The sequence below is a fragment of the Pimephales promelas genome, chromosome 20, assembly GCF_988280905.1.
Source record: "Pimephales promelas chromosome 20, fPimPro1.hap1.1, whole genome shotgun sequence".
Taxonomy (NCBI): Eukaryota; Metazoa; Chordata; class Actinopteri; order Cypriniformes; family Leuciscidae; genus Pimephales; species Pimephales promelas.
In genome coordinates this window covers 19,312,804-19,833,512 of record NC_142788.1, presented here as the reverse complement: position 1 = coordinate 19,833,512, position 520,709 = coordinate 19,312,804, and the positions used below count along the sequence as shown (strand labels likewise).

Sequence of the window (520,709 nt, the reverse complement as noted above, 5' to 3'; positions counted from 1 at the left end):
GTTTCTGGCCTCGATTGAAACTCGAATCAGCTAGCTGTTATGTTTTATTTTGTGTTTATAAGTAGGCCTAGGCTTGCAAAAAAGAAAATAGGCCTTGCAGCTTTATAATCTACAGTCAGTCATAGACCTAAACCCTCTGAAGGTTTATTTAACGACTGTACACATTTGTAGATAATTTTAGCATTTTTTAAGTCTTGATTTGGATGTCAAGTGAGTTTGTGTGTGGTGGAGAGTCATAAAGTTATGGAGTGTATATTTTCTATTAATTTTTTTTAGCTGTACTCCCTTTAGTGACAGTCCGAGATACACAAATCACAGATAAATACGGCACACTCATAAATAGGCTGATAGTCTATCATACAGAAAACAATGGCTTCTTTCATAGTCATTTTTGTTAGTTATGGTGGTCTTGACCTCTGAAAGGCTATCACATATCATTTGAAATCATCTTTTACAGACATGAAAATCAGCTGAAGACACTTTTGGACGATTAAACTGCTCTGTATAGTATTCCTCTCGTAATGTCACTCTGCTTTGATAACATAGCAGAGCAGACATTTGATAACATAAATATAGGCTGCAGTGCATTTAGAATAGATGATCGCTTCACTTCAATAACATACTGTATTTATCAGATATGAACCTCTTGGATGATGGCAAATTCAAACCAGACCTCTTGATTTTTGTCTTTTTTTTGGGCCCGCTGAAGCGCCGTGTCAAGCTTCAACAGTTTACTGTGAATAGCTGAATCAAAACAAAGCAACAAAAAGGTTTGAATATGAGAGCATTCTGACCTTTCAGTTAGGGCTGACTGAAATTAAGATGTTTGAATGGGCAATGCCATTTTTATCTCAGAATTAGTCATAGGAAAAAGGAGACCTCACTGTTGATCACACAAAAATACTGTGACAGATGACATATGACCAGAAGCCACACTGTTGTGTCTCACTTGCTGGCAGAATAGTCTGAAGAAAACATTAGGATTTGATGCTGCTCTTTTTACTGAACACAATGGCCAGGATGTGTTCAGTGCTGGATCGGGTGGCACTGGGGTCAGCTTGCTCTTTGCATAGAAAAAGACTGGAAAAGGTCAATGCTATTGGGATAGGATTCACCTGGTGACTCAAGCCACGTAAACGCATTACCTCCCCCTGTGACATCATCTCCTCTGCTCTGAGGCTGAAATATAATCTCAGACGCAAGTAAAGATGGGGCTTGTGCATAATTATATCTCACTGCAAAAATATTCGAGTTTGAGCATAACTCAGATCAAGGTGGTATAGTGCGGACTGGAATCTGGATGGTTTTGGTATTCTGGTTTCAATACAATTCAAGCTTAGTTTGTGGCATAATTTTGATTGCCACAAATAATTTCTCAAAAAAAAAGAAGAAGCAGCAAAAGTCACGGTTGCAGTGAGACACTTAGGCTCAGTTTTGTAGGATTTAAAAGCAAAAATGTGGAGTGTATAATTTTCAAGCACTCACATTAATGATTCTGTGTGAACCTGTATTTGAGTTGTATGGTTGTTCTCATTGTTATACAAGCAAGTAATATGCAAGTTAACATTGTTAGTGTGTTAATGTCTTGTGGCTATACTGTTAATCCAGTGTATATTTAAAATAAAATTAGCATTTTAACAACCCTTGAGCTGTAAGTATACTTTTTGGATTTTAAGAAATAGAGGGGTGAGTCAGTTAATTTTGTGTTATCGATTAGCTTAACTTGTATTGAACCTGTAATATTCTTTTAAGCACAATCATACAATGCTCCGTGTGTGTGTGGAGTTCGTGTTTAGTTTAGAGCATGCATGGATTTGACAATCCCAGAACTCCCACAATGCCCGAGTTTTGGGTGAGGTAGCATTTGGTATATCTGTTGCCCTGTGAAATTAATCCATTAAAGTCAATGGATTACACCAAGTTTAAAAAAGGAAAATCCACAAGCCAGACAGTAATCTTTTTCTGACTTGTTGAAATTGTTGAAACAACATAAGATGAATGCAGTCCCAGCAAGGATGTATTATTCAGAGGTCTTGACAGTAAGACTAGCGTAGGCGTATTACCTGAGTGACTGGCTATTTAGCTTAAAGGGAGTGAATTTCATTTCATACACTGTCTGGCATTTAATTGGATTTTGTCAACTTTTTTTGCAGGAAAATTGCTTTTCTCTATAAAATCTTTTTGTTGTTCTTGAAAGGATACACCAAATAGACAAATTAAAAATGGATAATGAATACATTGTGTAATTTAAATGAGTTCATTTCCTAACTGGGTTTAGAACAAAATAAAACTTAGTACTTAATTAAAAGTATGGGTAGGCTATGTTAAAAAAAGAAAACGTATCTTTTATTTATGTTTGATTATAAAATGTGTGTGTGTTTAATTTGTGTTGGCAGAAATGTTTATAGAAGTTCATGGATTAAAATTAGTAACTGTTCATTGGTACATTTTAGATGACACTTGATATTCAGATAAGGGGCATGTGTGATCTTGAAATAATCATATATGGAGGACGACAATGCAACATTTTGTTTTGCATAAGTTGTTCCTGCCTGTTCGAAGTCTCTCACACACACCCTACCAACACCTGATTTATTTGTGGTTAAGGTGGAACTTTTGGGACATGTAAGAGCAAGCAGAAGGAGCTGGAGAGAGAGAAATAGAGCATTAAAAAGGAGGAAGAGATGCAGTATAGTAGTGCTACAAGATCGCCACCAATTTAACCATGATCACATACCTTACTATTGCCTAAAGCACTCATAACAGAAAGAGACACCTTCTGTAATGTGACATTCTCAGTTACGGATATGAATGCAGCATGATATTGAAAACTTTTTCTGCTATGAAGAAACGTTGACCAGATTTCTTGATATTTGGAAAAAATGACTCATTCTAGAACGAGGGGCAGTGATTTTTTTTTTTTCATGCCTGGGTTAACTCTTTTATAAGAAGTAACGCAAACCTCTTTCAGTAACCAGTAAAATCTTTTCTCTTAAATTAAATTAGCATAGAGCAGATTCACAGTTTTTGACCAATTCCGTCTAAAATAATTGTGATTTTTTTTTAAACAATTTTGGGATTACATTAAATTGTATGCTAAAAATATATATTTAGTGTTTTAACTGTTTTACTGTGAAATAATAAATTGAAATCAAAGAATGTAATAAAAATAGTAATTATCGAGGATTTAATAAAAAAATACTAATTCAATAAAATGTTAATATTAAAATAGAACATAATAAAATAATGATTTAAAAGGTATTTAAGTCCTTTTTATTGGTTTTTAATGGTTATACTGAACAACAAAAACACTGTTGTTCAGTATAACCATTAAAAATTAAAATAATGATTTAAAAGGTATTTAAGTCCTTTTTACTGGTTTTTAATGGTTATACTGAACAACAGTGTTTTTGTTCACCTGTTTTTGCTCGTTGGAAGGGGGTAGGCATTTTTAAATGGTCTCCATGTGCCAATGTGTTTAAATTGAAGAGTGCTGCTGTCATCTGGTGAATCATTCTGAGAGTGGTGGTTAAGTCGAGCCAGCAAGGACAGACATGTTCTCGTACCTCACTTAAAGCCCCCCATGAGAAGATGATGGGCCACAGATTCACAGCACTGTGTAAGATGTGACATCTGTCAGCAAATGAGGAAATGATTTGCAGCCTTCAGTCCCACACCACTACTTACCTGTCAAAACAGAGGAGCTGTCAACTTGATCTGACTTTTTGGGTCAGTGAATTTTTATTTGAGATTGACCAATTTTTGGGTTCGTTAAAAAAAATGTTGTCCTACTTTGAAAACGCAACCTGTTATGATGAGTAAGTTTTAAATTTCTTAATATAATTTTTTTTCCTGTGTATATCATGTGCGACTCCCCAAAAATTTAAATTTTTGAATAAATGATCCATGATGTTTGTAAAAGAAAAATGCGTTTTACCTTGGAAAATATATTTCAATTTTGATACTCAATATTTATATCAACTAATCAGTATTTTAATTGATAAAACGTATCGATCGTCGATTAAGCGGGTTCATGCATGTGCTTGCTGCTCAACCGCGAAACGTAACATATAAACAGTATTTTAAAAGTCTTTTTTTTTTTCCTTTTCTTTATCATGGACACTGTCGCATGTCATTTTAAAATCCGTTTCATGAAGTATTGACAGAGATCATTTTTGCATTCGGATTGGTAAAATATGTCACTGAATGCAGTTTTTGTAGGACACATTACAGTTCTATGCTGCACCCAAACAGTTCCATTGTTATCTACCCATTGGTAATAAGGCTTCCGTGACCTACATAACCATACAACATATCATCCTTGAGCTGCTACTTCGTAAAACTTAAGGTCCCTCATTCTTATCAAGCGGATAACACATTTCCATTTGCTGTAGTCGTTTTTATCTCGTTTTTGACTAATCTCTGCTTTGATCCTCCTTTCCCTTATGTGATACCACTACATTATGAGTTTCCCCCTCCATCAGTAATTTACACAGCTGCCTTCCACTTTCTCTTGGCTCTGGCCCCTTTGAGGGTGAGGGAGGAAGGAAGGGCCAGTCAGCTGGTTGGGGGGGTTGACATGCCTGACGTTCCTAATGCCTACCTCAATAAACCAATGTTAACCTCCTGGGGCTCAGACTGCTGGAACAGGTGCCTTATTGCTGTCTGCTCACTCAATACAGCGCAGTAAAGCCGTAACTACTTAGCTGTACACAAGTGCACACAAACAGTCTCGCACAGAATTCAATCACGCATTTTGGACACACAAACCAGTGTGTATGATTTGCTGCTTTCTCTTCCTGCTGCTAGGCTCATCTGATATGACGCATGACTGAACACACTCAATGTTGGGTGGGTCATGTGCTCTGAATCAACAGGTGGCCATTGAACAAGACTGTCATTAATACAGTAAGTAACTCGAACTTTGTTAGAGTTAGGTATACGGCATTTGTGGTTATTTTCATTCTCAGTCTTTCCATCTCTTACGCACATACGTTTTAAACCATTCCCTCGCATAGATAATTTTGTTGGTGGATGAATTCCCCAGTGACAAGGTCATTCACCTCCAATGAACATCTAGAACATCCCTTTTGCTGGTCTTGTGTTAACTGAGCCTTGACTATATCTAATTGAACAGGAGGGTATATTGTTGTGTTCCAAGTCAGAGCATTGGAATGTTGTTGCAAAGGCCCTTGGTGCCCAGAGAGCATTTATTCATTCAAGTGAATATGTGCAGTGCTTTATGTAGTCTGATCACATGATGGGCCTGCTATCAGTGACTGCTCATTTCCTTGTCGGTCTCGACTCTTTGGTCTGTTTGTGTTGGGGTGTGTCGGTGAAATGATAAATGAGATTTATGGTACCAAGCACAAGAATTAAAATTGCAGTAATGTGAAGGAATGTTGCATCACATAATCAGCCAGACAGTTTAACTGTACTGTATTGTGAAATATAAAGGAATAGTTATGAGTCTAAATTCTGATTGGATAAGGCATATTCAAAGTTGTTAAATGACTATATATGTGAATGTAGTTTTATTTATTTTAAAGGGACAGTTCATTCGAAAACTCACCCTAGTGTTGTTCCAAACATGCATTCTTTTCCTTCTGGGGAACAAACACACCCACATATATTTTAAAGAATTTTGGCTATCAAACCATTTGGGTAACCATTGATTTCTATTGTATGTACAAAAATTATTTTTCCCTCAGATTGTCTTCTTTTGTGTTCCACAGAAGAAAAGCCATTGAGGATTGAAAGTAAAGGTTAGTTTCGGATAAAATTTCTAATCTTTAAACTTTAATTCGTCAAGTCTCTTGCTACTTTAATGGCAACTGCAAACAGCCATCTGCATATTTATGCTTTTGACACAATGATTCCTGAATAAAACCACTTCAATTACAACAATATAACAATAAAAACATGATAACAGTTTTTAGTTATGCAAAGTTGTTTTGCAAGTCATCTTGAATACTTTGAGGGAACTTAAAATGTTGGATAAAATCAAATTTTATAAAATGAATAAGCCACTTGGGTAATTTACTCACCTTTAGTTAACCAAGATATAGGCCCTCCTCCTCATTGCCCCTCACTGTAATGTAAAACTGCTCATGGCTTGCTTGAAGTTAACCAGCTTTGCTCAATGTGCTATTTATAATAATTTCATTTTCATGATTACACAGTGTTGACTCTCTCTCTAGTCTATACATAAACATTTGATCCACAAAGAAGTTGTGATTCTAAAGAAAAGAGTGGTGAAGACCCCATCTCCAGCCCCCTTTATCCGAATCAACAGATTTGAACAGCATTTCAGAGATGCTGAAGTGTTGGAAAATCGGTCAGTGGAGTGGAATTTCTCTTTATGTCTGTTTCTACCGACCACACAGTCTTGCAGTAATTTTAGGGTTAGGGCCTCAGTGGCATCTCCTCTATTCCCATCATTATCTCCATCTGTGACCACATACGGTAGATACTGAGATGCTGAAACTACATTGAAAGCATTGGCTGTATGTGGACTAAGATACCAGTGACAACTCTCACTCCATTCCAACCAAACAAATGCTGACTAATGGTTAAACTCTACTCAATCATGTCTGTCGTTAAAGGCAAAAGTGACCACACCTAATGTTTAGTGCCCTTAGTTGTCCTCATTCAAGTCCTCTGTTTTATGATTACGTATGTTATCGCTAAAGTCGAATCATAAACTTTCTGTGGTGATGGTTCCCAAGCGAAACCCCTGTTTAGCCCCTTTATGTGGCTCAGCTGTGTGTGGTCTTTGCTCTGAGCATCTTTCAGAATTGTGTCCCACATGGTCTATGATCTTACAATAAAATGAACTCTGACCGTGATTTGAAGTAAATATTCTACCAAGGAGAACTCAGTGTCGCAATAACAAATCATCTTCTTGAACTTTTGACCTGGTTTGTGAATTTAGCTAATGACCCTTATCATGTGATTACACACAATGTGTCAATACAGATTCAATCGTTACCATAACAAACAGCAAGCCATATAAAATTCACACTCTATTCATTCAGTTTCAATGCTAAAATGGAAAATTCTTTCCATTTATTATTATGATTTGAATGTGATTTATATACTATAATAGTTTTTATGAATTCTTTGAATTAGTATTTGTTGAATCAAAATGTATTATTAAAAGCACTTTTCTTTTTTGTTTTCTTCCTAAATGGATAGTGTTAGTTTTAGTTATTTTAGTACTTCAAGTTAAACTAAACAGAAATGAGAAATGTTGCCTTTGGCAAATGTTTATTTTCATTTCAAGTAAAATGGTTTTAGTTTTAATTAATGATAATAACGCTGGTTCCTGGTATATTGTAGACTATACAACAACATGCCAGACTTTAAAGGGATAGTTCACACAAAAATAAAGATTCTTTTGTCAATTACATACTCGTGTTAAAAAAAAAATAAAGAAAAAAGGGTATTTTTTCATAAAATGAACTACTTTTGTTTTCTGCAAAAGAAAGAAAGTCCTACAGGTTTGGTGGAACATGAGGGTGAGTAAAAGATATCAGAATTTTCATTATTTGGTGAGCTATCCCTTTAAGAGCAGGAAGTCCCAGTGTTACCGCAGAGGTGATTCACTGAGATATACATTAGCTCACACATGCGTCTTTGAGCGACACTTGCTGCTGTATGTTGATGGGTTAGTAACAATGGACCTGCTGTTTGCTTCTCTGCTGTTGAGTGGGCTACCACCTGTCCTTCAAGCACTCCCTTCAAAAACTTCCCCCACACTTTCAAAACAACCCTTTTATCCATTCGTTCATGACTGTCAAGTTTCAAGGTTTACGATGTTATTGCCACCTCAGTAACTAGAGTTACTGTACTAACCATAAACTGTATCGTAATGAATTCAAAATGAGAAAACCGATCTCTCATCATTCATATAAAGGCCTTAAGACATAATTAAAGAAGTAGTTCACTTTTCAAAAAACCTTTGCTGATAATTTACTCACCCGCATGTCATCCAAGATGTCTATGTCTTTCTTTCTTCAGTCAAAAAGAAATTAAGGTTTTTGATGAAAACATTCCAGCGTTTTTCTCCAATGCACTTTAGTGGGAACCAAACAGTTCAAGGTCCAAAAGACAGTTTCAGTACAAATTGCAAACTGTTCAAAGGGCCTTAAACAATTCCAGACAATGAATAAGGATGAATGAATCAAGCGAAACGATCGCTCATTTAAAAAAAAAAAATATATAGCAAAGTTTAAGTGAATGCTCGCCTTGCTCTGTTCTGTGACACATGTTCATGACTCTCTTGTTCGAACTTTTTAAATGAGTCAATTTGTTTGTTTCATTCGTTGAATGAACCAAATGACTCAGAATAAGATTTGTTCATTTTGATGAACGAGTTCGAACAGGAGAGTCACGAACGTGCATCACAGAACAGAGCAAGGCGAGCATTTGAGCTTATAAAACTTAAACGTTCTTTATTTATTAAATGTGCGATCGTTTCGCTTGATAAGACCCTTATTCATCGTCTGGAATCGTTTAAAGCCCTTTGAACAGTTTGCAGTTTAAACTGAAAGTGTCTTTTGGACCTTGAACCGTTCGGTTCCCACTGAAGTGCATTATATGGAGAAAAATGCTGGAATGTTTTCATCAAAAACCTGAATTTCTTTTTGACTTAAGAAAGACAGACATGGACATTTTGGATGACATGGGGGTGAGTAAATTATCAGCAAAAGTATTTTCAAAAGTGAACTACTCCTTTAAATTAACTGATTATAAAGTATTGGGTGAATAATGTTTGTGCAAGAGTTGCTAGTTCTACTTTTTTAGTGCATTAATGATTTCATTCTCAAATGAAGTTCATATGAATGTGTGAAAAAAGGGTGTGAGGTGAGAATAGTTGTGTGGGGAAGTTAAGGAGATGGCATTGTTAACCAAAAAAATCTCTGAAATGTGGGAGCAGCCCCTGGTGTGAAAGACTTGGTGTCGTCAGAGGTGTGGAAAGTGAATATTGTGACAAGAGCTGTACAATGACAGCAGCAATGAACTCAAGATTAGGGGGTGCACATAAGAGCTTGTATGGTCTTATGATATACATTGAGACTGAAAACAATCACTTTTTAAGAGTTTAATTAGTTATTTTGAAAATTATATGCCATCCGTTGCTTTTATTTTATCAAAATGAATTGAAAGTGTGCAGTGCTCTCTGTCAAGTAAATCCTTTCAATAGTGCACTTTTTCCTGAGACGTGTGGCTGTCAGTGGAGAAGCTAAGTAACGGTCTGAAACACAAGGAGCTTGACTCCAAAATTCCTAAGAGTTGCCATGGGACACTTTTGTCTCGATTTAAGTCCTGTACTCAAGCTCTGCTATACAGTTGATACATTTTTAACCAGACACCATCTTTGATTGTGCTGTTTCTTTTTGCAGTTAACATTATTGTAAAAAATGATTACTGCAATGATTTGAATATAGGTCAAAAGTTAATGTAAAAAAAATGATGACATTGTATGATTTCAGTTGTTAAATACAGCTGAGAAGATCAAGATCTTTGACAAAATGCTTGAGGAGATTTAGTTGGGTCCACTGTAAATTTTACAGGTAGCTTAAGTTACACGTTGAAAGAAAGGTGAGGAGCGGGGTCCCAGGACAGAACTCATGCATGTTAATACCCATGGCCACCCCTCCTTCATATAAAGACGTCAATCACATTCCAGCGGGCGGGGTTTTTGACGCTCCGCGTTTTCAATGAGTCTGTCGGGAGCGCAACTGGAACAGCAACTGGATTGAGCGTGGAGCGTGGAGCAGCCAACATCACTGTCCACTCCGAACACAACATGGATTACAGACGGATTAAGCGTGTTTTGTTTGTCAATGTATTTATGAACTTTGTATTTATTTCTCTTCAAAAAAAGGAAGGTAAGTAAATCTCTCTGAGACTTTTTAAACTTTTCACTCAGGTTCACACACACATGGCGTAAACTATTTAAAAGTAATATCCCGTGCCCTGTAGCCTATACCTAAATGACTGGCAAGTCGTCGGCATAATGTTATATCAACCTGTGCGATAATTTTTTTTTTTTAAATGTTAACATTAGGATAGCCTACACTGGCTTCGTCTATACGGCACAAATGTGTGCATTTTTGTGAATTTAAACACTTTTTCCGTGTTGAAATTGTTTAAAATGTTGAGAATTTTAGTATGGTTTTTATAAGTGGCGTTATGCATTAAATCATGCATACGCGAACGCAAGCAAATCAGTAGTTTTGAATCTATAAGCTAATTTCGAAAGTTCCTTAGCCATGAGAAATAATTAACCGCACGACTTTGCAACACGGAACATTTTTATTATTATAAATTGTTATGAAATGTTGCTTTTAATAACCTATGTTGGCTACTGAAATGTGTTTTATTAGCAGCAGTAGAAAACATTATTTCCTAGTTCCTTCATTAGTCTATTTCATCGAATCGTGTGCTTATGCATCGTGTGCTTATGCATTTACCTAACGTTACTTTATTTCTGCTTTATGAATTACTGTTGTTGTCTATCCGGACAAATATATTTAATATGTATAGGCTAATATTTTTTTCGTTATTGTCACAGAGGTGCTGTTGGATATGGTTGCATCGGGAGCAGAGTTGGGTTGGTTGACATCGCCTATTGAGCGCGGGGTGAGTTTATCATATATTTTTCTTTTTCACGTAGTTTTAAAATGATAAGGTTTTTATTATTCATTTCGTTTAGAGTCGTTATTGTTTAAGAATAATTCAGACTTTACCCTCTAAACATTTCTGAAAAGGTTTGGATGATTCTTTGCCTGCTGAACACTTGTAGTCTCGTGCGATTTTAAAGCCCTGTGTTAGGGACTGTAAAACTGAGGGTGTAATTAACTTTTAAAGGTTGGCGCATATGGTGCTTTTTGTGACGTTAACTGAAGCTATAATGTTAACTAGAAGAATTTAGAAGCTTAATTGATTTCGAAATCAAAAGGATGTGTTTTTTTTGTAGACCTAAATTTGAACTAGCAACAAACGCTACTGGTCATAGGGTCGTCAAGCTGGGTATTGAATAACCTAGCTGGTTGACTTATTGTAGACCAGCTAGTGTATCTTAAAACCTTGTTCCAAAAGAGTTACTGGGTTTTTCAGCAGGGAATGATCCGATATGGCATGTACAGACTTGTTAAGTCTTCCTCCCATTAATAGCCAGTCTAAAACTGAAGGTTTACATCTACCTTAAAATGTGGGGGGGAAAAAACAACTAAATAATTAAATGCAAAGCATTTTTTCCCTCAGACAGTCGTGGAAAAAGCTGAGAAATTAAGAATGCGAACAAGGTGTCAGCGTGTTCAATTTTATAGAAAGTTAATTGCACTCTTAATGAGCTGCTGCTTATTTAAAGAGTTTAATGTCTTTCAAACGTATGCAATGCTTTACACCACAAAGTTCATTTTATTTGGAAAGCATTCGTTGCAGAGACGTTTTACTGCCATGCCACACACTATGAAAACAATGCACTTCTCCTGTAATTAAAACCACGGTAACACATGAAATAAGAGCTAAAAACACACATGTATTCTGCATGTGAACAGATACGTTTCAGCATATTACATCAGTCATCCAGTAGAAAGACTGCCGCATTGTTCTTTGCCAGAAGTTGGTGGGTAATTGACCAGCATCCTCACTACTACTTAAAATTCCATGGTTAGGACATTTTGTGTTATTTTTGTTCTCAGCCTCCGCTGGCATCTTTTCTTTGAAATTTTTTTTCCACAATCTTGGTTTTGACTTATTGCTAACATCCATTTTTTTAATTTCATGTTGCAGTGGGAGATTGGCCAGCGGGCTGTGAACGGCTCTCTGCTGTATAACTATTATATATGTAACGTGGAGGAACGAGAACAAGACAACTGGCTGCGTACTACGTTCATCCAGCGCAACCCCACTGCTTCTCGGGTCTTCGTGGAGCTGCGATTCGTGGTCCGTGACTGCAACTCTTTCAATGCAGACTCCCTTATCTGCAAGGAGACCTTTAACTTGTACACCTCTGAGGCTGACGCGGACATCGGCACTGCTTTCCGCAAAGGCCAGTTCCGCAAGGTGGCCACCATCGCTCCAGATGAAATATCCAGCCTTGGGGAGATGAAGATGAACATTGAGACCAAAGTAGTGGAAAATCTTTCTCGCAAGGGCTTCTACCTGGCCTTCCAGGACATTGGGGCCTGCGTAGCCATCTACTCTGTCAGGGTTTACTATAAAACATGTCCAGCAACAGTGAAGAGTTTGGCAGCGTTCCCTGAGACAGTGGCAGGGGGAGAGAACCAAGCCCTGCGGGAGGTGGCTGGAAGTTGTGTCGAAAATGCTGTAAGCGAGGACCAACCTCGCATTTATTGTACCACGGAAGGGGAATGGGTGGTACCTGTGAGCCAATGCCAGTGCAGACCCGGGTTCGAAGCCATGAACGATGCATGCCAAGGTAAGACATACGTTTCTTTGTTAGGTTTCTACAGATCGAGGCCAGCACCAGCTGTTGTCAGTTAAGATTTTTGGTTTGGGTCAGGAATTTGAATATTGACTTCCACATGGATAGTGATTAACATTTCATTCGTAGTATATCATTATATGAATTGGTCTATTATTTTATAAAAATGTTTCATATTATTGTGGATTTTATCTATCCTTACTACACAAGGCACTGATTATATACTATATGAAGCCTAAGTCAGTTTTTTCCTCATTTTAAGTGGCTCGCCAGCATCTTTTCCATACATGCTTGCAGTCCTTTTCACATTTTTGCTCATAAGCTATTTTGTTCATGCTGATACTTATCAACTTTGAAGTGCTTTGAAACCTGTTTGCTCTTCGTCACTGTGCGTTTGACTCCCATAACCCCCAGCATTCTTTGAAATACAAGTTCAGGTGTCAACGACTATTGCAAACCTATTGTGCTTTAGGCAGAACCTTTCAGTTTAATTCTTGCTTTGAGGATGTGACAATTTCTCTTGTTGTCACAGTCACTTGTTTTGTTTTTTTCTCCTCTTGTGTTTCTGTCCCTGCCACACCAGAGCGAGATCAACCATGTGAGTGACAGTCCTCAAGTTCTTTGTGAATGCAGAAATGAGAGCACTGGCATGTTGGAACTTGTTTAGAATAATTCAGTTTTAAACGTCCTCTAACCTCAACACTTTAACATACTTCCACAATTCAGCCACATGCAGTGACAGGTAAAACGCAAGCAAATGAAACTCAAATGATAGCAGATTCTCACATAGGCAATCTGGGTAACTATTTCTTAATTGTAGTGGTTACACATTACCATTGCCAAGCTCATGCACATGCATTTCTTTGGTTAGCGCACATTCCTTGTTTTATAGACTAGGAATTGTGGAAACAGGTGTGTGTGTGTGCACGGTTTCGAATGGGAAAAGATAAAGTGTCAGACATTGAAGAGGGAGGAGATTGTAGTGGAAAGGTGGAGAATGGAATGTAAAGGTAGCAGAACAATGTAGTGCTGTGTTCAGGGACATGCCCCCCTCCCTCCACCAGTGCCTCTTTCACTCTGCTGATGCATTCCTGCTAGGTTTATTAAGGAGCCTTCCCAACAACTGCCGGCCTGTGGAATTCCCTGGGGAGAGCTCCAGGCCAGAGCTGACTCATGTTGATGGATGTACTGTTGATTAAAGGCAATCATTGTCAAATAGCCAGGTCAGAGAACTATGGGTAAATGTGTGGGTGGGGTCAAACAACTTTTTGTTTTTAGAAAAGGATGGCAAACTGTCCTGTATTGGTGAGATTTCTTAAAAATAGAAATATCAGACATGCACGCCACGCGCAGCATTGCGATTTAATCAGTATTATTGATGTTGATGCTGTTTGCCACTAATAAAACAGACCCGTTCTCAGTCATAACGAATAAAAGAGCACATACCTTTGCTGACCACACAAAGACTGTTGCCTGACCTGCGCTGGGAATTCATGCCCACACCCTGTCACTCATAGTAAACTGAGGTTGCCAGAGTTGGATAACTATAGTTTCTGGAATGTTTCAAACTGCTATTGGCCTCCATATTGTTGATCTATAGGAAAAATGAAAAACTGATGAAGTCTTGGATGGTCTTGGTCTAGAACAAGCTTTGTGTTTTACAGTAAACAAGGCTTTTTCTGCACTCGAACAAGCTAAAGCTGAGAGTTATGGGTGTCCAAGTTATAGTTGTGTGTGCATAATGTGTGGTGAGTGACTGGCTGGGTAGTAATTGACTTGGGTGTGTGTCCTCAAGAGCCATAAGTACTGGTTTTGGATGCTTCCTATCCTGTTACTATGGCCCTTTCTTTCTTTCGCTCTTTCTTTCTTTCTTTCTTTCTCGCACCGTTATAGCCTCTCCCAAACGGATTGTGATCCCTAGAGTTTTTCCAAATGAAACCAAATAGGCATGGTTTATATTTATTATTATTGGCTGTTCTAATGACAATATGTTATTTTAGGCCTTGACTGCAGGTCTTGGAAGTGACATGTATTGAAAGTTTAAACATCCACTTTCACACGGCCTTGAAAATACTGTTGTAACTCTGGGAGATTTCAAATGGTGTCTTGTAAATAAACAGCTTTGCTTATCCCCATCTGTCTCCCTAAGACAAATAGATGGTTTTAGACCATCCCCAGTTTACATGCAAAAGCATTTTAAATAAACGTTAACTCCGACTCACATGCATTTATGTGTACGGTCAAAAGGTTGTGAAATTTTGGAATTCCTTGCTTGAGAGAGTCCACACAACGTTCAAATACAGCGAGCCATTGGGTGACAGTGCCGAAGCGGAATACACACATCGTCCAAAAGTGAAATGTCTGGACTACAAGTATACTAAATATAGCACTAAATATAGTTTAGCAGTGATCCACCAGAATCCTAAGTAAATTTGATGAAAGCTGTGATAAACTGTACCCTGAGGTGTAATTATTCTCTGCTTTTTGTGATACTTGTGTTCTCTTCTTTTGCCTTATTTTGCTCTCTTATACCTATTAAGCCACAGAAACCATTTATCCCCTTTGGGATTTCTAATCTTACTTAACTAGCAGTCAACCGCAACAATCCATTGCTGGTTCTTTCCATTGCTGTAGCATTTGCCTGGGCAAGTTTAGATAATGATGAGCACTTCCAAATGGGGTTGTTTGACTTCTTTGATCCTCTGTCAGCTTCATGTGCCAACATCAAATGAAACTACAGTGGATGACATGTTTTTTTTTTCTGTTAATTTCAGTATAATGACTGCTGAAACGTACTAATTAAATGAAACTTTACTCACTGGAACTGAAAGTGTTCCTGTGGAATTAAAATGTTCTCTATGATAAAGTGAGTCACCAGAAGGACTGGCATTTTTGTCTGTATAATTTTGTTTCTTTTTCTTCAGTGACATAGTGTGGTGGAATATTGAGGTTAGATGTATACATTGAAGCTCTTATATTAAAGGAGTTAACTTCAGGATTGTGTGCTTGTGCCGAGTGTATTGTGCTGTCAGTGTGTGAGATCAGCAGTTTCCTGCCCCTGTGTCAGCTCTGCGTCCCCGAAACAGGACAGGCTATAGCGGAAACCGGAGGCCTGCTAATCCTCGGTGACCCTCCAACTTGTCCGCTCAGGGGTTTTAATTGTCACTGGCTTCATTCACTTATTCATTTTTCACTTAAGGAATTTTGTTTATGGCTTTACTTCACAGTTTTGACCTAAACCAGACTTTACCCATATGTGTTGTTGTCATCTCAAAGTTTGGACGATGGGCCAGGAAGGATGAGAGCAAACTAAAGCACTATTGGTGGTCACTGGATTCATGTTTTAGGTTTCTTAGTTAACTCCTTTCTTAATTAACAAATCTTCTGGATGGGTCTCAATGTTTGTGTCCTTTTGTGCTCTGTCATCTTCTCTTCCTCTTGCCCTCTTTCCTTTAGAATGAGTGAAAAGTGTGAAAAGAGAGGGATTAGAGCATTTATTGTGTCTGTTAACGACTAGATGAAAGAGTGAGTGGAATTGTAAAGCGTAGATGTAATTCTCTTACAACTGTTCTATTGGACTGATAATCCTTTGCAGTAATGCTCTCACCACACCTAGAGACTATTCCCTCCCTGCTGGCTTCATGTTACCACTGCATCCCCCCCATACATATAAACACACACTCAAAGCCCGGGCTTTGTCCCGTATGACCATAATAACCACTCCACTGACTATTCAGGGATGGTACAAATGTTTTCTGTGGAAAGTGCAAGCTATTATATTGTAATATGCATATAAACCTTCTGAAATCAAACATTTTAAGGGATGAACTGATTTTACAAAAAATAAATAAATATATATATATATATATATATATATAAGTATGTATGTATATTGGAATTATTTAAGAAAGATTAGTTAGATCTAGCAACACATATCGCTGAGTTGTAAATTTGTCTTCACCTCAGTGTAGGCCACATAAAACCTATGTTTATTATTGCACCATGCTATCTTTATCTTAATTTTCTTATGTGTACATGTTTTATTTTTTCAGAGGCTCTCTGTCTGAATTTTAACCTCTTCCCCTGTGAAATGAGCCCCTGGCCGCTGTCCGCACTCACTCTGCTGTGGTGTTTGTTTTACTTGGCCATCAACACCTGGCGGAGCAGCACACTTTAACTCAACTCTGCCTAAGGCTGCATGTAAGCCCCTTCGTGCCTAGGTTTAAATGACTAGGCCTTTTGTTTTTCTTTCCTTTTTCTCATTCGAAACCCCCCCCGTCAAAATCTTGTCCTGGAGGGGTTTGCGCTGTCCCGCCGCCATGTAAACACACATTCATTCAGCCCTCCTTCCCCTTCTCGGTCGACCCATCCATCCATACATCCGTCCATTAACGTCAGCCTCTCATCAGTCTTCGCTCCGACTGCTCCACTCAACCCGTACGGATCACAGACCCCATAGGTCACCGGCTAGCAGGATCCAACTACTCTCACAATAAACAAACAGTCACTCAGAGGCTCTTATGGCCTGGGCCCTTGGTGCCAGATAGCGAAATGGGGCACTGAGAGACGACCGACACATCTATGCATCTCTGCTGAGAAGTTTGTATTACATAAATGCAATCAACATTCCTCAAAAGCCATAAGTCGTCTTTCGTCTCTGACCTCTCATTACGATTTCTGCGATTGAGCTAATTCTCTTTTCCAGAGCATGTCCAACATTCGCCTTCTCTGTCCCTGCATGCTTTGATTGGCTGCCTTAGGAAGGAAGCTTCGAGTCAGCCTTGTGCTTCCTGCTTCCTGTTGTGTCCAAAATGTGAAGACAAAGCCCCTCACGCTGAATCACATTCCGGCTTTATTTTGGAAAGTGAAGTGTTGATTTAAAAAGCCACATTAACTTTAGAATGCAACCGACTATGCACTGTAAAAAAAATTGAATTCAATGTGTTGCTTGCTGATTCTTTGTAAATAAGTGAAGTTAAATGAATTTAGAAATTACAACATTTATTAGTTTTATTTATTTATTATTTAGTTGTTTTTCAAATATTCAATATTGACTGATGTGATAAATACAAAAAAGTCTAATCTCTCGACCAAAGCCAGATATGGTCTTTTACTCTTTGTATATAGTGCATCCCTAAAGAAATCAAAAATATATTTATTAAACATAGTTTCATTTTATATATATATATATATATATATATATATATATATATATATATACACACACACACACACACACACACATATATGTGTGTGTGTAATGTGATTTTTGAATAATTGTGAAATTTACTAGCAATTTGAAAATTAAGTAAACCTTGACTCAAAGTAAATCCTTCACCAAATTTGTTTTACTTTGGTTTGAAAAGTTGGTAGATCTGATTCGTTACACACAAAGTGTTTTGAATAAAAGTTTCAAGTCTTTCAAATTCTTTTGTAAACTCTTTGCATAAAAGGATTAAAGCGGCCCTCCAAAACGCTGTCAGGTTTTTGTCCGTGGCTGCTACGAAGCCAGTCAGCGTATTAACGCGTCATGTGGCATCGGCACTTTTCGAAACAAGTGTTTTCTCTCTCGCTGCCCCGAGTGGCTTTCCGTGCCTGTTGTCCAGAGTGAATGGGTTGCCGAATGTTGTGCTAGACACTCACATGTGGCCATGAGGCAAGCGAGGGGACTTAAGAATTTGGAGATTACGATTTGGAGAGCTGAGGCGGGGGCTATATGAAACGGGGTTCGCAGCAGCAGCTGTTTGGCCCCCTTCACTGTGAATAGGACAATTCTTTTTCTTTCCCTACTCCCCCCTTTCCTTTCAAATCCCACCAGGACTCGTTATCCCTCTCTCCGTCTATCCCTCAGTCCCCCTGTCTATCCCACACTATCCCCACCTCCGCAGAGGGGTGCGTTAATGAGTTGCAGTAAAGGCTCCACAACAGCTGGCACAGAAACAAGATGAGGAGTCGACTTGAAAGAAGGAATAAATAACACATTGGCTCGATCTTCGCTGCCATGCTGAATTCTTTTCATGCTGCAAGTTTTCTTTTGAAATAAGAGAATGCATGCTCTCAAATATTAGAGGTAATGTATACCACCGTTAACCCCCTTCCTGTGAGGGAGAGCAAGTGGCTCAACCCAAAACAAGGCCTCAATTGATGCAAAGCATTCAGGAAGGAGGAAGCACCCTACTCTGTAATTATAACTGTTTGGCAAATCTTCAGATAACAAACCATTAGAAAATGGAAACAATGATTTGGTTTGTGGCCACTGTGCTACTGAAATACAATGACTGCAAAGACTATTTGGACACTTTTAGCCACACTTAAAAATCCACGTGATGAGTTGCTCTGATAAGACATCTGTGCGAATATGAGCCTTCATACATCCACTAAAATCACAATAGTTGGATAACAATGCATTAAAAAAATAGCTTAGAAAAGAGAATTCAGTTTCTTTGGAAATTGAATGCATTGTCTTTTTATACTGTGGATAGACTTCCTCAATTATAGGCCTTTAAAGCGTCCTAATACTGAAACTACAAGGCAAATGGTGACATCTCTGTCTTTGCCTCTGGCAGTATTTCAACACACAAATACAAATATCTCACCTGATTAGACACATGGTGTACTGGATTGTGTAATATTGCTATAATCTATGCCTTGCGTGTGTCTCAGCTTGTCTCTTAACTGATAAAACTTGCACTTGAAACTAAAAACCAGGTATCACTGCTTTATAAAGTAAATAAATGGTTCTGTATGTGGCTGCTCCAAGAAACGAAAGAGCCAGATTCAAAACGGAAGCAGTGTGTGTGTGTGTGTGTGTGTGTGTGTGTGTGTGTGTACACGTGATGGTGGTGGATTGTGAATGAGACTCTGGGCAGCGGAAGGACATGAGCTGGTCATGTTGGAATGTTTCTAGACAGATTCCGTGGACACCTTTCTTTTTCTTCCTGTTTACATTTAAACGGCTGAATGACTAAATTTATGCATGTTGGCAAATTTCAGATTTTTGCTTTAATTCATTTGTTATAATAGAATGCAGTAAGCATATTTTTTTGTGGGCGGGGGTGCTTTTAAGTAATATTTTCAATAATTAAAATTTTCATAATACATGATCTCACTTTTTTTAACTATTTACTTGAATGAAATTCAACTAACTGATTCCAAGGTAATTATTAGTGCATGTATGATGTCATTTTCCTTGAAGTTTACACTGGTGCCCTACCTAGAAGACTAACCAGAGTTTAGTTTCAATGATGATTGATATTTAAAGCATATCCAAATGCTTCATTTTCAGATGATAAATATATTGTACAAAATGAAGTCAAATAAATGCCACATTTATGTAATATTTTGTTATAATGCAAAGTTATAAATATATTTTTAAGTGTGGCTTCAAGTTTTCAGATACTTTTTGGAGCCACTGTATGTCCATATTTGTTAAAGCAAAATATTCATGAAATATCCACAAGTGTTGACTGACAAAATATTTCTTTTGTATTAAATCCTTTGTTAGATGCAGCATTCACCCTGTTTGTTGGTTTTATAGGTTTTGTTCTGTTTTCTCTCGTGGTTGAGTTTTGAGAGCAGAGGTACCGGGCTGGAATGTGGGATGACAGGTCCTGTTTGTAGAGAATGAGGGGGATGGTTCGCACAGGATGAGTAGGAGTGTGCTTAGTCTTGCTCTGTCAACTTTGTGCACTCTTGCACAGAGCTAAAAAAAAAAAAGAGAAAAAAAAAATCTTCAAAGAAGGTTAATTTACTGTTCATACATAGACGATCACTTGACGTACAGTATACGGTGTGAGCAGTTTAATTGCTCAGTTTCCTCTCATCCGCGTCCAAGTCGTCATGCATGTGTTTGTGTATGTGTGCAGAATGCCAGCCAGGCTTCTTCAAATCTGCAGTGTCCAGTGAGGCCTGCAAACCCTGTCCAGAAAACACCCAGCCCTCGGGCCGTGGCGCCATCAGCTGTTCCTGCAAGGAGGGCTTTTATCGAGCACCTGAGGACCCAGAGACAGCCGTTTGCTCTGGTGAGAAGTCAAATCGTCTACCTTGAACATTCATTGCTGTCATTTTATGTTTACCTACAATATCCTATCTCTGTCAGTCCTTTCTTTAGGGATTAACTAAACCTGTATTGGTGAACAGGTAAATAAAAGGCTTGTCTGCTCTTTTGTCTACTCAGGTTTACCCTCCGCTCCTCAGAGTCTGCTGGCCACCACAGCTCAGATGTCAATAGGCAGGCTTCAGTTGTCATGGAGGCCCCCTGCAGACACCGGTGGCCGCAGTGATATCACTTACTCTGTGGTTTGCGAACGGTGTGAGGGGAAGGCGTGTCAGTCTTGTGCCGAGAAAGTGCGCTTCGACCCAAGCAACTCTGACCTGAGGGAGACCCGAGTCACTGTGAGTGAACTGGAGCCCCATTTGAACTACACCTTCACTGTGGAGGCACGGAGCGGAGTGTCTCAGTTCAGCAATAAGAGAGCCGTTAGCAGCATCAACACCGCTTTACATTATACAGGTCAGTATTGGTCACAACGGTAGAAGGAAAATTTGAATCGTTTTAAGTAGTGTACTTTCTTTTTGTTTTCATTTTTGTTGGAATTTGCATGTTTGAGGTCAGTAAGATTTTTACTTTTAACAAATGGTAATATTTTTATTTCGCAAAGATGCCCTAATTTGATCAAAAGTGACTGAAAAAACATTGATTTCTATTTAAAATAAATGCTGCTCTTTTGAACATTCTTTATTATCAAATAATCCTGAACAAATCTGCTCATGATGCTGCTTAAAGATATTAAGCAGCATTTTAATAGGTTTTAACAATAATATATTAAGAAATGTTTCTTGATCACCAAATCAGCATATTAGAATGATTTCTGAAGGGTCATGTGGAGCTCAGCTGTGCCATCACATGCATAAATTGCATTTTAAAATGTATTCAGATTGAAAATTGTTATTTTAAATTTCTGTTTTGTGATCAAATAAATGCAGCATTAGTGACCCCCAAATTTTTTAAGATTAAAAATCTTAACGAACCCAAACATTCTGTTTCTCCTCATTACGTTTTGTCTTTTTTGAAAATCAAAGATTAAGACTATTATATAAATACTTTAGGCAAAAATCTAATTTCTTGTTCATTTTTTACTCTAATCTTTTTTTTTTTTTTTTTTTTGTAGTTTAAACAGCAAAAAACACAATCGAATGTTTACAAACCCAAAGCCAACCACTTCCATTTGTGGTTTGAAATCCGATTAAAATCAGATATTTTGTGAATTATAGTCTGTATGGTGACTCTGGTCAGATCGGATTTCAAGTTTTTTTTCACAATGTCATCGTAAGTGCTCAGTGTTTACCAGAGCTGTTTCCAATTAAACTCATTTTCCCCCAACTCTTTTCTCAAATGGCAAACCATGTGATATTCACTTTTGCCACACAGTTAATCCTGTAGATCAGATTTGAAAGTTTTGAGTGTGCAGTACGAACACGCATAAATACTTCAGAGACTTAACTGCTGTTTTACCCCCAGATCCCCCAAAAGTGACTGCAATGCACCTCGTTGAAAGCAGCCCCACCAGCCTGTCGCTTCAGTGGTCTGTTTCTCACCGTGCCAAGCCAGTTGCCACACATTACGAGCTGATGTATCGCAAGAAGGTCCGTAACAATATACTTTTCAGCCCTTCACTGAAAATCCTGATCTACGATAGTGGCATTGTTATTCTCCATTTCATCATCTTCCTTTCATTGTCATGTGTACAGGAAAATGATGTGGAGAAGGCCAGTGGAAAGGTCACTACCTACACTGTTCTGGTGCTGGAAAAGAACTCTGCTAAGATCAGTGATCTGACTCCTTCCACTGTCTACTTGTTTAAAGTCCAAGCTCTTAGCTCAGAGGGAAACTCGGGCAGCTACAGCATGGAACAGGAGTTTTCAACACTCCCCCAAGGTGAAACAAATCACAATGCTTGCTTTTATATTTACAATTATGCATTTGAGCAGTTGCATTCATTTATTTAGTACTTTTTTGGCACTTTTCAATGACCCTATGGGATCAAAATGATATGTTTGTGGCTTTTATCTCTTTTTATTTGATGTTATTTAAAAGCTTACATACACCTAAACACGAACAAAATCAAGAGCCTTTTTCTTTTTGGAAAATGAACCAAAAATACTGATGACTCTTTCTGCACTACACAAATATATGTCCAATCAAATGATTTCTAGACTGCCAATGTCCCTCCCCCAATACCACCTGCAACTGTAGAAAAGCATGTTCATGGCTGTAACTACAGGCTAATTGTCAAGCAAATTCATGGGGTATTTAATAATTAACAAAAATATATTTAAAACTTTTGATAAAATTCAAAATGTTATAGTTTTTGAGAAATAGTTTTTGTAAATTATTTTTTATAATTTAATTCTATCGTTATTGTTAAAAGATAATAAAAAAATACAGTCAGAAAAACTGTTTTATGGAAGCTTGTTTCCGCCACTGAATAAAAAATAAAATAATAATAATTGCGACTTTTTATCTCACAATTGTAAGATTTGAAGTCAGAATTGTGAGAAATAAAGTTGCAATTGCAAGATATTAAGTCAGAATTGCATGATATAAAGTCGCAATTGCGTGTTATAAAGTCAGAATTGCAAGATATATAGTCAGAATTGCGTGATATAAAGTCAGAATTGTGAGATATAAAGTCGCAATTCTGAGAAAAAAGACAGAATTTGCGACTTATCTCACAATTCTGACTTTTTTTCTCACAATTGTGAATTTACATCTCGCAATTCTGACTTTATAACTCATAATTGCGAGTTTATATCTCGACATTCTGACATCTTTTCTCAGAATTGTGAGATATAAACTCGCAATTACGAGTTATCAGGCCAATTCTAAGGGGAAAAAAAGACTAACTTTTTTCCCCCTCAGAATAGTTTATATCTCACAATTCTGACTTTATATCATGCGTTTCTGACTTTTTAACACACAATTGGGACTTTATATCACGCAGTTTTGACTTTATAACACGCAATTCTGACTTAATATCTCGCAATTCTGACTTTATTTCTCGCAATTCTGACTATCATACACAATTGCGACTTTTTATCACGCAATTCTGACTTTATATCTCGCAATTCTGATTTTATAACACGCAATTGTGACTTTATATCACTCAATTCTGACTTTATATCTCGCAATTCTGACATTATATCTCACGATTCTGAGAACTAAAGTCAGAATTGCGAGACGTAAACTCGCAATTGTGTGAAAAAAAAGTCAGAATTGTGAGATAAAAAGTCGCAATTACCTTTTTTATTTTTCATCCTGTGACGGAAACAAGCTTCCATACTGTTTAGCCTGAACAGTGTACTTGTATTAAAGTGACAGAGAATGTTTGCTTGCTCTTTTATGTTATGGAGTGTGTTGTTTTATTCTTGCATGATTCATTTGCCTGACTGCTTTGTTGTTGTTTTAGCAGCACTTCAAAAAACGGGAAACACAGCAGTGATCCTTGGGGCGGCGATTGGGGGAGGCGTCATGCTTTTCATCGTGGTAGTGGTCCTGCTTCTGCGAAAACGGTTAGGAACAAGCACTTCACGCACACACACCCAGCTTTGTACCTCTCCCCAGTCACTCCTTCAAGCCGCTCCTTTTCTTACTCCTTAAAAATCCATTCTCTGTTTCCTTTTCACCGCTCTCACACTCTTACTGAAATTGCTCCGTACCAATTTTGAGGAAGAATCAATTCGCTAACTGTCCGCTGACTGCTCACTAAGTGTATTTAACAAGAGGCATGTTTGAAAGGAGCTGAATCCGAGAGGCATATTGTGTAAGATAAGAGGGTGGGTTTGTGGCGGTTCTGTGAAGGTGACCTGAGCCCTTCTAGTTCCTGTGATAACCTAGACCTCTGTCACCACTTGGCAAACACAGAGCGCTTTTTTTCCCCTCCTAAACACTCCTCGACTGAATGGAGCCAGTCCAGCGCTAGCCTCTCTTCAAACTCAAGTCTGAAAAGAAATGTGCCGGTTTGCTAAAAAAAACAAAAAGAGGCCTCATTGAGCTGTTTTTCTTCTACAGCCGAAGAAACTCTCACACCAGGCAAGGGCCAGAGGACACTTATTTCTCCAGCCCAGGTTAGTGGCATTGGATTTCATTTGCTGGCTTTCTTGTTTTAAAACCCTGTCCCTTTCCTCCTCTTAAATTCTCCCTAAATTCCTGTCAACCCAGATCAGTTGAAGCCGTTGAAGACCTACGTTGATCCTCACACTTATGAAGATCCCAACACTGCAGTGCTGAAGTTCGCCAGCGAGATCCCTCCTAGTCACGTCACCAAGCAGAAAGTCATCGGAGCAGGTTAGTACATCCGTGGAAGTTTGACAACCCGCCATGGGGCTGTTGTGAATGCATTCTGGGGGATGGTACTTTCAACACTCATTGATTTGAAGTTATGTTACAGTTCATTGAAAATGACAGCTTTTTTACAGTTCATTGGAGTGACAGCTTAAACAAGGCGAACATTGAAAATGTCTAATTCGAGCTTTACATGTTAGAGCTGGAATATTTTTATTGTAGTAATTTCCTCCAGAGATGTTTTTTTCCCTCCCAATGTCATTCAAATTGAATTAGTGTTGTTTTCTTAACCCGCTCTAGAGCTTTTTTTCATATCCCACATGGAGGAGTACTGCTATAAAAAACCTTAGGTTATTAATCATGACTTGAAAATAAAACAAACAAACGCTAAATGAGTCTTAAATCCTAAAGTGTTTATAGGCTATATCAAACATCAACTTTAAATAAGAAGATCAGTGTGCCGTGGTCACTTTCCCCCTCTCAAGCCGCCCACAGGACATGGCCCTTGTCCACTTTGTGTCTGCTTGTTGTACACAAATTCTCATGCCCTTTCTGACCCCCTCCCATGAATCCACTTACTAACTGTAGGAATCTCTGTGGCCTTAGCACCACTGGTTATATTTCCAAGTGTCTTTTTCGTGTTTTTAAATAACCCCTATTTGTCATGAGACACGATTAAGGAGTTGCCCTTTGGTATGTTGCTTATCTGATGCCTCTCCCTTTGGTGGTTTGTGTTGCTGTGCTGTAGGTGAGTTTGGAGAGGTGTATCGAGGAATTCTAAAGGTTCCCGGGCGAAAAGAAGCAGCGGTAGCAATAAAGACGCTGAAGCCAGGCTACACAGAAAAACAGAGGCAGGACTTCCTTAGTGAGGCCAGCATCATGGGACAGTTCTCACATCAAAACATCATCCGACTGGAGGGGGTGGTCACCAAATGTGAGTTTTAATTTTTTTATTTCTTTATTAAAATAAATATTTCAAATATATTTCAAAAAAATATTTCTTCTAAATAAAAAATATTCATTTTTAAAAAATAGTTTGATTAATGGTTCAATTATATAAAGAAAATGAACCCCTTCATTCACACATTTTTATTTAGTTCAGGAACAAAATATTGAGGAATATTATTTTTTACTTTAGAATATAAATATAAAATGTTTGCATTAAATCAATATTATTTTCCATATTTTTATTTAATTAAACCTAGATGTATAATGAAAATAGTGGAGAATAAAAAGGTAGAGATTTTAGTTATAATATTTCTTTATATTAAATCAATAGTAAATTTTTTTTTTAAATTTACTTTTATCTTCGGAACAAATTTGAATAGAATTTGGTTTTCCTGTTTATGTTGTAAAGCCGCGTTATGTCTGTTTTTTTTGCAGTCAAGCATGCCATGATTGTGACTGAGTACATGGAAAATGGAGCTCTTGACAAATACCTGAAGGTATGTTTGCCACAGTTTACCACTTGTCTTAGACAGAAATATTATGAAGGATGATAATGACATGCTTGCAAAGTGATTTTCAAAGTGATACTTGCAAAGTGAAATTTTCAAGAAAATTTAGAAACGAAACTTTAATTTCTTCATAGGATCATGATGGCGAGATGTCGTCCTTCCAGTTGGTTGGTATGCTCCGAGGCATTGGGGCCGGAATGAAATATCTCTCAGACATGAGCTATGTACACAGGGATCTGGCTGCCAGAAACATCTTGGTCAACTGCAAACTGGAGTGCAAGGTGTCTGACTTTGGTTTGTCACGTGTTTTGGAGGATGACCCCGAAGGAACCTACACCACCAGCGTAAGTTCGTATTGCAAATAAATATGTGGTTCGAATGTTCTCTGTAACTGCACTTAACTCCAGATGTCTTTATTTTACTATTACTACAACCTGGTAATTATTTCAGGATTTTAGGAAATTACAAGGGATTGCCTGACACTTGTTTATATGTTTTTTTTCCCCAACAGGGAGGTAAAATTCCTATTCGCTGGACTGCACCAGAGGCCATAGCTTACAGGAAATTCACGTCAGCAAGCGATGTGTGGAGTTTTGGCATTGTCATATGGGAGGTCATGGCCTTTGGAGAGAGGCCTTACTGGGACATGAGTAACCATGAGGTGCGGACTGGCCACACCACACTGGCTATGAACAATAACTCTGCTGTTTGTCTCAAAGATCTTCCTTTGAGCAAAATGTCTTATCTGACTATCCTTTTTTCTAGGTAATGAAGGCCATTAATGAGGCTTTCCGCCTTCCTGCTCCGATGGACTGTCCCTCTGCCGTGTATCAGCTGATGTTACAGTGCTGGCTGCAAGATCGCTCCAAACGGCCTCGCTTTGGTGACATTGTCAGTCTACTAGACAAACTCCTCAAGAGTCCAGATTCTCTGAAGGCCATAGCAGATTTTGACCCTCGGTAAAAACTCAACACATACTCTGAATTCTTAAACGGCTCATGTGAATTTTTACAAGATTCAAACTGCAGAGAGAAGTTGAGGCATGTACCATCTATTACACAATTTTGTACAAGAAAGTCAAGAGGTAGTTTAAACAAAGTCATTCCTCTGGAAAGTTTAGACATGCACCACGTACCAATGGTACTTCTGAATGGATTTGGTGTCTGATGTTTTACACACTGTATAAGAGAGAATATCTGACAGCTTCGTATCTTTATCAGATTCTAAAACTGAACGGACAGGTTTTCCTCTCAAAGTGTGTCTCTTCCACCCAACAATTACAACAAGGGAAAGGCAAAAAAGGTCTCACTGTGTGGGTTGCTGAATGTATTTGTGTTCTGTTTTTGTCAGAGTTTCCATTCGGCTTCCCAGCACCAGTGGCTCAGACGGCTCTCCCTTCAGGTCTGTGGCGGAGTGGTTGGAGTCCATCAAGATGAGCCAGTACAGTGAAAACTTCAACATAGCCGGGATCGTCAGCATGGAGCAGGTGCTGCAGATGAAGAGCGAGTGAGTAACGCTAACCATTCCGGACCTTTAGCACGCTATCAATGGAAGTTTAGCTGTGAGCAATCAGATGAGATCACGCAGAGAGTCCAAAGTGCATTTCTGCTGAATTTATTTCTGCCTTCCTTACTTGTCATATCCTGGAGCTCCAAGTGAATGGAATGTTTGACTTAGCCAATAAGAAACTAGGATTGTCAGTAGATTAAAATTTAAATTATTTACCTTTCTATAGTTAACATGGTTCATTTCATGTTTTGAATTTGCTCAAAATTAACTTCTAAATATGTATTTTTCAGTGCAATCAGTAAAATATAAAACAAAGATTTTTTTTTTACCTTTTCTCATGACTCTTTTATGGAAGCTTGTTTCCACCACAGAATGAATAATAAAAAAGGTAATTGCGACTTTTTATCTCACAAAGTTTACGTCTCACAATTCTGACTTTATTTCTCAGAATTGCGAGATGTAAATTCAGAATTGCAAGATGTAAATTCAGAATTGCGAGATATAAAGTCAGAATTGCGAGATATAAAGTCAGAATTGCGTGATATAAAGTCAGAATTGCAAGATATAAAGTCGCAATTGAGAGATATAAAGTCAGAATTCCATGATATAAAGTCACAATTGCGAGATATAAAGTAAGAATTGCGAGATATAAAGTCACAATTGCGTGTTATAAAGTCAAAATTGCGAGATATATAGTCAGAAATGCAAGATATAGTCAAAGTCGAAATTGCGTGTTGTAAAGTCAGAATTGTGAGATATAAACTATTCTGAGGGGGAAAAAAATTAGTCTTTTTTCCCCTTAGAATTGGCCTGTTAACTCGCAATTGCGTGTTTATATCTCACAATTCTGAGAAAAGATGTCAGAATTTCGACATATAAACTCGCAATTATGTGTTAAAGTCAGAATTGCGAGATGTAAACTCGCAATTGTGAGAAAAAGTCAGAATTGTGAGATAAAAAGTACTTTTTACGTTTTTAAATGTGCTTTAGAAATAAACTGAAACTGTACTTCTGTTATTTTTTTCTCAGAATTACGACTTTATTTCACGCAATTCCGACTTTATATCATGTAATTCTGACTTTATATCTCGCAATCCTGACTTTTCATATTTATGTTTCATATTTATTGAAGTAATTAAATTAAATATTATATGAAAAGTTAATTTATAAATAAATAAGCAAGCTATTAAGAAGGTCTCAACATGTACTGATAAATGAAAGTTTACAAATAAAACTAAATTAATGTATTATTATTTATTATTGTATAATTTAGTAATATAATGATAATAATACAAATAATAATAATTATTATCATCTTACTATTAAAAGGTTTCATGTTTGGACATACAGTATCAAATATGGCACACACAAAAACAAACTCTTGGCACTCTTATACTGTATAATACAAAACTAGTTAGGCTACAATTCTGACATTATTTAAAATAGTGCATCAATGCTTTGAATAAAATGGCCCCAGATGAACATAATTTGAGAGTTCCTGGAATTTTTGAAGGAAATTAGAGTGTTTGGAAAGTTCTCTTTCCTGTGGCATACAGCCTACACTGAGGCAGATTGATCAGGACAAGATCGTATTTAAGTAAGATGGTATCTTCTAACTTTTAATAATTCCTAGAACATATAAATACTTTCCATGTTTTTTGTTTTAGGGATCCGGTAATTGAACGTGGCTTAAATGTATGCTTTGGTTACAAGGATAATCTTGCACCACCGCAGACCATTTTTGATTTACTGTATCTGGCGAGAGCGGAAACCACATATATTGTAACAACAATTTAACATTTTTAAGACTTTTAATCAAGTCAGGCGGGAACTTTTTACTTACAAATGTTAAAACTTCACAGTGTCTTTTGCAGCTTAAAATGCTACTCGTTGCTTTAAGGTTGAGTGGAAAACATTGTGGCAGCAGAGAAAGAATAGTCTTCGTTTTTAGTGGCCTCGATGTGGTGGATAGTGGCATGCTTCTCCCCCTTCCCTGTTCTGCCATTCCTCCCTTCCTCCCACTGTTTCGGCAGGCTCTCTCATCCCTCCCATTCCCAACAGCGCTAGTCGAGGACTGTGCTTTCACTGCAGCCAGGAACCACTGTTTCTGCCTGCTGGGGCAATGAGGCTATGCGGCTACTCCCCCTCACATCAACAGGATTGGACTTAAAAGTCAGGACATGAGATGAAAGAGTGTAGGGATGGTGAACGAGAGAGCTGATGTACATGTGGAGGTAGAGACGACAGTGCTGGACCTCGCGGAGGAGGCAGTTTGACTGATGAAGGGGTTGGGAGTGTAGTAACAGCATACTGGAGCTCTAAGACCTCTGGCTCAGCTCCCGTGGGTGTTTTTAGCCTAGAAGAAGCATGTTGAACTTTGTGTGGAGGACCAGAAATGCCTTTGATGTGTTTGTCTTTTATTTTATGGCGGACTGTTCCATCTGGTGTCATCTGGTAGCACTCTTTAAAACCAGAAACTATTTACAAGTCCTCCGCTGGCTGTGCCGGCCAGCTCTGATTCATGGTGGGTGAAGGGAATGCTTCATCAAGGTGCTAAATAAAACCGTGATTAGGATTTGGAGAACAGGTCATGTTTTGAACTCTGCGTCAAAATTACTTTTTGAAAGATAAGATTGTGTCATTTTTTGAGTACCCTCCCACAGTGTGTTATTATATAAAATAAATATTATATAAAAAAGGATAATACAAATTTTAAATAAAAGAAACGCTAACTTAACTGGGGAAACTTAACTGAAAAAGATTTTCATTCCAAAGACCAAGTAAAATAATAAAATTTTAAATACATTATTATAAAGCTTTGCATTAAATTTGGGTAAAATTCAAATAAAAAACTGGAACTAAATTAAAACTGTGAAAAAAAAAAAGATTTTTTTTTTTTGGAGTGAATGAAGGCAGCTTGAAACTAAACTAAAATACAATGACTAAAATATAAATATATATATATTTTTAAATTTAGCGTACACTCTTAAAAATAAAGGTTCTTTATTTTGCATCCATGGTTCCATTAAGAACCTTTAACATTCTTGGAACCTTTCTACTCTGTTAAGAAAAAAATGGTTCTTTGAGGAAACAAAAATGGTTCTTCCAATATGCCATCGCTGCAAAAACCCAGTTTTGGAACCATTATTTTAAAGAGCGTATTAACTGTGGCTAAAAAATAAAATTGAGCAAAAACTGTGAGAACGAACAAAAGACAAATCAAAGATAAAAGAAACAAAATTAAAAAAAAATGAATTACACTGCTCTCACGTTCTCACACGCTCTTTTCTGTCTCCCAGGGATATCCGTAACATCGGAGTCCGTCTGCCGGGCCATCTGAAGAGGATTGCCTATAGCATCTTGGGGCTTAAGGACCAGACGAGCACCCTGAGTGTGTTTGCAGTGTGAACTGTCCCTTTGGCTGTGGACTGAATAAACTCTCAGCTGCCTCAGGATTGGACAGCAGGGACAGCCCTTGACCTGACCTTAACCCTCCAGCCTTGCGAGATGGACTCTCACCGCCGTGGAGACTTGTAGCATTTGATGTACTTCTAAAAAAAATGGAGGAAGTGTAAAACAATCAAAAAGCTATTGATGTATGCATCAAACCATGTATATTAGATTTATTTTTTACTATATGCATATGTTTATTTTCTTGTCAAAAATATAGTAATTTCTTTAGTTTAGTTTTTACGTTTTTTGTTAAGTTTCATATGCATGCTTTATTCTCACCAGAGAGTGATCAGTGCTAGTAGATAGCGCTCACTTTACTCTCAGATCTTAATGGGTTTGAAGGAGAACTGGCACTGTACTGCTCTTGACTGAACTCTTCAGCATTACGAGAGAAAAACAGACCAACAGGTCTTTCTATACCAGAAATGAGGGTTTAACGTAAGACTCAGTGATATTCGGCTGAGATCAAGGTGATTGTAATGCTCTCTGGTTTCTATCATGCTTGAGTTGGCCGCGATTTTATGTCTCGCACGATGACATTTTCATTACAATTGCACTCTCAGCGCTATATGCTTTGGACCATCAAGTTTAAAGTCTCTGGTTTAGATGAAACTGAGCAGCGAGGCGTTCCTTAAATTCTGTGTTTTCTCTGCAAACAAGAAGAGCGGAGGCACCGCCATGAAATAGCACTTAAATCAGAAATCTCAGCAGCTGTCTCATCCCTTATCGTTATGAAAGGTTGCAGCAATGATGACATTAAGGATTGAAGGAACAAAGAGCGAGCGAAATGACAAAATGGGAATGGGTTAAGAAGGAAAAACTGTTCTGGAACAGATTGTCGGTCTAAATCAAATGGGAAAATGTAATCCGGCGGTCTTCTGCAAACAAAGGCACGGTTCTGATTTTCAGATATTTGCACCAAGTGACAGTTCTTGCAAACTAAGAAAATGATCAAACAGACAGTTATGTTTACCAGGATATGTGGATGATATACCAAGGTCTGTTATCCATTTTGCATCAGCAGATTAAAGTCGCCTGGAGCTGTGAATTGCGGAGACTATCTTCAGAAGATCTGGTTTATGATTAACTGATCCAAGCTTTGCTGAAATGCTATGACCTTCCTTGATTATTTCCTCTGACTTTCTAGGACCACAGTAGGGTTTCAGATGGGGGCAGATACTGTACAAGCCTCCCTGTAAGGGAAAAACTCTGTTTCAATGTTAAACTCCTTTTCGAGGCTATGTTGTATTTACTGGGGAGAAATTCAGCTACCTAACTCTAAATGGATGATATTGCAGTTCCTTGTTAATTTCACATTGTTCTGATTATTTCTAGATGTTGAATGCAGATGAGTTCTTCCATATTTAGAAATGACATTTTAGTTTTTGTTTGCGGTTGATATTTTGTTTCAAATCTTTTCTAAATGGGACGTTGATACTGGCAAACTGTAATAATGGCGGGACTTTTTTGGAAAGGGAAATTTGTTATTTTTGATCTTCTATCTTAGTTCTGACTTTTTTTCTAAATATTGAAATTTTATAAGCTCAGTTATGAACCCCACTCGTGGGCATATTTCCACACAAACAAAAACATGTTTGATTTGGCCAATTGTTTTGTATTTTATTTAATAGTCTATTTATTTTTTACTTTATTTATTGTTTCAAGGACACTGAATTGGGATTTATTTGTAATGGAAGTTTGTCTTTCAGTCACAATAAAATCTTTGTAGCCTTTAAATTCAATTTCACTATGATTTCTTTATTTGTGTCATCATCCACAACAATAAAAAGGCATAATAGAAATGAAGTTGCTTCTCCCAATTACAGCCTCATTGTAGTACATTAAGTAGTACTGAGCAATTCAATACAGCTCTAATGTACTCAAGGAAGCCAGAAGCTTTGCATGACTGCATTATCTAATTGGTCAGAGCAGCCCCTATATTTAATTAGTTGCCGGTTTGCAGTCCATCTGTAAACTATGACAGAAGCCAATGAACCTTATAACCCATACAGGACAATTTACTTTGTTCTCAATTTAGCCCCTCCTGTCCATAACCACAGCCTCACTGAACCCAAATTAAGAGAGGCTTTTGTCTGGCGCCCAGAGTATTGAATTTATCAGCTGCTGCTGAGTGATGTAGGTAACAATGCCACTAATGCACCCTTTTGATAAGGTGGAAAATGTCAAAGTTGGAATGTAAATATTTATATACGAAAGTAATCGGACAGGGGATGCTGGCTGGAGAATGAAATGCCATCATGGAAGTCAAACAGGTACAGCAGGGGAACAAAAAAGTGTCCTGCTGCATCCATTTATGTCTAGGCTAGGGCATGCTTCGTCTTCTTTTGTTCAGGTGTACCTGCATCGGTGGCCTGGAATGTATTTCAATTTTACGTAATATGTGCCTCATGTGGTTCAGTCATTGTGTAGTAGGCCTATGTTCGACCTTGATGAATCAAAAACAAAAGTTCCTGGTCTTTTAGTGAATTTTGTGGTTCATTGGTAGTCTAAAAGTTATTCTAAAGTAATAATGTTGAATTTTATTAAAGTCCCCGTGAAATCAAAATTGAACCTATTTACTTTGTAAGAGCATATTACTAGTCTTGTGGTGAACAATTAATCCGTGCAAGTGAATATATATTAAAAAAAAATCTGAAAAATTACTTCCGGTCTGGAACGGTGTCTTTTTCTGATGACGTAGGTTTCACAGTTTGGGTGGGGAAACGCTTAACCACTCCCCTCAAACCGTTAGTTTGCTATGAGCGAGGGATGGAGAGGAGGAGCGCTAGAGTAAAACCCTGCCCCCAATATTCCGTTTCAATTGGAAATACGTCACAGCACTGGAGAAAAATCGTTTGCAACTTCCGGTTCACGGGTACTGTTTAAAATGTAATATCTTGCTTCACCTTTTTTTTTTTTTTTTTATTAAATCTTAACAATACAAACAGTAAGACACAAATAAAGTCATTAATACAGAAAACACAATATTAAACAAAAACAGAGCCAGGGGAAGCTTCAAATAAATACATTAAAGATAGAGCATAACTGAATGGTTTTAGCAGCCTTCTTATTTTGTGAATGATAAATGGATTTGATATACTGTTCCGTCTCCCTACCAAAAACAATAAAGGAAGGTTTTGAATTACTAAATTTGGCTTTGTGAATATGATATTTCCCTAAAATTATCAATAGATTAATTAAGTATATTTCTTTTTGTTTTTTTACCTTTGTCAGCATGGAGACCAAACAGCACATCCCTCCATAACAAAGAAAAATCAGCAATGAGTTTAATAGAAATATATCGAGACAGATCTTTCCATCTTGCTTCACCTCTGAAAACGCTTTCCTGTTCCACTGACATCATTTAGGCCACACAGGCTTGTACTGCACTGTCTGCAATGCATGTTGTTCAGACAGCAGGTGAGTCAAATGTTGATTCATGAATCTCATCGTCCAGAGATTAATTTCAGTGAACTGTTCCTTTAAACAATTAAATAAAAGAGCTGGCTCGCAAGAAAACTTAGTTCGGAAATCATACTACACTTTCGTGCTGTGTTTTTGATTCAAACACAAAAAAGTCTCATAAGAGTTATTTCGAAAATGGATAGTCGGCGAGGACAACGATAAAATCGGTAATGCTCTTATTTTTTTTTGTCTTGCATTCAGTAACGCTAGCCTACCTACTGCCTGCAACATTTTGCGAGCTCACGTAACAATGTAGCCAAGCTATTACTAATTTTCCGTGACGATAGAAATTCAGCAGCGAAGTCGCACGCAACATTTCTTTCTTTTTTGCTCGTTGAGTATCTTCAGTAGGATAAATAAACATCACATTGTGGACGTAAATAGAGAGCGTAAAGCGCTCCGCTTCCGGTTCATGTGACCTTTTCATTTTATCTTTAGAGACATATCTTTTTATTTCTATGAACTGTGCCCTGAATTAGATACACATATGATGTTTAATGTTCAAAAGATAATTCTGAAAGACAAGAAAGTCACAGTTTGTCATAAAACAGAAGAGTAACATTTAGTTTTATGTGTAAACCATGATGGCGGTTGATTTATGTGTAACAAATGATGGCGTAATAACAGTAATAGCGTGCATGACACTGACAGACGTCAGCTTCAGTAAAGTTAGCTTCATCCATTGAGAGAAAATGTTTGCCTTTTAGGTTTGTAGTCTTGTAATTACATATTTTCACAACTTTCTTGACTTGTAAATGTAGGCTATCTTTTAAATTGACAAACATCATCATGTGTAATTCAGGCAGGGCACAATTCACCGAGATCAAAATATTTGTTGTCTCTCGCCATTGACTAGCCTACCATACAATATTTTTCCGAAATAATGCCGCGTTCCAGGCAACCTGTTTTTTAACCTCATACTCGTGAAAGTGCACTGAAGTCAAGCCCGTGACTTCCCAACCGTGAACTCGTACTAGATCGATGATGTACTTCCAGTTACGAGCTCTGACGTCACGTTGCCCGCGAAACTATACAAAACAACACAGATGCAGTGTTTCTGCAGGCGGTACACGGTGAGAATACACTTTAGGACAATATAACGTTGCAGTCAAATTAATAATAATAATAATAATAATAATAATACACACACTATTATGTATTACAATGTCATGTGTTTGAAACAATAAGTGTATATTGCGCTCAGGTAGTTTGGCGTGACTGGCCTGGAACGCTACAAACTAAGTCGTGGTTTACATGCTCAAAAACCTGCCTGACACCGGGCCTGCCCTGACATAAGGTCCCATAGTGGTCGACCGGAAAGGGGTCGAATTAGGTTCTCTATGGTTTGTGAATAGAAAATTCATGTTTACTGTAAAAAAATACAAAGAGAAGAAAAAAAATGAAAGTCGGTGTCAGGTTACTGTAAAAGTCAGGGGAAGACATTCTGAAAGCACGCTCAGCATTTGACAATTAAAGAAAACACTTACATTGCATGTAAACACGCCGTTCCCATCTACGAGTAGAATTGTTCCAGAATGTGGATTATGGGAGGACATTTTTTCCCCCTGTATGCGTGTTAAGCTTAAATTACAGGCTACAATAGCATAGGTGAGGACTGTTGAAGGCTGGGCTGTGGTGCTTTATGCGCTGTGCACATGGTTTAACCTTAATGGTGAAATGTCCTGTGTGAGGCCTGTGGCTTTCATTTTTAGGTTCACTCCTCCTTTACAGTGGCTTGAAAATGTCCCGCTCTTTAAAGAAATCCCATTGTAAAAATCATCATTATACAGTTCCAAGTATGAGTTTTCCCTTTTATATTTATTTCTTGTCTTTTCCATTGCCCTCTTTTTAATCTGAAAACACAAAGTCAAAAACGTTGTGGAATTTACATCCCTGGCTAATTTTAGAGATGGGTTTCTGACCAAAAAACACATCCTCCAATTTGGGGCTATATTGGTCTTTCTTCCTCAGTTTTTCTCTCTGTTTCTCACTCTCTCCTCTCTTATCCTCACTCTCTTTCTCCTCTTCAAATCATTCTAGTTGTCTTCATGACATTTTCATGTTTTTAGGCTATGCATAGGCTACTAACTAGCTCTTTTTTTCTTCATCATTGGTGTTTTTCGGTAACTTGCTTCAGGGCTTTTGCATTGGGCATGAAATATCGATTCCTTTTAAACACAATGTTTGTTCTCAGCTAAAACAAAACACATTTGAATGTATATAATATTATAGGACAACACCCAGTGCATGTATTTAACAAAATTGTAACATTTCCTTCCACAATTAAAATGTCAGTGGTATTGGTGACGGCTCTTATGGAAACAGGTTTATCATTTTGGCAGTTGTGACACATCTACATTTATTATGGTGACTAAACAAATGCTGCTTTGAGATGAAAGTGCCCTTGATGCTTATTTTTAACATATAGCTTATCCTATCTGCATTTTCACAATGTGCAAGGAAGTGTGGATTGGTTAATTATGCTTACTGGTTTGTATCTCATCAATCAGTGTGCCTTAAATAGGGTTCTTTCAGACCTTGACAGCTTGACAGTGAAATATGAACTTGCACCCTTTGTTTCCCGTTACGCTTTAAAGAAGTCAGCTCCAAATGGTACAAAACTAGCATGATTGCTTCCCGTGAAGTTTCACTGTTGTTTTAAGTTTTCAGGTCAAACAATTACCCGCTCAACAACACAAGCTCTATTTTTCGGTTCTTTATAGTATTCTTTCAATTAGATCTGTTTTGCCTTGTCCCTGAGTGGCCATGACAGTGCTTTCAAACTTTATCGGCCCTCTTTCTGCTGGCATTCTTCAGCAGTTCCCTTCTCTTACTCCTGTCTGCATGTGTTCTTGAAGCCATTAATCGTTCCTGCCTGCACAATGTGAACCCCAGCAGATAATTACAGTAATTAAACCAATTAGGCAGCATATGGAACGAGAGTTAACATGCCCCGAGGACACTGAGGTCTGCTATTCATCCCCTGCATGAGCCTCTGCTGAGGTGGTCCCCATATCTGGCACTGCTTAAGGAAGGGGCCGGGGAAATTGCTTCAACCCAATTTTGGATTAAAGCAATTTCCTTTCAGCTGAGCCTTGAATACGGTGTTGCAGATGTATGCTGCTGGCCTGATGCAAGAGAGGGCTGGGGACTTCAAACAAAGGAGGGCAACGTAAAGACAACTGAGAAAAAGAGATATGAATAGGTCATCCCTCTGCCAGCAAATTGATTTCAACAGCATATTTTATGCTTCATGCTCAGATAAATATTTTTTTATTATATTAACCATGTGATCTAATTACTTAAGTAAGTAATATTACTACATGGTTCTCTAATACTTGATCCTGATTTGTCAATTCAGTTCCTGTCCTCTTTACTTTACTCTATTGTTTATTTTTACAGGGACAATGCAACAAAGCCAGTAGTGGTATAGCAGATTTGTTCTTATACAGTGCTTACAGTTGGTTTTGAAAACTGAAGCTATCAATGCTTCGGATGTTTATGGGTAAGGAATTCCATATCCCCACTACTCTAACCAAAAAAGCTGTTTGACCAAAGGCTTCGGTACAAAGTCTCCCCTAGCAGGTCTAGTCATACCGGCACCTTCGTTATGGGCCAGACATCCCTTAAGAGTAGGGGGAGCAAGATTATGGATCATTTTGAACATCAGGCATCAGTGTACAATACAAAATTGATAAAACTGGTTGAGCGGCGTTCCAAAAATGTTTCCATTTTTTCTGCAGGATACATGAAATTATCCCTTTATACGAATGCCTCCTTCCATATTATGTGATAAAAAAAGTGGCTGCGTCTGAATTGCATTCCCAGGCAGGATTAGGAAGACATTAAGGCTTGAGATACCTTTATCTGAGCAATTTTTAAAGGCAGCATAGATGTATCCCTCACTGCCTATGCTATTCGACAAACCTTTGCATTAAATTCTGTGGCAGATATGCTAAACAAATAAAGATGGCGTCTTAAATGGCTGTGGTTGATGGCCAGTTTGTGTGTAAATGCACATTTTTGATCGTTTTTGACTTTTGATGTAATTTCTTGAGAGAAATTAGTAGTACTAACTGCTGCCAAAGCTTCCAGATGCAGCCAGTACCAAGTAGTATGTCCAAATTAATATATTCATAAAACATTGCCTGTCTAAAAAGAAATTTAAGAAAATTAGGACAGATTCGTTTATAGCACTGATTCATTAAGGAAAGAAAAAAAAACATTTTTGAGTGAGTTATTAAATCATTCACAGCCTATTTATTCCAGATGATTCATTCAGGAACAGAACTTCACCACTGTGTTGTGTTTGTTTGGAGATGGGTAAACAGTTTATTCTGCTATGTCTTCATTAACTTTTGTCGCTGGCAGAACAAAACTATGTAACTGGTAACATGTGTAAAATGGCACTCAATTACTGTTAACATAACATTCACAATCGTGAATGTCAGCACAGCTCTTGCTCGTTTAGTAGCCTACGAACGTTAAATAATGACCGAATTGTATGGCTGAAATTTTATTTTAATATATTTACTTATTTGGTAAGTGTTCTCATAAAAAACATGTAATTGTATCTACAGTTGTTTGGCCAATTTTCACTGGCTAAAACCATAGTAATTTCTTTCCAAGCTGTTATTGAAAATGCAGAATTTCTCTACTGTGCACTTGGCTGTCATTATTGAAATAAAGCCCTTCAGGCTGATCAGCTTCGTATCATGAGATACATGTGATGTCACCATCTTCCTTTCATGTATCTGTGTTTACTCCGAAATGGCTCTTTAACACAATTACACTTTTGTTTAACAAAAGTACACTGGCTTTCTTGTGCTGATATTATGATCTCGATTCTTCATGAGCTAAATTCCTGTGGTGCTGCAATACATTTGTCCTGAAGCATTTAAACCCTTAAAAATGAGATTTGTCAAGTTTAAGTTTTCATATAGCACAAGATTTACTGCCATAAAAACAGTTTAGGTTAACAGTATTAGCCAAGAAACAGGAATGGACTGGAAACTATATCCCTCCTCCGTTTTTTCTCTTCCTGACAGGCTTTTGCAAGCACTGGACCAAACCTCTACAGGGAGACGTTAGGCATCAGTAGAAATGACAAGAAATGCCACATGCAGATCATATCTGTGAATCCACCTTTCAGCATTTTCTTTGGAGCAGATAAAGAATGTGGAGGGATTTCTCTTCGACAGCAACAAGTGGGGGGTCTCCGAGGATTTGCTCGCAGCAGCAGCAGGTGAGGCGGGTGAGATTATCTTTGTCTGAAGTGTGAGAACAGCAGACAGTGGGAGGGAGTCAACAGTAGTGGGAACCTGCTGAGCTGGTGCTGTGGAGCAGGGATAGGCCTTTACAGCGGGAAAACACTGGGCAGGAAGAGCAGATCAGGTTTCTGATGGATTGAAGCTGTAAATGCATGAGATTTTGATCAATAATGACTTCTGGCGTATGGAAAATACAATATTTTGAACAAATGACATGGGATTTATGGGTTTGTGGTGATTTATTAGGGCAAGAATGTGTTGTTACAAAGCACCAGCATTGGAAATCCCCTAGCGTCGCCCTTCAAGGCTGATTTTGAATTTAAGTGACACACATTTGTCATGTTTTAACATGCAAAAGAAAAATAGGTAATGTCTAACAGCTTCTTTGGTAGTCATTGTATTTAATCTTTTTTTTTTTTTTGTCATGCGGATTACTCAATAGTCAAAAATTTATCATTTATTTAATATCATCTTACATATACTCTAAAAAATGCTGGGTTGTTTTAACCCAATATTTGGGTTTGTCCATATTTGACCCAAATTTGGGTTGAAACAACCCAGCATTTTTTAGAGTGTAAACATAATTTCCATTCGATTCTGTTCTGTTGTTCAAAAGTGCACATTTTGTTTGCACCTTCAATGTTGTTCGTGTACATTATTCAAACTTTTTTTATTTTTTAATTAAAGTCAAATAATTGTTATTATTATGTTTAACAGGCTCTTTTTAAAATACACTATTTTGTAATTAAAGCTAGATTGCAACAAATATTTAGACATTTTTAAAACATCCTCTGACTGCATCTCTTCTTAAAGGAGTTAACCTTATGTCTCAGGCCACTGCACTGCGTAAAGCATACAGTCCAGCCTCTCCAGGGGAATAACCACTGACAACTCATAAAATGGATTATTGGTTTAGAAATGTTATTTATGGTGACAGAAGTATGTAAACTGTATGGAGACAGAGAGAAGAAAAACACTGAGCCAAAGACCTCCAAAGTCAGCAGCCCAAAATAAAACCAGTGGTGTTGAGTGTGTTGTGAGCGACGGGATCAAACTGACAAGTCCCACCGGAAAGGATTTTTTTTTTTCTTGAACCAAAGTGAACAAAACTGTTTGTGTTTTTAATAACAGAATATTTTTTTTTTGATACAGTAAAGACAATTTGTACTTTAATAGAAAAGCTGTTTGTCAAGAATAGAGAAATACATAGTTGATAGTCTTAACTCAATCTGTGGAATCACATCATTCTGGACACAGCTGATTGGTTCCTGCTGTATCAGTAGCCAATGAGCTTCCTGCTCAACCTTCAAACACAGGTCAGCATTTCCTGTAGCAGTTCAGCGCACTTAAAAATAAAAAAAACCCCTCCCCAGCTCCACCTGTATATAGTAAATCTGCTACGGGTAATTCATATTGTACAGCAGCAGCATGTCTTATTTGCTCAGAGTGTTTGTTTTGTATGTATTGACAGTAGTAAGTCCCGTGCTTGATCTGCAGCAGCAACAGTAGCGTAGCAGATCTATTCTGCCAAGACCAAACATATCAACATTGTCATATCCATTACCATTCCAAATACAGAGTTTTCATGACAAAACTAGGGTGTAATGATACCCGCTTGTCACGATTCAATACATGCCACGATACTGAACTCACGATAAGATATTATTGGGATACTCCAAGACATATGAAAAAAGGTTAACAAAAAATGTACTGTTGATTAAAATACTAAATTTGGTATTACATTGGGTGTAAATGGCTTGGACTAAGTGCTAATAATTCAATGCACAGGACAATAGTGACACCAGAATACAAATATTCATGATTCTGAAGCTTAAAATACAGAATTATTTTAGAAGAATATGCTTGCACTGTAGATATATTTAAAATATGGGACACTTTTTACTGGTAACAGAAGACATTTGGCATTATCAGGACCCATAAATATTCCACCATTGCATTATTATACATTGTTTAATAGTAATGTCCCTAAAACCCTGTCATTTTGGGTGAACTATGGACAATACAGATGCATTTTCACTCGTATATGCCATTAAAGAGGAAGCCTAGAGCCGTGCCTTAAAATGATTTACTGTTGTCCTTCATTCGTATGATTAATTATTCATGATGATTCTGATTACTAGGACAGTTAATCAGAAAGAAAAACACATAGATGATGGTGGAAGTTGATCAGAAGATCCTGTGGACTCCAGGATCTGCAATTAAACTGATGAAGCACACTAGCGTGATTTAAGTGTTCACTCGGATGTTTAGTTACACAAAGCCGCTTACATTTGCTGTGCCCTGTTCTCCAATTATAATTCATCACTCATGTCTCGATGTCATCGGCAAGATTAGCAAATCTCCAAGCACCACACAAAACCCTGAACACACAAAAACAGATTATCCTCCAAACGTTTCCACTATTAACCTTTTTTAATGGTTATTTGAGTCGTAGATTTTGTTTTGTTTTTATTTTCATCTTTTGTAAAAGATTTTTATTTTCAACTATATATGTAACAATCTTTTCATAGTGCTCTCATATTCTTTTGGACCCCATATCTTCTGTCATTATTGTGAATTTAGAGGTGGAAGCCAAGCGACCTCTACATTTTTTTCTCTAGAAGTTACAAATATGTTATGTAGTTTTTCCATGCTGTGATGAATTTGAGAAATAGATGGAGCTTATGTGAATGGGCAGGAAAATCTGTGCAGAATGGAAATGTACATTCCCACTAAAATCAGACGCACATGTGCAACCTCAGAAAAGGACAGAATAACCCATTTTGACATGGTGCAATTTGTGTAATTCTTTACTATTTTCACATAGAAAGTTCATTTAAAACAATTACTCTTTTGTTTAAAAAAAAAAAAAAAAACTCATGATGAAGACATGTATGTGCAGAGTGCAAGTGCATTGATTTACCACAAGGTGTCAGACTTTCTTTAAGCTAAAATATTCAAAGTAGCATGTGAGCAATGTTACTGAGGGAAGCGTGAGATGTTTAAATTAAATTATATTTGCATTGTTTAATATAAACTGTGATGTATTTATTTATTTATATATATATTTATTTATTTATATATATATATATATATATATTTATATATATTTCTTGGAAAAATCTCGCAGTGTCGTTAAAAAGGGCGCAGAGTTTCCCTTGTGCTAGAACATGACTTGAGGTGATGTCAGTAAAAAACAATTTAAACAATGTTTGCTTACTAGATTACAGGTTGACAAGAGACAAAGAGAGTGAAAAGAATTTCTTTTTGAAGCCACAAGTTCAGACATGTGTCCTGCATACATAAAACCCTAGAGCATTTTCTTTTGTAATAAACTTAAATAATGTACAAAAATGTCCAATACACACACTGAGTTTCTTGTTATATATATATATATATATATATAATTTTTTTAATTGACTTTTGCCTAATTTTCTCAAAGTTTGTCATTAAACACCAATTATTCACATTCACAAATATTTCTCCTATTTACCCAGATGGAAACATGTTCAAACCAGAGTTGATAATTGATTATACAATACAGGCGTAGTAAGTCACTCTGGGCAGACGGCATTCTCAGTTATAGAGCTACACGCTACTGGAATAGTTTACCTATTAAATTGAATGAATGCAATAATTATTTAACTTTTAAACATAAACTTACGACATGGCTTAAGGCACAACAGATATGTAGCCACTAACAATTTACATATACATTTCATTTAGCATATTTCAAATTTCATTTAACATATCACTTTTGTAATGTACTATATTGTATTTCATATTCTTGGAGTGCACTTGATGCAGGCACTATACTGATGAGACTTGGAACTACATTGTTGTTGTCTTTTCTTTCTTGTTTCTTTGATAATTTTAATGTATTTTTTTCTTGCAGTAGGCTATTTGTTGAAGCAATGTACTCATGTATAGATGCTGTTGGACGTTATCACCTGCTCAGGGACTACAGATGAAATTTAGCTATTTAGCTAACTCTGGCACATTGACATTGAAGTTTTACTACAGTGTTGATTAATGTGCATTGTCTCTGTTAAAAATAAATAGTAAGAATGTTGGTTGCCAATGTTTTGCTGTCTAAATATGATCCTCGCTCATAAAAGCACATAGCAGTTATGTTCGTCTTGCATGAATTGAACAAGAGTAAATGTAAAATGAACTCAAATGCTTAAATTCAAATGATAATAGTTATCTCCATTAGTGTTAAATCACAGAATACTGCCGTTCTACAGATAAATTAAGAAATAATTTATTTGTCATGGAAGTGGCTCTAATTCTCTGAAGATCCATGTTCATATAATTCTCAGCTCTTCCTCTGAACCGTCGTGCCGTCTGCTCAAGATGTATAGGGAAAATCACGTTACATAAGAAATGATTTTAATACATTGCTGTAAATGAGATCTAAAGTATAGCTAATTAAACATGGTTGTATTTTTAGCTTTCAGGATGTCTGCAGGCAACTTTACCTTTGTGACACTGGAGGGCAGCAGAAATCAATAATTAGCCACAGAAACTTCTATTCTTTTCTGCTGCTGTGGAAATGTCAGCTGTTTTCTTACCTAAAAAAAAGATCTAATTATAAACCCACCTTTATATTCCATTAGGCCTCTTATATGTGTTTTTTTCTCACTTTTCATTTCTCTTTCTCATTCCAGTTCCAATTTATGTAACCTAGTGATGCGCAATCATTACCAAATCGATTATTGTCTTGCATTCAGATTTTTTTATTCATAGTTTCTGTTTAGATATTTAATTGTGCATGCTAATGTCCCCTATTTTTATTAAATATACATTTTTCATACTGTACATATAATGTTGTGATGCCTAAATTCACCTGTAGCATTTAAAATTAATTATCTTAGCTTTTGTTATTTATTTTTTCAGTGTATGTTGGCTGAATTGCATAGAATTTTAATATGAGCCATTATTCATAACATGAAAATAATTATGGGGTTATAAGTGCATCCCTAATGTAAGTTAATCATTTCAGTATGCGGATGGTGTGAAAGTTGGGTCTGAGAGAGAAAATAACAGCAGAAGAGGGAGGAGAAGAGAGGGGAGGGACTGAGTGCACACAGCCAGTGTGCTGTTTCTCCCCACTTCTCTCTCTTTCCCTCTCCTCACTTCCATCCTCACTTAAGAAACAGCTAGTATGGATACTGAATCCCTTGTTTTCCTCCAATCTTTTTCCTAGTTCCCTCATTTCTCCACCTCTATGCTCCAGTTGGCTCTCTCTGGCTGTTCTACACCCCTTTCTTCCAAACACGCAGTTCTCTCTCTCTCACTGTCGCTAATATTTCCCCGTGTCCCCGCTCTCTGTCAGCATGGTGAACAGATAACTGCAAAGCTGTTGAACATGGGCTCCTGCTTCTGCAAAGGTCACCAAGGTCAGTCTCTTCCTGATTGTATCTGAGTTTGTCTTTCTCTGTTTGTCCTGTGTCCATTAGCCTACCTGTTGGTCAGTCTGCTTATCTCCAGCATAGAGAGCATTTTACATAATGCATGAATGTGGGGGGAAAAATCACAACATTCAAAAATAATCCAAACTGAGCACATAGTTGTGAGCGACTACACTCAGAGAGAACTTAGGAAGGTATATTAATAATAATACTGTTACCAGGCCGCTTATCGAGTACATTGTAGTTGACTGTTTTCTTTGCGGTAGTTTGTGACGTCATAAACACCATCGATTTGAAAGACTCTTTTTTTAGACTGTCTTTGGTTCACTGCAGTTTAAAGGAGAAAATACTCTTATGAATTTAAAGCACATAAAAACACCACATAGACATATACACTACATTACAAGCTGGATTTTTATCACTGGGCGACTTTAAATAATTCAAGTCAATATTTCAATTCCATGTGTTGATTTAGTGCGTAGCTGTGTACATTATCGCTTACATTATGACGGGATTTATTTTAATTATTTGTCGCAAATTTCTTATCACCTTTAGATAACAACCAATTCTAGGAAGTTTCCTCTGAGCACCAGAGGGAAAATATTTTGTTCTTATTTATATCATATAATCTCATCTGAATAAGACCAGTGTATTATTGTAAGGCAGGCTGCAAGACGGTTTAATCTGTTATATCTCAGTATTCACAAATGGAGTGACATTTTATCCTCAAGGCGTCCTCCAAGGAAACGGCACCAATGAAGTGGATAATTTGTAAAGCCCAGGGGGCAAAGGGTAGTGTTTGTTTGTCTGAGCCTGTGAGGGTTAGAAGGTCCAGAGCTCCGTAGCTATGGCTTGCGAAATGCCAGGGTCCAAACTACATGCATAATGCATATGTTAGATGGATGGAGTTTCACCGTGATGAATGGGAGGTGGGTTTTAGAGGGCGAGACACGCATGATGTGTGACATTGTAAAGGTCACACATTGTCAGTTGATATCTGTTGGTAAATAATATGCAGGCGGGTGCCTGAAGCTCCACAGGTCTGAGATTAGCTGTCCTCTTTGAGGTCTTACCTCAATGAGATGAGGCCAGTGACGGAAAACGTGCTCTTGAACATTGGGGGATCCCCAGGGAGGTGTTGTCAAGACAATCTCTTGTTCCCATGGAAACATGAGTGCATCAGGAGTGTGTCCCGTCCATCCACTCCAGATAAAACTCGATGCACACTGCCACATGCACGCACACTGTTGGAAAGATAAATTAAATAACAATTATTTACAATGAATACCATTCTATTTTGTCCCTCTAGAGCTGCAAAGTGGCCAGCAACACCCCATGGAAGAGCTTCACTCATACGCTGAAGGACAGCCCATCTTCAAGGTGTGTTTTCTTACAAAAATCAAGAATTTTCATCCTGTCGAAAATGTATAGATGGATCACTTTCAATGATACATGGGAGTTCTTTCACACTCTGAATGTGTAAGAAGATCTGATAAAAGTGACTTGTTAGTTGTAATTAGCACCTGTGATTCACTCTGTTGCTTGCAAATGTGATATTCTGGAAGGTTTTATTTGGTATGGTAGGCTGTGCTTCCTGTCTTGTCATGTTATTCAGGGTAACCATCAGCCCTACAATGGCAGCATGTCAGATAAAAGGAGCAGCAGCGGGTATGACATCGGAGAATTGGCTACATCTTCCCTGCTGGGTGAGGTGCTAAGAGCACTTATTAGACACCATCACACTGTGTGTTGTTTTGCTAGGGTTTTGCTATCGTTCAGAATCATTCATCTGAATCAGAAGAGCAGTCGACCTTTGCAGAAGCTTGCTAATGTAATTTCCCTCTGCCTGCATATCTCTCATTTATGAACAGTCTCTCTCTCTCCTTCTCTAGTGCCTCTTTTGCTACCTGTTTTTTTTTCTGACTGTGTTTTTGCTTGACTTCTCCTGGCCCACTCTCGTCAGGAAGTTAATTACAGAGACTAATAATGTGTTATGGGTTTTTAAGCTTTTCCAAAGAACATTTTTTTGATCATTTTAGTCTAATTATAAATGCAGTCACCAGCCGATGAATATGTATAATGAGCAAAAAAGAACCACAAATCTCAGCTCAACCAAAAAAATAATAATAACAAAAAGAGCTAGAAATTAACTGCTTGTGTAAAAATGCTATTAGAAAGGGTCATGGGTTTTGCAAATGACTGTTTAGTAATAAGCTTTTAAGGACTTGCATGATAATTATGCACTCAGTGTAGAGATGTTTCTTTCCACTAGTACATTTGGTACAAAAAATACAGCCTGAAAGGAGGTGCTCATCCTTCAGAAAATGTTAATTAACGATTGTGAGCTATTATATTTCCTTTTAATTGTATATGATTTTAGCATTTTTTAGTTCATTCACCAAAATTTGGGCATGTCTTAATATAGTTTAAAACTAGAGCTGTCAAATCGATTTATCGCGATTAATCACATCTAACGGTTTGTAACAAAAATTTGTAAATATATATTGTGTGTGTGTGTGTGTGTGTGTGTATACTAACTTTTGTATATATATATATATATATATATATATATATAGTTTTCGATATAGTTTTCCAAGTATATATCTCTATAAACCTATATCTATCTATCTATCTATCTATATATATATTCATATATCTATATATATATATATATATATATATATATATATATATATATATATATATATAGAAACTTTTATGTTAGACGTGATTAATTGCAATTAACAGATTTGGTAACCACACACACACACACACACACACACACACACACACACACACACACACACACACACACACACACTTTGCGATAATGGGTAACCGAATTGAAAATTTACCCTACATCAAAATTTACCCTAAAATCACCCAGTATGGTTATTTAGTTTGGGACCAAATGTTAATTTGTAGTTAATGAATTTATAAAACAAAGAAAGTAATATTGTTTGAAACATTTTTTCTTCCAATAACTTGGGTACAGCTTAATAAACTTAGTTTTACATTGTTTATTACTTCAACAAAGCGAAAACCAATTCAGCAGATCATGTCAAAATAATGACATTGTTTTATGATTTAATTGGACACAATTGTGAATATCAAGAAAGACCTCTGAGGTGCTAAAGGCCAAAATCACCAATTTAAGGGGAATGCTACTGTTTAAAACAAGCCTTTTTTATGCTAGGCTAGTTTTATGTTAATATCAAAACAGAAAATATGAGATTTGGGCCTATTTTTCTTTTCTTTTTTCTTAAAGGGGCACCAAAGTGTAATGCATTTAAAGTGTCCTCTAGTCTCTTCTTTTAGACAATAATCCTAAAAAGCTGTTCTGTTTTTGATGACTTGGAGAGAATAAGCTTGATTTATTCGTTCTCACCTTTTCCCCCTCTTTAGCAGAACCCTTTTCGTATCCTTCCCTCTTTTCATTTCTTTTAATATTGATTTGCACCCATGCTAATCCCTCCATTCTCTTTAGGACTACTTGCCACTTTTAAAGACCACATCACTAAGCCCACAGCGATGGCCCAGGGCCGAGTCGCCCACCTGATTGAGTGGAAGAGCTGGGGAGGGGAGGCGGCGTCTAGAGGGGGCTGGTGTGGAGGATGGGGAGGTGTGGGAGCTGCACTGCAGGAGGACGAGCAGCTCTACTCCCACCTCACTGATGAAATCAAAGAAGCACGCTTTGCTGCGGGTGAAATGGCATTTATATATCTAACATGTAGCTACCTTGTTTCGAACATGCCTCTAACCCAAAGTATAAACCTTCAGCCCGGCATAAAAGTATATACGGTAATACCTTGTTTGTTAAGGCGTGTTGATGTTAGAACTATAGCAACCAATTTAGAAATACCGGATATTGACTACATCGTCTCAACAAACAGATCAGATTTCATCACTTGCAGAATAGTGTCATTAGCAACGCCTTGTCATTGTCTTATGGTTGCAGCAAACACTGCTAATATTTTCTTCATAAGTGTTAAAATGTAATTAATACTCTGAAGGATTTCTTTTTTTTACAGACAAACAGGTCTGAAATACTTCTTTGATTTTGGTAATTTCCTATAATATTTATTTAAAGGTGAAATGCTTTTAATAGGACACGAGTGAGAAAAGTAGAGTAGTGTCTTCTTTTTTGCTGGTACTCTGTGTATCTGTGACCGTTTATCTCTTTTTGCCTGACTCAGGTGTGGCGGAGCAGTTTGCTCTGGCTGAGGCAGCGATGAATGCCTGGTCCACACAGGACATTGAAAATCAAACCACAGCCAGCACAATCCCATTACAAGGTAATGATAGCACTGTCGATTATCCCCGAACTTAAAGCTGCAATACCCAAATAGATGTGACATCAGATTGTAACAATGATCAGAATCGAATCATGCCAATGTTAGTGTCATGAAGGATTCAAATATACGTTAAACCACACACAAGAAAACACCTGTTGTGGCTGTTTCTGGCTGGCTCTGTGGTACCTGATGTAAGATGAATGAATAAATTACTCACAAACACTCATATCTCGTTGAAATTTTAAAACGGTTCAAACGGTTTGGTTTCTTACAAACGTTACTGACGTGGCTATAATTTTGGAAGATTATTTATTTGTACACTTATTATTCATAAGTATGCAGTGTCATAACTACATCTCTGAAATTTATAACAAACCAAACCGTTTGGAAAATCTGTAGAAAATTTAGCAAGTTTTGGGTTATTTAAAAAGACAAGATGGCCGCCAGGTGTGGACGTCGACCTCCACGATCACACATGATAGGCTATCTTATTACGGTAATTTACCAGAAAAGACTGTATGTGTGAAAGGGCTTTTCTCACCATCTGGTTCATCTCACTTTATCTCAGCTTGTATAAAAATAGTGCTATTTCATTATGAAGGGGAACATCATGACAGCCTTGGTATAATAAGCCCAGAACAAAGACAAATGACATGACCTGTTTAGCCAGATGAGCCAGGTTCAAAAAAACATTTTACCTTGGTACTAAGGAGTCTTACAAAACAGAAATGTCTGAATGTGTCTGGGACATGATGACTCATGGATCAAGCAGCTCTATATTGAGTTTGGGGGTTATTAGACTTATTCATTTATGCTACAATTTTCATTGTAGAATATGTGTGTGCTTGAGGTCTTTTTAATTTCTACTCTCATAAAGATGACAATGTCTTCACAGACCCCGAGGGCCTCTATCTCTCTCAGTTCCTGTTGGATGGAGGGAGTCTGGGTGTTCCTCAGCACCTGTACAGAATGCACATGGAAGTTGATGACACCAGTTCCCTGGCACCTTCTCATCCTCCTCAGTCTCATTCCCCCAGTCATTCTCATTCTCCGCTGGACACTCAGCATCCTCCTCAGGAGCAGAAGATCTCGCCATCGGAAGGGCCCGTGCGACACGCAGACAGCATCTCCCTCTCGGAGGATGAGGTTTTTTATAACTGAAATTTTGATGACACATCAGAACAAAAAGAGAAAAGGGTTTTCGTCTATTCATTGTGTTCGTTGATGAGGGAGAGACGCATATGAGGTTCCGTCTGGGCTTATCGCTTTACCGTTAAAGTATACAATAGCTACAGCTGAGCCTCTTTGACAAGCAAAGAACGCAGGGATCGTTGTACATGTGGCCATGGCAATTCATTCACATATCACATTGCATTTTGCAAATGAAAGCCTGCGTTTGCGGTAATGATGTTGGAGGTCGGATTGTAAGTAAAAGGGGTCACACTAATTATGTCTACAGGAAGGTAAAAGGATCTAAAACATAAATGCATCTAAAAGTATACATTGAGTGTTTGTGGATATTTGCTGCAGCCTCTCAGCATAAACAAGAAGTGGAGGCCTTTTAGTCCTATAGACTGAAGAAGCAAGAAACAAAATAAAACACGTTTTCATCTCCACCAGACATTTTTTTCTGGTGCATTTCCCCCAGGAACGGCTCAATTGGGCTTCAGGGTTAATAGGATCCTTTTGTGAGGACTCTGGAGGGTGAAAGTGACTTATTGAGCTTTGAGCAAAGCCGCAATCATTACTTGGGACCATGAAGTGGAGATTTGAAAGATTTTTCATAATGCTAAATGTTTATATGGGGATTTTGAGTATAAAATGTCTAACGCACCAAATGACTGTATACTTAAAGCTGAAGTGTGTAATTTTGCTATCCTCACCAAATAAAAATTCCAAAATATTGACTATTTTCAAGTACATGTACGGACACTCCCACCATCTGCTATTGGATGGAGAAAAAGATAGCCCCGCCCCAAACTCATGCCATTGGTTGAGCCAGTGTTGCTGGTCGGAAAGACAAGCATCAATTCAACCTACAAATGGCTTACTTGTAGTAAAAAAAAAAAAAAAAAAAAGGTTAATTATGATTAGGTTAATTGTGTAATATAATTAATATTAACTAATATTATTTGTATTAAATAATATGAATTATACTCATATAAAGATGGAAAATTAGATTAAATTGATCTACAAATTAATAACATAAAATATGAGACATGAGGTATAAATTATTTACTTGTTGCAATTATGTGGTTTGTTAATGTGGGAATGCTTTAGAGTCCTATTCTCTCTATTAACTATTTGCTAATTAGCATAAAGTGTGACCATTAATTTTAGTGTAATATTAAATTGACTTATAGGAAAATGGTTAATTATTATTAAAATTATATGGTAATATAATAATATTAAGATGTCAGATTGAATCAAATTACAAATTGCTTACTTGTAGCAAGTATTTGTTCATTAATATTAATGTTTGACATTAATATTAGAAATATTAAACTAGAGAAGAAAGTATTGTACCAAAATTACACACTTCAACTTTTTTTTTTTTTTTTTTTTTTTAAAGTGGGTACGGTAACAATGGCCACAGATTTATAAATCACATGAAGAAGTGAAGTGGAAAAAAGTGTTACCTCAGCTGCCTTTGAATAACTTGCCTCCATATTGTGTTAATAATTGTCAGCTTGTTCTGTTTTGTGCAGTTCTTTGTACGTGTAAATTATGATTGAATCTTTAAAGACTAATCTACATTGCTGCTCTTGCTTTCAAGAAAATTCTTGTGTTCTTGCGAGTGTTGGAGTGAAAACCGGAATAACAATTGTCTTGCCTTTTCTCTTTAATTAGCCCTATTCACACTCCACTAACAAAGAAAGGTGATTGAAAGAGAGATAGAGGGAGAGAGTGCGGGATGAGGTAGAGGAGGGGAATCAGTGATGGAGGGGATTATTGTAAATGCAGTGGCAGGAGAGGGCGAGACAGGAGGGTGTTGGGAGGTGGAATGGTCAAGTGTTTTCATGCTCCAGGGTCTTTTAATAGAAGTTTACACCGTGTGATCCTCATGTGCGCTGTCAGATAATGTGTGTGACAGCTTTGTGCTCCACAAGTAGGGTTTAATTGTGTATAGAGGCTCTGTGGTGGTGAGCGGAATTGGAATTGTGTTTGTATTTCAGCACAATATATTAAGGAACAACACACTGGGAATATAAATGAATTCTTATAAAACCTTTTCTTTGCAAAGCACAGGGAATAATGAGAGAAAAAGGGATGGTTCAGAAATCAAACAAAGGCTGTTTATTACTGAAGCCTTTGTTCTGCTCTTTTCTCCCAGTGTGAGACTCACAAAGCTAACAAGCTGCATGAGGTTTCAAACAAATATCTCAGTTCATTCAAACTCTAGACTTGCATCTGATATTATACAGGGTCAGTTTTATCAGACCCACCCACAACGCTTGACAGTCCCCATTAGTTTTTGTCTGGTCCCAAAGTGTATGACTATTCAAGGATATATATTTTGTTCTATTGAAAATTGGTGGAGAATTTTTTTTTTTGAGAATGAAATAATAATAAGAAATACACTCAACCTAAAGGATTATTAGGAACACCATAATAATACTGTGTTTGACCCCCTTTCGCCTTCAGAGCTGCCTTAATTCTACGTGGCATTGATTCAACAAGCTGCTGAAAGCCCATATTGATAGGATAGCATCTTGGGGTTTATGGACATTTGTGGGATGGACATCCAGGGCACAAAGCTCCCGTTCCACCACATCACAAAGATGCTCCATTGGATTGAGATCTGGTGACATTTTAGTATCAGTGAACTCATGGTCATGTTCAAGAAACCAATTTGAAATGATTCAAGCTTTGTTACATGGTGCATTATCCTGCTGGAAGTAGCCATCAGAGGATGGGTACATGGTGGCCATAAAGGGATCGACATGGTCAGTAACAATGCTCATTTGGCATTGAGGGACCTAAAGTCTAACTCCATTACACCACCACCACCAGCCTGCACAGTGGTAACAAGGCATGATGGATCCATGTTCTCATTCTGTTTACGCCAAATTCTGACTCTACCATCTGAATGTCTCAACAAAAATCGAGACTCATCAGACCAGGCAACATTTTTCCAGTCTTCAACTGTCCAATTTTGGCGAGCTCTTGCAAATTGTAGCCTCTTTTTCCTATTTGTAGTGGAGTTGAGTGGTACCCGGTGGGGTCTTCTGCTGTTGTAGCCCATCCGCCTCAAGGTTGTGCATGTTGTGGCTTCACAAATGCTTTGCTGCATACCTCAGTTGTAATGAGTGGTTATTTCAGTCAAAGTTACTCTTCTGTCAGCTCTGCCCATTCTCCTCTGACCTCTAGCATCAAAAAGGTATTTTCGCCCACAGGACTGCCGCATACTGGATGTTTTTCCCTTTTAACACCATTCTTTGTAAACCCTAGAAATGGTTGTGCGTGAAAATCCCAGTAACTAAGCAGATGAAATACTCAAACTGGCCCGTCTGGCACCAACAACCATGCCACGCTCAAAATTGCTTAAATCCCCTTTCTTTCCCATTCTTACATTAATTTTGGAGTTCAGCAGATTGTCTTGACCAGGACCACACCCCTAAATGCATTGAAGCAACTGCCATGTGATTGGTTGATTAGATAATTCCATTAATGTTAAATTGAACAGGTGTTCCTAATAATCCTTCAGGTGAGTGTATATTATTATATTGTTTCATTAATAAGTGTAACCAAAGTTAAAAGGCATTATTAGTAGTCACAGATTTTTGTTGCATCTGAAAGCGTGTTTTATAATGTATTATAACTGTGGTTACAATTATTCACGAGATCACATAAGGTGTACAATTAATGCAATAAAATACTTTTATAGTGCATTATACTCAAAGGCTCTCAGTAAAGTGTTACTGAAATTTGTAAAAGTTTGTAGACATACAAAAAGTGTTGAGGGGCAAAAGGCTGTTCGAGGCAATATGTGACCCTGGATCACAAAACCAGTAGCATGTAGCATGGGTATATTTGTGGCAATAGCCAACAATACATTGTATAGGTAAAATATGCCAAAGAAAATCATTAGGATATTAAGTAAAGATCATGTTCCATAAAAATATATTTTGTATATTTCCTACCGTAAATATATAAAACATTTATTTTTGTGAGTGAATGCAGCACAATCACGAAAATTTTCTCAATGTTTAGATGTGTTTGCGCCCTCAGATTCCAGATTTTCAAATCATTTTATCTCGGCCAAATACCGGTATCCTAACAAACCATACATCAATGTAAGGGTTATTTATTCAGCTCTCATTTGATGTGTACATCTCCATTTCAAAAAAAATTGACCGATGTCTCGTTTTGTGGTCCAGCGTCACATATAGTATAGACATCAAAGCAAAAGAGATAGGGCAAAATATGCATACGCAGATACATTTGCTATAGCAAGATGTTTTTAAGCAGCATTTATGTATTAACATTTATTTTTAATTTTTCTCTGCAGAAAACACAATCTCTTCCGTGGCATATGACGTTGAATGAAGTATTTTTAAAATGCAATAAAAGGGGCTTTGGCAATAATGAAAACTAGTTCCACTTTTTAGATGGTTATTAAATATCTATTGATTTAATCACCTTGACAAAAACTGAACATCATAAATGCATATTTTGTCTCAAAATATATATGATAATTTTTAAGAGATTCTCATTACTCCTATAAATCTAGATTTAAAACATAGTCTTAAAAAAATATTTAAATATATATTTTAAGGTAGATCAATCTACCTCAAAATTAACCATCTGTCAAGACATTCAGGAAAGTGTTCTGGTAGTGTTTGTTGCTATTTCTAAAAAAAAAAAAAATATTTTACCTTGGAGAGACTTTCTCCTTGTGGTACCCTATTAAACTGCTGCTTCATTTAATAATATTTCTTAATAATTTCACCATCCCGGTTTCACAGACAAGGCTCAAGATAATCCCAGACTAAAATGAATACTTGAGCTGTTTTTAATGAAAGCAACTTAAACTGTGATATATTTTAAAATATGTCAGTGCCATTGTCTCAAGATTCACACCAGTAATGGATTTTTCTAGGGCACGTTTATAAAAGCAAATGTCATAATAGAACTAAGGCATAATCCTGGTTTAATCAAAGCACTGTATGTGAAACCGGGCCTCTGCAAAATTATTCATTGATCTCCTCATTATGATCCATGTAAAATCTCCAGCAGATGAAATATTAAATACTCTTATTAAAATGTCAAGCACAAATTGATGACTGTCCTGGATTCTGATGCATCAGACTTCCTTTGCCATCTCTTCGATAATTGTCTTCATCTAAAAGTAAATTCACACGTCATAAGACCATCCTTTTTTGCAATAAGTACATCTAGCTCGTGTGACTGGTGTATTCATCATTAATTTTTGTTTATTTTTAGAAGTATGCATGTGTACATATTTGTTCATGTGCAGACTGCTCTAATCACCTCTTTCCATGTGACGACTCCACACAGCCGCCCACTCTCCGTTATAAACAGACGCTGCTCACCCGTGACGCTCATGATACAATGAGCCTGATAGAACACACAAAAACACGCACATAGTAGAGGAACATGAACAAAAACATAATGTGAAGGAAACAGTCACCAGTTTATTCTCACTGCACCTGCTTTACGGTGGATTCAGGAGTCAGATGTAGACGCACAGGTTGAATAGAACATACTTCTTCCAGCTGTTTACATGAACCCTGTAAGAAAAAATATGTAATGATGCTGAGAAATGGTGCAACACACGGACTCTGGGTCGAACATGTATGGGCGAATCATTCCAGCTGTCATTTTATAACATTGGACATTTTCAAAACAATTTCCCCCAAGTGCATCGACGGGTGAGTTGAAACTCATTATAATATGCAAAACTGTTATCCACTCACAGCAGTGGGCGTTTACTTCCAAGTCTTCAGTGCGAGACGCCCATAAAAACCGAGCGTTTCTGAGCTATAGGCTCACAACTAGGGTAGAAATAGCCTATTACTTATTTATTTTGATGTTTTTGAATGCAAAAACCAAGCGTACGCCATAAATTGACCTCAGACAACAATATAATAACATTTAAAAAGCCAGTTCATGACCCCTTAAAAAAAAAGATGAAAAGAGACATGACCTAAAAAGAAGCCCCAGCTGAGAATCCAGCTTGAATTGAAATGCTTTGATTAATATTTTTTTTTTATTATTATTATTCTTTCAGTAACTTTCAGCACAATTTCTGTTATGACTCAGCACATTATGGGTTCACTTACCTCATTTCTATGCTCTTTCAGACACTCCCGCAGCAGCGATTTGTTGATTGTTCCCAGGAGAATAGGAGAGTCTGGGACACAAGAGAAAAAGTGAATGGCATCGATAAGCCCAACCCTCAGACTGTCGGCCTCATTTCGTACAATAGTACCGTCACATTATCTTGAGGGTGCAGTCTTGAGTGTTCAATCATTTGGCCTTTGGCCCTTATCAGCACACACATTTCACTAGCTTTCACTCTTTTCTGGCATGCACAGAGGTGTGTTATTAAAGTGAGATTGAGTCATTGAGCTGGTGAGAGTCAGGCTCACCGTGAGAGTCCACCACAGGAAGTTCAGCGTCTGTGCTGTCGTTTAGGACGTGCTGCACACTTGTCAGTGTCTCTGTCCTCTTCAGCACGGCTCCCGCTGCGACCTCAAACTGCTTGATCTGAACATTGGCCAACCTGTGGGAGAGCATTCATGATGAAAACCATTTACTATCCAGCCATCACTACCTTGATGTCCCCCTCCAGAATCTTGTTTTGCACACAAGGCTGTGTCATCTGAAGAAAAATGCAATGTAATTTCAAGTTATAACATGGTGGAGTCTGAAGGCAGACGAGCAGATAGTTTACTCACTTTGGACAAGCCCGGATGAGAGATGGCAAGTGCGGGAGTTGTTTAATAAGGGATATGCCATCATAGAAAGATGGACGGTGCTTTGCACGAGCCACCGCGTTGGATACCAGCGTAGCAACCAGAGCGGGGACGGCGTGAGAGCATTGGCCGGTCATTTCCAGAGCCAATAGGGCAGGAGAGAGTGTGTGTGTCACAGCCCCAGAGAAGGCAGCTGCTCCTGTACACACATATATATATGACCCCATTAATGCATTTAGACAGGCCTTATCTTCTCTGTGAGCCTGCAGTGTTTATAATCCTCCTTCAGAAAACTGACAGGATAATAAAATTGTTTACCTGCCAAAGCATAGCCGCCCGGGTTTATCAGACTCTTTGTTGATGAGATTCCATCTGAGAGCAGATAGGCCGAGCCCTCGCCTACGAAACGTCCCACTGCAGCGCCTAAAACACAGACAATTGCTGTTCCAATGGGCTTCTTAAAAAAACATCTTATGGATTCATTGAAAACTGTATATGGTTAAACTAATACATTATAAATTATCGCTAACTACATTTTGACAACGACAATAATACATTTTATTTATGTATTTTTAAAATATATTTAATGTCCTTATTTTTATTTTTTGTCATTGATTATTATTGTAATTATACAAGTTATTGTTTTAGTATTTTATCCCATTTTTTATATTTACTTTATTATATTTTATTTATTTAATTTTCATTTTATTATTTCAATTATTATTATTTGTTCATTTTTAAAATGTTTCAAAATAGTTTCATATTTTAATGATTCATATTTTATTTTATATTTTATCTACTATTATTTTATAATAATATTACTTTTTATTTACCGTAAATAAACCGTCGACCTACCGTAAATAAATACTGGCATGAAATAGCCAGCAGGTAAAGGCAAAGTACAAGCCATGACCAATAGCCCAACCTTACAGAGAGATTGGTAGAAATCATGAAATCTGCTTAATTTCTTCAACAAGCAGCTTATGAACACCATGATAATTATTTCTACTTAATTGCTACTCATTTTATTTTACCTTCACAGTAATGAAAAATCCTAGCGTTTGGAAGTAACCTCTGCCAGGTGGGTTCCATGCCTGCCAGAATGTGTTCTGAGGATCAGGCAGGACGACAGAGGCATTCTGGGAAACAGTGTACCAGGAAGTGCCGTCTAACAGTGAAGTAAGCAGCTGCTTCATTGTGAGCTAGTAGAAAACAAAGAGAAAGAAAGTAAATACAAAACACCAGAGCACCAAAGTTTGAAGTACTGCAAATATTCCAGAAATAGGCCTATCCTCACCTCAGCAGCAATGAAATGTCCCGCTGAGTGATAAAATGTAACGCAGGCAAGGAGAAATGCCACAATGGCTGAATAAAGTGGCTTTCTGGATGTGATTAGGAAAACAAACAAAGTTAGATCACTACAAATTTCTTCAGGCATCCAATGAAAGGCAAATATTTGATGTCAACATAAATGACTGTGATGGAAATATGGGATTAAAATGTAATTTACACCTGAAAATATTCTTTTAGAATTGAAGATGTAAACATTTCAAGTTAAAGGGGTGATGAACTGAGAAATCAAATTTTCCTTGAACTTTTGACATCTAAGAGATCATCATATAAGAATATCCTGTAAGTTTCAGAACTGAAAACGTCCTTTTTAGTCCAATAAAAGCTTTTATTGACACCAGGCTCAGCAAACGACTCGTTTTTCAAAGTGGGGAACTATGACGTCAAAGAGTATAAAACAGCACCCCTGCAGAAGAAGATCAACTCCTACTCAATGCGGCCGTTAGCCCCGCCCACCGATTCACGCATTACACGCATAGCCAAATAACATAGATGCCTACCTCGTGATGACAAACCGGATCGAGCTACCAAGCAATACAAATTATTGTGCAGCGCCTGGTTGTGGAAGAAGACAGTGGCTGCATATGCTTCCCTTGGATTCCAATAGGACTGCATTGTTAAACTTAAGTTTTATTGACGTTCCAGCTGATGAGGGTAAAACATTGTCCGTCTGTTCGCTTCATTTCACTGAGGATTGTTTTGTAAACAAGACTGGATTTGCTGTCCGATTAAGATTAAAGAACTGTGCTGTGCTTTCTATATTGGATCTGACAGGAATGGTGCAGCACACGGACTCTGGGTCGAACATGTATGGACGAATCATTCCGGTTGCCATTTTACAACATTGGAAGTTTTCAAAACAATTTCCCCCAAGTGCATCGACGGGTGAGTTGAAACTCATTATAATATGCAAAACTGTTATCCACTCACAGCAGTGGGCGTTTACTTCCAAGTCTTCAGTGCGAGACGCCCATAAAAACCGAGCGTTTTTGAGCTAGGCTCAAAACTAGGGTAGAAAATAGCCTATTACCTATTCATTTTTATGTTTTTGAATGCAAAAACTAAGCAAACGTCATAAGTTGACCTCAGAAAACAATATAATAAAATTTAAAAAGCCAGTTCATGACCCCTCTAAACATTTCATTTACACTTTCATTATTCTGATTTCCAAAAAAAAGAAGAAGAAAGAAAGTAGAACCATTTCAGTATTGGTTGTTTGGACCTCATTGTACACACACACACACACACACACACCAAATGAGGACAAGGAAAAGTCTGAAATTGTCTGCTGGAATAAATTTTTCAGCTCACTCTGTTGCCAGAAATCTGCTGATGGTTTTGTTTGTTTTGACAAAACGCAGAGCCCAGCGATGACAAAATAAATAAATACAGCTGAGAATACTGCAGAACAGCCTGAGGAAAAAATCATTAGAACAATTACTGCTTCATGAATTTGAATACTATAAACACTGAGATAACAGACATGACCAAGCAATATTTGATTTATAACTTATCCATCACCAATCTGGCGACTGAGAGCTTACCCAAGCAGAGCGAAAATGAAGATTTCAAAAGGCTGGTAAGGCACGTCACTAGAGAAGCTGGTTTTAAACAGAGCCTGGATTGTCTCTGTTGACATGGATCAAAGCAAGATTAAATCATTTCTCTCATATATCCTTCTGGCTTCTGGTAGTGTGATGCTTTCAGTTTAATCACATTTAAATTCAATAATGCCAATTCATAGCTTCCCATAAGGGCTAACTGATGGTCTTGCGGTGGATGAGATTACTACAAAGAAAGACAACAGTAGCATCCATTAGGGGGCGCTGTAGGTAATGTAAACCTCTCACCTTGATCTCTACTACAGACAGAGAGCAGCCTGAAGGTGATCGCCCCACAAGCCGCTGCAAAGAAGCAGGGACAGTAATCTCGGACTGAATAATGAGTCCCCATCACCTCTACACTGAACAGAACGCCTATGATGGTAGAACAGAGAGAAACATTCAGGGAAAGGTCAGGTGGCAGACTGTCAAATGATTGATGAGATACATTAAAGACTGTGTTTTTTTAGTAGGCCTACTAAAGGATATCACGGACCACGGTGACGTCAACTCACCGCTGATTGGAGCCCCAAAACAGCTCGCGACGCCCACTGCTGACGCCACAACCAGCATTTCTCCTTTAGCTACTCTCTGTGAATGAACCGAGCCACAAGAGAGTCATTAGTATAAGTAGCCTTCTATACAATTTCCATCTGGTTCTCATGATCCAAAATTAAAGAGGGCAGCATGGTTCATTTGTTACAGTGCATTTCACCTGCTTTCCACCACGACAGGAAACATGCAGTCGATTCATGAACGCCCCCACCATGATGGATAAATGGACAAATGGGCCCTATTGATACAAGTTGTATTGCAAAAGGTCAAGTTCAAATGTATGGTTAAGCTTCACATCCTCATTTGCTTATAATATAGGGTCTTACCACTTTGCCAAGAAACACTGTGCTGCCTGAAGCTAGTGTGCATATCAAGCCAAACATTTTAGCAAACAGATTGGAGAGCGACAGATAACCTGGCATGTCTATCCCTAAGAGAATAGCCCTCGCCTCAGGAACACCAGAGCCTGAAGGGTCATGGGTGAAACACATAATGCATGACCAAATCCGTTTTATGTTTTATGTAAGTGAATTGATGCATTTTTATTTAAGCTAAAAATGTGTGTTGTTGATTTTGTCTCATGCATGTGTAAATGTGTAAAGCACATGGATTTAAATAATTATAATAAATCAGATTGGGTGTACCTAATAAGCAATTTATGCATGAGCGTCTATCTGACCTGCAGAGAATGGGCAGATGCTGTGGGCGAAGCTGGTGGACAGAGCACAGAGGCAGGCTGGGTAAAGCGTCCAGCAGAGGAACTGCAGCAGGTGGTGACCCTTCAGACATCTGTACAGCCATTGGTGAGCTAATAAGAGTGAAGGACATGGATTGAGGTTTAATAGTGTGTGAGAAATGCAAGAGAATCTAAGGTCGTCTGTTTTTCTGCTGGGATGCTTCAATGCTCCAACAGTTAGCCCAACTGACCCACCTACATCTGTATACATTTTTTTACTAACCATTTTTTAAGCGACAAGGTGGAACTGCTCACCATTCAGCAGCTTGGCCACTGTCATGTCCATGAAGAAGCTCATAAGAGCAGTGATGATCCCCAAGAGGGCATAACAGTACCACTCCATGCTAGCAAAAGACACCAGAACCTTCTTCACATATAGCACACACTCTGCCCAAATGCAAAGCACAAATCACAGTGGTTAATAATGATAGTTTGAATTTCAGCATCAAAGATTGATAGAGTGAGATCATTTATGACGGGGAGGAAATTGCAGATGATCCGCCTCACCTCTGATGCGTGACCGTGATTGTTGCCAGGGTTTTTGTGAATGCTCATTAGAGCTGATTAGCTTTTCCTCCACCGTATCTGGGTCTGTCTTATCTTCACGTGTGCACTGTTCTTCAGTTTCTTCAAGATGCTTTACATTTACACTAATTGCATCCATTGTCTGAAATGCAGCATGCATAGTCTTTGTGTCACCATGAAATGAAAATGGACAATTCTTATTTTTTCATGGAAAACTGCAGTACTTATTATAAATGCACATCATTATTTTATCTTTTTAATTGATGTGCCCTCATAATCTTTAATTAAATAACGTCTCCTCCCTCTTGTCGCTGCATCTCTTTTGTGATGACGTGTTTACTGATACGAGTGTGGGACAACCTACAACGATCCAACAATCCAATCAGTATAGAGCATGACAGTCCCGCCCACAGCCCGAGAGAGCTTTGGTGCCGGAAGTAAATTTCCCATTCATTTCTCCCATTGACGTTTTGGAAAATCCGTATCTAAAGAGTTTTAGAGCATGTCTGAGGATAACCAGCTACGGCTGAACTCATAAGCATGCAACATATCATTTCGAGTGAAAAAACGAAGAGAAAATCCCCAAAAAGTCAAAGGTACAGCACTGTGTACATATTTTAATTTCCGAGCAAAGGAACTACTCATCCCATAAACCACCGCGCCTCACTGAAGTCGACTGAAGCCACTGTGAAAGAGCCTTTTGAGTGACTTCCAAATCTGACAACAGCCACGTGAACTTTTTCCTTCAGTGAATTTTATATAGTGAATGTGCAGGGAAAATCCTTTTCCTCGATTTACTGAAGCAAGCTTATACGTAAAACGCATTGAGCATCTGGCTCGCTCATAGGCTGTGCTGCGGCAACTGCACATTCAATGGCGCGGGCGTCTCTGAGGTGCGACCAATGAATTTACCCCTACGTCATTACACGATCTTTAGTCTTCACGGACCTTCGCGGGGTTTCAGACACGTTACACGACTTCCACCAATCAGATGCATCGATTGTTCAGGATTGTGGGTAATGAAGTACTTATCCAATACATCGCAAATAAAAGGCATTTATCTTAAAACAAGGTTAGTGCCCCATACACTTTTGGCATTTATATGAGCATATACAATCACTTGGCATAGCCGTATAGTTTTAAAGTCTACCAGTATGGTTATGTTTTTATGGCTTATATCCCAACTGTCAATGGAGAAATTGTATTGAATTTTTACTTCCGGTGTTCTGACATTCCATCCTACCCGTCAGATTGTCCTACCAAGGCTTACTGCGCATGCGCACATCAATAATACGTCATTTTTGTCACGCTGAACAACACGCCCATAATATTTTACTACTTGCGCGAGATCTTCTTCATCTGAGGTAAGTTTTTCACTATTTTTGTCAATTATTACTATACAAAGATATATAGCAGTAACGAGAACTGTTTACTCTCACATTCATACAAAGCAAATTCATATTAGCATTTTTTTCATGAAAACATTAACGTAAAATCATTCTACACGTTTATTTCATACTGATGAGGCATTTTGCACTGTAAAATCATACTACTCGTTTATTTCATACTGGTAGCACAATCTGATGAGGTATTTTGCAACGTAAAATCATCCTATCGTTTATTTCATAGGACAATCTGAAGAGGTAACTTTACTTTGCACTGTAAAATCACCGTAACATGGCCTAATAAGAAAATTCGGCAAAGTTACACAGAAATATTTTATGTAACTTAGTCACAGATGCGAAGCAGAAACGCTCAGGATTTTACGACGAGGTAGGATGAACCGATAGATATGGCTATAATTTTGCGCTACGGTAGGAAAATCTGACAAGGTAGGACAGATCGACAGAACACCGGCACCGGCTGTGGGCGGCTCCTCTATTCCTAATGGACAAAATCAAGCAGCTCCAGCCCTACATTTTTTTCTTATTCAAGAAGCCGTTTCACTTGGATATAAAGTTGGCAGGCCTACGTCACAATATGGAAGAAAATACTATTGCAACTTCCATTTCATATTGACTTAAATGCAATTATACATCTCATAAAAATCTGGAATTCTCAATTCTGATTGGCCAATTAGTGCTATCCAGTGTTCTGATACTTAACAATTTTCTCCATTATCCATTGACAATGCTGTTGCAGGCCGCTCAGCCGGTATGCGCACTCAGTGGACTCGTAAAATGATAGCGGGTAAAATCATACAAAAATTTGAACTCAAATCCTTGTTTAATGTCCATGCATTTATTTGGCGATTAACATTAGCTGTGTAAGACATGGGTTTTTGACTGACTGCACATTATCCTGATAACATCAGTTCAGATAGGCCTAACATCCCAAAATATTGGAAATTATAAACTAAAGTCATTTGAAAACTGTAATACAGAGGTAGAGAGCTCACCTTTCAGCCTGTTGACTCATTCCAAATGAGAGACTGTTGAGGTCAGTATCGACTCTTTACCCTGGCGTCACCAGATGTAGCTTGAAAGGAAAATTAAGCTTTAACTTATTTATGGCGCACGTCCTCTGCTGCTTTCCCTCTGGGCAGGCACTGAATTGGAACAATATGCGAGATTGAAGTTTCCTTTTTTGTTTTCTCCGAAATACATTTTGATCTCATAAATGTCATTCGGACATATCTCATTGTGGCCTTTTGGAACTTTTAATTATGCGGTTAATGAAATGACTTGTGATGTGTTATGAACCTTTGTTGTTAAGGCTGAGAGGGATAGAACCCAACTGACCTTTAGAATTGTCATCGTCACCCATTCGCTTTAATGAGCACTGACTACATTTCTTAACAGGTGAAAAGAGCAGCATTAATTAAAAAGTGTACCCAGCTTTTCTCATGTATTGCATAATTTAGATAGCAATTGCCCCTTTATATGATTTCTATGTTTCATATTGCATTAACCTTTGTTCAAGGTGAAAGCAATCACACATACATGCCAAATCAATGTCACGCAGGATAATTGATTCACACAGATTTTCCAAAATCACATAGCTGCAGTGATACGTCATAATATAATTTCATTAGTGGATTCCATTAAGCTATTTCAGACAATAAAAACATGAATGCATTATTCTGTTGTATATTAAAGTCCTGTTGTTTCCTGCCCTGTGGAATTTATATTATTGTCACAGTGACCAGCACTATCTCAGATGATAAATCAATCTTTTTGAACAAACATCAAGATGAATTATTCATTTTCTTAGTTCGCACACAAAGGCAAACAATAAAGCTATTATTGTTGCACATGCTCATTTAATTTCCCTGTTGTCTAATTCTGTTGAAGGCTTGCATAATGATTTATGTAGCCTATGATGGCACTGAAAACACAAAGTAGATAACTTGAAACAATTTCTTGTCCTTTGATTTTGGATTCTTTACTTTCTCCCATAATTTGTTACACCCCCCCCCCCCCCACTGCAAACTGAATGACAGAAGGTTTTAGTTTATTTGAAATGTAAAACTCCCTGATCAAATTGAAATTGTTTTATCCCCACTGACAGAACCAATCTGCTACTCGCAAAGCATTGACTGGATCACACGGTGAATATGTGTGAACTGAAATGTAACAATAATAACCCTTCCTGCCATGACTGATGAGTGGCTACCCTCTGTCATGCCACATTCTGTTCATTTTCCCTGTCAATTTCCATTTATTTTTCTCAGATGGGTCCAGAAGCCGGTGGTTTTTATAGAGCCATAACAGCCGCAAATGCAAAAAGAGAATATATTGACTGAGGGGTATAGACAGCGACAGGCTATTTAAATGCATTTTCTTTCTTATCTCAGCGTTTACAATTGTATAATTTGTTTTGGTACCATAATTTGAGTCTCTATTTTGTGTACTTCCTGCTACATTGTTTGTTGCTCTTGTACTTTTTCTTAGTCCCAGCAAAACAAGCCATTCACATTGAGTGACAATGAGAATCCTATATTATGTAATGATCAGCAGCTGAGAAAACCATGCACAGACAATATAACACAATATAAACTCTCTCTGAGCTTCCATGTTTACATATATTGCTGTGGCCCTGAACCTTTTCAGTTTTAGGACCTTCTGTATATAGTGTAAAGAGTCTTGCAACATGCGTACAGTACTACCAACTGTAATGTATTCACGTATGATACTTATGGAAAATTAACAATAGTAGCCTTAGCTTCTTAACTTTACAGTAGCATTGGTTGAAGTAAATATAAAACTCAATTTCGCCCCATTAATCTACCCTTATGTTTATTCATACTGTTACAAAACTGTCCCCTGAGGGCTGTCCAATGACATCCATAAACTAGCGGAATACTAGTGAGGATATCAAGTGAACTTTCTAAAGTGAACTCACACTAAGCCTGAGGACAAACTGTGCTAGTCCTGATTATACTGTTGACTGATTAAATGCTCTCTCTCTCGCTTTCTCACTCTCTATCTCTCTCTGTTTCTCTCTCAGCACAGAATCAAATTAGAAGAGCTGCATTTGTGTCATGACACATGCTGTTAGAAGAAACATTGAGTTTCTCAGCTAGATTTAGACAATGTTTGAAAGTCTTTAAAGTGATAGGGCACACTACATGCAACTTACTTGAGAGGCCACTAGATTTGAGGTATGAACAACACAGACTCCAAAGAAATGCCTGCTATTTTAAAACATTCAATACTTTAAATGCTATTAACATCTTAAAAGGATAGTTTACTGTCATTCCTGTCATTCAAAACTGTTGGTAACCAAACAGTAATTCATTGTACTGACAAAACATTGTATTGACAAAAAGAAGAATAAGAAGAAAAAACCTGATACACCTATTAAAAACTTTTCTTTTTTGCTTCACTGAAGGTTTGGAATGAGGGTGAGTAAATCTTAAATAATGATATTTATTTATTTATTTAGAATATTTATTTATTATTTTTTTAGAATTAAATTGTTTTCTTTTTTCTTTCTTTTTTGAGTGAATTATCCCTTTAACATGATCAGGGTGCCAAATAATCAGTTGATATTAGAGATGTTTAAATTTATCAGTATTGGTCAGTATTGGAGATTCAATAATTTCCTATTTTTAAATTCAGATTGCCTTTGCTGTCATCTAACACTCACTTAAATCTTTAAAATCTCTAATAATAAAAAATAACACTGTTAAATGTAATCTTTAGCAAAATAAATCTTCATTTTCATGCGTATTATATTCAATTTTAGCATTTTTTTTTAAAAATGTATCTATTTATACATTATATAGAATTTGAATACTGGCCATTTATTTGACCATATCATAAAAGTAATTATTGGCTTATCAGCATGTAATATCAGTGCATCCCTAAACGGAAAATACATGCAATAATGAGGAGTAAACCAACACTAAAATGTCTATTATTAGCAGCTCTCCTCCAAGAAGAAATGCCTCCTAATCTGTTTTCCTAACGTCATCTGTCCCTCAACGTCACTCTCTCATTGACATTCCTTCCATCTTTCTGTTAATCCTCAGTTTGAACTGTCATTCCTCAGCATTGTTGTTTATGCAGAGATGAACGCCCTCAGGACCTGTGTTTACTGTAATTTTCAGACTGCATTTGTAAATCACAGCAAATTACTGTGGATGGCAGGCTGGAGAAAAATGGATGGAGAGCACACAGAACGGGAGAGAGGAAGAGAATGGCTATTTCAGGGAGCGAGTGTCTGGAATGCCAGCTGTTGACTCAAGCCCCCCCCCCCCCCTTCCTATCTTTGTGTCTTTGTCAGAGCCCCTTTCTCAACCTCAAGTCCTCATCACACAAAACTTTTCCGACCACAGAGCCCCTCTCTCTCGCATGATAATTATAGCACACTGTCATCCTACAATTAACACACACACATAGAAGTAAGAAGCTAGACCCACCATATAAAAGACAGCTAGACAGACAATAGCCACACCAGGAAGACACATCTAATACAAACAGGCTTGAGACTGGATTCATATCATGTTTTAAAAAGGACAGGGCACAAAACGACCGCATTTATAAACTCTGTGCTCTGTGTATCAATACAAAGCCCTGACTGGATATCAATTTGAGGCAAACAAACCATCTGAACACTAATGAGTGCGACCAACTCCTCTGCCTACCGGTCGGAGCGCAGTTACCACCAGAAATCATCCTCCTCATCTTCATCCTCAACCTCAACAAACCCATACATGGAGAAGAGCCGGGGACTCTTTGCTGAGGACTTTGGATCTTTCATGTGTCCAAAAGATGCTTTGGGATTTCCAAGTGAGTTATTAAGGCTGGTTTTAGTTCTTTGTGGATCTATATAGCCTAATGTATCTTGATCAGTTTCATCTCCTTAAACATTTTTGTTTTAGATGAGAATCAGTATTTACTGGATATAGTCACATTCTAATTATACGTTTAATCATTGTATGTAAAAAGTGGGCACTGACTGTACAAATGTGTCAACAAGACTATCAAGACTGCATGAGACTGACTTGACTTGAGATTTGACTATTTGTCTGTGTGATATGTATGTGAAGGCATATGTATTTAATATTCACAGTTGCATCTTGGTAACTGTAGAAGTATATATAAAAACAGCAGATTGTTCACATGCTATACAAGGGCACATGGCGGGCAGAGAAAGGGTAAATTAAGGAATGTTTTGGGCCAGAGCCATGCTGTGACTTCACTGTTGGGGAATGACTCGAGGGTGATCTGTTGCTGAGCCTGATATATGAAGATGAAGTGATAGTCTGAGATTCATCAAGGCAAATTTTCACACATCATTAGAAGGATATTAATGAACATGAATGCCCATTTGTAACATGGTGTTTGTGTAACATAACAGACAGAGTATGTTCAATACTCATCGCTGATTTAATTAATTTTACGTTGTGAATGATTATTTTTATGTTGTTTCATTTTTACTTAATCTGAATGGTACAAAACTTGATGGCTCATGTGGCACCTGCTATATAAACACACACAAAATTGACTATAATGACAATGGATAATGTCAAAATATATATCCAAATGGAAAAACTAATGACATAAGTAATTATGTCTGAAAATACTTCAATAAGTTAGTGAAAATATATACATGCAGAATCATGAAATCCTCTAAAAAATAACCCCCAAAATATTAAAGAATACATAATGAAAAATCCCTATCATTAAAAAAAAGTTACGCTTATTTTCTTGACCCAGAAGAGAGGAATAAATAGGAGTTAATTATAGCACAAGTTTGTCACTGAAAATAACAAGGAAAATGTTTTATTTTATTATATAATTTTGGCTGTTTTAAGCTCTCACTAATAAAAAACAGTCCATTACGGTGTAGGCTACAAAACAATCTGCCTAGCTACAAGACGAAAACTGCAACAATTCTACAGTAATAGACCTATTTATATATTATGTCAATTTTAACCACAGTCTATAAATGAGACGCAAGCTGACGCCAGTTATTCTTGTAAACGTAAAAATATGTTTACAAAAAAACATGAAAGTAGTACCGAAAGAGCGCAACAGGCATGGGCAACAGGGAATATTAGGAAATATCAGAACCCTCGATGGTGCAACTGACCGATCAGAATAAAATATTCCAGAACTCTTGTGTAATATATTTCAGATATCACATTTGATTTTATGTTTCCTTTAGACAGAACAGGGACAGTTGGGAACATCAAGACTCTGGGAGACACATATCAATTCACAGTGGATGTCCGAGACTTCTCACCTGAGGATGTGATAGTCACCACCTCAAACAATCAGATTGAAGTTCATGCTGAAAAGGTAAACAGATACAGGCCTCTGTATAATACAACTGAACTGTTCAGAACATCATTAATTCCCATGCATTTTGTTCAACAGCTTGCTACTGATGGGACAGTGTTGAACACTTTTACCCATAAATGCCAACTACCAGAAGATGTGGACCCGACCTCGGTCAAGTCATGTTTAGGGGCTGATGGGACTCTCACTATAAAAGCACAAAGAAACACTGCAAAACTGGAGCACGCACAGACGTACCGCACAGAGATCAAAATTTAGATCTTTCCCCACCCGCTGTATCTGATTCCCTGTGATAAAAGACCTTGAAAATATAGTTACTTAGTCCTGCTTTGTCATTCCTCCATGACCTTCTCTCATTTCTTCTCATTAGACTTGGATGGAATTTAATCCTGTCATATATATTCAAAACATTCTAGACAAATGCATTGCTAACTTCTATTCCCTGCCAACTGTATATCACCTTACAATATACATTCAGTGGGGTCCAAAAGTCAGAGATCACATTTAAAATCTGAGATTCAAAAGTTAAACTTAGATTGAAAGAGAACATTTTCTTGAAAAAGATATGTCTCTCACATTTTTTTGGAGCCCACTGTATGACAAACAATCAGAACAAATAATGCAACTCATTCCCAAATGGTGAGAAATCTATGTATTGAACTGATTGTTATTGTTATCAAAAGGTACATTTTCTTAATGTTAAATTGTTGTGTTGTGTGATTAAAACTACTTTAGAACAGAATAAAACCAGAACACATTTGATGAATATTTTAAGCATGTGAGTCAGTGATTTGGTTCTTGTTCACTTCCAGTAAAGTGGACATCATGAGCAAATGACAGGGACTGTGTCTCGGAGTATTTATTCTATAAATAGAGTCTGCTGTTATTATTCAGTCTTATCATCAACTATTTTTACACTTTGTCATCCATCAACCTGTCACTGTGCTGAACCAGATACAAATGTATGGAAATCAGTTAAGACAGATTATTATTTAGTTCAAAATTGGAAATTAAAACGAAAAAATAAATTATCCTAAAATGATCTGCTGGAGTGGATTTGGCTGGTCTCCAAGGCTAACCAACTGAAAAATGTCCAAACCCTTTTAAAATCTAATTGGGAGAGCAGCTAAAACCAGGAAACCAGCTGGTTAAGGGAGTGTTTTCCAATTTCCAGCATTCAAAGTGTATATTAATATTCCAAATTCTTGAGGAAACATGAACATTTACATGAGCCGCAACATACAGATGTAGCTACTAAAGTTCTTAAATGTGAATTGGTAACATAAAAGAATAAGCTTAAATTATATGTAAAGCACCTGCCAATTTTTGCCAAAAGCTACATGGTAATGGTTCACTGATGGTTTAGTTAATGAATAAAATGTGGTCTATAACGGCCCCTTACAAGCCCTGACAATTATTCAAGTTTGTCTGTCATTTAAGATGTGCAGCAAGCAAGAAAACAATTAACGTTAAGTTAGACTCGCTGGATATAGGATCAATTCGCTGAAGTGAAATTTAGACTAGCTAACGTCAATAAATAGACGCTGGTATGGTTAGGTTTAGGAAAAATTCTACAACATAAATTAGCAGCGTTTCTTAAATGGGTATTTAATACTCTGGTCTTACCAGATCACTGTTATTTATAGCTAAAGTTTGCCGTCATGTGGTCAAAGCAGTTACAACAAGAAAAGTCCGCGCATGCGCTATCGTGTTTAACTTTCAGCCATTCGCTCGGCCACTATCAATCGATCAGAGAGCAGAAGATGGCGGCGCGACGAGGCCGACGAGGCTGAGCAGTGAGATCGATCACCGAAACACTCGATTGGACGGGATCAGCTGAAGTCAGTGAAAGCTAGAAAGAAACTCGTCCATTATAAAAGGTAAAGAATGTCGAACATAATCCGATCACCGAATTGTTTTAGGGCTACTTTTCAGGCAAGTCTCTAACGACCGCGCAGCTAAAATAAGCAAAGAAGAGTCAGGATTATAGGCCGCCTCTGCCAGCGCCATCTTGACACAGTAGGGCCAGGCACGCTGAATTAATCCCGGAGCTAAGAGAGACAGTCAGAGAGGACTCATAATCAATCCGCAACATCGTCACATTGTCAAATTCTTGTTGGGGTATTGCGCAGTTACTCTCCAAATCACTAGACACATTTACTCGATAAAGCCAGACATTCAGACATCATTGTGCTCGATTCGGTTGATAAAGACAGTTTGAATTAAACTGCTGGACAAAATGTCGCGAGCGAGCTCGAGATAAACGTTTCAGTGTCGCACAGAAACACACGGACTGTCAGTGATGTTGATTTATTGAAGTAATTAATGTATGTAGCCTGTGGTATGATTAATGTTTGGCAATATAGACGCACCATAAAGCACCATAGAGGGTTAATTTTGTGCTGTGTGTAACAGATATTCCATTAGATATGAGATGTTCTGTACAGTTGGATGAGGTGTAGATCATAGCACACAAATGAATATTCAGTTTTAGTACATTTTGTGAAACTAACTACTTTGAATTAGGGCTATAATCACTATTCTCTGCATCATTCCGATAGTTGTTGTTGATTCCTAAACCTTTTACACAATGGTAAAATTCACAGGGGCTGGGACAGAATTTAATGAATGTTTTTTGGGACAAAGTTGACCAGTATAAGGCCCTGGTTCACTTCAATTTGTTTACATCGTTGCAAACTGGGGCATTTAGTTTTTGAACCTCAAATTCAAAAGGAGAAATAATGTGATAATTTATTTTTTTTCACCCTTTTTTATGAATAGGATACTGTGGCCTAAAGTGCAACAGTCTGCTCCATCCATTATGGACTTTCCTTGGCATAGTGGGAAAGTCCTAGGGCAACTTAATGAACAACGTCAGTTGGGTCTTCTTTGTGACTGCACTTTTGTGGTGGATGGAGTTGACTTCAAGGCCCATAAGGCTGTGCTGGCGGCATGTAGTGCTTACTTCCGCACACTCTTTTTGGACCAGAAAGAAGTTGTTCATCTTGATATCAGCAATGCATCAGGTAGGCTTGCATTCTTACGGGTAATTTTTATTAAAGGGACTTTGCACCTAAAAATGTACACTTGGTCATCAATTACTCACCCTAATGTTGTTTCAAATGCTTTTCATTCTTTTTGTGGAACACAAAATAAAATATTTTGAAGAACGCTGGGGAAACAAACAATTGGTCTCCCTTATTTGTTCCACAAAAGAAAGAAAGCCATTCACTTTTGGAACAACATGAGGGTGAGTAATTATTTTTGGGTGAACTATCCATGAATTTGATCTTTTGTGGTTAATCATATGTAATAATTAAAAAAAATTTCCTGTCTTTGGTTGTTTGTTGTTTTCTGCCTCTGTCTAATGTGTTCAATATTGTATTCAGGTCTTGAGCAGGTCCTTGAGTTTATGTACACCGCAAAGCTGACTTTGAACCCTCAGAACATAGAGGATGTTCTTGTTGTAGCTACTTTCCTTCAAATGCAGGAAATTGTCAATGCTTGTTCAGCTTTTCAGTCATTGACTGTTCCTTCATCAACCAAGCCTGGTTAGTGCAGAGTTCAGATTATCATATGCTGTTGGTTTAAGAAGGCAATGAAGGCATAATAGATAAACCCTTTCTCATTTGTGTTCATATAAAGTGGTAGTAACTGAGCAACAGCCGAGATCTGTGAGGAATCCGGAGGATGCAATTTCCAAGGAGGAGCAGGAGAGTCATTCAGCGTCTCAGAATGTGGTTCCTGAAGTGAATGAAGCTCCCTTGCAGTCAGAAACAACAGAAACCCACGAGGCTGCGAGTAACATGACTGAGGAACAAAGCGCTAAGTCTCTGAGAGCTGTCAGCAAAATTAGTAGGCTGTCTAAAACGAGGCCAAAAAAAGACATTGTATTGGATAGCAAGAGAGAAACAGAAGAAGAGAAAGCCACAAAAGAGATTCCACCATACCAAGATGACCCTTCTGACACAGACTACACTCCTAGTTAGTGTACATTCTCTACTCATAACAATTTTGTTAATGTTAACCGTGTTTCAATACTTGTGTGACACTATACTGCTCCTACAGAACTCTCACAGAGGATGGCGGCTAAACGGTCATTTGTTAGTAGAAGGAGAAGCAAGTCGAAATATGCAACCGTTCACACATCTAATCAAGGTAAATTCAGCCGTCTATAATAACTATGGTGTACATTCAACTTATATCTTTATGTTTAGGTTTCATAGCTGTTTATATTTTTGCTAAAAGTTGATGATGCTGAGGAAGGTGTGTCTAAAGTTGAGAGCACACAGAACGTGGTACAAGAAGAAGATGGAGAGGAGGAAGAAGAGGAGGAGGATGAGGAGCAGGAAGAAGAAGAAGAAGAGGAGATGGACACAGAGGATGGAGAAACGACGGGTTCGGAGGGGAAGCAATCTGCTTCCGCAGCTGAGCGCAGTGAGTCCAGAGCGTATGGCTCCGTCACACACAGATGTGAGGTGAGAGATTCTTCAATTGTGTAATCCTCATTGTCTTTGTCCTTTAGGTCTGTTTGTTATACAGTATAAGTGAAAATGATAGATTTTCCAATGTTAGGTCTATTTTCATTATAGTTTTTCTGATTCTTGCAGGACTGTGGGAAGAAGTTTACACACACAGGCAACTTTAAACGTCACATGCGCATTCACACTGGTGAGAAGCCATTTAGTTGCAGAGACTGTGACAAAGCTTTCTCAGACCCAGCTGCCTGCAAAGCACACGAGAAAACACACAGGTGATCACTATATTCATACAGTCTAATGCTCTTCCTCTACAGTCTCATCTGACTTGTCAACCATAAGACGAAATAAAGTAAACATATATACGTTTCTGTTTCTCCAGTCCTCTAAAGCCATACTGCTGTTCCACGTGTGGAAAGAGTTATCGGCAAATCAGTCTGCTGAACCTACACAGGAAGCGGCACACGGATGAGGCGCGGTACAGCTGTGAGGACTGTGGGAAGCTCTTCACCACTTCTGGAAACCTGAAGCGGCATCAGTTGGTGCACAGTGGAGAAAAACCCTACCACTGTGACTACTGCGAACGGGCCTTTTCTGACCCCACTGCCAAGATGAGACATCTAGAGACCCACGACACTAACAAAGGTCACAAATGTCAGCACTGTGACAAGAAGTTCAACCAGGTGAGAGATCCACTTAAACTGCTGTTAAATTTAACCACTATTGTCTTTATATATGTAATTAGAAAAACCTTACTGTCTTATAATGATGTGTTTATTATATGAAATATATACTGTACCGTTCAAAGTAATTTCTGAGGGACTCAATTCATTAAATTCAGCACGGTTTTCACAAAAATCTTAAGCAGCACAACTATTTACAACATTGATGATAATGTTTCTTGAGGAAATCAGCATATAAGAATGATTACTGAAGGATCATGTGACACTGAATACTGGAGTAATGATGCGGAAAATTCACTTTTAGCATAACAAGAATAAATTACATAAAAACAAAAACAGCTATTTTAAATTATAATATTTCAGAATGTTACTGTTTTTATGGTAAAACTTAACAATAAGGTCTCTTTTGTTAACATAAGTTAATGCATTAGTTAGCACAAATTAACAGAGCACAATATATTTTTACAGCACTTATTAACCGTTTTTTAATGTTAGTAAAAATTCATATTCATATTATGCATTAACTAATGTTAACAGATACAACTTTTGATTTTAAAAATGTATTAGTAAATGTTGAGCAATAGTTCTACAATAAGTGCTGTAGAAGTATTGCTCATTGTTAATTCATGTTTATTTGTTAGTTTTGTAGTTTTGTAATTGTTAGTTTATTTATTTATTTATTTTTCTTCTAGTTGGGAAACCTGAAAGCACATCTGAAGATCCACATTGCAGATGGACCACTTAAGTGTAAGGAGTGTGGGAAACAGTTCACCACCTCAGGTGAGATTTACACACTGGGACAAGTTATGGCATTTTCACAGCAATATATGCATGCGCAAAGGAATTTGAATGTCCCTCTGTTCACAGGCAACCTGAAGAGACACCTGCGTGTGCACAGTGGTGAAAAGCCTTTCACCTGCATGCACTGCCAGAGAGCCTTTGCCGACCCTGGGGCCTTGCAGAGACACGTGCGCATCCACACAGGTATGAGCCGTTTCTCATGTTCTCAGTCACAGTTATCTATAAACAGAGGACCCTTTTACAAAGTCTTGATTTTGTTTTGAATGTTCATGCTTGAATGGCAGTCTGTAACACTCTGTTTAGTTCTGGTCTCTATGAAGCCCTATCTTGCAAAAAGTGCGGTGTGCTCTGATTGGTCAGCTGGATTAGTGTGTTGTGATTGGTCAACCCCTTCAAGCGTGTTTTAGAAATGTTACACCCATTTCCATAACACATTAGATGTGGGTGTAAAAAACAGCATCTCTTGGAAATAGCGACAACACACTACTAACGCAACTCAACCAAATGAGGAATATTGTGACATGCACGTTCCTAGAAAAACACTCAAGACTACAATCGAGGTGTTTTCATGCGTTTTCATGCTTGAACAGCAACATTACACACTAAGGAAAGTTGAAAATGTGAAAAAGCATAATAGGTCCTCTTTAAAAGTTGATTTGAATGTCTCTGTCTTACTGTTTTAGGGGAAAAGCCCTGTCTGTGTCTGATTTGTGGAAAAGGCTTCACACAGGCCAGTTCACTCATTGCCCATGTTCGCCAACACACTGGGGAAAAACCGTACGTGTGTGACCGCTGTGGAAAAAGGTATTTGAGACACTGCATATAGATGATTTTGTTTAGATTCACAATGGCACCACACATTTATAAAGTTAAACTTGACCATCATACCTCAAAGGTTTGTCCAGTCCAGCCAGCTGGCCAATCACATCCGTCATCATGATAATATTCGACCACACAAGTGCCACACCTGTAACAAAGCATTTGTCAATGTGGGAGATCTCTCAAAGCATATCATCATTCACACAGGTAAGATGCAATTTTTTTTGTATAATTGAGCCTTTTCTTATGTAGTTCTCTCTTATGTGCTTATAATTCTTGGTTACAGGGGAGAAACCTTTCCTGTGCGATAAGTGTGGCCGAGGATTCAACCGTGTGGACAATCTGCGTTCCCATGTGAAGACTGTGCACCAGGGGAAGGCGGGCATGAAGAGACTGGTGATGACTGAAGAGGATGATGACGAGGAGGAGGAGAAGCTGCTGTCTGACTCTGGCCCGAGCTCAGAGCTCGACAATAATGAAGTCAACATTGTCACTGTTACGACAGATGACATTGTGACTTTGGCCACAGAGGCTCTGGCTGGCAGTGCCGTAGCACAGCTCACTGGTGAGAGAATATGACAGAGGAGTGTGATAAAACTGATTATTACACTGTTCCTTATACTTATATAAGGCATATACTAAATCTGAGTGTCACCGTAATGGCACTTGGATGGTCTCCTAATATTATTATTTGTTCTTGACCCTTGTAGTGTTGCCAGTGGCAACCTCTGTGTCTGCAGATGAAACTGAAGCACTGAAAGCAGAGATCACAAAAGCAGTGGAGAAAGTCCAAGAAGCAGGTGAGTAAAAAATCATTTATATACTAGTGCTGTCAATTAATTAATTGCACATTTTTATTAATTGGACCTTGCTGGAGAATTTGTAAGATATTGTAATACATTATTTCACATTGAAACTCATAAAGATGGCGTTTTTCAAATATTTGTGTAACGACATCTTTTTAGAAAGTGGAATGAATATTGCACCAACTGTCCAATACTGCTTCTGATGTCTCTATGAAATGGATTTTCCCTCTCAGTTTCTGGGGTGAAAATGAGTAAAGGTTATTGTTTACCATGTTTTTTAAGAAATAGGTTTATGTAACCAACATTTTGAATACCAGTGAAGTTTCACAATTCTCGATTCCAATGTTTATTGGAAATAAAACAAACAAACAAAAAAACTAATATGAACACACAAAAAAACTTATATGAACTTCAAACATTCTTTTAAGGCAAGTAAACAATCGTTACTAAAGCAAGAACAAATACGCAAAGTACAAGTGATTGAACAAATTAATACAAAAGAACAGAGATACAAATGAAATAAAGAGTGTTTTCAGGTACAGTACTCAGCAGCATTTACTCTGAAAGTTAACAAATTCAGCAATTACTCTTTACATAGACATATTAGGGTTCCTTGAGGATATAATGTTTCAGCAAGTCTAAATATTAAATGTTTAATTATTAAAGAAGCATATAGATATTAATCAGGAAAATGTTTTCCTATTAAAGTGACAAAATGCTGTTTTGTAAAAATGAGTACACCTTCCACAAAGTTACGAAATAAAACTAAATACAAATTTACTGGTGCAAGTTAAAGGCGTTTTTTGATCAACAGTTGAGTGTGTTGAACCAAAACATTTAAATAAGAGTAATTTCTTGACAAAAAGTGCTATATTGAATCATTCTCAGACTTATTTCGTTGCACACAAGAGGATTACCATTTTAAGTGTGAAAATATAGCAAAAGTGACAGATTTTTAAAAAGAATGGACTTGTGACAAAGTCCTTGAAACAACCAGGCAATCACTTTAAACTTTAAGTTTGTGATGAGGGATTTTTTGGTTAAGAAAAGAGCGGGAGAAATGACAAACAAGTGTCTCAGAGCTGGCAAAAGCTGTGAGAAGAGAGAAGAGTGATATCATCTCGCACAGTAATACGCTACATGCAGAAGTGAAATGCATTGTTCTTGTCCACACAGGACACAATAAATTAATTTAGTCTTTCCCAAGGTCCATATTAACAAAAAATAGACTTCTGGTAATCCATATTCTGGTCTCATGAGAGCAAATCAATCATTTGGGATCTAACAGCATCCAGAATGAGTGACATGGCAAGGGGGAGAAGTGAGACGTACCTGGGCTCCAGAGTCCTGAATGAGTGGGGGTGTTGTACTTAATCAGTTTTTTTTTTTTTTGGGCATTTTTTTAACATGAGAATGACTATATTCATTCTCCCAAGGTCAATTCTCCCAAATCCTTCAGTGAACAAGTATTTCACCCAACCTTTGGGCACCTGTGGGTGATTTTGTAAAGGCAGGTTGAGCAACACTCCAATTGAGCAACACTCCAATTCAAAATTCAAACATCAGGGCACTCGGGCAGGTTATCCATCCAGGAGTTACACAGATGTGAACAATTTTCATGAACTTGTACACTCAATGCAAAGCTGAAACAGTGTGCTGATCTATTCCTGCAGATCCCAACACCCAGATCTTGTATGCGTGCGACTCATGTGGTGAGAAGTTCCTGGATGCCAGCTCTCTCGCCCAGCACGTGCGCATTCACACTGCCCAGGCTCTGGTCATGTTTCAGGCAGACTCTGACTTTTATCAGCAGTACACTGGAGACGGCACATGGCAAACAACTGAGCAGGTCATCCAGGGAGGGGAGCTCTTGTTCCGGACACGGGAAGAGGAGAGTGAGGAAGGAGAAGTTGCTCTTGTCCAGGCTGAATCTCAAACTGAGGGGGCAGTGGAGGAGACCAGTTCACAGGCAGAGAGAGAGGAGGGGTCTGAAAACCATGGAGAGTGAGGACTTTCTGACCTGATTCAACCCAAGGAGAGTTAAAAGGACCGAGAGATCCACGTGGAGTTTTAGACTGTCACATTGTAAGTGTAATATTTCTCACCAGAGGGATGGTTATTACTGGTTAACACACTATAATTAAAAACGCTCAAATTTTAAAAAATGCTAGGTAGATGTTATATCTCAAACCACAGCACTCTGTGCAGCGCTTATTAAAACTACATTGTATAGAGTTAAGTTTAAATAAAAAAGAAGACAAGAAAGAAAAATTTAATTTAATTTAATATGAACAAAGTTTGATTTGTAATGCTGTTAAACCTTTTAATACTGTTGTCTCCCTGTTTATGTTCTCTGCCAGCTCATTTATTCACACTATTGTAGACTATTTTAATGAGGCCAATTAAACAATTGACTGTCCCGCAAGTTTCGTTTTTTTGAACAAATCAGCTACCAAACTTTTATTTGATTAATTTATTTGTGGTTTGTAGAGTTTACTCATTTTCCACTTGATCATAGTACTTTATCTTTTTTTAAATGCATTGTGTTCTAGATAATGGACTGTAAAAAAACTCTTGTTGCTTTTGATCTGTGACGTGTGTTGCAATTAAGCTACTATTTTTGAATATCACAGCTTTCATTGTCAGATTATATAAACTAGTATTATGAGTGATCACAGTAATGTTGGTCCAATTCTGTTTGAGTTTATCGAACAGACAATTGAATATTGTATCACTTTTAGATACAATATAAATTAAGCCAAATTTATAGTGCAAAACAAAGGAAAATGTTGCAATTTAATGGTTTAATAAATCTGTATTGCCTGGTATTGAATACATGTTTATACTATTGACAGGAAAGCAAGGCTACTGGTTGTTCACCCTAATTTAATTTTTTGAGATTTTGATTAGAGCTTTAAAAATCGAATCAGTTTCGAAACAACATTACTTGGATTACATTACAATGCATTTTGTTGAATGTAGACAGCAGGTATCAGAGGAATGGGTGCTTTTCTGTTTAAAGTTTGGTTATGTTCAGTAAAATGCTTACAGTGGCAGTGATTGCAGTTGTTTTATGTGTCATAGCTCACTGAGCTTTAGATTTTATATTTAAAAATATACATTTATTTGTCCCATTTTTTACTCCAGTCAGTGAATATTTATCGGGTTTTTATTTTCTGTATAGGAACAATCCCAGGGATGAAGAAGGTGGTTCAAGTTGATTCAAATATAACTTGATTTAATAACATAAAGAAAACTCAGGCAATGTACTAACAATGAGCACAAGCGAAACCGTAAGGGACAATGACTGTGAGAAACAAAGAAATTTATAAACACAAGGTGATGACCTGCAAACTAGAACAAAGCAAACAAGTAAATGAAGACAAAAAAATCCACAAAAGTCCATAAAAAAGAAATGAATACTAACTAATTGTGACGCATGCCTTGATAATTTGTGCCATTATTTTACAAAGATTACATTTATTGACACTATGACATGGTTAGACAAGGCCAGGATTAGGCCTTATAGTTCAATTAGGGCATTAAAAAAACATTACTGGTGTGCATCTTGACACAAAAACAAGAGCAAGTTACTTTAAGTAAAAACAGCTCAAACATTCATTTTAGCTAGGGAGTCGCTTCACCCTCGTGTGAGTGTGTGTGTGAAACTGGTGGCACTATATATATATATATATATATATATATATATATATATAGACCATTTTGCAAGATGTAAACAACACTGGTCCAGAAACAGTTCCTGTTTCAGTTTGTAACTGTTTTCTTTACTTCACATGTAAAGAAAAAATCTTAAAGATGTTTGTTTAACTTTTTGATTCAGTTTTATATTTTCTGTTGGTTGTATTTTATCCCAGCTTTTATGTAGTGTTAAAAAACTGAAACAGGAAGTGCTTCTGGACCAGTTTTGTTTACATCTTGCAAAATGGTATATATATATATATATATATATATATATATATATATATATATATATATATATATATATATATATATATATATATAGCCTTTATATGGTACACTGTTACAATAGAAATTGCAAGCAATTTTGCCTTTTGCTTTTATATAAAAGGTAACATTCAGAAACATATATCAAATAAAAGCCAAAGCCTATTAAAGGCTAATATATAAAAATCATTGTTAAGGCAAAAAAAATAAAAATAAATAAATAATGGGGACGATGAAAGATGTTTCGACTCTTTAATATTAACGAGTCCATGAGGCAGCACACGATTGGCTGCAGCTCTGGGTCAGAGTTCGTATCCGCGTTAGCGCTGACGTTGTCCAAAGGAGGAAAATGGCGATAGGTTGCTTGTCAATGAGGGAGACCGAGACTTTTGCAACATTAACCTGCAAAAGACGGCGTGCTACAATGTTTCCCACATTGTCTGGCGGGTTCAGCAAAAGCACTTTGTTTGTTTTATCCGTGTCGTTAATGTTGCAGGTTGTTTTAGGAAATGGAAAGACTCTCGTTCTGGTGGACAATCCCAACATTAGAGACACTCATTCAATCTTCTTCCGCAGTTTAGCAGGTGAGCTACACATTATATGATTTATATGTATTTATTTACTTCAAATTATCACATTAACACCAGAAAATAAGTTTAATATGTTCATTTATTTGCGTTATGAGTTGAAGATGCATGCTAAAAATATGGTTGATTGAGTAACGTTAATTTGCACCAGAATGCCTGTAACGTTACTAACACAGAAAGGTATTGTACATTTCTTAATCGTTTGAACCCATAATTACATTGTTGCTCTCAGATCGTGGGTTTGACCTTTCCTTCAAGACTGCTGATGATCCTGGTCTCTCTCTGATAAAGTATGGCCAGTTCCTCTACGACCATCTCATCATTTTCTCTCCATCAGTGGAAGGTGAAGACTGATACAGTTAACTTGAATTTCATGTCGTGCTGCCATTTTTGCTTGAATAACCATCTTATGTTTACAAATTCCCAATGGAACAGATTTTGGGGGCAACATCAACGTAGAGACCATTACGGCCTTCATTGATGGTGGAGGAAATGTTCTTGTTGCTGCCAGCTCAGATATTGGTGAGTGCTGTATTGGTTTTGCAAATTTGTACACGTATTGGCCTGTCTTGATCATGTCAATGTAATCTTTTTACCACTATGACTGGCAGGTGACCCTCTGAGAGAGCTAGGTAGTGAATGTGGGATTGAATTTGATGAGGAGAAAACCGCTGTCATTGACCACCATAACTATGATGTTTCTGATCCTGGCGAGGTAAGTAATGGAAGGAGGAAAAATAAATGTACTTAACGCTCTCTTCAAGTATAATAATTGCATAATGTAATTATTTCCATAGTCTATGGAATGATTGTTTTACTTTATCTGATGTCACCTACTGTAGGCTGTTGTTTGGCTGTATCGAGAATAAGTAACGGCTGAAGGGCATTGTAAGGCACGACACAAAGCGGAGTTCAGCCGTTACTTATTCACGATACAGGATTTGCCTCGAGTAAGTGGCAAGTGCTTTTATAAAACCGTTACCACACAATAAAAATATTAAAGTAAAAACAAATATGTATTAGTGTGTCTTTCATGAAGTAAAATCACTAAAAGCCTTCCTTCCACTAGAAAAAAATAGTTTCACACCTTTGTTTTAAGCCTTATGTGTTTTAAAGTTGAATACTTTATTTTTGTACAGCACACACTGATTGTTGCAGATCCAGAGAATCTTCTTAAAGCCCCAACTATAGTTGGCAAGCCCACTGATAAACCAGTCCTGTTCAAAGGTGTTGGGTAAGTGGTCTCGTGATACCCTGTTACTTGCTTATTGTAAAAAATGTAATTAATCCAATTACAATTTATCTCTTTTCCTCAGCATGGTGGCTGACCCAGATAACTCTCTGGTGCTGGACATTCTGACAGGATCCTCTACCTCTTACTCCTATTTCCCTGATCGTCCCATCACACAGGTCAATATTTCAAAATGTGGTGCTTGAGGACAGCGAAAATCTTTTGATAAATCAATTTGCACTCACCTCAGTTCCCTTTTTGCTTTCCAGTATCCTCATGCCGTTGGAAAGAACACCCTCCTGATTGCCGGTCTGCAGGCAAGAAACAATGCGCGTGTGGTTTTCAGCGGGTCTTTGCACTTCTTCAGTGACGCTTTCTTCAACTCCCCCGTGCAGAAGGCTGCCCCTGGGTCAAAGAGGTCTGCTATGCTGCATTGCTATATATTCAGACATTAAAATATATTGTGGCATTAGGTTGAAATCCTATGTATCGGTGATCAGCCAATATGGCTAATGCTGAAATAAAGTTGATGGGCCAAAAATATATCACTCTGAAAAACATTCCTTTAAAACTGCATCTCTAAAACAAACAGAAACTTCTTGATACTTTAATGCTATTATATTATTTTTCACAAAAGAGATGTATTAAAAATATGAATAAAAAGGAAGTAAACACTGCAATCCGCAGTGCACTCAGTAATCTGATAAATCTGTGTAACAAACGGGTAGGGCTTATTTACATACAGTAAGTATAACATGAATGATTTTGCGGCCAACTGAATATAGCAGAGCATTGTTTGAAGGAAATATCTGAGTATGTCTGTTAAATTCAAAGACTTGTTTAAATGATATAGATGCATATTTGCTGAATCTGCGAATACTGTATGAGAAAGTATTACATTGTTTGCATTTTTATTACTAATAATAGAAAAGCAAATGCTGTAATTTATTTCTCACATGCCATTCATTTTCCTAATTAGGAACTGTTAAAAAAAGCAGTAAACTAAGACGGACAATCTGCCACTTTCGGCACTTATTGGGCAAACAGAAAAACTTAATTACCTGTAACAGGAAAGTGCCATGCTGAAGGTTCTCCATTTGTTTTGCTTTTTTTTTTAATACTTGTATATTCTTAGATATGACCAGACTGGTAACCAGGCACTGGCTGAGTCCCTGTCCCGCTGGGTGTTTAAGGAGGCTGGTGTTCTGAGGGTTGGGGAGGTTACCCATCATCCAGTTGGAGAGAGCACACCCCCTGCTGCCTATACCATCACTGACCTTGTGGTGAGGCATAGCACATATTGTTTTTGTTGCCATTATAATTCATTTGACCAATTTGGCACTGGAAGTGTTTTCTGATTTGGGACTATGAAGCAAGCAAATATTTTGCTTGTTAATTCTGTTGAATGTTTTGCTTAGAAATGGACTAACATTCACCTTTCTTTTAAAGAAACATGGCGTGCTCAAGAAACAGAGCAATTTGATTTACTAGCATGGTCTGCATTGTCTCTACAGGAATATAGCATTGTGATTGAGATGCTGTCTGGAGGAAAGTGGGTGCCCTTTGATGGAGATGACATTCAGCTGGAATTTGTCAGAATTGATCCATTTGTTAGGACCTACCTCAAGAAAAATGGTATGTTATGTAAGTGCATATACACCATCATTTAAAAGTTTAGGGTCAGTAAGATATATATATTTTTTTAAATAACTTTGTTCAGCAAGGATGCGTTCTTGAGCAAATGTCACAGTGAATAGATTACAGAAGATTTGTATTTTAAATAAAATATGTATATACAAACTTTCTGTCCTGAAAAACAAAATCCACAAAAATGTTTAACAATGATAATAAGCAGTGTTTCTTGAGCACCAATCATAGTAATATCAGCGTATTACTATGATTTCTGAAGGAATGTGACACTGAAGACTGGAGTAATGATTACAGCCAGGATATGCAATCCTCTATTCCAGTCTCTAAAAAAACACAAACAAATATATTTATATACATATAATTTCACATTTTAACATTTTATCGATAACACAATTTCATAAATGGAAGTTTTCCTAACAATCCTAAATAAATGACATAAAATTAATTATATTAGTTATTGGCAAGCTTTATAATTACACATAACATGAAATGCATCCAACCTGTTCTTGAAGGAATTAATAGAATGATGCTGAATATTTCACAATATTACTGCTTCGTATTTTTGATCAACTAAATGCTGCCTTGGCTGAGTGTAAGAGACCTCTTTCAAAAACAATCTTACTGACCCCAAACTTTTAAATGATAGTTTAATAATGAATGGCATTAAAAATATGTATGACTGCTTGTTTAGGTGGAAAATACAGTGTACAGTTCAAGCTTCCAGATGTATATGGAGTTTTCCAGTTCAAAGTTGACTACAATAGACTTGGCTACACACACCTCTACTCCTCAACCCAGGTGAGATTCAAAATTCATTAAAAAACGTTCGATATATTTCAGGTTCTCAACATTTTCGCAGAGATTTACTCAAACTCTTGATATTTACAGATTTTTTTATGTGTGTGTGTGTTATTCCACAGGTTTCTGTTCGTCCACTGCAGCACACCCAATATGAGCGCTTTATCCCTTCTGCCTTTCCATATTATGCCAGTGCATTCTCTATGATGGCAGGACTCTTTGTCTTCAGTTTCGTCTTTCTGCATATGAGAGAAAAAGAGAAGTCGGATTAAAATGAGTACAAGAAAATGATGAAAAAAAGATGATATGCTCCAGACCTCTAGCAGCCATGAGATCTGAATTATGTTGCTATGGGCTCATTTTGGTGAGTTGGATGGTGTGCCATTACGAAAAAACAATTGTAATTTGTTCTTTGAAAGGGGGGTTGGGTAATCTGACAAATGTGTTTTTTTTTTCTGGTTTGCAATTTGGTTATTTAAAATTATTTTGGGGCAGTCTTCTTTTATTTTTTATAAAAGGCAACTTGAATTGGTTTTTATTATACAATGTGCACTGATGTTTCAGCTCTTGTTATGAAAAGATTGTTTTCAAATCTACCATTTGTAAAAAGAGGAATGGATGCTCAAAATGTGGTTGAAACACCTGAAGGCAGTAAAGTTTTAACATTCCACCACTACACTTTTTCTACTCTTTTCAGTTGCATCACTTTTGAAAGTGCCTGATTCTATTCATGATAGTTTTAGGAGTTCTAAATAGGTTTTACTGACTCATCTCTAAAATGTGGACTACACAGGCAAGTTTTTATTCGTGACCATTCTTAAATACATAGGATAGTATGAATGTGTGACAATAGAGTATGCAAACAACACTGTATACACAGTATGCATAATCATTTTTTGAAATACTTCAATTGATACACTACTGTTCAAATTTTTGGGGTTGACAATTGGAGATCTTTGTTTGTTTCTGTTGTACTCAGAAAGGCTGCATTTGATCAAAAATATGAGAAACAATATTTCTATTTTAAAATCTCATTTTATCCTGAGAAGGCAAATCTAAATTTTTAGCAGCTATTCCAGTTTCAGTGGTTTCAGTGTTCTGGTTCGGTTTCACATAATCCTTCAGAAATGTCTATAAATGTTTTGATTGTAATACAGTTAAGGATATTATATTTGGCTTAAAATATAAAGCTTAAAATAACTGCATTTATATATTAGATCATTATTATTATTTTTTTTTTGTTGCCCAAACTCGCCTTCACATCATTGTTTGCAAAAACAGTTCAATTTTGTGTTATCCGTATAATAAAAAAAAAATAAAAATAAAAAAAACTTTGCACGTTTATGTAAAGACAAGGATTGATATACAAATCTACATAATCCTCTCTTGGATAAAATATTCCTCATTTGTAAGTCGCGTTGGACAAAAGCGTCTGCTAAATAAATACATCTAAATGTAAGCAGTCTTCCTAGGATAGTCAGATTTGTTGGCAACAAACTGTTATATGTAATTTTAATATAAATAGGTAATTTTAACTTTTTTATTGATGAAAAATCAAAACAAACAATTGAAATACATTTCAAATGGTAGGGGGAGGTATAAACAGCATTAAAGTAATACTTTAAAGAGTGCACATGCTTGTAACATAATAGCCTTTTGTTTCTTCGAGGGAAATATTGACTCAATATGATGCTTCACTTCATTTTTAAATGCAATAAAACATGTTTTTTCCCCTGAAAATTTGCATTTATGAATGTGAAATTTAGCCATAAATAATAATAATAATAAAATAAGTGTGGGGTTGCTTATCTTTGGAGTTTACAATAAAACCTAGTAGAAAGTCTTTCCACAGTAATGTAAAATTTTCATCAAAATTACTAACAATGAAATCAAGTACATTTTGCCCAAATAAAATAAATGAACAGCTGTGTCTGGCCTTTTTTAAACTTGGTTAAATAATGTTTTGCTGGGTATATTCTATGAAGGAATTTAAAAGATAGCCAACTACTTTAACCTTGTTACGAGATAGTGATTTGGCAGAAGCCAGACTTTTTGATCTGTTATATTTATAATGACACGCCTATTTGACTTCTGTTTACTTTGACTGCCATTAGTTCACATTTCTTTACATTCAGATAAACGCCAGATGCTTTAGCTCTTTTATTACTTAAACTGCAATGGGTTTTTGGTTCTATCATTTTCACTTTTAGCCAAACAAAAATGTGACATTACGTGTTTGATGAATGACGTATAATTAAACCGACATAGATTGTAGTCCTTACGTAGCTTCCGGAATGATACAAATGTACGTTTTTAAAACAAACAGTTTCTACAAAATTCAAGTTTGAAATATGACCGCGTGTAATTTATGTTGTAGAACCAAACTCGAAAGGCTCTTCAAGTAATGATAACAAACAACAGACCTTACGAAACGAAAACCACAAGAACTACAAATCAACGTCATCTCTCAGCTCGTGGCCCGTGAACACAACACGAGTCGGGAGCGCGCGTCAGCTGACACCCGCAGAGAGAGCAGAGCCAGACATGGAACAACTCAAAGTCAAAGACAGGATCCTCGAAAACATCTCTTTTTCCGTCAAGAAGGTAAGCAACTCTATACATGCACCGATGATATATATCGACGTTTTCTAGATTATAATTTGAAGGTTAGGTTGGGGTTTTTGATGTTCACGGTATCAAAATAGTTGGGCCTCCCTCCCTCCCTCCCTCCCCCTCTTGCTGTGTTTTGGAGAAGACAAACGTCTTGACATCATAAGAATAAAGATCAAGGGTTAAGGAATACCAGGTTAGCCAGTCAGTTGACGCTGCACTATATTGACTATTCTAGTTATAGTGTGTGTACTTCAAGCGTAGTTAATGTCTGCTTATCACCAGTAAAATGACATGAAAGGGATAGTCATTTACAGTCAAGTAAACTCTTCTTTTACTGCATGTGCATCCTAGATACATCAAAACTGTGACACGATGCCCCTGTTTAGAAGTCCTGTGATCAAATTATGTCCTATTAATAGGACAAACCGAGCTTGCTACGTATTTTATGGGTCCATCCTAGCCTAGGTCATCCTGTCTTTTTGTTCTGTATAACCTTACTGAATGTTTGCAACGTTAGAATGTTTGTTATTTCTTTCTTTTTTTGGTCTGTCTTTTGCACCTGTGATTCAGAACTAGTGACTTACACACCCTGCCGCCTTTTTACTTAGTCATTCAGATTTTAGCTCATCAGGTGCTTGGCATTAGTATGTTCTCAAAGATTTATGATGGACTTACGAACCATAAAGCTCCACTTTCATCAGTGAATCACATAAAACGGCGAATTCTAAAGAAAAGTTTATATTATATTTGATACATTTCTTATCTTAGGTTGTTTATCTAGAATGAAAAGGATTGCTTGGAATGTTATGGCTGTGTGTGCTTCAGAGATATACCAGACAGGACAAGCATTTTTCATCCACTTTCATGCGATCATTCTTTAACACTTTGTAACATTTGATCCGCAGTTGCAGAGTTACTTTGCCGCCTGTGAGGATGAGACGCCAGCCATCAGAAATCACGACCGGGTTCTTCAGCGGTTGTGTGAACACCTGGATCACGCTCTGCTTTACGGGTTAGACACACTGGACCACAGCCTTTGAAAATTCAAATACTTTTAAAGTAGACATTTGGAAGCACACAGGTCTTCTCTTTCTCTGTGTCTTGAAGGTTGCAGGACATCTCATCAGGTTACTGGGTCCTCGTATTACACTTCACACGGCGAGAGGCTGTCAGACAGATTGACGAACTCCAGCACATAGCTACCAATCTAGGCAGAAGTAAGACCAAAACCTTTGCTGCCTATGTCTGTGATGTGCTTTATAATGGTTTATATTAGGATGCCTTGTTTCTTGTACTTAACTATGGCTGCTGTGTTGTTGTTCCACAGGTCGCGCCTGGCTCTACTTGGCACTCAGTGAAAGTTCTTTAGAAAGCTACCTCCGACTTTTTCAAGAGAATCAAGGACTGCTCCATAAATACTATTACAAGTGAGTGACTTTGAGAAATGTATTATTGTTCTTCTGTGGTTTCAGATCATAAAAGTGATCATCAAGCAGTCATCTGATTGTTGTTGTGGTATGTTTCCTCCTTTACAGAAATGCATTGGTTTGCAGTCATGATCATCTCACTCTGTTTCTTACACTTGTCTCTGGGCTGGAGTTCATCCGCTTTGACCTCGAACTGGTATTACTCTTCATTCATTTTCCAGTTTAGAATTCGATTGGCTGTTCCACTGTATGTCCTAGACCTGAAGTGTCTAATAGTGTAACAACTGACTGTTCTTTACAAGCTGTTTCAAAATAGTAGGGCTGCATAACGATTAATCGCAACTAATTGTTCTCAGACTAAAAGTTTTTGTTTACATCATATATTTGTGTGTACTGTGTAAAATAATGATGTATTTATAAAAACACACATATGCGTGTATATATTTAAAAAAAAATGTAAAAAAAACATTTTTATACTAATTATAATTTATATTATATGTCATTATAAAAACTAAACATATTAATAGATTTTTTTTTCTTAAAATTATAAATGCATGTTTTTGTATTTATATATACACAATTATTATATACAGTACACACACACACAGGTGTTTCAACATATGATTTAAACAAAAACTTTCATTCTGCAAACGATTAGTCGCGATCAATCGGTATGCAGCCCTACAAAATAGTATGAGAAAGTGTATAATTTAGGTGCTCTGACAGGTTATCTATCTATCTAGTTGTATTATTAATATCCTCCATGTCCTAATAATGCTTAATCTTTTAATTTGTCTATCTATCTAATTGTATTATTAATATCTCCATGTCCTAATAATGCTTAATCTTTTAATTTGTGACAGGATGTGCCATACCTGGATGTTGCTCCTTACATGCCGGAGTACTACAAACCTCAGAATCTGTTGGATTTTGAGGAGAGATTGCCAAGCTCTGATAGCCTTTCTCTGCACTCTTTCACTTCCCTCACCTCCACTAACCTTGAGTGGGACGACAGTGCCATTGCCCCATCCAGTGAAGGTGAGCTGCTTGGATTCCATTCTCCATCTTTTCCTCCCACTGTGTGTTTTACAATTCCAACCTCTGTGTCTTAATTTCACACTTTTTTATATTGTCTTTCTCTTTTCTTCTTTCTTTTACAAAGTGGCATATTTCCATTGATATAATTCATTATTCTGCACCAAGATGACAGTTATCTTTAAGATTGTTTATAGTAAAGATGAGGACACTGTCAGTGAGTGCTCAATAATCTGTGACCTTACATGTTCATCACACATTAATGCTTTTATTTAATTCAGTGACACATTTCACAGCTCATTATGTCACAATGTCTCATTCAGTTTTTTATTAGTTCCTGTCATATGCCAAGTTTCACATACACTTTTGATCTCTTACAGTTTCTGTTCTCCTTTCATTCACTTCATAATTCTTTCCTGCCTATTGATGAGTTTTATTTTTCCTTTTTTTAGATTATGATTTTGGTGACATCTTCCCTGTGTTGCAGTCATTGCCAAGTGCAGACTGGGAAGGTGGGACATGGTTATTTCCCCCTTCCCTTATCTAACATTTGCAATCCCACACAATCCATCCTTCCAAAGCTACTAACCAGAATTGCGCATGTCTTTTTCTTTCAGTGCACGTTTGTTTCATGCGCAGAATCTGTTATGTGCATTGTGCTTGTGATGAGTTCATAGATGGGTTGCTGTTGCCTATGGTCTATTTTAGACTAAACAGAACCCAACCCTTCGCTTATGAAGGATTTTTTGGGATGGTACTAAAACATACACAGTGCCTGATGCATCTGAAACTCGCTGTCTGGTGACGGATTGGGTTTTCTGCCATTACACCTGCAGCAGTGTGGCAGCTGGTTTGCATGTTTGCTGCTTGGATTTTAACCAACTGCTTCCAATCCTAAGCTTTAAATTCTATGGCAGATATCAGTCATGACTTAATGATTATGAAATGCTGTCAAATAGCAGTCTTGTAAATGTAGACCAAGTCTTTGCTTGCATGATGTTAAATTATTTGTTAGTATGTAACTTTTTAATATACTAATAGTTTAATTCATTCTATTTAATGGAGATACAACACTAAAGTAAGCAGTTTTAACATCGAAATTATATTTGATCCTTTTTCTCAAATAAACAGTTAGAATAGTCAGAACCATTGCTAGAGCTCCAGCACACATGTGTACTGCAATATATTTTTGTATAAGGCAAATATCAGCAAATTAACAGTCAAAAAAGTGATTTAATAATTTGCACTATTTGTGATTATTTTCCCATAATTTTTAGATAAATAAAAGGATGAGATGGAAGTAGCTGGAAAGCTAAGTTTTTCTAAACAACTTATGTTTGTTGTATGTCTCTGTGCTTTCGTCATGATTCAGTAGCTGTTTATCCTCCCTAATATGGGTTACGAATACCTGCATGTCTAAGATGGTTTCGCTTCATGTTGTTTTCTGACAGAGGGAGACTTAACCGATCCAGTCAGTGGGCCCCGTTCCTCAGGATCGGACCCTCAGACTGTTGTCAGTGACTGTGTGGTGATCAGAGCCTCCGCACGCACCATCAAGACGTCTCTGTCGCGAAGCCCTACGTTTCGGCACAATCCCTTCAAAGAGGACTCGGACACTAACACTTCTGCTGATGTCACCCCTGTGCACATGGCTAGCCGTCATGCTTCCACAACAGGAGAAGATGCTGAGATCACCAGCACTGAGCTGGAAGTCATAAGGTGTGTCTTGAGCATTAGAGATAATGGTGTAGGATTACAGTAGTGGCTATTACCGATTATTAGTTGAAAGGGTTGTGTCCGTAAAACAGTGAACCATTTATAGACTAACTTGAGAAGTCAAATAAGTCTGTAATGTTCAGATCTGTTAGATAGGGGTGGGCGATATGACCAAGATCTTATATCACTATATGAATATGTTTATTTCACGATAATGATATAGTTATTTTTTAATATAAAATTGACACACAAAGCCCTTTTTCACAACATGTATTATACATCTATGGTGTCCCCAGGATGTGTGAAATTTCAGCTCAAATTATCCCCCAGATCATTTATTATAGCTTGTCAAAGTTACCCTTTTTTTTGGGTGTGACAAAAATCGCACCGTTTTTGTGTGTGTCCCTCTAAATGTAAATGAGCTGCTGCTCCACGCCTCTGTTCAGAAAACAGCCGATTCTTTACACAAGCTTCGGATACTCCAGCAATAACAAACGCGAATTTTAGTCAAATCTCAGAAATTACTCTACCCGTAGCGGAATGCAGCCTTACAGAGAGACTCAGGAATACATGGATGTAGTTGCTGTGGCGTTACATTGATAAATCTAATCTTCTTTCATGTACTGCCATGTTTAACTTGACAGTTCCCTGAGGTCTTTTTAGCTTGTCTGTGCAGCATTGACAGAACAGTTTGCATGCTTTGTTCCAACTTTTGCCATTGCGTTAGAACTGGTTACACTGTTGTAAACCAAATGGGGGGGTGCCGTGGGGGGAAACGTGCAGATTAAGGGGCAGTAATATTATAATATTATCTAGCTGGCCCAAAAGTAATGACATTGTTAAAACAGTCGTCCACTGTAGTCACTCTGACTATTTTAACAACGTCTTTCATAACGTTTGGGCCGGTCAGATATTATTGTAATAATACCGCCCCTTAATCTGCATGTTTTTATCCCTTAAGAAGCTTATGGAGGAGTGATCCAGCTCTCAGATTTAATCAAAAATATCTTAATTTGTGTTCGGAAGATGAACGAAAGTCTTACGGGGTTGGAACAACATTAGGGCGAGTAATTACAGACAGAATTTTGTTTTTTGGGTGAACTATCCCTTTTAAGACCTTCCAAAACAGCTGGCAAAACATCTTTAATTTAATGATTTTTTTACAATTTTATGTTGCTTGCTAAAAAAATTAATCTTAATAAATGGATACTTTTGAATGGATGTCAATTGAAAAGGATTTTTGCAATATTTGGTACCACTTCACCTTTAAACTCCACTTAAAGATAGTGGTGTTGTTTCTTATTTTACAATGACACTATGCTAAAAAAAGGTTTGTCATTGGTTTGTTTTGTTTTCATAAATATATCTTTGTGCGACAGAATGGCAAGGCGCAGAAGGCCCGGTAAGAAACGACGGGGAAGAGGGTCGACAGACTCTGTGAGCAGTGAGCAGAATATCATCTCTCCTGACACAGAGGAAAGCCTTCAGAAAGTGGATGAGAGAGACATTATAGTAGACGAGCGTAACGTGGACAGTCCGGGTCCTCTGGAGGGGCCAGACGATCCTGGGCCCGAGTGCATGACGAATGGGAGACAAGGAGACGACGAAGACCTGGAGGCAGGACTGAGGCTCCCTCAAATGACGGACACTTCTATGGACAGTGTGGGCCAACCCCTCCGGGATGTCATGGACAGGCTGAACGGTTCTCTGGATGGAGAAAGCTGGCAACCACCTGAAGGTGAGGAGGGAATATGCACTAGTCACGATGAACCCCCCCATCAGCAGCCCTTTCGAGAGGACTCGGGCGGTGAACCTCCGGACCCAAGCCGTAGCTTCCTGCAGGCCCCCCTGCCACCTGCAGACTTTTACTGCTTTACCTCCCAGAGTCCAGACCCTGCTTCCTCGTGTGGTGGGCACAATGACTCTGCAGGGAATGGCATGCCGCAGGATGTTTCTGTTGGCAATGAAGATGAGGGAGAAGCAGAGACAACAGGTGCAGGGCAGGATCCCTCCATCCCCATAGAGACGTCAGCTCAGGAGAAACAGAGTAAAGCAGAAGAAGAGCAGGAGGAGGATAAAGACTGTTCAATACAGAGCTCCCATGCTGCAGAGTTTAAGTGAGATTGCAAACTGTGGTTATCTTTTATCCTATGAGATTTTAGGCTTAGAAATAGCTCTAATAATGACACGATATGCGATTTATTATGAGGTTAAGTTATTTGTTTTTGTTTGTTTGTACAGGGTGGATAATAATCACCTGCTGCTGCTCATGATTCATGTTTTCAGGGAGAATGAAGAACAGCTCTTTAAGGTAAAACTATATTCAATTTAATTTATATCACTATATGGATACCTATGGATTTACAATTTTACATTGTTTCCAAGCTGCAGCTTACTAGTGCAAGAATTCTTGGCCACATTTCCTCATTTTTCCAATTTACTAAAACATTTTATGACATTTATGACCCCCAGAGTCAGAGGGAAAAATCAAAAAAGGTATATACACACATATATAATATATACACACTGCCGTTCAAAACTTTGTGTCGGTAAGAGTTTTTGAAAGTCTCCTATGCTCATTTATTTGAGCAAAACACAGTAATGTGAAATATTATTACAATTTAAGAGAACCGTTATCTGTTTTAATGTATTTTAAAATGTCATTTGTTCCTGTGATGATAAAGCTGAATTGAATCAGCATCATTTCTTCAGTCTTCAGTGTCACATGATCCTTCAGAAATAATAATAATTTTTGGATATATATAATATTGTTCAAGAAGCATTTTTTTCTTATTATGTTGAAATTATTGTGCTGCTTAATATTTTTGTGGAACATGATCAGGATTTTTTGATGAATAGAAAGATTAAAAAGATTTTTCCTTGGAAAGTTATAAATGTCTTTACTGTCACATTTCATCAATTTAATGTGCCCTCTTTGGACAAAAAAGTAATTAAAAGTAATTTATTTAAAAAAAAAAATTGTACATGCACAATGGTTAATGGAAACATTTGGGTATGACATAAACATACAATTATGAATCATGCATGAGTAAGTATGCTGCTTGAAACATCTCATTTCTGAAATAAGAGATTCCTGAAATTAATGCATGAATGAAATCTGGGAAATAATACAAGTAAACAAGGCCCTACTACAAATAAAATGGACCTACCTGTAATTAAAAATGTTGTTTTATGCTTCTATTATATTAATGTGTAATATGAAGAACACGGACCTTCTAATGAAATGTAAAACAGTGCTGTCCTATTGATTTTTTTTTTTTTTTTTTTTTGCATTTGTACATTTATTTCAGATGGTGAGAATGAGCACAGGCCACATGGAAGGAGATTTGCAGCCTCTGTATCTGCTGTTGACAGACTGCTACATTTACCTCTTGCGTAAAGGTCAGCAAACTTTAATTGAAAGACCAGGACATTGTTAGGGACATCTGCAAAAGCACTTGTTTGCATTTGTTGTTGTGTCCCATTGATTTTCAGGGGCAGCAGAGAAGCCTTATAGTGTTGAGGAGGCAGTGTCTTATAATGAGCTTGACTACATCTCTGTGAGTAAACAGTCTGAAGCCTAAATGATCAGTTTGACATGCTGCAGAGAGATAAGAGCCATTGCTTGTGCCTTAGGTGGGATTTCACCAGCAGACTATCACTCTGGTGTGCACTAACAGAAGACGGCAGTTCCTGCTGGACACAGCCGACTCATCTTTGACTGTGTGAGTTTTTTTAATTGAAGCATACATGTGAGATTAATTAGTATGCATGTCTTCGAAGAGTATCATCTCTTGTTCTCTCCTCAGCTGGTTTCTGGCTGTGCTAAAGGCAGCCATGGAAAACGGCTGTAGGGATCCTCCCTACCCCTCTGTTCTCACTGACGCCACCATGGAGAAACTTGCTCTTTCTAAGTTTGTATGCCAAGAGACACACTGTGAGGTAAATAGAGAATATTTATCATCCTGAATAATGCATGAGAGTCTGGCAGACTTTAGTTGCTATAACAATTAAAGCATTTATAATGATCATACAGTTTAGACCAGTGGTTCTCAACTAGGTGGCCTCTGCAAACAGGGGGATGCAGGATGACTTAAAATGAATATATATATATATATATATATATATATATATATATATATATATATATATATATAGAATTGATGTTCTAAGTTTTATTTGCATTTAAATAGTCTAATTTAATTATAATGCAAATTTAAATTCAACCAAGAATGAATGAATGAATTAAATTAATTTATTTATTATAGTTTTTGTTTGTTTCCCAGTTTCTCTTTATTAATGAAAAAAATCACAATAAGCAGCTTTGTAATAATTATAGCATTTTTGGGCTGATGATTTTTAAGAGAGGCAATTTGAGCTTGAATTATAATGATTTATTATTACACAATACATTTACACTGTAAAGCATGAATTATTACATTTCAAAGAGAAAATAATTAATTTAGCATCTCACACTTTTTTCAATTAAAAAATAACGTCGTTAAACAATCTATGTGCAAATTACCTGTTTTTAAAAGATATATCAAAAGTACAACAAATAGTTAATTGCTTGGACTTGCTGATGTTGTGCTAACTGTGTTTGTGTAGTTGTCGGAGATGAGCATCCGGCTGTATTCTCTGGTTCACTGGGAGGATCCCATGGATGTGACCGTGGCTTCACCTACATCTCCGTCCAGATCAAAAGAATCCAGCAGCACTAAAGAGGGCCCACTGTTATACCGGGCTGGGAACTCTTACTTGGGAAAGGAAGTGTGGAAAAGCTGTTACTTGGTTCTCAGGTACAAAAGGGTTTGGTGCTTTAAACTATTTGACAGTGTTTCAGCAAGCTGTTCATGTGTACTGAATCTTAATCTACTGTTCACCTGGCAGCAAAGGCATCCTGTATCAGTATGCAGAGAGAACTGATGTTACACCTTTGATGTCTGTTACCATGGGGTAAGCTTCCTCTGTACTTCCAGCAGTGCTGGCTAGATTACTTCCAAATTGTAGTCGGTTACTGATTCCGGTTCTTATTCCATTCTTTCATTTGTTTTATGATTTAGCTTTTTGATTCATTTTAAAATAAAATATTCACCATTTTATTTATTATTATTATTATTATTATGATTACTTTTGACTTAATTTTATAGTGACCTAACTTATTACCTTAATATCTCAGGGGATGCCTCAAGTAAATATCAAGTCATGTAAACGGACAAAAAAAGTTGGGAAATCCCTGCATTGTATGCGCAAATATGTCTTTTAATGTAAATTTTAATGTTTTTAAAAGACAAAAGCCTTCCAGTGACAGTCCTAAATTGGTAAATGACTCACTGAGTGATAATTAAAATAATCATTAATGTGTTAGTCATGAACTTATAAGATATGCAATGTTGAGAACACTTTTTAAAAGTGAATTGATTTCTGTAAATCCAGTGATCAAAAGCTGTGTGGGTCTCAGGTTTTCTGTGGTAGGCTCATGACTAGTGGCTGGTCTGTGGGAGCACTTCCACAAACCTGGAACTCCTTCTGAACGAACAGTGGTGGGCAAAATTATTAGAACTGTAAGATTTATTTAATGTTTTATTTAATCTTATGCTCAACAAGTCTTCATTTATTTGATCCAAAATACAGCAAAAACAGTAATTGTGAAATATTTTTACAATTTAAATAATTGTTTTGTATTTGAATATAATTTAAAATGCAGATTTTAAAGATTAAAGGTAAAGATGAATTTTCAGGATCATTACTCCATTCTTTAGTGTCACATGATCCTTAAGAAATCATTATAATATGATAAATTTGATGCTCAATAAACATTTATTATTATTATCAATATTAAATGCAGTTGTGTAGATGTTTTCAGGATTATTTATCTGAAATGGAAAGCTTTTATAACATCATCATTACTGTTCAAAAGCTTTGGTCAGTAAGTCAGTAAGAGGTTTTTTTTGGAAAGAAACAAATAATTTCAGCAATGATGCATTAAATTGATCAAAGTGACAGTATAGACATTTATCATGTTGCAAAACCTTTCGGTTTCAGATAAATGTTCTTTTGAACTTAAAAGTTTGGGGTCAGTAAGAGTTTTTTGTTTTTTTGGAAAGAAATGAAAGAAATTAATAAAAAAAATTTTTTTTTACACAACTGCTTTCAACATTGATAATAATAATAAATGTTTCTTGAGCAGCAAATCGGCATATTACTGTTTTTGCTGTATTTTGGATCAAATAAATGAAGCCTTGGTGAGCAGAAGATATTCTTTTAAAACATAAAAAAAAATACCGTTCTAATAATTTTGGCCACCACTGTAAATAGTAGGATTTTTTTAGAAAGGAAAATGTAAAAAAATAAAAATGTAGTAGGGAGAATCATTGAATTATAAATAAATACTGCCAATGTAATCGATTAAAAAAAGTAACTGTAGTCTGATTACAAGTATTTCCAGTTCATAATTTCACTCTTGGCAGCTTAATATAAAAATCAATATGAAAGAAAGAAATGATGTATCAATATGAAACATGGCCACTGTTTCTGCCGTAGGGGAGGGCACTGTGGAGGCTGCAGGCGTTCAAACAGCACAGAGAAGCCTCATGCATTTCAGGTGATTCTGACGGATCATCCTCCATTAGAGCTCAGTGCAGAAAACGAATTGGAAATGGCTGACTGGATGCAGCTTTTCTGCCAGTCTGTCTCTAAAGGGGTGAGCCACCCTCTCACACACACACACACACACACACACACACATTAACCTTTTTTTCTGAATGCAATTTCCCTGATGTTCTTGACTTACTTAGTTCTTGAAGATCTCATTGCATTTTTTGGGAAGTGTGACTAAATGCAACAGTTCTTTCCATTCATGCATTTGCATTCGAAATGCTTTCAGATTCGCCACATGACAATGTCTTATTGTTCCTCAACAGTTCCAGACATGCCAACATTTGCATTCTAGTTAATGTTGTAGATGTTTTCTTAGTCAAGCCTGAGAGAATTAACCAGAATTCCCCAGATCTTGACCAAAACATTTTGTATGTTTTTGTTTCTCAGATTATTCCACAAGGAGTAGCTCCTGCACCCTGTATTCCATGTTGCCTTGTGCTCACAGACAGGAAGTTGCTCACGTGTCACCAGGATTGCCAGACCAGTTTTTTCCGTTCTCTAGGAGGAGCTGATCTGAACGATGTCACAGCTGTTTGCCTGGAGGACGATAAAGAATACTGTGTCATTGTAAGTCTTTGTGCAGATTGTAGTGCGTAAGATGTCTCTGTGAACAGATGTTTGCTGTTTGTAGTTTTACATCTACAAATAGGGTGTTCCTTAGATCTTTTTTGTTGTCGTTGTACTGCTTGAGGAAATGTGTTCTTGTCATTATGAATGACATTAGTTTATGAATGCGAAAGCTTGTAATTCACTGTCTTATTTTAACTTGTGCACTCCTCACCCTTTGTGTCTCTCTGCAGGAATTTGCAGAAGACCGTGCTCACTTTCTCCCTCCATGGGTTTTGTATTTTAGCGGATGTGAGGAGCGAGATCGGCTACTTGCAGAATTGAGCCAAGCTTGGACCACTGTTTACCAGGTGAACAAACCACAAACATATTTGCAAAGGTTTTTCTATTTCAAATAAATCCTGAAATATTAAGCAGCACAACTGTTTTCAACATTGATGATAATCAGAAAAGGTTACATTTCGAACATCAAATCCGCTTAGAATGATTTCTGAACGATCAAGACTGGAGTAATCATGCTGAATTTATTTAAATATTATTTACTTATATATTTATTTAATTAATCAACAGCCTGCATTTTTACATATGTTTGTCCAGGTGACTCTTCCTCGTAAACCGGTGTTAGACCCGTCGGTGCAGAAGAGGTGCAGGGAGGCGCTGGAGCTGATGAAGAGTGCCTGGCAGAGGAGTGACAGCCTTCACAGAGGTCGATCAGAGAGAGAACCATGGTGCTGACGACCTCTACATCACTACAGTGAGCCCCAGGATTGGATAGGACAACATTGGGAAGTCAGCTCACCAGCAAACCTACCGTTTACGTAGGTACAAGCAGACTCGGTGAGCTCTCCAGACCAAAGACAATATTGAACAAAGAGGGCTCAGATAAAATCAAGCTACCGATAAAAAAGCCTGACCTCGTTTACACTTGCCTTGCACAGATATTTAAGGAGTTAAGATAAAGGCTTTAGCTTTTACAAGTGGAAGTCTGCTACAGGAAATCAAAAAGACACTCTTGAGATCTAGTAGTTCTCTACCATTACATGCTTTTGGACTATAAATAGTGTAAATGCATAGTCAAAGTTTTCTTTTTTTTCTAAACACACCTTTCTTCCTTGTATAAAGTTTATGGACAGATACTGTTCATGCCTGTACTGTATAAAGAGGTACAAACTGCTTTGTGAGCACTTGCGGAAGAGAATTTTAGTAATGTTTACACCTGATATTATTTGGCTGCTTTAAAATAACCATTTGAACGTATTACGGTTTGCATGACAGCTTGGCACAGAGACTCAAAACAGAGAGAAAGAAATAGGAGAAATTGGTCTGGATTTCATTTAGTTATCTAATATCAATCAGAACTGCTAACACTGGTGAGGTACCAGAATGTCAATGCTGTTAAAATGGACTGAAGTAATTTGTTAGAATCAGGTGGTATTGAGATACTGTATTAGGGATCATACAATTCTATTATGTCATTTTAAGTTATTGAGGCTAAGTGACAAAGTTTAAAAGTGAAGGAGTCAATTACAGCTGAGTTGCACAAGGTTCAGAATTACACGTTTGTTGGTGTTCTGTTTGTACTTTTGGTACTTGTGTTGAAAGATAGGTTTGAAAGATTTTTTCTTCTTTTCTTTTTTATAATGCCATTAAAAGGATTTACGATCATACATAAGCATTCACAGCACAACTTTATCGGGTTTGAGAAAAAATTATTTATTTTTTATTTTCACTCGCAATTCAATACAGTCAATCAGGCTTTTGGTAAAGTCACACTCTTCGAAAGGTGTTTTCAGGTTGTTGTTTTTTTGTGAGTGTTTTTACTGATTTAACACCGATCATCTATTGCTGTGTTAGCTTAAATATCAAAGCCATTCCCAGTTCCGTACTTTAAATATAATATACTATTTCCAGTGACACACTGTAAACTTGTTTTAAGAATGTAGAGTGGTTTTAAAGAAAGCAAACTTGAGTAAACTTGAGTATGTGGATCTTTGCCTGACTGTGATGAATGGAAACAGAAGCAGAATCTCAGGTATGTTGAAGTTTGTTCCAGTCAACAGTGATTTTAACTAGTACATTGCTGGACAATGATGGAATACAGTTGTTCATTAACAATTGAAATGTGTTTTTTTTTTTTTTTTTTTTTTTTTAAACTTTCAGTTCTTTTTTATTTTTTTATGGGAGTGACCAACAGTAGTCAATTATGTTGTTCTAACACTCTGTCTCAAATACACTAAATGCTGCATGTACATTTTGGAAGATGTCATTAATATGATAACAAATATAAATAAAAATGACTTTTTTAATGGAAAAAAGTATGAATAACAAAATATCTGCATTTGTAGTGACCATTAATGTTTTGAAAGGGGTGAAATGCTCTGAGAAATTAGAATAATTCCAAAAATAAGACGAACGATTACAACAGTGGTATTTAAATAAAGTAAAGCGGGTGTCATGGCACCATCTAATGGCGAAACGTAATGAACTACTCAGATTTAGAGTGACATTATTTGCATGCATTTAATTCCCACCAAAATAGGAACAATAGAACTAAAGTCCTCTTGATGCTTCTTGCATTCGTTTCCTACATGCAAAAACACTTTATCCAATGTGCAAAAGCCTACAGACAAGGGCAATTAAACAACCAAGGTTAGTTCCCAATAAAGTAACCAAATTCTAGCGTTACTTCAGTCATTCCTCTTTCCAAGGAACCCTTTGAATCTCTAGTGCTGCTTTCTTGTATATAGATCCAGTGGTGGTGAGAAAGCATCGGGAAAAAAAAAGATATTTTTGATATAAAAATGTTGAGTCTGTTTCAATCTATGTTCTGACTTTCCTCTTGTTTGGTGGTAAATTTCTGCAGTCAGGTGGCATTGCTTTTTTCCAGTTACCCTTGCTTCTCTGCACTTCACATCAATGCACAGAAGGTGCTCAAACCTTCCTCCCTCTCCCTTTATCTGCCCAACCCCTTCTCTTTATTTCTCTCCTCCCTCTGTCTGCTCTGCCGCAGTAACATCAAAATATGAATGCGCCACAGAGATTGGGGGGATGGGGGTATATGAAGCAAAAAGGATCACATGCCACAAATGGAGGTTTTCTTTTTCAGTCATTTGTCCATTTGTAGTTTATTTTATTCTCTCACAGAAACCCTCTTGCACTTGAATAATGAGAAATCTAAGCTATTTGTGGCTCTCAGCCAAGCATGCAGCACTTAAGACAGACCCAAGTCTGCAAATATCATCTAAACAGCTAATGGCAGAGTTTAATTGCTGTTAAGCGCTAATGATTAGTGCAAGTCATGAATATAGACAATGCATATAGTGAATATGCAACTAAAGCTGGGAGCCTTTGATCCAATGTGAAATTTTACCTATTGAAGTGTTTTAGACTGTCATGGTTTGTCCTTCCAATAGATAATTTACCCCTTTTGGCAACAAGATTTATGTACCCTCTGAAACAGAAATCAGCGCATATATAGCATGTCTGAAACTGGATTTATGTGCAGTTCTTGCTCATCACCTGAGTCTCAAGTGATTTAAGTAACAATGTTAGCATAGTACAGTACAATTTATCTGCAATAGGAAGCAATTCAAAGTGTGTTTACATGTTTTTCCTTGCTGAAGATAAAAGAAAACAAGTGGCTCGTATTCCAGGAGTTACGGTAAGTGTCCCTCTGGAGTGGTGAAGAGACAGGGATGCAGTGAATGAGAGAGAGAGAGAGAGAGAGAGAGAAGAGATGCTGCAGACCCACTTCTGCCCTGGTTTGGTCTCATCCGCTTATAGAGGCACTTAATGCATTTCCTCTGTCTCCTCTCCTGCAGCTCTTCTACAGGGAATGCACTTACAGTTTTATCTCAAATTTAATTTGTGTGCATAATTTATTGGACACTGATGTTCTGCAGGAGTGTCTGGAGCGTGGGACTGTACATACATCAGTTCTACTGAAGCTCTGACATAGTCTCTGCCAGCTTCACCTCAGCATCTGGTTGTGACTGTGTGGGACTCTCATGCTGAAGAAGAGGAACCCTGAGGTGCTGATGGACCAGGAGGTGCTGCTGGATCTGGACTACAGCGGCGAGACCCATGGTCCAGACAGTTATGGAAGCCTGCAAAATGGGGGCTTCATCCCTCCCAGATATGTGAGTGTACAGATCTGTGTCTTGTAACTTGATGTTCTGATGCATACTGTATAAGATACATTTAGTCCTAGTTTCTGTGTGTATATCTCCAAACTCATTGCAGAGCTGTTTGTTGAGTTAAAATTGCTGTCTAATTAGCATATGGTGTTGCTAAAAACCTGGTGGTTTTCCTGGAGTTTTTAGTTACTTCGAGACCTAAAAAGTACCTAAAAATTACCATAACTCTTCTTGATAATGGTTTAAATCTTCCTTATCTTTTTTGCCTGTCTTATTTATCTGGCTGATAAAACAAACAGACAGTATAGTTTAGTTTTGTAATTATTGACATTTAAATAACACTTAGTTCCTGTACTTGAATTTGACTGGAAAAGCAGCAGTCCAACCGCATCGGGACTTTTCACTTTGTATCACTAAGCTTGTCTGTGTTTGAGCATGCCAGACAGATTGTCAGTTTCAGCGACGACTCCTGTAGTTTACATCTTTACACCAATAGGTGGCGTAAAGTGACCCTGAGTGAGTCATTCACACCATTCACTCAACCGATTTGTTCAAAAACACTGACTCATTAAAGAGGTAGTTCACCCAAAATGAAAATTCTGTGAGTTCACGTAGTGTAACTGCGCAGTGCTTCTGTGTTGTACGTTACACAAAGGCTCACTCTTGGCCAACGCTGGTCATGTGATGTACAACCCAGCACAAAAAGTATTCTCGTCGCTTGATAAACTTACGATTTGGACGCTGTAGTCACTCTGACTATTTTAGTGATGTCTTTAATAACTTTTCTGGTCCGGCAAGTTTAAATTCATTAGAAGCCTATGGAGGAGTGATCCAGCTCTCAGATTTAATAAAAAAATATCTTAATATGTGTTCTGAGTGAAGATGAATGAAAGTTACGGGATTGGAACAAAATGAGCGTGAGTAATTACTGACAGAATTTAAATTTTAATTTAGGGTGAACTATCCCTTTAAGCTAATGAAACACCACTACTGTGGCTCTCCACCTAATTCTTAACATACTCGTCTAGTTATTTACATATAGCAGCTAACGAATCTGAAATCTGTCACGCATTCACAGAAAATCCCTTACTTCGGTGTTGCAAAATAAGGTAGATAATCTGTCTTTATAAAGCCAAAGTGATAAAAGCAACAGCCTATATGATTCTGAATTCAACCCATGTCTTGCTCATAGATGTGAAAACTGTTCAAAAAACTATTTTCTTTGCAGACAAAATATAAATTAACTTAAACTGTCCATGTATTATAGGACTTTCAAACTCATTGCTGTTTTTCTCACACTACACAACTTATCACTGATGTAATTTCCAGGTAAAACACATTTCATACTACAGGACGATCTAGATATTTAATGCCACCCACATGCCACACTATTTTCACCCTGACTTTGATACTGGCTAACAGTTAATGGAGTTTGTTGACAAAATGCTTTTCAATGACACAATCTGAGAAATGTCATTAATGCCAAAGAGATATTTAGCAGGTTATGTCGCCCACAAGCTACACAACTTCAGCCTTGATTTTCCACTCATCCACAGTAAAAGCCCAAAATCCCAACCCCCACGTATAGTTAAATGGCTTCACGAACAAGAAATATGTAGGACGTGGCTTGATATATTCCAGTGGGAATTTATTGTATTGTTATTGTTTGCTATAATGCAATAATGCTGTGACCTCATGTGAGTGAAACGTGGTCCCGCCCTCGTGCCAGTAAACACGTCATCAGAGAAGAGAAGAGATGTCGCTGAAAGAGGGAGGGGAAGGGATTTTGATTTCATGGTGACATTTAATTCACACTCAGTGATTTGTTCCTCAAGTGAGCAAGCATCGTTTGGGCTTATTGGTGATCTCCATTAACTGTCTGTCGGCAGTGGAAAATTAAATTGGGCTTAAATTGTGCAGTGCAAAAGCAACATAATGCTGAAATATGATGATAATAAAAAAAAAATACAGAAAAAGGATGGAACAATAGCTCTTTTGCTCTTATAATCTTTATTAAATAGCTATTTTCATGTCAACATAGTTGAATACTGCAGTTAATGAAGATGATGACCCCATATACGTTCATTGTGAGCGAGCAGCAAGCCCACCTGTTCAGCCCCCAGGCAACTACTTCAGAGATGGCCAAGCAAAAATAGGTAATGGTTTGGTGAAAGTGCTATTAATTTACCGACCACTTTGCTTAATATGTAATCATATTAACCCTTGTCGCTCTTGTCTCAGATTTTGTGCTGGTGTGGGAGGTGAAGGTGCGCCGCAAGCGTCGAAGTCGGGGACGTTCACAAGGAGAGGCGGCGGAGGAGGCGGTTGAAGCAGCACAGGAGGAGAGCAGGTCAGAGAGAAGAAAAGCTCAGCTGGCCCGATGGAGGGACAAATTCATTCAAAACCTTCAGAGTGCTGGACTATTGATGGAAAAGGTTCAGCTGTTAGGTCCATTTTCTTAGTACATTGCCATTCATGCAACTAACTACCATCTTTCTAATGGTTTTCTCTTTATTATTAGGAGGAATCATCCAGTGTAAAGAAGACTATACACTATCTGAAGCTCCATGCTCCATGGGATGTGTTGGTGTACTATGCTGAGGAGTTATGTCTTAGAGCGCCTCTGCAGGTCAGATCCGTTTTCATGTTCACCTCCCTACTGAGCTCTCAATGCAAATACAGAGGGCTCAAAATAGCACTAGAATAAATGAATTCTGAGCTCTGAAATGAGGTGTACTTGCTCATTGACAGGCACAGCCTAACCCAGACTTCAACACTTCTGCTCAAGTTCTTCAGAAACTCTGGGTGCCGAACATCATGAAAGAATCGGTCCCCAACCGTCCCGTGGACTACTATACGTGTGCCTTCCGCAAGTCCAAAATGGAAAAGTTATGCTCTGCTTCTATATGTGAACAAAACGATTATCCACTTGCAGAAACAGATTTGTAAATGTAAGCATTTACCAAGGCTTCCTATTTTGTTAGGTTTCTGGGCTCCGATGATCGGGAAAACTACTTCACCAATACACAAAGACATCGCATTGTGAGTGTGAAAAAAACAGGAACTGTGTATCAAATGGTATATTACATTGTCATTAAGTACATTACCATTCAAAAGTTTGGGGTCTGTAAAATTTTTACTTTTTTTTTGAAAGAAGTCTGTTTTACTCACCAAGGTTGCGTTGGTGAGCATCCTTATCTCTTTAATTAAAAATATTATTGCAGTAACTATTATTATTCAAATAACTTATCTTCCCCTGATGGCAATCCAGTCTTCAGTGTCAAACTGATTTGATGCTCAAGAAACATTTCAGAACCGCATATTTTTGTAACAATGTGCAAATCTTTACTGTCAATTTAAATCAATTGAATGCATCCTTGATTAATACAAGTATTGATTTCTTTCAAAAAAAGAATGGAAATGTATAAGATGGTGTATTATAACTGCTTACACCTGTTCTCATTGCAGGTGTATGAAATCCTAGCAAGGACTGCATATGGCAGGAGGAAGCGTGCAGAAGTTGGAGTCGCTCGTCTGCTGAACGAGGGGGCTTTTACGGGTGCATTCCCTCTGCATGAGGTTAGGCACATGAGCAATGCGCTTCAAACATGTACATTTTACTAAAAGTATAGCTTGATGATACACTGTCAGCTTTTTCTTTGCTTCAAAGGGCCCCTTTGAGCTCCCAGGTTGTGACATCAAGCCTGATCAGCTGAACAAGAGGCAGGTGCTGTACCACTATTGGTCCAATTGGTTAAAATGGTATAAGTACCAGCCTTTGGATCACATCCGTGAATATTTTGGGGAGAAGATTGCGCTTTATTTTGCTTGGTTGGGTGAGTAGGCACCATACTAGATCTTATTTACATTTCCATATTCGGTTTCCATTGTCTTGACATTGCAAGAGTGACAGTGTAATGTATAATTCCGCAGTCATTAATAAGTGGCACTTGATGACATTACATTTAAAATACTACAATTTTTATAGTATTTACTTATGTATTAAATTATGTGTTATGTATATAGACTTTGTTGCAACAAAAATGAAACATCGCTTAAGTTACTTAAGCTGCACTGTGACGCTTTTTTCTCCTGGAAACAAACTTTGTTGCATTATTTTCCTGTTCTCTCTGTAAAGTTGCTTTGAAACAATCTGTGTTGTAAAAAGCGCTATATAAATAAATGTGACTTGACTTGACTAACCCATGGACTGTGAATAGATTTACCAATTGTATTTACCATAAATAACCAAATTCTGTTTTGTTTCACAGGATTTTATACAGCCTGGCTCTTGCCTGCTGCATTGGTTGGGACATGTGTCTTTGTTTCGGGTATTTTGACAATGGGATCCAATACCCCAGCGTAAGTTTCTCTTGTATTATCGATAAACAGTGTTTCTGCTGCTGCTCTTGTTGCAGCTCTACATGACTCACACATTTAGTGCTCCTCAAAGCTATTTTGCTGCTATGCGAAATAATTTCATATCAATGTGCTTTATGACCTTTATTTGTTTCTATAGCAACTGTTGACCAAATCTACTTGAAGGACTAATAGTGATTGGTTGGAAATATTTGCTGCGGTTTATGCCACAGAATGAACAAGCAAAATAATGAGATTGAGAGAGCAAGAAACCTTAAAGAGAGGCACAATTAGAAGCAATACATCTGTATCTACTGCATATTTGCTTTCCTTTTGTACACTTTGCCACTCTGGTCTATTGATCTTTACATAAAACTAAACTATTGCTTTTGTTAGGAATGTTAAAGTTAAAGTGCAGTTACAAGATTTCTAACAGTTTCTTCTCTTTAATCAACACAGTTTCACCATGAAAACAGATAGTTCAAAAACACAGGCTTTCGTCTTAGCTCTACCATTGTTGTCTGTTTCCATGTACCATCTACAGGAAGGAAATCTGTGAGAGTGGAGGACTCTATCTAATGTGTCCTCTGTGTGAAACCTGTACACCCTGGAATATGTCAGACATCTGTCCCATGGCCAAGGTAATCATCCCTGGCTCAAATTGGGTACTATGTGAAAAACACAATATTGTAGCATTTGGTAATATGTTTGAATATTTTATATTATGTGTATGGATAATGTAAAATAAAAAGTCACTTCACTTTTGGAATGTAGTCTGGTTGCCAATAATGAACACTATACATTAGGGCTTTCTGCACATCTATTCTTTAGGTGGGTTATCTGTTTGATCATCCTGGCACCGTCTTCTTCAGTGTGTTCATGTCTTTATGGTCTGTCACTTTCCTGGAGTACTGGAAACGCAAGAATGCCACTCTCGCTCACCATTGGGACTGCATGAATTTCCATGAAGATGAGGTTTGATGGACAGCATTTTTGGTCCTTTTTCTTTTAAAAGTATCTAAACATTATGGAATTCCAGAACATTATGGATGTTCAGGAACATTATATTCAGAAATTCCTGAAAGGCAACGTGAAAAAAATTGTATGTGGGAAAAATCGGAAGTGAAAATGTTTTTGTTTTGTTTGTATTTGGGGGGGAAATCAGAACCGAAGGACTCAAATTGTATGTGGGAAAAATCAGAAGTGAAAAATGTTTTGTTTTGTTTATGTGGAAAAAAAATTCTGAAAATACCTTTTTGTTTTATTTTATTTAATTTTTAGTTTTGTAAATAGGAAAAGTCTGAAGCAAAAAAAAATGCAGAAAATGTATTTGGAGTTTTTTCGAGTTAATTGTGGCAGAAATTAGTTTTTAGTAGGAAAGACTTATAAAGACACTTGTCCTTATAAAAGTTTGGTATTTTGCCTCACCCGAACATTTTGCTTGTTTTAAGAATGTTTAGATATTTTACTGGAAAGCAGGACAAAAAATACAGATTAAGAAAAATGTTATTCCTATTCCTATGTAATAATTTCTAACATTTCTGGGTTTGTATTTAATTAGTATAGATCAGAAATAATAGCAAGTTATTCTTTTGGAAATGGACAGGAACCACCACGTCCTGAGTTTTCTGCAATGGCCCCTGCGATGGAGGAGAACCCCGTGACAGGAGTGAAGGAGCCCTACTTCCCTCAGAAAGCGAGGATTTCACGTATGCTGACTGGCTCTATGGTCATCATTATTATGGTGAGACCCACTGGAGATTGAATGGAACTGCAGAATTTTAATTGGTCTGTTAGAAGAAAGATAATGTGTCATAATTTTCCACCCAAATCTATTCCTCTTCCTCTATCCATCCCAGCTGTTCGTAGTGATGATCTTCTTGGTCACAGTGATCATATACCGCAGTATTGTGAGTGTAATGATGTTTGAAACTGGGAGTCCTGTTCTGCGTACTCAGGTGGGCACCCCATTGATCTGAATTAAATTAAAATATGAGATGACTTACCATAATGCAATGCAGAATCTCATTAATCTCCGCACCTGCAGCAGCTCTTTATCCATTCCACACACATTTTGTCTTCCAGGCTGGGAATATCGCCAACATCTCCAGCACTTTGGTGAATCTGGCTTTGATCTTGTTGATGGGGCAAGTCTACACTGCCCTGGCAGAACAGCTCACTAAATGGGGTAGGCTTTCTGCACACATCTGACCCCATAAAGGAACGCATGCCCAGGGCTTTAAATCAAATCGCACAGGCTAGTGTTGCCCTTTTCTGGAGATGGTCCTCACTGCAGAACACGAAATCCACCTTACATATACCTAATCCTACTCATCTCCGCCCCCTTATCCCTACACCTACCCATCTCCGACCCCTGATCCCTAACCCCACCCCGAATCCTACCCACCTCTGCTCCCTGATCTCCAACCCCACCCCTAAACCTACCCATCTCCACACCTGATCCCTAACCCCCACCCCTAATCCCACCCATCTCCACCCCCTGATCCCTAACCCCACCCCTAAACCTAGCCATCTCCACCCTGATCCCTAACCCCACCCCTAAACCTACCCATCTCCACCCCTGATCCCTAATCCCACCCATCTCCACCCCCTGATCCCTAACCCCACCCCTAAACCTACCCATCTCCACCCTGATCCCAAACCCCCACCCCTAATCCTACCCATCTCCTCTCCCTGATCCCTACTCCTACCCATCTCCACCCCCTGGTCTCTAACCCCGCCCTTAATCCTGCCCATCTCCACCCCCTGACCTCTAACCCCACCCCTAATCCTACCCACAATCCGCCCCCTGTTCCCTAACCCCACCCCTAATCCTTCCCATCTCCACCCCCTGATCCCTAACCCCAGCCCTAATCCTACCTATCTCCGCCCCCTGATCCCTAACCCCACCCCTAATCCTACCCATCTCCACCCCTTAGATCTAGATTCAACTCCGCCCCCTGGATCTCGTGTACTGCAATGAGGTGCTACTGCTTCTCTGTGGTTCAGGGTAATGAACCTGCCCATCCACACTGACTTTGAAAATCAATAAGCCATTAGGACTCTAGTCCTTAGTCTTTCTCTCTGAGGCATTTACAATAAAGCTTTGAGACTTCACAGATGCCTTATAAATAAGTCTCATTTATCTTGTGTACTCAAATATGTCCTGAAACCATTTTCCCTGCAGAAATGCACAGGACACAGACACAATATGAAGATGCCTTTACATTCAAAGTCTTCATCTTCCAGTTTGTTAACTTTTACTCGTCACCCTTCTATGTGGCCTTCTTCAAGGGCAGGTAACCTGTAAACTAGCCTAACAGAACAAAGCAACCTTTTTTGCTGTATTTTTAATATTGAGGGCACTTTCATTGCTCTTTTATTGCAGATTTGTGGGCTATCCTGGTCATTATGGCAAACTGTTTGGGATGCGGAATGAGGATGTGAGTGCTTTGCCTTTTAGTTTTATGGTTATATGCCATAATACGATTACCCTATTCCATTAACATTGCACAAACATGCAGTTTAGCAGTCATTTTACAAGAATAGTTTGTATAAAGCTGGTAAATCAGAGTCATGTATTCCAGACAGCCTTGTCTGGTAAAGGATATGTCTGCTGTTGCAAAACATCCACAATAGGTTGCACTTTATTTGTAAAGTGCAACCTATTGCACTTTACAAATAAAGTACAAAATCACTTTATTTAGTTTTTTAAAACTAAAGAAGCAAAGTTTTCATCTATAATGTCTTTGTACATAAATGTTCAGAAGTTAAGTTGGTAATTGAAAAAAGAAAAGAAAAATAATAACTGTATTCAGCAAGGTTATTATTTAAATTGATCAAAAGTGACAGCAATTTCAAATAAATGCTGTTTTTTTAACTTTCAATTCATCAAAAATACTGAAAAAATGTATTGAGGATTTTACAAGAAATTTTTCTTGAGCACCAAATCAGAATATAAGAATGATTCCCGAACAATCATGTGACACTGAAGACTGGAGTAATGATGCTGAAAATTAAATTTGGCATCACAGGAATAAATATCTTTTTGTAATATATTAAAAAGATATATAAAAAATGTACCTGTGGTTGCAGTGTGGACCAGGGGGCTGTCTGATCGAACTGGCTGAGCAGCTCTGCATCATCATGGTGGGAAAACAACTTATCAACAACGCTCAGGAGTTTGTCATCCCGTACGTGTCTCCCTCAGAGCCTGACTTTTCAAACAAGTCCTATTTATTGTAGCTGCACCATAAAAGCTTTTTATATCATAGACAAACCACATAGTATTTGAACTAGAAGGCCGCTGAAGTCTCAATCCTGCTGAATCTAAATCCTATTATTTGGTCCTCTGAGAAAAGCAAGTCAGCACTGTGGGTCAGTGCTGCAGAGTTGGCACAGCAATCTTCTGTGGAGGTGTGTGTGTGTGTGTGTGCGTGGTCTTCTTTGCCTACATTGTGGAAAACATACTGAATAATTTATAAACATTCTAAATAATGTCCTAATGACCATTTTAAAATGAAAGAAAGAGTGTGTTTACGTTCATGCTGGTGTACAAGAGTGAAAGTGTGTAAATGGTAGCAATAATAGCTGTCTTTAAGAGTAATGATTGATGTGCATATTGAGTAATCCGAAGATAACATTGTAGGGTGCAGTGTGCAGATAGATGACCGTCTCCCTGCCAGTTCTGCAGCATGTCTTTCCTCAAAGGCAGCAGTTCCAGTGGTTTAGCAGGATAAATGCCACACGGGAGAAGCTTTTAGCACTCCCCTATCAATAATGCACCACTACAGTCAGGCTTGGGCAAAACTGGATCTTTCCAAATGAGCACAGCTCTATTTTAGACATTAAAAATACACTCAGAAGAGCCATCATCATCATCATTAGAAAACTGTGTATGTCGTTTTAGTGTGTCATTCTCTCTTTGTCTCTCTCTCTGCTTCTCAGTAAAATAAAGGCTTGGAGACAGAAACGTGCCTTATCATCTGTGAAGAAGGCCCAGAAGGCAGAGGAGCCTAAGCGTTGGGAGCAGGACTATGAGTTGATTCCATGTGAGGGTCTTTTTGACGAGTATCTGGAGATTGGTAAGATGATAATCGTTTACCTTAAAGTTCAATATGTTATATAAACTTTAATGATTGTGTTTCTGCTGATGCTTTCACTGATATTTCTTGAGATGTCAGCCCTGGAACACTTGGTGCATTAGGCAAGATAAGACATGACAAAGAAAAAAAAAAACATTCTGAAGATTTCTATTTCAAATAAATAATTTCAAATCGTATTCATCAGAGAATCCTGAAAAAAGAGAAAGGGATAGTTCATCCAAAAGTGAAAATTCTGTCATCATTTACTCACCCCCTAGTTGTTCCAAGCCTCTATGAATTCACAAAAGAAGATATTTTGGAGAATATGGGCAACCAAACAGTTGATGGGCCCCATTGACTTCCATACATTTTATGAAAGTCAATGGGGCTCATCATCTGTTTGGCTTTTGATATTCTTCAAAATATCTTCTTTTGTGTTTAGCAGAAGAAAGAAATTCATACAGGTTTGGAACAACTTGTAAACGATAACAGAATTTTCATTTCTTTCTATCAACAGCAACTATCTATTTAAGCAGTACAACCGTTTTCAACATTGATAATAATAAGAAATGTTGTTTGAGCAGAAAATCAGCATATTAGAATGATTTCTGAAGGCTCAACGTGACACTGAAGTCTGGAAAAATGATGCTGAAAATTAAGCTTTGACATATCATGAATAAATCACATTTTAAAATATATTCAAATTGAAGCAAATATTTTAAATTGTAATTATATTTGTCAATATTACTATTTTTACTGTATTTTGATCAAATAAATGCAGTCTCTGTAAAAATTAGAGACTTCTTTCGACTTTTGAGGTTTAGTGTATGTCGCACCAGTGTACAATAATCATGCAACTTAATTAAACCTTAAATTAAAATGACACTTCTGTATAGATATTCTTGCTACAATTAATGAATGACCAGTTTTTAATCTTGACTGCTGCCAGTCCTGCAGTTTGGCTTCATCACCATTTTTGTGGCGGCCTTTCCTCTGGCTCCTCTCTTCGCCCTTCTAAATAACTGGGTGGAAGTGAGGCTGGACGCTCATAAGTTTGTGTGTGAATACCGGAGACCCGTAGCAGAGCGAGCCCAAAACATCGGTGTGTGGTTCATCATACTGGAGGCGCTGTCCCACGTGTCCGTCATAGTCAATGTGAGCGCCTACACTGAACCTCTATTACTTAACTAATAATTTTGATACGTCAGGTGCGGTCACATTAGCAAATTCGAAGTGAAATTTTGTGGTCAGAAAAAGCTACAATGCTGACTATAGACAATACCATTGACCTATGAATGAAAACACTGCTCACACAGAAGTCAAACCAAGCGGCTTTCTGTTGGTCTCCGTGGCAAATTCGTGTGAACAACTTTAACAACAGTGAATTCTGCACTGGGATCTTTTTCACCCCTATGCAAAACTCCAGATTTTCCAGATTCCTATAGAAGTGTCTGGATTTCACCCACAAAATTTCCCTGCTAATGTGACTAAAGATTTGACAACCTTTAGTGTGGTACATTCTGTTAATATATGTTTTTTTGTGAAACATAAACGACACATCTGTTTGTTTTTTTTTGCATTATCCAAGGTTTTCTTTATAAAGTTCCACAATATCTGTTCTTTTTTCGTTTCTACAGGCTTTCCTCATTGCATTTACCTCAGATTTTTTGCCACGCCTGCTGTACCAGTACAAGTTTAACAATGACCTGCATGGTTATGTCAATTTCACGTTGGCTTACTCTCCACCCAGTTACAACCACTCCAGTCATACCACGTGCAGGTAACATTCCTGATCCTGTAAGAAATCTGAAATCAGACTGTAAATAAGCATAAATATATTTTTCCTATTTTCAGGATGGGTTATTTGTGGTATTTTTTTAAAATGCATATTAGCAATGTTCTGATGTTTCTCAGCAGTATCTTGGCTGTTGTACCATGTTGCACAAAGGGGAAAATTGCTAATCAAGGCAGTGAACTGTAAAATGGAAGCTGTCAGCACTGTTTGATTTTCTTCTCTTGTGGTCTTTTTTTTTGTCACAACTTTTCTTGTGTCAGATATAAAGCATTTCGGGATGAAAATGGAAAATACAAGCTGGTGTACTGGGAGCTTCTGGCTGTAAGACTGGGCTTTATCATTGCCTTTGAGGTGATCATTGATCTTCCTCCTGCAAACCACATCACAGTTAGATTCTTTCTTGAATTTAAGCTTCCCAGAATACACTGTAACCCATTTAAAGTCAACATTAAATCAGAATTAAGTAGGTGACACCAACTTTTCATTATCCAGTCAGTTCCTAGATAACATAAGCAAAATAAACAAATGCATGAATAAAAGCAAAAAATCCACATGATTTAATAAAATATATTAAAATTAGTCGTGTCAAATTGATTAATCGCTTCACACATAAACGTTTTTGTTTATAATATACACTACCGGTCAAAAGTTTTAGATCAGAAAGATTTTTTATGTTTTTAAATGAAGTCTCTTCTGCTCACCAAGGCTGCTTTATTTGATGGGAAAAAAATGACAAACAGTAATATTGTGAAATATTATGACAATTTAAAATGACTGTTTTCTATTTTAATATATTTTAAAATGTAATTTGAAAGCTGAATTTTCAACATCATTACTGTTGCTGAAAAAAAAGTAGATTAAACCTTATTAATCGTATCACCGAAACATTTTTTATGGTTTCAGGAACCTGAAAAAAAAATTATATATATATATATATATTAGTTAAATAAAGAAATTAAAAAAGTGAGGCTGTTTCAGTGAAAAATAATACAAGAGAGTAAGATCTAGAAAGTGAATTTGATGAAATATGTCACAATATAAAAGTAAAATGGGTTGCAGATGCAGTTTACATTTGTCTATACAATAACCTGATTACAGTTTCTTTAGCATTGTCTACAAATTATTATTTCTATTTTTTGTGGTCATCTTAATAAGTGTGTGTACACATCTTCAGCATGTGGTATTCTTCGTCCTGCGTGCCATCGACTGGATGGTTCCTGACATCCCTGAGTCCTTGGAGCTGAAGATCAAGCGGGAGCGCTACCTGGCTAAGCAGGCTCTAGCTGATAACCAGGAGGCCTTTCTGGTGAGTGGCAGGATCCTTCTTAGGTGAGGTCAGTGCACATGGTGACGTACACACCCTCCAGTGAGCCACACCATATAAAAAGCTTTTCTTAATCGCAATATGCAGCAGTTTAAATTTACCCTCAAGGCTGACGGAGAAAGCCAAAAATATTGTTTTAGCTATTAAACAACATCTTGATAGTTTATTATAACTTTTTATAATAACATATCCAAAAATCACTTGCACGGTGTGATATATTTCCTGCAGTTGTTTACTTACAACATACCAAAAGTTCCCAAAGATTTTTAACTTCAGAGAAATTCCAATTTTAAATAATGGGACGAGCCATGTCGCCTGTCAATGACGTAATATCTGCGTTATCCCTGTTTTCCGCTAGTACTGCAATAGTAACCATGGCGACATACGTGGACAACTGCGTTACATCTAGCGATACGCTCGCTTTGTTAGTTTTTTTCAAGCATTATGGACCATGACAAGCAGACTTTGGGACAAAATGAGAAATAAAACAACGATCGATATCAGCGTGGCATTTTCAGAGATGCAGCGAGCTCCATGTCCGCAACTAACTTCGACTTGAAATATTAGAAAATGATCAGTGTGTTATTCTAATGTACAGTAGATCTAGTTTACTACTAGTCTCATACAGCCAACAAACTAACACATAGAACAACATTATAACTTTCAACATACTCAAATGCAGTTTAGTGTGATAGAGTAGACCAAGTGAAACACCGATGCGTTACCTCACAAGTTTGTCTAAAAAACTGACCTGTGTGAGTAGTAATTCCACACTTACGTGTAAATTAGTTGGGTAGATTGATTAATTGGGTATATTAGCAATCGTGACCTGCTTCACTCCATTTGTCCCATGCGTCATCAACCTACGCCTTTGTTATTTGTAAGAGGTTAACCATAGAGGTTAGTGACCCGTAGCAGTGAAAGAAATTATATATTGTTGCTTGAACAATAACAACACTGATTTGATATCTATTTCCTCTTTAAAAGATATTCTTTATCCAATTCCTGGAGCTAATTTGTTCTCCAACATCACAAAAACATACTTTTTTAAAAAGTAAATGTATGTGTGACAGTTCCAGCACTCCAGCAGAAGTAGAGAAAAGACTTCTGTATTACTTTTTTTCTGCCCTGGTTTATGTACTCCACATGTTCTGAAAAGTTGAGGAGGGAAGAAGATCAAAACATTTTTCAACCCACTTTCTTGGAAAATATGTGTTATTAGGATGATACTCTGTATCTGGTTGAGGTCAGAGTGTGTATTTGGCTATGTGCACACTGGTTTCTCAGCAATGATGCAATCAAATATTCAAGATTACGGGGGACCAAATGTAATAGTTGAAAATAATACTAACCGTTCCGTTGTTGAAATACTACTATTCTGAATATTGGCAGATTCCCCCTTTATGTCTGTGGTGGTTATGGTCTCTATTGTTTTTGATTCAAATAAATAGTATTTTATGTATTTTACTTAAATCGTTTAGAAATAGACCTGGCTCTCTTTCTCAATGTAATGTGGTGGTTGTGGTGTGAACGCCTCTGTGATCTGACCCCGGCCCTTGTATATGTTGCCTTTTCTGTGTCTTAAACTAAAATTGGAGTATTGCAGTGTATATAAAAAATATATACTTCACCTTTAACTGATTGAAGAGTCGTCTAATCAATGTATTTTCTTTCTCATTTCTCTTCCTTTCTCCTTGTGTGCTGGTCCCTGAAGCAAGCGAAGCGACTAGCTACATGAAACTGACCTGTAGTGCAGAAGCCTCACCAGAAGAGGGCGTAGAACACACTTTACACACTCATGACTGATTTAAGAGGGACTTAGTATTTTTAAAACACTTGGACTGAAACTTGGCTTGAGCTTTGTGGTGTTTGTGTGTATGTGAGCATGCATTTCAAAATGTAGAGGGCTATGCCAAAGTTGTTCACTATCACCTCTACATTAACAAATGGCTGTTTACATACGACTTCCTCTGGCTCCAACTATACTAAGACATGTGATCACTCTCTCTGCCCTCCCGATAAATGATATATTCCTATTTAGATTTAGTGGGAGGACAGGGAGGTTTGCTTTTCTACATTAATACTAAAGTATATATTTGTACTACTGAAAATTGTGAAAGATGGCAAACATATTAGAAGCATGTTCTACATTATGTATCAGTGTGAAATGCTTCTCTTAATAATACCTTAAAATTTTTGCATTTGTCATGTCTATCTCTGGGCTGTAGATCATGTTTTAAAATAAAGCTAGTTTCAATAACTGTTCAAATCAACATTGAAGTGTTTAAATGCTGGAGGACAAGATTTAAAAGGATAGTTCAGCCAAAAAACGAAAACCCCATTCCAAACCACTATGACTTTGTTTTTTTTGTGTGGAGCACAAAAGGAGATGCTGATTAATGTTCACACTGTTCTCTTCTGTATATTGAAAGTTCAGAAAAAGTTCAAAAAATCACATCAAAAGTATTATAATAATAAGTGGGCAATGTAATAACAGTTTTACAGCTGTAAAATTACAATACTAATATTTATGGTTGTCTTAATTCTTTGCTTTCAAACAAACCATGGAGCTTTTATTTCAGTGGTAAACCACCAGGGGAATTTAAAGCTTCTCTTTTGTTGGCAACAGCCAACAAAATGCATGTTATAAACGCTTAAAGGGATAGTTCACTTTGAAATTAATTTTTGATATGTTTTAGCTTACCTTGTTTCCATAGTATTTTCAATTTTGACATTTTTCGGTCAAACCGGTGTTGTCTGTCAATGGAGGTTTATGGAGCCCACCTCAAAGAGCATGCACAGAGAAGTCAAAATTAAACATGATTTAATGACTCATAAATGTAAGTACACATTGATGGCCTAAGACACGAAGCGAGCGGTTTGTGTGAGAAAACGAACAGTATTTATATCGTTTTTACCTCGTGTAATCACAGCCACATCCAAGTGATCTGAATCAGTTGTGCAATGTCCAACTGAACCATGTCCAACGTTCCGCTGGAAGTGATCGCTTGCACGTCGACGTCACTCATTGTTTACGCAGAGATTTCGGAAGTTTTTATATCGATTTAAATCATTAGGAAAATCTTGTTTGACAGCTGTGGTCTCTTCATTTTGAACGTATGTAAAACAGCAACTTGAACATTCTTCTAAATATCTCATTTTGTGTTCCACAGAAAAACAAAGTCATACTGGTGTGGTAACAACATTAGGTCGAGTAAATGATCACAAAATGTAATTTTTGGCCAAACTACCCCTTTAATTCTTCCTTACGCCTGTCCTGTCGAACAATGCCTAATTGTACAAAAAATGGTTAGCTTAAACAAGAACGAAAATGATATGCTTGAACAAGTTAGAAAGGTGAATAAGACAACACTAATGCTAAGTCACTGAAGTTCTGTGTTCCAGAGCTTGAGCGATGATGCCAGCTGGCAAACTCATCAGATCCTTAATCTTTGGTTAACACGTCCATATAGGCAGCTTCTGCCCCATTTTTCAGCTCTACTTTCTGCAGATCTCTGGTTCTCACATTCCATTTAATTTGATCACACCATCAAGGCCAGATTTGTACGTACAACCTGCCCCATTGAAAGCCTTTACCAACCAAAAATGCATCTACACTATCCCCCACCCCCCCTTTTTTTGTGTGTGTGTGTGGAATGGATGGATCGTGCAACTCTGATATATTAAAGTGAGAAGCAGACAGGTGTTCTGATAATGATTTGTCTCTAACCCCACCCACTCAAAAATCGAAAAAGAATCTCTATTGCCTCTGGCTCTTAAGACTTTTTTTTTCTCCCTCTCCTTCATTTTTTGATTGTTATGATTGCTGTGCGTTCCTACGCTTTTCAGCCTGCAGGCGGGGTTGGTTGGTACATGTCACGGTGCTGAAGTATGCAATGTGGACAGCAGCCCTTTTGCTTATTAATAACTCTAATAAGTGTGCTTCATCACCTGCAAGAGAGACCCTGTTGCACACCGTCACGCTTTAATGTGCTTTTCCCACTGAATAGACTAATTTCTCAGTGCAAACACATCAATAATTGGCTGGAGATTAACATGAATAGGTTTTGTTTACCAAAGAGTTCAATGATTTTTCTTTTGCTGATCTTCTAGACTTTCACACGTGCTTGCTTGATGAACGGCTCTTTCAGTTCTTCATGATAAGTGAATAAATGAGGTGTGCAAAGTTAAAAAGGATTTAAAGAGCATATCTGAGTGAGTTTCGGCATGCCTTCTCAGCTACTTGCTATCTTCAAACTATTACTTACCTAATTATACACACACACATGCACACACTCGCATGCACGAAAGGATATTCGCATACAGTCTTCTTCCCACCCTCTATCTCTCGCCCCCACCAAACTAACCCTCCTAACCGACTGCCTGCTATCCACTTGCAAAGTACTGCTGTTGACACACAGGAATCCAGACACACACACACACGCACACACTCATGCTCTTTCTCCCTCCTTGGCAGGAAGGACTCTCTTCTGAACCAGACGACTGCTTGCGCCTCTCTCCTTTTCCTCTGCTGGCAGGTGTTAGAAATAAAACCATAAATAAGTGCAAGAGGGAGCCAGAGACAGCGCGAGAGAGGACAAATGTCTTTCTGCATTTGTTGCTGAAGGGGAAATATGAGGAAAGGGGAACGATATGGAGGAGAAATCTGTGTTTTTGAGTAGCTAGAACAGTTAGTAGGGTTTTATTTGTCTACTGTCAACTGTATTTTTGTGTCTGAAGGGGATTGAAGTGAACACTTGGATCATCTGGGCTCAAGCCACAGCATGCTGACTGAGTTATAGAGCAGCTGAGGGGAAACAAAGTAGCCGAGAGGAACACAAGGCAGTCATGGACACTATAACACCTCAGCCACAGTCCTGATGACTTGGATTTGCACACTGGAGTTGGACCCCATCCAGCCCACGGTCCACTTATACAAATGAGGTACTGGCTTTCTGTAAATCAAAATCTGTAGAGTTTTAGGTGATATCACCAAATTGTTCTGTGTACTTCATGAGGAAGATTTATATATGCAGTTGACCAACAGTCTGAGACCACAATTCTAAAATGTTTATTTAATAAATGACAAATTATAGGATTTTGACAAATTTTAAACAACGAAACAATGTAAAGTGAAATTAGGAAGAAATATTTCAGAATCTGCATTATTTCTGCATCATTTTATCAGGTAAATTTGATTTGTACAGATGGTCAGATGCTGCTTCCATCAAAGCCCACTGTAAAAAAATATGCATGGTTTAACTTAAAAAAGTAAGTAACCTGGTTGCCTTCAAATTTTAAGTTCATTGAACTGGAAAAAGTGAGTTACTACAATGAAGGAGAATGATTTAATCATCAGAAACTCAAAATTATATGTTCTCTGAACTAAATAAATTATTTAATTTGATTACAAAAGAAAAAATGTTGTGATTACTAAACTGTAAAAAAATATTGTTGGTTTAACTTACAGTAAAAAAAGTAAGTAACCTGGGTTGCCTTAAAATTTTAAGTTGATTGAACTGGAAAAAGTGAGTTTATACAATGAAGAAGATTAATTTAATCATCAGAAACTCAAAATGATAAGTTATCTCAACTAAATAAATTATTATAAAGATGATTTGACAAAAGAAAATATGTTGTGATAACAAATCTTGAAAATATTTTTTACAGTGTATGCTTTGGAGAACTGATCATTAGGTTTTACATTAATTTTCAGTTGAAGTTCAATTATAACTTTACTTCAGCTCCCAATTGCTGTTCATATATAATTTATTGTGAATGTTAATGAAAATGAATTGTATAATGGTCTCAGACTTTTGCTTTGCCTTGGTTGTTAACTGTTCGAAGAATTGGCTGAGCCTACTGTCATTTTTACACATTGTGCTGCCAACAACAAAATGATCACTGCTTCCTGTTAACTGTGTGACATGGTGAGTCATGTATACCTGTCCCGCTGGGTTTTGCGTTGAACTGCCAGACCATTTTGAACAGATGCGCATGTTTATGACGTTTTGATTTGCACATCTGACACTCATCACCTGTATAGACAAATCTCATGATACGCCTGGGATATGGTCCAGTTTATAAAATCCTGATAGAGCAGGCGCAGGCAGCAACACTGCCCTCCAGCCCCACTAACAGACACAGTCAGATGCAAATATGCTGCACGATCGCTTGCAAGCTGCTTAATGTTGCATGCATAATAGTTCGATAGATTGAGCAGGATATGACCCTTAATATTCTACTGCTGCAGGGAGCAGAGATGGTAAGTGTGTGCATATGTGAGCTTCTGTTGATGTGAGGGGCAGGTGAGTGCATGTCTGGAACACGCTGTAAAAGAACTGCACATGGAGAGATGGCAGTGCAGTCATGAACTCAATGTCATGGACAGGGTGTTTTACTGTGTGAGGCAATATAGAAATGTTAGTTGGGGAGCCTGAATTTGGACTTTTTTTTGTTGGGCTTTGTGTTGGTCAGTTGCATCTTTCTTTTTTTGGTTGATATAAATTTGGGTTTGCTCAAACAGTGAAATCTATTACTGATTGACATATGAAGAGGACATACATTTTGCTCTGTCAGAGATCGGTTCTGTTTCAAGTATTAACTTTGTTTTAGGTCGATTACTTTGGAGAATAAAAAGGTCTGGCAGAAATTAGATCATTATTGATGTACAGTAAAAGAGTATGAAGCTATAAGCTATAAAATATTTATGGATGGCAAAGTCCAGATAATTTGCTCTTGGATGTGTTTGATAAGAACCGTTTGAGTTCATGAAATCTGACTTTTCATTGCATGCTTTCTTGTCAAGTATGTGCCTTGATGAGATCTTTTCTGAAACACTAGATGATGTTTTCTTTGAAGAAAAAAATATTTTAAATGTCAAAAATATATAGTGTTATTCTGATAAAATTTGAAAAATAGTTCTATTTAGCTTTACTTTTTGTAATTTTAATGCCAAGGCATTTTGTCTGAGTTTTCTTGATTGTTTTATGCCATATGTGGAGCATGTGTTTTGTAGAGTGTTTTCTTTTCCTTCAGAGAGGGAGGGTGCGACGTCCTCTTTATGACCTAGCACCTGTCTGATGGAAGGCTTTATGTTCTCCTCTACACTGCTGTGCGGGAACAGAAATTATCCTGACTGCCCAGATGAAATTATTGAATTGCAGAATCTTTGCAGCTTTAAACTGGCTTCATAACATCTGATTTTAGGTCATTTGCCTGCCCTGGAAACTGAGATTCTTTTTAGATGGGTCATGAGTGAATGCCAACATGAGGATGTGGGGTAAACAAAAAAGTATCAAGTCACAATAAAATCTCCCTGCCTTATTCTTCCTCATCCTGTATAGCTTCGGAAACCATTGTCTGCATGTGCTGCATCATATCATTGGATGTGTAAGAGATATCCTTTTAGGATTGAGAGTGATTATCCCATACAAATATGGGTTGTTGTTTTGTTTTTTTTAATGGAGTGAGATCGAGTGATTTTTTTTTTTCTCATGCACTTAGACCTTGTGTAGCAGGTGAATGGTCTGTGAAACTCTTCCCTATTCTCCACTGACATCTATTGAGATCCCTAAAGACATTGAATTTTGTAAGCTGTATAATTGATCATGGATGGATCTCACAGGGTGTGGTTTGGTGCTTTGCTTTTAGTCAACATGTTGCTAGATATGAACATCAGAGAGACAGTGGGGGTGGCCAGACCCTTGGAATGTCTATCGTAACACGCGGCTTGCCGCTCCTCCAGCTCGACCGTGCCAGTCTGTGTGTGTTTGTATGACTCAATGCATTCTCGTAGTTCTCAGCAGGTTTGGATTGCTCATATGCTGGTAGAGATAAGAACAGTTTACAGGATGTTTAGTAACAATACAACTAAACTGGTATGTGTACCAGGAAAATAAGCTGTTTTTGTCATGTTTTAGTGTAAATGACAAGACGTAACTTTTTTATGTCATTAATTGATTCAAAAATACAATTAACAAAAGCAATTAAAATAGCTATTTATGCATATAATGACTTGATTATTCCTCTTATATTATAAGTTTGTTTGTAATGTCTGAGTGAAAGATTTATTTAGATGTTTTTTTTTATTACATAAATGAAGAAAAAAAAATAAGGTTGATACTCTCCGAGGATCATATTGAAGAAAAAAAAGCCATTTTAAAGAAAGAAATTCCTGAAAATAAAATATTACTAGGTAGAAACATCTTTTATAAGCATTTCATAGATTTTTAGAAATATTGTATAACTATTATAACTATTTATATAACTTATTATAACTATTAGTAGAATTAGTATTTTTTTATGTTAACTTAAAATATATAATTATTATTTGAAAAAATGTCCAAGTTAAAGTCATGTGTTGTTAATCAGGATGCAGAAATAAAAACTTTTTTAAACCAAAAAAAAAAATGTGATACACTCACATGTTATCAAGGCGTATGGAAAATGTTTGTGGTAATATTACTTTTTTGAGGATGGTTATATCGCATGACGCATGCTTTGAGATACTTTTGCGTGACACTGATTTACCCTATAAAGCAAACTGTTACAATGTAAGGAGCACCTGCCCCATCACCTGTCAGTTGGAGGGAACAGGCTGATTCTGTATCTGCACATACATGTACTAGAGCCGTAGTCTGGGGAAAAAAAAGGACGCCATGCCACACCCAGTAATATTCCATCCCAACTCTTTGCATGCAAAAACGTTCTCTCCTCACTTACCCTCATTTTGCTTGTCGAATTCAGGTCAACAGGTCCACTCGGGGTGGAATGGGCATCTAAAGCCCCTTCACTCAACTGTGCGTCTTACTGGCCTTAAAGGGCTTGTAAGGGCTAAAAAACAGCAGAGCTCACCTGCAGAATGAACAGATGGTGAAGGAAGAGGTTTGGGGAGCAATAAGAACAGACCTTGTTTGTGTGACTGCACGCTATTAGTGCCCCCCCCAAAAGTCAGCACAGATAGGATGCAGCCACACAAATAAGGCCTGTTCTTGTTGCGTGAGCTCAGACAGACGAGACTCTTTGTTTGTTCTCGGGTACAGCTTACTAGGCAATTTAAGTGGAATGACAGAAGCGCAGTTATTTAGGGAATGTGGAAAGTGTCGGATCTTTATTGGGAGTGGGGGTCGGCCATGATAATGAACTTGCTTTTCTTCGGCTCACAAAAGGCTTAATGGTTAACCATTTTTATTGTGTCCTCATTTTGCCTTCACAAACAGTCCTTGGATTTCAAGACTTAAACTGCAGATAAAAAGTATAAGTGTGGTTAGTGTGATTGTTGTAGTATGTTGGAAGGCACTAGCACTATTTGAAGGAATTTTAGAAGTTTATGGTTTAAAAACGCAAGAACCTGCACTCGGCCATCAAATCTAGTCCCGCGCCGCACTCTCTAGGATAGTGACGGGAAATATCGGCCCGACCCCAAGTTCGGGCTCGACTGACGTATCGATCTTGCCGAATCAGGTACTCAAGATGGCGGAAGACAAGTTTTAGAAGTGAGTGACGTCAGTGAGGAAACGTTGGTGACATCATCTGATATTCATGCTATTAAACTGACACTAACCCTAACTTAAAAAAAACCCTATTAAATTAAGATGCGTGGATATTTTGTACATTTAATATTCTTGCACAAATGTATGTCTGTGTTTTAGGAGTTTTGCTTTTGTGTGTGGTGCACATGTTTGCGTTTGTCTATGAAAAGTGATCCTGAAAAAGCCAAGCCCTACAGGTATGTGTAAAAGGCCTTTCTCTGGCTTCGCTCTATGCACACCTGTTTAGCTACGCAGCCTGCAGGCTTTTTCACGAACCTTGTTGGCTTAGACCTACTGTGAATAAAATCATTTATGTTCTTATTTGATTACATATTGACCTAAATGCAGTCTCTCAGAGAAAATCTTCAGGAATACCATGCAGCAACGAATTAAAAAACAAACAAACCGTAAGCCCATTTATAGATTAAAATGATTACTGTAGGTCTTTATATTACAATGTCACAAACCTTGTCGTCTCCTGCATTCATGGTCAGTCTAAAGCAAGGTGTAAGCAGTGTACAGATCACATTTCAAAACAAGCTACTTCGAGTGACTAGTCTTTACCTGTCCATATAATAAAGCAGAAGGAGGGGGGGATTGGAGCATTCACCTGGCTCACCGTACAGCGACTGAAAGAAAACAGGAAGTTGAGTGCGAATGAGTGTGGCGTGAATGGAACGGTGAAAGTAGGTCATCGTTGCAATGGGACACAAATTTAGCGGAACAGTAAAGAACTGATTGAGCTGTATAAATCTGGCAAACATCAGCAGGTCTTCTGAGTGCAGTGATGCAAATCTAGTTATAAATCACCATGATACTGTGACTGACAAACATATGTTTTCACAACCCATTTAACTTTCATAATCTGATCTATTTCTAAGTGTAAAATGTAGGGTGGGGCTTGATTTTAACCCACTGGGAATTGATTGGACACACGAGAGCTTGACACACCAGAATTGAGACTAAGGCAAGTTAGCTACAACAATAGCTATTTGGCTATAGTTTAACATTAACCAGTGAGTGACGTCGACGGACAATCAAAATCATTTCGGAAGAAGAGAAAGTTATTATGTTTTGATTTAAAGATCGTGAAGACAAACTATTTAGGTCTTTGGAATAACATGCACTGAGGAACTGTTTAAAAAAAAGTAATAAGGGTCAGTTTCGATTTTACTTGACATTAAGCACTTTTACTTAGGGGATTTTCTTAAAGATTTTTATTGATGCTTAATAAAAGCCTGTTGCTACTTGTGTTATTTTCTATTAAATGATCATTATGCTTATTAACAATAAACTGTGCAACTCTCTGCAATTAAACTTCCAAGTGGCTATCCAAACATAAGTGGATGTCGGTTAGTGTGAAGTGAGGTGGTTCCTGTTTAAAAATGCAGTGTTCAAAGCACTATATATAGTTTATTGTGTGTATAAAACTTAAAATCATCTGCATTCTCAACTGAACTGCATGCAGCATGTGATAGTGCTTTGTTTCCACACTCAGCACTACTGCATGTGTGCATATCGCTCCTGTATTTGACAGGGTGTGTCTGATATGGGAGGTGTTAAAGTTGAAAGAAGGTGAGTGCACAGATGTCCTAAAGGTGTGGTTTCTTTAAGATGAGACTATGGGGTTCAAGGTGGTCTGAATAAGCTTGGCTTGCTCGAGTAATACCTTAACCCAGGTATTGTTACACTCATGGGCTTCTCTCTTGCTCTCTCTCTCTCTGTTGTGTTGTTGTTGAGACGGTTGAGGGCAATGTCAATGCTTTGTGAATGTGAAAGGGGATTTCGCTGTCTGTCTTGATGGAGTAGGTGGAGGAAGGCCTCAGGCACTTTGGGGGATCAGGCCCCACACACCACACACAAACAAAGAAGTGTTTTCCCCTCCAGATATCCTAACTCACCCCACCAGAATTTAAATTCTGCTATATAAAAATCTCAACAATTAATTTGCATCTTTTGTTCTAGAACAATACTTTTAAACATGAGGTGTCCATTATAATGTCATCCATTATATACAGGAAAGATTGAGCACATTAGACATTATTGGTTTATTTTTTTTTTTTTAAGCAAAACTAGTTTCAAGAGTAAGGTCACTTCATGACAGGAAACTATTAAAGAAATAGTTCTCTTAAAAAAAATTCAAATTCTGTCATTATTTACTCACACTCATGTTGTACCATAGCTGTATACTGTTATTTGCCATAAAAGGAGACCTTCTGAATAATCAAAAAATATTACAATTTTACATTCATCTAAAGATCATCATTAAAACATTCAGGAACGAAAATGTACAAGTAAATGATGAAAGAATATTTGTTTTCATTGATCCATCCCTTTAATCGTAATCTGACAAATAATATCCATCTTTTATTTGTTATCACCTGCATCTTGCCATCAAGTTGCAGCAGCTGAAAATGAGCAGAGGCGTTTGAGTGTGAACGGCAGATGCCATGATGTGCTCTCTGTCTCAGGCCAATTAGACCAGCAATGTCAGCCTGCTTAAGAGCAATATAACATACAAACAGAAGCCTATCACACCACACTGTTAGACCCTGTGCTCAAAGAATTCTAGAAATTAATAGGGGGGTGGGGGAGGTTGTTTTTTTTTTTTGGTGTTTTCATTCTGACTTAAAACTTTTGTAAAATGTATGTACAGTCATTTATATATATATATATATATGAAGAGTTCAGATGCAAAAGCCTCTAAGTGCCATTTGAAATTTTCTTCTAGAATGATCATTTTTATCAAGCTTGTATATTTAAGTTCAGTAATTTCAGTTAAATTGCAATGAGGATTACCTATTAATTGTTATTTAAGTGAAATTATTGAACTTGAATATATAAGCTTAATAAAAAATGATCATTTTAGAAGAAAATTTCAAATGGCATTTAGAGGCTTTTGCATCTGAACTCTTCATATATATATATATATATATATATATATATATATATATATATATAAACCCTGTAGGATTTAAATCGATTTAGTGATTGAAATAAAGTGAAATATATATATTTTTTTCACAGCATATAGCTAATGCAAGCTATTAGTATTGACATTGCAGTTGACATTGCTGAATATACTTGTGGATTCATGTGGTTCTTAACGGTCTGCATGGGCTTTGGCAGCATTGGTTTCTTTAATCATAGCAACAATGAAGAAGATGGTAATTTTCAATTCATTTACTTTGTTGATGCCCTGACTTACAGGAAGCCTCCAAAATTACAGGGAGAATATATACAACAAAGACCAAAACATAAGGAAATGACATGTTGAGAACATGGAAAATTGCATGGTGGATATTACTGAGAATTGTAAAATGGGCAAGACATAAAGTTGAATGTATGGCATAGATATATGGTAATGAACTGTAATGTAGTGTATTATTGAATTTGCTTTATAGTTAATAGCTATGCACAGCATTCACAAAGTGACTATTTGTATACATTTAATTTGTGTAGCACAAAATACAATTATATTTTACAACAGCTCCCAAATTTTGCTTCCATAATTTGACCTGTTTCCAAATGACAGGATATTCAACAAGAACAACTGTAGTGCTGACGTAAATATGAGTTTGCTAAAACATTGCCTGAATCGCAAATTGGCAATTGCTTTCATGATCTAATAGCAGATTATTATATGTTGATTAGAAGACAAACTGAAAATACCAAGTGACCAGCTGACTTTTATTTCTCTATGTGCATGTGATGAATCCAGATTCATTCCATACATTTCACATCTCCAGTGCAACTAACAACATTCTGCATCTGTGGAAATAAAGAAACCTTTATTTAGAGTATAGGGAACAGGTAACCATTTGTGCAGTGTGTTTTTGGGTTTAGTTGTGCAATGTTGGTAAAGATATGCGCATATATTTTTTCTTTCAAGACAGAGGGTCATAGTATATGGTATCTGGGATTTTCATAAATAAATAAATAAGTAAATATATATTTATTTGTATGTATATATATATATATATATATACACTGTATATATGCATGTACGCTCGCTCACCTAAAGGATTAACACCATACTATTACTGTGTTTGACACCCTTTTGCCTTCAGAACTGCCTTAATTCTAAGTGGCATTGATTCAACAAGGTGCTGAAATCATTCTTTTGAAGTGTTGGCCCATATTGATAGGATAGCATCTTGGAGTTGATGGAGATTTGTGGGATGCACATCCAGGGCACGAAGCTCCCGTTACAAAGATGCTCTATTGGGTTGAGATCTGGTCACTGTGGGGGTCATTTTAGTACAGTGAACTCATTGTCATTTTCAAGAAACTCATTCGAAATTATTCGAGCTTTGTGACATAGTGCATTATCCTGCTGGAAGTAGCCATCAGAGGATTTCAGGATTGGCTTCACAAATGCTTTTCTGCATACCTCAGTTGTAACAAGTGGTTATTTTTAGTCAAAGTTGCTGTTCTATCAGCTTGAATCAGTTGGCCATCTGGCACCAACAACCATGCCACGCTCAAAATTTCTTAAGTCATGTTTTTTTCCCATTCTGACATTGAGTTTGGAGTTCAGGAGATTGTCTTGACCAGGACCACACCCCTAAATGCATTGAAGCAACTGCCATGTGATTGGTTGAATAGATAATTGCATTAATGAGAAATTGAACGGGTGTTCAAAATAACCCTTTAGGTGAGTGTATGAGTGTCTGAGAGTGAGTGTTTGCTTTGTGGATCATGTTAAATTCTTGTTGTTGGATTTAGCCATGTGTACATTCAGCTTTAAAAGAGAAACTGAGATAAACAATCAAACAATGATTTATTGTGTCTAATGTCTAAACAATGATTTATTCAGTTTAAGATTTACCTTTTATTTTCTGGTTCATGACATACGTCTAAAGACGCCTAAATTGCATCCAATGTAGAGTTTTAGACACCTATGGGCAACCCAACTAGTATCGTTTGGCGGATTTCATCTCTAAGTTTAGAAAACATCTCTTTTTATTTCACGGGTCAGTGATTAAGGCAGATGTGGGTCATCAGCACTGACAGTTTGCTGAGGTTTCATTGCTTTAATAGCCTAGGAAATGTCATAGCTCAAGCTATCTTAGGCTTGCCTGTCCCTCAGGGCAAAACACTGAATATTAATAAGCAATGCTTCTTCCATGACCCAGATTAGTTTAGGTAAATAGAAAGCTGTTTAAAAACATGGCAAATATGCACAAAAAACTCTTCCAAGATGACATTCTCAGTCAAGTCTTCTTTGTGAAGCATTCCATCTCAGGTCTAAGCTGCTAGCAAGCCTAGACACTTGCCCATTATCATAGTTTGAGAATTTGGAGTGTCCTCATGTGACTGACTTTGCTTCTGCAGTGAAGATGTTGTTTTGAGTAAGGGATCCAGCTGTAAATTATGTAGATAAGTATAGGGGTGTAGGGCTGCATGCTGCACTCTTTAATTAGAACAGGAAGATGCATCGGCAGCGACTAAGCCAAGTCTGCCATGGGGGGGGAAGAGCAGAGACTGTTCAGCGAGACTTAACTTTACCCAGTGGATCACCAAATCCATTAAGAACTGCAGAGATGAGCCAAGCTTTACTGTGCATAAATCTGTGCTGGCACAACAAAAACATTGGCCAGAGGGATCTATTTCTATGAGCTGAAATTTGGAAATGCAGCATCTCTCAGAACAATGGTTATGTGGGTACCTGAGTTATAATACCTAACATTATTTCTGTCTGTTTTTGTTTCCCAATTGCTTTGCAGTACCCATGTTCCTCCTGAGCCATGCTCCCTGGCTATGGATTCTCTCCTCTTCTTGATTTCCAGCCTCACCTCCAAGCGTTCCATTGCAGAGGGGAGAGCTCTGACATGTGGTTCCCAGGCTCAGTTGAGGCCCAGGCTCTGAGTGACTCTCGGGAAGGTAGGCCTCTCTTGCGACAGCGTCAGCACATTGCGGTGTGTCAGCAAGAGACATTGGCCTTCATTGACCTTCAACAGCCAAGCGTTAATGGCTTCCAATCACACACCCTAGAAAACCGTAGTTCCTCTTTTTGCTCCAAGCCTGTCAGATGCAATGGAAGCGGTCCATCTGACTTTCCCAAGAATGGGAGTACAGACACAACACTGGACAATTATTTGACCCAGGATAGCAATAATGTGGAAGTGGCTCAGGATCAGATGTGGAAACCCACTACTGGCTTACCTGAGACCGTTTATGAAAACCCTGAACCAGAAGTTAAGGGTCTCCGCTCTCGAGACTTGTTTCTGCCTCTGTCCCCATGTGCACCTGGGGACAGGAACTCTTTTGAGTCTCAGCAGCTGAGCTCCCCCTCTTCCCCCTTAGAGTTCCAAAGTCTGGACCCATTTCGCCCTCAAAGACGCACCTCTTTGGGATCCTTAAAAGAGAAGTCCATAAGTAAGTGCCACTCTCACTTAACTAAGTCTTGACACATTGGCCCTACATTCCTGTTTTAAACAATAAATAGTTTGTCACAGTGCACAGTTTTTCACCACTCTTGAAACTGTATGGGAGTTTTCGGATAGATGATTACTCTTAGTGCAATCCTTAAAAGCATACTAATGTCCTGTCAGGTGTTTTGATACACTACAACAGTGGTCCCCAAGAGGCTTCTCAAAACAATACACATTTTGAATGTTGGAGTCTCTACAGATGTGTTGATGAGTTGAATAAAGTGTGTTTGTTTAAGGAGCTGTCCAAAATCTGTTCTATTGACAGGCCAATTAGAACAAGGTTCTGTACTACTGTGTTAAAGTGATTGTGTATGTTAAAACTACAGGTGAATAACAAGTGGATAGTAACATTTATCATGTTCCTTGTTGATAATAGGGCGTAGGATGAGGGTGTACTCTCCAGACACTCTGAGTGACGAGTCTCTCAGCAGCCCAGGTGTGGAGTGTGATTACCTGCTTCCAACATCCTTTGAATCGTTCGTAGAAGGAGGGCTTGGCATGGTGGGCTCTACTATTCCCACATCCCAAAATTCCAGCCCGCTCCCAGGGGTAGATGAGGACCTCTCTCTTCTTGCCACACCGATCTCTCCAAAGCCATTCTTAGATTTCCCTCAAGAGGTTGCCATAACAGAGGGGGGAGTAAATGATGGGGGGAGGCAGAGGTTGGACCTAGAAGACTGCAGAGCCCTGGAAGGCCCTGCCCTCAACAGTGAGACTTCACTGCCTCTGTCCCATTCTCGTTCAGCAGACAATGAGCGCCGGCGCTTCTCTGCTTCTGAGCTCATCTCCCGCCTGCAACTCTCCCAGAGGAAAAATTCTTTTACCCTTAAGCTGGGCAAGTCTCTTTCTGCTCGTGTGGCCTCCCGGGACCGTCACCTGTCTGGAAATCTCAGCTCAGACTGTGAGTGACTCATCAGTACTGATTAGCTTAATGAAAGACTTTATTGTGAAAGTCTTGTGCTGTGATGTCATTATGACACTTCAGTGCTATATTTTCAGCTCTATCCCCTTTTCTATACCTTCTCCCTCCCTTGTCTGTTTGTAGACAAACCCAATTCCAGACGTTGCTTCTCAGGGGGATCAAGTGACACTGCACCACATAGTCCGGTGGGGTCTGCACCACCACTGCCCTCTGCTGACTGTAATCTGCCACTGCACAGGAGGAGCTCAAAGCAAAGGTGGCTCTAAAACTCAGCTAGTACCCACGGAGAACAATGTAGTGAGTAGAATATTACAAATTTTGTTTTAACATATTTTATACTGTTTTTTTTTTTTTTCACAGGATGAGAAAGGTTTCCATTGATGAGGATGGAGGCAGTCCTCCCAGTACCTCTAAACGTCTATCACGATTCTTGCCAAACTGTAAGGCCAATAAATAAATAAATCTGGAATTTGATATATATATATATATATATATATATATATATATGTATAATGTATGTACATTTATATTATTTATTATATTTTAGAATCATTTTCCATTTTTCTCTACCCCTCTCTCTCTCTCTCTCTCTCTCTCAGTGATTTTGTATCAGGAATACAGTGATGTTGCTATCAACAGAGAGATTCAGAGGCAGCAGGGGGCAGAGCCAGGAACTGATGAAGAAAGAGGGGACTCTGTGTCCCCAGGCAACCTCTCGCCATCCAGCTCATTCCGCTCATCACGAGGCTCCGCCTTTTCCCTTTGGCAGGATATTCCTGATGTTCGGTCCAGTGGACAACTTGACAACTTCAGCAATGAAGAGCGTAAACTGCAGGAGGTGACTCCTCATTCAGAAAGTCTGTTTTGTTTTTTTATTAGCCAGCAAGTTTTGCCGAAAAATAAATAATTCTTTTTTTTTTGTCTTTTCAGGCCAAGTTTGAGTTAGTGACATCAGAGGCCTCATACATACGCAGCTTGTCTATTGCAGTTGACCATTTTATGATGTCTCCAGAGTTGTGTGAGAGTCTTGGGATGCAGGAGAGGCAGTGGCTCTTTTCCAAACTGCCTGATGTGAAGGAAGTCAGTGAGAGGTGAATAAAGATGAAAAGTTCTACAATTTTTTGAAAGAGTGGGCCTTCTGCTGAAATGTGCACAGTTGAAATTACTGTTTTTGTCTCTCTCTCCCTTTCAATTCTCCCTATATCCATAGGTTTCTTCAAGATCTAGAGCATAGGTTAGAAGGGGACATTTTGCGTTTTGATGTATGTGACATTGTCTTTGACCACTGTCCTGCTCTGCGGAGGGTTTATCTGCCGTATGTCACCAATCAAGCTTATCAGGAAAAGACCTATCAACGGCTACTGTAAATAGTCTCTTACTCTAAAAAAGTTCTATAACAAGCATAATAATGTGCATGTTGCAATTATTGCCCTGTTTAAGAGGTTCATACATTTGCGTTGTGGTGTTTTCTTAGGCAGGAGAATCCTCGTTTCCCTGGAATCCTTGCTCGCCTGGAAGAGGACCCAATATGCCAGAGGCTGCCTCTTACATCATTCCTTATCCTTCCTTTTCAAAGGATCACACGGCTCAAAATGCTAGTGGAGGTATTCCATCATGGACAGTGCACAATCTCTATCTTTTCAAATGTTATCTTATAAGTTGAAAGCTAACATCAAGCTTAAGAACCAGGCTTAAATATTTCATCAGTTAAAGCTGCAGTCTGCATTTTTTCCACTTTGTCGCCATCTCTGTTCGAAATCTGCAATTGCAGTTATTCGCGGAACTATCAACTTTACGTGAGTTGTAGTTTGACACTGCACAGTGCGAATGAACACGTTGAGGAAAGTGTGCAGCTGTCAATCACAGCGCTGGTGTCGATACTGGCATTTAGAATCACATATTATTCTTTTTGGAAGCATGACTAACATAATTTTCACCGGCAAATGTCATCTGAACAAGTAACATCCAATTTTGTTCTGGTTCCGACATTGCAATAAAATCACTCTGATTAAATCTAACAATCGCTTATCGTATCACGCAAAACCGTGCGAATTATACTTGTTAACTCAACTTGTTAATGTTATCAACGTCAGCATTGCGTTGACTACATGTATTGTCCTACCGATATTATGCTTGTTTTCGCGTGGGCCCGGTTGCAGTCTCTTTTTTTCTGTAGCCACTCCGAAGTCCGAACGAAGTCTTTTGCATTTTACAGCGGGTGTGCATTTTACCATCAAATTGATACGTTTAATTATATTAAGTGCTGTGAGAAAAGGCTATAAATCTCCACCTCCAACAACCTCACACACAAATATAGCTTATACTAGCCAAAACTCCTCCTTTATGTGTACAGATGTGATGTCAAATGTGATGACGCAAAGACATGCTCAAATCTCCTGCAGAAATCCACCAGTACCACTTGAGTTAAAAACATCATTACAAGCTTACCGTTTTGAATCGAGCTACGGCAAGCAGATAGCGTTGAACACTTTCTGGTTATGTATTTTCTCAAATATGTATTTTGGATCATTTTTAACCCCAAAAAAGCTACGGACTGCAGCTTTAAATTGTCCTGTGGTTATCAATCTTGTCCATGTATAGAACATCCTGAAGAGAACAACTCCTGGATCACGAGATGAGGACACTGCCACCAAAGCACTTAATGAGCTCAAAAAGGTGAGTAAAGTAGGAGAAGAGAATTTATAATTGTCACAAATAATGTTTTATAAATCATGAAATGAAAACTACTTGTGCTCTGCTGCACTAGATAATAAAGGAATGTAACTCCAGTGTGCAGTCCATGAAGAGGATGGAAGAACTAATTCATCTAAACAAGAAAATTCACTTTGAGGGCAAGGTATTACATCAAGCATTTATTGTCATTTTTAAGTATATGTATAATATATCATGCAGGGGTGTTATTGCAGTCGTGGTCTAATAGAGAGGCAGACTGATAACCCGAAAGTTGCGGGATTGATTCTCAATATCGGCAGGAGATGACTTGGGTGCCATTGAGTAATTGCCCAATTGCTCCCTGGGTGCCACAGCAAATATGGCTGCCCAAATGTTATGTGTGTCCAATGTTTGCTTGTGTGTGTGTGCTCGCTAATCCTTATGTGTATGCACTAACTTGGATGAGTTAAATGCAGAGGACAAATTCCGAGTATGGGTCACCATAATTGGCCTTCACTTCACTTTGTCACTTTCACCTATACTTATCATACAGGATTGTTAGGCGCCATGCGCCGAAAACACTGGGCGCGCCGCGTTGTTCCTCGCCATGCGCCCTAAAACGTGTAAAAACCGCTGGACACGGCGCGTTCTCCCTTATAAGCTTATGGTGCGCTTGCGGCATTCTGCAAAGTCGAGATGTTTTTATTTTGAGATGTTCAATTTGAGGGGCTGCAATTATTATCAAAAATATACAAAATTCTTTTGTAAAATTCTATTTATTTTATTTTAGATTTTCCCTCTCATCTCTCAATCTCGTTGGCTGGTCAAACATGGTGAACTTCTTGAAGTGGACACACAGAACTTGAGTATATCTGGGTCTAAGTTTAAACTCACCACTCGTCCTGTGTACCTTCACCTGTTTAATGACTGTCTTCTGCTGTCCCGGAGGAAAGAGTAAGTCTAATGGGATGGGAGACTAATATCCAATGTAATATTTGAACAATTTCATATTGAATATCAAAATGTGTCCCTTCTCTTTACTGTCACAGCTCATGGAAGTTCATGGTGTTTGTACATGCAAAGATTGAAGACCTCAAGGTAAAAGATCTAAGCCAGAAACTTCAGGGAATCTCAGGATTCATATTCTACCTGCAGTTATGTGAGGGGCAACAGCTAAAACACCAGATTCTGCTCAAGTCACCCACAGAGTGAGGACATTCACATAATTCGCAAATATAAACACCTAAAATCATGTCACTGACAAATAGATCTGAGTGTTCCTAGAAAACGAGCCATACCAGGAAATGTGTTCCCACACGATGCATAAAACAGAGTAAAGAACATTTTGTTTTATATGTAGGAGCAGCAAACAGAGGTGGATCACAGCCATGTTTCCCTCGGACCCAAAGGCAGCCATTGACCAGACCAATGAGAATGATGGTGTGTCATTTCTTTGTCTCACTCTTGTCATGCAATTCAGATTTAACTACGTTTAAAATTTAACACTTATCTAAATGGCACGTTAAAGATGAGTTGTGGCTAGTTGCATTTGGTGGTTCATGGCCAGGTTAAGCCGCAGTGTGTTCCAGATAGTCCAGATAATTTATGATGATAATAAAGGGGGCTGTTTTGCCTGACATATAAAGTCATCAGTTATTTCTCTGGCACAACATTGAAAACACAGTGGAATATACAGTTCTGCTCAAGAATATCCTGTTTACTTGTGAACTAAGTGCCTCGAAGAAAAATCTTAAAAAGCATAGTTCACCCAAAAATGGAAATTCTCTCATAATTTACTCTCCCTCATGTCTTTTAAAACCTGCATGACCATATTTATACTGTGTTATACACACATTTTTTTTTTTTTTTAATTAGACTTTTTTCTAAAAAACTACCTGCCTTGTGGTAAGACCCTTTGCATACAAATCATTTGGGATACTCCTCCCAACAATTACAATTTTCTCAGATTAACACAAATTAAGATTTGTAGAAAAATAATAGAACATTTTTTAAATTATCCCTTTAATGTTTCTATGCATGTCTGAACAGATCTATCTCAAGTCCAGTGCATCAAGAGCTACCAGTCACAGGAGCATGATGAGTTAATGCTGGAGAAGGCAGACATCCTTCAAGCTGTAACAATTACAAGTGATGGTATGAATTTTTTTCCCCCTTGTCCTGGCTATACTCCATTTTTCCATTTGAAGAAAAGTGGGAGGACTGTAGAAGAGATAAATGAAATTTTAATGTTTTCACTTCACAGGGTGGGTAGAGGGGATTCGGTTGTCAGATGGAGAGAGGGGCTGGTTCCCCAGATCTTATGTGGAGGAGATCACAAGCCGCAGTGCTCGTTTGCGAAACCTCCGTGAAAACATTCGCATTAAGTGCGTCTCACAAAAATTAGAGGGAGAGACTCTTTGAGACCTTGAAGTATGGGACATTGTTTTACTTACAGCTTGTATTTTAAGATTTTTAACCCCCACTCGGTTGAAATCGTGGGGGCGCCCTTAAAGCCAGGGGGCTCTAAAATCGTCACCACCATTCGCCCCGTTTGCAACGCATATGGTGCTGCACTTTCTGACAGCCCACACACGGACTCTGCTTAAAATAACACTGTCTCATCCCAAGACGTCAACTAACTGACGCTTTTGACCATACGTCAACATCCGACGTTTTAGGGTACCCTTTAAGGGTAGGTTTAGGTCTGGGTAGGGTTAGGATTAGTGTCATCTAACCCACGTTAAAGGGTACCCTAAAACGGCGGATGTTGACGTATGGTCAAAAGCGTCAGTTGTATGACGTCTTGGGATGAGACTGTGCTGCTTAAAACATAGCTGTCCCTGGCTCACCATGTGGGTGCACAAAATCTGGATGTATCAGCTGTTAAAATGTTTAGCAAAATAATAAGGTCCAATTTAAATGGGTTAGTTTTAGGTGGTATAGCAACCATTTCACTCAAGTGTGTTAAGGACTTCTCTTCTACCTTGTGACTAGATAGTTTAATAATGTCTTGATGTTAGCTGATTCACTGAACAGACACACAGTAAAGCTAAATGCTTGCTTTTACTAGTGAAACATTGAAACCAAATTGTGGACTTTTTGAATGATGTTGTTACGTTTGTAAATATTACTTTATGCCGCTTGTCTTCTGTAGATGATCATTTACTTAATAGTATTGGTGTAATAACAGGAAAAATGATGACCATTATTTATGTCAGTGATTCTGCTGTTTGCTTGTTGAATTTGTTGTTTTGGTAACGCAGATTTTTTGGGGGCAATTTCTTTGTGGAGTACTGATTTCCTAAGAATGTTAAATCACATTGGAAAAATAATCCTTTACGGTAACTTTGTAAATAAAAAATAAGTGCATATATTCTAACTGAAAGTGTCTGTCAAAGACCAAAAAAAAAAAAAAAGGTTTTAGGTTGTATGTAAAGTTAACCTTTATTCCCAGCCACGTATGCTCACAACTACAACAAAGCACGTCTCATAAACTTCAGTTTCGTTCCAGGCTCACCTCATATCCCATGGGGCAATAAAGCAGCCGGGTAGCAGGTAAACAGAATAGTTTCTTTGTCACAGCTGTTCCCGAGAACCTTGAATGGTTTCCAACTGCTGTAAATCAGAGGTGAAAAGCTGCAGAAAAGAAGCTGTAGTTAGAGACAGATAAGAGACGGACTGCAGGGGCCCAGGAATGCAATTCTAATTAAAGCCATTTATCTCAGTGAAACATTTCCTATCCATTTTATATAATGTGCTGTACAAAATGCATCCATGCATGCAAGTTACTTCTGCTATGGGTTTGCAAAAATTAACTACAGTATAACCTCTTTTGCAATTTCTTTAGCAATCTTTAAATGTTTGAGCACACAATGATGCAGTCAAGACTGCTTACAGGTTATACATGCTTTGTTCAATTTCACAAGTATTATGGTAACGTTATTGTTAATGTTATTTGTTATATCTGTATTAGTAATGTTCACATATGGTTTACGCATCTATTGCATTTTTATGAAATGGAATTGATGAATCTTTTCTTCCATATTGCGAAGTACATCCGAGTGAAACTGATTATCGAAAAAGGAATGTAGGGAAAGACTTGGTTCTTTTTGTAGGTTGTTGATTGTCAGGCAGATCTGAGTTAAAAAAAAATCTGACTATGAGATCAAGAAGATGCATTTAGAAAATTCAAGGGACCAAGCAGAAGGGTCATATTTTTCACTCAGACTACCAGCCAGAAGAAAAATGTCCACTTCGTTTAAATACATGAAGTTGTCCATTATGATATCCCACCTCATGCTCACTGGTTTGAATCTCTTCCCTTTAGATTTCGTGCCATCTAGAATATTTTTGTTTCTTATCAATTCAATATCCAATCTTATATTAAAAAAAAGTCAGGAAATATGTCTAAATCTACCCCAAAGTATCAGTGTATCAAAATTAAATTTCATAATTTGCATTGCTATACCATGCCCTGGGGATACATAACTTAGAGCTGATCATCTCTGCAGTCTCCCTTGCATGATGAACATATTTCCAAAGTCTGGCATATTGCATGTGCACTGTTTTTAATCTGAAAATGTCTTTGTGAAGTATGACAGCAGTATGTCAGTATGCCTAGGTATTGGCAACACACCAAAGCTATGTGCGGAGTGGGTACAAATTGTGGCTGGAAATCAAAAGGATGAAAGTTAAAGTCTGGCCTGGAGCAATCCTCATATATATAGCATACCTCTGCTGCTGACTTAGTGTCTCGCTAGGTGCTATGCAGGCTTGTAGACTTAAAGATTTATTGTGGCAATGTATAATTTCTACATGCAGGCATATTCATCAATATTGTATATTCAAAAAGAAAAAAAAAAGTTGCCTGAAAAATATGAAATCATAAACAGGGTTCGTAAACCTTTTTCAAGGTCAAATACAAGCACTTTCAAGGTCCATTTTGCCACCGTAAATTACATATCAATACATAGTCAAAATTATTATTTAGTGTTTTTTTTATCATATTAAAAGAGAAAATGCAATAAGCAGCCAAAATTGTGTTTCGTAATAGCAGAAGGATCAGATATTTAACCCTGATTTTCCCTGAAATCATTAACCCAGAGTTGAAAAGTTGCTTGAATTTTGATGTTGTGTTTTCAAGGTTTGAAAAGTTCTTAAATTTTGGATGAAATGCTTGAAATTGAAACTGTATTTCTTTCACAACAAATACCTAACTGACATTTTCAAGGATTTCAAGCACCCGTACGAACCCTGCAGCAGCACTGATTTACATCCCAGTTGTAGCCTGGTATGTGTCATGTGATGTGATTGTAATTTTATTCTTTATAATTATAATTATGGTATGTTGTATATTTCTGCGTATGGTATGTTGTATAATTATTTCATAACTCTGCAGTCTTGACTGTTTAGACATTTCACATACTACTGTACCCTCTGCTGACAGTAATCTGCAACTACTCTAGGCTTTACCAATAATACAATGACTGGATTGAGAACCCACATTAGATTGACTGTCTATTTCATCATAATAGTATGGTTATAGTATAACCATTTACTTTGATTAAGATGGAGACATCCTAGTGGTTTAATATGCATGTGGTAAACAAAGAATTTGGTATTTGAGTGTCTGATATAGGCCTACCTATATTTCCCTGATCCTTTTATTTCATTAACTGTTTTAATTAATCCACAAAAATTAGTCCTGGGTCTTCCGAAATCATTCCTATAGGCTAATCTTTTGTTTTCAATTCTGTGAAATTTTGAATAGATAGCCTACCAAAAGGCAGCCTATAGACTAGAGTCTCATTTTGGTGTCAAATCCCTCATTCATTCCATACTTTAGTCAACTAATATAGTTCACAATGCATATCTGGTAAGTTAAAGTAGTAATGCAACGATCTATTTTGAAATCGGTCAACTACCTTGTATAAACCCCAATCAAACAATTTATTATTTTAAGAGCAAAAGAAAGTACACCTGTATGATTTTGCTGTGGACGCCATCTTCTGGCGAGACGCGGGAAGGTAAAACTTGGCATTCTTACAAATTTAAGTCAACTACTGCCTTCTACCTTCCCACAGCAATCGATAAAATGAAGAAAGATAATAATGGGTTACAGAGAGCAGGATAAACTAGTGAAGCAAAATATTAGGTTCTGACTCCTCCTGAGCTTGTCTGGTCTGTCCCGTTGTCTGAAAATTAAGTTCATTACAAATGAATATAATGTGAACACGGCCGCATTAACCATAGGCAGGGCCGTATTAAGAGCTCACTGGGCCCCGGGGCTATGAGTTACTGCAGGGCCCCCCCCCCCCCCCCCCACCACTTTAGGTCACCAACATGAGCTAAATGTTATATTATTATACGAGTCATTTTATCCATCTATATACTTCACAGTTAAGTTATGTTACTTTTAACACGATTTTTTTTATCATATCAAAATGTATTGCGACTAAAATGTCATAATTATTGTGACCAATTTCAATATCACCAAAAAATAATAGTAGCTTAAGAAAATAATCTCAAGCTTACTGATGACAAGAGTCACAAATTAAAATAGAACAAAGGCACAATAAATCGACGTATGAAAAACTTTAAGCACTGAATAATATTATATTATATAAAGTAATCAAATATACATAGCCTACATGGTTTTCACTAGCCTATAAATTCAACATTCATTCTTGTTAATTTTGCAAAAGTAATTCAGTCAAATACAGTAACCTCAAATTACTTTCTTTCCGATGTTTGATTAACATTATTGACACACATGGCGACAGCATCTTTATTAGCAGCGTCTGTCACTTTGAGACCTCAGAGTCGGATTCAAGTGCGCTGTGCAAAACCGTCTCAAGTTCACCATGGTCTCAAAACCAGCATTTACAAAATGAATTCTCTCCAATGAATATACAACCCGGTATCACAACAAGACGTGAAATAATCAAGTTGGTCCACTTTGGAAAACGTGTAGTCACGGTTTAACCTCCTCAAACGTGAAACTTACACGTTTGACCTATTCTGCACGCAATCGCAATCGCCCATAACGACCTATTGGTTTTCATTAAACCGAGAAAAAATGGAATTTTGTTTTATTGATGATCACTGAGAAATGTTCTATTAATTAAAATGCAAAAAAGTATTATTTTCAAAGGGAAAGGGATTCATTTGCCTTGATCCACGCCGAAAAAATTCAAAATGTCACGTTTTAATGAAGTAGCCAAATGAGTAAAACGTCTAGGCTATTTTTCCGGCGTTAAGTTTAAGTTCCACGTTTGAAGGGGTTAAACCGTGACATCTAGCCTACACGTTTTCCAAAGTGGACCAACGTGATTGTTTCACGTCTTGTCGTGATACCGGGTTGGTATATTATCGCCAGTCCTTTAGGCAAGGCAAGGCAAGTTTATTTATATAGCACATTTCATACACAGTGGCAATTCAAAGTGCTTTACATGGAATAAATTAAAGAAGTCAGAATAAGGCGAATATAGAGTGTAATCAACTATAGAGGCGAATATAGAGTTTAATCAAACACAAAAAGCAAAATTATACATCCATCAAGTTAATATTCAAACTTAGCCTACCGAAAGTTTGTGGGGTCGATGATGACGCTGTGTTTTAATAATATAGACTAGAATGAAGTGAAGAGTAAAGGCGATTTATTGGTTTATGTATTCTAATAAGGCGCAGGCAGCCATCATCTATAGGCCTACTTGCAGCAGCAGGTCGATCGTTCACAAGTTAAATAATAGAATAAATGTATTTGTCATATCAAATTAAAACCTGACGTTTCAATTTTGCCCTTCTGCCCACGGGGGTTTGATTGACAGGTGGCCTGGCCAATCATAACGCCGAATAAGCAACTTTGTCCGACAACAAAGTGCCACTAAATAACAGGGCTAATTTGTGGGGGACGTTGCGTGGTAAGGCTTTGGTAATCAGATGGCTTGCAGTATCTGCTCCACAGCCAATCACGGGCCCCCTCCTTGCTTGGGCCCGGGGCTTTAGCCCCGATAGCCATGTGAATCACTTGAGTGCTGTTTATAGTTAGGGGAAAAAAGGAGAAACGTTTCCACATTGTAGACAGATTTAAATTGCTATTTTGTAGTGGATGTGTCTTCTGTCAGTTAATGTAGATTCTTTAGCTCACAAAAACAAGACCCTGGAATTAATGTATAATTAAAACAGTTTATTACATCTCACATAACCATTTATATTAATTTTATACATTGTACTTACTGTATTTGTGCATGTGTAAGGCCTGCTTTCTTTTCACTACCTCAGAAACAGATATTTAGGCTACTGAAATGGAGCAGAATGTCTAAACCTGTTGAGTTTCCTTGCTATTGAATATTTTCCTCACAAGCAGTGAAGAAATGTGTTACTTATAAGTAAATTGCAACAGTAAAATGTTCGTTTGTCATCAGCAGCTTGAATTGGGCACAATACAAAAGTATTTATGATGTTTACAACATTTTAATCTCCATCTATCATCATCCTCAGCTTCTGCGCTTCTTCGGTATCAGAGGTGGAAGGTTGTGATGTGGCAATGAATCTGCCACTTTATCAGGCTGTGGGAGATGGGGGAAAAAGTATTCAAATTTATTGTAATAATACTGTTAGGTTGCATTTACATCTCATACAGTGTGGTAAACTCTAAAGTAATTCGTTTTAATAGGCTAATGATGATCATTATCTTGTCTTTAATGCAGAGGTTTAAAATCCAAAGACTGCAGTCTTGCCTGTTGTAACTGGAAGATCCAGCTTTGATAGTCCTCAGGGTAAATACAGGAGACAAGCAGAGGTTCCATCAGTTCACCTGGAAAATACATCACTCCAGATCAGCATAAAGATTACAGGGCGACAACAGTTTAGAAAACACACTTGTGGGAAGTTGGTACAGTATGTGGCATGAAATCTGTCAGAAAAGTGCATAGAAGAAGAACTATGAACTATGAAGTGGCCAACATTAATCACAGCTCCTATTTTTTTAAGGCTTCTGATCATTTTGTCAAGTTATTTACATGTCAGTTCTATAACTTGGTGTAATGACACTAAGAGGAACATGAAGCCAGTCTGAGTGTGTTTGTCATCACATGACTATTTTCTGAAGGTGAGTCACAAGCATCTCTATATGACTACCATATCACTTGATTTCTGATTTCTTAGAACAACAAATCATGCAATGTATCCAACTTTGGCTTTCTTAACATTTATGAAAGACCAATATATGATAATAAATAGCCTAGTATATCCTAATATACCCCCATCAAACTGCACAACTAAGAAGTAACCCCAATGGTTTGATATCATGCAAGAGTATTTCCTGGGTTCTCATGACAAGTCATAGTAAAATGACTGGCATGACAGATAAACAGGACTGATGTGTGCTTAAAAATAGTACTGATCATTACCACAGACACAAACGCGGGGTGTGATGTAAGAAGAGATATATAGCACTCTGACAATATGTGCTTTCCAAAGCTGCACACATTTAAACTGCTCTCCCGTAACCCATCGGTTTTGTATATTAAATGTATTAAACTTAAATTATTTATATTACTTACAATTTAGAGGTTATGTCCAAGTGTTGTGTTGAAATATGAGAGTAATACATTTGTTCAGAAAGGTATACCTGTGAGTTCAAACTCCAGTCTGCCAGGTAGTGCCGATCTTTCCCTGGCTTTGATGCTCTTTAGTGGCAGACGACCCTTCAGTATAAAACAATACAACTCAGTGCTGTGATGTATTCAATAGTCCTATGTTTGAATCTAAATTAAATGTTTGTTTATTGTATTAAAATGCCGAATCGCTTAAACTGAGGTCAAATGATAATAATGGTGGCCAGGAGGTCCTTTGTTTACTTTTTTTTTAAAATAAAGAAACAGAAGCCTATATATAAACAGCATTCTGGCACCATTACAACTGTTAACTTTTCAATTAAATAGGGTTCACCACTTACTTACACACCTAGAAATAAAGGTTCTTTATTGGCATCAATGATTCCATGAGGAACCTTTAACAGCATGGAAACTTTCCATCCACAAAAGGTTCTTAATAATGGAAAAAGTTTGTTCAGATTTTTTAAAAGGTTCTTCACAGGAAATTCTTATTTTTGGAACTGTTCACTGATAGGTTATTTGGGGAAGTACAATTTTTTTCTTCTATTGCTTGACTGAAAAAAAAACAACCCTTTTTGGAACCTTTATTTCAAAGAATTCTAGAAGAATTTATTAATTGAGGCTGCCAAATACATTTCCATGGCTCATAGTTGCAGACATATTGCTGATATGCAGTGTTCTGAATGGCAAAATTAGCTTACCTCATATTTCACACAAACATGATGACAGTCGAGAGATAGAATGAGGAGGTCAAACGGGAAAAGCACGAGTAAACGCTCCTGTGGTCCCTGCAAAAGCCAGTCCAGTTGTTTGAAAGAGGCTTGTTTAGTACCATCCTGAATTACATGGACACCACTCTCTATTTTAGTCTATAGCCTGACCTGTGCGTGTATGTTGCTGATGTGCACCAATGAAAGGTATTTCGGATAGCCCATGTGCTGAATGGGCGTCCCCTCCCATTGCAAGATCGGAGACCGCAGTAAGTACCTTTTAAGCTCCTCCTTCTTCCAGTTTTCATCACATGGCACCTGGAATTGTGGAAATAAAACTGTCTGAATAAAAAAGCAATGATGTGAAAGATCCTAATTCTGTTTTACTTATCTGGTTCTTTGGGCAAACATAACCAATGTTCATTCAGGGACAAATATATTTGACCATGTTTTATGAGTCCTGTATATTCCAGGTATGCAGTACAAGGCTGAATAAGATGTACCAGGTATGAGAGAGTACTATGTGACGGGCTCAGCTGTTGCCTTAGGGATTTGTATCTCCTTTCCTCAATGTTCTCCATCCAGGCATTTTTTTCAGCAGCACTATTACAAATGAAGATCTTTGAGTCCACCATAGGTCCTAGAGGATATCATGAATATAGGTGTACCATGTTCAAATATTTTTGTGACTTCAAAATTTATCATATTCAGGTTTTTTTTTTTTTTAGATTTAAGATGTTGTGTTTTTTAGTTTTTTTTTTTTTTTAGAGGGGCTCTCACCGCTAATCTCAAACATATGTGGAGAATTGGGGTCCTGCTGTGAGATCAGATGCACCTCAATGGCAGAAAGAGGAAGAATGCCCTGTGAAACACAGATGGCAGTTTAAAGTGAAGCTCACATGCTTACATATTTCCTCATGCCTTATTGAAAGAGTCTTACCTCATAAATAAATTCATGATTAGCACTGTCCAAAGCGAGGATTAACAAATGGAAGGAAAATAAAACCAGATATCTTTCGCTCATAGCCTGCAGACAGACATCATAATGCATACAAAATACATTTACTCATAAAGTTGGACATATGCATAAATATGAATTCAGCTCCTCTTAAATCGTTTCCTGAAGCAACTGAAGCAATTTTGTTGAATTGTTACCTTTGTGTACCCACTGTGTAAATACACAGAAGATGAGTGGATAATGTCTCCATAGGTGTGTGGTGCCTGTCCTTCCCATTCTCTGATTGGATGAGTGTACAGCATGTGATGGAGCTCTTTTTTTGTCCTGCCCCAAAGCACAAGCTGAAAAACAGAAATACAAATAAATCACCCTAATGCTACATAAAGAGCATGTAATGTTGAAAAATGCACAAAAGATTTATTTATTTATGTATTTAGAAGCTGATGAAGACATACTTGTGAATGGTTGTGTTTAGTTTTGTTCCTCACAGATACAGGATCCGGTTCCTTGCACAAGACACAGATGCATAAACGGAGATGAAATTGTTCCAGTGCAATCAGTGCAAACATTATACATTCATCTATCTATGTGAATACAGTGGCTCCAAAAAGTATTTAGATAATTCACCCAAGCAAAACATACAAATAAAAATAGTGGGTTCGTGGATGGTGGAATTATGGGATGGTGCTTGGTGCCACAGACTCAGGGGGCCCCCCTGAGTGCAGTAAAATAGTTTTTATCATGACAGGAACTTTAATTAAAATGTCCAAAAATTACACGACCCAAATCCCCATTCCATAGATTGCAGACGGGCTATGTGGGATCGCAATATCTCAGCTCAGGAAGGGTCTAGAGCCTCCAATTTTGCACTCAGGTCTAAGTCTCATGGCCCTCTATCAGAATCCAGAGTTTTGAGAGTACCCCTTTCGGGTTTTTTTTTGGTGCAAAAAATATCTCTAATCTTCTCAAAACTCTGGATTCTGATAGAGGGCCATGAGACTTAAACCTGAGTGCAAAAATGGAGGCTCTAGAGTCTAGAGCCTCCATTTTGCACTCAGGTCTAAGTCTCATGGCCCTCTCTCAGAATCCAGAGTTTTGTGAAGATTGGGGAAACTTAATTTTTCACCCCCAAAAAAAACCGTAAGGGGTACCACTGTCGTTTTTTTTTTCGGGTCGAAATTTTGAGTTTCGATATCTCAGCTCTGGAAGGGTCAAGAGCCTCCATTTTTGCACTCAGGTGAGGTCTAAGTCTCATGGCCCTCTGTCAGAATCCAGAGTTTTGAGAAGATTGGGGAAACTTAATTTTTCACCCCAAAAAAAAAAAAAAAACGTAAGGGGTACCACTGTCGTTTTTTTTTTCAGGTTGAAATTTTGAGTTTCGATATCTCAGCTCTGGAAGGGTCTAGAGCCTCCATTTTTGCACTCAGGTCTAAGTCTCATGGTCCTCTATCAGAATCCAGAGTTTTGAGAAGATTGGAGAAACTTAATTTTTTACCCAAAAAAAAAACGTAAGGGGTACCACTGTCGTTTTTTTTTCGGGTCGAAATTTTGAGTTTCGATATCTCAGCTCTGGAAGGGTCTAGAGCCTCCATTTTTGCACTCAGGTCTAAGTCTCATGGCCCTCTATCAGAATCCAGAGTTTTGTGAAGATTGGGGATACTTAATTTTTCACCCAAAAAAAAAAAAACGTAAGGGGTACCACTGTCGTTTTTTTTTTCGGGTCGAAATTTTGAGTTTCGATATCTCAGCTCTGGAAGGGTCTAGAGCCTCCATTTTTGCATTCAGGTCTAAGTCTCAGGGCCCTCTATCAGAATCCAGAGTTTTGTGAAGATTGGGGTAACTTAATTTTTCACCCAAAAAAAAAAAAACGTAAGGGTTACCACTGTCGTTTTTTTTTTCGGGTCGAAATTTTGAGTTTCGATATCTCAGCTCTGGAAGGGTCTAGAGCCTCCATTTTTGCACTCAGGTCTAAGTCTCATGGCCCTCTATCAGAATCCAGAGTTTTGTGAAGATTGGGGATACTTAATTTTTCACCCAAAAAAAAAAAAACGTAAGGGGTACCACTGTCGTTTTTTTTTTCGGGTCGAAATTTTGAGTTTCGATATCTCAGCTCTGGAAGGGTCTAGAGCCTCCATTTTTGCACTCAGGTCTAAGTCTCAGGGCCCTCTATCAGAATCCAGAGTTTTGTGAAGATTGGGGTAACTTAATTTTTCACCCAAAAAAAAAAAAACGTAAGGGTTACCACTGTCGTTTTTTTTTTCGGGTCGAAATTTTGAGTTTCGATATCTCAGCTCTGGAAGGGTCTAGAGCCTCCATTTTTGCACTCAGGTCTAAGTCTCATGGCCCTCTATCAGAATCCAGAGTTTTGTGAAGATTGGGGATACTTAATTTTTCACCCAAAAAAAAAAAAACGTAAGGGGTACCACTGTCGGTTTTTTTTTCGGGTCGAAATTTTGAGTTTCGATATCTCAGCTCTGGAAGGGTCTAGAGCCTCCATTTTTGCACTCAGGTCTAAGTCTCAGGGCCCTCTATCAGAATCCAGAGTTTTGTGAAGATTGGGGTAACTTAATTTTTCACCCAAAAAAAAAAAAACGTAAGGGTTACCACTGTCGTTTTTTTTTTCGGGTCGAAATTTTGAGTTTCGATATCTCAGCTCTGGAAGGGTCTAGAGCCTCCATTTTTGCACTCAGGTCTAAGTCTCATGGCCCTCTATCAGAATCCAGAGTTTTGTGAAGATTGGGGATACTTAATTTTTCACCCCAAAAAAAAAAAACGTAAGGGGTACCACTGTCGTTTTTTTTTCGGGTCGAAATTTTGAGTTTCGATATCTCAGCTCTGGAAGGGTCTAGAGCCTCCATTTTTGCACTCAGGTCTAAGTCTCATGGCCCTCTATCAGAATCCAGAGCTTTGTGAAGATTGGGGATACTTATTTTTTCACCCCAAAAAAAAAAACGTAAGGGGTACCACTGTCGTTTTTTTTTCGGGTCGAAATTTTGAGTTTCGATATCTCAGCTCTGGAAGGGTCTAGAGCCTCCATTTTTGCACTCAGGTCTAAGTCTCAGGGCCCTCTATCAGAATCCAGAGTTTTGTGAAGATTGGGGTAACTTAATTTTTCACCCAAAAAAAAAAAAAACGTAAGGGGTACCACTGTCGTTTTTTTTTCGGGTCGAAATTTTGAGTTTCGATATCTCAGCTCTGGAAGGGTCTAGAGCCTCCATTTTTGCACTCAGGTCTAAGTCTCATGGCCCTCTATCAGAATCCAGAGTTTTGTGAAGATTGGGGATACTTCATTTTTCACCCAAAAAAAAAAACGTAAGGGGTACCACTGTCGTTTTTTTTTCGGGTCGAAATTTTGAGTTTCGATATCTCAGCTCTGGAAGGGTCTAGAGCCTCCATTTTTGCACTCAGGTCTAAGTCTCAGGGCCCTCTATCAGAATCCAGAGTTTTGTGAAGATTGGGGTAACTTAATTTTTCACCCAAAAAAAAAAACGTAAGGGGTACCACTGTCGTTTTTTTTTCGGGTCGAAATTTTGAGTTTCGATATCTCAGCTCTGGAAGGGTCTAGAGCCTCCATTTTTGCACTCAGGTCTAAGTCTCATGGCCCTCTATCAGAATCCAGAGTTTTGTGAAGATTGGGGATACTTAATTTTTCACCCAAAAAAAAAAACGTAAGGGGTACCACTGTCGTTTTTTTTTTGGGTCGAAATTTTGAGTTTCGATATCTCAGCTCTGGAAGGGTCTAGAGCCTCCATTTTTGCACTCAGGTCTAAGTCTCATGGCCCTCTATCAGAATCCAGAGTTTTGTGAAGATTGGGGTAACTTAATTTTTCACCCAAAAAAAAAAAACGTAAGGGGTACCACTGTCGTTTTTTTTTCGGGTCGAAATTTTGAGTTTCGATATCTCAGCTCTGGAAGGGTCTAGAGCCTCCATTTTTGCACTCAGGTCTAAGTCTTAGGGCCCTCTATCAGAATCCAGAGTTTTGTGAAGATTGGGGTAACTTAATTTTTCACCCAAAAAAAAAAAACATAAGGGGTACCACTGTCAGTTTTTTTTTTCGGGTCGAAATTTTGAGTTTCGATATCTCAGCTCTGGAAGGGTCTAGAGCCTCCATTTTTGCACTCAGGTCTAAGTCTCATGGCCCTCTATCAGAATCCAGAGTTTTGTGAAGATTGGGGATACTTAATTTTTCACCCAAAAAAAAAAAAACGTAAGGGGTACCACTGTCGGTTTTTTTTCGGGTCGAAATTTTGAGTTTCGATATCTCAGCTCTGGAAGGGTCTAGAGCCTCCATTTTTGCACTCAGGTCTAAGTCTCATGGCCCTCTATCAGAATCCAGAGTTTTGTGAAGATTGGGGATACTTAATTTTTCAACCAAAAAAAAAAAACGTAAGGGGTACCACTGTCGTTTTTTTTTCGGGTCGAAATTTTGAGTTTCGATATCTCAGCTCTGGAAGGGTCTAGAGCCTCCATTTTTGCACTCAGGTCTAAGTCTCATGGCCCTCTATCAGAATCCAGAGTTTTGTGAAGATTGGGAATACTTAATTTTTCACCCAAAAAAAAAAACCGTGAGGGGTACCACTTTCGTTTTTTTTTTCGGGTCGAAATTTTGAGTTTCGATATCTCAGCTCTGGAAGGGTCTAGAGCCTCCATTTTTGCACTCAGGTCTAAGTTTAATGGCCCTCTATCAGAATCCAGAGTTTTGTGAAGATTGTGGATACTTAATTTTTCACCCAAAAAAAAAAAAACGTAAGGGGTACCACTGTCGTTTTTTTTTTCGGGTCGAAATTTTGAGTTTCGATATCTCAGCTCTGGAAGGGTCTAGAGCCTCCATTTTTGCACTCAGGTCTAAGTCTCAGGGCCCTCTATCAGAATCCAGAGTTTTGTGAAGATTGGGGTAACTTAATTTTTCACCCAAAAAAAAAAAAAACGTAAGGGTTACCACTGTCGTTTTTTTTTTCGGGTCGAAATTTTGAGTTTCGATATCTCAGCTCTGGAAGGGTCTAGAGCCTCCATTTTTGCACTCAGGTCTAAGTCTCATGGCCCTCTATCAGAATCCAGAGTTTTGTGAAGATTGGGGATACTTAATTTTTCACCCCAAAAAAGAAAAACGTAAGGGGTACCACTGTCGTTTTTTTTTCGGGTCGAAATTTTGAGTTTCGATATCTCAGCTCTGGAAGGGTCTAGAGCCTCCATTTTTGCACTCAGGTCTAAGTCTCAGGGCCCTCTATCAGAATCCAGAGTTTTGTGAAGATTGGGGTAACTTAATTTTTCACCCAAAAAAAAAAAACGTAAGGGGTACCACTGTCGTTTTTTTTTTCGGGTCGAAATTTTGAGTTTCGATATCTCAGCTCTGGAAGAGTCTAGAGCCTCCATTTTTGCACTCAGGTCTAAGTCTCATGGCCCTCTATCAGAATCCAGAGTTTTGTGAAGATTGGGGATACTTAATTTTTCACCCAAAAAAAAAAAACGTAAGGGGTACCACTGTCGTTTTTTTTTCGGGTCGAAATTTTGAGTTTCGATATCTCAGCTCTGGAAGGGTCTAGAGCCTCCATTTTTGCACTCAGGTCTAAGTCTCAGGGCCCTCTATCAGAATCCAGAGTTTTGTGAAGATTGGGGTAACTTAATTTTTCACCCAAAAAAAAAAACGTAAGGGGTACCACTGTCGTTTTTTTTTCGGGTCGAAATTTTGAGTTTCGATATCTCAGCTCTGGAAGGGTCTAGAGCCTCCATTTTTGCACTCAGGTCTAAGTCTCATGGCCCTCTATCAGAATCCAGAGTTTTGTGAAGATTGGGGATACTTAATTTTTCACCCAAAAAAAAAAACGTAAGGGGTACCACTGTCGTTTTTTTTTCGGGTCGAAATTTTGAGTTTCGATATCTCAGCTCTGGAAGGGTCTAGAGCCTCCATTTTTGCACTCAGGTCTAAGTCTCAGGGCCCTCTATCAGAATCCAGAGTTTTGTGAAGATTGGGGATACTTAATTTTTCACCCAAAAAAAAAAAATTGTAAGGGGTACCACTGTCGTTTTTTTTTCGGGTCGAAATTTTGAGTTTCGATATCTCAGCTCTGGAAGGGTCTAGAGCCTCCATTTTTGTACTCAGGTCTAAGTCTCATGGCCCTCTATCAGAATCCAGAGTTTTGTGAAGATTGGGGATACTTAATTTTTCACCCAAAAAAAAAAACGTAAGGGGTACCACTGTCGTTTTTTTTTCGGGTCGAAATTTTGAGTTTCGATATCTCAGCTCTGGAAGGGTCTAGAGCCTCCATTTTTGTACTCAGGTCTAAGTCTCATGGCCCTCTATCAGAATCCAGAGTTTTGTGAAGATTGGGGATACTTAATTTTTCACCCAAAAAAAAAAACGTAAGGGGTACCACTGTCGTTTTTTTTTCGGGTCGAAATTTTGAGTTTCGATATCTCAGCTCTGGAAGGGTCTAGAGCCTCCATTTTTGCACTCAGGTCTAAGTCTCATGGCCCTCTATCAGAATCCAGAGTTTTGTGAAGATTGGGGATACTTAATTTTTCACCCAAAAAAAAAAAAAAACGTAAGGGGTACCACTGTCGTTTTTTTTTTGGGGTCGAAATTTTGAGTTTCGATATCTCAGCTCTGGAAGGGTCTAGAGCCTCCATTTTTGCACTCAGGTCTAAGTCTCATGGCCCTCTATCAGAATCCAGAGTTTTGTGAAGATTGGGGATACTTAATTTTTCACCCCAAAAAAAAAACGTAAGGGGTACCACTGTCGTTTTTTTTTTCGGGTCGAAATTTTGAGTTTCGATATCTCAGCTCTGGAAGGGTCTAGAGCCTACATTTTTGCACTCAGGTCTAAGTCTCATGGTCCTCTATCAGAATCCAGAGTTTTGAGAAGATTGGAGAAACTTAATTTTTTACCCAAAAAAAAAACGTAAGGGGTACCACTGTCGTTTTTTTTTCGGGTCGAAATTTTGAGTTTCGATATCTCAGCTCTGGAAGGGTCTAGAGCCTCAATTTTTGCACTCAGGTCTAAGTCTCAGGGCCCTCTATCAGAATCCAGAGTTTTGTGAAGATTGGGGTAACTTAATTTTTCACCCAAAAAAAAAAAACGTAAGGGGTACCACTGTCGTTTTTTTTTCGGGTCGAAATTTTGAGTTTCGATATCTCAGCTCTGGAAGGGTCTAGAGCCTCCATTTTTGCACTCAGGTCTAAGTCTCATGGCCCTCTATCAGAATCCAGAGTTTTATGAAGATTGGGGATACTTAATTTTTCACCCAAAAAAAAAAAACGTAAGGGGTACCACTGTCGTTTTTTTTTCGGGTCGAAATTTTGAGTTTCGATATCTCAGCTCTGGAAGGGTCTAGAGCCTCCATTTTTGCACTCAGGTCTAAGTCTCAGGGCCCTCTATCAGAATCCAGAGTTTTGTGAAGATTGGGGTAACTTAATTTTTCACCCAAAAAAAAAAACGTAAGGGGTACCACTGTCGTTTTTTTTTCGGGTCGAAATTTTGAGTTTCGATATCTCAGCTCTGGAAGGGTCTAGAGCCTCCATTTTTGCACTCAGGTCTAAGTCTCATGGCCCTCTATCAGAATCCAGAGTTTTGTGAAGATTGGGGATACTTAATTTTTCACCCAAAAAAAAAAAACGTAAGGGGTACCACTGTCGTTTTTTTTTCGGGTCGAAATTTTGAGTTTCGATATCTCAGCTCTGGACGGGTCTAGAGCCTCCATTTTTGCACTCAGGTCTAAGTCTCATGGCCCTCTATCAGAATCCAGAGTTTTGAGAAGATTGGAGAAACTTAATTTTTTACCCCAAAAAAAAAAAACGTAAGGGGTACCACTGTCGTTTTTTTTTCGGGTCGAAATTTTGAGTTTCGATATCTCAGCTCTGGAAGGGTCTAGAGCCTCCATTTTTGCACTCAGGTCTAAGTCTCATGGCCCTCTATCAGAATCCAGAGTTTTGTGAAGATTGGGGATACTTAATTTTTCACCCAAAAAAAAAAAACGTAAGGGGTACCACTGTCGTTTTTTTTTCGGGTCGAAATTTTGAGTTTCGATATCTCAGCTCTGGAAGGGTCTAGAGCCTCCATTTTTGCACTCAGGTCTAAGTCTCATGGCCCTCTATCAGAATCCAGAGTTTTGTGAAGATTGGGAATACTTAATTTTTCACCCAAAAAAAAAAAACGTGAGGGGTACCACTGTCGTTTTTTTTTTCGGGTCGAAATTTTGAGTTTCGATATCTCAGCTCTGGAAGGGTCTAGAGCCTCCATTTTTGCACTCAGGTCTAAGTTTAATGGCCCTCTATCAGAATCCAGAGTTTTGTGAAGATTGGGGATACTTAATTTTTCACCCAAAAAAAAAAAACGTAAGGGGTACCACTGTCGTTTTTTTTTTCGGGTCGAAATTTTGAGTTTCGATATCTCAGCTCTGGAAGGGTCTAGAGCCTCCATTTTTGCACTCAGGTCTAAGTCTCAGGGCCCTCTATCAGAATCCAGAGTTTTGTGAAGATTGGGGTAACTTAATTTTTCACCCAAAAAAAAAAAACGTAAGGGTTACCACTGTCGTTTTTTTTTTCGGGTCGAAATTTTGAGTTTCGATATCTCAGCTCTGGAAGGGTCTAGAGCCTCCATTTTTGCACTCAGGTCTAAGTCTCATGGCCCTCTATCAGAATCCAGAGTTTTGTGAAGATTGGGGATACTTAATTTTTCACCCAAAAAAAAAAAACGTAAGGGGTACCACTGTCGTTTTTTTTTCGGGTCGAAATTTTGAGTTTCGATATCTCAGCTCTGGAAGGGTCTAGAGCCTCCATTTTTGCACTCAGGTCTAAGTCTCAGGGCCCTCTATCAGAATCCAGAGTTTTGTGAAGATTGGGGTAACTTAATTTTTCACCCAAAAAAAAAAAACGTAAGGGGTACCACTGTCGTTTTTTTTTTCGGGTCGAAATTTTGAGTTTCGATATCTCAGCTCTGGAAGAGTCTAGAGCCTCCATTTTTGCACTCAGGTCTAAGTCTCAGGGCCCTCTATCAGAATCCAGAGTTTTGTGAAGATTGGGGTAACTTAATTTTTCACCCAAAAAAAAAAAACGTAAGGGTTACCACTGTCGTTTTTTTTTTTCGGGTCGAAATTTTGAGTTTCGATATCTCAGCTCTGGAAGGGTCTAGAGCCTCCATTTTTGCACTCAGGTCTAAGTCTCATGGCCCTCTATCAGAATCCAGAGTTTTGTGAAGATTGGGGATACTTAATTTTTCACCCAAAAAAAAAAAACGTAAGGGGTACCACTGTCGTTTTTTTTTTCGGGTCGAAATTTTGAGTTTCGATATCTCAGCTCTGGAAGGGTCTAGAGCCTCCATTTTTGCACTCAGGTCTAAGTCTCAGGGCCCTCTATCAGAATCCAGAGTTTTGTGAAGATTGGGGTAACTTAATTTTTCACCCAAAAAAAAAAAACGTAAGGGTTACCACTGTCGTTTTTTTTTTCGGGTCGAAATTTTGAGTTTCGATATCTCAGCTCTGGAAGGGTCTAGAGCCTCCATTTTTGCACTCAGGTCTAAGTCTCATGGCCCTCTATCAGAATCCAGAGTTTTGTGAAGATTGGGGATACTTAATTTTTCACCCAAAAAAAAAAAACGTAAGGGGTACCACTGTCGTTTTTTTTTCGGGTCGAAATTTTGAGTTTCGATATCTCAGCTCTGGAAGGGTCTAGAGCCTCCATTTTTGCACTCAGGTCTAAGTCTCAGGGCCCTCTATCAGAATCCAGAGTTTTGTGAAGATTGGGGTAACTTAATTTTTCACCCAAAAAAAAAAAACGTAAGGGGTACCACTGTCGTTTTTTTTTTCGGGTCGAAATTTTGAGTTTCGATATCTCAGCTCTGGAAGAGTCTAGAGCCTCCATTTTTGCACTCAGGTCTAAGTCTCATGGCCCTCTATCAGAATCCAGAGTTTTGTGAAGATTGGGGATACTTAATTTTTCACCCAAAAAAAAAAAACGTAAGGGGTACCACTGTCGTTTTTTTTTCGGGTCGAAATTTTGAGTTTCGATATCTCAGCTCTGGAAGGGTCTAGAGCCTCCATTTTTGCACTCAGGTCTAAGTCTCAGGGCCCTCTATCAGAATCCAGAGTTTTGTGAAGATTGGGGTAACTTAATTTTTCACCCAAAAAAAAAAACGTAAGGGGTACCACTGTCGTTTTTTTTTCGGGTCGAAATTTTGAGTTTCGATATCTCAGCTTTGGAAGGGTCTAGAGCCTCCATTTTTGCACTCAGGTCTAAGTCTCAGGGCCCTCTATCAGAATCCAGAGTTTTGTGAAGATTGGGGTAACTTAATTTTTCACCCAAAAAAAAAAAACGTAAGGGTTACCACTGTCGTTTTTTTTTTTCGGGTCGAAATTTTGAGTTTCGATATCTCAGCTCTGGAAGGGTCTAGAGCCTCCATTTTTGCACTCAGGTCTAAGTCTCATGGCCCTCTATCAGAATCCAGAGTTTTGTGAAGATTGGGGATACTTAATTTTTCACCCAAAAAAAAAAACGTAAGGGGTACCACTGTCGTTTTTTTTTTCGGGTCGAAATTTTGAGTTTCGATATCTCAGCTCTGGAAGGGTCTAGAGCCTCCATTTTTGCACTCAGGTCTAAGTCTCAGGGCCCTCTATCAGAATCCAGAGTTTTGTGAAGATTGGGGTAACTTAATTTTTCACCCAAAAAAAAAAAACGTAAGGGGTACCACTGTCGTTTTTTTTTTCGGGTCGAAATTTTGAGTTTCGATATCTCAGCTCTGGAAGAGTCTAGAGCCTCCATTTTTGCACTCAGGTCTAAGTCTCATGGCCCTCTATCAGAATCCAGAGTTTTGTGAAGATTGGGGATACTTAATTTTTCACCCAAAAAAAAAAAACGTAAGGGGTACCACTGTCGTTTTTTTTTCGGGTCGAAATTTTGAGTTTCGATATCTCAGCTCTGGAAGGGTCTAGAGCCTCCATTTTTGCACTCAGGTCTAAGTCTCAGGGCCCTCTATCAGAATCCAGAGTTTTGTGAAGATTGGGGTAACTTAATTTTTCACCCAAAAAAAAAAACGTAAGGGGTACCACTGTCGTTTTTTTTTCGGGTCGAAATTTTGAGTTTCGATATCTCAGCTCTGGAAGGGTCTAGAGCCTCCATTTTTGCACTCAGGTCTAAGTCTCATGGCCCTCTATCAGAATCCAGAGTTTTGTGAAGATTGGGGATACTTAATTTTTCACCCAAAAAAAAAAACGTAAGGGGTACCACTGTCGTTTTTTTTTCGGGTCGAAATTTTGAGTTTCGATATCTCAGCTCTGGAAGGGTCTAGAGCCTCCATTTTTGCACTCAGGTCTAAGTCTCAGGGCCCTCTATCAGAATCCAGAGTTTTGTGAAGATTGGGGATACTTAATTTTTCACCCAAAAAAAAAAAATTGTAAGGGGTACCACTGTCGTTTTTTTTTCGGGTCGAAATTTTGAGTTTCGATATCTCAGCTCTGGAAGGGTCTAGAGCCTCCATTTTTGTACTCAGGTCTAAGTCTCATTGCCCTCTATCAGAATCCAGAGTTTTGTGAAGATTGGGGATACTTAATTTTTCACCCAAAAAAAAAAACGTAAGGGGTACCACTGTCGTTTTTTTTTCGGGTCGAAATTTTGAGTTTCGATATCTCAGCTCTGGAAGGGTCTAAAGCCTCCATTTTTGCACTCAGGTCTAAGTCTCATGGCCCTCTATCAGAATCCAGAGTTTTGTGAAGATTGGGGATACTTAATTTTTCACCCAAAAAAAAACAAAAAACGTAAGGGGTACCACTGTCGTTTTTTTTTTGGGGTCGAAATTTTGAGTTTCGATATCTCAGCTCTGGAAGGGTCTAGAGCCTCCATTTTTGCACTCAGGTCTAAGTCTCATGGCCCTCTATCAGAATCCAGAGTTTTGTGAAGATTGGGGATACTTAATTTTTCACCCAAAAAAAAAAAACGTAAGGGGTACCACTGTCGTTTTTTTTTTCGGGTCGAAATTTTGAGTTTCGATATCTCAGCTCTGGAAGGGTCTAGAGCCTCCATTTTTGCACTCAGGTCTAAGTCTCAGGGCCCTCTATCAGAATCCAGAGTTTTGTGAAGATTGGGGTAACTTAATTTTTCACCCAAAAAAAAAAAACGTAAGGGGTACCACTGTCGTTTTTTTTTTCGGGTCGAAATTTTGAGTTTCGATATCTCAGCTCTGGAAGAGTCTAGAGCCTCCATTTTTGCACTCAGGTCTAAGTCTCATGGCCCTCTATCAGAATCCAGAGTTTTGTGAAGATTGGGGATACTTAATTTTTCACCCAAAAAAAAAAAACGTAAGGGGTACCACTGTCGTTTTTTTTTCGGGTCGAAATTTTGAGTTTCGATATCTCAGCTCTGGAAGGGTCTAGAGCCTCCATTTTTGCACTCAGGTCTAAGTCTCAGGGCCCTCTATCAGAATCCAGAGTTTTGTGAAGATTGGGGTAACTTAATTTTTCACCCAAAAAAAAAAACGTAAGGGGTACCACTGTCGTTTTTTTTTCGGGTCGAAATTTTGAGTTTCGATATCTCAGCTCTGGAAGGGTCTAGAGCCTCCATTTTTGCACTCAGGTCTAAGTCTCATGGCCCTCTATCAGAATCCAGAGTTTTGTGAAGATTGGGGATACTTAATTTTTCACCCAAAAAAAAAAACGTAAGGGGTACCACTGTCGTTTTTTTTTCGGGTCGAAATTTTGAGTTTCGATATCTCAGCTCTGGAAGGGTCTAGAGCCTCCATTTTTGCACTCAGGTCTAAGTCTCAGGGCCCTCTATCAGAATCCAGAGTTTTGTGAAGATTGGGGATACTTAATTTTTCACCCAAAAAAAAAAAAAACGTAAGGGGTACCACTGTCGTTTTTTTTTTGGGGTCGAAATTTTGAGTTTCGATATCTCAGCTCTGGAAGGGTCTAGAGCCTCCATTTTTGCACTCAGGTCTAAGTCTCATGGCCCTCTATCAGAATCCAGAGTTTTGTGAAGATTGGGGATACTTAATTTTTCACCCAAAAAAAAAACGTAAGGGGTACCACTGTCGTTTTTTTTTTCGGGTCGAAATTTTGAGTTTCGATATCTCAGCTCTGGAAGGGTCTAGAGCCTACATTTTTGCACTCAGGTCTAAGTCTCATGGTCCTCTATCAGAATCCAGAGTTTTGTGAAGATTGGGGTAACTTAATTTTTCACCCCAAAAAAAAAACGTAAGGGGTACCACTGTCGTTTTTTTTTCGGGTCGAAATTTTGAGTTTCGATATCTCAGCTCTGGAAGGGTCTAGAGCCTCCATTTTTGCACTCAGGTCTAAGTCTCATGGCCCTCTATCAGAATCCAGAGTTTTGTGAAGATTGGGGATACTTCATTTTTCACCCAAAAAAAAAAAACGTAAGGGGTACCACTGTCGTTTTTTTTTCGGGTCGAAATTTTGAGTTTCGATATCTCAGCTCTGGAATGGTCTAGAGCCTCCAATTTTGCACTCAGGTCTAAGTCTCAGGGCCCTCTATCAGAATCCAGAGTTTTGTGAAGATTGGGGTAACTTAATTTTTCACCCAAAAAAAAAAAACGTAAGGGGTACCACTGTCGTTTTTTTTTTCGGGTCAAAATTTTGAGTTTCGATATCTCAGCTCTGGAAGGGTCTAGAGCCTCCATTTTTGCACTCAGGTCTAAGTCTCATGGCCCTCTATCAGAATCCAGAGTTTTGTGAAGATTGGGGATACTTAATTTTTCACCCAAAAAAAAAAACGTAAGGGGTACCACTGTCGTTTTTTTTTCGGGTCGAAATTTTGAGTTTCGATATCTCAGCTCTGGAAGGGTCTAGAGCCTCCATTTTTGCACTCAGGTCTAAGTCTCATGGCCCTCTATCAGAATCCAGAGTTTTGTGAAGATTGGGGATACTTAATTTTTCACCCCAAAAAAAAAAAACGTAAGGGGTACCACTGTCGTTTTTTTTTCTGGTCGAAATTTTGAGTTTCGATATCTCAGCTCTGGAAGGGTCTAGAGCCTCCATTTTTGCACTCAGGTCTAAGTCTCAGGGCCCTCTATCAGAATCCAGAGTTTTGTGAAGATTGGGGTAACTTAATTTTTCACCCAAAAAAAAAAAACGTAAGGGGTACCACTGTCGTTTTTTTTTTCGGGTCGAAATTTTGAGTTTCGATATCTCAGCTCTGGAAGGGTCTAGAGCCTCCATTTTTGCACTCAGGTCTAAGTCTCATGGCCCTCTATCAGAATCCAGAGTTTTGTGAAGATTGGGGATACTTAATTTTTCACCCAAAAAAAAAAAAAAACGTAAGGGGTACCACTGTCGTTTTTTTTTGGGGTCGAAATTTTGAGTTTCGATATCTCAGCTCTGGAAGGGTCTAGAGCCTCCATTTTTGCACTCAGGTCTAAGTCTCATGGCCCTCTATCAGAATCCAGAGTTTTATGAAGATTGGGGATACTTAATTTTTCACCCAAAAAAAAAACGTAAGGGGTACCACTGTCGTTTTTTTTTCGGGTCGAAATTTTGAGTTTCGATATCTCAGCTCTGGAAGGGTCTAGAGCCTCCATTTTTGCACTCAGGTCTAAGTCTCATGGCCCTCTATCAGAATCCAGAGTTTTGTGAAGATTGGGGATACTTAATTTTTCACCCAAAAAAAAAAAACGTAAGGGGTACCACTGTCGTTTTTTTTTCGGGTCGAAATTTTGAGTTTCGATATCTCAGCTCTGGAAGGGTCTAGAGCCTCCATTTTTGCACTCAGGTCTAAGTCTCATGGCCCTCTATCAGAATCCAGAGTTTTGTGAAGATTGGGGATACTTAATTTTTCACCCAAAAAAAAAAAACGTAAGGGGTACCACTGTCGTTTTTTTTTCGGGTCGAAATTTTGAGTTTCGATATCTCAGCTCTGGAAGGGTCTAGAGCCTCCATTTTTGCACTCAGGTCTAAGTCTCAGGGCCCTCTATCAGAATCCAGAGTTTTGTGAAGATTGGGAAACTTAATTTTTCACCCAAAAAAAAAAACGTAAGGGGTACCACTGTGGTTTTTTTTTCGGGTCGAAATTTTGAGTTTCGATATCTCAGCTCTGGAAGGGTCTAGAGCCTCCATTTTTGCACTCAGGTCTAAGTCTCAGGGCCCTCTATCAGAATCCAGAGTTTTGTGAAGATTGGGGTAACTTAATTTTTCACCCAAAAAAAAAAAACGTAAGGGGTACCACTGTCGTTTTTTTTTCGGGTCGAAATTTTGAGTTTCGATATCTCAGCTCTGGAAGGGTCTAGAGCCTCCATTTTTGCACTCAGGTCTAAGTCTCATGGCCCTCTATCAGAATCCAGAGTTTTGTGAAGATTGGGGATACTTAATTTTTCACCCAAAAGAAAAAACGTAAGGGGTACCACTGTCGTTTTTTTTTCGGGTCGAAATTTTGAGTTTCGATATCTCAGCTCTGGAAGGGTCTAGAGCCTCCATTTTTGCACTCAGGTCTAAGTCTCATGGCCCTCTATCAGAATCCAGAGTTTTGTGAAGATTGGGGATACTTAATTTTTCACCCAAAAAAAAAAAACGTAAGGGGTACCACTGTCGTTTTTTTTTCGGGTCGAAATTTTGAGTTTCGATATCTCAGCTCTGGAAGGGTCTAGAGCCTCCATTTTTGCACTCAGGTCTAAGTCTCAGGGCCCTCTATCAGAATCCAGAGTTTTGTGAAGATTGGGAAACTTAATTTTTCACCCAAAAAAAAAAACGTAAGGGGTACCACTGTGGTTTTTTTTTCGGGTCGAAATTTTGAGTTTCGATATCTCAGCTCTGGAAGGGTCTAGAGCCTCCATTTTTGCACTCAGGTCTAAGTCTCAGGGCCCTCTATCAGAATCCAGAGTTTTGTGAAGATTGGGGTAACTTAATTTTTCACCCAAAAAAAAAAAACGTAAGGGGTACCACTGTCGTTTTTTTTTCGGGTCGAAATTTTGAGTTTCGATATCTCAGCTCTGGAAGGGTCTAGAGCCTCCATTTTTGCACTCAGGTCTAAGTCTCATGGCCCTCTATCAGAATCCAGAGTTTTGTGAAGATTGGGGATACTTAATTTTTCACCCAAAAGAAAAAACGTAAGGGGTACCACTGTCGTTTTTTTTTCGGGTCGAAATTTTGAGTTTCGATATCTCAGCTCTGGAAGGGTCTAGAGCCTCCATTTTTGCACTCAGGTCTAAGCCTCAGGGCCCTCTATCAGAATCCAGAGTTTTGTGAAGATTGGGGATACTTAATTTTTCACCCAAAAAAAAAAACGTAAGGGGTACCACTGTCGTTTTTTTTTCGGGTCGAAATTTTGAGTTTCGATATCTCAGCTCTGGAAGGGTCTAGAGCCTCCATTTTTGCACTCAGGTCTAAGTCTCAGGGCCCTCTATCAGAATCCAGAGTTTTGTGAAGATTGGGGTAACTTAATTTTTCACCCAAAAAAAAAAAACGTAAGGGGTACCACTGTCGTTTTTTTTTCGGGTCGAAATTTTGAGTTTCGATATCTCAGCTCTGGAAGGGTCTAGAGCCTCCATTTTTGCACTCAGGTCTAAGTCTCATGGCCCTCTATCAGAATCCAGAGTTTTGTGAAGATTGGGGATACTTAATTTTTCACCCAAAAAAAAAAAACGTAAGGGGTACCACTGTCGTTTTTTTTTTCGGGTCGAAATTTTGAGTTTCGATATCTCAGCTCTGGAAGGGTCTAGAGCCTCCATTTTTGCACTCAGGTCTAAGTCTCATGGCCCTCTATCAGAATCCAGAGTTTTGTGAAGATTGGGGATACTTAATTTTTCACCCAAAAAAAAAAAACGTAAGGGGTACCACTGTCGTTTTTTTTTCGGGTCGAAATTTTGAGTTTCGATATCTCAGCTCTGGAAGGGTCTAGAGCCTCCATTTTTGCACACAGGTCTAAGTCTCATGGCCCTCTATCAGAATCCAGAGTTTTGTGAAGATTGGGGATACTTAATTTTTCACCCAAAAAAAAAAACGTAAGGGGTACCACTGTCGTTTTTTTTTCGGGTCGAAATTTTGAGTTTCGATATCTCAGCTCTGGAAGGGTCTAGAGCCTCCATTTTTGCACTCAGGTCTAAGTCTCATGGCCCTCTATCAGAATCCAGAGTTTTGTGAAGATTGGGGATACTTAATTTTTCACCCAAAAAAAAAAACGTAAGGGGTACCACTGTCGTTTTTTTTTCGGGTCGAAATTTTGAGTTTCGATATCTCAGCTCTGGAAGGGTCTAGAGCCTCCATTTTTGCACACAGGTCTAAGTCTCATGGCCCTCTATCAGAATCCAGAGTTTTGTGAAGATTGGGGATACTTAATTTTTCACCCAAAAAAAAAAACGTAAGGGGTACCACTGTCGTTTTTTTTTCGGGTCGAAATTTTGAGTTTCGATATCTCAGCTCTGGAAGGGTCTAGAGCCTCCATTTTTGCACTCAGGTCTAAGTCTCATGGCCCTCTATCAGAATCCAGAGTTTTGTGAAGATTGGGGATACTTAATTTTTCACCCAAAAAAAAAAAAAATGTAAGGGGTACCACTGTCGTTTTTTTTTTCGGGTCGAAATTTTGAGTTTCGATATCTCAGCTCTGGAAGGGTGTAGAGCCTCCATTTTTGCACTCAGGTCTAAGTCTCAGGGCCCTTTATCAGAATCCAGAGTTTTGAGAAGATTGGGGAAACTTAATTTTTCGCCCAAAAAAACGACAGTGGTACCCCTTACGTTTTTTTTTTTGGGTGAAAAATTAAGTATCCCAATCTGCACAAAACTCTGGATTCTGATAGAGGGCCCTGAGACTTAGACCTGAGTGCAAAAATGGAGGCTCTAGACCCTTCCAGAGCTGAGATATCGAAACTCAAAATTTCGACCCGAAAAAAAAACGACAGTGGTACCCCTTACGTTTTTTTTTTTTGGGTGAAAAATTAAGTATCCCCAATCTTCACAAAACTCTGGATTCTGATAGAGGGCCATGAGACTTAGACCTGAGTGCAAAAATGGAGGCTCTAGACCCTTCCAGAGCTGAGATATCGAAACTCAAAATTTCGACCCGAAAAAAAAACGACAGTGGTACCCCTTACGTTTTTTTTTTGGGTGAAAAATTAAGTTACCCCAATCTTCACAAAACTCTGGATTCTGATAGAGGGCCCTGAGACTTAGACCCGAGTGCAAAAATGGAGGCTCTAGACCCTTCCAGAGCTGAGATGTCGAAACTCAAAATTTCGACCCGAAAAAAAAACGACAGTGGTACCCCTTACTTTTTTTTTTTTTGGGTGAAAAATTAAGTATCCCCAATCTTCACAAAACTCTGGATTCTGATAGAGGGCCATGAGACTTAGACCTGAGTGCAAAAATGGAGGCTCTAGACCCTTCCAGAGCTGAGATATCGAAACTCAAAATTTCGACCCGAAAAAAAAACGACAGTGGTACCCCTTACGTTTTTTTTTTTTGGGTGAAAAATTAAGTATCCCCAATCTTCACAAAACTCTGGATTCTGATAGAGGGCCATGAGACTTAGACCTGAGTGCAAAAATGGAGGCTCTAGACCCTTCCAGAGCTGAGATATCGAAACTCAAAATTTCGACCCGAAAAAAAAACGACAGTGGTACCCCTTACGTTTTTTTTTTTGGGGTGAAAAATTAAGTTACCCCAATCTTCACAAAACTCTGGATTCTGATAGAGGGCCATGAGACTTAGACCTGAGTGCAAAAATGGAGGCTCTAGACCCTTCCAGAGCTGAGATATCGAAACTCAAAATTTCGACCCGAAAAAAAAACGACAGTGGTACCCCTTACGTTTTTTTTTTTTGGGTGAAAAATTAAGTTACCCCAATCTTCACAAAACTCTGGATTCTGATAGAGGGCCCTGAGACTTAGACCTGAGTGCAAAAATGGAGGCTCTAGACCCTTCCAGAGCTGAGATATCGAAACTCAAAATTTCGACCCGAAAAAAAAAACGACAGTGGTACCCCTTACGTTTTTTTTTTTGGGTAAAAAATTAAGTTTCTCCAATCTTCTCAAAACTCTGGATTCTGATAGAGGGCCATGAGACTTAGACCTGAGTGCAAAAATGGAGGCTCTAGACCCTTCCAGAGCTGAGATATCGAAACTCAAAATTTCGACCCGAAAAAAAAACGACAGTGGTACCCCTTATGTTTTTTTTTTTGGGTGAAAAATTAAGTTACCCCAATCTTCACAAAACTCTGGATTCTGATAGAGGGCCCTGAGACTTAGACCCGAGTGCAAAAATGGAGGCTCTAGACCCTTCCAGAGCTGAGATATCGAAACTCAAAATTTCGACCCGAAAAAAAAACGACAGTGGTACCCCTTACGTTTTTTTTTTTTGGGTGAAAAATTAAGTATCCCCAATCTTCACAAAACTCTGGATTCTGATAGAGGGCCATGAGACTTAGACCTGAGTGCAAAAATGGAGGCTCTAGACCCTTCCAGAGCTGAGATATCGAAACTCAAAATTTCGACCCGAAAAAAAAACGACAGTGGTACCCCTTACGTTTTTTTTTTTGGGTGAAAAATTAAGTATCCCCAATCTTCACAAAACTCTGGATTCTGATAGAGGGCCATGAGACTTAGACCTGAGTGCAAAAATGGAGGCTCTAGACCCTTCCAGAGCTGAGATATCGAAACTCAAAATTTCGACCCGAAAAAAAAACGACAGTGGTACCCCTTACGTTTTTTTTTTGGGTGAAAAATTAAGTATCCCCAATCTTCACAAAACTCTGGATTCTGATAGAGGGCCATGAGACTTAGACCTGTGTGCAAAAATGGAGGCTCTAGACCCTTCCAGAGCTGAGATATCGAAACTCAAAATTTCGACCCGAAAAAAAAAACGACAGTGGTACCCCTTACGTTTTTTTTTTTGGGTGAAAAATTAAGTATCCCCAATCTTCACAAAACTCTGGATTCTGATAGAGGGCCATGAGACTTAGACCTGAGTGCAAAAATGGAGGCTCTAGACCCTTCCAGAGCTGAGATATCGAAACTCAAAATTTCGACCCGAAAAAAAAAACGACAGTGGTACGCCTTACGTTTTTTTTTTTTGGGTGAAAAATTAAGTATCCCCAATCTTCACAAAACTCTGGATTCTGATAGAGGGCCATGAGACTTAGACCTGAGTGCAAAAATGGAGGCTCTAGACCCTTCCAGAGCTGAGATATCGAAACTCAAAATTTCGACCCGAAAAAAAAACGACAGTGGTACCCCTTACGTTTTTTTTTTTGGGTGAAAAATTAAGTTACCCCAATCTTCACAAAACTCTGGATTCTGATAGAGGGCCCTGAGACTTAGACCTGAGTGCAAAAATGGAGGCTCTAGACCCTTCCAGAGCTGAGATATCGAAACTCAAAATTTCGACCCGAAAAAAAAACGACAGTGGTACCCCTTACGTTTTTTTTTTGGGTGAAAAATTAAGTATCCCCAATCTTCACAAAACTCTGGATTCTGATAGAGGGCCCTGAGACTTAGACCTGAGTACAAAAATGGAGGCTCTAGACCCTTCCAGAGCTGAGATATCGAAACTCAAAATTTCGACCCGAAAAAAAAACGACAGTGGTACCCCTTACGTTTTTTTATTTTTGGGTGAAAAATTAAGTTACCCCAATCTTCACAAAACTCTGGATTCTGATAGAGGGCCCTGAGACTTAGACCTGAGTGCAAAAATGGAGGCTCTAGACCCTTCCAGAGCTGAGATATCGAAACTCAAAATTTCGACCCGAAAAAAAAACGACAGTGGTACCCCTTACGTTTTTTTTTTTGGGTGAAAAATTAAGTTACCCCAATCTTCACAAAACTCTGGATTCTGATAGAGGGCCATGAGACTTAGACCTGTGTGCAAAAATGGAGGCTCTAGACCCTTCCAGAGCTGAGATATCGAAACTCAAAATTTCGACCCGAAAAAAAAAACGACAGTGGTACCCCTTACGTTTTTTTTTTTTGGGTGAAAAATTAAGTTACCCCAATCTTCACAAAACTCTGGATTCTGATAGAGGGCCCTGAGACTTAGACCTGAGTGCAAAAATGGAGGCTCTAGACCCTTCCAGAGCTGAGATATCGAAACTCAAAATTTCGACCCGAAAAAAAAAACGACAGTGGTACCCCTTACGTTTTTTTTTTTGGGTAAAAAATTAAGTTTCTCCAATCTTCTCAAAACTCTGGATTCTGATAGAGGGCCATGAGACTTAGACCTGAGTGCAAAAATGGAGGCTCTAGACCCTTCCAGAGCTGAGATATCGAAACTCAAAATTTCGACCCGAAAAAAAAACGACAGTGGTACCCCTTATGTTTTTTTTTTTGGGTGAAAAATTAAGTTACCCCAATCTTCACAAAACTCTGGATTCTGATAGAGGGCCCTGAGACTTAGACCCGAGTGCAAAAATGGAGGCTCTAGACCCTTCCAGAGCTGAGATATCGAAACTCAAAATTTCGACCCGAAAAAAAAACGACAGTGGTACCCCTTACGTTTTTTTTTTTTTGGGTGAAAAATTAAGTATCCCCAATCTTCACAAAACTCTGGATTCTGATAGAGGGCCATGAGACTTAGACCTGAGTGCAAAAATGGAGGCTCTAGACCCTTCCAGAGCTGAGATATCGAAACTCAAAATTTCGACCCGAAAAAAAAACGACAGTGGTACCCCTTACGTTTTTTTTTTTGGGTGAAAAATTAAGTATCCCCAATCTTCACAAAACTCTGGATTCTGATAGAGGGCCATGAGACTTAGACCTGAGTGCAAAAATGGAGGCTCTAGACCCTTCCAGAGCTGAGATATCGAAACTCAAAATTTCGACCCGAAAAAAAAACGACAGTGGTACCCCTTACGTTTTTTTTTTTGGGTGAAAAATTAAGTATCCCCAATCTTCACAAAACTCTGGATTCTGATAGAGGGCCATGAGACTTAGACCTGTGTGCAAAAATGGAGGCTCTAGACCCTTCCAGAGCTGAGATATCGAAACTTTTAAAAATTTCGACCCAAAAAAAAAAACGACAGTGGTACCCCTTACGTTTTTTTTTTTTGGGTGAAAAATTAAGTATCCCCAATCTTCACAAAACTCTGGATTCTGATAGAGGGCCATGAGACTTAGACCTGAGTGCAAAAATGGAGGCTCTAGACCCTTCCAGAGCTGAGATATCGAAACTCAAAATTTCGACCCGAAAAAAAAACGACAGTGGTACGCCTTACGTTTTTTTTTTTTGGGTGAAAAATTAAGTATCCCCAATCTTCACAAAACTCTGGATTCTGATAGAGGGCCATGAGACTTAGACCTGAGTGCAAAAATGGAGGCTCTAGACCCTTCCAGAGCTGAGATATCGAAACTCAAAATTTCGACCCGAAAAAAAAACGACAGTGGTACCCCTTACGTTTTTTTTTTTGGGTGAAAAATTAAGTTACCCCAATCTTCACAAAACTCTGGATTCTGATAGAGGGCCCTGAGACTTAGACCTGAGTGCAAAAATGGAGGCTCTAGACCCTTCCAGAGCTGAGATATCGAAACTCAAAATTTCGACCCGAAAAAAAAACGACAGTGGTACCCCTTACGTTTTTTTTTGGGTGAAAAATTAAGTATCCCCAATCTTCACAAAACTCTGGATTCTGATAGAGGGCCCTGAGACTTAGACCTGAGTGCAAAAATGGAGGCTCTAGACCCTTCCAGAGCTGAGATATCGAAACTCAAAATTTCGACCCGAAAAAAAAACGACAGTGGTACCCCTTACGTTTTTTTATTTTTGGGTGAAAAATTAAGTTACCCCAATCTTCACAAAACTCTGGATTCTGATAGAGGGCCATGAGACTTAGACCTGAGTGCAAAAATGGAGGCTCTAGACCCTTCCAGAGCTGAGATATCGAAACTCAAAATTTCGACCCGAAAAAAAACCGACAGTGGTATCCCTTACGTTTTTTTTTTTTGGGTGAAAAATTAAGTTACCCCAATCTTCACAAAACTCTGGATTCTGATAGAGGGCCCTGAGACTTAGACCTGAGTGCAAAAATGGAGGCTCTAGACCCTTCCAGAGCTGAGATATCGAAACTCAAAATTTCGACCCGAAAAAAAAACGACAGTGGTACCCCTTACGGTTTTTTTTTTTGGGTGAAAAATTAAGTTACCCCAATCTTCACAAAACTCTGGATTCTGATAGAGGGCCCTGAGACTTAGACCTGAGTGCAAAAATGGAGGCTCTAGACCCTTCCAGAGCTGAGATATCGAAACTCAAAATTTCGACCCGAAAAAAAAACGACAGTGGTACCCCTTACGTTTTTTTTTTTGGGTGAAAAATTAAGTATCCCCAATCTTCACAAAACTCTGGATTCTGATAGAGGGCCCTGAGACTTAGACCTGAGTGCAAAAATGGAGGCTCTAGACCCTTCCAGAGCTGAGAAATCGAAACTCAAAATTTCGACCCGAAAAAAAAACGACAGTGGTACCCCTTACGTTTTTTTTTTGGGTGAAAAATTAAGTATCCCCAATCTTCATAAAACTCTGGATTCTGATAGAGGGCCATGAGACTTAGACCTGAGTGCAAAAATGGAGGCTCTAGACCCTTCCAGAGCTGAGATATCGAAACTCAAAATTTCGACCCGAAAAAAAAAACGACAGTGGTACCCCTTACGGTTTTTTTTTTTTTGGGGTGAAAAATTAAGTATCCCCAATCTTCACAAAACTCTGGATTCTGATAGAGGGCCATGAGACTTAGACCTGAGTGCAAAAATGGAGGCTCTAGACCCTTCCAGAGCTGAGATATCGAAACTCAAAATTTCGACCCCCAAAAAAAACGACAGTGGTACCCCTTACGGTTTTTTTTTTTTTGGGTGAAAAATTAAGTATCCCCAATCTTCACAAAACTCTGGATTCTGATAGAGGGCCATGAGACTTAGACCTGAGTGCAAAAATGGAGGCTCTAGATCCTTCCAGAGCTGAGATATCGAAACTCAAAATTTCGACCCGAAAAAAAAACGACAGTGGTACCCCTTACGGTTTTTTTTTTTTGGTGAAAAATTAAGTATCCCCAATCTTCACAAAACTCTGGATTCTGATAGAGGGCCATGAGACTTAGACCTGAGTGCAAAAATTGATGCTCTAGACCCTTCCAGAGCTGAGATATCGAAACTCAAAATTTCGACCCGAAAAAAAAAACGACAGTGGTACCCCTTACGTTTTTTTTTTTTGGGTGAAAAATTAAGTATCCCCAATCTTCACAAAACTCTGGATTCTGATAGAGGGCCATGAGACTTAGAAATGAGTGCACAAATGGAGGCCCTAGACCCTTCGAGAGTTGAGATATCGAAACCCAAAATTTCGACCTGAAAAAAAAACGACAGTGGTACCCCTTACGTTTTTTTTTTTTGGGTGAAAAATTAAGTATCCCCAATCTTCACAAAACTCTGGATTCTGATAGAGGGCCCTGAGACTTAGACCTGAGTGCAAAAATGGAGGCTCTAGACCCTTCCAGAGCTGAGATATCGAAACTCAAAATTTCGACCTGAAAAAAAACGACAGTGGTACCCCTTGCGTTTTTTTTTTTGGGTGAAAAATTAAGTATCCCCAATCTTCACAAAACTCTGGATTCTGATAGAGGGCCATGAGACTTAGACCTGAGTGCAAAAATGGAGGCTCTAGACCCTTCCAGAGCTGAGATATCGAAAGTCAAAATTTCGACCCGAAAAAAAAACGACAGTGGTACCCCTTACGTTTTTTTTTTTTGGGTGAAAAATTAAGTTACCCCAATCTTCACAAAACTCTGGATTCTGATAGAGGGCCCTGAGACTTAGACCTGAGTGCAAAAATGGAGGCTCTAGACCCTTCCAGAGCTGAGATATCGAAACTCAAAATTTCGACCCGAAAAAAAAAACGACAGTGGTACCCCTTACGTTTTTTTTTTTGGGTAAAAAATTAAGTTTCTCCAATCTTCTCAAAACTCTGGATTCTGATAGAGGGCCATGAGACTTAGACCTGAGTGCAAAAATGGAGGCTCTAGACCCTTCCAGAGCTGAGATATCGAAACTCAAAATTTCGACCCGAAAAAAAAACGACAGTGGTACCCCTTATGTTTTTTTTTTTGGGTGAAAAATTAAGTTACCCCAATCTTCACAAAACTCTGGATTCTGATAGAGGGCCCTGAGACTTAGACCCGAGTGCAAAAATGGAGGCTCTAGACCCTTCCAGAGCTGAGATATCGAAACTCAAAATTTCGACCCGAAAAAAAAACGACAGTGGTACCCCTTACGTTTTTTTTTTTTTGGGTGAAAAATTAAGTATCCCCAATCTTCACAAAACTCTGGATTCTGATAGAGGGCCATGAGACTTAGACCTGAGTGCAAAAATGGAGGCTCTAGACCCTTCCAGAGCTGAGATATCGAAACTCAAAATTTCGACCCGAAAAAAAAACGACAGTGGTACCTCTTACGTTTTTTTTTTTGGGTGAAAAATTAAGTATCCCCAATCTTCACAAAACTCTGGATTCTGATAGAGGGCCATGAGACTTAGACCTGAGTGCAAAAATGGAGGCTCTAGACCCTTCCAGAGCTGAGATATCGAAACTCAAAATTTCGACCCGAAAAAAAAACGACAGTGGTACCCCTTACGTTTTTTTATTTTTGGGTGAAAAATTAAGTTACCCCAATCTTCACAAAACTCTGGATTCTGATAGAGGGCCATGAGACTTAGACCAGAGTGCAAAAATGGAGGCTCTAGATCCTTCCAGAGCTGAGATATCGAAACTCAAAATTTCGACCCGAAAAAAAAACGACAGTGGTACCCCTTACGTTTTTTTTTTTTGGTGAAAAATTAAGTATCCCCAATCTTCACAAAACTCTGGATTCTGATAGAGGGCCATGAGACTTAGACCTGAGTGCAAAAATTGATGCTCTAGACCCTTCCAGAGCTGAGATATCGAAACTCAAAATTTCGACCTGAAAAAAAAAAACGACAGTGGTACCCCTTACGTTTTTTTTTTTTTGGGTGAAAAATTAAGTATCCCCAATCTTCACAAAACTCTGGATTCTGATAGAGGGCCATGAGACTTAGAAATGAGTGCACAAATGGAGGCCCTAGACCCTTCGAGAGTTGAGATATCGAAACCCAAAATTTCGACCTGAAAAAAAAACGACAGTGGTACCCCTTACGTTTTTTTTTTTTGGGTGAAAAATTAAGTATCCCCAATCTTCACAAAACTCTGGATTCTGATAGAGGGCCCTGAGACTTAGACCTGAGTGCAAAAATGGAGGCTCTAGACCCTTCCAGAGCTGAGATATCGAAACTCAAAATTTCGACCTGAAAAAAAACGACAGTGGTACCCCTTGCGTTTTTTTTTTTGGGTGAAAAATTAAGTATCCCCAATCTTCACAAAACTCTGGATTCTGATAGAGGGCCATGAGACTTAGACCTGAGTGCAAAAATGGAGGCTCTAGACCCTTCCAGAGCTGAGATATCGAAACTCAAAATTTCGACCCGAAAAAAAAACGACAGTGGTACCCCTTACGTTTTTTTTTTTTGGGTGAAAAATTAAGTTACCCCAATCTTCACAAAACTCTGGATTCTGATAGAGGGCCCTGAGACTTAGACCTGAGTGCAAAAATGGAGGCTCTAGACCCTTCCAGAGCTGAGATATCGAAACTCAAAATTTCGACCCGAAAAAATAAACGACAGTGGTACCCCTTACGTTTTTTTTTTTGGGTAAAAAATTAAGTTTCTCCAATCTTCTCAAAACTCTGGATTCTGATAGAGGGCCATGAGACTTAGACCTGAGTGCAAAAATGGAGGCTCTAGACCCTTCCAGAGCTGAGATATCGAAACTCAAAATTTCGACCCGAAAAAAAAACGACAGTGGTACCCCTTATGTTTTTTTTTTTGGGTGAAAAATTAAGTTACCCCAATCTTCACAAAACTCTGGATTCTGATAGAGGGCCCTGAGACTTAGACCCGAGTGCAAAAATGGAGGCTCTAGACCCTTCCAGAGCTGAGATATCGAAACTCAAAATTTCGACCCGAAAAAAAAACGACAGTGGTACCCCTTACGTTTTTTTTTTTTGGGTGAAAAATTAAGTATCCCCAATCTTCACAAAACTCTGGATTCTGATAGAGGGCCATGAGACTTAGACCTGAGTGCAAAAATGGAGGCTCTAGACCCTTCCAGAGCTGAGATATCGAAACTCAAAATTTCGACCCGAAAAAAAAACGACAGTGGTACCCCTTACGTTTTTTTTTTTGGGTGAAAAATTAAGTATCCCCAATCTTCACAAAACTCTGGATTCTGATAGAGGGCCATGAGACTTAGACCTGAGTGCAAAAATGGAGGCTCTAGACCCTTCCAGAGCTGAGATATCGAAACTCAAAATTTCGACCCGAAAAAAAAACGACAGTGGTACCCCTTACGTTTTTTTTTTTGGGTGAAAAATTAAGTATCCCCAATCTTCACAAAACTCTGGATTCTGATAGAGGGCCATGAGACTTAGACCTGTGTGCAAAAATGGAGGCTCTAGACCCTTCCAGAGCTGAGATATCGAAACTTTTAAAAATTTCGACCCAAAAAAAAAAACGACAGTGGTACCCCTTACGTTTTTTTTTTTTGGGTGAAAAATTAAGTATCCCCAATCTTCACAAAACTCTGGATTCTGATAGAGGGCCATGAGACTTAGACCTGAGTGCAAAAATGGAGGCTCTAGACCCTTCCAGAGCTGAGATATCGAAACTCAAAATTTCGACCCGAAAAAAAAACGACAGTGGTACGCCTTACGTTTTTTTTTTTTGGGTGAAAAATTAAGTATCCCCAATCTTCACAAAACTCTGGATTCTGATAGAGGGCCATGAGACTTAGACCTGAGTGCAAAAATGGAGGCTCTAGACCCTTCCAGAGCTGAGATATCGAAACTCAAAATTTCGACCCGAAAAAAAAACGACAGTGGTACCCCTTACGTTTTTTTTTTTGGGTGAAAAATTAAGTTACCCCAATCTTCACAAAACTCTGGATTCTGATAGAGGGCCCTGAGACTTAGACCTGAGTGCAAAAATGGAGGCTCTAGACCCTTCCAGAGCTGAGATATCGAAACTCAAAATTTCGACCCGAAAAAAAAACGACAGTGGTACCCCTTACGTTTTTTTTTGGGTGAAAAATTAAGTATCCCCAATCTTCACAAAACTCTGGATTCTGATAGAGGGCCCTGAGACTTAGACCTGAGTGCAAAAATGGAGGCTCTAGACCCTTCCAGAGCTGAGATATCGAAACTCAAAATTTCGACCCGAAAAAAAAACGACAGTGGTACCCCTTACGTTTTTTTATTTTTGGGTGAAAAATTAAGTTACCCCAATCTTCACAAAACTCTGGATTCTGATAGAGGGCCATGAGACTTAGACCTGAGTGCAAAAATGGAGGCTCTAGACCCTTCCAGAGCTGAGATATCGAAACTCAAAATTTCGACCCGAAAAAAAACCGACAGTGGTATCCCTTACGTTTTTTTTTTTTGGGTGAAAAATTAAGTTACCCCAATCTTCACAAAACTCTGGATTCTGATAGAGGGCCCTGAGACTTAGACCTGAGTGCAAAAATGGAGGCTCTAGACCCTTCCAGAGCTGAGATATCGAAACTCAAAATTTCGACCCGAAAAAAAAACGACAGTGGTACCCCTTACGGTTTTTTTTTTTGGGTGAAAAATTAAGTTACCCCAATCTTCACAAAACTCTGGATTCTGATAGAGGGCCCTGAGACTTAGACCTGAGTGCAAAAATGGAGGCTCTAGACCCTTCCAGAGCTGAGATATCGAAACTCAAAATTTCGACCCGAAAAAAAAACGACAGTGGTACCCCTTACGTTTTTTTTTTTGGGTGAAAAATTAAGTATCCCCAATCTTCACAAAACTCTGGATTCTGATAGAGGGCCCTGAGACTTAGACCTGAGTGCAAAAATGGAGGCTCTAGACCCTTCCAGAGCTGAGAAATCGAAACTCAAAATTTCGACCCGAAAAAAAAACGACAGTGGTACCCCTTACGTTTTTTTTTTGGGTGAAAAATTAAGTATCCCCAATCTTCATAAAACTCTGGATTCTGATAGAGGGCCATGAGACTTAGACCTGAGTGCAAAAATGGAGGCTCTAGACCCTTCCAGAGCTGAGATATCGAAACTCAAAATTTCGACCCGAAAAAAAAAACGACAGTGGTACCCCTTACGGTTTTTTTTTTTTTGGGGTGAAAAATTAAGTATCCCCAATCTTCACAAAACTCTGGATTCTGATAGAGGGCCATGAGACTTAGACCTGAGTGCAAAAATGGAGGCTCTAGACCCTTCCAGAGCTGAGATATCGAAACTCAAAATTTCGACCCCCAAAAAAAACGACAGTGGTACCCCTTACGGTTTTTTTTTTTTTGGGTGAAAAATTAAGTATCCCCAATCTTCACAAAACTCTGGATTCTGATAGAGGGCCATGAGACTTAGACCTGAGTGCAAAAATGGAGGCTCTAGATCCTTCCAGAGCTGAGATATCGAAACTCAAAATTTCGACCCGAAAAAAAAACGACAGTGGTACCCCTTACGTTTTTTTTTTTTTGGTGAAAAATTAAGTATCCCCAATCTTCACAAAACTCTGGATTCTGATAGAGGGCCATGAGACTTAGACCTGAGTGCAAAAATTGATGCTCTAGACCCTTCCAGAGCTGAGATATCGAAACTCAAAATTTCGACCCGAAAAAAAAACGACAGTGGTACCCCTTACGTTTTTTTTTTTGGGTGAAAAATTAAGTATCCCCAATCTTCACAAAACTCTGGATTCTGATAGAGGGCCATGAGACTTAGACCTGTGTGCAAAAATGGAGGCTCTAGACCCTTCCAGAGCTGAGATATCGAAACTTTTAAAAATTTCGACCCAAAAAAAAAAACGACAGTGGTACCCCTTACGTTTTTTTTTTTTGGGTGAAAAATTAAGTATCCCCAATCTTCACAAAACTCTGGATTCTGATAGAGGGCCATGAGACTTAGACCTGAGTGCAAAAATGGAGGCTCTAGACCCTTCCAGAGCTGAGATATCGAAACTCAAAATTTCGACCCGAAAAAAAAACGACAGTGGTACGCCTTACGTTTTTTTTTTTTGGGTGAAAAATTAAGTATCCCCAATCTTCACAAAACTCTGGATTCTGATAGAGGGCCATGAGACTTAGACCTGAGTGCAAAAATGGAGGCTCTAGACCCTTCCAGAGCTGAGATATCGAAACTCAAAATTTCGACCCGAAAAAAAAACGACAGTGGTACCCCTTACGTTTTTTTTTTTGGGTGAAAAATTAAGTTACCCCAATCTTCACAAAACTCTGGATTCTGATAGAGGGCCCTGAGACTTAGACCTGAGTGCAAAAATGGAGGCTCTAGACCCTTCCAGAGCTGAGATATCGAAACTCAAAATTTCGACCCGAAAAAAAAACGACAGTGGTACCCCTTACGTTTTTTTTTGGGTGAAAAATTAAGTATCCCCAATCTTCACAAAACTCTGGATTCTGATAGAGGGCCCTGAGACTTAGACCTGAGTGCAAAAATGGAGGCTCTAGACCCTTCCAGAGCTGAGATATCGAAACTCAAAATTTCGACCCGAAAAAAAAACGACAGTGGTACCCCTTACGTTTTTTTATTTTTGGGTGAAAAATTAAGTTACCCCAATCTTCACAAAACTCTGGATTCTGATAGAGGGCCATGAGACTTAGACCTGAGTGCAAAAATGGAGGCTCTAGACCCTTCCAGAGCTGAGATATCGAAACTCAAAATTTCGACCCGAAAAAAAACCGACAGTGGTATCCCTTACGTTTTTTTTTTTTGGGTGAAAAATTAAGTTACCCCAATCTTCACAAAACTCTGGATTCTGATAGAGGGCCCTGAGACTTAGACCTGAGTGCAAAAATGGAGGCTCTAGACCCTTCCAGAGCTGAGATATCGAAACTCAAAATTTCGACCCGAAAAAAAAACGACAGTGGTACCCCTTACGGTTTTTTTTTTTGGGTGAAAAATTAAGTTACCCCAATCTTCACAAAACTCTGGATTCTGATAGAGGGCCCTGAGACTTAGACCTGAGTGCAAAAATGGAGGCTCTAGACCCTTCCAGAGCTGAGATATCGAAACTCAAAATTTCGACCCGAAAAAAAAACGACAGTGGTACCCCTTACGTTTTTTTTTTTGGGTGAAAAATTAAGTATCCCCAATCTTCACAAAACTCTGGATTCTGATAGAGGGCCCTGAGACTTAGACCTGAGTGCAAAAATGGAGGCTCTAGACCCTTCCAGAGCTGAGAAATCGAAACTCAAAATTTCGACCCGAAAAAAAAACGACAGTGGTACCCCTTACGTTTTTTTTTTGGGTGAAAAATTAAGTATCCCCAATCTTCATAAAACTCTGGATTCTGATAGAGGGCCATGAGACTTAGACCTGAGTGCAAAAATGGAGGCTCTAGACCCTTCCAGAGCTGAGATATCGAAACTCAAAATTTCGACCCGAAAAAAAAAACGACAGTGGTACCCCTTACGGTTTTTTTTTTTTTGGGGTGAAAAATTAAGTATCCCCAATCTTCACAAAACTCTGGATTCTGATAGAGGGCCATGAGACTTAGACCTGAGTGCAAAAATGGAGGCTCTAGACCCTTCCAGAGCTGAGATATCGAAACTCAAAATTTCGACCCCCAAAAAAAACGACAGTGGTACCCCTTACGGTTTTTTTTTTTTTGGGTGAAAAATTAAGTATCCCCAATCTTCACAAAACTCTGGATTCTGATAGAGGGCCATGAGACTTAGACCTGAGTGCAAAAATGGAGGCTCTAGATCCTTCCAGAGCTGAGATATCGAAACTCAAAATTTCGACCCGAAAAAAAAACGACAGTGGTACCCCTTACGTTTTTTTTTTTTTGGTGAAAAATTAAGTATCCCCAATCTTCACAAAACTCTGGATTCTGATAGAGGGCCATGAGACTTAGACCTGAGTGCAAAAATTGATGCTCTAGACCCTTCCAGAGCTGAGATATCGAAACTCAAAATTTCGACCTGAAAAAAAAAACGACAGTGGTACCCCTTACGTTTTTTTTTTTTGGGTGAAAAATTAAGTATCCCCAATCTTCACAAAACTCTGGATTCTGATAGAGGGCCATGAGACTTAGAAATGAGTGCACAAATGGAGGCCCTAGACCCTTCGAGAGTTGAGATATCGAAACCCAAAATTTCGACCTGAAAAAAAAACGACAGTGGTACCCCTTACGTTTTTTTTTTTTGGGTGAAAAATTAAGTATCCCCAATCTTCACAAAACTCTGGATTCTGATAGAGGGCCCTGAGACTTAGACCTGAGTGCAAAAATGGAGGCTCTAGACCCTTCCAGAGCTGAGATATCGAAACTCAAAATTTCGACCTGAAAAAAAACGACAGTGGTACCCCTTGCGTTTTTTTTTTTGGGTGAAAAATTAAGTATCCCCAATCTTCACAAAACTCTGGATTCTGATAGAGGGCCATGAGACTTAGACCTGAGTGCAAAAATGGAGGCTCTAGACCCTTCCAGAGCTGAGATATCGAAAGTCAAAATTTCGACCCGAAAAAAAAACGACAGTGGTACCCCTTACGTTTTTTTTTTTTGGGTGAAAAATTAAGTTACCCCAATCTTCACAAAACTCTGGATTCTGATAGAGGGCCCTGAGACTTAGACCTGAGTGCAAAAATGGAGGCTCTAGACCCTTCCAGAGCTGAGATATCGAAACTCAAAATTTCGACCCGAAAAAAAAAACGACAGTGGTACCCCTTACGTTTTTTTTTTTGGGTAAAAAATTAAGTTTCTCCAATCTTCTCAAAACTCTGGATTCTGATAGAGGGCCATGAGACTTAGACCTGAGTGCAAAAATGGAGGCTCTAGACCCTTCCAGAGCTGAGATATCGAAACTCAAAATTTCGACCCGAAAAAAAAACGACAGTGGTACCCCTTATGTTTTTTTTTTTGGGTGAAAAATTAAGTTACCCCAATCTTCACAAAACTCTGGATTCTGATAGAGGGCCCTGAGACTTAGACCCGAGTGCAAAAATGGAGGCTCTAGACCCTTCCAGAGCTGAGATATCGAAACTCAAAATTTCGACCCGAAAAAAAAACGACAGTGGTACCCCTTACGTTTTTTTTTTTTTGGGTGAAAAATTAAGTATCCCCAATCTTCACAAAACTCTGGATTCTGATAGAGGGCCATGAGACTTAGACCTGAGTGCAAAAATGGAGGCTCTAGACCCTTCCAGAGCTGAGATATCGAAACTCAAAATTTCGACCCGAAAAAAAAACGACAGTGGTACCTCTTACGTTTTTTTTTTTGGGTGAAAAATTAAGTATCCCCAATCTTCACAAAACTCTGGATTCTGATAGAGGGCCCTGAGACTTAGACCTGAGTGCAAAAATGGAGGCTCTAGACCCTTCCAGAGCTGAGATATCGAAACTCAAAATTTCGACCTGAAAAAAAACGACAGTGGTACCCCTTGCGTTTTTTTTTTGGGTGAAAAATTAAGTATCCCCAATCTTCACAAAACTCTGGATTCTGATAGGGGGCCATGAGACTTAGACCTGAGTGCAAAAATGGAGGCTCTAGACCCTTCCAGAGCTGAGATATCGAAACTCAAAATTTCGACCCGAAAAAAAAACGACAGTGGTACCCCTTACGTTTTTTTTTTTTGGGTGAAAAATTAAGTTACCCCAATCTTCACAAAACTCTGGATTCTGATAGAGGGCCCTGAGACTTAGACCTGAGTGCAAAAATGGAGGCTCTAGACCCTTCCAGAGCTGAGATATCGAAACTCAAAATTTCGACCCGAAAAAATAAACGACAGTGGTACCCCTTACGTTTTTTTTTTTGGGTAAAAAATTAAGTTTCTCCAATCTTCTCAAAACTCTGGATTCTGATAGAGGGCCATGAGACTTAGACCTGAGTGCAAAAATGGAGGCTCTAGACCCTTCCAGAGCTGAGATATCGAAACTCAAAATTTCGACCCGAAAAAAAAACGACAGTGGTACCCCTTATGTTTTTTTTTTTGGGTGAAAAATTAAGTTACCCCAATCTTCACAAAACTCTGGATTCTGATAGAGGGCCCTGAGACTTAGACCCGAGTGCAAAAATGGAGGCTCTAGACCCTTCCAGAGCTGAGATATCGAAACTCAAAATTTCGACCCGAAAAAAAAACGACAGTGGTACCCCTTACGTTTTTTTTTTTTTGGGTGAAAAATTAAGTATCCCCAATCTTCACAAAACTCTGGATTCTGATAGAGGGCCATGAGACTTAGACCTGAGTGCAAAAATGGAGGCTCTAGACCCTTCCAGAGCTGAGATATCGAAACTCAAAATTTCGACCCGAAAAAAAAACGACAGTGGTACCTCTTACGTTTTTTTTTTTTGGGTGAAAAATTAAGTATCCCCAATCTTCACAAAACTCTGGATTCTGATAGAGGGCCATGAGACTTAGACCTGAGTGCAAAAATGGAGGCTCTAGACCCTTCCAGAGCTGAGATATCGAAACTCAAAATTTCGACCCGAAAAAAAAACGACAGTGGTACCCCTTACGTTTTTTTTTTTGGGTGAAAAATTAAGTATCCCCAATCTTCACAAAACTCTGGATTCTGATAGAGGGCCATGAGACTTAGACCTGTGTGCAAAAATGGAGGCTCTAGACCCTTCCAGAGCTGAGATATCGAAACTCAAAATTTCGACCTGAAAAAAAATAACAACAGTGGTACCCCTTACGTTTTTTTTGGGTGAAAAATTAAGTATCCCCAATCTTCACAAAACTCTGGATTCTGATAGAGGGCCCTGAGACTTAGACCTGAGTGCAAAAATGGAGGCTCTAGACCCTTCTAGAGCTGAGATATCGAAACTCAAAATTTCGACCCGAAAAAAAAAACGACAGTGGTACCCCTTACGGTTTTTTTTTTTGGGTGAAAAATTAAGTATCCCCAATCTTCACAAAACTCTGGATTCTGATAGAGGGCCATGAGACTTAGACCTGAGTGCAAAAATGGAGGCTCTAGACCCTTCCAGAGCTGAGATATCGAAGCTCAAAATTTCGACCCGAAAAAAAAACGACAGTGGTACCCCTTACGTTTTTTTTTTTTTTGGGTGAAAAATTAAGTATCCCCAATCTTCACAAAACTCTGGATTCTGATAGAGGGCCATGAGACTTAGACCTGAGTGCAAAAATGGAGGCTCTAGACCCTTCCAGAGCTGAGATATCGAAACTCAAAATTTCGACCCGAAAAAAACGACAGTGGTACCCCTTACGTTTTTTTTTTTTGTGAAAAATTAAGTATCCCCAATCTTCACAAAACTCTGGATTCTCATAGAGGGCCATGAGACTTAGACCTGAGTGCAAAAATGGAGGCTCTAGACCCTTCCAGAGCTGAGATATCGAAACTCAAAATTTCGACCCGAAAAAAAAACGACAGTGGTACCCTTTACGTTTTTTTTTTTTGGTGAAAAATTAAGTATGCCCAATCTTCACAAAACTATGGATTCTGATAGAGGGCCATGAGACTTAGACCTGAGTGCAAAAATGGAGGATCTAGACCCTTCCAGAGCTGAGATATCAAAACTCAAAATTTCGACCGAAAAAAAAACGACAGTGGTACCCCTTACGTTTTTTTTTTTTTGGTGAAAAATTAAGTATCCCCAATCTTCACAAAACTCTGGATTCTGATAGAGGGCCATGAGACTTAGACCTGAGTGCAAAAATTGATGCTCTAGACCCTTCCAGAGCTGAGATATCGAAACTCAAAATTTCGACCTGAAAAAAAAAACGACAGTGGTACCCCTTACGTTTTTTTTTTTTTGGGTGAAAAATTAAGTATCCCCAATCTTCACAAAACTCTGGATTCTGATAGAGGGCCATGAGACTTAGAAATGAGTGCACAAATGGAGGCCCTAGACCCTTCGAGAGTTGAGATATCGAAACCCAAAATTTCGACCTGAAAAAAAAACGACAGTGGTACCCCTTACGTTTTTTTTTTTGGGTGAAAAATTAAGTATCCCCAATCTTCACAAAACTCTGGATTCTGATAGAGGGCCCTGAGACTTAGACCTGAGTGCAAAAATGGAGGCTCTAGACCCTTCCAGAGCTGAGATATCGAAACTCAAAATTTCGACCTGAAAAAAAACGACAGTGGTACCCCTTGCGTTTTTTTTTTTGGGTGAAAAATTAAGTATCCCCAATCTTCACAAAACTCTGGATTCTGATAGAGGGCCATGAGACTTAGACCTGAGTGCAAAAATGGAGGCTCTAGACCCTTCCAGAGCTGAGATATCGAAACTCAAAATTTCGACCTGAAAAAAAAAAAACAACAGTCGTACCCCTTACGTTTTTTTTTTTGGGTGAAAAATTAAGTATCCCCAATCTTCACAAAACTCTGGATTCTGATAGAGGGCCATGAGACTTAGACCTGAGTGCAAAAATGGAGGCTCTAGACCCTTCCAGAGCTGAGATATCGAAACTCAAAATTTCGACCCGAAAAAAAAAACGACAGTGGTACCCCTTAAGTTTTTTTTTTTTGGGTGAAAAATTAAGTATCCCCAATCTTCACAAAACTCTGGATTCTGATAGAGGGCCCTGAGACTTAGACCTGAGTGCAAAAATGGAGGCTGTAGACCCTTCCAGAGCTGAGATATCGAAACTCAAAATTTCGACCCGAAAATAAAACGACAGTTACGTTTTTTTTTTTTTGGGTGAAAAATTAAGTATCCCCAATTTTCACAAAACTCTGGATTCTGATAGAGGGCCATAAGACTTAGACCTGAGTGCAAAAATGGAGGCTCTAGACCCTTCCAGAGCTGAGATATCGAAACTCAAAATTTCGACCCGAAAAAAAAACGACAGTTACGTTTTTTTTTTTTTGGGTGAAAAATTAAGTATCCCCAATCTTCACAAAACTCTGGATTCTGATAGAGGGCCATGAGACTTAGAAATGAGTGCACAAATGGAGGCCCTAGACCCTTCGAGAGTTGAGATATCGAAACCCAAAATTTCGACCTGAAAAAAAAACGACAGTGGTACCCCTTACGTTTTTTTTTTTTGGGTGAAAAATTAAGTATCCCCAATCTTCACAAAACTCTGGATTCTGATAGAGGGCCCTGAGACTTAGACCTGAGTGCAAAAATGGAGGCTCTAGACCCTTCCAGAGCTGAGATATCGAAACTCAAAATTTCGACCTGAAAAAAAACGACAGTGGTACCCCTTGCGTTTTTTTTTTGGGTGAAAAATTAAGTATCCCCAATCTTCACAAAACTCTGGATTCTGATAGAGGGCCATGAGACTTAGACCTGAGTGCAAAAATGGAGGCTCTAGACCCTTCCAGAGCTGAGATATCGAAACTCAAAATTTCGACCTGAAAAAAAAAAAACAACAGTCGTACCCCTTACGTTTTTTTTTTTGGGTGAAAAATTAAGTATCCCCAATCTTCACAAAACTCTGGATTCTGATAGAGGGCCATGAGACTTAGACCTGAGTGCAAAAATGGAGGCTCTAGACCCTTCCAGAGCTGAGATATCGAAACTCAAAATTTCGACCCGAAAAAAAAAACGACAGTGGTACCCCTTAAGTTTTTTTTTTTTGGGTGAAAAATTAAGTATCCCCAATCTTCACAAAACTCTGGATTCTGATAGAGGGCCCTGAGACTTAGACCTGAGTGCAAAAATGGAGGCTGTAGACCCTTCCAGAGCTGAGATATCGAAACTCAAAATTTCGACCCGAAAATAAAACGACAGTTACGTTTTTTTTTTTTGGGTGAAAAATTAAGTATCCCCAATTTTCACAAAACTCTGGATTCTGATAGAGGGCCATAAGACTTAGACCTGAGTGCAAAAATGGAGGCTCTAGACCCTTCCAGAGCTGAGATATCGAAACTCAAAATTTCGACCCGAAAAAAAAACGACAGTGGTACCCCTTACGTTTTTTTTTTTTGGGTGAAAAATTAAGTATCCCCAATCTTCACAAAACTCTGGATTCTGATAGAGGGCCATGAGACTTAGACCTGAGTGCAAAAATGGAGGCTCTAGACCCTTCCAGAGCTGAGATATCAAAACTCAAAATTTCGACCCGAAAAAAAAACGACAGTGGTACCCCTTACGTTTTTTATTTTTGGGTAAAAAATTAAGTTACCCCAATCTTCACAAAACTTTCGATTCTGATAGAGGGCCCTGAGACTTAGACCTGAGTGCAAAAATGGAGGCTCTAGACCCTTCCAGAGCTGAGATATCGAAACTCAAATTTTCGACCCGAAAAAAAAAACGACAGTGGTACCCCTTACGTTTTTTTTTTTGGGTGAAAAATTAAGTATCCCCAATCTTCACAAAACTCTGGATTCTGATAGAGGGCCATGAGACTTAGACCTGAGTGCAAAAATGGAGGCTCTAGACCCTTCCAGAGCTGAGATATCGAAACTCAAAATTTCGACCCGAAAAAAAACAACAACAGTGGTACCCCTTACGTTTTTTTTTTTTGGGTGAAAAATTAAGTATCCCCAATCTTCACAAAACTCTGGATTCTGATAGAGGGCCATGAGACTTAGACCTGAGTGCAAAAATGGAGGCTCTAGACCCTTCCAGAGCTGAGATATCGAAACTCAAAATTTCGACCCGAAAAAAAAACGACAGTGGTACCCCTTACGTTTTTTTTTTTGGGGTGAAAAATTAAGTATCCCCAATCTTCACAAAACTCTGGATTCTGATAGAGGGCCCTGAGACTTAGACCTGAGTGCAAAAATGGAGGCTCTAGACCCTTCAAGGGCTGAGATATCGAAACTCAAAATTTCGACCCGAAAAAAAAACGACAGTGGTACCCCTTACGTTTTTTTTTTTTGGGTGAAAAATTAAGTTACCCCAATCTTCACAAAACTCTGGATTCTGATAGAGGGCCCTGAGACTTAGACCTGAGTGCAAAAATGGAGGCTCTAGACCCTTCCAGAGCTGAGATATCGAAACTCAAAATTTCGACCCGAAAAAAAAACGACAGTGGTACCCCTTACGTTTTTTTTTTTGGGTGAAAAATTAAGTATCCCCAATCTTCACAAAACTCTGGATTCTGATAGAGGGCCATGAGACTTAGACCTGAGTGCAAAAATGGAGGCTCTAGACCCTTCCAGAGCTGAGATATCGAAACTCAAAATTTCGACCCGAAAAAAAAAAACGACAGTGGTACCCCTTACGTTTTTTTTTTTGGTGAAAAATTAAGTATCCCCAATCTTCACAAAACTCTGGATTCTGATAGAGGGCCATGAGACTTAGACCTGAGTGCAAAAATGGAGGCTATAGACCCTTCCAGAGCTGAGATATCGAAACTCAAAATTTCGACCCGAAAAAAACGACAGTGGTACCCCTTACGTTTTTTTTTTTTGGGTGAAAAATTAAGTATCCCCAATCTTCACAAAACTCTGGATTCTCATAGAGGGCCATGAGACTTAGACCTGAGTGCAAAAATGGAGGCTCTAGACCCTTCCAGAGCTGAGATATCGAAACTCAAAATTTCGACCCGAAAAAAAAACGACAGTGGTACCCTTTACGTTTTTTTTTTTTGGTGAAAAATTAAGTATCCCCAATCTTCACAAAACTCTGGATTCTGATAGAGGGCCATGAGACTTAGACCTGAGTGCAAAAATGGAGGCTCTAGACCCTTCCAGAGCTGAGATATCAAAACTCAAAATTTCGACCGAAAAAAAAAACGACAGTGGTGCCCCTTACGTTTTTTTATTTTGGGTGAAAAATTAAGTATCCCCAATCTTCACAAAACTCTGGATTCTGATAGAGGGCCATGAGACTTAGACCTGAGTGCAAAAATGGAGGCTCTAGACCCTTCCAGAGCTGAGATATCGAAACTCAAAATTTCGACCCGAAAAAAAAAAACGACAGTGGTACCCCTTACGTTTTTTTTTTTGGGTGAAAAATTAAGTATCCCCAATCTTCACAAAACTCTGGATTCTGATAGAGGGCCATGAGACTTAGACCTGAGTGCAAAAATGGAGGCTCTAGACCCTTCCAGAGCTGAGATATCGAAACTCAAAATTTCGACCCGAAAAAAAAAACGACAGTGGTACCCCTTACGTTTTTTTTTTTGGTGAAAAATTAAGTATCCCCAATCTTCACAAAACTCTGGATTCTGATAGAGGGCCATGAGACTTAGACCTGAGTGCAAAAATGGAGGCTCTAGACCCTTCCAGAGCTGAGATATCGAAACTCAAAATTTCGACCCGAAAAAAAAACGACAGTGGTACCCCTTACGTTTTTTTTTTTGGGTGAAAAATTAAGTATCCCCAATCTTCACAAAACTCTGGATTCTGATAGAGGGCCATGAGACTTAGACCTGAGTGCAAAAATGGAGGCTCTAGACCCTTCCAGAGCTGAGATATCGAAACTCAAAATTTCGACCCGAAAAAAAAAAAACGACAGTGGTACCCCTTACGTTTTTTTTTTTGGTGAAAAATTAAGTATCCCCAATCTTCACAAAACTCTGGATTCTGATAGAGGGCCATGAGACTTAGACCTGAGTGCAAAAATGGAGGCTATAGACCCTTCCAGAGCTGAGATATCGAAACTCAAAATTTCGACCCGAAAAAAACGACAGTGGTACCCCTTACGTTTTTTTTTTTTGGGTGAAAAATTAAGTATCCCCAATCTTCACAAAACTCTGGATTCTCATAGAGGGCCATGAGACTTAGACCTGAGTGCAAAAATGGAGGCTCTAGACCCTTCCAGAGCTGAGATATCGAAACTCAAAATTTCGACCCGAAAAAAAAACGACAGTGGTACCCTTTACGTTTTTTTTTTTTGGTGAAAAATTAAGTATCCCCAATCTTCACAAAACTCTGGATTCTGATAGAGGGCCATGAGACTTAGACCTGAGTGCAAAAATGGAGGCTCTAGACCCTTCCAGAGCTGAGATATCAAAACTCAAAATTTCGACCGAAAAAAAAAACGACAGTGGTGCCCCTTACGTTTTTTTATTTTGGGTGAAAAATTAAGTATCCCCAATCTTCACAAAACTCTGGATTCTGATAGAGGGCCATGAGACTTAGACCTGAGTGCAAAAATGGAGGCTCTAGACCCTTCCAGAGCTGAGATATCGAAACTCAAAATTTCGACCCGAAAAAAAAAAACGACAGTGGTACCCCTTACGTTTTTTTTTTTTTGGGTGAAAAATTAAGTATCCCCAATCTTCACAAAACTCTGGATTCTGATAGAGGGCCATGAGACTTAGACCTGAGTGCAAAAATTGAGGCTCTAGACCCTTCCAGAGCTGAGATATCGAAACTCAAAATTTCGACCTGAAAAAAAAACGACAGTGGTACCCCTTACGTTTTTTTTTTTTGGGTGAAAAATTAAGTATCCCCAATCTTCACAAAACTCTGGATTCTGATAGAGGGCCATGAGACTTAGAAATGAGTGGTCAAATGGAGGCCCTAGACCCTTCCAGAGCTGAGATATCGAAACCCAAAATTTCGACCCGAAAAAAAAACGACAGTGGTACCCCTTACATTTTTTTTTTTTGGGTGAAAAATTAGGTATCCCCAATCTTCACAAAACTCTGGATTCTGATAGAGGGCCATGAGACTTAGACCTGAGTGCAAAAATGGAGGCTCTAGACCCTTCCAGAGCTGAAATATCGAAAATCAAAATTTCGACCTGAAAAAAAAAACGACTGTGGTACCCCTTACATTTTTTTTTTTGGGTGAAAAATTTAGTATCCCCAATCTTCACAAAACTCTGGATTCTGATAGAGGGCCATGAGACTTAGACCTGAGTGCAAAAATGGAGGCTGTAGACCCTTCCAGAGCTGAGATATCGAAACCGAAAAATTCGACCCGAAAAAAAAAACGACGGTGGTACCCCTTTCGTTTTTTTTTTTCGAGCGAAAAATTAAGTTTCTCTAATCTTCTCAAAACTCTGGATTCTAATAGAGGGCCATTAGACTTAAACCTGAGTGCAAAAATCGAGGCTCTAGACCCTTCCAGAGCTGAGATATCGAAACGGAAAAATTCGACCCGAAAAAAAAAACGACGGTGGTACCCCTTTCGTTTTTTTTTTTTGGGGCGAGAAATGAAGTTTCTACAATCTTCTCAAAACTCTGGATTCTGATAGAGGGCCACTTGACTTAAACCTGAGTGCAAAAATGGAGGCTCTAGACCCTTCCAGAGCTGAGATGTCGAAACTCAAAAATTCGACCCGAAAAAAAACGACAGTTGTATCCCTTTCGGTTTTTTTTTCGGGGCGAAAAATTAAGTTTCTCCAATCTTCTCAAAACTCTGGATTCTGATAGAGGGCCATGAGACTTAAACCTGAGTGCAAAAATGGAGGTTCTAGATCCTTCCAGAGCTGAGATATCGAAACTCAAAAATTCGACCCGAAAGAAAAAAAAACGACGGTGGTCACCCTTTCGGTTTTTTTTTCGGGTGAAAAATTAAGTTTCTCCAATCTTCTCAAAACTCTGGATTCTGATAGAGGGCCATGAGACTTAAACCTGAGTGCAAAAATCGAGGCTTTGTAACTATGTAACTGTTCAGTTGCCGGCTGGATCTCTTCAGTTAGTCAATAGAAGCCGCTCGCGTTCTGCCACCCGGAAGTATCGCGGTGCCTATTGTTTACAAACATTCTGAAATGCCCTATAGGACCTTTAACTAATTGCCCCTTGTGTATGTCTTAACTATTATAATATTTCGAAGGGCAAAAACATGAACTTTAACTATTGGCTTTACTTCCTCAATTAGCTGTCACTTTAGCCCGAGGCCAGTAGCATATAGCATTATTTAGCACCTCAGCTCCACCCACGACCCACCTCTTTGCCCATTTTCTTTTATCCGGTAGTGACTAGAGGTGACGAGCTGCCAAAATGGCGACAGCCGGCCCCGCCCACTTTAGGCTTCAAAAACGCTCTTCAGAAACCTACGGGTGATGTCACGGATACTACGTCCATATTTTTTTACAGTCTATGCTAATTACATTGCAATAAATGTATAATTACATTGTAATAAATGTATAACAACCTTGAAAAGAACCGCTACATTTCTCGAAAAGAATCACTACCTTTTTACTTCAGCAGCTTTATGTTTAGCTGATAATGTTTATTTTTAAACCACAACCCTCTGTAATGTCAGAATGTTTATTTTTAAACCACAACTTCAATGTGAGCCACTGTTTTTTCTCTTTTGTTGTCTCTCTTTTTTGGAAACATATCATAAAACATAGAAACACACCCATTGCAACTTCCTGTTTACTGGCTTACCTCCTGCTTCAGGCGCCTCACAGAAGGACAACGATGAGGACCTTCATCTGTGCCATTCCTTGTGGAAATTTGGAGTCTGCTTTCAGAGAGACTCCAGAGCCTGAAACCGCAGATGGCCAAACAGTGTCAAATCACTGTATCTTGCAGCATAACAGATGAGGATTTAAGAAACAGAATGCAAATTGTTGTGCGCTGTATGATAGATTTAGTGGGGAGAGAATTTCACCTGATCTAGCAATGTGGAACTAACCTATTTTCGGATTGAGTGGGCACTTCTGATTCATACTATTGACCTTATGTGCCAGAGAAACAAGTGCACAACCATCTTTCGAATTTTTACATGCTTTTTAATGAGGTTTGTTCCCTAAACGTTACTTATTTCATCCCCAGACCCTCTGTTCCCGCTGCTTTTATGCATGCTGCTTGCTGGGGAAGTGCTCAGACATAAGCAGCTTACTGTGGGTGGTGAATGACAAGCAGACATCCACCATCTGACCCTCAATAGGCCTGACTCTTTAACCAACTCTATAAAGACACATCAACAGGAATATTCCAAGACCATTACCGACAAAATTAGTGATTTAACATTGTGATTACCCCAAACAAACCATGTTTTCACCCCTGACGTAGTTGGATATCTGCATATTAACAACGTGTGTTTATTTCTGCAGATTGGCCGTTGTCTGATCCCCGTTTTTCTGCTAGTTTGGCCACGTAAAGCTTATGAGCTCTGATTAACTCCCTCACTAATCCCTACAGTCTCCTAATGAGAGGATTGAGGCTTCCAGCCTAGAGTAAGACACCAGACTGCTCAAACACACTTGGCTCCTTTAATTAGCTACACTAGTTGCATTAGTTCTGCCTCATTTGGTGAGAGGATATTATGAGATCTAGCTGCAAGTCTGCCGCCCATCCACGGTAAACACCATCATTGTGAGGGGAATAAGACAACTACAACTTACACAAGAAGCTGAAGATGTTTCACACAGTTTCATCAGATCAATTTCAGACAGACCGAATCAGCAGAATGGTTTGACGCTGAAAAAGGGGTCACTATAAATTACTTACTGGCTAAAACTGAAACTGTCACATGGTTTCTTATCATAAAAACCATCACTCTTAGAATACATATATGTAATACTAATTCAAACATTCTGATGGACAGCCACTTACATTTTAACATTTACATGATTATGAACAACTAACCCTTTGTGGTTTTCAAAAATGTTATCAAACATTACCTAACACTCTGAAAGGAGGAAGTTCTGCTACTAAGAATATTCTGTCCACGCAAGAGCCTGGATTCCAACTGAAATGCATGAGCAAAAAAAAAACAACAACCATGTGGCAGTCAATCTCTTACCCTGCATTGTTGATTTCCAGGAGTTCTATCTCATCTGGGCCCACTTCATCAGTTCCCGTATTCCTTTGGGTCACACTGCAGCATCCCATAGCTTGTCTGCACCTTACCACTCCTTTCCACACACACGTCCCCAATGGCTTCTCCTCTAAACTACACACTGAGGGCCATCTGGTCACCCCCACACGCCCCACACCCCAACAGACTATAAGCAGGGTTCAAGAATGAGATGCAAAGAAGCCTGAACGAGGTGTCTTGACATTGAACCGAAGCCAACGTTGGGAGCCAATGAAGAGGAGCAACAGAGTTGTATGATACTATCAAGCACAGAAGTTACACACAACTGCTGCACCATTTCTTCCTGTTGCTATCAGCAGTGACGCGGCAGCGAGCAACACAACTTCCTCTCTTCACTGTTTCATCTGTAAGTGAGCTTAAAAGCATTGAACGGTTAGTTTCGACTTTGATTTTACGCACGTGGAATGCAAGCAGCATCAATAAAGCAAATCCCTATTAAGATTATGATTACACCTCATAAAGTCAACACACAAATTTAGGCAAAGAGTAACCACAACAACAAAACTGTAGCTGAATCTCAAACTGTGTCTCAAATGTGTTAAGGAGTGGGTTAGAGTGTAAAGGTCTAATCAGGTGTTTGTTTTGTCGCATATGCTACAGATGGAGGAAGAAGGAGGGTCTTGTGGCTACCACCACCAAAAACAAATAAAAAAACACCACAGACAAAAAATGAGTGGTTGTCTGAACTTTAGTCAAAGAGAACATTCAAAATCCTTTCGAAACTTCACTGGTTTGTGTGTTAATTTTTCATGCTGTGTCAATATGTGAAAGATGAAGTGATACTAAGCTTCAAAAAACAAAACACTTTTTTTGCAGCTTAGCATTTTTCTTCAAAGCTTAAAGATGTGATAGTCTTGTGGTGTTATTTTGAATTTGTTGTGAGCAATGTTTCAAATCATTCAAATCATACATGTCCTGCTAGCCGAATTGCATATATTGCAATATATATATATATATATATATATATATATATATATATATATATTACATAACACCGAAACAATGGTCTCATGGGACCTTCAATTTTTTTGATATCAACTTTAAATTTGGAACACATCTTAGTTAGACATATGGCTTCAATTTTATAGCATTTTAGAGTAAGAAATATAAAAAATAGATATATTTTGTAAAATCAAATCCAAGATTTCTCAACGGCAATTGGGTAAAAGAGACAAATTTCTCAACGGCAATTGGGTAAAAGAGATGTCTATAGCTCCCATTCATTTTGCACTCCGACGATCGTCCCCAGTGGAACTCTGGTGGAACTACAACCAAAATTCGATACAATATAGGACTTAGGGACTGGCCATGTTTTCCATAGACGAGCTTTGATGCTACTAAAAATGTATATTTCATATATGTAACTGTTTTCAACATTGATAATAATAAGAAATGTTGTTTGAGCAAATTAGACTGAAGACTTGACTAATGGAAAACCCGGATTTGTCCTCTTAAATTACATTTTTTAAATAGAAAAAATATTTTAAAATGTAATAATATTTTATAATATTACTGTTGTTACTATTTTTTTTTTACCAAATAATCCAGCCTCGGTGAGCATATATATGTATATATATATAAACATGTTTGAAAGGTAGGTTATATATAAAAAATAAAGTAGTTACACAGACTTCAGTCAGACTTAGTATTTACCATGCATTTTTATTGTAAAAGCAGCTTTGGCAATTTAATACGTTTAACTCATTTTGCTTTCCACAGAGCAAAGTCAAGAGTTTTGAGTGAGGATAGGTGATGTATGACATTTAAACTTGGGTGATGTAAATAATATATATATATATATAGTTTAAATGAGCATGATGCTTCGAGTTCCAAGTCTTTGTGTGGGGTTTGAGCCTTTGCTCAGGGCTGGTGTAGACAATGACGTGATAGCCCTTCTCACTGGTTGTGGAGGCACGTTGAGGTTGGATATCACTGCAGGTTGTTGCCAGGTGCACTTGCTGAGCTGCAACTCCACACGTGCACGGACAGGTCTGGACTGGTATGGTCGAGGCTGGTTTGATTCTTGAGCTTTGGATGTCAGAGGCTTCTGTGATATAGCTGCTACTGCAGCGTGTTGTTTCATTGGCTGTTGTGAAGGTGGGCTGGTGTTGGACAAACCAGTGGAAGAGTGGACGGCAGTGGAAGGGAAAGGAAATTTGGCTTGAGTTTCAGAACACTTATTAGTTGATTTCCCTGTTTGTGTTTCTAAGGCACCATTTTTATATGTGTTTTTATGAGTGGAGCAGCTCTTTGGGTGGAGGGTCAAGGGCCCGGTGGTTTTGTTTTGCCTCTGTTTGGTTATAGCCGCTGTCTCACCACCATACAGCAATAGAAACTCTCTTTGACTGTTTAGTGGAAGCAGTTTCAGTCCACAGCAAGACTTCTTAAAGATTTCCAAAGAAAGGTCTGAAATGAAAGGATATCGTATCTACAACACGTGTTGTCACACCTTTTTTTAATCATGTATCATCACTAGCAATTTTCACAGCTTTCACACATTCTAACAAACTAGAACACTCATTCTCATTTAGAATGGCATGAAATGTCACACTGTTGATGGATTGCATTTTAAAACACCTTTGTTTGGACATATTTGTCTGAATATATGTTTGAGTTAAATATATTTAGTGCATTCTGAGTTAGTATTTAGTGAAATAAATTGCTCACCAAGTGTCTCAGTGACTGTCCGCGGTATCACATCTTTCAGTACTTCACAGTTAGTATGCAGGGCAGGGTTACAGTTCATCTCGAGCAACCAAACCTGCCCAAAACAACCACCACATCACAATCAAGACTTCTCAGTTTACAAAGTTACAAACAAGCTCTTTTCCTAAGGTGACCATAATTCTGTAATGAAAACATTGTGTTTGTGTGTATATATATAGACCATTTCACAAGATGTAAACAACTCTGGTCCAGAAGCACTATCCTGTTTCAGTTTTTTAACACTACAAAAAAGCTTGGATAAACCAACAGAACATTTAAAACTGAATCAAAAAGTTAAACAAACATCTTTAAGATTTTTTCTTTACATGTGAAATAAAGAAAACAGTTACAAACTGAAACAGGAAGTGATTCTGGACCAGTCTTGTTTACATCTTGTGAAATGGTCTATATATATACATTCACCTAAAGAGTTAGGAACACCTGTTCAATTTCTCATTAATGCAATTATCTAATCAACCAATCACATGGCAGTTGCTTCAATGCATTTAGGGGTGTGGTCCTGGTCAAGACAATCTCCTGAATTCCAAATTGAATTTCAGAATGGAAAAGAGAGGTGATTTAAGCAATTTTGAGCGTGGCATGGTTGTTGGTGCCAGATGGGCCGGTCTGAGTATTTCACAATCTGCTCAGTTACTGGGATTTTCACACACAACCATTTCTAGGGTTTACAAAGAATGGTGTGAAAAGGGAAAAACATCCAGTATGCGGCAGTCCTGTGGGCAAAAATGCCTTGTTTATGCAAACTAGTACTGTTGGCCATAATATATAATGCCACGAATAGGTAATTCTGTAAATTAAAAAAGAAAAGGAAAGAAAATGTAACCTTCATTAACACGTCAACCTTTTTTCCCCGAGTACAACAAAAACCCTGCAACACAACAGTTTACTTTCTGAGACACACCTTCAACAGTAGATGGCAGTCTTACCCTACTCAAATTGCTAAATTAATTTTACAGTAAAATATGTAAATGCATATTTTGGCTAAACCAAAAATATGTACAATAAGCACATTTTTTTGTGTGTGTGATCATCAAAGAAAACAGCATGACAAGATTACACACTGATACTTAGTGTGAAACAAGTACACATCTCACTGAGGAAGAATGTTCAGTGTGAATATTTCAATGCAAGGCTTTTAAGGTAGTGTTATAGTCTTATTTCATAAGTATGCTGTGTAATATCTTTCAATATAATGTTGTTGGTTGCTATGTGTGAATCCATGATCTGGTAACCTGGAGACCAGAATGTGCCTGGCCTGGGAACGCATGTTTACGCTGACAGTACACGGGTTGCCTGGCAACTGTTTGGCAGGGAATTGAATTTAGGATGCTCCATAGAGGGACAATACTGGCCTATGAACATCACGTTTCCAGAGAATCATGTCAGTATTAAAAACTGTATCATAATTGTCTTGAAGAAATTAAAGAGGATTAGATTACAGAACAGATAAATAAAGACTTTATGTTTGTAATGCGTCTTAGCACATTCGGTGGATAATTCTAAAACTAATCTCCTGTGTCTGACTCTGTTAAGCCTGTCAGGCTTCCAACAGACACACATTACCATTCTTGAAGTCTCTATAAACACTCTTTTGTGTCTCACCTTGAAATCCTCATCAATCATGAAGTCACAGCCAATTAGGTCAAAGTAACCAAGTTTGCAGTCCAGCTTGGCTTTGACGGCTTGAAAGCACTGCTTGATGACAGTTTGCATCCTTTTCTGCAGAATGACAAAACATTTAGTTTAGTTACAGAAATCTCAAATGAAATGTTGTTCCTCTGTTTTAGAGTTCATATTCGCCTGTCACATAAAATAAAGCCTTTATTTACCACATTTATTTTCCTATTCAGTTTCATCTTTCTCAATAGATTTGATGAGCTTCCCTTTTAATATTTCATCTACTCCCAAAACCATTGTTGCCATGACAACAGGACATCTGCATCCTTTTAAGTAGTTTGAATAAATCTACATAGTCATTACTTTGAAAGATAGCCTACATGTAGACCTTCCTACTAAATCAGGTTAACAGTTATTTTCACTTGATCTGTTTGATTATCACTCATTATAGAAATATTTTGAGGATTTTGCCTCTTTGATGTGTGAAAAAATATCCAACTCACTGCGAAAGGACCCAGAGCCCAATCTTTAGGCAGACCCTTTGACAGCATGTATGTCTCATTAATGTATGTGTTGAAGTGCTCCATGGACCAAACAGTCTCCTCTTTTAGCTGGCTGTAGAGAGGGTGTTTCTTCTGCATGTACTGCAACAAAGGATAAATTGAAGTATCTTATTGGCTAAAAACAAGCATAAATATATTAACATACATTAGTCCTTTAAATATAAACATTGTCTTACTTGATTGGTCAAGTGGCCTGTGATATTGTCAGAGTTGGGGTCATAAAGGTTACATGTCAATCGGACATAACCATGGCGAAAAAACACCATGTATGGCGAGGTGCAAGCAATTAGAAAGTATGAGCGCACATCAAATTTCCGGCCTTTTAGGAGCAAGGGGTTCTCGATGTACCTTAAAATAATCAGAAGAACATTATTAAGGTTACACTTTTTAATAATGCATTCCAGTATACTCATTTTAACATAATAATTTAATAAACAATATCTAATAAATAAACATTTAATGTATTCAAAGATTTAATATTACTAATTATTGTGTTAATTTAGTGCATCCTTTACTACAGTGGCAAATTTCTTGCCATGCTGTTCTAACCATGGTGCAGGTACATATATACCACATCCAACTGCTCCATACACGTCGATGTCGCCATCTTGGAACGGTAAACGTGTGGTTACCAAGCGGCAACATTCTAATCTGAAAAATGAAGCCTACCCAGAAGTGCGAAAAACTGCAATACATCTAAAATGCGCAAGAGGGAGCTCCCAAAAGGGAGCAAATTTCCATAGAGCCCATGTTAAAATGTCCATTTTCACAGCATAAATTCATGCTTTTACAAGTTGGTCCCATAGACTTTTATTGTATTTTTCGATAGGTTCCGAGTGCCTGACAACTGTGAAGGGGGTGAATTTTTTTCTAACTCATTAGTTTAGATCGTATTTAGATATAAACCTATTACAAATAAGGGCGGTTAACTTTGATTGTCAGCTGATAATGGGCAGAGCCGAGTGGAATTTGACGTCTCGGCCATGATCTGACAAAACACATCATACCACCTCGGTATCCTTTCTGAACATTTGTATTTTGTATTTCTCAAGATTTTCTAATATGGCGCCACCCACCACCCCATAAACAGCCTCAAAACTGTTCTTCAGAAAGTCTATGGGTGACATCACAGACGCTTTGTCCATATTTTTTACAGTCTGGCCGTTACGTATCAAAGATATTTCCAAAATGCCACAACATTACGAATCCTCAGCCGAGATTTAAAGGTAGGTCAGGCAATTTTGAAACATCACGAGAGACTGCTGTGTTAAATAACCTAATGACTCCAAGCACATGGCATTTCAATAATAATGAGCGTTGTAAACAACTTACAGAGCTCTTACTTGTACCATCTGATTGCTGCAGTTTCATTTCGGCATTGATAGTGCTGATATAAATGCAAAAATCTGGTGACACGGTGAGCGATCCAATATGGCAGACGGCTTTTACGTACAGTGGCCCATTAGCCTGGATGCCAGCCAAACTTAGCCCCGCCCACAACATTTGAGGATGGGAAGTTCGGACTTGATCCATTGTGAAGCAAGTATTCCCGAACTAAAGCTCTTCGGATCAATTAAATTATCAGGGTGGGCTTTATGCATTGATATACAACAGTAACGTACGCATCCACGTCACCAATGAGTGCTTTGGTTTAATTCGTTTATGACAAAGAATGGCTGCCACTGGAGCATCTGTTATAGAAGATCTAGACAGCGCATTCATTTTAAAAGTGGAACAGAGAACCGCGATCAAGGCATTTTCGATGGGAAAGATGTTTTTGCCATCCTTCCTATGGGATTCGGTCTATAAAACTGAGAGCAGAGGCATTTATTTCCTGGTTCGGTTGAAACGCCCCATAATCACAGCTCAATGGAGCAGTATCAGACTCACATTCTGACTAGAATATGAGTATGACGACCTCATGCCAGTGGTCGCTAAGGAAGCATATACATAATTACGGTTCTAGCAAGCTCAATAATAAAAGAAGTCTCTGTTTCGCTGAGCTAGAATAACAGAAACTAGCTCTGATCACAGCCTCCCTGCAGAGTAGAAAATGCGTGTTAGCTTACAATGTGGTACAACTGTATTTTGTAATGTTTCCTGATTTCTGACTGAAAAAATTAGCGTGTAGACATCAAGCTGTTTTTGATTGATGCCTGTGGCGTTGACCATGAATTTTAGCAGGATTATAGGAGGACACTGAGGCCATGATTCACAGCATGATTACATATCATTTAAACATGTGGTCTTTTGAAATTGTCTGCTATACTTACCGTTGAACAATCAGAGCTTGTGGCGTATTGAAAGGCGACTTCCTCTTCTCCTCTATTGTGTTCTGCAGTCGTTCTCTGAACGCTGTGATGTCTTCTGGCATCCGCAGTAGAAAAATACCACGACCCTGATTAAGGCCAGTCGGCTTGCAGATCCACATGCTGGATTTTTCTTTGCATATTCCTAAAGGCCACATTAGTTTATTAGACCCTCACTGATGATGAAGTACTGAAGATATGGTTTCAACAGGATATCTTTATCTACTGTTTCTTTCTGTATCTCTATAACATGTAGTCATGCCTTTAAAGTAAGCCTCTCTCTCATCCTTCATATCCATACGGAAAGTGACGGGAAAGAAGTCCTCAAGCTTCGTCCTCCTGCAACATTTAAAACAATTGTGTATGTAGATGTGGCAATTAGGTAAAAGAATTATATTTCACTGGTGACATATAGTAAAGTAAACATGACTGATATTCTGAAAATGCTATTTAAAGATTTGTGTAACTTTAAAAAAGTATATTAATTTTTAACCTGTTTCCACATCCAGAATTAACCTTGCTGCTGACTCTGTCATACTCCCGTAGGCTGTTCAGAAGTCCAATCTTCGTGGTCAAGACCTTATTATTGGGTATCTGGTAAAGCAATTGGCCACCTGTAAGGAAAAACAGACAAAGTGTGTAATGTTTTGTTTATGATTGCTGTGATCTTGACATAATGAAATGTAGATCACCTGCTTTGAAGCCGTTGTATGTAGCAGGTGATTTAGTTTCACACCATTTGAGCTTGTAGTCCGTCCTGGTCTTGTCAAATATGCGCTTCCAGCCTCGACCCTCACAATACGAAACAACTCTAAATATCAGATCAAATCAAGATATCATGTTTGAAAAGATTTTAAAAATGGGTTGATAGATTTTCAAGAAGTAGAAAATCATTAGTCAAATTTAAATGAGTAGTTCATTTAAAAAAAAAACCTTTGCTGATAATTTACTCACCCCCATGTCATCTAAGATATCCATGTCTTTCTTCAGTTGAAAAGAAATTAAGGTTTTTTGAGAAAACATTCCTCAACATTTTTCTCCATATAATGGACTTCAGTGGGAACCAAATGGTTCAAGGTCCAAAAGACAGTTTCAGTGCAAACAGCAAACTGTTCAAGGGGCTTTAAATGATTCCAGACGATGAATAAAGGTCTTATCTAGTGAAACAATCGCTCATTTAAAAAAAAAAAAGTTTAAGTTTTATAAACTCAAATGGTCGCCTTGCTCTGTGATGCACGTTTGTGACTCTACGTTTAGAACTCATTTGTCAAAATGAACAAATCTTTTTCCGAGTCATTTGGTTCATTCGATGAACGAAATGAACGAATTGACTCAGAAAAAAATTTGTTCATGTTCATGAACGAGTTCGAACAGGAGAGTCACGAACGTGCGTCACAGAACAGAGCAAGGCGAGCATTTGAGCTTATAAAACTTAAACTTTGTTATTTATTTTTAAAATGAGCGATCGTTTCGCTTGATAAGACCCTTATTCATCGTTTGGAATCGTTTAAAGCCCTTTTGAACAGTTTGCACTAAAACTCTCATTTGAGCCTTGAATCGTTTGGTGCCCAATAAAGTCCATTATGGAGAAAAATCCTGGAATGTTTTCATCAAAAACCTTAATTTCTTTTCAACTGAAGAAAGAAAGACATGGACATCTTGGATGACATAGGGGTGAATAAATTATCAGCAAACTTCTTTTTTTAAAGTGAACTACTCCTTTAACTGATTTTTGCAAATCATGTATAACACATGACAAATCACAAACATCACTTAAAATTGTTTTATTGATGAAAGGATCTTTCAAAAATATTCCATCCAAAACACCCTGGTCAAAGGGTTTTAAAATACTGTACTCACATGGAGGCCCCATTGCTCCCCCCAAAAAAGAAGAAGGGTCCGGGGCCCCGTGGATCTTCAGGCCGCTTGTCTCTCTCCCTCTCAACAAATGAGTTGCTCACTGAAACTTTACATACACAAAGAAATACAAACTAAGTGAACTTCACTTTCTAAACAATTGAAAATAATACATGGACTATATTTTACATAATTTTTCGAGACATACAATGAAAAGGTGGTTGGAAAGTTGGTAATGACCCTTGTAAGAATCGTGAGTGTCTCAACATGCGTCAGATGGGGCCGGATCAGAGTTGGACTTGCGGGAGACACCTGATCCAACAAAGTGTTAAATTAATCTCACCTCCTTTTCCTGACCCGCGGGTTCACGTCTTAACCCTGTATCATGTTGTCTAGTTTGTTTGCTGGCACTGAGCCATTTTACAGAATGCTGATTAACGGAGTCATTCAAGTACCGTGGCCTTTTTATATTTTTGTTTTAGAACCTATATCAATACTACCAATACCACAGTAGATTAAATACTGTTAAAGGGGGGGAAAAACCTCACTGTTAAAAAACAAAATACTCTTTATTCATGAATGGATCTATTAAAAAGATCCCATCCAATACACCTTAGTTAAAAGGTTTTTATTCTGAACCATTATTACTTTTTTCTTTTTTCAATTTAATGATTTATTTGTATAATAATAATGCTAATGAAAATGCTAATAACAACAATTATAATTATTATATCATAATTAAAATAATGGTAAATATTAAATATAAGACCATAAATGCTGGGTTAGGTATAATCTTTTACGTATTAATAAGTTGTAGATATAAAGACATGTTTTGACTTCAGTCAGTATATAATGGCATTTTTAACTGGATATGTTTCAAAACGTATCAATACTACCATAATAACAACAGTATATTCAAATTAGTTACATTTGTTTTAATGTAAATTAATAAACAGAAGTATTACTTTTCCATTGATCTCAAATTCAATATTTATTTTAAGATATATTATTATTATTAATACATATTTGTTATCCTTATTCATGTTTTAATTACAGCAACTATATTAATTATAAGACTACATTCCAAGTTAAAATTAAAAAGTGTTTTATACAAGCACAATATTTTTTACTTATTAAACAAGTATAAAAATAATTGAATAATGTATTTAAGATTCCAGTCATATCAGTAACCTAATCTAAGATAATTACATAATAATTACATATTACATAATCAGTAATCTTTTATGTGGAGCTTGTCGTCTCATGGGAGCAGCCATGTTGTGACCAGCCAGATACTACTCACTGTAACGTTATCCCCTTATTACCAGACAACATTTGCTCATTGAATGAATTAATTTCATTCAGTGTGCAGTGACATCTAAAATAAGTCGTGAAAGTAAAGTAATAAACAAACTGCAGTACAGAATCTATGAGTGTCTTTCCATCTACATAAAAAACACACAAATAATCTCACACACCTGGCGGGGCTGCATCCAGATGTTTTGCTCTGTGCCTCTGAGCGGCCCGTCTCCTTATCTCGCACTTCTCCTTCAGCACTTCAGCTCCATTCACATTTTGTAGCACCACAGCCTCAACCACAGCAGGCAAATTCGGCGGGCTGCCCTTCTCCTCCTCGTCTGATTGGCCCAGGCCGCTCATCGTCTGCTGTGTGTATCCACGGACATGTTGTGTGTCCTGTCTCTGTCCAGCACCTGGCTCTTCTCTGTGCTGACGGGGCTCAACCCGGCTCATGACATCACGATCACTCCCCCCTACCAGCCCAGATCCATGGAGAAGAAAAGGGAACTGACCTCTGTAGAGCCAGTGATCCAGAAAACAGCAACATCAGATATGCTTGGCAACATTTCATCTTGGTATTTATTGGTCACTGGAATTGCTGGAGAAAATAACCTTGAAACTGCAGTACCAAAGAATGATTTGAGCGTAACACTTATTTTAGCAAAAACAATACATCGATTTTTTTGATTTAAATGCAGAAAACACATTACATACGTATATAAACAATGAAAAAAATTAAATACTGCATTTTAGCAATGATGGATTAGCTTAGCAGCTAATTTGAATTTAGTAAATACATTTTTTATTAGACTTACTGTGATTTTGGAGATTACAATTTTTTTTTTGTTGCGTTCCGTTTAAGAAGTAGCTGTCTCCATTTGGAATATCTAAACTGGTTGTGATTGTATGATATGGCAGTCAAACATTGTTTATTCAGTCCATATACTTAAGAGACTTTTGGAGCATGCTAACTCAAACTAGCCAGGCCAATGTAAACAACTGCTTGTTGCCTAGGAAATGGGTGTCTTAGCAACAGCTACTACAGGAGGCTAGAATCTCAGAACAAAAGAATCACTCCAGGAAATGATTCTCAGTGTTTCCAACCTAACACCATTCATTATTAATTGTCTTACAGATTACTGTTTTGGCATTGAGAGTGCATTTTCAACCACAATGAATGGTGTGCACATGCTGTTTATTTGATCTCTTTTAAGCTATTGTGTTCAATTAGGTGTAAAACATGGAAATTGGAGCTAATGTTGATTTCAAAATGGATCGATGTCCCATAAAAAGATCTTAGACAATGGTTTTAAGCGCTCAGCTTAATAGAGGCCTATCTGTCTGTATGTTTTTTTATTTATTTTGTGTTGTCATGAACATAACACAAAGGTAAAACGTCAAACAAAGAACAAAACCTCAATAAATATCAAGCCCAAACACACCTGTCTCTATGCAGTTACCTTAATAAAAAAAAGACGCTAAACAGACCTTATTCATAGTCAAAATTGTGTTTAACCATATTGTGTTGCATTAGACGACACATATTTGACCTGTATTTGCACAGTCAAGTTCTGTATTCTTTTAACTTTTTTGCATTTTGTATCGACATAATAGGCCTATGTGTGATAGCCTAATCTTAATTTACTTCAACAACATGGACATTTTTCGTTGTAATTTTACAATGTAAAGTTACTTTGTTTAAAATTTCTAAATCTGTCAGTTTATTTCCAGGTTTAAATTACATTTTGAATCCCTCATTTTCAGTGTGGACCGAGAGATTTGAACCTCCGTTTATGTATTTTGATCATGCAAATTCATATACATTTTCATGTTTTAGATGCAGGGGTGCTATTAGTTCCCACATATCAGGGTGTCTCCTAGAAAGTGTGAAAATTACAGCTCTTCATAACAACCGACTCTGTAAGACACACCCAGACAGTGGCAGTTAACTGTAATCCCTCTCCTGACACTCATTTAGCTTAAACCAGCTTCCATTGGTCTTGCTTATTGAGTAGAGTTAATCCAGTGTGGTTAAGAATTCATGGAGGGAAGGAACTGATCCTAAACCAAATATGTGTGTGTGTGTGTGATGTAGGCTACATAATGACAATTTGATTTGATTTTTTAGCAGAATAACTACTCATCCCGGGCATAAAAAGGTTATAAATCAATGTTTAAACTTTCCGAAGTAAATGCGACCCATTTTTCTTTGTGCAAAAAAATAGGGTAGCCTGTATTATGAGGGTCAATTAATAATTAATTCCAAATAATTTTCACATTTTTAATATTACAAAAAAAAAGATTGTGTAATAAGCCAACCATTATTTTACATTGTATGAATTTGTGTTGGACTGTGTCTTTTAATTGAAGCTATAAGCTCTCAATGCAGTGGCTTCGTCAGATGTGGCTTGTAGTCATGTACAGTATGAAAGTACATTGCTGGTTTCAGCCACACCTTGCCAGTAGGCTGCAATCTGATAGACGCCGTGTACAGAGCGCTGTGTAGGTGGACAAAGAAAACAGGTTTGTTTTACAGCCATGTAACTCCCCTGGTTCACCATCTGCTCATGAGTATTTGGTGTGTGAGAGCGAGAGAGAGAGGGAGAGCGTTTTTCTGTTTTTGTGGACTGTCCTATTCCTCCTGTGCCATCATTCCTTGTTTCTCAGTCACCAGAACCTGACAAACTGCTGTAGTGAAGCAAATGAGGGGTGACGTTGTTCTTGGAGGAACATTATGAAATAAGGAGCGCAAGAGACCCAAACTTAAATCTTACAAAGCAGCCAGAGGAGTCTCACCAGCAGCTAGATGTATAGCAAAAAAGTTTCTCAGAATGATCTAAATAACTGAGAATGGGTGGTTGGAGTTGTGGTAAAACCCCTTTGCAAACTAATCGGGGAGTTCCCTATCAGTGTGACTACTACTTTTCCTAAAGGTACTGTGTGTCACAGCCGTTTAAACACGTGATCGTCTTGACAGCCCATTCCAGTTCATTAGCAATAGGTGAACCTCACCCTCTGTTGGTTGGAATCTTGTTTGTCTACATCTGAGCATGCACAGACCAGTGCTGGAATTCTCCACTGTGTTTCCGGCAATGTGGAATTCTCTTGTGATGTCACGCGATGACAGGCTCTCTTTTTTTTTTCTTCACTTGACGCATTTAACTCACTCTAATGTTCACAGACACGTTGTTGCTTTAGATTGTATTCACTTTTATAATAATGTTCAAACAAACATGAATTTTTCACATTTTTTTACTTGATTATCCAAGTACCAATTATTGGTTAAATAGTTAAAATGCTGCTATACTGTAGGTGTAACTTACTTTATAGGGAAACATGGGGAAACAGTGTCTAGAATCCGGTCAGGATGTAGGCTATATCGTCCATTAAATATAAATTATAATTCTGGATTGCAATCAAAAGGATCTCTCCCTAAACCCATGCACGTGACTTCACAAAAATGCAATTACTCAGGACATTTGAATTAACAACAGCTTTGAAAAAAAAAAAAAAAAAATCTGCTGAAAAATCAGCTTTGCCATCACAGGAATAAAATACATTTAAAAGTATATATATATATATATATATATATATATATACACACACACACACACATATTATTGTACTATTTCACAAGATTTCACAATTGTAATGTATTTTTGATCAAATAATTGCAGTCTTTGAAAAACAAATTAGTTTTTAGTTGCTGTATTACTATAACTGAGCACAAAATATATTTAAGGCCCTTTCACACTAAAAACGACAATTGTAAAGATAGCAATGACAACATTAGTGTCCACACCAAAGATGCAGTTGTGTCATCTGATGCTTTAAATATCTACATTTTTCAAAGCAGGATGGATTATGATTAGCTGTCAATGTTTTTATTATTCACCAATAGCAAAAGGTGCTATTCTTTTCGTCCTTAGTGTAAATGGGCCTTTAGACTAACAGTTGACAAAAGAGATTAATTTATGTCATAAAAGAGTTGGGTGCCAAATGTTGAATTATAGCTGCAGACAAAACCATCTGTGGCAGACTAATATTTCACAGATAGCAGAATTAGCAAATAAAGGGCCATTGTATTGGTTTTGTATCTGAACTTTATTGAGCCATTTGAACTTCAAGGAATCATTCACATGTTCATTCACGGTAGTTGGCGTTTGAGTACATAGGTGCATGAAGGTAAAAGCTCTTTTTCATATCATTGTCCTGGTGTCCTTGCACCTCAGTACGACAGGGGCCTTACTGGCAGTGTGCTTTCCACGGCAACACAACGAGGTCCTGGCAGAACAGGGCAAATTGAGGTAGTTAAAAAGGAGCTCTGTTCACATGTAACTGGATCTCGCTTTGCTCTGAGGCCAGGCATTCCGGTCGACCCATTGAGGAGTCACATGAACACAATGACCAAGCCAGCAGCAAAGCCAGACCCAGATTTACATACACCTTACCTGACCGCTGAATACATGCCTGACTGACCTGATAGAATCAAAAGAAATGTCTCAGACACACTCAATTGAAGTCTGAACTGCATTCATTATTTCTGTACATTTCAACACACTACAATTGATGCGGTTTTCACTTTTGCTGCTCCAATCCACATATTTGCAAATCAGCACGGTTAGTTGAAAAGAAACCAGTCAACATGCCAGTAGTGAACACTGTGAGCTTTTTTCCATGTGGAATTCAGTTACCATGGTGACACTGAAGGATCGTTGAGTTCGGGCAATCAGCAAGTGACAAAAATCCTTTTAAAATGCCTATTTCTGATCTAGTTTTATTCTTAGCCTCTGATTTAATGCGGATATATCTACAGTCTCAGTTTACAGTTTGTATCAGAAGAATTATGATGTAATCACATGAAATATCTACATACACTGAGCAAAAACATTAAATATACATAAAAGTGCATGTCCCAGATATCTTTCATGCCAAGGCCAATTACTTTACTTGCAGGGTTTATTGCAGAAACTTTGACTCATAACACATGGAAGAGAATTGCAAAATACCAGTCTTCCAGTGTAGGATTCACAGTTTCTTATAAAATTACATATATAGCATACATATAAAAATTATGAACATATATGAAGACTGTTGGGAGGCTGTGGTTTACATCATAACGATGAAACTGCATGCATCTTGATAAAAGTTACCCATGACAGGATCTTAATTTGCATATGTAGATAGGGAAATTATAGATTTTTCACAACCCTCTTTCAAGCACACTGAAGTTATTCTTTCAAGAGGGAAAAGACGACATTAGCAAGTGATGGACGGCATTACCAGACAGTATTAGACACAAATTATTAGATCTAACCATGTCTGGTAAGACGCCTATCAACAGGCCAAGCTCCGTGACACCTAATAAAGAGGAAATGATGTTAACTTACAAAATAAAAATAGAATAAGAGACATACAGAAAAGTACTCAGTTTGGCTTACGCCATAACACAATTTTGTTCAGAACAAACATACAGCCAACCTGCGTGTATTTCAAAAGACCTAAGGGACTGTAGATGACGCAGTTATGTAAATACGGGCAATAAAAACACAAAAAAAGGGGGATGGTGATTGACAAACGAGTTCATTTTAGACATACACACATAAGTGAAGAATAAAAATGTACCCCATACAAGCAAATATAGGTGTGGTCCAGTATTTGCGAGTCAATTCACCCACCTTAAACAAACATTACTTAAGCAACTATACAACCATTTCTTCGTCCCAACCTCCATGTTTAATGGCTTATTGAAGGAAACAGGACTTTCTGTACCCTAAAAAGGTGGCAAAGGTCATTATAGTACGTGTACAGAAAATTTCCCTGTAATGTAAATTAAATTACTCAAAGTAAACCTCCTCATAAAAGATACCATATACTCTAGCCCTGAATGACATGTTCAACATGGACAATTGCCAAGATGATTTTCTGTGGGAAAATATATAGTCAGGGATGAAAGAAGGAGAGGGGGAATGGGAAGAGGAGGAGTTGAGGATGTCATTATGTCTATTTTTATCGGGAGGGTTACGCTGAGCTCATGTGTCAGTTGCAGGATGTGCCACGCAGGTTAAACGAGCTGGACCAATCACATCTCGCCTGCTATCACAAAAGCCACACTCAACATAAGAGGGGGGGGAGGGGACTACGAAACTTTCAGCAGGTCTGGTTTAACAGTAAACTGACTGGTATTCTTTAACTAAGGCTGGGTGCGGTTCAGACGTCTGAAAAAAAAAAATGAAACAAAGCCCCTAAAGTCATTTATTAAGATCATTTCTAAAGACTTTTCATGCAAAGGGTCGTCTCTTTATGCAACATTTTGAACTTTCTAACTGCTTATACTTTAACTGAGCGTTGCTTCTAAATTTGTAATTGCAAGAGAATTAAATATATAGTTTTGGGTACTAAACAATATGCTAATTGTTTTCACACTATTAAAAAACATACAGTTTAAAAGACATTTTCTAGGACAGTTGAAGACCACACCAGGAAGTGCAGAGAGTTCGTCATGGTTTCTGTGGAAACATGGCCTATACGCATTAAGCAAACTGTCAAACAAACACATGCCCTCATGTGGCTCTCTCATCCTAACCGTGGAAATAAAAGACAAAACAAGCGCTGTCAAACATTGTGATAAGAATTGCTACCATAAAGATAATACAGCCTTTCCCTCTGTAACTTCATCGTGTCACATACAAGAACATGTATAGTAAGTTGCATGTAGACTAATATCATTATTCTCAATTGAATGACTGGATGTGAACTACCACAAGCACTTCCCCTCGAAGTAATGAGGTCACCCAACAAACATCGTTACCAGACAGTGTTAGAAAACAGATACACAGTCCAGCACTGTCCGGTAAGATGGCTGCTAAGCGCCAGCGTTGAGTGTTAATATTTCCAGAGCGCTGATAGAAAAAGTTCTGTAGCTGAAGTTCGTGGACAGCCATCATCATCATTACCAGGCAGTATTAGAAAAAGTAATGAAATCCAATGCTGCCTCGTAAGATGGAGAAGACTACCCAAATCAAGCTTAACAAGTGAAAAACATCTCAGTCTGGTGACATAATCAAATGCTATCATCAGAAACACTCCAAAACATAATGTTAACAGTGTAAAAAGTGTTGTTTAAAATCGGATTGTAACGGCGTAAGTTGGGGAGTCAACCACAGAAACTACTGTACATGTAGTATCAACAGGGCTTGATAACAGCTCTGACTCAGTCAACTGTCCCAGACAAAGGGGTATGCCAGCAAATAAACCTGCTTAAAAACAGGTAGAGCTAGTATACCGCATGGCTTTGTTCATCTAAAAAACTGCAGCTGAAATGCAGAGTGGGCCACTAAGACAGTTAATAATTGTCCAAACCTGTTCTGACTGGTCTGATTTTACATCATGGCCAGGCTGGGAGGGCTGTTCGCTTTAACAATATAATGTAGAGAGGGGGGAAAATATGCATTTCTGCTAAACGGCGCTGAAAGCAACAAAGGCCTGACTGGGTGGCGTTGAAAGATTCGCTCATCCTCACAGTGCAGGATACAAATCTAAAACCCCAGTTGTCTTATTAAGAGAAAGAGATTTACAGCGAGTGTGGGAAGGGTTGACTATTGCTAATGTGTAGTGATAACAGCAAGTCGGAATGTTGTACCGGACTGACCTGCGACCAAATTCAGCATTGAGAAGGTCGATCTAGACACTTCCTGTTTACCGAGTAACGTTTGTAGCGCACAAAGTGAGAAACACCATCTTTAGCATACAGATACTCACATGTTTTCAGTAGCAAATGGCTAAATATTGGACAAAAGTGGTGAAATTAATTACTGATCTGATTTGTATAATAAGATATAAGTAGACCAGGTGTAAAAAGTACTTTTTATGACTGCGAAGTAGTATCTGTGGGGGTTATCCTTTTCAAATACCTAATTATAACCGTTAAAGGAGAAGAACAAACACAAAAGCATGCTAATTATTCAAAACAATTACCACAAAGCAAAAACGTGTTGAAAAATTGTGAAAAAGAACTAAATTTGGAGAGAAATGAGCAGAGCAATGAGGGGGAGCAGAAAAAAAGAGAATGGGAGGGAAAGATAGAAAGAGAGCGAGTGCAAACTTAAGGGTAGAGAGAGTGGCTGTAACCTTACCGTCGTGAAAGGGACCCTGGTAAAGTAACAAAAAAAAGCAAGTAAAGGGGGGGAAAGAAAGACAAAAAAATCTCAAATTTCCAGCAGGTGCCTGAAAAGGTTTCAGCTTCCTCTTGCTCAGTCAGGACCCATGCAATGAAAAGCCCAAGCAGACCTGCTCTCCCAGATCGCAGCCTCTATTTGGTTAATCATCAGCATTATAAACCAGTGCAGCAGGCCTTCTGAGAAAGAAAGAAAGAAAGAAAGAAAGAGGAAGAAGAAGAGAGAGCGGGAAAAGAGAATAAGTCAGAAGCAGAAAACGTTTTAAGCACATACTTGTGGGTTCTCGTCTATCGTCATCACTGTCCTTCTGGTAGAATAAGTGTCCCCTGTTCTGTTTTTCTCTACTGTATCATTCTCTCACATATCAGCTCCCGTCAGGTGGAGGTTTAACTTTTCCTGGCTGTCTGCACTGGTCTCTGGGTTGAGAGTGAGGTGTGATCAGGTAACCCTGCCCTCCTGGTTGGAATGTGACTCCATACTGAAATGGACAACCTGAGGGGTAAACTAGGCTTGGCCTTAATCAATAGTTTGTGAAGAACAAAGACGAGGAAACCCTAAACCTTACTTAAAGGCGGGCCTCGCTCTGACGACTCTAATTGCTCTTCGGGTTTAAATGGACGTGTTGTTTCCTACTTTGTGCACGTAACGAGAGGTATGAATGTATGAGGTATTTTATAAGGTATGTTTACTTGCTAATGTTTGAATGGGAATAGGAAGTGGATGTGGGTCATTTGCCTATGTGGAATAGGTAGTAATTTCCCGTTATCCAGACTTTCCAGAGAACCCTCTTTAATTGTTCAGCATAATTATGTTAAACGTGTTAACAACCTTCTAAAAAAAGTCAAAAATGTCTAAAAAAAGATTTAGCACACCTGCTAATAGATGCCCTCTCATGAAAATACTGAATGTGCACTGTGGCAGATTACTTCTCTTAAGTACACAAGTTCAATGTGCCGCACTTCCGTGACCTCTCACCCGCGCGCGGTAATTAACACGCCATTTTCTTCCCTCACATGTAGGAACAAACACTACGGCAAGAACCGCAGCCCGATTCCAGCACTAACGGCTTCATCGGCCTCCAAACATGGAGATCTGTTACCTTTGCGTTACCTTAACTCTCATAATGCTCTGGCTGGGTTATAGAACTGTGACAAATGACTCATTCAGATGAGGGAATGAAACAGACTCATTTTCTTCCACCCACCAATCAAAACCCTCCACCTCACTGTGCATCCATTGTGCTGCCTAGCCGACATTTTCTTTCCACCGCAGACAAGCACTTTTAAAATACATTTATCAGCAATAATGAAATGACTGGACAACGTAAGCCTGCCTTTAGAAACAATATCAAGATTGTGTCAAGTCAATACAGGACTTATTTATTAATCTGAAGCAGCGATCGTGACTATCAAGGAAGAAGGATAAAAGAGCAGACGACAGCTTAGTGCGTATAAGCTAATAGGCGCTTGTTTGCTTTTTGCATCAGAAGCTGAAAAAACAGCAATCATTGTCTCTGAAATCGTGCCAAAAAGACATGCAAAGACAAGCCTTACTACAAGCAATTGGAAGAGCAAATACAATTAATCTTTACGTACACTTAAAGTGATGAAAAATACCAACTAAACGCTGCTATTTTTGTTCGTTTATCTCTATCAAAAGCTTTAAAAAATAAACTAATATTTTTAATAATGAGAAATAATTGCTCTTTCTTTATCAACAACGCTTTACTGTAGGCCCTTTTTGTCAGTGATTATAAATTACAGCGTGTCCTTCTAAAGCTGTATTTTTTTAGCCAAAGCAGAGAGGGCTCCAGAGCCCCCTCTTTATCCCCTTTGACAAGTCTGGCGGTTTGCCTCTACCTGCCCAAACTGGTTTATCCAGTCAAGGAATGACGGTTTGTGTCTATTGTGCTCCCTTTTTCTTTCTGTTTAAATGGATTGGAATTTGATACAGATTATGAGCGCCCCTCAACCAACTAAAAAAACATCCCCCTTCCTGTTCTGTATCGCTTACGAGTTCTTTACTTTGTACTGTATAAATTGTAAATATAACTACCAATGACATGGTTTGTTGGAAAACAGGAACAAAACTAAGGGTGGGGACAAACGAGCGCAAACGTAAACTCAAGCAATCCACGCAATACGAAAAGACAGATATAAAGAGGTAGAGTTTTGAAAAAGTTACCCTTGCGTCCTCGGGACACGATCCACTAAAAACGTCAGTTACGCCGCTTCACCAGCATGTCCTTCTCTTCTCTCTTTGGCTGAACAACGCCCTTTGCGATTTTTGCAACCCGAAAGCCAGGATGGAGACCGTCTCGAGGCGGGAAACCAGATTCCCAACATGACGCTGGGTGTTGAAACTAACAGAGTGGCGAAGCAGGTAAGTCTTTGTCTCAACGAAGACACTCGTCGCCGGGAGCTCGAGGTGATGCTACCTGTTTAACCTCTTTGAGAAGAGAGACAGAATTTGTAAAGAGCTTGCTTTACATGTAAGAGGCCTCCTCCACCCCCACAGGTGTAATTTTCATGCCGCAGCCAATCTCCTAAGCCTGTAGCGCTTGCAGGTGTGTCCCAAACTCCATGATAGGTCAGTCCCGCCCCGGAGGGCCCACTCCAACCACCTGCCCCCGCCCAAACTGCTTTGTGTATGTTTATGATGTCATCTCTCTTTGAGTGATTGCACCTTCTTTTCCTATCTCAACAAAGTCCATTCATGTTTATTCTAAAGAATTTCTTCCTCGTCCTCTGATACAGACATGCAAGGAGACACAGCCTCTACAACCACAAAGGGTAAAACCAAGTAGCAACTGCCCTTTGCCCCGTATATATTCCCACACCCACTGAACTCTAACCTCAGTCCTATAAAACAGACTAAAAGGAGTTAGATATTATGAGCCAGGTAAACTCAGGTTTGTGGCACTGTGCCATCAGGCCTTGAGGCATCCGTCTAATCCTCGTCCCCTGCAGGCTGGTGGGCCCGACAACACACTGGGGCTCAACGTAATAGCTGGATTCATTTAAACAATGCAGACTGACTTGATACTAATCCTACGTCTGACAAATGTCAACGGAAGTCAGAAGATGATGACAAAAATGGGCAAATATTGACCCTATTGTTGGGAGAATTCAGTTATTTAGCTTTTTTTTGGGGGGGGGGATATGTTTTTTGGGGTGGGAAGTCAAACTGTTCCCTATGAAAGAGTTGATCAGTTGTACAATCAATTATTAGTAAATGCACACACTGAAGTTTTATTTTATTTTATATAAATATATACACACACAAATTCTGCGATATTGAATCCTTCTATGAAAATATAATATAATATTACTTAATAATGACTCATATAAAGGATAATGAGAGCATTACCGCCATAAGAACTGTCAGGGGCACAAAGGATCACATTTTAATGATGTTGTTAAGGGGGTTTAATGGACAGGTGACTCCTCAGCCATCACTGATTGTGTGTGAGCATCATGTCAGAACAAAAGACTGAGGTTTTTCCCATGATAACCCGATACTTCAAGGTGTGGGCAATGTTGACCTGACTCACCTTTGACATCAAGGGCACATTAATCTTTTCAGACCAATCTGAACTAAAAATATAAAACTTTTACTTCTAATAACACAATGTGGTTAATTTTATGACATATTTAAGATTCTGCTCTTTTCATTTCTGATCAAGTGACTCTTTATACAGATTATTCTCAAGAGTTCATGCAGCCTGAGTGCTGCTGTTATTAAAGCTAAATACAAATACATTTTTAAATGAAAACTTTTCATTTAAATTGCTGTGCTGATTATAATGATTTGTGATGAAAAATTGTATTCATTTTTTTTTTTTTTTATCGGAAAAACAGGCATTTTCAATAGTGGTCTCCAGTAAGACTTTTAGACCTTTAGACTTTTTTTCAATAGTGGTCTCCAGTAAGACTTTAAGACTTTTAGTTTCCAGTAAGACTTTTAGACCTTACTGGAAATTAAAAAGAGAATAAACTAAACTATGCAACATGCAAAATATGAATTACTAGGTATGAAATACTAAAGAAGCAACTACAAATGCAAGGTAGCCTACTTTTATCTGTAATTCATTTCAAAGAGAAAAAGTAACTTCTAGTTAGTCATTGACTCCCATAAGTTGTTCCCTCTGATACAGTATTTCTTGATCAGCGGAGCAGAGAAGTGCTGTACTAAGGTAAATGGGGACAAAGGGCCATATCCATTAAGCGGCCGACTGCTTCGTGCTTCTCTCCCCCGGCTGTCCAGCGAAAGAGGCCCTCCGGTTTGACTGGAAGGAAATTGGCCTGTCTAAAAGGTTTGCTTTGTTTAGCATTCTTTCATTTGCATTCCAAATGAGCTTTGAGAATGAACCGGCCAGGCACAACCAAAACTCATTTGGGTAGATAGATATCAGCCATGGCTGTCACGCAAGGCTAGCGGAGGGGACAGACATCAGCTCCCTTTCCAGAAGAACCATGCCATAGAAAGCAGCCACGGTCCTTCCACAAGAAGAGAGCAATATGCTCATCTGTGTATCCGTACTCAGATCTACTGCACGTCAATCGTTTTTCTTAAACATGGGAATGACAAATAGCAAAATGTATGCATTAGCAGAAGCACACACACTTATTTACTTACACATGTTCTGTGGCGGATAGACAGCAGATGAACATAAGCAATGTAAATGTATTAGTGACATGCTGTTTTTCATACTGGTTTGCATTTAGGACCCAGAACGAACACAAGGGATGAGTCACTCCTCGCTGGAGACAAACGTATGGCTCCACAAAGCGTTCTAGTTTCTCTCGTTCACTTTATATATCCTGAATGTCTAACAACAGTGGCAGCACACATTTATTGGGCAGCGCTCTTGTCTAGATGTCAATCTATTTTTTTTTTTCCTGTCATAGGCTACATAGCTTCAACACATTCAGGACTTCAACAAAAACCTGAAATATTTCCCAGGAACCTTCCACGTTCATACAAGTCGTTATTGTAACGACTTACAAACTGTTGCTATTGTAAATTAAAAAAAAAAAAAAAATCTTTCCATTATTTTAAATAAAGCTAAAATAATATACAATATAAATATGAAAAAAACATGGTAACCACATTTAAGTACTACAATTACTAAAACTGAAATACAAAATAAAGCAAAACCCTAATAATTAAAAAAAGATCAAAATATAACCAAAACTAAATATGAGAAATGTATCAATTAAAGCTCAATCAAAATATTAATTAATACTATAATAGAACAAATTACACCAAACCACCACTCGTACAAGTTAAACTCGATAACATTCAATAACATTTGTGGCATAAATTTTAACACAAAAAAAATTATTTTGACTAAGTAATGGTGCATGTGGCACTTACAATGGATTTGAATAGGGCCAGTTCTTGGGGGATTTAAAAGCTGAAATGAATCATTTATTAAACATTAATTTGAGCTTTTTTGTGTGTGCCATTTTTACAGTTGTTTTAGGGATTTATATGCGAACGTTATGGCAAGTTGGAAAAATTGTATATAACCATACACATGAAAAGTAAATTAGGCCTATTTTTCACACTTAACTCATGTTACTTTTGAAGCCTTGAGTATCTTAATGTTTAGGTTGGACCTAAAGCACCTCAAAATGTAACCGAGATTTTTGAAAAGTAAAAAAATTATCAGCAAAATATCAGTCATTACATGACCTATTGAATTTTGATTAGCAGCAACATATAAATTCCTTTATGCAAAGGAACGTACAGTATGTGTTGGGATAAATTAAGCCATGGTGCTCATGCTGTGATGTGACTGATTCTAGCTCACGTCATTTGTCTCGTTTTACTTTCTGTCCCCTCTTTATTTATAATAAAAGGCAAAAATAAAACAAGGTAGCCTATAATAATACTGATATAAGTATTAATCACAGCCCTGTACAGTGATTGTGTTCTTTACCGACTCCATGTCCATCAACTCCTGTTGTTTGTTTTTATCACTTGGAGTCTCTCGGTCTATTTACTTTGCTTTTGTATTTTGGTCAGGCAGACTCCTGTGAAATTACAGACTTGTGTGTTGTCTTAGCAGGAAAGCTTCGTCCTGATGGGTCAATGTGGTCTTCGTCCAGTGGTCTACGACAACACACCATAATGTCTCAATGTCATAATCGTCTCAAGCAGCATCGTCAAATATCTACAATTTAAGTAAAAAAAGAATTCCCTTCCTGCATTTTGAGAAGCTTCTTTACCTGTGGAAATTCACCAGGGGATTGAGGTTTGAGGGGGAGACATAAACGAATACACAACCACAGCCTTGCTCTGACTTGCCACGCATTACCTTCATTGGGTAATTGGCCTCCAGGGATCGTGGGTGTAGTGCTTGTGTGTCACTGAGTTTGTCTGCATGTCCCCAAGGAGAAGTTGCCATAGGTAAAGGGAAAAGAGTCAGACCTACCAATTAATGATCAACCTTTTCCCCACAACACACTTGTTAACACATCAAACTAGACTGTGCTTGACCACTCATTCAAAAAAAATATATTTCAGGAAAAAAGAGATTTTATCAATAAAGTCAGCACAATTTTATTCAACCAGTACAACTCTATCACACATACAGTACAGCTATTTTATTAGTTCACTGTAAACAAATATTGTTGGTTTAACTTAAAAAAATGAAGTAACCTGGTTGCCTTAAAAGTTAATACAATGAAGGAGATTGATTTAATCATCAGAAACTCAAAATATTATGTTATCTGAACCACATAAGTAATTTAAGTTGATTTGACAAAAAAAAAAATGATATCATCGATGCCTGTGAACTACGTTAGGAAGGAAATGTTGTCAAATTGTACGAATGCTGAAACTAAATACTTTACTCCATCCAAATTGATGTTGGTCAAAATATGTTACGTTAAGTAGACAGATTACAGTAGATTCTGTTATAAGACTTCCAATACAATGTAATTTGCAGGAAAAAAAAATAAATTTAAAGAGATCTATTTCTATTCTGTTCAAATAAAAACTGTTCTTTTGAACTTGAAGTAAGAAAAATAATTGGCCCCACTTTATATTAAGTGGCTTTAAGTACTACTTATATTGAACAATAAGTACAATGTATTATTGTGTTTCTGTTGTATTTTAAATCACTTTTGCTGCTATTGAGGTGTGATCTGGGTAAGGTCAGGGACAGGTATGGTGGTATGGGTCGGTTTAAGGGTAGGTTAAGGTGTGAGGGGAGGGTCAACTGTGTAATTACAAATGTAATTACATAAATTAATCATAGCTGTAATTGCATGCTGGAATTTTAAAATGTAAGTACAATGTAAAATCATGTACGTACACAATAAGTCCATTAGATCAAATTATTAATTTCAATGTAAGTACATAGTACTTATTTTTATATAGTACCATAATTATTTCGAGGACCAGCATATTAGAATGATTTCTGAAAAATCATGTGACACTGAAGTCTGGAGCAATGATGCTAAAAATTCAGTTTTGCCATCAGAAATAAATCACATTTTAAAACTGCTTACTATATTGTTTTGCACTATATTGCTGTTTTTGTTGTATTTTTAAGGATAAAAGACTATAAAATGAATAAAAGAATAAAATGGATAAAAAATAAAAACGGAATAATGCAAAATTTGTCTTTAAACACACAAGACTAAAACAAACAGTTTGGATTATAACAAGATCCATCTCGATCACAACTGCAATTAAAAACAAACACTGCCAAATCATATGTGCTTTTAACATAATATGTGCTATTAGATTACAGCCGTGACCTGATAAAAAAACAATTCCATTTTGATTCAACGCAACCCATTGCATATTATATTGACTCTGCGCACACAGCCAACAAAAAGCCTCTTTTTCCTGATATGACCCTCAACAGACCATCAAACACACCTGTGCTGGCCTGTTTTATGTCAACTAACATAATGAGGGAAAAACAAGAGCGAAGGAGTTTGTTTGGAAAACGAGACAGGCTGTTGTCCCGCAGGTCTCTTCTTCCATTGTTTCGTCGAAATGCCTCGTCTGCTCGCTCAGCTTTTAGGCACCCACTCAATTGTCAGTCTATGTATGCTCTTCAGGAGACGATGCTACAAACAGCCATTACAACAACTACTTCTATTATACACCTGCCGCCGCAATCGTTTTAACAGTGTTTGCTTATTACATTATGGAGAACTCTGCGGACAACATCAGAGCCCATTTTGCTCTATGATCCTGCATGAGAATCTCGGTTTATAATGATGAGGGATCAATCAAACTTTCATGCACAAGTTAATGTCAATGTCACAAAAGTGCATGCTCCTTTGTGCTTTATTTCAGCTTGAAAAGCACTTGCCAAATGTGTGTGGGCACAGATGGAAGAACACCAGAAGGGCTGATAATGATGCAAGATCTGTTTGTGAGACGGTCTGCCCACAGGGAGTTCTGATCATGGGGAGACAGACTCATCTACAAGCCCCTCTGGACCCGTTACTATGGAGGATGCTGGATGTAAAAGACACGGTTATGCGTTATCCATCCTAGCCAGATCAATTGAACAATGGCAATTCCAATGAAAATGTGACTTAGGAGGATAGAGTACAAGAACTTAATTGTGGAAACATAAGAGAAAATTATTAACCCAGAAGTCAGGTGTCGGAAACCATTTCCAAATGAAAGTGATGAAAAATCTTCAACACGTCTCTGTTCTTAATATTTTCAGAAAAAAAAAAAGAATGATAGCACTGGTGTATGCGAATTGCTTTTATCATTTTCTGACTGGCACCTTTTGAACAGAAACTGTATGATACCATAAATCGCTTTAATTAGAGCCAGTTCTCAAATCCCAAGACATGACGCTGCTCTCCTCTGGGTGATATCAATATTCACCGTAGCAAGAAACGACTGAGGAACACATGGATTCTCATCAGACAGATGGTGAATCACAATTTCCCACAATTTTCTGATGTCATTCAGACAAGCTTTCAAATCTGTTACCTGTTATTATTATACATCTCAGCATTAATCCATCAATGAATCATTGATGAATCCAACATTGCAGGGTAACATGTGAAACATGAAAAAAAATGACTCCAAGGCAAACTTGATTTACATGTGGATTAAAAAAACTGCAAAGCATTCCTCTGGTTTTTAAAAAGAATACTGGATAATGAGTCATTTTTATAAGTAGGAAACGTATACAGCTCGACCAGCCCTTTATTGCCTGTGATTAAGGGAGTTCAAAAGAGCAGGGAACCGACAGGCCCAATTAAAATTGATTTACAGATGTGATCTAAAGAAACTTGAAATGGGTGAGCAACCAATTAGTTTGAATGTTACCAAACTTGTGAGCAGTCCACAAAGAAATAGCATTCAAATGAAAGATGGACATCAGTGCAGTGCACGTTTTACCAAGGAACCTGTCATGAGGTGAGTTATGAATTATTTGTGCAGAACGCAGAACACACATAATTTTAAAAAAAAAGCGCATTTATAAACACAGAAAACAAGATTTAGAGTGCTTCTCATGCTGTTCATGTATATTTTCAAAATGGTAGACTTGATCTTTTAGCCTACTTCACATCACACAAATATATTTTTTTTTAAATGGTGAGGAATCAAAGTCCAATGATCTAAGCACCATCTGACACCATTCTCCAAATACATTCTCTACGGGAGAGCTACTCTGCAGCACATTTGCCGATGTTAATAACACAGCACTATCAGAGGACTTGGGTAGTTTTATTGCTGCACAAACATATCCCAGAAGGCCAGTGTGTCAATAAAGTGTCTACTTCTGCAACAAAAAGCAAAAGAGAGAGAAATTCAAGCTTCTTCAAACCCCTTAATAGACCGTTTTGAAAACTAAAACCTTTTATACATTTAGAAATATCTGAAGAAATATTTAATCCCCTAATCATGCAGTAGGATCCCAAGCCACAATACATGATTAATCTATCTATCTATACCATGTGCCAAAATGTATGCAGGCAATGCAATGCGCTCTCATGACATCACAGATCTCATTCCCCCGAATCCGATAATAATATCATCAGCCATCAGGACCAAGCTAAGATCAAAGTGGTGCTACTATCACATTTGATCAAGTTCATTTCCTGAATATAACTGATGGCATGGGACTGGTATGCTGCAATTTCACAGACTGTGCATTACAATAAAGAATCATATAGTGGCATCAGCAAATAAAGAGAGAGATGACCAGATGTCTGTGCAATGAAATAAAAAAAATCACATACAATTAGAGACAATCCTAAATGCACAAAGATACGATATAGACAAGAGACTAAAAGGCTGACAATATGACCTGTTCAGATGCAAAGCACAAGCTGGTGCAAGTTCTCAAGGTGGAAGCGTATCATAACAGTACCCAACATTTTCAGTTTATGGCTATGAAAAACTTATGGAATTTCTGAAACAGTAGAATTAATTTAATCCATACCATGTAACCTAATATTTAATTTTATTAAGAGTAATACATTTTACAATATAAAACCTTACATTAAATTTAAAACCATTTCCGCCCATTCCATTTCCCATCATAGTATTTCAGGATCACATCACAAATGTTTTTACATTTTTCAAAAATAATTTAAATGTGCCATAATACTAACATTACTGTAAAAAATATTGTTGGTTTAACTTAAAAAAAAAATTAACTTGGTTGCCTTAAAATTTTAAGTTGATTGAAATGGAAAAAGTGAGTTAAAACAATGAAGGAGATTGATTTAATCAACAGAAACTCAAAATAATATGTTATCTGAACTACATTAATTATTTAAGTTGATTTGACAAAAGAAAAAACATTGCGATAAATCTTGAAAATATTTTTTACAGTGTAGTTGCTTACAGGCTATATATATAGGCTATATAGATAACAAAAAGCAGCACATTAAGAAAGATGACCATGGACAGCAGTACTGACAGCAAAAGAGAGACTAAGATTAACTTCCTCAATCTTAACCCCAGGTGACCTACCTCAAGAGCAGTCCTCCAACACAAGGCCTTTCAAGACCACATCACAACGCACAGCACAAAAACATCCATAAAAATCCAGAAAGCAATATGGAGACCGCTCTTAACTTCCTGAAACCTTAAACCTTACAACGGTTTCCCAAATCTGTATGAGACCGTGTACTGCATGTGCGTGGACTCATGCGTGAGGAAGTGATGTAGGGCGTCTAGGATGGTTGGTTTGAAGAATGCACTAGTGTTATCACCGGAGGTTATGCAAGAATAGTTTGGTGGAAACCTTTGCCTGGTACAGTGCTGGGCCCCTGCTTCACGTAGCCAAGGAATCCTGCCCTAAAAATTCCTAATTGCCCTCGCTGAGCAGGAATCTGTCAGGCTCACCCAGGATGTAACACTTAGGTTATCAGACATGCTCTTTTTTTTACTTACTAATTTTAGTTTTGAACCTATCCCTCCCTGAGTCTGAGGTCAGCGGCTGAAAGAGGAGGTATTAAAGGACATAATAATAATAATAATGGCATTATATTAGTTTTAAAGAGAATGAAAGGCATTTATAAATAACTAATTTTCTTTCCTGTGTTAAATATGAAAAATATTGAAAATCTTCCAGGTCAAATCTGTTAGCCCTGAAACTTTTGGTAGAAACGTGACATTTAGACAAAAGCAAACAGCAAAATAAAGCAGAATTCTTGAATGAAATACACGCAGCGACACTGAACACCTCCGTGGGTTTTGTTTTGGGGGGGTTTACAATCAATGGTGGCAAGGTGAGGAAGACGGGTATCAAATGCTCAGATGAAAGAGGCAGAGCAGATTTAGAGCCTTTTTGTTTCCGTGTGTTCAAAGGAAGCAGCTGCTGACTGCACAGGGCTTAGGTCCTATTCATCTGTAGGGCGAGACAGACGCAGTATCCTGAGGCACAAAAACACACACAAATACACACTTCAAAGTCTATATAGACACAGACTGCTGCGGTGTGGTAGACTCTGCTCCATAACTCTGTCATTAGCGTCACACACAAGGCTCAGAGAAGCCCTGAACTCAACTTATCAACAAAATCAACTTATTTTGATTAATAATACAATATAAATCAATCATTTTTCATCTCTGGCCGCAGTTATCGATGCTAATCAGTAATCGATGCCCAGCTTATATATAAAAAAAATGCTGGGAAATCAATGACAAGGTAAACACTGGGGTCATATGTCAACAGGTGACATCCAAAACTCACGCCCAGAGGCGGCCACCCATCCCCCAACGGCACGTAAATCAGGTGCATTTTCCCTGTCGCTTGTTAAAATTCAAATACGCCCTCGGATGTATGTGTGTGTGTGTGTGTGTGTCTTCCTCAACGAAGCTTCAGTTAACATTTGCATCACAAGCAAATCGCTATTTTGTGATCTTTTAGTATGAAGAAAAATTGCCTTATTTCACCAATTACATGCAAAAAAAAAAAAAAAAAAACATTAGAGTAGTTCAAGGAAAACACATACTGTAGGATAAATATTAGTCAGTGAGATAAATGTCTAGTTAATACTTTTTTCTGTCATGGACTGGTCAGACAAGTGTCAGAATTTTAATACTTCCTAAAAACACAAAATTATACAAAATTAGACAGGAAACGAGGTCAGAAAGTGAAAGGTTAGGCAAACTTAATGAGTAGTAGAGCTTGTGAGGGACTTTTATTTTCCTATTCAAAAACATTTGCATGGGTTGTCTGAGCACATGGTGTTGGTCTGAGCTTTGTGCCTGGCTGATGCTTTTCTGACTTCCTGTGTGTAACCAAACCAACATGCAAAGCTCGCTCCAACAGAACAGAGCACTCGCTCCGTGTAAAGGAGAATGCTTGCTCTGATAACCAAGGTCATATATTTGTACCACCTGCTCATGACCGTTTGGCTTTCCTGCCGCTAATACAACCCTGAGTGCAGAACACAGCAACATAATGATGTATCATACATTTATCAAGAGAAATTGCAAGATATCAGATCTTTATAATATTAGAAAATATTTTCATTTCAAATAAATGCTGTCCTTTTGAATATCTATTCATCTAAGAATCCTGGAAAAAATATGTATCATGGTTTCCACAAAAATTATTAAGCAACAACTGTTTTCAACATTTATAATAATAGAAAATGTTTCTTGAGCAGCAAATCAGCATATTAGAATGATGCATGAAGGATCATGTGACACTGAAGACTGGAATGAGCTTTGACATCACAGGAATAAATAACATTTTAAATATTTTCAAATAGAAAACTTGTTTTAAATGGTAATAATAATTTAAAAATGCTCATCATGGAAGAGGAGTATTCAAGACACTGAATGCATTGATTAACCTTCAAAAGGTCTCTGTTTCCTGTTTACACTTCTGGGCTTCAGGGTCTATACGACCCCAACAATTGATTGAGTAATTGTACAAAAAATATTCATTTTTAATCATACAAATAATATATCATTTTTTTTTTTTGTTTACTTCTCATCTATTCATTAATGCTGTGTTTTTGGATATATAAAGTACTTTTGTATCCATTTACCACACAATTCCTTAACTACACCATTAGCTTGCATATGAAATATAATTTTTTTATGATACATTGCATTTATGCTCTAGTACTAGGCATTCATTTTTGTGTAAAAATTTTCAGATTTATGCCAGATTTTTTTTTTTTTTGTCACATGAAGAAAATATATTTAGTTTTTTTTTTTTTTTCTCATTTTCCATTCATTTCAATATGGGGTCATATTGACCCCGAAGACCAGAAGTGTAAACATTTTTTTTTTACATACCTTCAGAACAACCGAGTCAAGCCCAGTTTTTTTTTTTTTTTTTAGTGTGTATGGATAGATAATGTATGAAAAGTCACAAAATCTTTTTTTTTATTAAGTAAAAGTCGATTTGGGTCGTATAGACCCCATGACCCGATTGAGGGCTAACTGTGTATTTTTTCATGAATTAATGCATAGGAAAAAAAATCATACGTCACATAATTTACCCTGCTAAACAGATTACGACCCTCCAGTTGAGAACCACGGGTATAAAGTTATATACTCAAACTTAAAATAAATATGGTAGGCTCTGGCACTGACAATATGTTCAAGGCCTGTGAGGCAGACAGACAACAATAGAAATGAAAGGCAAAGCCAACCACAGATTGCTCTGAGCTTCTGCCCGATTTCCCGAATGACTCCTAATCTATTCTACAGACTCATTTAGAACGTGATTATTAGCGGACCGAGTTAACGAGGCCCATCTGCATCACTACAACAGCACAGATGGTCCATAGGAGGACATCTCAATTATAGTGTACACTAAGGTAAAGACCACACCTACCCCAGATTTACCACATATTCCATATGATGTTTAACAGGTGTTTGTGCAGTCAAGGGAACTTTCTGCCTTATGTGAACAGTATTAAGCTTCAGTCCCACGTTACTTCAGGGATAAAACACAACACCCACAAATTCATATTTCTTTTAAATTCAACACCAACATAAGTGTTGAACAGTACATGAAAACAATAGAGTGACATATCAGGGGAGACCAGCATAAAATAAGTACCTGAAGTCAATCCCATAAGGGCTTTTAGACAGTGTCATTGCATCAGTGTTTCTGCGCTATGGAAACCATGCCTCTCTGGCTCGCTCCATCGAGCAATACACACACACAAACACAAGTGTTCGCACGGAACCTCAGACTACTATACAACACCATTAAACCATGTTAAGCTGTAATTATAAGAGGCTAGCTGACATCTAAAGCAGTTTAGAAACCAGCAGTGAGAGATGTTAAACTTTAAAACTATTTGAAACATTTTCTCATTCTTTTATAATTACGATGCATGCAGTTTTTAATGATCTCATATTGAGGAACTATATGAATTACTTTTATTGCAAGTTTAAAAAAGTTTAACCTGCACCTGACAGAATCAAAGTAGACTATGTGCTGAATTATATTATCACTCTATTAATGATACACTACTCAAACTTTCACAGACAAAGGCTTAAGCCTTTGTCTAAACTGTTTTAACGGAGAGAAACTTACACTGAGATATTTTAAAATATGTAAGTGACATTGTTTTGTCTCAATTTTCATATCATTAATGTTTCTTTTCTATGGCACAGTTTAAAAGGTACTTAAATGTCCTAAGGCAATACTCCTGGTTTAATCAAAGCCCCGTGTAGTATGAAACCAGGCCTAGGTTAGGTTACATAAACTTTAATACAGTGTAAGTGTTTTATATCATTCTAACTCACAAGCAAATGCCATCTGAAAATAATCGTGCAACTTTATGAGCAGTTCGGAGACATTTATCTCTGGTCTCATTCATTGTGTGCAGCTGAAAGGTACTTGCATTTGTTTATTTATTTTACTCTTATGCTAAATAAGATTTGTGTATGCATATCAACACTTTGAATGCTGTGACTCACATTGCTGAGGGCTGGTACAGGTTTCAGATGACCTCTCGGTTTACTGTACCAGTGACTCTGTGGCTTTTTCAGATGGGTGTGAATCAGAGTGGACGACATGACAACGCCGCGTGTCTGTTCTGTTGTTCTGTTCGAGCTCCCCGTGCCATTGTCCTTTCTCAACAACAGCGCCTCCTTCCGGATCATATTGACACAACAGCCATTTGAGCAGTTGGCTTCAAATCTGCTGTCACCCAATAAACCAACGTTTACAAAGGTTTAAACTTGATCAAGTTCTATCAGGTCACATCTTTAAGACATTTAAAACAAGACAAGACAGTGTGATAAGTAAACTTTTCATTGATTATCATCCATTAAGGGCGCGATAGTTAGTTGCTATGGTTACCGTTCACCAAAAGCTACTGAAAGCAAGGTCTGTTGTTACAGAAATGTTGTTTGAAAACGGTGTTGAAACCTATTCTTATTTAAAATAAATAAATCATGTAGGCTACTTTTAATATATTTGATCAGAGATTTGGGCAATCAATCGTGAAACAAACTTCACCTGCCGATGTCTCCCTAATAAAAGTGTAAATCCTTACATAATCACCACTGGTTATATAGACGCAAAATTACTACTTTATGTAAATAACCCGGATGCTACCCCCAAAACAAAGTTATCAATCCATTTCAATGTTCTGCATTAGTCATTGATTGCATCAATGCTGTATGGCCGACAGAGGGCGCCCTGACTGCGAGTGTTCAACTGAGAAAGCCATCTGTCTGCTGACGGGTGTGGATCATAGATACACTAAATCAATCTCTGTAGGCCTACTATTTGTTTATTTTTCTTCACATCACATGTTTAGCCTCTTGCCAAATACTCATTTGATTAAATATAACATATTTATTTGTCAGCAGGTGAGTGATATCGACGCTAAACTAATTCACAGAGCACTATGGGCTCTATGCACGGCGGTATTTCCGGTGAAGCATTAGGGATGCTCGATAACTTCCGCCGATCGTAGAGTCCAATGCAATACCGAGAATTTATATTGAATTTTATACTCCATGGTTATACTAACGAAACGTTAGTCACAAAAACAGATAAAACAGACACCCCTCGTTGTGTTTATGCTTCTTTTTAAAATTATATTAAGTAAACATAACTATATATAAAATTACATCTAAACGTATGTACGTTTCGTTTCAATGACGGGAGGACAGTAAATTTTGAAGACTCTGCCATAATCCCGTTTTCCTCGGTTCTCCTCCGCTTAAATCTCCACAACCGGAAATGGACGAGCATCCTTGCGTCAAATGCGGAACTTATGCGTGCATATAGCCCATTGCTTTTCCCCCAGACATGACTGAAGGACACCTGCACTCAAACCGGTTCATCTCGTTTTCATGAACCTAGCTTGAATATAGCACTGGTCTAGTGAAAACTGAACATGAAAGAACAAACAAAAACATGCAAATAGGCCCACTGGTAAAGCCAGTGCCCAGATGATATCTCACCATGATGAGAACCTTTTAAAATTAATTTGATCAAGGAATAATCACAACATTTGAAACCAGATAAATCTACTTTGTTCTATTAAAGTTATTGGAAAAATATTCACCAGATCCAGTTGTGTGGACATTCCCTGTTTGCTGGGTTGTCAGCATTGCTTTAGTTGCAATATAGGTTAATTATGAATTTGAACCTACATTAAAGTTGCAGTCCACAGTTTTTCCCCTTTGTCGCCATCTCTGTTCGTAATCTGCAATTGCACTTATTCGCGGAATTATCAACTTTACGTGAATTCGACACGGCACAGCGTGCATGAAATGGCATATGTATGACACGCCAATTCGTATTTTCATTTTTGGAGTGCTATCAACACGCATAATCGCTTTTCAGTGTGTTTATGAACGCCGTTGACTTAACGTTACATTACTGTATAAATATAGGACCTACCCCAACCACGTCCCTAAACCTACCCGTCACTGGGGTTAATAGCATTTACGAGTCTTCCCCTAAGTTACATCCTAGGAAAAAAAATATCGCTCCCCAGATGTAGATCTACATATTGCTTCGTTTCGTTTACATTTACATTTAAGTGGAATCACTAGGACATTACACGGCGTAGACACACACGCATAGACACGTATATACGCGGATAGCTGAAAATGTGTAGATAAAAAGTGGAGTGTAGGCCTATGTTTACGCAAAAGTCATGATGTTATGTTGCGAGGAGAATGTGCGGCTGTCAGTCGCCGCGCCGGTGTGGATACTGTCACAGATTACATTTTTTGGATGTATGACCAACATAATAATTTTCACCCTAAATTGTAATCTGAATAAGAAACATCCACTTTTGTACTGACCAACTGAAAAAAAGCATTGCAGTAAATTGCACTGATTAAATCTTACGATCGCTCATCAAATCACTTCAAACTGTGCAAATTATACTTTCCACAAGTTTCCTACGCCCCATGAGGCCTTGCGTCAAAAGTGGGCGCGACTTCCGGTTGGAAGTAAACAAAGCGCGATTTGACATGCTTGACACTCGTTCATTCAACAGTTGACAGTCATTCAAGTTATAGCGATCCAAACTAGCTAACGATGTGGGAACACAACCTCAACGAAATTAAAAAGGGTGAAATAACAGTACCTTTACCCTCCGCAGTAGTTGATTGGGAGTATTATAATAACATTATTAATAATCAATACTCATCAAGGCATGGTGACAGACAGTTGTGTGAGCTGACAAACAATTAAAATAAAAAATACACACTTAGTCATTGTGCTTTGGAGTTTATTCAAAATTATAAATGAATGTGCTACTTGAATACATTAACTGGCACATTTGGTATTCTGTCAACACAGGCTTTGATCCTGAGTTTAGGTGTAACATCAGTAGAGAACAGCCAAACACATGCTGATAGAGTTTATAGAACATTAAGAATTTAAACAAATGTACACAGGAAGATTCGTCGTCTTTTGGGAGGTGATGGAAACTACAGTCGTTGGCAGGATCAGAGACTGGCTCTGGCAGAATCACTCTGATTTAGTTTTCAGCTTATGTTCAAAACAATCCCGTTTAAGCCACTAAATTAGTTTAGTCCGGTTATACATACAACCGCGAGCAGCACATGTTGTCCCTGAGCTCCGTAACGACATCTCTCATAAAGATTTGCGTCTTTAAATAGTAAAATAATTCTCCGAAAAACAGCTAGCCTCTTCGCTAACTAACACACAAAATACCATTGGAATGCTACTTCCGCCGCGTCACCGGAAGTTTCACCCACTTTATTTTTTACAGGAGCGCCCCTCGGAAACTTGTGGATACTTTGTTGTCAAATTGTTAATGTTAACAACATCAGCATTGCGTGACTTTAAAGCCCTTCAGATATGTATTCTTGTTTTCGTATGGGCCCGGTTACAGTCTCTTTTTCCAAACTATCAGTCCAAAGTCTTTTGCATTTTACAACGGGTGAATCATTTGTACCTTTCTGGATCTGCCATCAAATGAATAAGTTTCATTATATCAAGTGCTGTGAGAAAAGGCTGTAAATCTCCACCTCCAACATACTCACACACAATATTGTTTATACTAGCCATGACTTCTTTTTGTGTACAGATAGCAGAGAGTTTTGAACACTGGCTGGTTATGTACTTGCTCTAAAATTGTGAAAGATGTGATGCACAGCTCCAAGGTCTTGATTCATTAACCAAAATGTTTTATGCAAATGGACTTCCTAAATCAGGGTCAGAAGTGAACCAAGTGACTCCATATATTATAAATGCATTCGATATTTCAAATGTGCAACTGTTAAACTTTAAACAGTGATTCAGTTCAAATGGACTGTGAAGGTATGCCGTATAAAGAGATCTGTATTTAATCTAACAGCCATTCAGCTATATTCTGTCCTCATATTGCACAGACATTTTGATAGCCTATTAAACCTCAGACAGAGATTTTATTTTTTATTTCAATTGATTCTGCTTATTTGCACTTCTTAAAGACCCACTCAAGTTTTTCTCAGGGACGGATTGTGATTAAAGTAAAGCATCCCTTGCATGGTTTGAACCCACAACCGAGATATTTCAGGTTCTACCACCTCTTTAAAAGTCATTTGTGGTGTCTATCCTTGTGAAGCTTACGAAACCAGTTTGCAAGGAATTTTTGAAAACTATGGAGTTTATGGAACTGAAAATGCAGGTCGCTAAAGATAATAATTATTAATCCAAAGAAAGATAAAAGCAGAATTGCTGCAGTAAGAACTACTATTCCGTTGTAGAACTATTCAGGATCTATAATGAGCATTATAATCATCTCTTTGCTGTTTTACAGTACATATGTGCCAGAAATGGATACTAATTCCTCCTTTGCTTGAATTTGGTCTTTAACTTCAGATGTGATTTTAATTTGAATAAACTTTGGGTGTAAAGCTGGTTAATGTAAATGCTGAAATCGCTCCAGGTGCACATGTGGATAATAATACATTAACCACACCAAAAACGACCACAAAAATTGATAGTTACATTGATTTTGTGGATCAAAATAATACAAATTGATTAATATACAATTCAAACAACACATTGAATAAAAGTAAGGTTTATGGCTTAATTGGCCACACTAGACATAGGCCAAAGTGCATGTGGCAAAACGTGACTATTCCCATTTAGCATGCCATAAATATATAACTTCAACCCTGAACTATTTTTTTAGTGTTTTGATGGCATCCAATTAAACATTCTATTTTTGTCTGTGCATTTTTAGTTTTTCCATTGAAGTGCAATTTCAAATCGTCAAACTAGCCCTGGAAAGGACGCAGCAGTCCTCACCCTCACACATTTCTGGCTAGGAGACTTGCAGTTGGTTGTCTGATGATAAAAGCAGTCGTACCTGTCCTCTGCTGTCAGGATATCAAGGGAATCTTAACAGAAATCTTGATTGGCATCCATAATTATGAGTTGTTTCCGTGTTAGTGTGGGGTAGGGTGACAGCCGTTAGTTGTATTGTTCCAGTAAAGATACAGGTAAGATGCCACACACACACACACACACACACACTCCCCCGACTCTGAAGCTGTCGAGCCAGATGCTCTTGTTGGTTAGACTCACATTCACATGCATGACAGAGCAGCCAGTACTTCCACGTTTTCCAACAGTACTGTAATCTTTTAGGTGGTTGACACTGGTGAACTTGTGCTCCATATAATGTTCTCTCCATATTATCAGATTGGCCTACTCTGTATTATTATGTGGATCATGAGACATGCCAGTGCACAAACATTTTGACAACAGTGACCGTAACCATATACCTTTCGGAAAATATAACATGTTTTGGTTATTAATTGTGAAATTAATTACTCTAAGGGGAGGATTTCCCAAATGTTTCTATTTCTAAAAGAATAAGAGCACTAAATGTTAACAGCCATTGAAGTAACATTATTTTTTAATTATTTATATTAAAAAAGAAATCATATTAGCTGTATTAAACAGCTCAGAATTTACCATTTTTATATATAATTGCTATTTTTATGCTATTTTTAGACTTTCTACTACATCTTATCACATTATTCAGTATCATGATAGTAAAGAGAGAGTTATACTTTCTGAAAAAAATAAATAAAAATAGAATTAATAATTGGATAACTAAACCATATTAATCCACAACAACCTGAGTTCCATTTGACTGAATATTGAAATAAGAACATTCCACTACAAATAGTGTGATTTTGTTTTGTTGTTATTTTGCTTTGCCTCATAAGGAGTTGATGTCATTTATCACTGACATGAAGTCAGTTAAAGAGTCCCAAATGCCTTTATTTAGCCCCATCAGTGTTTCACGGGTAATTGGGCAAGCATTGTTGTGTGTTCATGTGAGACCTTCCGAGAAGTTTCGGCCATGCATTCTCCACATTCCTGCGGAATGAGATGCAGAGGAATGACAAGCGTCTGGAAGTGGAGGACTTGATATTGACTATTGAGGATTAGGTTATATTAGATCAACAGATTACCATCAGTTTGGCTCACTATAGGTACTTTGTTTTCATTGTCTGTTTACATGTACAGGTTGAATCGTATTAAAGAGCACATTACTGAATTGATTATTCTTTCGATGTTTGTGACGTGATTGTTTTTTATCATTGCCATCTCACATTAACTGCCTGGCTTCCTATGGGTCAAACTGAATGTAGGCCTATTGTTTTTATCTAATTCAGTTTTTCTTTTCTAAGCAAAATTCTGTGAAACCTCAGACTAAACATGAACTGAACCAGTCCTTTTTTTTTTTTTGCCATAGAGAGATATTTGTGCTTGTGCCTATAACCAGAGGGTCATCATGTACAGGTAAAACCAACAAACAGCTCCATGTTATGATACATTATCAATGTTTCCATCTCTTCCCTATAACAGTCAAGACAAGTGGCTGTAAATGATACTGTTTATCTAATGCTATCCAGTTTCCAGAGAATTTTAAAGACAATACGACTCAAATCAAGAAGCTTTTACAAGCTTAATTCACGAATGTGATTATCTTAGCAATGAGTTAATGATACAAAACCTAAACAAAAATGAGGCGCTATTAGGCTAGGCGTAGATGACCATTCGTCCATTCGTGTGTTAGCCTTTTCTAAGGCTACAACGTTCGCTTTGGCACTGATATGTAGCTTTTTTGTGCGCACATTGACTGGATCGACATGAAAAACTACTAACTGTCTCTTCATACATTCTAATGAGCAGCCCAAGTTATTGACACACTTTCTGAAGCATGTTTGCTGATTATGGTCTCATGTGTGAAGCTAAAATGCTAACTTAAGAGTGTCTACTTGAAATGTTCAATTATTTATTTGGAAAGCATATTCATTATACTATGAATATGCTTTCTTTCTTCCCAGCCCTCCTCCTCCCCCGTCTCTGGCACTCCCTCAAGGCCGTGTTATTGTTCCTGCCTATCAATGTCATTTCCATAGCGAGTGCTGAGAGAGGGTGGATAAATTGAGGCAGGTGAGAGTGGACACGAGACACAGAGAAGGAGCTCAACAGGCATCGGCAGCCCACCTGCGTTCAGCTCCACTTTTAAAAGACTCCTAAAAGGAGGACATTGCATTATCAAGAGGATTGCTGACAGCTCCTGAGCTGATAATGCATTTGTGTCCTTAGGGAGGTGAAGTGATGAGAAGATAAAAGAAGAATCACTGGAACAGGGATAACACTAAAGCTCAAGTCGTCAGAACAGGTAAGAACGTGAGCAATGTTTGTCAGCCACATGTGGTGTAGCTTTAGCTGATACAGAGAGGGGCAGCCATTTGGAAATGGAAGTATACTCAAAGCCAATACCCAAAGGGACTTTAACTGCCTACGGTGTGATTCTAATATCTGGAGTAGGCCTACTAATAATCTAGCAATATCTGAAAGCAAACTCCAGATACGATTGAGACTAAAGTACGACTGGTATTTCAAATTTTATGAGTTGGATTGAAAATAATAGGGTGCATGACTAAAGTTCATTAACTGCAAGTCAAAGGGGAGAAGTGTTATCAGAGGTCTGATAAAACTTTGAGGGTGGTGCATGCATAACAAAACACAAAAAATCTGATAATCATAAAACCAGACTATATATATATACACACACAGTATACAGTATGCATGTGATTTGAAAATCAGATTAAATATAAAATATTTACATTAAATAATCAAACTGTTTTAAATACTACAAGTGAATTAGCTGTCACAATTATTAATTTATTAGTATTTTTAAAGATTACTTTAAAATTATTGTTAAATGGCAAAGTTAATCTACATATAAAAATAGGGGAAATGTTCATTATCAAGTAAATATCCGGTCTCGACAAATAAAGATACATGTAAAATCTAATTTACAGTTTGTGTCTGTTTAAGGTAAAACGATGACAAGATTTTTAAAAAAGCATTTGAGATTTAGTTTTTAGCCATGCACACAAGACATGGACATTGAATAAACTGACAGAATGCTAATGAAGCCATTTATGTAAATGAAATATGGGGTTCACTTAAACTGTTTATGACCTTTCCCTGATAAAAGAACATAATTTGGACTTAGTTAGCTTGCAACGTTAACTAACTGCAGTTTTGTCCTTGGGCTGCAGCCTACACTTAAAATTAGTGGAGCTACTTCCAAACCCCTCCTTATCTTTCCCTAATGGCCGGTGTTATCAAACAGAGGGTCTGTAGATGTGAGGGTGTCATGTGAAAGTTCAAGCATCACACACACTTACGGAGAATCAGGTCAAGAACATTGTCAACCCTTGTTGTGTTTTTCCTGGGGAATAATGGAGGCGGTTGAGTTAATGAGTAACGATGAACTTGTGCACTAATGACTATCAAACAGTTATACGTTGAGGTGTAGACCGTGAAAGAAGATAGAAAGGACTGGGACCGCAGGTGCTCTGAGCCGAAGGGGTTTTACACAGTGCTGAGAGACTGGCTGCCTGGGCACCGGCCTGTTCTCCAGGAATGCCAAAGGCACACCAATATAATGGAGAACAAACAGGAGCTTTGTGCAGTGCAGGGATGGAGAAAGAAACACACACACATGCACGGGACTGCGCTGAAGGGCTTGTGAACAGGCCATCTGCTCTCAACCAAACCCCTGCCTGAACCTATGCAGGAACAAAACCACTTAAAAGAGAGGCTAGATTAGATGCACATGTTATTTAGCTCAGGATGGGCTCTGAGAAATACTTGTGTGTTATAAAATGTAGTGAGCTGTTTGTTGATAAAATTCTTCTCATCTTCGAATGCCTGGCCCAGTGGAGCGATGACTTTTAGAGAGCCTAGAAAGGGTTTCTGAAGGACAGTGGTGCTGACGTTGGCAGAAACAAGGACAACAAAGCAGTCTGTGTCTTACCAACATTGGCTCTTTCAAGTGGTCTTGACCTTTACTTAACGTATGTACACCTTTAAAAATAGATCAAAATTAGAACACTTTTTTACAGGTTAACGCCACAGAACTTTATAAACATTTGATTCTTCAGAAAGCCAAGAACTTTTGTAATAAAATTTAAAAAACCTAATTTAGTGACAAAATATCGTTGATTTTTGAACTAAAAAAATATTCTGTTCTTCAGAAAATCGTACAGTAAAAGAACCCACAAAACAATATGTTGGTCTGAAGAACCTATAAAGTGTAACATTAAGAATGTTTTAACCTCAAAGAAGTATACAGAGACTAAAAAACCCTATAAATGAGTGAAAAGGGTTCATGATTCTTTGCTAAACATAAAGAACCATTGAATATTGTTTTTTAATAACCTTTTATTGTATATATCTTCAGAAAACACCATGTACTGGTGTATCAACCTAGAAACCGTTCAGACTGATCTCATGAAGTAGCGTGTGTATGACAGGCCAATTCGTATTTCCATTTTTGGCGTGCTATCAACACGCATAATCGCTTTTTTGCGTGTTTATGAACGCCGTTGACTTACCGTTATTACTGTATATATAAATATATGACTTACCTCAACCCCGTCCCTAAACCTACCCGTCACTGGGGTTAATGGCATTTATGAGTGTTCCCCTACCATCCTAGGGAAAAAAAAGACCAGATGTAGATCTACATTTTGTTCGTTTCGATCGGACATTTGACGGCGTGTACAAACACACGGAATCACTCGGACATTAATGGCGTAGACATACACGCATACACACGGATAGCTCAAAATGCGTAGAGATAATGTTTACACAAAAGTCATGATGTCATGTTGCATACAAATCTGAAAAAAAAAAAAAACAGAAATCAGGACATGCAGGTAATCTCCTAAAATATAATATAACAGTTAAAAAAAACTATTTAAAGGAAGAACCACTGAAGAACCTTTATTTTTGTGAGCGTATATGATATAAAACAAAGTAACACAGGTGGGCAGCAAAACAATGCACTACCATTTGTAACAGTGTATGCACAGTAACTAGCCCTTGAGTAGAACTTTGTAGAACCGATGACCAACTCAAAGTCACAGTTAAGTCTGTTAAAGGGCAAAGAGTCAGACAAAGGCATGATGTTTACTTTGAACCGTCATCTTGCTCAGGCCTGTTCTGTGTGCCCTTTCTGTTTGCACACTCATGTCCATACAAATATATTCTCAGTGTTGTCCATACACAAACCATCATAAATCACCTGGTGGTGAATGTTTATTTTATAAGCTGTGACCTAGTTTTGCTCTAAAGCCTATACAATGAACCTAGAGGTGACTTTTAAATGTTTGTCTCGCCCGTTCTAGTGAATCCGCAATAGGAAGAAGGTGGAAGACCACATTCCGGTGAGATGGAGCCGAGCCCAGTGGTGTGGCACACCCAGGGGGTCCTGCTGGAAACTGACCTGGAGAAGGCAGGCTCTCATCCCGAGTGCTCCATCTGCTTCAGCACCTATGACAATGTCTTCAAAACGCCAAAACAGCTGGACTGCACTCACACCTTCTGCCTTGAGTGCCTTTCCCGCATCATGGCTACCTCCTTGGACCCTCAAAACTCTAAAATCTCCTGCCCCTTCTGCCGCCACCCCACTACCATCCCAAAAAGGGGGCCTCCAGCTTTGACCACCAGCCAGGAGGTGCTGTGTCGCCTGCCCGCCAACCAGCAGCAGGAAGAGCCTGTGTGGCTGGACGGGGAGAGGTTGTGCTACCAGCGGCCGATAGACATGCCAGGCCTGCCAGCGTTCTGCATCTGCGTCGATATTGGGGCCAGTGGGCAAAGTGGCGTACCTTCATCCCAAACTCGACCACGACTTGGGCTTCTGGAACGGTTGATGGACTGGAAGCGTTTGCTGATCTTTATATTCCTTATGTTGTTGCTGCTGGGGATCATTTTGTGGCCCTTGCAGTGCATCGTCACGACGGGCTCCGTGCGTTGTTCGTCCCATAACCTGCAGATGCCTACTACTACAGCTTCTACTACAGTACCAAACTCACATTAGTAACATGAGTGAGACAGACATGTCTAGATGGATGTCGGACTTGCAAAACCAGGTTGGTTGGTGTCCGTTTACCTCCATACGTCCTTGCTAAGCCTGTTGGGTGCTAAAAGAGTTAACAAACAGCAATGCTGCTGTAGAGACTGAGGAACTGCATCAGTATCATTATTATATCTTGTGGCAAAGCTTAGCCAGTGCATGACAAAACTGACTGATGGCTAAATGTCTGCCTACATTGATCAAAACAATTTTTTTTTGAAAAACAACAGCAAAAAGAGTGTAAAAAAAAAGGTCCGTTGTCAATGGTGTAGCCTGTAGCGATACATGAAGCACTGCTCACACAGAAGTCACTTTCAAACCAAAGCAAGCAGCTTTCTATTTCTAATCTATTACGTGACCAACATGAACACGAGTGAAATCTGCATGGGGAAAAACTCCCATTCGCATGGATTTCTATTGAAAGACTGGATTTTGCCCACAAAACTTCAACAAGCGATGAAAAATGTGAACTTAATCCAAAAAAAAAAACTTAATGTTTTCTACTTGTACATATTTTATTTCATTGTATTCCATCCATGAAATGTTTTTGTTTAAAAAATAAAAAAATAACTGTAGCTGCAAACGGCACACGGAAGTTAAAGGAATGGTGACATGGACTGTTTTTCAATTTTAATAGGCGCAATATATGTGATATCACTGATAACACGGGCAGAAAAGAAAAAGCAAACAGATTAACGTGGCCGTAATTTATCACTTCCTGCTCAGGGACGGTTAAACAAAACAAGCCTCAAAGAATAACCGTTTGAAACCTAAGCCCTACAGCGACGTGTCCTGTGAACAGTCACACCCACACTCATGTAAACTGCTCCACCATGTGTGTGTGTTTGTTTTGTAGGGATGGATTATTAGCTAGCTTACTACTTCCAGGTGTTTTTATGAGAAACGAAATGTCAAGATATTATTCATTAATATACCCTAAAGAGAGAAGGAAATTATAAAGAGGAAAGGAAATAATATATGGGGCAGTAGCTGTTTGTAACGTGAAATGAGTCAGAGACAACTTGTTGAAAGTTCCCAGTGTATGCTTTATTATTCAATAACTAATCCTGTATTCTCATTTGAGATGCAAGACAATACATCGGCTGTATTTTCAAGGGCAAAAGGCATTTTAGGCTGAACCAGTGCAAGAGGAAACACAGTCTTTACCACACAAGGACAGTCAGCACAACACGATTCAGATCAAACCTACCGATCACCAACTGAGATTAAAAAACAACAACCCACCAACAACATAGTATTCAAGTAAATTTAAAGAGAAGACTTCAAAATTGTTATAAAGCGAGCAGAGTTTTATAACTGTTGATGTCATGTATAATAATTAATAATAAATGTTAACAAATCATTCTAAAACAATATGCTAAACAGCTTTGAATATTTCCATCACTGTATTGACAAACAAGTGAAATGTATAATTTACAACAAATAATTAAACGCAAAACACTACACTGATGTCAAATCAACAGATATTCATTATATATACCTCCGAACAAAAGGACATTCTGGCAGCCATGGACACTATACCTTTCAGCAGTTCAAGTCTTAATATGTCACTCAGTTTTTGACCTTTTACCCATTTTCACAGAGGGAAAAAAAACAGCAAATGAACAGTTTCCAAGCGTTCAGACACCAGTAGCACATTGCTCTCACATGATCAGGTGCATAAATCACATACAATTCATTCAATCAGTCAGTCATTCCAAGGACAATGATTATCATATGCAGTGACATTGCTTTTATTACCTAGCAAACCGATTCTCTAGTACATTTTATCCTTCCAAGTGCAAAAAAAGCAGACCCTGGCCTCCCTCAAACACGCATGGCATCTCTACAGCTCATGCCATCACAGATCCCCTCATGTAACCTTTCACAGACGCCGTGATTAATCACATACATCATGTCCTGCTTTATCTAAGCCAACATGCACACTTCTTAGAACAAGTCTCTTATGCTCACCAACGCTGCATTTATATAATCAAAATAGTCAAAACTGTAATATTGTGAGATATTATTACAACTCTTTTCTATTTTAACATTTTAAAATGTAATTTATTTCTTGTGATGTCAAAGCTGAGTTCCCAGCATCATTACTCCAGTCTTCAGAAATAATTGCTCAAAAAACATTTATTATTAATACTATCCATGTTGAAAATGTTTATGCTGTTGTGGAAACTGGAAAAAAAAAGAGTATTCATTTCTTTAAAATTAAAAAAATAATTTAACAAAGCAATTCAAATAGGGTCCTTGCACCCTTAGTGCTCGTAACCTAATAAAAAAATCTTACTGACCTTAAAATTTTGAACGGTACTGTGTATATATATATATAACATCTTATGACATCACTGCTGACCTCACCCAATAATAGCCACGTCTGGATTACAGCCATCTTTTAAATTACTTTTTTCGCCCCACACAAATCTATTCTTTAATCTTAGCTGAGGGCCATCTGGCCTGCCTCATTTTTAGCTGAAGTCTCCAACGAAATCCAGTTCACGTCAACGGCTCGGCCTGATGTGATCTTTAGTAATATCACGCTTTTCATTTTACGTTATTTCATTCAAAGGCCTCCTCTGTGCGATCGCAACCCACTATGAAGTAAAGAGCTTTATCAGGCTATTTATAACACCGAAATACACACATACCCTGTTTATATGTGATAAAAGAGCTTAATGTGTCTTCTCTGAGGAAAATGTGGAATAAAAATATTAAGAGAAATGCATTATATTCAAAAATGCCAGGCCTAGATTTCATGATCACATTCACAAATATCACGACAAAAGATACGACTGCTCTAAAGGAATCATAGTTAACAAACAAACAAAACAAAACTAATAAAGGCTCACCTGATGCATTCAGAACAAGAAAGTCAACGCATAGGAGGAGGAGCCGGCTGATGAAGAGGCAGCCTGATTGGTTGATAAGCCTTTGATTGACAGTAGCACTTGTCTCCCTCTGACTTGTTCATTAGCCTGGAGGTAATGCTCAATAAAAACAGCTTTAAAGCAGAAACTTTCACTAATATGATGTACAGGCTGCTAATTGGCACATACTGTATAGATTCAACCACACTGTACCAAATCAGTCCATTTAAAACGCCTACTTACATCTAGTATCCGATTCATTGGTCGAACTTTGACCAATCAACTCTCATATCCTCTGAAAAGAAAAGAGGGATTCTTTAGGCCAGGCGGTGCAGTTCTCGTCTTCTTAAATCACCGTGCCGCGAGTATCACTCAGCAGAGAAACTGAGAGATATATACAGTACGTATATATATATATATATCAGAGTTCTTTGGTTACAGTAGACGATATCCAGTAGACAAAGCAAGGTCTGGAAACAGCCGTAGACAGCATGGAAAGAGCGTAGCTTCATCCAAAGTTATGTCACTGAGTGTAAATATTAATTTTCAAATTTATTTCACACATAATCAAACCATCATGTAGCTTAGTGCAGTGTAGGCTTGTTAGACTAGAAGCGGGGAGCGAAAGCACCAAGTCACACGTCCTTTGCCGGAACAATTTCGGCTGCTAATCAGGCACTTGGTTTCGGAGTGTGAGTTTCTCAGACGTAGTCAGTCAGGAAATGAAGAGAGGAGCTGTTGGAGATGTCGTGGAATCTCCAGCCGAGCGGCTGACGGTGTCACCTCAGCGTAAGCGCTGCTTGTCCCCCCCCCCCCTCCCAGTACCGTTCCATGATCAGGTGCTTCTACACAGCACCTCTGCTGGAACTGCAAAGCAAAAGACCAGAACGTTTAGTGACGCATTGTTTTAGCAGTTGTGTTACTTTCACACTGGTGTATCTACAGTACTTTGGTTGCTATAGTAATGATGTAGGCGTCAGCAGGATGTCAAATGACTTTCTTCTACAAAGGCTGAGAGAGAACCAAGCTGTCAGTGTAGAAAGAGAAAATTGTATTGACACATCCCTACTTATCCCCCTTTATCTAGAGTACAATGTGCCACATTCTGAAAGACCAAAAAATATTTGTGTAATGTAACATAACACTATTCATATTTAGATTTTTTTTTTAACTGAAACAAACCACATATGGATGTGACTTGTGTCGGTTTGTATTATTAACTCTACAAATAATATTTCAGTCAGATATGTCTACATTTGGATTTTGGCTGTCAGTGTGAACAGTCATCGGTCATAAAAAGTAAAGTCGGTAAGATGTTTCTGAAATAAGTCTCTTATGCTCACCAAAAACAAAAAATACAGGAAAAAGATCAATAATGTGAAAAATTATTACAATTTAAAATAACTGTTTTCTATTTGAACATATTTTAACATGTAATTTAATCCAGTGATGGCAAAGCTGAATTTTCATGTCATATGATCATTTAGAAATCAATCTAAAATGTCAATTTGGTGCTTAAGATTCTTTTAAATAATATTGATGCTGTTATTTTAATCAATCAAAGTTTGAAAGAACATTTATGTTAAATAGAAATCTTAAAAAAACACAAGAAAGATTATTGTTATTTTTAATAAAATATGTTGTTTTACTATTATTTTATTATATTATTATTTAGATTCCATGTTATATATTTATTCATTTATACAGAAGGTATTTAGAAAGCATACTAAGTACAGTTGCTGTGCATATTCTTTGAAGTATGGTGTTATTTTCAAAGCCATTTGGCAAACATTGCCATTCTGTAAGAATATACTTTTTGTTCTGGTGGGCTGCAACAAAGACACAATTCCCACCCCCACTTGTTCCTTACTGTCTTTCTCCTACTCGTCTCTCTACTTCAACAGCCTTGATGCAGGTGTGTGCATTCATATCTCTCTGTGTGTGTGTGTGTGTGTTCAAACATAAGCATATCTGCACCAATGTGTAACACTGTGAGAGCGAGGGTGGAAAAACATACTCCCAGAGTCCCTGAGACAGCAGCCCACATGGCTTATCTCCTAGTGTTACTGCTGGTGGAGCCCTTTGGATTTTTGATGTTCAGATTCTCATACACTCCGGAGTCGTCATTCATTCTGTGGAAGAGTTGAAAAGAAAATGTGAAAACAGATTTTATGATTTGATGTGCTGAAGTTGCATATTGTTTTTATTCTTCTAGAACAACTGACTCACAGCAGCGTCAGAACCCTTTTGACACAAAATGATTCACATAGGAACAAATACTTTTAGAATTGAGGAAGTATGGGAGATAGTACAGTTCATCTAAAGAAACACTGTGTGGGCCATTTTGTTTTTTTAAACAGTGTGTTTGTGTGCAAAACAGGAAATCAGCACTTACACAGATGAAGAGCGAGACGAGCTCATGTTTGGCTTGGCTCTGGCATTTGACATCTGTGGGTACTTGATGTTAGAGTATTCTCTCTCCTTCGTTTTATTCCTCTAAAAAAGGTAAATAAACAACAACATTCTTTGTAGTTAACATGTTAATTCATTCAAAAAAACTAAATAATATGCTATTATTGGATTTGGCAATTGTGTGGATATAACACTCATAACGATATACACATACACTTGTTCTTTTGAACTTTCAAAGTTGGACTTTTATCATGGTTTCCACACAAATATTAAGCAGCACATTAATAAAATATTACGTAAACAGTTACAACATTGATAACAGTCCGAAATTGAACACAATCATATTAGAATGATTTCTGAAGGATCATGTGACACTGGAATAATGATACTGATCATTCAGCTTTATCATCATAGGAAAGGGTCAAATAAACATACAATATACAGCCTTGGTGAGTTCCCCCCCCCCAAAAAAAAACATTAACAAAAATTTAAACTTAACAGTGGTTTGTAATAACTTTTTGCAACAGCGCTCTTTACTCATCTCTAGCACAAAAAAGATTTAATGTTTAGTCAAACTCCTCATATAAATTTACTTTTGACAAAACATTAACAGTCCAAAAAAAGGTCTTTTTTTTCAGATCTTTCGATCCATTGGACAAAATAGGCTCACACAAATTACATATTTACACTAGGAAAGCAATCCGATCAAGTGCGTTTTCGACAACCTCTTGAAGTGGTCGAAAGTGGGCAAGATCAAAACGTTTTAGACCCTGTTTACACCTGTATTTAGCGTTGTCCACTTGTGATCCGATCGACTAAAACGCATCTTAATAGCAGGTGTAATCAGGGCCCAAACATGTCACAGTAGCATCAGTTGCAAAGAAGTGTTCAAGTACCTGCTCCTCTTCCAGTCTCTTCTGAGCGGTGTCAATGTATTGCTGAACAGCCATGTAGATGAACTTGTACTGGGCCTCGGTCTGAACCATACCGGATCGTTGCTGGCGCACTCTCTGAATGGTCTTAGGGATGTCAATGTCACAGTCCAAACCTGAACAGTACGCTCAGTTGTGTTATATTTTATCATCAAGAGGCATACAATTCATAACAGAGATCAATCTGTATGAAACAGTTACCTTGTCTGTTTATGATGTCGATAAGGATGTCAATCACAATAATTGTGCCTGTTCTTCCAATCCCTGCACTAGAATGACAGTGACAAATGGAAGTTTAGATTACGGAGTACACAATGAGGGAAAACCTTGTATTTTCAAATAAATAATACAAGCAATTCAGCACAGTAATTCTTTATAATAATAATAACAACACTCTTAAAGGAGTAGTTCACTTTAAAACAACTTTTGCTGATAATTTACTCACTCCCATGTCATCCAAGATGTCCATGTCTTTCTTTCTTCAGTCGAAAAGAAATTAAGGTTTTTGATGAAAATATTCCAGGATTTTTCTCCATATAATGCACTTTACTGGTAACCAAACGGTTCAAGGTCCAAAAGACACTTTCAGTGCAAACTGCAAACTGTTCAAAGGGCTTTAAATGATTCCAGACGATGAATAAGAGTCTTATCAAGCGAAAAGATCACTCATTAAAAAAAAAAAAAACTAACAAAGTTTAAGTTTTATAAGCTCAAATGCTCGCCTTGCTCTGTTCTGTGATGCGCGTTCGTGACTCTCCTGTTCAAACTCGTTTATCAAAATGAAAGAATCTTTTTTTCAAATCATTTGGTTCATTCAACGAACGAAATGAACGAATTGAAAAAGATTCGTTCATTTTGATGAACGAGTTCGAATAGAGAGGCACAAACGCGCATCACAGAACAGACAGAGCAAGGCGACCATTTGAGCTTTTTTCCTTAAATGAGCGATCATTTCACTTGATAAGACTCTTATTCATCGTCTGGAATCATTTAAAGGCCTTTGAACAGTTTGCACTGAAACTGTCTTTTGGACCTCGAACCGTTTGGTTCCCAGTAAAGTGCATTATATGGAGAAAAACCTTGCAATGTTTTCATCAAAAACCTTAATTTCTTTTCGACTGAAGAAAGAAAGACGTGGACATCTTGGATGACATGGGAGTGAGTAAATTATCAGCAAAAGTTTTTTTTTTAAAGGTGAACTACTCTTTTAAGACTACATTACTCAAGATAAGGAGTTGATCATGTGGGGCTGAGTGAGGTGTGCAGTACCTGCAGTGAACCACGATCGGTCCACTCTCTGGAATGGCGCTCTGGGTTCTGTTCACTTGCTCCAGGAAGCTCAAGACTCCTCCTGGTTCATTAGGAACACCATGGTCAGGCCAGCTCAGGTACTGATAGTGCCAGACACACCTGGGAGGCTCTCTCTATAAACCATAGATGAAAAATGACACAAAATTATTATCAAAGAAAATTAAGGGAAAAAAAGACAACAAAAATGTAACATAATACATGTTTAAAGTCACTAAAATAAGTTGCTTCTGTAAACAAAAAGGTCAAAAGTCTGGTACCGTCATCTCAACTGTCATCACGGTGCTCTTACCCTGTCTAGACGCGTGACTTCAAGCTCTCGCCGTATGTAGTCCTGAGCTGTGTGTTCCTCAATGTTCTTCACACACACCTTCCCAAACTCCTTTGTTGAATTTAAGTCCGGCCAGTACCGCACACACTTATTCTATAGATAGAATTTACGTTTTCAGTTCCAAAATATAATCTTTGTTACATTAGTAATCCATTTTAAAATATTTTCAATGAAAAACATCACTAAAGTTTGCATTTTTTTAAAACATGTAATAGTCATGATTAACTGTGTACATTTTATATCATTTCAGAGGAAATTGTGTGTTCAAATCCTACAAAACATTGCATCATCCAGGGCTGGATCTCACCCGTCCTCTCTCCATCTCCTTGGTTGTCATGACAATAACATGAGTGTTTTCCTGATACACCATTTTCCAGAAGTCTAGGACGGTGTTCTGAAGGCAACCCTGAGTGGCGATGAACACTTTACCTTCATCCACATGACAACCTTCTTCATTCATGCTCTAAAACAAAATCAATGAGGACAACACTCAGAATGATAAAGAACATGCAAAATATTGATCACAGTTCCAGGAACCCAGAAAAAGCTTGACATTAATATTGACATGCAAGCATTATGAGTGAACCGGCTTACTCGGATATAGTTAGCATTGATGTAATCGGAGCCTAGCGCATCAGAATCCACCTCCTTGATCTGCACTCGAGTGGTGTCAACTGCAACAGAGAAAATGAGTCATGGAGATTAACGGTTGCTCTATCGCGTTTAATTATGAAATGTGTCTGTCCATTATGACACCTTTACTCACATGGTAGTATGTTCTTATATCTGTTCTTGTTTTTATTTTCGGGTCTCTGCCCCTCTTTCCTGGGGTAAAGGAGTTTACATTCTTGCTGCTGTAAAACCTACAGAACAACAGGGGACAAGATAAAGAAATGTGGCTTCGAGCAATGGACCCTTGAAAAGTATTCATCCCAACTTTGCAGCGTAATGAGACGTTATGTTAAGTCAGCACCCCCTGCAGGAACGTCCCCCTTATCTGGACAGTTAGCGCCAAACAGGAACTGCAGTTTAAGAGGTCAGCAAGCAGAGAGTCTTTTTATAAACAGCTCTCGTATCAAACAGTCCTCTGAGGTTTAATGAGTGTATTACAGCGGAAAGTACGCTGGACTGAATCACCACATCCTATGATGAACAGAAAATATGAGTAGACAAATGAATATGGACAGAAATACCTCAAATTCTTCCCAGAAGCCTTGCTTGGGTTTCTCTGAGTTGTCAGCTACTTTATTTAATTCCCGTACCCGGTTTTCAATGTTTGCTGCATTTATCCTAGTGGCATTAAATGGCTTGAACATATAAAGAAAGAACAAAATATATATATAAATATGTATAAAAGACAAAAAGTACCTTAAATCTATCAAGAAATACAGCACAAACAGCTAAATATTTTAAAACAAAATGTTAATAATGAAATTTGGTTTGTTAGGTATCAAATGATATAGTATACAAATAATATAGTATGTATTTACAGTGCACTACCATTTAAAAGTTTGGAGTAGGTAAGAAAAAAGTATCTTATTAAAATACAGTCCATTTGTGATATATTCAAATTGTATATATTTTGTTTCTATTTTAATTACTTTTTTAAATGTAATGGTAAAGCTGAATGATCAGTATCATTACTCTAGTCTTCAGTGTCACATGATCCTTCAGAAATCATTTTAATATGCTGATTTGCTGCTCAAGAAACTTTTTCTTATTATTATGTTAAAAATCAATGTCGTGTGTCTTAATACTTTTGTGGAAACCATGATAAAAAATCTTTGATACATAGAAAGTTAAAACATTTATTTAAATTAGAATTAACATTTATTTAACATTATATTTGTCTTGTCAGTCACTTTTAAACAATTGAATGCATCCTTGCTGAATAACGGTATTGTATTTTATTGCATTGTACTTGTTTTGCATTTGTAATTAACGCATTTTTATTTTTTTTTTCTGTCAGGCTTGGTTTAATTTACTCACCTGTTTAAGGTGCACAACAATTCCACTCTTCTCCACCATGGGGTTTTTCTTATAATGCTCCACTAAATCCGCTAAAGTGTCAAACCTCTCCCCTCCTCCTACATCATATTTCCCATCCTGGTAAAGAGAACAGACAAACCAGCTTCTCTTTAAAAGAAATACAGATTTTTATTTTCTTGAGAAAATTGTGACGTTTTTACTGCATTTTTTACCTGATAACGGATCATGACATGGGTGACTTTAGTCTTGCGGTCTACGTTTTCATGCTTTTCTTCATTAGTGAGGACGGAAAGCACAAAGTCTCCCGGTTTACTCTGACTCTCTCTCACCAGGAAGCTGCCGGATTTACCCTTCTCCATGAGGAGCTTTTCAGCATCTCTCCCCGAAAGATGCCCATGATACCACCTGAGACATGCAAAACACAACAATGAAGCACAGAAATGCACATAATGTACCGCCAAAATGGATTATGAAAAATACATTTGAATATTGTAAAGAGTAAACACATGTTTTCCGCAATTTCATACAGTATGCAAACCTTCTCATTGTAATATAATGGATTATTAATGTTTGCCTCCACACATAAAAACGCCTACTTTAATTGTCACCTGCAAAACTGTTCACATTTCCAACTTTCACTATAGAAACTATAGTGCAGACTATATTTTGTGGTTGGAAAATGTGCTTGCGAATGTAAAGACTGTGAGAGTTGTTATGATATGAGGATATGTGTGGGAGGCGTTCGCTCACATGCTGGAAAAACCACAAAAAACCAGCCAAATATAATCTTTGAAAGCAAATGTGTTTGCATCTACAATGTTTAATATATATATACATATTTCACTTTGATTTCACAACCTAGAGGACGTTGCACAATATAGACGGTGTATAAACATTAAACACAGGTGAAGGAAGTTAAAAAGTATACTAGACTCTAAAATGAGAGTGAGACTGGACCTCAAAGGGTTTGAACACTAGGGGGCAGGATTTCTTCTGTCCACACTAATGTCACCGTCGAGCTGTAAGAGCTCCGGGTAGATCTGGAGCTGCCGTACCTCTCAGATGTGGGATCTTTGCAGTTGAGGGGGTATTTCAGCTCGATGACATCTCCGTTGCGTTCTCGCAGGAGGTCGTGCTGCTCGGTGTAGTATTGAACCAATTCAGCCAGAGTGGCGAATTTCTCCCCTCCGTACAGGTCATAATAGTCCCCCGAGTTCTGGATTTTAATATGGGTGACCTCATCGTTCCTCCTGCCCAGAACAAACAGATGGGACACAACAGGGAAATGCAGGGGGTGGGGATATGAGGGATGACAGACAGGATGGAAAAGATGGAAAAGACAGATAACAGTTAGGAGGTTGGCACTGAAAACTGACACTTTAAACCAGGCTAAATGCTGATGTAAATATCTAACAAAGGTACAGAAATCTATTTTCCAAAGCGAGAGTGAATTAGTAGTCTTAAGCTGATAATTAAAAAAAAAAAAAAAATTCAGTGCACATCTTCACATGTCATCATTTTCCAGCAAAAGCTTTATGAACTTTTAGTCATCATAAAATTACATTTTGGCAGTAAGATATGCAGCTTATTCTAAATTGTTGTAATTTATTTTAAGAAATCAATCTTTAATGTAAATCCAAACCTGTTTTTGATTTGCAAGCAAGTTCTTTTACTTTTATTTGCTTTTCAAAAGGTTGAAATAAATAATCACGATTCAAAATTAATCGTATAATCGTCTGTAATGAAAATATGAATATGCAACATTTTAATTAAATACAGTAGTAATAAAAAAAACACAGTTTTATGAATACAAAGAAAAAAAAAAACATTATGAAAGTTCCAAAGTTAAAATGAGGGACAAAGTGTTTTGGAGCAACCAAAGTTCTATAGTAAATAGAACATGACTCTTAACAGACTTCAGGTATACTCTCACCAAAACTGTCAGCTTCAAATGGCACAGTATGGAAAAAGTAGAGAGGAACACCTGCGTAGATATAAATCAGCTGTGCTCAGGCGCAAAACCACAACTTACGCTTCGTGAGCGGATCACAACTATTGCAATTCAGCTCAAACAGACACACACACACACACACACATACTGTAATTTATATATATATATATATATAACTGCAAAAAAAAATCTAAATAAAAAAAAAATCTGACAGAAACCAATCTAAATGTTTAATTTCTCTGGCTTTCTCTAGGCATCCATGGCTCTATCCTGGCCTGGCTCATGAAAATTGCACTCTGCACAGTGTAATTGCATTCTGGAGGTAAGAGAGGAGGCAGAGCAGCACGGTCTCAGCAGTGAGGGGCTAATGGCTGCTGACTGCAGCAGATGAGCGTCTCTCTGTGCTCTGGCTCTAATGCAATCACAAGTTTGCCTACATTGAAGGACGTCTAAATCAAGTCATACTGTACACTTCTATTGTTTTTTTATTTTTTATAATAATAATTCTAAAAATAAAATGATGTCATAATTAGAAAACTTTTTTGCTTGTTTGATGATAGACTGCACTCTAAAACTGCTGGTTGTTTTAACCCAACTTTGGGTCAGACGTTGGGTTAAAAAATGTAATTTACAAAATGCAACCCAATGGTTTGTCCATCCATATTTGACCCAAAGTTGGGTTAAAACAACCCAGCAATTTTTAGAGTATGCTAGCACCCTGTCAGATTCCTTATCCTCAAATGCAAATGTTCTGAATGTGTGAATGTGATTCAATCATTTGCATGAGGTTCTATGTCCAGAGTCAGAGTAGAATGACAGAGCTGTGGCTACAGTCATTGATTTTCCTGCTAAAGCCAGAAAATAAGACAGAAACACAATCCTGCTATATTGAGCCCCTCTACAGAAGTTGGGTGCTTAAAATAATATGTTTTCCCCAGAATTCAATGTGGCGGCACATTATGTGGATGATTTTTAAATACAAATGAAATAAACACAATCATGTCATTCTTCAAATACATTTGTCTTCATATTAGTGCACCTTTTCTTAAATAAATAATTTATAAATTTAATATAACCCTGATTGTATTAGGCAAAAAGAAGAAAGTCATACATTTATGGCTTGAGGGTGAGTACATTTAAATCATGGGATCATTTTCCTTTATGGGTGAAGTGGTCCTATTGGGATGAACAATTCATTTTACAATGGTCCATTTATTAGACTGTCTAAATTATGTTTAGACTATGCATTTGCCACAAGTTGATTGTGAAATAACCATTTGGCTGGGGAACAATTTTCTACAAGTGGGCCTCGGGTTACACAAAACGATACTATAAAATAGACGTTCACTTCATTTTCTTCACACGGATTGATCGTTAGTAGAGCAGAAGTCATAGTGAAACTTTAACCCAAAACTATCCTCTGTGAATGTGAAAACAGTTTTAGAGGGTCACTTCCTGTTCCCTGCTCCTGATAGACATAACAGGCAGACAGGAAACAACCCCTGACATATTTCACCTGGCCCTGACACATCATATGTTACACTGCAGCGCCGCGAGCCATTCATCTGACTCGGCTCCCAGCTTTCTGTCCGCAACTTAACGGTTAACAATAGTGCAGACGCTGAGCAATAGTTTCCACCCAGGAAAAATGGTGAGAGACAGATAAGAGAAACAGAAGCATGGAGTAGGGGAACATAATGCATTGAAGTCCCTAGGTGTCCATTTGGCCAAATAACTCCTTCCTTTATCTAATAATGCACCGTAAAAGTCGAAGACTTTTCCTCATAACTTTGTAATTAAGGTCTCATCTGCCTACATTAGGTCTGAGAGACAGAACAGCAGCGAGACTTGCTGATGATGTCTGAGTATCTCTTGTATTGATGCATTCGAAATTATGTTTATTTGTTTGTTTTGCTGGGTCTACATTAGTCATGGTCTTTCTGTCATGACAACTCTTGGAGTGTTTAGCATGGTAATGGATGTGACAATATGTTATCATCAATGTGATATGTTCGCTGCTGCTGTTGCTGCTGTTATTGCTGCTGCTGCAGAGCAAGTACAGGACTACTGTCAATAGACCTTATGCGCCAGAGAAACAAGCTTGCATAAATATGTGAAAATACAGACCAGAAGATGAAAGACAATGAGCACAGAGCTGAAAAGGGGTGAGGCTACATAAGGTCTATACATACACAACATTCAGGAAGACATGTTGCTGCGGTACAATATAGCATACCCGTAGCAGATCTACTATGGAGCTGGGGTGGATTGAGGGTTTCTGAAAGTGCGCTGAACTGCTACAGGAAATGCTGACCAGTGTTTGAAGGTTGAGCAGCAAGCTCATTGGCTACTGATACAGCAGGAACCAATCAGCTGTGCCCTACAGAGAATAATGTGATTCCACAGATTGAGTTAAGGTCCGATCTAGCCTGCGCCGTATAGTTTCATGAGCTTTATATTTGTGATATTCACAAATATCATGACTTATCATAGATAAATCTTGACAGGGAAATCAGGACCCTGACATGAGCTAAAAACATATTAGAATTTAACTTTGGAAAATGTTTGGAAAATTTCATGGCAATTTTACAAAAATATTCATTCAAATGATGCAACTGACCAACCAATCAAGTATTTTAATGTGTCATGCTATAATTATGGGTCATCCCAAGTGGTCCAAAAGAGGTTGCTTGATCATTTGTGGAAAAAATAAGATTATTATTATTATTTGTGATTCCATTATATTATATTATATTGGTATTCCAAAACAATAAAAATACCAATACATAGAGGAAATCACTCAAAAAATGGAACATTAAAAATGGTCAAGCAACTGACTTTACAATTTTTTGACCACTTGAGAGGGAATGACCTATATTTAAATACAAATATGGGCCAAAGCCAAAAAGTAAAAATACTTAAAGACTACACAAAAAAGTCAAGAGTAATTTCTACATTAATTCTGCACCAATTTAAAATTAAATATAATATAATACCATTTCATTGTTTGAACAAAAAAAAAAAAAGGTTTTTGGTGGTCAAGGCAAAGTAATGTTGATTATATTTTTTTCAATACTGATAAATATTTATCAGTATTATTTAAAAATTCGTTTTGTGACGGTTAGGAAGGCAGCTACAGTAATTCAGTACTGAAAAGCACAAAACATGGGTCCAAAAATACACTAATCAATAGCCTGCACTATAACTTGTTTATATGCTGGTATGTCTATGCATCTGATAATCATAACAAGCTGACCTCATTGCTTCACAGCTGGGCAGATAAATCAGTCTGCATGCAGCTGGGCTTCAGCCCTGAAGGCTTGCGTTGGAGTTGAGCCACGTGGCCTTAGTTCTGGAGAACATTAGAAACAGTGAGAGTCTTACCACCATAACCACAAACGGCTGATCTGGGCTCCATGGCCACCACGTCTTAAAGCTATTATGAAAGCCCTTTTCTCTCTCTCTCTGTTGACTCTCTGATCATCCATCAGACAAGCAGCTGCAGTGGCTCACAGACCTGGTCACAAGCTGACACTGTAATCCTTAAGCACTAGCCGAGGGGCAACTTAAAAGCTAGAGGTTCTGGAGAGAGCGGGAGAAAAAGTGCAATCTATTACGGTCATCTACGTGCGAGCATCTAATACTGATGGTGACCAATACAAACGCAGCTGTAATCCTCAATACACGATGACATAATGCAATATGTATGCATTACAAGACAATGGTAATGTTTTTTTTTTTATATTAGGGAATATTCCCTATTGCAGAGATCTGCTCCTGGGGACACGCTGTCCAGCAGAGTTTAGTTCCAGCCGTAATCAAAGACCAAATCAAGCTCAAGGATCACTTGAAAACACACAGGCAGAGTGTGCTGGAAAAAAATAACCTTTGCAGGCCAGTGGGTCCCCATGAGTGGTGTTGAAGAGCTCGGCCCTATTGTATTTGTGTTTTATGAAATTATCTTTTGGGCTTTCTCTCCGTGAAACAAAAGCTGACAGAAATCTATGACACAAACGGACATTTTAATGCTTTACCAAGCATGGAAACAGTCAGCTAGACAAACAAGTACACTTCCAAGAAATCAATGACTAAATGTTTAACAGGGGAGATCAGGTCAAAACAACATAATGACGCTATGACCAACATAAGCGTCTTGTGGAAAAAAGCATAATTCAAGACAAGAGCATAAGTGCAGTAAGGCAGGTTTGGAGAAGCACATTGTAAATATGCCGACCTGACAGACAGAGTGAAATCCCCAGGGTTGCTCTTGCTGGGTCTCGCTAGAAAGCTGCCATGGACGCCCCGTGTCAGGAGGAGGTGTTCTGCCTCGATCCCAGTGATGTTGGGATGAAACCACCTGAAATTAAAGCAAAATGACAATCAGAAAATTAGCTAACAGAGTTGAATGAATTCTAATGTTGTCTATTTATTAAAAAAAGAACAATGAGTAAAGATTTAAGGGGTTAAGTCCTGCAATTGGCATTATACAATGGGTGTACCCTAAGGATCAGTGTTAGGTCCCTTATTATTTAGTCTGCAGGACTTGCTACTAATCTTCTGCAAAAGTCTGAAGGGATACAAGTACAAATGTATGCTGATGATACTGTTATTTTTAGAGTTAGCAGCTGAGACGTTGAAAGTTGCAACAGAAAGGATTACACAGTGGCTGGAACAATTAAGTCTTTGCTTGAAATCAAAAAACAAATTAGACAATGTCTCTGTTGATTTTTTTTGCATACTACAGTCCTTTCTCACATGTCTTACTGTCTGACACGTTGGGGTCAAGCTGGTGAAACTGTGATTAAACCCTTAAAATCCCTATGAATAGACAATAAACATTTTAGCTAAAAAAACAAACCATTTTCAAATATTGTAGGATCATTTTTTTTTTACTTTTTAGACAATTTTAGACTTTTTTCAAGTTTGTGTATGGTTTATAAAATCTTAAATCGCTTGGCTTCTTCTGTATTATGTAAACTCTGAGCGATCTACCAGATTATCATCCATGAGTAATTGTTTGGTTCCCTTTCGTTGTTCTGCATTTGGACTATCGTCTTTCGCAGTGAAAGCTACTAATCAGTGGAATGCCATACCAGAGGATAAAAGGGTGTAAAGCTCTTGGTCTTTTTAAATTGAAGTTATAAATCTTTTTTAAAATCGAACCAACGCAGTAAACATTGAGTTTGTTGCAGTTTAATTGATCTATTTATTTAATTACACTGTTTTTTTTCTTCCTTTTTTTGTGGCCCTGGTAGTATGTGTGTGTATGCTTTTATTGTATGTGAACACATGTATAGGTATTGCCTGTCATTTTATGCTAGTGTTGACCTGCCTGGGGACAATGGATGAAAATTAGCATGAAATGGAAACATTTATGTTAAAAATTGCACATGGCCCCTTTATAATTTTTTTTATTTAAATCTGAAGGATCATGTGACACTGAAAACTGGAGTTATGATTACATTTTTAAAGACTGAAATAGAAAACTGTCAATTGTAAGAATATTTCACAATGTTATTGTGTTTTCAATGTATTTTCGACCAATTAAATGCAGCCTCGCTGAGTATAACAGACTTCATTTAAAAGCATTAAAAAAAATCTCACCAACCCGAAACTTTTAAACAGTACATTTAGGTTCAAATAAAATGGGGCCTATATGCACTTCTGCATCCTGTACATCTCAGGCTTTGCAAACACTTTAGTTCACCCACCTATTTTAGTGATGTCATCAAGCAAGCTTAGCAACATGTATATTTGTGTCCAATTTCACGCCGAGCGCCAATTCTAATCAGTTACGATTTGCTGCGTTTGAAGTTATTTCCTAATCCTTTGGGGTTGATGAGGGGGTGGAAGGGGACGAGAGGTCATGTGTAATCTGGGCTGGTGTTGGGCCCCAGCTGTCTGGCTGCCTGCAGCCCGTCTGTCCCTACACCGGCTACCTCACGTGAGAAGGCTTTGTGAATGGCCGTTCAGGGGTCAGGAGTAATTGTATCTGCGTGCTGTTTCAGAGCGTGCCTGCCTGCTAGGGGCCCCATGTCTTAATCTCACTTAAAGTGACGGCATACAAGTCACTTACTTTCATATCAACCAGACCACAATATCATTTACACCATTTAAAAGAAGTCTCTTATGATCACTAAGGCTTCATTTATTTGATCAAAAATACAGTAAAAACAGTAATACTGCAAAAGCCAAATATTATTACAATCTAAATAAAATAAAAATTACAATTATAAAAAAAGCTATATTTTATATAAAATGTAATTTATTTCTACGATGGTAAAGCATCATTACTCCAGTCTTCAGTGTCACATGATCATTCAGAATTCATTATAATATGCTGATTCCCTGCTCAATAACTATTTTTTTTAAATTATCAATGTTAAAAACAGTTGTGCCGCTTAAGATTTTTTTTTAGAAACTATGAATCCTTTGATGAAGAGAAAGTTAAAAAGAACAGCAATCATTGAAAATAGAAATAGAAATCTCTAACAATGTAAATGGATTTTACCTTTACTATACAAATGGACAATTCCATTTCTTAAAAACAAAAAAACGTCTCGGTTACGTATGGTAACCCTCGTTTCCTGACTAGGGAACGGAGACGCCTCGTCTGAGGAGTTTCCAAAGAATGGGGATTCCAATTTGTTGGAAACTCCTCCGACGAGACGTAGTAGTTCTCTAGCGAAAGGGAACATTCTATACTGTGATTTAATGAGATTTACATAATGAATGAAGGAAAATTCAGGGTAAAGCACAATCTTTCTGTCATTAGAATAGAAAATAATTTCATTTAACTTCATTTATGTTAGCCAGCTTGATAGCATTACGTCGGTGACATTGAAATAAAAAAAAAAGAACGTGTCTAAGAAATGTAAGATTTAGTGACAACACAGCAGTTGGAACTTGCTCACATCTGCCCGGGCCATCCAGACATCCAGTCCTGTGGTGCATTACTACATACAGCTCAAAATATTCTACACCATGCCTCAAATGTTGTTGAAAGATTAACTTGCATTGAAAAGCAGAGGTCTTAATGAACAGATGTGCGCATTACGTCTTACCCCGGGACTGTCAGTTTCAACACATGAATTCCCCGCATGCCTTTCCATGGAAAGTTAGCAAACATCACTCACTTCCTCCAGTTCTTCACCATAGAGGAAGTGTTGTAGTACCTGTAGTATTGTTTCACTGAGGCTACCAGTGAGCATTAGTAATAACTGCTCAGATTGGATGTTCAGCATCTCTTCCCCCCTCATCATGACTAACTGCTTATGATATGTTTGTCAAAAGGGCTATTATCCCCCCGTGTCACATCATGCTCACTAACTTCCCAATCGTTTGTAATGTTTGAAGCTGAAGCAAAAATAATAAAATATATGTGGATTAATAATTCATTGGCATTTGTCAACACTTTTTTTCCTGACAATGACTTTTAGAAAAGCAAGCCCAGCAACTACGACATAGAGAACAAAAAGTTGTTCACAAATGTATACGTTTATAATTGTAATGCAAAGGAACTGTAATTGGTTAACTGTAAGATAGCATATACAGAGAAAAAATGACCTAAAATTTAACAGGACAATACACATAATTGTACTGTGAATCACTATACAAATTATGGGTTTTGGAAGTGAAACATCTGAATTACATATAATTTATGCAAAAAATATATTATATTCAACAAGACAACACATTTTGTGATGCTATTTTGTAATGTTAAGTGATTTGTGTTGTTAATATGTTTATTAGTTATTGTTAATGGAAACGACACCGTTTGAGTCGTTAAGAATGGTATATTATTAATATTTGAGATAAAATACTTAACTCAGATACTACGACACTACAATGACAATTATTGCTACTTGGTTATTTTATTTAATTTTTTTGTGAATTTCTGTCACCTACAGCTGAATTTTGACAGTGTATAAGTGTGAACGTAAAAGAGATATTTATCATATTTTTGTATCGCCTGGTATGATAAACATGCCGAATATGTAATGAAGAACGGAAAAAAGATGTGGTTAAGCACTAAAATGTGGTCTGTGCTGTGTAGATAAACATGTCATCAAATATTAGCTGATAATACATGGGCTCTATATCATTCTGCAACATTAAAGCAAAAAACTGAATATTCTGTTTTAGAATATTGTACATTTAGTATATTAATTTAGGAACATGATGCAACGACTACATAAGAATATGTATTTTTGAAAAATATTTATGAAACTATCGAAAGATTCAAGGATGACCGTCCATGTATGGTAAACATCTTGGTACATATTTTGGGATTTGAGGTCATCTGAAAATACATAAAATGAATCTTCATTTTCCATACTGTAAAACAGCAGGTGACACTAATCCCAGATAAGCTGTTATGTATTTTCATAAAACAATGATAGTGGGCTTAGTCTGACCTATTACCCTTTCTTTTCAGTTCATAAGTCGGCTCTTCACAAAAAAACAAAACCAAAACCAATTTGAAACTATATAAGAAAAGACAACAATAACTTCCCAATTTGACAATAATAAAAATAAAGAGTGCACATAACAAGTAACACCAACTGGATGAGTTTTGTGTTTTAGCTCTTGTAGTGTTTGATTCTCTTGTGATTATTCGAACAGGTCTGTACAGATGCAGGTTTTTCACTCAGACACAAACATCTCCTGGTCACTTCTGCTTCACTGAGCTCCCAGCAGCTATCCTCACACACAACACACACACAGCCACAACAAACCACAAACCATCCTGCAAAGTGCGCGCGCACACACCTGCACAAACAGTGGCAGAGAAAGAAACGCGTAACGCAATTGCATGTGAATTCGTCCGTGAAAATGCCATCGACCAGATACAAAATGATAACAGCAACTAATGCCTCATGTTCCTACCTCACCATTCTGTTCGGAGCCTGTCAGAGCCCCTGCTTTGCTTCAGAGTTGGTAATCCACGCTTGGTACAGTTACACAAGGAGGAAGAGAGGGGGCAGGGACTTGTAGGAGTGCTGCTGCTGGTTGGAAAGAGAGGTGGGGGTGTTTAATCTGGGATTTGGATGCGTGTGAGCTGCCCTGATAGGAAAGCCAGCCAGCACAATCAGCTTTTGAGCAACTGTCCATCCCTCCTGCCCCCCCTCCCCTCTCTCTCTCTCTGAACGTGACGCAGCGTTGCCATGTTGCCCGGAACACACTTACACCCCTTATCTTTATCTTTGCTACCATTAGGTTTAAATGGAGAGTGGCAGCTTTTGGGGAGAAAAAAAACAGTACTGCATACAAAATTGGTACAGTACAAGATCATATTCAGACTCAGAGCAGCTTAGAGCATACTGGGAAACCATGCACATGTGAAAATGTTTTATGGCATCAAATAATCATATTTGCATTGCAGTTAATCAGTATTTTCCAGTAAAACAATTCTGAACATGCTTAAAAACAAGGTACAGTTAACTTTTTTTTTTTTTTTACACCAGCGTTAAAAAGTTTGGGGTCAATAAATTAAAACCTAAAATAAAAACATTGTTACGCTCACCAAAACTAAATTTATTTGATCATAAATTGACCAATAGTAACATTGATAATAGTGAGATAGTATTACAATTTAAAATAACTGTTCTATATTTTAATATTGGCTATATATATATATATATATAGCCAATATTAAAATATAAAACAGTTATTTTATATATTTATTAAATTACCTCCATTGGAAAAGCTGGAATTTTTAAATGGCCATTATTATTCACGTCTTAAGAAAGTCTAAAGTCTCATTCTAATATGCTGCTTTGCTGCTCAAGAAACAATTATTTTTATTATTATTAGTGGAAAATAGGTTGTGCTGCTTAAGTGGAAAGTGTGTAATTTTATGGGATTCTTACAGGAAAAGAACGTTTGAAGAACAGCATTTATTTGAAATAGAAATATTTTAGTATAAGATATTTCACATTTAATGCATCCTTTCTGAATAAAAGTATCAGTAGCGTAGAAACATGAAGTGTTCTATAACTAATTCTTCTTGTTTTAATCATAAATCCTACAAAATTTAAAAATAACTTATATATCAAATCATTTTAAAATGCTTTTAATTATGAGATAAAGTAACTGATATGCACATGTGGAAGTTTCAAAGCACTTTAAACGTGTACGTGCCAGCTTATGCACTCTGCTCTACTGCTTTAAGTTGCATAAGTGAAGAATGCTTGCCAAATAATGAAGTAATTCTGTATCTAAATCTCTGATTGATTTGAAAAGAGACAGAGTAAACATCATCTGTATAAAATGTCCTGCTCGGGCTTGCGAAGCTTTTTTCTAATTACAGAGGAACTTTGGCATGAGTCACCAAGGGACAGAGAGATTTAGGACAGACCTGAGTGCCATGGAAAACACACGGATTCCCCCAGAATGGAGCTGAACACAATATCCAAAATATTAAGAGTTTTAGCTTTAGGAAAAGCTGAAGTGTGTCATTTGTGCCACCAAACAGAATTGCAAAAAATAATAAATGACATGTTTCCCCAAAATCTGCCATGGTTGGACAAACAGACAGTCCCGCCTAAAATACACACCACTGGTTGATGCGCCAATGTTGCTATGCCAGGATGCTCAAACAAACGGCAGTGTTTTCTGCCAAAGACGCCGCGTTTACACTTTCGAGGAATCAATCTACAAATGGCTCATTTGTGGTCGTCTCTGCATCTCAAACTGGCACCACAAATGCCCGGTTTCAACGACGATGCTTAAGCTAGTCCCAGACTAAAATTGGGCTGTTTTAACTGAAAGCACTGACATATCTTAAAAATAGTCAGTGCCATTGGTTTGTCTCAAGATGCAGACTTTTTTCAAATGTCCTATATTTAACTAAGGCCTAGTCCAGGCTTAATCCAAGCCCTGTCTGTGAAACCATGCAGGGTAAAGTGACCCCCCCACCCTTTCAATGGAAGTAATATTGCCCTGTAACTTCCCTTTAAACCTTATAAAATCTCATAAGGACACAATACAATCTGAGACCATTAGTGTTATAATAGTCTGATTAATGAATGCAAAGGAAGAGTGCTTCTGTTCCTTTAGCTTCCCCTTCCATAAAATAAATGCACTACTTGCTCGGCTTCCCTGGTTTAATAATTAACAGCCATTGTCCAGCATGCAGCCTGATTTAAAAATAGCAAAATCTAACAAGATGAACGAACACCACAGACATTGAACGCTGTTAAATAATAGAATTGTTATAATCATAATAAAACCAACAAGAAAATAAAATTGAAAGTGCCAAAGGGTATCTAAAATGGGAATGGCAACCTAATCCTCTTTTGTCACATCTATATTGGCACATACTGTTGAGTGACACCAGAGACTCTCTTGCTTATGATAACTCGGGGGCAACAAACGGGCTGCACAGTGTGGGCCAAAGAGAGAGGGAGAGGGAGAGAGCGATATCAGGCGGAAAGTGCTGCAGCAGTGTTCTGACAGGGGAAACACACAGGCCCATGTGCACACAGAGAGCTGCCTCTTCCCTCTTACATAATGTCTCAAGTTCAACACAGTCGGCTATTTAAAGAGACAGGCTCGGTGACAGAAAGCGATATACATAGTGCCCCCAACTCAGCTTCAAAGACCTCTCTCATCTATATTGGGGGCAGACGGGTGTCTGTGGCTGGATTTTGGTACAGTTACTGATATTTTTAGAAAAGCTGATTACCACATATCAGTATAGTGGTGACATGGTAGGTCAGTTCAAACAAAGTCCTGTAATTAGTGAATGTATGTATACACACACACACACACACACATATACATATAGCCTATGTGAACTGATTAAGTACAGTAAAAACAGTAACTTGTAATTATATGTCAATTATTGCAATTATTACACGATTATTTTTGTCTGTTACGATAGTCACTATGTCAGATTACGTGATTTTGACTTCTTAAAATCTTGTCAGACTACACATTGCTTCCTGACCAGTCATCGCATGCAGTTTTTACTGGCGCGTGTGATGTCATCGAGAAGGCGAAACTAGTAGCGTGTGACTTTTGGAAACGAATGTAAACAAACAATGGATGAAGAGGTGAGTGTTGTATTGGCTGTCCTGTGTTCAGAAAAAAGTAAAAAAGAAAGAAAACCCGACAGTGGACACGTTCCTGGATTGCTCGAACAGTACAGTAGGGGCTGTCAATTCTCCAAAGAGAAATTGAGGTAAAATATTGTTTTCTTATATATTTTTACATTTAGTTTTAAGGTTAGCACCATCATTTTCTCTTTCGTTTTGCCATTTTTGAAAGTTGTGTACGGAAAAGCTTCTGTGCTCCTATTGGTCAACCTCATACATGTGACGGAACCGTCGTGGACGACCGTTAAAAAAATGAAACATGCTATTGTCTATTTGTTGTGATGTCGTGAAGCATCGCAGACGCAACGTTGGTTGTCACTCACCCACTATGACACACTATACGAGATGATACGATCGAATCTTGTGTCCCGACACCCGTTGTCGTTTACGAATCCCCATGACACCCTAAGTCAAACGGATCGTGCCAAAATTGGGCTAAAATCGTGTAATCTGAACCAGGCATTAGAAAAAGCTGATTTTTCACTCCAATCTTCCAGTCTTCAGTGTCACATGATCCTACAAAAACCATTCTAATATGCTGCTGAAACATTTCTTCTTATTATCCACATTGAATCAGTATTGATGAATGAAACATTCAAAAGAAAGTCTTTTTAAAAATGTTTTTCCTCAAACTTTTGAACAGTATCATGGTTTGTGATCATGTGACACTGAAGACTGGAATAATGTCTAAAAATGTGGCTTTACCACATGAATATATTACATTTGAAAATATATAGAACTATATAGAAAATGAAAAGAGTTTTGGTAACACTTTACTGGAAGGGTTGTGCCCAAGACTGACATGACGACACCTTCATAACCATGACATGACATATGTCTTGAATATGAAGGAGAGTTTATGCATGTTTTGGGCAACTGTCATTAAGTGTCTTTCGCTCGGCTCAATAATAACATTTTTAATGCAAATATGACATTGTTTAAGATGTCTTTGACTTTGTCATGACAACTTGACATAAAATTAAGTTAAACTGTCATGTGGTTGACTTTGACATTGGCTGTCATGAGGCCGTTATAACTGTGTCATGAATATTTTTCGTGACCTCAACTACAGTGGTACAATTTGAATTTGTCATTAAAACGTTATAATGGCTTCATGACAGCCAATGTCAAAACCAACCACATGACAGTTTAATTTAATGTTAACCAATAAAGCTAGGTGGTTTCTTAAGTTTGATAAGTAATCTGCTATGTCATGTTTATGAGAGGTTGTGTTGTCTTAATGTCAAGTTGTCATGACAAAGACACCGACAGGTTATGATGTATTGGTTTATGTCAAAGTGTCATAACAAGGACATCTCAAACAATGTCATATTTGCATTAAAAATGCCATAACTGAGCGAATGACACTTAATGACAGTAGTCATAAACATTCATAAAACCTCCTTCATATAACATATGTCAGGTCATGATTATGAAGGTGTCAGACGTCAGTCTTATGCACACCTCTTCAAGTAAAATGTTACCAGAGTTTTTCCAATTTTTTGTTAAAATGGAAAAAAAAAATATTTACAACAATAATAAAGCAGTTTTGGTGAACATAAGAGACTTCTTTCAGGTATATTACTTAGTATGGAAGTAGAGCTGGGCAATAAACGGTCTTCATGACAAACCGTCAAAATAAAGGTTCTGTTTAACTTCAAGAAATTATGACAGAAATATCATTAGTGTATCCTAAAATGTTCATAAAATCATAAAATTACATTTTAAAAGCTTGATTAAATTGTTAAAATTTATATAAATTTGTATTAAATCATAAAACATAGAATACTCAAAATATTAAATGGAAAATACAGAATTTATGGGAAAATAAAATGGATTTATTAAAAGGTAGCTAGTAGCTACTCTGTGGAGTTTAATAGTTTAATTGGATTTAAATGTTTATGTTCATTCTCAAGGTCTAACAAATAAGTGGAAAGCATTTCCTTCCCCATGCTAATGGTAAATGAATATATATATATATGGGACATTATGGCAGTGAATCTGAAAGTGCGAGATGATTGATTTTAGCCTCCATTACAAAAGCACATAAAAGTAAGGTTAAATCAATTCACACACATAGCGCTTGACGTGGAGCCAATCTCTCTCTGCCCTGAGTCCGGACTGAGGGAGAAATATGTTGCCATTTTTGAACTTGCCCCAAGTCAGACAGCCCAAGGACACGCGAAACAAAATCTTATGTCGACGATCATATTCAAATTCTCGACAGCTTATAACAACCCTTCCAATAGAAATAGCCTGCTAAGTCCTGGCTTTGCATCTTAAAAGGGGAGAATATAATAAAAAAAATAATTAAAAAAAAAAATATATATATATAAATATAAATTCTGATGTGGACAATGCAATAAAAGACATCCTTATAATTTACTACACTGTCTCCACAATCGATATTATTTCTTCATTTAATCTGCGGTGAAATCATTACTTGAATAAAAAATACTGTGGGTTTAGGGTCATTCCGAGTATCACTGAGTCTGCAGGACTGATTTTAAGGGTCCATTTATGAAACAATAATCATCAATCCATGATGTGAAGTATCCAGAAATCATAGCATATGACCACTATGGACACTTTTCATTTTAATTCTAAATGTCAATAGCACAAAGAAGGAAATTATCCTAGTGCTTTGAGGGCAATAAGATAAATGGACGACTGCGATAAAATCTGTGTTCTCAGCAAACCTTTAGCCATGACTAGCAGAATTCATGGAAATTTTGGACAGGCTATCTCATTTCACCACATTGGAGGCAGTTTTCCTGTCTGTGAATTTTCAGTTCTGTGCTATCGGTCCTTTCCCTTCTGCTTTCAGATACACAAGTCAAACTGCTAGTTTCTTTTTTCAGTAAGGATGCATTAAAGTGACAGTAAAGACATTCATAATGTTACAATTTCTATTTCACATAAACACTGTTCTTTTGAGCTTTCTATTCATCAATGAATCTTGGAAATTATGTATCACGTCTCCCACAAAAATATTAAGCAGCACAACTCTTTTAACATTGATAATAATAAGAAATGTTTCTTGAGCAGCAAATTAGCATAAGAATGATCTCTGAAGAATCATGTCACACTGAAGACTGGAGTAATGATGCTAAAACTTCAATTTTAACATCACAGGAATAAATGACATATTCAAATATATTAAAAAAGAAAATAATTATATCAAATTATGTACTGTATGTTTAGTCAAATTAAAAAAGTCTTAGTGAGTATGAGTCTTCTTTAAAAATAATTATGAACATCTTCCGACCACAAACTTTTGAACAGTAGCATGCATGGATGTAAATGAAGGGAAATTGTATAAGTGATTATCAAACTTAGTGTGGAAACTTTGACAGCAGACAACTATTTACGAGCAACCAAAATGTTCATGACCACATATTTTCATGACCCCACAAAAATAACCGCGCAATGAGCCATCTCTTCCTTTTTCCTCTTTCCTGTACACGCTTACTTGCATGCTTACACAAACACACACACACACAAAAGGTGCTTCATGAACTAGAGATAAAGAAATAATGCCAAATAAAGAATGTAGCAGCAGGTGGGCTAAGAAGTGACTAAGAAAAAGTTCCCCACATTACATAAAGATAATAATAAGGCCCAGCCAGAAATAGGAGCAGTTTAAATGTTGTTTATGAGTTAGGCTATATGCATTCAACATCAGGGCTAAGTAATTGTGTTAGCATCCACGATGCAAAAAACTCTTGTGAACAATAAAACAATACACAATGAAACATTTGAAGTGTAATATATTTAAATCCAATGTTCCTGTTTGTGTAACATACTGTAGATGCAAATCTGCATAACATACAGGACCCTGTAAATTTTGCGCATGATTAGACAGATTCATCCTCTGTCATGTACTGTTAAGTGGGATCAGTTTGCATTCCATTTAAAGAGATATGCAATCATTTACTCGCCCTTATGTGTATTTTTTTCTTCATTGGAACACGAAAGGAGATCAGTCAACATTCACTTTTATTGTATGTAAAAAATATGCAAAGGAAGGTTTCAAAGACGACCATTCTAACATTCTGCCTAACATCTCTTTCTGAGCTTCAATGAAGAAATAAAGTCATGTAACAATAGGTTTGGAAGAATAATCTAAAATAGTGATAAACTATTCCTTTAATGTGATGTGAACGACACCAGTAATGATAATCTAATGATACTAATAATAGTCAATGGTAATTGTTGGCATCAGAACTATTTATATAACATATGGTGTAAAGGCAGAGTAAAGGCCAAAGGCTCAGACTACTCTGACAAATGAAAGCTGCTGGAGAAGCCATAACCTGCTCAATTCTGAAATATCGAGTTAAAGGTAAGTGGTAGAGCAAGCATTTAGCTACACAAAGTGTTCTTACAATACACTACATTGTTTACCTGTGCAAACTTTCACAAATGTGTGCTTCAGCTCTTTGTGCAGGTACATTAGATTAGACAACGAATCTCAAATGCAAATTTGACTAAAAAGCATAGGCCTAGCAATGTCCAACTTTTGTCCAACAACAATGGGTTAACTTCTTTTCAGATGGGTTTTAATCCTGGCTAAATGGAAACCCCAGCTCCAGAGGTGTTTAGCAACATACAACTATTTGTAAAATACCTCGGGGCTTACCTTATATTTGCATATTCGGTAATATTGTACATTCATAGACATTGCACGCGTTGTACTCTCCATGTAAGTTAAGTTAACATTAGATACAATGTCGATTAAGGACGACAATCAATCATTGTTTAGTTTCAGAAGTTAAGACAGCCAGAGCTGATCTACACAGTATCCTACAGATGGCATTAAAACAGGTCGCGTGGTGTAGTTGTCCAATCAATTTTACTGACCTCATTAATATGCAAATATAAGGACGTTAATTGAATGGGCTAACGGTCCCATAAAGTGTGAAAATCTACCCTGCCTTGATTAGCTAAACTAATACCTAACCCAGGATTAAGTATGACAAGATACCACAGGATAACAATTTAACGTAATATTTAAATTAACATAGACCTAGTCTCAGTATTTAAGGCCTATACTTATCTGCTGCAGCTTTATTAAAAGATATTTTCAGCGCGATCTCTTCATATAATTTCTATTTTTTTATTATTATTATAATTTTTTTTTGTCTAACGGTTATCTCAAATCTCTATCATCTGGCTAATGTTTTTTTAACTACTGTTATTTTAGCATACGATGTACAGTAAATAATACAGTAGGATGTATGCTACCACATACCATAATATACATACCACAAGTCTAAAAAAAATCGTTACAGACTAATAAAGCACAGTTTTAAACTACATTAAAGAAACTGTCACAGCTGACTTTGCGCTACTGATTATTCATGTTCGATAACCGGTAGCATGAGTGATTCAATCTACATACAACTGAAACAAACGGGGGGAAAAAACCCTAAAACTACTCCTAAATACTAGCCTACTAAAACCGTTGAGCAAAGCGAACACGAATGGGCCAGAGAGGATCAGGAGCCTGGAGTAAAGACCGAGTCCGACTCATTGAGCTGTGTGCCGAGCTCGATTCATTCATACAGTAACAGTAACCATCAGTCTTGCAGTTTTAATGTCACCTTTAGCTTACCTTCGAGACGTCATGGCCGTCCTGGGAGCTGTCAGATGGAAATGTGTATGAGCGGAGTGAAGGGGAAAATGTTCCTGCCTTCGCCGAGTACTGCAGCGGAGCTGAGCGCGAGCGAGGGGCGTCACACACACACACACACACACACACACACGCACACACACACACACACACACACACACAGCGCCCGACTCTCTCCCTCCCTTCTATGGCCTCTCACTGACAGAGGGGACACACCACCGATAATAGACGGGAAAACTTTAGCAAACAACCGTTTCAAAAAAGATATGTGTGTTTGTCTGTAGGTTTATAGTAAATTTGCCCTTTTTAATTAAAATGTTTCGGCTTGTGGGCTCCATGAAACCAAGACTGGAGCTTTTGTTGCAAAAGTATATAAAACATTGACAAATGGCACTCTGCTAAACGTTGGACAAATCGCAAGATTTACAGTAAATTAAATTATTTTAGGCCTACATTCAACAGATATAGCCACTGTCTAGCTATTATACAGTAGTAGGTTACAGCCCAGGTAAAAAATGAAAAAAAATAATTAAATATGTATGACTTATCTTGCAAAACTGTGTACTGTTTAATGTGTTGAGAAATATAGCAATCATTTAGTAGGAATTAATATCATTTGATATCATCACTCATCCCAATATTTCGTTTTATTTTAGATGTGTCCTTGAAATTCATCACAAAACTCTAAGAACAACCACATTACCAACAAGAATAGTAATGAAAATCTGGAAGAGTAAAAGATTTTTTTTAATGTGATTACACATGAGCTGTTTTAATGTAATCTTGTGTAAGAGCGAGGTTTTTAGCCCCTGGCACTTGCTGGAAAATGACCGACATTTATAGAGGTCCATGACACACACCTCTGAGAGGGCCATAATGATGTACATACTTTATATTCTTCTCTCCCTCCAGTCATGACACTCTTATTTTAGCAGTTCCTTCCATGTAATTATCACCTTTATTTCGCATCTAAGCATGTTTAATAATTTCTTAACAGTAGCTGCCTGTAATGCAGCTATTTTAGTTAGAGATAGTAGAAGCACAACAGGAATGTTGACTCTGTTTTTGTTTCAGCAGTTTCCATTTGGGCCTGACCCCATTTGCATTGGGGTGATTTGAAGGTGGCAGCTACAAGCACTGCAGCAGTGCATGGCTGCTATGACATCACAGGCCCTAAGGGACATTAATCTGCTGGGGATGTGATTATGCAATTTTCTGAAATGCAGGGCTTTATCTATGGATTTCTCTCTCTACACAGTCTGACCAGGTGTTTTCTGTGTAAGAGCCAATGTAAACAATGTGTCAGTAACTTAATACTTGAGGACAGTGTGTAACTGTTTTTCAACATTTCACCCATATGAAGGCCTACCGAGAAACATCAATAACACTTAAAAATTCACAATGTATTATATATTACAGAATCCCATTTCTGCCACATATAAATAATAGAGGTAAATCATAAAAAAATGACATAAAAAGGTTAAGATTTTCACATATAAACTGACTTTAAGTCATAATTTCACATTTTTAAATCAATGACTATGTAATAACTGATTTTTTTTGCATCAGAAATTGGCTTCCATAGAAGTGTCATTGAATCATTCAGTCAACTAGTTTGTAAACGCTGCTTCAATCATCAACGAAACAATTGATTGTCCAAAATTGCAGGTACAAGTACTTTGAATACACACACAGGCACTCACAAACGCATGCACACACATACACACACACAACCTAGCTCTCTGGGCGACGAAGGTGACCTCACACTTCCTGGGTTTGGTGATGTCCACAGCCGTGGTCCATGAGAGCATTTATGGCTCAATCTGGCTGACATGAAGGATGCCGAGTGGTCCCGGCTGCTCGACAGGCCGGCCTTTTCGGAGGTGCAGTCGAGGATTTTGCCCAACAGTTCTCGACTTCCTTCCCCCAATGGAGGGCCGGGGAACAATCTTTTGTTGAACAATCTACATCTGTCCCGCTGGGTCGCACGAACTATCAGGCCCGGCTAAGCAATTCAGTTTGCGCAGTCTCCTCCCCGCTTCAGGGGAGTCCGCTTCACTATGGTCGGTGGCAATGCCCCTGTCATGAGTGCGGAGGTTGCTATCCAACTGGCCAAGGGTGTGATCGAGACTGTCCCTCGAGCCGAAATGAGGCCCGGCTTCTACAGCCCCTACTTCATTGTCCCGAAGAAATCCGGTGGGTTACAGCCAATCTTGAACCTGCGTGTGCTGAACCGCTCCCTGCACAGGATGCCGTGCAAGATGCTCACTGCCAAACGCATTTTCGAATGTGTGCAGCCCCAGGATTGGTTTGCAGCCATCGACCTGAAGGACGCCTACTTCCATGTCTCCATTCTCCCTCGATACAGACCATTCCTTTGGTTTGCTTTCGAGGGGCAGACATACCAATAGGCGGTTCTCCCTTTCGGGCTAGTTCTGTCTCCTCGCATGTTCACAAAAGTCGTTGAGGCAGAATTTGTTCGCAGCCTGAAACATCTCGACAACTGGCTGATTCTAGCTCACTCTCGAGACCAGGTTTGTGAACACATGGGCCTATGGCTCCGGCACTTAGCTCGTCTGGGCCTTCGGGTCAAATGGGAGAAGAGCAAACTTTGCCCTGTGCAGAGGATCTCTTGTCTTGGTATGGACATCGACTCGGTCACCATGTCCATGCAGCTCACAAGCGAGTGAGAATCCCATTTCTGCCACATATAAATAATAGAGGTAAATCATAAAAAAATGACATAAAAAGGTTAAGATTTTCACATATAAACTGACTTTAAGTCATAATTTCACATTTTTAAATCAATGACTATGTAATAAATGATTTTTTTTGCGTCAGAAATTGGCTTCCATAGAAGTGTCATTGAATCATTCAGTCAACTAGTTTGTAAACGCTGTCACTGCTGCCACTGCACAGTCACTGCTGACTTCCCTGAGACAATTCGAGGGCAAGAGTGCAATTCCACTGAAACTGTTTCAGAGGCTCCTGGGGCATATCAGATTGCTTCATATGAGATCGCTTCAGCTTTGGCTTCGCGACCGAGTCCCGAGCTGGGGATGGCAACACGGTACCCTCCGAGTTCCAGTTACTCCATCCTGCCGTCCCCGTGGTCGAACCTCAGTTTTCTACGGACTAGAGTGCCCCTGGAACGAGCTTCCCGTCATGTTGTTGTCTCAACAGATGCCTCCACCACGGGTTGGGGCGCCATGTGCAATGGACATGCTGCCAAGGGCTCCAGGACATGACCCCTGCGCCGAAGCCACCTTGCCACCCCTGGGGTTGAAATATCCCACCTGCGGCTGGACACCCCATTGTTCTCCATATCCATCCCAATGGGTCATATGTATTCACCTGCCACTTCTACTGTACCGCGGGGATCACCTGAGCTCAGTCTCGGCTCCTCAGTGAAGAAACATATGTGCATATTGCCAGCGTCCTCCTTTTATACCCACGAGGTGGGGCGGAGTTGCATGGAAGGAACTGGCCGGGGGACAATCTTTTGTTCTCTACTCCCCTTCGAGCTTCTACATCTGTCCCGCTGGGTCGCACGAACTATCAGGCTCGGCTACGCGATTGCTCCCCGCTTCAGGGGAGTCCGCTTCACTATGGTCGGTGGCAATGCCCCTGTCATGAGTGCGGAGGTTGCTATCCTACTGGCCAAGGGTGTGATGGAGACTGTCCCTTCAGTCGAAATGAGGTCCGGCTTCTACAGCCCCTACTTCATTGTCCCGAAGAAATCCGGTGGGTTACAGCCAATCTTGAACCTGCGTGTGCTGAACCGCTCCCTGCACAGGATGCCGTGCAAGATGCACACTATGCAAATTCCGCAGACCCATGGCATTTCTTTGCCATTGGCTCGTTTTGAAATACTTCAAAACCAAATATGTTGTCATCTGAAGTAACGTCTCCATTCCCTACTCAGGGAACGAAGGTTACATACGTAACCGAGACGTTAACTGGTTTGTTCAAAACATTGCTTCAATCAGCAATGAAACAATTGATTTTCTGAATCACAGGTACAAGTAGGTACTTTGAATAAGTATTTATTTGCAACTGCTAAAAAAGTATGTTCCTATAGTATGAAAATCTGTAGTATGAATGTAATATGGGCGTACTACATTCACCATGTTGTCATTGTCACCTGTGACCTGCCAGTGTAAGTTGTGTCGCTTCACTTCCATGATTAACAAATCCTCTCCCGTGGCATTCAGTAACTAGACGAGACTCAGTTGGTTATGCTTCGAATTTGTTTGGAACTATTTTAATTTTTGTGTGAATTATTCCTTTATGTAAATCATTCACTAAAGGAAGAGCCATTGCTGCTGACAAGCTCCATTTCAAGACGCCCTTTGACCTTATACAGCCCGAGGAGGACCCTGTAGTCCAAACTAAAGCCTCATGAGGAGGAACAATGGGAGCCACAGATCCCCTGATGGAGCCAGACAGCTGAAGCCTTGTTACATGCAGTAAAAGACCCTTTATTGCACTGGTGTGAGCATGTGTACTGAAGGAGCCTTCTGCTCATTTAGTGTGGATCATTTCATGATGCAGACAAATACAATGGATTTTTTTTTCCATTAACCATTTTACCCCTAGCAAGAGTTCTTTGACAAAATCTATTTATCTAACATCTCCAAGCAACCCTGGGCCTGTCATGTCTGATGACATTTTATATGCCCTTAAGAGAATAACTGTTGCACAGATGATTAATATTACTTAAAAGGTCTAGTATGAAGAAAGACATTACTGTATTTCTGCTGCGGTTTAAAAAAAGGACATTTTAAAATGTGCTCATTCAATGCTATTGCAGGACTGTGACTTTCAGTATTTTAACAATGTATAGTTAGGGTAGGAAAATACATCATTTTAAAAGTCTTATCAAATTTAAAAAAGAAAAAACATTTCTCATATGATATCCGTATATTATGTTCTTAACATCTAAGGCTGTGTATTCAATCAAACTATGTTACAAACTATGTAATCAATTGGCAATGATTTTGCATTGTTGGGTATTTGAAGTAATACATGTAAATGTTGATTTAAAGCACATTTTTGTGGACTTTAACAAATACAATTAACTTTTAAGCTATTAAAAAAATGGGGAGTTCTATTTTTTTTAAAAGAATTAAATACTTTTATCAACCAAGTATGCATTACAAGGATAAAAAGACTTTACATGGTTAAAAATATTTCTTTCAAGTAAATGCTGTTCCTGAACTTTCTATTCATCGAATAATCCAGAAGATATGCGTCACATTTTCCACAAAAAAAATTTAAGCAGGACAAATGCCTAGTTCTGTCATGAAACTCTAGATGGCACAGGCTGATGGGTCCTTAAAGGAGCTGTATGCAAGAAATGTATTTCAATTAATCATAAATTTTCCCTGATATGTCACTAGACATTGAGAAATCATGTTCATTTCAAATACTTATATCATTGACAACAGTAGTCCGGCCAGGATATTGTCATTTAAAAAGTGAAGTCGCAGCCATTGACTGATTTTTTGTTCTGATGTGTCACCCTCCACCGATCAATTAGATTAACTAATTAATCTAATTGAATTTCAAACAGCAATATTTATTTTTAAGGTTAGGAAAAATTTATTGCCTGGTAGTATACAGAAAAGGTTTTTGGAAAGAGAGGGGTGTTACGACTTAAGGGGAAGGTCAAACTTCAAGACTACCAGTTATCGAACAACTAGAAAAAGTTTGTTTGTCTGTCTGTGGTGTTAAGTTGTGGAATAATCTAAATAATTAATTTAAGCAATGTCCAAACATAATTCATTTTAAAAAGATGTTCAAAGAAATTATATTCCAGAGTTACAGAGAAACATAGTGTTAACTTGAGCTTATATTGAATGAACCCGTAGTATAAATATTGTCATGTATCGGGAAACATCCTTATGTGTAGAACTTCTGAATCAATACTTTCATGGATTATAGATTGATTACTTATTTAGATTTTTATTTATTTCTTTTTTATTTATTTTTTTAGGTATTTGTTTAAATATGGTATAGGGGGGTAGGAGTACATAAGTTTTACTTCTTCCTACTCCTTTTTGCACATGTAAATAGAGGGTTGTTTTTTGTTTGTTTTTGTTTTGTTTCTTTTAATTGATATTCCTTGTTTCATTGATTAATATCTGTATTTTTATTTATTATTTACATGTTTAAAATAAAGATCTCAAATCAAATCAAATCAAATCAAATCTACCAATCACGTCAATAGTCAATAGTGTTGCGGCATTCGGGTTGCCAGCTCTTCTCTAGATACCACAGCAGCAGATACATACGTGTCGGAATCAGATTAAAAAAAATTCTAATGTTGCGAAACCCCCAAAAACTCAATATGAATCCGAAATACTTTGTTAAAAAAAAGCTGATTGGTAGCATCTGCAGCCAATGAGCTTGCAGCTCACAACATTTAAATCACTGGTTAGCACTCAAAACCCCCCCACCTTCCCCAGCTCCACCTGCATAGATCTGCTATGGGTAATATATATACATTTGGTTTTTGTGCAGCAGGATTATGTCTTACTCACAGCAGCGTATCAGCGCATGTTTTGGCAGTAGCAAGTTCCTGTACTTGCTCTGCAGCAGCAGCGTAGCAGATCTATTCTCACAAGACCAAATACATTAACATTATCATTTCCGTCACAATTCTAAAAATCTCCCGAGTTGTCTTGATAGATCTGTTTTCAACATCGATGAGAATAAGGAATGTTTCTTGAACAGCAAATCAGCATATTAGAATGACTTCTGAAGGATCATGTGACAACGAAGGCCATCATTGCCATCACAGCAATAAATGACACTTTTTAAAATATATTAAAATTGAAAACTGTTATTTATAGTTATATATTTCATAATATTAACTGAATTTCTGATCAAATAAATGAGCAAAAAGTATTGATGATACTTTTGAACGAAGATATAACACTAGACAGACTCTGGGTTAGACAATTTGGGAACTGGAGGGATTTATTCACAGACGTTATCAGAAGTAAATGTTACAGAAAGTCAGCTCAGTTTGTTTTACATTTTATTTTATGGTGGTTGGAACACAAGACACAAGTAATAAAGTTAGTAATGGTAACGTCATGCCTCATTCTGTGCACTGCCCATCAGGTTTAGTTCAATCAATCGAAACAGTAGTTTACAAATGCCAGACTGAGAATCCTCTTAAGACATAAATAAGATACTGAAAATAGTATTTGTACAGTAAATAGTATTTTTGTAGAGTCCAGAACCACTATTATCGAGGCCTTCTGGAAATTCTCATAAGCATTATTAATATAATTATTAACATTTATGAATTCATTTACATGATGGGAATGAGGCTAATATACTGGAAAAGTGAGAGAGCACAGAACAATATGGACATGAACTTTTGTCACCCATGAACGGTGAATGATTTTAAGGCATTTCTCAGTTTCCATTCACACAGCAGATTTCCATGGTGGTTCTCACCATGAGCCTCATCCCTTGAGAGCAAAGCTACTGGAGGATGTCAAAAAAAAAAATTATTATAAAAGAGATCGAAAAATCGAGTCCGCTGGAAAGGTGAAGGTGAGGGCGCTATACTAAAAAGGGTGCATGGTCCATACAGCTCGTGCAGTAACGAAGGGCTTCCGGTCCCGTCTGGAACACTAGACATCCTGTGACAACAAATAAATGATCGATTATTCCCAGATCCATCCCCTCGCTCAGGATATGCCGCGTAGAGACAAGTCAGACTCGCTTCCAGTGTATAATACTAAAACAAAACCTCAGTAACAAATTTACACAGGGCTGTACATGATGATGTTTATGATCTTTTATGAAATCCCAGGGTTTGTTAAAAAAAAAAAAAAAGATACTGTGATACTTATTTGGAGTGGAATATTGCAAAGCATCTCGTATCAAACTCATATTTCTTGCACAGAGACAGCACCACAGCATTGCATTTCTCTTGGGACAGGTTACAAAAACCATTTTGACTTGATAAACCCATGCATTAATATTTTCACTGGTTACGTAGAACATGGGGGCCACAGTCATAGGATGCAAGGGGTCTACAAACATTATCCCTTTTTTTATAGCAAGTGCTGACAGCATTTTTAAAGCGACATTTTCATTTGATACATGATAGAAGAAAAAAAAAATGCAGTGAAAACATGATTTTTGTTCGATGACGGAACATGCCAAGAATGTCAATGCTGTTTTTGTCCACCTGATGTGTTTCGAGTCTCTCATCTCATCCTGTGTTACAGCGCCTCCCAAAGTTGAGTTGCTGCAACGGGCGTTTTTCCAACACACACACACAACTTGAATAATCAGATGTCCAGATTGCAATGTAGTCAGCTACATTTCTGCCCTGAATGGAATGATGAAGATCAAGAAAACCAAGGCAAAATCAACTCAACACTTAAAAAGATGCATGCAACAAGTGGTCACATAGTATATATATATATATAAATGTATATCTATATAAGTAATTGCTCTTTAGATATGCACAACACATGAGACGAATGATCGCAACAAAAATAGCATCTTCAAAATTCACAGTCTCATGTATTTCGTTACTATTTATTACATCTCACAGGTCAATAATGACGTTTGCATGGTAAAAACAAGGGTGAATTTTGAGGAATGCTAAATGTTACATCAGCTACTATCAGATTGGGATTCAAAAGCTCCAAGTTTTGAGCTTTCACCCCAGTTAGTGGTATCATAAATGAGGAATATCGTACATAGTCTTGCTCAGTGTGTTTAACGGTTGCCGTCACGTGCCGATAAAGCGGAAAGTCGTTTCGTTTAGACCTTTTTTAATGCAGTAACGGAGAACAGCAACAGCTCAGAGGAATGTTCGGTGACGAGAGCTATATGGCACCGAGAGAAGGCAATCCAGACAGCACCGATCTCATCTGACACTGTTCAAGTAGTAAGCAAGTACATGTTCTGTTGTTTGTCATAGAAACAGCACAGATGTAATAAGACTTTTTGCTTGTCTTGTGACACCATGTTCGCCGACGGTGGACATGATTATGATTGGACGCAAAGACGGGGGGGAAAAAACACACGCACAAAAAAAAAAAAAAAAACAAAAAAATCATAATTAAAACAACGTAATTTTTCCAATATAAAAGGCAAAGAAAAGTATACAAAAAATAGAAAAATAATTACAGCAGTAGACATGGTGTTGGGAGGAATGGTGGTGCCAGGCTATTTGGCCGAACAGTGTAATATTTTGGGACTGTTTAAGGCGTCCTCCACCAGATGTAGTTCCACCCCGTCGACTATCACATCTTTCACGCAGCCGACAAAGCCTGTGCTGTAAGCCTTGGGCAACCGGCGGGCTACAGACAGCTCCTCCAGACCACCTAAAGAGGAGAGGAAAGGAAAGAATCAGATCAAGTGTATATGATTATGATATACTGCACAGTACTTCATATTTCATTCAACAGACCTAAATAAACCATTTCAGGTGATCCAATCACAAGTGGGCAGCATGAAATGGGTTCAGTAGTAAGAAATAATCCATGTTATCACACTGCATTTGGGTCAATGATGCTAACTTGTACTGTTTATGAATTTTAAATGAATGTTTTTTTTATTAATAATTCACGATGTTTGTAAAAAAAAAAAGGAATTTAAATATGGATAGGCTTATACATACATTTATGATGGAGGGAAAATATTTATATCTTATACTCAACATGACATTTTCCTGAAAATGTAATAAATGTGTTTCAAAACGTCATGAAACCAACATGAATTCAAAGAAATGTAAGATGTTGAATATATATATATATATATATATATATATATATATATATTATACAACTATTTTGGGGCACTCTTATATGTCACTGACCCACAGTATAAATGCATGTCTTTATGTAACCTGAGATATTACCCACCATGCAGACGAGCTAAAGCGCTATATATTATTCAAGGGGGATGAACCGTCTGCGTGTTATGAAAATCCTGTGTAGAAGACTGTTAAAAACTTAATCACACCTGAGACACTGATGGAGACACTGAGTGTAATGTGGGGGTGTCAGAATGTGAACAGATAGAGACGGAGCACTCAGGAACAGGTGGGAAGATCAAACGGTGTTTTTGGGAGGCCGGGCTCCGGGGACGTTCACTGTCAGCTCCGAATGAGAGTTAGCTCACCTCCCTCGGGGACCTGACACTGTCGGAAATCCAGCTCCGTCTCCCGCTCTTTCGGCATGCTGAAAAATGTCTCCCCCTGTTGCTATTTCTTTCTCAAAGTTCTCTTTCTCTCTTTTGCCTCCCCGCGTCTACCCTTTAATCGGATTGTATGCTTTGCTACAGGAGGATTGACGGGGCTAATTTCAAGTGAATTACATCTGAATAAGTAAATAAATAATGACATTTGAAAGAAGGGATTTTCGGAGGGAGCTCTTGATGTTCGGGCTGTCTGAGGATAATGTATTCTAGCCACCGGGCATTGACAGCACCTGTTCTACAGGCTGGCCTTGTGCTGAAATACTTTTCTCAACCTTATAAGAAGATTTTAACATTGAACAAATCCTCTTTCTTAATCTTAATAGGTTTGTCAAAAGAGAATGAGATGTCAAACACAGAAACATTGGCGTTTTTAAAACACCCTTTGGTACGGACTCATCCTTGAATTAATAATGAACTGTAATAAGGTAATATTGTCTCTTTTGTGAAGTACTTGTGTGTAGTCCTTCAAAAGCACTCGCTGAGGGGGTACATCCAATTAGTCGTTACAAGCTAAGTGGGGACTATTCGGAAAAGGTGTACCTAGTCGGTTTGTAAATGAGCTACGATTGAGCAAAGCAGCGCGAGATGGACTTACCCAACCAGAGAGCGCCGTCTGTGTCCAGCTGTGTGGCAGCCAAGGGTGATGACCCAGTGACAGCTGCCTCATTACCAACCTGCAGTGAGCCATCTCTGAGCGCTCTGTGGAGAGTAGAGAAGCAAAGGAAGACACTGACAATCTGATTCTACCTTCTGGTAAACCCATGGTTAATTTGCGGGAAACAAAACGGTAATAATGCGGGAAGAAAGAAAATTGTGGAATTTCACAGAAACACAAGATGTAAACAACACTGGTCCAGAGGCACTTCCTGTTTCAGTTTTTTAACACTACATAAAAGCTGGGATAAAATACAACCAACAGAACATTTAAAACTGAATCAAAAAGTTAAACAAACATCTTTAAGATGTTTTCTTTACATGTGAAATAAAGAAAACATTTACAAACTGAAACAGGAAGTGCTTCTGGACCAGTGTTGTTTACATCTTGTGAAATGGTCTATAGCAAATATAACTGTCTGGCATTATTGGCAGCTAATAAACAGCTCTATGGCAAGCCTGAGGCACATATAAATGACTGTCACTGCTGGAGAACACTTCTACGGCAAAAAGTGTGGTAAATATAAATGTCCGCCATTAAGAAAACAGTTATTTAAATGATCATATTTTACTGTATTTTTTAAAAAAAAAATGGAAGGAAACACAAGCTTGTATGTTACTGTTGACGATTTGACAAAATCCGAGATGGTTAGGTTTTTTCGAAGCTCATCGTTTCTGTCATAGAACAGGTCCATTTAATCAAATCCGCAAATTCGTTTGGAAGAACAAAAATTAGCCAGAGACCAGTTATCACAATGAGAAGATCTGGCATCTGTTAAATCATCTCAGATATATTAAGCGAGGTAGGAAGAACGGACTCCATATCTCTGAAAATTGAACAGACGACAGAGATAAATCAACAGAACTGAAACAGCCTTTCGTGACATTCGAATTCTCCAGTGTAATGCAGTCGCATGCAGAATACAGCGTAGCGATTGGACTGAACGACTTTCTTCTCATTAATAATCGCTTTGAGACCCTAAAAACGCTATTGCGCTTCACTTTGAAACATGCAGCGCATATATTTATATATCTAAATCGTATCATTTGCGATTAGAAAAATCACACTAATATAGGGGTTTCTATTTAATGTTGATGTATCATCATGCAGCCCTAGACTAAATTGTTTGTTTGTGCGTCATTCACTGAAATGTAAATTTAGCTGCAGCCAGGTGACACTGCCTGAAGAAATATCTGCAACTACACTATGACAAAGCTGTTTTACCTGCTGGCCTTGATTCGTATCCAGCGGTTGGTGTTGACCCGTACAGAGGAGCGCAGCACCACAGGCTTGGAGCCGAGGTCATAGGTCATCTGCACGCGGCCGTCCACGATGGCGAGGGCGATGTAGTCGGAACGCTCTACTCCCTTGCCGCTCCACAAAATCAGACCATGAGTAGCCTCAGTCTTGATGCTCAGCTCGAATTTATTCACCAGCAGGGCCTTCTCACTAGATCAAAAAGAGAGGAAATGCTATCACAAATCCATTAATCACAGGACGTGCATCAAACCCTGAGACTTACCTGCTGTTTAATCAACAACAGTGTTGGAATTATGTGTGAAAACGTAGTTTCGATTCAGTCAAAAACCCGGAGAGGGCTTGATAAGCTAATGAACAGACCGGGTCTAAACTAGGTCACGGTGAATGGGTTTTTGAACACGAACGCGTGTGTGAGAGGGCTGGTGACACACTTTAGGTTATAACCAAGTTAACACTTCCCATTTTGCCTTTAAGCTCTAGATTTCCTCTTCCTGCGCGGGGAGCGCTAAGGAAGGATGCCCATTGCAGCTGCCGGCTGATGTGTGTTTTGATCTAGTTCCCTGGATGCAGCCTTCTCTTGTAAGGCACAGAGAAGGTGACATCTGCATGTCCTCGGGGAGGACGGTGACAGGGAGCCCTCTGCAAGTACACACATATACGCCACAAAGGAAAAGCTGCTATTTTTACAACAATTCCTTTATTCTCAGTAGTGTACCTGTAGTCGCTGGCATCAAGAGAGCCATTATTTGAGCGAGCAAGCTTGTTTGTTAGTCAAAATAGCGAGTGTGTGGGGGCTTGTTTGCTAAATCAGGAAACATGTAAACAGGAGTAAGACAAGTAACAACAACACGAAAAAAGACAAAGACAAAACGGAGAGTGACAAGACAACGGACACGACACACAGAAGAAAAGAAATCAGATGGCGAATGTGCTCGCTTCTTCACACCACACCACGACGAATGGGTGTGTCGAACGCAACCAAACTGTGACATCATCAATGGTGTTTATCGGGTTGTACATTAGCTGTGTTTCCTCTCAGGTTGAAGCTCAGGTGAATAAATAGGCAGGTATGTTTTTGTTTTCGAGAATTGAACCTAGAAAGAGTCCATTAGAACAATACGTGTTGTCTTGAGGAATGATTCATCTGAAGACGAGCCTGCCTGCACTGACAACTCAAATCACAATATTAGCAGCTCTACTAACAACTTGAGAATTGGAAAAAAAAAACATCTTAATTTGTTTGATTAAAAACACAGAATTTCATTATGTAAATGCTCTTGATGTGCCCGTGACGGTGTAAAGCCGAATAATAATTAGCTGTAATTGAATTCTTTCCCGATGAGACGCATGTAATGTGCTGACTGGACTCTTTCCACAGGCCTTCCCTTCGCACGGCCCCAGGCCAGGGCTTCGGCATCAGGGCAGCTAACTTTGATTATACACCACTCTGCTGAGCGCATTATTGCTTATGTCCCATTAGGATCTCAAGCATCTAGAACATTCTAAAGAGGGAAGTAGGGCTTAACCCTTTAAAACTGGATTACATTTACAAAAAAACTAACACAAAACAGATCTACTTAAGGTATTTTATTAAATAAAATGCAAAATAGTGTGGTGCATTATTTTTTCATTCATAACAGAAGTCGTGTTTCACACTGTCCACCTATAGAGGGCAGTGGCTCACATTGGAATGGTCATTAAACACGTCTCGTATCTTAGCAGGCACACAGAATCTTCAGACGCAGAATTACATGCTTTTTGTGTATTTACACATTTTCTTATGCTTACCAAGGCTGCATTTATTTAAAATATAGAAATCATTCTAATATGCTGATTTGCTGCTCAAGAAACATTTCTTATTATTACTAATTATTATACATTTTTCCCCACAGACAGTATACTTGGATACACAAATTAATGTTTTGTTATATTGCCACTTTTATCAATTTAATGTGCCCTTTATATATATAAAAAAATCTTACTACACTATATATAATCATTTAAATAGTGGCTGTCATAGAAATGTAATGTTTTAGACATTAATTTTGACAGAATTAGGACATTAGCATTAATAAACACAATATTTTTTCCCCTAACTGTGTTTCTTCATAACAGTCATTCCATCAACCAGATTCAAACTATAGAGCACATCACATATTGAATTCCATTCTGCACGTTTTGCCCCAAAATCAGCATAAAAAAGTGCAAATATTCCATTTAGGATTGCATATTAGACAGCTAAACATGTCTGAGATATATTACAAATGATTTCAGTGTGCAAGCTGTGACATGCTACCCGATAAAAGCCCTGGCCTTTAGCCTCTGCAGGGGGACTGAGTGTGGGAGGACGGCGTGCCATTGAAAACAGTTCAGGCTGAGGGGACTCACCTCTGGTCAGACGGGTTCTCCAGTGACTCAGGGCTTAGAGGAGCAAGGGAAGAAATGATAGGCATGCAATAAGTGCAAAAGGGTGGAGGGGAAGAACAGGGAGTGCATAACACACAGACAAGAAGACCTCCGCCAAGAATTTAGACTGACCTCACTAAATTATTCTAGAGTTTCAGTTGTTATGCCAGCATAGGCAAAGCACTGGGAGACTTTATCAGCAGTACCAGTGGTACTGGCACATTGTTTTATTTTTCTGAGCTGTCATTTGGTTGAGTTACTGCAATTTATCAACAACTCCATCACTCTCGACCAGTCAAGTGAGCGAGAGAGTGAGAAAAAGAGTAACTCTGTGAGTGTACAGTACATATATGTTTGAAAGACTGGTCGTAGTCGATCAAATTCTAAAACCTATGGAGGCAGCATTGATTCACTTAACTTTCATCATACGATATTCATCAAACATATCATATGTTTCAATTGCACAACTTAAGATGATGGACAACTTAAGATGATGTGTGCTGTTAGCAACATGCTAACCTCAAACTACTGAATTACTATTTTACCCAATATTTGAGTATAGCCTACCATGTATTTTATGTTGGTAGTGTGCTGTAGGCAACATGCTAACCTCAAACTACTGAATGAAAATTTTACCCAATATTTGAATATGCCATGGTTTTTTATGTTGTTTCGCTATAGTGTGCTGTTAGCAACATGCTAACATCAAACTACTGAATTACTATTTTACCCAATATTTGATCGTGCCATGTTTTTATGTTGTTTTGCTAGTGTGCTGTTAGCAACATGCTAACATCAAACTACTGAACCTTTTACCCAATATTTGATCGTGCCATGTTTTTATGTTGTTTTGCTGTAGTGTGCTGTTAGCAACATGCTAACCTCAAACTACTGAATGACAATTTTACCCAATATTTTGTATTTTATATTGGTATGCTATAGTGTGCTGTTAGCAACATGCTAATGTTAAATTACTGAAATCAAGTTCAGTGTCCATATGTCTGAGTGTGCTTTTCAGCTTCTTAAGATGGCAGCTGCCAATAGGCAGCAATGTAGCTAACTAATATTGGAACTGAGCTAAATAAGACACTTGTTTTTGTCAAAAGGCCGATTATATAAAAACACATTTAGGAACTGGTCACTGAAGGGTAAGAATGGGTAAATATTGATCCAAGGCTGCTGAGCTAAAGAGAATGAATAAAGACATATGAAGAGCACAGTAAATACTAACAGAAATATGACTCTACTCCCACAGATGGGGCGCCTCTATGCTGACGCTCTCTAAGGAATTCATTCATTTTTAAGGGCTCTGCTCAAAACCAGATCAAGCTAAATTGATGACACTCGTTCTGAAGGGCTGGTCAGCTTTCTTGGTTAAGATTAATTTTAATCTGGCACTTCATTTGTAGAGGAAGTGACACGCATTAAACCCCAGGAAGAGTGAAAGTCAATGAAGAGGGCCTTGTCCCTAACTGTTATTGATGTCAGCGGTGGCTCGCTTTCTCTACTGGACGGAGCCTCTTTAATTGCAGCCAGTTTTCTGAGAGACAAATCCTTGATTAATGTGCCACTTTCACTTTCATCCTTTGGCACAATTATTAGAAATCACTGGAAGCGATTTGACAAACAAAGTGACGTGGCTTAAAAGCCAGGCAGGAACTTTTCATGAGCATAATACATAACATAATTCCATTTAATCAAGCTGCAGCGTTTTAAGGGCTCAATGCAGCCACTTAGACACTTAATTACATTCAGAAAGAAACAGATAATTTAAAATAAGAATCACTAAAAGGAACACTATAACAGATTGAACATTTCTCTAATGGGGCAGTAAAATGCCATTTAAGCTGTAAGTACAAACTAAATATTGATGTATATTGTGATTTAAAGTGGTGTAAAGTTAAATAAGTTGCAGTTAAACAGGGCTTCATTCTTTTTTAACATAAGAAAATACACAGACGTATTTCCAAAGTCAGTTTAAGTATATCCATGCATGATTCCTGTAGGAATCTATCACAATGCTCATCATCATTCATGCCAAGCATGCATTCCTGATACTGGTTTATGATGCAGCTGATGAAAATGCAACCTTTCCTGGAAATAATATATGTAATAGATGAGCCCTGCATTTTTCAAAAATGTTTTTCTAAATGTTATGTAAATGGGAGTACAAGGAAAAGACCAATGCTTTATATTGGGTTAAGTTGATGGTTTGTCTTAAAAAAATGTTAGTTTAGCTTATTTCAATACATCCCAGAACGTCTTTGGGTTACTTACTCTGGGATCTCATTGGTCAGTTGGCTTGAGAGCAGAAGGAAGACAACAGACACTCAAATGAGACAGACAAGAGCAAAGACAACAGAAGCCATGTGTACAGAGACAGACAGATTGAGACAAACAAACACACAACACATAACAAACAGGAGTGACGCTGTGTGTCCTACATTAAGGTTCGGCCCATGTTCAGCACACTAGTTTGTGAAATAAGTGGTAAGATGTGCATTTCACAGTGGTATGATCAGTCGATGTGGCAGTGAAAATCAGCAATGATGTTAACACCTGTTTAATAGAAACAAAATATATATTTATATAAAAAAAAATGATTTTGTACCGAACATATACTTTTCTAGTTGTAAAAATAAATGATATTAACTGATTTCTATACAGCTTTATAGTTTAAAAAATATTGGCTTCTTAGTTAGCTTTACTTAGTTATCCACTTAATGTTAGTAACATTTAGTGTAGCTATCTACTACACTCACTTTAAAAATACTTGAAATTATGAGTAGCTTTGAAAGACCCATTTTTGATGGGTTCAAAAATTCAATCCTTTCTATTCGAAACCAAATAAATGTTGACGTAATTGGTGCTTGCTGGACCACTGACACATCAGACCAACCAGAGGAAGAGAAATCATCTGATAAGTGAAGGAGGAAGCAATTATCAAGACATGATCATCTATGGTGCTTTAGGATATGTGTGGTAGAGAAAATGTGTGGTTTTGAGATTACAGCGATGGTGGAGGAAGGTTCATTACAGCCCATAAGCGTGGTACATCGCAGCGCAGTCATGAGACTCCTTCGGGTGCTACACTAATTGGAACCAGCCAGGGTTCATGGAAACCAAAGAGACAGACCAGTGGAAGTGGTAATTGATGAGATCAGGCCATTAGCTAAAATGAGGAAGTACGTTGGACCTTAAATGAGGCTGGAGTAATCTAGCTTGTCATCACCCCTCATTGACTGCTAATATAGAAATGGGATGCTCAGGGCGGATAGTGATGATTGGGCAGGCCGTTGACATGAGGACGTGCGCCTGTATTACCTTTTGGTGACTCCGTTGTGATATTCGATGAATGTATGGCCATCAAATGCAATGGCCTCCATGTCCCCAGCAGATTTCTCGAATATTGCTGAAAGGCAAGAGAGAAGACAAAGAGAAATTACACCAATCGAAGTGAGACACAGCACTGTTTAATTAAAGCAAAGGAGGAAAGCGTGATATATCGCAGGCTTCACGCTTGTGTGGCTTAATTAAGGTTAAAGATACAACAGTAGGACCCAGCAAGGTTAATGAGGTGAGCAAAATTCTTGGGTTTTGTGACTGTGCCAATGTGAGTTTGTGATAAGCATACAAATCGCGCAAGGACGCGCAATGACTGATATTATTTGTGAAAGTTTGGAGGCGTGGATTTAGCTAAATCTACAGACATGGAGCACATGGATTGGCTAAAGCTGCCATTTCTTTTAAGTAAGTCGTATGTTTATGTATGCTAAAGACGAATGCAAATCTTGCCTTAAAGGAGTGTGAAGGAGTTGGAGGAGAGGCTGTACTGGGTAATACGATTTTGAAATTAAAAAAAATGATGAATTAAGGCACTTACCGTCCTGGCAGTGTTGTCCGGCGAATCCGTGGCGGCAGACGCACTCATAACTGTCCAACTGGGGGTTGCAGCGGCCTCCGTTCTCACAAACATCATTAGAGCAAGGGTGGTAGGGATACATGGACACATCACTTGATTGAAGGGCATTTTCAGCTTTCAGGATTGGAATTCCCATCAGAGTAATCTATGGACACAAATATAGGTTTAATATAGATACAGTTTTTTTAAATCCAAAAACTTATGAAGATTTTTTTCATTCTGGCAAGTAACACATTTTTCTATTCTCCATTTATTTCCCAATGGTTAAAATAAGGTTTATTTTTACTAAATATCACGTTTCACTCTGAAATGCATCACTAGATGGAAGTAAAATGGGTTTTAAATGGAAATTCATGACTTTAATGCATCTGTAAATGCTCTCACCTTCTGAATGGCCCCTTTAAAACCATCTTTGATCGCAGCAGCTCTGGCTACTTTGCGGAAATCAGGGGCTCCGCCCACAAAGAGCGACTCCTTCAGATTAAGATCTGTGTGCTGATTCTGGAGAGTACAAAATAAGCATGAGAAACCAAATGAACTGTTCCTCATCCTCTATTCACTCTTTTAGCTATCACACTTTAATGGAAACCTTAACAAAATGGCTATACATTTTTATGGGTTATCTAATAGAGCAACTGCAGTAAAAAGAAACCAGTGTAAGAGGATGGTTTACTGTACATCAGCAGGTTTATTGATTCAACTATCACACCTAATCCGTATCCACATCAACGTGAGTGTTGTATTACAAAACCATAATAGATTTAAGCTCAGTTCTCTGAATGGTAAATGAGTCTGAATCTAACATATATGACAGGAGAAAAAAGGGAGGAAAAAAAGTGAGAGATAATTGAACCAATTGAAATGAGGACGATTGATATGGATGGTTTTTTAATGAAAGAGTGTAATGGATGCCTGATTGTTCCTCGGACCTTTAAAATCTCAAGCTGTAAACTCTAATTGGTGTATCGCTAACAACGCAGATGACCATGAACTAAGCATTTCTCCAACCGGTGTGAAAATCGCTTTAGTTACAGTGGGATATTTCTGCATGAGGCTCTACTTAAAAAGAATTAAAAATCTTTATTTTATGTAGGCCAATAATTGCCTTGGGGGAAAGGCAAGTTAATTGCTGGGAAAAAAAAAGATGGGACATCAACAGCAATGCCAGTTTCTGACGCGTGGTCCAGCTCTCATCCCAGTGATATAAAAAGAAGAATAGCTGAGTACGGATAAAGGCAATGGCTTGAAAAGCTTTGGCTATGGAACCGGGGGCCAGTTCAAGCATGTGGTTGGGCCAAGACAGCATAGCCATGAATGTTTTCGCCCAGCTGCTGTTTCATCAGAGACGTGTACAATGAGAAGTCTTGACATAAAGATGCAATGCACCGATTGCCACAGGCTGGGAGAGGCATTTTCACTCTCCTGTTCTCTGCCAAAACGAGCTGAGACTCAGACTGAGCAGGTGAAATGAATACCTAACTGCCAGTGTTTTTTTAGGAACCTTCCCCAAGGCCCCCAGAAGCATCATGCCCACTCAAACTGGCACGAGCCCCCCTCAGATTTCTGAGCCAAGAATTTGAATGCAATTTCCAAGAAAAAATTCCATCTTCAATAATTAAGGTGCATGATTGTTGTAGGTAAAAAAAAAACCAAACAAAATAAATAAAAATTACCTTCGATGGTAGAAATGTTTCCAGTCTGACAGGGTAGATCCTACGCTATCTCACAACCAATTCGTACGAATTCGACGAATGATTAAAAAGTGTCTAATTCGTATGACCTCACTCGTACGATTTGTCTAAACCCACGTGATGGGTAGGTTTAGGGGCGGGGTAAGGGGTAGGTCATTCGTACGAATTCATACGAATTGGCCAATTCGTAAAATATGTACGATTTAGCAAAATCGTACTAATTCGGACGAGTGAGGTTGTATGAATTGTTACGAATTAGCCACATTTTAATCATTCGTCGAATTCGTCCGATTTGGTCGTGAGATCGGGTTGGGTAGATCTCTATTGAAAATTCTATTACTACCAGAAATTCAAAGCTTCTTGACAATGAAATACAATGAAAATGATGCCTTGCTATAGGATTCAGTGCCTGAGTATTATTAATGGTATACCAGTATTCAAAAATTAAGGGTCAGTAAGAAATGAACACTTTTATTTAGCAAGGACGCATTTAATTGATCAAAAGCGACAGTAAAGACATTTATTATGTTACCTTAAATAATTTTTTTTAATCAAATAAATTCAGCCTTGGTAGGCATACTTCACCAAAAAAAAACAAAAATCTTAGCGACCCAAACTCTATATACACATAAAGTGATAAACATATATACACATACACTATACACCATACATTTTTGGATGCTAAAAAGAAACTCAACCAAAAGACTATCATGTCTCACACTTAAAAATAGAATCTCCTTCTCTTTGGTCATGTCATTGGTACCACCTCAAACAAACAAACAAACAACAACAAAAAAGTGCATGACACCCCAGAAGGGTCCAAAAACAAATGTGCCAAAAGAACAACTCCTAGCTCTGTACCACGCTCTCTTCCTCTCATCTCTTTCTTCTCTTGATAACACATCCCTTTCTCTCCCACGCCAGCAGCCTTTTTCTCGCAGTCTACATCCACAGTAAGGTGGTTTAATGGCCCTCCCACGCGAGACTAATGAAGACGTTTCATTGTTGTTGGAAGGGTGGTGAAACAATGGTGGTCAAATGATAACTATCCCCCGTCGCCCCCATACCAGATGGTCTGAGGTGAAAGCTAAATCTCTCTGTGTCTCTTTCCATTGGAACTGTTTCAAGAGAAGAAAAAAAAAAAAAAAACTCCCCTCCGATTTGTTTGATCCTATACCAGATCTTGACTAATGGACAATGAAGCTGAAATGGACAGTTGCTTTTGGTGGGAATGAGGATGCTGATTTCGAGAAAGCGAGTTCAGACTTTAGTCATTACCTTGCGTGATTTCTTAAATCCAGACAGCACACAAAAAGAGCACAGGGGAAGGAAGAAAAAAAATGTTACCAGTGAAGAAAACACAGAAGATGTCAGTACACATAGAACCGCATGCAGTAAACTATAAGCCTGAGGAATAAAATATTCACAAGCCTAACTCAAGCAAGACACTTAGCATGCAGGTCGCAAATAAATAAATATATGTATGTGTGGATAGTGCCTCAGAAACAAATGTTCAGAGTAAATCAGAAATGGCATTAAAGTCGTGCAATGTTTTACACTACTGCACCCACATTATTTATATTTGCTTTGTGATATGGCGGTGTATATTAGAGTCTGTTCAGTGGAACGGCAGAGGCCATCGAGGCAATGTGAAAATATTTCTCATGGGGGTTTGCTTCGGGCGGCCCCTTTGGAACAAGACCCTTTTGGTTTCTTCACATTTTTCCCTCTCTCATCCTCTTACGCTCCGCTTTAATACGATTTCCCTGCCTCTACTGCTGCAATGAAACACAATTATCATACGTAGGAAGGTTTAATGATGGAAAAAGGCACACTTAAGTGCCTACGCGCAAGACTACATCAAGCTAATCACAAATTACACTATTTGGAATAACTAGACTAGAGGATGAGAGAGAGTTTCAAGATTATTACATGGCCTCGATTTGTGAACGAGAGCAGCCTCATTGTTCTGCTGTCGTACTTTGGGTTTGACACGAGCTCAGGCAGAGCTTGCTGAGATTGATCTGAGTGGGTGCGAATCTGTAGCACAACAGACAGAGTCATTTCCACATGGCAATTAAAAGCAAAGGGAGGGCAGAGATAAAAGACCAAATATACTGTACGACACGTAAAAGGGGGAAGTTTCGAAAGCTTCCCACACATGCACACCAGACCCTGCGTGAAAGGCAGACATTGAACTAAACTTCAAAGAATATGCAAAACAAAGCATGACTTTCTGGTCAATACCACTTAGCATCATGGTAATATCATGGTTTCTTTGAAAAGAACCATGATAATACCATAGTATAGAGGTGGGCAATATAACAGTATATAACAGTAGACACGATAAGTTACCAGATTACGCAATTACGCTTATGTGATGTTGCTGTGTCTAATCAATCAATCTCAGTCATGAAAGCTAATCATTTGAATGTGTTTTTAAGCATTGCAGTTATAAAACAAGAGAAGTGCCATAAGCAGCGAAATAACTAATTTACGATACACGCGCTGTCAGAGAGGTGGTTTCTGAGCGCTGTCAGAGAGACGCATGCACATAAAGCCAAGGCTCATACAGCGCACAATTACTTAACGGAGTTCTTTTTGCCGCATTTTTGGGCTTGAACGGTCAAATACACACACTTATGTGTCAAAATACTTTAGTCATTTAAGTTATGAGTGAACGTAAACATTTAGATGTGTAACAGTAATATACCCGTGCATTCGCTCTTAAAGTGACAGCAGACATTCTGTCATTAATATTAATCAAACAACAAAAGAGAAAAAAACTAAAGATATTTTGAAGACTGTTGGTAACTATACAGTTGACGGTAGCCGAAGTACAAGGAAAAAAATAATACTATAGTATGGAGGTACATGGCTACCGTCGACTGTCTGGTAACCAACAATCTTTAAAATATTTTATTTTGTGTTTAGCGGAAGTAATCCATATCCCTTATATATATAAAACTTAGTCATTCTTGTCACCAATTTCAATATCACAAAACTTAGGCTAGTGTTTTGTGATATTGAAATTGGTGACAAGAATTATAATAACATTTCAATGGTCTTTGGATTTGGATGCCATAAAACCTTATTTATAGCAAAAATAACTATATTGTGATATATATCATTTGGTCATATCGCCCACCCCTATATAGCCTTATCTGAAATGTCAGTATCATGGTACATGAATATGGTAATCATTCAATTCCATGTTATATAGTGGTGTCAAAAAGTCTTTTTTGTTTTTCATTGCAATTTAAAAGTTGATTTGAAAAACTCATTATGAATTTGTATGTAAATTCTGCAAAGAATGTATGTGGTATTTGGTTTGTACCTCTTTTACTTCAATTACAACAGCACTTGAGCTGCATAAACTTCACAAGTTTGTGTCAAAACTGATGATCATGTTCTCCAGCATTATTTGAGATGATCTACAGACCATCACAAGCTTCAAAAGAAGAATCATTATTAGTGTCACAAATTTACTTACTGGATTAGTCACCTATAAATAGAGCAGAATCTGAAATTCTTCATTATTTTCAGCCAAAACTTTTGAACACCACTGTATATCAAAGTATCATCACAGTCCTTTTTCACAAGGAGGGAACAGCTAGTTTGACTAGTTCTTGTTTGTGGCCTTTATTGGGCAGCATAAGCATATGAGTGTTCTCATACCGGCGCCTCTCCTCTGACGGGGTCTTTGCCGTTAATGCTGATCTCTCCCTTTCTGCTGGCTCGCTCCAGATTCACTGTGTTCCAATCGTTCAGCTTAATTTTTTCTTTACTCCTGTGCAAACACAAAAAGGTTATTTAAAGTTTATTTGCCCCTCTTAATAGCAATATGGAAATAAACCCAAAAGCCACAGTTTTATAACAGGCGACTGAACACAACACATCTGAATAATTTGAGTTTAATTTAATTATGAATATAACTATACAGTGTTGTTTACCTAATTACAGCCGGCCCTTTGCCCAGGTCATATCTAAACTCTAGGATACCATCATTCAGGGACAAAGAGATGAAATCTCCTTTGCCGTCCGTCTTTTGACCATTGTAGAAAATCATGCCTTTGGAGTCATTGGCCAACAGAACGACAGTCATGCTGAATTTTTGCCTATGGACAAATAAGCATAGTTCAATTAGACACATAACAGGGGTTTTACCAAAAAGTAATGTGAGAAATAAGGTTCATTCAGTCTGCAAATCTTCAAAATGGCAGAAATAGATGGACTAATTACAGAGTAACAGCTCAACCAATCGAACATCAGAAACAAATCCAACATGTCCGAATCTGAATTAACTTGAAATTACTTGCAACATGAATTAATCTGTGAGGTAGAAGAAGCATAATTAAACCAGTGGTGTTTACAAAGTATTTTTTTTTTGACTAATGAGAACAAAACTTTAACCGAATTGAGCTGGTTGATGACACCACTGTTTTCTGCAGAATTAAATTACGTTTGCATCACTGATTGTGTATGTGGACTTAGCCTTCTCATTTCACCACATACAGTACCACTAATATAACATTATTGTTTGCAACATCAGCGTCATGATCATAATACATGCAAAAAGCAATAGCCAATATGTAACGTAATACCTCAGATCCTGGCCATAGAGATGAAGGCCTTTGAGCTCCAAGAAAGAGTCACCAGTGAAGTAAGGAATGAAAGCGCCTCCCTTGTCTGACACTGAAAAATATGAAAAAAATAGATATCATAATGTGTTTGAGATGGGAGGGTTCTTCCAATTATGAGACCAGACAGTGACACAGTATATTGATCACACATACACATCAACACATAGCACTGTCACACAGCCCAGCATGCTTCCTGCAGTAATTACACAGGATGAGCGCATGCTCAGTCTGGGATGGCAGACCGAGATTAAAAAGCTAATTAGCTATTGTTTAACACAGCAGCAGCTTCTCTATTCTACAAGAAATCACAACAGGGTCATAATGGAAACGACAAAACAGAGGCCAACTTTTCTGCACTGCATTCAGTTTGTGTATAAAGATTAGACAACATCCAAAACTATAGTATAGGACAGGCCTGGTGTTTGGTAAAGTACTGACAACCGAGAAATCGTTCCTTTCAATGCAACTGATAAACAACTCATCACAGATCTGCAGTACTAAAAATCAAATAATTAAATCACATAAATTGAATCAATAATACATGTATCAGTTTACTATTAAAAAGTTACTACCAATGAATATATATACACTCTATATTTTATAATGTAATTTATTCCTGTGACAACAAAGCTGGATTTTCAGGAGCCATTACTGACTCCAAACTTTTGAGCGATAATGTAAATAGGTAAACTATTTATTTTAAAAACTAAAAAGGTTTCAAATAAATATTTGATGTAACTACAAAACATATCACTTCACAAAACTAGTAGAAACATTTCTTTGTCATTTTAATGTCAACATGATATTGAATTAGAGCCCGACCGATAAAGGATTTTGAAGGCCGATACCGATACAAATATTTTGGGGTTTTAAAATCCGATATTCCGATATTTTATTTATTTATTTATTTTTTTAAACTGGACATGATAGTCACAAATTTTATCATGCTTATTTGAGTTAAGAGAACTGATGGTAATTTTCTTTTAATTGTTATTCAAGCAATGTATGTATCGTGCCCAACTAAACGAGTGTTGCCAACAGGAACGGTGTAGAGTGCCCTCTGGTGGACAAACTATACAACTCCAACACTCATGACATGACTCAAGCGTGTTTCGTCCGTTTTTATTTTATTTTTGAAATATTAATTTATCTGCCATTATAACTGCAGATACCGATAGTTTGGAAAATGCCTAATATCGGCCGATAATTCCGGTCTGCCGATATATCGGTCTGGCTCTATATTGAATCTACTTTTGTATTGCATAAACCTATAGACCATTTCACAAGATGTAAACAACACTGGTCCAGAAACACTTCCTGTTTCAGTTTGTGACTGTTTTCTTTATTTCACATGTAAAGAAAACATCTTAAAGATGTTTAACTTTTTGATTCAGTTTTATATGTTCTGTTGGTTGTATTTTATCCCAGCTTTTATAGTGTTAAAAAACTGAAACAGGAAGTGCTTCTGGACCAGTGTTGTTTACATCTTGTGAAATGGTCTATTGGAAATTAGCATAAGCAGTGCATTAAGCATTGTTTAGAAAACTACCATGCATTTTTTTTCTAATTGAATATATTATATTTTACTCTAAAATACAGTACATAACATTACGGAAGTAAAAAAGTAAAAGGTTGCAAACACTTTCATGTTGACTACAAAAATCTTAATTTCCAAATGGCAGCTAATGGTTGTATCATGTTTTACTTTCAGTACTTTAGTCCAGCAGTGCTTCAGAAACAATAATGTGTTACTCCTGAAAGTCGAGTGTACAAGTAAATTTCCTTCTCTTAGCACACTGCTTTGCATTTTACCTTCAGTTCCCTGACGAATTCGGATTCGGTGCTGGTCAGTCTCTTATTTGAGAGAGCCACTCTCCCTGGACACTTTGCCCGACTGACTCCCCATTAATCATGATGTGCAGCTGACTGATAGAATTACTCATCTCATTGATTCAAGCGATAAGAAAAAACACTCTGGCTGATGGATGCGCTCAACTCATTGATTCTGGTTCACCTCAATTTATTTTAATCACTCGCTAATTTAGACTTTCTTAGACGAAAAGGTGACTATCTGGCCCCTCTCATTTGACAGTTCTGCGTTGTACAGGTGTGTGGATGTATGTGCAATGACACCACAATCCCGGGGGCCCTCATGAATGATGAAACTGGCCCCACCCAAAAGCAGTGACATCACATGAAATAGTTTAGCTGATATAAACAGTAATGTTACTTCAAGATAGTCAATGAAAATGAAAATATTGGAGATTCAAATTTTTACCCAATCAGTAAAAACTTGATGGGGAAGGGGGAAGCTCTATATACAGTGTGACAGTCAGGTTACAGAAGTGCTAAATACTGGAATTCTCCTTTAAGTAGACAGTCTTGTCTCTTTATCTTTTTGTCTGATTTTCTAATATTTTTTGGTTAAAATCAAGTCAGTAATGTTGTGATGCACCTCGTAGTCAGTTGGTTTGGAAAATGGCTTAAACTCTTTAATAAATACTGGAAAAAAAATAATGGGAAAAATATTCCCAGAACTAATGCCACTGAAAAAGTGGGTGGGCAATGTTGCACTCTATATAGCACGGCTGCGCAACTCTAGGGCTTTTGGATCTAAGCTCTGCAGGAAAGTCGATCTCGTGGGCCAGAGTTGCCCACCACTGCTATAGGCTAATTTGACTTATATATTATTGGCCCATGGCCAAGCGTATAGGGCAGGACTCCCGGGAGGTGTCCAATACGCCTGCACACATGTGTGTTGCTAAACCTTTTACTTGGTTTCCACATTTCTAATGCCTGTGATCTAAAACATCTGTAGGAATTTTAATGAGGTGAGAGAGGGATGCGCAACAGAGCAAGAGTGCTAATGAAAGCTTCGGAATGGCAGTAGACTTAGGCATCCTTGGTTAGGGTCCAGCTCCCAAAGGATGTCCGACTACTGAAATCTCCCCCACATTGACCTACCATATGTTTGATGATTTTCCAGCCTAGGATGGCAGCTTAGACATGGTATAAAAGGGTAAATAATTTCACATCACGTCCCAGATGCCGACTCTCCATTATATTAGCTGATAAAAACCTATTTTACAGTACGGTACCCACTGGAAACCCCAACTGGAGAATCTCATTTTTTTACACTCCACCACAGCCTTTTTTAATCCCTCAATAATTCTACAGCAAATATCCGAGTCAGACCGGTCGATCCTGACAAAAATCAATACTGAAATTACAACTGAGAAGTAGCGGTTATTTCAGTCCTTAGTTGAGTCGATAAGCTCATTTACTGTATTTTTACAATGATGTAGTACTGTACCTTTTTCACAGTGCTTGCCTTCACGTCCCATTGGACATTCGCATTTGTAACCTCCCTCTGGAAGAACCTGGCACCGTGATGATGGGTGGCATTTATTGGGGTCGCAGGGGTTGTGGGCGTCAGCGCAGGTCGGACCTGTTAACAAAAATGGATGTTTATGTGACTTAAACAAAAGATGAGAAGCCACTTGAGGAGAAATCAATCAACTTCCTGTCAATCCTGGCTAGTTCAGTCACAGATAGTATGAGGAGGAAGAGATGGATCACTTGCAGTGAAATGAATGGGAGAAAATAACATGGTAAAACCCTGCCTTTCAATTAAAAAAGCCAATTACTTTTATGACAGAGTGTGTTCACTAGAATTAACTAAAAGATATAGTAGCAATCCCCTGAAAATAGAGTTTTTAAGCATGATTTAAGCTAAAGAACTAAATTGATTGCAGACTTGAGATGCTATTGAAACACGATTTTGACAAACAGTTGAAATTTAGCTGCCTAGGGGTGTTACTTAGATGACTTTTTTTCACCTATATAGGGGCCCTTTTGTAACAGGATTTTGAATTATTACAAAATTTAGACGAGGGTTGTGTGCGCTCCTGGTTTGAAAGACTGAAAGTGCTTTAGGTCAGCACTTCCAGCCTCATCAGAACATTCCCATCATCACATAGAACATACTAGGAGATCACGCCACGGGTGGCAGCGGCAGCACACTGTAATGAAAGCTCCCGTTGTGTTCCGAGACGCTCTGCTAGGTGTCTCTCTCTCTCTTGCTCTCAATCTATAGGCCGCTCTATCTCAGTTATGCGGCGGCAACCCTCCAACTTACAATTCTGCTCTTTAAACATTAAAGGTTATCCCACAAATTTATCCCCCTAGCCAACTTCTTTGTGAACACTTCTACTTCAAAGGGTCTTCATTTTCTTACACATCTCATTGCAGCCATTCTGCAGTACAGAAATAAAGTGGAAGATATTGAACTGTATTATTATAAAGGTTGTTCAATAAAGGCTTGTGAGCAGAACAACAGAGCAATTTACTCTGGGCAATATTTCAAATGTCTGGAGCAACACAAAAAAAAACCTCTTGGATGTGAACAAAAAGTACACCGTAACTTCTGCTCTGTGAACGATTACTACTGTTCCTTATGATGTGAATAAACCAGAAAACTAGAGAAAGTCTCATATGTTCACCAAGGCTGCATTTCTTGTTAAATATTACAATACAAACTGTAATGATGTGAAATATTATTACAATTTAAAGCATTTGTTAAAATGTAATTTATTTCTGTGATGCAAAGCTACATTTTCAGCATCATTCCTCCAGTCATTAGCATCTCATCTTCCTTCAGAAATCACTTTAATTTGCTGCTCAATAAACATAATTATCAGTGATGAAAACATTATTATCAATGTTAAAAACAGTAGTGCTTTTCTAGTTCTTAATATTTTTATGAAAACCAAAACCAATTTAGGATTCTTTGATTAATAGAAAGTTCAAAAGAACCTAATTAATTTGAAATTGAAAACCTTTATACTTTATAAATGTCTTTATACATTATAATGTTACTTGATCAATTTGATGCATCCCTACTGAATAAAAGTATTTTAAAACCTTACTGACTCTTGAACGGTAGTGTACCTTGTAATGCTGATTAGATTTGTGTAATACTGTATATGTTGTAGGAAAATTTGGCTTAAAAGTACAGTAATACTTAAGACATAGCTTTACTTTCTGTTCGGCATCCTCATAGCAAATTTGTTGGCATTTTACAGTAAAATGGCTTTGAAAATCAAAAATGTTTGTCAGGCTTGGTATGAAGATGACCTGAGCCAATTTTGTTGAAGATTGGACAACTTTTGTGTGGCAGACATTGAAAAATATTAATCACAACATTGGCATAAGGTATTAGGAATAAACTGTCACTGGAAATACTAAGACCTGCCCTAAAGGTTGTACCAAATCTCTTTTTACCATTAAATTATTAAACATATATATATATATATATATATATACAGTATACTGTATATATATATATATATATATATATATATATATATATATATATATATATATTATTAACTTTTTAACATGTGTTCTTCTGTTGTTCTGAAAACATTGATGATTTGACAATTCACTTTCAGGATAGGGAAAATGTGTCTTTCCACAAGTATATTCAGTACTGGTAAAGTTATTTGTATTCACTCTATATTTGTCCTTGCTGTCTTCATATCGTTGGGTAAACACTCATCTGTCTTAAATACCCATAAGGCTAAAAATTGATTAGACAAGCATCCTCTGCCCTCCTGAATCTTTCATCAATAGAATACAAGTCCAGATATTCACTACTGGAACAAAAGAGTCACGGCAGAAACCTTTTATTCTTAAAAAGTTAGAGGTGAATGTTGTCTTTTTTGCACCACTAAATGGAACAACAATCAGTTTTTTTTGAGACAACACTCAACCAATTAAAGTGTTTGAAATGTTCATACTTCATCTTTAATGTAGCACAGAAAACAATAAGATCATACATACATAAGTAGAAGACAATACTTGTGCACCCACCAGAGAAACCGTTGACACATTTGCAGTGGAACATCTCGGCTTCTTTGACCTGGCAGGAGGCTCTGTTCTTGCAGGGATTCGGCAGGCATGGGTTGTTGCCACACTCGCCAATGGCCGAGCCATATAGAACGGTCCCGCCATTCTCTTGTAGGTTAAAAACGAAGTTGTTGACGTCCAACATGCGGACGCAACCCACAAGGCCTGTTGAAACTGACGTCCTCTCCTTTACACTGCACAAACAAAACAGTTCTCCTTCCTTAATGCTCACCTTAATTCTCAAATGACATGGAAAATGTAACAACAGCATGAAATCATATATTAAAAAGATAGATAATTATTATTGAAAAAAAGACACTCTGCCTAACTGAGAACACATGGAAAAACATTCAATTATATATCTCAAGTAGTGTTCCACAACATCTCTGATTGATGCTAATTTGATTTGGCTATTTCTGCCCAGTCTTATTAAGTCATATTAGTTGTTCTGGCAGGTTCCTGTAAACATGTGCAGTCAGTCAATGACTTAGGTTATTTTTCTCCATTATGTTTCATTATGGCTTCTAACAAGACTAAAGAGGCTCTTGTTAGTGTTATTTGGAGGCGTTCTTGAGATTCTCTTACTCTACTATCATGTCTTCCGGCACTCCTCCGATGAAAAGGTCTGTGTCCAGGTTGAGTCCATCTGTTCCTGGGGGACTTTGTCCTTCAACCATCGGCTCATTGTCCACGCTCAGCATGGCGTTACGCCTATTACGCACAACTACGAGCTGATGCCAGCGACCCGGCTTTACCACGACCTTACTGATAACTGAAGCCGTCCCAGAACCAGTGTTAAACCTTCATGTGGGAAACATTTAAGAGGATCATCACAAATTAAAATGGTTAACGGATCTGGAATGGACATGGAAATCAATTTTTTTCCAACCCTAAATTAACTTGGTTACTTACCTAAGCTCCACCTTTCCTTCAAATAATGCCAGAGACAGGAAGTCCTTTTTGCTTTTTTGGCCATTGTAGAGCAATATCCCGGTCATTTCCGAAGCCCTGAACTCCATGGCAATGCGCACAGTGTGGTAGGCCCTCATGGTTTGGAAAGCCATGTAAGACTTTCCACCGAAGGATGGTATGAAGTACTTTATAACTGAGTAGGACAGAAGGTAGAAGACAGATAAAGCAGGTTATCAGAGACTGTCAACCAGGACTTCTGCTCTCTACTGGTAGAGCAACAAACAAAACTGATAACAGATAACGCTGATACCCCTTCAATGGTACTGTAATGTGCCGTTCATGTTGTGTTTGCTACATTCCCTAGTCTAGTGTGAGAAAACATAAAACCTGCAATCAATGATGAGTATTGTACAGTAGTTCTTCTCTGTTAGACATTTACATTCCAGACAGAGAATCCCCATGCTCAGAAACGTATCAACACCTCTCTCTCTCTTGGCTGTCTCTCACCCTTTTCTCAAGAGAATGCAAGGCTGATGAAGCCTTCTCTCTTCATCACACTTTAATGGCCCGATTGATCAGAGGAAGAGTTTGAGGGCTGCTTACAAGCCTTTAATTAGTGGCTTTTTTTCACCTCACAGCAGTTTGATACTAACTAAAGTTCATCAATGTAATTAGTGTCAATTAAAACCTGACACAGCTGCAAAAGGTAGTTTCATATCTCAATACCACCAACAGAGACAATGAATTGAGCTATAATTTCCTCAGTGTAACAGCAGGACTGCAATTTAAGGTTCAAATCATTATTGAATCTTTTTTTCTTCTTCTTCAAAGGATAAAAAAATGCCAAAATATGAATAATTAACAATAAATATTAACATTGATAAGTAATACATATTCAATTGTAATTATTTATTTAATAATAGCGGATTCAAATGTATATGAAATATTCAAAAGTGCTTATTTTGTGCGTTTTTTTTTCAAGAAAGAAAATAAAAAAAATAAAAGATACTAAATAAAAGGATCTTAGGACTTTTTAAATAAATTAAAATGTATTATCAATGTATATTTAATAACATTATTAAATAAAAATAAATATTAATGGTAGTATTTGTATAATCGTTTTATAAAAAAATAAACATCTTTTTGCAGTATTTTAATATGAATAACTACTGAAAATAGGAAATTAAACCATCAACATTCAGCAGTAATGAGATGTATAGGAACACATTTACAGAAGAAATGCGTTTAATTTTCATGTAAATGACAATGCAAATAATAAATCTTGTAAAATGGTCCTAATTTTATTTATTTTTTTTATTATGGAAAGATGCATTTGTAGACCAATGTGTTATTTTTTTTCCTTTTTAACCATTCAGTTCATTCATTCATTTATTTTTTCTAGTTTTTATACTTCTCCTCACCTTTCTCGCACACGGCTCCTCCTCTTCCAGCGGGACAGATGCAAGTAAAGTCATTGTCCTCCTCCTCGCAGGTTCCGCCGTGACGGCAGGGCTGAGAGTCGCACGGCCTGTTGGCGTGGGCCACCGGTTTGTTGCTCAGGAAGACTGTGGTTGTGGGGGCCTGGGATGGAGTAGTGGTGGCTGGTGCTACTGTGGTGGTCCTGCGGCTGGTAAAGGGCCGTCTGTTGGTGGTCGTCGGGCGGAGAGTGGTAAAAGCAGAAGTGGGAGACAACGTGGTGGTGGTGGGAGTTGTGACAGACGCCACGGTGGTGGTGGTGGTGAAGAAAGGAACGGTTGAAAGACCTAAAAAATGGAGAGAAGGAAAAATAGGTCAATAGGCCCAGACATATTTAATTCTTCACGAATTAAACCGAGGATAATAGACATTCAGTCTGAAGTTCAATAAGCAAGTTCTTTTTGAGTCCTGCGGGCACTCGTGGTTATCAAATGCCAGCTCGAAGAGCAATCTCACTCAACAAAAGGCAGCAACAGAAAAGGAGAAAGGATGGAAAAGCAATTTCAAACGGGTTACCATAGTTGGTGATGCGAATGTTCTCTTCCTCGGGTTTCTTCACAACAATACCAGTGTCTTTAGATGCCTTGAGCTGTTTGAGAAGGGCTCCCTCAATATCCTCCACGCTGAACCTTGTGTCTGTAGAACGAGAACACAACATTAAACATGTTGCACAGCAGAGTGTGAAACACCAGCACAGACCCACCGTCCTCACACTTGACATAACATACTGCAAATATATACAGAAAAGCCTGCGTGTAATAGGCCCTTGGGAGAAGAAGCAGTTCTTGAACCGCCATGCATTTCAGGGACGTTGGGATGAAACACTCTAATAACGCTTCCACAGATGGCCCTGTTACTGGCCACCACAGACCGCCTTTATGACAGGCGCTTGTGCTAGAATTGTTCTCTTGTGCCGTTGAAGGGGACCAATAAAAAGAGAATAGGGAAAGAGATTTTTATCAGCTGGTGCGATGCTCGGAGGTCTTAAAAGCATGAGAAGAGATGGAGACCGTAATAAGCTTTTTTTTCAGAAACCCTAGCTGATAAATTACCTCTCTAAAAAGGCCACGCACTCTGAACGCTTTCGCTGCCAGAAAAGACGAGAACAGTATCTTTAGGGATTCTTTTACTTAACTTATATGCCTTATTCTGTTGTTGAACTATTATTTTCTTCAAACATACAAGGGAGTTTTTATGTGCTTTTTTATTTCTTGCCGTAGGCATGTTTCTAAAGGAGCGCAGACTGAGGGAATGTTGATGTGAAGGGAGGGTATAAGCCGGACTTTGTGCTTTGTGAGCTAGAGCTGCTTCAGAAATAAATTAGAAGCAGCTTTAAAAAAAAAAGAAAATAAATAAAAACAGGATAACGAAAAACAGAGCGACTGGGGAAGACAGATAATAAAGAACATTGTGCATCATGCAGTAACTAAGCGCACTAGTATTTTTAGTATTCACTGAGCACATGCAATCTCATTTAATTCAGATAAATTCACTGAAATATTTGAAGCAAATCACTACCCCATTGTATATTACATATACAATGCAATACAATGCAAACCATAAATCAGATGTACTTATGTACGTTAACATACCTATGTCCAGCAATCGATTTAAATAGTATATTGTGTTTAATTTGTTGTTTAATGAGATCTAATATGGGATTTTTCATGTGAACAAATACATAGATCCGACAGTAACACTCATGCACTTTAATGGTCCAGTGGCAGAACTTGTCTCGCGCACAGTTTTCACAAGGACGCGCTCTTTAATCCATTGTGGAGACTCTCTATTTGTTCCAGTGAAATCACAAAGTAATATGCACACAAATGTGTCCCTGCTTGATATACAACCACTGATAAACATTGGTTTTAATGAGAAAAAAAAAAAAAACTCAACGTGCTAGATCGCCTCTAAAATAAAAAACGAACAAAATGAATGCTCTGCTAGTTAACTAGAGATGTTTTATTTATTTGTATTAGTTACATCCGTGCCGTGAGATTTTTCAAAAGTGGTGGGGACAATATCGACCCTGGCAAAAAGTGGTGGGGACACGTCCCAGCTGTCTCACCCGCAAATATATATATAAATATATATATATATATATATATATATATATATAGAGAGAGAACAGTTGAGGTACAGAAACTCAAGTCTATAAGCGTTACTGGTCCTAATCTGAACCAGATCAACAGGCATGGGAGACAGGCATGCTAATGGCTGTGAGTTTTGTGCACAGCTCCTACTAATTGGCCTTTATTATACTTACTGTCCTAAACCCCGTTCCCATCCGGGTCACATCACACCAATGTAACTGGACCTACTCACTCTGTGTGGGATTCAAACCAGCGTAAACCAGCATGGGATGTGGGTGTGCTAACAAGGATGCTAAACACAACAGCCCCTAGCATCAGTTTCTAGTGTAGGTTTACTTAAGTAAACAATCTTTAAGAACAAACTTTGGTGTAACTTTACCTGGGTCAAAGTGAGCCTCGACAAAGGCTATTATGGAGTTGCTTGGGGCCAGATTCCTCACACGGACACTCTGGAAGTCTTTCTGGACATCTGACTTGTGGAACAACTCATTCAGCTAGAGAAAATAAAAGCAGAGAGAAAGTAAGACAGAGAAAAACAAAGAACTAAATGCCCAGAGTGCAGTGTGTGAAACTGGTAATAAGCGTGATATGCTGATCTAGTTGTAGTTAAAACCAAATTCCGCCACAAGATGAAAAAAGTGTGTCAGCGGAAAAACTCCAGTGAACCCCATCGGGTCTCTGTGCACAAATTGACATTTAACTACAGCGCAGGAATAATTACATGAACATGTTTCGAAGTCAGCAGTAAATGTCAGGTTACAACACTGCCCGTTTAGAATCGGCTCCGTTTCCACCTGGGTACACATACCGTAGGAGGGTTCTGTCACTGATTTGGTGCAACGTGAGAGGAGCTTGGTTTTAATACTTGCTTTTATTTTTTTCTGAAACCAAATTCACCTTAGTGCACCTAATTGATCAAAACTAGAGCAAACGATGGTTTACAATTCTAGTGCTTTCTAACCGGTGGTAGGAGTGCCTCAGCAGGAGGTCTGTCGTCGAGACCCCCATTCAAGTCACCCAAGGTGCCTTGCATTATTCTTCTTCACTCATTACATTCACAGCTGCACTTGAATTCAGAAAAGCACAGAGTTGTCGTAGACAAAATGGTTTATGCCTCAAGGCCGACCCTCAGTGAGTTCATACAGTAGTACATTTGGAACCATGCTGGGCAAGAAAAGAGAGGAGCAGCTCCCTCCCTCCCTTCAAGCCTCACTGGAGAGACCCTCAACAAAACCAGGCTTCCCGGCAAAGCCGGATGGACACACTGACCCAGAAACTGGCCGCTCTATCCTCAGAATCTGTGGACAGGGTTGAAATCAAGTGGAGGGAAAGACAGGGTGGAGATATACAGGCAATAAATGAGAGGAGGTGCTCTGTTGAACCTGGGGGCATCACACAGAAAGAAGAAGCAGGAGTAGGATACACGCAAAGCCAATGAAACCCTTGCAATTGCTGCTTCTGTGCAGCCAGTGGCCCCATTTGAGATTTGGACTTCACAGAACGAGAGAGTGAAGTATGGAGGATTAGTTTTCTGTGTCAGGTGGAACGCTCATAAAGAAAGGCTGATTACATCCTCGCTTTGTCCCTGTCGGGAATCTCGCTCACAGCACTAGCTAACATTAGAGTGATAAGTGAAACTCATTATCGTACTGCCCTTCATTCCCAGACACGCCCAAAATGGGTTAACAAGTCGGGAACAAATCGTCGGCTTCTTCAGCAGTTGCCAGCAGGTAGTGTGCAGTGTCAGCTAAAGAATACAAACTCTGGGAAGGAGGCTAGGTTATCAGGAGATACCGACCAGTGATGATATTGTTAACTAAAACTATTACTATCGTTTTTGGTAATTAAAATCAAGCTGAAATACCATAATATGAAGAGTTCAGATGCAAAAGCCTCTAAGTGCCATTTGAAATTTTCTTCTAGAATGATCATTTTTATCAAGCTTATATATTCAAGTTTAGTAATTTCACTTAAATTGCAATGAAGATTATTGTCATTTACATGTAAGTGAAATTACTAAACTTGAATATATAAGCTTGATAAAAATGATCATTCTAGAAGAAAATTTCAAATGGCAGAGAACAACTTAGATGAACAACTTAAAAATGTTAACTTGGTAACTAACTGAAATAAATACAAGTGTAAGTGTTAAAAGTATTAAATACAAAAACTAAAAAAAATATATAAAAACTAAATGACATAATTATAAATATATAAGAATAAAAATATAATAACTAAAATATTTAGAAAAAATTAAAAGATTAATAATCACTATAATTTATATAGCTAATACTAAAATAATAAGAAACTAAAATAAATATATATTTTTTATTTGGTATTTGTTCACTATTACTGTTAGTATTACTAAATCTCACAAAACTGTCTTCTGACGCAGAGTAATGGTTAAATTACCTAAATAAATCGACTAAACTATAATAGTAATTTCTTGCTAGAAATAACATCAAGAGTGAAAAACGGTGGTCAAAGATGCGCATTTGCACAGAAACTGACCGCCATCTGCAACTTTCAGATGCCATCTTTATTTTATTGCTCAAATGTCACAAGATTGTGGGATATCAAAGGCAGCGAAGGAAATATCTATACCGTGTCTTCAAAAATCATTCTGATGAAGGCATCTCAGGAGACAGGAAGTGAAGCTAACATAGGATTCCGAAATGCCTTCCTGCCTTGGAATGCATCCTCCGAAAGCAGCAGTTTACAGCTTTCGGACACAGCCTAGTAAGTATTGTCTTTTTTTGTTCCCCTATTCCTGCTGTGTATATACTATAAATATTTCAAATAAATCATTAAAAATATATATAATTTAATTAGAGAAAATAGGTCATTTTGGCAAAGTATTAACAACAAAAATCAATATTTTTTAATTAGAAACAATCTCACTGAATTCAGTTTGAAGCAATGTTTAATTTAATTAATTAATTGCCATTGTTTTAATTTCCTTTACTTATAATTAAACTAATATTTCACTGTGTAAATAAACACACGCCCGTAGCACTCCAGTTTTTCTATCATTAGTATTTCAAGTATAGTGAATTATTATTTTATTAGTATTGGTATGGGCTACTGAAATGTTGATGACGACCACTGGGCTATATTTAACATCTGGATTTGTATTGTGTTGGGATTTTGCACAAACCTCCAGATCAAGTGTCTGTATTGTATTGTTAAGCTAATGCACTGCTTTCCTAGAGACTGTCAGAACACCAGACATGTTTCTTCAAAAGACGTACTCAACCTGTTCCACTGGATAATTCCACCAATTATCACAATTGATTCAGCATAAATTCCCAAGCGGTCAACCTCAAGAGAAAACAGAACTGGATTGAGAAATAAAAGGTAGATACAAACAAGAAAAAAACCTGTGATAAACAAGAAACTAATCTTCAATCGAGTTTGAGTTACACTGCTACTTTTTGGGGAAAAAATACTTGCATGAAAAGCTAAAATATTGTGAGAACAGCTGAGCTACTGCCACAATACTGGGAAATGTAGCAGCACTACCTTATGTTGTTTTATGTGTTTTTTTTGTTGGTTGTTGAAAATAAAACTTCTTTTCAAAGCTGAACTGAAAGTGAACTCAAGCTGCACCACTCACAGCGCTCTCGATGCTCCGGGCCGTTTCACCGAACAGTTCCGACTTGGGGTCGTCCATCTCAGGCGTGTAGAAGACCTCCTGACCCTCTACCTTATCCAGGTGCAGGAAGCCACTGAAACGCATGGTGGCTGCGGGACAAGGCACATAGGGTTACATAAAAGACACTTCAATGAAACGCACAGTTCCAGTCCACTCTGAGCTACACACACTTGTGGTTGGTGCAATGCCAGTCTGCAAGTTAGTGATGGAGCCTTTGTGGGGTTAGTTCATCGAGTGGGGAAAGAGAGGTTTGTTTGCAGTGGAGGTGGAGGTATAGAAAAGCATGTAAGAGTATGGATGATGGGTACGAGGAAAAGGGCTTAGAAGGGAGGATGGACTGGAGTTTACCAGACCGAGACTCTTCCCAAAAGCTGGCATGGGGGACTGAGTGGAAAGAGATCGGTTAGACAGCAACACTTACACACATGGCACAATACATCACAAAAATTAGGTTAAATTACACTTTCATAAGCCCTGACTGGGGTCGGGGTGATCATTTAACATTCCTTTCAGGTTATTGCTGACCTTTCTTCATTGACACTAATAAGCGGAAAGAGCGAGAGAGGATCAGAGGCCCGGTTTTACATGACGGAGGGAAATAAATAATAAATAAACGACTGAAGGAGAGCAGGGAGCGGGCATGGTGCTGGGTTCTGTGCAGCATGTAATCAGCTGAACAAATTGCCCAAATCAATCATGCCGGCCAGGCTCCAGCTTGGCTGGGATCGGGATAAGCACTTGTATGATTATCGTGAAAGATAGCCGTAATTGTCTTCTAATCCCAGGAACGGGTGACTGACAGAAGCTGGTTAAAACTGCATGATAAGGGTCTTTTTGCACAGACACACATCACTACGTATCTGATGGGACTTTCAAAAAGGAGCAAATGGGGGAGATTCTGAATGTGAAGAGAGACGGAGGGAAACTGCCATCGGATTCTAAATCGGAAACATCTGAGGACAGGAATTTCCCACGGAGCGCAAAGACATGTGGCGGAATCAGGCTTTAGAAGTGGATTTAAATTAAAGTCCTGAATTTCCCACCACACTATGGCTATGGTCCATCATTTCTAGCATGCACTCATCATGTCTAGCACATGTCCTTATCTTTAGTTACAAAGCGTTCCAGATGGCTTACTAGTGTACAATGAGCTATATCATTTTAATTTACACTAGAAATGCAAATTCATTCTTAACTAACATTTGAACTTTTATGCAGAGGGATGGGGTAGAAGCATCTAAGCACCCTGGTTTAATAGGCTTGGAATTACTACAGGACCAGAGAGAATTATAACATTAGCATGATTCTAGTAGAAAAAGAATTGTAAAACTAGACTGATTTATTTCAACATGATGTAATCAATTATAACTTAGTTAAACAGTTAGGTTTTCACTAGGGAGGCGTAATTCCCCTCTCTAACATTGTGAGTAGGCTGCACTGTTTGCTGTTCTCAGCTTTCAGTGAAACACCTTGATATGAGCGGGAGTTCTCCTTCACTTAGTGCTTGAGAGACATGGGGAGAGCTCGAGCTGACAGCAGACACTGAACGCAATGGACATTAGTGCCCTCGCTCCTGGCCGCTGTGACACATCGCCAATAAACGGTGGGGAGTTACGAGACCCAGCTGACGGATATGAGAAGAGACGTGAGCACTTGACCTAGTGTTCCCGTACAGAGAACACAAAACATCTGCCAGCTTCTGGTTGCCTGTCGTGTATTGATTAGTCTCTATTGTGTGTAATTTCTGCTCTTATAAAACAGATGGGGCTGGTGCGAGAAATAGGTTTGCTGGTATATTGATGCATCTGGTCTGATGCCAGTCAGAATACATTTTGTACAATTGGTTTATCCATTTGCTACGGCTACAGACGCAAAACCTGCTCCCCTGCATCTGGGATACTCAGGGTCCAAAATGAACTGTTTCTATACACTACTGTTCAAAAGTTTGGGGATAGAAAGTAAATAATACTTTAATTCAGTTAGGACACATTAAATCGATCAAAAATGACTTAATTTTTACAAAATATTTCCATTTCAAATTCAAAGTTTCTATTCATCAAAGAATAAAACAGCACAACTGTTTTCAATATTGATAATAATAGCATATTACAATAATTTCTGAAGGATAATATGACACTGAATTCAGCTTTGCTATTTTAGAAATGAAATACAGTTTAAAATACTCTATATTAAAGTAGAAACCTTTTAATATTATTTTCCAATGTTACATTTTAATGGCTGATCCTTCATATATACATACAATTCAATTTCAATCATGTTTTAGATCAATTCCTGGTGAATAACGGACCATTTTTACTTGCATTTGGTGCATGGTAAGAGCAAAATGAAACGTCTGAGATAATATATGCTCATAAAATGTAAATTCCCCTGTCATTACCAACTCCCCCTCCTCACCATCCTCTCATTGTTTCAGAATAAAAAGAATAAAGCTGTTGGTGGCATAGTCAAAGATGGTGAAAGTTAAAAAAACAAACACATGCTATTATCTGTAGTATACAATAGGCGACACTAGGTAGAGAGTGATTGACGGGAACTTACAGGGGCAGTTTGTGCCCTCAGAGCTGATGGCGGCTGTCTTCCCATCGGGACAGCAGCCAAAAGGCGTGTTGTCACAGGAGGATCGCTCCTCGGCTGTGGGAAGTGTGGTAGTTGCTACTGTTGTACCTGAAGAGAAAGATGAAGACGTCACACAAGCAGATTTCTATGTTGGATTGTTCTAGTTTAAATTGACATCTCTGTTTGTATGATTGCAAAAACAATTAACATGTCAAGTCGTGGAGACAGAAAAATGATGGTGCAAATTATTACAGAGGCAGACGGCTCTATGGTTGACTATTTGATTTGCAACAATCTGTGAGTATGTTCAAAAATGACTTTTATATCTTTCTTGATGTATTCCTACTTTCGATGCTCATTATGCAAAAACTAACAATAGCTTGTTAAAATGGTCTTGGCTATGGAGCCAGCCTCACACCTACAAGTATAAATACTGAAGATTAGGACTGTGGGTTAATATCTCCTGCTTGCCAAACAAGCCGTAAAGCTGTCAGATGTTCAAGGGCTCTGTGAGTATGAGAGAGGCAGCGTGTGAACGAGATAGTGAGTGGTGGAAAATGACTTTTGGCATGGAGCTGGAAAGCATCCCTGGATGTCGTTTCATCGCATCTGTAGGCAAATTTATGAGCCGCTGCCCCCGAGATGCACGCTGGCGACCACACAGCTTCAGCCTTTCAGGGTATTGGTTCACTGGGAGGCAGAAAGTCATCAGGAAGTCTCAAGAGATGCCTCCCACTCCGATGTCAGACAGACTTCATGTGTCCTGCGTCAAAGTGCGCTCCGGTCCAACAGTGACAAGAGAATAAATCTGAGGCCCTGCTGCTCTCTCTTATACTAGTTCAGGCAGTTAAACAGTGTGTGTGTACTGTAGAACTAGCATTGACTGAATAAAAATAGCTGGTCTACTTCATGTATTATGGTGGTGAAGGGCACAAAAAAAACACTATAATACACAAAATTGAAGTTTAGTGGCTTTTGGGGCCCATGCCTCTTCATTTTCTATGCTAGTGTGCTGAATTGTTGACCAATTGAACAGATCCATTTAGAAATGGGATAAAAACAATGACTTCTAAACAGGTGTTTGCAAATTTCCGTCTAAAAATGCTCTTTAGAATTACAAATTCCCTTAGCTCTAGTTATAATTTGTGTCGTTGGCTGTGTTAACATCATAACTTTGTGATGTTTTGGGCCGCCAATGTACAATTCTGACCAATATGCAGCCTAAACGACCTTTAGAAGTTGCTTACTTATAAGGTTAGTGCACGTTAAAAACCGAAGCCAGACATTTCTGTGAATTATTCACCGCAGTGATTCCAAATGAAATTGCTCACTTAGCAGTTGGATGTCAGGTGTCAAAACCTCTCAAATAATGGCCGCTGAGATAATGGGCAATGTTAAATTGATATGCCATTACAATTCGAGAAGAGGTCATCTCACACACAAGGTCAGTCCATACAAAGGAGAATCTCATCATCTCTTGTCATCTGTTCTTGACAATTATGCCTAAACCTCTTATGACTGAAAGATTATGGTGAATGCATTACCAAGTGGCTCTTCTCCGCTCTCCTCCATTCCGCTCACCATCTCGTCGTCCCCACTGGGCTCTCCACTGCCCGACTCCTCAAAGTAAGGGCTGGAGTCCTCGGGTGGGGATGAGGTGCGGGGTGGTTTGTAGGGTGTTGTGGGGCGGTGGGTGGTGAAAGAGCTGAAGAACTTTTCTGCCTCGGCCATCCTCGGTGGAGGCAGTGCCTCCACCACGAATCTGTCCAGATCCTTAAGAATGGTGGTGGTGGTGGTGTGGCCATGGCGCTGTTTGGTGATCTTGACGTGAGCGGTGGGAGGGGTGGTGCGGTGGGTGGTTGGGAAGGGGGTGGGTTTGGCCGTCAGCTCAATGGATTCTGGGAGAAAGCAGGAATGGAATGATGGGTAAGCATAGATGGAAATGTTTCTGTAAGCCTTCTTTCTCACCTTTGAATTCTACCTACACCCTCCCACCCATTCCTCTTTGCCATTAAAACAACAACAAAAAGAGCTTCAGCATGGTCTCAGCAAGGGAACATTTTCCAGAGCAACGCTTTGTATGTCTCACAGATTCAGATCAAAATCAGATGCACAGAAACACCAGGAATAAACCCACTCCTGCCTACAAAAAGCATCATGTTTCAATCATGTCACTTAAGCTTCATTACACTCCAACACCTGAACCCCTGCAAGGAGCCTCTTTTGTAGTCAGGATTATTTCACCCAAAAATGAACATTTTGTCATTTATTCGGACCTCATGTTGATCCAAACCAGTATGACTTTCTTTCTTTCGTAGAACAAAAAAGGAGAGATTTTGAATGAATATCCTCGTTGCTCTTTTCCATGCATTTACAATGACTACAGTACAGCTTTCAAGCTTCAAAAATGGCACAAAAGCAAAATAAAATTGTCTAAATGACTAATATATTCCTAGTCAGTAAAATCTGGATTAGTCACAACTGAAAAATTCAGAACTTATAATAGAAAAGATCTGACTCAAAAAACAGATTCATTCTAGTATTAAAAACTAATGAGGAGAGCTAGAGTAGAATGTCAAGGTTTTTAGTGAATAATGACTTAACAATGATGAACTCTGTCATCATTTACTCACTCTTATGTTCTTCCAAACCTGTAAAATTATTTGTGGAAACATTGGTTTTTATCACCGATACATTGCTCGAACTATCTTCCTTTATGTTCCATTGAAGAAAGATAGTCATACAGATTTTCAACAACATTAGGGTAAAAGTTTCTACACACAAACTATAATATGGCCATGCTACTCTTCAAACCTTAGAGAACCTTCATTTTTGGGTGCACTATCCCTTTAAATTACCCAGAAAACTAATGAACTGCACAGAACCAGGTTGCTGCATTGCATCTTTTTGATGTGATTCTTTGAGGTTTTTAAAAACTAGGTTTTCTGCAAGCTCAAACCGATCATTACCCAGACTCTTGACCAGAAGTGTTTATATACTACTGGGTTTCAGACTGCAGAAAACGGTTGATCTGCGAGAGAGTGTGCTTGTGCGTGTGAGAGAGTGCCTGTAGATATGAATTATATATACATATTCAGATGTTGCCCTCCTGTAGGGCGGCTTTAATCACAGACAGCCAGAGCCTCTAGTGATGAATGATTGATATAAATAGGGCAGAAAAGCAGGGTTTAGCTGCGGCTTCAAAGGAAGCCCTCACTTCATGAAGGCATCCGTCGACGGTCCAACCACTGCAGCCTTGTCAACACACTCGCAAATCTCTCCACTGCAGCAGCTGAGCTCAAACTCAGAGACATTACCAAGGCAAGAGCCTTCATCAAAGATGAATATTTAAAGATCGCGAAGACAATAATAACTGCTGTGGACGAACTGAGACAGATCTCGCCACAATAGGGACCGAGGGATCCACGCGCCCAATCATCCGTGGCTTTGTGCTCAACTTTAACGGATCCCCCGTGTACAGGCTAACTGCGCTTGGTCGGGAACCTGATAACACGCTAGCACAGCCTCTTAATTACATGCTAATCATCTCACATTTGAACAGCGAGTAGCTGACGAGGTGTGAAATACGATACCTTCCAGAGATACTAGTTCTATCAGACCGGCTGTCACAGCCTGGGTGAGAGGGAGTGTGTCTACACTAGCTTTGTGCGGGAGAGCACCGATGCTATCGCCGTTTGTCACGGCATCCGTTTTCTTATTTCGACTCGGCTGCACCTGTCATTCAGGAGCTCAGCGTAGCGTTAGCATCAGGGGTGTGGGATTTGAGTCGCACGCCCCAGCTTTGGGTTTTGTGACACAAATACGCGCGCTGAAAGCGAGCAGCGGCCAACGGGAGCAGTCAGCTCGCCTTAATCAAGTTTAACGCTCCGTTTGGTTTTCAGAGAGGCAGGGTGAACAATTAGGAGACGCAAAAATCATTGTCATCTTCAGTTGGCATTGCCGTATACTTACTCTTGAAAGGCTGTTATTAAGATGGCTTTCTGTCTTTTCGTACAACTTGTGTTTTGGGCGGAAAATGAAAGAGGTGAAGAGAGAAAGAAAAAGGCAGGGAAACTAAGAAATGAAAGGGGTAAAGGTGAAACAAGTTAAGCTCTATCAACAATGTATATAATGGCATTAAATACCACAGTAAATAATTTTGACTCATCCTTCAGTTAGTAAAAACAAATATATAACCTGACTATTATTCCAGCCTCAAGTTTATCCACACTGACAGCAGAAATATCCGCGACACAATACAATGACCAATCAATAGCATAGACAGTAAAAGAAATGGACAGAGCCATCTCATTGGAACTCCATTGAGACGATTGAAGCCCGTTTTTGGCGATTTTTTAGCACTTCCGTCCCTGACGCGCAGACTCAAACAGAGCTTGACGACTTAGATGTGACGAGAGCAAACCGTCTGTCTTCTACAGGGCCATAACATAAGCTACAAGGTATTGGAGCCTTTTATACATTGTCGTGTTTCTTTAGAAATAAATAAAGGACAAATGGGGTCTTCAAACGGCTCAGATGTAAAGTTATTCGCTGTCAAAGTGACGCCAAAATGAATGGGAGTCAATGGGAATGCTAACGCAAGTCAAGTTCTGCTACAAGATGTCAGCTCCCGCGAGGCTTCAACTTCCGGTCGATGGATTACCCCCTTTGATCAATATAGAGCATAAGTCCCGCCCCTCCGCTTCCGGCTCATGGGACCTTATTTCGGAAAAAAATATGTGTGGTAGTCAATGGCGAGAGACAACTTATCTTTATATTCTGTCTGAACTGATCCCTGAATCACACATATGATGTTTGTCAATTTAAAAGATAATTCTGAAAGTCAAAAACATCACCGTTTGTCATAAAACAGAATCTTGTAACTTTTAGTTTTATGTGAGAATCGCTCAATGAACTACATCTCCCGGAAATCGAAACAACGAGCAAGATCCGCTGCTTGTGTGTGTGCAGTCTGGTACAAAAAACTCAGGCATGACGGCGTAACATTATGATTATAACGTAAGACTATAGAAACAATGACAGACAGCCTCAGTAAAGTTACCTTCATTCATTGAGAGAAAATGTGCGCCTTTGGGGGTTGTAGTCTTTGTAATTACGTCTTTCACATCAAACGGCGACTTTCTTTACTTTAAAATGTATCTTTTAAATTGACAAACATCATATGTGCAATTCAGGGCACAATTCAAACGAGATCAAAATATTTGTTGTCTCTCGCCATTGACTACCATACAATATTTTTCCGAAATAAGGTCCCATGGTGGTCGACCGGAAGGGGAGGGACATAGACTCTCTATACATTGCTAAACTACTGTTTGTAGAGCAGAATTCCCCACCAATGAGATTTAACGAGGGGTGGGACTAACCAATACAAAATATCAAATCAGGGTACATCACAGTAATTTACACTAATGCTCATGCCATCTTTTTTAAAACAGATAAATTCTTAAATACAAAATGTGAGTTTAAACGTTGTTGTACAAGGCAGATAAACTCCAGGTTATACAAAGTAATTCCTGTGGGAGGATTTTTCACTACGTAAATAGTACCTTGCAGGGGTTCCCACCTTTACATGGTAATAAGATAAGTTGAAAAATTGGATATAACTTTATCCAGACAAGGTTAATAAGCACTTTTATCTCAGCAGACCTTCGAAACTGTGTATTTTAATGTCAGTCTTGTTGTAATGCCTTGGCCCATGGATTTACATTTTAAGTTCATTTTTGTGCACATTGAGGGATGGTTTGAAATTCTTTTCTGTGATATGACAGAGAGATGGTTTTGAACCCGGAAAATGTTGTTTAGAACCAAAACGATAACCAAAACTAACATCTCCGCCGAGAGCCACCCGTCCCATATGCCAATGTGTAGGCTGCCAATTTGCAGCAAATGTACAGGTGATGACACCATATGTGAGTGCAGGGAACTGCCAAGACATGGACTCTTGATGAGCCAAAAGTTTCTCAGCCATTCCAGACCCTGAACACCCTACGTCATGTACCAAGATGTGCCACTGATTGCCTCATCTGCTGCCAGCTATGGCAATATTAGGTTTCATAGCACCGTTTGTCATCAAGAAGAGTTGATGAGGGGTGAGCATCAAAGAGATCAGCGGGAGAAATATAGAGAGAAAGACAGGCTTTCGGCTAATCCACATCCAGTCACACGTGAAATGAGCTTGTGATCTAACCCCTCCACCTCAGGGCTGCCGAGCAGTCTGCAGCCCGGGCCTGTTTTACCCCACAAGTCGGAGAAGAAATTATTAAATAGCGCTGCTGTTGCCAGTTCCGCCCTAGGCTGGTGAAGATCCAACCTTACTTCCTCCCAGATCCCTGAATACACACAGAATAGTTGCTGGATTCTTCTCATACAGGCAGGTGACGCCAAAAAACAGAGCAAGACAGAGAGGTGCTCTGCTTAATGACTACAGGGATCGATCGTAATCTCTAAACATCAGTTTGTTGTGTGTTGTGCCATAACCAGGCCCAAGTTTAATCTGCCAAATGTGAGCCGAAAGCATAATCAAATAACTATTCAGTCAACCTCAATGGCTGTTGAACAAGAACTGATTGGATGCTGACAACTAGAGGTTGACCGATATGTTTTTTTTAATGAATATAATAATGATAAAAAATGAACTCAAATCATGTACACATTTGTTATCATTAGCCAATAAACTCAAATTGCAATGCAAATAAGTGCATAGATTTATAAACTTTGATAACATTTTAATTTTTATCAAATATAATACAATTCAAATTTTAGTAAATCAGTACAAAAATACTGCCTCATCAAAATGGCCAAATATAAATTAGCTTGGCTGATTTATTGGTCCATAACTAGTGTTACATGCCAGAATTGAAATAGACTGATTTTTTTTTTTTTAGCTATAGCTATTTGGAGAATTGGTTAACATTACCAAATATCCTTGGTGACATTAGCAGAAAAGGAGGGACATTTCAGAGGTAGAGTAATTTCAAATTTTGATTAAAAATAATAATGGATTTTTTCCCTCTAAAATAACATGCACTACTGAATTATTCAAAATAACAACGAGGAATGTGCATTACAAGTAAATAGGGTTGAAAATGATTTTATGTTGAAGACAAGGATTGAACGATTTTCGAATTTCGAATGAGTTGACAGAGAATCCTTATGAACCTGGTTACAGCTATGAGAAACAATGTAACATATAGTCGTGTTAGATCAAGCTGCAGCAGTTGACAATGAAACCGAATCTCTTATGTGGCATTAACAGGTCTGACAGAGTGGCTGCATGGGCTGCTGTTGGGAATGTCTGGCCCTGATCCAAGAATGGGCAGCTGGCAGTGTCCACCATGAGCCATGGCCATCTCGGAGCAGCTCTCTGCGGAGGAACGCCTTCTGACGTGAGCTGGCACATACAGCCGACATGAAGTCTTAACCTTGGCCTTCTACCAGGTTCCTGTGCCCATGAATGTACAGAGCAACCGATCAACGATTTAAGAGAGAAAGGGAGAAATGCCTTACTCTTTGCACAGCTTGCTCTACCCAAAGCAGGCCTCCCGACACATGAGCAGCCGGATTGCAGGTGCTTCGCTCAGACTGTGCAGTTAACTCCCAATAATCCACACAGGGGTGATGCAAATCAAACAGCTCAAATGTCGCCCAGTTCCAGGGGATTCAAAGACGCCAGCCTGAAGCCAAGCAGCACGGCTCTATCTGCAGGGGAGCATCTGTCAGGCAGCTTTCCTGTCCCATTGAACATCCACCATCCACATCAACCCCCCACACACCCACAGACTTAGTGACCCCCTTCCAACCTATGGGCCAGGCAGTTTTCCCAAGCAACCCGGAAAAACTTGATTTCCTAAATCAGAATTGTTCTCTTTATTTCCAGTTAAAACATCTAGACATCCCTAAAACAAGATTTTTAAGCAATATTGTGTAATATGTATTTTTTCAGAAAAAAAATTTGGAATTCATTTGATTGTTTTTTTTACTTAAAAAAATGCAATAAAAACATTCTGACTAAATTTAGTAATACAATACAAAAAAACATTAAAAACACAAAAATGCATTCCCTGAAAACATCTTTCTATGTATTTTCTGTTAAGTATTTGTCTTGGTTTATGGATATTTATTTATTCGACTGGAAAATAGACCATGACAATGATTAAAGAAATTTTTTTTTTTCTCAGTAAAAGGAATCGTGAGGTCTTTAACCGACTTTGTGAGCCATTGACCTTCTTAATTTATCATTCGTGCTTTCTTTGACATCAATAATGCAAAAAATAGACAATAATATTGAGTACAAGAGGCTAATCTCACCTTTGCACTGGCCTAAATGCTGCACTGTGATCTCCTTATCTTGTCGGCACGCAATGGTCCTCAGCTGGCACCGGTCTGCATAGGTGACTCCATCAGAACCACATACCTGTCCACAAACATGTCCGTGCCCATTATTAGGGAAGAAATCTTCATTTGAGTAGTTGTAGAGTTTAAGGTGGATCCGTGACCTATGCTACCTCACCTTGGTCTTATTCTTTTCGTCACAATCTGGCGATGGGCACTCACAGTGAGCCTGTCCGTTCACCTCCACACATGATGACCCAAAGTGGCACACAAGCTCATCACAGGACTTGGGTGCCTGAGGTCCTGTGAAATAGTTTGGCCTCTGGTTAACACATAACCTGTATTCAATACTAAAATAAAAAGGGAACTTTTGAACTTGTAAGGGTACAGAAACCAAACTGGGTTCTTTAAGCAGTCCAGCATCCAAAACATAATAAATGCTGGACATTTCAGTGTGGGCTTCTTGTTAATCCACTTCTGATCCAACCCCTATGACCTCCACCACAGAAATTCATCAGAGAGTACGACTTGCATCAGCAGCAGAGCTGGGACCTTTCCCTGCCACAGAAGTCTACTCTTTACTCTGACATCAGAGCGCTGGGCTGCACTGCCTGGCCTGCAGCATTGACTGGATTCCTCTTCTGCACTTTCATGTGGTAGCTTTTATCTGGCAGGAACGCTGCATGAGCACTGCTATGTTGGGATTGTTGAGTTCATTAAGCTCTTCACTTCCTGTCAATAGCTGAGGGTGACTCCAAATTACTCACCAAGCCGACACTGGGGGTCACATCAGGATAGCATTTCACTGTCACCCCCGTTGCGCATTTGAAGATTCAACTTTGAACCAATTTAAACTTTTCAACGATTTGGGGATGGGATTTTAGCATATGGTCGAATGTAGGACAAATGAAAACATATAGTTTTAGAGTATATATTTTGTATTAATTGGAAATTATTTTTTTTTACTTTTATTGTATGTGATAGTTTAGCCTCAGCTGTAGATACTAAAATAATTATTAAAATATTATAATATATATACATCTTATTATTAGATCTACAAATAAGGTATTAAAATAAAATTATTTAATGTTATGACCATTAACCAATAAATGTTCTAAATATTATAATTCTATAAAATAATATTGTGTCAAATATATTTTGAAATGGATATTTATATTCAGATTCGATAAATATTATGGTTTTGATAAATATTCCATTAGCTACATATTGTTTCTCATTGTAAATGTGAAAAAAATTGAGAAATTGACCATAATCATCCAAAATTGACTTATGTATAATATATATATATATTAAACGAATATATATATATATATATATATAATAAAGCACCAATTTAGTATGATGATCAATTTGGAAAAGAAATTTTGTTAATACCTTAGATGGTACCTCATCTGATGCATACTGGCGGATTCGAACCCACGTCCCATTGAGAACTTTCCACAATGCCATGGTTCCAACATGACACTGAAAGCCTTTTTTGTGAGAGCACTTTTAGGCAATTAATTAACCAGCTCTGTCATTTTTGTTATTTCTACTTGTACCCAACATTGTGAAAAACAGACCTTATTATAATTCCTAAAATCAACCTAGCTGCATCCGAAGTGAAATCGTGGAGAGATTATCTGAGGTTTGTGCTAATTAAAATCCCGGCGTTACCTTTGTCACAGCCGTTGGCTCCCATCTTGCTGCCGTCGGGGCACACGTTGCATTTCATGCCCTTAACTCCGGGCTTACATGAGCACAGCCCTGACATCTGCTCACAGTCGTCACGAACCGAACCTACTCCATCACAGTTACACGCTGAGAGAGAGAGAGAGAGAGAGAGAGAGAGGGGGCTGTCAGCCTTATCTGCTTGAACAGTTTTGATTAGATTCCTTGTCTCTTTCTCTTCAATTTCACTCTGACAAAAACATCCACACATCCACCAAATGCATGAAGACAATCTGAAGCTGCTTCAATCTGTGACCCCACAGCTACAGCAAAGCACTCGCTCTGTGTCAATGACCACAGTCTGGTGGAGTTCAAAGCAGGGTCAAGAAACCCTGGGGTGAGAGCGAACGTGGCTACAGAATGTGCTAATGCTCTGAGGACCCCTGGGACAGAGCACAAACTGTTTCAGTCATTCTTGGTTTTGTAGCGTTGTACAAACACATATATGTGCGTCAAAGCGGCATTATTGGTCTGTAGGCAGAACTTATAGGTCAAGCCACGCTGCACTCTCACAAGGTTCCCATTACCAGCGGTGGCTCAGAGGCTTAACTCGAAATGCTTGTTTTGACAGAAATCACATTTGAGGCCGGAAGGATACTGCACGTTAAACGAGTAGGTTGCCACTTCGGATTTTGGATTAGAAAGGAACATTTAGGACATTTAACAGAAAATGCCCTGAAAGCAAATCTCCAGGAACGGGAGAAGAGAGGGACGCTTACGTGTGCAGCCGCTCATGTTCTCTGTGACGATGCCTCGGAAGTTCCAGAATCCGGGCTCGCAGCGGTCGCACTTGAGTCCCCCGACGCCGGGTTTACAGGAGCACTGGCCGGTGGAGGGGTCACAGGTGCCTCCGTATGAGCCGTAATGGTTACACTGACACACACCTAAAGAAGAAGAAGTGCTTTTTAGAGGTACACAATTGTCAAACAGACCAGATGTGACAAAAGAAATGGCATGCAACACAATCGCAAATAATCCACAGTTGTTTAATACACAGTCGAAGAGAGATTTTGGACTAATGAGATTAGACTGTGGGCGGGGACTATTAGTCTGTTATTGGCCATGATATGAAAGTAATTGGTTGGAATTGAGCAGAACAACTAATATTGGTGCATTCCAAGCCCTCCCAACTCTTAAAAGTCTGTCCACTCACTTTTTGGATAAAGAAACAATTGTTTTTTAATCTTTATTATTAAGAATTTTATCCTTATAATTTACAATAATTTAATTTTAATTGGCCATACTGTGAAGAAAAAAAATTGCTAGAAAGCCATTTAAAATATCAGGATCAACTGGTTGCATTGGCAGTGGATGAAGGGAACAAACACTTAATTTCTAAAATAGCTATAGGGCACACTCTTTCGCTTCAGCAACTGTTGGACAAACGTTACATCATATAATTGATATTCATGAGCCTATAACATGCCCTCTCCCAACTTTATATCACTCCTACGCTGCAACGTTTGATGCTTTTTGCGTCTTTCTACAAACACTGGGCATGTAGGACATCCTTTTAATGTCACTATTAATTAATTAACGGGAATATGAGTTGGAATATATTCATGTAAATATTAAAAATAACATTGATATGCATCAACAAACACTACTGCTCAAAAGTTTGTGATCAGTAGAATTGTTTAATGCTTTTGAAAGAAGTTAGGTATATTAAGTATAATATACTAGTATATTATGCAAGTATATTACTAGTATATTATGCTAATCTTTATATTTATATATATTTATAATATTTAGCTATTTATTTGATGAAAAATAAAAACAGTAATATTGTGAAATATTATTACAATTTAAATTAACTGTTTTATATTGTAATATATTTTAAAAGTCACATATTAATATGCAGATTTGCTTCTAAAGAAAATTTCTTATTATTATTGAAAACTGTTGAGTAGCTTCAAATTTTTGTGGAAACATTTTTTTTTCAGGATTTTTGATAAATATTTAAAAAATAGATTTATTTGAAATCGAAATCTTTTGAAATATTAAAAAAAATGTCTTTACTCCAAAAAAAAATGTACCAGTTTAATGTATTCAAACTGAATAAACATTAATTTCCATTAATTTTCCCAATTTGTTTGGCCTATTATGACTAACTCAGCTGGATGGCACTGAACTAGATAGTTAGTTAATGGTTGATGACAGTTATACATACTAGGACACCCAGCCAGTCCAACACCCAGGGCAGCGGTCTTGTTGTCTTCACAACATCCGTAAACAGTTTCGCTACAGTGCTGGGAGGAATTGAGCTCTGGAGGAACTGATATGATATCTAGAGAGAAGATACAGTGCAAACAGGGGCGGGTGGGGGAGAGAGAGAGAGAGACATATTGAGATCCACAGCGTTCTTAAGACAAATTAAACTAAACAATCCAAGCTGAAATGCAATTTAGTACAACACAATAAGAATCGCTTAAGGAGCAGGGGTGGAAGAGCCTGCAACTGGCTGCCAGATAACAATTCTATTTACAATTCCTGACACCAATTCAAAATCAGGAAAAAATGATGCTATTACCAGCCGTGAAAACAAACAATAGACCTCTCGTCGAATGTCTGGTGGGTGACATTTGACACATTCTCAGGGGCCTGTTGTCTCCATTTGTTCTCGTCTCAGATAGTGCCGTTTACACCTAAGCCGTACTGTGTCAAACAAAGATTTATGGACTCAAATGCACAGGAGTGCAAATCAGGACAAGCTGATGTCAGTCCACTTTCGCTTTAACCTAATTACACTATTCTATTGTTCACTGCTCACATACATGGGAAGTTTGTTGGGATGTTTAACTATAACGCTGTGCCAGAGGCAGATGGAAGGTGCCTATTTGTCTTATCTGTGTTGTCATTTTTTCTCAGAGTCTCTCCACTTTTGTTCTTTTCAAGCGTTTCTTCTAGGCCATTGAGCTGAATGGCTGTGAGGTGGCAGGTTTGTGGTTTCAAGTACAGGACTGGGCTGTTGTAAATCAGGAAGCCGTTGGCGTGAGCACACATATCCTGGGGCATAATAGTGATGTGTCATTTTGTGGCTTCAGAGATGGGTTTTGTCCACACCTCATTAAACTTCTCCTCCAGTCCATTATGACAAAGGTGCATTTAATTTGATCCTTTCTTCTCGTCTCACTGCGATTCTTCACCATCCTCCCTCTACACTGGTTTGTTCTACAACCCAATCCTTCCTGAAACAAGGTTCTTAAAAAAAAAGACAGTTCCGCTAAGCTTATTTTTTTATTAAAATCAACAAACTGAGAGAACCAATATTTTACCACACTAAACCGAAATAGTTTCTCCACACTAAACTGAAATCACATATATTATACATTATACATTTATAATATATTTTTACACAATCAAATATATTACAAATATTCTCCATTTTAATATAATGTAGCGTACATTATATTAAAATGGAGAATATTTATAATATATTTGCATGCTTTTGATGGTGATTTAATTAGTTTAGATTAGATAAATCCTTGTCTCAGAACTTAAAACTATTAGAGTGTTAAAACACGATTCATTTCCGTGAATATTAAATGGCCTAAATGATTCAATGGTTTGTATATATGGTGGTTCCTCAGAAAACAAATAAAGCAGATTAATATTCAAATATATATCGAACAAAGCAAAAAGTATAATTTAAATTTTACATTTAAATTTGTGTAGTTTTATTGCCCAGCTCAACTCAGTCTTTTATTTCCTCTGAGCGTCACTATTAGCCAAGCATCCCCTGATCTTCACTGCAAGGAGACTCAGAGCAAGGTTGTCTAGAGGTCACTGAAACCTAATTTCCAATTAGCAAAAAGCAGCAAGGTGCTCTGGAGACCCTTCAGCTCTCAAAGGCACAGGTCAGAAAATAGGGGAGGAGAGACTGCAGCATGCATATCAAATACAACGCCCGATGAGATTTCCATTGATCTGAGTTCAGCCAATGGGAAGCAGATGCCAAAAGCTCCTCACACCGGATGAAAGTTCTCCAAAAGGATTTATTTTCCACGGCCACTGAAGGAGCATGACTGATCTGGCTAGAGGGCCTGTGAGGCTCTGAAGCAGAAAACCCTAGTTTTCTCAAGTTTGAGAAAACCATAGATAAAGGATGAGGGTGCAGCGAGTCAGAGAGAGCGCGGAGAGAAAAGCACGTGCATGTGTGCGCGCAAGTGGAGTCAAGCTCTGCTTGAAGCCTGAGGGAACCTCACACTGCTCTGATCACAGAGCCACACTCTTCCTCTCTCAGTGCTAGATGCTCAGGTCTGGACTACACAAGCCCCCTAAGCTAAAAAAAAAAAATGCTGCATTCTTCTGCAGTCACTCTATAACAACCATCCTGTCAGAATTCCTGGAGTGTTATTCTTCAGATCCTGAGGAAAACAAAATAATAGAGAAAAAGAAAGGTGGGCTCTCACCTGGACAGGGGCCTTGACTCTGGAGCAACAGGTCCATTTGCTTCTCGCACCTGGATTTCTTCAGCTCACAATCGCTGCTGTACGTGTTCCCATCTGAGCCACACACCTGAAAATGTTCACGGAGAGGTTAACGTGGCACGATTTAGCACACGTTTTAACTAGTCAAATGCTTGGGCAATGTATGGGTGGCATTCTCTTCGATTGCTTGTCAATTGTGAAGGGACATACGGGGATGTGTGGCACAGTTTGACAGGTGTAGTCACATATGCAGCGCTCGTCCTCCGTGTCTTCGTCCCACCATCCGCCATATCGCTTACAACGATCCTGCTCGCAGGTCTCAGATCCTGAGCCTGAGCCTCCTGATCCGCAGTCTGTTGGAACACACACACACATAGGCTATGGTAACACTGTCAAGTTTTTTGGGATTGAAAACTGCAGGTACGAGTCTCGAAATGTCCTGTTCAAACTTAAACTTACTAGAATACTGTCTGTATTCTCTTACAAGTATCCATGTCGACAGGGACCAAAGTAATATCAAAGACGTCGAGATCCGTAAAACTGAAAAGTCTTATCACTTTTGATATGACAAGTCCAAATCTCCATTAACCATCAACAGCTTTTATACCTGGGTGGGGAGCGGATCATTTGAGTCGTGCGTAAAACACAAAATTGACGGGAACAGCTCCGGTGTAGAACAGTGATGTGATCTAAACCCTTCAGATGACACACAGCTCATTTCTCTGTCAAAGTAAGTTACCGAAACCACAAATTAAATCCCGCTACACAAGGTAGACAGGCTGTATGACAAAACTAGTTTTCCAGTCCGGTTCAATTCATAAAGTGTGGAGTCCTGAAAATTTAGTGTGAGTTTGATTTTAAAATTAGTTTGTCACTCCTGTAAATACCTTTATTCATTATTTATCAGACCTGCTAATGATTAATGACTTTTTAAAAATAAACAAGTCGTTTTTTTGTTGTTGTTTTTTTAAATTAACTATTGACGTTACATGATGGCAAAGGTAATCTAAAAGTAAATTATATGGTACCGATATATTGTGCTTCCTCATAAACATCCATATACAGCTGTTTTCCTCATAAGAACCACGAGGGAGTTCCCCGAAATGTAGCTTTGTCCATACAAAGAGAAATAACTCACACACCTCAATTTTACACTGTATAAAAAGAACTAATAAAAGCACTAACACTGATTTCAGAGAGATAAACAAGCAATATCACACCATACCTGGGGTACCCATAATAGTGGGTAAGTACTTTAGAAGTCACATAGAAAAAGACAAATAAGACACGCAGACACTGGGGACCTCATGCAAACACATATTTGCATATCAGTATGCTGCACATTGTCTTCTAATAAAATAAAATAAAATATTCTCAGGTACTCAAGCATCTTGTTTTAACTTTGACTGCCAAGAATTAATGGACAGTGCATGGCAAAGTATTTAGACATTCAGCTCATCTGAGCAGCAATATTGAGATTTTCTTCACGTTGAAGTGAAGATTGAAGCAAAGGCACTGCTGGAAGTACAAGATAATGACCAGCTATGGAATTACCCTGCAACTAACAAAATAAATTAAATGAGACACCAGTGTGCCACCAGCAAAGTGTCCCTCACATTTCGATTAGAAGTGAAATAACTGACAATCTGTTATCTAGCACAGGAAATCAATGTGAACGGGTGTTTCACGGTCATCATGCGTGGCGTCAGTGATCACACTGCATTATACTGGGCGCAATTAGCCTCTGTGCGAGTTCAGGGTCAGTTTCTCTGTATGAAACCCCAACGGATAAATCTCGAGTCTCTCCAGGATCCAAACTTTGGGAATTATTGTGAGGAAATCGTCAGGGTTTTTCTTCAGATGAGTCGCCTCATTAAACACACTCTTATCTAGCCTATTTAATTAGAATTAAAGTTCATTACTCAACAAAGCTGATGATATAAAGCACCCCTCTTTTTTTTCAGAGCAGCTCTAAAAGAGTGTCAGTTCCCGACGGCGTGTTTGACAACAGCAAAGCCTAAAAAATATTTATAAAAATATATATGATGTATATAATATATTTGTATTTAACAAGTGTCTGGTACAATAATGTGATGTCTTTGATTTGGCTTCATTTGGAGGCTTTTCTCTGCAATCACTCTTATATACAATTAAGTCGGCATATCATTTGCATAAGGCAAACATTCCACATGTACATCGATTTAATTAATGAGGAAAAAGCAGATGCTTATGGATGCTCTTTCACACGTCTCCACTGCGAGTTAAACATGCTCTTTTCTTCACATGCAAAGCTGGGTGCGCCCTGATGGGAAAATCGATTGTGTATAGGTGGAAATGTCACTTAGCATAAAACATCTCCTTAAACGGATTATGGAGCTGGTCACAGTAAAGGCTAGGGGTTGGCCAGCACTGATACGTCTTATAAAAAATTCACACTGACAGCCTTGCAAGGTCGATACTCGTGGAGGCCATTCAATTCATTAGCCTCTCTGAAACAATGAAAGCGCGCAAGCCTGAAACCCTGGCCACAGTGAAACAGAGAGCAAACGCACTCATTGTGTAGACATCAGGTTTCTTCTTCAGAGCATTAGCGATCCAACACTCTGACGAAGAGATTCGGTATTTTACTTAATGTGAGCCGAGTTTAATTTATGCCATCCTGTTAAGTTCAGCCAAGACTTTTTTTTTTTTTTTGTTAATCACCAATTGTCTATTATTATGGCGCAGCAAACTGTGCAAACCGTAACAAGTTGCCTGAAGCAGAGGGGAAGCACAAAGTCTGTTTTACATTACACATACTTATACCAAATACACTTAATAATGTTATTAATAATACCAATATTAATACTATATTATTACCATTTATTCTATTTGAATATATTTTAAAATGTTATTTAACCCTGTGATGACAAAGCTGAATTTTCAGCATCATTACTCTACACTCTACACAAAAAATGCACACCTACCATTTTAAAGAATCTGTTAAGCCCAGTTTGGTTCTTCAGTGGTTCTCTGACATCTCTTATGGTTCTACATAGCACCATTTGACAAAGATAAGGCACTTAAAGTGGTTCCCCTATGATTATAAGCCAATGATGAACCACTTTAAGTGCTATTTAGCACCATTTTTGTTTAGAGTGTAGTCTTCAGTGTCACATGATCCTTCAGAAATGATTCTAATATAATGATTTGGTGCTTAACTCGTTCCAGCCAGGGTTTTTGAAAGAAGTTGCCAGCGGCAGCATTTTTGATCATTTTCTCAAAGGTTTCATGCCCCGCCAGAATATTTGGTTGTATGAATATCTGAAGATGCAATATATGTTTATGTATGTGTCTCAAACAGCTGAGAAAATCGAAGATTTATTTGTCAAAGACTACGTCTGGATCAGATTCAGAAGGGTTATCAAAACATAGATGGAGTAGATCGAGTCCATCAACAGCACCAAAAGCTTCATAGTCCTATAGTTTGTCATGGGTCGACATTTCATTCAGTAATGTTAGGCGGTTTTGATTTATATGCTGGTTAATGTTGATGATCGTGTTATGTTATGTATGCATCTGCTTACACATGCTATCGCTTGTTTGATCAGAGGATTCAGTACTCTTTCAGAAGATATGTTATAGCGCCTCCAATTGTATAACATTGAAAACACGGAAAGACAGAAAATTTGAGAAGCTGCAGAGCAAATGGGAGGAGCTTACATGCTCAAGAGGAGATTCGCAAGGGCTCATGTGAGAAGGAGCAAATGTAATTTGGGCCTAATGGGTGGAGCAAGAATATCCAACTACACCCTAACTCTACTCCAACCCTACCCACAACTCTATCCCATCCCCCATAGGAGCTCCAGAGGGGAGGAGCTGGTCGCCTAGCGTTGTCTCATAAATTACACAAAATTCAGTTAATGGCGAGGAAAGAGTAAATATTTTTGGTGGAATGGATAGAAAGTTCAAAAGTTAAAAAAAAAATCAATTTAATGCATCCTTGCTGATGTCTTTTTTCTTTTTAAGAAAATAAATTAAACAGTAGTTTGCATCATAGTTATGTTGCTTCATTATTGGTAATAAAAGACTTTTCATAAATGGGTTTAAAGCAAATTTTCAAAGTGTTTTTAAGTCAAGAACAGTAAAAAGTGTATGCAGTGTATGCATTTCTGATACACGGCATTATGCTTCTTACACACACAGTGTGAATACTATAAACAGAAATTTGAGCATGTAAATAAATGTGCTGCTTAGTGTGCAGTATGAAACAGACCTGATAGCAAGAAGGATTCCAGTCGTTTACAGTAGCACAAAGCCCATTACCCATTCAATGCACGCTCTCATATGCTTAAATGAAGGTTCCTAAACTCTGACTCTGATAAGCCTGACTGCAGAGCAGCAGCGGCAATCATTTCCATATACGAGGCTCTCTGGGCCACCTAAGCCCAATTTTGCAAGCTAAGCATTAGATGAAAGCATTTAGATTCCCGGTTCTGTTGTGCGTTAGAAGCAGGGGAAAATGCAACGTAAAAAGGTGAATAAATAAAACTAGCGGAGTGAGTGGATGCTAGTGAGGGAGGAGGTGCTAATTAGTTTCAGTCCTTTGATGTCACCGCCACCCACGCCGCATGCAAACCTTTCAATTAGCGAACAACAAGATGTACACATCAACTGTCCTCAAAGCTCTTTCCCGTCTCTTTAACTCAATCATGTACTTATGGGGTCCATTTAGCCATGCGTTTTCCATTAAGACGGAGAGCTGAAGGAATAAAGAGCGAGCTAGAGTGAAAGCAAAGTGGGTAAACAGACACAGAATAACTCTAGTAGAAAAAAAAAAAGCAGATGGTACCATCGAGAGGTGAAAGGTTCTCTCTGGCCGATGAGGAGATGGATGATGGGGAAAGGAGAGAGAGAGATACGGGAGAATGAGGAGAAAAAAAATGTCAGGCAGAAGAGCGGCGAGGACAGTGACCTTCAGACTTAACTGCTAGTTTGTTGCAGGTGGCTGGGATGCCTTACTGTGAATGCATAACTCCCATGAAAACACACACACAGACCTTCTAAATGTCATACTTCACTTTGGCGCACACACACACACAAACACAAACCTCCTCATCCTCTCTCTTCCTCTTTTTTCATTTCTCCCCTCGAGAGTCAACATTCACATTCATCACATGTTGTTGACCTCTGTATCTCAAACTATGGCTTAGTAACACACACACACAATTATGACTCATATTACACAGTATTGTAATACATCCCCAATGACTTTACACATAAACGCATAAAAAAAGTGTACATTTTTAAACAGGCTTTTGTCCATCCACATGAAAGCCAGTCTAATGTTACTTCGGGACCCCGCTGACATTCATTATATGGAAAAAAAAAAAATAGTATTTCATTCCTCAAGATATCGTCTTTTGCATCCCACTGAAAAAAGTAAGTCATACAGGTTTGGAAGGACATAAGGGTTGACAATATTTTAATTTGTGAGGGAAATATAACTTTAAGACAGAATATCTTCAGGTTTAAATGTCAATATTAAAAATGGCAATACTGCAGAACTGGTAATTGTGATTAATTTGAGTCAATGAGTTTAAACGATTTAATTGTTCATGCAAATCTCTCACATATTCATGTTTTATTTTTCAATATGTGTAGGTAAATATTGCTGTTTATCACTATTTATTTTTATTTTGGAAAATATAAAGAAAAAATTAAGTGTGAAAAAATATTTTTTTTCATAAGATATAAGATATTTATTGTATTATGTATATATACCTACATTGCATATGTAATAAATTCAGTTGGCTACAATGGCTAAAATACAAACATTACATAAAAATACAAAAAAGTAATCTTTTTAAAGCTATAAATCCCAGCATTAGTTGGTTATTTTCTGTTTACTTGTGATTTGTCTCCCCGTAGACGGGCATTACTGACAGACCTAGACAGTAGGCTTAGAGTAACTGCGATGCTGTAACCGTGATCCAACATAAAAAGCAATAGGGCATCCTGACAGCCTGCAGAAGTTTCTTTATGAGAAGATTCTTGTGTGTAATGGATGACTGCACACTCCCAAACTCTCTTCCTGTGGGTGATCCAGAGCCTGTACCGATGCTTTATACGCTATTATGTTGCTATTTCCGATGCATAATCCTATTTAGTAAACGCATATTCAATTAAAAGCGGGCCGCGGCCCCAAGGTGATGCTCAGCTCCCTCGTATCGCTTTGTCTGTGTCTACAATGAGGCTGACTTCAGACTAGCAGAGTGTGAAATTAAACAGGTGATAAATTCACTGCTACGGCCAGACGCAGGGTACACTGTCATTTTTCATTACCTCAAATAAAAGAGTGAAAGAACACTGCCATGTTTTTCTTATGACTAATGAACACGAGTATTGAAGCCAGGTCTAAACAAATGAATAAACCATCTCCGTGTAAATAAACAGCCCCTTTGGCCCCTTTAAGAAAATGTTTTCCTTTGACACTATATTTTATGCCCACAACCGCAAAATCATACCAACCATCACACAAATGAAGCAAGGTGTTTGAAAGCTAAATGGAAGATAGACAAAACAGCTCTGTTTTCATCAAGCTAATACCCCATTGACCAATCTTCTACATACAAAAACCAGCCAGGTGCTGCTGTATCGCATCACTAGTGTAGAGAATAACCTGACAAAGCAGGTGTCACTGGGCTCTGGTTAGGATCTATTGACCAGACCCAGATCCCTGCAGCCTTTAACAGAAACTCCTCCACAGCTTACAGAACTGGAAAGAAAGGTCTGGTGAGACTTAGTAGGGAAAACAACATGTGTTTTTTACTGCTGAACAGCCTACCGGGAGAGATATTACATCACGGCTATTCACTCTTAGAAGAAAAGGTTCTATATAGAACCTTAAAAGGTTCTATCAGTGCTAGGCTTCGTATTTGGAATAATAATAATAATGTTCCAGACCAGGAAAAAGGTTCTATATGGAACTTTTTGGGTTCATTCATTATCATTTGTTTTGTCCTTTCCGTATTAAATATTTCATATTATTGAGAAACATCAAGACCCTAAAATGTATTTATGAATGCATGTGAATGATCACAAAATTCAAGATACGGGGGTTAGAAAATGTATATATTTATATCATGTTATGCAGTTAATCAATATCAGACGAAGAGTGCCATTTCAGTTTTTCTCCTCCAAAAATCAGCATGATTAAAATGTGATATTAAGTTATACAACAGTTTAATAAACAATCATTTAATTACAACTACAAAATGTTGCAGAATAATGTATAATATATGTATAATATATGAATGAATAATAGCCTATAAAGGACATTTGAGCCAAAAGGGTTCTTTCTTGTCATTATAGAATCTTTTTTAACATAAAGGTTATTTGGAATTGAGTAAAAACCCCTATTGCTTCATATATAGAACCCCAATGAACCCTTTTTTTCTATGAGTGTACAGAGAGGTGTTGGGGCATATTATAGTCTCTAAATAAAACTTAAATAAAAGTAGTGACACATGTGTGTCTAAGAAGCTCTTCCAGTACAAAACCAATTTTCCAATAAATAGTCATGTAACATGATAAATGTAGAAGTGACAACCTTTGTTTTTTTTTGCATAATGCTTAATAATATTTTACATTATTTAGCATTTTTTAGCATTAATAGTTTACTTTTTTAGTCAATAAAGCAGAAAATTGAGTAATTATGTTGACAATGAGACATTATGTAAGTTACTGTCTATATGCACTCATGTTCAAAAGTTTATATCGAGTTTGGAAGATGTTGTGTTTGTGCTGTGCTGTTTACCTTGGATTTACCTCAGAAAAATTAGAAGAATGACCGATAGAGACAGATTTTTAAGGTAAGATATTTCCAATCATAAAAGTAAGCATGGTATTGTTGCATAAACTTCATATTGTAACTAATAGTTAAACAAATGTGTATGTTTATATAGACAGAAACATGTTGATTTATAAACTATAGACAAGTAGACAACTTTTCAATCCTAAATTTATATACATGTACAACACAATGATGTTTTTATGTTCGATAATAAAACACAGCATGAAATAAAAGTAGGCCTCCTACAGGCTATTGCTGTTATTACCAGGAACACACCCCTAAATGCATTGAAGCAACTGCCACGTGATTGGTTGATTAGATAATTGCATTAATGAGAAATTGAACAGGTGTTCCTAACAACCCTTTAGGTGAGTATGTATATACATAAGTTATTAATATACAAGCAGTTTCTCAAACACTGATACTGTAAGAAGAAAAAGGGATCTGGAGTGAAAACACAGAGAACACAAGGAGCATACTGATGCCTGCATTTCATGCTTCACATATGATGGGTCACTAAGTGCAGTTGATGCAAGGCAGTTAAATTGGCCGCAATAAACTGTTTGGAGTGAATACATTAACCCTGCGAGTCCTCAGTACAACATTGAAAATCAACAAATAACAGGGAGTTCAGCTATCTTATCACAGACTTGAACACATGAACTCACCTTCATCACAGGCGCCAGGTTTGGCCAACTCAATCTTCCTCTGTTTCTTGCAGACTGCCAGACGCAGCTCACAGTCGTTGTTGTAGGTGGTGCCGTCGCTGCCACACACGGGTTTTACTGGCTGACCCGTGCATTGCTGACACTCACACTTGTTCTGCACGCACCGCGCTCCCCAGCTACAAACAGTGCTGCCACAAGTTTCTGATCACACACACACACACAGACGCAAATCACAGGACAGATAGTTGAGACACAAGAAACATGTTCACATCCGCAATAAACCTCCTGAACGCATTCACGTGGAATTCTGCTATGTAAAACTCACTTAAAATCATGTCTCATGCATAACATGATTTGGAAAGAGTGCAAAAAACAGTTTCTTGTGTTTTGACAAGAAATCTGCACAGCAAAACATTTTCTTAATCAGTATTTTGTCTTGTTTCCCAGTAAAACATAATTAAACAATTTAAAACAACATAATTTACTTTAATTTAAAAAAAACAAACATATTTTGAATTATTTTTTTTCTTACGAGCTTATTAGCTAATTGTTTTTCTTGCTTAAAGCTACACTGTGTGATTTTTACCCCCATCTAGCGGTGAAAAGGTATATGACCATCCAGGGAATATTAGTTTCTGTTCCTCTCAATTCCGATTTCGTTTTTAACTCCTACGGTGGCCAATGTAGTCCAAGATAGGGCTGTCGCGATAACCGCAATATTGCAGTACCGCGCTTCTGACAAGTAAACCGCAGAGGATTGCACGTAACCGCAGCAACCGCGATATTCACGTTTTTTTATAAGGCTTGTTTTGAACTTCATGCATTTGTATTGAATGTTAAACAAGTTCATAATGATAACAACAAGACTGTTTATCTTGGTGATGTGTAGCCTACAGAGGCTTCACACAGTGAATGAGAGAGATCTGCAGAGCGCGTGCGATTACCTGCGTCTGTCTTTGAAGTCGTGAAAAGGTTGCCGTGTCAAAGGAAAGCGAAATATTTGTCGTATCATCATTTTAAGCTTCACATCACGGGTATTTTCCACAAATGCGCGTCAGCAGCAGCGCTGGTCAGCATCCCACAGCGCGAGGAAGCCGCAGAAAATAATATCACAGAGTCACGCAGTGAATCAATGCCATATTGGTCTCTAATAAGTGAAGCATCAGCTTCCGTTACCCATGCGACGCATTGCTGATCAGCTGAGCCTTGAAAAGTGGAACTCAAAGTTAAAAATAATTAACATCTTGTTTCATTACATCTCTTTTAACGAATCAGCTTCTTTGAACGTGTTAGTTGAATGAACGGTTCAAAGTCCGTTGTCATAACAATATGCGCGCTGAGTGAAAGCCTTTCAATCATGTTTTCAGTGCGCATATAGACGTTGTTTAGTTTCGGTTATTGGTTAAATGACCTCGTTTTTGTCCACATCGTAAACTTTATTTATATAGCAACAAATACTTATAAATTAAATAAATAAATAAATAAATGGCGGTAATACCGCATATCGCGCTATTGAGCCACTCAACATTACCGCAAGGGAAATTCCATAACCGCGACAGCCCTAGTCCAAGATTAATACGGCTTCCGCTTCGACCTCGTTCATGACTGTTAACGCAAACGTAAACGCGAAAGGCGAAGCTTGAATTAACGACTTTGGCTAATGTACTTTCAAGATGGAGGGTCAACATGGCGACCGACATTAGAACCCCTTACTACCCGTATGTATTTTCAATGGCATATTATACACTCACGAGAGTACTTTATTACTTGAACGAAGTAAATATACATTAATGAGCACATATATTTTTGAAAGAACTAAGTGTTTTTAGCTAAGAATAAACTAAGAGTTACACAGTGTAGCTTTAAAGCATCTAAAATATGTGATTTATGCATAAACAAACAATATACATTCTCAGAAATCTAACACAAGTTTGTAAATTTAGAACATTTATCTTGTTTTAAGAATATTTTACTGGAATAAACTGGAACAAAAATACTAGAGAAAACGATTTTGTTTTGCAGCAAACGCAGACTGATGAGTGGACATGTATGAAGGTGATGGATGAACTGATTGGCATTTTTATGTACTCACTGCATTCTCCATGGGCCACCACTCTGAGATCCAGCTGCTTAGTGCAGGCTTTAACGTTCAGCTTGCACTCGTTGTCGTACGTCACCCCGTCGCTGCCGCACACGGGCTGCCGTGTTTCCAAACACCCTTTGGGGCACACGCACCGGCCAGTCTGAGAATCGCAGATCGCGCCAAACGAGCAGTTGGTGCAGGACTCATCTGCTGAAAAGGAAGTGTGACGTCAACGGAGAGGTTCAGGCTACAGATTCACACCATCGCTCACTGGGATCAGCCTCAGCTGCCCGACCGCCTGTCTGCTTTTTCAAATCTCTCTGCAAAGTCTGGGCTGAAGCATCCTTCCAACTTACAGATGGGAGCAACACTGCTCTATTTACATGCAGTCACAGTAGAGCATCTTATTATAGCACCATCAATTTCAATTGATGTTGAGCCTTCGGACACTGTTACAATCCCTTTGAAATGTCACGTGGCATTGTATTTAACTGACCAGAGATCGATATTTACCACAAAAAGTACCAAAATGAAGCCATTAGACACACAACCACACAATTATATTTTAATATGTGTTATTTGATACAAAATGTATAAACAATTTTATGCTAACAAAAATATTAAGTATAATTATATTTATTAAAGGAGCTGTATGCAAGATTGTGGCCAAAACTGGTACTGCAATCACTTCCAAATTAGGGTGCCCGCATGACTCGAGGTTGCCAGATATGCTGCAGGTTCCAGCAAGAATGTAGGCTGCTACAAGAAGCTCCCAATGGCAAGTGACGAGTCCTAAAAAAGTGCGATTTTTCTGTTAATTATTTATTTCGGTCTTTGTAACAAAGTATTTCGGATTCATATTGAGTTTTTTGGGGATTCGCAACGTTAGATTTTTTTTGTTCGTTTGTATCTGCAGCTGTGGTAACTAGAGAAGAGCTGGCAACCCGAATGCCTCCACACTACTGACTCCGTGATCGGTGGCTGCGACTTCACTTTTAAAATGACAATAACCTGGCCGGACTACTGTTGTCAGTGATATAAGTATTTAAAATGAACATGATTTCTTGATGTCTAGTGACATCTCAGGGAAAATTTTGGATTAATTGAAACAAATTTCTTGCATACAGCTCCTTTAAATATTATATTTATATATTCCTAAATATCCTGATATGCATGAATCGAAGATACTTTTTTTATTACACAATTCAAATACAGGGGTCAGGGGGGGCAAGATTAAGGTTTATTTAGTTTTTTTTTTTAAGTAATTAAAGTTAATGTGTGAAGTTGACATCCCTTAGTTAAATATAGAGCTATGATTCCCAAGAGCTCGATTAATCAGTAAAACAAAATGTGGTTCCAACTAGGAGGGAGGACGCACGGCCGATGACAATTACACCTGGAGGATTGCATTAGAGCAACTGCTATCACATTCAATTAGCACTGGGGTAATAACAGCACCTGATTTAGTGTTAATGGAGAGAGGTCCTCATGCATAAATCTCTCGTCTCTCTTCTACCAACCTGTTTATTGCACATTAATAAAGTGACCTCACCTCGGCTCAGAATCTGCGCTCAGTCAACCTCAGGGACCGCGCTCGGCCGAGTTATTAAAAGCAGCTGCAGCATGCTGTCTCGTGGCTGCCCAAGAGCGGTTCATCGTGACAGTCCAATGCAGGCCGATAAATCACATTCTCTTGGCTGCTGGTATTCTACTTTATCAGCATGTGTGATAAAGGCATTTCTTTATCAGTTGCAACATGTTTCCATGCTTTCACAGCCTCAGCAGTGGGGAGCGAAATAGATATGGCAGTCCGTTACATATAAACAACGATCCAGCGTACAGTGCTGGGCCCGAGGTACGAGTACAGACAGAGGTCTTAAGGGCAGAGCTTAGCCTTATGGGAAACAAGAAGAGAACCTGTCCATTCAAGCCCAGAAATCTAAAGCTCTCCGTCACTTCATTCCAAACCTGTACGACTTTCTTTCTTACGAAACACAAAGAAAATGTTGAATGGTGTTTCCCTCTTTTGCATGCAATTATAATGAATGGGGACTGCAGCTTTTAAGCTTCAGAAAGGTCACAAAGGTATCATTAAGGTATAAAAAAAAGTTTGTACCTTTTTTGTCACATATATAACTTTTCATACATTAGCTTTGTGAAGGAAAAAGAATTAAATTTAAGCCTTTGTTGAGCTGAGATTAAAAAAAAATCACGTTTTGTGTTTGGTGTATAATGAAAAAAGTTAATTTTGGGGCAAACTGGGTGAGCGGTAAGTGCTCTTTTGCCAGGAGAAAGGAAGGAGCATTGTTAATGTCAGGAACGGAACAGCACGGTGAATAGCCGTAAAAATTCCCAGGCGATTGGTGCTTGGGCAAGGGCACCCGCTCTATTAGTCTGCTCCGTCTCCTCCTAGTTTTTATTTACTGCCCTTTCACTCCATCCACAGCCTGATGATTTTTCTTCCGCTGTTCCAGCTCAGTGTCTTGCAGGTAACCTATATTCCCCAACTGTGGCTAGTAACATTTCAATCACCAGTAAAAAGTGCTTATTTGCTGCTGACCCGTTGGCTGTTTTTACATTTCCTTGCATATAAATGTATACGTATTGGTTCTCGGAGGGGCAGATATCAAATACTTCATTACAACGGCAGGCTTCCCTGTGGATGCACGACAAGGTCAGCCGCCAGTCAAACGTGAGGGGAAAAAAAATCGGAATAATAAACTATGTCCGTCATATCTCTATCAGTCTGCACCTGAACTATAAAGATAAGGACATTTATGAGTATCCCCTATGCGGAGTGAAGAAAATTAAATGAAATTTGGCCACGAGCACATCATACTCCCACTCGTGTGGGTGCATTGCTACCAACAGTGACCCACTTGCAAGCTTTCACAAACAAATACACACAAACACAGCTGGGGTCTTAGTGAGGCAGAGGCTGAGGTCTGAATGGGCCCAGATAATTAACGGTTGTAATAATAGAATTCACTTGCGGTGGAGAGCATGGCTGTGTACACAGAACTAAATGAACAACGCTTCCTCGTATGGTTAGTTGTTTGCAGCCGCTCTTTATTGACCCTTTCCATTGACACCTGCTCCAGTCAGGGACTGGACCCATCAACACCGCTGTGACGCTGTAATGGGTGGGTTTAAAAAAAAAAAGCAATTTCCAGCTGGAATAAACAGGTTAATCCTCTTTAAGGTGTTTAGGCTTGTTTATGGAATACCAATGCTGTTTTTTTTAGATGGTCAAATATGGTCTATCACTAAATCGCTTGTCCAACATGATCTAGCAGATCTAAACCAATCTCACCATTTTACAGTTCAGCTGATCAACTATCTAGACCAGCTAATAGAACAAAGCATAATTATTTTTTTCAGTTGTTTGATTTAAAATAATATAACATTTAAAATAGGGCTGTCAAATGATTAATCGCGATTAATCGCATCCAAAATAAAAGTTTGTGTTTACATAATATATGTGGGTGCACTGTGTATAATTATTTTATATTTTAAATACACACACATGCTTGTACCTATTTAAAAAATATTTTCATGTATATACTGTATATAGATTTATATATAATTTATATTATGTTTAAATATAAATATTTCATATATATAAATAATATTTTTTTCTTAAATATACATGCATGTGTGTGTATTTATATATATATATATATATATATATATACACACACACATATATACATATATACATATATATATATATATATATATATATATATATATATATATATATATATATATAAAATAATTATACACAGTGCACCCACATATATTATGTAAACACAAACTTTTATTTTGGATGTGATTAATCGTTTGACAGCCCTAGTTTAAAATAAAATATTTTATAAATATACACATATTTCTGGGTTTATATTAAAAAGCTAATGATCTCAAATGTTAACTAAATTAATTTGCACTGTAAAAATTCTTTTACATCAATGCATTTTTGAGGATCTAAAAAACAAAACAAAAATCCCTTTTATTTCCAGGTTTTCCATGATCGTGAGAAGCATGTTATTATCTTCTATGAGGACACATAGAATATCTTGCAGTTGCAAAACAAACCCATCAAGCTCAAGCAGTTCTAAAATCCTTTCTTTCAAGCACTGAATCATCAGTTTTAAGTTTTCATCTTATATGTATGAAAACAGACAAGCTTGGCCCCACCCAAACCTGATTCTGTGGGTTAGGCTAAATCTCTGTGGGTAGTTAAGTGGATGTTCCAGAAGCCTGCGAGGAGAGAGATATCACTCTCATATGTCATTTACTATCTGGCAACATATACAGCATGATGGGCGGTGCTGCAATAAAGAGAAACCGTGGCCTGTAGCGATCTCCTCTGAGATGAATCCTACTGCTGCCAAATGACTCCCGGCCTCCATTTCAAACTCTTCACTGGAGGCACAGCTAATACACAGGTATAAACTGCAAACACACGACATTTCTTTTAAATTTCGACACAATAGCTCTACCTCATTCTCTCTGAACCGAAGCCTACGGTGAAAAAGAAAGGCTTTACAAATGGTGGTAAAAGTTTGGCGGAAAAAGTCCACTTAATATTCCCCTCCCAAGCGAATACACAAAGACAGCCATCGAAAATGATTTACAAGCCTTTTGTGAAGAACACACATAAACATGCGTTTGTTTGGAGGGCAAGCAGGCCTCTCTACAGACTTATCTGGTGTATGCTTACAAAAGCCAGACAAAAAAAACCCATGACTCATGCAAACAATTACTGTGAAGGATGCTGCCCTCTTTAATTCTAACTTAAGTGCATCGTTTCAAAAAAAAAGGTTGCGGAGGAGGAAAATTACAGTCCTCTCTTGAAATATCAGTGGAGTGCTTAAGTGCAGGGGATGGACGAGGATGAAAGGCAGTGAGGGAGTGAGTGGCGGCAATGTGTGTGTGGACTCACCACATGGTCCTTTGTGTTGCATCTGTATCTGTTTCTGAAGGGCGCATCCCATGGCCTTCATTTGACATGAGTTGCTGTAAGTGTGCCCATCGCTGCCGCAAACAGGGTCTTGGTCCTGCGAACACGCATCTGAGCATTCACACACTGGCTCGCTGTTCTTCACCACGCACACGGCTCCAAACTCACAGGTCTTCTTCAGGCAAGGGCTCTCCATGTTAAGATCTGCCCAAAAAGCAGAAAAACGAGTTATCATTCAACTTACAGGAAGAAGGGAAAGGCAAGGAAGAGGGGAAAGAGTAAAATAAGCTAAATCCAGATGTCACTCCACTTGTCGGTACTTAATCTGGATTTCGCACATACCCCGTTTGACTATTTAGGGAGTGACCAGATCCTACGGTTAACTTGTCAGCATCCATGTTTCTCATTTCCACCCATGATACACCAAAATGTCTATATCAAACATTTCAGGATGCGGAGTGACTCTAGTTTTCAATTCACATATGGTACAATAACTTAAAGGGATAGTTCACTTTGAAATTAATTTTTGATATGTTTTAGCTTACCTCAAGGGCATCCAAGATATAGGTGTCTTTGTTTCCACAGTATTTTCAATTTTGACATTTTTCAGTCAAACCGTTGTTGTCTATCAGTCATACACTGGAGGCTAAGGGGGGTCGATATAAAAAAAATAAACGATATAAAAACGATATAAATACTGTTCGTTTTCTCACACAAACCGCTCGTTTCATGTCTTAGGCCATCGATGTGTACTTACATTTACGAGTCATTAAATCATGTTTAATTTTGACTTCTCTGTGCATGCTTTTTGGTGGACCCCCTTTGCCTCCAGTGTATGACTGATAGACAACAACGGTTTGACTGAAAATTGTCAAAATTGAAAATACTGTGGAAACAAAGACACCTACATCTTGGATGCCCTTGAGATAAGCTAAAACATATCAAAAATTAATTTCAAAGTGAACTATCCCTTTAATGGATTCACTTCTGCATTTAAATGAGGTGTTTGCACCCATAACTGATTCCTTGATTACACAAGAGGGGCACCAAAATATTGCCATGATTATCTCTATATCAAAGATTGCAGGATCTGGAGTGACTTTGAGTATACCGTTCACACACAATCAAAGAGCTTAATCAATTTGCTACCAGTTCTATCAATAATGCTGCCTGAGTATCTCAGAAAATGTTATACAAACCGCTTGCTAAACAGATACACATTCTGCACAGCGGAGCTGTGAACATGCAGCCTATTAGAGCATCCAATCAGAACTCTAACTACTAGCATCTCATTTCATGCATCACTAACCAAGACTCCCCAACTACGAACAGTATTTTTTTTTTTTTAAATAGACAGACAAGTGAAACAAAGCATCATCCTAGAAAAGGGAGTGCTCTGGTAAATAATTGAGTGTGCTGAGCTACAGCACAGATATGAAATATGAACATGAAAGAGAGTAGCGGGGTCTCTCAGCGGTGCCAGTAGTTCATTAACTGCTGCAGTTAGCAGACAGAGGGCCAAGGGACAGTGGGACCAAGCATGAGCCCTGTTTCTGATGTGAACAGAGGGAAAGAGAACAAGGAGAATGAGAAAGAAGAAGTGGGTCAGCAATGAACCAGCACAGCTCACCATCCTCTAGAGGAGAACCTTTCGTCACCAAATAAGGCCTCGTTTCGCCCAATCAGGGGGAAGTTTTATAAAAACAGGTTTTTAAAAAAAAAATGCACAGAGAGGATGGAGGAGGTTTCTGGGGGAGATTCTGTAAAAAGGAATTACCCTCATTTCATTCCAAACATGACGCCCTTTCTCCTGTAGAAAATAAAAGGAGACGTTAAGCAGAATGTCCGCACTGCTCTTTTCCACACAACTTATATTGTATGGAAAAGAACAATGTGAAGATCCTGCCGACATACAGATTTGGCAAGACATGAGGGAAGAAAATTTTGCACAATTTGACATTTTTAGATATTATAAACAAATAAACAATGTGTTGCACATTTGTATGCTTGGGCTTCATAGTGGAGATTTGACAAAGGCTAGGAGTAAACGTGATATGTTTGCACTTTAAGATTAAAGACACGTCAAAATAAAGGGCAGCCCTTCAGGCTCACTCATTATTGTGTGAGAAGTAAAATGACAGGGTGACGGAAAATATTTGCAGGTACATTCTGGTCGGCGTATGAGAGTGTGTATGTAGAAGAATACGTGTTTTTGCCTGTTTGTGATTGTGTCTTTGTGTGTACATATAAATGAGAAACCCTCCATCTTCAGTGTTTGTTTTAGGAATGTATATGTATGTGTGAGTGTGTGTGCGCCCCCTACCTCTGCTATGTACGGTGCTTTCACCGCAGTCATTTATTCCAGGATTTGATGCTATCATTCCAAAATAATATTACACTCAGATACATTTAATATTGCACAGAAACAGCTATCATAACGCTTTCAGATAAATCAAATGAGCCCTGCTCCATAAAAATAACATTGTTTTCCAATATGATTGAACAAATAAGCCCAAAGTAATAATAATAAATTACGTCATTTTGAGCATCTACAAGAGGGAAGAGAGACGATTTGTTCCAGAACCACGAGTTGCTTACAGAGGCAACATTTTCAAACATGCTGGCTAGGGTGTTTAGTTTTGTGGGGAAAGTAATTTTTGAATGTGATTAAAAACATTTTTAAAACAACAATCACATTTATTTTATATCATTTTGAAAATAATAATAGCAATAGGAATACATTTATTCTTATATAATGATATTAATAATACTAATTATTATTGTTTTTTTATTAATGAATACAAATATATTAAGACTCTGTAAATAAATTACAAATATAATAATTCTCTTTAAAATGACAAAATTATGAGTGTTCAATTTTTTTTTTATTTCATAGTGAAACTGTTTTCAACTGTTTTATTGTATAGTTTTCATTTATTCATTTTTTTCAAACATTAAACCCTCAATAACCGACAACAACTGGTTTAAAAACATTTCTCATTACAAGTTTAGGCAGATGTTGGGTTCCCAAATGGGATGTAAAAGTTGTTCTAAAAGAGCATGCTAACAATGTAGTTTCAGTCAAATTCAAAAGAAGACCAATCCTAGAATGCGCTGCAACGAGCTAAGGGATGAAGCGGAAGAAACGTTGATGAATGTAAATTTCGAGATTCTATAGTGTTTAGCATGCTGTTTTAGAAGGCAGCTGATCAGACAGAAGGCAGCTCACTAGGTTTAGCAATAGCAAACAGAGCTAATGATTTAACCTGTGGCTTAAATGATACTAGCAGGAGTGAGAACCCCAGACAGTCTCGAGGCTTTAGTGAACTGCAGGAGGGGGGGTTACTCTTCCTGCCACCCACCTACGATACAATCGCATCCCACATCTGAAAGCAGCGACCAGGAAGAAGTGCATATCAGACACACATGAAGCACAGCATGCATCAAAAAACCATGATTAGTACGCCAAAGCATGTTCTTCATGAAAGAAATCGAGCGGTGGCGCACACACACCTCTTTTAAACCCAGATGTATACCCACTGTAACTTCTCAGTCAAGCCAATGAAAATAAAACCAGAAGTGGGATCTAAGCAGGTTACCTTCCCGACCACTGGGTTCCAGTGACAATCTGTAGCTTCACTAAGAGAACGTTTCCGACTATTGATTTCTCAGCTCTAGAGAACGAGAGCTTAAAATACGGCTTGAACTGGCACGTAACTGTGTAAACAGTGGATCGGTGCCTAATTTCGCAGGCCTTGAAAGCGGGCTTTTCCTCCAGATTTCTTCTCTAAGCGCCTCTCCATCTGTGCCTTCTAAACGCCCAGCTGGAAGACGACAAGATCAGGCCTATCAGTAGAGCCCTCATGGCCTTCAAAACGCTTCAATGACCCGCTTTCCCAAGGCACGGATCCTACAATCCGAACCGCAGCCTTTGATAATGCTTTGTCCCGAGCCAGACTTAGTTTCCTTATAAAGATTAAAGAATAGCTCTCCCTCATAAAACCAAAATAAAAAAGAATACGAAAAAAGATGATATGGAAAGAAACGTTCGCTCGTCGAGTTTATCATTTTTTAGTTTTTTGTCTCTAGGGGATGGGGGGGGGGGCAGATTTAATAAGTCAAGGAAGAGAAAGTTCTAGAAATAATGGTAAAGTAAATCCAGCCATGATTACATACTTGGTAATTAAAAAAAAAAAAAAAAATCTTCCAGTAGCCTAGCCTTGGTTATTGAGATGGCTTGCATATTCTCTCAGTAAAAAATGAGCCCTTTTTTGGAGCCTCTTTGAAATAGTGGGCTGCCATCCCCGAGGCCTGTGCTGCATTGCCAGTCTTCAAGGACTCCAGCTGTAAGCTGGATGACAGCCATATGCTTCGACGGGACTGCCACTGGGACACGATGCACATAGAAACGGGTGCATTTGAAGTTTTTTTTCACAGGTTACCGCATGTAAAAGAAAGGAAAGCTACGTAAGTGAAAAGAAAGTGACGCTGTAAAGTGGCGAAGTATGTTAATTAGGAGCTTGCGAGAGAGTGTGTGTGGAAAAACAGGCCTAATAAGGTGCGAAGAAATAGCAGGACTCGGAAGAGCTGAGAAATTGCTGTGATCAGGTCTGAGAATCTCTGCACACCTCTGACCCTGGTGGTTCTGTGAGCTGTTATAATATGTGTGATGTGGCTCCGCCTCTTGCTCTACATCCACACTGCAATTTGTATCATATTATACATTCATTCTTGTGGCGTTTAATTACTACTGCCACCGAAACACGATGTTAAGGACTGTCTATTAGCACAGGCATCTCCTCTTGTGACAGCTTCCCTTCATGCTTTATCCTGACACGTCGCCCACCAAAGGCACACACCCACACCCACTGACAATCTCGCTATCCGTTCCATGCTATTTAAAGAGCAGTTCTCTTGAGCCCAAGTAGATTTCTTTAACTTGGTTTGCAGTGCTTTCAGAGCACAGACAGTCAGCCAACACACACTTCAGGGGGGCCGGTAAGCTTAGTTGGTGGGTTTAGCACAGTGCGAATGCAGAGAATTATTCCTACGATCTGCTGTATGCATGCTCATGCATATGGAGATCTCCCATCCCTCGTATCGGGATTACAGGGTGTGCGAGAGTCGTGATACAAACGGTCGCATGAGTGTCTCCTACATCTCTCCGCTCCATCGCATCCTGCCAATATGAGAGGTGTTCGTGAGTTTCGGCAAGCTGTGCGTGTCTCACTTCTTGTGCGTCTGCATATCAGAGCAACGACTTACCCCGCCGCGTCCCCCTCGGTTCAGTCTTTCTCTCTTTCGTTCCCTACCTTTCCCTTCAGCTTGAGGGGAAACATTTATAAGTGTGTAGGAGAAGGTGCAAGGAAGAGGGAGAGAAGAAAATATTAGCATGACACAAGCAGAAATCCCCCTAGAGGCGGTGTTTGGTTTCTGAAGGAGTACTTATCACCAAACAAAGGCTTCAAGGGCATAGAAACTTTCTTTCTCCCCACGCATAAAGAATTTAACTAAGGAACTAATTCTGTTGCTCTCCCAGCACCGCAAGGGAGGATACGGATGAGGTGAGACACCGTGAAACTGGACAAGAAAGACGAGCAGGAGAGAGGGAACAAGAAACAAAGGTAGAGAAGGGAAGACAGAATAAACAAAACAGACAGGGATGGCCAAATTCTGATTATAGGAGTTGGCTTTCAAAATATGAGTGTGAATTTGAATCGAATGACACATTTGAATTGGAATGACAATAAGTGAATTTTTCTTAATTGCAATTCAAAGGGATTAAAACAAAGAATTTTTTTTTTTTTACTATAATACCTAATATCTGAATACAACAAATATATAACTATCACTAATTATATATATTTTATAAATTACTCAGAAATTTATATAATTCTAATTAGAGGTCGACCAATATGTTTTTTTTTTCATGCCGATGCCGATGCCGATCTTTTGAAATCCGGGTCGGCCAATGGCCGATTAATGCTGCCGATTTATTTTGTCCGATATTTGCCCGATTTGCTTGGTTTTTAACCTCTATTTGAAAGATAAAATGTAAAAGAAATGATAATTACTTAACATAGACAAACTTTCTCAACAAAAACATTTTATCCTCTCAAAAAATGTCCTGAAACATGTATTTTTGGTTTGTTTTGTTTGTTGACAGACAAAGACAAATGGACATAACCTAATTATAACAAAAAAGGAGAAAAAAACTTTAAATGATTTATTTTTTATATATAAGATTTATTATATTTATGTTAAGAAATGCCAAAATTGGCCGATTAATCGACCGACCGATTAATCGGTCTACCTCTAATTCTAATTAGATTTAGAAATAATATTTATAAAGTTTGAAAATTAAATCTGCGGTAAATTAGGGAATTGTTAGAGATTAAGTGCTCTTTTACCGTGGCCCACAGAATTCAGATTAAAAATTATTGAAATTTAAAGGTAAATGGCATTTTTATTATGTATAAATGTATATAAATAATATATAAAAATTCTTTAAAATGTCATTTAATTTAGATTCTACTCCTTTAAATTCAAATGATCATTGCGCACCCAGTTTGCTACCTCAATTCAAATTCAGGAATTGAACTGGAATTTTGAAGTCATTCATAATTTAGTTATGAATGGTATATGAGGCTGAAAACTGAGCATAGAGCAAGAGGGATCCATGGATCCCTTCAGCAGAAGGGCATCACACAGGCAGACGTTAAGACAAGCAATGCACATAGCTCTCTGAACAGACAAGAAAGAGACGCAGAGGAGGATGAGGGAATGGGGAAAACGAGGGGGAAGGCAGACGTGCATTACAGAAGCATGCTCTACAAAGAGCCTCCAAACAAACACATGCATAACAGAAACCAACAAGGGCTTTTCAACTTACAACAGTGACCCAGATACAGTACAACCCTTCCTCACACAGCGAGGTGCAAAGGTTCATGCTAATTATAATCACACTACCCTGGCTCTTCAATCTACTCTTCTAATTGGATTCATTACGCACATCTCACTATGCCCTCCAAAGTTCAATGGGTGCTTAACTTGTTATTGTTTCTTTAAAAAAAATAAAAATTCTAAGTTTGTGCCGTTTTCAACAAGAGATGCTAATCAAATAAAAATGCTAATTATAAATATTAATCAGAGCGCATTGTCACCTGGGGCATCGATTCCGAAGCACCTCTTTTCACGGAGCTCTAGCTCAATGACATTGTCAGTCTGAGCCCATTGTTAGTCTTTATGAGTTACTGCTATAGGAACAGAGAGACGGAACGCTGAGGGTCTGCTCACTTCAAGCTATGAAACATCTTCCGGACTATAATGACAGCTGTGTATTTAGGTCAGTTTCATTTGCAGGATCCATCTTGCTCTGCCTAGAGAAACAGGCTGCTTTCTTTCTTTATCATTAGGGGTCCATTACGACCACCACACCCATCGAGTTATGGATTTCTGAAATTACATTGGATGGAGCTGAGCCATGATAATGCACAAAGATCATCATTCAAGGTCTCACAGACTTCAGTCAGAGTAGACACTGTATTTAATTTGAAGTAAATGAAAATGAGGCTGTGAGGAACAGAAATAGCCTGGTAAATATATTGTGCTGCCGCTACTGTATGTACCTGCATGGGTGGCGATCATTCAACCGCGAAAATCTTGAAAACGTATTCCCAGAGGACAAACACAAATTGGGAAGACAGGCCTAAGACCTGTTTTAAACTACACAAAAACAGTATATACTGTACACATACACATTTGGTCCCCACAAGAGAATATAAACCTGTACACACACACACACGCACCCACACACTATTTATCTGATTCTGAACCCTGGCTCAGACACACGACTTTGACTAAACAAAATGTTGCAAATTCAAAATGTTTCATGCAACATTTAAATTAAGGTTTTTAAAAGTAATCTAGCTAAAGTTCATAATGATTTTTAATCATTCTCATTGATATGTACCCCATTCAACAATATAGGGGTTTTTTTTTTGCATGAAAAATGCCATATGGAGACTTTTAGTCATCTAATGACATGCTCTACATGAACTTAATGACAAAATAAAAGCACATTCATCACACATTTTTTTTTTTTTACATTGGCAGCACAAACCCTGCAAGCATATTATGAATACTCAATATAATCGTCCGTCCCTATCTGGATTTCTTTAATTCCGTCACTCCTCAAATCATTTTGACACAGGTGTTCTTAGACTCATCTCTCACACATCCAAACAACAGACCGAAAAACCCACACTGACATTAATAGGACCTGAGCTCTGTACACGCCACCATGTTTTAATGCTCCATCAGCAGAATGCAGATAGACTTTCAGATGAGGAAGCAGCCTCTTCTTGTGTATCTTCAGTCCTTAGTACTAAATCTTTCTACTTTCACAGTGTTTTCTGTTTTCCTTTCTGTTGACCTTTCTCAACAATACACATTTCTTTGATTTTAGAGCGAATCGTATCTCTTGACGAGCGCTGCTGACACAGTGACCCAGCTCTGCTTGTCTCCAAAGACAACGGGAAGCAGATGAAACCATGTCAGACACTGGAAAAAGTACTGACATGCTCAGCGATTGAAACGACATGTACAGTACAAACAGAGCGTCTCTGCTATTGATTAGCGTGTGAAATGAGGTCCAGCCATTTCCCACAGTGGGAAGGGTGATGCCGAGTGTCTTCTAGAGGACAAACATGCACTTTAGTAAACATACGTAGACTTCACTTGGGCCCTGTCTATATACTGTATGAAGGAGCTAGCTGTTTACATTCCTATTTATGCCATAAAGAGCTTACGGGAACATGCTAACCTACAAAACCTGGTCGGTATGGATAATAACAAAAAGAGAGGAAACTTAACTAAGAGTGCGAGAGAGGTGATTTCAGCAAAACAAGACGACAAAGCGAAGCAACCTTTTTTCTGCATTTACACATTAAACTGAGAGCAGGTGTCCAAAGACTTTTGCTCATCAATGCTCCGTATCTTCCTCAGCATGAAAGGCAGTCAGCCTGGCTCAGGTCTGCCACGAAGCTTTTGATGTTTAATTAATGTTCTGTTTGCGGAATATGCAAATGTAAATAAATGAATTAAAAAAAAAAACATACTGTAACTTGCCAACAGTGAAAGCCTGAAAGGACCAGAACATTTACTTTGTCAGAAATAATGAAACAAAGCCAAATACATGAGCACTACTCCGCTTTACATGTTAATTTATGCATCTTTTCACTGAAGACTGGAAAACAATCCTAATGAGTCATAGAGACTGATGGTGAGAAAAGGACGGAAAAAAGAAAGATGCATCAAACACTATAGTTAGACACATATAGCATTCAGAATAAATGAGAGGGACATTTCTGTACCGTTAAAATCCGTTAAGAAACTGATTCCACCTGGATACACTTCCCATAATAAACACAATGTCCAGATCCGGTTTTTTTTTTTTTTCACTTTCAAGCCTCTCTGTGATAACTTCTGCAGTCATTTTGAGATGTTTAATGCATTTTGTCTGTACTTGCATAGTATGGACTAAAGTACATTTGGTAGAGGTCATAAGAAGACATAAAGAAACAACAACAACACGTAATTAGCAAAAAGGTTATTAATTCTCTGAGAAATAATGAACATGCATGGATTTTTTGCCTGCTTATTCCGACATCCATACTGCTTATTGAATACCGTATAGCAGGGAAGTCTGCACTATGATGTGCCACACAAGTATGCAAACGCTTCAAGCTAAGCAAGCTCGATTTCACACATTTTCTTCTTCTATGGCGAGATTCATTTTCTATACTCACAGTGGAGCAACAATATGAAGATAATCTTGCCGAGTAACTTCCCAGCAAGCAATTTTGTGTTAAAAAAAACAAGGAAAAATTTGGGCTGTCAGTGAAAATTTAATAGTCGTCTAAGACAAGCCCAAGAATAGACGCACAGGCAACGCATAAACATGTCAAAGAAATGAAACCAAACATCTTGTAATCACTGTTGACTTTGTTTGCATGATGGAATATCATACATCTCGCAAGTTATTTTGGCAAAAATGACATGCAACCAATTCAAGGTTATTTTCAGAAGTGGGTTACTCATAGCCAAACTATACCGGGTCTATAGTCAACTCAGACGGTGAAATGACGGCTATTGCTTGCTGAGTTAGATCTCATTAAGATTTTATACTCCTTTTCGTTTCCATTTTTGAATAGAAGCATATGGTTTGTTGCTGCCACAGTAATGCAAAAATGTACTTTGAGTAAGAGACTGCACACTTCCACATTTTGACAGAGCATTTGCATCTGCGTACTTGCGTAGATTCTGTTTCTATCCTTAGGTGTAGCTGGGGAACTAACATGGCTCCTGACAATGGGGCTACATGCATGGATCCATGCAAAAAAAGGTAGCGGGGCAACAAACTGGCCAGACGTTTGGGGAAAAGATTCATCCAGACAAACACAGCACTCAGAAGAAAGAGAAGAGCTCCATGACCTCACTTCCCCTTTACTAAGCGCAATGAGGACTCGAGCTGCAGGGAGGGCCACTCCAAACCATCCTCCATCACGCAAACAAACACAAGAAGACACAGACGAAGAGATACAGGTAGAAAGTAGACATCAAACCAGCCCTTTGAGGGCCCCCTGAAGGAGACCCACGGGTCAGAATCCCAACAAGAAAGGTCAGAGGTTGAACTCTTCCCAGCTCACAATGAGAGGTGTGTCCGGTGGCGGGCCTGAGCAGACGTCACATAGACAAAGACAGACAGAGAGACAACACTGGAAAAGAAAAAACACGGTTTAAAAACAGCCAAAAAAGGACATAAAAGGACAAAGGGGGGAAATGACAAGACATTTCAACATTGAGCGACTGGCACTGGAGGGGTGAGGAATGAAACATGAAGTCAGTGTTTCATGTGTCATTGGAGCTGATGGCAGAATGAGAACGTCATGGCAATGAAAGAGAATGAGCACCTTCCACAAGAGTTTCCCAGCAGGACATAACCAATAACAAGCAGACATACAATGCTAGTTAAAAAAATAGCATTTTTCGCTAACATAAACTAAAAAGAACATACAGCAAAGCATCTGTACGGAATCATTCCCCTCACTCACCACATGGCCCTTGCTGTTTGATGGGAATGTCTGTCTTGGTCCGGCACTCTTCGAGCCTCCTCTCGCAGTCATTGTGGTACGTCTTGCCGTCCTTTCCGCACAGGGGCTTGTACGTGCCGTCGCATTGTATGGGGTCGCAGGAACACCGAAACTCTCCGTTTTCCAGCAAACACTTGGCGTTGAACTTACAATCGTTGGGGCAGCTCCCTGGAGACCAGATACACACGTATACATGCGTCAACGACGTGAAGAACGGCGGTAACCGTCTTGGTGCTAATCAACACTGACTGCAGGCATCTCTCTTTCTCCCTCGCTCAATCAGACATCGGATATTGACTTACTCAGGGGGGTTTGAATTAATTACCGTGTCTGATTATTTAATCAATTATCTAATTCCATTCAGATTGATTTGAGGTGTTTTTTTTTCCCCCACTCAAAGTTGTGTTAAGCTGTCACAGACGAGCCATGGCAGTGTGTAATTACGGCAGCCTTTCATCTGTTTGAGTAAATTAAGAGACCTATTATGTTATTGTACAATCTGAGCTTGATTTATGTTTGATTGCATTATCTAACCTATCTTTGAGGATGTGACATACATGCTAATGAGAGTGGGCTCATAGGAAGCTATAGGGGTGGAATCTCATGAACTTTTTATTTTACTCCACATGAAACGGTATTCACAACCCAGATACTTTCACAATGTGACGTATACATGAGTAAACAGAATACATACTGAGAAAAATCTTGGAAAAAACTTGATTTCATTGATTGGATTGGGAAAACTTGTTCCACACAAGAACAAATCTAAACGAGAGATTTATTTCGCTTCTGAAATGCTGCTGGTGTTGTGAAATATCTATAGCCCTGAAGAATTACATCTCCCTCTGTAGCTATTTGAAATGTAGCATGTTATCACAATATTTAGTTAGTAAAAAAAGCCTTTTAGCCCTGTGCTAAGCTAGCAAGCTGTTAGCTAGCTAACCAAATATCACCAAAGCTAAAAATGGTCGAATTAAACATTTGCTTTCTGATGTGCTTTCTTTTAGCCTTCAATCAGAAAACTAACAGTTTAGCAAACAATCGTAGCATGCTAACTGCCACAAAAATGCTCTTTTGATTAATGATTAACAAGCTCCAACAAGGTGTCCCATACACAATTGGACCTAAATGTCATCACATATTCTGACTAACAAAAATAGCCTTTCTCAAGCAGTTAGCAATGTGTTAGCTAGTAGGCTAAGCTGTTAGCTAACTAATCAAATATTAGCAAAGACATGACCAGATTAAATATTTCTCTTTCTTTGCCTTCATTTAGCAAACTAACAGCTTAGCTTACAAGCATAGTATAGCATAGTGTAATTAAAAAGGCTTTATCGAGGCTGAAGATCATACCCTCAACAGATCCCAGAGTTAATGCTTCTTTTTCTAAAAAAAAGCATTATATTAACATAAATCATTATGAAAGAGTGATTCATGTACTGTAACAATCTAAACCCGTGCCAGCATGCTACTCGTGTATCTTACAAAGTAAGACATTTATCGGAGACAACTGCTGCTATCGCTTCTTGAGTTACAGTGGCACACAAACAATTGCTCTGTACCGGGACAACAGTGGCCCAAAAATAACACCACTATCGCTCACAGCACAAACACAGTTCAGACACGGACACACACATACACACTAAACCACCGTTCATGCACTATCACAGGTGAACACGCACTCTCTCTGCGCTTGCCACAGGGCTTCAGAGCGAGGCAGGGACGATCTTTTCATCACCCGTGAAGATACAGTCTTGCCACAATACACCTGCCAGAGCCCGACAGGCAAATTGGATTTGTGGAGATTGGTATCGTGTAGGCATGACAGTACTGCTAACCTGACTTAATTTGTCCAGAGCCTCCTCACCACAGCCATGACAAAATAAATCAAACGCAGCCGTGAGGCTCCTTTATCAGACACGAGCATGAGCTCCTGGGAGACGACGACATCTCCGTTCTGGAAGGAACTCACCTTTCTCCTTGCAGCTGCCTAAATAGACCTTCTTGAGCTCCAGATTGCTCTGCAGGGCCGTCCGCTCCATCTGACACTCGCTATCGTAGGTGCGGCCATCACTGGCGCAGATGGGCGTAGTGTCGGGCAGGCAGGACTCAGCTGGGGAGAAGGTGAACTGCTTGTACGTTTTTGGGTTCACCCGACAGGCCACATTCACGCTATTCAGAGTGTCGCTGCAAGGATCTGAGGATGAAATTGAAAAAAAAAAATGAGTTAGACCAAGGAAAAAAAAAAAATAGAATCAGCTTGTATTATCAAACACGAGCGTTAGCTGGTTAAACAAATAGTGACTCTACTGTTCGAACTCGTTTATCTAAATGAATGAATCTTTTTTCGTGTCATTGGGTTCATACAACGAACGAAAAATGAACAAATTGACTCGGAAAAAGATTTGTTCATTTTGATGAACAAGATCGAACAGGAGAGTCACAAACGTGCATCACAGAACAGAGCAAGGCGAGCATTTGAGCTTATAAAACTTAAACTTTGTTATTTTTTTTAATGTGCGATCGTTTCGCTTGATAAGACTCTTATTCATCGTCTGGAATCGTTTAAAGCCCTTTAGAACAGTTTGAAGTTTACACTGAAACTGTCTTTTGGACCTTGAACCGTTTGGTTACCAGTAAAGTGCATTATATGGAGAAAAATCCGGGAATGTTTTCATCAAAAACCTTAATTTCTTTTCGACTGAAGAAAGAATGACATGGACATCTTGGATGACATGGGGGTGAGTAAATTATCAGCAAAAGTTTTTTTTTTTAAAGTGAACTAGTCCTTTAAAGAACAGGGACTACACTTTTTATCTATTAACTCTATCAAAAATATTTACTGCATCTGATGACAAATTTCTTAACCATTAGTAAAGTACTTTCTATACATATTATAAAGATGTCCATTTTTTTTTCCTAGTATTTCTTGGTCATCACATTCAAATCAGATGGAAACAAACACTTTTATTTTGCCATAATGTTCATTAAACCACTGCAAAACTTCATGAAAATAATTCACAAAAAATTAAAGGCAAAATCAGTTCGTTTTTTACTGTATATTAGACCAAATAAGGTAACCACAACAGACTTTCAAAAATCTTAACAACCCCAAACCTTTGAACGGCAGTGTGCATATAATTTTCCTGAAGATCTTACTGAACTTATTTGATTGGACTTAAACACATCATGACAGCACACCTTTAGGACCAGATTTTCTGATATCTGTATATGCCACAGATCTGACAACGGCTTTTATTTTGACGAGAATGTTCTTTTTCAAAGCATCTTCTAGGCACCATTGATGGAGCTGTTGTCAGTGGAATGTCATTTATTGAGAAGAAATAGTGAAATGTGAAAAGATAAGAGTGACAGCTGATGGGACGGGAGTGATGAGTGAGTGGGCGTTGATGGGTCTTTGTGGCTGGAGGGGCTGCAGGCCCTGGCCCTGCATGGCAAGATCATAATTGTAATAGAAATGCCATGATGGTTATTGAAATAAGTGTGACAGTTTCGGCAGCCTCCACACTTTTCAGAAACAAGACGACACAAAGGACTTATCAGCCGGTGTTGTTCTAAGACAATGCCGAGCCGCGAGCGAGTCGTACAATCGTGGGAGAGAAAGAAGCGCGGAGACAGAGCGAAAAAACGACGAGTGAGATAGAGACAGAAAGGACAGAGGAAATTAGACACGAAAGACAAACCACAAACAAAACAAAGATCTAGACGAGAGGAAGAAACAGACAAATAAAGAGAACAAGAAAGTAAGCGGGAAATGAAGGCAAAGACACAGAGATAGAGAGAACACAAAGATGGACACATTCACACTAGGGATATATGAAACGACATAATGAACTACACCCTTAAAATAAAAACAAAAGGTTCTTTATTAGGATTTATTGGCGCTTTTCCACTGCATGGTACGGTACGGTTTGGTTTGGTACGGCACGCTTTGGCGCTTTTCCACTGCATGGTACGGTACGGCTCGGCTCGGTACGGCTCACTTGCGGCTCGCTTTAAATGGTACCTGGTCTGTTGAGGTTCCAAGCGTACAGTACTGGTACTAAAATGTGACGTGAAACACTGCAGATCACTGATTGGTCAGACAGAATCGTCACTGTATTTGCGACCAATAGACATCAACACGAGAAACCAAACCCGCTAGATTTAAATAGCCAGTAACAGCCACCGCTGTAAACAAACAGTCTATAATCCCACCCACTTTAAAGCGGTACTAGTACTGCAACTGCAGTGGAAAAGCAACCGAGCTAAAGCGAACCGAGCCGTGCCATGTCGATCCGAGTCGTCCTCGCAGTGTCAAACCGTGCTGCGCCGAGCCGAATCGCACTGAGCTGTACCAGCTGTGGAAAAGCGCCATAAGGTGCCGTGAAGGGCCTTTGATATTCAAGGACACTTTCCACTGCACAAGGTTTGAAGTGGGAAAAAGTTCCATCAATTGAAAGGTTCTTTGGGGAACAAAAAAATTATTCTTCTATGGCACTGCTGAGAAGAACCCCTTTGTTTTAAGATTATAACCAGTGGTTGTCTAAACAAAGTCGACTAATTACTCTATAAATTGATAAGTCTGGTAGAAACCCATCATAAATGCAATATTGCATTGGACATAAAATATCAGGGAGAGAGGCGTGCTGAAAGGAAGTGTTGATGCCATGCAGGTCAGGGACTGGTGTATACTAACAATAATAAGGCGTCTCTCAAAGGAGGGTAGTGTGGAGCTCGACCAAAAGGGTCCAGCACAATGCGGGTAGCAACTCCAACAACATCTCGCCACACAAGCCAGCCATTACCACTGGATAAACCATTAGCTTCCATTATGAGAGGCTGGCTGGAACCAGCATTTAGTATATCGCTGCCTAACAGTGCCATGCAGGGGTGTCTGTAATTAGCCAGACACACTGAGCCCCGCTCCAGCAGGGAGTGTGTATGAGGCCGCTCCATTAGTCCTGCCCCTGTATCTGTGTGCCTGACGGTTGCTGGCCAAGACCTTAATGCATGTGCTGGAGGAACAGTAGCTGTAGCCACAGTTTACAGGGATGAATGTGTATACAGAGCCGGCTACAAATGATGCCTCTAAGTGTGCTTTGAAATAACCGTGGCCCATGTCCTGCTGTACAATTGATTATGGGTTGTTTTTGTTCCTCTATTCTCTGTGAAATTCTTTTTTATCTTAATGATATTTTTGACTTGTTTTCCAGAAAAATATCCTTAGAAAAACAAAAGATACATTTACTTGACAAAAATAATCTTGTCAAGTAGCCAAAATGATCTCATATTTAGAATTTTTTAATGTTTTCCTGAAACAAAAAGCAAGAAAAAAAAATTGCTTCTCAAGTAAATGTATCCTCTTTTAAGGATGTTTACTTATAAAAGTTAAAGGAGTTGTTCACTTTTAAAAAAACTTTTGCTGATAATTTACTCACCCCCATGTCATCCAAGATGTCCATGTCTTTCTTTCTTCAGTCGAAAAGAAATTAAGGTTTTTGATGAAAATATTCCAGGATTTTCTCCATATTATGGAGTTCATTGGGAACCAAACGGTTCAAGGTCCAAATGAGAGTTTCAGTGCAGCTTCAAAGGGCTTTATAAACGACACCAGATGATGAATAAGGGTCTTATCGAGGACCGTTCGAGTCATGACTCGAAAAACGATTTGTTCATTTTGATGAACGAGTTTGAACATGGAGAGTCACGAACGCTCATTACAAAACGGAGCAACGCGACCATTTGTGCTTATAAAACTTTTTAATTTATTTTTTAAATGACCAATCGTTTCGCTAGATAAGAAGCTTATTCATCGTCTAGTGTCGTTTAAAGCCAATTGAAGCTGCACTGAAACTCTCATTTGGACCTTGAAGCGTTTGGTTCCCATTGAAGTCCATTATATGGAGAAAATCCTGAAATGTTTTCATCAAAAACCTTAATTTCTTTTCGACTCAAGAAAGAAAGACATGGACATCTTTGATGACATGGGGGTGAGTAAATTATCAGCAAAAGATTTTTAAAAAGTGAACTACTCCTTTATCACAATAAGTAAAACATGATATAACTTTCACATGTGTCAAATGTTTAAAATAATACAAAAGTCAATGGGGTGTCCCTCAGTGATAAAAAATAACATTTGTATGTGTCGGCTGTTTATGTATGATAGAATGAGAGAGTCAGTAACCGCAAGGATGGTGTCTCAAAGTTAGATTTAGAGTTGCTCTCTGTCCTCCTTGGTGCTTTGTACTCCCATTGGGATTAAAGTGAAAGACACTCTCCACTGAGAAACATACTCCACACTTCCTCAGGGACCCGAGGCATTCATCCAGCCCTGCCGCCCAGAGAGCCATCATTTACAAAAGGGTGACTTCCCTCTCAGTCGGTCTGACTCGCTTTGCCGCAGGATACACCACAATGTCACACAGACAAGACTTTCTTTCCAAAAAAATAAAATAATAATATAATAATAAAATTTTATATATATATATATATATATATATATATATATATATATATATATATATATATATATATTCTTAACTGGTATTTTCCATACACATCCATAAAACACTTCATAAACCTCTCTAACATTTCTTGTTGTGCTTTTCCACTGCTGGTACGGCTCGGCTCATCACGGCATGGCTCGGTTCGGTTGGCTTTAGCTCGGTTTGCTTTTCCACTGCAGTTAGTATCGCTTCAGTGGTGGGAATTATAGTCTGACTGTTATATTTTATCCACACCTCTGCAACCAAAGAACCTGCACTCTGCACTTCGTCCACTGACCACGATTCAGCCATTTCTTTTTTGGAAGTTTTCTTTCTTTATTTTTTCTTAAAGCAAGTACTTTTAAAAGAGTGCTACAGCAGTGGCGGTTATTGGCTCGCAAATACAATGACGCTGGTAGTGACGATTCTGTCTGACCAATCAGTGATCTGCAATGTATTCACGTCATATTTTAGTATCGGTATTGTACGATTGGAACCTCAACAGAGGCTGTACCATTTGAAGAGAACCAAAGTGATCCGTACCGTACCGTACCATGCAGTGGAAAAGCGGCACAAGTGAGCCGTACCGAGCCGAGCTGTACCGTACCATGCAGTGAAAAAACGTCAAAGCGTGCCATACCGAACCGTGCCATACCGTACCATGCAGTAGAAAAGCGTCATTAGATGTCTTTAACTGACAAGACAAAAATACGAATTAAGATTTTTTTTTTAATATACTTATAAAAAAAAATATTCTTTTTTATTTGCACTTCAGACTCTCTAAAGAAAACGCAAGATAAAACCACGTCTTGGTCAAAAAAACCAAACAGATTAAATAAGACAAAATTGAAGATTAAATTGTTTGATCTTCGTTAAGCAAAAAGGAAACAACGAATCCCTGAAAACTGAAGATGCCTAATGATCTGAGAGCGCAGCGTATTACAGAGGTCCATAAACACTAGAACACATATAGGGAGACATAAAGTAGGACTTAACCTCTTTAACTCATGAGTACCGACGAATAAAAGAGATCAAAATAAAACTCTGAAATGTCAGAGAGGGGCGGAATAAGCTGAAAAAAGAATCTGACAGCTAGTCAGAGACAGTCTGGAAGAGAAATGTCATTAGGCAGTCCAGGGTGGGAAGAGGGCTTTTCATGAACGCCACTCTGTCCCCATGACTCAAACTCTCCACTAACATGAAACAGTGAGGATTTAATCAAAGAAGAGCTCAAAAATCCAGACAGCTTGCATGGCGAGGTGTGACGTGCCGGGAGCTTTCAGCGGAATAATTGATCTGCTGAATTTTTAACTCAAAATTCATCCACAATACTCTATAACAAGCATTCAAAATCTAAAAATCACACTGGGGTAATGCAATAGAAGTTATGTGTTACATAATCAAAGAACTGCTTTCAACTACTTTAACAAGAAATGCGTTACTTGTTAACTTAATGTATTAATGTAAGGCAAATAATTGGTTGTGTGTGTGTGTGTGTGTATATATGCTGTATATATATATATATATATATATATATGTGTGTGTGTGGGGGGGGGGTTTGTATATACAGCCAAACCAACTTGCGATCATTTTGAAGAAAGCTGTAATGTTAGAATGGTAAGATTGGTAACATGTGACAAAGACAGTAACTTCAATGCTAGTGACTATTTAAAGGCTCCACAGACTCACCACAGCGGCCTTGGTGATGCACTCGGATGTTCTTCTGGGTGGCGCAGGCTTTCATGTTGAGCTCACATTCGCTTTGGTAGTCCAGGCCATCGCTGCCACACACCACGTGCTTGGGGACGTTCTCACAACTCAGAGGACACATGCACTTGGCGGACAGACCGTCTGATGACTGGATGCAGGTGCTGCCAAAGCTACAGGTCACCTCACTGCACGGGTCCTTCAGGGCTGAAAAACAAGAGATAGAGAAAATGTACAATACAATTTGATGTCATAATCCTGTGTAGCTATGTGGTAGCTAGATGGTCAAAAAAGCTCATCAGTTCACCAAAAAATCTAAATTCTGTCAGTAATTCCTTACTCTTATGTTGTTCCAACCCCATAATTCTTTCGTTCATCTTTGAAGCACAAATTAAAATATTTTTGATTAAATCTGAGAGCTGGATCACTCCTCCATAGGCCTCTGAGGGATTGAAACTTAGAAAAGTTAAAGACATCGTTAAAATTGGCCACTATTGGTCGACGCTGGTCATGTGTGTGTTGCGTGTGACGTACAACACAAAAGCGTTGCGCTGTTACACTACGTGAACTAACTCGAGGCCCATAGAGAAGGAAATTAATAGTTGAATTCGCACAAAAAGTATTCTCGTCGCTTGATAAACTTAAGATTGATCCACTGTAGTCACTCGGACTATTTTAACGATGTCTTTAACAACTTTTCTGGGCCAGCAAGTTTCAATCGATTAGAAGTCTATGGAGGAGTGATCCAGCTCTCAGATTTAATCAAAAATATATTAATGTGTTTGAAGATGAACAAAAGTCTTATGGGGTTGGAACCACATGAGGGTGAGTAATTACTGACAGAACTTAAATTTTTGGGTGAACTATCCCTTTAAGTTGTATACAGTACGCTGATATGTATTCATACGTCCAATAACGTTACACATGCTAGCAAGCAGTGCTCGTTTCATGATCCACTTTTGGTTGTGTTCGAGTAATTGGTTAGCTTATGTTCATACTATAAAGTCTGTTTAAGGTGGGAGTTCAAGAGTGAGCTCCAAACATCCACGCTATTATTGAGATAAAATTGGGTTCAAATGAGGAACGGCCTCCCAGGACCTCCACGCGGCTCAGACGTGCCCCGTGTCGATACAGATGCCAGAGTGAAGTGGCTTAACCAGGGCTGAAGAACAGCTCAGTACCCCAGACTTGAATATTTGGACACAGCTGGGTGGGTGTACAAACAAGTCACTCTAATTCACCACGGACCATTTCAAGCAAGCTTTGCATTGACAAAACATTCTCAATTGATATGCTTCAGCATACCCGTCCTTATAGTGGAGCGACATAATCCGTTTTTTTTCCACTCTGAAAATAAGAAAGCCCTGTTTTTTTGTTTTTTTTTCTGCAAAAGACTTTGTCTGTTTCTTATTAAACATTCAAACACTCAGGACTGAAGTTGAAGAAATGATTTACACAAAATGAAATTTCTGTCATCATTGGTTCCAAACAAACCCTGGACACTCTTTTTCATATAATGAAAGTGAGAGAGAGAGCCGAGGCTGTCAAGTTTCAAAATGACAAAAAAGTACCATAAAAGTATCATAAATACTAGGGATGCACCGATATGAACATTTTGGCCGTTACCGATAACCGATAATTCTTTACATTTGAAAGCCGATAACCGATATTTGGCCGATAAATCAAAATTAATTTTTTTTTTAATACTTTGATAGCCTGTTTACATAAATAAAAGGCTCACAAGCCTTGTCTCAAACACTTTTAACATAAATCAAACATATACTACAGTATAACCTAGTTTGAACCAGTGTAAGATTCCTTAACTTTTATTTAATTTTACACTGGGCAACTTTCTTTATTAAAAAACGGTAACACTTTATAATAAGGTTTAGCATTAGTTAGCATGAACCAACAATATATATTTATATTTTTTATATGTTTATATATTTTTTATATATATTTTTTATATTGTTTTTATTTACAACAATATATATCAATATAAATTATAAGAAATTTTTAAGAAAGTTCTATCTAACAAGTCAATGCACTGTGAACTAACATGAACACATATTTTATTAACACACCTAAGCAGGTGTGTTTGATCAGGGTCTTCAGGATTATGAGAAACTTATGTTTTTTCTTATGTCCGATTGACAGGTGTAAGGGGATAAGGGGATGCGAGACGCATAACAGTTACTATAGTAGGCTATTGCAGTTACTTTAGTACGCAATAACTCCAGAGCACGGATGAATGGAAAAGAGGGTAGGGCCTCGAGTACGAGAAGTTTCTCTATGCTGGTGTTTCTGTATTATTCCTAGGGTGTATTAAATGTGATTTCATAGTTCATCTGTGTCAAGAATTTTGTTTTGGATTTATCAAGTCAAGCCAGTATATGGCATACAAGCGGAAGTTTTACTTTGTAATGCACCAGGGTGATTAAACTGAAATTAAAACATTTCTATTTTTGATACTCATTTGATTATTATCATTATTATTTAGATGATACATATTCATGAGGCGCTGACAAACACCGAGATGCTGAAGAGTGAACGGACCGTGTCACTTCAGAGGGGCTAGTTTCATTTCCGACCGTCCCCACAAATGCTATCGGCTCTAATTTGTTCTCACTATCTCTGTCCCTGTTTTCACCTCTCCCGTGCGTCATATCAGCCAGCCTACAGTCTTCGGCATCATTTGTGGGTTTTACTTTGTGTAAATCTGCTAAGAGAACCCACTTGTTTAATTAAAGGTTTCTGCCTCTCTCTAAGGACCACGCTCCACTTTTGCAGTGTGACACGCACACACAAACCCACTCACACGCATGTGATAAACCTGGCAGGCAGCATCGTAAGGAGGAGATCAGTGGTGTTTTTGTGTGTTGTGTTGTGTGATCAAAGTGTTCATTCTCTTTTCCTCCTCTCCCTCGCTAAAAAAAGACGACTGTGCCTCCCTCGTCTTTGCACGTCTGAACCTCGCACTTCATCAGCCTGGGCTTGCTAACTAACCAACCAGTAGCACTTCCAAAAAACTCATTGTGAATGTTTGTGTGGGGGAAGTGCTAATACACACCCAACATCCGCACACAGGGAGCATTTTTACACTTTGCAGCAATGCTAAAGGAAAGATGAGGGATACAGTGTGGTTTAGTTTAGTGGCTCTTAACCATTTTGAGGCCACTCTTTGACCAAGACCATATTTGAAGGCCCAACATCTGCGCTGATATGTACAGTACTAGTCAAAACTTTGGATGGGGGGGGGGTATGGTACAACCATTTGACGCACTGACTGTCCAATGATTCTAGGTGGTCTTGGAAATGATTGGCTTGAGTTTTTCGAGTCCTGCCCATTCCAAAGATGATTAAATTACTTAATTATCATTTTAGTGCTTCTAACTCAGTTGCTGTAAGTGGGTTAGGAATAGGATTGTGATTTTTTTTAATTTTTTTTTAAAAGATCAAAAAAGAAAATCACATACCCCACCTTTAATAAAAATAAATCATCAAAAAGGATCCTTTACAGGCTTCTCAGAAGCGGAAGTTGTCATAGTTGGGTAAACTTATTGAGCAGACAATCGAAAAAAAATATATATTTATTTTGCATTCCTATGATCTCGGATTAGTTTTCCAAAAGTGAAGAAAAAAAAATCCTCTTTTTTTCCGCTTAACAGTTCAAGGGACTAATTACAGTGGGCAGTAGAGAGAGAGATGTACAAAGATGTACAACAGCCACACAGCAGCTAGTTTTTTTTAAATGTAATGCTAAGGTAATAAAACACTAAGTATAGTGTCATAAATGTACATGTACTTAAAAAAAAAACAAAAACAAAAATATAAAAACTTTAGAAATACATCATCACACATCAAACATATATATATATATGTTTTATAGTTTTTTATTTAAATGTAAATAAATAAAAAAAAATGCTAAATGATTCATCTCTAACCTGTTGCAAGTTGTTACCCCACTCTCGCTTATGCAGTACATATTTTCCCTCAAATAACAAACAAGTCTGTTCGCTATGATGGCTTTTAGACTGACTCACGCATTCTGGTACTTTCTTTATCTTCACAGTCATAACTAGTGGCAACTGTGCTCTGACTCATTACTTCCACTTCAACAGATTGGCCTCCTTCCCAAAGCCAAACTCCAAGACTTTTGATTTCATCAGTCTGATGAAAAGCAGTTCTTTAAATCAGTTCTGCTGCGTCTGTCATAAAGTACACATTCAGAAAAGTCAGACAATCCGCATAAACAGCTTCTTGGTGGCGCTCTGTTTGTTTTGTGACAGCACACAGAATTGCCTCAGCGAACCCATTAAATAACAGTCAGAGCTTTTTCCACCTATTGTCGCTGAGAGTTGATGAGCATTGAGGAAAAGGATGAGCTGATTAAAATGCAAAAGGCTGCCCGGTAAGGTGTGTATGCGGCTCTCCGCTGTGTTAGCACAGATAAGCCGCCCTCTCACACTGAGACAAGCAGGCAAATTGCCCTTTAGAATGTGACCAGCGTCGCAAACCGAAAGGCTATGAATCGATGGGGTCGCCACGGAGATGAGTCGTTTCCTCCTTGTGCTTTAGCGCTCATTTTCAGGGATGGAAATACAGTATCCTGAGGAAAGAGCCGGAGCTTATAGTTACCCATTGATGAACTGGAAATGTCGCTCACAGCCAATTAACTGCTCTTCTTCTGCTCTGAAGAGGTTCAAGACAATGAGAAAAGAGAGGCATGAAGAAATAATAGGACCTATACGACATAAAAGTAGGCATAAACGTATCGAGAGGAAGTGGAGACGGCAAGAGGAGCCTCCACTGATCCGCCTCTCTGACAGTGCTGTGATAATGTGTTAGTGCTGGATGTATTAATGCTTAATGCGTGCAGGGAGCTGTCAGCGGCCACTACGAGATCCTGACGGGATGGGTTCGACACAACCCGCCCTGCACTGCGAGCCCTGGGCGCGTATGTGTTAAGAAGGCTTTAGAGGAGCTTCGGGTGGTGCAGATTTCATCTCCTCGGTTCTTAAAGGAATATTCTAGCTTCAATCCACGGTCGACTGGCATAATGTTGAATAGAAAAGAATTATTTAAAAACATTTGTTTACAAAAACAAGAATAAAACGCAAAATCATGGTTATGATGAGGCACAATTCCATTGAATTGATTAAAAAACACTTCTTATAAACATCCATTTCTAAAATGCATGTTATTTTAAAACTTCATCTGTGCACGTTATTTATTTATTTTTACATTTTTTGATGATGTAATTTATTAAAATATCAGAACTCGATCTTCCAATGAAATGACACGTCTCTCGTGACGTATGCCAGACTTACCCAATCATTTCGTCTGATTAAACTTCGCCTCTTTCTTACAATCGACAGCAAACTTTCAGATCTACCTCCATCCAATCAACACTCGATAAACTTAAGGCCTGTTCACACCAGGACGAATTTCGTGCGCGATATAAGGGCGCCAATGTGAGTGTGCACACCGACATGAAAAATGGCACGCGTAAAAGCGTCATTTTTTTAAAAAAAAAGCCTCGGATTAGTTTTTTTGGTTTGAAGCGCCGCGTCAAAAACTATCCGACCAATGAGAATGGCGCTTTTGCTAACGTGTCTGGAGCTTTTAAAGTTACAGTAAAGCACAACTTGGGGGCGCTCATACACAAAACGGTCTTACCGAGCACACATACGTAACCGTCTACACTGCCGGAAGACGAGGAAGATGCAAGGCATCATTACATTAAGCGCCATCTAATGTCAGGGAATGAATTTGCATGTTCACTCAGCTCATCGTTAGCGAAAATCGCTTGGGTGAGAACACAAAAAACACGCTGGCGAGTAACGTGCGCCGATATTCGTTCCGGTGTGTAGGGGCCTTTAGGCCGTGTGTCCACCAAAGTGTTTTTCCACGCGCCTGGCGTATGTTTTCAATGAGAGCGCCACGTTTGTTTTTTTTAACGCCATGAGCGTAACAAGGCGCTGAGCGTTTTTTTCACACTGAAGTGCCAAGCTTTTCATCGCAATATAACTGTAAAAATATATTTAATCTACACAGAAAAGTGATTTACACAAGACACACTACAATCATGCCAACATATCATTTACATCTTGAGGGGATCGCGATACTATCGAAACAGTGAATATTTTAATGTTTACAGATTATCCCCATTTACTTCCATTGTTCGTCAGTGTAACCTTAATTTAGCTTCTTTTTAATAAATCTTTGTTGTAATCAACATTATGCCACAAATTCTGAACTTAACTTATCTTAAGGCCTACAAAGCCTAGAAAAAACTATCCACTAATATCCCCAGGTTTTTCACAATCTTTACTGCAAGGCTAGAAACTGGAGATAAGCCAAGAAATAAAGCTGAACATCCACAGATGACCTCCAAACCCAGTGTCCCACCCTTGGCTTTTGTCATCCCTCACACAGCGAAATGATTTGTTCTTTTGATGTATTTCTTCAAAGGGCTTATTTGACTACAGCTGTCTTCTTCCTTTGCATGCCTCAGTGTTGCCCTTGGATAAAGAAAATTAGACACAAAAATGGATAATACACATCTTTTTGTGGTTGGACTCAAAAGCCAGGCACTCCTGCTTCCCTGCGATAGCTGTCAGTGTGTGTGCACAATTCAGGAGGTTAGGCCCCTCCTGACCTCGGGCCTGTGAAGTCAGATACCAACATCATGGGCAAGACCAGGAGCTCACGGGCTTAAAACACTACCAAACCTGTCTATCATGGTCGAGGTTTATCCCCTGTGAGCTTTAGTGAGCGCTAAACAGATGCAGTGCACTGCAAATGCCTTTTCAAGACTGGATTTAAATCAGGAGGCGTGTGCTCAAAATGCAAAAGACAAATCTATGCTTCCACACGGCTCGAAAAAGATCACAATCAAGAATTCAATCATAATCCCTGCTTCTACCGATGACAAAAAAGTGGTTTACATATGTTCAAAAGGTTTCAGCAATCCTAGAAGTTGAAAATGAATTAAGGAAACAATCATTCTGGAACTAAAAACCAGAGGTAAAAAATACTAAGGTGTAAAAAATACAAAATACTAAGGTGTTCTAAAGAAATTTCAAAGTGGTGGTTGCTAGGGTGTTCTGAGTGGTTACAATGGTGTTAGGGTGTTATTATCTGTAGTTGCTAGGGCAGCACTACGTCTGGGATTGTGGTGTATTCTTTGGTTTTCTCCAGTCATTTTTTTACCGGTCCAATCAGCGAACAGAGGGAGTGGCTGAGAACCTGCGGTAGTTTGACTCATCGTACGTCACAACCAAACGTTAGCGATTGGTTATGGCAGATCCAAAGTGGCTCTGGGCAGATCCAATAGTTTTAATCCCGCCTACAAGGAAGATAAAGGGGTCGTTCAGGATTTTGGATATCGGACCTCATTGCTAAGTTAGCCTGGGTGTTATTTATCATTTGAGACAGTTTTCAGAATATTTCATCCAGTCCTTCCATTTCCACAGTTTGCCGGTGCTAGGCTAGCGAGAGTCAATGGTATCAGCTAGCCTGCCATTAAAAACAGTTTTACCCACTCCACAGTACGCCAAAAGCAAATAAGCTTTAACTTATAACTACTGTATACACCTCGTCACTTTCACAAAAGCACAAACATTAAGTCTAATACTTAATGTTACGATTAATTATTCACACAATTGCAAGGTTCAACCAGGCACTGCACTCCAATAGAAATAGGTAAGCAGATATAGACCATTTTGCAAGATGTAAACAACACTGGTCCAGAAACACATGTAAATAAAACATCTTAAAGATGTTTGTTTAACTTTTTTATTCAGTTTTATATGTTCTGTTGGTTGTATTTTATCCCAGCTTTTATGTAGTGTTAAAAAACTGAAACAGGAAGGGCTTCTGGACCAGTTTTGTTTACATCTTGCAAAATGGTCAATAAAGCGGCTGCTTTGGGATTTCAAAAGGTCAAAGGTAAATGATTGTGGCCAAAGAAAAGTACAGGAAACCTTATTTTGAAATGCCAGATACAGCTTACATGCTTCTTTCCTACACTGCTCTCTGTTACTGGAGTACTCAAACATAATAATGACCAAGATGGAATTGTTTGTTTTGGCTAAAAGCAATATAAAAAAATATAAAAAATGTTTTATTTTTTCCTTGCAAACAAATTTTGAGTTCAATCAGCAGGCACATTTGAAGCTAATCATTTTCTTTTCCTTCAAGCAACCCCCTTCAAACACACACGACACACACACACACACACACACACATTTATCAGTTGGTATTCATGCGTTCTGCAAGTTGATAATATAAAGTCAGTCGGGAGAGACGTGAATTAGATTTTCAAGTGATTTAGCAGCTTTAAACAACAAAATTTGGATAGCAAAAAGACATTAAAACAGCAAATTTATTTCTTTTTATTCATCCATCTAATATCCATATCTATCTATCTATCTATCTATCTATCTATCTATCTATCTATCTATCTATCTATCTATCTATCTATCTATCTATCTATCATCTCAGCATTAAATTAATGAGAACAGTACTTTAAAGAAATCTCTCACACAATGGCTGGCCTCTCCTGCACGCTTGAATGTGTAAGCACGTAAAGTGGCGTGTGTCTGCGTACGTGATTCAGGAAAGGTCGTGGAAGAGAAGGACATCCTTGGAGGGAAATGCAATTACCGAAATGAACTCATCTTGTTTAGAGGTACTAATCATTTGGAAGAGGATGAGTAAAAGAAAAGGAAGGGGTAAGAAAGAGGGCAAATATCAGCTTATCATCATGAAGACAATGGGAAGGGCAGTGGTTGTGCCGCTGGTGTGTGGCAGCATGTTTGACTGTGTACTACACAAACTGAGGCTGAATGTAACAGTCAATAATCACTATCTGGCACAGCGAGTGCATGCGTTTAAGTCCCCGAGCGCATTCAAGCACTGTTTTCAAAGGTAAAATATAATCATACCCAATCAGTTGCGATTGTTTCTTTAAGATGTCTTTATGATTTACTTTCAAAAGCACAGACTGTGTCCTGAAGCGTACTGCTGCCATCAAATATCAATGGAGGCACATGGTAGACAAACTGTAAAGACGTGGTAAATGCAGCGTAACATATATCATATTTAACTCAAATTAGCTGAGCAATAATCATCACTCACACTGGTCTTGATTCCAGAGGAATTTTTCCCATTTATTTCATACATAAAGATAAAAAAAAAACCTTCAATAAAAAGCAATGAAGATAATACTATCTTAAGTAAATTACATTACAAACTTAGTTTTGAAGCAAAACAGCATTTAAAAATCAGAGAAAAATCCAAAAGGACGTCTATTATGAGGCAATGAACTACTCAGTCCATATAAGAAATAAATAAAAATAAAATGATATTAGAATATAAATCTATTCTCTATATATAGTTCAATACAAAATAGTCAATATATATGCAATCATAAGTACTGGGGAGATTTTAATGTTCAAATGTCAGTCAATGGGAATTTTACTGCCGTGCGTTGGGTACTCGGGGCATTAACGTGAATGATCAGTCTGGCTCAATAAGATGACATCAGGGAAGTAGCTATATTAGGACCACACAACAGTTGATACAAATGTCTAAAAACTGTACTTTTATTCAGCTGCCTACATTTTTATTCCCAAGCAAATCAAGCTACAATACAATTACAATTATTATTGCCCAAAAATTGAGCAGGGAACACTCAGAAATGTCTAAAAATGTTATAACGGTTGCTAAGTCCCTGATTGTTATACTCAATAGTATACACTCGAGTGTAGTAAGGGTTAAAATTACAATGCATTATTCAGGCCAGTCAAATGCATGAATACATGAATAAGTTGTAAAAAGCATCTCCCATCTGGAATTAGACGCGAGAGCATGGAAAATGTGCCTTTTTAATGTGCCCGTCCCACTGTAATCTGCCTTATCTCACTTCAACACTACATCCTCCCCCTTCGGAAGTGAACAGGACGACACAGGAAGAGAGACAGAGGAGGAGAGCAAGAGAAAGAGATTTGAATAAGTATCCTCATTCTCCAGGGGATAAGCAACCGAATGAAGCTCAATGATGGCATTGATCATATTCAAGTTGACGTCTGTGTGTTATTGTGTGTGCTGCTTATATAGAGTGGCTGTGTGGAAGTGATGCTATAAGACGTACTAGATTTGGGCCACATGAAACCCAAAATGGGGTGTCCAAAATTTTGAATAGTTTGAATTGACCAATTACTTTGGGTCACAGCATCACATTTACAGAGAGAGTTTGCATTTAATGCCCTGTGCAGACCTCCGTACACCCCTAATGCCATATAGCAGAATCGTCTGAAGCATTTTAGCACCATTTTTCAGCTGAGTAAGTTTGAGATCAGAAAAAAAAAAATCACTATGATGGATGTTGCTAGAGTATCTGCTTCGAAATTCACGGAGGACTCCATTATTGAAGGAGAAAGTCAATCTTGCTATAATTGTGTGCCGGTGGATAGGATCAGACTGTGTAGACGTAACCCAAGCTAAATTTAGTCTGAGTGCGAGGAACCGTGGCTTTTTTTTTCTTCTGCAGATGGAGTAGGGAAGCCGAGAAGGCGCTGATGAGTGTGAATTGAGTCTCCTGTCACGGAGACAGGTGAATGTGTTGTGGCGAGCGTCTCCACGCACGAGCACGGGAGCCGACGCAGGGGGTGAAACAGGGTGAGCGAAAAACTCATTTGCACGAGGCAGGGCTGGATACGTGCCATTGGCGGAGACTGCCGAGCTCAGTGGCGGTGGAGGTGTCACAAGGACCCTGCCTGTGCCTGAATAACAAGCCATCACGGGGAACAAACAGCCAAACAGGATGTTGGTTTTCACACCATGTCTTTAATATGGGAAGCAAAAGTTCATTCACGCACACCTTAACCAATAACAAGTGTCATTTTGTTGTAAACAGCACTTTATCTAACACCAAATCAGACAACCAACGCTGTAGGTTGACAAGACATGGCAGTACTTAAAATCATGCTAAACTTTTTGCCCATCATAGAGAAAGTAAAAAAAAAAAAAAAAAAGATTTAATCAGTGGCTTCAGAGAGATTTATCTTTGAAAGGAAGGCAGAAGGCATCTTACGTCTGACATATGCAGCCATCTCATTAGACCTTGATAAAGCAACGTGTAAAAAGATTGATCAACTACCCATTTTGTATGGAAAAATAGGACGCATTATATAAAAAAATCTGTTTTGTCCAACAGCCTCAATAACGGTGGTCTTAATTTTGTTGATTTTGCAACTTTAAATAATACTTTTAAAATCAACTGGTTGAGGAATTTCTTGAGGAATCCATTTAGTATTTGGAATATTATACTGAAGTAGGTCTTTTAGGAGGTTAGAATTTTTTGTTGATGTGTAACTTCAGCATTGAGAAGATTGCACTCTCTAATTTCCAGTAGCATCTCATTGCAGTGCACGAGATCAAGAGGGAGTTGGATCCAGACCTAAGGGGTGGAGATGGGTAGGATTAGGGGTGGGGTTAGGGGTCAGGGGGTGGAAACGGGTAGGATTAGGGGTGGGGTTAGGGGGTCAGGGGGTGGGGTTAGGGGTGGAGTTAGGGTGGAGATGGGTATGATTAAGGGTGGGGTTAGGGGGTGGAGATGGGTGGGATTAGGGGTGGGGTTAGGGGTGGAGATGGATAGGATTAGGGGTGGGGTTAGGGGGTGGAGATGGGTAGGATTAGGGGTGGAGTTAGGGGGTGGAGATGGGTAGGATTAAGGGTGGGGTTAGGGGTGAAGATGCATAGGATTAGGGGTGGGGTTAGGTGGTGGAGATGGGTGGGATAAGGGGGTGGAGATGGATAGAATTAGGGGTGGGGTTAGGGGGGTGGAGATGGGTAGGATTAGGGGTGGGGTTAGGGGTGAAGATGGATAGGATTAGGGGTGGGGTTAGGTGGTGGAGATGGGTGGGATAAGGGGGTGGAGATGGGTAGGATTAGGTTAGGGTTAGGTCAGGGTTAGGGTTAGAAACAAACAGAACAAGGCAAAACAAAACACAAAAAGTGAAGAAAAAAATCCTACAGCTAAGCCCATTGGCCTATTGACCTGAATATTACGCAGGCTCCGTTTATATTTACTCGGGCCAAAAGACACCACCTAACAGCCTCCCAGAATACCAGGGAAACCAAAAAGCAACGCCACAGCAACACTTCACACCTTAAGGCATTGATGTTAAATAAATAATATTTCCAGAAAATAAATATACTATAATAATTAACATTCCATTTGGTGCCACTAGTGCCAAAGACATTACACACATCACCTCACATCACAGCTTTCATTAAAGCTCACCTTTATGTACATCCAATCATTATTAATAAACCAGTTCTTTGAAAACAATCTATCCTTTTCTTCTGAGATGAATCACTATTATGATGCATTCAAACAGTGTATCCCTATGCTACTTAGCCTCGGGGTAAACTCAGAGAGTGACTTTAATACTGACTGAGATGTGTCTGCAAGAAAGATCATAAATCAATAGTCTCTCGTGGCAACAGCAACGGTTACCTGCTTGGATAAACGTCAGCTAGCGTACGTAGCGCATCTCGATGTGAGAATCGGCTGATGGAGAGTGCGAGAAGCAAACCATGTGTCCAACAGTATCAACACCTGGAGTTATAGCAGGTAAAGGACCAGAGAGAAATTAGCCATACTTCCCAAGTGAAGGAACACAGTTTCAGCCGTCAATAACGGGACAAACATATTGATTCCTCCATTAAGCAGCTGCCCGTGATACCCTGAGGTTAAGGCTTTTCCACCCCCGCTCTTCTGTACAGCAGAATAACCTCATTTAGACAACAAAAGCTGACAGTTTCAGCCTCGCCGGCTAGTTTAAGTTGTAGGCCTGGTTTAGGGAGTGAATATTTAATGTGCGGATTCTACCTCCTTCGAGTCCGTGCTGTGGGTACCCTAAAGAGTGGTTTTGAACACGATTCAGGCTGGAGGTGAAGAGACGTTAATGTGTAAAAAAAAAAAAAAAAAAAGACAGAGTGAGAAAAGAGAGCGCTCCTGGCAATCACAGTAAATCCAGACGTGCTCTGCACACATATGATCAATCCTTCCATTGATCAATCGCCCTGGTCCAATCGCCTCTGCTGCGCCGCTGCCAATCCAGACGAGTTCCAGCATAAGGCCAGCCACACACACACACACTCTCCACTTCTTTCTTTAACTCAATCAACTGACTCTCTGAATGACTGACTGACTCACTCACACAAACAGCTGGAGATTCTGTTTACCCACCGGTGTTCAATATTTTCAGAGCACCCAAGTACCCCTGCTCATCTTTAAAAACAGGGCACCTCTCTGTATTTCTTTTCTGTCTCACTCTTATCCCGTGCCTGGGGTCCAAATTAACCTTTGACACTCCTGCCAATGCAGTGTGCATTGAGAAAACCTAACAGTTATAAATAGTTCCATATGGCCATTGAACTGCATTTTGATTTTATACATAAATATATACATATTGAAATAATATAAAATAGAACAATAAAAAATTAAAAATAAGAATTTAGTACTATTTAGATATTGGGGGTCAGTAAGATTTTTCTTTTCAAAGAAATTAATACCTTTTTCAACAAGGATGGATTACATTGACCAAATTTGACAGTAAATATGTATAACGTTACGAAAGAAATAAATGGTGTACTTTTCAACTTTCTATTCATCAAAGAATCACGGGTAATTGTTTTCAACATAATAATAATAAATGTTTCATGATTTTTGTGACACTGAAGACTGTTATGAACCTGAACATTAGGCTTTGCCATCACAAAAGTATATTAAATGGTCATATATAAAATAACATTTTTCTATTTGAATATTTTGGGATGCTACACCACCGGAGTAGAACCAAAGAACGGCAGCCAACCTGACTCAGTTCCCACCTTAACCCTTCGACCCAGGTGAAACACTGAACCGCCCGTTATCTATAGCAGGTGATCTCATTCGAGCGAGAGAGATATGACCCCTGATAGCTACACTGTCAATTTCATTAGCGCAATAGCAGGGAGGCAACTTCCCATTAAAGCCTTGCTGCGGAGCCAGCAGCGATTAGCATGGAGCCGAACTTCAACTGCATTAACACAACGGGACAGTGCGATCTTTAATGCGTTTCTGAATGGAGGCTGGAGTTCACTGGTAGGCTGGAGCACTCATTCCTCGGGACTGAATATTTCCAGCTAGACAGCATGTGAGGTGGCTAATTAGAGCTCTTTGAAGGGTTTGTACAGCATGTTCTACCGGATCACGTAATTACGGCTCACGCTGGCCAGCCCCACTGCCACAGAGTCTGCTTAATTATGGGTCACATTTCATATATTAGTTATCATTCATGAATGAAATTGATTGAAATACACATGATGAACAGTGTAGACAACACAAAATTCACATTCTCCACAGATGATATATCTCTACTGGGATTCATAAATAATAATAAGAGGGATAACTGTTGTATGGTCTTTTATCAAAAATGCTTGAATTTAAGTTAGGATACTCTAAACTCGACTTAAAACTTAACCTAAAACTAACCAAACTGAAAACTTAAAAAGAGCCAAATAATAAATAAGTGAAATTTTTATTTTTTAGAGAATATTTATATTTTAAGAACTTTTTCAAAACGTCTTTCTTCTAGAAACATAGTAATGTAACTTTTTTGCAGATCATTATTTAACTTAATTTGATTGATTTAATACAATGACAAAAAAAAACACACTAATTCAATTATTGAATGCTTACAATTTCTATTATGCTTACAGTATATAAGGGTCTTTATACACTAAAATGTGCAGCTGCATTTAAATTCACTGAAAATAATAATTGATACACTGATTTGTGTACAGTACGTGACGGGACTTACCACAGGGGCCTTTACGCATCACTTTGATGCGTCTCTGTGTATTGCACTGGGCCTTCTCCAGCTCACACTCATTGGAATAGGTGGAGGAGTCTGATCCGCACACCGGCGCCACAACGGACGTACACACAATTTTCTTACACACACATTCTCCTTTAGAGGGGTCAGCCGGGTTTCTTTCACACAACGCTCCAAATCCGCACAGCTTCCCTCGGCAACCTACGGAGACAGAGACAAAGACATCAGAGTACAAATCAGAAAGCCACAATCATGTGAAAACTGCAGCGTTCTGGAAGACTACAGTCATATGATAGCGGAACAAAAGACCCTTGTAAAAAACTCCTGCAAACCAGTGCTCAGTATAAAAACTCTTTTAGTTAACACATGACCTTTAGAGCTCCTGTCGGAAGAGACGTACAGCATTATAATACTTGTCTCAACACAAGCACTCTGCCAGAAACACCTGGATATTTATAGTTCGTTCAGAATGAAAACTGACATAATTTAACATTCTAAACCTGCATGACTTCCTTTCTCATGTGGAACACAAAATGTAAGCTTTCAAATGTCAAAAAAAGGACACAAAGGCCTCACAAATGTGGAATACCACTTGAGCAGTATATATTCCAAGTCTTTTGAAGCCATTATTCACTAAAAGTATTGACGTTTCCCCGGTCAGATTCATGAGAGTCAATTGAAAAGAAACATTGTCCAATTTGTAAATGTAATCAAATGAATCATTCCCTGTTCATGAAACCAGTTTGAATCATTCATTTACAAATCAGACTGATTAGGTTCTCGAGTTCAGTGAACAATGAAATACATTTTTGTGTCAGTTTCAGGCACAAAGTACTATTTTCAGACGACTTCGAAGACACAGCGTGAGTATTATGGACTACATTTCTAATATTTTGTTACTCAGCAAATGCTTGTCACTGTGACATGAAACATGTCTTTACGAAGCTTGAAGTGTCCATTTTTAAATTATGTAAATCATATCAAAAACAAATATTCTCAATTTAAGAAATTCGTATAAAAGCAACAACATGTACAGTTTCTCCAGGCCGAGCTAATAAGTGCTAATGTGACCACGCCCACACGCGCACAAGCTGTTCATATGCAAATGATCCACGAGGAGGAACGCAGAGCTGTTACCGCCCTCATCACCTCTAAACCAAGAATCAGCGACTTCAGCAGTCCCACTCTGCTTTTTGTCATGTTTGAAGATTGTGTTTGTGCTGTTTGCCTTGCATTTACCTCAGAAGAATTAGAAGAACATGATTTGATTATGAGAAAGATTTTTAAGGTAAAACACTAATATAGTAGCATGTTATTGTTGCATAAACTTTACATTGTAGCAACTAGGTGACAGACTAAAATATGTGTTATGAAATGAGATTTCATTTAAAAATATGAAGCCTAAAGCTAAATGTATACATGTATATAGTAAAAGTACAAATGTCAGAGCATGTCAGAACACACCTCAGACCCCAGAGGGTCAACTCGTAGTTAATCGCACATTTTATCTATTCTAAATGTCTCTTGATTTCTTTTTGTCCCATTATTTATTTATTTTTTTTCTAATTTTAAAGTGCTTTGGCTTGCTTTGTGCAAATGTTTCTTTACTGAAAAGAACATTGGCATATACTGTGTTCAATTTCACACTAACATTCTCACTTGGAGCAAATAATCTCTCACACAATGTAACATTGTCCATCAATAAAAGAGTGAAAGAAATACTTTGGTCTTGTCAATGAAACCATTTGGCAACTTTTTAAAAGTAAACTTTCCAATCAGAATCTTATTGGCATCCATTTCGGCATCTCGCGCTCGTCATCCACTCATAAAGTAACGTTAACCAACTATTTGGCCGGCTCGCAAGCCCAAACAAGTGTGTCCGGTGTGCCTGTTGTTTTGTTTCCGGTCTAGCTAGAACCGCTTGCGCTTTGATCGACGAAGTGACGAAGCAACAAAACGTCCTCGCGCGGCATAAGTCATTGAAATGGGTTTCATAACATAGTGCTGTGTCCTGTTGCAAAAGCATGTGAAAAAACCTACAAAGTTTGCTAGGCCAAAAAGACTGTTAATCGCGCATTAAAAAAAAATTAACGCCGTTAAAATGGGTTTGCATTAACGCCGTTAATAACACGTTTAACTGACAGCCTTAATTTTTTATAATGCTTCTGTGTTATTTTTGAAACTTGAAAGTGTCAGTCCTTCTTCATAGACCCTATCACATTTCTGGTGGTTCCCAGAAGCTAAATTCATAAAGTTGGGTAGATTCTATAGTGGTGAGCGTAAACCTTCCAAATATTTTCAAATAGTTTCTATAACTTTCCAAAATTTTAAAATATTGAGGTTAATTACATTAGTCAGAAATAAGAAATCTTGCTGTCGCTCCCTCTACCTTTGCATTAGAAACACTCCTCGCACAGCAGAATTATCCATGTGTTCTGTAATTTAATAAAACACAAAGAATATGTTAAAAAGTAAATTTAATAAAATTTTGTTAAATATATATATATATAAAAAACTAAAAAAAATTGATTTATGATGTTAATAACTGTAAATGTGTCATCACAGTCTGTGAAAATATTTGTTGTAACTGCATGGGAAAGAGTGACCAACATAGTCTTTGAAGTCAAACGTTCGTTTGATTTCCACAGAAGAAAATGTCATTCAGGGTTGGAACGACATGAAGGTAAATAAATGATCTTCAGTAAATGATTGAATGTCCATTTTTGGCTGAACTATGATTAAAAGCTTCCGTCTAAGGACATGTACAGCATTACAGTTACTTTCAAATTCCAAATCAATGCAAGAACAGCCTCAAAACAAGCACGCTACTGAGAAGACCTGGCCGTTGACGAGTGATCTTTAAAAAAAAAAAAAAACACTTGCTTTCTCTCCTTTTCTTATCACAGGGTACCAGAACAGGTCCAGACAGGGTGGCATGACTGCTCCAGGATCTGTCTAGCTGTTCCTGATCACTGACTTCACTTCATACAAGAACACACAAACACGCAAAACACACACACATAAACATACAACTTTTCTCTCCTTTCTCATATTGACAGGTAAGAATCTGTGTTAACTCCTCTGAGACGGTCTCGTTCTATTGCTTTCTTGTCTCACAACTACCATCAAAACACAAACTTACATAATTCCCTCAGGCAAGGCCCACTACGGAAAGAGCATCACAAACTGACTGACAGCCACCTGGTGTATGCAATGGTGTAAGCCCCCTTCCCCCAACCCCCGTTTTTATCAGTGACCAGTGGCTACCTACACAGTCACACATGTGGAACATGTGGATGAGCGTGCATACATGAGCTTGAGGCGTATGGAGGGTTGCATTTGAACTCCGCTGTCAATCTGACAAGCACACTGGTGCCTCTTACACAGTGCTTGTCACCTCAGCGCCTGTTTGAGATTCACCGCAGCACTGTGGCGGACCGGCTCTTTGTTGATTCTGAGTAAATCAGGTCAAAACCAACAACTTGAGGACACAGTCATACAGACTCCGTGAAAGCCTGCGGATCTCATTGGGATTGGCCTGCGAAGGACAGCACTTCCTGGAGGCACGCTATTCAGTCGCGTGTCTAGAGACTAATTAAAGAGGCTGGTGTTATTCCTATTATCCGACACTGTATAAATGAATGTTCAGAAAGAAACTGAAAAGAAAGAGATGCAGATGCTTAATACAAATGATTATTTATTATTTTTTCCTGGAAAAACATTTCTTTTTTAAAGTGTAGAAGTGAACATATCACATAAGAAGTAAATGCTAGTATAGTGACTAGGGTTGGGTATCGAGAATCGAGTATCGATTGGAACCGGGACTAACTTTTCGTTTTTCCCGAAATCGTTCAAAAGTTAAAATTTCGATTCCTAGTTTCGATATTCACAGTCCGCCGACCGGAAGAAGAAACCGCTGAACAACACCAACGAAGAAGCGTCTATCGGAAGTGTTACCATGAACATGAGTAGCTTACTTTTCTTCACTTTTCTAAAAATAACGAAACCTCGGCAAAATTTGTGACAAAAGGAGTATTTCCTTCAGAAAGACCGTTGGTTAGCAAGGTTAGCTAAACTTTTTTGACCCTGCCTCTTAGAAGAATCGGAATCAAGAATCGTTAGGAACCGGAATCGAAACAAGGAATCGGCATCAGAATCGTTCAAATTCAAACGATACCCAACCCTAATAGTGACTCATATGAATGGCTGTGGACTGTGTGCTATGCATAGAGAAATCAATTGTTTAAACCTAGTGCTGTTAAGCATCATCAAAAATAGATGCAATAATAGAGTAGACCACCAGGATCTAGGGTCAGTGTCTGAACGGTCTGTGACTCTGAGCCCCAGAGAAACACACTATACTGCAGCACACAACCATACTAAATAAAGACTGTGAGCGTGACAGGTCCTGAGTGTCGGAGCGGTGCATATTCATGTCTCAATAATGCATATGCATGTGAAACATCTACTAATGCTTTTGAAGATGTGTGTGTGCACCCCCAAGTCCATTCCATCACTTTTCATTTCATATTTTCCATCACCGAGAATATAAAACAAAGAACGAGAAAGCTTTTCCACAGTGTGTGATTCTCAAGTGAGACAGACCACAGATTTTCATGCATATGTGTAGTTTATCAATCATTTATTCATTTCATATTCCGCAAGACTTCACGTCAAGTGCTCGATTTGCTCTGCAACACCTGCACCTCTGTTGAAATTCACATTAAGCACTCTTTTATTTGCAGCACACCGAGCAAACAGACAAAATCTACACAGATTCTCCATATAGACATTTATACACTATCCTAACCAGAAACACCATACGGAATTGAAAAAAGCAATTTTTTTTTGTCCTAACTAGCTGTTTTGTCGATCTCTTGTTTTCTATTTTAAGCCAGAATCTCTGCGTCTAATGTTGTGATACATAATTTCACTCATTTAGCATTTAAAATGATTGATTCATTACAGTATAGAGAAAACAGTATAGAATTTGACCACCACCAGTTATTGGCTATAAGAATATATTCATCAGCTTATACTGCTAACAGGCAGAATTTGATTATGGAAGCATCTCTAGCTCTGAATGGTAGAAATTGTGGCAATTAGCATCTCATTATATATGCATAAGGTACCCATGTCTTTCGCAACCTGCGTTATGTGGAAGTGTGAGTTGAGTCTTCGTGTGGCTGCACATTTCTGCCATGATGTCAGCCTAGGCGTTTTGAGTTTCACGCTCATTTTCCATCCATGTGGTGCCACAGCCATGTTGCCATGACAACAGCCCTAGAATCAATAGGGAAAAGACGTCGGTTTTACAATGGGCCCATTCGCACATATACTGTAGATGTGCGCTAACTTGTACGGATGGAAGCTCAAGGCTTCAAATACAGTATATTGGTGCGTTCCAAATTGGATATGAATTCACGTTTATTTGGGTATGCATAGATAATTTATTATTAAAACGCCAGTAATTCCATGTAACGAATCCAACTAAATTTTCTTTTCTGATTTAGATTGTGTCTTGATAAATTGCATTTATTGAGGAAGCTTCTTTATGTGACTGTTTTTCACCCTCATTATTGATAGTTTTTAGCTTAAAAGTGAGTCACTGGAATAATTTCATTCACTGATAATGCAAAATGATGGTCCAGTGATGGTGCTGTGGGGGTACGTTAGACACACACACACACAAAAAACAGCAATACTAAAAAGATATTAAAACACATTATTTGGTCGCTAAATAAATGGCTGAGGAATAATGGCCTGTTTGTGTCAGTGAGGACACGTTCATCTCCTGGGAGACATCCATTTTCTGAGATATTATTACAAAAATCTCATTTCTATCAAGGGGTACGTGTGATACCTCTGTGCATGAGTAATGGAGAAACACTCTGGAGACCATGACCATTGACACACAGTGAGACAAACAGAGCATCAGTTTTGCTCTAGAGAACTCTACAATAACTAAAACAGACTGAGAGAGACAAACAATCTGTGTCTAGTAGAATAAGTAGACTCCATTTTAACGGGTTGTACGTAAATCCCAGAGGCTTTCTATACAGATCACACAGTGTGTACTGTCTGATAAAGTTATCGACTAGTCTGCACAACAGTTATAAACAGTTTCGACCTTACACACAGTATATACTTGACTGGAGTTCCAGATATTCACTAAGGACTTAAGTTTTCTGCAATATACAGTATACTCCTCAGCTATTTTTTAGATTATCTGTGTGTTTAAAATAATAATAAATAAATTAAATGAATAAAACAGCGTAAACAAGCTTGTTTTCAGGTCTTTTGAACTGGTCTTACTGGACTCCTAACCTGCCCAAAGCCTGGTCTAATGGGTTTTCAAGACAAGTCAAGTTCATGCTCATAGCTGGTTTAAACTGATCTACCATCAACTGATCTAACTTCCAACAGGGCTCCCCTCCCGCCCTGTCCATTTTCTTCACTTTTATATTCTTTCTCCATGTCTTTCCATTTCATTATAAAACTAAAATGAAGAGTTGGGGAAAAAAGAAAAACAAATATAAAACCTAGTGTTGTTTTGTTTCTCTGTAGCTATAGATAGTACAGTGGAGCAAGGGGAGGTCACGCCAAAGACACCCTCTATTTTCTCAATTTCCACATATAAAAGCCCAATCAATTCCTCTCCCTCTCTTTGCTCGTTCCCGCCAGCTCGAGGCCTTGACCCCGGCTTAAACCTCACTGAACTTATTTACCAGCGATGACTCTTGGTTAAAACTCTCCTACACATCACAGACAAAGGGCAAAGAACAGAGAAAAGAGCCAGAATGTAGAAGCACTGTACATGAAAAGAAGATACTCAAAAATGCGATTTAGTTTTTTCCTCGGGCATGTTTATAGCAACCACTTTTATGAGGGACAGCCCAGTGGTCTACCAAAGGCCAATGTGGTCCTGGACAGTTAAATCTATGATGAAAGAGCGGTCAGGGATATGGATGGAAGGCCCTGGGAGAGTGTTTTCCTTTTTCTTAATGAATAAACAACCTTTGGAGGTTTGCACTGCAAAGGTTAGATATAAGAATCCTACAAAACTGCCCCTAAACAGCACATAAAAACAAAATAAACTGGTTAGTCATTTTAAATGTCAGTCAGTGGGTGGTTCTTAAGGCAAAAACTAGCACTTCTCAAGTATTCAAAATGGAGACCTGAGAGTAGGACCTACTCTGTCAAAATTTCATCTCTGGCACAAAGGAAAGCACAGAGGAAAGCAGACAAGCAGTGAAATTATTACAACTTCCTGAAATATACATGAATAAGTCACCAGCGCCTGACAGCGACGCTACACAAGACTCTATTATTTAAAGCCGTCTGGAGCAAGTATGTTGAGGAGGAGTGCGTCTTCCTCTCTCACTCTCTCTGAACACGCTTTCATGCACATCCACCTTTGGACTGTGTGTACGCACATTCCCAGCGCTCCCTCTGATCTGCCCCTTAGTCCATCCACATCATTATGTGCTTTGGTGGAAAATGAGGAGTGAGAGTACATGTTTCCTGAAGTCCAGTGAGATATTGCATTTGGTAAAGGGGGCGGGATAGAAAGTGTTCAATAATGAGATCCCTCTGGGGGACTATGGCATCTCTTCTGGACCAAATCCAAGCCATGGCCAGATGGCTTCATGCTACACCCGCAGGAACACCAAAAACAGCTCCAGGATCTATACACAAATCTGCTAAATTACAGTACAACAGGGGGTGAATTCACTAAACATGGCATTGCAACATGCACACAAGCACATTTGCGAATGCATTGTTAATAGCACCATGGCCAAGATGCAGAAACAGTGGCAGAACGGTGTGCGTGTTACGTACGTACCAAACCTGCAGTTCATCATGTAATCAGCGCCTGTCCCCACCCCATACTATAAGTGTGATTATTGTGGCAAATAATGAAAATAACATTATAATAGGCATGAATCCAGATGCAGTGTCAAGGAGATTTTCAGATTTAGGGTGTTTTCAGACCTATAGATAATTTCCCTTATTCTGAAAGAGGGACTTAATTTGCTACAATGCATTTTTTGTTTGGTTCAATTCGCTTTCACAGGGCAACATTTGCGTTTATTACAGCTTTTAAAACTGTAAATTTGGCCTCTAGTTCATAAACGCCAGAGGAGAACTGGGACACCATCGGGTCACTTGATGGAGTTTTTCGGTTCCTTGCCACTGTTGCTTTTGGCTTGCAACAGCCAGTTAAATGACCCATCATACCATTCATCTGCTCTACCAAACTTGGATGTCCTTTTTCCAGTAACAAACAAACACTGTTAAGTCGTTTTGATTGATACTGTGGAGCAGCTTTGATACAATCTGTATTGTGAAAAGCGCTATATAAATATATTTGACTTGACTTGACTAAGTCCCATGTGAGTACAACTGTCCTCTTATTGATCAGACGTTTCTCTGTGTCATCCATCAAGAAATACAGACAAGTTTTCGTATGTGTTTGACTACAGATATGGCTTTATCTGTAGCCAAACACATACGAAAGTAACCGTCATTCCAATTATAGCCTACATATTTAAACTATATATTATAATGGAGTTAGAGCAGGAATTAAGGCTTTGTCGGGACAGCATTTATGCAATTACACAATTACACATTATTTTCAACTGCGATAACTAAAGTGCTCACTCAAACAATCAGACACCATGCGGCTTTTTACAACACACTTCGCGTCATGAATTATGATACTGTTTGGTTCGGTGGGTCGGATTGCTTTTTCACCTAAACCGAAGAGTTTGTTTTCAATCAGGCCGAGACCACCTCTTTCAGCTGATCTCGGAGTGACTGTTTTGATGTGGTCCCGAGCCTTATTGCCATGTTCAAATATCCCTGAACAAAACCGAACTGAGGGAGAAATCACACCAGGTTCCGAAACAAATACTCCAAACGACCCATGTGTGAAAATGCCCTCAGGTGTTTGGATCACAGTAAGAGAACAATACAGAACAGCCCCAGGAAAGTATGCTAGATCGTGGTGGACTGTAGCATCCTCCACAACTTAATACTCCGATCTGATCTGAAAGATGAGAATCTGTATAAAATCCTTTACTTATTTCTGGCACTTCAACAAAGCAGACTGTGTGTGCAAATGAATGTTGCTGTGCAAATGAATCATTGGGCACAATTAATACTTAGTAAATAGTTTGCCAATATATTACGCCAATTGTCTAGGCCAATCGTCAACAACATCAAATCCTGCCATTGTATATTTGTTTTCTTTTTTCAGTTTGATTCAACTGCTTCCAATTTCAGTTCCTGACCTGGTCCCGAAAACTGGTCATTTACGATATTGGACTGCTTCAACTAAAATTTATCATATGCCAGTCTATATGCAGTCTATTTGTTCCTGAAACCACCACGTCATCAGCGTAATTTAGATAAACAGAGCTTGGCCATAACCACGCCCTCATGTCACAGCGAAGGTCAGCAGCTGTGGTCTGTTGGAGGGTTTTTTTTGGGCTAACAGCAGGGTCAGCCAGTGCCCATTTATGCCAGCTGGCCAGCCAGACAGAGAGTCGCTCAGCCCGCTAACCCCAACCTTCTCCATCTCGTGAAACACCCTGATCAATAACCTCGCTGCCGATCAATACCTCCACAAATCACTTCATTTTCTCTTTTTCTTTCTTTCGCACTTACAGCTGGCCGAGGCAGGGGAGAAAGAAAGTGAGAAAGTAAATGAGCAGGCTGCCTGGATAAAATGTGACCTGCCCTCCCAACCAAAGAACAAGTAAGTGCAAAATAAAACCCATTAAAAGCCACCCAGTATTTCACACTAAGAGAGCTCGTTTTAGCCGCTGTCATTGTTTTTCCTTTTTTATTCCCCCTTCTCCCTCTTCCTTTCTTACTTAATAACTCTAAAAGGTAAGTGCAGAAATACAATCGGGCTATTTTCCTGAAATCAAAGTAAACAGCGTAGTGCATCCATCAAATGCAGCCTGTCTTCTGTGTAGCGTCCTATAAGGAAAAGAGCGGTCAAGAGTTTTGCCCCGTAAAAACAAGAACAAAATGAATCATCACCTAATTTCCCTCTGGCTTTTAAAGCTCTCTCCTTTTTATTATTGCTCTGCGAGTTTCTTATTGTGTCATTGTAGCCTTCAAAAGTATGTTGTAATCCAATGAAGAGCAGTGAAAACTATTCTGCATTTCCTTTCTAAGGCTTTTTGATTCTCCAATGAGTCTGGTCCACAGGCTTTTTAAGAGATTCACCCCAACTCATTGTGCTGCCAATGCATTTTCATGTAATTATAGATGATAGAACAGAAGTCTGCACTCTTTACAAAAAAAAAAACAATGAGGCAATGAAAACCAGAAATAAAGCATGTTAAAACTGTCACATATACCTTGCCACTTCCCGCTAAAGCATTTTCGGCATGTGCTGATTAAATTGCATTCCTCTCTAATTAGCTGAATTCTTCCCATCAAAAGACAACCTCATGAGGAGGCCTAAACGCTGTGTGATTTATGATCCAGAAATAGCTACATGCCATTATTTGTGCTTGCATCGATAAAGCTGTTCGTGAGTTTGGAGTCAGATGGAGTCATTAACACAGCCGAAACCCATCAGATCAGGAGAAGGAGGGGGAAGTGTCCACTATTCCTTGCATATTACCAAGCATTAATATAATCCTCTTCTGCCTCGCTATAGTGACCTTCCTCTCCGTGAATGTCCCTGCATATCCCGCTTTTATTGGAACCTTCAGATTGGGATTTGCCAGAAGAAGGGGGATTTAGCTAATGATATCATTTAAAACGAGTGTCTGTGATGTGAAAGTGTGGGATAGAAGCTACGATCTGAGCGACAGTTAGCAAAAGAAAGGGAGCAAGGATGACAAACAAGACCATCAGACGAAGGCCAGAGCATCATGGGCTCCAGATCAGAGCTGGGCTCAGTCTTTGATGCAGACCATCCCAGTAGGGCATACTAAAGCCAATTACCATGGTGAAGAAACACTGCCTGTGTAGTGTCCAACCTTTAGTGAAGGCTACTCCAACCCATCTCCTAAACCCAACCCTTCAGTAGCTCTTGGCAGGATGTAACCGCGATGTCCATGGCTCGGTGGCAGCTGCGAATGGTGCTGTCTCAATTCCCAGACAGGTTTCCATCATGTAGTGAACAGATGGAGTTGTACACCCCCATCACACCAGTAACACTAGCAATTCTCTCTCCTCTATTTGTGAGAGAGTGAGACTGAGTGAAAGAAAGAGGAAAGAAGGCTAACACCCACCCCAAGATCTGACCTTGCTTTAAAAAGCCTCTCTCCTCTCTTTTTCACTCAACATATGCGCTTCCACTGCAACCGAAGCCATGGATTTACTCGCAAACACTATTACAAGCCTTCTCCCATTTTTCATGGTCACCAATGAGGAAGATACTGCATCTGTTAAAGGGATAGTTCACATAAACATGACAATTCTATCATCATTTACTCACCCTTATGTCATCCCAAACCTGTGTGACATTATTATTTTTTTTCTGTGGACCATAAAATATGACTCATTGGGGTTCAGTGTTGTTTTGGACTCCACTGGCTTTCATTATATAGATAAAAACAGTTAAAACTTTCTTCAAAATATCTTCTTTTGTATTCAGCAGTAGAAAAGAAAGCTTGATATGAGTGCGAGTAAATGGAGTGGAAAAAGAAAGAGACCGGCTGAGGTCTTAAGCACCCTACAGTACCTTTCGAAAGAAACCCAATGGAGAGTTCTCCAGAAGATTGACTTGAATTGTTTGGTGGTGGAATGGACAGGTGGAGATTGACATGGTCTCGAGGGTCTCTGCAGAATCAATGTTGGCTCTTGTAACATGTACTGACACTTCAAACCACCCAGCATAATTTCGGCCCCTGGGCCCCCATCACTCACCCTAAAACACAGTCTACTGAGTGGGTTTTATGTCATGAAATTCTCCCCTACTTTCACTTGTTTAAAGAGGCCAAGAGGACCATGACTACATGAGGATTTGCGCTAGTCCTGAAATAGATCCAACAGGAAGGAACAAATCTTGCATTGGGCTGAAACAAATGCCAAAGCCATTGCAGACTTCATTGTCCATAGTTCAGTAGTGCAACTGACTTTCCCAAGAGCTCAGGCATTAGTGGAATGGCATGATCAGACACTGGAACAGGTAACAGGCACTCGGTTTTCACCGTAATCCAGCCTCAACAATAAAACAACCTTTGCTGGACAACTACCAAAGGCACTTTACACATGAAAGCTTTCTGCAAGCAAGTCATTGTCTCTCAAAGTACAAGGAATACTGACGATGGCCTTAACTTTTACCACACACACACACATATATATTATAATAGTCTAATAGTCTTTCTATTAGAGAGGGTGAGTGCCAATGACATTATTTGTTATAGTTCTTGTTATGGAGGAAATAACCATAAAATGATACAGTAGTAAAATGAAAAAATAAACGTCATTTGTAGGTTTCACTAAATTTTGTGATGTGTGGGCTCGCAAGAATTTTGCCCTAGAAAATTGTTTGCAGACCAAAAAAGGTTGCGATTGCCTAATCTAGTTTAACTACAACACAGCCGTGGTGAAGTGTTTACTCCCTTTAGAATGAAGCCTTTACTCCCATTCTTTCTTTCACACGAGTCTACTTCAGGAGTAACAACCAGACTGAGGGGCAAGAACACAAGGCTTGACACAATTGGAAAGTAATTATACACAAAGAGCCAATTTTTGAAATATCTCCCTTTTTCCCCAACTCTCACTCTCGGTTTCATCTCTTTTCTTCTTGCCTGTATAAAACTGCTCTCCTCTCTGATTTGCAGCATGTGTAGTGAAGGATGACAGATAGGATTGTGCTCTGAGTCAGAATAAAATCCTGGCGGATATCTCTTCCTCGTGCCCCCACCTCTCCCCAATGACATGATGAAGTAATTATGCAAAATTAAATATATCCCTGGTTGATTAGGGTGGCACATTAAGGCAAGTTACCAATAGGGATAATGTCGAATCGAATTAGGTACAAAAATACCCTCTGTGAGCAGACCCACAAAGGCTGGCTCGAAAGCTGAGAGAATTAATGTCATTTTTAGGCAGCAAATGTCACATATTCAAGAATTTGATGTGATCTGCATTAAGTGCACTTGAGCTGAATGTATTACCCTTTTTTCACTGATTGATGAGACTAGCAGTCAGGTAAAGCGAATGGCCATTCAGCAATTGCTTGTGATAGATGCTAATGTTGAAGTAGATGAAAGTGCCCTGAATGTGGGGACCTCTCGAATTTGAGCATTTTAAATGACGAATGGCTCCATGTGGCAGAAGAATGCTATCAAGGATATCAGTTGTTATCTAATAAATTCGAACGATTAACTATCATTCACCATCTTGAAAGAATATTACTTGAGCCATTTCACACAAGCAAAAGTGCTGTTAAACTAAATGTCACGGCTGCTGCCGACAGCAGAGGCTGATCGCAGCCATGTTGATATTTACTACACCAGCACTATATACTGCACACATTCGTACAATATAGAACATACTTTTTTTTAGTGGCCATAGTAATTACTTATTCAGAATAAGGACCTACTCAAGAGAGTATGCGATTTCGGACATGTGCCAGTTTGTCATGTAATGTTCCTGTCATGTGTTGCCTGTTAACCTTGCCTGTTCCAGTCCATCTGCCGGTTGTGTTTCTCACGGTAGTTATTGTTTTGCTTCTGTTTTATTTTATTATTGAATAAAAAGCCTACAACTCTGCATTGAGTCATCACCTCTTCCCGGGGCGATTCTAGGGCCCCGTCCACACTACTGCGTTTTCGTTTAAAAACGGAGACCTTTTGCTACGTTTGCACCTCCCGTCCACACTAAAACGGGAAAAACGAAGACCTAAAACGGAGAAGTTTAGAAACGCTGCAGCTGCGTTTTGCGTTTTGAATCTCCGGAGGGCGTTTTAGTGTGGACGAGACAAAACGGAGAACTTCAGAAACGCTGACGCAAAGGCTGACGCTTGGCTCTATGATTGTGTGTTATCAGTCATGACTTATCCTTCCCTGATTCGTCATTCACTGTTTACACCGGCTCGCGCATGCCCAGTGTAGGTGAATGGTCATGTGATCCGCGTTTTCAGTCGTTTTAATGTGGACGGAGATCGTTTCTAATACGCAGATAAAACGCTGGTGTGGACGGAGATCGTATTCGTTTTAATTCTCCGTTTTTAAGCGAAAACGCAGTAGTGTGGACGGGGCCTAGGGTCAGAGCTTTAGGGGTGCCACCACCCACATTTTACACCCATATGTTGCACTCCCTCTGTCTCTTCATTTCTTTCACTAGTCAATTCCCTCTCATTCCTTATGGACTCTCCCTGTTGTTTTCCTCCTCCTTTATTATGAAAAAATGTGGTGTAAAATAATGATACAAAAAGTAAATGAAATAGGCTACTTAATACCATTAAATTTACTAGGAGTATGGGTAGTTACTGTTTTGCTTGCCTTGTCCTGTGCTACTCCACAACGGCGCCCACAATAAACACTTATTATAGGTGTACCATGGTGATTCAGGATTCAGGATACTGACTCCAACATTCACCGATCTGGTTTCAGAATCAGAAAAATTCTAGCTAAAAGGAAAGAAGTGTGAGAAACAGCTTTGGAGCATCTTAGTTGATTCACAACACTACATAATGGGTTCTCATAACTTTGTAATGCTGAGAGGTGCAGGTACAGAGGATAAGTAGAAGAAGAGAAGGCGATGTTTTTCATTTTCATCCTTAACATACATTTTAAACCACAAACTACAGAGTATGTTTTGAACATTATTTAACCTTGTCAAAGACAAACAAAAATTTTTTAACAAAAAGGGTCCAGCCTCGCCCATGGCCTCTTCCCTTCACCTACACCCTGACAATATACACACATTTTACACAAACACATTTTTTGTTTTTAATGAAAAAATATTGCAATATTTTAATGAACAAAAGAGAATGAGACAAAAAAAAAAACGGTTATTGTTTCCGCAAATGCCTGAATCCAGGTGTGATTTGGTATAAATATCTCATCCACATTCTCAAAGTCAAACAGACAAACACAGCCTATTTTCCTTCAACATTGAGGTCATTTTCTTCATACTTCTCTCTCTAAAGCAGATCATATTTCTCTCTCCCTCCCCCGCACTGCTGTTGGTAGCCTGTTGACACTTATTAAAGCTGAATGAGACGGCATGTGGTTGAGTCGGGTTTGAATGGAAAGACAAGGTGAGAGGAGACACGCCTCTATGAGGCCCTAGATCTTCGCACAGTGGTCGAGGACGACGCAAAAGGGCCACAAAAGGGCCAAAGCCAGACAAATAAAAGGTCAGAATAAATGTTGCATGAGCGGTTTGGTGCTGAGGTTGCCATGCCGACCGGTCTGGGTCCTTCCTGGCTCCAGCTGGGCCTCATCTGAAAGCTGACTCCATGGATTGGAGACACCCAGACAGCACATGCATATTCATCTGCCTCACATTTGCGTTTATCATAAAATACAGCTCTAAACTAAAACAATTACGCATACTTTTGCCAACAGCAGGTGGGAGCGAGTTAAATTAGCAAGCGGGCACCAGTGTGTGAAGTCAAATGACTTCGGAAACATAATGAAATCGCGTCTGCTAGGTAGTATTCATGCTGAGTATGCAAGCACGCATCGCATTTGATTCAGAAGACCTTGTCTGAGGTCTTCTATTGAAACATAATTGCATTTTCTGTCATTAGCTTAAAAGCGCTACTCATTCTGCTGTTAAGGGCTAAGCACATATAGCCACTGGCATTGATCTTTTCCCACAAATCTCTTCCCGAGACTGACTTACACTACTGACTCTAAATACAATGCGTCTCGGATGTCAATACATTGATCTGAAAGTCAATGCAGGTATTTATTATTACATTTTACCAATCTAAAGCCGAAATCAATAACGTAAATTCTTATGTTTAGAAACGATAACGACGATCGAGAGCTAGGAAAACAGCACACGACAAGTCTCGCAACAGAAGGTAAGGTAGATGACATCCATTCGTGCTCTAGCTGTTGGCAGAATGCGAACAACATGCTAATGCAGTCAACAGTCATGCACACAGTGGCATGGAAAGCATACTGCAGAATCTGAGGGGAGTTTGTACACTGAGCTGTTGCTGTACAATAAAACATTGATAACTATCAAAATCAGCTCAAAATCCTATTTTTAAATGCTTAACACAAGAAAAACGTGTTTTAGTTTCACTTACAGTTTAAGCAGATAGCACGGACTATTATTATAATCAGAGTAATCCAGAATGTAAATACATTTAAGGCACATTCACGACAAGAACAAAAACTATAACAAAAAAAATTATATTAGTGTCCAAACAATAATGTTATCTGCCGCTTTAAATGCTTGTGCTGTGATTCTAATGGGCTCTATGCACAACGGTATTTCCGGTGAAGAATTAAGGATGCTCGATAACTTCCGCCGATCATAGAGTCCAATGCAATACCGAGAATTTATATTGAATTTTATACTCCATGGTTATAATAAAGAAACGTTAGTCACAAAAACAGATAAAACAGACACCCCTCGTTGTGTTTATGCTTCTTTTTAAAATTATATTAAATAAACATAACTATATATAAAATGACATCTAAACGCATGTACGTTTCGTTTCAAAGACGGGAGAACAGTAAATTTTGAAGACTCTGCCATAATCCCGTTTTCCTCGGTTCTCCTCCGCTTAAATCTCCACAACCGGAAATGGACGAGCATCCTTGCGTCAAATGCGGAACTTATGCGTGCATATAGCCCATTGGCTGTCGATGATTTTATTGTTCATTAGCTAGAACAAATATGTAATTGAAGAGATTCCAACAATACAATTAGTGCCGTTATCATTGGCTGTAGTGGGGACTTCCTTATTTTCGTAGAATGAGAATGATTATAACCTTATAGTTATAGTTATTGTCCTTGGTGTGAATTATCCTTTAGCAATTAGCCTCCAGTTTCTCAACAAAAATCTAGTGCAACTGGTTACCAGTGTAATGTGGCAGCAGAAATCACCCGTTTACCTCCCGTAGGTTTATATGAGAGGATAATGGCACCCTTCGAAAAAAAAAAAGTGACAGAATGAAGCAATTCTAAGAGTTCAAGACCACTGGATAACTTCTGAGGGAAAAGGCTCAGGTCTTTGTGTGAACAACAATGGTAACTGTAATCTAATGTGATTCAAGAGAACTGGGGAAAAGGGAATATTCAATATGTGGGCATTCACATATTACAAATAATTGATTTGATTATTACTAATCACATTTCAAATCTTTTTCATGTGAATACAGATTGTGAAACACACTACCTGACTGGTCGGACAGTCATACAATTAGCCAATCTGTCAGGTTCACCGTATACAGTAATTGTATAAGCATGCACTATGCTTTGCTTCTCTAGACGGGTAGCACACATGGCTGTAAAGCCGAAATCCTGATATGACTTAGTGCAATCATCGAATCGCCAAGACTGATTTAATTAGATAAATAAATGTGCTGCTGCATACTTACACACGATATGCATGGTTCTTACAAGTGAGCAGCTCATGATCCGCCAGTGTTTGCAGTACGTGTCTCAGAGGCTTGGTTTTCAGTAAATGCCTCTCCACACTAACTCATTTCTGCATCTGCTCTGAATTTGGGTCAATTATAACGTGTATTTGGGAACACAAACGGAATCGCATCTCCCCATACTTGTAATAAGAAAGTGCTTATAAACCAGCTGTTGTAAACAAAAGTGAAGCTTTAAGGGACTTGCTGTTTTCAATCAAAATATCAGCTTGATGTTTTGAAATTTGAAAATAAAAGAAATATATTCGGTAAAATAAAATTATGCTTGTGTTAGTATTATTATCAATATTTAATACTTCTTTTATTGTATAAGTGAAATTTTACAGCATTGATATTTCTTAATAAGTAATATTATTAATAGCAATAAGATAACTAATAATATATAATAATGAAATATTAAATCTAATAATTATTATAGTCATACTGATATCATATCACAAACAAATTCAACTATAATTTATTGTTTCGACAAAAAAAACCCCCAAGAAATAAAGTCAAACTTGAAACAACAAGACATTAATTAAATGATTTTTTTTCTTTTTGGGTGAACTATCCCTTTAAGAAATGCGTTCGATTAGGCTTTGCTGGATGCAAAACTAGCCTAATTAATTGTTCACAACTTATTTCTAAGACAAGACCTAGCAACTAATCAATTTTAAAAACATATCACTTTGCAGATTCATACACTGACTGAGCCACATGCACTCAACAAAATAAATGATTTTAACTGCAGAACGCATCATCTAATTCATCTGTCACTAATTAAATGGGTAAACAGATGGAGTTTCAGGAAACAGACATAAAAAGCTTTTAGAAGACGCCGGACAATCTGATCAGAGCTGCACTCAGGTGTGACAGCACACACACACACAGACACACACAAGACTTGCAAGCTCATCAGCAAATACCAAAATAAGTTGCAAAAAGATGTCAGACAAAATAGCTTCTACGTTTGAACTTGCACGATAGCGAAACGAGTTCCTCGTGTGGCGCTGCCTACAGATCTACAGTGACTCTGTCACTTATATTCCCCGTCAGTGCATTACCTCATCTTTTAATTATTCATCCTAACACACATACACACGCCCAATCAGCCTCACTGAAATCTTCCTCAAGTCAGGGTGTCAATAATGAATATCTTAACCACATCTAAAAATAGTCTTGATCGACACCGGAAAAAGCTTCCGCTGCTCGTCAAACGAAAAAAAAAAACAGGCATTTTATGCTTGCGTTCAAAGTCTATGCCAAACCAAAGAAGTCTATAATAAGAATTCTGTTCTTTTCCTCAACACAAAAAACGTAATAATCGAGTGAAACGGACACGCACAGTTGACGGTTATACCCTGGTGACTGATATGATGCTGGCAGGCATTACGTCGCTTATTAAAAAGGTGGCACTTCCTGTTTTGCCGGTAGTCACCTGGGGTAGGGGAGCATATGGCGACTCTAACACATAATCTCCTTTTCTGGGAGGCTTCCACATGCAACACAAGCACCCCCTCCCGATGATGTCATCGAAAGCCAGACGCCTCCGCTATCATTCTCGTATGCGTGAGCAGAGATTTTTTGGCTTATATGGGGAAAAGTGCAACAAGACGTGAGCTTAGAATTATAAGGTTCTATCTCCACTTTTGGTCAAAATTGAGTTTTTGACATAATCTGATCCATTAGGTGTTTATTAATGCCTGTGTGGTGTTATTTTTGTAAAAAAAAAGATTAATAGATAAAGCTATAATAGCAAATTTTACTACATTACAGTTTTGCCAGGTGGGATGTAAAAACTTTGATGCTCAATGTCTCAGAACTACCCTAAACGGAGATAGAACCTTATAATTCTAAGCTCACGAAGAGGGACCAAGAGCAGTGAATACTTGACTTCAATTTCGGCATTGGGCAAAGCAGCCTAAACTGATATAGCAGCAGGTTGTTAGGCAACCTATCAAAGACTGTTATTTCTTTAAGGACCGAGGCCTCAATCGAGAGTATCTGACAGCGTACTGAATGTTTTCGGCAGGAAGCTGTGGTCTAAAACTAAGGCACCATGTGATGTGAAACAAACCTCATATCTCCAGATCTACTATCTTCAACTGAGACCTGCACGGCCAATATCGCAACAGGCCAGGGCCAAACTAGCCATATCTGTTTCCACGCACTGCCTTTCTCCTTTCCAGCTGTCTGAAGGTGGCGGTTTCTCTTCTGTGATGGATAAGACTGCAGTGTTTCCAGGTGCCGCTGTCTGACTGGAAAATAGATCGGCACTGACCCCTCAAATTCATTTCTGAGAATATTTGGTAATCTTATAAAAAAAAAAAGTCTGAAGGACTATGCAGCAGAGAGAGCTTTACAGGGTAACCGCAAAGACGGTATAATGGATCACAGGAGATTGAGTTCACTGTCGCGCCTTTCTGTTCAGCTGGAGACAAAATAGAGAAAAACTTCACAAACAACAGCCATTGTACTGAAAATTATCCATAACTGATTATGATTACTTGAGCTCTCAGATCTGCGCAATTACACCGCATAAAGGAGTATGGATTGTCATGCAAGCTTTGAAAAAAAAACACCGGCAATGCTTTATGAGTGTCTAGTCACACAAGAATAGATGCACAAATGGTACTTTAAAGAATAGAATAGGTACCTCTTTAGAGAAAATCATTGAAATTCATTTTGGAATATTCAACACGGTGTGAAATATTACGTTTAATGCAGTGGAAATGTAATACCAACAATTAAGCCTTTCTGAAATGGTCCGCATAAACTACTGTTAAAAATATGTTATCAACGGATGGGCTGAATGCTGACAAGACCTAACTTTAGAGGTCAATTTTTTACCAAAAATGAACAAAAACATTTGATCATTTACTCACCCTCATTCCAAACCTGTATGATTTGAAGTTTTACAGTGTCTGTCCCCCATTCACTTACATTATGTGGGAAAGAGCCCCTGGGACATTCTGCCTGATATCATTAAAAACGACATGAGGGTGAGTAAAAAGTTTACAAAAAGTACTTTTTTCAGTAAAATATGCTCTTTATACATTTCTTTTTGACACTGGGAACCTTTTGACGTCAGTGCCATCCATTCTTACTCCTTTTTATTGTATGGTAAAGAGCATTGTGAACATTCTGCTTAAAATCATATGGATAGTAACATTATGAGAGTGTTGATGACAGTATATACTTTTGCAATTCTGCTAAATTTACCTTGCATTGGAAGTTTGAAGACACTGGATTTATTTGACAGTGAGAAGTGCAATCTTCCCAAATAAGCCTTTCTATAAAGTGCACCACTAGACTGCAATGTGACTTCTGACCACGGCGACCCTGACATTTTGACAACCAAACTGGAGCACTGACAGCTTGGAGAAAGCAGTGAGTTGCAGCAGGGATTTCTGCTGCACGTCCAGACGTGCTCTCACCTTAGCTGGGCTCGATCCACAGCCTCTTCCTCAGGCATCAATGGCAGACCACCTCAATCTCATCCAGCCGAGCCTACGGCAGACTCACCAAATAGCAAAGAAGAAGACAGGCAGATAGAAAGGGAGATGTATGCAGCACTTGTAAAGAGGACGATGAGTGAGATGGTTTAAAAACGGACGCAAACAGTGCATGAAGAGAAATGCAAATGACATCTGCACGCTTTCGCATGTTGTGATAAGATGCAGCATCTGAAACGGCTCTCCTGCTGGCATCTCCCCACGATTCAAAGTGTGACTGAAATATTGATACAAATCTAATGATGAGGTTTCTATCACTGAGATGCCTAACTACAGTAGCTCTTCTTAAAAGCAGCTTGATACTCTTACTAAACTGGAAAAATAAAATTGTTTTATTTTACTGTCCCTATTTACCCTATTTTACTGTCATGAGTGAATATTGTAGAAAAATTCCACACTAGTATTAATTCAGGTTAGCAAGGTCCCACAAAATTTTAATGATGCCGTTTACAAATAGGTGCCAGCAGGAGGCGCTTTAGGAGCGGCATAAATAACGGTTTCCCCGGTTATCGGCTGTAAACAAACCAGTGTAATGTTCATAACCGCAGACATGGCCGATGTTATTTTCATTTAATCTTTCTTTATCTTTCCTGATAAAGCAGACAGTAAGCAGCGTGCTTTATCAGGAAAGATAAAGAAAGATTAAATGAAAATAACATCGAAACTTTTTCGAAGACATTAGGCCTAATTCACAAAAATGGCCGCCAAGACCGGAAGTAGGGTAAACTCTTTTCCGGTGAAAGCGCTAAGAGTTGCAGTCGGAGGACAAAATGATGCAGAGACTACTGCGGACTGAAAGTATCGTTACCCTACTTCCGGTCTCCCAATAAAGTGCCAAAGTGATGACGTCACTTTGTAAGACGACTCGGAAGCTAGCGGTGCATGGGTTCCCTCGATCGAAAGGCTATGCGTTTTCCCCATAAACTTTTGGAAAATCGCAAAAAAAATTAGATCTGTTGTGACCCTTACACGTTTTGTCTATCAAGATAATCTTTACAAGTTAATCCAAAATGTATACATTTTGAAGCCTAAATAAAGTTTTTAAAAAACACAAAAAGATACAATAAAGTTTAAAAAACACAAGCAGGTTATAACTGTGTGTTCTATGTCACAGATCAAAACGTGAAAATATTTAGAGGCTTTGTTCACCCCAGTCCTTATTTCAGGCGATTTAGCAAAAACCCATTCAAAAACCCCATAGACTTTAGAGCGAGGGAACCGGTAGTGCTAAAATGCTAACTCACTTCCACGTTTTGGCCAACAGAGTGACGTCGTAACTTCGGCACTCTCTAGGTTCCCTTCAAAGGTACAATCATATAAAAACACTGCGCTTTGACTATTAAACGTACAGTGCTCAACTTATTCAACGATGTCAAAGCCTTTTGGAAAATATATTTGTGGCGGACAGTGTTGATATTGTTAACCAACGTATGGGAAATACTGTAATAGAATTTAACAGGTATCTATTATATTTTAACCTATCCATCTTCACCGTCACGCTTAGTTATTAACCATAGACTTAGTATACTTGGTAGAATACTACATGTACTTAGTAAAAAAATAATAACAAATACAGCTGTACCCTCACCACAGTGCAACAGTGAAAAGGGACCCTCTCAAACAGTGTCCCGTCGCGCCGCATTCCGAACGTTGTTTTAAAAATTCATATCATAACAAAAATAAACACCGCTATTCGGTATGAACCGGTATACCACCCAGCACTAACGACAGGGTCCTAAATGGATGAGCCATGAGCCATGCCTGCGGTCAAGCCGATGCGTTGGCGCCTTGGGTGGGTAGGTAGTCCTGGAGCCTGTTTTGACTCCTAGGAGGGTCTCTTGTACGGGCTCATTAATTTCAGGAGCCGCAAAACCAGCATTCCAACAGTCTGAGCTAAATGTTCAGGCTGAACTAATTGAGGCAAATCAGAGCCTATCATGATGGACACGGTCTCAGAATGAGGCATGCTGGGAGACAGTACAGGACAACAGCTGGAAGAGATCTGGCCAGCCTCCTGCCGGGCGGAACGTCATGCTTAATGCGTTACATATGAGGAAAACGAGGGAAGCGTAACCTAAGGTTAGTTTTGTTACAAACTCAAGATTTGAGACTGACTTCAACATTCCCATTTTGGACCGAGACAAACTTTTGATTGAATAAAGACGATTAACAGCCCAAGGCGAGGTAGAATAATAAGCTAAAGGCGTTGTTGTATATCTCAAGTATATTTCCTGGCATATATATTTTGAATAAGCATTCATAATGCATTTCCAAGATAACCAAAGGGGTCTTGGTCACATCGTTGTTTATGCACCACATGACTTTGTACCCTTTTTTCCCCCAGATTCTTTTTGCACCAGCTCTGAGAGAGGTGTTTTAAAATTCCTTGCCAAATCGCACCTTTCCAGCTGCCCGGCTCTTCCTCTTGTGACACATACAATCCCTTTCATTATGCAAATGATCTCGATACAGGCTTCTCCAGAGTTGCATGGCGAAGTTGAAAATGGCTGCATACAAAGCAGCCTTTATTTGTCCTCCTTCAATTAAGGATTCCGAGATGTATCATTAAAGGCGAACAGGAGGGTAAAACACATCCTCCCAAAAGGCGACGAATTTGGTAGTCAAATCTGTCCAAAGAAGAAATTATGATTTATAGTAGTATGCATTTATAAATCAAAAGATGGAAATGTATATTTAAAATAAATATATTCAAGCTCACAGTTTTGGGTTAATACATTTTTTTTTTTATTCAGAAAGGATGCATAAAACTGATAAAAAGTGATAGTAAAAACATTTATAATGCTACAAAAGTTTTGTTCAAAAACATGCTGTTATTTTGAACTTTGTATTCATGGTTATCACAAAATTTTAAGCAGCACAACTGTTTTCAATTTTGACAAAAATAGGAAATGTTTCTTGAGCTCCAAAATCAGCACATTATAATGATTTCTTAAGGATCATGTGACACTCTAAACTACACAAATGGATGCTGAAAATTCATCTTTTTCCCAGTTTTTTTTTAAAATGGCAAAAAAGAAGACTGTTTTTACTGTGTTTTTGATCAGTTAAATGGAGCCTTACATTTATGAAGCCTTGAGTACTTCTTTCAAAACATGAATTTCTATTGATTTCTATTGTTGTGCTGCATACAGTACCCATTAAAATGTCTTTCAGCCAACGGAATTGCTTTAGGATTCTAAGTGGACTCTACTCAACTGAATTCAACCAACTTGTCCACCCACTGAGACTCAAAATGAGAGCCAAAGTCTCTCATTTTCTCCCTTTCATCCTCCGAAATTGATACAGAACTTTTTGCAGCAATATATAATACAAAAAGGGAGTGTCTGCATACAATATATTCAGCAATCTGCTTCTTGATGGAAAATGATGCTAATTTACATGCACATGAAAACAAACTCACACCTGCACAGATAGCCACATCTATCACGATCACTCAAGGCGACGGCTGGCTCTCGGTTCTCGGCAGGCCACTGCCGTAAAAGAGCGAGTGTCAATAGAAATGTTGGCCTCCAGCCTCGCCGGGCTGTCTAAGCACCTTGTCATAATTGTGTGCAGTGGCGCGGAGCACACATGTCAAACAAGCCATTAAGGGGAAGTCTGGGAAACAATACAAATTAGATGAGGATGAGTTGGACTCCTTCAGGGTTTATGAGACCGGAGGCAATGGATAGGCACAAACACACACAACTGGTCCCAAACAACTGTCCGGTCCGGTATGAAATCGGGTCTTGCATGTCAAGGAAAAGAGGCTGGTCTGCAATGAGTGCAAAGACCTTGTCTGTTTTTGTTAGCAAGCAAGCGAGAGGGGGAGAGAGAGAGAAGGTGAAAGATCGTGTTTTGGGGGTTTAAACAGGGAGATTTATGGTTTCCTGCACTCTTCATGCAGACCTACTCCATCATGTCAGCAGCAGTCCAGGCACAAACACTGACTGTGCTGCTCCTGGAACATTTGAATAGAATTACAAAGCAGTTTCACCTTACAGTTACACTAGACTGGACGGAGAAACCAGAGCACACAATTTAGAGGACAGCAGCCCTCCTGCTGTGAGGATTTGCTTTTATGAAAGAATAAAAAAAAGGCAAGACAAATCTACTGTGCAAATCTAACTAGCAAGACTTTTTATGAAGAAAAGTGAGGTATTACAGGCAGTGTTGTGCAAGTTACTTCCAAACTGTAATACATTAGGTATTACTTGTTACTGTTATTTAAAAGTAATTCATTACCTTACAATATTACTGTCCCAGAATTGTAATGCGTTACATTACTCATGTATTACTTTTGAGTTACTTTCACCAAAATAACTAAGTAGAACTTAACTTTTGGGCTGTAACGATATGCAATATGAAACCGAAATCGCGATTCGCCACACGACTCGATCAACGAACCTACAGAATCGCGACAAACCTCTTCCAACTCCAGCGTTATTCTCCTTACCGTCCAGATCCAATGCTGCCTTATCTTTAAATTAGGCTATTAGTATTATTTAAAGTTAACATTATAAAATACGTAGACCTACACCACAAAACTAGTTGAGGATAAATTATTTAAAATTGGGGAAGTCCAGCATTATGGACATGACATTTGCAGTCAAAACTTGAAATAAAAATTCTCAGAAAATACATGTATTGAAACGTATATAGGCTACTTCCTTAAAGGACTCCAGACATTAGACAAATATCAGTCTATGTTTTATTTTTAATATTAGGGAAAAGACACACATTCATGCGTGACAAAAAAATAGGAGGTAAAATATATTTTTTGTAATTCTGTTAATTACACTGCGCAAATCGGATGAGGAAGGGTTGGCTCTCCAGTCTCCATAGAACTTAAAATATTCATTTTATTTTAGTTTTCGTGTTCGCATTTATGAGGAAAAAACAATGTTACAGACGCGACCGCTCTGAACTGGCACTAAAAGACTGCTTTAAAACTTTCACATAGTCTGTTGCCTTTAAGAAGTAAAAGCAGACAATACACTGTAATACAACTGTAATACAAGCCTCACTGAACATGTAACGAGTAAAATATTACTGAAAATTGATTAGTAATGCCTTACACTACTGCGTTACAGCAAAAAGTAATATGTTACTGTAATGTATTACTTTTGTAATGCGTTACTCCCAACACTGATTACAGGACACAACATGTAACCCATACAAAAAAAAAAAAGTACTGTGGCGGGTCAGAAATAAGTGATTTGCTGATTAGCATGGACACAATTAGCCCCTGATGGTAGATGCCGTAGCTACACTCTATGAGGGATAAAAATTTATTTTTTCCATTCACAGTTATTCAAAAACAAGTGTATTATGGATTTTTATTCTTTAAATCACAAATATATCTTCATGTTAAATATTTATAGTGGCTGTTCTCCTAAACGGTGAGTGGAAACACTGAAATACCAGAGCTTGAATCTAACTTAAATAAATATTTGTGATTAAAAGCAAAAAACAAAAACAAAAAAAAACTGCCAAGGTCAGAAGTATACCAGTGTTCATAAAAAAAAACATATTCATAAAACATGGCAATACTGTGATAATTTGTGTATATATGCCAAAGTAAGCTGAACAATATGCTTGTACAATGGAATACCAAATTCACTAATAGAAAGACAAATGAAAGTCTGTACTAAAAACTGATGTGTAGCAACATAATTGGTTTCATAATGAGACTAGAGAGTGTTCTAATTTTAACGGGTGCGATTAACAATTAAAAAACCGATAGGGATTGCCCCCGCATTATGGTCCCATCATGTCGTTTCGCATTTCCTTGTAAGCCTGTCAACAACATCTGAACCCTGGATCTATGTGCCAAACGATCACATTAATCATACAACACAGCATCTCAAGGTATTTCTGCCTCACTAATGCATCTGTGAATGCTTCAGAAACAGCACTCAATGTTTCATCATCATCCCAAATGCATTACAGCTATGCATTGCAATTATGATAATTAAATCCAAAACTATCAGAAGACATCTTTCCTCTTGCAAAGAACTGGTCTTTAGCGCACTGCCTAGTGCCTTCTGCCTCCGTTTTGGTTCATGTTGTTATTCAAGGAAGCAACTAAAGTGCAGACACTAGGTGAACAGATTAGAGATGCTCAATGTGAAGGTCCTATAATTGGTGACAAAGAGGTCAATGCTAATTGTTTTGTCCAATCAATGAATTTATTCAAAAAATACACTGCTATACAGTGACTTGAACTCACATATCTTCTATGAATTAAAATTAATTTTGATATGTTTCTGGGAACAAAGTTGTCGGGTATGAACTATTCTGAGAACAAAATTAATATAAGTAACTTTTATGATTTAAGTAGCGTTTAATAAAAATTGTGCCAAGGCAAAGTTAGTTCACTCTTTAAAATGTAGACTTTTTAAGGTGAAAGAAACATTGGTTACACTATACATTTAAGTACTGAGTAATAACAAACTGCATGTACTTACTACAGGGTTAGGGTTAGGAATAGGGGTTGGTTTAGGGTTAGTTACATATAATTATGCATAATTTATAGTTATTACTACAGTAATTAAATGTAGCCTAAAGTGTGTAACAAGGACACTAAGGCCCCGTCCACACTACTGCGTTTTCGTTTAAAAACGGAGACCTTTTGCTATACGTTTGCACCTCCCGTCCAGACTAAAACGGGAAAAACGAAGACCTAAAACGGAGAAGTTTAGAAACGCTGGCGCTCCGTTTTTTGTTTTGAATCTCCGGAGGGCGTTTTAGTGTAGATGAGACAAAACGGTGGAGTTTAGAAATGCTGACGCAGAGGCTGACCCTCGGCTCTATGATTGGGTGTTATCAGTCATGACGTATCCTTCCCTGATTCGTCAACCACTGTTTACACCGGCACGCGCATGCCCAGTGTTGGTGAATGGTCACGTGATCCGCGTTTTCAGTCGTTTTAATGTGGAAGGAGATCATTTCTAATACGCAGATAAAACGCTGGTGTGGACGGAGATTGTATTCGCTTTAATTCTTTTTCGTTTTTAAACGAAAACGCAGTGTGGACGGGGCCTAAGATATTAAAGGGATACTCCATTTTTTTTGGGGGGGAAATAGGCTTATTTTATTACTCCCCCAGAGTGAAACAGTTGGGTTTTACCGTTTCCGAATGTATTCAGCTGATTTTCTGATATTTAGAAGAATCAGTAACCAGACAGTTTCTGGTCTCATTGACTTCCATAGTTTATTTTTTTCCTACTATGGAAGTCAATGAGACCAGAAATGGTCTGGTTACTGATATTATTCTAAATATCATAAAATCGGCTGAATGGATTTGAAAACGGTAAAACATCCAAATTTCCAACAAAAAAAAGTGGAGTATCCCTTTAATACATGACTTTTACTTGGTTACTTACACCACATGACATTTTACAGTCATTAATTTGAAACTTGGCTTAAAAATGGTTTAAATGTTTTTCGAAACCATAAGAAACCAAGATTAATACAAAGATAGTTTTTCTTTTCGTTATTAGGGACACTATGTATTATCCGTCTGACTTGAACACAAAAGACTAAGAGCATACAGTATTTTCTGAATCTGAAGTCCAGGTAAAACCAGAGCTGTGACAATTCCTCACTGATGCGAATGTCAATATGAATTGCCTTCCTCACGACCCTCTGAAACAAACCAGCCACGTCTCCAGATCTACTTTCTTAGCCTCAATGCGTAAACTTGCCATCTCTCTCCTCCAAAAATCAATAGCTTCCATTTCTGCTCTGAACACTGCTGAGTTGTGTCAAGAATATGTTAGACAGATTAATATCAAAACAAGCTGTGCCCACCCCTCCCCTGATTTCCTTTCCACGACAAGCTCTGTTTGTTGCTTATGCAAGCAAATGCTGATTCTACAGAACTAAAAAGACTCGAGAATCTCGCAGTTGTATTCATGTTCAGACAGCACAGAGGGCAACAAAACTTCCCGGCGTAATGTCAAACTCGAAAACTTCGACAAGAGCCAGAGATAGGTATAACAGTTAATCCCCAGATGAATTTATGCCACATATTTGATATCTTGATACGCACCGTCCTCTGGAAAACCACAAAAAAGAGGAGATGAACATGATTTTTCGGGCTCTTTTGTGTGAAATCCATGACATGAAAAGATTTAATTAAGATAAGAGACTGGTAATAATTAATTCTGCTTCCTTCTGTCAAGAACACAGCAACGGCTGAATAAATTACACAAGCCCTGCCTTTTATTTATTATCATTCCCACTTTCCCGAAGAAGCCGTTTCAGCTTTTCAAAGCTAAAGAAAGTTTGGCAGGGTCTCTGAAAGTAAGTCCACAGCTCGGGCCCACATAAACATCTCCATCCTACATTCCACCACCTACTCAATTCAATCTGCTATTATGTTTTTTTGCAGGTACAGCTCGGCCCCGAGGGGAAAAACTCGCTGTGACAAACGCCAAACGGAAGGATGCATTCAGATGGAGTGTATTCATTAGTACCACATGCCGAGAAGTGTAGGAGACGGCAAGGAGGGTTTAAGTTACCATGTCTGTATCTCATCATCTCATTTCCAACATGGCCCAAATTAAAGTGGGAATGCAAGGTGACCTATTGCTACAGGCGACATCTTCTCATACGTAAATCTCAAACTGGTCAAACATCTGATCTAATGGTTATAAACTACCCAACACAATCCTGTCATTGTTTCTTCGACTCCTTCTAAAAATAACATTCATACGTGGCCAAACCAAGGGCATTCCAAGTACAAAATACCCTCAAGTTTATCGCTTGGCGCACACAACGTCGTAAGTGGGTTGGATATAAACAAACGAACATTTGTTTTACTGAAAGCAAGATGTTTTCCTCAAGCCAACTTTCTAAAACGCCAGAGAGATAATTAACCGGACAAAGCTCTGCCAAATCTCTGCCACACGAATGACCTTTGTGTGGGCAACATGGCCCTGGGTTTGAGAATCTGGCAGCGTTCGATTTGCCGCTCACATTGAAACTCTAAAGGACATCGGCTTAAAGACAGCGAACAAGCGGCCGACAAAAATGACGCTAATTAAAGGTCGCTTTGTCAGGTTTCAGCTAGTGTTTAAACATCTTTTATTGAGTTGGAACAGAAACTTCGACACTGATTGGTTTCTGTTATTTGAAAGGGAAATGCTTCAATTGTGCTGGTAATAGCGGGATACTTGGATGTCTGTGATGTGATTCCATTTAATTAAATATCTGTGGATAATTTGGTCTGGGAATGTCATTATGCCCTTGGAATGGAGGACGTGTTTTCCTTCTCATGCTTATTTTCCTAATGCACAGGCTTTTATATAAGTACATATCAGGCTTGTAACAAATTAATATGGCAATGAAGAATTGGGGATGGAAGTGTAATTGGACAACCGATCTGCCTTGACGCTTAATGGCCTCTGAAGACAGCGGCCGCAGGGCTGTGGATGAGATAGCTGGGAGGAGAGCTTCTCTGCGGGCTTGTGAAGGTCTAGCACATAAAGAACTGTCGGTTTGAGAACTTGCAGAACAATCGGAAATGTAATTAAGAGCTGGCTGTGGCTTTTAAACACTCGGCTAGAGAGGAAACCAACAGACGGGGAAAAAAGAAACATCCATGTAACGAAAACGTGCAGTGTGATCAATAGCCCGCGGTTCGGAAAGCATCAAAGGAGGAATGTTTTGTGACTTCACTTGGCACCTCGCAATTTCTCGGCAGAACTGCAGGGTTTCAAAGCAATCTCTAATGTCATTAAACTTCTATTAAAAAGCAGTTAGAAGTGTATATTGCCTCTATTTCTCTAGGAGTCAGGCGTATACATTTTAGGTAACGTTTTATGAGTTTCCGATCTCTTGGTAAAGAGTAAGGTTAATCAAAACATCAATCAAACATAATTACCTAGCATTGCCACGTGGACAGTGTTTCAAGGAGATAATAACAATTGCCTTTTACGTAGCTTCTGCGAAATAAAATTAATCTCAAAATGGATTTTTCAACACAAGCCTTTCCTCGAGCCCTCAGACAGAACATCCTATGAAGCAGGTGATTGTGCAATTAATCTGCAAAAATCCAGCCTCGGCCCAGCAGGGACGTTTCTTCAAATGCAGTTTTAATCTACTGATACAAACAATTATTAAGATAAAATGATTTAAATTAGTGCTGTCAAATCAATTAATCGCAATTAATCGCATCTAACATAAAAGTTTGAGTTGATATGTATGTGTTTATGTAAGTGTTTGAGAAAAAAACATTTATTTCATAATGTGATTTCCCCTCCACTTTTAATTCTTTTACTTCAATGAAAGGTTCGATTTTTTTAACGATATTCATCCAGAGCAAATTAAATTAGTGAGAGAGGGAAGGCAGGTTTGTGTGTCATATTGCTGTCGGAGAAAGCGCCGCTGGTACCATGTATCTATTCTGAGGAAAAGTTGTATTAAAAGCCATTTCAGTATCGACACGCTGTAAAAAAAATATATATATTTTAAATATTTGTTATCACAACATTTTTTCGTTTGTCAAATCAACTTAAATAATTTATTTAGTTCAGATAACTTATTATTTTGAGTTTCTGACGATTAAATCAATCTCCTTCATTGTATAAACTCACTTTTTCCAGTTCAATTAACTTAAAATGAAGGCAACCAGGTTACTTGCTTTTTTTAAGTTAAACCAACAACATTTTTTTACAGTGCATGTATCGAAAAATCGATATTTTTGACAACACAATATTGCACTTAGTTTATTAATTCAGATAACTTTTTAAAAGACTGCAATTAAAAAATGTAAAGCCTATATCGTATATAAAACTCAACCTGCCTCAAGTGGCTAGTAGGACTGACTGCGTTACACGCCACTGCTGAAATCAAATGCGGGTGTTAATGTCAAGCCCTGCTGATTTATTAGAGGGTCAATTAACTCACTCAAACGCATCAGTATATGAATGAGATTAATCAGATATATATATACACACACACACAACATGAACGTTAAAATTACAAAATTTAAATGTAAATACTAAAACAACACTTATGATATTGTCTTTAATTCTAAACTAAAACAAATCTATAAAACATTACTCATCGCTCATTATTGTTTGTTTGCTACTCCTTTGGACATTCAGGTCTGGTTCGGTGACGACAACCGCACTGAAATCGTTCAAACTGTTTGCACGTGTGCACTGGAGTTAATTATACGACATGTAATTTCAGCACATTAATACCGACGACACCCACACACATGCAGCTATTTTGTTTTGAGTATTTACAACGGTGTCCATAATGAAGCTCCCTCCAGCTCATAAAGAGAAGCATCTCCACTGCCAGCAGCTCAGGAGTAACCTCCAAAGCCCATTTCATGTTGTCGCATATAAATATTCATTAACAGAGTGGGGAAACCAGCTGTTTCTCCCAATTAATCTGTGCAGAGATATGCCATTTGCCAATAAATTGTTGTTGTATAATTAATGACTCTCATTGCATGGTGACAACGACAGAAACAATACCTCATTTAATACTGAGATTTATATTCATAAACTTGGCAAAAGCAAGCAGCTAATCAGCTTCAGAAATAAACGGAGCAGCGTCTCATGTGGGAAAACTTTAGCCGCACACCCGAGAGGTCAGCCACCCTGCATCCCACCGGTCCAGATAAATCAAGATGTCAGGAGATTTCTACATCAAAGCAGATGTTCCACCCTGCTTCTCGCTGACCATGTTAACAGGCTACACACAAGCAGACGATGGGAAGCGACGTGGCGAGGACACCCACTTCAAACAGCAAACGGGCCTGAGCTGAGATCATTATCTGGGCAGGTTGAAAACACTCTGGTCAAGAGAATTCTTATGGGACTTACCATCGGGAGGAGGAGCCGGTGTGAAGTGAACAGGTTTATCTGCAGAGGAAGAAGAGAGAGAGAGAGAGGCACATTAGTTAAAAGGAAGATGTCAGGCCAGTCCCAGGTGGTCAGTAGTCCTTTTGAATGAGAGGGGTAGACAGTGGACTGCATGACTCTTTCACAGAGGTTAAATCTCAAAAAGAATAGATTAAGAGAGATCAGTTGGAATATGAGATTAAAGGAATGTTCTGGGTTAAATGCAACTTGAGCCCCATGGAGTGACATGTTATCAGTTACCACAGGAGATGTGCTTACTCTAATACCCTTACAGCACTGAAATATTAAGCAAATTAAAGTTAAAAAAAAACCAAAACAGTTAATACTGACCTCAATACTGAAAAAAAAAACATTCAAAGTTTGAGGTCAGTAAATTAATAATTTTATTCATAAAAAGGATCAAAATTGATCAAATGTGATAACATTTATAGGGTTAAAAAAGTTAATAAACACGCTATAATGTTCTGTTGCTCGTTGTATTGAATATATTTAATATATTGAATACTAAAAGAAATGTATCACAGTTTCCACAAAAATATTAAAGCAGCACAAATGATTTCCACGTCGACAATAACAGAAACGTTTACTTGAGCAGCAAATTAGAAAATTAGATTTGACACCATTTAATTTTGGAATATATTAAAATAGAAAAAAGTTTTAAATTGTAATAATATTTCACAATATGATTATCTTAATATATATTTTTTTTTTTTACTGTATTTTTGATCAAATAAATGTAGCCTTGGAAAGCAAAAATGATTATTATTTTATTATTTAAAATGATTTTATTATTATTTAAAATGATTATTAAATTATTATTTAAAAAAATGGGAAAATTATTAATTTGAATTATTAACAAGAAGTGACCCTTAAAAATGGCTTAATACAAAACTATACCTTGTTAGACAGATGAATTTACACCAAAACGCAAAAAAAAAAAAAAAACCCTGTGTTCTGGAGATAGATTTTGACATGTTTTTCTTATGAATTTGAGTTCAGAGAACAGAAAGTTCTTTTCTGTTGCTTTCTCTTAAAAGAGCATTTTCAAATCACTGTCTGACATTCGTGAAGGCTACAACTTGATCATTTTAAATACTATAGAGACTCTGAATATGTGTTTTTATTTTCATTATGAGCCAATTCAAGTGACTGGAATATCTGGAAGAGAAATCAAGATGAAAAAAAGTTTTTTAACGGTTTCATTTATGGACAAAACAAACAAAAAAAAGCCTTTCAGAATTACTTTGTGTTCTACAAAAAAATAAAAAAAAATAAAAATAGTCATACAGGCTTGGAATGATGTCAGGGTGAGTAAATAATGGCAACATTTACATTTTTGAGTGAACTATCACTTTAAGCTCTTAAACTTATCAATGTTAAAATATTCAGACTACAAAACCAGCCAAAAATATTGGGCTGAAACTCATTAAAAATCAACACAGACTGAAAGCGAGAACTGCCACAGAAGTTGGAAGCGACCCCACTCAGTCTAACTTTCCTCCAAACCGAAATGATTTTAAAAACAATGAACTCGCGTACCTTATTACTCTTGACAGAACCGGCTTTTCGACAACACGCGAATAGAGCCATCTAGCTAAAGTGCAGCTACAACACCCTGCTTCTGCAGGCGGAAATAACCAACGCCACAAAACTATCACATCAATTGCCTAGCCAGTCGCTTGCGCTTACATACACACACACTCCCACACACAGAGCTGGAGCTGGAATCTCTAACTCCTCTCTTCACCAGCACCCCCAACTGCCAGGATAGTGTTTAATTTTAGGCTCACTTCAAATTGCTTGTCAACAACTGAGTGCAGGGAAGATTGGAAAGCCGGCACTGGAGAGAGAGAGACAGAGGTCTGAGAGAACGAGGAAGAGGGTGTGGGGGGGGGGGGGGGGCTTGCTGTGCTTCTCTCCTTGAATAATGAAGTGTCTGTTGAACTGGTCTGAGAGTCAATCATGACAGTTACAGCGTTTCATCTTCCAGGAAACAGTGCCATAGCTGAGGGTGAATAACACACACACACACAGATGTGTATCATAGAGATAAAACATCCCCAGCTCATATACTGTAATGCATAACCCTGTGCACAGCTCGACTTTCTTATATGTCCAGTGGCAGTAGAGGACAAAACTACTGTCTGTGCAGGTCTCACGGGAACGTTTGTTTCACATGTAAAGGATACACAGCTGAGAAATTCAACACAAGGTTCACCTCAAACCTATTTGCTTTACTTAAAGGGATAGTTCATCTCAAACTGAAAACAAGTGTCTCAGTGCATACAATGAGAATCAAATGAGACCAATGCTGCTTACACAATATATACAGTATAAAACTGTAATAGCTAGCACATCTATGTAGGCAATCTGATGCCAGGGACAGCTGATAATTTTACAGTTTAGAGGTTTTTAAACAAAAATATTTGACCAAGCTAGTATTTAGAGTCATGTACAAAAAAAGGTCAATGTCAAATATTGTTGAAGATAGCGAGAAGTATCACAATGTGATCCCTCGTGATACTATACCAATATTCTCAGGCTAAGAATCAACATTGTTAAATTCTTCCCACAATATTTTCACGATAAGTGAGATAAAACGATTAACCATAAGTCAGAGAAAAATACAGTAGCATTAGGCCAATGTAGACTATTCTTTCGATTCAAACCAAATTCAAACTGAGAACAAGCAAAGAACATGATTTTACAAACTAAGTACTGCAAAATAATTGAGAATAGATGACAAAGAAACAATTAACTAAACATAAATTGATATATTAGAACATCAAGTGAATTGTGTAGATCTCAGTCCACCAAATAATTTAAATTGAAATCAGTATTTTATTTGAAATTGTATTTAATAATTTATTTGGTAAAAAGACATGTAAAAAGCGCGATAGTCAGCTAGCTGTTACCCCAAATAGACCTTAACGTGAACTGTCAGGCAGACTGTCATATCTGTAAATATCTGTGCGTAAATGCCAGCCATGTTTTCATTCAGTGTCTGTCCTCCTCTTTCCCTTACTGTTTTTTTTATCTAGTTTGTTGATGTGTATGCATGAGCTGATGAATTTGGTTGTGGAGCTGAGCAGCTCTGGTCCTGTGTAGCCTTACTTCTCCGTGCCTGCTAAATGAAAATGGAAATGACAAACCTTTGGTCTGTATCCCACTCCAACAAGCTTTCAAACGCTACGATGCACCTCTCCATGTTAATGGTACTCCTTTCACTCCATCCTGTTTTTTACTCTTCTTTGAGGAGCAGGGATGGAGTGCTCTAATGTATAAATCTAATGGAATCTGTCTGGATTAAATCGATTTTGCGACATGGTCGGCTTATAAATGAACCTCACACTCAGACTCCTTTATTGAGGGATGGAGAGGCCAAATTTTCAGAATTTCATGAAGGGCCCTTTTTGGTCTTTTAATATAGATCTAATGTAGAGGCACCGCGGACCTCTTTAAGTGAGGGCACAGGTATGATTATGAGAAATGAGGTAGGTAATAGTTTACAGAGGGCGCACAGGACTGGATGCTCTCTCTTTTGCCTCTCACTGTTTTCTCCTTTCTAGAGCCTTTATTCCAGCAAAACTAAACATATTCCTATCCAAAAAGGTGTATATTATTGTATCTATAAAGGAGCATGTTAAATAAGCCTTTAATGTAAATATTTAACAGTGTTTTAATCTTTACTCAGATGGCCTTAGGCCCAAGAAATCCAAAATATATACAGTACAGTATATATATAAAAAAAAAAAAATCAAATCAAAGGTGAGACTTTCACTAAATGCAGATTTAAATCAGAGCGGGAATGAGTATGAATTTTGTTGGGTCCCTTCACTGTAAAAAAAATATTGTTGGATTTAACTTAAAAAAGTAAGTAACCTGAAGTTGATTTAACTGGAAAAAGTGAGTTAATACAATGAAGGAGATTAATTTAAACATCAGAAACTCAAAATAATAAGATATCTCAACTAAATAAATTATTTAAGTTGATTTGACAAAAGAAAAAATGTTGTGATAACAAATCTTGAAAATATTTTTTTTTACAGTAGTGTTGAGTTCTATAATTTATCAAAATGTTTGCAACAAAACTATACATTTACGGGTGTAAACAGATCATAAAAAAGGTTAAGATGAACAAAAACAAAAATGTCAATAATATGATCTGTGCAAGCTTCCCGAAATGAAAGTCTTCTCAATTTCATCTCATTAAGAAGCCATCAGCACTGACGCATAGCAAAACCACTTTCTAACCAATTAAACTTTCTTCTGTAGCACAGCATCCTTCCAAAATATATGTTTACCTTTCTGCTATGAATTTATCCTGTAGTCTTAGATAGCACAGTTCTGTGAATGTGAATTCACAGAGGAAGAAAACACATGACGCAACGATTCAAAAAGGCAGATAAAAACCAATAGAGATAGTAATACATCCAAAACAGGAAAAGAGCAGCGTTACCTGCTGCTCCATGTCATCAAAGCACATTTTGACACGCTCTGGAGCTCACGTTCCGTCTCCAATCTTTTCTTTGTAAGCACAGTGCCAAAACTATCTGGCAACACACACACCGGCTGGCGGGGCACCTTAAGATACCAAAGCGGTTGCAGATTCACTCAAGCAGATACAGTAAGCACTGAAGCTAATGCCAAGCTTTCACATCCAAAGGCATTTAATCTGCCCCCTTTATCCCACTGTGCAGTCTAAATACCACTGCTTCAGGGATGACAGAATGCCACCGAGCTGTGTTTTTAGACACAAGCGCTCAAGTACTTTGTAGGATGAGGACAGTTTATCTGTGTCATCCTTAATCATTTCACTGTCAGGCAGGGGATCGAAGCCTACGCATTAGGGATTAGTTTTTGATTGCCATCGATCCTTATTGAATCATCCATCCGTCAATGTGTCTCCCCCTGCCTCCGTGAACATCACTGTAAGAAAACTACAGAGCACACAAGGGAAAGAGCCACTATTCTGAAACTTATCAGGCAACACATATTCTACGGGGTCATGCACAAACACAGACACACAAACACACACACATATATATATATACATACGCTGCATGTCATGTTTCACTAACTGTGACCTACAGTTATTGAGGAAGAGGAGTACAGCGAAGCCGAGCGTGGAAGTGGCCAGCAGAATGAGACAGATGTTGCAAGGAATCATGAAGTACCGCACGACCAGCGACACTTTGTGCTGGTACATGCGGTCCCGCTCTGGGGGCGGCGTAGGGTACTGACAACTGGTCATACTCCACTCCGCGTCTTCCCTAAAGTACGCCAAGTTGGCAAGCGTTCCAAACCAACTCCGAGAAAAAAAGGACTAAAGAAATCCTAAAACGGTTTCAGCTTAAATTCCACTGGCACTTATTTTCAGAGTTTCTTCCTGAAGGACGTAAACAAATGCTTTTATCAGTCTCCAAGCAAAGCATTTTGTTTCCGAACTGCAAGGTACCGGTCCTACAGTCCCCAACCCTCCAGCAATCTCTCCGTTCCTTTCCCAAGCACAGGGGTGGTTTGTCATGAAAGGTTAGTGTGCAAGTTCTCTTGAGTGTGTTTGACAAAAGCTCCACTGGACCCCTGGCCTAGATTGGTACCACGGACAAGTGAGTGCAAACAATCCCCACTGCACTTTGTACTTTAAATCCGCAAGCACAGAACTCCACGGCTTGGTGAATTAGTAATGAATTGGCTCTTGATCTTCTTTAGGGGTGCTTGCAATTTTTTATGGCACAATGGTATTCCCTTCTTTCAAGACGTGCTCCCACCTCTCTGTGTCCGACAGCGGCATGAAGATGCCAGGCTGCTCTCGTTGTGGCATGTGTCAGGATTCGCTGCAGGTGTGGCTTGGCATCATGCTAACCGTCTGTCCCGGTAAACACTCAGTTGCTCACAGGCTGGAATTGGAGTCATTAGCTTCACACATACACACAAACACAACATACAAACTTTTGGAGAGTGACCCCTTCCGAAAATCCTCCAGGAGAACTGCAACACTAGGGCTCGTCTTCGCTCGTAAAAGTTTTCTCCCTCCCCGCCCTAGGCTGAATCTCCTGAATGAATGAATAATTAGCCCACTGAGAGTCAGCAGCTGTCTTCGGCCAGCTCAACCATATGCCCTGGAGAGCAGTAGGGTCTTTTTTTCCTCAACCCCCCCACCCCCCTTCCTTCAACACAAGTCCTCTCTGGTGACCTCCCCTCTTTTTCCAGAAAGCACTTTGGATGAAGCGTACAGTCGAAAGTTGAGGTATCTGGTGAGTAGACTCTTCCCCAGATGCGGCTGTCAGCGCAGAGGCGCGCTCCTTGATCCGGGCAGCCGGAAACTAGATACGAGGAACAGCTGAGATTGCCACGGTACGTGTAAAGCAAACAAGACAACTGCTTTGGACAGTGTTGTTAGTTCTCAGTCCTTTTTAGAGGATAACTCTCGAGACAAGACAAGCTCCTGTTGTGGTCTCAGTCAAGTTGTTTGTTGCTCTGAAAACAAATGAGAACGGAAGAGCCACTTTTTTCAATGGAGTCAGAAGCTATTTAAAGCTCTTTCTCTCTCTCCGTTTAGCTCTCTTAAGCATCCATTCCTGTGCTGGTGTTCCTCCTTGTGTCCTGGACTTAAACTCGGTTCAGCTGGAGTGTTCACTGCCAGCCAAAACATACACTCTGATCGCCGCTATTCATGTCAAAAAATCCCCCAGGCAGCAGGTACTCTGCCTGCGTTCAGCCAGCGCTTCTCAGCCAATGAGCCAGGGAGCGGCACGCGCAAATGAGTACAGCCTAAGAGGAAAAAAGCAGGAAAAAAGAAAACAAACTGGCCGATGACACTTAGTCCGCCTCTCTGTTACGTTAAACAACACACTGAACGTGTTTTCTGCATCCTTACGGCACGGTCGCTCATGACTCCCTCTCTCTGCTTCGAATGAAGGAGAAGACAGTGAGAGGGGGAGTGGATGAGGGGCTGTCTCTAACAAAGGGTTGGGAGGGGTGAGAAGGGGGAGGCAGTGAGGGAGTGAGGGGGAAACCGAGAATAAAAGCTTTTGGGAATACTTGGGAGTGTTTTAAAGGGGGGGAGCTGGAATGACAGTGAACACACAAAAGGGCAATTGGACCAAAAACATGTCAAGCCTTTTGAGTTGCTAGTGATTTAAAGGAGAGTGTAGTCAACAATTGTGCTAAATTGTAATTGCAAACCTTGTGGTTTAAATGGGAAAGAAACAAAAAATGTATTCTCGGTTTTGAAAATAGAATCCCATCCCTTTAGTATGCAAACATGATTTAATGGAGAGTGTAGCCAACAATCTTCATCTTGTGACACCATGCCATGCTTTTACTCATCTGTCACACTGTGAAACACAAAAACAAAAATGAATATTCAGTAGAAGTGAAAATGAATATACTGGCAAAAGATCAATGGGAAATGTGTTTTCTAATCCATAGCATTATTTCACTAGGTATCTCGCCTATGAATGTTTATTTTATGCTCTAAGCCACATAATGAGGTCAACAGCACAGAGAGCTAATGCTTCTTTTTATACCCCCACTCTACCTTCAATACTGACTGGCATATACACAATGAATGTTCATCTTCACAAAGAAACCAGTACATATTATCAATTATTTATACGCTCTATTTCTTAACCCACTCCTCTCAGGATATCCATCATGCTCACACACACACACACACTTACAAGGTTTCGTTCCGCATAAAGGGCCGTTTATCTCTTTGGACACAGCCTACTCTTTGACTTTATGGGCCCCGTGGAATTAAGCCCAATGTACACAGCGGAGAACATGGGGCCAGCTGGGCATCCAGAACAGGTTCTAAGTTCACTCACCAGCTGTGGTGCTGTACCCTTAAACAACACCCACACTCCACCAGGGCCATTAATCTCACTTCAGACTGACACGTAGACTTAGAAATAAGACAACTGTGCATATAGTGATATTCATGCGGGCTACAATGACCTGAAACACCCATGGCCCAATAAGGAAATCTAAGAGGGCGCCACATCTGTTCGATGCCACACACCCTCAGTCATGACTCAAATAAGACCTAATTTGACTTCAAAAGCGCTCTGTAATGCATCTTTAATGTGCATGCTATCTCAGAAGGTTAACATCTCTCTCAGTGTGATCTCTCAGCTGGCAACTTCCATTAAGAAACAACCACAAACTCTCTACACTTCCCGCACTTGCATGACGAGCAGCCTCAAGGCTTTTTATGGGCTTCTGCTTTCTCCTTCTGCTATGTGTTTGGTATAATGCATGTATGCTGATTTCAGGATTGAAGGAATAGTAGTAAAGCATGGATTGGTGCACTTCATCTATTTTAAAAGAGCCATCCATCCCTCCATCAAACATTCAACTGTCTATAGTTTGTTCGTTCAAATATCCATCTCTCTGCTCATCCATCCATCTATCCGTCTATTCATCTACCCAATTAGTCATCTAATTATCCACCCACACATTTAACCATTCATTCGTTCAACTATTCAAATATCCATCCGTTTGACAAATCTATCCATCTATCAGTTTTAACAAATGAAACCCAGTTTCGCCCAAGCCTCAAACATATTTTTAAACATGGAGCTTCCCTTAAGGCAGCTAGTTGAATGTCTTATTGTAATGACTATCACCAATAAATCAGGTTGTTTTGATTGTGATCAGATCCCTAGTGCTCAACTCATTATACTACATTGCTCAAGCAGTGATAAATTGACGCGAGACAGTGCAGGAGATAAAGAGGGAGTGGGGTGGGTGAGAATGAGCTAACTCCACCTCCAGCCAGATCTACTTTAGAAGCTGGGAGTTCCTTACTCCCCTGCTCTATCATATCATATGGCTCGCAAGAATAGAAAGTGACGCCACGCCACCCAAAATGTGGGGATTTTTCCATTGTGCCGTCGAGTGCCGATGTAACTGTAACAGAGACATTACCCAATGGGAAATGACATCAGTATAATTCAACGTGAGAACACATCTGCCGACTGGCCTGCTGCTCTGCGAGGCACAGCGCCTGTCGAATGCATCCAGGTGTGAGCTATCACGGAGATGAAGTTGCTCACTCAATATCTACAGTCAATGTCTACAGACTCAGGCATACCAAAAACCATATGGCGAGATTCCAATTCTGATTTCCACTGAATGTTAATCAATCCAGATTTTTTTTCTGTGAGCAACTCAAGTTTTGAGGCTGTTTCTCATATGGCTCTATCTGTTTGTTTCCTACAGCCCATGGGTTTCATCTGACAGATGTCTGAATCAAATCACTGTCAATTTGCCAGATTCAAACTGTCCATTTTGCTGCTCTGAGGAAACGGATGGATAACTATTGTTCGCAGCTTATGTTTGCATCAACTGCAATTAAACTACTGTACCTTTATGAAAACGGTAGCTATTAGGGCTGGGTGATACAATGGTATATTCCATGTGACTGCAAAAATGTGTCAACCAGCTGACATTCTACACATTTTTATACAAATATTGTCACGTTATTGGTGACTAATCCATCCTAATTGTTCTACATAAATTAAAATAATTAGTAATCCCTTTAAATGCTAAAAGTAAACTTAAAAAAATTGACCCATTTAACAGATTTTATGATGTTTTAGGACCATTTTTCTTATCTGAATAATTCAAAAGGAGTTCTGCTCTATAAATGTGATTTATAAATCAGATTCGTATCTGTTTGCACAGTGTGAGAGGCTGTTCCACTCTAGTTCACTGCTATCTACATTGTAGAGGTCACTGGAAAGGTCTCTCTATCTCTCCATCTATTGTGAGTGTGTGGCCTCGGTACAATTCACTAAAGACCATGGCAGATAAAACACAATTACCCTAATCCTTCTTTCCTTACCCAGTCCTCACCCTAATACCTATTAGTCGATGTGTGCTCAGCAGATGGTCGTATATCGTACATCACATATTGATTTTGGTTGAGGATACCCACCGCCACTCAGGTTAAGTGCTTTAGGACTGATGAAAACCAGCATCACATAAATCCAACCTTCTCCCATATATCAAGGAAAGAGCAAATAAATCATTCTACAGGAAGATTTTATTACTCAGATGTTGCTCTTTCATTGCTCAGGAAAGTTAATTAGCATATTGTGTTACGTTGTCTACCGATTCACCATATATCAGTACCATATCGGTAATTTGCAGATATTAAGAGATTTTATTTATTGATTTTATTTATAGAATACCTTTACAGTCATTTAATAGCCTAATATTAAAAAAAGTAATAAAATAATGTAAAATGTAATCTTCAGCAGATCACAATAAAAATCTGCATTCAATTATAGATTTTAAAATGTAATTTTTAACGCCTATATTTACTAGTAGCATTTACATTTTACTTAATTTAGTAAATAAATAATTATGATAATAATAATAATAAACATAAATAAAATATAAAGAGAAATAATCAAGACATTATAGAATAGAATAGAATAGAATAGAATAGAATAGAATAGAATAGAATAGAATAGAATAGAATAGAATAGAATAGAATAGAATAGAAAGGTTAATTTTGCCATGTTTTGGGGGAATTTGACGAGAAATTCGACTGTGATGTCTTGGCAAATCTGAGCACAGTTTGAGACATTGTTGGGATCTCTCTCAAAATTTTAGAAAAGACAAATCTGAGATGACTATGTTCATTTTCTCATGAGAAAAATCTGAGAAACAGCCTCAAGCCAATTCGCACACCATTTGATCTCACCACTGTCTAGGAGAACAAATGAGATATTAAAGAGAGTTCTACCATCATGTGCATTACTATATTCCCAAAACCATTCCCTCCCCACCATGAAACCACCTGTCTAAGCAAAGACATGCAAGCCAGGACAAATCTTCTCCCACAGCTGGATTTTCATCTCTGGGTGGAGCGAGCTCATTACCCTCCCACTCAGACTGCTCCTCACTCCGGGACCAAGCTGTTGAGCGCAGGCAGGATCGCAGCTGCCAAGGGCTGAGAGCTGGGCCTAATGGAGAACAGCTAACCAGCAACAGCATTTACAGCCGCTCATTCATCAGCATGCTGTTTTTCCCTCTCATCATGGTAACTACAATAATGATTGCAGCATTTAATACTTGCCATGCTCCAGCTCCCCACTCTTTTATTCATTCTTTATTTCCCACGATGCTTTCTTAATGGTCCTTATGGGGGCAATTGAGCTGGAACCGTGGTGGGGTTCTTTAAGGGACTGCTGAAGCGATGTCAAAACAGAGACTGCACAAACAGCAGAGAGTGACTGTTTTTTGGAGACTTGCTTGACTTTGGCTATGTTTGACACCGGGCTTCATGGGAGCTGGCATCCATGACAGACAGGGGCTGTGTGATTGAACTTCCAGGTAATGCAGGTGGCAGCAGCAGCTGTGGAACTAAACTTGAGGACTAGCTTGGTCCAAATAGAGCAACAAACAGCTGTGGTTTGAAACTAGAATTGCATAAGGACAAAGTTCTTTAATTTACAAAAAAAATTAATCCATTTGATTTTTTTATTTTTATTTTAATAATGTAGTCTAAAATGGATTCATATTTATTTATATTAAATATATTATATTTAGGGATTCACTGATACTACAAAACCAACTAGCTGATTATCATTTTCATGTTATAAACATTTACAACTGATACATACCAAATATAATATCAAAAATAAAAGGCAAGTGCATTAAAATATTATAAAATTAATATATATATTTATTTAAAAATGTTTATCCAATAAAAACTGATAACAATATGGTACTGATATATCATGCATGCCTGATTATATTAATGTACTGTATATATAATAATAACATTATGGATCTTATTATTGTCATAAACTCCTCTGTATTATTATTATTTTTTTTTTTTAAGTAATCGCTCTCCAAAGAACAAAATGACCACTTCTACATCTACAAAACCTGAAAATAAATGAAAATAAAAGGACATCCTTAGTGTTTATATGCCATGCTTTAGGCTCCACACAAGCTCCTTCACCTACATCTACCTGATGAGCAAATTCCATGTCGAAAATTTCTGGTGCACATCAGCAGTCCATTTATCTGCAAATCTTGAGACAATGCTTGTTTTCGGTTCATTCTCCACTATCAATAGAGGCACAGATTCGCCTCACACAATTAACCTCTGCAGAATAGAGGCCAAATTCAACCTGTTTTCCATCTACCTATAAATTAAGCAGAGGTGGAGAGGATGCAGTGATTGGATGACATGCAGAGCATCCCATTTTTGAACAGCAAACACACTGGAGGACCAAATGGAAATTGTTTCGCATACAGTTCAGACAAAACCCAGCTGCTCTTGAGCATATTCCAATGAATCAACCACTGCAAAGCAGCAAGTGTTCGGGGACCAAAGGGAGTGCTTCTTCAACCCATCTGGACATTTTTCATCTTTCTAAAGCTTATTATGATTGCATATTGGGCCTACCACACGCACACACACACACACACACACACACACACACACATCTACTCTAGCAATGGGCAATCTGTTCTTAAAAGCATTTTGAAGTATTTTTGAAAGTTTGGGGTTTAAACAAGGAAAATATATCTCGAGTGTTTTATGTTTGGAGAATATTTCACAGTCGGTTGTCATGAATATTACATTTCCTTGTGGAGGCCTAACAAGCTTGAGCAAAATATAAAAATCATGCTATACAGAGACCAGCTATTATGAAGTATAACCATTAAGGCATTTGAATAATGCTATATAACCTCTACAGCTTATGTTCTACCATTATATAGCTCCATTTCGAACACACTGTGCCGGCGCCCTCAAAAATATGCACACGCACAAAACGAAGCTTTTTCCCTTATCAATTCTGACAGTGACAAGCTATTATACGCAGGCACCGTTTCATTTGCATTTACAGTAATGAACTCTCTCTTCACCCTTTCGTTCTTCCATCTTTTGGCTTTTTTCTCCTTCGTGCCGGATTGTCTTGGAGGGCAGAAGAGAATCTTAATTGGCATACATCCTCATTTCTCGCAAGCCATCCGAAGAGAAAAAGGAGCTTCAATTATTTATATTTCAAATCAAGAGTCTTGCAAAAGCGGCTTCCACAAAACAGCCTTTTCATCCTTTCTCACATCAATCAGACAGATTTCAGAGAGTAACTGTCAAATGAGGGAGATGCTTTATGCAGCTGTGTATCTGCAATCAGGCCCTATGTGTATAAGAAGACAGGACAGAACTGATCTGATTTTGTTGAGGAGTATAATAGTATAAGAGTCCCTCTTCAAATCACCGGTGGCACTCGTGTGCCCTCGCAGCCGGAGCTCACTGGGTCACTCTGACACGGAATCCTGGGAAACGGGTTGTGCCATCATGTGTCAGCAGTCGGAGAGACCCAACACAGACAGACGCGATCGATTCCTCTCACATTCAGACTGACTATACCTCCTTTCTTTTCTGTTGAAGAACTCTTCAAAAGCCAACTATGGCAAATTGTATGTTTTTTGGGAGAAAAAAAAAACGCAGTGGCTGCCAGCTAAAAGCATTGCATGTTAAATAAATTTGCTCTGACCATTGTGTGCATTTCTCCCGCTTTTAATTCTCCACTTTGCAAAACACAACAGACTCAATCATCTGAGAATGAGACTCACTACGAAAAAAGAAAAAAAAAGAGAGACAAAAATACACCCACACAGCTGCTTTTTGGAAGAGTATGACAATGATTGCTGTGCGTTTAAACATAACAGATGCCTCATCCATTATTCACCTGCAAACCAACAAAGAGCGACCACAATAACAACCGTGGATGAAGAATTTCCGTCAAGATTCTCTCCGGACCCTGAGGAAAGAGGCAGATAGTGAGGGAAGACTAGGACGAGAGATTGTAAGAAAGAAAAATAACAATGCTGTGCGTCTAGCATGGACATGACCCTGGATTTGGCCAATGCAAACATTTGTTCTGCATGTAATCAGCAAACGTAAGCATGCTGCCAGAGAAACAATAGTGAAGGAAAACATTGAGTAAGGTGGAAAAAACAACTGTGCTGCTTTCACACTACAATTCATTTTCAATACTGAATCACTCACTCAATCATTTACTTCATTTAAAAGGGCCATACGATGCTTTTTAATGTTTTCCTTTAGTGTTTGTTACAAGTCTCATAGTTTCCCACAAAGAGTACTGCTCCAGACTAGAGCCCGACCGATAAAGGATTTTGAAGGCCAAAACCGATACTAATATTTTTGGGTTAAAAATCCGATATTCCGATATATCGGCCGATATTTTATTTTTTTATTTGAAACTGGACATGATAGTCACAAATTTTGTCATGCTTATTTGAGTTAAGAGAACTGATGGGGATGTTTTTTTAATTGTTATTCAAGCAATGTATTTATCGTGACCAACTCAACGAGTGTTGTCAACAGGAACGGAGTAGAGTGCCCTCTGGTGGACAAACTATACAACTCCAACACTCATGACATGGTTCAAGTGTGTTTCGTCCGTTTTTATTTTATTTTCGAAATATTCATTTATCGGCCATTATAACTGCCGATACTGATAGTTTGTAAAATGCCTAATGTCGGCCGATAATATCGGTCTGCCGATATATCGGTCTGGCTCTTCTCCAGACCTGCCTAAAACACCTCGATCAAAGTCCAGATGTTACTTCTGCAACGTATATAAGCTCAAGCTCACCATTATGGTAACAGTCGTCACATTTCCAACAGACATTTGGCCAATCACAATGCACTTGGTCAGCTGGCCAATCAGGTTATCAGGCTTTTCAGAAGGACGGGTTTAGAAATCTGCACGTTTCAGACAGACTGGGATTATAGGTCCTGCAATAATGTACAGTATGTGGAACATAATGTGTGTGTAAAATAGCATCTTATGACCCATTTAAGAAAGGTTTTCATGTTGAATCATACTGAATCAGCAATGAATCATTTAGACCGATTTGCGAACCGGTTTAACTGAATTGACTCGATAAAACACACAAAAAAAATCTTTAACTCAAAAACCAGGCATCATTTATTTTACCTTCATAATTTGAAGAGTATTAGTATTGTTGGCTCAATTTTATAATATTGTTAATAAACTGTCCACACACAAGGAATTGACCTAAATTAATATGATTCTTCTTATATCTATGAAAGTAAAGGATACACCCAAATATGAATTCATTACCCTTGATTTTTCCATTTTGAGTGATGTATCAAATAACCAAATAATATTTATATATATATATATATATATATATATATATATATATATATATATATATTAACTAAGTTAAAAAATAGAACAGTGTGACTCTGGTTTGGACCAAGTAATCAAATCTGTTGTGAAACACTAGGATAACCTCATCAGACATCATGTCTGACAGTCTCACGCAGACGTGCGAGGACTCCACAAACCGACCGATTGCTAAGCTCTGCCTCACAATAGCCTTACGCCAATGCTCTGAAACAGCTTCCTTTTAGTGAGTGTGTCCGTTCCATTACTTCTCTGATGAAAACCATGCTTGGTTTGTGCAAAGCAAGTCAATTTTGCCTTCTTTGACCCATCCAATGTGTTCACAGGTCTATGCTCATGATGCAATAAGAGCAATAGAGGATAGAGGGAGAGCTCATTTTCCTTTGACCGAAGCCTCCATGTCTTAATGAGCAATCCTGGGGGCATGGGTCAACCGCAACACCCATCAGTGCACCCCCCACCCAGGCATCCATTCACCAACACGGCTTCGCCTATTTCCTGCCAATTACATCTGCTGCTCTCCTGTCTGATGACTTCATCGCATTTTCTGATTAGAGGGAACATTGTGAACATGTGAACGCTGGGATTGAGGATACTCAAGATCCCCCCTCGCATCTTATGTACTGATGGATCCATAAACCCCCCTTTCTGACAATCATTCCTACATTTGGCTATCTGACCCAAGTACCACCCCACCCCCAGCTCCCCCAGGAGTGAGCAGGGGTCATGTGACTCACATCACCAGGCAACAAATTGGCTCCATGTCCCAGTGTTCTGGAGGACCGTTGCCATGTGACACTCTTCAAAAAGATTCACTGTCACACACATGGAACACTGGATGATCTCATTCATTCCGAGGTTGTTTGTGACACAATCTCAGAAGCTCAGAGAAATAGAATTACATGCTGATCGCATGCACTGCATGAAAAGACTCAAATTCGGCAATATCCGGGCATGGTAAACTCCTGTGCAATTTGATGTTTGCTGGATGTATGTGGGAAAAAGCGGATTAGAGTAACACGGAACAGTATATTTCCAGACAAACCCGGAAACCTCACCTAAGCGGGCATATACAGGAATCCGTGAAATTTCACGGACATATACAGCTGAAACACTGCTGGGTGTGAGAGGTGTGAAGAAGACCTTTCATATGTTAATGACTGACACTAAGGGTGCTGGCTGTTCTCAGAGGGAGGAGTGGCAGAGGACTTCAGGATTGAAAATTATCTCTGGTCTACAGCAAACAAGTTTTTTGTACAGAAAAATAAATCAATTCTTAAGGCCCTGAAACAGAAAACCGACGTCAAAGAACTAGCAATGACTAAAGCCAACTCTAGGGTTGGCTTATGTCGCCTGTGGGGCCTTAAAACCACTGTATGAAAAAAAGTATCCTAATCAAATATATTCTTTTATAAAAACAGGACAAAATAAACACCATGAATATACGTTCACAAAAACATCTGAATATTTAATGAAATAAAAAATACAGGGAAACATTTCAGAATATCTAAATTTTTATTGTGAAGTTTTACCAATTGCAGACAACAACATTTGTCGCCATTGGCTTTGCTTAGTTGGGGACATTTTTATTTAATATTCAACAATGTTATTGAACTGCCTGCATTGACACCATTATATGAGATCTGAACTGAGATGGACAATGACATCACGGTTTTGGCAGAGTTAATTCTTTGGGCATGCATGATGTGAAACGAGTGGTCGCAAAACCACCGGGCTTTCCCGTGTTATTGTCAGCAGCTGGTTATCCTTCCATGTTGAAAGGTAAGTCCAGCTGCATCATATTTATTCACAAAATTAAATAGATTCACTTGCAACGCGTCATACCGAGGTTTGTGGTTTGAGTGAATAAGTCCTTCCGCAAACAAACAAAGCTGCAAGAAAAGGGGGCGTTTTGAGGTTTGAAATTCACCACTCACAACCATAAACACAACAAATGTGGTGATGGAGGTGCAACCAATAACGTTAGTGTATTGCTTCAAGCGCGAGAAAAATACTTAAATTACAGCATTCTTTCCCGAAGCAAAGAGAACCGTTTGTTTGGAAACAGTTTTCTTCTATTCACCTTATTTTGTACGACAACAAGGGTGACGCCATTGCGTTCGTTTTGTCATCTTACTCCCGTCTGAGAAAGACTTCAACTTCCGGCTCATGAGAGGGATGAGATTCTGCGCTAGTTGAAACGAACGGTAAAATATGGCAAGTATTAAATGTTCAGTTAGGTGCTGCCATAACAGTTGGATTAAGAGGAGAGAACAATTGGACCAACGGTGTAACGAACATAATGTGAAGCGGTCAGATTGTTGTTGTGGTGCACTTTACGATTTAGCTACACCCACCACAGACGAGGAGCACCGGAGGCAATGGCGGAAGGCACTACATTTGGAAGCATAGGCTTGAAAGTGCCCAACTGAGGCTAAACACGGAAACGATTCTGATGAGAAAACGCAAAAGTGGCGTTGCGTCATCTTTTTTTATTATTCTGCGTTTAGACGAGCGTTTTGTGTGAGAAATCCGCGTGCAAATGGAGACGCAAAAGTGTGTGAAATTCAATGTAGTATGCACTTCAGGCGGCTAGGAGTGCATACTACCACAACACCAAGTCCACGCGCCTGCGTACAACTTTCACCGTCAAGCAAACTTTTTTTACCGTTTACACGGGTAAGATTCAAGATTTCCACTCTGGAGGGTGGTTTCACTTTTTTTGCTTTTTTGAGCCTCAAAAACGCCATCGCCGTGTAATCGAAAGGCACATCCGATAAAATATTTTTACGTTTTCAACCGCGAGCGTTCTCGTGTTAACAGGGCCTAAGGACGGGAATCCGATTGAGGAACACCCCAGAAATGGCTCGGCTACGATGTTCCGATAAAGAAGTCACGCCGGGTGTTGAATATTGTCAGATTCAGGTAAGCTAACTTGCCTAACTGTTATGTGCTTGTTTGCCTAACTTTAGATTCGTGAAGTCCGTTCTATGAATGCTTTTAAGATCAGTAACAAGCCGTAAACAAAATACAATGAATCTTGCATGATTACCATTGCCCACGTATACATGTTATTTATTTAACTTTGTGATATTGACCTAAGAGTCTGAAAGAATGAATGAATGAATATTCACGGTAGTACAAGATAGTATGGTAACTTACATTAGTCTTACAATAGCTCACATTACTGCTATTGCACATTACGAGATGTAAACAACACTGGTCCAGATGCACTTCCTGTTTCAGTTTGTAAAAGGCTTCTTAATTTCAAATGTAAAGAAAATATCTTGAATATGTTTGTTTAACTTTTTGATTCAGTTGTTCTGTTGGTTGTACTTTAACCCAACGTTTATACAGTGTTAAAACTGAAACAGGAACTGCTTCTGGACCAGTGTTGTTTACATCTTGTGAAATGGTCTATACAGAGATTGCTGATGCTAGCAGGCCAGCTAGCTACATCTCTCATTCAGATATTGATATTGACTTATGGCGAGTTAGGAGATTGTGTATTGTTTCGTTTTTAATTAATGTATCTTTCTCACACACTGTTCTGTGTAACTATGGGTGCCATCATCAATGAATTCTCCATGATCTATTTTAAGTAGCTACTAATGTAAAAAATGTTTATGGTTATAATATTTCCATAGATGCATCAATGAGAGTCAGTGATGCAGTGGATAACTATGAGGATGATCACATCCACATGCCCCACAGCTGTGATGCAGAATCACAATGGGAGGATCAATCTGTCTTTGGCCACAACCTGATCTTCTCAGAGAGACTCTCCAGCGTCTTGATGCTCTTTAGCGAAAGTATGAGCAGCACAGACTAACGTTACATGAAGAATCTTACAACGCTTCGAAAAGAATAAAAAAGGCACATGACGTGAACATTGCGGTAAGTCCAATTATTGTTCTATAACGTGGCTGTAAGCCATATTTCGGTTACAATTATTGTTTTGTCTCTTGCGGTTACTGTGATGGTCAGCTTATTCCAACTGAAAATTCAGTTTTGTGGTTCTTGAAGATTGTGAATCAATTTAATTGCTTTTTAATTTCAAACTTTACAGGAATCTGTAAGGCGCCTCCATAATTCAGAGAACAACCCACACAAATACGTTCCACAAACCAGGTAAGACTGTTTCTTATATACTATAGCCTAAATGTTAGTTTAATCTACTACTCTATGGATTTGGAATGCCAAAAGTGAATTTCAGTAATGATACCTGCAACTTTCCCCCCCAGAATAAATTCATCACATAACCTGGCTGTGACCACTTACCTCTTCGAAGAATTAAGGTCAACTTTTACAGACGTTGACCCTGAATGTGTAAAAGGTAATCTTAAAGATGTTGTAATCATTTTATTGTCCTCTGTTTTACTTATTTTTATTGCCATTACATTTATTTATGATATATTTAGCAGGTTGGAAGATGTATTTTGAGACTTTGCGGAGGAAGTATTCTTTGGCTCAGCCTGAAAAGGCCCAGAAAAGAAAAACTATGACGAGCATTGCAAAGAACCTTCAAAGAAAGCGACTGGTAAGTTAAGAAACTGGTTAAGCACTTTTTTTTCTCTTCAGAATGTAACTATTCTCCTCTCTGTGTTTTAGTGGTTAAGTTACTGTCATATTTTTCAGTTGCTGGAGACCAGGTCCGGGGTTGTACAAACCAACACAGAAAAGGAACTTTGGAAGACCGCAACAATAGAACTGATGTCTGATGAAGATGATGCTATTGTTGATGGAAGGCCAGTGTGAATGGTGAGGTCTCCACCAAATTGCTCTCTGCTAGGTACTATAAAACAGACTAGAGGCTGACCCACACTATGCGTCACACCACCAGCGTATCATGGCAGTTTGAAAAATGTTAACTCGTATAAAAATATATATATATATATATATATATATATATATATATATATATATATATATATATATATATAACCGTTCAAAAGTTTGGGGGTCGGTAAGATATTTTTTTTTTTGGTTTGGGGGGGATAGCTCAAATTAACTCAATACTTTTATTCAGCAAGGATGCATTAAATGAATCAAACGTGACAGTAAAGACATTTATAAGGTTACAAAACATCATATTTCAAATAAATGAAATATAACTTTCTATTGATCAAATAATCCTAAAAAGTCTACAACTGTTTTCAACTTTGGTAATAATAATGAATATTTATTGAGCATCAAATCATCACATTAGAATGATTTCTGAAGGATCATGTGACACTGAAGACTGGAGTAATGATGCTAAAAATTCATCTTTGATCACAAGAATAATGTATTCCAATAGAAACGTTTATTTTAAATTGTCATAATATTTAACAATATTACTCTTACTTTTTTTGTATTTTTTATATATAAAAAAAAGCAGCCTTGGCGAGCATATGAGACTTCTTACCGATCCCAAACTTATAAACGGCAGTGTACACCTTGAATATTTTATATACACTTTAATTTCTTATTTATTTTTCTCGTATTATTTCATATATTTGTTCCTTTTTTTGTTGTCCATGTTGCTTATCTCCATTTTGTTTACTTGTTTGCATTTTAATGTATGTTTATAATGCACTCTCTGTAATGTTCTATTTATTTATATTGTTTACTTGGAATATCTACGTATATTTTATATATATATATATATATATATGAAGAGTTCAGATGCAAAAGCCTCTAAATGCCATTTGAAATTTTCTCCTTTAATGATGATTTTTGTCAAACTTGTATATTTAAGTTTAGTAATTTCACTTAAATAACAATTAATAGGTAATTATCATTGCCATTTAAGAGAAATTACTTAAATATACAAGTTTGATAAAAATCATCATTAAAGGAGAAAATTTCAAATGGAACTCTTCATATATTTTATATATATATATGTAACTTTTTATATACACTGTGTACTTTATTCCTTTACATCTGTCCTTTAAAATGATTGGGTAAAAAAAAATTAACGAAAATAAAAAGTTAACAATTTATTTAATGTATGTTTATAATTTTCTTTGGAATGTCCATGATTTTTTTTTTCTTCCTTTGAGATGTTATTACTTCATACTTTTTTTTTCTAGTTTTTGTTCCCAATTCCTCTGTAATGCTTGTTTATAATGCTATTTGGAATGTGTTATATACCTTAATAAAAATTTCAGACTTTCCCATTGTTCTTTGTGTGTTTAAATATAAATATAAATATATATATATATATATATATATATATATATATATATATATATATATATATATATCAAATTTATTTTAATGAATATATTAAAATTGGGGGAGGGAGGTTTGGTATATATTTGAGCAATATCTGCATAGCTGGTATATAACCAATCAAATCAGTATGCTACAAGGCCTAGGGTGGGCTATGTTTAAAAGTAACCAATAAAGTCCGTTTACTGGGTTTTCAATGTGTCCTGCCCTCCAATAGTGGTCTGGGTGTTGGGAGTGGCTTTAAAAGAACAACCAATCCAGTTTGGTTGGAAGGCAAAAAGGTGTGAATGTTTCCTGCAAAAAGGTGTGATTTTTTTTCCTGCTAAAAACTTTAATGGGATTACTTGCCATGGCAACAAATGGCTCTAGCACGGAAGTATACGTCCACAACATACATCCGATTTGGTATCATTCCGGATGTATGCGGATATATACAAACCCATGGAATTTGACATATCCGGCCACTATACTCCTGGATTCTTCCGAATTTCAGCAGTGTATACAGGAGTATACTGGTCCGGATACACCTATTTTCATGCAGTGATGGATGGCTTGTATAAAGAAAGAAGCACAAGAATAGAGGAACATTGATTGACCTTACAATGAAGATTATTAGATTCATTACGGAATGGGGATTTAACGCTTTCGGTTGCCTGGACTTATCTTTGGAGCCCTATACTCACTCCTGGACCCAATTTGTACTGTATAACAACAGTAGTGTAATGTGTCTTCCCTATTTACAATGAATACGATCTTAAAACAAAACGATGCATCGCTAGGGACTCTTTCGAAATGGTTGCGAATTTCAGGTCCATTTTTCATGCACTCGATAAGCTTTTGGGTCACGAGTCTTAACAAGCATTCTAGATGATGTTGATAACACTGGCCTCCAAAATACAGCACACATACAAAGCCGTTGTGCTAACCGGAGCTAAACAACAAATTGATATGGAAGAAATACTGAAAATGGGAATGTGTTATATATACACATTTTAACTACCTTGTACTGTGGCATATTTATTTTAACCAGATTGTCATGCTAAGCTATCTTAATGCTAATGTAGCTTATGGTTAACCTGATAGCTGAAGAGCCACAATGCATTCATAAAGTGTAGCATTTAATATCATGATATAATATTTTAATGAATGGCAATGTCCTTTTTTGTTCTATTATAGCATACTATTATATGCTTTTTATGTGTGTGTTCTCAGAGAGAGCCAATACATGTGTGAGTCAAATTTGGAGAAAATATCTCAATATGTTTTAGAGTTAGCGACTGTTCGTTTTTTTAGATCTGTAGTCAAAAAAGACTTGTCCCTCCCTTCGCCAGTCATCCATTTTTCTATGACCCTCCAAAATGATTGTGAAAAAAGGCATGACCCTCCTTGATAATTTATTGATTACGTAAGGCTAATCCAAATGTCCAAATTAAACATGATTTAATGACTCGTAAATGTGAGTACACATTGATGGCCTAAGACACGAAACGAGCAGTTTGTGTGAGAAAACGAACCATATTTATATTGTTTCTACCTCTTGTAACCATAGCCAAGTGATCGGTCTGCGCAAGCATGGGAAGTGATCTCTCGCGCGTATACATCACTCATTGTTTACACAGAGATTTCGGAATAGTTACCTTTCACTATGAAGATCTAAACATATTTAGATATACAGGAAATCGCAATAGAAGACAATTTCGATAAATCAACAGACAACGTTAAATTTTTTCCGCAACCGCGCAAGAGATCACTTCCGTTGCTTTGCGCAGAGTCCGCAGACCAAAGCGCCCACGCCCTCAGATCACATATTTAGAAATACAGGAAATCACAATGGAAGACAATTTCGATATATCAACAGACAACGTTGATTTTGATCACTTCCGTCGCTTTGCGCAGAGTCCGCAGACCAAAGCGCCCACGCCCTCAGATCACATATTTAGAAATACAGGAAATCGCAATGGAAGACGATTTCAATATATCAACAGACAACTAGGGATGGGACGATAACCGGTTTTGCGATAAACCACGATAAAATATACTGAAGGTTAGTATTATCGTTTAAAATGTAATTATCATTAAAACCGTGTTTGATTATCGCGATTTTAATAACTCACTGTAACCTGTCGGCCAGTCTGACGCAGCCACGCGCTGCACGCAATGTTTACTATTCGAGAAGGAATGGCGGAAGGCAGTGACCGTGCTTGGGAGATTCAGCCTTTTAAGAGGACCAAATCTGGAGTGTGGTCATATTTAGGCTTTTACAAAAGTCCTGAGGGAAACTTGATCGAGGATGGTCACCCTGTCTGCAGAACAAAAAGTCACTGTCCAAAAGAAACACTTAAAATCTGCCGAGCCGTCTTCTTGTGTAACCATCACCCGCTGTTGTATAGCGAACGCAAGGCAAGTTAACTTTGACTTCAATACCGAAACTAGGTTTGGGAAACAATTGGGCATGAAATGTTGTTTTGAGTTTGAACATTTTATGTCACTCACTTGAAATAGAAGTGAAGCTTCCGCAAAGAAAATTTTGCAGCAAGTGTCTTTGAGCCGACGAACGAACATCTTCAAGTAAGATTATTATTAAGAGTGACGTTTTAAGGGATAGCAATGTATAGATACATAACGTATTAAACCGATTTTATTTTTACCACATAATTACGGAGACATATTGAATTGATAATGAGTTTCGCTAATGTTTTAAATCTTACCCGTTTATAAATTCATTTAGTAAAACAATCGTCCAGACAAGATGATCACACCAATATTATCAAACTCTGTAAACAATAAATCAATTCTGATTTCATTTTCAAAACAATCAAAAACTTGAGACGCAAGACGGCCGCCAAGTTGTATTTGAATTAAACGAGCGCGTGTCCGTTGTGATATTGATGTGCGCTGTGTAATAATGCGTTGCTATTGACGACGGGCATTATAAAGAAGCAAATGCCATAGAATAGAATCTTGCTTAAAAAAAACTGCATAAAGCTGCTTGTTTATTTGTTGTTTGTTGATTTTCATTCATACAACTTGTTGAAATGTTTTCAGTGTGAGCATCAGTTCTTTTTGAACACTTTATATTTATATTTTATATTTTTACACTTTATATTTTGAACACTTTATATCTAAATTTAAGAAAACCGTGATAATATTGATAATCGCGATAATTTTGGACACTATAATCGTGATATGAAATTTTCATACCGTCCCATCCCTACAGACAACATTGATTTTTTTCGCAACCACGCAAGAGATCACTTGAGTCGGCAGACCAAAGCGCCCGTGCCCTCAAATCACTTGAACTACACTCTGCTTTTTCCTCCGTGGACCCTTCTATAAATACCGAACGGTCCCTTACAGACATTTATATAGTATGTAATGATGATATCCAAATATGTTATCCAAATATAGATTGAATACACACGTCTGTTTTTTTTTTTTTTATCGATTTGGCATCCATGCCGAGTTATCAAGGCTTTGGTATCTATCAAACTCTAATGTACATGTAATTAGCGAGTGTCTGGTTAGCGAGGTGGTGCATTGCAAATCTTTCAGCTTTTATGTAGTGTAAAAACAGCGTATTCAACCACAATATGAGGAGGCCCCCCGCGCAGAGCCAGGGTGTCCGTCCCAGTGAGCTGGTGGTAGAAATCACATTTGGGTTGGACAGAGACAGCTGAGAATGTGTGTGAGGTGAAGTTGAGATCAAAAGTGTGGAGTGGAAGAAAAAAAAACAGACAGATAAAAAAAAAATACAGACCCAAGGGAGAAAATTAGAGAGAATGGGGAAAGAAGAAAGGTGAATCAGACAGGAAAGCAAGGCAGGGTAAGAAACAGAAGGGTGAAATTACAAAGAATTGAAACCTAGATTTGAAAGAGACGGACAGATACCTTAAAAGAAACAGAGGGGGGAAGAGAAAGAAAGTGCAGACAGAAACTGAACCATCAGTCCAGCTGGTAGGATCCATGTGTATGTTTGCGTCTGACACCCACAGGGGACATCCCGTCTCCATTGTGCATGATGACCGCTGACCACAGACTGCTGACTGTGGATACCAGCCAGAATGCATCTGTAGCCAGGCAGTGACCCAGCCAAAACCAATCCTCCGCTGGGCTTAAAGGAAGTGAGGGAGAACCAGGGGCCGGAGCCAAAACCCTCCCAAACATGCCCACATGAAGAAGAGACAAAGCACACACGTCGCTGGCACATTTTGGGGGAGCGGTTAACCATTGCCAGGTCAAAATATCAGGGTGAGTTTGACAGTGATAGAGCACCAGCATTCCAGCCAGAGGACGGACAACTGGGAGACCACCGTGGCGCGTCTCTGACCAGTCTGTTGGCCACATGCATGGATCAATGAGTTGACCTGAAGCTCTGTCTACCACCTGCCCACAACAACTCATTCTCTGAGAAAATAGTCGCCCCCCCTTTCCTCCATCCCACAATCAAATGCTCTTCTCGCTCTTCATATTTCTCAATTTTACCATCACTCCAGTATCATTTCCACTTCTATCGATCAAAACAGTCTGCCTATAATTGCAACGTCTCTTTAGCGAATCCGTCAGAGAGTGAAATGCGAGAGGAAGAAAAGAGGAAAGAAAGAAAATGCGTAGTGAAATGAACAAGTGAACTCATCTTACTCAAGGCAGTGGTGGCACTTTAGTAAAGGTTATTGTCTTATAAAAGGCTGAGAGCCTAGAAGAATAATTCACTTGGAAATCAATTTTCATCGCACCATTCATACATTAGTGGGCCATGATGGACAGTGAGAGAAAAACTACCTCCTCTCATTTCCTCTTTGTTGGTTTCTTCTCCATCTTTGGCTTTTTTTTTCTATCATGTCCTGCGCGTTGACCCCCATTTTCATATTCCTCGCTTTCATATCAGCTCCGGCGCTTCGTTCCGCCTCATTCAAAAGAAAAAAGAATTAACCTGTCGATGAACTGACCCATTCTAAATACCTCAGAATGACAAAGAACCGTCCACACGCTAATCCTTGTTAACACGAGGTACAAAGTGACACTTCACAATGAGGTTCAGCGTGATTGGGTGTGGAAATCTCCTCCGTCTGTTGTAGAACGTGCGGCCCTCTAATAATTTTTTCTCCCTTCTTCCCATGCAGAAAACTATCATTTACTCTGATTATAATGGGAAATATATTGATGTTCCATCCACTACAACCATTTTGTTCCGTTTTGTACAGCAATATCCCAGTTTGATGCAAAAATATAACATTCACCTTATGTAAGGTCACAGGTATTCAAAATGCAGCTTACCCAAACATATTTATAATGCATTAGGGTTCTTCTGAGTCTGTTTGTAACTCAAGAGTTACACAATCTGAAGGATTTTTGCACTGATGTCAGACTTCTTACAGTTAAATATTTATAATTACTCTTATGAATAAATAAAATGTGTATATACACATCCAATTATGAGCGGGTTTTATATTATACATTAGAGAATTATTTCGAATTTAAATGTGAATGAATAAAACAATGTATCAAATATAATTACAATTTAAAAAACAAATATAAATAACGTAACGTAATATGTGCACATATTAATAAACACTATAATTCAAAAGTTACAGGTTTTTTACTGAAATTGATCAAAAGTGTCTAAAACAATCTATTTTCAATAAAAGCTTTTCTTTTGAGAATTGCATTAATCTAAAAATCTTGAAATATTATGCAGAACGTTTTCCATGAAAATATCATGCAGCACAGCTATTTTCAACTGTGATAATATGAAATGTTTCTTGAGCACAAAATCAGCATTAAAGAATGATTTCTGAAGGGTCATGTTAAAAATACAGCTTCGCCATCACAGAAATGAATTAAAAAACTTTTTTTTTTTTTTTTTTACAAATTGTAATGACCACACAAACTTCTGAATGGTAGTGTAAATATAATAAATATACATTTTTAAATATTTACAATTTAGATTAAACTAAATATATTTTAAACTAGGAGCATGACTCTTGAGTCTAAAGGGATTCTCCGTTGTGACAAAAGTAGAATAGAGTAGTCTCAGAGGGATTGCTGATGAAAACGACCAGGATGCCCCTCATTTTCCTGAGGCCAGCTCGTCTTTGTCTGCCGCCCACTATCGCGCACAGATGATGATGATGATGCTGTGTGTTCAGGACTTGCTGATACTGATAGCAGTAATGAGGCCAGCCAGTGTTTATGGGTTAGTGTAAATGTTTAATGTGTTATGCTGATGAAGCTTCTTTCTCTTAAGCCCTCAGAGGGGCAGTGCAGTGTTAAATGCCCAACCAGCAAACCCACCCGCCTCCCCCTTTCAGCTCGCCTCCATCCTCTGGAAGCCAATTACAGCGCTGTGTGACAGTACATTCAAAAATACCAATTAACTTCATCAGTCCTGCTCCTAAACGCATATCAAAACAGGTTCTTAATGGACAACCTGTTGAATTCAGTCTTCCTCGCCCTCTATTTTCCTTCGTCTTGAGACCAGCGTGTCATTACTACCCCGAAAGGCTCGTTTTATTATTCTCACTGCAAGAACAGAGCAGTATGTGGTGAGTGCACATAATTGTTTAGCCTGGAGTGCACATAATTAATGAGAGAGTGTGATAACAGTATTGCTTTTGTCACATCTCATTCTATTAAAGAATTAAAAATTAAATTAAATGATAGATAAATTAAGAGTGTAGCCCTGTAATTCAGTTCCAAGCTTTTGTTGGAATGCTAATATTTGTCGCACGCTTTCCTTATCAATTAGCCAGGCGTACTCGTTTTTGTTCTACTGCTTGCCATGAGGGACAGTAACATCATCCATTGTACATTAAACAAATAGGATACATTGGTTTAGGGGTTTATTTATTTCACAATGGATTAGGGTGTGTTGTATGATAATGGACGAATGTGTCTAAATAAACAGATGTAGAATGAGCAGATTTCACATCCCTGACAAAATTCGCCAAAATTGATTTTCCAAACAAACAGCTTTTGTTTAATGTCTTGTTTTAGCAGTAATAGTAGCATGTTAGTTTACGTGAACATTTGCATAGGCTTTAAATCACTGAACGTTCTATATTCATTTACATGATGAACAAGGCTACGGCCTGGATTCTTAATTTGAAGCTTGCTTATTACAATTATGTTTACAATGTTTCTCATATACTACAGCACTTGTTTCTCTACATCCCTTTCACTTATTAGCAAGAAAAAAGAACTGTATATATAATAGTTAACCTAAAAGAAATAGTGTTTCATCATTCTCTTATTTTCTTTCCACTGTGGCACACAAAAAGAGAAATTCTGAAGATATTCTTAATTCAGGTACAAAGAATGGGGATTTAAAGGTCTCCTGACATGAAATGTTCACTTTCTAAGGTTTTTTTTAACATTAATATGAGTTCCCATAGCCTGTATTTGATCAGTGTTCGAATGTACAAATGAACACAAAAGTATTTTTTAGTTCCTTCATCCGAGCCTCTGAAGAAACAATGGGTTCAGTTTATTTTCTCTAGAAATACGCCAACACAACTTCCCCAAGTTTTGTATGGTCCAAACATTTCATCGACGACTGTTTCCTCAGCTTGGCCAGTACGGAGCTGGGCGCGATGTACGTCTGAAAATAAATCAATCGAGCTACCAAGCAACAATTTCTGATGTGTAGCCTAAATTGTTCAAGTTCAGAGAGGTAAGTTAATCTTTCTCTCAAAATCATTCAATACTGTTTATGCATACACTGTAAAAAAAATATTGTTGTTTAACTTAAAAAAATTAAGTAACTTGGTTGCCTTAAAATTTTAAGTTGATTGAACTGGAAAAATTGAGTTAATACAATGAAGAGATTGATTTAATCATCAGAAACGCAAAATAATAAGTTATCTGAACTAAGTAAATTATTTAAGTTGATTTGACAAAAGAAAAAATGTTGCAATAACAAATCTTGAAAATGTAAGTCAAGCCAGTGACTAAAATATCAACTTCACATCGTTTCTTTTAGTAGGATGAACAATCTTATTTAAACGTTCCACACAGCGCGAGTTTATCTGGACAACTAGTTATGAGTTTATCTGGACAACGAAGCTCGTACTGTATGTACATCATCGTGTCTGCATTGGTGAAAGCATTAGAGAGAATGCAGAAATTGCATTACAATGATAAGATCTTCATTCTCGAGATCTTCTGATGGGAACAGATCTAAATACTCTAAAAACTTCTCACGATTCGTTAATATCGATAGCTGAACTAGTAAAAACGTATAATAGCTGTAGTAAAAGTATTCGAGAGAGTTTCACATGTAATATGTAGCTATTTCATATGCAAGCATGTCAGCTAATCACATCAGTGGGCGGTTCCACTGAATCCTACAGCAGACACGCCCCTTCAAACAGAGCGCTCAAATCAGAGGCTAAAACCAGGCTAGGAAAAACGCTTTTTATTTATAAATTATGACTATTTTTGATCTCAAAAAACATACAGACATTATAAGGGCAACCCAGGAAACATTATAAAATAATATAACCCCATGTCAGGGGACCTTTAAGCTTTCAAGCTTCAAAAACATCATAAAAGCACCATTAATAAAGAGGTTCATATAAGTTCACTATATTTCAAAGTCTGCCAAAGCCATTCAATAGCTTTGCATGAGAAATGATACCAAATTTAGTCTGTATAATTCACTGAAGTGGCAACCTTTGATTCATGAACAAGCCATTTGAATCATTTTTTTTTTTTCAGTGAATCACCTGAAGCACAAATCAGCTCGGTAAGTCCCTGACTTGGTTGCAGCGGTTACCAGCTCCCTTTTATCAATGAATGAGGACATAGGCTACAATTTATCAATGAGTCTATAAACGAGGATGGTTACTTATTTTATTATTGGGTGAACTGTCTCTTTAAATATGTATTGGGCTAATTCCAAAAGAGCAAATGATTCATGCGTATCACTATTCATATCTGCCATGCTTCCCATTCATTCTCCTTTTTGACACCTACAAGATCGCTAGTATTAACAACTACGATGGGTAAGTCAGCATGACAGCCAGAAATATGTCAACAGCAGAATTAATCAGTGTCAAAACGCTGATTGAGATTATGAAGTGCAAGCGGGGTGGGTGGGGGTAACTAACGGATCCTTAAATCGGCAAATCCACATGCCTCTCCTATTTTTACAGTAGGCTACGCTCCCTCACGGCAGGGACCCTTCTTTTAAACGCTGTGTTTGTGGAGTGATGAGATCTTTTACACATTTACAGCATCACCAAAGAACCGTGGGCAAAATAACAGCATCTCAGTATTAGTCACACTCATTGAAATACTACCTATTCATGGCAGAAACAGAATGTATAATTTGAACAGCTTTAACCCAGCTATCTATGCTTTGCAACCAGCATGCAAAGGCATATTTCTCAACATTACACTTGCTGTTGCTGTAGGTTACATTGCAAAACAATGTTTTATAGCTCTAGCAACCACAATGTAAAAAAATATTTTCACAACATGTTTTCTTTTGTCAAAGCAACTTAAATAATTTATTTAGTTCAGATAACTTATTATTTTGAGTTTCTGATGATTAAATCAATCTCCATTGTATTAACTCACTTTTTCCAGTTCAATCAACGTAATTTTTTAAGTTAAACTGCAGATTAAATCATATAAATTTAACAAAACATGCAATGCTATATAACAGCAATGCTGAATAACTGGTTTGGTTTCTGTTGCGATCACATCTGAAATGTTATACAAACTAAAATAAAATGTTATTAAAAAATAAAAAAAAATAAACCAGATGAAACTGTAATGTTTAATGGCCAGTAATATAATGTTAACGCAATTATATGCCATGTCATAGCAAATTGGTTTTACATAAAAATAAAAAGGACAACATATTTCATAGTTGAAATGTACGTCTCACTAACACATGTTCTTAGTTAACACTTCAACAGAGAAAAAAGTATTGGCGATACCAAATATTAGAGCCCGACCGATAAAGGATTTTGAAGGCCGATACCGATACAAATATTTTTGGGTTTTAAAATCCAATATTCCGATATATCGGCCGATATTTTTTTTTTATTAAATATTGTTGGATTTCACACACGTGTAAAAGAACAGCTAACTTTTCTGCACAAGATACATTTGATACTTTTTCTCTATGTCTAAATGTTCTCCTCACAAGTATAACTTACATTTTACAATGCAGGGACTGTAAGTAGAGATATGCTAGTTATAAATACAGTAATCATTACTTTATTTAGGCAGAAAAAGTTCATTGTGGTTTCCAAGCTCATTAATGTTAACGTTAGCGGTCTTCCACTGATGATAGTGGCATATAGCTTTGTGGTTAGCTAGTCTATGATGAGCCATAATTTAGCAATAGATAACATCATACTGCAAATTGTAAAACATACATTTTCAATATAACAGGCCAAGGAGAGATGATTAAAGCGCGTTTCGTCTGTTTTTATTTTATTTTTTAAATATTAATTTAACGCCCATTATAACTGCCGATACCAATATTTTGGAAAATGCCTAATATCGGCCGATATATCGGTCTGGCTCTACCAAATGTGCCAGGTTAGCTAAGAAAGTATATACATCAGTGTTTCTGGTGTAAATAAACATTTTTTTTTTATGTCAGATCAAAACAATCACATTGAAAAATGAAAAAAAAAAATAACACTCTGCTAAGTGCTGTGCGTATCTTTCATCCCAGTTTTTCTAAGTGGGCGGTGGTTTTTGGTGATGGATTGGTGGTGGGCGGTGGGTGTATCAGGGTCAGGGTGAGCAATTCCCTCACGCCTGTCTGCTGCCGAAAGCCCGGCTCCGACAGGCAGTCTAATGAAGACCTCAGCCCCATTTGAGCAGACCCCCTGGAGCCTCCCCTCGCACATCAGAGGAAACAGAAGTGATGTGTGCATTTAAGCAGGGGAGCAGATATGAGAGAAGAGGGAGGGAGGAGAGAAATCAAGGGGGCAAAATATGGACAGGGGCCAGGGTTTTCTATTAATGTACAGCACTGGGGATCATAGATGTCTCTGCAGCAGATGGACCCCACACTTAACAACAAACCGGGTGGGGGGGGGGGGGCCTCAACCCTCGCTTTTTCTCCACCTGAATGTTAGTCTTTTACTGTGGCCGAGCTCATCTTCACGTCTCAGCCATGGTGACCTCTAGGGTCATCGCTTAACACAATCAGGCTTATCTTCTAACAGCCATGTATGGTATTGTTCCATCCGTCAACCATAAAGAGACATGAAATCAATGGGGAATTTGTTACATAAAGCAACTGAATGCTGTTATCCATCTACGTAACGATCTCTCAGAGTGTGGGCATCAGTATAGATTATGATGTGCAAGAGGGATCTGTAGGTTGACCTCCACAGGATTAAGGTGTGTTGTTATGTACCTACAACAGCTTTGAAATCAATACAGTTGTTAATAAGCGGTGACTATCAGTGTTGGTGCAGCTGCTCCCTCTTGTGGATAAACATGAAAATGCAGTTTACCTCATGGAGAAGATGGACAGTAAAATGCCACTACATCAGAAAAAGAAAAACGTCACTGCTAAAAATGAAGATCGCATTGCTGCCACAGAAAACCCATTGTTGAGTTCCCCAAAGAACATTTCAGTGAACCATTCTTAAAAGAACCATTTTAATCTAAAAAATAATAATGTTTCTCCAATCAACATAACCTTTTGTGTAGTGGAAAGGTTCCTAAGGCCTTTCATTGAACTTCTGATGCCAAAACTTTTTTTGTAAAGTATGTGTATGTATGTTTGAAGGAATCATCTCAAGCAGGTGTGAAGGTGGTATTGCTCACTTTATCCAAACATCATGTCACGTCAAAAGACTGGCTCTCATACAGCCACACCAAATCCACTAAACACATCTGATCTGTTACTTATATCTTACTTTAGGATTATTAGAAATATTTTTCAACCAGGAAAATCCTCTATGGCTGTACTCTCCCAAGTCACTCAGGAATATCCATCATCAAGCAATAAAAACCTCAATACATACAATAAATAACTGTTTAATAACACATCTTTCACTAAACTGGGGGGGTCAGTACACGACTTCACACAGATTTTGTTTGTCCAACATTTATTCCAAGGTATGCAAGGAAAGCAATGCCCTCTGCAACCACCAGATGGCAGGAGGTGTCCTATGCAAATGTTGCAAAGGAAAGGGCTATTCTAGCCCGATTCCTCCACACCTGTCACATAAAAATACAGCTACCTGAACATGTTCTTGCTCCTAAATGTCTTATCTTTATTTATGGATGTTAATAACATCTGTCTCATTGAGTAATCAATCGTGACTTAGTGTAATTAAATGTGGTGACTCTAATTCATCTGTGGTGACTCTTGTACGAGAAGAGGCAGGTTGGTGAGGTATTAGATTGTTTTGTGGTGAACATTTATACCAACTAGTCATCCTAATGGTGCCAAATGTGGTACTATGATGACCAAGAATGAGGAATATGTGAATTATTTCATTCCTAAAGCATCACTAATAGCCCTGAGCTCTTTGCAGAACAAAACAGTCTAGTCTGCCCAGAGAATGTGAAAAATTATTACTAGTTTTTGTTACTATTATTAATATTAATGTAACATTACAACAATATTAATCATATTATTATTGTAATTAATACTATACAATACTAATAATATCAATGATATTATAATAATGTAATATTAAAATATTATTATAGTTTAATTAAACCACAACAATAATGTTACTGTTGTTATTATTCGAATAGCATTTAGAATTACTATAATAACTTAAATATAATAATGAAAATGTAATTCATCATCAACAAGATCACGTGAAATTAAAATATAGCTTAAACAACAGTAGTTATTGTTATTATTTGTTACTGGTATTATCATTGTAATAAATATGCATTTTAATACAATATTAAATCAACTAAAGCCTACAATAATATAACCTTTCATTTTATTTAAATTGGAGAATTGTCATGTCAAGCTATATGTCTGTCAGATTTAACTCAAATTTAGTGTGTTATTGCAGGGTAGAAACCCTCATGACTTTCAAAACATACCACAACCTATGAGTTTTCAACACTTACCCTCACTGTCTCAACCCGAAGATCAAAACAACAGTAATTACCAAGAGTGAACAGTCAACACAGACAATACAATGAATTATTATGATTTATCTCTTGCCGAGACATGCCTTGAGGTCTCCAGAAAAGAAAAAAAACACAATGTGGAACAAGTGGAGGGCAATAAGGAGCAGTGGGATGTTTGTATTGCACACTACACTAAGAACGTAGACAGACTTGGCTAAACACTGACAGATAGCAATAGGGTAAACGTTCCTCTGCTGCCCCTGCTGGCGAGAGCATGCTGTTCCTCACCGAGGAGCTATGGCCCTCAGCCAATTAAACAAGCCAGGACAAACACTGCTACAGAACGTTGATTTGAGAATCAGTCAGACATGGTGAAACATGGTGAAAGGTGTTAAAAAACAAGGGAATGAATGAGGAAAAAGAAAGAATAGTAAGATGGCTGAGTTTAAAATGACATTTAACTTAGCGTAGCTTTACTGAAAAAGGCATGCCTTTGGGTGAATGGTGCAGAAGAAAACATGGAGAATGAGAGGAAGCTTTTTAGAAAGCCAAGTGGGAATATGCTGCCTTTTCTGGAACAAATTTATGTGCTGATATAGAAAAAAACATGGTAAGGAAAATGCCGAAGATTTAAACATAGCAAAAAGACAAAACTATAGCCGATTTTCCACCGCAGGAACTAGGATTTTGGAGTGGTACGAGGGACGAGGGTCTAAATGAAGTTCTGGCTTCTGGGTAAAAGTCCCTGCTTGTGAGGTAGTAGTACTTTTTCAAAGTTCAGAAACTTTAGGGGGTGGGACTTGGGCGTTGAACATGCTGATTGGTTGAGTTTTTTTTTAAAATCTGCGGTGCGTGTAGTAAGGGTTGTTTGCTATTCTAATCAACAATGAAGTTTAAAAAATATGATCGATGGACAAGCGACAAGGTTTAGGCTTTATTAACCTTAAATGTGGTGGACGAAATCCAGCGGGAAAGTATCATAACTGTTGTTAATGTCCTATTGTTAAGTCATACAATAGCTTTTTGTAAAAAACTGACCAAAATTGAAATCATTGTTTACTATAAATATTGAGCTTAACTGTTGCATTCATGAGAGTTCATGTCAAAAATGCTAATCGAATCAATTGATTCAGTTTGCAAAACCAGATACAGCATATAGATATTTGAAATAAGCAAATGATAACAGTTCTCTTTTTTAGGTGAACTATACCATTAACAATGAATAGAATTTATATGATAGCTGTTCTGTTTGTGACTCTGCAGATGGTAATGATTATAACTGCAATAGCTAGAAATCATCATAAAATAGAGACATAAAAAGCTAAGCAGTCTTCTTACTGAATATTTCTGTGATCTCTAAAGGCATATCCTGTTGCATTCTTTTATGTCGATCTACACATATAATGTTACACACATCCTCTTTCCAGGTGTTTCGCTTTGACAGGCTATGATCACCACCCATCATCTATGTGAATGGAAAGTCCTGGCATGTCAACTCAAAGAACAGCCTCATTTGGATCGACATGCATCCCAAAACTGTGCCAAAGATTTCCTTTTTTTACCACCATATACAATCTAGATTTAGTAGTATAGACCTACTAAAACAAATACACCATGACAAAGTCAAACTAATTAAACATGCGACAGGTTCTGTGGCATAGATATGGGGTCGCTGTATGATACTATACAGGACTCAGTATTAGGGTTGGGTATCGTTTGAATTTGAACGATTCTGATTCCGATTCCGATTCCTTGTTTCGATTCCGGTTCCTAACGATTCTCGATTCCGATTCTTTTAAGAGGCAGGGTCAAACATTTTTAGCTAACCATGCTAACCAACGGCCTTTCTGAAGGAAATAATCCTTTCTGAAGGAAATACTCCTTCTGTAAAAATACTCCTTTTGTCACAAATTTTGCATTTTGCCGAGATTTCGTTATTTTTAGAAAAGTGAAGCCACACTTTGGATCGCCGACGTAAGGTACTCATGTTCGACTCGCGTGGTTAAGCCAACACTTCCGGTAGACGCTTCTTCGTTGGTGTTGTTCAGCGGTTTCTTCTTCCACTCGGCGGACTGTGAATATCGAAACTAGGAATCGAAACTTTAACTTTTGAACGATTCCGGGAAAAACGAAAAGTTAGTCTCGGTTCCAATCGATACTCGATTCTCGATACCCAACCCTACTCAGTATAGACTCACCATGACACAGCTGCTGATCTCAAGACAGCTATAGGGTTATGCTAAAGATGCCAGAAAAATGATTTCATTCTCTCTCATGTCATTCCAAATCCGTAAGAGTATCATTATCTCAAATAAAAACTAAATTGACAGATAAATGAAGAAAAAAATAATAATCATAAATTCAACATAATTGGGAAAAACTGACTGAAAAAAACATAAAATAAAACAAAAATAAAAAAAATTTTATTTTTAGGGGGGGGGGGGGGGGTGCAACCACAGAAACCGAAAATTATTGTCCTGACAGTGACTCGCACGCCAGTATCAGGCGCATGCACAGACCCCACATCAGAAAACAGTTCTATTTTGTGCTAAAACGAACAATAACACACATAATTATGCCAAAATATCGTTATGTTGAGTATCTTCATAACATAAGAGCAGATTTATGATGGGTGTAAGAGTTCTGTCAACAGCGGCTGCTCTTAAAGGGCCAGCAGCCAATAAATCTTTCTGTCAGTAAAGTTAATCAAAGAACAGAGGGAATACAGAAAATTACTCAGTGCTCTTGACTAAAGAACTTTAGTAGCTTTAATACAGATTAGTTTATTTATAATTTATGCAGCACAGACTATTTGATAACTTTATTCAATTTCTGTATATGTCCTAGCTGTTACCGTTAGACAAGCAGGGCACAGATAAATATGACATTTATAATGTGCTTATATGAGGATTGTTTGAAGTTCACTCAAAGATGTTATAATTTTTGAAGCCTAATTTAATTAATAGCTTTCAATTATAATGACTGAATCACTGTAATGTTGGATTGCTATAATTAATGTTTAAAATCTAACTCTGCATTTTTATCCAGACATCAATGGCTAATTGATCATTATCGATATTATCAATCATTTAGTTGTTGCTATTTTGAGTTGAAAAACACACATTTCAGAATTATCACTAATCTGTGTGTGCATTTTGCTTTAGAATCAAGCAAATTGACTCATGAAACCATTAGTTTATTAAATCGCAATCGCAATATTGATCTCAATACTCGGAATATGATATTCTCCCCAAATTGCAGCCCTAATTAAGTCACAACAACACGATGGTTACGTAAATATGCATTCAGCAGGATCTCTTGCACATTCCCGTTTGTTTAGTGAGATTTGGCGCCAAGTGAAAACAGCATCCGTCATTGTGACAGACAGCAGTGAGCCGCTAATGAATCTAAACATTTAGCTGCCGGCTGCGCCAAAGTCCCCAGCGCCGCTGGACGGGACTCACTCCTCACCACCGCATAATTGCAATCTCCCAGGTGCCGAGATAACATTAAATGTATTATTGCAGTTCTTGCTGTGAGATAAAGAGCATATTGTTCTGTACACGACTGCCTCTATAACCTGAGGAACCCATTCAATCTAACGCAGGCCATGGCGACAAAACACGCAATTTTCCTTTGCATGCATTTTTAATGGAGCTTCATAGAAATGATTGAATGGAAGCTCAGCGATGAAGGAGTGAAGGAAAAACATGGAGGATTACTACAAAGGGTCTTGTCGGTCAGCAAATTTGTGGCTTCGGGGAGAAAGCATTTTTCATTTGGCTGCAATAAAAGGCTGGGTGAGGTTCACAAAGTGTGTGATACAAATTTAGACTGATAGCTAAAAGAATAAGAAAAATCACATCGAATGTGGAGGGGATTCTGATAATCTAACAGAAAAGCAAAGCCGTCAAGCATCAACCAGAGGGGGAAAAAAAGGAAATAAACAGAGGAGGTGGATCTAGCTAATGGAACAATAGTCACTGAAGGCCCACACTGTGCTTTGGTGCCGTTTTTATTGGATGGTGTTTATATGTGGCCCTGCCATGGTGACAAAAGAAAAGGGGCAGGGATCTTCACACCTCAGAGAGAGCTGGAACAAACAGCCTCGTTGAACCTCAAGAGCCGCTGGAGTTACATGCACCTTCAGTGACCTGCTACTGTTAGCTGTAAAATACAGAAAAGGCCACATGAAGTGATTTTTTACTTGCGTGATGGTTGTTGTTGGGTACAAATTAAAGCATTGTGCGTTGCAACACAAGATATTTTATATTAAAAAAAAAAAGCAAATTAAAATGAATGACACGAATCAGCCTTGTGAACAGATAATGGCAAAAACGAGGGAAGCTACAGTCTGTTTATGGCTACTTGAGAAAAAGACACAACAAATTTTAAAAAATAAAAATACTACAAATACAAGAAAAAAATCTGAATCAAACATTCCAGAAAGATCATCCCAGTACACTTCGTACTATAGGGACATCATGTGCTGTCAGTCGCGGCTAAATGACTGCCTGCCCGCTGCTGAACACAATGAAAACTTTGCGGTGCTCAAAGTAAAAAGTTAATAACCATGTCCCTTTATCTCCAAGAGGATTATGGGATGTCTGGAGCAGCAATCACAGCCAGTAAACAAAAGAGATACTAGCAGATAATGATGAGAATTCAGGTTGTTGTGTTGTAGAACTATCAGTGATTCACTGCTCTGCCTGTGGCTGAGGTGTGTGTGTGTGTGTGTCTAGGTGCCGGGCGCCATCATCAGGGCTGCTCCCTGCAGGTGGTTGTTTGTGTTTGCATATCTGTAATGGAAGGAAGAGAGAAGTCTCATCATCTCTGGAGTTAATGAGCTCTCCAGGCAACAGCTGCCACCATACGGGGCACCACACGTACACGCACAGACTCCTCTGAATCAGTCACCCTAAACCAACTAACAAAACAAAACGAAATCTAAGTCTCAGTGACTTATAAACCGGACAAAGCAGAGTTAATTAGAAAACAGTGAGAGCAGAGTATTTACACACAAATTCAGCAGTTCACAAAGTAAAGGTACCTCAGAGAGTTCAAACAGTCAGCTCAGGGGGTGCAAGAGTCTCTAGATCGGTGAGACGGAGACAACAAAAAAAAATCACTTTCCTAAACCTCCACATTCAGTGTACCTTATCGCTTTACCCGCCATAGAGACCTTATTCAGAGCAGCGGCATGATAGGTATGAAAGCGATGCTGTGGGGGATAGACTTAAAGGGTTAGTTCACCCAAAAATGAAAATTCTGTCAGTATTTACTCACCCTCATGTTGTTCCAACCCCGTAAGACCTTCGTTCATCTTCGGAAAACGAATTAAGATATTTAAGATATTAAAATCGCTCCTGCATACAGTCCATAGGCTTCTTGAGGGACTGGCTCTTGCTGTCCCCGAAAAGTCATAAAAGACATCGTTAAAATAGTCCAAGTGACTACAGGGGCTCAATCTTAAGTTTATCAAACGACGAGAACACTTTTGTGCGCAAAAAAACAACAAAAATAACGACTTTATTTCAACTATTGGTTTATTTCTCCCTCTGCGCGAGTCAGCTAACTAGTTTAATAGCGTAAGCTTCTGTTATTGTACGTCACACGCATCACACACACATGACCAGCGTCGACCAATAGTGAGCCTACGTGTGACGTAGCTCTACGCAATCACACTACGTTAACGGACTATAGGCTTATGGAGAAGGAAGTGAATAGTTGAAATAAAGTCGTTATTTTTGTTGTTTTTTTGCGCACAAAAGTGTTCTCGTCGTTTGATAAACTTAAGATTGAGCCCCTGTAGTCACTTGGACTATTTTAACGATGTCTTCAATTACTTTTCGAGGACAGCAAGATCCAGTCCCTCAAGAAGCCTATGGACTGTATGCAGAAGCGATTTTAATATCCTAAATATCTTAATTTGTGTTCCGAAGATGAACGAAGGTCTTACGGGGTTGGAACAACATGAGGGTGAGTAAATACTGACAGAATTTTCATTTTTGGGTGAACTAACCCTTTAATATGTTTTCAATGGCCTCTGCTGTTCGAAGCCATATAAAGCTCCCTGATCACTGATCATTTTCCACAGATCATGTTGTAGAACAATCCAAAAAAACCCTGAAGAGGTGTATGTCTATCCCTCACAGTCTCGCTTTCATTCCTGTTAAAAATAAAAGATGTGAATAAGGTGAATAAGGCCGCTTTTCTATTACCAGTACCAGCTCAACTCTGCTCGCATCGACTCTGCTCGCTTTTCGCTCCGTTTTCCATGGCAGACAGTACCGACACAAATTGTACCCGGTCGTCATAGCCAGTGTTGTGCAAGTTACTTCCAAACTGTAATACATTAGGTATTACTTGTTACTGTTATTTAAAAGTAATTCATTACCTTACAATATTACTGCCTCAGAATTGTAATGCGTTACATTACTCATGTATTACTTTTGAGTTACTTTTACCAAAATAACTACAGAAGTAGAACTTAACTTTGTGGCTGTAACTACATTCATGCGTGACAAAAAATAAGAGGCAAACTATAGTTTTTGTAATTCTGTTAATTACACTGCGCAAATCAGATGAGGAAGGGTTGGCTGTCCAGTCTCCATAGAACTTAAAATATTCATTTTATTTTAGTTTTCGTGTTCGCATTTATGAGGAAAAACAAATTTACAGATGTGACCGCTCTGAACTGGCACTAAAAGACTGCTTTAAAACCTTCACATAGTCTGTTGCCTTTAAGAAGTAAAAGCAGACAATAGCCTATTAGATAAGGCGCGGGGGTGTGCTGGTGCGCGTCTCATAAATAGCCAAAATTAGGCTATACCGAAACTCAGCCTATAAGTATAGCCTACTCCACAGACCTGAAAAATATATCTATACTGAAATGTCTATTTGTAAACAGAACAATTCAAAATGAAAGAAAACAGACTGCTCTCTACTTATGAAATGAAATGTGCATTTCGCTATACATATATATTAGCCTTTATTTACAAACTTGGACACCACGCGTGGCTATTGACTGACCACAAACAGGTAACTTATTTTTTTTTTTACAATTAAAACTAAAAGTCAAGCCTCACTGTAATACAAATGTAATACAAGCCTCACTGAACATGTAACGAGTAAAATATTACTGAAAATTGATTAGTAATGCCTTACACTACTGCGTTACAGCAAAAAGTAATATGTTACTGTAATGTATTACTTTTGTAATGCGTTACTCCCAACACTGGTCATAGCAACACCTTTCGTTCCTCGTTGCGACTCGAGTCGAGGCAAATCGAGCTGGTACTGTGCAGTGGAAAAGAGCCATAAGGTTTATTGACAGAATTGTCCAGCATTTATGACAAATTTTCCATGAGATTTTTGTACAAAATTCCCAAAAATGATGGCAGCTTTTTTCTTCTTTCTTTTTTATGCTAGTGAGGAAAGAGTTATTGGTGAAAGGATCTTAACATTTTTATTCTAACAGCTGATTCCTCAACTTTCACAAAAATACTTCTTCCATAAGCACTACTCCCGTACACCACTGGCAAAATAGGCTTTCAATAAAACTTGGCTGCCTATACAATAGAAAAGCGAACAAAATTAAATCACTGCTACGCAAAAATTTACTGTAGTTACTTTCGGTTTCAAGTGAAGGATCCAGCGCGTTGGAGGCTGTGGATAAATGATCGTAAATACGGATGAAACGTCAAAACACAATATCTAAAAAACCTGTTTGTAATTGGATGACCATGAACGTGGTGTTGTAGGCCAAACCGGAGGGGAAAAACTGAAAGAAACTGCTATTCCATCAGTTCTACCCAACCATCACGTTCATGAAAGAAAGCTGTTGAAATAGCATTCTATGTTTACCATATTGCTAAGAGTAGACATAGTACAATATAATTCATAATAATCGGTAATCAGTAAAAATCGTTACAATAACTTTTCTGTTAATAACCTCAATCGATACCGACTGTCCGTAATCTGTAGTTTCCAAGAACGCCCTGGAATCTGTCAAAAGTTAATCCGGTTGACTTTTAACAGCTCCAGGGTTTTCGATAACAAATAAACGCAAGTTTCTTGGTACAGGTAACACGGACGAGTAAACGATGTTCATTTACATATTATCGACTACCAACATTGTAACAATAAAAACGTTTAAAAAAAATCTGATATTGCAGGGCATGACAGTGAGCATTTCACTTAATTTTGTGACTAAAAAGATGTGTGCGAACTGTAAAATGCATTTAATAATACGTGTGAGAATAAAAAGTGCAGGTCCTCAGCAAGTTTTTAGAGAGGTCATAAAAAGTATTAAATACATTATAAGGTCTTAAATTTGGGAATTTAAAAAACAGGAATTGTGATACAGCCTAAAGTGATTATTAAACTTCAAATTCAAAAGTCTATGATTGAATGAAATAAGTGTAAACGCAGAACTTTCAAAGTCAGAACATGACATTGTGCATTCTACAGACTTGCGGTTTCAAAGCATTGTTAATGAATAATGACCCTGTACTTTATTTTATTTTTTATATTTATCAAATCATTTCCATCATTCGATTTGCATCTGATAAATATAAATGTTAATTGTTCTCCATTAGCTTACTGGAAATAACTACCACTGATTTCCAAGAGCTCACCTACATCTCCTACGTCGCTCAGTTTCAGATTTAGCCTGTTTAAAGCAGCACACAAATCTAAAAAGAAAAAGTGAGAGACCCTATGGAGGGGCTATTGTCTTTCATTGAATAACTTCTCTCTCCTAGCACAGGAGTCCATTCCCTTTCAACCATCACTCTCTTTATCCGTCTCTATTTCCTCTCATCGTGCTGACTTTCGGACATGGTACACACTCATTGATTCTTCTCATTGAGTCTCCTGGGAGAGAAAAATTCCCCTGTTCCCGTTTGCTAAAACGTTATTAGTGCACAGGGTGAACGGGGAAGGGCCCTCCATCATTTAACCACACTCCAGGGGTTTGGCTGCAGATTGTGTGCACGGAGACCACATTGATCTTTCACACACTCATTACCACCATTTTCAATTAAAGCCTGGCACAGCGATCACCCACTTTTTGAAAAAAGAGGCCCTGCTCATTCTTCACAGGCTTTCAGATTGCTCACAAGACACCAACTCAAAGAGGCTCTCTATCCTGGCCCTTTCCCGCTGATAGGACAGTGGCGGATAACGCTCTACGCTTAATACGGGTGACAACAATGCTGGGTGGGAGGAATGATTCCAAAGCATTGTGGAATGCAAACACAAGTAAAAACACCTTGGCTGTTTGCCCCACTAAGAAAGGAAGTTTATAAAGCAATCCCGCCGATTGAGCCGTAGATAAGTTTCAGGCTCTGGGATTTGAGAGTAAAACATCTAAGCAAGCCGGAGATTAAGCATACAAGTAGTTAGTAAAAGCGGTGCTTACCTGCAATGATCATTCTATGATCTTCAGGAGGAAAAATTAAGAGAGAGAGAGAGACAAGAAAAACACTGGTTAGCATTGGTTAGTGGCAAAGCAGACAACACTAAAGTGACTGAAGAATCATGGGGTGGAAGAAAGTGGGACAGAATGAGGTGCACACATAAAAGCTCAAGATAGAGAGGTGATATCTGATGAAGCTGAGCCGTCACGAAAACAGATTACCTACTGTCTGGGACCGCACACATTTAACAAACTCTAGCATTATGTTTGGAACATAATGTTAATAAACAAAATGAAAAGGTACTAACCTAATCCTAACACTCCAAAATAAAATAATCAGGAAAGAAATGTTGCATCAAGAAAACTGAAATCTATTTTTAGGACCGTTAAAATGTGAAGTAAAAAAGCCAGAGGCAGTAAATGATGCAAGACGATACAGTTTTATTTATGATGACGCCGATATTTTTCCCAGACAAAAGACTGGCTATAAAAATCACACTTCCAGCTCCCGTAGATCGCTCCATTATGAATAAAGCACCTGGCTGTCGTCACACAAGCACAAATCCTTGTTCCATGCGCTCATGCTGTCCCCATATCAACCTTCACTCTGATGCAGACTGCGGGTAACTAATACAGACAGCAACCCAGGTCTCATCTATAAAGCATGAGTGTGTGTGTGTGAGAGACTGAATTTACCTACGCAAAATACAGCAGACAGCCACTCCACAACAAGGCATTATTAAACCAGCCATAGGCAAAGTCTTTAACAATATGTTCTGACTGACTAAATCCTCACTTAAACCTACACCTGTGACGGTTGTATTCATAACTGGCTAACAATCCTCATCTCCTCCACTCCATTAGACCTTCCATCTCACTCATCATTTATAATCCCTGCATGGGAAATAGCCCTTTTTTACCTAAAGGGAAAAAATATTTCAGCAAGAAAATGGAGAGAATGACCATTCCGCAAACTTGAATTATTAACCACAAGTTGTATGGTCACTTTTCTGATGTCTTGCGTCATTTTGGACCTCTATTATATGGAAAAAATAGACCAGGATGTTTTGTTTTGCTTCCCAAAAATGTTGTTTATGACTCAGGCTTCCAGACAGTGGTAAACTGGAGATGGAGCTGATAAGAAATAAATGGAGAATAGGGGTTGACCGATATGTGATTTTCAGGGCCGATGCCGATACCGATTATTACTCATCAAATAGACCGATAACCGATATTTTTAACCGATATACAGTATGTCTGCTATAAAAATGTAAATTAATGTCAAAATTCAGGATAACAAAAGGTTTTGACAAATACTTTCTTTAAATTAAATGATTTTAAATATATCTTTGAATCTGAGAACTGTTAATAATAATAATAATAATAATAATAACTTAAAAAGTGCATTTTGTAAAACTTAAAGACTATTTTAATGTATAAATTACATTTTAGGAATCAAAAAGCATTTCTAATTAATTGAAATCATCAAACTTATTCAATTCATTTACAGTTTAACAAAACTAACACTTTTAGGGCCCTATGAAAAAACGAACTTTAATTTTGACGGGTTGCCGTGGTGATCTTTGAGTTTCTGTGTGTTTATGAGATGATATGACGATAACTTTTCTCAGTTGAAGCATTAAAAAGCTCATGAAGTGATTAAGTAACTCTGGAGATGATGATTATGCCATCATGTCCTCATATAATGATGCGAATGAGGCTGAAAATAGCGCAAGCGTTAATATGTGCTCCCGTGCCGGTGTGTGGTAAATCACGTGTCTGCGCTATTCATTTAGAGACACGCAGGATTCATATTGAAATAGTCTTTATGCGCTTTGAAATTCGATTTGATTTGTACTGACATGCTTTCTATTAATTCATCAAAAAGTTGACAAATTCCGTGATATTCCGCTTTATACAGTAAATTCCGTTTTTATGACTGGATTTTGTCTTTTTTTTGCATCGCGAAAATCACAGGGCTCTATTATTAAGATATATTGCAACTTCAGTGTAGTAATTTATTGCTTCTTCAGCAAAGTCAGCTGCTGCCTTAACTTTGAGAGACAACTGATAAGTGAAGCCGCTCCAGTCAGCAGGAGTGCAAAACTTTTAGTGCCTTCAGCTTTCCGTGTTGATGTCCGCCGGACTCATGGCTCCCAACAAATCAGATGTGTGGGGACATAAGTCTAATCTACAGAGTGGTGAGTTCAGACAGATGTGGTTGCGTTAGATCCAAATATAGCGCATTTCAAAATAAAAACTTTTTATCGGCAAATTGGTTTTGAAAATAGCCGATACCGATAACCATAAAACTGCTTAATATCGGCGCCGATAATCGGCCAGACCGATAATTGGTCGACCATTAATGGAGAAGAAAACATTGAGTTATTTATGAGCATGTTGACTACGCAAGTTCTGTGACCTGGCATCTATACAAGTATAGTACAAGGGCATTCAATAAATTTGCAGCGAGGGGCTTCCCATCAGACAGGAAGGTGGGGTTTTACATTTCTGCTTCTCATGCGGCTTTCATCCGTTTGCAGACACGGTGCACGTAATTGGTGGAGGCACCTTTTTGTATCTGTATACTTATTCCTTTAAAAAAGAGGGTGCACTAGGGGTCAGTGAAAATCTTCAGAGAAAAATAAAATAAGAAATAAAATAGGCTAAACTATAAACAAAAATGTGAAAACCCCTGTATTAAAGAATAAAAAGCTATTATTTGAAACCTCTAAAAAAATTATATACATTTCTATACATCCTTGCATAACTTTGCATAAGCGTTGCTTTGAGATCAAACTCACATCAATCAAATTAAGTCGGTGACAAATAGTCTAGGCCCAGTGGGTTTGGCAGGTCACAATAAAAGTGAAAGTCTAAAAGTTGCTTGCGAGTCACAGTAGAGAGGGCAGTTGAACTGCAGCGTTAATACAGAAAACAAAGAGCTTATTGAACTTTCAGGGGGGTTTGGGTGTTTTGTGTCACTGCACAGCAGTACAACTATAGTTTCCCCTGAACAGGCCCCCAAACACTGAGGTCCAAACATTGAGGACACAAGTGCATGGATAAAGGTGGATAAGGAAGAGGAGGCTGAAGAATTTAAAACCAATGTAGCAAAGTCTTTCTTTTTTAAATGCCTTTGATATGTCCCAAACTTTCTGTTGCAATGATATGGAAACTTGAAGTTTCACTTCAGAAAGAACTAAAAGCAACATCATTATCTTTTGTGCTAGCTGTCACTAGAGAAGACAACTTTCTGTAATTTATACAGACCATAGATCAATTACCCTTCCAGTGACACAGCTAACTCTCAAATGTTACTTGTGCTATCTATGCGTTTCAGACCCTCTTCTGCCTGCAGAAGCCTTGACACTACTTAACTCAAGAGCTAAAGGTCATGGACCCCATTTCCATTTGTGAGAGCTTCTGAGACTATTCTACATTAAGTGCCCTCTACATTAGATTTCTTTTGCATTTCACACTTTTCAGACTTTCCTCTTTATGTAAATCAGCTCATTTTCTGAGTTAAACGGAGCCATGAAGTCATGTGGCTTGGCTATTCTCCATTCAATGTTCAAGTGGGAGCGATTTGGCAAAAAAAAAAAAAAAAAAAAAAAAAAACCTATTCCATTGTGTAATCATGACCAAACAATCCTGTTAAATCCTCTTAAACTCAAACAGGCTTTGAGAATAAGCAGGTAACATAATAAGGGTATGTAAATAATAAGACCCTGCTATTTTTAACACTACTGCTCACACAAAATATCAGACTAGAACTGCACCAATACAATTGATCAATCGACATGAATAGATGGATGGACTTCCATCTTCATTTGCATTCACAGTCCACAGGCGGTACTCACAATCTGACATGGATGGAAATGCAAAAGGATCTCTTTCATTCAACATGCACTCACATAAGTGCAATTTCACACTATACGGCTCTAATACCCATCATATCATTTTAGGACTGTCTTGTTTCATTTAGTGTGAGTGGTTATATTAAATACTCTAAGAACATCCACAAGGCGACATACATGTAAGAGAAAAGTTCGGCCTTAAATCAAGCAGTGTTTAAGCTGTTATTCTCACTTATAAATGAGAGGTTAAAATTCTCCGAAATCTGTCTATTTGGGCACAAATGATAACTTTGTGACAAGTTGTCCACTCACTGGCAGCAAACAAATTTAAGTGATCGATCTGGTGAAGCTACAACACAAATTCGATTTACTCTAAGCTATAAATCGGCTCGAGACACCCGGCTCATTAAAAGCAGCTGGAGAAAGGACCAGGACTTATTTTAGTTTAGACACACAGATTCAATCACTGGTCGTGACACAGAGTTTCTGAAAGCCCTCCAGTTAAAACCTCGCCACATCACAGTCTCCCACACCATGCCTGGGAGCAGAGAGACAGCGGGGTTATCAGCAGCTTTACAACGTTGATTTTTACAGCCTGCTATGAGTGATGATGGGTATCCCACCCACAGACATGCTAAAGAGAATTTATAGACAGTGGGAAAGTAAAAGCCTTAACAGACAGCTTACACACCTCCTCATTTGCTCTTGTACAGAGACATTAAGGCATTCCAGAGAAAAATTTTCAAACTGGGGTCTGCAAGAGGCTGATAAGCATATATATATATATATATAGTAGTCAACATTTGAAGTGAATCAAAAAAGTTAACAAGCACAGGTATTGTTCAAAATTCATGTAACTTTGATGAAAGGTTTTGATCCACTTTAAATGTTGACTACTGTATACATGATGAACACAATCCAGCATATTTTTTCTTTCGTTTATTTGTGTAGTTTGTGTGTGTGTGTTATATATATATATATATATATATATACTGTTTATAAACAGTGAAATGTACATTAACGGACTAAACACTAAACAATTCAAACAAAATGTCCCATGTTCATTTGGGTACGGTAGCATTAAACCATCTTTAATGAAGGTGGCTAGAATAACACTGCATCCTTCCTGGTCCTCTCTCTCTTGGCAGGATTTTATTACGCTAATCATTTTTCATGCGCTGTGCTAACGAGGGTGAATCCACTTGTGAGAGAGCAGCTCCATGCCTCCAACCAAATAGACTCATTTAATGGCACTAAAACCCCTGCTATTAAAGCAAACTGCTTTTAATCTTCCCAATCAAATGGCACATAAATATGTCAGCTCCGCTCGGGTCTCCTAGCAGCCGCGGGGGCACGACCTTGTATTAGCATGAATCAGCACGACCCCAGGCAATACAAAAATGCACCCACACACACAACAGCCTGAGGATGACTGGCTTATTGGGGCTCGTAATTAAATTGAGCTTTTGGGATGTTAATGTAGTTCTCATTGCACGTACGAACAAGACGTTAGTTAAGCCACAATTATGTTTGACAATACTTCTGGAGCAATAAAACCTTCTCCTCTGGAAGAATTTCTAGTCTGATTCACACCGTTCACTTTTTGCACTAGTGAAGAGTATGGATAGGTTAATACTGATATACTGTATGTAATAAATAATAATTATATTAACATATAGAGCTGGTAAGTCCCGCCCCTTCAGCTAGCCCCGCTCGACCTCTAGGTTGAAAAATCGTCAATGCAAGTGAATGAGAGAAAATAATTATTTTCTAGTCCCGTTTGAATTTTGCAATGAATGTAACATATGTTGTCTGTGAATTTTTTATATAATGTTTCGTGTAAAGAATGCTACAATTTAGCGGGTAGAATTTTCATGTGTGTTATGCGGCGACGTCACATATGCGACGTGTAGTCTTTCTCGTTATGTCTATTCCACAACTGCTAGCCAAAGAATCATACAATATACTGTCAAACTCGTTACATGAGAAATTATATTAAAAAAATTCACAGACAACATATGTTACATTCATGGCACAATTCAAACGGGATCAGAAAAGAATTATTTTCTCTCATTCACTTGCATTGACGCTTTTTCAACCTAGAGGTTCACTTGGACAGGCTGATCTCATGAAGTAGCGTGTGTATGACACGCCAATTCGTATTTCCATTTTTGGCGTGCTATCAAGACGCATAATCGCCTTTCAGCGTGTTTATGAACGCCGTTGACTTAACGTTATATAAATGTAGGACTTACCTCAACCCCGTCCCTAAACCTAACCGTCACTGAGGTTAATGGCATTTATGACTGCTCCCTTACCATCCTAGGTAAAAAAAAAGATATGACTTACCTCAACCCCATCCCTAAACTTAACCGTCACTGGGGTTAATGGCATTTATGTTTTAATGGCATTTATGCATTTATATATTTATTTGACGCGCGTGTACGGACACGCGGAATGACGCGGACGTTAATGGCGTAGACATACACGCATACACGCAGATAGCTCAAAATGCGTAGAGATAACACGCCACCTGACTCGAAAGTGGCGTATATGTTTACGCAAAAGTCATGATGTCATGTTGACTTGGAGTTTTACGGATGGGCGGGACTTACCAGCTCTATAATACATTTTTATTATATACACAGTTTAGAAGTTTGGGGTCAGTACGATTTTTTGGAGCATTTTTAAAAGAAGTCTCTTATGCTCAATGTTAAATGTATTTGATTGTAAAACAATAATATTATGTACAATTTAAACAGTCCTCTCATGTCAGTCACTCCAAAACGTTTGTCAGAGGGATCCGACAGAAATGGGATCTTTGCAAAGAGACAATTCTACTTCAAGAGAAACTAAACGAGCCAATGCACAGACAGTGTTCCTGTTAGCGCTGGCTTCTATCAAGAGGTTAGGGGACCAGCAGTGATTTCGATCGATGAATCGTCCCTAGAATTTGGACCAGCTGACGTTTTCCTGGTAGACAACGTTGACAGGACATTTGGTAGACAGGATTGTTGTCCTGAGACCCCGGCCCGGATATGTGCCCAAGGTTCCTACCATACCTTTTAGAGACCAGGTAGAGAGGAGGCAGACCCAGCCCTGGCTAGATTCTATAGCCTCCATGTAGAGCCAAAAACCTCCCATATATAATTGAAAAATATATGTATATATTATATATAAAATTCAACCTGCCAAAGTGGCTAGTAGGAGTGACTGCGTTACACGCCACTGCTGAGTGTTAATGTCAACCCATTATTATAATTATAAATATAAAATAAGTATGTTTAATTGCATTCTTCAATTAAGCCTTACTGAAAGTGGCCATCAAATTTGAAAACTTTCTATAACGTTCCCAAAAAAATAAGAAAAATTGATTCAATCTCCAGCAGAGCCCAATCATACATAAGCACGTCAGGTATAGATGATTAAACTGCCTCGCTATTCATCAGAACTGATTAGAGCAGAGGTCTCTCCTTGTCTCTCCCTCGTCTGCTTAAAGATAAAGCAGTCCCTCGAAAAGGTTGCAATTAATCTTTATCATTTTTTCATGTCTTGTAGTTCATATAAAATTAATGAAGTCTGCACCTTATTTATTTTCCGCTAAAGAAAACGGTGTAAAATGCCGTTCAACTTAATGGGGTGAAGCCACCTTTACCTATTAATACAGCGGGATTAATTGGGAAATCAGACTCTTCTTTCGTCCTCTCTCAAGATGGTGGATCATCTGCATTGCTATAGGAAATGAAGATGACGAGAACATATGATGTAATGCACAACCATTAGAGGCACTGCAGTGCTGAAGACACGTTATTATCCGGAGGTGCACCAATAAGCACTCAGCATCCCGACTGATAGAGGTCACCTCAGAAGCAATCGCTCTAAGTGTTCTCGCTGGGAATAAGGAAGCTGATTAAACATTCAGTTACTGGACAGAAGACAGAAAACCAATCAAGCAGAAACAGCTCAACCCTCCGTTTTCTTTCTTGGGTTTCTGCACTGTCAGAGATTGTTGGTATCTTCTCTTCCTTCAGAGCATCCCCTCCTTTTTATTTATATAATTCAAAGTAAGACCCTCGACCTGCTGACAGATCAAAGGGTCATCAAAAGTAATGCAGTTTCAGCATCGCATTTACCTAATGAAAGCAGCGATTCATGGAGCACTTCCCAAGACGCACTGCTCCTTCCATGTCTCCCCTTTGAGGTCAACATTACTGCTTAGAAGTTCAAAAAGTAGCAGATAACAGAGGCGGGATGTTAAATCCAGTCTTTTTGGCACCTGCACTGCATACAAACTCTTTTTCGCTTGCTTTTCTGACTGTCAAATGAGCTCTGATTAAGTGGAGGATCTGACTTGTCTGAAAGCAGTGGCTGCTTTACATGGACATAATAGAGCAGCTTTTTAGAAAGCAGAAAAGTGACGTTCTACGTACCTTGGGAAAAAGAATATCGCCAAGTGACTCATATGCCCATCTAAAGGCTAAATACAGTATAAATGACAGCATAATACTAGAGAACTGAAGGAATGAACATCATGTGAAACGGCAAAGATAATGACTGGATTAAAAGTAATGACCGTAGAGGAACTGTCGCTCTAGTACAGCTAATCTCACAGACTCCAACCCACCTAACGCTTGTTGTCAACATACAAATAATGTTGGAAAGATTCAAGGTACTACTTTCTTAAATGCAAAGACTGATCAATTCCCAATATAAAACATAACAAATAAAATAAAAAAGAGAATAAAAGAGGAAAAACCTAAAGGCTCAACTAGCACATACAGTGTTCAGGTTCCTAAATATTTTTGGACAACTTGCTTAAAATAAAATGAATTAATGAAAATAATCCAATTATTCCTGAATATTTACAGTATTAATGTACTATGGAATTCACAGTTTGTAGTTTTCATGGATATTTTAAATACAATGGTAATTGGCATTGTACACTCTAAAAAACGATTCGTTGGCTGAACAACCATTACTTATAAAAGTAATTGGATCAAACATAAAAAATTAAGTATTCATAACTTTTCAACGTTTACTTAAAATATATAGTGTGTGTAACACAAAAATATAAGTTACTAGGTGCACTTAAATGTATGTATAAATAAAATGAAAAATACATAAGGCATGTCAACTTGCGTCAAAATTAAGTAAATCTAGCATATCATTTTAAGTACTATATGAGCCACGTGATATGCAATTTCCCGTGATGCCTATCCAGACAAAAATTAAGCCATTTTATTTCACAGCACATGTGAAGACGTTGAGAAGAGGTAAGCTTATTTTTTGTACTTAGGCCTACACATGATCATTTATTGCATTTTTGGTCAAGAAATTTACTTTTAACTGAATTTCAGAATTGCTACAAATTGTGCATCAACAATTAGAAAAGTGTTACTTACGAATGTAAACGTTTGTAGTCTACATGTTAATGAAGGAAACAAGTGTTTTGCACGCGAGTATTTGAAGAGTATATTGTGTTTTTTCAAAATATATGGCCATGATGTTGGCTTATGCATTAATGGTGTGTTCACACAGAACGTGAATTTAATTACTTGCGATAGCAGATTACATTCATAGTCAATGCAAAGACGCGAAGACGCATCATTCGCGCCGGGCGTCGCGAATTGGGTGACTCGTTTGCCGCGAAAGTCTTCCTCGGTAGAAAAATTTGAACTTGAGCGGGCTGCGGAAGATTCAAGCATCTAACTAGACGCGACGTGTTTGACGCGTTCGGTTACCAATTCGGACGGCTCTTTCTCCCCCACGGATAGCCTAGATTATAGGCCTACTTTGTTAGCGAGTTGTTTTTGGATAAAACAAATGTACCTTGCATATTTACAAATTCCCATATTCTCTATCTATACATGGATTGTGGGGAAGGGGGCTTTGGGCGCGGGTTAACGTTAACATAAATATTACATTCAAAAACACATTGCCTACAGCTCCGTGTGCACAATTTATCATTAAATAATGGCAATCTTGATTCTAGCACAATATTATTCCTAAATGACAGCGACATTCAGTAAATTAAACCTTCAAAATTATTATCAAAATAAGTAAATACCCTTTAAACAAAAGTTTAGCTTCAAATAAAGATTGTAGATCTTTACTGTTTTGCAGTAGTTACTGAAGAGATTCGTTCAAAACCTCTGGACAAAAGTCATTAATTACCTTCTGTTTTGTTTAAATTAATAGATATTAATAGACAAATTTTTATATTTATAGGCATTTAATAATGGACTAATTTGTTACATTTAATTGTTTTTATTGATTTTTGAAAAAAATAAATATATAGGCCTATATATCTTCTGCCCACCAAGCCTTCATTTCTTTGATCCAAGAAAAAACTGTAATATTGTGACTATTATTATTATTATTTTAACAACTATTTTCTATTTTAATATATTTTAAGATGCAATTTAAAAGTTTTGGGCAAAAAATAAATAATAAAGTGAAATGCTTTATTGTGTGTAATTTGCATGTTTAATTTATTTTAAGACATGTAAGCTGAAGATCTAAAATAAGTTAAAATGGTTGGTTCAACTGATTTAATTGTCTTATTTTTTATATATAAATGAGCTTAAATGTTAAGTAAACAGAACTAAGATTTGTTTTGATCTCACATGGCCTGCACTGTGTTGGATTTACTTAAAAGATATATGCACCATTTTTGCGTCATACTTTTTAAGTAATCCGTAATCATTTAATTAAGTAAATTTTTAACTTGGTATAATTTTACATAAAATAAACTTAAATATTTGAGTTCACGTGACATTCTTTACTTAAAAATATATGTAACGTGATGCATACATTTTTAAGTAAAGAATGTTGCGTGAACTCAAATAATTAAGTACATATAACAAAGATTTTCTTGTTAATTTTAAGTAAAATTATTCCAAGTTGGGATTACTTAAAAAGTATGATGCAAAAATGGTGCATATATATTTTAAGTAAATCCAACACATCATTTTTTAGAGTGTACAGTTAAAAGATGGTCTCTTTATTTGCACTAAAATAAAAAAAATAAAAAATCATTACCTCTACTAAGTTTTCAAAAACTAGTACAAATTGGCAGAACAATTTTATTTAATTCTTGCCTTTTTATCTCAGTGCAGAGTTTAATAAAGAGCTATTTCAGTTTGAGTTATAGTTGTTTCTTTCAAATGACTATAACTTGTGCTATTAATAATGCTGGGAATAGCACAAAACCAGAGGTGGAAATATTAAAGGATGTGCAGATATGTCAAATAGATATGTCCCTATCCCATGTTAATCATATTAGCTAAACTAAATTAAATTTCAACATACAAGCATGAAATTAACATGTTTACTGGGACAGAAAACAGACGTTGCACAGTCTTGGATCATTATCTTAGTGGAATCAGCACCAGACTAAACTTCCACTTGTTCCTGACTGATGATTCATGTGTGTGCGTTTGTGTTTTCAGTATACACACTACTACAATAATGAGGACGTCTGGCTGGGGTTTCATCAACAATGTTGTAAGTGATGGAAACATTCACCCTTCGTGAACCTACTGGATGACCATTGTTTCAGGCATTGGAGTCTAAAGATGTCTGCAATAATCTGCCGGAGTTCATCGAGTTCAGAGGGCCACATTTAGTATTAACTGCTGCAGTGAAGCATTAAGACGGAGACAACGAAAAGCTTTCTTGGCCCATATGAGGCCTTGTGCTCATCTATCCATTCAAGGGAATACATTGCTTGACAATAGGAGATTTGTTTTTGCTCATCTGTACATCAGTTCAGAGGGCAGAACATCAAGTAACTTGGGAGTAATCAAATGTACCCGTCAGAGACTAGCCGATCCAATTATTTATCTTCATTTGTTTTCAAAGGGAACGTAGCTGGATGTCACTGCTGAGAAATGTTTCACTCGTCTAGCACAAATGCACTCCCATTTATGGAAACAAAGTACTGTGGACACAAACAAATAGCACCTCTGCAAGAATCCAAGACAATAACCATTGAAGAAGTTCTAGGTTTCAGAGTCAAACTTTCAAAAGTCTCTCATCAAACTTCTAAAAACAACACTCACTTATACAGTAATAATACTGAAATTGAATCTCCATTCTCACAAGCACAATGCCCGAAAACAGCATATTACAGTAAATTAAAGACAAGTTCAGATTGTAGGCTACTCAATGTAAATGTGAAGAATAATAAGCTTATTTATTTTATAATTAAGAATATGATTTAAAAATATTCAACTTTTAGTTTAAGTCAACTTAAAACTATCTGATTCAGATTTTTACCTGCCCTGCTAAAATGCACAAAATGGTTTTCTGTATTCATGTATTTACAACCATTTCGTTTTAAACTTCCGTAGCCCGATCCCAAAGCAAAGCTAATTCCATTAATAGTGATGCTGTGTCTGGGATAAGGGAAAAAGAGAAGGGTTGGGAGAGAATAAGCAATGGAGGGTGCTCTCCTGCTGTGCAAGCATGGTCAGCCTGCCCTAGAATTTTGGGCTCGTCTCCGGTTTGCATTCGGCAAACGCACCCTCTGCAAACAATGGCCACTTATGTTTCCATAGGGACTGGGGCTTATGGGTAGGCTTGACTCTCACTGCTCAAGAGAGGCTCATTAAAGTGCTGAAAAGCTCCATACAACATGGTGTGCAAATCAGAGAAACATGCCACACTAACCGCACAAGGTGATTTAAATAGTGAGGTGACAAATACAAATGAAAGGAACCACAGAGCAGACAATTTATTTCAATAATACTACTCTATAACATAAAATATACAATAAGTATATATATATTTAAATAACATAAAATCATGATTTCTTTTTTACGTCAGTAATATTTTTTATATTATTTTAGTATAAATACAATAATTATCTTATCAGCATCAGCCACAGACGTAACATAAATAAATCCCTACATTGTCAATCCCAGACCTTTTGGATCCCTCTGTATAGATTTCAAAAGCAGGAAGACATAATCGATTTACAAAATGCAGCGAATGGCACAAATCTGATTGGATTACAAAACGGAAGAGTTACAGATTGTTATTTATAGCCATGAGAGGTCTGACATAAAGCAGAGTGAAACCTGAGATCGTCTACACACATAATGACAGCAGGAATTCAGGAAAAAGTGGCAGACATCTGGTTTATCCAGTGCCCGTTCTCACATAACAGGCTAATAAAGTGCAAGTGCTGGAAATGTATAGCTCAGAGCTGTGGATTCTTTCCCCACTCCGTACGGCTCCTCAGAGAGGAATGCTGAGCAGGTTAACACAAGAACACACTGACACGTCTGCACAGGTCCTCATCCTCTATACATTTACTCCCACACAAAGAAGGCACCTTCCCAGCTGACATTTTGTCTACTCATTTTGTGCAGAGCTTTGAAGTGACTGACCACCTTGTCCTGACAAAATGACAAAAGTGAGCTAACGTTACAAAAAGGGGATGAAATCTAAAGAGCCGGAAGTCATTCTTTTGTATATGCCATGCAGGAGGACATGTATTCTCCAGATATTGTTTCCCATTGCAATGGAAAAATGGGTGGGACGATGGATCTTGTCAACTTTCATTATGGTCGAAAGGATAGATTGGATGAGCCCAGTCACCCAAAGCGCTCATGTTACCTGCACCAGACAAAAACAGCCACAAGCTACCAGAGTCACCAGACGACACACAGACAGCCTCACAAAGAGAAAGACGTGTGCCCTGCATGTACCACACACACACTATACTTAATATACAAGGCAAAAATACAGACACGCTGGCTGAATGGTTGGGTAATTTTATACAGCAGAGATAGCAGAGTTTCCTCATTTTTTATACAAAAATATTCTTTAAATAAATTATTCATGAAATTTATTAAAATTTCAGGGGGTAGTTGAAAATAATAGTAATTTATGTCAAAGGAATTGTTCACCCCAAAACTAAAAAAAATACATATATTTTTCAACAAGTTTAGGGACGCATTAATACATTATAATTGTGGCTGATATTGGTAAGCAAATACTTGTTTTTAATTAAGTCCAACTGACAATTAAACTAAAATAAAACAAACAAAATGAAATAAATGAACCGGACGATAAGAGACATGGCATGAATAAATCGTACCATATTTCTCGAGTGCTGTTTTTACATACAAGGAAAATGAATGGTGAAAAGCACGATAAGTCACAATAACATTGAACCATTGGGATAGGCATCTACAGTATAAGAGTCATGTGGATAGTATTTCTGTATAGCTGATTGCCAAGTATTGCCTTCTCCCAAGAATCAAAATTCTGTCCTCATTTACTCACCCTCAAGTTGTTCCAAACATGTATGAATTACTTTCTTCTGCTGAACACAAACAAAAATATTCTGAAGAATGCCAGTAACCATACCATAAGGTATTTATTGTCCATACTATGGAAGTCAACTGTTTGGTTACCCATATTCTTCAAAATATCTTCTTTTGTGTTTAGCACAAGAAATAAAGTTAAATAGGCTTGGAATAACTTGATGATGACAGAATTTTCATTTGTGGGTGAACTATCCCTTTACTATTTTCTGTCCTTTTTGGAGTTTGGCAATATAAATCACACTATAGACTAGTATTGAGCAAAATACAGGCTCAAAAGTACTGTACATGACACACTTTTATCTTTCCTTGATTGAACTATTCCTTAAAGCTATACTGTGTGATTTTTACCATCTAGCAGTGAAAAGGTATATGACCATCCAGTGAATATTAGTTTCTGTTCCTCTCAATTCCGATTTCATTTTAACTCCTACGGTGGCCAATGTAGTCCAAGATTAACATGGCTTTCCATTTGACCTCATCCATGATTGTTAACTCCAACGTAAGCTTGAATTAATGGGTATGTCCCTCTTTGGCTAATGTACTTTCAAGATGGAGGGGCAACATGGCGACCGAAATTAGAAGCCCTTACCCGTGTGTATTTTCAATGGCATATTATACACTCACGAGAATACTTTATTACTTGAGTATAATATTTACTAAGTAAATATACATCAATGAGCACAGATATTTTTGAAAGAACTAAGTGTTTTTAGCTAAGAATAAACTAAAAGAGTTATTCATCAATAAAGCCTTTTTAAAAGTGGACGTCCTGCAATCTAACTAGTTACATGTCAAGAAAATGTCAAGAAGTCAAATTCATTATCTAGGTCAAAATACATTTCTTTTTTCCTTGCACAATTTCTTCAGAAAGAAAAGTAAGGTAAGAGCTGGGGAAGTAGAGAGATAAAAAGAACCGAGCACCTTGGCAGATCAGCCAAGGCCTGTGGGTGGAAACAGAATCGCTGGAATTCCTGCTTCAGACGGCATGTCCCTCCCTAATCTCATTATCTGAAAGAGTATGAAATCTGCATTCTTGCACCCCTTCACCTCACCTCTCAGGCCCCGTCCACTTAGTCTCTCGCTACAACAGCGGACACTTCAAAAGACTCTCTTGAATGAGTCTCGAGAGGACCAGGATCCGGCACAGAGAAGCCACTCATCTGTAATCTATAGAGGACGAGAATCTCCACCAGAGATGACCTGCCTGTCAAACACACAGCCTATCACGGAACACAACAGGCAAAGAGAAACATGCGTACAGTATCAGCTGGATAAGATAAAGCTCTTTTTATAGCCGCAAAATGGACTGGAAAGGCTTTCTATATCAGTCAGATCTGACTGAAAGTGTTTTTACAGACAGTGACGTGTCAAGACTGACAGTGGGTTTTGTCTTCCACTGACAGCAGACAGGTTCAAACTGACCCACTTTAGCATGACCTGCAAGAAATCCCATTTCATGACACAGGGAACTGCGAGTCCAACGAGCAATACATATGAAGTGAGCCCAAACGCTGAATATCTGAGATTTCAACATATGATTTAAACTGTTCAGGAAATAAAATGAAGTAACAAACGTTTCAGATTCTGCACTATTTCTTAGTCACTATTATAAAATAAATGTGTTTTCATTAAACCAAAAGGAGAACAAAAATACATGGTCACTCATTTTATTATGCTGATCAAATAAACGTATTATTAATAATGGCGATTTCGTGTGATTTTATGGGTGAACAATATGTGTGATGTGCATTATCACTAGTGGTCTCAGACATTTGGACCCCACTGAAACTGACATGTAATTCATTTTGCAAGCACGCCCACAATTTGTTTAAGTGCAAATGCAATAAAAGATTAAACCACACCAGACATATCATAGAAAGTGTGCACAGAACCGTAGCACACTAAATATCAAATCTCAAGGTTAAGGTTAGCAGAAACAACAATAGGTAAGCTAATTCATAAGTTGACTGCAGCACCACAGAAATTACTCACTTCATCTTCATCTTCGTGCTGTATGACATAGGAATTAGAAAAAAGACATAATTTTGGTACACTCTCTCCATAACCATGTGTTTTTCTATTAGTTTGCAGAGTAAGGTTGCTGAAAACACATTTTAACACAAACTCACAGTAGCGAGACCCACTGAAGCAGCGAGTTGAGTTTCCCAGCCGCAGCTCTTTTAACAGTTCTGGGAAAATTAATAGTTAAAACATTTTGAAACCACAAAGGGCAGGGGGAGCATAAAAATCCTATTACCCAATACAAAGGCTGCAGTGTTTGGCTCTGACACTACGGCACTCTGCTTTAATGAAGTGGCCCGTTAGCGCTGAGTTAGCACCAGGCCAAAATAAAAAAAAAAGTAAACAGCTGATGGAGAATAAAAAGCACATCATTCACTTTGAAGAATGCACAAAGACAAATATTAGCATTCGGTTAGACTGCGCCCTCTACGTTATGCTTCATTATGAGTGTCTAAACTCAGCCAGTGCAATGCTAGCTCTGAATCGGATACAAACTCAGTAATGGGACAAGCACCCACTCCCATGAGATAGTACCCAATAAAAGAGCCATTTAGTCTGGGGAGTGAGGTGCTGGAGAGGGCGCTAGGAGGTTTACAGGAAGGGACGGGCTTCGGTAGATGAAAGGGCCTCTCCCTCACGTCCGCTTTATGAGACAGAGGACTTGTTTTGACTGTCTCCTGGCTTTTAATATACATGATAAAGGACGTCCTTAGAAAGGACGGCTTAAAAGCACAGACCCACCACTGACAAAAAAAAAAAGCACAGCTTCCTCACAATGCCGATTGTGTTCGTCTCAGCACTGCTTTTCATGTGAAACTTCCTGGATAAGCACAAAAAAAGAACTACTTGGACCGGATACTCCAAAAATTGTGGGCATTTACTCATTTTCTGATGTGTTTCTCATGTACTGCATTAAACAAATAGAAATATTGTAAGCATCTTTGGCTGTAAATAGCATTTGTTCTTTTCCCGTTTTCACTCATTGGACACATTTTTATGTGTATTGATTCCTCCACCCAGCAGACACTGAATAAATGCTACAAACACTTGGCTAAAATGTGCAGAGGGGCTGTTTGTTCACAGCAGGACTATCGTACACTGCATATGAAAGCACACACTCATTGCTATTCTCTCATTGTCGTCTCTGTCAAGGCGTGACAGGTGCAGACACCAGTTTACAATAAGGCTGGGATAAAGGAAGTAGTGTAGAGGAAAGGAAATGGTGGTTTTCTATCCACAAGTTTCCGAGGGGCGCTCCTGTAAAAAATAAAGTGGGTGAAACTTCCGGTGAGGCGGCGGAAGTAGCATTCCAATGGTATTTTGTATGTTAGTTAGCGAAGAGGCTAGCTGTTTTTCGGAGAATTATTTTACTATTTAAAGACGCCAATCTTTATGAGAGATGTCGTTACTGAGCTCATGGACAACATGTGCTGTTCGGGGTTGTATGTATAACCTGACTAAACTAGTTCAGTGGCTTAAACGTGATTGTTTTGAACATAAGCTGAAAACAAAATCAGAGTGTTCCTGCCAACGACTGTAGTTTCCATCACCTCCCAAAAGACAACGAATCATCCTTTGTACATTTGTTTAAAATCTTAATATTCTATAAACTCTATCAGCATGTGTTTGGCTGTTCTCTACTGATGTTACACCTAAACTCAGGATCAAAGCCTGTGTTGACAGAATACCAAATGTGCCAGTTAATGTATTCAAGTAGCACATTCATTTATAATTTTGAATAAACTCCAAAGCACAATGACTAAGTGTGTATTTTTTATTTTAATTGTTTGTCAGCTCGCACAACTGTCTGTCACCATGCCTTGATGAGTATTGATTATTAATAATGTTATTATAATACTCCCAATCAACTACTGTGGAGGGTAAAGGTACTGTTATTTCACCTTTTTTAATTTCGTTGAGGTTGTGTTCCCACATCGTTAGCTAGTTTGGATCGCTATAACTTGAATGACTGTCAACTGTTGAATGAATGAGTGTCAAGCATGTCAAATCGTGCTTTGTTTACTTCCAACCGGAAGTCGCGCCCACTTTTGACGCAAGGCCTCATGGGGCGTAGGAAACTTGTGGATATATTCAATAACAAATATAGCATCACAAAAAAAAAATAGCAATTATGCCCTCAGACCTGTGTCAAATCTGTAATCATTTATTGTCAACCATCTTCAAGACTTGATCAGTCTGATAAATCTGGCAACCATATTAGCTAACTAACTGTCTACAGCCTACATAGGCAGGTGTCTAAAAGGAAGCATAGTAACAACATACACAACCATTCAAAAGTTTTGAAGGAAATCTCTTATGATCACCAAGGTTGCATTTATTTGATAAAAAAAATGCAAAAATAAATAAATACATTTAATTATATGTATGTATGTATGTATGTATGTATATATATATATATATATATATATATATATATATATATATATATATATTTAAAATTACAGTTTAACTGTTTAGCAAGCTGACATAACATGTTGCTAAGCCAATTATAGAGAAGAGTAAAAGAAAGGAAATTGTGGAAAACCAACACCTAATAACAAATATTAGGGCTGTCAATTTAAAGCGTTAATTTCATGTGATAAATTATAAAAACAATTAACGAGATGTTGCCAAGCTAACTATAGAAGATAGCTGAAGACTAGAAATGGTTGTTCACAATACACACCACAAAATATTAGCACTATACTTACCATATCACCTTTTTTTTTCCAATTAAAAGCCCTAACAAAATGTCAATAATTGGATTACTGCACAAATGAGAATTATAAAACATGTACAGCACATGTTTGTTCATAATGCAGTGATAGCCAATCTGACAACGAGGCAGGATTGTTCATAATTACTTCCTGTCCCAACATGATCAGTCTTGGAAGAAAGACTGAAGAAAAAGCATGAGGGCTGCAATTACAGCTGATAGAGATGTGAGAGAGAAGAAAAAAAGGAATGAAATAGAGACAGATGATGGCTTATTGGGAATGATGAAAGTCAAAGAGTGTCTTACCTGAAATGGCAAGTCCAGTGATGGAACATGAAAGAGAAGGAGAGAGAAAAGACATGTTAGAGTACAGAAAAATCTGGGAACCAACTTATTAGCTATGATCCAAAACATATTGAGCTGCATAGGCAGCACTCTAGCCATCAAGTGAATGAATGTAACACTATTGATTAGCATGTCCGTACAGTTTCTTGGAATAAAAATTGCTACTCTAACAAGCATTACAACGCAAAGCAAAGCACACACAAATATTGGGTAGAATTGTCACTGTTAAAACCTACTTCTCCCAATCAAGTATGGCTTAAATAAATAGGTATTCTAACATTCAAAAGTTTGGGGTTGTTTTTTGTTAAATGATTTTGAAAGAAACCTCTTAATGATTTTGGAAGAAATCTCTAATCTTCATAAAGGCTACTTCTAAAAAAAGTAGGGTTTTTTAAAGATAAAAAATCTTTAAAAAAATTTTATTTTATTTTTTATTAAAAGATAAAAAAAAAATCAGTAACAACAGTAATATTATGAAATATTATTACAATTTATAACAACACTTTTCTATTTTAAAATATTTAAAAGTGTAATTTATTCCCTTGATGACAAAGCTGAATTTTCAGCATCATTACTGAAGTCTTCGGTGTCACATGATCCTTCAAAAAGAAATCTTTCGATTATGCTGATTTGGAGAATTTTCTATTACCAATGTTGAAAACAGTTTACTGTTTAATATTTTAATGGATTTTTTGATGATCAGAAAGTTCAAAATAACAGTATTTATTTAAAATATAAATCTTTTGTGATATTATGAATGTATACTGTGACTTTTGAAGAATTTAATGTTTCCTTTTGGAATTTACTTCTGAAAAAACTCATACTGACCCCAAACTTATGAATGGTAGTGTATTTGTTTTGTAACATACACTTTTCAGGCATGAATGCATCATGGGATTGCCTTCTCTGAAAGGGATACATGCAATGCAGCTTTATATTTTGACCTAATACATAATATGCAACGCATTCTCACCCCAAGGCGTCACCTTTGACCATGCTTCAATATTTGACGTTTTAGGCGCCCTTTAGCGTCACTTACATGACGCGATCCTACGGCGTCATCTAACTGACGCTAAAGGAAAGCGTCAGTTAGAGGACGCGGTTAGGTTTAGGTGCGGGGTGGAGGTAGGGTACATGCGATCCTAGGGCGTCATCTAACTGACGCTAAAGGGCGCCTAAAGCGTCAGATATTGAAGCATGTCCAAATGCTTCCCAAGGCGTCAGTTAAGTGACGCCTTGGGGGTGAGAATGGGCTGTAATATGTTATACATTAGAGAGAATATGAAATCAAAATTGACTGATTTGTTGAGTGTCTAAAACATTACGCAGTATATTCAATGCTGCTTCCAGACAAGACCGCTAAGAAGTATCAAGACGTATACAGTCATTTCCCCTTCAAATGTAGGTAGATGGGAAGATACAGTAGATACTTGCTTTATCCCAGAGGGGATATGTAATGCAACAGCTGCAACTTCAAACAAAGAGTGTATAAAGCTATACATCCGAACAGTAAGTTTGAACAGTTGACAGTTTATGTCTTCTGTATAGTATTGTATTAAGGTCTGCCAAGCTCCATCCTTTCCTCAGCTGCCATCTCTCAATTCTCTGACACTCACTGAAATATTTACAGCAAGACCAGGCACATGTAGAATTTCCCCAGCCGGCTCCACAGCGAGCCAAAATCCAGCAACCAGGACAGTCGCCTTTACCGTCATTCATATTTAAATGCACAGAGATACACTCTGCGCTTGGAATATACACGAATGGCTTCATGACAACTTGCAAAAGTTTCTAAAAACAGGAAACTGAGAAAAAATGACAGTATATAATAAGGAGAAAAATTATAAAGCAAAACATCTTGACTTACACTCCCTCGAAAATCCTTTACATGAAATTTAGAATGGTAGAGATGGCAGAAAAAGAAATACTAAACTCATTCCCACAATGAAACTATGAAAACATGGATCCATCATGCCTTGTTACCAATGTGCAGGCTGGTGGCGTAATGGTGTGGGGGATGTTTTCTTGACACACTTTAGGTCCCTTAGTGACAATTTGGCATCGTTTAAATGCCATGGCTTACCTAAGCAATGTTTCCATCCCTTTATGGCCACCATCCTCTGATGACTACTTCTAGCAGGATAATGCACCATGTCACAAAGTAGAATAGATTGATAATGCCATTCTCAATCTATTCTACTTCCATAATGTGACATTTTTGAGTAAAATGGGATATTTAACAAGATTTTTATGAACAACTTTTTATCCATTTTGAATTGGTTATACGATTATACCATATATGATGATTACACAAGAATACACCAAGGACAGTAACTATAACAATAACTATAAAGTTTTAATAGCTGTTATGATTATGTGAGAATGGTCCACAGCACAACTATAACAAAAACATCACAGAGGAACAATTATTTTCCTATTGACAAATCACAATCCACACGATTTTGAAGAGTCTGAGAATTTAATACGGCAGATGAACTAACCCCAGTGTGGGGTTATAATAAACAGAATGTCATCGTGTGTTGTTTGGACGGTACACTCTCAGAAAAAAAGGTACAAAAGTTGTCACTGGGGCTGTACCTTTTGAAAAGGTAAACTTGTCCATTTCATGAGCTGATAAGTACATTTTAGGTGTTAATATGTACATTTTGGGTGCTAATATGTACATTTCAAGTGTTAATATGAACATTTTAAGTGTTAATATTTACATTTAAGTGTTAATATGTACATTTTAGGTGCTAACATTTTAGGTGGTAATGTCCATTTCAGAAGCTAATATGTCAATTTTAGGTGGTAAAATGTACATTTAAGGTACTAATATGTACATTTTAAGTGTTAATATGTATATTTTAGGTGCTAATATGTACATTTTAGGTGGTAATATGTCCATTTCAAGAGCTAATATGTCAATTTCATGAGCTAATATGTCCATTTTAGGTGGTAATATGTACATTTTAAGTGTTAATATGTATATTTTAGGTGCAAATATGTACATTTTAGGTGCTAATATGTCAATTTCATGAGCTAATATGTCAATTTCATGAGCTAATATGTCCATTTTAGGTGCTAATATGTACCACTAAGATACCAATATGCACCCTTTGGGTACAAAAGTGTACCTTTTGAAAAGGTACAGCCCCAGTGACAGCTTTTGTACCTTTTTTTTCTGAGAGTGTAATATTGTAATTGTTAGTTAGTTGACTGTTAGTTGGCATTCACCAATAACTCACACGGCCAGCAGAAAAGGAAAGCAGCCTGATTTCAGAGGAAGCACAAGTTATAACCTTTGTAATCTTTTTCTTCGTTCAAAGTATTTTGAACAAAGATTACAAGACACATTTTTACTCTTTGGAAAAACATACAATGGAAAGCCATTCTCAAGTGAATTAAGAAGCTAAATTGTGTGGATTTCGATTTCATGTTGCAAAAGACTATGGTTGAGCAACTCTGACAGATCAGCAATTGTGCTTGAATTCATCAAAGCTGACCCTGTGTAAAGCACAGGCTGACCTGAGACACAAAGCATATCAATGTGCTAAAAGGGAAGTTAATAATGGACTGCTCAGGTGCTCAGGGCTCTTCTAAGAGAAAGTGTGAGACACTGGGAAGGCCCCACGGGGACGTATTGAAAGGTGCCTACTAGTACTTTTCATTGGATCACACATGAGGTCAGCACGCCTTCAGAGGGTTTAAAGATCTGTTTTTGTGTGTAAAGATGTGAGAGAACGGGCAAGAGGAGAAACGAGGGGGTGCCGATGCTCTTCCTCTATCAGGCAGTTGGTGCCGTGATGCAAAGATAACCTGCGATGAGGCGAGACGCTAGACAAAATATGACCGCATCATGTCTGGTCTACACGTGCACTCTTTTGTACGTGACCAAAACATAGTGAGGATGGCAGACAAAAAAAAAAAACTCCTTTAAAGATCTTAAGCAGAGTTTGTATCATCCATGAGTCTGAAAAAAGAGCTAAATGATCACGTAGTTGTAGAAAAGTACAAAGACGTATTCATCTTAAGACATTTAAGCTCACTAAATTAGACCGACTGCAATAAAGTTAAGATAGTTTAACTGTTCCATCTAATCAAATAAACAGGGGGGATAATCTTGGACATCATTCAGATCTCTTGTTAGTTGCTACTGGCTTGTCAATCAAAGTTGTAAACTTGCAAGATCTGTCATTATCTTATAAAACACTTAAAGCAAAAAAAAAAAAAAATTACATTCCACAGTGAAAAATACGGGGCTGCCAGTCACGATCCTCCAGGGCGAGGCTGTTTTAAGGTGGAGATTTAAAACCGAGGACCGGGCCTGAGCAATCAGGAAAATTGCAGTGCAGTGCTGTTCACTTTGAATGCACTAAAAGTAATCAAGTTGCACAGCAATCTTCATTACAAGGAGAGCACTCTACTTTATTGAGATTCAGAGAGGGGGTTGTGCCAGCAGCACAGTGCACAAAGGAGGAATTTATTGATTGTTCTTAATGCAATAAGTATGCAGGTTCCAATGCAACTTCATAGTACACCCCTGGCCCATTTTGGTTAGTCAAAAGAAAAATGGGCCATATACCACAGCCCAGATGGATCTTAGCCACAGTACCGCATTATGAACCGCACAGATGTAATCTTAATGGAAGCCGAGTCAAGAGAAGAAAAGCCCCTTTTCTGCAGCATTGATCTGCACCAGAAGGGATGGGAATCATAAGGAATTGATGCTCAGTTTTAAATTGATTTAAATTTATGCACAAATTTAATTATTTGAATCCCTATTGAAATTACTAGATTTCAGCAGCTATATGTTACTTAAATAAAAAAACATAATGTATTAATATTTAAAACATAGCCTACTACTGACAAAACACATAACGTATATTTGATTATTTTGTTAGTTATTTGTTCATTACACCAAAAGAAAAAACTGATTTGTTAGTTATTCGTTCGGGAATCGTATAAAACTGGTTGTGGCGTATGTTTTTGATTCATTAAAAGAAGGGAATTATAAGTGTCATTTTTTCAGGAGCGTTTTTGATTCACTAAAATGAACCAGCTCATAAGACTCATTCATTGTGTAATCGGACAGAGTTGGCCAAGCAGTGTCACTGAGTAAGTAGTACAGAAAACTTTGTACAGTACATGTTTTTTTACCTTATTTCAGTGATAAAAAAACAAAAAACTGAGGCCTCCATACTGATCTGTACCAAAAATCAATGGATCGTAATACTATTTTAAGAGGGGATAGTTTAGTTTCCATCCTAGACCTTTAATTAAGAGCTTAGCTATCCGTCAATTTAAGCATGTACGCATCCTGAATATCCTTGGCTTTTCTGTGACTTGTCACGTTACTTGTATTTGCCATATTATTATTATTAATTTTTTTTGTGTCTGTGACTGTTACCCCAATTAAAGTGATCACCTGTTGACTTCACAGGTTGACTTCACTCTTTATTGGTATTGTGCCTGAAGACCTGAGGGTTGAAACGTTGAGGGTCAGTGTGTCCTGCTCCTGAGCCCAATCTGGGTGTTTGGGATGTTTTTGTATTTAAAAAAAAAACATGTAATTTTCTCAAAAAGGCTAACTTTTACATACACTCTGCTACAATAATGTGAGAGGAAGAGCATATGTGCTGTTTAACCATTAAAATGTTACATGTTAGCCATGCACAAATGTGAGGGCATTTCAAAACATTTCGAGGACCCAAAAAACCCCTCAAACCCCAGAGGGATGATATGATATTCTGTCAGCAATGCCGGAAAAATGCATGTAAAATAATCAAACCAAACACAATTTTGTAATAAAAAGGCACAGTTCTGCTCTAGCAGACCGTGCAGGTCTGTGCAGAGTGAAGATAAAACAAGTAGTTGACGTACAGCATCCTGATGAAATGGAACGGTATCAAGTGACTCGTCAAAAACAGTGTCAGCAGGCCTGCAATGAGGAAGGTGATTACATAGCCAGATAACCAGATAATTGCTGTCCAAACATTCAAAACAAACAGGAAGCTGAATGATTCAATTGCATTTGCTTTAATAATCCATTCTACGCAACATTCTGAGACCGAATCAAAAGATCACATTAGTTGCGATCTATAACGCTCAAAAAGGAATGATGTATGGGGCTTAGCGTAAATTAATTTACAGGAGCCCTGTGGGGATATTCAAACGTGAAAAACACACTAATGCCCCTTGCATGTTTCATATCCTAATCTACCGTTTCCAAACAGCAGCTGTTATACCTCTCTTGAGGACAGAGCAATGAAAACAAATAAACGGTCTAGGACTGCCCTGCTGCTGTGGTCCATCAGCGGGAGTCATGTGTTGCCATTCATTCCAGCTGTTTTGCCTCAGAATCACACCTCTGGTGCCCCTTCTCCACACCCCTACCAGAGTCACATTTCGCCCTGCCCCGTAAATACGGCGGAAACTTCTTCAGACATGCTTACCGTATCACACATCGATTTACTATGCATTTGATAAAGAATTTACCAAAGGGAAAAAATATGTTTCAGTTTCAGATATTATTTATATGAAAACGGCAGCAAAAAGGACTGTGGTGTTCTTTAAATGGATACTCCACTTTTTTTTTTGGAAATAGGATCATTTTACCACTCCCCCAGGGTTAAAAAGTTGGGTTTTACCATTTTCTAATCCATTCAGCCGATTTTCTGATATTTAGTATCAGTATACAGACAATTTCTGGTCTCATTGACTTCCATAGTATATTTTTGTCCTACTATGGAAGTCAATGAGACCAGAAACTGTCTGGTTACTAATATTCCTCAAAATATCAGAAAATCAGGCAGAATGGATTCGAAAATGGTAAAACTCTGTTTAACTCTGGGGGTGTTGTAAAATGAGCCTATTTCCAAAAAAAGTATCCCTTTAAGGGTGTGTTCACATTTGGCATGGTTGGTTCAATTAAAACAAACCCTGGTTCAATTGCTATTTGTGCGTTTTCACGCACCAAAAAAGCGAACCGAGGCTGCTGAATAGATGGGTCTCGGCCCACTTTCAATTTCAAACCAACTCTGGTGCAGTTCGAATGAAATATGAACAAAACAAAGAAACAAAGACAGGTAAACGCACCAAAAACAGAACATGGTGTCAAAAGATGGGACCCTAAAAACGGCATAATGCTCAAGCATTCCAGAACTGTTTTTTTCTCGTCAAAGTCACGAAAATTCATTATTTTCATTTTTTGGTCCAGACTCCAGACTAAAAGAAACAAGAGAACCGAACTACAAGTGTGAACACACCCTAAACTACATTATGGTTCTGATTCCGTGATATGTACTCTTCAAAGTTCACTATGAACCAACAAAAATGTTCCAAGAGAACAAAAAGTCCAAAAAGATACCGTGTCAAAAAAAACAACAACATAATAATCCCATGGTACTTTTTGTGAAGAAAGAAGTATTTTATTCTCAATTCTAAAAGATAATTGTTGACAAACCTGTTGAGTCAGAAAAACTCTATTTGCAGGATTTTATTGTGCAACATATCAAGTCGTAAACATGTGACCTGAAAATTGCTGTGGCTCGTAAAACAGAATGCTCTAAAAAACAGAAACAATATATCAAAGTGGTGTTGTTTTTTTACTGTAGCCAAAGGCAATTTCTTTTTACAGTAATAGTTTAGCAGGCTTAAACTGAAGTGAGGCAAATGATTAATGTGCTTCTGGGTCTGTAAACTCAGGAAGCCCTAAATCAAAACCGTATATTTGCCTTTAACAGCTGAACTAATGAAATTATAACAGCAGCACGTCTTCCTTTCTCTGTTGGAAGGGGGGGGGGGGGGGGGATCCTGCTCCCTGAAAAACTGACAGTTTACTTCAATGAGAATATCTTGCCAAAAAACAACTTCTCTCCTGAATATACCAACCTTACAAAAAAAGTACCATAGTAAGCATGCTAAAAAATTATTGCTTGCTACTGCTATAAAAAAATCTTAAAATTTTAAGTAAAAAATTTAAACTGAGTTCATGAGCAGGGTTATGTTTGCATGAATGACGGGCAATTCATCCATTGTTTCATTAATCACAAGTGAGTCATTTGGTTGTCAGAGTCCAAAGACTCCAGAGCTTCATCTCTATCTTTTTAAATGAGCCTCAGACACCCGGAGGAATGGACATTCCTCTCCTATGACTCTCATCTCGCTTCATAAAATTTCCATTCATCAGTCACCAGAATATCATCATAGACTGGGAAGAAATGGATGAGAATCTAATGTCTGTAAAGACCTGTAATCCTCACTTGGATAGCTGTTTATTAAACTAATCTCTGAAGATCAGTATTTATTTCCAAGCACAAACTTTGAGTCCAAAATCACTTCTGAAATGGATCAGGTGGGTCTCCGGTTACATGATATCTGCGTATGTGTATACGGTATAAGAAAAACTCATTTTCACTTGAAGAAACTTTTGATTTTGATCACTTTTGATTCAAATAACACTTGTTTAACTGATTTTTAATTGAACCAGTTATTAAACAGACACTTACAAAAAATAATCCAAGCCAAACTTTATTCCACAGATGAACTCACTTTTCATTCACTTCAGCCATGTAAACCAGTAAAAACCATATCAGCAGTATAAAAGTAGCACTAAAAGTAGACATCCCTGCCAGATCAATATATTGCAGCTTTTCCTGTAGCCTTTTGATATGGGTGACAGTTTCCTAAAGCAATTTCTTTAATCGTGGATACAGTGAGAAAGTGATACGTTCAAAATCGTCAAGTTGCTGATTCTGTCTATTTGTTGGCAAGTTCGTATTACCATTTACTTTTAAGTGTAGTTTTGATAGCCTAGGGGTATTTTACAGAAACCTCATAATATCTGTTTAGTAGAAAACTTGAACTTTAAAGTTATGAGGTTTCTGAGATTTAATACAGCCTTTGAATTGTACACCAAGCAAAACACCACCACTTTTTTTTTTTTTTACATTAAAAAGCACCACAATGCAAACAAAGTTCAGTCACAGTGTATAAGTGCAAGGCACTCATTTACAAGTCATGTCTACAAAACACCAGGTTCCAACACTTGTCTCATGTCCTCTCACAAGCCAAAAACACAAAAGCACAGAATAGCAGGTTGTTGCAATAACATGTCAAACACTGAAAGATGCAAGGTTCCTATTATTCCATAATACTAAGGTATTTCCTACACTCCTATTTCTTCCTTCTGCACAACTACACACTGGCTGTCTGAACGAATATTCCCACACACCCTGCCTCCCCTTACTTTAAGTGTGGCCTTTGACCCCAGTCACGAGAACAGAGGCCCGTAATCTCCTTCTGTCTCTAATGAGACCCATATTGCCATTCTCGTACAACTAAACAATCCTGCCAGACAAGAAACAAGTGTAAGGTGTAAGGAAAAGAAGCAGATGGACAGAGCAGGGGGCTTAAAGTCTCTTCCAGTAGACTTTGGGCTAAAAAAAGTTTTGTAACAAACAAAAGAAAAACATCCAACATCCAAAGCATATAGAGCTGCCGCTTTTGAACATCACAGTAGCCTATGGTTTTGTCTGTTAAAAATATTCATATCACAGAAATACTGGGATAAAAGATAATGTTTCCAATAGAAACACTGTCCATGGTAGCGAAAACGCTGATTCATCCAGAAATTAAACAAGTGAAGTATTTATTAGTGAGTCATTGAATCATTCATTCAAACCAATTAAACAGCCAATCCCTCTGTTCGCTGATTGGACCGGTAAAAAGTTTATCAGAGAAACCTCAAGAATATACAGAGCAAACCCAGATGTAGTACTGAAGGAAAATGAAAACTGAGCGGATGTACGTAAGAGGCCGGAGCCAGGCTAGATGAATGTAGCACTAAAATGCAGCAACATAACAAAAAATGTGGCAAACAATTTTGAAGAAAAAAAAAAATGCTGATTATATCTAGTTTCAACTATCTTTTCCTGAATCTAGAATGTGCTGTCTTGTAGAAAACAGAGATGTGTTTATCACGTTGGTTAACCCGCTTACACAAGTCAATGTCTACGGTACAGGTCTCTGCAGTGCAGCGATTGTTACTTTTCACTTGTGGCATTTGAAAAAAACAACCATGGAAAGACCAGGCAACATGCAGCGTTTACACTGGCATGACAGATAAAAAAAGAGACTTGAAAGAACTTGCAGAGGCAAACTTAGCAAGGGGTTTTGTGCGGTACCTGTTGAAACATCTCACAGATGGTTTAGGCAGATCTTCTTAGAAAAGCAGAAGCCTGTCAAAGCGTTCTCGCACGGGTCAAGGCCTCGGCCTAATTGATTTCCTGTGGAAACGATATGTGCAGGAATACACCATCAATCATGCCAGCCTTAGTTTACTAGCAGACCAAGTGCCCTGGATTTTTTTTTTCCAGTAAAAATAACACCCTTAAAACAAGATATTTTACATTTATATATATTTAAAGATAATAAAAACATGTATGCAGAATAAATCCTGATCTGAATTAATATATATATATATATATATATATATATATATATATATATATATATATATATATCCCATTGTTTTTTAACTTCAGCAAAATCCTTGAGTCCCAGTGAGGACAAACCTGTATATAATTCATGAAAAGAAAAGCCAAAGCTTCCTGAATATGTCTTCCCAATTCCATTAGTTGTATTAAGGCAAGATCAATGGGAGGCAGTCTACTAAAAATAAATCAGTTTAATAATGCAGGGCTGGAGCCAGTTATGGCCTGAGCGAGCATACATTTCAGCACTAATTATTCAGGGCAGAAAATGTTAAAGTACATCAGACGCCCCATAAATACCAAAGTCTTTAGCACTGGGAATGTTCTATAGTCTTTGAGCAACATACTGGGTGAGAAAAGTAACAAAGCCCTATTGTTTTGTGCTTATGAGTTTAAATTTATAATATGATTCATCCTAAATGAGAGATAAGAGAAAGAGAGATAAATTACATGTGTTCTACAGTACTTTGGCATGTCATCTGCTTCGATTTAGGAGAACAAAAGAAAGTTGTACTTGGAAGTAAAAAAGTTCTGCACTTCCCAAAACTTAAAGAGAATGAATGAGTTGACTCACAAAAAAAAAAACACACTAGATTTTCTCTTTCAAGAAAAAAAGTGAGGGAAATACCAGGGGGGCAGAGGAGTACAGGGAGGCAAAGTAATGAGAAAGGATTTCATTGTTCTCAAGAAATGACTTCAGAGTCAATCTGACACAGGTATTCAGCAAATAAGGACGGCATTGTACTAGCTAGCATGGAAAAACTCAAACACCTGTTAGAGCCGACCAAGAGTTGGGACTTCAAAACTGGACATGATTCCTTGATCCTTTAGCATTTTAATTTTAGGACACAACAGAACTAGTAATCATGTGTTATAGGTTCCCACACCTTGGTTAACTTCAAATTCAAGGACTTTTCAGGTCCACTACCCTCAAATTCAAGGACTTAATGTGACGACACATTTCGCATGAGAGCAAGGTTACATCGTGTTATCGCGTAAGATATATTGTTAAAGGGATACTCCACTTTTTTGGAAATACTGTAGGCTCATTTTACCACTCCCCAGAGTTAAACATTTGGGTTTTACCGCTTTCGAATGTATTCAGACGATTTTTTTTATATTTAGAAGAATATCAGTAACCATACAGTTTCTGGTCTCATTGACTTCCATAGTACAGTATATTCTTTTCCTACTATGGAAGTCAATGAGACCAGAAACTGTCTGGTTACTGAAACTCTTCTAAATATAAAAAAATCGACTGAATGGATTTGAAAACGTGTTTAACTCTGGGGGAGTGGTAAAATTTCCAAAAAAGTGGAGTATCCCTTTAAAGTTTGCATGTGTCAAACAAATCTATGGAAAAAAGCTTTTTATTTTGCATTTATTTTGGGGTATTTGACAAAGACCCGATATTCTATTTGTTGTATTTCTGTTTTGCATAAAATTGAAGAAAATTTTTGGTACATCCTACACTGCACTCAGATATAAAATTATCAGATATAAACTTTTGAATCGATTTTCTTGAAAAGAGCTTAGGCTCACGTAACCAGAAGTTAAGATACGGATGTCTGAATATATTTTGTACCTTCAGTGAGGCAAAATAAGGGACACCCATGACCCCCTATAACTTAAATAATCTGTCTAATAACGTCTACAAATATAATAGTAACTTGTCTGCCAAGCTCTAAATGTATGGAATACTATATTAAGAGATTATCCAAATTTAAAACAGAAAACAAACAAACAAAAAAAACAATAGGCACGGATTTATCTGTTACTGCTTTAAGTCAAACGTCCACTGCGTGAGCAAATGAAACTCTGCAGCCACCTTACGTTCATCAGTTACTGGACAGACCCATTCACACCCCTTTTTTCATATCTGGAGAGGACGTGAGCTTGACGTAATCAAAAATTAAATAAAAACGTATTCGTGATTTGGTGGCTCCGAATTGTCAAAACACCATTCAAACTGTTTGCTTCGGATACGAAAAATGCAGAAAATTGAAACCGTTCCATTTTTATTTTTATGATGGACAAAAGTTTCGGAGGCAGTATGCAAGCATGATTGACACAACATGGTCGTATTTATTTTTTAACGTGCAAAAATTTTGGACGGTATTTTCCATCGCTATGGAAACAAAGACGCTAACATGCAATCAATCACCTGCAAATACAAAAGGGACATCACAAAACTTCTCTACTACTTCTTGTGAAATTGATATCACTATAATTATGTCGATCCAAAATATCTTGAAACTTCCATTTTCCAGGCCTCACAAAATATCTTGAAACTTGCATTTTCCAGGCCTCACATTCCGGCGGTTTCAAACTATTTTTTGCAATGTTTCAAGGCGTCTGTGAAACGTTTAGGTTCCTTCGTAGTAGTTTTGTGCGCGTGTGAATGTCATGGCAACGTACAACACAAAGTACCTCGCGTGGGAAACACTCGACATAACGTGTAAATGCGCGTAACTAACGTAAATCAAGCAAGCTAGTGTGCCACGAAGTGTTGGCGAAACAACACATACATTTTTTTTCCAGAAAATTTCTTGCACAAAATAAATTCAAGCACTTTCAAGGGCCTCTCTCTATGCATGTTTCTTTTCAAAAACTTTTCAGGGCCTTGATTTTTTTTTTTTTTTTCAGATTCACAAACTTTAAAGGATTTCAAGGACCAGTGGGATAGATGTTTGTGTGACCAGAGAAGAGGAGGACGTGATGACTTACACTATCTCTCTTTTGCCATTCTTAGTTCTTGGAAACTCACAATGACATTGACCCATGTTGCATAAATGTTTGCATGGTTAACACGATTTATCCTACAATCCTACGGGAAGTGCCAGCTTCCTACACATCTGCTTAATCCATAGTGAAGAAAATAAGAGGAGATCAGCACTCTCCCTTTCTCTCCGTTTTCTTTTTTCTTTTATGATAGTCAGACACCACAACTATGAAAAGGTGTAAAGACTCCCAGCGGGGTCATTCGCATCACTTCCAGCCCCCACCCAACATTTGTCCGGCGTTTCAATTTCAAGCCCTTTTTACGCTGGTCTCCTCCCAGGGCTGACCATGAGATACAGTTGCATTCATCCATTGTGTGGCAGTGTGGTATGTGCAGGCATATTCTCTCTCTACAGCGAGTGACCGCTGTGATCTAATTACTGGCAGGAAGCAAGTCGTCCCCCTTTTCCAGTCCTGATGGTTGAATTTGCTCTTTTTTGCCCTATCCTATCAAAGTTAACCATCAACACAGACGATACCGACTGCATCACAAAGGTACAATAATTTGGGGATGCAAAAATTTTAATTCTGTCTCGCAGCGCTAAGCCAAATTTACTTTTTATGTTCTGACTAATCACTGGTAAATGTCAGATATTGAAATTCAATACCATTTTATCTAAATAAAATAATAATAATAATATAATAAAAAAGTGATTTTAGGCATCGTAAAATTATAATGTATAGTCTTAAAAATGAATATATTAAAATTATTAAATAAAAGAATAATAACAATAAATAAATAATCTATATATATATATATATATATATCACATCCTTACCCATATTTATTAAAAACAAATGAATGAATGTTTATGAATATAAAAATTACTAAATTTAAAAAAATAATATATTAATTTAATAATAATAATAATCAGCAATAATGGCCAATAACTGATATATTGCATGACATCCCTATATAGAAATATAACAATAACAATAAATCTGTAATACTGGCCAATAACCAAAATAACGCACATACCTACTGATATTTAGACATAAAATAATAATAATAATAATAATATATAATTGGGGACATTCTATTTTTTTACAAGGAGAGGAAAGGGTCCAACCTAAGGAATGAAAGTAAGAAATGGTGTTGGGTTTGAAAACTGGTGGATATTCACAGAAAAGTTCCATGGCTGCCACGGCTTATAATAGCAGTCATCGCTCAGCTCATTGTTCTGCAAACAGCGTAGTAAATCTGGAGGGATGCAAGCTCCCAGAACCCACCATTACCAAGGAACACTAAGTTCATATCCATGGACACAGGGCTGTCATTTCTCTGAGATGCTTATCACATCCTGTCACAGAATACAATATCATTTGACAGCTTCTTCCATCAAAGACTAATGTAGTGTAACAGAAGCGAAAGGTAAAATTACCTGGGTGCAGTTCAGAATTACGATACTGTCTCTGTCGGAGAGTGAGAGCCTTATAGATAAATTAGTCCTCCTTTATGTCCGGACATACTGCTGTCCCACCTGAATCTTTCACGCAGCATATCCTCCGACCTCTCTCTCCTGCATATTAATAGCAGCTACCTGCCCCCCCCCCAAATCATATACAATAAGAGAAAGCATGTTTCCACCTGGTATTTACAGTAGATGTGTTTTCAGTAAACCAATCACAAGTAGTTAACTAGTGTGTGTGTGTGTGTGTTGGGGGCGTTGTGCCATCTCCCGGAATTTAGTTTTTGCAGGGTGAGATTGTCTACCTCCAAAAAGTGTCAAACAAACACTGTTCAAATGTATAGAAGCACCCTAAATGTCACAAAGGGTGTGTGCAATGGTTTAAGTGGAAAGCACATGTTCTCTTTTAGAGACAGATCTAGCTCAAAGTCTAACAGGAAAAGGTTGACAGGATAGAGTTACAAAGTCCAACTTCATAGTCCAAGACAAAGTTCAGCTCATTTCTACACCTTGCCCTACATTTTAAATTACGGCTAATAGCTCATTCTATTAGCATAATGTGTGCTTGTCTTTGCTAATGAGGCCTTATTATTGCAGTGAGGTACCTTTTCTGTTCCCATAATCAAACAGCAATAAAAGGAAGGAAATCATAATTTCCACCCTGGCTGTATTAGCACAAAGCTTGGGGTTTGTTTTCAGTGTTTGGAAATGGAAGACAGAGAAGCATAATTCATGTTCAAGTACGTTTTTAAAGGAACAGTAAACCCAAAAATGAAAATCATGATAAAAAAATAAAAGAGATAATTATTTACAATGATTTTCATAATGTACATGAACCAGATTTGTCAAATTAACAGTTAAAATAATAGTAATAGTAAAAATCTGTAACTGAATCTACATGTTAACATACTGTATAGTGTTTAGTGCGAAAATAACATTTTCGGTCTAAAGTTATATCCAACTTTACTGAAATGACAACATAATACCTAAACCATTAAATAGAAAACAAAGACAGTTTTACTAGATACCTGTTTTTGGCAGTGTAAGTTTTATAAAATGATTTATTTCTGCTTTAATAACTTTTTTCTGCGGTCTTTAAAGAAAACGGAACAAGTTGCAATGATCTTTTGTATTGATCATCGTAATGCCAGTGTCGAATGAGCTTAACTTGTAATGAACCCATAAAATTGGGGCTACAAAAGAGTGTAATGTGACAGTCATTCTTGAACTGGGAATATCCCCAACATTTAAAAGATTAAGGTTCATTACAACCATAATGCAGCAGTAAAATCATTTGTGGGAATGAAGATGAGAGCAGCCCACTTAGCCTATCTCAACAACCCATCAGTCCACTCCAGTCTAATGACATCACATCCTCCCAGAGCTTTCAGACAGAAGAGAAGGACAAAAAAAAACTTCAAAAAAGTAAAAAGTAAGAATGTGAAAACAAAGTTGGAACAAAAGGAGAGGAGGGACAAATCTGTAACATTCCACATCCTGTCTTCTCTTATCTGGCCGGGGGCCACGCTGTTTGAAGATATGCCCGAGTTCAGATATGAAGTGTCAAGAGACCCAGGAGAAAGACAGAGCTTTCTGTGAACACTAGCAAAGCTTTTTCACGGCTATTTATTATTCTGCAATATCTCCCTCCAGACTGAGCCACTGGAAAACAGTTTCTTTGCAACTCCAGGCATCTGCCAGAGCTGCTGCAGGAGTTTTATTGCTTCCCAGCACCTTAACCTGCCTTTAAAAAAAATATTCCACGTTTAGTACAAGTTAAGCTTAATTGACAGCATTTTTGGCATACTGTTATTTACCACAAATAAAAATACTACCTCCTTTTCTTTAAAAAAAAAAAAGAAAAAAAGTCTGAGTTACAGTGAGGCACTTGGGGTACAGCAGGGAATAGGGCCAATAAGTAAATATTAAAATACTGGAAGCAAAAAAAAATGTCACAGGCAAAAAGGTTCGTCTACCGTTAAATGTTGCAAAGTCTGTGAGCAAAGATGTTTTGCCCTCATGAATTTCCCAAACATCCAGATTCTTACTGAAATAGCTAGATTTTGTCCATGAAAATTGACCAAACCAAAGGTACATGTAACAGCTTATACCATAAATTGTCAGTTGAGCCCAACTTGTCATTGTACTTGAAACCTGGGTTATTCCTTTTCCGTACCATAATCAGAGACTTTGATGATAGAAGTGGCCGATCTAGAGTAACAAGGTAAAAAAATTGCCAACAAACCACATAATTCACTTCTAGACATGAAAAAGACAGTGGAAGGATTGGTGACGTATGGCTGAAAATGAAAACCAGATGTTATTTTTTTTTTTTACAATGGCCCACATAAGTTTATAATTGAATCTTCTTAAGGAAAAGCTAATGATGTGACAGGTGCACCAGGCTTTTTGTCATTCATTGGAAATGCAAAATCTCCTGACATGCCTTATCAATTCAGACCATATGTGGGAGACGTCTGCTTTTCATTACTTCCAGTTAACCACCAGCCTGTTGTACACTGAACTTGGCCTTCTCCCAACTCCGGCTGGATCTGGTGATTGACACCAGATGTAGAAATGGCCGGCTTTCTTTTCCTGTCTCTGACCGCAAGGGGTGAGCCGAGGTCTCCCTCAGACCGGCTCCACGAAAGCTCTGCTTCCCGGATCGGTTGTGGATAAGAGCTGTCAAAAGTAGCATACTTGGCGACAGAGGTTAACATTGCCTAGCGGGGTATCTTGCATTGACATTTTCCAGGTTACCAGGCAACTGGTGGGAGGGGCGGCTACCGCAGAATGCGCTAAGTGCGTGCGCATGGGTTAGGTAGCTAATTTGGACTGCAATTAGTTAGAATTTCCTGCCACATGGAGGCTCGGGACTGTGGTGGGAACAGAGCCCAGAAAATGAGTTAACGGGTAGACATTTCATTAACAGCACAGTTGACGAAATGACCTTGGGTGACCATAATGAGTAATGAATAGCAGTAGTGGGGAAATGAGTGAGTTATCATGGTCAATTGGAGTGGTTTAGCTCCTAATGCAAAAGGTAGACTGCCACAAGTCAATGCTAGCCAAGTCTTAGTACTATTTATCTTGCCTGTTTGGTTTATAGGTACATGATTTTTTGCTATCTTAAGGTACCATGTCCATGACGATTATACTGCCACCTAATGAGGTGGAAGCAAAATCAACAGTTCTCAGTTGTCACCACCGCCAATATTGAAATACTATATAGAAATACTATATATAGAAGTCTTATATATGGGCTATATATATACAGTATATATATATATATATATATATATATATATATATATATGTCATATGTATATATATTCATATTATGTATATCGTTGTGAGCCATAACATACTAAAATTTAAAAAAAAAAACTTTAAAGCAACAATGCATGAGGAAAAAACAAATTAAAAAAAGAAAAAATGAAAAGAAAAAAATACGTAAATAAAAAAAAGTCCATAACTATAGGCACCCTGTTTCATGACTTCATTTTATGTGAGAATACATCACAGTCAATGTAATATTGATTTCTTTAGGTGTTAAACGTTTCAGAAGTGGGAGAATATATTTACTGAACTTTTAACACCTTGCAAATGAGAGGCCTGCTGATAAGAGATCAGTTCTGAAAGGGCCACTTAGCATGGTTTATTTTACAGGGCTCTCAGGGGAGCAGCCATCTAAACTCAGCAGGAGAAAGGAATCTGTGGCCTTCAGAACAAGCATATGGTCATTGTCTGTACTTGACAGATGGAATGCAAAATGCTTCAAATATAGCCTTGAAATATATTCACTTTCTTACGACAAAACCACATTATTACAGAGAAAGCAGGACAAAAGGAAAATGTTCCCATCATAAATGAAATATCTCTGTGGAGTGATAGCTATGTGGTCATGTACTTCGTTCAGAGCAAATAACTAACAGAGTGAAGAACTTGCTCAAGTCATATAACAAAACAAGGCATCTTATCTAAAGACTAGACTAGCTTGTGCTTTTTATGACTTTACAATGTATTTATTTTGATTTACAAAGTCCTATAGCTTGTTTAACACCTTATACGCAGCATCAGATACCAGGATGCTGTCGATATGTTGTATGCAATGTACTATAAAACTCCTTATATTGTGACAGCCTTGGCTTTTTGACATATGAAAGCTCTCTCCCTCCCTTCCCTGCAAACAGTATGTCATGATGACTTTTTCACTGGGCATTTCCTTAATCAAAGTTCATCTGCATGCTTTTGACTGGAGACTAACCCAGCACTTAAACACTGACTCACTCCAACCTCAAACACACTCTTATCAGGAGTCTGCTTTGAAACACTGTACTTGGCAAACAAAGCAGTCCTCATGAATCTGAAAGAAAAACTAAATTCCTTGAGATGCTGATTTGTGGCAATGAACTTTTGATATATATATTTTACAAATGTCAAACGATTAATCGCATCCCCAAAAAAGTTTGTTTTTACATAATATATGTGGGTGCACTGTGTATAATTATTTTTATATGTATATATATATATACACACACACATGCATGTATATTTAAGAAAAATATTATTTATATAAAATATTTATATTTATATAATATAAATTATATATAAATCTATATAAATGAAAATATTTCTTAAATATATACAAGCATGTGCTTGTATTTATATATATAAAATAATTATACAGTGCACCCACATACTGTATATTATGTAAACACAAACTTTTACTTTGGATGCGATTAATCGCGATTAATCGTTTGACAACCCTAATAATAATAATAATAATAAAAAAAAGTGAATAGGCATAAATAATTTCATTCATTTTATGCCTGCTTGTCTCAGTTTCCAACAAAAGATCATCTCATTCTTCAAAAATAATTCAAAAGCTGTTTCGCAAAGGTGAAAAAGTAGGGATGCACCGAAATGAAAAATCTGGATGCAATTGGCTGAAAAATGAAACATTTCTTAATAATTATTTCCCATTTTAAATGAGCTTTTCTTAATAAATTCCATAATTAAGTGATACTGAATTTAAAAATATAAGCTAATAAAATAAAATAACCACACCTTTATTTAAAGTAACACACTAATATTGGATACGAACACTAATATCATTCTTTTATAACAACAGAATCAGATTTAACATTTATTTTTGGACCAATTATCCAAATAATGTACAGTCCAACAAAGCTATTATTATCAGAGCATGTGAGTAGAGCAGTGAACAAGAGAGTAGCGTCATTTTACCAGCTTTACGGCTATACCACACCATGTTACAGCACAGACTAGGGCTATTGCTATGCTTTAAGTTTGCTATGCTACTAAATAGAAATTTCAGGTTGGTGCGTAATTTGAGTGGACTTTGCTTTTCAAATGAGCGGTACATGAGTGAAACGTTCGCGTGGACCATGAGTAACTGAGCTCTCCACTTGCATAGAGCAGAATATTGAGCAGAGCATCACTTCACGCAGTGATAACGGCTAGAGCGAGAGTGAAACCTGAGCGCTGAACACAGTGGTATGACATACTGTATATATTCTCTGCCGTTTTTCACTTTAAGACAAAAGCTGAAAATGGCATTTTCAGCCTATAATTTTTGCCGGCTATGGAAAAATTGTTTCTACCACAATATTTCCCCTGAAACACCAATTAGCCAAGATTTGCAAAAGCACAATGAGCATCAAGCTATCAAGTTAACAGCAGGTCCCCTCATTAAACAGTGTTACTTTTATCCACAGAAGAAAAAAAGCACTTCTGTTCAACAACACAATACTACTCCACATTTACAATGGCTGGTTCAGTGGCTCAAGCTACAACAAATTATCTGTAAACAATGAAGGAAGTTTGTAATGGTAGAAAGTCATCCATGCACAATGTTTGAGCTCAAAGCTTTTTTTCAGCTTTCTTTTTTCTGTTTGTCCCTTTGCCACACACCCAACAAACCATTCACTGAACTGTAGGGCAAGAGTTTGCCTTTGTATTACCCGTCAGCTGAAACAGAGAGAAAAAAGAAAAGCACGGAGGAATGAGAGTACATAAGCACAACAACTCAAAACTGAGTTTGGACATATTCCATTTACAAAAAAAATCCCCATTCCTGGTCTATCTCCCCTTTATATATTCTCTGGAAACACCTGTGTCCACACCACCACATTTTGCAAAGCCTTTTGTGATGCAGGTAGCAATTAATGTAGTCCCTGCATGACTCCTTTCTGCAATCTTTGTTTGAACTCGTGACTGAAAAGAAGAAAAGTTCCAGACCCATTAGTGAAGGACAGGCTTAAAGCCAATACGAATGAAAGGCAAAAATAAGCCCAGTCACCGTCTTTTTGTGGTTCCACTCCTCTCATCTCCCAGACTTCTACTTTCAGAGGCTAACAGAAAAACTGTACAAACACAGTTATGTTTGAACTTCTGTGGTAAAGGTGGTGAATGAAATCTCTTGTTTTTGATAAAGCAGTGGAGAGACCTCCAAAAACTGAACACATGCTCTTTCAGAACATCCACCAAACGTCAATCAAACATGGAGCACAGAATGGAGAAGAATGCTAAAAATGTCTAAAAGAGCCTTACGAAACAGATTTAACTTTCATTTGACTGTCTACATAACCAAACCACCCATGATCATGGAATAAAATGCAAATATTAACTAATACAAGGAGAGAAGATGCTATTAGATGTTTCCTTCAGCTAACGGTTACTCCAGAATGACATCTATACCAGGGTGGAGCTTGTGTGTTGAAAGATGAATCCAAGAGGAGGTTAAAAGGTGAATCCAGAGGTCATGCTGGGGTTGTTAAAGGAATCAGAAAGAAAAAAAAGATTCCCATCGACGTTCACGAACACAAGCACACCTGCAGACTGCTGATGTATGCAGGGTGGGGCTAAGGGACAAGGTGAAGAAACAGCAAATACTGTATACACATCTATAGGTAGGGGTAAGCGAAAACCTGGGAGTCCTGCATGAATTGTCCATGAATAAATGTTAATTCACAATCAATTAGTTATGCATGTCTTGAAACATTCATATTTCCATATACATTCACATTTAAATGTAGACGAACTAATCATCTCTTAAAGGTGAAGTATGTATTTTCTCTACCACTAGCATCGGGTATTGCAAAATAATTCATAAAGGTTTACAAATTCACTTTCCCCATCTTCCATTGGTTGTACTAACATATTTCATCCCTAAATTCATGCCATTGGTCAGGGTGAAGTATCTATGCATGCATATTACAGAAGGACAAGAGACTTCACATTTAAGCATTGTGTGTTTGTTCATGCCAATTCACTTTTAAACACTATTAAGTGTTCTAATCCCTCAGTGAATGGCTACCAAGTCTGCAATACAGTCCCAAACCACTGCACTCCCCTCAGCTGAAATTATTATCATTATTTATTTTTTATTTTTTTCAGTTAAAAAAATAATATATATTGGGCTAATTTTGATTGTTTATGATCATAGGTTTGTAACTTCTCTCATACTTAGACACAATCTCCTAATAGAAATCAATAAAGTGTTTCTTTATACATGTTAGATGTTCTCTTTGTTAGGGCCCTTTCACACCTACCTTGTTTGGTCTGGATTTTCAGACTTGTCAGTTTGATAAGAATCAAAATTACAGGGGTGAAACCTCCCCCGGACAATCCAGACAAAATTTGGTCAGACAAAAAGAGGTAGTCTCGCTCCGAATCAAACTAGTGTTGCGTGGTGCACCGATACTTCAAAAGTATCTCGATACTCGAAAACAGAGATGTATAAAGTACTAGAAACCCGGACTTGAGTAAAAGTACAAGTGCTCTGTCAAAAAATGACTTGAGTAGAAGTTGAAGTGCTCTTTAAGCACCACACTTAAGTAGAAGTACTAAAGTATTCAACATTTTTTGTACTTAAGTATTGCAGGTAGTTTATTTTAAAATTCACAACTTAATTACTAAAAGTAAAAGTACAAGTATTGTGTCATGGATTTATTAAAGAAAGCTACTAGTTTGAACTAGCAATCAAATAAGGTGCTTTGGCGGGATACAAATTTGCTTTGGCGGCCGTTGCAGGACAACCCCTGCATTGGTTGTCAATGTGTGTGTCAATCAATACCATTACCCTATAAAACTGCCGTGTGATTTAGGCAGCATGAAAGCCAACTTGCAACGAATTATTCGTAAAATTTTTAGCTAGTAGAAAATGTAAAAAAATATCGAAGTAAAAGTATTAAATTCATCGAAAATATCTACTGAAGTAAAAGTAGAAGTATGAGAAAAAAACAATACTCTAGTAGAGTACAGATACAGCATTTTAGTACTTCAGTAGTTCTTCGTTATACATCTCTGCTCGGAAATTAAAAACCTCACGATACCTACATTTATTAGTATCGATTCTTTTATGAATGACCGCGCTCCAGATTTGTAAGAGACGTATTTCATGGTGTGTGAAATGCACGCTTCCAGTCCCTCCCTATGGACGTCTACATGCATGGTCGACAGATAATTCTCTCACCACTGTAATAAGTACTTTAATTTGGCTGCTCACCCCACATTTCATCTCCATCAGCGTGTGCAAAATAAATTGCTACAAGAACGTCCAGTTTTTTTTTTGTAATCTGCGACAAAGCTTTCTGCCCACATGCCTCCGGTAATGTGTAGGCGTTTGAGTCAGGGCACAATCTATTCACATTGATGCCCACCTCAAGGAATTTTATTATCCCTTTCTCTGGGGTTCTGCCAGGCTTCTGCAAGCACCATTTTGCAGGAGTAGTGTTTCTTTTGTCCCACAGATGTCAGAGTAATCAGATTACTGCAAACCGATAAGGGCACTCATCTCCAAGTCACTGTTATGGCAGCCTTTGAGCTGCCTGTCTGAAAGCAAGCTTTTCACCGGGGAGGATCGGACAGTAAAAAGGCTGAGCGGTTTCAGGCCCATCTGTCAAACTCTGACAGAGTATGGATGTAGGCTTTAAATAGTCTGTTTCCAGGGCATATGTTGGGAGGAAAAGGATGATGCTTCCCTCTGTGTAGATTTCTGCAGCTTAAAAGGAACTGAGCACTTAGATGAGGCTCTTTGAAGAAGTGTAGATAAATTCATAAGGGGTCTGAAGCACACTTCCTGACTCGTTCACTTCCTTTCGCCTGTCCTCTACCTCACTATTTTGTGAGCTCATTTCAGGACTGCAAAAATACTCCAACAGTCTTTAAAAGAATTGACATGTCAAATTAAGTGTCTGACTTTAAAATCCATGAGAACCAAAAGTTGCAACCGACTTTACTTCAGTGTTGTGACGTATTGCCAATCAATATTGAATAGGAGGGTGGGGGTTTATTTTAGCATACCTCCTCTCCATCTCTTAAAGGGATAGTTCACTTTGAAATTAATTTTTGATGTTTTAGCTTACCTCAAGGGCATCCAAGATGTAGGTGTCTTTGTTTCCGCAGTATTTTCAATTTTGATATTTTTAGGTCAAACCGTTCTTGTCTGTCAGTTATATAATGGAGGACTATGGGGTCCTCCTCAAAGAGCATGCACAGAGAAGTCCAAATTAAACATGATTTAATGACTCGTAAATGTAAGTACACATTGATGGCCTAAGACACGAAACGAGCGGTTTGTGTGAGAAAACGAACAGTATTTATATCGTTTTAACTTCTTGTAATCACAGTCACGTCCAAATACTCTGAGGGCGAGGGCGCTTCTGTCTGCGCCGGCAATTTCAAAGTGAACTATCTCTAAAAGGGGCGGTCACATTTCACTATTCGTTCTATTGACTTCCATTCATACGCATACGGGTGCCTCAGACCGGAAATGCAAGCTCACGCAAAACGTTTCACATTTTGCTGCGTTCCAAAGTTCAAGTTTGGTCTGAACTGCGACTTTGCATCTCGTGAGGATGTGTGACCAGTAGAGGATCGATACGTCATGGCGTGACCTCTTAGCTGAATGAAAAGAGCAATATTTTTTGCAGTGAAGTCGAGTAGATAGTTTTTACATGATTGAGTGTATAATTATCATTTATTATATGTTGAATTCATGTGGTAAAAAAAAGCTGCAGAGCGTGACGTCATATCATGATCATGCAGCGTCTGAAGATATTTCACATGCTCAAAGTCTAGTGTGACCACGGCTTTACTCGTAGCAGACTGACGGTTGGATGGGCTGGTTAAAGATATTCAACTCAAGCCATCAATCATACATCATTAGAGAGAGAACGCCATTCTAGAGCAGAAGTAACTTTTCAGGTTTTGATTAAAGATTACCACAACAAACATTTTTTTTTTCTGTGTATTAACTTGTATGGGTTAATCATTTACTTTATGTTTACGCACTAACAAAGAAAATAGTGTCAATCTTTGCTATGAGATCAGTGGGCAGGAAATCAGCCTTGTCATGAGAGATTCACCTAATGGGCTGATTTTTGACCAATGGAAGAATAAGACTGCTGGCAAATACCTGAAAAGGACTTGTTTGGCATCTTCTGCCCCCTTCTCTCAGCAGCTTAAGGGGGAGGGCCAAATGTCACTTAATTTAGGGGCTTTTGTAACCATCACCCCTGGGGGCCCCGTGAGAAAATACAGCCGGAGGTGCAACAATTGTCAATGGGAGGTTTGACTGTTAGCACAGTTTAAAGTGACTTTTGTAGAAGTGGGATTGTCCCCATCCACACCAAACTAGATGCAAGACAAAATCCTTCTCTAATAACTGAAGGTGACTAAATACAGATCTTAAGAAGTGCTTGTGTAGTTTTCATACTTTTCATTAGGAAAACAGCAGTTCTGTCCCTAAACATTTTGCTGTAAGAACCCAGTATCAAAAAATAATTTCTAAAAACAAACCACTTCCTGGATGAACTTTGATATATTCCCCAAACAATTCCTGTTGGAATCTCTCGAATGGGAGTCAAACAAACACAAACAGAGGTAACAAAGAGGCATGCTAATGAAATTCCCATGCAGGACAAAAAAAAAAGGGCCAGCAGTGACAGGCACTGAGCTGCCGTACCCACTAAACACACAGTTTGGCCCACATCAAAGTTCCAGCAGTAAGATATGCAAGCATTTACACAACCCCAATCTGTACACATCAGACTCCATCAGCCACAACTCATATGAATGGAGAAAAGGTGGAGAGATGTAATGTTGATCACAGAATCAGAATGGTTTTACTGTTTAATTGAACACTTTTTCCTACCACATGAGCAAGTAATTTCACTGATGAAAAATAAGTAAAAAGAGCATCTAAAATGAATATCAAATACAAATAAATGAAATTAGTACCTTGAAACCTGAAATGCCTTGTTATTAAACAAGCTAAATAATGTATTAATCAAATAGAATTAGGATAAAACTTCAAATTAAAGTCAAATACAATATTTTGAATCAAAACTCATCTCAGATTTGCTCCTTCCATATTTTCCTTTCCTAGCCAAGTATCCATGGTATCCACAGCAACGTAAAGAAACCTTGAAGACAGGATCAAGCCTAGTTGGGAGGTTATGGAGCAATAACCGCACAGGCTAAGGAGGAAATCTCTGTGAATAATCAACAGACATCTCTTTGACCTGGTTCATTATTTGTTCCAGATTAACCCACGGTCCCTCCCGGAAAACCATGTTCCGGCTTCAGAACCTTGGAGCCGCGTCCAGCTGACCCCATTACAGAGCTCAACATTACAGTTGTGACAAGCTCACTGACACCCGGTTTCCTGCAAAGCAGAATGAAGCATGGCAGGCAATAACAGTACCCAGTAAAATGTGGGTAAAATGTAGGAGCAAACAGCTAAATGTCACTTTGGCCTATCTAGCTTCCCAAACCTGGTAATACTGGGAAAGACTTGTGCAGCCAAACTCTGTTCCTATATTTCTCGTACCTGCTCCCAGTTTTTCTCTTTCTCACACCCAGCTTGACAAGCTCACATCACACTTTGTTGAACAGGCCTCAATAATAGTCTAATTCATCCGTAGCACCACAGGTCGTCCTTTTAATTCTGTCACATAGCCCTCCTCCTTGAGTGAACTTGGGGTTTCTGCACTAGGGAGCCAAAGCTAATCCCCCCAGCCAACTCTTCCTGCCATCATTGCAGAACACGGACAACACTACCACCCCTTTACCGTGGGGCCCGGGGGGAGCAAAGCATGGCCTTTATCTTGCTGTCAACTCTACAGCCCGTTGGGAATCCCTACATGGCTGCTTAAAAACTGAGTATTCACATTTCCTTTTACTGTTGCTAGAAAACCTGGTAAAGGAATCTCAGACCACCACTGATGAGCAAAAGTGGAAAATCAAGTTGCACCCAGTAAAGCACAACAATGCAGTAAATGTCACAGGACAAAAAGAGGCAGAAAATCAAACTCCTAAATACTTTATCCTTTGAGCTCGAGAGAAACTTCTTGTTGCAATGTTTCAATTCGATTTTCAGGCCCTAAAGAGGCTCTTATTCATTATCTTATCATATTTCACTTCTCACTCATATTAAACAAAGGCAGAATTGAATCTTCATAGATGAATAAAGGTCACAGTCAGGTAAAAATAAGGTCATTTTTTTAATGGTGGTTGTTGGGGGTTTATAAGGGCAGCATTTGATTTGAAAGAAAAATTTGACGTCATTCTCTCATGGGCTGACAGTCTAGCTAAAGCAGGCGAAACCAAAACACAACATGTATGACTGACTGCATGTAATCCAGCAAGTGTAAACTTTGAGCTTAGGGGGGAGATGCAGGCGATGGGTTGAAGTGGATAAATTATGCATTAATCTGCTGGATAGTATAGGAATGGATATGAGAATATAATATAATAAATGTAATTCAAAATATAATGTATGATAATGCAATTAATCATTTTAAATAATTTTAAATAAATAATATTTATTTTATTTATTTATAATTTATTTATTTATATATATTTATAATATTGGTATATATATATATACCCTAAGACATCATTTATAAAATGTAAATTCATTATTAATAATTATTTACTGAATTATTTTCAAATATGTATTATTACATGTAATAATAATTAATTATTATAATTATTAAAATAATTTATTCACAATTATCATAATAATCATCAATTATATAACTATTTTTGTAAAATATTTATTCAATTATTCTTGATCGATTTGCAGATTCAATGTGTTAGAATGCATGGAGAGAGAACTGTGCTCCGCAGCATTTGCATGCTCAGAGGACGCATGGAGGTGGGCTCAGCCGCCACCCCATTTAGCAAGGTCATTTTTCATTTGAATAACGTTGTGGTTGGGAACAGATGGGGTGTGCCACGTCAGGCCGGCGCTGAAAAGAGGGATGAAGAACGTGGAGGAGCTGATAATGTGCAGGGGGCGTTGAGAGAAGGCTGCTGCTCGTGAGCAGATATGAAGTCTGTGCTCCATTCACGGCACTCTACTGTAGACAGACGGCTGCTGCGGGCAGGGTCAATTATTCTTTTCTCTAAAGGGACAGCGATCCTCGGAAAGAGATCACAGCTAAAGAGAGAGAGGGGATGGGGAGGGAAGAGGGGATCGGAGGGAGAAATCACTTGAGCATGCTCCATTGTCTCCATGTAAATACACCCTGATCAAGATTCAACTAGCACTCTGCCAGCTAGTTCCCAATCTGCAACTGGCACAATCAAGGAAAAACACAAAAAACAAGGAATCGAGGGGGAGTCGAGAGAGGAAAACGGGGCTCTGAAGGGAAAACGCAAAGAAGTGGATAACGCTTCTTTCATTTAAAATCCATCCTTTAAGCAAAAGATGAACATTACACCTTCTCTGAAATATAAACGGTCTCTGAAATATATCGGAATATATATGTATAAACAAGCAATCTTGAAAAGGTCACCATTAATGAAACACGGGCAGGAGAACACAAGATGGCACTCTGCAGCATAATTCCTAAATTTCTGAGAGCTTGTTTCAGGGAACTAATTGCACTTTTTTACCGTTTCTCTCCCAGTTCCTCACACCCCTCCCCCATGAGGTCAGCCTGTGGTCCCTCAGCCTGGTCATCCATCTCACATTGAAACCATGAACCCAGCACATTCCTTCTGCCACGCCAAGAACAAAAAGCCGAAGAGGGAATGAGGGAAAGGGGAAAAAAAAAACAGAAAGCACAGTACTAAAGGTGAGACTGGCCCAAACACCCGAGCAAAAAGCAACATGCTTAAAATAAAATAAATAAATCTGAAGCAAAGATGTTAAAACTATATTGATTTTGGTTAAACTGAGCTGTCCTGACAGAAAAAGATGTAGTCAGACCAGCCCGAGAACTAATTTCCCTTCTCTCTCAGGTGGGCTGCTACTGCTCCTTAGGGAAATGAGCATTAAAGAATGGAAGCATGCCCGCACTTGTCCTGAATCTGACCTGTGCTCAAACCACAGTTAAAACTCTCAGAAAACACTTCAACGTCCTTAAAACACGCACACAAAAACGCTGATGTAACAGATAGGATTGGTCTGGACCAGTCTCTATCCACCTCACCTCAAGCCTATGGGGGAAGTAGCGAAATTCCAAAGAAATTGGACTCCAATTGGACTTCCACTCGCAAACATGTCACACAATCAAACTTAACAGTTTGTTTCATAACTTAGACGAGCATAAATCTATAAATGTTTTAATAACGTTTACGAACATGCATGAATTCTTAGCTTCGTGTAAGATTATAAATATTTGAAAAGGAAATATATCCGAAAGCATCATATTTTAACATACTCAAAATTCCATTTTGTCAAATGGCACTTTCACCCATTGAAGTTAATGACGCTAACCTTTTAACATGCGAGTCAGCCAATGATTCTCTTTCTCAGACTCTAACTCATCTCACTCTCTCTCTCTAAGCTCATTCCAATTGGATTCATCTTTCTCTACTATTAAATTCTGATTCAAGCATTTGCTTCATAAAAACAATGCCAGAATTGTTTCATAAACCATGCTTAAAGCACCCCACAGAAACCAGAAAAAAGGATGGTGCTTTATTCTGGAAATAAGACTGAGACTCATAAGGCCATATTAAGGCCAGTACACTGTATTTACTACACTGAAATCAGGCTTTAAAAAGCATAGTTCACACACAGTTCATTCATCCTATTTCCAACCTGTATTAGTTTTATTCTTCTGTTTTTGCTCATACAGTGAAAGTCAGTGTAGTGCAAAACCACATTGGACCTTGATTACATGGACAAAATATCTACTTGTGTTGTGTGATCATTCAGGTTTGAATCTATTTGAAATACAATTGCATGGGTCATATTGACTACTTATGGCACATTTATGGTTATTTTGAGCCATTCTTGAAACTGCATGGAAAAGAATATATATATATATATATATATATATATATATATATGTTTTAATCATGGACTGGGAACCACATTAAGGTAAGTAAATAATACAAAAATGTAATTTTTTAATTTACTATCCCTTTAACATCTGCACCAAACTTTAGAACCAAACCAATGCAGGTCCAGGAACCTCAACAGATTGACTTCTGCGAGTGTGTTTTTGGAAAACTATTCCCTGGGGGTACTAATGACAAATGACACATCACTTTCACGTTCCAGATGTAGTTCAAACCAATAAGCTTTTAATCTGATTGAATCCGATGTGTAGACACTGATTTCAGGGAAGACAATCTGAGTCATAGTTCTATGCTGTTAACATCTGGGCTAAAATAATAAATAAATGTGCCAGTGCTTGTGTGTGAGCCATCTCTGTCTGTGTGTGGTTACTGTGTACATACAAACACAGAGTCTGGGGCCTCCCAGCTCTCTCTCAAGGGAAAAGACAGAGAGCGAGCAAGAGATAAAGGAATATCCCACCTGTAGAAACAACTTCCTTCCAGCTGGCCAGATTGTGTGTGTGTGTGTGTGTGTGTGTGTGTGTGTGTGTGTGTGTGTGTGAGAGAGAGAGAGAGAGGGGGGGGGGAAAGAAAACACTAGTGGAGAACAGAGAAGAGGTCTCTGGCTGCTCTCAGCATGACTTCATCCCAGCATGCATAACATGAGCTGAAAAACCACAGCAGAAGAGCTGGCCCTGTTCCCTCGCTCCAGTTTCTCTGTCCCCTTACCCTTTGTCTGAATATTAATGAAAGCAAAAAAATTTATAAATTAAAATAAAATGCATTCAAAGAGAGAAAGTTGAACAGCTAAAGCTAAACAGCTAAAGAACAGCCTGTTGTTAGCATGTTAGCATGTAGCAAGCGCCACAAACTAAATATTTAAAATGTTAATAAATAATATTAAATACAATATAAATAAATCAAAATAAACTAGATAAGTAAATTAATTAATATGTAAAAACATGTAAATTACTAAATAAGTAAAAAAAATAGTAAATAAACAAATAAAATGTTGTATTTTTGGTTCATTCATTGTATTTTATAAATTGATATATAATACAGTGTCACTGCAGTCCACAGGGGCTGTGGACCCCTCTGTTGAAGACCACCGTTTCATATAAGATGTGGCTAAAAGGATAAAACAATAAGAATCTGATTCCTATGGTTTAAAATAATTCACAGATGAAAGGTTTACAATAAAACAATGAATTTTTGATTTCATGCTGAGCAAAAACACATTTCCTCAGTTCCACTTCCTCTATGTGTGATTGACACTTTCCAACAGCCCTCTATTTATAATTGCCAAGCTGCAAACTATGAACAAGTGAGTTACAAGCCCAGAAACAATAAGCAGATTATTTACTTCAAAAGCCAAAACTTCTTTACAAGACCAGTCTTACTTTAAGCATGCAGCATTCCAGCATGCTCAGCTCCGTAATGACAGAGTAGTAATGAGGCCCTTGCCTTCCACATGGCCACTGGTTTACAGACACCAACAGCTCTGCACAGCAGGCTACCATTCTCATGGGCATGTGTGTGTGAGAAAGCGAGAGGGAAAGCCAGAAGGATAGGTGAGGGAGATCTGAACGTGAACGTCCCTAAAACTGTGTCACAGTCTTAAATGTCTGCTAGCAGCTATGTGTGTGCGTAACCGAGATGTCCCGTGTCAGATATCTCTGTTTGCTTCTGAAAGCCAGCACTTCCTTGCCATTGTTAGCTAAAACAACAGGATAACCAGTCGACTTCATTTGAGCCAGACGGATATCTTGACTTAAGAGGGCTTCAGCAAAGCAAAGACAACCAGACCCACTGGAAAAGGGAAGCACATTGCTTGAAACAAAGAGATCTGGAGCCTAAATATTCCAATATAGCCAGTCGAGATGGCAAAATTTATGATAAAAATACACAGCAGTCAATGATGAATGAAAGTGTCCAAGATGAAGAAAAGGCTGCATTTATTTGATCACAAATATAGTAAAAACGGAAATATTGTGAAATATTATAACAATTTCAAGTGATTTCTATTGATATATTTTTAAAAAGTGATGTATTCCTGTGATAATTTTCAGCATCCTTTTTCCAGTCTTCAGCATTACACGAACCTACAGAAAATGTTGACTGGGTGGATCAATGTTGAAATTAGTTATGCTGCATGTATTTGTGGAAACTGCATTGTATAATGCATTGCAACCACCCAGAACACCTTAGCATCCACCCAGAAAACCCTAGCAACCACCTAGCAACACCATAGCAACCGGGTAGTGAATTTTGCCACTGCAAGCACCACTTCACATTTTCTTCTGGAAATGTACATTCTAGTTCATATACATCATTCAAATAAATTAGACAGTAGGGCTGTGCGATATGGACAAAAAAAAAAGTACTATCAATATTGGATCAATATTGCGATTTCAATTTTAATCTGGGCTTTCTTGTCTATATCATTTTTGGAAGCTATCTTTATTGACAATATTTGCGGGCGGGCACCACTTATTTCTTTATGCCTTTTTGAACTCTTTTCATGTTCGCAAATGTCTATATTATTACCGTACTGTATTACCTTTGCTCATCCCACGTCATTCTACACGACGCGGTCAACTTTTTAAAAAAAGGCATCTCTAGTTCTATATGAATGGCCTCTACTGGGTTTTGCCGCAAAAATAGTTCGACAGATCTTAAAAACATGCTTAACATAGCCGGTATATGCAAGTTATTGTATGTATGAATTAAATGTATTTGGGGGAAAAAAAGATTCAGGCAAAAACAAACCATTGACCCACATAAAAACCAAAAGTTTGGAGATCTTAGATTGCATGTAGGCTACACAGACCAACTCCCTCTCATACTCCATGCTGTATTTAATAAGTACATGTTTGAGTAGAGAATTAGGTCGTGTCTGCTGCACCTCAGTAGCAGGTCTCGGGTCTGCACCTGGTGGTTATTACACTGGCAGCTTTACAGGCCAGATTCCAGTGTAATTACAGGTATGCTCAACAGGGCTCTGTAATATGGAGGACTGTGGGAAAGCTTGGGGCACATTTTCCTCACTTTCCAAGAGCTACCGTTTCGCAAGCATTAAACATTTATCTTTAATGGTCAAACATATCGAAGTCATTCAGTTGTGGACGGCCCTGATGTCAGCCAGATGATGAGAGGAACCCATTATGAGATCCGAATGAGCTGAAAATAGAACAAGATGCTTAGCAGGAAGCGATCTAGACGAGAATGACGAAGAGGACGAAAAAATGAATGGGAAAGGGTTGTGCAACATCCTCATGGAAATGGCCACCCAATAGCAAATAAAAAACATCAACATTCTGTGATAGCCAAGTCTAGGTTAGCTTAAAACCAGCTAATAGGTCAAAACAAGAACCAGAAAGGCTAAATATTTCACTTTAAATGAGATTATTATAACCGTACTGGGGCATGTAGGAGGATCAGCTGCGGATTTAAGCAGGGTAGTTAAAGTGCACTTAGTCACTAAGTGTTTTCTCCCTTAGTTTGTTTAGGCATATATGAACACGACAATCATCTTACCAAAACAATCGCACTGAGATCACCTGAACGAGGTGGTCTCGGGCCTATTGAAAGGTTCAGTTGAGGTGAGAAAGCAAGCCGACCCAATGGACTAATGAACCAATCAGTATCATTATTCCTAGTGGGAAATGTATAATATAAAAAGCAGCTATATCTGATTATGTGAGTTTTTGTGGTTGAAAACAAAAGACATCATGTTCATCAATGTAATTGCTCTTCTCCGTGCATTGCAAGAATGCAGTCCCAACGAAGTCTTGATTCCAGGAACCCAAGCTACATTTGTATAAGTGTTTGCATGTGTCATGGAAGCTACAGATAAAGCCACAATAAGCCCACAAAGCGCACTTGTCAATCATCTTGATGGACAAAAGAACTTAAACAGGTGAACAATGACCAATAAGAGGACAGGTTTACTCACATGTGACTTGCTTAAACACCTTTTGGTACTCTTTGAAATGTTGCCTTGTGAAAACGAACCAAGAAGAAAATGCAACATTGTAACAAATGAAGTCCCTGCTTCGGAAAAAAGCAAGTAATCTACAGGTCTGAAAACACCCTCAGAAGGGCAGAAAACCAGCAATGCAGATCCAGTTCAATGATTTATCCATGTAAGGGACAGTTTCGTGCTGATGCTGGCCCATATGAATGGATTCTTCCTTTTCAAGGAAGGCACACACTCCATTAGCATGTGTTATTGGGCTTTTGTGTGCCCTTTGTGCTTTACACCTTACAACTACTGACATTCCAGCAGGGGCAAACGAAACGGCACCGAACCCCCTCTGTCACAGTCTACTTCACTCAGCAAACAAACTGTAAAAGTGGATTGTATTGCCCAAAGTGAACTCTTGACCAGAATTTAGCTGAACAGGTGGTTGTCCTGTGTGCTATAGTTTTACAAACCCTGCTGGAAAATCCAGCCTAAACTTGATACACTAGTTGGTCAAGACTAGTAGACCATTGAAATCAACAACAAACCACCTTAAAAGGAATCAAACACTTTTTTTAACATGGTGTTTCAAGACCATCTATAGAACAGTTTGGACCAGCTAATAATAGTTGTATAATAACAGACAGCTGGTTGAACTTTTTATTAGCGAGTCTAAGATGGCTATAATATAACCAGTTTGAACCAGCTAATGACCCAATAGGTCCAGCTTATGCAAACAATAAAAACATCTACCAGTTTAAGGTAATCTGAGACGTCTAAAATATTGGCTCCGTTTATTCTAGGTGTTTTTTAATTCATATTGTTCAATTTAAAATTGATTAAAAGGTTTGAGAAATGTGTTGCAAAACAATGTTAATTTCTTAATTTTCCCATCATCACGCAACAGAAAATCATTTCAGTGACACAATATCTGGTTCAAACAGTCTCATTTATGACAGCCACCCTAATTTCATCCGCCTATTGGAAGCCTTTCTTCCTTCCAAATGTGTGACACCATGACAATTTAATAAGCAATGCTCTTTAGCGCCATCAGTGCAGAACCCATTTTCACTGGACCCTGACATTAAAGTCCCAATCTCTAATGAAAAAAGAATTCAAGTTTTCCTCAACCTCAGCACTTGCTGATGCCCTTTAAAAAAAATGCTCAAACTTCATTTAACTGGTGCTTATCGCTAAATAAGAAAGCCATGAAACTTTCCTTAGCCTCTTGAGATCAAGAAAGGTAGAGTCAATGCAAATGACCTTAACAACAAAGTGCAAATTATACAATGTCCAATGACTAAGTGATAACATGTCTGGTGCCAGATTATTCTCTGGCTGTAACAGTGAACAGTGTGGGATAATCCACGTCAACCGCAGCAGCTGTCTGTCCTTTCACATTTAGTCCAGTCTGAAACATTGCCACAGATCTCAAGGAATCCATAACATGTGAAGTCTCCAAATCCATTCTACCCATTGTGTCTGGAATGTGAGGGGGTTTCCAGTCTACTGCCAATCCAATTCCTGAGAACTTGACCAACTGTGTATCTCCTTTACACAGTGTCCCTTTACAGGACAAAATTAACAATTATTACTATATTTACATTTAGTATACTTAATGTATGAAGTGATGAATGGGGAGATATACAGTATGTGTGTGCAAATATATACATAAAATGAAATATCGATTGGTTTATTTCTTTGGTTTATTTAAGACGTTTTTGAGGGGGTCTTTTTACATTTATATAGTCAATGAAAATATATTGGTATTATTCCTAATGGATTTAAGAAAAAAGTTATTTTAAAAAAACATTAAACATTAAATAAAAACATTCAATCTTATTTTGTTGCAATGACAGCAGCATCGGTTAAAAATAACTGTGCACTATATCAAACATTCACGACATCCCAGAAGAGGTAATATCGTGAAAATATTGTTGCCTGACTTTCTTTGTTAGCAGATCGAACAGTGAATTCCTTACATTTTAGAACTCTTAGAAATCTGATTTTGACACTGTTGAACTATGTTGCTTAAACAATGATGTCTGTGGGAGAGATTAAACCAGACATGGACTCTAACTCTGCCAAGACAAACTCTGATCCTCTCTACAGGAAGGAGGATAATATATAAAATGAAATTAGAGGTGAGCAGAGGGCTGATAAGTACTCTTGTCCTATTGTTTCAAAGCTTTCTCTTTCCAAAAACTTCATAAGTATTCAAAGCAAGTGTGGAGGTTTCAGGGTTTAATTAAAATCTTAAAATGTAATAATCTGGAAAACTCTAACAGGTATAATTCTCAGCAATCTGTCCCTCCTCCTAAACCGAGTTATCTGTGTCTCTAGCATAGCAGTCTAACCGCTTTCTAATCATGTTCCACAGAGAAAGTCCCAGTGACGCATCATGCTGGAAATCAGCCTACCGGAAAACACCTTCCCATGACTACCCTGAAAAAGAAGTTGTGCACAAACATAAAATAAGGTAATGAGCCTGAGCGTCCCATCAAAGCCCCCAATGGAAACCAAAAAGTCTTAAGATCTCTCTTAAGGTCTACACTAGTCCGGGTACATTCAGGTGCACATCTTTTCCTCTATTTTTTGGACTTATGTCATTGACATAAGGGATGCCATTTTGTACTGAGCTTTTTGAAGACGTTGGATACATTTGAAAACAGTATTTTGGAGTATACTGTGAAAATGTAGGAATTTTAAAATAATGAGCATTTTCTGACAGGTGTAGACAAAAAACTTTTGGAAAATGCTTGAAAACACTAGCGTGGACAAAGAAACCTTTGAAATAAAAACGCCATTTTCAAATGAATCCTGATTCTCAGCAAAAAAAATTAGGTTCTGTGAACGTTCTAGGACTTTATAATTAATTAATTAATTCATTCTCCTTACGTTATAAAAATGGAACCAAAAAAACTACATGGAACGTTCCTATAATGTTCTCTCTTGGTTTCCAAAAAAAAAAAAAATAACCTCATGGGACCATTCGGGAACGTTAGGGGAACGTTCTGTGTTGGAGATTAGAAAATTTCACCTCTATAATTACAGACTAAATAACCGCAAAAAAAACGCAAGATCATAATTGTGGCACCTACAAACCTTAATCCGCTTCCGGTTCAGGCTAGTCATCTGCTGAAGAATTTTCTCTATTATAAATAGTGATTCAGTTATACATCAGAACTATTTGCTATAGAACATTCAGCCCCTCGATACTCGTGTTGTGGAGCCTAAATCTCAGAAAACACATTTGGAAATCCCTAGGCTAAAGTCTGGCTCAAAGAGATCAGCCTGAAACAACACAGGGTGATTTTTTTAATAAAGCCCCTTTTTGAGAGGACCCTGCAATGACTCTCATCTTAAGACCATTAACAAGGGGTGGAGGAAGTCCTTCACTTCAATTATGCTTGATCTATTAATCATTACCTGCTCGTGGCTGAGTGCAGGCTGGCTGACCTTCATGCAATGTGGAATCAGAGGCACGCCAGGCTTCCTCCTTACACAAACAGCCAGAATAAAAGGGAAGTGCTCCCAAAGACCTGCTACTCTCATTCCCAAACCTGCCACACACACACATTATTCATGACAGACCACCAGCACTGCCACTGGACCCTCTGTCCTCGGGAACTTGAACTGGGCCCCTTGAACCAGCTTGCCCTTATGACAGGCAGAAAACTAAGGAACAGCTCAGAGGAGGAGTCAAAAATTTAATTCAACCTTTTTGTTGCTTTTCATTGGTGCAAAATTGGTCATTGGTCCATCCAGTGGAGTGGATCTGAAATAAACACAGCTAATAAAAATGACAGCAGGCAAGAGATATAATTGATGAATGAATCATTCTTTTAAACCATTTCTTTTTAATAAGGACGAATAATTGCCTACTATATAGTATGCGTAAAAAAGTACGTCAACAGAAGAGTATGTCTGAAAACTTCCGTCTGAGATCCTGAAGTGTGCATGCATTCGCTGGACACTTTAATATTCCATGAGGCAGAGGGAAAAGATTTATGAATGACGGTGAAAAGAAGCAACTGATGCTGTAGGTCACATGACAGTGGAAACATGGGGAATTTCATTCAACCTACACACATTCATCCTACCGGTATATAAAACATAAGTTTCAAACCAAATGTAGTAACTACTATACAATATGCGATTTCGGATATTTATATTTCGGATACTACAATCAACAGATTCACCAAAAATAAATTTGATCAGTTTATCAGTTGAGCTTCTTCATGCTTTCATTCTCTTTGAACTCAAGGAAAGAGTAAATTTCATCACTTCTTCCTAAGCTGCTGCAATAGTTAACACATGAAGCTATCCAATATTTTGCTTTCCAGCTATTCCTTTTTAAAGTTAGTCTGACTTACCCTATTCAAGGGATCAGAAATGCAAGGGATCACAAGTTTGAAACAGGTCCATTTCAGTTTTAACCGATTATTTTAAAGCACAATGCAAGCTTCCACTATTGTGCAGCTTAGCATTTAATAAATTAGCATCCACATGCAAACAAAGTCTGAAAAGCAGCATGTTCACACTTGACAACTTCACGGTAAGGAGAACGTTTGATTTGTTGATTTAAGAAACAATGCCAAAATCTCTACTCTCAAAATTGATCTAGACTTCTGAACATACAAATGCAATTGTGGAATAAAACAATAATTAAAAGATGAGTTCACTCAAAAAAAAAAAAAAAATTACTCGTCCTCATGTCATTCCAAGAATGTATGACTTTTCCATATAAAAAGAAGTTCAGCTCTACTCCATTCAATGAAAGTGGATGACAACCAAGGTCTTTCAAGGACAAAATAAATCATAAAATCACATCTATATAAAACTATCCACACTGGTCCATATGAATTATGACTTCAGATGACTTGGAATAAAGCATGATACTTTCTGTGAGGAACAAGCTGAAATTTAGGTTATAATTCAGATAATCTTGCTTGTCAGCCTTGGTCACTATTCACTTTCATTGTCCGGAAAACCGCAGCTCAGACATCCTTCTACACATTTAGTGTGCAGAAGATGTATTTGATCTATTTTTGCTCAAACTTATTCACCCAGGTTTTTTTTTTTTTTTTTTTCATGAAACAACCCAAGTGGCTCTGCTTCCGCATGGAGAAAACGGGGTGGGAGTGAGAACTCAATGCCTCTAGGCCTCTATTCTAAGCATTCCAGTCTACACTTGTATCAAGAATTTCTTGTTGCGTTCTCTTGTTATCGCATTTCACCCTCCCAATCTTTTCATTACAAACAACCTTTTTTTCTCCCCTTAAGAAAACTTTGGATTTGATGGCAGTATTCACAACTTCAGCTTGGAATCTCTTCATTTCTCAGCGCTATCTAACCTGTCAAAGGTGAGGAGAGAGGAGAGGATACATTCAGCAGACTGGCAGGTACGATCTTGTTCTTTCCACCACACACACACTCTTTTTTTGCTGTAGGTCTAAAACATGGATGCTAAGCAGTAAAGGGAAAAAAAATTGTACTTTACACTAAAAGGTCATGCTTTATTAAATCATTAATGGATAACATAAAATAATCCTAAAATCAGTTTAGCCAACAGAAAACGAACACCATTCCAAGTCGCTCAGCCTTCAGTTTATTGTATACTTGCCTAACCATGTCAAAAGCAAGGTCAGAACCACTGTGTCTGAATGTTTTGAAGTACACAGTCTCTGTTTACAGACTCTGCCATTTTGGAATTAGAATTCGCAAGCTGCGTGTTTAACAAAACCGTTGCCCATTCTGAGCACAGCTGTTTGCTATTTGTAGCGTATACTTGAGCATCTTGTGTGTAAAATGAGATCCAATCCCATTACAATATAAAAAGAATCACATTTGTTAAAAGAAGCACATGGTCTGTCATTAGCCAGAGCAGCGCTTATTTTCAGTGGCCAAACACTTAACCCGCCAAGTGCGGTACTCTGCTAAATAGCCCCCTTATCAAACCTTTTAAGATTTTAGCAGCCTCTAAAAAAGACTGCCTTCAACTCTGCAATGGCTTGTGCCAAAAAGCTCAGCACTAAAAAGCTGAGAACTAAAAAAAAGAAGGAGAAAGGGGACGTTTTGTGCCCTGAAGGAACACTTTTGCGATTTGTGCTCGATTCTATTAAAGTCGGCATGAAATCAAATTTGACAAATCTTCTTTTTATAGGGATGGGCAACGATTAATCGCGATTAATCGCATCCAAAATAAAAGTTTGTGTTTACATAATATATGTTTGTGTAGTGTGTATAATTAAATTGTATATATAAATACCCACACATGCATGTATATATTTAAGAAGTTTGTGCATGTATATATTTTATATATATTTATTCAAATTTAATATTATATATAAATATTTGATATATTAATAACACATTTTTCTAAATATATACATGCATGTGTGGGTATTTATATATACAAATTAATTATACATACTACACACACATATATTATGTAAACACAAACTTTTATTTTGGATGCGATTAATCGCGATTAATCGTTGCCCATCCCTATTGTAGAGTTTATTATAAATGATTTATCTGTGCACTTCATTATTTTTTTTTAAATTCATGTACCCTCCCCCCTCAAAATGACCTCTCTTCTCTTTCAGTCACGATGTGGTCAGACTTTGTTGATAGTCGAAAGTCTACACTATACAACCTGCCATCCAGAGAGGATGCAGAGTCCTGATTTACAGAATTGATCGGACCTATAAGACTGATGTTAGCTTCAAACGCTTTGTTGTACTCGAGAATAATGTGTATTTTCTCTGCTTGTTCTCTTGCCAGCATTGTAGAGCACTACAATATTAAACTGCAAGCACTGCTTATTTAAAAAATGGAAAAAAGAAACTCACCATTTATAATTGATGGACAACGACTATTTCACATTTACATTAATAAAGCGAAAGCACTTTGAAAAGTCGCAGTAGTTTGGACAACTGTCTCGTCTAATTTATACTACTTTTTTTTCTTTTCCACAGAGCCAAACTTCCCTCTGACAGTCTGGCTTGGAAAAGGTGGAAATAAGCAGCGAATGTCATCATAACACAGATGCAGGGGCCCTTAAGAGGGCCACATAGCTTGAAGCTATGCAGTTACGTTATAGTATCTCCACTCTCTAACTCTATAAATGATTTCCCTCAAGGAAAGGTAGAGGTTTGGACTTTCACTCAGATTAGTCAAAGGCCCTGCAGGTGCTCAGTTAGTGGACAGACACACCCTTCGAGAGCACTGACTGTCAGCGACTGATGGCACACATTGCTTTTAAGGCCCCAGGCCCAAGAAATTCAATGAAAAAAAATTGGAAAAAACTTTTTGAAAACGTTTCATTTGGAAAGCCATGACTGCTGTATTAATATAATGTAAATGGTTAATGTAATGTCACAAAACATGTACCGCTTCATTAGGTAGAAAGAAGATGCAGTTAGAGCAGAAAACACCACCTGCTTTTGCAATCAGGACTACCGTCATCACCAAAGGAGCTTTCTAACTCTCAAATCTCTGCACGGCCCGCAGACGTGAGCTACAGCTTATGGTGAGTCAGGAAAGAGTTTTTACCTTCAACGCAGTTCTCTACCTCCTCCAAGTTGCGGAGAGTAATCCTCATCAGACTTGAGTTGAGCATCAGTTCGTTCTTGTGGCTCGGCCACATGTACTCAGGGGCCAGGTTGACAAAGAAAATGCGGGTATCTCCGGTGGCCACCTGATTGTCGCAAATATGGGGGTCCCCGAAGCCGCCGATCATGACCTTGTTTCCTCCGTCCAGCAGCACCTCTCCATTTATCATGGTCTTGCCTTTCAGGTAGCGCCATACCCTGACCTTCAGATGGAGAAGAGACAACATGAGATTAAGAAAACACCATTTCCTGCAGATCAAGGTCACTCTTGCACATTCCAGAGCGGCCACCTACCGCCGGCTGCATAAGGCTCTGCAATTTAACTATGCACCATTATACGTTTCCAATTTGTATGTGCTGTGGGGGGTCCAAATATGGGGGGGTATATTTAAAACAAAATGAAAAGTTTGAAATGTAATGAATAAAAAATATTTAAAGAAATATCAGATTCTGCACTATAGGTCACATATTAAATCTAAATCCTGGTGGTCAGATGTTCAATGATGGATAACAGGTTTTACACAAATACGTGGAGTTCAATTACTACGGTCATAAAATCCAGAAGCTAATATTTCAATTCAACATTTTACTCAGATTGTTATGATTGTTTTTTTAATTCAAAAAAGAAGCATTTTTTAATAGTTGTCTAAGCTGTGCAGTGCCACATCTCGTCCATCACACAATGAAATTATGGTACAAGAGCTGCAATTTTAGATTACTCTTCACACTTTTTATGTCCTATGATTAGTTTTGCCTAGAATTTGTTAGAAGTAACTGAATGTGGTTACGCATATCAAAGTAAGTCCATGATTACATGATAATTGAATATAATTGAAATCGAGTCAAAGCAAAGGCTGAGGTTCAGGTTGCTCGTGTATGAAAGCTCAAATTACAGGTGGATCAAAGTAGGACTGCGGAGGTTGAGCAGAACTAATGTCCCATTAGGAACAGCTTAACAAATCTCCATTTTATTTACAACTGGTGAGGTGCCCATCTAGACAGCATTTTACATGTTCCCATGATTTGCTGCGAGTTTCTGACCAGGACAACTCAAATATTGGACTGGTGGCTTTTGTCTAACAGGTAATATTGCAACACAGTTGCACAGTGACAACAGATATTCCCGTTTAAGCATAGACTTGAGATATGATGTGCTATGAAGTACATATTTACCTTTGTTACTTTCACTTTGAATCATGTAAAGAGTGGCTGGTGTGCAAAGTCTTACCTTACAGGAATAAGTGTTGTGCACTGGATCCATGTTCATGATCTCCTCTACAGTCCCGGTTAAAACTACATTCGCCTCATCTTCTCTTTTTTTCAGCTCTCTTTCGGAACAACTTCCATGACAACGCTGACTCAAAAGCACAAAAACAACAGCAAATGACCAAAAGGGCCAATAAAACGTCTTTCTGCGGAAAGGACCCATGGTCAAACCAAACGGATAAAAGAGAAAGTTACGAACTCGAGGAGTTCTGCAGCAAGTTTGATGTAAATAATAACACGACCGCGCGCCGCTCTCGGTGTTCTTCAAACTTCACTGCGATCTGCACTCATATCTGCGCTGAGGTAACGCGCAAGCATCAGCCGGCAGACGGAGAAGAATAGAGAGAGGAACGAGGAATGCCGCGGCTCACCCCCCTCGCGCACACACTCGCTCTCCTTTCAGAATGACGCTCCCTTCACAGGACATTTGCATGCAATCTGAATTGCTGATAAGAGCGACGGAGGGGGTGATTTCAAGCGCACCAGAGAGAAGCGGGTGTAAAACGCCACCCCTTGGAGAGATTGCGCCAATTCGGACAACATAACCGTTCTACTGGACTAGAGATGAACAGAAAGCTTCTAACTAACTAATAGTGATGTTTGCATTTAATCTCAATATAGCCTACACCAGTTTTTGTAGTCCTAAACCCCGAAAAAGAACTAGCATTTTCAAGCTGGTTTGATTTTAACGCGATTTATGAGGGGGGAAATCTGAAATATATGAATATTATCTAAAAATAGTTCCATGTTTTGGAATACAAGATTACTTAACTTGAATACTTAAAAAGTGAAATTTACAGCCGCTTTAAGAAAAGTTGCTAATAAGATGCTAAAGAGTACCGAAGTTATGAAGTCACTTTGTAGGACAATTTGGAGGTTAGCGGCGACCTCGATCGAAAAGCTATTTCATGCATTGACTTTTGGAATATCGCAAAATAAGATCTTTTTACAAGAGTTGTGACCCTTACGCGTTTTGTCTATCAAGATAATCTTTACAAGTTAATTCAAAATGTATACATTTTGAAAAGTATTTAGAGGCTTTGTTAACCACAGATTTTTGAGGTGATTTAGCAAAAAAATTTCAAAAAACCCATAGACTTCAGTGCGAGGCAACCGGAAGTGCTAAAATGCTAAGTCACTTCCGCGTTTTGGCCTACAAAGTGACGTCTTAACTTCGGCACTCTATTGAGAGTGAGTCACGTGCTGATTTGGCGCCGGTAGGAGAAACGCTATCGGTTACCAAAAATTCCTGCGGCACGAATGGGCGTAGAGCGCGGTGCGGTAGACGCAAATACGCCTTGTTTTCACAAATGGCACAAATTGAGCATCTGGCGTGTTCTGCGAATGATTTTCTTTAAGTGCTTTTTGTGCATTCACGCATTTGACGCAAATTTGCGTCTGCTGCCCGAGTTGAAATCTGAACTTTGGCGTCAATTCACATCTACGAGATCAATTTTCATAGAAAAAAAGTTTTTGCTCTGTTTTTCTGAATTAACGAGTTAATTATCTCAGAATTACGAGATCATTTTTCATGGAAAAAAGTTTTTGCTCTGTTTTTCTAATTAATCTTGTTAATCTCACGACGTATGCGCGAGAATTGCGATCTCCTTCAACTAGTTCTTGCGCAATTCTCGCGCATGCGTCATGGAAATCTCTTGAACTCTCGTCTCAGGCCCAGAAGGAAGAAAAGGAAGTCAAATAAACTCGTCATTTTTTTTATTTCCGCACAAAAACTATTCTCATCACTTGATAAACTTATAGTTTAGCCACTGTAGTCACATGGAATGTTTAAACATTTTCTTCATTGACTTTCTGGGCCGTCAAGTTTCAATCCTTTATATGTAGCAGTTATCCACCTCTCAAATTTAATGAAAAAATATCTTCATTTGTGTTCCGAAGATGAACGAAGGTCTTACGGGGTTGGTACAGCATGGGGGGTGAGTAATTAATTACTTCATTTTCATTTTGGGTGAACTAACCCTTTAATGATTACAATTTGACAATGCTTTGATAATTACATATTAAGCTTATGTTATTCATTAAAATTACTGGATAATTACAGCAAAAAATGTACACTGGAAAATCCACTGGAAAGTACAGTATCTCCCAAAAACAGTTAACTTTGACACAAATAATAGTAACAACTTTCATCTTAACATCTTGAAACAGAGATGAGTAATGATCTTACTAATATGAACATCATTCTGACACGTGCAAGGATTAAAAATCTTACTGTCGCTCCCAGTTCTAAACTGACAGTGCATAAATTTCCAACCTTTCAAAAGCTGTAATTTCACTACCAGTCCATCTATTCCTGGAAAATGACAGGGCGTGGAATCTGTGGTTGCACTGATATATTTGTAGAAATACTCTCATTTTAATGACACTGTGTCCTGCTCCTTAATTCTTATACCACAATACCCATAGATTTAGAAAGTGTATTTAAAATACAGGTTTTTCATTTGGGAAATGGTTATATTATTGGCAATGCGAGACAATGGTGTAAATTATTACTTCAGACAACTCCTCTGTATAAACAACTTAATCAGCGCAATTAACTTCACAAGCAGTAAAGGTTGTCTAAACTGATGTTTAACCACTTAATTTCCATTTTTTAAGGGTTAGTTCACCCAAAAATGAAAATTATGTCATTAATTACTCACCCTCATGTCGTTCCAAGTCCGTAAGACCTCCGTTCATCTTTGGAACACAGTTTAAGATATTTTAGATTTAGTCCAAAAGTTTTCTGTTAAAATCCTTAGACATGTTTGCGAAGATTGTTTTGTTTACAGCGTGCGTCTCCCTCAGACGATAAACGAAGCTCGGGCGTACTGATAACACGTCAGCAGCATCTTACATCATCGGCGTTACTGAACACGGATTGTCAACAGAACCGGAAGACAACACAATGCTGAATAAAGTCGCAGTTTTTTGTTATTTTTGGACCAAAATGTAATTTAAATTCTTCAAAACATTCTAACTAACCCACTGATGTCACATGGACTATTTTGATGATGTTTTCCTTTCTGGACAAGGACAGTATACCTGTAATGTTAATTAGGCATTAATAACATTCTCATTTTTGGGTGATCTAAATGCTTACATGGTCTTAACTTCAGTTTTCTGAGATATTTAAGAAAGTCTGATTTGTGGCTATAAGTTTTTATACATCCAATAAAACAAATCTCGTCCCATTCCGCTTAGACTGAAGTCCTACCCACCCACTCTCTCGTTCTCTTTCCTATAACAATGATGTCAGCCCACATAAAGCCCATTACAGTCAAGCTCATTTGAGAAATATCATTCAAATTGAAATATCACCCCAGTGAAATCACTCAGTCTACTTTGAAACAAGCGTAGGAGTTCAACATTTCACAATGCAAGAAAGTAATATAGCCTGTGGATTGATGTAAAAGCAAAAGAGATGCATAAGCCGAGACCACTTTTGAAATTCAGGTAACAAACCATCAGCATCTGTCTCAGCTCGAGGGCTTTTAACATCACAACAACAGCTTGCTCCTGCCCACAAACATGTCACCACAAAAGGTTTTAAAATGAAAAAAAAAAACATTCTTTTCTTTTATTATGTTCTATGATGTCCACTTTTTAATGATATCAAGATTTTTACATTAGAAAAAAGTTTCCTGTAAAAACTGTTATTCTGCAGCCCTTCATTACATTTTGAAAACTTCCAATGTAAAAAAATATCTTGTTTCATAGTTTAAACATTTGGCAACAATATGAAACATAAATGTGTACTACATGTTATGTTATGTTTACATCTTGGTTGTTGCAAATAAGTATGTGCATGCGCATGACATCACCGTATTCACAACTTAGCATTTTTATAGTTTACACAGAGACAACAGTAGTAAAGTTTGTGTTTTCAAGCCCCCAAAACACTGCTGATGTGTACATGAATGACCAAAACTTCTTTTTTTAAACGTCAAAGCGTTTTTAGAAATCTGTGTCGTGTAAACTGCGCCTCAGCTAATATAATGTAATGAAATTTCTTCCAAAGTCTAGTTATATAAAGCACTTTTTACAATACGGATTGTAAAAATCTATTAAATTAAATATATCTAAAAAAGATATACATATATATTTTTTTCTTTTTTTGGGGGGGGGGGGGGGTTATTTGGTGTTTATTTATTATGAAAAAGAAAAAAAGATGCAACTCTCTTCAGTCCAGATCTTATTTCTGATGTTGCTACAGTTTGTTACAATGGTGTGTGCCAATTACAATCATTTCCGTCAGATGTCTATTTGTTTAACTTAGGGATTTGAAAAGCTTTGTGGGTTCTATTTTAATGGCACTCCTAAGTATTACAAAGATTGTGTATTTTCATAAAGACTAGTGTAAACCATAAAGAGATTTTGGCCAAGCATATGATTGTTCCCATGTGTGATCTCTGACTCTTTCTCTCTGTAAGCAAAGGAAACTGCCTTGTACAGACAATACAATCACATCCTTATTTTTCTTAATCCAGTTCTCTCCAAACATCTCAGCAACACATCGTCTGTCAGCTAAAAGTGAAAGATGATATTTTGACCATTCTGACAACTAGCTTTTCCTGCTAGTGACCCAGAATCTCTTTGACGTGCCACCAAAGAACACCCCTGCAGTTCGAACAGCATGATAATGCCAGTCAACTTCTCACTAAGAAGATGTGTGGCATTTGTATCACAGCAATATGCCCGTCAATGGCACCATGTCACTGCTACACTGAGCGAAAGCTATGCAAACTTGCATGAATATGCATAAATTACTGTTGTACTGTGTACACCCAGGTGTACAGTATTGGACTGCATCACAATGACTACTGCCTGTTAATCCAGCCCGTTCTAAGGATGAGAATGCGTAATCATTACAAATCACAGTGTACGACATGGATCTAAAAAACTTCAACATGTATGTAGACTGTACAATGAATTAAACAGTTGGGGTTTACCGTTTTCGAATGTATTCAGCCGATTTTCTGATATATTTAGAAAAATATCAGAAACCAGACAGTTTCTGGTCTCATTGACTTCCATAGTAGGAAAAAAATATATACTATGGAAGCCAATGAGACCAGAAACTGTCTGGCTATTGATATTCTCGAAATATCAAAAAATAAATCGGCTGAATACATTTGAAAACGGTAAACCCCAACTGTTTAACTCTGGGGGAGTGGTAAAAAAAGCCTATTTCCAAAAAAAGTGGAGTGTCCCTGGTTGCATTGATCAATACGCCATTTCATGTTGCATGTTTATTGGCTTGTCAGTAGACGTATGTCACCCCTTATGAAAAAGAAAATCATTTTATGAAATATACTAGTAATTTTTAAGGATACTGTATGTAGTAAGTATACTAATATCAATGTGTACTTGTAAATTTGTACGTGTACCATTTCAATAATGCTTGGGACTAAATTGGCCCAGTTTCAGTATATATAAAAGTATACATTTAAGTGTAATTTAAGTGTAAACTTAAGTGTATACAGTAGCACACAACTCTAATTTGTAAGGCATCTGTACTATAAGAGAGCTTATACATTGAAGTGTACTCTCAGTAAACTACTAATTTAGTAGTTAATACTGCAAATACTTGTCAGTTTTCTTTAAGTGAAAGCTGCAGTCCGTAGATTTTTTGGGGTTAAAATATACTTTTCTCTCAGTATAAGACAAGTCAAGTAGATTTAAGTGTAATTTTAAGTAAGTATATTTTTGAGAAGTATATAAAATGTAGACTTAAATGACATGACTGGTGGTCATCTTCCTTATGGGACAGCCCAAAATCATACCAGGCTTAAGAGAAATCAGATAAGAGCTTACAGAGCAGGAAAAAAATTACAAAAACATTAAGTGATCTTAAGGATCGAATACCAACACATGACTTGTGAAATTCTTTTCATGAAAAAAGTTCACACACAAAAGCCAACTATGTTAAAAAAACTGGGCATCATACACATAGACTGCAAAAAATAGATCATACACTGAGATTGAGAATCACATACTGTAGACTTTCAAGACACAAACTCATGCAGAAATATGTAACTCGTTGATAGGAGAACACACAACAAACAATGTGCTTTAGAATCGGCTCAAAATATCAAACATGTTTGATGTCCTCTGACTGGATGGAATCATAGACTGACGCTTAAAAAAACAATCAACTCCGACTGCAAGATATCTGCAGACTGACTTGACTCCAGGCTGTAAAAACTTTAAAAATCTGGGAAAAGGTTGTGTACTAAAGTAGAAGTACTGATTTAGGGCCAAAGGACAGAGCAAGGGCCAAAGTTGAACAATTTATTGTATTAAATGAAGCCACAGGTCATTGAAATAATGATGTGTTTCTACCCTTTCACATGGAGCCAAGTACTGCAATTTAAACACCAAGAGAGAACAGAGCAAACACACAACGATAGCAGCTTATGGCCAGATGTTGTTGTGCGTGGAGGTGTCAAGTCTAAACAGGAAGCGGATTCTCACACCTGGTGTAGTCTGTTTGCTTGGCAGGAATTTCTCCCTCAATTATTTCCCTAGCAAATTGGCGCATTTAGTGCATCGAAACAAAAGCCTTGTACGTTTGAATGGTTTGACTATGCTTTTTTTTTTTCTTGTTTCTCAGGGCACTAAACAAATAGACAAACACAGACCATCTGGATGGATTGTGGTCTGTAGTGAGTCTGGACTAGACTGACCATGTGGTCTCTACAAAACAAGTCAAGTCTGAGACTATGAATATGAACTAAAATACAACTTACTGTACTGCCTGTTCTTCTTAAAAAAGTGAAACATGCAACAGTATTTGAAACAGTATTGTCACAGCACACAACCTCACTATGCAGCATGTTAATTCAATCCATTTAAAGGGATACAGTATCATACTCCACCCAAAAATGAAAATTCTATCATCATTTTCTCACCCTCCAGTTGTTGCAAAACTTATGAGTTGTTTCTTTCTTCTGCTGAATACAAAGGAAGTTATTTTGAAGAACGATTGGAACTTTAGCACTAGCAGCCACGCATATAAACTTCAACTCATGGTGGTAACTTTCATTTGTTTTGAGCACATTACATATTGTACAGGATAAATAACTGGACACATAGGCCTACACATACTTTAGTTTTAAAAAACGTTTTATTAGTTATTTGACTTGGTTTTCTGTTTGGCTGCACACATTTAGTTAACTTCATCAAGCTAATTTCAGGTTCATTATCTCATTCATTAAACATTCGTAAATATACGAGTAAATATGAGTGATTTGCGCGTAAAGAGACCTTCCCGAAACTCTTCTCCTGAATCACAAATACTTCGTACACGTCAGATGTGATAGTGAAATGTATGTGTTAATGAATTCCAGCCAGTCGTAAATGGGATGCGCGTGCACGTTCATTCTCAATTATAGCCTACCATAAATCAGGCCCATTATATCCGACTGACATCTTTATGCATATAATAACATGAATGCGAATGAAAAAAGAAAGATTTCTCGGATGCAGAAATTGAAGTTTTATTATCAGAAGTTCATTCAAAAACACCACATTTTATTTCAAGCGTAGCGAGGTGGCATATCAGGTCCTAAAAAAGCTTGGCAGCATATTACATATGCAGTGTGTGCAATGGATTTTCATCGGTTAATCGAACAGTCCCAGAAGTGAGAAGAAAATGGTTCAGCATTAAGCTTGACAGCAAAAAAACGAATTAGTTCACTTCGGAAAAATCGTATTCAAACTGGAGAAGGACCGCTATCGATCACCAGATCTGGTAGGCTATTACTGGCTCTCAATATACAAGTAAAAAGAAAAAACGTATGTAATTCGTATTAGGCTATATAAAATATTTTTTCAAAATGCTGTTTAAATATGTACACATTGGTTAATTAAAATGCAGTCTTATTAAACGTTCGGATGTTAAGCGCACCATTCGAGTGGCTATAGCAGCAGGTGTCGATTTCTTGCGTATACTAACAACTAACAAATATGAACATTTTAATGAATCCGAAAATTTAGGCCAGAATCACTTTACACACGATTTACACACAAATTCGTTCAGCTCGTGTTTCATGGATGAGACCCATTATCTTTAAGTTACGTTCTGTGAAGTTAATACCTTTTCTTTTTGAGTTACCAGTTCCTGACTTTGCTGTTGGAGGTCTTCGGCGGGGTGACCGGCAAAAGGGTTTGCAACTGATTCTCAGCTGTATAAGTAGGGAAATGGCTAATTGGACCGCACCATGTATTCCCATTTCATGGGGGTGGCAGAGTATTACATTTTTAAGTAGGTCTGTTTTGTTCTGTTCAATATATTACCTGGATGAGCTAAGTTCTGTTTAGTTGACCTCTTTTATGGGCCCAGAACTTTCTGTTTTTTTGTGAAATAGTTAATTTTTTTTTCTTTTTTTTGGAAATAAAAACTTATATTTTTGAAAATATACTTTTTGACTCCTCATGCCTGCCATCTTGGTCCCTCACAACTTCCATAGTATTTATCTTTTCTACTATGGAAGTTAATGGTGCCCCACAACTGTTTGGTTCCAATCGTTCTTCAAAATATATTTCTTTGTGTTCAGCAGAAGAAGAAAGAAAGTAAATGATGACAGAATTTTCAATTTTGGGTGAAGTATCCCTTTGAAATAAAAATGACAATTTTGCATGTTTAATTACAATTTTGCATAAAAAAAACATAACGCTTGGCATAAAATTTTGTATAAATAATTTATCTAAAAAAGTTTGAAAAGTACGTTTAAAGGGCAAAAGTTGAACAAAACACACATAGACTTAGAGACGCCACCTCTCACGGCTTATCCCTTGCTTTAGTGTCCGAAAACCTGCTGTTATATGCTTCAATTTTTCTGAAAGAGCACCATTTTTCAGCCTGCTATCAGCGAAAGGAGACACTTTAATTCAAGCTAATTTACAGTGGCGTGAGAAAGTGGAGTGGCCCCAGCGGACTCATTTCCTAATTGAGTGCGCGCGTCTTGCCGGCCCGAACACTCCGTTAATAAATTGCTCCATAAAACTGATCTGAGCTCTAAATCATGTCTGCTCTTCTCCTTGTCCTTTCTGCAAACCACTCAGGAAACATGGGCATAGTCTCTGCAGGCATTGACTCAGGGAAAAATATCTACTCGTTTTGCTATGACAAAGCTTGTGCTTAATGCACATTGTAATGTTATAAATCATGATGTGCACTTTGATAGACTGACTCAACAATTCCATATAGTGCTGTATGGGCACAGAGACAAGACAAACCACTTGGTGCGGGAAAGATTTTGGAGTCACTTTAGGTGATTTTGTCCAGCAGACA

The 520,709-nt window shown here is 38.2% G+C and overlaps 14 protein-coding genes and 1 long non-coding RNA gene across 39 annotated transcripts; 10 read left to right on the top strand and 5 right to left on the bottom strand.

Annotated features, from left to right (window-relative positions):
• Positions 1-9,493: 9,493 nt before the first annotated feature.
• epha2b (eph receptor A2 b) lies at positions 9,494-32,964 on the top strand. Of its 2 annotated transcripts, none has more exons than XM_039652349.2 (17): positions 9,494-9,896; positions 10,583-10,650; positions 11,806-12,454; positions 20,326-20,481; positions 20,637-20,972; positions 21,981-22,105; positions 22,211-22,397; positions 23,929-24,031; positions 24,531-24,586; positions 24,681-24,806; positions 25,552-25,737; positions 26,187-26,248; positions 26,395-26,604; positions 26,772-26,921; positions 27,026-27,219; positions 27,611-27,766; positions 31,069-32,964. In XM_039652349.2, exons 1-17 carry the CDS (start codon positions 9,815-9,817, stop codon positions 31,175-31,177), a joined length of 2,955 nt encoding a protein of 984 aa, XP_039508283.2. In that variant the 5' UTR covers positions 9,494-9,814; the 3' UTR covers positions 31,178-32,964. The 2 variants fall into 2 exon arrangements, with proteins under 2 accessions (XP_039508283.2, XP_039508284.2); XM_039652350.2 differs by having other exon boundaries at positions 9,495-9,896; positions 23,932-24,031.
• Positions 32,965-45,249: 12,285 nt separating this feature from the next.
• fam131c (family with sequence similarity 131 member C) lies at positions 45,250-54,988 on the top strand. The gene is made up of 6 exons (XM_039652938.2): positions 45,250-45,359; positions 46,681-46,751; positions 46,987-47,077; positions 48,859-49,074; positions 49,568-49,666; positions 50,562-54,988. Exons 1-6 carry the CDS (start codon positions 45,329-45,331, stop codon positions 50,825-50,827), a joined length of 774 nt encoding a protein of 257 aa, XP_039508872.2. The 5' UTR covers positions 45,250-45,328; the 3' UTR covers positions 50,828-54,988.
• Positions 54,989-55,376: 388 nt separating this feature from the next.
• Positions 55,377-65,031, bottom strand: clcnk (chloride voltage-gated channel K). 2 transcript variants are annotated; one of them, XM_039653148.2, is made up of 20 exons: positions 64,775-65,031; positions 62,359-62,518; positions 62,107-62,238; positions 61,795-61,923; positions 61,442-61,581; positions 61,276-61,353; positions 61,076-61,151; positions 60,810-60,935; positions 60,504-60,588; positions 60,271-60,372; positions 58,907-58,991; positions 58,644-58,811; positions 58,465-58,534; positions 57,928-58,032; positions 57,592-57,808; positions 57,283-57,416; positions 56,974-57,044; positions 56,341-56,421; positions 56,162-56,248; positions 55,377-56,012 (listed from the first exon to the last, which is right to left on the bottom strand). In XM_039653148.2, the coding sequence occupies exons 2-20, from the start codon at positions 62,513-62,515 to the stop codon at positions 55,974-55,976; spliced, it is 2,082 nt and encodes a 693-aa protein (XP_039509082.2). In that variant the 5' UTR covers positions 62,516-62,518; positions 64,775-65,031; the 3' UTR covers positions 55,377-55,973. The 2 variants fall into 2 exon arrangements, with proteins under 2 accessions (XP_039509082.2, XP_088980674.1); XM_089124548.1 differs by lacking the exon at positions 64,775-65,031 and having other exon boundaries at positions 62,359-62,551.
• A 3,133-nt stretch (positions 65,032-68,164) lies between these two features.
• hspb7 (heat shock protein family B (small) member 7) lies at positions 68,165-70,893 on the top strand. The gene is made up of 3 exons (XM_039651541.2): positions 68,165-68,612; positions 69,994-70,127; positions 70,206-70,893. The coding sequence occupies exons 1-3, from the start codon at positions 68,441-68,443 to the stop codon at positions 70,383-70,385; spliced, it is 486 nt and encodes a 161-aa protein (XP_039507475.2). The 5' UTR covers positions 68,165-68,440; the 3' UTR covers positions 70,386-70,893.
• Positions 70,894-71,852: 959 nt separating this feature from the next.
• zbtb17 (zinc finger and BTB domain containing 17) lies at positions 71,853-80,133 on the top strand. 3 transcript variants are annotated; one of them, XM_039652535.2, is made up of 15 exons: positions 71,853-72,007; positions 72,909-73,153; positions 73,517-73,678; positions 73,773-74,111; positions 74,196-74,285; positions 74,376-74,605; positions 74,738-74,880; positions 74,988-75,288; positions 75,981-76,068; positions 76,156-76,272; positions 76,773-76,893; positions 76,985-77,115; positions 77,195-77,473; positions 77,619-77,708; positions 79,388-80,133. In XM_039652535.2, exons 2-15 carry the CDS (start codon positions 72,949-72,951, stop codon positions 79,720-79,722), a joined length of 2,631 nt encoding a protein of 876 aa, XP_039508469.2. In that variant the 5' UTR covers positions 71,853-72,007; positions 72,909-72,948; the 3' UTR covers positions 79,723-80,133. The 3 variants fall into 3 exon arrangements, with proteins under 3 accessions (XP_039508469.2, XP_088980437.1, XP_039508470.2); XM_089124311.1 differs by lacking the exon at positions 71,853-72,007 and adding an exon at positions 72,228-72,248; XM_039652536.2 differs by lacking the exon at positions 71,853-72,007 and having other exon boundaries at positions 74,406-74,605.
• A 1,872-nt stretch (positions 80,134-82,005) lies between these two features.
• On the top strand, positions 82,006-86,624 carry ddost (dolichyl-diphosphooligosaccharide--protein glycosyltransferase non-catalytic subunit). Its single transcript, XM_039652646.2, has 11 exons — positions 82,006-82,264; positions 82,500-82,610; positions 82,703-82,789; positions 82,879-82,982; positions 83,407-83,501; positions 83,584-83,677; positions 83,768-83,916; positions 84,634-84,781; positions 85,013-85,133; positions 85,840-85,946; positions 86,069-86,624. Exons 1-11 carry the CDS (start codon positions 82,030-82,032, stop codon positions 86,216-86,218), a joined length of 1,401 nt encoding a protein of 466 aa, XP_039508580.1. The 5' UTR covers positions 82,006-82,029; the 3' UTR covers positions 86,219-86,624.
• A 1,789-nt stretch (positions 86,625-88,413) lies between these two features.
• On the top strand, positions 88,414-102,213 carry plekhm2 (pleckstrin homology and RUN domain containing M2). 3 transcript variants are annotated; one of them, XM_039652607.2, is made up of 21 exons: positions 88,414-88,550; positions 89,465-89,571; positions 89,667-89,776; positions 89,887-89,986; positions 90,095-90,182; positions 90,850-91,024; positions 91,474-91,533; positions 92,473-92,740; positions 94,117-94,854; positions 94,979-95,048; positions 95,210-95,233; positions 96,049-96,139; positions 96,233-96,297; positions 96,374-96,462; positions 96,547-96,679; positions 97,346-97,536; positions 97,628-97,693; positions 99,281-99,440; positions 99,785-99,964; positions 100,198-100,314; positions 100,562-102,213. In XM_039652607.2, exons 1-21 carry the CDS (start codon positions 88,491-88,493, stop codon positions 100,697-100,699), a joined length of 3,030 nt encoding a protein of 1,009 aa, XP_039508541.2. In that variant the 5' UTR covers positions 88,414-88,490; the 3' UTR covers positions 100,700-102,213. The 3 variants fall into 3 exon arrangements, with proteins under 3 accessions (XP_039508541.2, XP_039508543.2, XP_039508542.2); XM_039652609.2 differs by lacking the exon at positions 91,474-91,533; XM_039652608.2 differs by lacking the exon at positions 95,210-95,233.
• A 1,471-nt stretch (positions 102,214-103,684) lies between these two features.
• Positions 103,685-118,546, top strand: ano11 (anoctamin 11). The gene is made up of 23 exons (XM_039651374.2): positions 103,685-104,103; positions 106,142-106,256; positions 106,342-106,535; positions 106,622-106,729; positions 106,852-106,988; positions 107,085-107,142; positions 107,569-107,679; positions 107,771-107,936; positions 108,372-108,462; positions 109,004-109,100; positions 109,291-109,434; positions 110,066-110,203; positions 110,319-110,417; positions 110,545-110,647; positions 111,647-111,758; positions 111,848-111,902; positions 112,555-112,652; positions 113,407-113,543; positions 114,493-114,698; positions 115,181-115,323; positions 115,599-115,689; positions 116,513-116,644; positions 118,377-118,546. Exons 1-23 carry the CDS (start codon positions 103,972-103,974, stop codon positions 118,398-118,400), a joined length of 2,691 nt encoding a protein of 896 aa, XP_039507308.1. The 5' UTR covers positions 103,685-103,971; the 3' UTR covers positions 118,401-118,546.
• Positions 118,547-121,009: 2,463 nt separating this feature from the next.
• arhgef19 (Rho guanine nucleotide exchange factor 19) lies at positions 121,010-139,606 on the top strand. Of its 3 annotated transcripts, none has more exons than XM_039653152.2 (16): positions 121,010-121,606; positions 131,925-132,576; positions 133,009-133,533; positions 133,678-133,810; positions 133,915-133,994; positions 134,154-134,392; positions 134,485-134,645; positions 134,765-134,917; positions 135,029-135,158; positions 136,156-136,230; positions 136,322-136,411; positions 137,018-137,181; positions 137,277-137,435; positions 137,588-137,667; positions 138,277-138,381; positions 138,491-139,606. In XM_039653152.2, the coding sequence occupies exons 2-16, from the start codon at positions 131,946-131,948 to the stop codon at positions 138,646-138,648; spliced, it is 2,883 nt and encodes a 960-aa protein (XP_039509086.2). In that variant the 5' UTR covers positions 121,010-121,606; positions 131,925-131,945; the 3' UTR covers positions 138,649-139,606. The 3 variants fall into 3 exon arrangements, with proteins under 3 accessions (XP_039509086.2, XP_088980341.1, XP_039509088.2); XM_089124215.1 differs by having other exon boundaries at positions 121,020-121,606; positions 131,925-132,081; XM_039653154.2 differs by lacking the exon at positions 121,010-121,606 and adding an exon at positions 122,778-122,927.
• A 4,794-nt stretch (positions 139,607-144,400) lies between these two features.
• Positions 144,401-192,401, bottom strand: LOC120463793 (putative pleckstrin homology domain-containing family N member 1). The gene is made up of 12 exons (XM_089124493.1): positions 192,056-192,401; positions 190,693-190,792; positions 147,971-148,021; positions 147,713-147,856; positions 147,498-147,584; positions 147,338-147,419; positions 147,061-147,197; positions 146,729-146,875; positions 146,549-146,635; positions 145,862-145,937; positions 144,969-145,045; positions 144,401-144,797 (listed from the first exon to the last, which is right to left on the bottom strand). The coding sequence occupies exons 1-12, from the start codon at positions 192,142-192,144 to the stop codon at positions 144,726-144,728; spliced, it is 1,149 nt and encodes a 382-aa protein (XP_088980619.1). The 5' UTR covers positions 192,145-192,401; the 3' UTR covers positions 144,401-144,725.
• Positions 192,402-193,772: 1,371 nt separating this feature from the next.
• Positions 193,773-226,235, bottom strand: ttll10 (tubulin tyrosine ligase-like family, member 10). Its single transcript, XM_089124475.1, has 12 exons — positions 226,088-226,235; positions 202,682-203,016; positions 201,207-201,312; positions 200,039-200,157; positions 199,840-199,960; positions 199,609-199,685; positions 199,311-199,491; positions 197,214-197,385; positions 196,978-197,118; positions 196,460-196,576; positions 194,798-194,891; positions 193,773-194,536 (listed from the first exon to the last, which is right to left on the bottom strand). The coding sequence occupies exons 2-12, from the start codon at positions 202,953-202,955 to the stop codon at positions 193,935-193,937; spliced, it is 2,004 nt and encodes a 667-aa protein (XP_088980601.1). The 5' UTR covers positions 202,956-203,016; positions 226,088-226,235; the 3' UTR covers positions 193,773-193,934.
• A 6,789-nt stretch (positions 226,236-233,024) lies between these two features.
• rnf223 (ring finger protein 223) lies at positions 233,025-237,263 on the top strand. Of its 2 annotated transcripts, none has more exons than XM_039651957.2 (2): positions 233,025-233,301; positions 236,327-237,263. In XM_039651957.2, the coding sequence occupies exon 2, from the start codon at positions 236,371-236,373 to the stop codon at positions 237,016-237,018; it is 648 nt and encodes a 215-aa protein (XP_039507891.1). In that variant the 5' UTR covers positions 233,025-233,301; positions 236,327-236,370; the 3' UTR covers positions 237,019-237,263. The 2 variants fall into 2 exon arrangements, with proteins under 2 accessions (XP_039507891.1, XP_088980231.1); XM_089124105.1 differs by lacking the exon at positions 233,025-233,301 and adding an exon at positions 234,510-234,991.
• An 813-nt stretch (positions 237,264-238,076) lies between these two features.
• On the bottom strand, positions 238,077-266,720 carry ptpn11b (protein tyrosine phosphatase non-receptor type 11b). Of its 2 annotated transcripts, none has more exons than XM_039651955.2 (16): positions 266,575-266,720; positions 253,091-253,213; positions 247,961-248,155; positions 247,118-247,310; positions 246,906-247,022; positions 246,110-246,223; positions 245,683-245,779; positions 245,511-245,590; positions 245,224-245,379; positions 244,878-245,009; positions 244,547-244,701; positions 243,479-243,546; positions 243,242-243,393; positions 242,329-242,429; positions 241,951-242,065; positions 238,077-240,800 (listed from the first exon to the last, which is right to left on the bottom strand). In XM_039651955.2, exons 1-15 carry the CDS (start codon positions 266,586-266,588, stop codon positions 241,984-241,986), a joined length of 1,779 nt encoding a protein of 592 aa, XP_039507889.2. In that variant the 5' UTR covers positions 266,589-266,720; the 3' UTR covers positions 238,077-240,800; positions 241,951-241,983. The 2 variants fall into 2 exon arrangements, with proteins under 2 accessions (XP_039507889.2, XP_039507890.2); XM_039651956.2 differs by lacking the exon at positions 266,575-266,720 and adding an exon at positions 257,746-257,859.
• A 6,830-nt stretch (positions 266,721-273,550) lies between these two features.
• agrn (agrin) lies at positions 273,551-511,798 on the bottom strand. 14 transcript variants are annotated; one of them, XM_089124604.1, is made up of 40 exons: positions 511,374-511,798; positions 510,087-510,348; positions 449,270-449,290; positions 405,293-405,331; positions 372,323-372,538; positions 357,426-357,650; positions 351,221-351,445; positions 349,210-349,416; positions 338,078-338,299; positions 333,142-333,339; positions 331,050-331,250; positions 322,758-322,900; positions 322,530-322,635; positions 320,288-320,404; positions 318,837-319,001; positions 318,064-318,207; positions 316,565-316,689; positions 316,363-316,468; positions 309,579-309,932; positions 308,017-308,142; positions 305,419-305,546; positions 302,182-302,296; positions 300,226-300,345; positions 299,655-299,996; positions 298,234-298,426; positions 297,907-298,122; positions 297,286-297,515; positions 294,725-294,859; positions 291,373-291,463; positions 290,722-290,886; positions 290,447-290,558; positions 288,047-288,058; positions 285,462-285,578; positions 285,039-285,222; positions 284,480-284,567; positions 283,433-283,456; positions 281,138-281,170; positions 278,714-278,938; positions 277,430-277,533; positions 273,551-275,957 (listed from the first exon to the last, which is right to left on the bottom strand). In XM_089124604.1, the coding sequence occupies exons 1-40, from the start codon at positions 511,572-511,574 to the stop codon at positions 275,800-275,802; spliced, it is 6,195 nt and encodes a 2,064-aa protein (XP_088980730.1). In that variant the 5' UTR covers positions 511,575-511,798; the 3' UTR covers positions 273,551-275,799. The 14 variants fall into 14 exon arrangements, with proteins under 14 accessions (XP_088980730.1, XP_088980729.1, XP_088980733.1 ...); XM_089124603.1 differs by having other exon boundaries at positions 333,142-333,342; positions 511,374-511,797; XM_089124607.1 differs by lacking the exon at positions 283,433-283,456 and having other exon boundaries at positions 333,142-333,342; positions 511,374-511,797.
• LOC120461857 (uncharacterized) lies at positions 422,646-425,909 on the top strand. Of its 2 annotated transcripts, XR_016148140.1 has the most exons (7): positions 422,646-422,759; positions 423,376-423,477; positions 424,200-424,449; positions 424,622-424,683; positions 424,797-424,888; positions 424,974-425,092; positions 425,191-425,909. It is a non-coding gene; the product is annotated as an uncharacterized LOC120461857 (long non-coding RNA). The 2 variants fall into 2 exon arrangements; XR_016148139.1 differs by lacking the exon at positions 422,646-422,759 and having other exon boundaries at positions 423,312-423,477.
• Positions 511,799-520,709: the final 8,911 nt, after the last annotated feature.

Bases quoted from the DNA above. Each gene is read 5' to 3' on its own strand.
- ptpn11b (XM_039651955.2), bottom strand. The intron at 243,394-243,478 runs GTAACTGTTTCA...CGTACTGTTCAG, and splicing joins CGACATCATAAACAGACAAG to GTTTGGACTGTGACATTGAC. The intron at 242,066-242,328 runs GTAAGTGCTGAT...ACTCTTCCACAG, and splicing joins TCGTCTCGCTCTTCATCTGT to AATGAATGACGACTCCGGAG.
- agrn (XM_089124603.1), bottom strand. From the start codon at position 511,574: ATGGGTCCTTTCCGCAGAAAGACGTTTTATTGGCCCTTTTGGTCATTT. The intron at 284,568-285,038 runs GTAAGTGCCTTA...CTTGCCTTTCAG, and splicing joins CGGACAACACTGCCAGGACG to CAATATTCGAGAAATCTGCT. The intron at 283,457-284,479 runs GTAATACAGGCG...TCTGCTCTCAAG, and splicing joins CACAACGGAGTCACCAAAAG to CCAACTGACCAATGAGATCC.
- LOC120463793 (XM_089124493.1), bottom strand. From the start codon at position 192,144: ATGGGATGCTGCAGTGTGACCCAAAGGAATACGGGAACTGATGAAGTG. The intron at 190,793-192,055 runs GTAAGAGATTGA...CTGCGGTTTCAG, and splicing joins CTGGAAATCAACAATGCAGG to GCTCTGGAGTCTCTCTGAAA. The intron at 144,798-144,968 runs GCAAGACTGCAG...CATCTCCCACAG, and splicing joins GGATCTTCCAGTTACAACAG to CCTGATAAAGTGGCAGATTC.
- ano11 (XM_039651374.2), top strand. From the start codon at position 103,972: ATGCTGAAGAAGAGGAACCCTGAGGTGCTGATGGACCAGGAGGTGCTG. The intron at 107,680-107,770 runs GTTAGGCACATG...TTTGCTTCAAAG, and splicing joins GTGCATTCCCTCTGCATGAG to GGCCCCTTTGAGCTCCCAGG. The intron at 110,648-111,646 runs GTAGGCTTTCTG...TTTTCCCTGCAG, and splicing joins AGAACAGCTCACTAAATGGG to AAATGCACAGGACACAGACA.
- ddost (XM_039652646.2), top strand. From the start codon at position 82,030: ATGGCGATAGGTTGCTTGTCAATGAGGGAGACCGAGACTTTTGCAACA. The intron at 82,265-82,499 runs GTGAGCTACACA...TGTTGCTCTCAG, and splicing joins CTTCTTCCGCAGTTTAGCAG to ATCGTGGGTTTGACCTTTCC. The intron at 82,790-82,878 runs GTGAGTGCTGTA...TATGACTGGCAG, and splicing joins TGCTGCCAGCTCAGATATTG to GTGACCCTCTGAGAGAGCTA.
- fam131c (XM_039652938.2), top strand. From the start codon at position 45,329: ATGGGCTCCTGCTTCTGCAAAGGTCACCAAG. The intron at 47,078-48,858 runs GTGAGGTGCTAA...CATTCTCTTTAG, and splicing joins GGCTACATCTTCCCTGCTGG to GACTACTTGCCACTTTTAAA. The intron at 49,075-49,567 runs GTGAAATGGCAT...TGCCTGACTCAG, and splicing joins AGAAGCACGCTTTGCTGCGG to GTGTGGCGGAGCAGTTTGCT.
- rnf223 (XM_039651957.2), top strand. From the start codon at position 236,371: ATGGAGCCGAGCCCAGTGGTGTGGCACACCCAGGGGGTCCTGCTGGAA.
- hspb7 (XM_039651541.2), top strand. From the start codon at position 68,441: ATGAGTGCGACCAACTCCTCTGCCTACCGGTCGGAGCGCAGTTACCAC. The intron at 68,613-69,993 runs GTGAGTTATTAA...TGTTTCCTTTAG, and splicing joins AGATGCTTTGGGATTTCCAA to ACAGAACAGGGACAGTTGGG. The intron at 70,128-70,205 runs GTAAACAGATAC...TTTGTTCAACAG, and splicing joins TTGAAGTTCATGCTGAAAAG to CTTGCTACTGATGGGACAGT.
- epha2b (XM_039652349.2), top strand. From the start codon at position 9,815: ATGGATTACAGACGGATTAAGCGTGTTTTGTTTGTCAATGTATTTATG. The intron at 9,897-10,582 runs GTAAGTAAATCT...TTATTGTCACAG, and splicing joins TTCTCTTCAAAAAAAGGAAG to AGGTGCTGTTGGATATGGTT. The intron at 26,249-26,394 runs GTATGTTTGCCA...ATTTCTTCATAG, and splicing joins CTCTTGACAAATACCTGAAG to GATCATGATGGCGAGATGTC.
- ttll10 (XM_089124475.1), bottom strand. From the start codon at position 202,955: ATGAGCCGGGTTGAGCCCCGTCAGCACAGAGAAGAGCCAGGTGCTGGA. The intron at 199,686-199,839 runs GTTAAAAATTAA...TAAATGTTGCAG, and splicing joins AATTCTGGATGTGGAAACAG to GAGGACGAAGCTTGAGGACT. The intron at 197,119-197,213 runs GTAAGACAATGT...CCTTTGTTGCAG, and splicing joins CAGGCCACTTGACCAATCAA to TACATGCAGAAGAAACACCC.
- plekhm2 (XM_039652607.2), top strand. From the start codon at position 88,491: ATGGAACAACTCAAAGTCAAAGACAGGATCCTCGAAAACATCTCTTTT. The intron at 89,777-89,886 runs GTAAGACCAAAA...GTTGTTCCACAG, and splicing joins AGCTACCAATCTAGGCAGAA to GTCGCGCCTGGCTCTACTTG. The intron at 96,463-96,546 runs GTGAGTTTTTTT...TTCTCTCCTCAG, and splicing joins GCCGACTCATCTTTGACTGT to CTGGTTTCTGGCTGTGCTAA.
- clcnk (XM_089124548.1), bottom strand. From the start codon at position 62,536: ATGCATGCTGCATTTCAGACAATGGATGCAATTAGTGTAAATGTAAAG. The intron at 60,936-61,075 runs GTGAGTTGACGT...CTACCATCATAG, and splicing joins TTTTGGGGCTCCAATCAGCG to GCGTTCTGTTCAGTGTAGAG. The intron at 56,013-56,161 runs GTGATTAGAGCA...ATTTACTTTTAG, and splicing joins GAGTCGTCACATGGAAAGAG to ATGAAGACAATTATCGAAGA.
- arhgef19 (XM_039653152.2), top strand. From the start codon at position 131,946: ATGCTCCCTGGCTATGGATTCTCTCCTCTTCTTGATTTCCAGCCTCAC. The intron at 132,577-133,008 runs GTAAGTGCCACT...TGTTGATAATAG, and splicing joins CTTAAAAGAGAAGTCCATAA to GGCGTAGGATGAGGGTGTAC. The intron at 134,646-134,764 runs GTGAATAAAGAT...CTATATCCATAG, and splicing joins GTGAAGGAAGTCAGTGAGAG to GTTTCTTCAAGATCTAGAGC.
- zbtb17 (XM_039652535.2), top strand. From the start codon at position 72,949: ATGGACTTTCCTTGGCATAGTGGGAAAGTCCTAGGGCAACTTAATGAA. The intron at 74,606-74,737 runs GTGAGAGATTCT...TGATTCTTGCAG, and splicing joins CCGTCACACACAGATGTGAG to GACTGTGGGAAGAAGTTTAC. The intron at 76,069-76,155 runs GTGAGATTTACA...CTCTGTTCACAG, and splicing joins GAAACAGTTCACCACCTCAG to GCAACCTGAAGAGACACCTG.